The sequence below is a fragment of the Lissotriton vulgaris genome, unplaced genomic scaffold, assembly GCF_964263255.1.
Source record: "Lissotriton vulgaris unplaced genomic scaffold, aLisVul1.2 SCAFFOLD_771, whole genome shotgun sequence".
NCBI lineage: Eukaryota > Metazoa > Chordata > Amphibia > Caudata > Salamandridae > Lissotriton > Lissotriton vulgaris.
This window is the reverse complement of record NW_028247168.1, coordinates 406,328-929,652: the sequence shown is the minus strand read 5'-3', so window position 1 is coordinate 929,652 and position 523,325 is coordinate 406,328. Positions and strand designations below refer to the sequence as shown.

General features: G+C 45.2%; 2 protein-coding genes across 2 annotated transcripts; both read right to left on the bottom strand.

Moving 5' to 3' along the window:
* Positions 1–42,651: 42,651 nt before the first annotated feature.
* Positions 42,652–364,317, bottom strand: LOC147665610 (period circadian protein homolog 3-like). The gene is made up of 18 exons (XM_086949648.1): positions 364,178–364,317; positions 357,263–357,361; positions 254,099–254,153; positions 232,834–233,448; positions 228,658–228,809; positions 225,262–225,377; positions 197,518–197,719; positions 195,220–195,271; positions 188,786–188,928; positions 182,472–182,550; positions 181,316–181,422; positions 175,958–176,111; positions 124,978–125,083; positions 68,473–68,601; positions 60,033–60,135; positions 53,547–53,694; positions 48,174–48,301; positions 42,652–42,806 (listed from the first exon to the last, which is right to left on the bottom strand). The coding sequence occupies exons 4-18, from the start codon at positions 233,232–233,234 to the stop codon at positions 42,652–42,654; spliced, it is 2,175 nt and encodes a 724-aa protein (XP_086805774.1). The 5' UTR covers positions 233,235–233,448; positions 254,099–254,153; positions 357,263–357,361; positions 364,178–364,317.
* On the bottom strand, positions 236,251–240,785 carry LOC147665611 (uncharacterized). Its single transcript, XM_086949649.1, has 2 exons — positions 240,339–240,785; positions 236,251–237,165 (listed from the first exon to the last, which is right to left on the bottom strand). Exons 1-2 carry the CDS (start codon positions 240,783–240,785, stop codon positions 236,551–236,553), a joined length of 1,062 nt encoding a protein of 353 aa, XP_086805775.1. The 3' UTR covers positions 236,251–236,550.
* Positions 364,318–523,325: the final 159,008 nt, after the last annotated feature.

Sequence of the window (523,325 nt, the reverse complement as noted above, 5' to 3'; positions counted from 1 at the left end):
TCATGAGTGATGTCACTGACCATGTCATGAGTGATGTAATATGTGACGTCATCAGCAGTGCATTGTACGCGCAAGTTATAGTGAGTCCGACTAACTATAACGTGGGAATTTCAATGGTTTTATATCAGTAAAATTTCCAGCTAACTATAACTGGTGTGAAACCTATGGTTTTTTCAGTGAATTTGTAAGGTTTTTTAAATGCTAATTCCTAACTATAACTGGTGTGAAACCTATGGTTTTTTCAGTGAATATATATATATATATATATATATATATATATATATATATATTATTCAGTTTTTCCAAAGGAAGGTTTTTTCCTCGTGCACTCCCGTGTGTCAAAATCAAGAAACCACACCGGGTTTAAAGTTGATTCACAATTTTCTTTCTTTATTTTTCAGCATCCAGCAAAACCTAACGCGTTTCGGTCTCTACGGAGACCTTGCTCACAGGTTAGTATGTTGTGGGAACAGTTTGTGTTAAATAAACAAAAGTGAAAAGGGGTAAACACTATGAAGTTACATCACTTCCTGTTTGTTGCATGGTGTTTCTGGGACATGTAGTTTTGGTGAATTAACAAAAAACAGCATATTAACGATTTCCTGCGTTTAAACACAAAATAACACTGGAAAATAACAGCCCTGTCAGTATTGATCATGATTGCGTTTTAAACAAATTAATTCATAACCTTACTTAACCACAGTTCAATTACGGCCCTCTAGTGGGTAGATTCTATGTGTATTCATTTCATATTTTATATATACACCCAAAGGGACGATTGTTACATTAGAAAATTAATCATACGTGTTCAGACATGTCTTTTCAATTGCAATTTTGGCAAGAGACCATTTTGATAAAGCCCTCCAGTGGGCAAAAACTATTATACATTTTAGTTCATACATTGACGCTTGATTGGGCATTTAAACTACACATTTTCATATGTCCATGATAGAAAACAAATTAAATGTAAATTCAGTAAGTTCAAAAAGAGAAAGAGTAAGCATCAGTTCCTGTCTGATAAATGTATCAAAACTGCTTTACAGGTGGCAATGCAGTTCTTCATCCTGATTATGCCCAAACGGACTCAAGGTCCAAAAGTTCATGATATGTTTGGACTCCTTTTGCCTCAACACCAATTCACGATCACCACCTCTTCGATTTGGTCCCACGCTTTCGATTCCATAGAAAGATAGGGATTTCCAGTCACCCTTATGTTCTTTTTCCATATGTCTGGCCATGGCATTGCTGCGATCACAATTGATGGTTGCACGGACATGCTCCAAAATTCGGAGTTTCAGTTCTTTTTTGGTGCTTCCAATGTATTTTTGGGAGCATGGGCACTCCAGGGCATATATAACAAACTGAGTTTTGCAATTGATTAATTGTTCAATTTTCCATGTTTTTTTGAACAATTAATCAATTGCAAAACTCAGTTTGTTATATATGCCCTGGAGTGCCCATGCTCCCAAAAATACATTGGAAGCACCAAAAAAAAACTGAAACTCCGAATTTTGGAGCATGTCCGTGCAACCATCAATTGTGATCGCAGCAATGCCATGGCCAGACATATGGAAAAAGAACATAAGGGTGACTGGAAATCCCTATCTTTCTATGGAATCGAAAGCGTGGGACCAAATCGAAGAGGTGGTGATCGTGAATTGGTGTTGAGGCAAAAGGAGTCCAAACATATCATGAACTTTCGGTCCTTGAGTCCGTTTGGGCATAATCAGGATGAAGAACTGCATTGCCACCTGTAAAGCAGTTTTGATACATTTATCAGACAGGAACTGATGCTTACTCTTTCTCTTTTTGAACTTACTGAATTTACATTTAATTTGTTTTCTATCATGGACATATGAAAATGTGTAGTTTAAATGCCCAATCAAGCGTCAATGTATGAACTAAAATGTATAATAGTTTTTGCCCACTGGAGGGCTTTATCAAAATGGTCTCTTGCCAAAATTGCAATTGAAAAGACATGTCTGAACACGTATGATTAATTTTCTAATGTAACAATCGTCCCTTTGGGTGTATACATAAAATATGAAATGAATACACATAGAATCTACCCACTAGAGGGCCGTAATTGAACTGTGGTTAAGTAAGGTTATGAATTAATTTGTTTAAAACGCAATCATGATCAATACTGACAGGGCTGTTATTTTCCAGTGTTATTTTGTGTTTAAACACAGGAAATCGTTAATATGCTGTTTTTTGTTAATTCACCAAAACTACATGTCCCAGAAACACCATGCAACAAACAGGAAGTGATGTAACTTCATAGTGTTTACCCCTTTTCACTTTTGTTTATTTAACACAAACTGTTCCCACAACATACTAACCTGTGAGCAAGGTCTCCGTAGAGACCGAAACGCGTTAGGTTTTGCTGGATGCTGAAAAATAAAGAAAGAAAATTGTGAATCAACTTTAAACCCGGTGTGGTTTCTTGATTTTGACACACGGGAGTGCACGAGGAAAAAACCTTCCTTTGGAAAAACTGAATAATTTGATCGCAGCGGGTCCTGCTGCGCCTCGCGTGCACCGCCTCAGAGCGCCCGAGAGCCTCCGCATCTGGGCCAGACGGAATCGATATATATATATATATATATATATATATATATATATATATATATATATATATATATATATATATATATATATATATTACCTACTGGCGATAGCCAGTAGGTATATATATAGTTAGGATTTTTTTCCTATGGGACTTTTGAAAATTCTATGTCTAATAACTTTGGCGTTTGTGGACGGAATCGGCTGAAATTTTCAGGAAAATGGCACATTTTGTTTCTGAGCAGCCCTTGAAAATTTGGGGGGGTTTCGTCAAGGGGGGGCCGAGAAAAAAGGGGGGTCCCAAAACGCGTTTTTCCCATGTTAATTTCCATTGGGCGTTTGGCCTCACTTTTAGCTCGAACGGCTGAATGGATTTGCACGAAACTTGGCAAAATTGTAGGGACTGTTAGCCCGATGTGCCTTTGCTGGGTCTCAATATATGTGCTCCAGTGGATTTTGAGAAATGAACGTTTAAAAAAATTTATATATCTGTGACAGCGTCCCAGATAGCGCTCCAGATCGCGTACTTTTCGCGTCACGGAGCTTTGCGAAGCGATGCTGATTGGCTCTCCGGTGTCTGTCAACATTCTAAACAGTCCGGTGCGGGCGCCATCTTGTCTCTCGGTAGGATCGAGAGACAAGAAGAGGTGAAAAACGAAGGGGGAATTTAATGAAAGGGGGCAAGGTAGACCCCTCTTGACCCCCTAGGAATGATGTTGGGGTTATTAAAGGGTCCCGTGGGGAAAATAAAAAAAATTTGATTTTTCACGGTAGAAGCGCTTCTCGGTTCGCGAACCGGGTCGCAAACTAACGGTTGAATGGATTTGCACGAAACTTGGCAAAATTATAGGGACTGTTAGCCCGATGTGCCTTTGCTGGGTCTCAATATATGTGCTCCAGTGGATTTTGAGAAATGAACGTTTAAAAAAATTTATATATCTGTGACAGCGTCCCAGATAGCGCTCCAGATCGCGTACTTTTCGCGTCACGGAGCTTTGCGAAGCGATGCTGATTGGCTCTCCGGTGTCTGTCAACATTCTAAACAGTCCGGTGCGGGCGCCATCTTGTCTCTCGGTAGGATCGAGAGACAAGAAGAGGTGAAAAACGAAGGGGGAATTTAATGAAAGGGGGCAAGGTAGACCCCTCTTGACCCCCTAGGAATGATGTTGGGGTTATTAAAGGGTCCCGTGGGGAAAATAAAAAAAATTTGATTTTTCACGGTAGAAGCGCTTCTCGGTTCGCGAACCGGGTCGCAAACTAACGGTTGAATGGATTTGCACGAAACTTGGCAAAATTATAGGGACTGTTAGCCCGATGTGCCTTTGCTGGGTCTCAATATATGTGCTCCAGTGGATTTTGAGAAATTAACGTTTAAAAAACAGATATATCTGTGACAGCGTCCCAGATAGCGCTCCAGATCGCGTACTTTTCGCGTAACGGAGCTTTGCGTAGCGAAGCTGATTGGCTCTCCGGTGTCTGTCAACATTCTAAACAGTCCGGTGCGGCCGCCATCTTGTCTGTCGGTAGGATCGAGAGACAAGAGGAGGAGAAAAACGAAGGGGGAATTTAATGAAAGGGGGCTAGGTAGACCCCTCTTGACCCCCTAGGAATGATGTTGGGGTTATTAAAGGGTCCCGTGGGGCAAATAATAAAAATTAGATTTTTCGCGGTAGAAGCGCTTCTCGATTCGCGAACCGGGTCGCAAACTGGTAGCGAAACGTGAATTCGCCATTTTGTGTTTCGATTTAATTAAATTACTAGGTATAAGGGGGTACGGGAGACGTATCCTGACCCCTTTTGTTTTCTGAGGGTGGCTGAGGAGGCTCATATATGTTGATACATGTCTTCCAGCTGCTGTGCGTGAGCGTTTTTTTTTTTTGCTGCGTGACGTCTGTTAACGTTCGATTCGATGGAAATCAGGAACTGTTGACCGCCATTTTGTCACTGCGAGTAAATATTTTGTTAAAAATAATTGTTATAAATTAATCCTTATTAATAAACATTGTCTGCGCCATCTTGTCTTTTTTGCAATGCCACACTTTTGTTGAGCACGGCAGCCATTTTAGATGCCTTGACAAGACCCACTCTCTGCACGCCGCCGATCCTCAGCATGGCTCCCCACCCTCGCAAGCATCTCCCCCACGCACTGGTCACCCCCGCTCTCTCTCTCATGCATGGGCCAAAAACCTCCTCCCATGTGCGCTGCTCTTCCCTGAGAATCACACCCTGTGCCCGCCCGACACCACCCTTTCACCCTATTCACTACCGCCCCCTCTGACACTCCTCTTCCTCTGTGTCCGATTGTCCAGGCCGGTCCCAGGCTATCACCTAGCCCTGCAGATGTAGTTTATGGCCCCAGCTGTAGAGAATCACCCCTCTTCAAAGGAGTTACAGTAGATCAAGGCCCCCACCCGATGAGATCCGTCACACCACACGCGTTCCTACTATCTGATAACCATCCTGTATTGTGCTTGGGGAGGGGATTCTCACTGTGAGGGTGTGTGGGACCGAGCCTGAAGCGGAAGATTCCAGGGATGCCTCTTTGTACATCAAAGTTTTTACAATTATGTGTCACATTAAAAATATATAGCACTCCAACAAAGTAGTAGGATTATAACACTTTAATAACTTATAAATATATAGAACGCAACAAAAACAGTAAATACATTTAAACATTTTTTTGAAAAAAGAAGCAACAATGGTCAGAAGCTGTGTTTTGTGCGAATAGTCCCAAGGCAGCACAACGTGCTGAGTTCTGGACGGCACCCAGGTGATGTTACCTGGGTGCCGCACTGGTTTTTGGTATCCTACAATGCAGCTCCGAAAAACGGCATGGGGCGTCCCGGGGGGTGCGCGGGGAGGCCTCGTCAGTAGCGGTCTGTTGTGCGAATAGTCCCAAGGCAGCAGAACGCGCTGAGATGTAGATGGCACCCAGGTGAAGTCCAGTAAGTTGTCGCACTGGTTTTGGCATCCTACAATGCTGCTCCGAAAAACGGCGTGGGGCGCCCCGGGGGGGGGGGGGGGGGCGGGGGCGGCGTGAACGGGCCTCCCCAGGTGGAGGCTCGTCTGCTGTACTGGGGCGCCCCTTTACCGTTTCAGTTGCCATTCCGCCCGCTTTTGCTACACTGTGCCTCATCCTCCATTCAGCTGTTTATCGCCCGCTCTTGCGGCTACAGCGTCTCGCTCACCATGTAGTTGAGTTGCGCCCACTCTTGCGGTGCAGCGATAGGCGGCTGCCACAGGACTCTTAAAATGGCGGACTGCTCTTCGGATTTGGGCCTGGTCCACTAAAATGGCCCTGGGACACCTTGGAACCCGGACGTCCCCTGAGCCTTGAAGATTTTACAAAAGTCTTGGGGGCTCCCGACTCCTGCAGGCTTCCGGTGGGGAGCGGCTGCCATGATTGCTCGCGGAATGACCACGACGGAGCCACGAGATGGTGGTGCTCTCAGGCTGACGCCAGCTTCAGTCTGAAACATCTAGAAACAAGGTGGGGCTTTCATCGTTTGGGAAAAAAAAATGTTTTAATCCAATGAAAAGTGTTATTTTTAGGTCATATGATCAAGCCTTCCATCATTAGGAAACCAAAAGTAAAATGAACCAATGAAAAGTTTTATAAAGAAGTCACATGACCTGTTATGCTTACGTTACGCGCTGCTATAAAAAGCGTGGAAAATCCGTTGGCACGTGAGGCGGCGTCAGTAGCGGACCGATGTGCGAATAGGCCGAAGGCAGCACAACGCGCCAAGATCCGGATGGCACCGAGGTGGTGTCCAGCAAGTTGCCGCACTGGTGTGGCCATCCTACAATGCTGCGCCGAAAGTCGGCGTGGGGCGCCCCCTTGGCCTGTGAGGTCGCGTCAGTCAGTGGGGGCTGTTTGAGGATCTGACTGCATTGGAAAGCAATATGATGCTGTGCGTCGCCCCCAAGATGGAGGCTCCTCGGCTGCAGTGGGGCGCCCCTTGGTGTTTCACTCGCTATCCAGCTGAGTTGCGTCCGCACTTGCGGCTACAGTAGGCTGAAGGAAGCACAACGCGCCGAGATCTGGATGGCACCGAGGTGGTGTCTAGCAAGTTGCCGCACTGGTGTGGCCATCCTACAATGCTGCGCCGAAAGTCGGCGTGGGGTGTCCCGTTGGCCTATGAGGTGGTGTCAGTAGCGGACCGATGTGTGAATAGGTCGGAACAAGCACAAGGCGTCAAGATCCGGATGGCACGGAGGTGGTGTCATAGTTGAGAGTTCTGAGAAGCGCTTGTAACACTGTCTGAAGCTTATTTGCACCTGCTGCAGCTTCACTATTGCCCTGGTGTGGCCAAAGATCGCCCATGACATAGGCGGCCGGCTCCCATGGTCCGGCGGAAATTTTTTCCTTTTCCTTTCTGCATCTTGTCCCACAATCCGTTTGACCTTTAGACACGACCAGGTCCCTGAATGTGTGCAGGGGGACGCTATTGATTGAATCAAAATGGCTGCTTCACACAAAGCTGACTCAAGCGTTGCTGGTGATGCTATACAGACAAAAAATGGTTTTCAGTTTGTACATTCTTCAGGATTTTTCCATCAATGTCTGCTTGAGAGTTTGTAGAACAATGGCTTTAGATCTTGCCCTCCCCTCTTTTGACTGTTGGTTCTTGTTGCCTATCTCTTCTGTTGTCATTTAACTGAACCTTTTTTGACTGCCGAAAGGGGTTCTGGTCCGACCGCTGGTTGGTGGAGACATTTTGACTATATCCTGGACCTGCCCGGCCTCGCCCAAAATGGCGCCGGTATAAATGGGACTCGTAACTCCTTGTTGTGTACTGGTTGCACAACCTTGATATCACGAGATACGTATGCAGTTTTGAAGCACATGGCGGGCGGGAACGAGAATTGATTGAATATTTCGACATCCCTATTGATATTAAGGTCTGATGTGTTATTGATTACTGTACTATTGAAAGTTCGAATTAACGTCACCCATGGTACTTGCCCGCAAATGTATATCTAGATAATTTTATTGTAAGTGGCCCTGTCGTATTTTAATTACAAAATGTACGTCCACCGATTTCGCAACTGTTAGACACCTTAGTTCTTGCAACCTAATGGCCCACTCGTTGCGTTCCTCTACAGTGTAAATGTCTCCTCATCATATACGATTCCAGTTTGCTCCGTGGCCGGCCCACGTGGTTATAGGCCCGTATTTGTATACTGACATTTTCACAATAAAGGTTTTTAAAACAAAACATGGTAGTAGTATTTACATTGGTAATGTTTTTAATTTTAGTCACTGTTTTCGAATCAGTAAAAGGCAAGTGAAATAAAGCAGTCCAATTACATGACGGATAAAAGGTATAATACGCAGGAACGCAGTAAAGATAAATGGTCAAGGGCTGTTGTGTTTTTTACTCCTGCAACATAAAGTGATCGATAAGAATCTGATATTCAGGCGTATCGGCGACTAAGACAGCAGGCCGAGCATCTTTTGCTCAACGGCTCCGTCATGGGACGAAGAAACGCCCTTTTTCTAGAAAAAGGAATATATTTTACTTGCAGGACAGTTGTAAATTTTCCGGGAAAATACATTAGCCTGGAACATTATAACATATATGTTTAAGAAAAAATAATGTTCGAAAGCAATAAAAAGCGTAATTTTTAGGTCATATGACCAAGCCTTTCATCATTAGAATAACAAAAGTAAAATGAACCAATGAAAAGTTTTATTAACAAGTCACATGACCTGTTATGCTTACGTTCCCTTCCGGGAAGCTGCGCTTCGCGCACTGGAGTACTTCCGGGTGCGCTAACGCGGCGTGTCATATAACGCATTACGCGACAACGTAGGTCCAGAATATAGTCAAAATGTCTCCACCAACCAGCGGTCGGAACACAACCCCTTTCAGCAGTCTAAAAAGTTCTGTTAAATGACAACAGAAGGGACAGGCAACAAGAACCATCAGTCAAAGAGGGGAGGGCAAGTTCTTCCCTACCGGGTCACGTTGGGGCGCTACCGGAACTGATCGAATTGGTAGTCTACAGTGTTTCTGGATGTTTCAGACTGAAGCTGGCGTTAGCATGAGAGCACCACCATCTCGTATCTCAGTCGTGGCCATTCCACGAGCAATCATGGCAGCCGCTCCCCACCAGAAGCCTGCGGGAGTCGGGGGCCCCCAAGACTTTTGTAGAATCTTCAAGGCTCAGTGGACGCTTTCGAGAATGGGGCCCAAGCCTTAGCAGACAAGCGTCCGAGTTCCAAGGTGTCCCATGGCCATTTTAGTGGACAACGCCCAAATCTGAAGAGGCGGCCGCCATTTTGAGAGTCCTGTGGCAGCCGCCTATAGCTGCATCGCAAGAGCGGGAGCAACTCAACTACATGGTGAGCGAGACGCTGTAGTCGCAAGAGCGGGCGGTAAACAGCTGAATGGCGGAAGAGGCACAGTGTAGCAAAAGCGGGCGGAATGGCAACTGAAACGGTACAGGGGCGCCCCACTACAGCGTGTCTTCAGGTCAAACGGATTGTGGGATAAGGTCCAGAATGGAAGAGTCATCAAAAGGCAAAAAGTTCCGCCGGAGCCCGGGAGCCGGCCGCCTATGTCGGGGGCGATCTTAGGCCACGCCAGGGCAACACGACTTGGGGAGGGGGCAGAAGTCAAGCGCACCCTCCCAGTCCCCGCCACCACACCGTATGTTGAAAATCTGAAGCCATCGTTCTACAAACTCTCAACCAGCCTTGGATGAAAAATCTTGAAGAATGTACAAACTGAAAACCAGTTTTTGTTTGCATAGCATCAGCAGCAACGCTTGCTATCAGAGTGCATGAGTTTCATGCTCGATCGATTGAGCTAGCCGGATCAGGCAACAAAAAGTATAAAATAGTTATGTAAATAGTTATTTAATAAAATGTTTTACCCTGTTACTTTGCAGGTGTGTTGTATATATTTATAATATTTGCATAGAGTTTATCGTCATTTTGGGTGGGGTGGGTGGCGGAGCCGAGCTGTCTTGCAGCCATCATGGTGTGGAGCTCAGTTCATCTCACTAGTTTCGTATTTCTCATGAAGGGTTGTTCCTAATGTTTCTGTTTTAGCGAGATCCCATTAGTGGCCTACTGATTTTGCTCGAATATTTTTTTTTTTTTTTTACAAGATTTTTCACTATCTGCAAAGACTAAACAGAGTATTGCGGCTTTGTGCTTGTTAGTAAATAGAGAATGAACCAAAGAGAATAAATTCTAAAATAGTAAATGCTTGGATAACAATCAATCAAATGGAGAGACAAGCAGGCACGACGGATTACAACGGGGGCAAAGGCCTGCGTTAACTACCCTTCACTATCTGCAAAGAGAGAGTACTTCTAAGAGAAAAGAGGGGGGGGGGGGGCAGCGTTCAAAGCACATCAGCGTGCATAAATACGAAAATGTTTTTACCTATCACGTACTTGACATTTGACAGCTTTTGATATTTGCTATTAAAAAACCATTGAAATTCACTGAAAAAACCATAGGTTTTAGCCCATATATAGTTAGGGATTAGCATTTACAAAACCTTGAAAATTCACTGAAAAAAACATAGGTTATAGACCATATATAGTTAGGGATTAGCATTTACAAAACCTTACTTTACTCGCATAAAACCATTGAAATTCGAATATATAGTTAGTTGCGCTAACTATATATCGCGCACCCGCAATCCACTGCTGATGATGTCACATATTACATCATTCATGACATGGTCAGTGACATCACTGATGACATCACTGATGACATCTCAAATGACATCACTGATGACAACATCCAGTGACTGTATGTTTCTGTAAAGTTAAAATATGTATTACATATTGAAGAATGAGTGGATGTATAAGTGTCTGGATGAAGGATTTAGTAGGTGCATGACTGACTGTATAAGTGAGTGATTAAATGTGTCTCACTGAGTGCATGGGTTAGTGACTAAACTGTCTTAATTTGTGCATCATTATGTCTGTTGTTCTGTAAACTGCTGCATGTGTTGATCAGTAGCTATATGAGTAACTATATGGGTTATTGATTGGTTGCCCAAGTATTTGTATGGGAGTGTGTGTGGGGGTGGCTGGGAGGTGTATGACTCTGTGCATAGATGTGTGAGCAGTTGATTCACTAGATGTATGGGCTCAAAAGTGCATGTGGAAACAGCTGTATGGGCGGTTGACTGTGTGCATGAGTGTATTGGTGAGTGAATGGATATCTCAGTGCTTCATGTCAAAGTAAGTACATATGTAAAACACAGTACATGTGAGAGTTGACATATATAAATAACTGTGCATAAGAGCCAGTGAATGTGTGAGTGGCTGTATGGATCATTGTGAACTTGTATCAGGGATTGTATAAGGGAGTAAATATGTGTTAGTATATGTTTGAATAAGAAAGATGTGTATAACTGTATAGTTGAGGAAATGGAGGTGTGATTGATTCTTTGCATGACTGACTAGGTGTGTGAGTAACTCCATGGATGAGCGACAGTCTGTGAGTGTCTGTTTACACTGAGTGTATCTAAGGGTATCAGAGTCTGAAGAGGTTCATCGTATAATCACATGAATGATGTCATCAGTGATGTGATCAGTAATGTCAAATGAGATGTCATCAGTGATGTCATCAGTGATGTCATTTAAGATGTCATCATTGATGTCATCAGTGGTGTCATTTGAGATGTCATCAGTGATGTCATTTGAGATATCATCAGTGATGTCATCAGTGATGTCACTGACCATGTCATGAATGATGTAATATGTGACATCATCATCAGTGGATTGCGGGTGCGCGATATATAGTTAGCGCAACTAACTATATATGCGAATTGCAATGGTTTTATGCGAGTAAAATAAGGTTTTGTAAATGCTAATCCCTAACTATATATGGTCTATAACCTATGTTTTTTTCAGTGAATATATATATATATATATATATATATATATATATATATATATATATATATATATATATATATATATATATATATATATATATATATATATATATATATATATATATATATATATTCACTGAAAAAACCATAGGTTTCACACCAGTTATAGTTAGGAATTAGCATTTAAAAAACCTAGTAAATTCACTGAAAAAACCATAGGTTTCACACCAGTTATAGTTAGCTGGAAATTCTACTGACATAAAACCATTGAAATTCCACGTTATAGTTAGTTGGACTCACTATAACTGCAATGCACTGCTGATGACATCACATATTACATCACTCATGACATGGTCAGTGACATCACTCATGACATCAATGATGACACCAGCCAGTGAATGTGTGTCTTTCTGAAAAATCAATATGTTTTATATATGTATTTGTAAAGGTAGATGGACGAATAAATGTTTAAAAAAGTGTGTAAATGGATGTTTATTTTTAATAAAATATTGATTGGTTAACTGGCTTATAAAAAATATCTTAGTGAATACATATATTAGCGAGTAATTTTTAAATATTTAAATATATGTATCAGTGTTTCACTTTGTGTATAAGTGGCTGCATGGGTTGGTGACTGACTCACTGTTTGTATGTGTTTTTAAGACAGCGTATGTGCAGGACTGTATGGGTGGATGAGTGTGTATATGTGTGTGTTAGTGAGTGAATGCCTGCCTCACTAGTGTCTTTATGAGTGACAACATCTGTTTTAATCTAGTATATGTGAGTATTGATGTATATACGTGAGTATATGTGAGAGTGAGAGATTGAAAGAGTTCCTGTTTAAATAAGTATGTGTTTCTATAAGCGATTGTTTAAGAGAGTAAGTATGTGTAAGTTTCCTTAGAAGTAAGGTGGTAGTGTGTGTATAGTTGTATATGCAAATAAATGGATATTCAATAGTTTATTTGCATGTGTGAGTATGTGTGTGAGTAACTTTTGGATGACTGTCGGTGTATAACACGATGTATATGTGGATCACTACATATGATAAGTGAGTATATGTATGAGTGACTATATAGAACTGTTGCTGAATGAGAGGATGTGTATATAGAAGGTGGAATTACTGAATTGGTTGTTGTAACTGGTATGGGTATCTCTATTTTTAAGAAAATGGTTACATTACACTGAAAGGAGGTCTGTCAGTCTGTCACAAGGATGGTGTTATCAGTGATGTCATGAGTGATGTCACTGACCATGTCATGAGTGATGTAATATGTGACGTCATCAGCAGTGCATTGCAGGCGCGCAAGTTATAGTGAGTCCAACTAACTATAACGTGGAATTTCAATGGTTTTATGTCAGTAGAATTTCCAGCTAACTATAACTGGTGTGAAACCTATGGTTTTTTCAGTGAATTTACTAGGTTTTTTAAATGCTAATTCCTAACTATAACTAATGTGAAACCTATGGTTTTTTCAGTGAATTTCATAGGTTGTTTAAATGCTAATTTCTATCTTTATATAGGGTCTCAACCCGCCATTTCATTCCCACACTTCATCTGACTGCACCAGAACCTTCTCTCACCATGTATTCTGTCTGGATTATTGGACATAGCTACATCCACTGGGCTCAAAGGTATGCAGCTATCAGAAATTTTCACAACCTTGATTTACTAAATGTAGACATCAAATGGATTGGCCAGAGAGGACTGAGATGTCACCAATTAATACCATTGGTGAAAACCTTTTTGCATTTGCCACACCCTGACCTCTTAATTGTGCACTGTGGAGGAAATGATTTGGGCACTTTGACTGGGGTAGGTCTGGAAATGCTTTTAAAGGACACCTTTGATCAATTGATGGCACTTTTTCCACAAACTGCCTTGGTATATTCCAATATATGTCAAAGACAGAAATGGAACTTGTCCAACCAATTTTGTCCACAATTTGAGAAAGCACGGAAACATGTGAATAAATCTGTTTCTGCTTACATGAGAGACTATGGAATGGGTTCAATATACAACAATAACTTGCATTACAACATGCAAGATATCTACAGAGGAGATGGTGTGCACTTCTCAGATGAGGGGAATAGAATATTTCTCCTGAATTTAAGACTGTGCATTGGAACCTACTTGTAGGTACCTAAATCAGCCACAGAACCCAAAAGCTCTTTTCAGGGCTACCCTACCTCTGATCACTCAAAATGATTATCTTTTTCTAACTTTTTTCACTATTTTTCACCAAAGTACGCTCCCCGGTACACTCACCGGGGCGCGTACCGGGCGCTCCCCCCGCGAAAAATGTAAATTTTTTTTGGGCATATATGTACCTCCTAAACTCCCCTCAGAAAACCTAGAGGGTTAGGGGGTGTCTACCGTGACCCCTTTTACCCATTCCCAACGTTGTTTGTCCTCCATTTTGTGTCTCAATTCTACCGAAACACAAAATGGCGGACTCCCGTAGCGCTGCCGGTGCGCGTACCGGAGCACGCACCGGTAAGCGCTCCCAAAAAAATGTGGGAAGTTAATTTACATAAAAATCACTGGAGACACTTTCACCAAATATAGAATAGGCCCTACTACATAGCAGTCCCTACCATTTTCCCAAATTTGGTGGTATTCCATTGAGCCATTTAGGCTGTAGCCCTGTCTAAATATCCTGAGGTAAATTACATGACAAAAACACATATGAAAGTGTTAGAATTTACAACCAATTAAAATGTTACTTACATTTTGTACTTTTATGTGCTGACATTTGGTTATGTACATGAATATATATGAAAAATGAGAGGGAAACGCAGCCATTTTGACTAATAGTACCTGAGGTACATTTGAAAAGAATTTTCACAGAAAACTTCAACTGCTTTAAAAAGGTAAGTTGTTAATTTGGAAGGGGAACTATGTTGTGCACTTTAAGTTAATTTGGGAAAACGTTTTCTGATAGTTATATACTGTCCCTCTGTAATAGTTATAGATTGAGATAGGCTTCTCTGTTATAATTATGAATTGAGTTAGGCTTCTCTGGTATAATTATGAATTTACTTAGGCTTCATCACATGCACTTTTTAATAGTTCTACTTCCTGCCTGAAACCATACACTGCCCAAAGATAACTTCACTGTTAAAAACTCAAAAGTACCTGTCTGAACTTAAACCCAACAGTGCCCTAACTCTACTGATATATTTATTTTTTATGCAATTTACAGCAAGAAAATGGAAGGAAAACAAGACAAAATTAATATTTCTTTCGAAATTGTTGTTGACAACAATCCTGAGGAAGATATGGATGACTTGGACTTTATGGATCAGTCTCTGGACCAACAATTACTTGACAGTGTTGAAACAATAGAATCAAAGATTCAAAACGAGGAGATTCTAGATGATCTAATGTTAGAAGTTCTTTTAAATAGACATTATTCATTTATATATGTAATTCATGAAGTACTACCAAAATGATTATAATATAAAGTGAGACTTATAGTATACTGTTCATCATAAGGGAGCAGGATAGACTACCCATGACCCCTACTCCTTCTCAGTGAGTGCTTGCCTTAAAGTATCTGTTTCTGCTTTCTTTCCTGACAGACAATGGGATGGATTCCATATACCACAATAACTTCTATAACAACAAGCAAGATATCTACAGAGGAGAAGGTGTACATTAAATTTAAGTCTCTACATTGGTACCTACATGTAAATACTTAAATAAAAAAAAAAAACAACATAAAGAACATTTTTTTTTAATCAGCTACTTTTTTAAAAACTGTCATTCTTTTTCCCCATGGTACGCTCCCCGGTACGCTCCCCCCGCAAAAATCGAAGAAAAAAAAAATATTTTTTTTGCCCCGCGGGGCCCTTTTTATGGCCCCTACATCAAACCTAGGGGGTCAGGGGAGCAGGGGGGGGGGGGGGTCTACCCTGCCCCCTTTTCCTAATTTCCTCCTTTGTTTTTGCCACCTCTTGTGTCTCGATCCTACGGAGACACAAGATGCCGGCCGCTCCGGACTGTTTGGAATGTTTACAGACACCCGAGAGGCAATCAGCTTCCGCTCGCGAACTCGCGTATGGTACGCGCCCCGTTACGCGTACCGGGACGCGCTTATAGATATATATATTTTTTTGAACGTAAATTACTCAAAATCCACTGGAGCACATATCTTGAGACATAGCAAAGACACATCGGGCTACCAGTCCCTACAATTTTGCTAAGTTTGGTGGAAATCCATTCAGCCGTTCGGGCTAAAAGTGAGGTCGACCGCCCTATGGAAATTTACATGGGGAAAACACGTTTTGGGACCCCCCTTTTATATCGGCCCCCGCTTTATGAATCCCGCCCAAACATTCAGGGAAGGACCGGGGCGCCGCGAGGCAAATTTGAGGAAATTTTCAGGCAGATTCCTCAACCGGCGCCAAAGTTATTCACAATAGAATGTTGAGATTTTCTATTGAAAATAATCCTAACTAAAACTACCTACTGGCGACCGCCAGTAGGTAATATATATATATATATATATATGTATATATATATATATATATATATATGTATATATATATATATATATATATATATATATATATATATATATATATATATATATATATATATATATAAATATATATCCATATATATATATATCCCACTGGTGGTCTCCACGGGATAGTTATAGTTAGCAACACATATCAAAAGGAAAAGCATTATTTGTTTGCTAATAACTGTGGCGCCATTCTGACAAATCTTCACAAAACGTTCATCCAAAAAATGTTTTTTCACCTCAGCGCATTCCTGGAAGGTTTTGGGGTAATCCATCAAGCAGGGGCTGAGAAAAAGGGAGGTTTCAAAATGCGTTTTCCTGATTCCTTTTTCCATAGGAACTTTAACACAGTTACAGCCCAAAAGACTGACCGGATTTACACTAAATTTGGCATAAAGCCAGAACCTGCTCCAGAAAGGGTGTTTTTTGTGTTGCTTTAAGTTCACTCTTTTTTGAGCAGTTGAGGCTGAAAATAATTGAATATTTCAATACACAATGCTCAAGGGGGGGGCTATGCATCCCCTTCCCCTTAACATATATACATATATGCTTTGACCCAGGGGAATGGGGTCCCCTTGGCAACTAGAGGGGAAGTGTCCCTCCATCACCTTCACATAAATGTCACTGAGTGGATTGTCGTAGAGTGGAGTGCCATACAGTGGCATTGAGTGGAGTTGAGTGTTGCTGACGGGAGTGTCAGAGCAGAGGACAATGTTGTAGGGTAGAATGTCATGTCAGAGTGTAGTAGAGTGGAGGGGCACACAGTGGAGTAGTGTGTCATTCAGCGGAATAGAGTATCCTTGAGTAGAGGGGCACAGAGTGGAGTAGAGTGGCATAGAGTGGACAGGCATAGAGTGTTCGAGTAGAGTGGGGTAGTATGTCTTAGAGTAGAGTGAAGTAAAGTGGGGTGGAGTGGCAAACCAGGCGTTTCATAGAGTGTCACACAGTGGAGCAGAGTGTGGTAGAGTGTAATAGAGTGGAGGAGAGTGGCATACAGTGGTGGAGAGGGTTGTAGAGTGGAATGTAGGGGCATAGAGTATAGAAGGGTGTTGTAGAGTGGAGTTGATTAGAGTGGAGTAGTGTCGATAAGTGCAGCGGAATAGGGTGGAAGGTTGTATAGTGGTGTAGAGTGGGGTAAAGCATCCTACAGTGGAGTAGAGCAAAGTGGAGTTGAATGGAGTGGTGTAGAGTGAAGTAAAGAGACATATAGCGGGGTACCATGTCATACAGTGGAGTGGAGGAGCATGTGGTCGAGTGGCAGAAAGTGTTGTGGAATGGCATAGAGTGTTGTAGAGTGAGGTGGCATAGAGCAGAGTGTGGTAGACTGGAGTGGTATAGAGTGTTGTTGAGTAAATGGCATAAAATGGAGTGACATGTAGTAGAGTGGAGTGGTGTACAGGGAGTTCCATGCAGGAGTAGAATGTGGTTGACCGTCTTAAAGTGGAGTAGAGTGATATACAGTGGCATAGACAGGAACACAGTGGAGTGCCATAGAGTGGGGTACAGTGTGGTGAAATGGAGGGGTGTTAACGTGTTGTAGAGTGGAGTAAAGTGCTGTAGAGCAGAGCGGAGTGGCGTACACTGTCAGGTAGACTGATGGAGTGGTATAGAGTGGATAACTGTAGAGCAGAGTGTTGTAGAGTGTTGTAGAGTAGAGTGACGTACAGTGGCATAAAGTGGAATATATTGTTGTTGACTGGAGTGTAGTGGCATAGAGTGGAGTACATTCATGTCCAGTACCAAAGAGTGTAGAAGAATGTGGTAGAACAGAGTTGCCTAGAGTGTTGCAGAGTGGAGCAGTGTAGAGTGGAGTGGCGTACAGTGGCGTTCAGTGGGGTAAAGTTTTGTACAGTGGAGTAGAGTGGAGTGGCATAATATATAGTGGAGTAAAGTGTCATACATTGGTGTTGTGTGTTGTAGAGTGGAGTGGTGTGGCTTAGAGTGGAGTGCACTGTCATATAGGGGAGACGTTGCGTAGAATGCCATAGAGTGGAGCTGTTGTAAACGTATCTAGGGCTCTAGTGTAATTTTCCTGATTCATGCCCTTATATAGGTATAACTTATCATATCCTTATATAGGCATAAGAATCATATGCAGTCCAAATACGGTATGGCTACTTCCACTAAACTCCTAGAGTACAACGAGTTCTTGAAGACAACCAGCCTTCAGCAGTACGGGACTTCCCCCTGCTTCAGTATTGATTTGTCCCAGAACTCCTGGAGCATGTAAAGAATTTCGCGTTCTTAGTGACGTTATTATGTCCACCCTTAGGTCAAACTCGGGACCTTCCAGGTATAAATGTACCCACATCTGTCCTAGCAAACACACGGTGGTTTGGAGCAGATCGACTGACTACTTGCCCGACGCCCTGCTGTAGCGAGTGCCAAAGGAAGCCGACCCTCCAGCTGACACACAGAGAGACGCTGTCTTTTCTTCTGCAGAGAAATCCAGCTCCAGTGTTTCCCTGCTACCCTTGCGGGTAACTAGGAGATCGAGTCCTGAGAGAGAGATACAAGACCTCCTTCATTCTATAACCAAGGTACAGAGCTGATTAGACCCTTAGAGAATTCTTGGATAGATTCTTGGCAGAAACTATTTAACTCAAGCTACACCTCACTTACTTCTTCCCTTGTACTAGACTTAGGTTAGGTACACCGGGGTAGGCGTATTTTAGATGCACCAGTTGAGTACTTTTAGTCATTATTTATCATTGTATGTATTTTATCTATTTTATGTATCTTATGGCTTAGAAACCATATCATGCTTTTACAGTATTATTTCATAATACTCTTTTTACTGTACGCACTTTACTTCATAGCAAGTATTACAATTGTTGCAATTGACTTCTCCTGCATGAGAAAGAAGACTGCTCAATAAATAACCTTTTTATTGAAAACGCCCGTCTCTCTATTTCTCTGCAAAAACCCTGGTGAAACGAAGCATGCACAATTGACTGAGTGAAATAGCCATCTATTGTTTCCGCGACTCTGAAGATATATTTCTTATTCTTGGGGAACAAAGTTGTCATGTTATATGGTTGTCAGAAACTAATCCCTTCTTGTTTATTCGAGAACGTTTCTAGTGACCTCTGAGCTAGCTGGCATTCACAATTAAGTCTAACATACTCAATAGAGACCTAGTCGACTTCAGTCCTACGTCTAAACTATCGGTTATGTTATTCCAATGCACAGAGCCTATTGGGAATATAGGAACTACACTACAGAGCGGAGTGTTGTAGATTGGTATACAGTGGAGTTGAGTGTCATACAAAGGCACAGACTGGAGTACAGTGTTGTCGAGTGGAGTTCCCGAGAGTGGAGTACAGTGAGGTAGAGTGGAGGGAGTAGCGTGGAGTGGCATAGAGTAGAATGACAAGGTGGAGTGACATAGAGCGGAAAGTCATAGAGTGTCATGTCGTAGAGTGCTGCAGTGGCGTGGAGTAGACTAGAGTAGTGTACAGTAGAGACTCGGAGTGAGTGGTAGAGTAGAATGGCATAGTGTTGTAGAGTCGAGTGGCATAGAGTGCAGAAGTGGAACAGAGTGAAGCTGAAAGGAGTGGCACTGTTACAAAATTAAACAGCAGACATATTGTTTAGACCACACTTAGTTTGCATCCTAGGTTTTATGGGGAAATATATGGTAGTATAGTGTTTATTCAAACTTTTTAGATATATAGGGCCTCACTGCTATGGCGGTCAGTTGAGCATCTGACTGCCATCGCAGTAGTAATAAGACCGCCCAACAAAGAGGCAGGAGTCCCATCCGCCATATTTCGATAAGACCGCCGTATAGGTGTTCAGAAACAGCCCTTTTCAACTGCAGAGTGTGCTGCGTTCAGGAAAAAGACCTCAGCACAAGCCGCAGTAGAAAAAGGCATTTTTCAAATATCCATGCATCGTGTGCCAGACACCAAGTGGTGCCTGGCACATGTGCATGGATGATTGGGAGGCACCACATATGCCCGCCTGGCCACTTAGCAGTGGCCCACAGGGGACAACGGCCCTGCTTGGGCCCCCAAAGTGCCTTTCTGGCTGCCTTTCTATGGCAGTAGGACAGCCATGAAAAGACAGTCGGAAAGAGACATCCTGATCCCAACAGCGGTGCCTGTGCTGGCACTGCCCTCATGTGAGGGATGGGACTCTGACCACCACCCTGATGGTCTCTTTGAGCTCGTGGAGGTGGCGGTCCTTCCCCCTGACATCATCGATCAGACTGCCAGTATTGTAATCCGCCGGTCACACCAATGGCCTGGGTGTCGGGCGGCCCACCATCGACGGTCTGTCGGTGGCGGTTCACCCGACATCAAAATGAGGGCCATAATTTTTTTGTATTTTCTGTAAGTCCCGCCATACTTTCTAGGCAGTACTGCGGTGCTCTGCAAACTTTACATTATTGTTCAACCTAAACCACAGAATGCTGACTAAGTGTGGTGAAAATAACATTGCTGCCTTTAATTTTGTAAGGGCTTTCATTACCTAGTCATGCACTGCTTTGTCATTGGCATGCAACATGATATACAGCAAAATAATCGTGGTATAGGATGGCCCAATTTATCACTAAGTTTCTTGCCCTTAGAACTTTAAAACTACTATACCAATTTACATAAACTAACAATAAGGATACTTTACACACCATAATCTACATTCTTGCCAAATTTTATAAAAATCTGTGCAGACATTTTGCTGCTGTCTGATGAAAAAGTAAATGGAAAATGCATTGGTGGAAAATTGTGTTTTAGCACCCCCTATTTTTGTTTGCACCCCTTTGGCTAATCACACAAAACTTTGCATTGTCAGCCAATGTAGATAAAGCAATAGGTCTTCAATGCTTTGTGCAGATTTGTGAAATGGTGGAAAACATATTAGCAACAAAAAAATCTGAGGAATTCCCATCTCAGGGAATTGTAACTAAAACTACAGAGTGACTAGGGGTTGATTGCGATCTCGGTCGGAAAGCATTCTGACCGAATTGGTCTCGGAATGCTTTCTGACCGACTCGGATCCGGGTAGTCCGAGGGACCGATTACGATGCATCTGTAACCTTCCGGATGCGATTTGGTCAGAATCCCATTGAATTCAATGGGAGCCTGTGATCCGAACGAATACACAGCCTCCCATTGAAGAATGGGGTGAATGGGGAAAATCGTGCACCCTGTGGCAGGCAGCCCAGGGTGCCGGCCATACTGTGCATGGTTGGAAAGGGGGGTCCCTTGGGTACTCAGACAGGCCCAATTGAGAAAATCCCGGGGGAAGGGGGCCGGCTATGGGCCCCTAAGTCAGATTCCAACAGCCGATCCGATTCAGACCAACCGATTCGGAAGGGCTGTCCGAATCGGTCATCGGAATCCATTGTTCGGAAAGCTTCTGAGTCGCTCGGAAAAGCAGGCTGTAGAAACGCACGTTTTGGCTCCGAACGACTCAGACTTTTTGAATGCCGTCCGGTTTGGTTTTGGAATCGATTCAGAAACTCCTAACACTGTAATCGCTTGTTCTGAATGGTTTCCAAATTGGTCGGAAACAAGCCTACTGAATCCGATTCGGAAATCCTGAATCTGATTTGGAGGCCCGCAGAATGACATCATAATCGACCCCTAAATGTATAAATATATAGATACATATCCAGCATTATTGATTATTGTTATGTTATGTTAAAAATACTTGTAGAGCGCACTTACACTAAGCGGTTTCATGGCCCTGAAAGTAGGAGGGCGGCAGTGGTATGATGACAGAAGCTTTACTCATATGTCTGAGAGAATAGAAGGGTCTTAAGAAGTGTTCTGAATTGGGCGTAAGAGGTTGCTGATCTCAGTCCAGTGGGAAGAGAGTTCCAGAAGTGAGGAGCTAGGAAGGAGAATATGAGGCTACCGTGTTTATTACGTTTGAAGGTGGAGGTAAAGAGCAGGTTCAGATGGGAGGAGCGAAGTTCGCGAGCGGGGGCATAACAATGGATCCTAGACGAGATAAATGCTGGGCCATGGCCGGCGAGGGCTTTAAAAATGGTGCAGCCCAGTGTAAATGCAAAGCGTTTGGCCACCGGAAGCCAGTGGAGGCTCTTCATCAGGGGGCGGACATGTTGGTCTCTGAGTTGATGGAAAATGAGCCTGGCTGCTTGGTTTTGTACCCGTTGTAGTCGGTGGAGTTGGTATGCTGGAATGCTGACATAGAGTGAGTTGGCATAATCAATACGAGAGATGACCAAGCCCAGGATTTACTAGGGTCAAGGCCTCGGTGGTCAGAAATCTTCAGATCTTCCAGATTCTACGTAGGTGGAAGAAGCAGGTAGATACCACCGCGCTGATCGGGGAACATCACTTACAACGCATTTTTTACAACGCACTACCATTACATCGCAACCATTACAACGCATACCATTACAACGCATTGCGCTGGGGGGCGCTCTAGGATAGGGAATATATTTAATTTACTATCCAACACCTTCCCTGCTATCCACGGGGACTGGAGTTGGAATAGTAAATTAAATAATTCACTATCCAGCGCCTAAAAGCATTATGCGTTGTAATGGACTGCATGGTAAAAACCGCGTTGTAAAGGCATGCGATGTAAAAGCATGCGTTGTAGTGACACCAATCCCGCTGATCTGGGGTTTCATAGACAGGTCGTTGCTGATTATGACCCCTAAGCGTTTTACAGATTCTACTGGGCAAGGGGAACTGCCTAGGAGAGGGGGCGAGAAGTTAGAATTCCAAGGGTTGGCGGTGCCTCCAGTCAGAATCAGCTCCGTTTGTCGGGGTTAAGTTTTAATTGGTTAGCGTACATCCATTCGCTAATAGAGCCCATGGTGGATTGAAAATTGGAAACTGAGATGTTGGAAGAATCAATTTCGAACACCAGCTGGAGGTCGTCAGCATAGTTGAAAGTTGCAAATCGACTGTTGCGTAAGGACCAGATAAGAGGTAGCATGTACAAATTTAACCAAAGGGGCGATAGGGAGGAACCCTGGGGGACCCCGCAGGTCAACCTGGCTTCCTTGGCTAAGAAGTTGCCGAGATGAACTGTCTGGAATCGGTTGTGTAGGAAGGAGGAGATCCACCTCAGGGCCAAACCCAGGATGCCAGCATTACTGACACGATCAGTGCGGGAGTCCTTTGATATATCTTAAACTCTGCTGCCACTCACCAGAGGTCGAATGTGCGCGCTCTACATCTCTTTGTAAAGTGAAGACGCTGTCTTCACGCCGCCCACCGCCAGGAGAGTTATTTGGCCATTGCTCTGTGCCGTCCGGGACCACAACACCCAGAGTCCCTAGCGGTACCACCGGGGAAACACCCCCAACGCCACGCCAGCGCGCCAGGAGGCGCTCTTAAGCAGAACAGGGCTCCCGCAGCGTGGGAGTCATTTGATATTTCTTAAACTCTGCTGCCACTCACCGGAGGTTGAATTTGGGGGCTCTACATCTCCTTGTAAAGTGGAGACGCTGTCTTCACGCCAGCCACCGCCAGGAGTCATTTGGCCATTTCTCTGTGCCGTCCGGGACCACAACACCCAGAGTCACTAGCGGCACCACCGGGGAAACGCCCCCAACACCACGCCAGCTCGCCAGGAGGCGCTTTTAAGGGGAACAGGGCTCCCGCAGCGTGGGTGGCGCACGGGGTTGCCCGGGCGAAGCCTGGGCCAAGGGCGCGCCCGTCCGCGCCAGTCAAAGGCCGGAAGAGACTGGGCTGGGCTACCCCTCTAAGACTCTGGACTGAGTATGGTATATTAGTTCTTTACTGTATTGTATATCCCTTTAATATTTGCTTGGTGATTGTTTCTTTTCTATTGGTTAACTATGAGCAAGGGCAATCCCCCTAAAGGCAGGTCCGTGGCAGGGACCCCAGATGCCTTTTTGTTAAGAGCAGAAACTGTCCTTATTCATGAAATTCAGCTTACTGAGCGAAGATTATCCCTTGAACCCCCTCTTCCACACAGTAGACTTCCCTTTACCCCTACGATCTCAGAATCGAGTGTGGCAGCCAGCAATGAGGTCCACTCTCCATTAATTGGCACCCCGGTACAAGCTTGGATAGATTCACCCATGAATATTGTTTCATTATCATCATCTGGACACAGCCCTACCGGGCCACACATTTTAACCAGGGGACAAAAGGCTAAATGCAAACGTAAGCACACACATAACGATGAATTTCCATCAACCTCCCTTAAAGGAAATGGCAAAAATAACTTAAAGCAGCGTAAAGCTGCTACTAATCCACCGGGAAAGAGAAAGGAAAACGGGCTGGCAACATTGAGCGAAACAATTCAGGCTGGCCCGAGGAGGATGAGAACTTTTGGGGTAGACTTGAGACTCTGATGTCGACTCTTTTAGAACCCATTCACCTAAAAATTACTAGTATTGAAGCCCGACTAGTGAAAATGGAGGAGTTGGTGCATAGCACATGTCAATCTGTACCGATAGTTGCTACTAATTTATTAGTACGTACTCAACCCTGTAAAGTGAAAGATAATGCTGTGGGTACGACTTCCAACCCTGCAATTACTGGCCAATCAAAGTGTAGGGAGGCTAATACCACAACAATACACAATAACCCCGCCTGTATAGTAAGCGGAGCCAGTGAAGTAAACTCAGGAGGGATGAAAAGCGGATGTAATGATGTAGTCATAAATGGCACAAACCATCAGGGCCACAAGGATAATCTCTATAATCAATTACTAAATTTAAATTTACCTCCAGAAGGCACTCCGTATACGGTTGTTTTGGCTAATGTTTCATCTTTAGCACCTAATGTATTTGAACACTGGTCAACGCTAAGGACCAAGTCACTTCATTTCCTTACTAACAGGATAGGTATGAAAAAATCAATTTTTTCTGACTTTAAAATAGCCAGAAGGATTAGTTGGGTTGGCACATCCCCTAAATCTTTAAGTGGAGACTGTGTTGTTTTAACTTTTAGGGCACCATACTTGGTCTGCATCATTATTGAAAGGGGCTTGAATGGTCCTGTTAACTCCCATGACATCAATATTCTAGCTTTAGGATATTTTTATCGCCCCTTGGAACCTGTAATGAATCCAGGTCCCCAGTGTCTAGCAGAAAATTACCCGGTTCTAGGCAGTCAAGATATTATATACCAACATTTAATCATTTTGAGGCTTTGAGTGGTTTGGAAAATAATGATTGACTGCACCTTGAGACGTGCGCAAAATTAACATGTGAAATGGGTTTGCACAATAATGATTTTAATCAGAGCCTATCCCTGGGCAAGGGAGTATGTCCTACTGCTAAATGCATTGCGCAACGCACAGGACCCTTGATTAGTGAGCACAGAGTTTTACGGCCGGACACTAAGGAGAAGCCTTGGGGCTTCGCACCCGAGTATTCCTCATATGGCTGTTTAAATGAGGTTTTGGGGGATTTTGTGAGCGAGAGGGATGATGGGTCCAGTGACCTTGGTAATAAGAGCCTAATTAATGACCAGGTTGTTGCTAATGTTTCTTCCCATCTTGTATATATTAATAGGACCCCATTAGAAGGCGTAAATACCCCTTCTACTGCCCCGACCATTGCTGAACCTCCATCCTGCCACATTGTCTGCTGGAACATCGCTGGAATTCGATCAAAAATAAATAACCCATTATGGTGGGATTTTATTCTACAACATGAGGTGCTTTGTTTCCAAGAGACCTGGACCAAGGAAGCGGTCCATTTAAATGGGTATAGGACTTATCATACCTCGGCAGTTGAAAGTTTGAGTAGGAGATCAAAGGGGGGTCTGTGTGTGTATCTTTCCAATAATTTGAATCTAAAACAAATTACAGAGTTTGTCAAGGATATCTTTTACCAACTCCTTATGTTGGATCTGGACTCTGTTTTATCTATTGCCTTGGTCAATTTTTATAATATTATTCCCCAAGCTTCAGTATGTAGCATTATTAAGAACATGTCTCAATCATTGACCCGCCTAGCTAAAAGTAAAAGGAAAGATACAATGTTACTTTTGGTAGGGGATTTCAATTGTACGCTATGTGGAAATGCTGAAGATAATCTATGTGGAGCATTGTGGAAAGAGGGTGCATGTTCCTCACATTTTAGTCATACTGCTTTGGGTGAACAGTTAAATGAATTATTTAATAGTTTTGACCTTGGTTTTGCTAATGAATTATGTGCACTGCCAGCCCCCTACCCTCCCACATTCAATGGTAGGGGTTGCCGCTCTACCATCAACTATGTTTTAGCTACTAGTAACCATGCTTATAGACTCTGTTCTTTTTAGGTCTCTGATAATTCATTAAGTGATCACTTTCCTCTATACCTAGCTGTCACATTGCCAACGAAGAAAATCTTAGGAAAAAACCAAAAGAGATCGATTGCTAGAGAATTTATCAATTGGCAGTATTAACGGTTACTCCCTATGATGGGCCATGGTAGACCAAACAGAGACGCTTAAATTAGTAATTAGTAAATACAGCTCAGAGTTTGCGATCTGCCTGAGTGAAGATACCACCCCTGTAACCATTTTAGCCTCTTTTTAACAATAACAAATACAATAATGGATTCCCTTATTAGGCAACACAAAAGTAATAGAGTTCAGAGCGGGTGGTTTGATTCTAGATGCACTCAGGCTTACGCACTTTTAAAGAAAGAATTACACAAAAAAACAAAAAGAATCTCTGAGGTTAGGAGAGCTAGGATTGTATACAAATTAGCGGTTAGAGATAGGAAAAACACGATAAAGCAAGAGGCTTAGGAGGCCTTGCATTCAGCTTCAGTAACCAACGACAGTGCAGGCTTCTGGAAGGTTATTAGATCACCTTTTTTATCTAACAAAAACGGTCCTAAAATTGAGATAGCTATTCAAGAGACTCAATGGATTAAACATTTTGCCCAGGTATATGAAGGAGATGAACCATTAGTTGATGCTTGTGTCATTAACCATCTCCCTAACTCGAAGGACCTTGCGTTCACTTTGGAGGAAGTTGAGAGGGCTCTACACGCCAGCCAGGGTGGAAAGGCACCTGGCCCAGACGGAGTCCCCATAGACATATTTAAATCGAACATACTTCTGTGGGGGCCTCTTCTTGTGCAGGTGCTCAATGCAAGTTGCAACACTGTTTTTTTATCTACCTGGGTAGAGTCCACTTTTGTGCCTATCTTCAAATAGGGGGATAGACACGACCCGGGATGCCATGGTTCGATTTCCTTGTTGGATTCTATTACAAAGGTTGCTGGCTGGATTATTTTGGAACGCCTCCTGGATTGGGCTAAAGAAAATTCCATTTTATCTGACCTGCAATATGGAGTTCGGGCTGGTCTAGGGACAGTAGAACAAGGCTTCAATCTTTCGTTGTTGGTGGGGAAATACACGAGGGCTAAGAAAGGAAGTTTGTTTTTAGCTTTTGTGAACCTCTCAGCCGCTTTTGACTGCATGGTCCACTCCAAACTATGAAAATTGCTGGGAGATCTGGGGGTTGATGCAAATATTATTTATTTTCTTAAGCGTTTTTATTGTGACGCCTCGGCTCCTGTTCGCTATGGCCTGAAGGGTGAACGCACGGCCGCAATTCCGATTAGGAGTGGAGTCAGGCAGGGTGGTGTCCTGGCTCCATTCCTTTTTAACTTGTATATAAATGGGTTGGAGGAAGCCTTGTGCAGAGATAACTCAGATTCACCTTATGTAACTGGCCGTCCAGCTCTTTTATATGCAGACGACGCCGTCTTGATGTCACGCACTAAGGTGGACCTACAGCGCGTTGTGGATAGCTTTACCCTTTTCATGAAAGATCTTGGATTAAGGGTAAATTCCTCTAAAACTTTTATTATGCACTGTGGCATGAGTTTTAAGGTAAATAGAGACATTTTTATTGCAGGACAAAAGTTTGAGGCCACTAAAAAAAATTATAATTTGGGCATATTGTTTGCACAGAACGACTCTTGGGTACAAGCTGTAGCAGCGAAGAAACTGGCGCTTTTACGCACTACATCTGCCCTCACTATCTTTGCCAAAAAATTGGGTAAAAGACCTCCCGTGGAACTAATTAAAATATACAAGGCAAAATGTGTATCCGCAGCCCTTTATGGGAGTGGGGTATGGGAGTTTTCTGATTCTAAACCTATCCAGACAGTCGAAAATTCCTTTTTAAAATACATCTTAGCTGTCCCAAGCAGTACCTCAGGATATATCTGCCATGCAGAATTAGGTCATACATTTTTTAAGGATCTTGGAAAACCAGAGTATTTTTTAAATCCTCTTACTATCATGGCAGTGACTAGAAAGGATCCGAGGAAGGAGGGCTTGATTTTGTTGGATACTCTGAGAATGACAACTGAGAATATAAAGCCTACCGCCCTGCATAACCAAATGTTATTAACCACTTTTAACATTCAGCCCTATTTAATTTCAGTTCCCGGGAATTATGACAGATTCTTATTAACTCGTTTTAGCTTGGGGATCTTTCATAGACTAGTCAGTTTTCCTGCTATTAATGATTGGTCGCGAGATTTCCAGCCTTGTCCCTGCGATAATATTTCTCCCCAAACCACGATTCATGTTACTTTATTTTGTAAATTTTATGCTACTGTTAGGCGGCTGTTGCTGGTGCCTTTTTTAAAACAGTTGGGACTACATCAATGTCGCCCGGCTCTATTGTTATTACAATCTTTAGATTGTGAAAGTGGTGTTCTAATAACCACAGTGTAAAGATGCTACACACACGAGAGTTGTGGCAAGAAGAAGTTTAATAGCATCCAGATCCTTCAGTGCCAACTACCAGAGTGGGCTCACCAACATTCTAAGGTGAGCTTCACTCCAACGTTCTATCACAGAGTATACCAATGGGTGGGGAAAGGGAGGGGGAACATGGGAGAGGGAAATACCACGTTACAACACACCTCCCTTTATAGGGGAGCACAAGTGAAGAGCATACAGTGAATACAAATGTACCGGAACCTGTTGGAAGAAGGCAACAGAGAAAAGGTTACAATATATACATTACATCCAGTAATCGGCTTGCCATACAGGGCATCTGCGTTGGCGTGTGTATCTCGCTTCACTTTGGGCTCTGGGCATGTCCCCTAAGTCACCATTGTCAGGTGGCTTTGAGACATGAACCTTAGTGCAGCGAGCCAAGTTATCCATGCTCCATAAATTTCCATCTTCCAACACAACAGAGTTATTATGAACCTTCCTAATTCTAAGGGGTCTCGAGAAGGTTGAAGCTTTGGACTTGAGCAGTGTGGGTTTTTTGACTACCACCCAATCCCCTACCCTCCAATCTCTGTTGTCAGAAGTGCCCCATTTCGCATCATAGCTGTCTCTGTATTTCGCTTGATGTTCTTCTACCTTCTCTGACACAGCGTTCCTGTCTACCCAAACCGGTGATCCTCCATTCAACCAATTGTGCATAAGTTTAGAACCAGGGTTCCTCCCCTTGAGTAAAATGAACGGGGAAACTCCAGACACTGAATTAGGGGTAATGTGATATGACCTCAACATTTTCCTTATGCTCGCTTCAACCGGCTCTTGAGGCGACCGTGCAAGTTGAATAGTCTCTTTAAGCATTCTGTTTGCTCTTTCAACTAACCCATAGATTTCGGGGAGTAAAGTGGAGATTTGATGTGAGCAATGGACAAATTAGCCAGGAACTCTCATCTCATCAGAAATGAATTGTACCCCATTATCTGTAATCAATTCGCTGGGAATACCTTCTCTGGAAAAAATCTCTTTAAGGAATTCGATTAAAGAGGTGGTGGTGATGGTGGAAACCATTTTCGTTGTTATCCAATGCGAGTGGTAATCGATGAGAACAAACATAAATCTTTGGGAATACTGTAAGTGATTTAATGGCCCTATTATATCCATCCCAAGTTTGTCCCAAGGTTTGGAGGGCATGGAGATAGGAATGAGGGGGGCCTTGCGGACAACCTTGGATTTATCACTAGCTCAACAAGCCAAACAATTCTTTACTTGGTTTTCAATCATGGAATCCATATTTGGGAACCAATAACTTTGCCGGATCTTGCTCTTAGTCAGGTTTCGTCCAGGGTGACATTCATGGCCGATTTGGATGATACGATCTCTCATTCCCACAGGGGGAACTATCTTGTTGCCTCTGCAAACCAGGTCATCCACCACTGATAATTCATCCATCAAAATTCTGGATGTCCTCAGGTACCTCACTTCTGGTTTTAGGCCAACAACAGGATATAACCTCTTTTAACTTGATGAGTGTGTTATCTTCCAACAGTGACTTTTCCCACTCGTCTTTTTTGATAGCAGGAATTTCAATCGAGAGAAGGGTTCCCTCCAAAGAATCCATACTGGGATCAACATCCACCAATGGCAATCTCGACAGGCAATCTGCCACTGAATTTTTTGAACCAGGGATATGCACCATGGAGTAATTGAATCCTTGGAGCCCTAGAATCCATTTAGCAATGTGTGGCGTGGTATTTTCTAGAAGCTTGGTGGAAAATAAGGGGAGTAGAGGTATGTGATCCGTTATCAAATGAAAAGGAATCCCCCATAGGAAATACTTGAAATGACGAATAGCCCAATAACAGGCTAGGGCTTCTTTCTCGATCGTGGAATAATTGATTTCCGCAGCTTTCAGGGTCCTGGAGGCAAAAGCTATCACCTTTTCTTCACCATTCGCCATTTGGGTTAAAGAAACGCCTAGTCCTTTGTTACTGGCATCAGTTGAGAGAGTCGTCTTGGCATTGGGATCAAAAGTGTGCAGGATCGGGGCATCACAGATGGCATCTTTGACATGTTGGAATGTCTGTTGATGTTCTGAGCTCCATTCAAATTTAGATCCTAACTTGAGTAGCTCCCTGAGGGGTTGGACTTGATCGGCGAAGTTCTTAACACATTTTGACATATACTCCACCAAGCCTAAAAAGGATTTCAATTCATCTTTTTTTGCAGGAGCTGGTGCCAATTTGACAGCATCCACTAAACGTTCTTTGGGTCTAATGCCTTCACTGGATATCATGTGTCCTAGGTACACCATGGACTCCACACCTACTTTACACTTCTCTTTTTGGGTCGTGAAACCAGCTTTGCTGAGTTTAGTCAACACCTTTTTCAGGATCGTGTCGTGTTCATATTCCGATGCTCCATACAAAAGTATTTCGTCTTGGAAACAAATTACTTTTTCAAGACCTTGAAGGATGTGTTGCATTACACGCTGAAACACAGCCGCTGCAGAAGCAAGCCCGAACGGTAGTCTTGAGAATTGGTACGCACCAAAAGGAGTTATAAAAGAAGTAAGGTGCTTTGAATCAGGATGGAGGACCACCTGGTGGTAAGCTGAGGATAGGTCTAAAACCGTGAAATATTTGGTTTCTTGTATGACCGTCAGCATTTCGTTGATGTTTGGGAGGGGGTGTCTATCCACCCAAATATTCGTATTTAAATCCCTGAGGTCAACACAGAGACGGATGCCTCCCCCCCCCACCCCTTTTTTGCAGCTACCACAATGGGGGCGAACCACTCTGAGCTTTCAATGTGCTCTATGATCTTATTGTTTTCCAGTCTGTCCAATTCTTTTTGTAGAGGTTCTCTTAACAGTAAGGGGACCGATCTAGCCTTGTGTACAACCGGTTTACAATTTGATTTTAGTTTTATTTTATGGAGGAACCCTTTAAGCTGCCCCAACATATCTGTGAATACTTCTGGAAATTTTTCACAAACTTATTTTCCCATACATGGTCTGTCAATGAGTAACACATGTTCAGGTGCATTGGGGGTCTAATTTATTACCAAGGTCTTTTTGGTGTTTCCACCCTAACAGGTTAGACCCTGATTTAGTAATATATACTTTCCACAGAGTAGACCTGTCCTTAAAGTTGATGTGCATCAATAACATGCCTACTAGGGGTATTAAATCCCGATTGTATCCACCTAGTTTAACATCAGGAGGTAGAAGATTGTAATCTTTGTCACCGGAATTGGCATGAAAAGAGGCTGCATTTATAAGGGTGTAGGGGGAACATGAGTCGGCAAAGACTTCATAAGAAACATTGTCCAGAAAAATTTCACAACTAGGATAAGAATTAGTGTCATTTTCCCCTACATTCAGACCTTGGAAAACAATGTCTTCTCTCGTTTGTGGTATCGGATCTTGGACTACCATGTGAGTAGTGTTTCTCTTTTCATGGCAAACCTTTGACAATGACCCCTTTTTTACAATTGCTGCAAATGACACTCCTTGCAGGACACTTGACATTGTTGGCTAGGTGGTTTGGGTTGCCACATCTAAAACATCTCGGTTTGCTATTTTGAGCACCCTGCCTGTCTGAGTCTAGTGGAAATGGTTTAGGTCTGGTGTCTTTGTTAATTACTTTGTACACACCATTATCAGAAACCTGCTTAACATCCGTTGCTTCCCTAATTTCATTCATACAGTAGTTTGTGTGCTCTATACTAATAGCAATATCAATAGCCTTTTGCAAGCCAGGAGCTTCAGCTAAAAGCTTTTCTTGAATTTTCTTTTCACTCGTACACCTGACTAATTGATCCCTGATAAGAGATTCAGTAAGCAAACCAAATTCACAGGTAGGCGCTAACCCTCTTAACACAGCAATATAATTTTTTACTTTTTCATTCTTCTCATGAGTGTGTAAAAAAAACTTATGGCGCTCAAGAACTATATTAATTCTTTCTCCAAATTGTGCTTCCAATTTCTTTACAGTCCTTTCAAATGCATCAAGTTGAACAGCTCCCTCACCACCCGCATCTGGATCTACAACCCCTTCAACCACCTCAGGCAAATCTTCAAACACATTTCTCCCTTGTTTGCCAAGATTGTGAAGTAAAATGTGCTGTTTGCGCACCACAGAAAATCTGTCACCGTCAATTGCAATCAAATATGATTCGAACAATTGCAACCATTTCTTCCAGGGAATAAGAGGGTCACCTGGATCATCAAGAAATGGTGGTGGCTGGGACATGGAACATGCAGACATGGTGAAAGGAAGGAATGATCAGAAGGTACGAAATATTAGTGAAAATGAGAAAAAGAAGGAGAATATGAAAATAAAGGCAAGAAAAGATAAATAAGAAAAAGAATAGAGAGAGTAGAATAATAGTTGAAGTAGAAAAACACAGTAGTAGGAAAGAATTAGGTAGAATTGTGTAGGAATGAGCTTGTTGGCAACCATAGAAACATAACCATGCAGGAATAGATCAAAAAGCAGGTCGATGTAATAGTTTACGAAAATTCATTTGAAATAATCAGTAACTATAAATGGTGTGATAGCTGTGCCAATCAGCGAAGATAAAACTGCCGACACAATTAACAATGGGAAAATACACTAATCAGTAGTACAGAAGATTATACACAAATAGTACTGTGTCTGAACGAAATGGGAAACAAAATTCAATTGTCACAACTGTGCCAATCAGTGAAGAAAAAAAACTGTTGGCAGCGGTCAGCATATATATTATTAACTTTTCCCAGGTGGATTGCAGACAAAATCATATGAAAAGCATGGACCTGTAACTAGAACTCCCTCCAAGAATTGTCGCAGACAGTACTAAAGTAATGTTGAGCCTGTCAGTGGAAATCAAACGATGTCACCTGAAGTAACGTAGAGCTTCCTCGTAGCGTGAAATCAATCACTTCACTGTCGCTGATAACTCCCACAGATGCGAGAGTTAAAGCTGAAGAACTCACATGAGGAAACAATGGGCAGGAGTGAAATTGATCATTACCGGCTGAAGTGATGACCGTCAGTCAGGAAACTGAAGTAAAATGGTAACCGTCAGTCAGGAAACTGACACTGGAATAGAAGGGACGCCACAGCAAAACTTTAATTCTTGTCATTCATGAATTAATCGCCGGCATTGAGGAAACGAGTATTCCTCGGCAGAGAACTGACGTTGCGAGGGGGCGGAGAATGAATCAGGCACTCCTACCTCGATGACGCCGCTCCAGCAAAGAGGTCGGACAGGCGGTGCTCATTTGCGTCAACCGCTGCTCCGGAAACGCCTCAATAGCCAGGAGGTCAGCTACAAGATGTGCAGGAGGCAGAATACATGGAGCTGCGGGACACACAGAACTGCTTTTCTTGTCAACCGCTACTCGGACGGCCCTTCAAAAGCCAGAGATCAGCTAAGTGAAGTACAGGAGGCGGGACCCACGATGACACTTCAAAGGAGAAGGTGAGGCACACCAGTGATCATTCCAGAAATGAAGGTAAGGCAAGGACTTGCCGTGGGAAACCACTCGGTGCACCGGTGCCCACAACCGCTGTCCGCCGCTTGTAGTAGGCACAATAAACTGGGGGAAGGATCCGACCATCCCCAGCACGGTGATCGTTGCCAATTTGTAAGGATGCTACACAAACAAGAGTTGTGGCAAGAAGAAGTGTATTAGCATCCAGATCCTTCAGTGCCAACTACCAGAGTGGGCTCACCAACATTCTAAGGTGAGCTTTGCTCCAACGTTCTATCACAGAGTGTACCAATGGGTGGGGAAAGGGAGGGGGAACATGGGAGAGGGAAATACCACGTTACAACACACAACCTTACTGAAAAAAAGTTGTCTATTGGAGGAAACGTATGTTTACTTAAATGCTCTTTTTGCACAGTATTGACGGCTTTATTTCATTTCAAATTAGGTAATAATGTAATATTTAATACGTTTTCACATTGTGCTTTTTCTGTGATTTATAATATGAAATTGACTTTGTATTTTATAACTGTGTGCTTTTATGATTGCTATTCAACAATCGAATAAAGCTATTTTTGCTTTGATTTGACACGATCGATCAGGAGATCATGATCGACCGTGTCAAAAGCAGCTGACAGATCCAAAAGTACCAGGGCCTGGGTGATCTTTTTATCTGCTCCTCTCCTAAGCTCGTCCATAACTGCTAGGATGACTGACTCCGTAGACTGTGCTGGTCTAAATTCTGCCTGCTGGGGGTCGAGGAACTGAGAGTGCTCAATAAATGAGATAAGACAGTTAGTTATGTGGGCCTCTAAGATCTTGCTAAGGTAGGGGAGTAAAGATATTGGGCGGAAGTTTCTTAGGACCAAGGGGTCAGCGTTCGGTTTCTTCAGGTTTGGGACAATTTCAGCATGTTTAAAGGTGCCTGGGACAATGCCTTGTTTAAGGGAGTTGTTGAGGAGAGAGAGGGGTGGGTCTGGGCAGGTAAGGAAAGCCTCTTGTAGGATGTGTGGGGCAGCCATTGGTAGGGGAGCCTTATCCAACTTTTTTTAGTAGGACAAGAAACTCTACCCTGGAGATCAGGGGGATTTGGTCCAATACAAGGGGATTTTTACATGTAATAGGGGAGGTAGTTGAGAGTGTGGGAGAAGGGATGCTGCTTTTAATGGTGGAAATGTTCTCAATGAAATCCGAGTTCAGGGAGTTGCATAGTGATTGTGAGGGGGCAGGTTTTGCTATCACTCTATCAGGTTGTGCAAGCTCGTCGACTATAGAGAAGTTATCCTTAGTCTTAGTGCAAAATTTTCGAGGAGAAGTATGTTGCCTTAGTCTGGACGATAGTGTCTTTATAGTTTTCTTAGCAGGGTTACATAGATGGCTTTTTTGTCTGGGGCATAATCTCGTCTCCAGCTGCGCTCGGCTTGGATGAGTGCCAGTTTTTTTATTTTCAGATCATCAGAGAACCAGCATTGAGCATCATGAGGGTGTTTGAGTTTGGTTCTCTTAAAGGGGGGCAACGCTGTCAGTGGCTGATTCAAGCCATTGCTTGATGCTTATTGCCTGATTGCAGAGGGAATCTTGTTCAGTTGGTAATGTGGCTTTTAGTAGTGTACAGAAGTTGCCAATATTGGCCCAATTCCAGTTTCTAGCCAGGTGATTGCCCATCAGGGAAAGTTTAGTAAGGGGGGTGCAGGACATGGTGAATGTGATGAGGTAATGGTCTGACCATGTGCATGGGGAGATTAGTGGTTGTGTGATTTCTAGGTTGGAAGTCCAGACTTGATCCAGGATGTGTCCCTTAATGTGGGTGGCATTGTGCGCATGTTGGATGCAATTCATACCTGATAGGAGATCCGTGAATTCTACGGAGCTGGCGCTCTCATGTGCATCAGTTGGCCAGTAATTAAAGTCATCAATAATAATGATCTTGGTGTGGTTAATGACTAGTTGGGAAATTCATTCGCCTAGTAGTTGGGGAAATGAGGGCATGTGGTGGGGAGGTCGGTAGAAAAGAGCACAGATAAAGGGAGACTTGGGAGATTCAAATTTCAGAGTGAAGCTCTCAACCAAGGGTATACCAGCGATCCCTAGAATAGTAAACTTGAGTTTATGATAGATATTAGGTGCCACCCCGCCCCCCGGACTTACCCGAGGGCCTATTGGCCGGAGGTATGTAATAGCCTTTGGTAACTGCTGCAGGGATATAAGGGGCAGACTCGGTAGTGAGCCAGGAGAGCCAAGAGAAGTATGTTCGGTTTGTCAGAATCAAGTAATTGAAAGATTTTGAGTTGGTGCCTCACCATAGAGTAGGTGTTTAAGTAGCTGATTACAATGGTCCCCTCTGCCTGAAACTCGGGGGTGGTAGATTCAAAAGGATCCTTATGGGTGACGAGAGAACCCTGCTCGGCAGGAGGGGCAGGGAACTCTGGGAAGGAGTCTCTGAGGTTCATGATCCCTATTTTGTTAATAAAAGCCCTGGTACTAGTGCTGATGGGCCAGTTACAGTGTAAGTGTCTCAGCTCAGATACTGTGTAGGTAGTAAAATGGGCATAATGGTTTGCCCCTGGCCCCGGCGGATGGGCGCAGACGGGCTTGCCTATGGCACACTGGCGGGATTTGCAATAAAAACAGGTGATGGACCGAATGTGGATCAATGTCACACATTCACCCCAGTCCAAAGATCTGGGCCCAAATCCATCGTTTTTTTGCACTCCACACCACCCTGGGTTAGACAATGGCGATATGCAAATCAGCTCTGACCCTGTGCCCCATGGCATGATCCACATTCGGTCCATCACCTGTTGTGTTTGCATATTCCGCCCTAAGTGCGCTGGGGATGCCCAGACGTGGGTCCCAGGCACTCCACACCACTTGGAGTCAAGCTAGCCGGGCTGATGAGAGGTGTTACCTCGAAACCGGTCCGGTCTTCGGATGCTTGATTCCGTTCTGAGAAGGACATGGCTTTTGTAGTTCGGACTGGACTGTTCCCATGGGGCACAGGGTCAGAGCTGATTTGCATATCGCCGTTGTCTAACCCAGGGTGGTGTGGAGTGCAAAAAAACAATGGATTTGGGCCCAGATCTTTGGACTGGGGTGAGTGTGTGACATTGATCCACATTCGGTCCATCACCTGTTGTGTATGGCACACTGACGGCGCGCACGATGCGCGAGGGGAAAGGCATGCCAGCTAAAAAGTGCTGGGAGTGCTAGAGTGCTGACCAATGGCTCCGACCCTAACAACCGCCAGCTGCCAGGTGTGGAAAATCAGAGGCGCCGGCACCCTCCACAACAAGCAGGGAAACCCCCGTGGTGGACTGGGATGCCGGCATTAGACCCCAGGTGGAGGCGAGTGCAAGGTAAGAAACAGCGAGTGCTATGTTTAAAAGCAATTCTAAAAGTCCAGTTTTAAAAGCACAGATTCGTTTTTTGAAAAAAGGCACAGATACGGTTTAAAAAAAAACACAGATTCAATCAATTTTTAAGGAGCACTTGTTCCGGTTTAAAGGTTCAGACTCTCGGCTTAGTAATCAAGCGAGAAGTCGGCGTTGGAGAAAGCAACTGACATGTAACTTTATAAAATTATAATATAATATTATTAATACCTTGTGACAGATATGTTATCATAACAATATACAAACCTATAAGCATACAGTCAAATACTTATAAGCTATGTATGGCCTATATGCATGTTAAGCAACGTTAATTAATATATACTTTTGCATTGAGAAATGCACATATATAAATATATATGCACATAATTATAAATATGTTTCCATGCACACATACATGCAGTACAATTAATATTTTATGTGCATTGAATTGATCCCTATTTATTTATTTATTTTTGAAGCTTATAAAGTGTGCAGCTACCCCCAACGGGGGTGTCCCGGCGCTACGGACAGAGTGCAGTAATGAGTAACTTAGCGAGGCTAAGAGTTGGAGAACAGGCAGATTTTTAAATTGCGCCGAAACAGGCATTCTGATTCAATCATACAGAGACATAGTAGCAGGCTATTCCATGATTTAGCAGAAATAACAGCAAAAGCTCTGCCCCCCATTCTGGAGCTACGAAAACGGGGAGGGCCCAGGAGGCATTGATGATTTGACCTAAGTGATCAATTGGACTGGACAAGCTTGAGCCTGGCTCTGAGATATGCAGGCCCTTGACCTTTCATCGTTCTAAATGTCTGGACCAGGGATTTGAACTGAATGCGGCTAGTCACAGGCAACCAGTGTAACTTCTTCAGATGAGGGGAGATTGAGTGACGATAGGGGATATTACATATCAACCTTGCCTCTGCATTCTGCACAATCTGCAGACGTTTAATCAAATAGGCCGGAGCTTCCACATACATACTGTTTGCATAGTCCAAGTGTGATGTTATAAGAGCGTGAATGACGGTCCTACGTGTGTCCATAGGCAGAAAAGGGAGAATTTTACGAATCATGCGAAGCTTACTAAAGCACACAGAGGTGACCTTATTTATTTGAGCCTTGCATGACAATTCGTTGTCGAATTGAAAACCCAGGTTCCTAGCTGAGTTCACCGGTACAGGGAGAAGGTTTAACTCAGGAGGCCACCAAAGTAAAGGTAGAGGTGGGTCTTTTTGAATAAAGAACAGCACAGTTTTTATCTGAATTGAACCTGAGAATGTTGAGTGCCATCCATGATGAGATGTTGCTCAGGCAGCGTCTGAAGTTGGAAAAGGTAGCGTCAGAGTCATCTTTAAATGAAAACACAAGCTGAGTGCCGTCAGCGTACGAGATCACTCTGACCACACATGATTCAAGCACGCTAGCCAGCGGTGATAGATCGATATCCCTATGTATATATACTCATGTGCATTTAAATATAATAATATTTAGACTGTCAAACATGCATGTTTGTTGTGCATAAATATAGATAGTATATTTTCATTGGGTTTTTTATCTTTAAAATATATTGTTACATCCTTACAGGTATCTAAACGAATTTCAGCATTACATGACAAGTTTAGTCATAGGTAGTAACACAAATTGATACAGGGGCAATCAGTAATACATAATATTACTATATAAAAGTACATATATTTATTGCAACCCACATTGATGGACATGAAAAACCTTTGGATATACAGAATATGGGCATTTCTTTCCATTTAATAAAGAGGTGTATGCATTGTTTGGTTTCTTATGCATAATATTGCTGTACTGCTGCACTTTTTGTGTTTAGAGTATGGCGGTCATGTAGGGAAGAGACAACTCACCAGTCAGTTTCTGAAACTGCAATGGTTGTCTGTGTATCTTATATTTGGGGGTAATTAATTCAATAGATTGGCTAGTTAGACAGAGAAAGGTGTTCCACCCATGGTTAGGCCTCGCCTGCATGCGCTCTCAGTTGTAAGACGCATTGTTAACAAGGGGCTTTCAAACCGCCCATGCTTAACATTTGTTGCCTTCATTGTCACTCTTTATTTGCTGCATTCTAATTGGCCAGCATATGCTGGCTTCACTTCTTCTTCTTCCGGGTGGAGCATGGACCAAGTACTCATTGCTTCAGTAAAATTGCTGTCCTTCCACTGATTACGCTGTGATTGAGGTACTATTTTTATTTTTTCTTCTTCCCTGTTGCTTGTTGAACCTTTTGCTATTTGCAGCGATGTATTACTATGCCACACACACATCATAGAAGCCTTTTCTCCTTTAAAATGGACGTTTATTGTCACAACAGCTTTTATTGTGAAAACCAACGTTAGTTGCTTCCACATGCATTTTCACCAAGACATGGATATAACGCAATTGCTTCGTTTGTGTGCAGGATTTTTTTCCAAATTACATTTCATTTCTTTTTTATGCATGGGGAGATTAACTGATTTGTTCAGAATCACAGGGGTGTTGTGCTGAGACCTAACAAGCATTGGCAAAGCCAAAAGGTCTCACCTTTGAAACTATTTGCTCTATCCTTGTCTTTTGTGCCTGCTGTACAGTATGGGCATTGCCAACTGTGGCCATGACTCATAGCCATATTGTATAGCAGCTTTGCTGCTGATCAGCATGGCTAAAAAAATTATTATAATAAATGGACTATGATGCATCCAGTGCCAATTCATTTAAAAAAAAAAAAAAGGTACATTAGCCATGGCTGCCTCATAGTTCTTTTTTAGATTAGTTTTAGTCACACGGCTTAGGTTCTGCGCTGCTGTACAACATGGCTACAAAACATTGCTAAAGCCAATAGCTTTCATTTGCAAGATCTATTGTTTTTGCAAATGTTTATTTTTTTGTAAGCTGGTATTTTGAGTTGAGCGCCAGTCTGGAGGGAAGGTTATTTTGTTTTATGTATTTGGTGATTTTCTTCCTGATGAAAAGTGGCTATTTGCCATGTATTGCTTTGTGGGTGATGCAAAGCAGGTGGACAGTGGATATTCTGGCACTCCGTACCCACTGTGGGGCCCTAAAGGCAGGGGACATGTGCGCTCTTGGCTTAATATGTAGGAGGAGTCTGGCAGCGGAGTTCTGAGTTCTGTGTAGTCTTTTCATAGTTGATAGAGGTGATCCGTGGTATAGGCCATTAGCGTAGTCAAGTTTAGAGATAGTGGCTTGCACCTTGTGTGGAAATGACAGGTGGGGAAAGATGTGTTGCAGAGTTTTCATAGTAATAATGCTTGATCTTGCTTCCATACACACTTGGACATTCAGTCATAGTTTGGAGTCCATAGAATTTCCGACGTTCCTAATTTCTTTGGATACTTTTAGTGGTAGTCACCAGATCATCAGGCCAGTCGTACAGTGGGTCATATTTTTTCAAATGACCACAGATATTTCAGTTTTGGACCCATTCAGTTTGAGGTGGCTCCATATCATCCGATGATCAATAGCTCAGGAGCAAGCAAAGAGTTTGGAGTTTCCAATGTCTTTGGGCCATTTTCGGTTTAAGATGTATTTGTGTGTCATCTTTGCAGTTTTAACCGGTGAACTGCAAATCATTGATCATTGCTAGATATCAATTCACGTAGATGTTGAAAGGCAGGGGTGAGATGATAGAGCCTTGAAGGACTCTTGCTTTTACAACGTAGAGTTTGGGTTAGAAAGGAGGAGTATGGATAACATTTGTTCTGTTTTGTAGGTATGATATGATCCAATCAAAAGCAGTACCTTCTATGCCGGGTTCATGGAGTCTTTGGATTAGAATGTCATGATCAACAGTGTCAAAGGTAGCTAAAAGGCCTTGGATAAGCAGTGCAGCAGCCCCATTGTGGTCTGCTGTGTTCTTAAGGTCATCCTAGATGGTGATTAAGGCAGATTTGGTGCATATTCCTGGACAGAATCCTGTCTGAAAGTTGGAAAGTATGGAACTATCTTCAATGAATTGCGACATTTGGGTGAAGGCTGCTCTTTCCAGAAATGGCCAGTTTACCATAAGTATGTAGTTGTTGGGGTCTTGAGGGACCAGGTTTGTTTTCTTTAATAATTGAAGTATGTATGCCTTTTTTAAGACTTCTGGAAAAACTTATTTTGTTAACGCTCAAGGATGAGTGTTCTAACTGGGTTGGCGACACAGGTTGATAAAAGGATTATTTTCAGTATTTGTGGTAGACAAGGGTGAGAGGGGCTGCCGGCTGGACTACTTGCTTTAACAAGATTCAAAAATTTGCTGATAGCTGGTTGACAGTATGCAGAAACTGTGTTAACTCTTTCAGGGAATTGTTGAAAGTGAGATGGTGCTGGTGGTTTTCTTTTTGCTTAAATTTGAATCCAACATGTCTGCTTTGGTTGTGAAAAGATTTGCCAGTTTGTTGCAAACAACTCGAGAAACAGGATGGGGTTCTTCTGTGCATATATGTTTTTGAAATGCTTTAAGAATTTTATAAAATTCTTTATTTGCACATTTTGCATTATGAATTAGTTTTGAATAGTAGTTTTTGTTGCTATTTAGATTTTTGATTTGAACATTCTGTAATGTTTGTGTACATGTAGTTTGCCTTGAGTGTTTTGAGCAAGGTGCACTGCAGCTTTGCGATTTGTTGTCTTATCTTTTTTAGTTCAGCATTCATCCAAGAGGCTTGATTTTGATTTTGTCATGTTTTGTTGTTTTTATTGACATCAAGATATCAAAAGCTACCTGGAGCTACTCATTGAGTTTTTTAACTGCATTTATTGTGTTGAGTTCTGGGTTAGATGTTAGTCATGTTCTATGCCCCCCAAATTCAGTTTGTTCTAAAGTTGATATGTGATTGAGCGTAGGTATGGTGGGCTGTGGTGTCTTGTGTTGGAAGGCTGCATTGCCAAAAATATTATCTAGGATGTGTCTGGCGATGTGTGTTGGTTTGGGGGTGATTTGATGTAGGGTGACTGTGTCTAGGCCAGTGATGAAAGTTCTGGGGTGGGGCATACTAGGTTTCTATGCCCCCCAAATTCAGTTTGTTCTAAAGTTGATATGTGATTGAGCGTAGGTATGGTGGGCTGTGGTGTCTTGTGTTGGAAGGCTGCATTGCCAAAAATATTATCTAGGATGTGTCTGGCGATGTGTGTTGGTTTGGGGGTGATTTGATGTAGGGTGACTGTGTCTAGGCCAGTGATGAAAGTTCTGGGGTGGGGCATACTAGGTTTGCCATCCATTTGTTTAGGTCACCAAGGATACACAGGTTTGAATACAGAGTAAGAAGGTTTGAAACTGTATCTAGAAATGTGTCTGTGAATGTTCCATTGCTAGGGTGCTCATCTGTAAAGAGAAAGGAGATTACAGGAGAAAGTTAGTGTAGGGTTACACGGGGCTCACAATATTGTATGGAAACATCCTCAGCTTTGGTGAGATCTGTTGTTTCCATAAACAGAACGGCTAGTCCACCTCCTCTTTTGCCTATGCAATTTTCTGTGATAATTTATAGCCTGGAGGAAAAGTTTCATGTAATCCCCCAACCATGATTCTCTTATGGAGAGTAAGTCAGGTTGTGTCTGTGAGTAAGCTGAAGATGTGGTACTTGTTTTTAGAAAGAAATTGAGCATTTATTAGATAGGAGTGTAAATATTGTGTTTTGGATATGGTGTGAATTTGGATTATGGTCCTTTGAGCTTGTAGTAGGTGTACTATAGGTGATGATGTTTACTGCTTCAAGAGGCATTTTGTTGTGTCTATGTGTATATGTGTTTGTGGGTGGTAGGGATACTGGTTGAGAGTGAGGCGGTGGACTGTGGAGTTGTTTTTGTAGTGTAGTCTTGTGTAATAGAAAAGGAGATGCTAGGTTATGGAGAAAGGTGTGTTGTTTATGTCTTTTGCATTCAGGGATGATGATGCATGGGATGGGGTGGAGGTGGAGGTGGAGCATGAGGGTCGCGTTTTAAGGCTCTAAATTGTACCATGGATGAAAGGCAGGTTTGTGAGTGTTGTGTATTAGTGGAGTTTGCATTTGGTGTTTTAATTGAGTGAATATTTGTTTAAAATTTTGTGACGAATGTAGTAGTTAATTATGTGTGAATGAGATTTTGATGTGTTTGTCTGTTATGTTTTGGTGGAGTCGTGATGTGTGATGTTGGAGTAGTGAGTTCATGTGTAGGATCTAAATAAAAAGAAATGGTTAGGGAGGATCTTGAATGAGAAAGTTGGTAGGGATGTGTGCTGGAGTAGAGTGTATGTGTAGCATGAGATGGGATGAACAGGGGTTATGAGGGTTGGTAGTGGATTGGTAGATGGGAGCGGTAGTCTTTCTGGTGGAGTGTAGGGAGTGTTTTGTTGTGTGTTTAGTGAAAAAAAAGAATGGTTGTATTATGGCCGGATTGTATGAGAGGGGGTTGATTAACAAGGTGCACAAAAACTGTCAGTTAATTGCGGGAGAGCTTGGTCAAACTTGATGTGTGATATCCCAATGGTGGGGAAACTTCTATAGTCTGCCAGGAGATAGTTGATGCAACTGATGACTAGGTGATTTTATCTGGAGTGAAGTGATGAATGGATCTTTTTCCATTTGGTCTCTTATTTTGCTGATATATGCTACTGGAAGCGGAAATTACATGGAGGGTGTATGGGTCCACTGGAAGCCCAATGTTGTAGAGGTTGTCAGCAAGTTTTCTATTGTTTCTAACATAAAATCAATAATAATATTTTTTTTAAGTATTGGAATGTTGCTAACCATCCTCCATTTAAGGAGAAACACAGAAGGCAAAATATATGTCTTGGTACAAACATGTAAGATACACTTACCAGGCAACCAGTGTTTATCCACAGCCTTCTAGATTCATAAAGATTTTAGACTTGGATTTTCCCAAGACATAACCGAGCCTCCAGAAGTGTATGTTCATGCTCATTGTCAAATGTATTAAAATATCCTAGTAACTTAAGTGCACAGGTCCCACGATGGACCAGAAATTTATTTATGACCAACAAAAGTGTGTGGCCCATTATAAAGTTCTAGCCTTGGATTACACTGGACCATATGAAGGCGCATTCAAAGTACTGATGGTCTTCATTTATGTTGCACAATCTGCAATATCTCAGCACACTGTTGAATATACCTCATGCACTCCTGTGAACATTTCCCACATAGGTCAGTGTACTTACAACACACGTCAAATCATAAACCCAAAGGGTGCCCAGGAAATCAATACAAATCAGAAGGCATCTGTCACCTGTTTATGGCCATGAATTTCAATATACTTATACACGGGAGCAGATTCTTACTCAGCAGTCAAGAAAGCACTTTAGTCCTTTTAAGGAGTATGGTACCCAATATAAATAAGAATACAATATAATAAAACACAATTATCAATCTAATCACTGGCTATTTAAATGATTTACATTTAGACTAATTTTATATGCATTAACGTAATGTGGTCATCCTGAAAACCTGCATAGTACACCCCTCATAAACAAACACTGTACATCCCTGAGTTGAAAATTAAATATCCCCAGACTATGATAGAATTTGAGTTTAGCTGTTGTCAAAGTGGCAAGTCACAAGGACACAGCTCTTGTTTAAGACTAAAACTGATAATCAAAGAGCAAGAAGAACATGTTGCTTGAATGAAAACAAACAAACTTAGACATGTAGCACAGGGTTTTCTGGTGCATTACAAATGTTTGTCAAAGATAGTCTGTTTTAAGGGTGTAACCAGTTGATGAAGAACAGCACCTGCACCAGAGGGAGTCTGAAGTGTTCTCTTCTTGCTGGTTTTATTCCATCATGATCTTTAAGAATTATTGTTGCTATCTTAAAACAAAAAACGACACTATTGGGTGTCAAGATTGCCAGGCAGGCATATAAAATGGAGGTCATTTTCCAACTTCTTCCTTCCATGCTTCAGACAACAAAAATGAAAGACATTTCTCTTTAGAGAAAGAAAAGCTGCAAAACTAAAGAAAAAGGCTGTAAAAATCTGAAAGGAAGAGTAAAGAGTTGCTTGTCTACTATAGAAACTATAGATAAGAAAAATACAGTCTGATTCGAATAATGTGCAGGGCCCAGTATCAAGGGATCCTCATCACAGCATGTGGCTGTGCCCGGTGCGATGCATATATGAGGCTTAAAGACATAATGCATTTTTAAATGGTTCTGTGTCATAAAGACCTGGGTGGCATTCCCTTTCATTTCATCTATGTTTACAAATAAAAAATTAGTTAGGGATTAGCCTCTTCAAACTACATTCATAGGTATGGCTGCTAAGTGTTTTGGTATATCATAGGGATGAGGATATATTCAGTGTTCCAGTATTCCGCAAAGATTCATATGATGGAGATCCAGGATTACAAGTAAGTACATTTTTCTTCTGCCAAATCGAATAGCAGCCAAATGAAGTGGAATACATGGAAGTCATGCAGTGGAGAAAATGACAGAACAGTGTGGGAGGACTGTCATGATCTGTGGCCTGTGCTCACCTCTGTATGCAGGGCTGGAAGGGAGACAAGCTCCTCTGAGCATTTTTGGTGCACAAGCTCTTCGTCACAGAGGTTGTTAGTGATGCACACTCAGTATGGGTGTCTTTGGCGTGAGGATTTGCAGCTGCAACACTTGCACTGCGTGAAACGCACAACTGGAATCAAGATTCCAGGTGCCTATATGTCGCAGAGCGCCCCAGGAGTCTCAAGGCAATGGTGACAGCATTGTGGAGACATAGTGCATATGTTTCTCATGGCAATAGAGACATTTACTTGCTGCAACCAGAACCTTGTTGCAAGTAAATATGGAACTTAGTGCAATTATCAAAGTCTACTGGATACAGAGGAGTGGTCTAGGCTAAAACTAGAGATCAGGGATTTAAACATTGTTTTGCATGCTGGTACTGCAGTCATCCTTTCCAAGGATTACAACTTTTAGTGCACTTATTATTTTGCATGAGGAATACTTAACTTATACAGATGTTGTTTATATTGCATTGTGTCATGTACCATATTAAGATATTGCCAGTGGTGGGAAAGTGATTGTGTATATTGTCAGGAGGAGCTGCACAATATCAATATGTATTCATTATATTAACCCTAATGTTTTAAAACTTGATTCATAAACTGTTGAAGGTAGTTATCATATTTTGGTTCAGGTTATTTCATAAAATGACCACAAAGATTTCAAAAACATTTCAGGGCTCTAGGATGTCACAGGATTCCAACCAACAACAGAGATTTGGTTATACAGAGATTGTCCCAGACATATTGTAGTGTTTTCCCTTCTGGGCCCACTTTGGATTTCCCTTGGCTGCACCTATTAGCTGTTTTATCCTGCCATTGCCTTCCCCAGTCACACATAATACATTGTTGTAGTGACATATTATTTTAGAAGTATGATGTACATATTATTTGTTATTCAGTGATTCTTCTTGGGATTCAAGCCGAAAATTTCGTACAAGGTCAAAAATATGGTGTACTGCTTTCCTGTGCCCAGCCAGCAACATCTCCTAATGTAGTTAGACACAACATGGTAGCACTGCTGCAGTTTTATAACAGAATAGTTCTTATCATATAAACTATGTCCCGCCCCCTGGGAGAGCAGAGAGGAGACTTTCAGCAGAGACACCGATCTAGGAACGGAGGCAGCAGCCTTGGGTAAAATGAATTTACACCTCTGATGCGGATCACCCAACTCTGGTGCTAATCCCAGAGGTCACTAATATATCCCTGTGCTCTCATGGATATATTAGTTACCATGGTTGAGTTGTTCCTAGTTTACAGCCTGCTAGTGATGTTGATTACGTTGCTCAGCAGTATTTGTTCACTAATCGCAGCACACTTGCTTCAAAATAGGCTACAATAGTTTCAATAAATATATTGTAACCTTCCTTTATGTCTTTCTTGGTTTACTATGGACATGCAAGATTGAGAACGAAATGTGATTATCTGTTTCCATGGTTCCATTGGGGGACTAGAGGTTCGTGTTCTAGGTTTGCCGAATTCACCTGCTTCCCTGGAAAGGTAAGGAGTTCAGGTGAGGCACTATTAACTAGCCCGATTTGGGCCTCCAGGTACTGCAGTGATAGAGAGGCTCAGTCCCTACACTCTACAGTCCTGTTCTCCCAAGGCATAGTTCTGCTTCCCAGCAGAATCCTGCAACAATATCATGTGTCATGTTATGGAAAGCAAACTGAATGCAAATTATACAATACAAAAAGTTTTATTTCTCATTGTAGATATTAACACTTCTGCAATGCATGTTGAGCCCGGCTGTAAGAACAGGCAGAATGAAGATATCTAGTGTCTCCGTTTCTCTCACTATGTCCCATTTTATTTTACTTGGGTATACTGCGGCCCAGTATAAATAATTTCTGCATGGTTGTAAGCGGGTTAATGGAAGAATGATAATTAGCATCACTGATGTTGGGTCTGGATTACATGATTAGTGCAAACTAACAAGGACAATCAGATCAGGGCTATTGGCAAAATGGAAGCCTTTACAAGAGGTAGTGGCAAAGGCCTTCGTTATCGTCAATGTGCAAACATTTGATTTTTGTGCCAAATCCAAGCCCTACAACAGTAGCTCCAGCAATCCAAATAGTTCTTAAAAAAGGAATATAATCTAAAACAGATTTGCTTGACAACTAGAAAGGTCTCCAGAGATGCAGAGAGAGAGTGTTTGTATGTTTGTGTGCGATTCAGCTTGAAGGTTACCTTCCAAAACCTTTGACCCCCTCCGTTTACACTGGGCCACTCGGTCCTCTAGTGAAGATGATGATGTTGTATTTATGGATGTTATACTCTTTCTTTTCCGTGCAGGGATGCTGTAGCTTTCAAGGTACCTATTAAACAAAAAAGTTCCACAATCTTAAGAGCAGTTTTTCCCAACACTGCCAGCCATACTCATCTTATTTCAAAAACATTTACGGCAACACCAAGTGGTTATGATGGGCCTTACGGCATTAGGATACAAAGAGAATGCTATTCACCCATGAAGATCTGTAGCAAGCGAGTTATGTTTTAAAATAAAAAAGCTGTGAAAAAAGCGGAGAAGACTCATACACAAACAAAGCATGGATCTCATTTATTCCCAAATTATGAGCTGGGAGGAATTTCTAAGTGGAGATCCTGGTTGGCTGGAATATTCAATACTTACTGGCATCTCCTATAAAATTCCTGCTATTGCTGTGCTATTTGATAGGAATGAAAATAAATGTGCTGACTGAGAATTACTAGGCAGAACTCTAAGCAATATTCCCTATTACATAAGGATTCAATATAAACATTTACCAACTGCAATGCACCAGTAACAGTGCATAGAAGAATCCCAGAAGGGTATTCCACTCTGAAATACTGTGATGGTGGCCTAACACGATTATATGATACTATGCAATAACATATTGAACATTACTGGAGTTGCTTGCTCTCATTCCAAACAAGCTCATATTACTGCCTCTGGAAAGGAAAGAATAGGATTGATCACTTGATAGAAGAGGTAGCTCGGGCACTATATTTAGCCAGCTTATCATCAAAAAGTTCAGCCGATCACACTATCAGCCACTGACAAATCAATCCACATATACATCGTAACCATGATATATATATATATATATATATATATTCACTGAAAAAACCATAGGTTATAGACCATATATAGTTAGGAATTAGCATTTACAAAACCTTATTTTACTCACACAAAACCATTGAAATTCGCATATATAGTTAGTTGCACTAACTATATATCGCGCACCCGCAATCCACTGCTGATCATGTCACATATTACATCATTCATGACATGGTCAGTGACATCACTGATGACATCACTGATGACATCTCAAATGACATCACTGATGACATCACTGATGACATCTCAAATGACATCACTGATGACATCACTGGTGACATCTCAAATGACATCACTGATGACATCACTGATGACATCTCATTTGACATTACTGATCACATCACTGATGACATCATTCATGTGATAATACGATGAACCTCTTCAGACTCTAATATAACCTTAGATACACTCAGTGTAAACAGACACTCACAGACTGTCACTCATCCATGGAGTTACTCACACACCTAGTCAGCCATGCAAAGAATCAATCACACCTCCATTTCCTCAACTATACAGTTATACACACCTTACTTATTCAAACATATACTAACACATATTTACTCTCTTATACAATCCCTGATACAAGTTCACAATGATCCATACAGCCACTCACACATTCACTGGCTCTTATGCACAGTTATTTATATATGTCAACTCTCACATGTACTGTGTTTTACATATGTACTTACTTTGACATGTAGCACTGAGATATCCATTCACTCACCAATACACTCATGCACACAGTCAACAGCCCATACAGCTGTTTCCACATGCACTTTTGAACCCATACATCTAGTGAATCAACTGCTCACACATCTATGCACAGAGTCATACACCTCCCAGCCACCCACACACACACTCAGTCTCCCATACAAATACTTGGGAAACCAATCAATAACCCATATAGTTACTCACATAGCTACTGATCAACACATGCAGCAGTTTACAGACCAGCAGACATAATGATGCACAAATTAAGACAGTTTAGTCACTAACCCATGCACTCAGTGAGACACATTTAATCACTCACTCATACAGTCAGTCATGCACCTACTAAATCCTTCATCCAGACACTTATACATCCACTCATTCTTCAATATCTAAGACATATTTTAACTTTTTTTTTTTTTATATAAAAATGTCTATCCTGCCTAAATATACCTTCTTGTTTAACTCTATCCCTATGGCTTTCGATGTCAAACAAATATCTAAATGTCAACAAGAATTAAATTCTTTCATTTGGAGGAATAGAGCCACAAGATTGGCTTGGAAAAAACTGAGGAGAAAGAGAGAAAAAGGAGGGTTAACGTCTCCAGATATCCAATATTATGCTTGGGCTTTCCAATTATCTTTTTCAAGAATGCTTCTAAAAGCACCAGTGGATAACCCTAGGGGGAGGATGTTTCGAGCTATGTTGGAGGGGTCAGAACTTTCATCTGACGGTTTTCTTTTTAAGTTTGGGGACCAGAAATTCTTTAAAAAGATAAAATTAAAAACTCTTCATTCATTGGCCAGTAGTTGGTCCATAATTAGGAAACAAACAGGGATGAGCTACTTTTCCAACTTAGCCCCCATCTGGGATTCGCCAGGCACTCCTTTGTGTCTTAAAGACAGGCTGGCATGCTCAATAAAGGAAGCCGGAATTCTTAACTGGGGAGAACTGATAGCAGGAGGTTCATTGTTACCCTGGGAGGCTTTGCGGGAGAGAGTCGGGCCAAGGTTAACCAACTTTAAATACATTCAATTGACCAGTTGAGCTCAGGCATTGATAAGGAAGGGAGCTCCCCTGGGAAAATTACAGCAACTTAGAAAATCTATTGATGACAAGACCAGGGGGGGGAAAGGAGGTTACATGTTGGTACTGGGCGATCCTGGAGGAGATAGATGATGACATCAACCTCCCGGAGGTGCTATGGGGTAGCAATGTGGGGGAACAGTGTCAGCATTTGTGGCGGAACTCTTTTAGTTTACTGTATAAAATTGTGAAGCCAGCTTGGCTGAGACGAAACCACCTATTTACTTTACATCGGGCATATCTGTCTCCACAAAAATTAGCCAAATTCCAGCCTGGTAAAAAGTGTAACAAATGTGATCTTGCAGAAGCTTCAGATGTGCACATGTTTAAAGAGTGCCCAGCCATTAGCCGTTTTTGGGAAGAGGTGATGGATGCCCTTTCTTCTATTCTAAATATCACTTTGAGTAGCACTCTCCCTCTGATTATCTTCGGGATTGATGAAAACATCTTAGGGCATGCCAGATCCTTCCTGTTTTTTGCAATTTTAATGGCAAGGAGACAGATCTGTAGTTTTGGGTGGATACAGCCCCTCCTACATACGCAGGATGGTTATCATCCCTATATGAAGTTTCTAAAGTAGACCTGGCCAGATCCTGCAGTAGGAAAAGAGTTGCTTTTTGGGAATACCTGATACAGTGGAAGTAGGTTTCCGGGGTTTTTTTTTTTTTTTCCCCCCGGGTCCTATGATTATGCCGGTTTTCCCTGCTCCATGGACCTACAACAAGGGTCTTTCTCCGAATCTCTGGTCCAACAGGCCGAAATATGCCTAGATGGAGTTTTCTAAAGGTCCCCCTTTTTGTGTGTGGTTTTCTCCTTCTTCCGCCAATCTAAGATCTGTTTCCTTTGTGCAACTGTCTGACGCACACTATAGTTTCCTGGTGGGCAGGACAAGTTAGCACAATATGGTGGTCGGTGGTTTCTTCAAACACACATAAGGGTTCGGCAAATGAGGACAAAAAAAATAAAAAAATAAATTTTAACTTTACAGAAACATACAGTCACTGGATGTTGTCATCAGTGATGTCATCAGTGATGTCATTTGAGATGTCATCAGTGATGTCATCAGTGATGTCACTGACCATGTCATGAATGATGTAATATGTGACATGATCAGCAGTGGATTGCGGGTGCGCGATATATAGTCAGAAATCCCTATTCAAAAAAATCCTAACTATATATACCTACTGGCGACCGCCAGTAGGTAATATATATTTTTATATATATATTGTTTTATATTTTTTACTCCTAAAATACTGTAAAGTTAAGTGTGCATTTACTTTTATAAACACCTATGTGACACTATTTCACAGTCAATATTATGGTCATGATAGATATGTATAGGTTTAACTGTGCTAATATAGTGCCAAACAAAATCTTATAGTTCAGGTCTTAAAACCTATTCCTTTATTTTCCTACTTCTTACACGCTGTTCATTTAGATATCTAGATGGCAGATTGCCATTTTTTGGGTTCTAATAGTGATGATGTGACTATCTGTGAAATAGTGGTGGTATCTAGTTCCTAGTGCTGTACCATAGTTGCAAGAAGATGTACAAGGAACATCCAAAGAGTCAACCATCCTGAAGGAGAAAGTAATCTAGAGAGAGGCCTGGGTTGCTGGAAGTGTGAAATCATTGACAAACAGGGGATGCGTTAAAGCCCTAGGCTCCTCAAGGCATAACGGTATCACTTCACTGAGTTTCTTAATCTAGAATTTTTGGCCCATCATGCAGGCTGCAGATTTCTGACCTTATGTTCTATAGCTTCTAGAAGAACAACATTGTGAGCTCAAGACAGACTCTTGGGAAGCCCTCTTCTCTGAATTCTGACCTGGTTTCAGCAGCATAATGACAATAGCTCCCTTAATGCACAGGCCTCTTACTCTCCTAAAGCACTGTCAACAGTTAATCCAACCATAGTCCAAGCGCTACACCAGATCCACTGTACCTAGGTACCCTCATTAGTAGTTTTGCCAGAGTCCACTGTGCAGCAGTACCCTGGTGCATCTAATGCTACTTGCAAGAATATTTTTGTAGTAGCAGCCTTAATCTATCCATCTTCATACAATTGTTTACTCATACATGAACTCAATTATCATTATCTTATTACACCATTCATCCTTCAGATGAAACATTTCTTGTTTTAATATATACTCATCTTTACTCCATGCTTATACACTGATTCATTACTTCATCTGTTGATGGACTTATATCCTATTTCAGTTATTCACCATTCACAAAATAATATATGTTCTGCTTCTATATAAAGTACTAAACTTGTGTTCAAAATAAACATACTACTGTTTTAATAATATTGGCTAGGTTCTCAAAATAAACCATATATTCTAAAACCTTAACTTTGTAACTATTGAAAGAAAATAGTTTCTCTATTGAATTCTAATACACTACAAATAGCAAGCATAGGATAACGAGATAGCAATAAATGGGTGTTCATGTACATACATTTTGATTCAATGGTGAAAGACGCACTTCTGATTTCAAAAAGGAAATTTATGCACATTTAAAGCTTTATAAAGCCCACCTCCCATTCCAACCGTAATACAACAGAGTGTGTATTTGAGCTAGTGTCCTTTTTATTTAGGGAGTAATTAGCGAGTACACACCGCATTCATTAGATGGCAATGCTATGTCCTTGTAACGTGGCCGTACCTGATAATGCTGTCCACGCAGTTGATCTGCTGATACGATGGAATATGTTGACCTTTTTTTAATGCATCACAGGAAGATGTTGCATGTCCTTCGGCAGCTGGGAGTCCAATTGATAGTGGGAAATATGATGCTGAGGTTGGAGGCTTTCCTAGAAATAAATTGCTATTTTAATAATTCTTGCCAACTCATTCTGCAATATACTTTGGTGCTATGCATCAACATGCCATTTCATGGAGAGCGTGGGAGAACAGATTCTTCTTATGTATAGTTTTTTCTTTTTAATGTTTCTATAAAATATATATGCGGGTCACTTAAGGTTTTGCATGGTTCCCTGACTTAATTTAGAAGTGTAGAGAACTGCTGGGTTTGGAAATGTGAAGTTTCAACATGCTCCACTGTCTGAAAGACTTGACGTGGCAGCCCATCTGCCACAGGGCTGCCACGTCACTAGCCACCATTGATTTTTCCTGGCTGAGATTGTGATACTGTAGTATCCTCAGGTTGTACATATGTTCCTTTACTCCTCTGCATCTAGCTGCTCAGCCAGTGTGAGTGTTCCGGTTAGAATGTTAGTGTGAGTGGAATGCTTGGGTGCATGAGTGTTGTCAGTTGAGGATGGGCTGAGCAGCTAGGAGGCTGCTCCTGGTGGGGCTTATTGTATCTACATCTAAGAAATTAATAAACGACTTCTACTTCTACCTGGCCACAACTACAGCGTCTACTTATGACACCTGAACATGTGTGACCAACTCACTACATTTATGGCGACAATCTGGAGCTAAGAACCTACTACATTTACAGATTACAGATGAAGAGCTTCAAGACTCAAGTAACTAAAGGAAAAGATACCGGTCAAGCAAGAAACCAGTCAAATATGCCTTTCTGCCCCACCAGTGTCCACTACAACGGACAGCCCAAGACCAGTTGTGCTGTGTTCGTGTACTTTCATCAGCTGGTAATAAGTCATCATGTCTATATTTTCGCCTCTTCTAAAGTCTACCAAGTCACAACAAAAGCCAAAGCTGCAATAAGAAATGTATACGGTGCATTAGAAAAGAAGGTAATCAGTGGCTGTTTGTGTACACCAGTAAATACGGTTACAAGTCTGCTTACACCTTGGAGAAGTAACTATGCCAGTACAAATGTCTGCGGTACCACAAAAAACATCTACTGTGCCACAACCGACGTAGTTGTGCAACTAGAAACAAGGTAATCTGTGGCTGCCAGTGTTTTTGTCGCCAGTGGGATGTGTGCTACTTCTGCTTTACATAAGACTTCTTCAAGTTCATCATCCATTACTTTATTAAGTTCAAATCTTCCCTTGCTGTGGGTTTGGATGTGTGACATTTTTTAGTAGAGCTCCTCTCTACTAGCGCTGCATCTGCTTCATCTCTACATGAACCAGCATCATGTCTTGGGATTTGGCAACAGTGAATGGCGTTATGAGGAAACCAATATCTCTGGTGAACATTGGGGTTTATGTAAGCTTGAAGATGTCCCAGGATTCACAAGTGTCGTCACTTCAGTGCTGAATTGGATGTGCAACATCTTTTATCTGTTTGCAGCTGGTTTTCATAATAATTTTCAAGTATCCCTGCCTGCTGTCGAAGAGAACAACATCGTAAGCTTAATAAAAATGTTCTTCGTTGAAATTTATCTTTTTTTTCCCTCTCTGAAGCCTGTAAAATAAATGTCAGTTGAGCTGTATTCCAAATTTAAATTAGAGCTCGTGTACCTTAACTTGTACATGGTATCGCGACCCTCTTGTGACGTCTTAATTTATGCTGGACAATTATGCTGCCTATGGATGCTCTACAACAGGAGCGCACCGTGAGCCATCCGGTATTCACGTTTTTTTGAGTGCCTCCATTTTGAAGTTGCATTTTCCTCATGTGGTTCAGTTTTCTTTCTTCAACATGCCAACCACGTTCTTCATTGTGGGTGCGGTATTGAAAGTCACGATTGGGAGTTTTACCAAGTGTTTTATTTATTCCTTTCTCCCGTTTTTAACTGCAGCGCCATGCTAATCAAATGGATCATTTTACAAAGGTCAGTGTTTACTACCGTTTGTTGTCAGATTCGGTGTACTTCATGACAGTCTACATTTGGACATATTGAAAGAGTATATGGAAGGTCTTTAGCATTTGACAGTACACATTTTTGAAGCTTATTGGAGTGACGATGTCATTTTAACATGAACTAAATTTCATTATTTCAATACTCTTCACAATGTTACGTTGCCATCTAGTGTCCAAAGTTAGAATTCTTCTTTTAAATTAGTGATCAACTATCTTCTGTGGTTTTAATTCATGTGAGTTTTTTCCTTCACGTCCTCAAGAAATGTTTCAAGCCACGCCTGTCTATCATCGCGGTGAGAGGCACACCTATAACTTTGGTTAATCATCATGCATGTTTTAGACTTATTTGAACGCCTGACTAACTCATTGCAGTGACAGGCACACCATTTTCAATGTGTTATTAAAAGTTTGTTATCCTTATCTATAAGATGTAAGGCTGATGGAGCGAGGTGGCAAACGCAAAATTTTGTGTACCCCTCCTGAAGTCAATGTCCCATAACAGTAATGTTTACTAATTGCATGTTTTGAGAAAATAATCAACCATAGAGTAGGATGCACACATTATTTTTACACACGGTAATACTAATTTGCTTGCATGTCACAATAAACCTAGCTAATATGTAATGTTATTGTATTGTGAACTAATGTGCTGTTTAATTATAAACAAAACGCTATTTAAATGTGCTTTTTGTACACGTATTGTGAAAAGGGAAGGTTGATTATGTAAGTATAAACGCATTTGTGTGGCTTATTTGCTAGGTAACAACTAATTGGAAACATAAGTATGGTGGGAGGTAAACAGAATGGGTTTCAATTCAATAACTAACATGAATTTGTGTTTGTTTCTATGATAGTTTCAAAAAGTGGCCTCTGAGGCCTAAACAAAATAGACGTGTGGGTGAACTGTGAGCAAGAGCTGAAAAGCGCAGGCACGCTAAAACCTGCAAGTCAGAGTGAACTGCTTGTGTCCGAGAAAAGTTCAACGCTGAATATGGCCCGGAACCTAGGATGGGTGCCAAGCATGAACGATGTAATGCTCAAGAGCCTGGGAAAGAGGATGGATGTTGCTAGTCGCAGATGCGCCTAGGCCGCAAACTGAACATAACAAAGACCCTTTATTTTTCCGCTGACACATAGAAAAAAGTGTGTCGTAATTGTGAGATGATGCTCACCCACCCCGAAACTGTCCAATGAGAATTTGAATGAGAACTGACAAGTTACTTTTAGATAGATTAAGTTAGGAGAATTAAGGTATAAAAACCCCTGGATTTGAGTAGAAGGGGTCGCTTTTTCAATTTCTATCGGAGATGCTGCCCGTTTGCTGACCGATTCCTGGATGTAAGACTCTGTTCTATTTTACTTTGTTTGCTTTGCAGGACTATTAGGATAAGATGAGGGTGTTAGACAGGGATGTTAGGAGAGACTGAAGTTGGAACTATCTGTTATTTGCTAAACTTAACTGAAATCTAAACTAAAGCGATTTTTCTTGAGCTCTGAATAAAATGATCATTATTGAAATAAAGTTTGAGATTTAACAAAATAAAGAATTGACTAATGCAGACATAATAAAGTTTTGCTTTTAATAAAATTGGGAAATGGAATTTTAAAAGCTGGTCTTGTGATTTTCCTACGCCTACTTTTTTTTCTAGCAGATCCATTGCCGTTATGGTGGTGTGTCTGAATAAGTCAATGTTTAATAAACTATGGTAAATTGTTTGTTTTAAACTGCAGGTGTAAATAATAAATAGTTAAATAGGTTTAGACGCTCCACCAAATGTTACAGCATTTCTCCATTATGATTCACCAAAAGCCTTGAAGCCAAGTGTAAGTGAGTAGAGTAAAAGCGCAGTGTTATGGGCCCCACTGGTGCATGTTTTGTGTGTTTAAAGGTTTCAGGTAAATGGTGAGTGATGATTAGAAATAATTTTTGGAGCCGCGCTGTAGCAAGGCTACATTGTCTTCTTTTCACAGGCAATTGACAAATATGTATTTACAGTGTGTTATTGCAGTATGTCAACTTCGCTTATTGCGTTCCTCATATATTTCTTGTTATCATGGGAGTGGGTTTTTAGTCCCATGTCCCCAGTTTACCAGTTTACAGATATTTTATCCCTGTCTAGGGATGGGAGTGGGTTTTTAGTCCCATGACCCCAGTTTACAGATATTTTATCCCTGTCTAGGGATGGGAGTGGGTTTTTTGTCCCATCACCCCACGTTCACTTGGAATGGGTATTAGCCCCACTTTCTGTTTAAAGGGGGTTTCAGTCCCAACTTTGTTATTTTGGTGTTGGGTGTCAGTCTCTTCACTTCAATGTATGTTGTCATGTGTGTGGGTAGTCATCTGTTGATGCCACACTGTGCTCCATTCTGTTCTTCATGCTGCACAAGTCCTTGGGTTTTAGTCCCATGTGACGTATTCTGTACATTTGGATTTCAGTCCCAAACAATGTTTGTTTTTCACTTGGGTTTTAGTCCCATAGTGTTCCTCACAGGAGGGGTGGCGTATTGGGGTTTTGCCACAGTCTTCTCAAGTGAGAAGTACTTCCTTGGGTGTCGTTTCCACCCATTGTATTCTAGTCTGTGGTTATGTTTTCCCCTCACTTCTGTCATTTTTGTCTAGTTCACTTGTAGTATGTGAGCTCTTCATTCACTACTTACTTATTTTATTTGTTCATTATTATAGGAGGAGGATAGTGTTGGTGTTTTTCTATCTCTATCGCTTTCTTCCTTCTTTCTTTTCTTGGTTGTCTGTTTTCCCTCTCGCAATGTGATGTCACCTTCATCCTTGGGTTTACAGATTTCTTGCTACGATTGTATATTTTTACTGTGTATAGTTTTTCTATTCATTGTTATTTTCTCTTTTGTTTTTCATTTTGAGAGGAAGAGGCTAATGTAGTATCCTCAGGTTGTACACATGTTCCTTTACTCTTCTGCATCTAGCTGCTCAGACAGTGTAAGTGTTCCGGTTAGAATGTTAGTGTGAGTGGAATGCTTGGGTGCATGATTGTTGTCAGTTGAGGATGGACTGAGCAGCTAGAAGGCTGCTCCTGGTGGGGCTTATTGTATCTACATCTAAGAACTTAATAAACTACTTCTACTTCTACCTGGCCACGTCTAAAGCGTCTACTTATGACACTTGCACATGTGGGACCAGCTCACTACAGATACCTTTGATGATTGTCCTGGGTAGGAAACAATTGTAAATGCCCCTGCCACACAAGGAGAAGACCACTTTATGTCATGGAGATTGATTTTCTCCTTTTTGAGAAACGATGCTGTGAACTGTCTCTTGGAAAAGGCAGAGAGGACAGCAACAACAAAGGCCATCTCCTTGGCCTTCCACTTTATTTAGAGTACCTCCACCTCGTAAGGGGAATTGCTAAATGTGGGCGACAATCCTCCACTGGGGGTGGTGTTAAGAGCATTCACTGACTCCCATTTACCAACCTATACATATGTTTAATATAAATACATTACATTACAAGCCCTTGGTGGAGAGGTTTTTTCAAGCAGGGACTACCAGGTTTAGACTATAACCTCAAGAGATACACACCAAGTAAGAATTCAAGAACTTCAAAATGCATTTTTAAGAAAGTCCCTCAAATCAAACTTTCTTGCATTGATGGGGGTATTTCGCATATCTGCCATCAAATCTCTGGAACTCTGTCATGCAGAATATCTGCAGAGAACCATTATTCCAAAAATACTTCAGGGTTTATTACACAGGTGTAATTGTTTGGTTGCAATATTTCCTAGCCATTAAGCTGCAAGGTCCAGAAAATGTACTAAATTCTCGATTTTTTTGAACATACAGAACTTTTAATTAATACAGTTACATATTTCATGAAGTAAGGCAAAAAATAACTTTGCGTTGTCAGATCAGAACTGTGCATCTTATTTACCCAAAAATTTAACTTTCTCAATGCCAGGAACATCAGATAAATAATTTCAAACTTCAGTGGGATAAACTGTTTACCTCGACAACTCCTCTGCTATGTAACTGAATCTGCCAATCAAACATATCTGCCCTCATCTTCACGAAATGCCTCAAGTGTAGACAGTATGGAGGAGACTAGAAACGGCAAATGGTCTTATTGAATTCTGGAAACGTTATGGGCAACTGCCAGAAAGTTGTCACCTCATTCAAAGTTTTTGTAGTATGTGTAACATGCATAAACACTGAAGTCAATTCAGCTTTGCTAAATTGAATTTAAGTGAAAAAAGTTGGTGTCTTATTTTCTCTCCTGCAATATATTGAACAAGTGAGAGACTGGTTAAATCCCTTCCCCAAAATAAAATTAATAGCTGCTAAGAACTTTATTGGCTTGGGTTTTGTTTATGGCTCAACTCACCATTTCGCAGCAAGGCAATAGAAGGAAAGGCAAGAAAGATGTCATGTTTGACTCACCTCTTTGCAACTTATTATGCCTTCTGCTCCTTGACTCAATGTACACTTGTTGACCCAAATTTTTTATTCTGTTCACATCCACACACACCTGTTGGAAAGTCATCTGGGATAAAAATGATAAACAGACTATAAAGTAGGCTATAGTTTGAAATCTGATACAAGCATGCTATGAAAAGACTAGGAGAATCAATGCCTCTCCATCAGAATGTCTGGAACTCCAGGTTCCTAGAACTTCTACCATTCTTTTTTAAAGCAAACCAGCTATGCCTCTTAAATTGTGGCAAATAAATTACTGATCTTTGGAACCACATATTTCTATCATTGACTAGCATTTTTACCAATTAATCACATGCTTTGCACTCAAAGCCAGTCTTACAGCCAGATATTTAGCAAATTATGTTTATAATCTGGGGCAATCACTCATTATTTAAGTATTATTTCTATACAGTCATGCATAGAAGCACGCATTGAATTGCCAGCTCAATAGCAAAGAAAAAAATTACAAGTTTTATTATGATACCTACTTCCTATAAAAATATTTTTGCCAGTTTCACATAGGCTCAGCAGTTCTAAGTCTGGACAAAAGGACATCCTTAAGCTTGTCTTTCAGTCTAATAAAAACACCCAACAAGAATGAAGTTGCCATGAGGCCAGGGAAAAGTGGCAAAACGGGTAATAAATAAAAATGTCACCAGTCAAAGCAATTACATCTGTGTACAAAACACAACAATCTTGTGCCAGTCACTCAGATTCTTTCTATGCCATTGGAGGCAAAGGTAAGGTATGATGAAATGGGCATTTTTTCTTCAATCACCCTTTTGGGTCGGTAATTCAGATGTGGTACCTCTGTTTTGATGTCCATATTTTACGCTATGTCCGTTTTAATGGACAGCATCTGTGGTATGAACAAGTGGTGGAGTAGTTCATGTCACCCAATACGCCAGGTCATGCAGCTCAGCCACATATCACTATCCTACTGAATGGACTCAGCATCTGGTGCTATCTCAACAAGAGTTTTGCACTCATTTCTAAAAATGTGTATTTTTCAGCAAGAAAGACAGACCACTATTTTTAGAATCGTTATGGGAATATCCTTGTATAATTGAGTGTCGGAGGCCATTTCTGTCATTTTGGAGCCAATGGACAATCAAGGTAATGCCATGTAAGATGATCTATTCCAAGGGTCACAAACATGCACATGAGATCAAAAGCAAGTGATAGGGTGGGAGAAGGGTCTTCTACTCAAGTCAAAATCAAAGTGCACTTGTGGTCAAGAAAAGGCCTTTTGGTACAAAGGAGATCAACTCAACAAAAACAAAACACTCCCACAAAGCATTTTGGATGGTCAAGTAGAGGTCGTAGGGACTTTATTACACAGGGATCCCATTATTACCGTAGCCTTTAATAGGGAAACATTTGTGATGTTCAGAGTGAAAGAGACCCTAATGGTCAGTAAGAGTTGTCAGACATGGAAAAGTCAATGTTCAACTAAGATAACCTCCATTGCCCATGCTTTGCTGATTTCTCCTTAACACAAAAGTAGCAAATTATTTGTTAGGTACTCTTTGAACAAGGCAGAATATGCCATTGGTATGGCAACTCAGCACCTTTTAGTATTTACCATGGCGGACAATTTAGAATACACTCAAAAAAATAAATACAAATGTGTAAAACTGCTTAGAACTGGTAAATACCAGGGCAAACATGTCAGAGATTGGTTCTAGAATGCCTACACTTACAGCCTCAAAAACATTAGAAGAGATTCAGATAGGTTATTCATTCATTTCCAATCTTTATTTCGACCATTCGGCCATAAAAGATACACAGTACAAATAAAATCACATGTGACTCTGTCATGAGCAGATAAAACATTGAGTACACATGTTAAAAGGATCTTGTACAGACTTAAAACATCTTAAAAAAGAGAAGAATTTCTAGGTACTACCCAGCATCTTTAAAAAGCGATTACGCGTATACCAGACATTAATAAAGAATTTGGAAAGTGCAAAAACAGTTGGGCCGGAAACATCGGATTTTAAAATCCTGTACATTGGTGCATATTCCCTGCCACCCAAATTCCTTATCAAAGGGAGGAGCCAGTATTTTCTAGCTGCCTTATAGGCTGGGCAGAAGAAGACCACGTGCAAGTCGTTTTCCTCCTTGTCAGCACAGACAGGACAGTGCTTTGTGGAGGGAGCCGATGACCAGGAGCTTGTAAAGGACCGAAAGGGCAATGTGCCGTATCTCCATTGGAGGAACAGCTTCCTAGCAAGTATGGGATAGATAGGATCCAATGCCTTCTCAAACCTATAGAGATCCTTGCTTTGCAGGAACACAGATGATAGGGACCCATCTGGCTGGATAGCTTGGGTCCTTGCCCAATTGTGTTCGTGGTACAAATTCGCCAGGGACCTCTTGGAGATGTTTGGTGCTACAATCGCCGGCTCAGTCCATAAATCAGGGAGCCCCAGTTCCATACAGGTAACTTGAATATTTTTGACCCAGGGAATACTAAGCGCCTTGGGGTGATTCAGTAATTCGACCAGTTCCGCCCTATAGTCTTCAAGATCATTACTGCTCCATAGCCTACACCAGAAGGCTATGGGTCTCAAGCTTATCTCGTCGGCTAGTGGTCGTAACCCTAAATCAAGCCTCAAGGGGAGGAGCGGGGTACTAGGGGGGAGTGCGGCTATCTGTCTTATGAACTTATTTTCAGTTAGTGACAGGTTCCGGCAGGGCGTATGACCCCACAATTCAGCCCCGTACATGATCGCCCCCCTAGCCTGGGCCTTATATATCTGGATTAAAGCCCCCAATGGGCGGTATGACGAGCCGGTCATCATCCGGGAGATGCCCCCAGTAGTTTGTATTAATTTAAGGTTTGCCCTACTCTGGTGGGATCCCCAGGTCATGGTTTCGTTGAGGGTCACACCAAGATATTCAAAGGTGGCTACTCTCTCGAGCCGCACGGCTCCCAGTTGTGGATTCGGGCGCAGTTTCTGGCTCGGGTTCAAAACCATGAATTTGGTTTTTGTAGCATTGATTTCTAGCCCTCTGTCAAGGCAGAAAGCCACGAAGGAATCAAGTATCCTTTGTATACCCATGGGGGTTTTAGATAGCAACAGTGTGTCGTCCGCAAACATAATTGCGGGCACCCTGCTGCCATTTAGTTTGGGGGCGTCAGTATAGTCGGTGGCATTGAGATGGGCGATTACCCCGTTGACAAAGAGGCAAAACAGGGTCGGCGCCAGCACACAGCCCTGTCTTACCCCTCGACCAACGGGGAATCTATCAGTCAGTTCCCCCGACCTCCCACACCTCACGCGGGCGTAATTATTATGGTGCAGCCTCTGCAAGATCGATAGGATATCTGGGGGGACACCCATCTCTGCCAGGACGCTCCAGAGTTTCCCCCTGGGCACCAAGTCGAAGGCAGCCCGTAGGTCCACAAAAATTGTGTACAAACTGCCGCCCTCGAACTTTGCTGTCCTCCAATAGATTAGATTCAATCTAAAAACCTGGTCCACTGTGGATACCCCCTTCCTAAATCCCGCCTGGTAGGGACTAAGGGCACCCACCTCCTCCATCCAATCCTGAAGCCTGTTCAACAAAACCCTGCCAAACAGCTTCTGTGCTACATCTATCAGACTAATCGGTCTGTAGTTGGCTGGGAGGAGGGGCGAGCCCTTTTTAAAGATGGGGACCACCTCTGCCCCCAGCCAAGTACTAGGGATTTCCATCCCACCGAGAACACTATTGAAAAGGGTAACAAGGTAAGGCGCCCAGACGTTGGGCTCCTGTTTAAACAAGTCCCCCGGTAAGCCGTCCAGTCCCGGCGCCTTCCCGGAAGACAGACCTGAGATGGCAGCAGTGACCTCACCCAGTGTTATTGGATCCCCTTGGCAGCCCGGCCGGTCCACCTCAATGGGGGCAGGGAGTTCTCCCGGCTCAGAGCTGTATAGGGACTGGAAATGAGCCTGCCACACCCCAGGTGCTATATTAGGCTCTAGTGCCGATTGTAAACTCCCTGATCCCCCATTCACGGTCCTCCAGAACAAGCGTTGATCTTGGATCGCTAGGGCCTTGGTGAGTTCTTCCCACTGGTTTTCTTCCCATTCTGCTTTGGCCTGAACAAGAAGCTTCTTGTAGGCTCGCCTGCTTTGTTTAAGGCGTTCCCCTCCTAAACCCTCCTTAATTACTCCAAGAAGTTCTGTTTTGGCCCGTCTACATGCTGTATTATACCACAATGTTTTGCCTTGGCGCCTCTCCCTTGGCTTTCGTGAACTACAAGTGAAATGGGGTGCCGCAGCTTTTATAAGTTCCTCATGGGCCTTATACAATTTGGTCTGGGAGTCTCTATTGTTTGCCTCTATGTCAAGGCTCCCCACGATTTCCAAGATGGGAGTAATCTCAGCATAGAGCAAAGGGAGTTTATCCTTGTTTGTAACCAGGTGCTCCCACCTGATTCTTCTCCTGCTATTATCCAGGAGAAGCGCGGGGTTGTTCCCTTCTACTTTAGACACTGGAGCTTGGGGGGCTGGATGAACAAGGTCGAGCTCAAGGGCGTTGTGGTCGCTATCGGTCCTTTCCGTCACCCTAAAATCCTGAATTGTCGACCACCTCACTAGTTGGGCCAAGACATAGTCCAAGCGGGACTCTCTCCCCAGATAGGTTATTGAAAGCAAGCTAGTTACAATCTCTCCTGCAAAATTTAGAAATGCTGGCACAAGGTGTAAAATGCTCATACTGATCTTGAGATCCCAAGGAGACTGGGCTCTGAGAATAATATGTTTATGTGGCAAAGGAGATTGCGCAGTGTCAGTGGAGAGGTACTGCAAACTAGTTTGCAAGGAGGGTCCCTAGTTATTATAGTTCTTCAGAGATGGGCCGTTTGACAGAAGATTTGTTGTTTGGAGACTCTTTTGTTAAACAGCTTACTAAAAATGTCAGCTTATTCAGTGTACCAACTAGATGAAGGTTAGGCATCGATTAGGGACATTTTCCCGTCTAAGGTTTTTGCAGGGACCAATGACATAAGGTCCACTTGATTCCTCTTCCAAATGGCTCAGGATCTAGATATTAGAGGGGTTTGAATATTTGTCAGAGTAGAAAACGTATACTCAAATATTTTCAAATCAAGAGGCTAAGCTGACAGGGACCACGCTTGCATCAATGCTTCAGGGGTGCAGAGCTTTCACCTTGTGAGCAACACCTGTTCTACCCTTGGCCAAATAGGGGAAGATTGCAGTGTTTTATCACATTTGAATACAGATTTGTGTGGAACCTCCAAGCAGCAAACTGTTTCTTATATAACCCTTTAAGACTCTGATATACAAAGGGGCCCCTCCGTGCTATTCTTAGAAAAACATGAACAATCTGTGTTGCACTGCACACAGAGTCTGCCATACAAAGGGGTCAGTGAAATAACCTGGAAACAACTGTGGGGGTTGGTGAGCAATATTTTCCTCTTGAAGGAGACTAGTTAACAAGAATTAACTTTAAAAAGTTTATGTGACACCTCCAATATGACCGTAGTATTGAAGGCTCATAGAACTTCTGGGCGGGTGGGTTGGGGACAGTGTTGTGATTTCATTTGTCTACCACCTTGCATTATTTATTTATTTATTTATTTTATGGTTTTATATAGCGCCAACCAGACCTGTGAGGGTATCAGAACGCTTTACATGATTGAGGGGGTGAAATACAAAGGGCATAGGAAGGGAGGATATCAAGGGAAACAAGGGTTATGTACATTATGTAGGAAAAAAAAAGACAGAGTTAATATACAAGAGGATAGGAGGTCCCAGCTCCCGGTTGGGAAGCCCAGAGGGCAGGGAGGTATAATCCGGGAAAGTGAAGGATAAAGCCGTCATGGCAGGCGGTACAAGGTCATAAAGGAGATTGTAATGTGGTCGTAAGGCAAGGAATTTGCCCATGAGGAAAATTTTGGTCTCCTACTGTTTTCCACTGAACCTCAGTAACCAGTATTGACAGCTTTTCAGGCTATAAAGGTTTGCTGACCCTTTAGCTATGGTTTCATGATTCCCATATCCCTAGTAGAAGCAGACTTCACGGATCATGCACGATTATCTGAAGTTCCTGGAAACCATAGGGTCTGGTAAATATACAAAAGGTGGCTCCAATCTCAAAGAAGATAAACATCTTGGGGTTTAGCCTAAACACTAAGAACATCATCCTCGATCCATCAGTGTGGAATGTGTACAAAGACAATAGCAAAGCTCTAGCAGCTTTTTGGAGGAATCAAGTCACACTCGTGATTTTTAGCCTTCCATTAATGCTATATAATAACCATTAGATTAGAGGGCCTGGCAGAGAAGGAAGGACATTAGGCATTTCAAAAAGTGTTAGTTTATGGCAAACACATTGTTCTGTTAGAAGAAACCAGTAAACATATTTAGGACAAGCTATGGATTTCACAGAATCGGGTGCCCACGATTGGATGGGGAGCTTAGTGTGGAAAGCATTAGATGAGGGGAAACAGATCCTATGTGAAACAAATATAACACAAAAAACTGATTGAATCTGTTACTGTGATCTTTTGCGGTAAAAGGTTTGGCTAAAGATGAGATTCAATTTTAATTTCCTCTAGGGGTGCAACATTCTCTCAGTTGTGAGGTGCAGTAATCTCTTGGTTGTGAGATGAAATAAATCATTTAGGAGGGTGAATGTCTGATCACGTTCATGGCACTATTATTTTGCCCCCCCTCAGGTGAACCACTCTGTGTAAGAATGGACTCTGATTTGATCAATTCCTTATATCTCTTTTGGGGTGCTATTCTGCTCATCTTTCCAGTCAGAGGACTTCATCATCATTCAAAAGTTTTTACACTGCTTGCAGACCACATGCTGATTGATCTCTGTTTCATACCTGGTCTGTCCTAAATATTGCATGAAGTGGCACCCTGATGAAGGAAAAGTACGAAATATATTGTGGCATGTATTAAACATGTATTGTACATGACACACATTAATAATGTATTCAGTAGGTAGGGCTCCAGTTAAGGAAAACAGATCATCTGTCCCAGAAGGGGTGATGCTTGACATATGTAGATTAACAAAATTGGATATTAAGGGCCTTTATAAAATTTGGCGGACAGGATACCCAGTCAAAATGTGGTAGGTATCCTGCCTACAATATTACAGTTGCCATAGGTTATATTGCACTTGCAATATGGTGGACAGGACATCCACCAAGCGTGTGATGGATTTTTCAATCTGGCAAACTTTAAAAGGCCCCAAGACTTTTATGTATCCATGATTAACTATCCAACCCAAATAATGATAGGTAGAGTCTGTAACAAAGGAGCTGAGAAAGAAATCCAAGAGAAAATTATAGATCTAATTAGGAAACAAATATTTCATCATCTATACCTCATCTAGCCAGATTGGTCAGATGGATGATGAAACAAGCAGTGTATAATACATTGTCAGATATGGCTATAAGTCAGTGTAAGATATATGATGTTTATTCCTGCAAACATCAGGAGGTTTAAGCAATAATTACTCCTTTGTCCGTCCTAGTTTGGAGCATTGTGGAGTTCGCCTGTGAGTGCTTTGAGATGCTTCCCAATCATGCTCCTCTCTTGACCCAGGGTGGTCCTTGAGAGAAATAAAAAGATATATGTCCTGAGTACCAAGGCAATATTACATCAATAATCAGTCCGTCATCATCACCCGTGAGGTACAACTCCTAAACTGAATAACAAAAGAAAACCAAAACCAGGTCTCACGAACCCCGCGGGTGAGGAAATTTTTATGTGCTCAAGTGAAAACAAGTCTCTTTGCCTATTGCCTTAACATGCCTCAAGTGTGACCCCTCACAGTCCCACTAGGTCCAACCTTTTGAGTGCCCATGAAAGAGATAAAAAAGATCCCCAGCTGCTTGCCTGGAGCCAAGGCTCTGGCTCAGAGCAGCGGTGTTCTGGGCCTCCGCACTTCTTGTTTCATGTGAAATGTTGTGGCAATGCCTGTTTTTATTTCTATTGTGTTACTTTTTCTGTCAGTAAAAAGAACAAAGCACAAAGCTTGACTAAAAACTTAAATTCAGCATATTTTGTTTAATAAATGTATAATAAATGCTCAAAATTAGATGTTTTACTGTTAACTTAATTTGTTAATTGTGACAAATTCAATAGTGCAATACAAAATAACGTACGACTAATCAAGTATATTATTGTTGTCTAGAAACACAAAGTGGGCACATCACAAATTAAACCATTTCGATTTGTTCGATTGGTATTAATAACAATAAGACCGGAATACCTTCATCATAATTACTATCACAAAATAGACAACAACAATTAGGGCAAAAACAATTACCAACAATTTCACACAATATATTTTTAAAAACATGAATTTCCACATCACAAATTACTTTAAATCTATTCTAAAAGAAGAAAATAATTGTTGTTGGGCTTACTGGTTCTCTTTGCATTTCCTCCACGCAGTTTCCATTTGAGTCACTTGAAGATGCTATACTAATATAATGTTCATAAGAACCATTGCTTCCAAAACTACCGTAACCACTAGATCCATTATTATGAATGGGCTGAAAGAATTGAGAAACAAAATTCCAGTAAGAGTGAAAATTAAAAGTAGAAGTTCATAAATTCACAACAATTAAATATTTGGTACAATGTAAAATAGTAAAAGACCAATATCAAGCAAATGCAGAACGCCAGTGTTTCATAAACTTTGGTCCCCGGACCCCTGGGTGTCTGAAACTCCTACTCATGGGGTTCAAAACTGCTTAGAAAAATAAACAATATCATCATAATAATAAAGTGTATATAAATAAAGAAACAATATGAGAACCTGAAAATGTAAAAGAATTATAAACTGGATGCTAAAAAGTCAGTTTGTATCCTCAGATTGATTTGTGTGAACAGTGCTGATGAATCAAAAAGATTATAGTGTGGACAAAGGGTGGCCTCAAATAAATTTAGAAAAGCTACAACCTTATCATTAAAATGTAGATTGTTGTATTTATATTTGTTCGTAAGTTAAATAAAACATTTAATCATTTGTCTATTTGTTTGATGAATGCTTTTTTTCTGCATTTTTGTGTATTGTTTTAAGGTTCAAATCATTAAAAATTCCTTAGGCTGAGGTCTTCATCTACCAGTAGTGATTCAGTTGAGACCTTGGATTCCTATAATGATTCAGTGGAGATCACCGGATTCCAATAATAATTCAGTGGGTATTCCCGGATTCCAGTAACGATTAAATGAGGGTCCACACTGCGTTAAGCCACATAATAAAAAAATATTGATTTTGGCTTTTGTCTTGCTATCCTCTTTCTGACTTGTGAACAATCATGTAAAGCGGATTGGTCTCTGAACACACCTACCCAATGGTTCTTACTTTTGAGGTCACCAATAATCCATCTGAATAGCTTATGTATCTCCAGCAAGTCATCAAAGCCAACCATTTTCATTCTTTTCTGACTTTTCAAAAAGGGAACTTCCTTGCTCTCAGTAATTTGTGCTTCTTCAATATTCAAACCACACACACCTTTTTATGGAAATTAAAGTCATGTAAACTGTAAAGTAACTAGCACACTATGGACATGATTCACAAAGGTAATGTTAGACTTTTGTGTAAGTTTGGAGTTGCTGTAATAACTTTACTACTCATGCCCATGGAGTCAACTTACACATTGTAGTAACGTTTCTATTTTTTGGTATTCACAAACTGTGAGTGTAATTTTACCACTAGCAATTTTTACTAGTAGTTAAATTACTTTTGTAGTTTGTGAATACCAAAAAGTAGTAAAGTTACAACAGCAAGTGTAAACATACTCAAAAGTGTACCTTTACATTTGTAAATCAGGCCATGTTTTTGATGTTGGCTGTGTGGAACGTTTTATAGTAGGCGTTGAAATTGGCCTCACTTTCTTCTTGGTCTTGATTTTTTTTTTACTGTAAGGGATCATAAATGCCTGAATTCAGTTTAGAGCCTACCCTTTATTTCTCACATTTACATGACAAGCATATTGCCAATCATTTGCCTGTTAGCATAATTATTAAAAATTGTCAATACATGCTGTTTCACTTCATTGCTAGTTAGTAATGCACGAAGCTCTTGTTTTCATTTGATATTTCTCATAGTTCTTTAAGAATCTCTCAAGTTGGTGCTTTCAAATTGGTTCTTTCCATGTGACTTGGGCCATATTTAATAATCCACAAAACATATTTATTCTGAAGGTCTACACATAGAATGAGATGATGATTTCACTCGGACAATGGTCTTAAACACCCCACAGGTTTTGAGCGAAAGTATAATTCTGTTTTTTCTTTATGAAATATTCTTCATCTTTGTTCAAATTTTCTATCACCAGAGAAATGGCTAGTAGAGCCAGGTCCACAGTTAATGTTTTTATTTCACTCCCTGACAATATTTGCATCAATTATCAACTGAAATACATACATGTATAGGTATTAGGATATCTGCCAAAAGCTGAGTTCATGATTGATGACTGATACTGAATTGAGAAAATGCATATTAAAGAATAGAACTTTACTCATTACTGTAGGAGATGAAACCGCAATCTGGCACAATAAAGGGCCAACTACATTGTAAACATCTAAAGGACTGATTTAGAGTTTGATTGAAGGGTTATTCTATATACTATATAACCTGATGCTCTTGTAATAAGATGGATTGGATATCCGTCATGTCGTGAAAGAGTAACCCATCCGCCTATATCTAAATCAACCCCTAAGCTATGAAATAGGTCTTTAATTAAACTGCGTTTTTAGATCAACCCTCACTGTTTATTCGTGAAGGCCTGTCTAAATATGTATATCTGACAGCATTTCAGCCACACCCTTAAACACAGTTCATACACCAGTATGAAAAAGTACCATCCATAGTCACAGGACCTCCATTCTAGGTATCAGGACCACCTTCAATTAGAGGTAGCAAGGAAAATGAGCTGCTAACCAGGGTTTGCTCTTTTATACCCGTTATTGCTATTGCTATTGCTACATGTGCTCTCATAAAGGCAGCAGTGTGAAAAGAAAGTAACCAGAGATTAACGGGCATGTTTTACTCTCTAGTTTCTACTTCTTGCCCATCATCCATCCCGCTGTAGCAAATGGAGGATGTTCAGGGTCATGGCAGGAACACTGGGTCAACTCTATGTGTGACTTGTGGCCAAAATTATTATTTATTTATTATTTAGAGGTTTTCTATAGCGCTAGCCAGAAACAAGGGTATCAGAACGCTTTACAGCATAAAAACATTTCTAACAAAGAAACATTTATAACAAAATACAGGACAAAGGCGTGGTAGGTTCAGCTGGGTGCCCAAGGTGCGCTGTTGAGGGGTCAAAAAGGTAGTCTCAAATCCCAGGGAAAGGCAAGACTTATGCAGGAAAAGATCTCTTCGGGGTGCCGACCCAGGGGATGAGAGTTCAGAGACAACATAGGAGGTGGGAAGTGGTTGTTTCGATGACTGAAAGGCTGCCCATTGAGGGCGCGCTGTCAGGTGACAGCCTGTGGAGGTGAGAGCGTCACGTAATTGTGTTCGGGAAGGCGCGGTTCAGGTAGAGGGTTTTTAGGAGGCTTTTGAATTTTGGAAAGGAAGGGGTGGTTCTGATGTTGACTGGGATGGCTCTCCAGATTTTCGGAGCGTTTCGTGCAAAGGGGCGGGCAGCAGTCTTTTGTTTACGCGTTTTTAGGGGAATGAGTTGGAGAAAGTTGTAACAGCTGAGGCTTCTTGCTTGTCCGGATTTCTCGAGTTTGGAGGCTAAGTATTCTGGTTTCCCTGTGTGCAGGGCTTTGTGTGTGATGCAGGCAGTTCTGAAGTTGACCCGAATTTCAACTGGGAGCCATTTAAGATCTCTGTGTGCAGGAGTAATGTGGTTGAATTTCTTGATTCCGGTGACCATTCTGGCTGTTTTCATTAACCTTGGCATTCTGATGGATTGGCTTCCATGATCTGAACACTTACACAACCCTTTTACCAAATAAGCACAAAGAAGTATAGAGCAAAACCTTCGACTGTGTCTATATATATATATTTATATATAAAACAAAATCAGTATTATCTGTCAGTAAATTTAGCAGGCAGTGCGCCTGCATATCCTTCTTGAACTCATTGTAAATATATATATTTACAATGAGTTCAAGAAGGATATGCAGGCACACTGCCTGCAACATTTACTTACAGAAAATACTGATTTTGTTCTTCTTATGCTACAGTCTTATAATAAAACATTACAATATTGTTATTGCATGTAGCATTCACCATCTGCAGCTGATCTCTTGGTACGAAAGACAGGACATGGCGATACGAAAGGGGATGATGGACGGAGCATTTGAGCAAATCAAACACTCACCCCAAGTCAACTAATCTGGGTTTAATCCATCCCCATTCTTTAGCTCACTCCACCACCCCAGTTCAGACATGGCCATATGCAAATCGGTCTGACCCTGTGCCTCATGGGAACTGTCCAGCCCTAACTGCTAAGCCACGTCTTCCCTGGATAGGAAACAGGCATCCTGGGACCGGTTTCGGATTCATAATCCTCATCAACCAGGTTATCTTGAATACAGTGGTAGAGTGAGCAAGGGACCCACGTCTGGGCATACCCTGCCAACTTAGGGCGAACAAGACAATACCAAAGGGTATGTTGGACGAAGCATTTGAGCAAATCAAACACTCACCCCCAGTCAACTGATCTGGGTTTAATCCATCACCATTCTTTAGCTCACTCCACCACCCCAGTTCAGACATGGCCATATGCAAATCAGTCTGACCATGTGCCTCATGGGAACAGTCCAGATCGAACTGCCAAGACATGTCTTCCCTGGACAGGCGGCCCGAGGTCCAGGTGAGGCCGCCGCGGCGTGCTGCGAGTGACGCTGCGGTGGCGGTTTTGGCCCCGAACTGCCGTGGTCGCGGCGGGATGCGGGTGAGGGGAGGTGGGGCCGGAAGGCGGCTGAAAGTGGGCGGTGGGGTCGATCAAAAATGGTGCAAGGAGCGAGGAGGAGGGCAGCAGGGAGGCAGGGCGACGCTGGAGTATGCGGTGGGGGCGGGGGGAAGAGCCGGGAGTTGTTGAGGCAGTGAGGAATAATGGCACAACGATGCAGGAAGGGGGGCAAGGTCTATTGCAGTTTGGGGCCGGGCGCGTGGGGCGGTGGGGGCAGAGGGGGAGGAGCACAGCACAGGAGGAGAGGTGTGCAGAGTCACCAGTGCTCATAGAGGAGTTCGGCATAGAAGGGCAGGAGGGCATGGGGGCCAGGGGAGAGCGATCTGGGAGGGGGGTGTTGTCGGGGAGGGGAGTGTGTTGGGGCCAGGTAGATCGCCGTCTCTGAGAGGGGTGTGTGGAGAGTTGGGGTGGGGAAAGGGGTAAGCGGGGAGCTGGTGGGGGCGTGAGGGGGGAGTGGGTGGGGAGGAGGGGGGTGACTGGTGCAGGGGAGGGGAGTTTGGTGTACATTCGGGAGGGAGCCAGATGGGGGTTGGAGTGAGGCAGGATGGGGGTGCGAGGCGTGTGGGGGAGATGGGGTCAGGTCGGGGGAGCCGGGGCAATGGGGGTGGGGGCGCGGAGGGGCCATGGGTTGGGGTTGCAGAGTGGGGAATGGTCGGGACCGGGGTAGTTGGGGGGTGGGGGAGCAGCCGGCGCAGAGGGAGGGTCATTCTGCGGGATGGGGTAGGGGCGCGTGGAGGGGGTGGGGGGCGTGTGGAGGGATTGGGGGGAGAGGGTCGTTTTTTCACCGGCATGCTGGACTCCACCTTTTTCTTTTGGCAGGAACGCTTGGCTAGGCGCTCAGGAGAGCAGCATGCGGCACCACTCCACAGAGGGGATGGGCCGGCTCTGCCTTGTACGGGCGGTCGTGCTCCACTGAGGGACCACTGGCGGGAGCACGCTGGGAAGCGGGGCAGTAGGTCGAGACGGCTGCCGGGAGACGGGGATGGAGACCGGACGCGGTGGATCAGGCTGCGGTGTCATATGCGGGGGATGTGAGGCGGGAGAGTGTGGATTTGGGAGACTTGATGAGGACCTGTAGGGAGAAGGTGGGGCTGAGCCGACTGGAGTCTCTAGGGGGCGGCCAGGAGGTAAGGTGGGAGGTGGGCCTGGGTGCCGAGCAGGGGGAGATGGGACAACTGGACTATGAGGAAGATTCTGAGGAGGAGGGGGAAATTCGGGAGGGAGAGAGGAGTAATGTTGTTGGAAGTGTATTGCAGGCACGCCCACGGAAAAATGCGCCGAGAGTAAGGGCCCCCCAAGCTCAACTGGTAAGGTGGCGGAATCCAGCAAGGAGTCCAGCCTTGACGCCAGGTAAGGATGGTGGCAGAGCGGGGAGTGGTTTGGGCAAGCCTTGGGGTGCACAGGTGTCTGTGGGTACGGACGCTTTGTGGGGAGGGCCTGGTGCGTCTGGTCAAAGGACGGTATGTGAAGGACACGGGTTGGGCCCGGATGGAGCATCGGCGAAGGACGGGAGGGGGTCTGGGAGCGCGGAGGCGTACGGCGGTTTCGGGGGTGCCGGTGTGGGGGATGCGAGGGCGGGTGAGAGAGCTGTCGGAGACAACGGGGTTAAGGAGAGTTGTGATGTCCTGGTGTGCAAGCTCCCCTACATTGGGGTGACTAAGCCTCTGTGGGCACACCTGTCGCTAGCGACTAAGGAGAAACAAGCATTTGCAATGCAATAGGTCTCGCATTAGGAAAGTTTGAGTTATTGGTATTGTAAATGACAATGTTTTTATTTATTTATGTGTTGGTTTTGAAAATAGCTAAATTAATAGCTTTGTCATTTACAATGCCAATAGTTTTAACTTTTGCAAATGTGACACCTATAGCATTTGCAATGCAATATGTGTTGTATTTACGTGACTTAGATGTATTGGTATTACAAATAACAATGGCTTTTAATTTTTTTAATCATTAATACTTAAATAAACGTTTTTGTAATTTATAATGGCAATAGCTTTTGTAAATAACTTTTGTGAAGATTATGTTCATTGTATTTTATTGTGACGAAAATCCAAGAACAGAAGTGAAATATTAACATCTTTTTGTGACATTTGTAAAAAAGCTTGAAACATTGAGAGAACATATTTGAACCAGTTGTTGTTGAATGGTTGCACAGATTGATGCTGTAGTGGCGCTGAGTGATGTGGTGGCTACGAGTAATGCTGTGGCGATCAGTGAGGCTGTGGTAGCGCATAGTGATGTTGTGGTGCCCCTGTGTGATGCTGTGGTGGGGCTGAGTGATGCTGTGGTGATGCAATAGATAGATAGAGTGAGTGCGATAGATAGAGTGAGTGCGATAGATAGAGTGAGTGCAATAGATAGATAGAGTGAGTGTGATAGACAGATAGAGGGAGGGCGATAGATAGATAGACAGATAAAGTGTCTTTATGTTGCATTGAGTAGAGTGTAAGTATGTGGCATGTAATTATATAGCAATGAGTGGTAATATGGGGAGTGTATGTGGTATTCTGTAGAGTGTAATTTTGTGGCATGTAATTATGTGGCACTGAGTGGTATTTGGAGGGTATGTTGCATTGAGTGCAGTGTAATTATGTAGCATATAATTATATGGCACTGAGTGGTATTGTTTGGAGTGTATGTTGGATTGGGTGCAGTGTATTTATGTAGCATATAATTATGTGGCACTGAGTGGTATTGTGTGGAGTGTGTGTTGCATTCAGTAGAGTGTAATTATGTGGTGTATAATTATCTGGCACTGAGTGGTATTTGGAGTGTATGTTGCATGGAGTGCAGTGTAATTATGTTGCATATAATTATGTGAATTGTTAGTGACACCTAGGATAGATGCCAACTCTCTGCGCACAACCTGTAGTGAAACAAACAAGTTTCTTTAGTGAATTCTTCCAAATGTCATCAAAAAATTAAACCAAGTTCATCATCATATTCTCCATGTTTAATTCCACATGAATTTCTCTTCAAAATTAATGAAATTCCACATCATAGGTAAATCCAAATTCACAGTGTATGAATAGGCATCATATCCCAATGCATTTCGGATACTAGATCCTTCATCAGGGAAATCCTAAAACATAATGAAACAAACTAAGTATGATCCACAGAGGCAAAAAAGTATCTACATGAATTACCACGATTATAGGTGTCTATTCTAAATAAAGTGTGCAAGATGTAAGATAACTCAAAGGCACCCGAAAAGAACGTGTTAGCCCGTGATTAATTGAAGAAACGGAGCAATAGGGTGAAAGTAAATTGCCAAATGATGTGGGGTGAATCAAACGCTAAGTAAAAACGGCACCTCGCATGATTGTAAGTGCTCAGTACGAACGAAAGTTAGGTCCGTTATATCCCCAAGTTCTATCGTTAATCAAACATAGAGTCCAGCGCATAGCGTAGTTTAAACAAACTTACAGTTAGAATGGAGCAAGAACACGCGTCCTGCTAACTGCGCCCTTCGCCATAGGATTGGGAACCAAGCGTTCCGTGTGGGCGGAAGTAAAATGAGAGTAGCGAGAACAAAAATGGAAGAAGGACTGTGTGCGTGGCGGCCATATTGGAGTGGATAGTGATTAATAGAAGTGTAATTCCCAGCCAAAGTGTGAAAAGTAAAAGAAGTATGGCGATTAGAATCTAAATATGATCAAATGCTCCTTGCAAACCAAGATATAAACAAACTAACATACTAACAAAATTAATAATGGGTTCAATGGTAAAATACATGATAAATAACGTGTCAGTTAAAGTAGTTGCTCTACAGATAACATTGGAATTCCATCCGATCATTAAGACCAGATGGTTTCATCGATTGCAGAAATTTAATCCAGTGGTTTTCACGCTGCAGTAAAAAGTTGTTGTTGTCTCTGTCATCCCGCTTATTAACCACTCTAGCTCATTAGTGTGGCTGGTAGGGATAAATGAGGTACCTTTTTGAAGTACATTTACTTCTTGGTCAGATAGAGTGTATGAGATATGTTGATTACTAGGTTGTCTTCTTCTTCGGTTTTTCTACCCTCTGATTCAGCGTTGTGCTTCTCAATTCTCTGTCCCTCTCCTTCTCTCTCTCCTTTTCTTTTTCCTTTGACCTGGCTCCTCCTGGGTCGTCTCTTTCTCCCGGGCCTTCCTCTAAAAAAGGAACCGCAGAGAGGGTAGAAGATTCGGCACTGGTTGAAGGTTTTTGTAAGTTGGCACGTCGTTGTTCAGATCGTGTGTCTTCCTCTGAGGATGAAGTCTCTGTAGCAGTGTTGGTGTTATCCCTTGGTGGTCTATTTTGACGTCTCCTGGCGTAGACCTCAGCCCAAGAATATACTTCACCCAGCTTATAGTCTATAGTATCTCTGCGATACTTGCGTAATTTCCGTTCGTTAATCTCCCTGGTGTGTTTGTCTAGTTGGATGGTGATATCTTCCAATATCTTGGACCATTCTTCCGTTATTCGCCTATAAAAGAGGGAACAATCTGAAGGAGCTCATAAAAAATCCCAAATCCACACCCGTTGTCAACTACAAAGGAAATCAACCCTGTCTGAACTGTCAGAACTGCAATAATATGATCAAAGGCCCTGTGATAAAACATCCCATGAAGGGCACAGATGTGAAATTGAAATTGAATGCCACTTGTGACACTGAAAATGTTATATACATTATCAAATGCCCGTGCGGGTTGATGTACACCGGTAAAACCACACGCAAATTGAAAGTGAGAATAAATGAACACAAGAGTAATATAAGAACAGCTAACATCAAGTCGAACCTGGCACTACACTTCAAAGACAGCAGACACAACATCAGTCAGCTCAGGTTCGCTGCTGTAGAAGTGGTTAATAAGCGGGATGACAGAGACAACAACAACTTTTTACTGCAGCGTGAAAACCACTGGATTAAATTTCTGCAATCGATGAAACCATCTGGTCTTAATGATCGGATGGAATTCCAATGTTATCTGTAGAGCAACTACTTTAACTGACACGTTAAAACAGCATTCAAGGATCGACTTGACAACAACGCCCACAACAGCAAGGAACTTTTCAACATCGTCATAGCACTGAGACCGCCCTCATCGCAGCAACAGACGACATTCGAACTCTACTGGACAATGGAGACACAGTCGCCCTCATCCTCCTCGACCTCTCTGCAGCATTCGATACAGTCTGCCACAGCACCCTTCTACAACGCCTCAATAACATCGGAATCCAAGGAAAAGCACTTGAATGGATCACCTCGTTCCTCACCGGAAGAACCCAGAGAGTCCGCCTTCCTCCATTCAAGTCCGAGGCCTCTGAAGTCATCTGCGGCGTACCTCAAGGATCCTCACTCAGTCCCACCCTCTTCAACGTATACATGAGCCCCCTCGCGGCCATCGCACGCCAACATAACCTCAACATCATCTCCTACGCGGACGACACTCAACTAATCCTTTCTCTCACCAATGACCCCAGCACCGCCAAAACTAACCTACACGAAGGAATGAAAGAAGTTGCCGAATGGATGAAACAAAGCCGTCTGAAACTGAACTCAGACAAAACGTAGTGCGCTATATACATTTTATGACTTGACTTGACTTAGTATGTTAGTTTGTTTATATCTTGGTTTGCAAGGAGCATTTGATCACATTTAGATTCTATTCGCCATACTTCTTTTACTTTTCACACTTTGGCTGGGAATTACACTTCTATTAATCACTATCCACTCCAATATGGCCGCCACGCACACAGTCCTTCTTCCATTTTTGTTCTTGCTACTCTCATTTTACTTCCGCCCACACGGAACGCTTGGTTCCCAATCCTATGGCGAAGGGCGCAGTTAGCAGGACGCGTGTTCTTGCTCCATTCTAACTGTAAGTTTGTTTAAACTACACTATGCGCTGGACTCTATGTTTGATTAACGATAGAACTTGGGGATATAACGGACCTAACTTTCGTTCGTACTGAGCACTTACAATCATGCGAGGTGCCGTTTTTACTTAGCGTTTGATTCACCCCACATCATTTGGCAATTTACTTTCACCCTATTGCTCCGTTTCTTCAATTAATCACGGGCTAACACGTTCTTTTCGGGTGCCTTTGAGTTATCTTACATCTTGCACACTTTATTTAGAATAGACACCTATAATCGTGGTAATTCATGTAGATACTTATTTGCCTCTGTGGATCATACTTAGTTTGTTTCAATATGTTTTAGGATTCCCCTGATGAAGGATCTAGTATCCGCAATGCATTGGGATATGATGCCTATTCATACACTGTGAATTTGGATTTACCTATGATGTGGAATTTCATTAATTTTGAAGAGAAATTCATGTGGAATTAAACATGGAAAATATGATGATGAACTTGGTTTAATTTTTTGATGACATTTGGAAGAATTCACTAAAGAAACTTGTTTGTTTCACTAGAGGTTGTGCGGAGAGAGTTGGCATCTATCCTAGGTGTCACTAACAATTCATTGATTTCCACACCTTCTTGTCAGGGGGTGATATCTCTGAAGCACACCCCAAACTATTAACTTGCTCACACTGAGGAGTGCGTGACCCATACCTTCTTTTCGCATATAATTATGTGGCACTGAGTGGTATTATGGGGAGGTTATATTGTATTCAGTAGAGTGTAATTGTGTGGTGTGTAATTATGTGGCACTGAGTGGTATTATTTGGAGTGTATGTTGCATTGAGTGCAGTGTAATAGGTGAATAGCGGGAGGGGGTGACTGGGCAGGAGAGCAGTGAATGGGCAGGAGAGCGGTGAATGGGCAGGAGAGGGGTGAATGGGCAGGAGGGGGTGAATGGGCAGGAGGTGGGCGGGAGGGGGTGAATAGCGGGAGGGGGTGAATGAGCAGGAGAGGGATGAATGAGCTGGAGAGCGGTGAATGGGGCGGAGGGCGGTGAATGAGCAGGAGAGGATTTACTGGTTTGAGAGGGGTGGATGGGCAGGAGAGAGGTGTTGGGCAGGGGTGTGGTGAATGGGCAGGAGAGGGGTGAATGAGCAGGATGGGGTGAATGGGCAGGAGGGGGGCAGGAGGGGTGAATAGCGGGAGGGGGTGACTGGGCAGGAGAGCAGTGAATAGGCAGGAGAGCAGTGAATAGGCAGGAGAGGGTTTACTGGTGGGAGAGTGGTGAATGGGCAGGAGAGGGATGAATGAGCTGGAGAGCGGTGAATGGGGTGGAGGGCGGTGAATGAGCAGGAGATGATTTACTGGTTTGAGAGGGGTGGATGGGCAGGAGAGGGGTGTTGGGCAGGGGTGTGGTGAATGGGCAGGAGAGCGGTGAATGGGCAGTAGAGGGGTGAATAGGGGGTGAATAGCAGGAGGGGGTGACTGGGCAGGAGAGCAGTGAATGGGCAGGAGAGCGGTGAATGGGCAGGAGAGGGGTGAATGGGCAGGAGGGGGTGAATGGGCAGGAGGTGGGCGGGAGGGGGTGAATAGCGGGAGGGGGTGAATGGGCAGGAGAGGGATGAATGAGCTGGAGAGCGGTGAATGGGGCGGACGGCGGTGAATGAGCAGGAGAGGATTTACTGGTTTGAGAGGGGTGGATGGGCAGGAGAGAGGTGTTGGGCAGGGGTGTGGTGAATGGGCAGGAGAGGGGTGAATGGGCAGGATGGGGTGAATGTGCAAGATGCGGTCAGGAGGGGTGAATAGCGGGAGGGGGTGACTGGGCAGGAGAGCAGTGAATAGGCAGGAGAGGGTTTACTGGTGGGAGAGGGGTGAATGGGCAGGAGAGGGATGAATGAGCTGGAGAGCGGTGAATGGGGCGGAGGGCGATGAATGAGCAGGAGATGATTTACTGGTTTGAGAGGGGTGGATGGGCAGGAGAGGGGTGTTGGGCAGGGGTGTGATGAATGGGCAGGAGAGCGGTGAATGGGCAGTAGATGGGTGAATGGACAAGAGAGCAGTGAATGGGCAGGAGAGCAGTGATGGGCAGGAGATTGGTGAATGGGCAGGAAAGTGGTGAATGGGCAGGAGAGTGCTGAATGGGCAGGAGAGCAGTGAAGAGGCAGGAGAGCAGTGAATAGGCAGGAGAGCAGTGAATAGGCAGGAGAGAGGTGGGTGGGCAGGAGAGGGGTGACATGGCAGGAGAGCAGTGAATGAGCAGGAGAGGGGTAAATGGGCAGGACTGGTGAATGGGCAGGAGAGCAGTGAAGGGCGGGGTGGGGTGAGTGGGCAGGGGAGCGGTGAATGGGCAGGAGAGCAGTGAATGACAGGAGAGAGTTAAATGGGCAGGTGAAAGGCGAATGGGCAGGAGAGGGGTGAATGGCGGGAGAGGGGTGAATGGCGGGAGAGGGGTGAATGGCGGGAGAGGGGTGAATGGCGGGAGAGGGGTGACTGGGCTGGAGAGCAGTGAATGGGAAGGAAATGGGTGAATGGGCAGGAGAGCTGTGAATGGGCAGGAGAGCTGTGAATGGGCAGAGAGCTGTGAATGGGCAGGAGAGGGGTGACTGGGCAGGAGAGGGGTGACTGGGCAGGAGAGGGGTGACTGGGCAGGAGAGCAATGAATGGGCAGGAGAGCGGTGAATGGGCAGGAGAGGGGTGAATGAGCAGGAGGAGGTGAATGGGCAGGAGGGGGGCGGGAGGGGGTGACTGGGCAGGAGAGCAGTAAATGGGCAGGAGAGCGGTGAATGGGCAGGAGAGCGGTGAATGGGCAGGAGGGGGGCGGGAGGGGGTGAATAGTGGGAGGGGGTGACTGGGCAGGAGAGCAGTGAATGGGCAGGAGAGCGGTGATGGGCAGGAGAGCGGTGAATGGGCAGGAGAGGGTTTACTGATGGGAGAGGGGTGAATAGGCAGGAGAGGGGTGAATGAGCTGGAAAGCGGTGAATGGGGTGGAGGGCGGTGAATGAGCAGGAGAGGATTTACTGGTTTGAGAGGGGTGGATGGGCAGGAGAGCGGTGTTGGGCAGGGGTGTGGTGAATGGGCAGGAGAAGGGTGAATGGACAAGAGAGCAGTGAATTGGCAGGGGAACGGTGATAAGCAGGAGAGTGGTGAATGGGCAGAAGAGTAGTAAATGGGCTGGAGAGTGATGAATGGGCAGGAGAGTGATGAATGGGCAAGAGAGCAGAGAATGGACAGGAGCACTGAAATGGGCAGGAGAGGGGTGAATGGGGATTAGAGGGTGAATGGGGGAGAGGGGTGACTTGGCAGGTCGGAGGTGAATGGGCAGGAGGGTGGTGAATGGGCAGGAAAGGGGTGAATGGCGGGTGAGTGGATAAGGGGCGGGAAGGCGGTGAATAAGGAGTAACTGGAATATGGGCGATGGTAAAAATAAGTTTGTTGAATGTGGATCCGGGGTGTGCAGCACCTCCTCTGAAGAGAGGGGGAGGCGAGGAAGGGACACTGAGGCCTGAGGATCCAGCCGGGGCTCTGCACATAGCAGAGGGCGCATCAGTGGATGTGAAGGTCGGCAGAGGGGGGAGAGTTCGAGGAGAGGTGAGAGTGGAGGAGGGGCTGTGAACAGGCTAGTGACAGAGGGTAGGAGGGGGCCTGCGAGAACATAGGGGTGAATAAAGCTAAGGGCGAACAGACGGGAGCCGCACCCCATGAAAGGTGAGGGAGAGCCACTGCAGAATGGGGGCTTGATGCTGCCAGAAAGGGGCAGTAGGGGGACACAGCAGGTGAAGTTGCTGACCTGGTACCTGCGGCCCCTGGGGGCCATGACATATTTTGACCGCTTCAGACCGCCCTGACCTCAGTGGGGGACACCTGGGACCCCCCTAGGCACTGATTGGGGCACAGATCCCTGTAACTGGAGAGCCCGGCAGCAGTGACAGGCACCGTATACGCAGGAGGCGGACAGGGCCCCTGGGAGAGCAGAGAGAGCGCAACGCATCCAAGGCACGGTGTAAAGCGCACTGACTGCTAAGGCCTCAGTCTCTCGGCGCCGCACCTCGCCTCAAGCCTCTCTGTACTGAATGCTTGCATCTGGGGCACAAGAATAAACAATTGGACAGCACAGGACGAGTCAATGGATGAATGGATACATGTATGGATGAATGGACAGCGAGCTGCGCAGGAGACCGAATCAACGCAAAGAAGGAGGCCACGATTCCTCAATTATCCCCACAACATGTGGGGCTTCGATATAAAGAACAGAAAGCACTGTTTTTAATCTGGAAAGATGAAGTGAACGAACCCTGGAACGCAAGTGCTTCAGGGTGCACCGGACAGGTTCAGAGATTAACACACACTAGTGCAAGCCATGCCCACAGCTGCCCCTGTGACATCCTCAGCACAGCCCTGTGTTATATGCCTGATACAGTGTGTGATAGTGTGAGGAGCTGTGAAGTACAACATAAGTCTGTTTCACGCACACCCACAGGGTACAAATGCAGCGTAAACTGCCCTTTGGTCGAGGTTAAAGGCACGAGCGCTCACAATATACTGCCCTTCGTCAGGTCCAAGCTATAGCTGTGTGTTTCATGTTATGAAAATGCATACTCTTGTGAAGGGGGCAGCGTGGTACATGACTCACGAACTGGCATTGCAAGGGCAGATGTGCCCGCTGCTTGCACCTGCATTTGTTGTGTTCAGGACAGGATGCGTTTTCACGTTTAGGTACGTGTGCTGGATGTTCACGCAGAGCACTGTCAAAGTCTGTGCAAGGAAACTTCTTGGTGGAACTACTAAAAGCGCTTTGTGCAGTCCTGCCCTTTCTAAGCGCTTTAAAAATTAAGATACATTGAGTGAGGACAGGAATTAAAAATAAAGTTTTACATTTGGAAAGAGTGCTTCCGTAGTTGGTCTGACTTATTGAGATGAACGTACCAGAAAAGTAGAAGCTGTATGCTGTGCTGAAGTTAGCCCCTCCCTGTAGTATTAAGGTGGCTTCTCAGTTACCCTTTTGCGCACAGACTTCCAATCTTCCAGTAAATTACCGCTGTGAGGGAAGGAGGAGGGGTGTTAAAATAAACAAGTCACCCACCACCAGGCGCATTTTCTGCAACATTAGCCCTCAGTGCGAGAGACACTAACACCGGTAGAGACAAACGACGGACTACTCCATTATAGCAGCGTGGAACGTAAAGAAGAAATTAACAAGCCGTGAGCGTGCACGTCCCGAAACCGGAAGTTTGGGAGTGTCACGGCTGTCGCGGGGTGGCTGCAGAAGTCAGGGGGGGCGACTGAGGCCGTAGATGCGGTGGGTGTAGTTGTAGGGGGGGCGGGTGTGTGTGCGCATGTGGGCGGGTGTGTGTGCGCATGTGTGTGTGTGTATGTGCACACGCGTGTCTGTGTGTGTGTGTGTTCAGGGGGGCTGGCTGTGTGTGTGTGCGCGCGCATGTGTGTGTGTGCTTCCGTTAGTGTGGCTGTGTGTACGCGCGTGATTGAGAGAGGTGGTGAATGTGGAGCAACAGATGTGCACGGTGCCGGGCTGGAAGTGCGCGTCCACAGACCAGAATCGCCGCGCGTGCCCCGGTCTGTCTCCCTTGAGAGGCATCTCCACGACAATAGGTCTAGAGAGCGAGACCTAAAAATATGGAAGGGGGAGTATGTTGAGATTCTGAAGCTCCTTCACAGGGAGCTGACGGCGAAGGAAGGGTCAAAGGAAGAGGAGCAGGAGTTGGCCGGGCGCCCCAAGGTGCCGCTGATGATTGACAATTGTCGGCGGCTTTCCTGATATACCCCAGCATATATTGTGAGAAATATCCGGACAGCGCCATAGCTCTCTTCAAGTACATGGAAGTGGTCCGGCGGGCACAGTTTAACTATGGAGGTTATGCCTGGTCTCATTATGACGAGGAGTCCCGGGCGCAGATGGTGTCAGACCTGGAGGCGAAGTGAGGTTAACTGGATTCGGACTTGTACCAGCAGACTATGGGTGGGGCGAAGTTCGGCCGGACGATCTATACGGCCAGCGGTTTACCGTTTGCGCCGACCCCCTTTACGGCCCGCCCCACCCGAGGGGGGTGGGGCAGGTAGAGAGCACTGCACAGAACACAGTCGGGGCATGCTGGAATTTTAATAAGGGCGCGTGCGGCTGACAAGTGTGCCGTTTCCGTCATGAATGCTCCAAGTGCCGAAAAAGATACCCAGTGGTGCGATGCTGGGGAGTCGGTGGGGAGGAAAAGGGGGGTCAGGATCTCTGGGAAAAGGCTCATACACCGGTTAGGCTGGATCGTCTTGAGCCCTTGTTGGCATGGTTTCCGCTGACAGAGGATGCAGCCACATTGCGACATGGTTTCAGAGAGGGTTTTTGGTTGGGGTATGAAGGTCCGCGGATCGCCCGGTGGACAGAGAATTTGAAGTCCGTCAATGCGCACAAAGGGGTCGTGTGGGAGAAGTTGTTCAAAGAAGTGAAGCAAGGCTGGATGGTGGGCCCCTTTCCAGAGCCGGATCTGATTATTTCACCTATTGGTGTGGTGCCCAAGAAGGAGCCTGGGCAGTTCCGCTTGATACAGCACTTGTCATGGCCAGTGGGGGCGTCGGTGAACGACTATATCTCGGCGGAACTTACGCCGGTGTCGTATTCGTCCATGGATGTGGCGCGGAAGATTGTGGCGGCAGTAGGTACTGGCGCCCTCATGGCAAAATGCGACGTTAAGTCGGCATTCAGGCTGCTCCCGGTGCATCTGGATAATAACCAGTTGTTGGGGATCCAGTTTGACTGGGGAATTTTCGTGGACAAAGCGCTGTCCATGGGGTGCTCGATATCCTGTGCTTTGTTTGAGAGGTTCAGTTCCTTTTTACAGTGGGCTTTTTCCTGGAGCACAGGCTCGGAGACGGTGACGCACTATCTGGACGACTTCTTCTTGGTGGGATGGCCGGGTTCGACGGACTGCCAGCAGCAGCTGGACGGTTTTACGGACCTCATGTGTTACCTGGGTGTGCCCCTGGTGCCAGAGAAGATGCAAGGTCCCAGTACAGTGCTGTCATTCCTTGGTATAGAGCTTGAATCAGCGGCCATGGAAGCGCACCGACCAGAGGACAAGAAGGCGGCGATGCTGGCATTGGTGGGAAGTATGCTGGACAAGCGGAAGGTGACCGTGCGGGAGGTTCAGGTCTTGTTGGGACATTTGAACTTTGCGTGCTGCCTGGAGCGGGCAGGACGTACTTTTTGCCGTCGGCTCGGTTTGGCGCTGTCGGGTTTAACGCTGCCACATCATCATCTACGGTTGTTGGCGGGGACGAAGGAGGACTTGCGCATGTGGCAGGCTTTTTTGGGGCACTTCAGTGGTGTGCCCATGGCGCCCCCGGAGGATTGGGAGTTAGAAGTCACGCTATCGTCGGATGCGGCGGGGGGTTGGCGGATTCGGGCTCTACTGGGCGGGAAGATGGTGCGTGGAGCAGTGACCGCAGCACTGGCAAGCCGGAGGGCGAAGCATTGCCTTTCTCGAATTGTTCCCACTGGTGGTGGCTGTTACGGTGTGGGCGCAGGAGTTGGTGCATAAACGGGTGATGTTTCAGGTGGACAACATGTGGGTGGTGCAGGTGGTCAACAGGCAGTCGGCCAGTGATCCACATGTGTTGAAATTGATGCCGGGGGTGGACAATGACATTGTGGATGCTTTGTCTCGTTCACAGTGGCAGAGGTTCCATGGGCTAGCCACGGAGGTGGACAAGCACCATAAAGCCGGTACCAACGGACTTGTGGTCGTGGGAGACGCCGGGTCGTTCAACTGGTGAGGGCGTCGGTGGCGGCAAACACATGGAAGGAGTATGAGCAGGCGTGGGAGGAGTTTTGGTGGTTTGGAGCGGTAAGACAAGGGGACCGGTGGCATAGGGAGGAGCAGGTGGTACAGTTCATGTTGAGTTTGATGGACAGGGGGTTGTCGAGGGTGACGATTGCGGGTAAGTTGTCGGCGGTGGCATTCATGGGGAAGTTGTGGTGGGGTTATTCGCCGTTGGCGGGGGAATTGGGGGCGCATCTCTTGGAAGACTGGGCAAGGGAAAAGGGGGCAAGGGTAAGTCAGCGGCGGCCCATTACTGAGGATTTGCTCGCAGACTTGTTGCAGACGTTACCGCCGATCTGTCACGATTGGGGGGAGACTACTTTGTTTTCCACACTTATGTTGTGGATGCTTTTTGGAGCCTTTAGGGTTTCGGAATTGGTGGGACTGAAGGGGGGAACCAGGTGTGCTGTGGGGGGATGTTGACGTGCGAGATCAGGAGGTGGCGGTGCGGCTGCGTCGTTCGAAGACTGATCAGCGGGGTGAGGGTACATGGGTGGTGTTGGGGCCAGGGAGGTCCGCGGTGGTTTGCCCGGCCGTGTGGGGACGGCGGTTGGCGTCTGGATGGCGGGTGTTGGCAGGGGAGGTTTTTGGTCGGGGGGAAAAAGGCAGGGTGACTGCGGCTCTTGTGTTGTGGGTCCTGCGTCACGCCCTACGGGTTATGGGTGAGGACCCAAAGGCTTTCGGGACGCATTCGTTTCGGATTGGGGTGGCGATGGAGGCAGCGCGTCGGGGATGGGGGAAGGAGGACATCAAGCAACTCAGGCGTTGGAAGTCAGATTGCTACAGGACATATGTCAGGATGCGAGGGGTAGGGGTGGATGACTGAAATGACAGAATTTTCACGCCCTCTTACATGTATGTCTTTACAGGTGCAGTGGCAGGGCCAGCTGAGGCGGCGTTGGACATTTACATTATAGGACATTCTTTTGTAAAGGGAACAGAGAGGGCGGAGTGGGAAAAGCACCGGAGCCTTAACTTGGAATTGGATGAACCGTTGTTTCAATGTCATTGGCAAGGAAAGGGGGGCATGCGCTGGCATGAGCTGTTGCCGGCTTTGAATAAAGTGGTGAAGGGGGGAGTGTGTCCAGATGTTGTGGTCATACACTTGGGGGAGAATGACCTGGTCCAGTGCATGGGTTTAGCGTTGGTCAAGCAGATACAGAGGGACTTGTTGGAGATACGGCGTAGGTAGGCAGGGTGCCATGTTATCTGGTCAGAGTTCGTTCCCAGGAGGTTTAGGAGGGGGGCGGAGAGGCCAGCGGCCATAGATAAGACGCGGAGGAAATTTAACAGAGAGATGAAGGTCTTTTGTGAGAAGGAGGGATTGGGTAGAATGGAGCACCTGGAGCTCAGGAATTGGGCAGTGCATTTTTTCAGGGAAGATGGTGTAGACCTGTATCAGAGATGGAACTCCATTTTGTCCATTTGAAGGAGGCACTGGATCAGGCTATTGGGGTGCGCAGGTATCCAAAGGTGCAGGCGTCCTATGGGGGGGTCGAAAGCTGTTAGTATGTCTTTCGAGTGGCGTTTCTTTCTAGTCAATGGGGAAAATGGTAGGAGGGCTGGGTTGTTTGACGGGGGATTACATATGACAAGTTGTTTAGCTAGGTAGTGAGGCATGTTACAGTTGGTAAATTGCGTTTATGTTGTTCTCTCGGAGGAACCATTTTAGGGGTGGGGGTGGGGGATTGTTAGGTTAGATCATATTTAGTGAGGTTTAGTTTTGTACGGCACAGGCCAAGGGTTTTGTGTTAGTAAGGTGCACCTGCTTCCAATACAGCGGCCTTTGTCACACCATAAATTGAGTCTGTGGTTGGTGCTGCCTCCCCCTCCCCCTGATGGGCCCCAATAGGGCTTTGGAGGGGGCGGCCAACTTCCGGGAGGCCTGCTAACCCCAGGTGGTTTGGGGGCCCTGGGGGGGAGGGGAGTTTAGGGCCATCACCGTACGTGGGCTGGTTTTGTTGGGCTGGCAATAGGTTTGGGCTTTGGTTGGGATGTTTTTGGGCTAGTGTTAGGCTGGAGGAATTAAAACCGGCCACTTTGTGTCACTGGCCACCATTTCGGTGGCAGTGACACAGCAACTGGGCAGAGCTTGTCGGTGGGTTCTGTTGATTTTCCCGCCCTTCCACCCTTTGTGCCTGGGGTTTTTTGTTAGCGTTTTGGGGCTTTGTGCGTTTGGTTTGGCAAGAGGGTTTTTTAGGTGTGAGGGGTTTTCTTGGGAGCCGGTGCATCGGGGGGTTTATTGTATGGGATTCTTTTGTGTCGCTGGAACAGGTGCTGGTATGCGTTGAAGACATTGGGGCGTTTCTTCCTAGTCAATAGGGAAAATGGTAGGAGGACTGGGTTGTTTATTGGGGGGATTACATATGACAAGTTATTTAGCTAGGTAGTGAGGTATGTTGTAGTTGGTAAATTGTGTTTATGTTGTTCCCTGGGGGAACCATTTTAGGGGTGAGGTGGGGGGTTGTTAGGTTAATTCATATTTAGTGTTTAGTTTTTTAAGGCACAGGCATTTGTGTTTGTAAGGTGCACCTGCTTCCAATAAAGTGTCTTTTGTCACACCATAAATTGAGTCTGTGGTCGGTGCTGCCTCCCCCCGATGGGCCCCAAATAGTCAGCGATAATCAAATGTATCCAAATCAACAACAATCTTAATTGCAAATCAATTTTTTCCTGCTGCAGCCACGGGACGAATGAAAGTGACACAGCAGGAGATGAAATTTGGCAGGGCTACAATAGATGAGCAATGTGTGTGTGTAGCGACTTTGTCACTTGTTGGCCATATAAAATCTTTACTTTCATCTAGTTCTTTAGTGTTTGGTGAACAATGAAGACAAATAGTTCAATTGTATCTGGTTGTGATGTAATTTGTCATTCTATTCAATGAAGAAAATGTATCTGGGATAAGTTCAGAAAAGGCAACAAAGACTTGGGCACTTTTAAATCATTTACTGGAAAATTGCTGTGGTCTAAATAGGTTAACATGTATTTCCCTTTTCATTCTTTTTACATAAGCATCCACAGGAAGCTACTCTTTTATAAGAAACTGCAGCCACATTGTAGATCAAGACATATAGCCAGATATGTGATGGCTTCATACGTAACATTTAAGACAGCTGACCACATATGCGGAAAAAAACTACCTTATAAATGGGAAATCTACAAGCATTACAGCTGTCACAACACAAAATTGCCAAAACATATGACCCAAAAAACAAAACAAAACATAAAACAAAAGAAGGATACTTTTTTTTATGTGAAACTAGTTATCCTAAAAGCACACAAATATAACATTTATTTGCAAGGGCAGCCGCAAAAGTCATATGGGCCACCAATAGGCTCATTTCTTTAAGGAGATATTACATTGGGTACGGAACTAAAATAATGTTTCCAGAATTTTATCTAGCATTAGAGACATGTCCTAAATATCGAGTACAAAATTATTGACCCATTGGAGTTGATAATAGAAATCTACACCCAGTGAGACGATGTTTTTGTATATGACTTTTAGGATAAAAAATTGATGTCACTAGATATTTTTGAATATGATATTCTGATATACAATAATTGCATAGCGGTTATACTACTGCCTGTAGAACTAGGAGACATGAGTTCTTATGCATACCGTATCACTTGCTAAAATATTTCAATTACCCTACACCTTAGTTACTCCGCTTGCTAAACATAGGAGCACTTGGAAATGGGTTAACAGTAATACTAAAATACTAAGGGCACTGTGTATCTTTTAGATTTCCCCAATTTATGCACCGTGCCCCATAATGAAACAGCTAGAATTGCACACGGAATCGTAAACTTGAAATTAGGTAATACCATAATAATATCAGAATTCCCACGTTTGTGAGTAAACCGTCTAAATAAAACACTCCACCAATGTGAATTAGGACGAGGAATTTATGCCCTCAAAGTGATGCTTTTTGAGAATGTATGTTCTAAGTAGAATACACAAAATAACTGGTGAAAATGACATAAAAAACTTGTAACATAATAGTTCTCAGTGATTAAAAAATATGATCAAAATGACATCCAACCCGGATCCTTATTTACCACAGTTAAGCACTTCACTAACCCAACAAAAATAGCCCACTTCTGTGCCTCAAGTGTAGGCAATATGCATGTCTACTAAAGTTCTTCCACCTATATCTAAATTTCCCAACACTCTATTTCAACCTCTTGACCTACCTACTCTTTGAATCAAGCAGTCTTCCTATACCAACATGAATAAATCAGGTGTTAAAGATACGTCAGTCTGTCCCCCAGGGATTGTCAAACGGTCTGTCATCAATGGAAAACTCTGATTACATCTAAACTCTGGACGGTTCATGCCCATTCGTGACCCAATATTTAAACTACTCTTCGTTAAAATAAAAAGTGGAGCAAAGCTGTAGCCATCAAGCTGCAACCCGATACAATGGAACAAAACTATTAAAATTCCAATGATCCAACCTCAAGCCAAAATGTATAACTCAGACAATAATGGTAGGCCTTTAAGTAACGTCTTGCAAGTTCTGAATGATGCTCATAACTTCCTGATAATTGTGAGTACCCTCTCAGCAGCCTCTGTTATAGCTGAAGAGAAAGGGCCTTATATTCACACACTCTGGACACAGTTGGGTTGTAGTGCAGTTCTGGAATGGCTCAAATCTTTTCTCTCAAACAGGTCGCAGTTTGCAAAGATGGAGTCTGCCACACCTGTTTGCTCTCCACCTCACAAGTGGAGGAGACAGAGGCTTACTTCTGAGACCTGTTCTCCTACATATCACGCCTCTGGAGGATTAATGCCTGTCAACATGACCATCCACTTAAATGCAGCCAATACCCAGGTCTAGGTAAGGTTTAACACTTTCAGAAAAGCATGGCTATACTCCTTTACCTTAAATGAAATCCCCCACAAAACAACATTTCCTCTCGTCTATTCAAAAGATAAACCACCATCTGTGCAGTTCCGTTTTGAAAGTCTGTTTCCAGCAGGGATATCTCACTTTTTGATCCTTCTCATGAAGTCAGTGGAATTCACCTTGAGTGAACATTTGATGCCGCAAATACATATTGACATAATATCAACATTTGCAGAGGACCAGCTTGTACCATAAAAAGATAGTGCAGTAAATCTACTCAGGACCATTCTATTAGAGGTTAAACCCCATGGAATGAGGAATTATCATATGAAGCAAGATATGCGATTGTACCATTCTTGTTTTTTTTTTCCAGAACATTTGCAATATGGGGCGTGGCTTACGCATCTGACGAGATGGCTGCATCCTGCTGACCTCCGTCCGTCCACGGAGCGAAGAATTTCAATTTCGCCCACATTGAGAAGATGCCCAGCGCACTCAAAGCTGGTCTCCAATGTTGCTTCATTGTGGTAGTCTTTTGTCCAAGCGGGCTGAAATTACAACCGGATTTTATCGCCTTTCAAATACAATGCAACAACATACGGAGCGGCCACCATTTCATGTATTCCAGTGCTCGCACTGCATTTACTCTGCCTGAAATATTTCTCCTTCTGTAGTGCATATGCTGGGCATCTTGCACCGTTTACAAACCTAATTACAGTCAGCATTGAGCTTCTATTTTCATGATAAAATGCTCTTTCACAAAAGTGCAGGGCAGGGAAAATGAGTTGTGTTATCCTTTGAAGTCAAAGACAATGAACTTCTGTGTAAAATGTGAAAGATCACAAAAATGGTCTTTGTCTGCCCTCTAGTGGAATTATAAAGTACTGCGGTTCCACAATCATTTAACAAGTGGCATTCGAACAAACCTTGGACTTTTCTTCAGCAGCAGGATTATTCCTGGGTCTATTTGTTACAGAAAGTAAGATTCCATTTCTTTTTAGGTTCACTTTTTGTTTTGCGACAGTCAGGACTGGGATTTTATCATGAAAATGCACACGCTGGGCTCTTTGAAGTACAGAGAGGCCGCCATTTTATGCATTTCGGCGGTCGAGCTGCATTTCTTCCACAGATCCATATGTGAGTTTGGCTTTTTGGCTCTCTTCAGGTCTGCAACTTTCCTTCATCCTATGGCTCTCACATTAATGCCATAATACAATGCTCTAGTTTATTGTATTAGGCACCTGTTAATGGAATTTGTGCCCTTTTGGTGCTTACTGCGTAAATTACTTCAGAACTATTTTTTGGGTGATTGCATTTTTGCTACGTGCTCTTCATATTTCTCAGTAACAAATTGTAATGTGATTATTTATACATTTGCAGTGTACTGTTTTCTTACGAATCCTTCATCACACCTTCTTTTATGGGAAGAATTTCTCCTACTAAAAAGCCTCTTCAACGTCAGACACACATTTTTAAAATGTCTACTGAATCACTTAGCCTCTCTAAAACTTCTTCCTCTGGCACCAGACCTAAAAGAGTCAAGAATGACCCGCCTTCTCCGATTCAGCCATCCTCAAATCTGGCCTGGATACAATTCTGGACAAAATACGTGCACTTAAACCCTTCATGAGTGCCATCAACAAGAAACTGCAGTTGATTAAAGATAGATGGATCAGCATGGAAGGTAAAATCACCAACATGGACCAAAGTGTGGGCCATATTCAGGACTTGATGATAAAGATTCCTATGTTGGAACAAGAAATCCAAAAGCTTAAGCTTCACACTAGGACCTTGAAAACCGCAACAGAAGGAACAATTTACATATTTATGGTCTGCCGGAAAACATTGAGGGCCCTGACCTCCTTTCCTTCCTGAAGTAAATTTTATCTGAACTCTTGAATCTTCAGTCTTCTGCACCTTTAAAAATTTAAAGAGCACATCGGCTTGGCCGCCTTCAACCTCATTACACCAGACCGTGTGGTATCATATTGCTCTTCCTAGAATTTACTGGCCTAATGCGAGTACTGAAATGTGCTAGAGAGAAACGCCATCATGTCTGGTCATAATATCTTTATTTCCCAAGATCTTTCTTATGCGACCAATGCTCGACGGAAGGAATTTTTGGCACTACGTCCTCAGATGAGATCTCTGAATATTCGCTATGGTATTCTACATCCCTGCCTCTGCAAAGTTACTCACAAGGGTGTTTCTAACTCTTTAGAAGATCCGACCACATTGAAATTATTCTGCAAATCTATCACCAGGTCATCTATCGACACTAGTGTCTAATATACACTGTTCCCATGTTATTTTCAATGCGATTACTAATTTGGTTCTTTAGTTATGTTCTCTAATTTTTGATTACCTGGTTCAAAATGTTCTTAATATATTACCTTCTACTTCTCTCTGATGTTCCTTCTTGTTTTTGGATGTTTACATGCCTGTTTCTCTTCTTACTCTTTCTTTCTCTCAGATCTGGCTCATGGTTCTTGATATGTCTCTTCTTTTTCGCATGTCTCTTATTTTCTTCTCATTCTTTCTTGCTATTCCCTACCTTTCCTTTTCCTGTTTTTCTCTTTTCATTTATTTTTTCCCCTTTCTAAGTTTTTCGTAACTCTTCTACATTACTTCATTTCTCACGAATGAGGGCTTTATGTTTTCCTTTATGTTTTTACAGTGTGCCTTCAATGTTCCTGTGCCCTTATCTTTAGTCTACACAATGTTTAATGTCCTATTGTGGAATGTTCGTGGACTAGGTCATCCTCCTATTAAATGTCAAAAGGTACTGTCTCATTTATCGAAACTTAAATGTCAAGTTACTTTTTTACATGAAACTCGTTGTACTAACATTGAATCCCTCAAACTTAAACGTCAATGGGTGGGACAAATTATTTTTTCCCCTGCGCTTAATCGTAAGGGAGGTGTTGCATTCTATGTCATAAATCCTTAATGCTTCAAGTTTTATCTACTGGGAGTGATACAAGTGGACAATGGGTAATACTTAATGCCAAGGTATATAACAAAAAAGTTACCTTCTTTAACATATATGGGCTGGTCAAATCTGATCCAAATTTTTGGCAAAGGATTAAGCTAAAGTTTTCCTCTATTACTAATCCTAACATCATTGTCCCTGGAGTCTTTAACAATTGGCTAGACTCTTTTTCTGACAGGAAATTAAATTGTAAATTTAAACCTGATAAATCCCATAAGGAATTTTCAATCTGCTACTGCCTCTCATGCACTCTATGATGTATGTAAGACAAATAATCCTGATTAATATGAGTTTACATTTTTCTCCAATGTACATCAAACCATGTCACACATTCATTATATTTTGGTTTCAAAATCCCTACTCCACTCGATCCAATTTTCTAAGATTGCTCTATAATTATCTCTGAATATGCTCCAGTCTCTGCCTCACTTGATTTGTCCTTCACTACTTCCAAACATGCTTGATGGAGACTGTATAACTCCCTATTATCTGACCAAAACTTTATCCCCGAGGCCTGCTCCTGTTGTAAACGAATCTAGGACCCTAGTGTAACTTTTCCTGATTCATGCCCTTATATAGGTATACATTATCCAATCCTTATATAGGCATAGCAATCATTACCATATTTAGACTGAGCCTATGCAGCCCAAATACGGCATGGCTACTTCCACTAAGTTCCAAGAATCAACAACAATTTCTTAGAAAAACCCGCCTTCAGCAGCCAGGGACCTCCCCTTGCCTGAATACTAATTTATCTAGGAAATCATGGGGTTTTCGAAGAACTGAGTCTTTGATGACGTTATTAAGTCCAATCACACGTCAAACTCGGCACCTTCAAAGTATAAATATGCTTAGATTTGCCCAGACAAACACACAGTGGTTTGGAGCAGATCGACTGAAGACTTGCCTAATGCCCTGCAGCAGCAAGTGCCGAAGGAAGCCGACCCTCCAGCTCACGGACTGGGAGACTCTGTCTTTTCTCTTGCCAAGAAATCCAGCCCCAGTGTTTCCAGGCTACCCTTGTGGGTTGCTGGGAAATCAAGTCCTGAGAGAGAGATACAAGACCTCCTTCATTCTAAACCAAGGTACGGAGCTGGTTAGACCCTTAGAGAATTCTTGATTAGATTCTTGGCAGAAAATACTTAACTTAAGCTACTCCTCACTTACTTCTTCCCTTGTGCGAGGCTTAGGTCAGGTACACTGGGGTAGGCGTATTTTAGAAACTCCAGTTGAGTACTTTTAGTCATTATTTTATCACTTTATGTATTTTATATATTTTAAGGCAATTTATGGCTTAGAAACCATATCATGCTTTCAAAGTACTACTTTATAATACTGTTCGTATTATATACCCTGTACTTTATAACCAGTATTATGATTGTAGCAGTACATTTCTTATGCTCGAGAAAGAAGACTGTTCAATAAATACCTTTTATTGAAAACGCCCGTCTCTCTATTTTCTCAGCACCTCTGGTGAAACGAAGCATGCACAATTGACTGAGTAAAATAGCTATCTATTGTATCCGCGACTCTAGAGATACGTTTCTTATCCTGGGGAAACAAAGTTGTCATGGTTATGCTGTTGTCAGAAACTAATCCCTTCTTGTGAATTCGAGAAAGTTTCTAGTGACCTCTGAGCTAGCTGGCACTCACTATTAAGTCTAATATACACGATAGAGACCGAGTCGACCTCAGTCCTACATCCAAACTATAGTATATGTTATTCCAATGCGCAGAGCCTATTGGGAATATAGGAACTACACTACATGGTGCCCGACATTTGGTAAGGTGATAATTTAACACTAGATACTAGAGTAACTCAGATGTGCTTTTCACACAGACCCCTTTTTCCCGTAAAATACTCCAAAAGACGTCTGGAGTGAGTAAAGGGTTAATATCCGCCAAAACTGAGTAGGACGAAAGTTCTATGTATTAGTTTTTTGTTTTTTTCAACGTTGAAGGATACAGTGTTCCAAAATATTGTGCACCTAATCTTTAATTCCTTGAACCTACTTTGCAAACCCTTCAGTCGGTTATATAATGCTTTCTGACAAAGAATTAAATGCAGCTGCGGCTCAAGCAGTTTTAGATGACAGAAATAGGCCAGATAACGACCCGGATGCTATAATCCTCCCGGTAAGCGTAAGAAAAACTATAACTTTCAAACTCATAAATAATGGGGTATCATCAAGAGGTGGTAAAGTAATCTTTGTTATAGAGGCACATGATTATCGGCAAACAGAGGTATTCTATTCATGGATTCACTTTCCTCCAGCATAAGGAGGGACACAAGAGTTCCACTACTACAAATTAGAGGAACCTCTGGTGGAATATGTTCCTTATGAGAACATTGAAATTCCATTAACTTCCCAAGAATATCAGCTCTGGGTTAAAGTCGCCCTAAAACATGAAAATCACATTACCAGGCTCGGTCCACTAGGTAGACCAGGAGCTATATGGCCGGTACAAGCCAGCTATACACCACATCCTGACATAGAAAACATGACAGGTCAAAACTGTTAGCTCAGCTGAAACTGTTAATCAAAATACATAGACAATTGGTTCAATATGTTATGCGGACCTTAACAGTACAACCTACTGTAAGGATTCCACAGCACACCCCTCACCAGGGGAACACAAATAAAATTACACCACAGACTATACAATCAGTCATTGGAAAATTGCCTGCCAAAAGGGAACAAATTCCGTTTTGGTTAGCACAAAAAATTACCCAAATTGAGGCAGTATTCCCTGATAGTACACCTCATGAAAAACACAGAATTCTGATAATCGGTTTACCAATGGGGATAGCCCCACATGTGGAGAACTGCGACACTTGGGGTACAGTCTTTGCTTCAATCTACACAAAAACACATGGTGTACCGTCCATGGCGGTAATACCAGTCGTTCTGAGACAGATTCAAAATGAATACGGTCCAGAATTGGCCTTAAATCTGGGTATGAAATTACTGAAAGATTTCAAACAGGTCTCAGCTATATTATTAGCAAACATAAGAGGTGAAGCAGCATCCGTCGCAATCCGCCAAAAGTTAAAAGAAACAGATATAACAGACCAACCATATGAGCTTGCAAGAATTATTGAAAAATCATATGAAGAACTAGGAACAGACAGTTTGGGTGGGAAACCAGTAAAACCTGAATTAACAAAAAATCCTGAAAAGGTTTTTATTAAAAATAATCTCTCTACTCCTAAAAAGAAGTGGGAAAGTAATAAACAGACACTTCCTAAAGAGAAACGTTCTTAGTCCAGAGGAAGATCTCCCCAGCGGGGAGGTAGGTCTCCCCAACGGGGGCCCTCTGAAAAAAGGTATAACCTTAGAAATAGGGATACTTTAAGAAAACCTGATATATATTAAGATACTGATACTCGTTCCTCTCGTACCTTTCAGACTTCTTTGCAGAAATCCGAGAGGAGAGGACGATCAGAACAGAAAGAGGAACGCGTGAAATCCAAAGAAGAACAGCACGGTCCAAAATATAAGAAAACTCAATTCACCAAGAAGAAGGTAGCAAGCATAAAGATCAGACATGCCGAGGATCTGGAGGACACAACTCAAGAACGGGGAGTGGGCCCAGACAATGCTAGACAGCGCAGCAGAAGTCACCATAGTTCGCAGGATCCTGATGGATCAACTGGAGACAGAGGACTTGAATGAATGCATTCAAGTTGAAACTGCCGACACCAAGGTTAGTGTACCCCATAAGTTATATGAAGTAACACTCCGGATGGAGGGGGACATGACTAGAAAAATAAGCGCACTCTTTTGGGAGAAGCTCTTTAAGGGCTATGATATTCTTCTACCTGAACAAGACTGGTCACTTGAATTTGTTAGGGAGTGCCCACATGGCGAGGAAGTAATAATGCGAGCCTTCTCAAATCATATTCCTATTCATAAAAAATACACATATGCCAGAAAATGGGCTGCTGCCCAGGCTCCAGCATTATATACAAATCATGCAGGATGGGATGAGGATTCTCCTCACCATAAAATCCAGTTAATAAATCAACCTACTGCACAAAGACAGAATCCAGGTAAGCAAGAAGCTAAAAAACAAGTCAGGGAGATTTTAAATCAACTTGAATACCAGCAGGTGATTGAAACATGCACCTCGTCAATGAAAAATCCTTTGTTTCCTGTCTCCAAACCAGACAATTCATATCGTCTAGTATTGGATTACAGACATTTAAACTCCTGTTGCAAAACATTTGCAGTACAAAATGCACATAGTGCAGCACTGATTAATAACATTGTGAGGAAAAAATATAAAACCACATTAGATATTTCAAATGTTTTTGTTTTGTCAAAACAATTCACCTGAAAGCAGGCATTTGACCGCTTTCTCAATTATGGGGACACAGCAACAATTTTGCCGTCTCCCCAAGGATTCAAGAATAGTCCAGGTTTATTTTCAGCCAGAGTAACAGAGTTACTACAAAAGTACGATGATGAGGCATTATCATAGGTCAATGACATCTATCTTACAGATGACGACTTGGAGAGGCACTTGAAAGGAGTGAACACCATAATACTTGGGTTCGCCTCTGAGGGCTACAAATTCAATTTTAAGAAATCACAAATTGCCCACCTCAACGTCCTATTTCTAGGCTATGAGTTATCAAGTGAAGGCAAAAGCCTGGCAGCAAACTTTCTAGAGAAATGTGCGCTGCTCCAACCTCCAAAAACGCTGAAAAACCTACAGTCAATTCTAGGTTTCCAGAATTTTGGAAGAACTTATGTTTTGAATTACGCAGAAAGGGTTAAACCTCTCTACGAGATAATCAAACCTGATTTCAAACTAACAAATTGGACTCAAACACACATAGAAGTTTTGCTTTCAGTGCAAACAGACATGTTAGCAAAAATACAGTTAGAAACCCGCGACAATGTGCGCAACCTTGTGATCCGAATCATCCCAGGGAGATGCGGATTCACGTACCTGACCTTTAATGAAGGAGAAAAGCTACCAATAATTTATAAATCACACTTGTACACACAAGCAGAAGTAAAATTCACCTCTACAGAGAAAATTCTGACAGCGGTTCAAACTGCAGTAGCAAAGGAGAGAGCCCTAGCGCAGGGTAAACCCATAATGATTGTTACACCTGTACCTGCCTTAGAGGCAGAGACAAAAGCAATATTCCAAATGCAAAAGCTTTACATCCGAGATGGATACAATGGGTTAACTCTCTTGCTGCAACAGACGTTGAATACGTGTTTGACCCCTACTTGAAGAACCAGGAATTCCTACAATACGAACACAAATGTCCTCTGCCAACCGAAATTCTGCCTCTGGAACAATTCGGCTGTATAATATATAGAGACGGATCAGCACAGTCTGCAATTGGGTGTAAACAAGCCTATAGTGCTGCGTGCGCGGTTGTTAAAGGTACCCGGCGCGAAGGTAAATTCAGACCTATGGTCACTAAAACTCAATCACTCGGAGACTGTACAGCTCAGCGAGCTGAACTACAGGCTTTCAAGATGGTGCTTGAAAATACCGATCGCGAATTCCCCACACTAATAGTGTGCAATTCATATTTTTGCGTTGAATCTTACAACGAACACTTGCAGAACTGGGTTCGAAATAGTTTCAAAAATTCAAAAGGTGGCACAATTAAGCATAAAAAGCTTTGGGAACAAGTAGTGCTTTTGCAAAAAGAACTACAAAAGACTCACGTTATCCATACACTGAGTCATCAGTGTGATGGCGTTCACGTTGCAGGGAATTCATTGGCTGATGAAGCCGCGAAGGCAGCTGTGCAAACGGCTTCCGTAGCTACAATCAAGTTCAAGTTCAAGTTCCAGAATTTGTATCGCGCACTACTCACCCAGAGGGTCTCAAGGCACTTTAGGGAGGGAGGTGATTTACTTATCGAATATCCAGGTTTTTAGTTGCTTTCTGAAAGAGAGGTGGTTCTGAGTGAGGCGGAGGTGGGTGGGGAGAGAATTCCAGGTTTTTGCCGCTAAGTAGGAGAAGGATCTTCCCCCCATGGTGGATCTGTGGATGTGCGGAATTGCGGCGACGGCTTGATTGGACGATCGTAGTTGGTGGGAGGGGGTGTAGAAGGATAGAAGCGTGTTGAGGCATTCGGGTCCTAGGTCATAAAGGGCTTTATGTGCGTGGGTGAGAAGACGGAACGTTATTCTCTTGTTGACAGGGAGCCAGTGGAGGTCTTTCAGGTGGTCGGAAATGTGAGCTTGCCGAGGGATGTCTAAAATGAGTCTGGCTGAGGCGTTTTGGATGCGTTGGAGTTTTCTCTGTAGTTTGGCTGTGGTTCCGGCGTAAAGGGTGTTGCTGTAATCCAGTCGGCTTGTGACCAGTGCGTCTTGTTTCGGTGGGGATCCAACAGAAGATTTTTTTGAGCATTCGTAGGATGTTTAAGCAGGATGATGATACGGCGTTGACTTGTCTGGTCATCGAGAGGGAGGAGTCTAGGATGGAGCCAAGGTTATGTGCGTGGTCCGTAGGTGTGGGTGCGGTTCCGAGGGCCGGTGGCCACCAAGAGTCGTCCCAGGCAGAGGGGGATGATCCTAAGATGAGGACTTCTGTTTTGTCCGAGTTTAGTTTTAGACGACTGTTCTTCATCCACTCGGCTACTTCTTTCATTCCTTCGTGTAAGTTGGTTTTGGCGGTGTTTGGGTCTTTGGTGAGGGAGTTATCAGCTAGGTGTCGTCTGCGTAGGAGATGATGTTGAGGTTGTGTTGGCGCGCGATGGATGCGAGGGGGCTCATGTATACGTTGAAGAGGGTGGGGCTGAGAGATGATCCTTGTGGTACGCCGCAGATGACTTCGGTGGCCTCTGATTTGAAAGGGGGGAGGCAGACTCTCTGGGTTCTTCCGGAGAGGAACGATATGATCCAGTCCAATACCTTTCCTTGTACTCCGATGTTGCTGAGGCATTGTATGAGGCTGCTATGACAGACTGTGTCGAAGGCTGCGGAGAGGTCAAGTAAGATGAGAGCAACTGTTACTCCGTTGTCCAATAGTGTTCGGATGTCATCTGTTGTTGCGATGAAGGCGGTTTCGGTGTTGTGTTTGGCTCGGAAGCCTGATTGAGAGGAGTTGAGGGATTTGTTAGATTCGAGGAAGGTGGCGAGCTGACTGTTGACGGCTTTCTCAATGTCTTTGGCGGGGAATGGGAGGAGAGAGATGGGCCGGTAGTTCTTAAGTTCATTTGGGTCAGCCGTGGGTTTCTTCAGAAGGGCCCTGAGTTCGGCGTGTTTCCAGTTTTCCGGGAAGGTGGCGGAGTTGAGGGAGCAGTTGATGACGTCTCGGAGATGGGGTGCGATGATGGAGTCTGCTTTGTTGAAGATGTGGTGGGGACAAGGGTCGGTTGGCGATCCTGAGTGGATGGAGTTCATCAGGCGGATGGTGTCTTCAGTGGTGATTGGGTTCCAGGCGCAAAGGTTGTTAGAGGGGGTTTTTAGTTCGGAGGTGGGTGGAGTGGGCTGGTCTTCGGACTGGTTTTGAAAGCTGTTGTGTATTTCGGCGATTTTGTTGTGGAAAAATGAAGATAAAGAGTCGCAGAGATCTTGGGAGGGGGTGATGTCGTTATTGCCTGCGGAGGGGTTAGTGAATTCTTTGACGATGTTGAATAGTTCCTTGCTGTTTTGGGCATTGTTGTCAAGTCAATCCTTGAATGCTGATTTCTTGGTGGATCGGATGAGTTGGTGGTGCTTGCGGGTGGCGTTCTTGAAGGAGGCCAGGTTGTCAGTGGCAGGGTTTTTTCTCCAGGTTTTCTCGAGAGTACGACAGAGCTTCTTGGATTTCTTAAGGTCATTGTTGAATCAGGGGGCTTTTTTGTTACCTTGCTTGATAGGATGGTTTTTCAAGGGTGCTAGTTCATCTGCGCTGTGGGTGATCCATTGTGTTAGGTTGGTGGCTGCTTGGTTAGGGTCCGATGAATTGGTAGGGGGGTGTTGTTGAAGCGACGAGAAAAGCTGGTCGGTTGTGATTTTGTTCCAGTTTCTTCGGGGAATTGGTTGTGGGAGGATAAGGGTCGTGAATTTTTTGTAGTGGAAGGGAACGCAGCTGTGGTCCGTCCAATGGAGAGCTGTGGTGTGATCGAAGGAGATATGCTTGCTGGAGGTGAAGATAGGGTCAAGCGTGTGTCCGGCAGAGTGGGTGGGGGTGTCAACGAGTTGTTGGAGTCCGAGATTGGCCAGGTTGTCCAGGAGGGTGGTGGTGTTGTTGTTGTTTTTCTTGTCCAGGTGGAAGTTGAGGTCTCCCAGTAGTATGTAGTTCTCGGATGGGAGGGCATGTGGGCTGATGAAGTCAGCGATGTCTTCACTGAATTGTGAGCGGGGTCCTGGGGGTCTGTCGATGAGGGTGCGTCTGAGTGTGATTTTGGGGTCAGTGTGAATCTGGAAGTGAAGGTGCTCAAACGTTCGAAAAAAGTAATAGACGGTGAAACGCTATAAGCAGTAAAAGCCTCAATGGAAGGCAATCATGCAGCGTTACGTCTAAACTATCCACTCACGTATACAACCATAATTGATGCAAACTCCGTTCCTTTTGCTCGAATCCCTGGAGTGGGGGACAGAGTAATTCCAGACAGGAAGTGGAGAGCTTACTTGGTTCAAGAAGCACATATGGGAGAGGGTCTGAGACATCATGGGATCTTGGAATCTCTAATAGAACTAGAAGAGATGTACTGGTGGCTAGGAATGAGCATCCAAGTTACCAATTTGGAATAAACTGTGATACCCGTTACGGATACCATAGTTTTGACAACTACGAGATACCTGACTACAGTGTAGCCAGCCCAGTTTAGATGCCTTTGTTAGACAGCATTAGCCTATCTACACGCAAATGTCATCACAGACAGATGCGGTCCCACAACTACTAGGACAAGATTTATTTGGATGTGGACCCAGCGCTCGGCTGACGCCAGAACTGGTATAAAGGATTTACGAGTCTTTATCGGCACATACGCAATCGGCACGCTACATTCTGACCAGAGTCCTACGTTTAGCTCTCGAGCTTACAAGGAGGCCATGGCTAGCTTGGGCGTTGCATTGCGGTATTCTAGTCCCTTCTATCCTGAGGTTAATGCAGTAGTAGAAAGAGAAAAAAGTGACATAAAGCAATCCATAACAGCTAAGGTATTAGGTTTGGGTGATGGGTGGGTCAAACATCTAATAAGTGTCCAACGTAGTCTTAATAATCTGCCAAGAAATTCTCTGGGTGGAATCACTCCATATGAATTACTATTTGGTACTAGAATGATAATCGAAGACCTCGATTGTCAAACCTCAGTGGTGGAACAAAAACCCTTTGATGTCAAAGATCGTTTGGCTGTCTTACAGGACTTAAACGAAACAAGAAGAAGTCTAAGTAACACAACACAAAAGCCAACAACCACTGAAGAAAAACCACCTGTCCCAACAAGACCTGTCTGGATTCCAAAGATTGGGGATCTGGTCAGAGAGAAGATCGCGGTGAAGAAGGAATTTGGGCCTCCTTACAGAAAAGCAGTACCTGTCTTGGCAATCCAAGGAACAAGATCAGTAGTACTACGGCCCCTTGCTGGTAAAAGGGAGAACAGAGTTGTATCCATCGACCTGGTCAAACCACAACATGTGGTCAACAATAAGTAGTAGGCCCAGTGGACTCCCAAGATGTAGCAGAAGACCAAATCTCGCTACTATCCAAGAGGTTCAAACTGAAAGACTTATCACCTTTGATAAACCTGCAGTAAGAAAAGAAGGACTATGTAACAAAGCCATGGAACTCGTGCCTCTTGAGATCCAAATAACAGTTCGTCAAGAAACACCTGTCTACAATGATGTAGCGTCTGGCTATACCAATATGACAAAGGAAGAAGCAACTCCAAAGATTAATAACAATCCTGATGCAATTCCAACAATTGACAGAACTGCCTCTGGCTATTTCATCAACTTTGATACATTTTCTGAGGATCCCAGTGAACCTGAAGAAACACCAGCAAATAAAACTCTCAAAGAAAAAACATCAGAACTCTTTCGTCAACTTCAGAAAATATATCTGGTTTCACCATGGATTGAATTTTGGATTGTGTTAGGTGTACTTTTCCTCCTGCTCTGGCTCTTTCTGGTTTTAAGCTTGGGAAAAATGATAGATGGAATATATAGTACAATGGACACAGCAAGTCAGAAAATCAATTTGGTCCTGAAACCTCACAAATCATCCCATCGTGAAAAAAGAGATCTGTCATCAGTGAACATCACAGCCAATCCTATACCTGGTGGTATAGCATGGGACAGAACTGATTATGACATTTATGGCCCGGTGGAGCTGCTAAAGATCCCACACCAGTTCAAAATTTCTTTAAGTGACATTGTATCACCCAGCACATTTTCAGATGATTGGGACTTTGAGACTATTAATAAAATGATGTCAGATTTAGAAATGTCAGCTAAATTTACAGAACATGAAAACTTACAAGGTTCATCAGATTATGAACAAATGTATTATTTTAATCATTAAGGTCACCATTATTTGCATAAATCTGCAAGCCCTAGAAATGTTTTTACATATAATCAATGGGAAAATTGTCCAACGCCGCCAAAGGGCAGCTCAAAAACATTTTGTGAAAAATTTAAATACTTCACATGGTTTAATGTTACAAATTCAGAAACGTTTTATTTAAAAAATGTAAATAAGACAGAATGAAAACAATGTTGACCAATACTAAACACATTTATTCTGCAAACTTTTATGCTCAGCTGTCTACATTAGGTTATGACTTTTGGAAAGACAACATTGAGATAAAATCTGTCTGGGGCACGAACGATTGGCAGGTGCAAGGTTCAGAAGCCCTGTTCAGAGCCTGCATTATGCCAGAACAAATAATGTTTTTAAATGACACTGTTCAACAGACTTCTTGTCTTGGCCTGGCTAAGATTAAAGATTTAAATAAACCGTCAATACCAAAACCCACATCTGTCAGTAATGATACTACAGAAGAGGACCATTAATGAAATGGGGTAACCCAAAAGAACCTGGGTAAATGACGATATTCGTCCCGAGATTCCTCACTTATGTATTGGAATCTTATAGAGATATATTTCCCCCTTTTGCAGCTCGGGACCAAGTACGCGAAACGACGGCTAGGCTAGAAATAATACACAAATTAGGTAAGCGCCAGGACTGATTACACCAATTCGTTCCGAGATTCCTCACTAATGTATTGGAATCTTATTGAGATATATTTCCCCCCTTTTGCAGCGATCCACCAAATAGACGCGAGTGTTTGTAACTCGAAGGGGATATTCAGAATGCATGTTCTCTCCTCTGTTTTTGGATTCTTAATAATTAGGTAAGCGGTCTGTTTTAAACCATCCCACCTTAAACTATGCCATCTTGATTAATCCTGGGCTATGTTCACAGTATCATAATCTAAATAAGGCAACCCCCCCCCCCCTTTTCAGCCACAAAAGATATGATCGGCACCAGCTGGAAGGGACGCTTTCAATTAACTGCATCCTGCTGAGGATACAATTAGAATTTGAATATTCGACACCACTGACAAATACAGGTATTTTTATAATGATGATTGTTGTCAGTGGGTTAACCGGTAGTGATTCTGGATAATTAAGCATACTGGTTCTTCCATAGGGAGTCGCTATGCAAAGAGAAAAAAAATTCTGATTGAATAAGTCCAGAGAGATTCTTCCATCTGATACACGAACAACAAGGTAATCTCTCTTTTTAATCCTCCATCCACACTTGGTATGAGGCTGTGGTTTGGTATTTTAGGTCCTCATGAAATTATATTGTATTCTAGGAGGACGTTTCATTCATTGATCAAGGAAATATGTAAAAAAGAAAAACATATCAGAATCTTCTTCATCGTTAGGGTAAGCAACTGACCCTTGTGCTTTCACTCGAGTTAAACTACTTTAAACTACTTTATTTGGCAACAGCTGTCTTAGACAATGTCTTTGTCTCGTAGGGTCACCCAACGGTGTATGGTTGCCCGTTACAGTCCTGATGAAGACTCGCAAGGCCCAGGCTTAACTCACCGTGAGGCCCGAATTTGAGTCGAAACGTCGACGCCCATTTAATATTTACCTGGACCTATATATTGTTACTCCCTTGTGCACTACAATTACCAATATAGGTTTCTGAATGACCTTATGATTAAAGTCTGACTGATGAAAGGCCAGGTCCTAGTATGGGGATGACTATGGATCCTTGTGTATAATACAATAACTGTGTTTTTATGTCACTTATCTTTGCAATTCTTTGCCAATTCCTTTCTTTTCTTATCACATAAATTTGTCACTTCTTTCTATATTTGCACACTCCTCTTGGGGCATCCAATATGACCCAGATGTATTGTAATAATTATTTACATCATTCAAGAGTGGTAGAAAAATGAATAAATCACCACTGAATATTTATTTTGCTGTTGCGTTGTGAGATTGTCCAATCTATTGATTAGGAGTAGATTATAATACTCTACCAATGAAGTGTGAAAATTTTGACTAATTGTGACACTGTGAAATAATAGTCTTTGGACCATTGTTTTATAATAACTACAGAAGAGGAGGCAGACGTACCTTATATATTAAAACACAACAGAGCTAATCCTGATTGGAGAAAATGGTTAATATGGCCCACTGACACTAATAACTGTCATGATAGATTCCTGAACAAAACACAGGGGTTCAAATTGAACAGGCCGGATCAAAGATATTCCTAGAGACAACATTCAGGGATAGTAACAACATACAGTGTAGGAAAACTATGCCTTGAGTGGCTACAGACATCCACACTTCTGGAAATCAAACAACACTTATCTTTACTTAAAGAAGGCAATGATTTGCGAGATTTCTTGATGGGGCTTCGCAAACCACGTCAAAAACGTTTCATATACTCCGGTATACACGCTGGGTACAACGAAGCTTAGAAAATAACACAAATGGAAACTGCAGAAAGAATACGAGAAATTGATGGGTTAACGACTCTGTCCTCCAGAATATATTCTTTGGACAGCATTGTATCCTCTGCAATTGACATAATAGAGCAGGACTTGCTGATGTTGCAACATGGCCAGTCTCAATTACGTTCTATAATGCCGCTAGGCTGGACGTTACAAAATCTTCATTCAGGCTACGTGCCATGGCGTCTAATCAACACAACGTTGTTGTTTTCTGTCTTTAACCCCTTCCATGCTGGGCCGTTTCCGCCGCTGTGCGGTAAACAAAAGAACAGGGCGGGGCCGTGACGAACCCCAGCCATCATCAGCACACGAGCGCCGCAGAGCGTGACGGCTGGGGTTCGTCACCAGCATGGAAGGGGTTAACCTTACAGATAAACAAATCTCTTTGGCACAAAAAGGAGCAGACTATACGGTGCTGAGCATTGAAAAACTGGAAAGATTACCATTGGCAGTTTCTGAGAAGCCTGCCATTGAATGGATAATACATGGCACCATCACGATACTAGTGAAGATTTTCCAATTTCAGTATTGTCTACAACATATACCAGCAGGTCTGTATGAAAGGTTGGGTAAAGAATACATTAAGTCGACCTGAACTTTACCATACACACACAAATGTTGGAATAAGGGAAAGGAAGTATTCCTTAGTGGTAAAAATTGTAAGAACTCACTAAGAAATGTTAAGTCAAATCTTAAACATGTCTGGTACCAGCGGCATCACACATGTATTTAAGACGATTTTTTCAGGACTGTTAACACCATTCGAAGCAGTCCTCTGCATTTTTCCAAATTTCGTGCACTCTGTGTTTGGCGGACTACCTCTCATTTTTGGGACTCGTAGCAGGAATTCTATTTTTATTCCTTTTATTCCTTCTGCTCCGATATGGCAAGTCCAGTCACCGACGATACCCAGACTACCATGGAAGGGACCCTTCTTGCCATGAGGTATCGTGAGAGAATTACACAGATTCTTGGCTTGGCTCGTTTAAGAGATCTGAACACAACCTGGTTTCTATCGTTCAGACCAATCTGGCAAGATTGCATCTTACCTGTTCTACGATGCCTGCTTTGCGGAGAAGAATGCGTGTTGGACATTTGTCTTACACTTCCATCAGTTCTGCCATTGGATGTTGACGCCTTGCTAAGTCCAGTAACGACTCATGCATCGTGTTGCCCCCAATGGCTGCCAATTCTGATGACGGCATTCATTGAGGTTTCACCGGCAAGTCTAACTGAGGGTGGGGGCGCTAGAGGGCGCCGGACAAGATGGCCGCACTTGCGTGAGGCTCTGTCGGGACCACGTAAAATTCGTCCATTTATCCTATATTCTCTGCAACCTGCACCCTGTAATCGAGCTGGGGGGGCCCCGCTGACATCGGGGGCCTGCTGCATAGCTTTTGTCCGGATTCCGAGGCTGTCCGGAGCGCACTTGGGAACGGATTGCTCCGAGACGGGAGCTTGCCGACTGCACTGCCCGCGCCTCGTGGAACGGGACTACCGCTGCTGGCCAACTTGGGCGCCCGCTAGATCCTGTAGCTGCCACCCTGCGAAGGAGAGGGCTGAGTCCGGCGGAATCGGGGCGGAGACGAAGTTACCCTGCGAAGTATCCCCTGTGAGACGCCGGAGCTGAGAGCGTCCTGGACCCGGCCCCGCCGGAGCTGGTGAGTGGGGCTGGGCGCTACGCAAGCCCGGGGCTGCGGAGGTGGCGCTGGGCCTGCCGAGGCCGCGCCGCGCGAGCCGACTCTGGTGGGGGCAGGGAGAGGGGCTCGGCGAGGAGACAAGGCGGAGAGACGGAGACACTGATTGCAGCGCCTATGCCCTGGTCGATGACTGCGCGCTAATCTGCCCGCTGTTGCACTGCTACCACTAGTGGCCATGTTGGTTGCCTAAACGTCTGCGGAAGCCCGCCAAATTGCTGATGCACACCGCGGATTTGTGGCTGTCGGACCCCGAGTGGACTGCTGTGACCCGGAGCTGGAGGTGTATGCTTGCTGAGGGGGCCTTACCGAACACAGTATTACCGGCTGACAAACCCCGCGGCATCGGGGGGGGGAGCGTAGAGGCCGTCCAGGATTGATTGGGGGTGCTGATTCTTATCCGGCGCGGAGACCTTGGCGGCGCTACAGACAGGTGCACAGCAGAGCGCTGAGACTGCGAAGGACGCCCGGCTATTACAGCAGACCCACTGGGCTGGCCTAGACGGACGCGTCAGAACTGCTAAATTGTGTATTTGGCTGTGCTGAGTGAGCTGCCGTCATGGGCCGAACGGAGAGGAACCAGCCGAAGCTCACCTTTGAGGCAAAAAAGACTGCACTTATGAACTCCCAGTCTCCGGCTGACACTGACCGGGAGGGGGCTGTGGGGGGCGCCCCGAATCTAGAATCCACGTTAGTAGCTATGCAAAAGACCCTACAATCCATCGAGGGCACCATGGAATCGGTCAATCACCGACTCGACCAAATGGCGACGCAGTTTGACCGCCAAAACGAGCGAATGGGGGAAGTGGAGCAGAGGGTGTCTGCCACGGAGGACGGGTTGGCCACCGTATCGTCTAAAGTATTCAGCATGGAAAGGGTGCTGGCGGTCATACAGGCGAAGAACGAGGAGTTGGAAGGGAGGTCCAGAAGGAACAACGTAAGGGTCACGGGCCTGCCGGAATCCACGAACGTAGGACGCATGGAGGACTATATGGAGAGGTTGCTCATTGACATATTTGGAACGGAACAACTCTCTAGGGTCTTCATAGTTGAGCGCGCCCATCGCTCACTGGCCAAACGGCCACCGCCTGGGGCGCCGCCGCGGCCGATAGTAGCCAGAATTCTGAACTACAGGGACAGGGGCACAATTCTTCGACTCGCAAGGGAGAAGGGCTCCATTGAATATCAAGGCAATAGGCTTGAGTTCTACCCAGACTTCACCATGGCGGTGCAAACAGCCCGTAAAGAATTTGCCCCGGTGAAACAACTGCTGCGGACTAATGATGTTGCGTACGCCATGTTGTATCCTGCGCGCCTACGGATAGGGCCACCGGCGGATAACAAGATTTTTTCTTCCCCCAAGGCAGCAATGGACTACGCCAAAAAATTGAAAAAACGCGCCAAAGAGCCGGACGGGAGAAATGTGGCAGAGAATGAGGGGCAGGACGAGGCCGCGTAAGCTGTTCTGACTGATTACCTACGACGAGAGCGCTGCTGCGGTGCACCCTGCTGACTACTCCCCAACGACCTCTCATTCGCTTTCTCTTTAACGAACTGAGGAGTCCACTGGGGCCGGTATTGCTTGAGAGAGAGAACATGGATATTGTGGAGGGGGGGAGGAGATGGAGGGTGGCATCCCTATATCTGCTGTCGACTTACGTTTGGCTGACTCTATACCCAGCACACACGATTGAAAGGTGGTGGGCTCTGGGGGGCTCGTACTGGGACTGCCCTATGGATGACAGGGCTTTCGGCTGAATCTATGGCGCTCTTGGCTGTAGGCACATCCGGGGCTCTCCTAGTAATGTACTATAAACTGTTGGCACAATACTGGGTGCTTGATCACGAGATCAGGGTTGTAAGGTTGGAGATGTTCTGATTGAGCGTGGTCCACGCTCCCGTCACCTCTTGGCGGGAGAAGTGTGCCGCTACGCCCCCGATAAGGGAGATCCCCACACACTGTTGTTTGAAATGTTGGGGGTTGTGCAATGTTGGGTTTCGGGATGGCTTTGGCTAATTGGGTGCGCTGAAGTGGGTGGTGGGATGGGGGAAGGGGGTTTGAGGGCTGTTGGGGGATTGTTTACTGTCCTGGTCTGGGATGTGGGGTCTGTGTTGCTGATACCATACGCTCGACTCCTCCGGTTGAGGGTCCGTTTCTTCTACGAAGATGCTCATGTTGCTTATGGTTTGTGGGGTGCAGGGGTGAGTTTTCTGGGATGGGCAGGGTGGCGGTTCTATTGGCGCTTGGGAGGCTTACAGAATGAGAGTTATGGACAGGGGGGGTAAGGTCACATGCATAACGTGGAATGTCCGGGGTCTTAATAGGCCACAAAAGACGAGACAAATGCTTGCATTTTTGAATCGACATGGCGCTCAGGTGGTGTTTCTTCAGGAAACGCATCTTCAGGGCAGGGCGGCTGAAATGGTGGGCAGACAGTGGGCGGGGGTGCCACTGGCCACTAAGTACTCTTCCTATGCTCGGGGGGTGATGATTTTGATCAAGAGAAATATACCCTTTGAAGTGGTGCACGAGGAAATTGACCAGGAAGGAAGGTTTATTATTGTACAGGGCAAGTTGTGTGGTACGCTGATTACTTTACTCAATGTGTATGGTCCAAATATTGACGATCCTGATTTCTATGTAATGCTCTGGAACAAACTTTATTTGCTTGCACCGTCAGCTATCTTATGCGGGGTAGATTGGAATGTCACGCTCGATTTAGTGCTGGACAAGAAACATGACAGGCCTGTTGTGCGCAAGAGGGCGGCGGAAGCGGTGTGCGAGGGTATGACTGGGCTGCAACTGCTAGATGTGTGGAGACTACGTAATCCAACTGTGCGAGTGGGTACTTGCTACACTTCAGCACACGATACATGGTCGAGACTAGACTTCTGGCTGGCGACTAGGGATGTGTGTGGTTGGGTGGTGGATGCTGCTCACTTGCCTCGCACTATTTCGGATCACGCTCCTGCTACACTGGTATTGCAGATTCCAACACATGCCCCGGCCCCTTTCACTTGGAGACTTTCTCCGGGGATACTGACCGACCAAGTGCTTTCTGAACGCCTGGGACAGATCGTGGAGGAGTTCTTTGTTAATAATGTGGGGTCTGTTGAGGATATAAGTACGGTGTGGGAGGCCTTCAAGGTGACGGTGAGAGGTGCATGTATAGGCTTGAAATCAGGGGTGCTCACGTCTATCAGGGACTCCATGTCCAGGCTGGAAAGGGAGTTACTATCCCTCGAGAGACGGTTGGAAGGGGGCGCACAGGGCACGACACTTGCAGACATCAGAGTGAAGGTCACTGAATACAATGAGTTGGCGGAGCAAGAGGTGAAATTCTTGGCTAAGCATGCTACTGCTAGATATTATGGCGAAGGGGGAAGGCCAGGAAAGGGACTGGCGGATCGCATCAGGGAGCCGTGGGCACGCCACTGCACGGTGCAAGAGATTGAGGATCAGGGGGAAGTGGTGACCACCACTGAGGGTATCTTAGCCTGCTTCTCGAAGCATTATGCGCAACTCTATGAGCGGAGGGACACGGCTGACGGGGAGGAGGTGGACCGATATCTGGAGGGTGTTGCCTTGGTATGGCTTTCCAAAGGTCAGCAAGAGTTCCTAATGCACCATATTACGGAAGCTGAATTCAGGGACGCCATTGCGGCACTTCCGAATGGGAAGGCGGCCGGCACGGATGGTCTGCCCTCTGAATTTTATAAAAAATTTGCGGATATCCTGATTCCTCAGCTGGCGCAGGTCTTGGAAGAGGCGTTTGAGCGCGGACGGCTTCCAGCGACCATGAGAGAGGCACTCTTAGTGGCGCTGCCTAAACCTGGGAAACCGCCAAATAAATGTGATTCATATCGCCCCCTCTCACTTATGAATACTGATGTCAAAATTATTGCCAAAGTGTTGGCTACGAGACTACGTCTACTCCTGCCAGTCATGGTCCTGCCGGACCAATCAGGTTTCATTCCTCTCAGGTCCACGACGCATAATCTGCGGACACTTTTCGCTGTATTGCACCTACTCAAGCCAGATCTCCCTGCGGCTGCGGTCATGCTTGACGCGGCCAAGGCCTTTGATTCGGTGGCATGGAAATATATGCTGACTGTCTTGCACCGGATGGGGGTGCCTTTTTTCTTCACTTCACTTATCGCTCTATTGTACACCGCGCCGACTGCAAGAGTCAGGGTCAACGGGCATGTCTCCTCGTCATTCCCGATCCAGAGGGGAACAAGGCAGGGGTGTCCTCTATCGCCGCTATTATTTGCCATCATGATGGAGCCTCTGGCCTGTATTCTGCGGCAGAGGTATGCGGAAGCAGCGTTGAAATTCCCCCTCAGGTCTCTGGCTGTGTCGATGTATGCGGACGACATGGTCCTGTATGTAAGAGATCCATCGCTTCATCTTGAAAATATACTTCGCGAATTTATTAGGTTTGGTCGACACTCCGGGTTGACTATAAACTGGGACAAATCGGTGATACTCCCACTCACGGATGCGACCAGCCGGGTTCCGCTGGAGTTCCCTCTGGAGTGGGCGACGGACTCGGTTCGCTATCTGGGTATTTGGGTACATAGGGACTGCCAGGAAGTTATACGGGCTAACTATGGAGTAGCCATCTCTAAGCTGGAGGATCAGGTGGCGAGATGGACTCGGCTCCCTCTGACGCTTGCTGATCGTACTTCTTTGATTAAAATGGTAGTGCTGCCGAAATTTCTTTATCTCTTTGTGAATGTCCCGGTCTCGTTGAAATCGCACTTTTTCGCACGGCTGAAGTCCCTTTTGATCTCGCTCACCTGGGCTGGCAAGAAACCGCGTGTGACTTGGGATGTCATGATTAAGCCGCATGCACTGGGTGGGCTCGCCCTACCGGACATGAAGCTTTATTACCTATGCGCGCAAGCTCAATTTGCTAGTTACTGGATCACTGCTCCGCCATACACCCCACATGTGGCGCTTGAGGCTAGTGCAGTCTTGCCGTATCCGCTAAGGGCGATGATAACCAACAAACATTCAGTATTCGAGAAGGGGGAGATCGATACGGTGCGGCGCACGGCATCCGCTTGGGAGGACCTTGGTAGACGGGCTGCCAGATTGCCATTATATGCTCCGGCTATGCCGCTACTATACCACTCGGATATATCAGTGTCCAGTGAGATCGTGGGATTGCAGGTTTTGAGGGAGGCTGGAGTTCAGACCATGGGGGATCTTTTCCCGGGGACCTCCTTTCTCTCTTTACAGGACATGACGGCAAGCTCCACTAATAAAGCTATGACTACCTTTGTGTACGCACGCTTGAGGGCAGCAGTGCGAGATTTGTTTCCAACGTATCCGGCGGAGCCATTAACGCTTGGGGCATTACAGCTGCTCTACACAGCCAAAGATAGAACTAAACTGCTCTCTAGACTTTATAAGGCTGCGCAGGAGGATGAAGGAGGGGGGGCGGTCTTGGCCAGGGCGCGCTGGGATAAGAGCTTGCCAGAACCTCTGAGTGATGAAGAATGGGAGGAATGCTGTAACATGACTGGGGGATGTGTGATCAACGGCAACTTTCGCCTCCTGCACTTTAAATTTCTGCACCAATGGTATTACACGCCGGTCCAGCTGGTTAGATATGGGCTCCGGGATAGTGCCCAATGTGTCCGATGTGGTGCTGACGATGCCGATTTTATACACATGGCCTGGGGTTGTCCGCGTGTGTATGACTTTTGGAAGGAGGTGACTGAGAGACTGACTTTCATGATCTCCAGCGAGGTTAAACTGGACGTACGTCTCTGCCTTCTGGGCATTGCCTCCGGGGTAACTGCTCAATCGAGACGGCTTGTGGTCCTGGCTCTGCAGTTGGCTAAGAGGAGGGTCGCTATTGGGTGGGGGGGAAGGAGGGCGCCTAATGTACAGATGTGGCTGAATGACATGGCCTACTGCAGAGACCAACTGCAATGCTATTATGAGGGGCTGCCAGAGAAATCTCGCCCGCGGGATGTATGGGAGCCGTTTACGCTATACGTGCTGTCTCTGGACGATTCTGATAGCGAAAGGAGTGTGATAGTAAATTTGTCGGGGGGGGGCCAGGAGTCTGCGTGAATGCGGCCTCAATATGTGTGGGACATCCTTGCTAAGTGGGGTGTGTGACTACTGGTACGCTCTGGGACCCTCGCACTTGCTCTGGGAGAAGATGAGACTGTACTACCCTTTGCTGCTCTGTACCACTGTGGGTGCTGTAAGAGACACTGAGGGGTGATGCCCAACTCGTTCATATACTTTCTGTACCCTACTGAACCGGCTGCATACGGTTTACACACTTGCTAGATTTGAAGTCTTCATTAGGACCAGGATAGAGGGGGTTGGGAGGGTGTTGGGATTAGTTGACGGTTGACTTTGGTTTTGCAAAAAATGAAAAAAGACCGAAATCACATAAGGGCATACGGCCGGAATTGATAGTGTACCTTGGACATTGCTTCTGGAACATTTGTGGTGCCTTCATGGGCTTAGCATACACTGCATATGGGTTTGAACTGAAAAGATGTATTGCTTGCCCTGCCTAATATGTGGTGCTCTGATTGCGGCCGGCCCTATAAGTGGGTTGTAGGCACACCGCGGTGTAAATGTGAAAATGTGCAATAAAGGTCTACCAAAAAAAAAAAAAAAAAAAAAGTCTAACTGAGGGTGAGATACGAGACTCTACAGGCACACGGGAACCGCTTAGTGCAGACATTGCTAATGCATCAAACGCTTACGGCAATGATCCTCATCTATGCACATTTGATTTATTAACTGAAGTGGTTCCACTTTCACCTACTATGGTGGACGGTTTCTTTGCCAGCCTATATGATCTGATGTTTTGTCCTGACACCAAGAATAACTTTTGATTCATGCACACAGCGTTCCCTTAACCCTGAAATTCGGCCTTTATTTTTAAAAAACAAACCATCTAACTTGAGAACGTTTCTGCGATAAAATTTTTAACTTTTGGCACAGAGTAATCTGCTTAAAGTAGAACTATTCTTAGAGAACAAAATTTCTTTTGAAAACTTCCTAAATGACAATATTTGGCCTAATCTTCATAACAAAATAATATGCTATGGGATGGTCTCGAAATTTTTTTTCTTTCTTCTGTAAACTTCAGAGACATTTCATGATTGTAATTTTATATTTGATGAATAATAGAATGTATGCTCCTACACTATGCTTCATGTTTATAGAGAGCTGTTTGTTCATACAAGTCTTTACTGGTTACATTTAAACAAGCCTTTTAAAATGCAATTTGTATTTTGTATTTTGGGTGGGATTGTAAACACTTGCTTTAGATATGCTCAGTGCTTATACGTTTAGTTTTATTGAACTTAAAATCGTGGAGTGGGTGTTGTAAACAAATTTATGACCCTAGTGTAACTTTTCCCGATTCATGCCCTTGTATAGGTATACATTATCCAATCCTTATGTAGGCATGGAAATCATTACCATATTTAGACTGAGCCTATGCAGCCCAAATACAGCATGGCTACTTCCACTAAGTTCCAAGAATCAACAACGATTTCTTAGAAAACCCCGCCTTCAGCAGCCAGGGACCTCCCCTTGCCGGAATACTAATTTATCTAGGAAATTATGGACTTTTCGAAGAACTGAGTCTTTGATGACGTTATGAAGTCCAATCACACGTCAAACTCGGCACCTTCAAAGTATAAATATGCCTAGTTTTGCCCAGACAAACACACAGTGGTTTGGAGCAGATCGACTGACTACTTGCCTGACGCCCTGCAGCAGCAAGTGCTGAAGGAAGCTGACCCTCCAGCTGACGCATTGGGAGACTCTGTCTTTTCTCTTGCAGAGAAATCCAGCTCCAGTGTTTCCAGGCTACCCTTGCGGGTTGCTGGGAAATCGAGCCCTGAGAGAGACATACAAGACCTTCTTCATTCTAAACCAAGGTACGGAGCTGATTAGACCCTTAGAGAATTCTTGATTAGATTATTGGCTGAAAAAACTAAACTTAAGCTACTCCTCATTTACTTCTTCCCTTGTGCTAGGCTTAGGTCAGGTACACTGGGGTAGGCGTATTTTAGAAACACCAGTTGAGTACTTTTAGTCATTATTTTATCACTGTATGTATTTTATATATTTTAAGGCAATTTATGCCTTAGAAACCATATTATGCTTTTACAGTACTACTTTATAATACTGTTCGTATTATATACCCTGTACTTTATAACCAGTATTACGATTGTAGCAGTACATTTCTTATGCTTGAGAAAGAAGACTGTTCAATAAATACTTTTTATTGAAAACGCCCGTCTCTCTATTTCCTCAGCACCTCTGGTGAAACGAAGCATGCACGATTGACTGAGTAAAATAGCTATCTATTGTTTCTGCGTCTCTAGAGATACGTTTCTTATCCTGGGGAAACAAAGTTGTCATGTTTATGCGGTTGTCAGAAACTAATCCCTTCTTGTGAATTGGAGAATGTTTCTAATGACCTCTGAGCTAGCTGGCACTCACTATTAAGTCTAATATATACGATAGAGACCTAGTCGACCTCAGACCTATGTCTAAACTATAGTATATGTCATTCCAATGCGCAGAGCCTAATGGGAATATAGGAACTACACTACACTCGTATATTAATGAATTTTTTTAGTTCAATAAATATGATGGCACGTCTGTCCCATAATAACTGGGATGCTTTTAAAGCCTCCTTCATTATCTTTGCTACTGCCTATACTGCTAGGAAGAAAAAAGTACTAAACTCTTAATACTTATCTAGTCTCCAACATATCAAAAAGCTTGATCATGCCTACTTTACATCGAACTGCCCTACTCACCTTGGGATCTTATTAAGGCGAAATCAGATTTAAACAAACTAGCTACTAACGATGCATGTAATATTTTACTTAAAATAAAGTCCAAGTATCATGGAGGCCAAAACAAAGCGGGTAGAATGTTAGATAATTACTTAAAAGTTAAAAAGGAAGTAAAATCCATTGGTCCTATTCGTAATACCCATACTAATAATTTATTACACTCTGATTCAGACATTGTAAATGCTTTCTAGTCCTATTATAATTCATTATATACAGATGATACACACCCTCCTGAAAATGATAGCACATCATTTTCTGATCTCCCGCCTCCTCCCTCTACACCGGAAGTTTTGAATCATCTTGAAAAGGATATCTCGCTGCAAGAGATCTTGATTGCCATTAAATCCCTAAAAAGGAGCTAAGGCTCCTGGTCCTGATTGTTTTTCTATAGAGCTTATCTTGTCTCTCTCTTCTACTTTTGCTCCACACTTACTTGAACTTTTCTCCTCATTCATTTCAAACTCTAAATCTGAAGGCTCCTTTCTGGATGTTCACAATTGTACTTATCCCTACACCTGATAAAGATCATACTTTATGTCAATGTTATCGCCATATTTCATTAATTAATTAGGATTGTAACATTTTTGCAAAAATTCTTGCCTCTAGACTTGTTGACGTTATACCTTTGCTAGTTAAACCTGATAAATATGGCTTTATTAAAGGTAGGCTAACTTCGGATAATGCTAGAATGTTCTCCAATATTCTCCCTGTAGGGAAGAAATATCCAGACCCTCTTGCTGCATTGTTCCTAGATTTGAAAAAGCATTCGACCGGATCAATTGGCATTTTATGTTCAAATCTCTCAATTGGCTCGGATTTGGACCCAAATTTATTTCATTCATTAAATGATTATATACGCAGAACCTCGTGCCTGTATGTCTGTCAATGGTATTTTATCCCCGTATTTTAGTTTGCATAGAGGTACTAGACAAGGTTGTCCCCGCTCCCCTCTTTTATTTCTTTTATGTCTGGAACCCTTTCTTGAACGCATTTGTCACAATCCCCTTATAACAGGTTTTCAAAACAATTCCCATGAAATCAAATTATATGCCTATGCAGATGATATTTTGATTTACCTCTCAAAAACTATCACTTCTCTACCCATTTTCCTGCAGGAGATTGATCTATCTTCTAAAATTTCTGAATACAAGTTAAACTTCTCTAAAATTGAAATTTTGCCTTTAAATTCCTTATGTTAACAGGATATGTTCTCTAACACAAACTTTAAATGGTGTTCATCTAAACTCAAGTACCTGGGTATTTTGGTTTCCATCTACCATCTCTCCCATAATTTTAATACCTTAAAACTTAAAATTCAAAATCTGCTTACTTCATGGTCTCCTCTTTTTCTATCTTGGTGGGGCAGATAGGATACCATCAAAATTATGCTACCTTTTTGCATCCCAAATTATTATTTCAACCAAATTAATTCTCTATGCCCTAAGTTGTTATGGTGTAGTAAACCTGCATGTATTGCTTTATCTGGAATACTTAAACCAAAAAAAAGAAGGAGGGGTATGATTCCCAAATGTTAAATTATACCACACCGCCTTTTTGATCAGACAATTTTACTCTCTAAATCGCCAAGATGAGGATTCACTGATACCTCGCTGGGTTACTTCTGAACGCTCCTCGCTACATGAATTCTCTTTAATGATATCTGCTTTATGTCAAACTGTACTTTCATTTCTAAATATCCCATTTTAAAATATTCTCAACACTTATTACCTTCCTTATTTACTGATGGCTCTAATTTTTTTCATGCGTTTCTTGCCTACCCCATCTGGTACATCAAATTCATTAAATTGCGCTACAAATCTTTCTACTTTAAACACTGGAAAGAAAATGATATTTTTTATGTTCACCAACTGATATCACATACCTCTGTCATACCCTTTACTACATTACAAGAATGTTATAACCTGCCCTCATCATATATCACCCAATACTCACAATTAGCACAGGAACTTCAATCCTTCCTAATATCCAAACATTTCCCTGATGATTCTATTCCATTCATCCCTTTAACCCCTTTATATAATATTTCCTCTGAATCCTCCCCCAAAGCTTCATTTATCTATAAAATGTGTGCTACCCCTAAACTTGAAAGAGAAAAATCCCTTGTTGAACTGGCATGGGATCAAGACCTCTAACTCGATCTCTCGATTCAAAGATGGGATACGTTATGGTACAAAACCTTTACCACCTCTAAAGTTGCTAATATTACTCTATCCTTATTATTTCTATACAATAGAGTAGTTTGTACACCCACTTTTATTCATAACATTAATCCCTCTTCCTCTCCCCTTTGCTGGTCTTGTCTTTCCTCAGATGGCACACTATTGTATTTAATTTATCACTGCCCTAATGTTTTCAAATTTTGGAACTCCATTTGGTCTGTAACTTCTAAGATGTTTCAATGCCGTATTCCACTATCAATTTCAAATGTCTTCCTTGGTTCCATGTTTAATTAATTTTTTGACAACTCCTCTAAGCTAAAATTGTTTGACCTTTTCTTTGCTCTTGCTTTTAAAGTTATTTTAACTTGTTGGAAAGATAATTCACAAATTTGTATTTTATCATGGTGGAATTTTATTTGTAATGAACAAAGAATCTCTACTGTCTCTTCTTTAACGCTCTCTCAGAAAATTAAATCTGATTGCTCTGGCTTCCTTTTACTTCCTACTTATCCTCCCATCCTTCTTTATACTAATCCCTTTTCTATTATTTTCTTCCCTTACTTCTCTTCCTCTTCCTATTTCCCTTTCTTTTCTCTCTTTCTCTCTCCTTTTATTGTAAAATCATGTGTATAACATTATTTTATTTATTTAGTACCTTTAATTCTTCCTATTCATTTTTAATACATAAGGAAGGTTGTTTTCCTTTTATGTTTTTTTGGATTACATAATTTGTAATATGCTGTTCTTTTTATCATGCTAAGTTTTCCACCTCATGTTGACTTTTAATTTGGTACTTTCTCTTATATTAAAAATAATTATTTAATAAAAATAAAAACATTTGCAGTGTGCCCTGAGCTGATGGCAAATTCTTGAAGGGACCAAAGCCTTGATCTGGGTGAGGGAGGAGTGTGAGGTGAAGGAAAGGGAATGGGGAGGATTTTTACTAGAAGGAGAAGGCTGTTAAAAAAGAGAAACGGGAATGAGCAGTGGATGCTGCAGCAGTGGAAGTCTCATGAGATATTTCTAATAGATTTTACTGGCCATACAAATCTAGTCAGGGTCTTCAACACCCATAAAAAGGGATGTGTCTCCCATAATTTTTAACAAACATTTACAATCCTTATGAACTTCATGAAGATTTTGGAGGGAAACATTTTGTATTTGACCAGCTCCAAATCGAAATTAAAAAAGAAATATTTTTCAACAACGTTTGATGCTGTGAGGACTCCCACCATTTCAAAGTTCCTCAAAATTGCAGTGATTCTACCTGCTAACCAAAACAAACACTTTTACTCCATAGAATCAAGATGAAAACCAAGCTGCTGGAGCATCCAGTTCAATCTAAGTACTTTATATCCTGGCTCTTCAAAGACACCTGTTACAGACGGTCATTTCCAGCACTTAAAATCTCCCCGATTGCAAACAGCTGTCATTCTCTTTTTATGGCATATAACTGCTTTAGACATCACCTGTACCCACTCCAATTTGAGTACCTAGAACTTTTTCTCAGGATCTAATGGTCTACTTTACGCCTGCCTGGCCCTTGATTATGGTCCCTTTAGACAGACTCAGAAAGACTTTTAGAAAACAACTGATAATTTTGTATCCACCAGAGCCTGTAATACTTATGAGTTTGGCAAGCAACTTTACTTAATCTTAAATATTCCAGGTACCCTTGATCCACTTGCTCAGCACACTGTAAATGTGAAGCCATAGATGACAGACAGACAATTACTTCCAACACTTTTTTGCAGGACACATTTACAGTAAGCAAAACAGGGAGAAAGGCGCTAATGGATCACCATATTCTCCGCCTTTCAGGATTAAAAGAATCACCATCTGAATTGCAGAGGGCAAATACACAGGGCCAATGTTATTGCCACTAGGAAGGCTATCTGCACAAGAGCTGTTTCAGGCCTCATAACTCAAGAGGCTTGAAAGGCTACTGGAATCAGCTTGTCAAGCACTATTAAGTTCAAAGAGGTTAGCAAGATATTCTTTTAGAAGGGCCAACTGTATCAGGTACCTTTTGCACTCTTCTTGGAGCTAGTTAGAGAAAGGCTTACCATGTATGTTCTGATAGACCCTTATTACCCCCTGCAAGGGTCCACCTTCCCCTCTATCTCAGACAGCTTGTATGAAAAGGGCATGACATCATCAACTTGAACTTAAGCAGGTTGCTGTGGAAAAATAACAGCCATTTACTCATATTCTCTGTTCAAGAAGAGGATTTTTGGTAGTGTCAAAACATCCAGCTTCTTGCAGGACAGGCTTAATGTGTACCACAAATGGTGAGTCCAGGGAGGAGACACTAGAAATACTTAACAGCCTAGCTCCCCTCATTTCCCTTCATGGTCGAAACATGAAAACGCTGCCCTGGAGTTCCACTAAGGATCCCTCCATCTTGTCCTGATGAGCAGTCCATTCCTAGGACAATGCCAGCTGTTTGACTTTCTGTTGGAGGAGTAACTGAACACAGAAGTTATGGGAATAGAATACCTGCTGCTGTCTGGATTCATGATAAGCTCAAGTGCATCTAAAATGAGTAGCCTCTACAGCACCTTGAAAAGGTCTTAAAATACTGACTGAGATACAGGCTGTCTAGATATTGGAGTCTAAGGCAGCTGTGGAGCACAGGCATTCTTTAGCACTCATGAGACCTATGCAGATGTGGTTATTTGGGTCTAATTATGTAGTACATTGAAACCCTTTCTCCTACCACACCTCCTAAGATGGTACAGAAAAAGCCAGTCGATCCATGTAAACGTCATTGGGACTTCTCTGCCTCAGCTAAAACTTTAAAAGTGGGCTTGATCTTAAGCTCCAGTATCTTCCTTTCAAAAGGGCTTCATTCTCTTGGAAGACAAGAATGCCTTTCCAGGATGGAAAAGATCATTTTCGATTGGTACCTTTTGGATGAAACTCAGCTATGTGTCTATGACCACTCCTGTCTTGTACCAATGGAGGACTTAAGCATTGTGAGTTCAAAAAAGTACTTTCTACTAATAGAACATTCATTTTTCTCTTGGACAACAACTATCAGCTCTGCTTCAGAATCTAAGGGTCTATATCCGGGATTGATGTTCAAGACGTAGATGCTGTTGTCACAAGTCTCCAGATTGCTGTCTGGGACAGAGTGTGAGCTCCTGGGTGAAAAGGAACCTGAGAACAAATGTAACCAATACCAAATCTGGCTACAACAGTGAGTTGCCTCCAAGTCAAGATGAGGAGCTAGGCTCGATGCAGAGGAGTCTCCAGAGAAGGGTTCTAGATACCAAAGCATCTTTTGCTCCAGGCTCCTGATGCCCCATTCCTGGACTGTGAAAACAGGTTGTGGCTGGAACAAGCTGTCAAGTTCTAGACTCAGATGGTTTTCAGGTTTTCAGTTAGGTGCTTTTCACTTTGTAAGGTTATATCCATTACTTGCATAGGGCTAAAGAGGGTGACCTCAGTGAAGGAGGGGAAAGATTCTCTCTGGTGATAAAAAAACCAACATTTATATCCAGATCATTACACACTTATTGGACTTGCCAGCAATTTGGCTCTGGATTGCTTCATAAACGTGCTAGCAAGTAGAGCACAAACATGTACCAGGGGACTGTTACCCAAACACAAGACAGAGAGGTTATATGAGTCAGCTCCAACAAGTGACCATTGACAAATGGTTCATGGCTGAAAGTCAGAGCCCTGCAGCACAATTGGCTTGGTCTGAACGGGGAAGAAAAAAAATTGTAAAGGGACATATCTAGAAAATATCTAAGACTAGATGCTAGCCTTCTGTAAAAAAAATCTCTGAAAGCAAGAAGCAAACACCAGTACTGACAACTTAGCAAAAAATGTGGTTGAAACATGGAACATACAAGTAGAAATTGGTTGTGGCACTTATGACATCCACATGCATACATGGCTCAGCTGCAAACTAAATTAGAACAGCTAGAAGTTGTTTCTGGTTCCACCACTAGGTGACATGAAAGAATCCGGAAATTATACTAAAATAAATGGTTTTCAGTCTCTGAATGGCTAATGTTTGCATAGACTCCTCTCATTTTGATATTCTGACAATTGTTTAAGGCTTTTTAAGGATAAGCGAAAGGCCCAGAAAACCTGTGTCAGAACTGTCTGAAGACTAAACATGATTACATTGATATAGAAGGGTACATCTCTGTATTGGCAACTTGGGCAAGGAGACTCTTGTTGAAAGTTAATCCCTATCACATTTATGAGTCTAAAAGAGACTGGGCCATAATAATTGATGAAAAGAGCAGCTTCTTTCATTCTCGGATGCACCTTGTGTGTGTCATTTTTGGTTTTACTACAGAGTCTGAGGCCAAGGTACCTTGAACACTGATATCTTTGGAGAAACAAAATTCAAGATCCTTGGCAGTCTTTCAAGAACATCCTAAAACATAATTCATCCAGTTAGAAAGTCAGAGGTCCTCAGGCCCCAGAATACACTTTAGGGGGTTTTAATATTTGACTTAACGAGTGTGCGCAAGTCCAATATTTATGATGCTACTGATTTACTGTTCTTAACATGACAATGTGACATTTCATCGCAGGAGTTGCATAGTGGTATAGTTAATCAATACATTTTTACATAACACTGATTATATTTGAAAGTCTTTTCAACAGATTATTAGGAACTTTCATACTTTTCACAGGGGGGTGCCTATTTTTATTTCACTATCACTAATTTGCCAATATTTCTAAGATGAGGAATGGGAATCCCTGCATCACTCCACTCATACTCGTTTAGTTCCTCTCTCCCTTGGTCAATTCTTACCTGCAGGAGAAGCTTGTATATTTGCCCCTGCAATTCTATTATTCCATTCTCATTACTGCTGAATTCTCTACTTCGTGCAGCAAACACATCTTCATTTAGAGGACCCCTGGGACAGATCAACAGAACACAGCAATAGTCTTAGATGGGGCACCAAAATTTAAGGAAAAAGTTAGCCAAATAAGATCAGGTGTTCATATATTCATAAATCAATTAGTGAAATCTGGGAAGAACAGAGTTGTACCATTTTATTGCAAAGAAGAACCAGAAACAAGACTACGAAAAACTCTAAGGATTGAAGCTCAAAACGAAATCAAAATATTTATTTTCAAATAAATGAGGAAAGTCTATTAAAAAATAACATTAAAAAATAAACCCTTCCTCACTACATCTGCCCCCTAAGTAGTATTCTGCCTTGATCTACACTAAGTCATTCTTCGCCATGCTGATTAATGTGTGTAGGGAGGGCTTGATAAGGGAGGGCTTGATAGGGGAGAGCATACACACCAGTGGATGTTTTCTAATTCGTAAAGCTTTACGTGCATTTCATATTAGAGTTCTCCTTTGCACTGCATAGTAGATCTGTGCATGTATTTGTCTCAGAGAGAGAGCTAACGTGCACTTCTGAATAACTTACACTTGAGTAAGTTTTAGTTATATTTCACGAGTTAAGGTACTAGCTTAAACTTACGTCATTTCACTTACTTGCTTACTGAACTTTAAATCTCTCCCTCCTAGTCTTCACATATGCTCTTTCCAACATTAAACATGTTTTATGCATACAATGTCACATTACATAATGTGCAGGATCACATATTACACTAATTTGTATTGTTAAACATTGTTGTCCTTGTATATGTGGATGATCTTGTACATGAAAATGATTCACCCTATTAGCCCAAGGTCCGGAGGAAGCAAGGGAAAAAAAATCAGATAGCCACAGGTGACTGAGGACACTGACACCAGTTCCAGAACTTTGTCCCCTCTTGTTCTACCTATTGCTGCCTCACTACTCAATTTACCTGACCTATCTTTTCTCTACCTCATTCTTGTTTTGCTTGGATCTCTATATCACCACTCTCACACTCTACCTTGCATATTGTTAACTTCTCAGGCGTTCTCACTGATCGAACTTTCTAAATCTACCCTTCGGTTAAAAAACGTATCTTTCTACCTTTTTATCTCTGGCTACATAGCCGTTCTCTGTACCCTTCCCCTCTATATCTCATTCTCTCTCGCTGTACAGCTGTACGTCTACATCTCACTCCAAACCTTACCTATCTGTCTACATCTTTTTCCCTACCCATCTTTTCCTTTCTGCTACCTCATCTAACTCACTTAATCTTACAACTCTCTATAACTCACCTACCAATTACTATACCAGCCTTGTGGGTGGTGGTATTGTGGCTTACACACCCAAAACTCTGCTCAAGGGCAAGAGTGGGCTATAAAAGGAACACATAGCTGCTAGTAGGAGCCCCACAGTTGTGCTACTTCAATCTCTCTTGACGTTTGTAAATATCAAGACAGATTTTTCTAAACAAGACCTTTGTTGGAGGAATAACATTCCCATCTCAACTGTTGGCTGGGAAGGCAGGGAGATGGTGCATTAGAGGCATAGCTCCCCTGTCTTATTTAAAAGAGTATTGCAACAATTACCCACGATTTGCCCATGGCAGTGTGCCCTGACTTTCCTCCACTCTGCCTTGCCTATTATTGTTTTTAAGGGGGTTCTATTGATTAAACTGCCCCCTATTGTCTATGGCCAAAAGGTAGGTGTACCTGCCTTGTCCATAACAACAGAAGTGGGGAAGGAGAGGTGTAAACAAACCTAGAGGGAGCTCCAACTCTTGCCCACTCTGTTATTGTCTGCAAGAGGATGCAGGTTACAGAGGACCTGGCCAGGTTATGAAATTCCCAGTGCCGATTATAATTGTGAAGATAGTACTTGGTCAGATCCCTTTGTTTTGCTTCATACTTAAGTTGTAATAGATTGAGGAACAGGGATGTTGCGGCAAAGTGTCCAGAATTATTGACAAACGTACACAAGTACACACAGTGAAGGGATAGATCACATGAGTCGCAGGGATCTGTGTGAAACTGTGATGAGAAAGTTGGGACCTATCAAAGCTGCTCTATAAACATTTCTGATAGGAGCTCTAGGGCAGTACTCTCTTGACAATTCTGAGAACAGACTAATGGGAAGACTGAGAGTTCACCTGCTCCTCTGCAGCTAGAAGCAGCTCACAATTAGTTTTCTACTGTTTACATTTTTTTTTAATTATCCTCCTTGTCCTTTGGCAAAGCGGGAGGTGCTAGTAATTAGCACCATACCCGATCCTCCTGCCTGGGGCAAGGAAGACAGGAGTAAACACTTATTTCCTCCATCATTACCAAAAGCCTGCAGCAGTTCCACAATGTAGTGGGACAAAGAATTCCCTCTGCGCAGGTGAAGGAGGTGGGAGAAGAACCATAATCAATCACCAATGGGGAAGGTGGGGCTCCAGTGAATTCTGCTCAAGAAGGTGCAACTGGTGCACAATGCCACTTTACCTTGGGTGAGGCAGGATGTGATACATTTTCACTGCACACATTTCCCTTGCTGGTGGCAAGACAGAGATGAGGATGCTTTGCACAACTCCACAGTCCTTACGCAATGGGTGCTATCTATACACTACCAACCCCCTGGTCCCGACGCCAGGCCCCTCTGTCAGATCTAGGTTTAACTTTCTAATAGCTAGCCAGTTTCGTGAACATTTATGTTGTTACACCTGAAAACATTTTTTCACCACCTTTTCATAAAGCCCCACATTCATTATTATTACACCTAAAAACCAATTTGCGCCCCCCCCCCCAATTAAGTCCAAGCTCCTCATTATTGATCTGTATGAAACTTGACAACAAAAAACTGAACTTGCTAAATGACTGCCAAAATCCCTGTGGAATTTCATGATCATTCATGAAACCACAACAAAGAAGCAAGCAATTCATGCCACAGCTATTAGCAATTTAACTTTTTTAATCCCACAACATAACTGTGCCCCAAATTTGACAAATCTACACGAATGAAAAAACAAAGATTAAGAGAAACATACCAAGCATTTGCCAAATTATATGCAAATGAGAAATTTCCTAGCTACCGTAACAGAAAGTTTCAATTCTATTGAGGACTCTGAGATGAGGATTATGCTATTCTTTCTCCACTTTATTAACAGGGGCTATTTTAAAGTTGATACAAAAATAGACTATTCCCATGAACCCTTGGGAATATCACAACAACATCATAGAGTCCAACATGTAGAGTGTCTGTTCTAGCTCCACCAGTCAGGATAGCTCAGCCTGCTAATAGTCCTTCATACATGGCCATTCCTCCTCTTTCGTCGCAAGAGATCAGCAGTCATCAACCCCTCATGTGTCATGTTTATTTGTGTCCGAACCTGAAAGCAGATATCATATTTTAAGGGACAACCATGGCTAAAGATTGGCCCTGAAAGGGAAGAATACAAGCAAGAGCATCATAGAAACTGTACTTGCAAACAGGCAATATTGAAGTCCATATGAAATTGAACTTTGAGATTACTTACTCCAGAATGAGGGTGGGAAGAATCCAATCCAATTGCTGTACTCTGAGTGGGATAATCCTTGTCTCTGAGTCCTTTATAGAATTGAAACTTTCCGTTACGCTAGCTAGGATATTTTTCATTCTATGTCAGAACAGGAGGCGAGGAATATGCTAATTTAAAGCTTACTGATCACCAAGTAGGCCATCTGCAGAACTAGTTTGAAGTAAAACCATTTAAATGTAGAGTTGGAGGACCAGTCTGCAGCGTTGAGTATGTACTCCAGGCGGGCTCCCAGGGAAAATGCCTTCGAGGCCATCGCCCCCCTAGTTGAGTGGGATCCGAAGGCCCGGAGGTCTATCCCCATTTCCTGCATCACCCACCTTACCCAGCGGGCAATCATGGTGAGGAGACAGCTCTATGTGGCTTCTGGAAAGCGATGAGACGGAAGTCCTCTGATATTTCCTCATAGGCTTTAAGGCACAACACCACACACAACTTGGAACAATCTACAAAGACTGGGTACAAAATAGACTTTGTCCCGCATTTGGTTAGTCTGCAAATTGTGAAAGTAACTCCTGAGGGGAAAAAATCCTACTGGAGAGTCCAAGGCACATACGTCCGACACCTATTTACAGGAGATCAAACAAAGTAATATGGCTAACTTAGCCGACAGCTCTTTCCTGGAAAGGAACCTGTTTGGTTGCCAGGAGAGGAAGAGGTTCTGCATCTGGTTCACATCCCAGTGCGCTGAGTACCTGGGTTCAGGCGTATTCCCTGCATGAGGCAGCAAACAAAAGGGTGTTCTCCACTGCCGAGTGACCTGCAGAGATGGCTGACAAAAAGGTGTTGATCGTCCTGTAGGCCAAGCCTTGATCAGCCGGAGACGGCAACAAATTTAGGATGTGCGTTATATTTGCTGCCACAGGATCAAGGTCCCTTTGCAAACACCAACGTAACCATCTCCTCCAGGTGGATCTATACCGCTTGACCATACCGTCAGCCCATGCTTTGGACATAAACTTCTCAGCCGTGCCCGAAAGGCCTGGGACCGCCCATCGTCCCCAGTAATCTGCCACGCCATGAGAATTAGAGACTCCTGCATTACGAGCGGGGGAGGTTGCTGTGCTGAATTGAGGAATAGCGCGGAAATAGGGGGAGAGGGATTGGAGAATGCTAAGAAAATTCCAGAAGAACTGGAAATCAGCGATGGGATCTCCAAATCTGTGTGTTCATTACCACACTTGCTCCCTGTCGAGGCCCAGGTTATCATGGCGAACAAGGGAAAGGCATAGCCCTGTTCCCCCTGCCAGTCCTGAAGGAATGCATCCGGCTTCTCTGCTCGTGGGTCCAGTTTCCAACTGAAAAACCTGGGGAGTTGATGATCCAGGTGTAAGGCAAGGAGGTCCACTGAGAATGGGCCCATTTGCAGTTTAAGTCCCTGAACACTCCCAGATAGAGTTTCCACAGACTCAAATTGCAGAAGTTACATGACCGGTAATCCGCCACCTGATTGTCCTGACCAGGTAGGTATTCCGCCCTGACCAAAAACTGTCGGTCCAGACAATATTGCCAGAGGTTTGCGGCCAAATCAGAGAGGGCCTTGGACCAAGTGCCTCCGAGATGGTTTATGTACCTGACAGCAGATATGTTGTCCATCTTAAAGAGCACGCAAGACTGGATGGAGTCCTTGGTCCAACACTGGATCACGAAGGATCCGCTAGGCGGTCTAAACAATTATATGTAGCCATAGCTCTTGCAGCAACCATATACCTCCGGTGATAGACTTGCCACATCTCACAACCCAGCCGACCCTGCTGGCATCCGATTCAATGACCATATCTGGCGCAGAACCACAAATCGCTCTCCCATTCCAAGCTTCCATGTTGGCTAGCCACCAAGCAAGCTCCGCCTTGGCCTCCGGAGTTAGCAAGACCTGTTGGGAATACGAAAGACCTCTGCGGAGGTGCACAGCCTTCAGACATTGGAGGGCTCGGTAGTGTAAGGGCCCTGGGAAGATCGCTTGGATTGAAGAGGACAGGAGTCCCACAATGAATGCTACCTGCCTTTTGTGGATGCCTGTCGAATTTTGTGGCGGATCTTTTCCACCTTCCTGGAGGGGAGGCTGAGAGAAACTTAGACGGAGTCGATGGAGAAACCCAGAAAAATCACCTTCTGGGAGGGAACCAGGGTGAATATGGCTTAATTGATCATGAATCCCAAACCTTGCAAGATGTTGACCGTAATCTGAAGCTGCTGAGAGAGAGCTTGAGGACACTGAGCCATCAACAGGATGTCATCAAGGTATACGATGAGCCTGATTCCCAATGCCCGAAGGCATTCCACCACCAGCCTGAGGACCTTCGTGAAGCACCATGGGGCCGAAGATAGACCGAAGGACAGAGTGGTGAACTTGTAGGTCTTTTCTCCCCAGAAGAATTGTAGTAACCTCCTGTGTGGGGGAAAAATAGGAATTGAGAGGTAGGCGTCCTTGAGATACCGGCGCGCCATCCAATCTCGTGGTCGTAATAAGTCTTGGAGAAGGTGAATTCCCTCCATCTTGAAGTGGCAATAGATAATCCACTTGTTGAACTCGCAGAGATTGATCACTGGGCGTTGCCCACATCCACCTTGTCCACCAAGGAATATGCTACTTACCAGTATGCATCTGTTCTTGGCATGTAGGGCTGCTGACATTCATATCTGTGCATAGATCGCCGCCTAGTGTTGGGTCCAGATGATTGCACATTGTTGTCCTGGAAGAGTCTTCGAAGTATCACGAGTTAGGTGGCTCCTCCCCTGGACTACAGTGCGCATGGGCATCCTCTCCATCCTCAGATTGTTTTTCGCCATTGTGGCAGAGATGGAGTATGATACAGTAAGTGATGTCCATGCTTGAGATTAATTCTGAGTGCTACAGCTGCGACAGGCACCGGGGAGGAGGGCGGGCGATATGAATGTCAGCAGCCCTACATGCCAAGAACAGATGCATACTGGTAAGTAGCATATTCCGTTTGAGGCATGTGGGCTGCTGAATTCATATCTGTGCATAGAATAAATAGCAGTTTCCTCCTTAGCGGTGGTTCCCCGTGCCAGCTGCAGCAGTCTGAAAAAGAGTCCTGAGAACAGCCTGTCCTACAGCAGCTTGCTGTTTGGAGTGTACATCCACGCAGTAGTGTTTGGTAAATGTATGTATGGTGGACCATGTGGCTTCTCGACATATATCCTCTAGAGGAATGTTACCTAGGAAACCATGGATGCCCCTAACTTGCGCGTGGAATGCGCTCTTGGGGGAACTGTTAATGTGCGTTTAGCTTTTTGATAACAGATCTGTAGGCACTTAACAATCCATCTGGCTATACCTGATTTGGAAATGGGGTTGCCTTTGTGCTGTGGAGAAAAGGCAACAAACAGTTGCTTAGTCTTTCTGAAATCTTTCGTCCTGTCTATGTAATACAGGAGAGCTCTTTTAACATCTAGTGTGTGCAGAGCTCGGTCTGCCACTGAATCTGGATTTGGGAAGAATACTGGCAGTTCTATCGTTTGGTTAATGCGGAACTGTGATACCACCTTAGGCATAAATTTAGGGTTGGTACGTAGCACTACCCTATTAGCATGAATCTGTATGAAAGGCTCTTGAATAGTTAGGGCTTGAAGCTCACTAACTCTCCTTAGCGATGTGATCGCTACTAGAAAGGCCACTTTCCATGTCAGAAATTGTATCTCACAAGAGTGTAGAGGTTCAAAAGGTGGTCCCATCAGTCTGGTTAGAACTATGTTCAGATTCCAGACAGGTGTAGGCGGGTGTCTGGGAGGAATTACTCTTCTGAGTCCCTCCATAAAAGCTTTAATGGCTGGCACTCTGAAAAGGGAAAGGTGCTGCCTGTTTTGAAGATAAGCTGCCATTGCAGCTAAATGTATGCAGATGGAACTATATGCCAGATTGCATCTGTGTAGATGTAACAAATAACATATAATGTTTTGAGTTGATGCATCTAGCGGATTTATATCATTATTGGAACAATAAATGACAAATAGCTTCCATTGTGCCGCATAGCATGCCCTGGTTGTAGGTTATTCTTGCCTCCTTGATAATATTCATACAGTCAGGGGGCAGGTTCAGGTAGCCAAACTCTATGACCTCAGGAGCCATATTGCAAGGCTCAACTGTTGCGGATCTGGGTGCTGAATGTCTCCATGGCTCCGAGTGAGGAGACTAGGTGTGAGTCGCAGTCGTTGATGAGGCACCACGGAAAGTTCTAGGAACGTGGTGTACCATGCCTGCCTTGCCTATGTTGGAGCAACTAGTATGAGTGTCATTCAGTCCTGTCGCAGTTTGCGCGCCACTAGTGGTATGAGCGGTGCCGAAGGAAAAGCGTACGCAAATCTGCCTGACCAGTTCATCCATATTGCATTGCCCTGAGACTGTGGGTGTGGGAACCTGGCGGCGAAGGTTTGGCATTCTGCGTTTTCCTTTGTGGCGAACAGGTCTATCTCTGGATGACCCCACTGCTGGAAATACGGTTGTAGCACCGAGGGATGTATCTCCAACTCGTGCATCTGATGGCTGTGCCTGCTGAGCAGATCCGCCATCTGGTTGTCCTTTCCTGGGAGATGTTCTGCCATGAGGAACATGTTTCTTTGAATGGCCCACTTCCACATGCTCTGAGCTAGGTGTGACAACTGTGGCGAGTGTGTCCCTCCCTGCTTCTGGATGTAGTACATGGCAGTCATGTTGTCCGTCCGGATCAGCACGACTTTGTTGCACAAATGCACTTTGAACGCCTTCATCGCCATGAAGATTGCCATCAGTTCCAGTAGGTTGATGTGCATCTTCTTTTGCCGCGTCGTCCATAGTCCCTGCACTGTGTAATGGAGGACATGCGCTCCCCAGCCCTGGAGAGATGCGTCCGTCGTCAGCACTATTTGTGGTGCAGGCTCCTGGAACGGTCGTCCCCTGCAAAGGGTTTGTGTGTTCCACCAATGCAGAGAGTTGTATGCACGACCGGTCACCAACACTAGGCGGCAGATTTATGTTAACTGGCGCATCCCCAGGGATGCGCCAGTTAACATGCGCCACAGTGCGCCACAGCTCCGCCAGCCATGGTGCGCCGCATTTATAATGCGGCGCACCATGGTGCAAAAACGGCACAGATGCGTGACGCATCTGTGCCGGAAATGTGTCGCATTGCTGGAGTTGCGTCGCAAGCGCGACGCAGCTCCAGCAAGGCTTGGGGGTGCCCCATTTTAACAATGCTGCGTCAAGACCTACGCCTGCTTCAAGAAGGCGCAGGCTTTTGACGCAGCATTGGCTTAAAAGTGACTGAGTGAAATCTCATAGATTTCACTCAGCCACTTTTGCGAGGCGCACCTGCCCCGGAACGCCCACCCTGCGCCGGAACGCCCACAAGCGGCGCAGGGCTTTACAACATGTCGCATCTGCCTAGATGCGTCACGTTGTAAATCGTTCGTAGAGATGGGCCACGTTTACGCCGCCTTGCGTGACGCAACAGCGGCGTAAACGTGGCGCAAGTGCCTCATAAATCTGCCCCTTGGTCTTTCAACTGTCCTTGAGCCTGGTTCCACTGTCGTGTTAAGCACTTCTGAAGCGGACGCATGTGTAGTCTCGTGTGAGGGACTATGAAGATGCAGGAGGCCATCATACCTATCAGCTGCATAAACACTTGCGCTGGGAGTGAGTGTTGGGGTCTGAATCTATGAATCAGCAATTGCATGCTGTTGATTCTCGCTGACTTTGGCTTTGCTTTTGCTGCCAGAGTGTCTATTGTCGCTCCTAGGTACTGTTGTACATGTGCGGGTTGAAGATGAGACTTTGGATAATTCAGTGAAAAACCTAGACTGTGTAGGAGGTGAATTGTGCCGGACATGTGGCTGGCACATTGCTGTTCTGACTTTGCTTGGATAAGCCAGTCGTCCAGATAAGGATAGACATGGATGTCTCCGAAGGTGCGCAGCTACTGTCCCCAAGCACTTGGTAAACACTCGGGGGGCTGTTGTGACCCCGAAAGGCAGGACCTTGAACTGGTAATGCTGGTTGTTGATGGTGAACCTGAGATATTTCCTGTGTCCTGGGTGAATCGGAATGTGGAAATATGCGTCCTTCAGGTCTAGTGTTGTTAGGAAATCTCCCTGACTGAGCAATGGTAGAATTTGCTGCAAAGTGAGCATGTGAAAATGTTCTGACAAGATGTATTGGTTCAGGGGTCTGCGGTCTAGTATGGGCCTGAGAGACCCGTCCTTTTTTGGGATTAAGAAGTACAGCGAGTACACCCCTGTACCCTGTTGTTCTAAAGGCACAAGTTCTATGGCCCCTTTTTGCAGCATGCAGATGACCTCTTGCTGCAATAATTGCATGTGCTCTGCGGACATAGGACGGTGCCTTGGGGGTATGTTGGGTGGATGGAGGTCAGTTCTAGACAATAGCCATATTGGATAAGTTGTCTCACCCACCTGTCTGTGGTAATGCCATCCCAGACTGGCAGGAACTTTCTGGAAAGTTTAAACAATTCTCAACCGGCCTTAAACCTCGACCTCAACTCTGCTGAGTCTGATGTTTTCAACTGGCTTAAGGCTGCCAGTGACATTCACGCTCCTTTGAAAAAATGCAAAACTATTCGCCATTCTAATGCCCATAAATGGTTTACTCCTGATCTGAGAGATAAAAAGTTTCTGGTCAGGCAAAAGGAGCGAGCATGGAGGAGAACCTATAACACTCTTGACAGGACCAGCTATCTGGCTGCACGTGCTGACTATATGAAAACTATTTTGTCAGCCAAATCCAAGTTCTTCTGCAACCTAATTGAACAGTCTAACAACAATCCAAAGGAGATTTTCTCCATTGTAAAAAAACTCTCGAATCCCAGTAGAACGGAAACCAAGCCTGCTGCTAATCAAGACTTCTGCAACACCCTGAATCAATCCTTTCTGGACAAAATTGCCACTATTAAATCTAGCATTTCTGTCACTAACCATGTTCTGCATGCTCCTGCTCACAATTCCAACTCCCTATCCCTGGACCATTTCCCACCCCTGGACGTCCCAGCTTTAACATCCCTACTGAATAGGGTAAAATCAGGCTCTCCTTATGACTGCTGTCCACCGTACATTTTAAAGACGGTATATGCCGCTTTTCCAACTCCGGCGCTAAGACTTCTCAATACCTCCCTGCTTCAAGGGACAGTACCTGAATCTTTTAAGGATGCAGTCTTGCTGCCCCTTCTAAAAAAGCCGGGAGCAGATCCGTCTACTTTTTCAAATTACAGGCCTATATCCCTGCTTCCGTACCTGGCCAAGATACTGGAAGCGCACGTCACTTCTCATCTCTCAAATTTTATTGAACAAACTGACATTTTACACCCTTCCCAGGCTGGCTTCCGTCCAGCCCATTCAACCGAGTCAGTTATCGTAGCAGTCTTTGACTCTCTGCGTCTCAATGCAGATTTGGGAATCCCTCAGGCGCTGGTTTTGCTTGATTTGTCGGCCGCGTTTGACACGGTCGACCACAACATTCTTCTCGACCGTGTCAGATCCGTGGGCATCTGCGGCCTGGCACACGATTGGATTAGATCTTTTCTGTGCGACCCCACTCAAGCGGTTGGCTTACCCCCTTTTTCATCTCATAAACTCCAGACCACCTGTGGAGTCCCCCAGGGTTCCTCACTGTCACCTCTGCTATTTAATATTTACATGCTCCCGTTGCTTCAGTCTCTTCAATCCTTTAAGGTCACCACTTTCAATTATGCAGACGACCTGCAACTCACCTTTACAATTGACAACTCCCCCGACTCGATCCATCAATTTCAAGATACCATGCTCCACATCTGCCAGTGGATGGACGAGAACCAACGCAAGCTAAATCCGGGCAAGACGGAACTAGTCTTGTTCGGCAATAGTCAATCATTTTGGGGCCCTCATTACTGGCCTTCTAAATTAGGTCCTCCACCTGTCCCCTCTAAATCAGTCAAAAGCCTAGGGGTACTCATAGACAGCGACCTCTCCTTAAAACCTCAGGTCAACTCTGTTGTGTCCACCTGCTTTTTTCAACTGCGGAAAATTTAAAAGATCTGTCAGATGCTCACTCAATCAGCACTGACCCAGGTAGTCAGAGCACTGGTGCTGTCTCAGGTAGACTATGCCAATGCCATCTATCTCGGCCTCCTTGTCACACTCAGTAGACGTCTGTAGATGGCACAAAATCAGACGGCCAGACTGATACACCGCCTCCCGCGATGGCAGTCAGCCAGACCTCTGCTGAGGCAACTTCATTGGCTCCCAATTCAACACCGTGTCACCTTCAAATTGGCCTGTATAGACTTCAAATCTCTTCACACTCGTAGTCCCAAGTTCATTCAGAAACTTCTTCTCAGATATACCCTCTCCCGTAGCCTCCGGTCTGCGTCTCACACCCTTTTGATCATCCCTCGTTACAAGCTATCACTCAAGGGAGGTCGCAGGTTAGCCACCCTTGCACCCTTGCACCCAAGTTGTGGAATTCTCTTCCCTTGGAAATTTGTTCCTGTACCGCTCTTCTTCCATTCAGGAAGCTATTAAAGACATGGCTGTTTACCCAAGCGACAGCCTAGTGTAAGATGGTCCCCTTAGTAGTGTTTGCGTCCTGTTGGTTAGCGCCATGAAACCCTTGGGTGTGCGAGCGTTTTATAAAACTTTGATAAGATAAGATAAGATAAGGAACTGCTGAAGTCTTCCCCCGACCGGTGTTACATGGTCTGGGGGCAGTGACAAGACGTCACTGTTTAGTGTTGGCGGAGGATCTGGCGTTAATATTTCCTCGTCCTCTGCCTTTGGTGCTGTTGCCACGGTATACACCCATATTGTTCTTGTTATAGGTGGTCTGTGTGCCTCCCTTGTTGTATTGGGCTTGCTGTGATGCTTGACCTCTAGAGGCTCCCCTGTTACCGGAGCGACGAAAGTAACCTCCCCTGAACTGTTGTGACTGCAGAGCTCCAGTGGATTTGGCTGTCTCAGTGTCTTTCTTAATTTTTTCTAGGATTGTGTCCACATCAGGACCAAATAAAAAAATCAGGGTTAACAGGCTGATTTAGTAATGTGGTTTGAATCTCAGGCTTGAAACCAGAGATGCGTAACCAGGCATGCCTTCTGAGCATCACACTTGTATTGATGGCCCTAGCTGCTGTGTCTGCTGCATCTAGCGCACATTTAATGGATGCATTTGATATCAGTTTCCCCTCCTGTATCAGCATTTCTGCTCCCTCCTTATAAGCATCAGGCAAGTGTTGTAGTAGTTGCTCCAATGTGTCGTAATGAGCCCTATCATATCTTGCTAATAGGGCCTGTGTATTTGAGATTCTCCAAATATTCCCTGCTTGAGCCGCTTGAGCCGCTACACGTTTTCCAGAAGCTTCCAAGATTTTGGATTCTTTGTCCAGAGGAGGAGCATCACCACTTGTTTGAGAGTTCGCTCTCTTACGAGCATTTGCCACTACTAAGGAGTCCAATGGCAGCTGACCCTTGATATACGTAGGGTCTACAGGCGGAGGCCGGTATTTCCTTTCAATTCTTGGGTTCACAACCCTTGCCTTTGTGGTTTCTTTGAAAATGTCACCAGCGTGTTTAACACCCTTCAGCATAGGCAATGTCTTTACTGATCTTTCTGAAGTTGAGAAAGTGCCAAACAAAAAGTCTTCCTCTACTTGGTCAGCGTGCATTTCTACATCATGATTATTTGCTGCCCTTTCAAGTAACGCGTTAAACGCAGCTGTATCTTCAGTTGGCGAAGTTTTGACCGTATAGGATTGAGTGTCAGGCGTGGTGTGTTGCTCACCCGCGTCAACAGGGTCAGTCCAGGGTTGAGACTCCTCTTGATCTGTGTCAATAGGATAATTAAATTCCTCCTCATTGTAGCCTTCCCCCACATCCTCATTAGTACGTGTGGGTGAATAGGTATATTCCTGTCCATAGGACTCCACAGGCTCAAAAAGTACAGGTGAGGTGGAAGAGTCCCTTTTCTTTTTGAGTGGGATCTTGTATGACTCCATAGGATTTTCTGGAATGATCTTTCTTTTATAAATAGTGAGTCTGCCAAAATCCGAGTCGATGAACAGTTTCGACTGGTTATCATAGGAGGGCACTTAGAATACAATGTCCTCTTCTATGGGCTGATTCCTTTGTACTACTGACACCTTTTTGGTCGTTTTGATGCTTTGTTGTGGCTCGAACGCCTTAGGTCGCGCGGTCAGGGGCAGTCCGAATTTTATCGCTGGCGTAAGCATTGGAGACGGACTGACCTTCTTCGTGGGTGGAGCCGTCTTCGATCCGACCGACTTAGTCTTATCACCAGTTTGTTTCTGGCCTTGCGTCGACTCGAGCTCTTGGTGCGCAGCAGGCACGCTCTTTTGCTTCGACTTGACGTGCTCTTTCGAGCCAATTTTGGTCTTCGACTGGAAGGTCTTGACTACCAGTGGTTTGGAGGCTGGAAGCTTCGGATCGAGAGTCTTCTGAGCCTTGAGTCCCTTGTTAGTGTCGCCATCTTTTGACGTCAACGTCGATGGCGTCAGTGCGACGTGCTTGACCTTAGTTACAGGCTTCGGCGCCCCGAACTTCGGGCCGACACCCCCTTGTGACCCCGAAGGGTCGATGACACTCTTTAGTTTGATTGGATCCGATGAATCCGAAGTCGTCGATCCGAGGACTGTTTTTAGCAGTTTCGGTTTCGATTTTATGTCTGTCGGTTTCAGTTTCGATTTCACAGTTGACTATGGTTGATCGACCGATGGTTCCTTAGATATATTCTTAGCCGGGCCTTGACGCAGGGCTATAGAATGTAGTTGAAGATCTTGGCTAAGGCCTTCCGGTGATGCCTCAACCTGAGCCTTTGAAAGTACAGTGTCATCATCGACCCCCACAACTGCGGTTGGGCCTTGCTCATCTCTCGAGTCGTCATCGACGGCTCCGATGGCCTGTGCGCCGTCTCCTACCTCGACGACGTCTCCATCATGGACGTAGTCTTCTTCTTCGTCTTCATCATAGTTAGAGTTCTGCTCCGACGCAGGATCCGAATGTTGTTCAGGATCCTCCTCATCGACGCCCTCGTCGTCTTCAGCCTCGAAGATGTTCTCCGGGTCGGGCGCTGTTTTCTGTGCCGACTGTCTCGCGGCGCGTCGAAGCCGAAGTGTTTTCTTTGACCTGAACCGAGAACAGGCCATGCAGCTGGCCTCATCGTGGTCTGGAGATAGGCATTTATTGCATACCGGGTGCACATCGATGTGAGGGTATTTAGAGTTGCAAACGGGGCATCGTTTGAACGGGCTCCGTTCCATCATCGATCGTTGATGGGGCCTTTGGTGTCGAAAAAGGCAAGCGGCCTTCGACGTCCAGCTCGAAGAACTGGAACAAGTATGCGGCACCGAACGAAAGACAATACCGACGCCCCGAAGGCCTTTTGGCCTTGTGAAAAAGTTTTTTATATTGATTCCGAACTTGAGTTAAGAAAGTACATCCGAACCCACTGGCGGAAAAAAACAATCTGAGAATGGAGAGGATGCCTATGCACACTGTAGTCCAGGGGAGGAGCCACCTATCTCGTGATACTTCGAAGACTCTTCCAGGACAACAATATGCAATCATCCGGACCCAACACTAGGTGGCGATCTATGCACGGATATGAATTCAGCAGCCCACATGCCTCGAACGAAGAGGTTGCTGATAAAACCTCTAGGGTGGAGGAGGGTCCGGCCAATGGCCCCATTGACTGGGAGAGACCGCACATCCTGATCCACCAAAAAGGCGTCTACTGCAGAGAAGGTGATAGGTCGCAGGGGAATGGGTTGGGATGGGTTCCCGTAGAACTCTATTTAGAACCCTGAATAGTCTGAAGAACCCAGGCTTCTCCTGTGATGGAAGCCCAAGCCTGGAAATAATTTGCCAGATGGCCCCCTACCCTTATTCGGGAAGAAGGTAGGACACTCACTGGCATTGTCGGAGGCGCCACCTCCACAGCAGCCTCTGTGCTTGCCACGTCTTCCTCTGGTGGGATAAAAATGTCAGAATCTGGTCTGGCTTTGGTGGGAGCCTTGTCTTGGAACGTACTGATTGGGCGGCCGGACGAGCGGCCCCTTCCTCGGCCAGCCCCGCTGAAAACCCTTGAATGAAATACCTTTTAATTTAGGACTGCGCATTGTTCAATGAGGTAAAGGTATTGACAAATCTGCCCAGTTACTCCACAAAAAGGCCTCCCTGCGCCACCGGGCCTGCCTTGGAATTCACCAGATCTCTGAGCTTGGGGTCCACCTTAATAGGTAGTGACCTGCGTCGCTCGGTAGACAGGGCACAGTAGTTGGTGTTGCCAAGGAATACCATGGTGCATTGCTTCTAGGATGACAAGGTGTCTAGGGAGATGTGGGACTCGGAGTACTTTACCTCCTCCGTCATATCAAGAATATTCATCAGGGGCCCCAGGGTGTCTAACAACTTGTTCTGCCATGCCCGCCAGGACCCGTCTATCCCTTTTTTGGGATCTATTACGAATTGAAATACGTGGGTCAATATCAGGTGTTAAAGCTACCTTGCTTTCCAGATAGGGGTGGGGACACTATGCCCTGAGGCAGTTGCGGGCCGACCTTGTCAGAAGGAGCCCGATCCGATAACCTCTGGTGAAGGATATCGTCTGGGTCAAGCATGTCTGCACACAGGCCCTGGCCAGTTTTGCCAGGCGGTTGGTGGGAGAGGAGCCAGGAACGGGAAGGTCCTGCGTCATCGTTCGTGTCCCTGTGGTCCCCATCAGTAGGGTCAGGAGGGGGTGGCAGGCAGGTGGTACAGTCATGAAACGCCTGCTTAAGGCGAGCGAAAGCATCAGGGTCCACTCCCGCCTTGTGGGTGTGCTTTGCCAGAGGTGGTTGGGTGTCAGGGGGGTTGAGGTCGGGCCGGCACAATTTGGCGGGAAAGGCGGATCTTGAGCTGGGCCATCGATGCGTCTACCGTATCGTTGAATTCATCATCCCACTGCAGGGCCGCAAGAGCTTCCTCCTCCCCAAAATTCTCAGAGTAGGGTTCCATGTCACAGGTATGTACAATCCTGGAGTGTAAACCCAATCCATACTAATATATTAAAGAGAGAGCCCAAACCTCTGAGGCGGGTAATCTCAGGAACCACAGCACCAATCACAACACCCAATACAGCGATGGAAAGGGCAGTTGCAGCAGAAGGACATAGGCTATGCAGACGCCCACCATATACATTTAAAAGGTAAAGGAACTGTGCCAGCAAAGTAGTCCCTTGTGGGCGTGTCTGCGTTGTGCAGTGGGCATGTGCTGCGGGCGTGACAAACGTTGGGGGCGTGTGGTACGTTCCGCCCTTCATGCCATGTCTCATATTGTGTGCTAATCCCACCCTGCTCCCTTTAAATACCCCTGCACCCCATAATCATAACCCACCCTTACTCCTTAAAATACCCCAACACCCTTAAACACTAACCCATCTTAACCTTATAAATATACCCTGTACCCTAAAACCCAAACCTATCCCTAAACCCTAAAAATAACCCTGTACCCCAAAACCCAAACCTAGTCCTGAACCCTATAAATAGCCCTGTACCTCAAAACCCAAACCTAGCCCTGAACCCTAAAAATACCCCTGTACCCCAAAACCCAAACCTACCCCTCAACCCTAAAATACCCCTGTACCCCAAAACCCAAACCTAGCCCTGATCCCTTAAAATACCCCTGTACCCCAAAACCCAAACCTACCCCTGAACCCTAAAAATACCCCTGTACCGCAAAACTCAAACCTAGCCCTGAACCCTAATAATAACCCTGTACCCCAAAACCCAAACCTACCCCGAACCCTAAAATACCCCCATACCCCAAAACCCAAACCTACCCCTCAACCCTAAAATACCCCTGTACCCCAAAACCCAAACCTAGCCCTGATCCCTTAAAATACCCCTGTACCCCAAAACCCAAACCTACCCCTGAACCCTAAAAATACCCCTGTACCGCAAAACTCAAACCTAGCCCTGAACCCTAATAATAACCCTGTACCCCAAAACCCAAACCTACCCCGAACCCTAAAATACCCCCATACCCCAAAACCCAAACCTAGCCCTGAACCCTAAAAATACCCCTCTACCCCAAACCCAGCCCTGAACCCTTAAAATACTAGTGTACTCCAAACCTACCCCTGTACCCTAAAAATACCCCTATACTCCAAAACCCTAACCTAGCCCTGAACCCTAAAAATACCCCTGTACCCCAAAACCCATACCTATCCCTAAACCCTAAAACTACCCCTGCACCCCATAACCCAAAACTATATCTGAACCCTTAAAATACCCAAACACCCCAAAACATATACCCCTATACCCATACTTACCTTATCCAAACATTTAAAAAAACATGCTTTTACCATTCATGCATTTACAACGAATTTCGTTGTAAATGTATGCGTGGTAAAAGCATATAAAATGTAATGCCATGCATTATAATGGCATTGCGGAGTCATGGTACTTTCGTAATGAAAGTATGCAGAGCGATGGTATGCGGAAAGAAAGTTGCGGAATAATGGTAAGTACATTGGTGGCACGGCGGCCCACATCTCCAGCAACATACTCATATTTTTTCACCACCCATTTGAAAAATGCACAGGTCTCTCTCATTGATGGCCGGCACCGACATACACTTTTAGACACACCTCCCGCCACAAGTTCTAGAATTGTGAACTTTAGACCTGGGGAGCTACGTTCGAATCTCGGCATCAGCTCAACATCCTGTGATTCCAGGCAAATCTCATGTCTCCCCGTGCCTACCACAAATGAATGTGTTCTTCTGTAATGTAAATTGTGCTCATGCCATGTTGTCGAGTTCGCGCTATATAATATTGCAATGGAAAACAAAGTAGGGAAACTCGAGTTCACACACTACTGAACGCGCACTCTTAAGTGCATCAGCAGTGCACTGTGAATCGGAGCGTTTAACAAGCCTGTCACAGATAAGAAATGCTGTCAAAACGAAATCCTACAAAACAATATACTACTGGCCGGCAGCAATTCATACCCGGACAACGTCGGGACGGGCTGCTAGTAGGTATATATAACTTTGGGGTGTAAACCCAATAAAATAGGGACAGGCCAAAGGGGGGCGGGTAGGCACTCCCAAGGCAAATTTTTCACCAATAATTAGCAGTCCAGGGCAGGGTGTGCCCAAATACGGGTGGCGGATGTCAGCCACACTTATTGTGCAGCTTTGGCACATAAATGGACTCACGCCCGGGACCCTGCAGCCCTGAGTTCTGATGGCAATGTATGGCTGGGAGGGGGGGTTCCAAAGACATAGATCCGCAATACTGACTCCTTTTCTTCAGGAGCGTAACTGGCCTAAGAAATACCGACCCACACGGGTGTGCAAAGGGAGCTGCTAATGCAGCCTGGACAGAATACTGCTAACGCAGTGTAGAGACCCGTTATCACAGCAGGTGTAACTCTCCAGCGAGAAGTCTTCCCTGCTGAGCTGCAGCTCCAATTCCTGTTAGAGTGCAGAATGCGCGGTATGTGGAGCGCGCGCCGGGGCAGGGAATGCCAGTCGAGCGCCCCCTACAGGCGGGAAGACTGCCCCACCGAGCTTTTGTACAAATGAAAACACGGTTGCGAAGGAGCAGAAATGCTCCAGCGGTTGGACGCGGGTCGGCCCGAGTAGTGGGCGCCCCGTGGAAGAAAAAAGCTGAAAGTTGAGCCTGGGCAAAAATCTAACAGGAAAAAATTCCAGCGAATCAACTGAGAAGCGCAGTAATAATCATAACGCGCTAACAACGGTTAACAAGGCATAATGAAATTCAACAAAATTCATCAATAATAAATACAGGTAAACATTAATAAACACAGGTAAACATTAATAATCAGAGGTAAACAATAATAATCACAGGTAAACATTTAACCAGCAATTTATACACAAGCAAATCACAAAGACCATGCAACTATTAGGCCACAACAAAACTCCTGAGAGAAAAAAATAAGTCACTTGTCTTGGTTGCGAGCAGTTTAGAAAGAGAAGGAATGGCCAGGGAAGAAGGACTATGAGCAGGCTGAGCTATCCTGATTGGTGGAGCTAGAACAGACAATATACGTGTTGGACTCCATGATGTTGTTGTGATGGTCGCAAGGTTTCATAGTAGTTTTTTTGTATCAACTATAAAATGGCTGCTGTTAATAAAGTGGAGAAAGAATAGCATAATCCTCGCCTCCGGTCCTGACATACAAACAGTGCTACAGTTATAGCTAACTCCAAAAGCATCTTTCATCAGTGAAAATATCTCTAAATTTAAAGTCTTCGAAGTGCGCCCAACACATTTTTCATGAGCTAATATCTTAAAAACAACTGATCAGAATTTTGCAAGGCAAAGGCGCTCCTCTAAATGGCATGCCAAGTTTGAAGTAATCGAAGATAAAATGGCAACTACATCTTTATTGACAACACACACACGTTTTCATTTTTTCCCCTGCAAAGATAAGCACGAAATTTAGTAGGGCAAGTCTTGGTTAGTTTTGCCAGAGGTCTGCAAAATGTCATGGAGTCTCATAAAGCGATGATAGTTATTATTATTATTTTTTTATTTTGTCCTCATATTTCGCCCTTGGTAACCAAATAGTAGCAAGTGAAGATGGACTTAGTGTCACAGGTAGACTGGTAGGGGCTCTAAGTGGAACAGCACAAGTTGCCCCTCAGTAAGTATTGCCAAACTCCAACTACACCACATTGGAACAACCGTCAGGGTCATATGCTGCATAAAAATACCCATTTCTGTACCGAAGTCAACTTTATTGGGTATAAACAAACGTGGAAAAAGTGGCAAGCAGCGTAATCATTGGACCTTGGGGGGAAAAAAAACAACAACAACAAAAAAAAACATGGTCAATTAGGGAACCGTTACCAATTTAATAGCAGCCAGAAGTTTCTCTTGCGTGAGTTGCCTGATCTTGAGAGGTCCAACTTCGATGTTTTGTAGCACAGAAGTGCGCCAGTCCAGCAAGGAAGGAGGTAGCGGGTCATTTCATCTCTTACATATCTCCCTCCTGGCCAACAAAATACCATAAAAAAGTAATTTTTTTGCCAATCCCTGAAACTCAGGAGAAACACCAAAGATAACAAGAGCAGGACATATATAAACTGGGATCCCAAGGAAGTAGAGAGTGATAGGCAAACTGCGTTCCAAAAGGGTGATAAAAGTGGGCAATCTAGGAACATGTGCAAATCGGAGGCGGCTACCAAACCGCATTTAGGGCATAAGACAGGTGAATTATCCGAAAATTTTGACAGGCGTTGTGGCAAATAGTAGGCCCTATGCAGCGTGAACAGGTGGTTCCGGCGTAGCCACGATGGTTTCACAATATTCCACATGATCTTAAAAGACTCAAACCACAAGTTCTCCACGCTGGTGGTGGCAATATGTGTGGTCCACAGCAAATCGGGCAACTGGAACTCACCCTCGATTTCATCAAGTAAAAGATTGTACCAAAGTGAGACCTCTTTCTTAGTTGGAGGCTTATCTATTAAGAGGGACACTATTTTGCTATCACCCCCTAACTGAAATCTACCTTTAACAAAAATCTGTGAGTGTGCCCAGCTTTGTATTTGTAGGTATTTAAACCTGGAGAACCCAGCCCCTATTTTTGAACTCAATACCTCCCACGGGAGTAAGCTACTGTCAACAAAAAGATCCCCCCATACCTCCAATCCTGCCTCACGCAGCGGTACTGCAAGACTATCCAAAAGCCAGCTTGGGGATCCAGGGGAATTCCATAATGGAGCCTTGCAAGAATAATAATCATTTTTAATGGAACGCCTGAGTTTAGCCCATGTTTTAGATATATCTCTCAACACCTTCAGTTTTACTTTTTTTTTAAACTTGGGATCCCCAAACTTAAACAAAAATTCATGATCAGCAACCTTTTCCCCTCTAAGCAATGCCGCAAACATGTGCCCACATCCCGAGTTTATCAGAGATTTTAACAGCATCCTGGCATGGGACAAATGAAAGGCCCACCCATAGAGCTGTAGGTCAGGCGCCGCCAAGCCACCCTTCTCTCTTCGGCGCCTGATCGTCTTCCAAGCAATTTTAGGACTGCGATTATTCCAAATAAAAGAACATATGTCACTTTGGAGTTTAGCTATCATTGTAGGTTCAAAAAAGAGGGGGATGGTATTAAATAGAAATGTAACCTTCGGAAGAATAGTCATTTTGACTAGGTTGGATCTGCCCAATAAAGATAACGGAAGTGAAGACCATGATTTCATAAGTCTACACACTCCTTGGCAATAAGCGAGAAATTTGATGGAACTATCTTGTTTATATACTTATATATATATTTAGACCCAAGTAACGTAGGACTGGACTTAGCTGTACCCATGCCACAGGCACAGGGTCATTCCAGACCATTATATCTGTCTTGACAGCATTGACTTCATAGCCAGACACGGATTCAAACTCCTCAGCCAACGCAATTACAGCTGGAAATGCCGAATGTAGTTCCGATGAAAAAATGAGAACGTCATCCGCATATAAGGCTACCTTCCTCTCCCAACCTTCAAACATAAAAGGCTTGATTGTCCCGAATCCGTTGAGCAAAAGGCTCTATATACAGATCGAACAGAAGGGGGGAGAGGGGGCAACCTTGACGGGTACCCCGAGTGATTTTAAATGGGTCTGATAGTTCTCCGTTGTCAAGTATAGAAGCTGACGGGTTTCTATACAGGAGTTTGACTACGCGCCAACATTTTTCGCCAATGTTACATTTTCCCAAGACCTCCGATAGGTAAACCAAGTTAACCCTATCGAAGGCCTTGGTGGCATCCAAAGTCAGACCTGCAAGGGGAAGTGACCCCACTGTCGCCATGTCGATGGCACCTATAAGATCATAGGTCAACTCATATAGCTGACGCCCCCTTACAAAGCCCTTTTGATCTACATGCAAGATGTTTGTTGCGACTGCCCCCAACCTATTTGCCAACACATATGTGAAGATTTTATAATCTGTGTTTAAAATAGAAATTGGTCTATAAGACCCACAATTAGTTGCTGATTTTCCTGGTTTTAATATCAGTGTTATTGAGGCACTATCCCATGAAGTAGGAGGGGGCATCCCTTCCTGGAGGATCTTATTAAACAATTCAGTTAAGAAAGGGACGATTGTTGTAATCAGGGCTTTATAAATTTCCGATGGCAGACCATCTGGTCCTGATGCCCTCCCTTTTTTACTACTAGCCACTGCCATCCTAACTTTCTCTTGAGAAATAGGATCTTTTAGTACGGTGTTTTGTTCTGGTGACAGTGCCGGAAGAGAGACCCCCGCTAGCCAATCTTCAACCTGCTTTGACTCAACGTTCTTATCTTCACAGTATATTTCACAAAAAAAATCTCGAAGCGCTCTACTAATGTCAACATCGGTGGAGAATGTTACACCACCGGACGTAATTGAGTTAATATTATTACGATCTTGCTCGGTCTTTGTCTTCCAAGCCAACAACTTGCCGGCCCCCTCGCCATATTTAAAATGTGCCAACTTGTTGGCTTCCCATCTCTCTAAGACCCTAGCATTTAAGACTGAGCTTAGCTCACCTTTTAAGGTGGTCACTTTATTCTGCCACTCATGTACTGTGGTCAAAAGGGTGTCCGGATGCCTAGCAATTTCTGTTTGAATTCTAGTCATCTCCAGTTCTAAAGAGGCCACTGCTTCCCTATAGATCTTGTTCTTATGTGAAACTTTATTAGTTATGTAACCCCTTAAGAATGCTTTAAGTGCATCCCATATGACACCTGGAGAGGCCGAACCCAAATTTGCTTCCATAAAGAACTGCACCTCCACATTTAGGGCATCGATGATATTTGGCGAGGAAAGCAATGAACGATCAAAGGACCAATTTCTTGATCAACTCTTAGGAAACCCTTCCAAATCTAAAAGAATAGCCGCATGGTCAGATAGGTGAAATGGTAGATGGGAAACCGATTTAACCAAGTTAACTAATGATTGGCTAATCAAAATAAAATCAATTCGAGACTGGTGATGGTATCTGTAGTTTCGAAATGTGACTTCTCTTTGCTGTCCATGCAGTGATCTCCAGATATCATTGCACCCTAACTGCTTCATGCTATCTTGCAGGTAAGACCTAGTTTTAGATAAGACTTTAGCTCTATTAGAGGGTGATTTATCTATTAGGGGATCCAAAACTATGTTGAAATCGCCTGCTAAGATAACCGGTTCAGGGAATAGATACAGGTGTGAAAAGAGAGTCTTCAGAACCGATGGGTCATCCTTATTAGGACCATAGTATCCCACTATAGTAATTGGAGACCCCGATATTATAACTGATGCTATTACCCACCGGCCACCAGAGTCTACCAACTTAGAGACCAATCTTGCTTTAATAGATTTTTTAAAAAGGATTGCCTCTCCTCTAGTGTGTATCGTTTGCGAAGTTGTTATGCTAAAATCGATCTGCCTATTCTTTTTGGCTAGGGAGAGCATTTCAGACTCAGCCAAATGTGTCTCCTGGAGTACTATAATCTGTGCAGTTGTATCACGGAGATATTGCATAATATTATTTTTTCTTGGACTGGTTCGCAAGCCATTAGTATTCCAGGAGAGAATAGCCAATTTACTCATTATACTGATATTCCCACCTCCCTACTTTAGCAATACCCAGAAGTCTATAAAAGCTCATCTGCAATAGGCCCCTAACCAGAAAAAAAATGTGGACAGTCACATGCCCTTTTGACATCAACAAAGCAAAATTAAAGCGAAAATAAGGACTTTAAAAAAAAATTCCCCTGCAACCCCCCCCCGTGCCCCTGCCTAACCCCCCACCCCCCGTGGGAAACCCTTGCTCTATCTATCTGGAAAACCAGAAGATAGCACTCTATCATGGACTCCCGCCTTCACCATAACCGGAGAAAAAAAAAACAGGGAGAAAAGAAAAATGTCAAAGGAGAGAATTAAGAGAAATAAATCTATCCTATATACCCTATACTATCCCTATGGGATCCATGTTATGTAATATATATTGTGTATTATGTGTTATTGTGTTCTGTGATATATGTTGCACTAATTTTGTTTCAAACATGATTACCCCCTATTTTTTTTTCCTTTCTTTCTTTCTCTTTCCCGCATTCTCCCTCCATCCTTATACACATATATTTCCCTTTATCTCTTTCTTTATGTTTTTAGTTTTCCAAATGTTATTAGATAACCACTCAGGGAAGCTTAGCCTAGCTGGACACTCCTTTTTCTTTGCCCATGGTCAGCAGTAGCTCGTTCGCTGCCTGCACAGATCTAATGTTATGCATGCTATTATTATACATACCTCTCAATGCTGCCGGAAAGACTAGTTGAGCCACTGCACCGTAACTTCTAAAAGCCTTGAGCCTTTTCCCGAACTCCCATTGCTTATCCAGAGTAGCCCTGGACAAGTCAGATCGAATTTGAAAGTTGAATCTCTTCGCACTAACAGATTTCTGTTTTAAGGCCAAATTTAAGATAGTTTCCTTAAGGGAATATGTATGAAAGTTACACAAGACTTTTCTGGGCTTGGATCTTTGGGGATTCTTTCTGAAAGGCTCTCTATGAATGCGTTGGATGTCTAAGGCTAATTCTTCCTCTGACTGGTCTAATCACAACGCTTCTTTCAACAGCGAGATGACAAACTGCTTAATGTCCGAACCTTCTTTATCCTCAGGGATATTCAAGATACGATTCTCCAGCGTCTCCATCCTTTCTGCTAAGATTTGATTGACTTTCCTAAGCGTGGTGATGTTCGCTTTTACTTCATCAAGATGTAAATACATACCTGTTACCCTGTCCTCAAGTACCTCTGTTCTCAGTGTGAGATCACTTAATTTTTTATCCAGGGATTCACAAAAGCACCTGATGTCCGCCTGAATTGCCGCCAAAGTCTCAAACCCTTTTTTAATATCAGCCGACATAGATGTAAACATTCCCTGAAAAGAAGCCTGCAAAGTGGCAACCAGGTCTGCATTAGTGCCACTGGATGGGGGTACTGGTGTAACTGATGTGGCTGATGTAGCCCCCTGTATAGTATCTTGTAAGCTCGAACCGGATGTTACAGATGAGGGGGCCAACAAGAAAGGTGGAGACAATGGGGGAGCCAGGACCAAAGCAAGAGGAGGGGGTGACCCGATGTACAAACATGTGTATCGCCAGCCTCACTCTTTTTAACTCCAACTCGATCTATTCCAACCTCCACGCTAGCTCCCAAATGCACTGAGCTTTCTACGCCGCCTGTAGCCAAAACCATTAGGGTATTATTATTATTAGGCAAGACCTCAATGCTCATTGCCCCCTCAGGACCTATAGCCTCTGCTGGTAACCTTTCTAGGTTATCAGGGGGAGGATTTTTATCTGGTAATAGAACCACTTGTGGGATCACCTTAAAAAATGACCTAAGTGAGGGAGTTATTTTAGACACAGAGCTGTAAATTTTGCCCTTAGACCTCTTAGATGGATTACAGGTGTAGGCGCGCTTCGCCTTAACCTGGCCCGTCAAGTATGAAGAAAGCTTCTTTTTGCTGTTGGTGTTGGCGTTATCTAGGATAAAATTACTGGCCACCACAGACTCCACCGTTTTAATTACAGACTCAACCTCGCCTAAGCATGGTGGAGGGGGCAAGCTTAAACTGACGTCCATAGAAAGCCTAGTCATCTGAGGCTGCGTTCGCTTATTTATCGCTTTCCTGGCCTCGCCTTTGCAACTTTTATACTTATTCCCTCTCAAGTTGTAAACCTGGTCTGCCCCGTTACCACCGTTACCACCATTCCTGCTGTTGCCTCCACAGTCTCCACAGTCTCCGCCTCCTTCACTCCGTTCTTGATCCGTTGTCGGCTCCCCCACCTCAGGCGTATTCTTTGCGAAGTTCCCAGTCACCTCCCACTCCGAGACAGGGCACGCAGCAGCCCCGCAACGTCCAGGAAGAAGGCTTCGAGTCCGGCGCCCCCGTCGGAGCTCCAGGGCGGCCAGACTCCACACCGGCCAACCCGCTGTTAGCTGCAGAGGTCCCCGGCACTCGCACAATACCTCCCGCCGGCTTGCACAGTCAGCAGCGGCCGGGATGATCACCGCAGCGGCAGCCTTTGCAGGGAAACACGCTCCCTCCAAACACATGGGGACTAATGGCGAGCGGGTGAGAGTAAATAAACGAACGCCAACTTTTCTTCAGGTAGTAGGTTTGTTTAAATTAAACGCTGCAGTATACGGTACTTAAGACAAGCTTAGATGTTGAAAACCCGCATTCAAATTCAGCACGGTAACCCTTGATAAGCACCGGACGGGAGTCCATGGACAGAGCGCCGCAGCAGCTCAAGCGGCTGCCGCCATGTTTCCCCCGAGATGTCGATCATTTAGCTAAAGTTATTATTAATTCAACAATACAATCACAGTTAAAGTAAAGTTATATTAAGAACCTAAACTTTTATAAAATATTTTTAAAAGCCTCCTAATATCACTGCAAACACACATTTACAGTGACGTTATTGGTACAACACATATAAAATATTATAACTTACATTTAAAAATGTACTGAATAAACAGTTACAGTTAAGTTATGAATATGATTATAACACAAAAGTTATTAAAACTCGCATTTAAAAAAACGCACATATTCACTGAAAACCCACAGTAAAAGTGAAATTGTCATTACAAACAAAACGATAAAACCAGTGAAATTCATCAGTTATGGTTAGAAAAGCTGAGCAGTGCTCATGCCCCGTCATGCACTGCTCCCACTTAACATTACTGCTGACATGTTAAATTAAATCACTGATGGGTTTGCAAATAACGTAGTTGTTGACATGAATTACGGGGTTATTAGGATGCGCTGTGAGTGGTACCTCCTGACCTTTTTCAGAACTCAGGATATCAGAGGTAAAGAGGAGAAATATAAAGAGTGTGTCAGAGTCCCGCTGAAGATAGAAGACGTCCCCAGTGAGCATTGGGTGGGATCTTTAGAGGACTAAAGGCTGATGCTGTGTGTTCTAGGCAATAGAAGAAACATCTACCCAAGGGACACCCAACTGGACAAACTGGACAAAAAAGCCTTGAACAAACTCAGGATGCAGAAGCCACTTGTGCAGAGATGACACATGCAGTGTGCTTTTCTCCTGATGTTCAGGGAACCCACCACGAGATTGACGGATTGATGGATGCATGATCCACCAAAGTTTGGTTGCAAACTAGAGGAACATGGGAAAGTGTGGATAAAATGGAAGGGCGTGACCAATTTGACCAACTTGAAGTATTCACCAGTCCGAAGTAACTGCATGCCAGCCAAGCAGAAAAAAAACAAATTCTGCCCCCAACCAGTGTCAGGCGACCAATGGAGGGAGAACCAAAGTAAGCTGGCAACAGCTGCAGCCAGCAAAGATGACAAAGAAAACTGTACAATCTGTTGGTGGTCATGGCCTCTGCCTGCCAATTCCCCCTCCTTTGGAAAAACCAAATGGCTGAGCAGGCTGTTAGACAGCTGGATGGCTACATCTGTCGATAGGCAAGGCTGCAAGGATAAACTTGGTACTACAGGTACTGTTAGTGGAATTATCAAGCGGGGAAGTGCAATCCCAAGGAGTGGGCCATTGTCTGTTTATCTTTAAAATGCTCTATGGCAGAGCCTGCTTTTTCTCTGAATAACCTCGACCCTTTGAAAGGTATATTTATTAATGGCACCTGAAGATCCTAGGAAAAATCATGGCTCAAATTCAGACAACGAACCTCAATTCCAGTGCCCATGGGATAGCTATTTCAATCTGTAGCATCCAGACCAGCTGGCAAGAGGAATTTGGCTGTTTCCTAACCAGCATACACCAATTGTGCAAAGATGTTTTGAAGCTCTTCAGGGAGGGTGGGCAAATATTTGCTCGCTGTGTTTCAAAATGCTTGGAAGCTGCAACCCGGGGAGCACGTGGCATTCCATTATTTAAGGATCAAATTTTGCAGAAGAAAACACTCTCTTGCCTAGGCCATCACTGTGCTTAGATTGTTCTGGCAGGGCGAATGAAATGGAAACATTGAGATTGACTTTACTTAGAGGGCCTTTCATGAAATGGCGCCCCAAGAGCCTAATTTTGTGTCAAAAAGGTGTTGAACAATTGGACTGAGAGTGACTACCAATGATTAACATTACCCACTACAATAGCTTCTGTCAGGGCCTCGTTAGTTTCATTAAGCAAATTTGCCTTTGTTTCCACATTGAGAAACTGTAATTGCAACATTTCTGCAGCACCTTAGATGACCACTGTGAAAGAGGCACACTCCTAAGTGGGTGGCCATGAGAGCTAGTCCAAGTCTGTCTCAGGTGAAATGTCTAAGCCAATAGCATTTTGAAGTGCAAGGTATAAGCCGGCTTCTGTAATCTGAACGGGATCAATGTGTCTGCTTGCTCATCATTATACTCATTGTGACGTACATGTTTGAGACTATGGATAGCCTCCGAGTCAGTCCTGAATAATGCCTCCAGTCTCCGAGCGTTAATTGAAACAATCCTTTCCATTCAAAGAGTACGTGGATGTATGTACACATCCTCTGCATAGACTGTAAAGCAGTTCATTCCCTAAATGGTGGCTATGGAGCAGAAGATGGAGAAGTTTGAAACAATGTTCTCAGCACTGTTGGCTAACTAAGGTTTTTTGGCATGCTTGAATGTCCACACAGTAGTGTTTAGTTAAGTTGTGAATAGAGGTGACCATTTAGCAGTCTTACAAATGTCTGCCAAAGAAACATTTCGAAAGAAAGCCATAATGGCTCCTTTTTTCAATAAGAATGCACCCTCATAGGGACTTGTAATATGCTTAGCCTTAGCTTAGCATATTTGAACGCAGTTAAAAATTCATCTAGCAATGACTGCCCTAGAACTAGAGTTTCCAACGTGACGGTTTGGAAACATATCAAGCAGTTCTTTGTCTTACAAACGTACAAGACCAATCTTGTCAGTGTAAGAAATGATTGCTCTTTTGGCATCCCTAAGGTGTGTAATGCTGTTTCAGTTACAGAATCTGGGTACAGAAAAAAGATGGGCAATTCAACAGTCTGGTTAATGTGAAAGGGGAAATTGATTTGGGTAGGAAGTTTGGGGGATTCCTCAATTCCACCCTATCTCTATGAACCTGAATGAATGGTTCTTTTTAAAAAGAGACCTGCCTCTCACGGATTCTGCTTGGAGATGTGACAGAAAGGCTATGTACCATGACAAGAATCGTATGCCACAGGAACATAGTGGTTCAAAAGAATGTCCCATTGGTCTGGAGAGAATATCATTAAGATTCCAAGTAGGAGAGGGAGGCGTCTTTGAAAGAATAACTCCCTTCATAAAGTCCTCGATATCGGGAACTTTAAAAATTGACAAATTCTCCCTATTCCGCATTGAGTCTGCAACAACACCTAGATGTAAATTGATAGAAGTGTATGCCAACCAATCTTTTTGCAAATGCACCGAAACTTAGAGGGGAGTCTATGTATTGATCACTTTAATAGTGGAAACTTCTTGTTCATTTAGTTGCATTGCAGACTTATATGGTAGGGTTACATGCCTCATGCAGAATTTGCATACACTCCTTCGGAGGTTTCAGGTAACCAAACTCCAAGGGCTCAGGTGGCAGATAGGTAGATTTAGTTGCCAGGGGTTTGAGTATCTGAGCAATCATTGATGCTGGTGAGATCTGGTGTCCGTGGTAGTTTTTCTTGTGGCAGAACATACATGTCCAGGAGCATGTAATATCAAGGTGTAATATCAAGGTTGCTTGGCCAACGCTGATGCTACAATGATAAGGGTCACTGACACATGCCTCACTTTGCAGACAGTGGGGGTTTGTGAGTCCCTCTAAGCTTCTAAATGTAATACATCACGGTTATGTTGTCTGCCTCGATGACTACTTCTATGCCTGAAAGGGGACTGTAAAAAGCTCTGAGTGCTAGAGTGATTGCCACGAGTTCCAAGAAATTGATATGGTAACTTTGTATTTGTGGTGTTCAGGTATTCTGTACATTCATGTGGTTGAAGTTTGCTCCCGCCCCGTGAGTTTGATGTACATGGGAAAGGGCAGACAAAAAGCATCCCAGCAACAAGTTCGTATTATTCCACCTTAGGAAAATGTGGTGAGTTCTGGGCCTTGCTAACACTAGATTTTCTCAGTGATGCTCTGCTTGTGACCACTGTCACGTGAGACACTACTTCAAGGGGCATCTGTGCAGCCTTACATGGAGTGCTAATGCAATGCGTGAAGCCATCATCTCCAACTGTGTCTTTAATATACATATCACAAGAAGAAGTCATGTCCTATAAAAAGGCTGCATTGTTTTGAATGCAGTCACCCTCTTTTGGTTGGGGAAGGCATTCCCTTTGGAAACATTTAGAACAAACTCAAAAAATGGCAGAACGTGATGATGCCTGTGGAGGGTAATTTTTTGGCACTGAAGGCAAAGCCAAACATGTGTAAGAGACACTGCTGTCTGAGTGTTTTCTGAGACAGTTGACTAAGAAAGGAAAGACGTAATGGCGGACACTGGCACTTGATGGTGTGCAAAAAAGGTTTAGAGCTGCCATGTAGTCCCGTTTTCAAAGCAGTGGGGTGATATCCTGCAGGGTAGTCATGTGGAAGTGCTCAGACAGGATGTAGTAGCTTAGTGACCTGAGGTCGAGAGTCCGTCCTTTCTGGAGATCAAGAAGTCCTGGAGAGAAACTTCTTTGTCTGGGGGCATCAGCTCAATGGCCCCTTTCACTTAGAGCACATGCACTTCCTCCTTTAGCAGTCGTAGAGGGTCACGAGAGCACTCATTTGTTAGAGGTTATTTCCTCTCATTAAGTAAGAAAGAACCTCAGTCTTCCTCCATGAGTTGTTGAGTGAATGGGGAAACACCTGGGGAGTCTGTTGAGAAACAGAGGATGTCCTGCTGGAGCCACCTCTCCCCTCGCCTCAACCCTTGAAGCAGGATCAACCCATGCTGTAGGAGATGGGTCCCCTCTTGTCCTGAAAGAACAGATGACAGAGATACCCTTGGATCAGAAAAAATGCTTTGGAATGCAAATCTGTGGGATGAGGTCTGTAAGGCATCCACTGACTTGACTGTGTCCATGCCTTTTATCTTCACTAGCAGAGAATAGACCCGAGGGCCACCAAAATGTACATTGAGAAAATGCTGTGCCACCTGTTGCCTGAAGCGGGAATCATTCAGCTTGGCGTGTCACCGTAGCAGGACTCTAGTGCTCCTCTCTCTTTAGGAGGTATCAGTAGAGTACAACTCACATCTTTGATGTTAGATATAATTTAGCATTCTGTCACCAGTTCATGGCTCCTCTTGTGATGGGCTTTAGGGAGGTGTTTCACTAGTTCCTCAGTCTTCTCTCAATGAAGGTGGTTGTATCCAGAGAGTAGTTTGTACAAACTGGCAATCCTCAATTGTGTGGCCACCCCCAATAGCCAGCCAAATTGATATGATTCCTTTCCATATCTGGGGGAGGGGCATCCTCTGCCACCTGGGCTGAGGCTCTTTTCCTAGCGATGTGGACCTCTAGTGAGTCAAGGGGGCGCAAGCACCGCCGATCCACCAGGGACTCTGTGTCCCACAAGTCTTTGCTGCCCTGTGCGCCCCCGGGAGGGAGGAGCAAGCCTGCACCCGAGCGCCTAAAGGCGCGTGTCACTATCGCGGCGCGGGGCGCAAGCACAGCCGATCCACCAGGGACTCTGTGTCCCACAAGCCTTTGCTGCCCTGTGCTCCCCCCAGGAGGGAGGAGCAAGCCTGCACCCGAGCGCCTAAAGGCGCGTGTCACCATCGCGGCGCGGGAAGCAAGCACCGCCGATCCACCAGGGACTCTGTGTCCCACAAGCCTTTGCTGCCCTGTGCTCCCCCCAGGAGGGAGGACTAAGATGGCACCCGACCACCTAAAGGAGCGTGTCACCTTTGTGGCGCGGGACGCGCCCAGGCCAAGCCCGGGCCAAGGGCGGGCCTGTCCTTGCCCATCAGAGCCAGGAAGAGACAGGGCAGGGCCATCCTCCCTTTGTTTGCAGGATTGACTCGGTACACTGGGACTAAGGCGCCATTCCCATTGATACAGTACTGTTCTGGCGTTATCAATCTCGCATTTGGTTTGACTCTGCAAAACTTGTGGACTAAAACGCCATCTTTAAAAGTGTTGCAGACTATGTGTTAATTTCTTATAGCACAAGCCTTAACTTGCAGATATGGGAAAAAGAAAGTCCATGGAAGGGAGGGGTGGGGGGGATGGAGATGAAGGGTCGGTGGGAAAACTCGCAAAGGGAAAAAGGCAAAGAAGGCACTCAAACATCCAGCTAGTAACTGTGTACTAGATCGTATTGATACGCTCATAGAAGAATGTGAGGACCTGTTAGTGAGTCAAACCTGCAGGTGTTGGCTGAAAAGCCCCCGCCTAGTGTAGCACATTCCCCTAGGGATAGTCCAAAATCCTGCCCAGTTGTCCCTAATATGTTTCATAAATGCAAAATGGGCCCCAAGGAGAATACAGCTGGGAGTACTATAAACCCTGCCAGGGAGGAATCCCTCCCTGATGCCGTTCAAAGTTCTATTGATGGGGATGGCCACTATCATACATTAATTGATCCTATAATTATTATTAAGAATAAATATGATGTGTTATCATGTACTGAGGTGGAGGTACTTCCCAATGCTTGGAATTGTCAAATAGGAAAAATAAAGAGCAGGAACCAGATGTACCGATTATCCTCGCAGTCAACTCGCTTCGGACCGAACCGGGGTCTTTGAGGTCAATGATGGAGAATCTAACTTCTATGCTTACTCTCCTAATGCATGAAAGTGCCAATTGTTCCATCTGCTCCACAGGTAGTGCTCACGTTCCAGGTGACCAACTACCAATTCAGGCAAAATCATCTAACCCTAATGCCAGCTGCGTGCAGGCAAAAGCAAGTTTTTTATATAGTGAGGTGGTCAACTAAACAAATTCCTGTGCAGTGATTCCCCCTGTAAGTAAGGTAGTATTGAAAAGTAGAACCACTACTAATCCACCACGTAATGAAACACCAAGGATGCAGATACAGCCACAGGGAGGTAAAGGTCAAATAACTGGTGTACCCTCTTCTGACCAACATACAAAAAAAGAAGGATGGGAGGATGGTCGGGGGGAAAGCGATACGAGTAAGCTGCAAAAAAATCTGAGAATTTTTATGGTGAATGTGCCGAAGTTAGGGCAAAATAAAATAGAAAACGCAGATTCACTGACTAATAAGGCTATCCACTAGACGGGGCATGTAAGTGGCTGTCGTTCGGTTTCTCCATGACAAACTCAGATGGGAAAAATATATAATGTTACTGGTCAATTCAATCACACAGGGAGCCCCTGTACCAGTTTCGTGGAAAGGAGCTGAAATTATCCCTTTGTACAAAAAAGGTGATAAGTCTCTCCCGGGGAATTATGGACCCATTAGCCTGATTGACTCAGCACAAAAAATATTAGGGAGACTAATTCTTAATAAAATACAGGCATGGATTGAGGTGTGTAATATATTATCACTTCTGCAAGTTGGCTTTCGTGCTGCCACAAGTACAATTGACCAGGTGTTCCATTTTGCACTATTATATTGGAGAGTGTTGGTTTTGGGCAAAGGCAGCTTGTATGCTACCTTTGTTGATTTAAAAAGCGCTTTTGATCTTGTTCCCCACTCAAGGCTATGGGGAACCTTACATCATCTTGGCCTGCCCATTGACTTATTGACCCTCTTAATGAGATTACATAAGGGTAATTACACGAAGATACAATGGGGCTCCCAGGGACAAGTGACCGGGGGGGTGCGCCAGGGTTGTGTTATGGCGCCAACCTTGTGTACTGTGTTCATTAATAGTATAGTTGACTGTATGACCTGTGTGAATACTGATGCCCCGATTTTAGCTGGAACTAAAATCCCGATTTTAATGTCGCAGATGCCACGCTGATAATTTCGAAGACTCCAAATGGACTACAGAAGGCTCTGAATATATTTGAGGATTTCTGTGCTGCACGAGGTCTCGAAATCAACGTGTCGAAAACGAAATTCATGACTTTTAATCAACATAAAGCTTTTAAGGGGTGTATTACAATGAACAATCGTTCTCTGGAGCAAGTGAAGGAATTCAATTATCTGGGGGTAAATATTCAAAATGATCTCAAGTGGAACCATCAGATCGTCATGGCCACCCTAAAGCCTAAACAACTCTTGGGGGCTCTACGACTGGAGCACAGTAGGTCTTTTACGAAACCCAACAGTCCGGTGCTTCAGGTATATGGCACTAAAGTAGTTAGCTCAGCACTATAGGGTGTGGAGTTATGGGGTTTAGGCAATATATCTAAACTTAGTCTGCCTGAAAATAAGATCTTGCGCGGTATTATCAATCTTCCACAAAGTACGCCATTGTGCCCGCAGTTTTACGATCTTGGGAGGTACCCCCTCACTGATATTGTAAAGCTATGTGTTGTGCTATATTGGCGCAGACTGTGGACTATGCCCCAATTGACACCATACGCTGCTGGGTTTTTAGAAGTAATAAAATCTGATACATTTCATACAATTTCCTGGCTTCGAGTTGTTAAGGACATCCTAGTTAAAATGCTTTGGGAGGACCCTGCCACATCTGCTTTCCGTCAAAAAAGATTTTGAAAGCTAGGTACTGAGAAATGGTCATACTCAACAGATTAACAGCTAGTGACTCCTCCTCATTATCAGGAAGGTTCCTGGACTTTAAACTTACACCGTGTTTGGAACCATATTGGGATTACATCACAAAGCCATTGGACAGGAAGCTATATTTTCAGTTGAGAGTAGGCTCCCTGCCCCTTGGATCTTCAATATCAAGGTGGAATAAAACTGGTGATAGCAAGTGCCTTAGCTGTCAGAAATCTAATGAATCAATTGCACATATGCTATTTGTTTGCCCAGCATCCAAGGTGCCACGTAGGGTCTGGCTGAGCAGTATATGTAAGAACATGGGGACAAAGAGTAGTTTAGTAGCAGAAAGAATTCTATTTACCAATACCGCACCCCCTATTTCTATAGCAGTTGCAAGATACCTTAGGTGGATGTGGATAATTAGGGCAAAATCAATTACTAATTAAACTGCGTTTGCCATGATGAATTTAAATATTTTTCAGGGCTTGTAATCATATCGTTGCAGCATGATTTCTCACCCACAGTGGTTCCTGTATAGAGATTCTATGTGCTAACTTTGGACTGCTGCATGATTTATCACCAAGATTGTTTTCTGAATTGAGATCCTAATGTGCTAACATTGGACTAGTAGCCAGGGATTGCTCCAGTAAATTATGAATTGTTGGTATTCCTAATGCTGTATATAATTGTTCATTGGCAAAACAAGCTTTCTTTTAAGTATCAATTTCAATTATCAATCTCAATTTGAATTTTATTGTTTAGTTAATTAAAACCATAACAAATTTCCATTATCATTCTCAACCATAAATTAAAAGTTTGATCACTGAGTAAGAACAGCAAAGGATGCATTTTATCTTATTAAAAACCTAATAATAATTAAACAAAATAACTCAAATTGGTTAAAAAAATTAAAAAAAACAAGAAATATTTACATTGCCTTCAAAAGTTTTTCAAAAGTCAGCAAGAACTTTACAATCTTACAGTTTATTTGTGGTGACGTTACGTCCAGGCCTCAAATAACTGCAGTCCTGCAGGTGCGTAGTCTCTTAACCAAGAATATGTTCTTTAGGAAGAGCCTTCGCTCCGAGTTCAGCTGTTTGCAGTGACATATTATGTGAATTAGATCTTCTTTTGCATAGCCGCAGAGGCTACAGGCGACGGATTCTGTGTGTTTCCAGGTCGGCTCATCAGCCAATGTTGGAAATTTACCGAACCTCAAGGCCATCAGCTTTTTTTTTATGAAAGCAGAATATGTTGTGTCCAAGTATGCCGCTGGAGTTAGTGATCTGTAGCTATTGATCACAGCCCAAGAATGTGAGCGGTGTGAAAAAATGTCTTTGTCAGGGAATGAAACTTGGCAGCTTTGTTTAATGCCAGTTTGAATGATGAAAATTGCAAGTTTTTTTTTCCCAAAGATTGACGGTGCATGTTATCTCCAATGCACTAGACAGGTATTTATTTGCTTCTGATTTTTGGGGGGTTTCTAATTCCTGCCATAGGAATTTGTTGAGATTATTGTCTGTGGCTCTCAGTTTGATCCAATGCCACTCCTTAAGGCATGAGTAAAGCCGTCCCAAACTTTCATTCTTTAATCCAAATTCTAGGCGAATTTGGGCAGGCGAAGCAGAGATCGGAAGTTGTAATACCTTTTTATAGATTTTAGTGATTAAATTGTTTAAGAGAGCGGAATCCTTACCATTCATTGCTACGCTTGCGTAAGCTAAGGTTGGAAGAACTTTGTTAGCAATCACAGTAAGTACTGGCTTTAAAGATGGACCTTCCCATTTTTTTGACACGGTGCTAAGTGCGAATATTAAGGCTCCTGATCTTTGGGTTAAAAAAAATTTCTGGGCCTTTAAGGTAAGCTTGTCGTCGATGTGGTATCCCAAGTATTTATAACTTGTCACCCTTTCCAGCTGTTTTCCTTCTAGCCAGACATTGTGTGATGTTATGTGACGAGTGTTAATTAACATTGTTTTAGATTTGGAAAAGTTAAGAACCAAGTTGTTTGCGGACAGAAAAGCTGATAGGACCATTAGCAGCCTAGACAGGCCGACTTTTGTCTGGCTCATGAGGACGATATCATCGGCGTATGCCAGGTGTGTCAGTTGTAAGTCGCCTAATTTCGGCGAGTGGGCATTACATCCGTTTAACTTTCCTGAAAGATCCAAAATAAATAAATTGAACAAGTGAGGGGCCAGGACGCAACCCTGTTTTAAGCCAGCTGTAGTGAACACTTTTCTCGATAGTCTGGACCCGTCCCCTAGCTTTACTTGCGTCCAGGTGTAAGAATAGAATAGCAACAGGCCCCTTAATATGCTCTCTGGAATCGCCCAAGCTCTTAAGGTCAATAAAACACAAGTTCAGGTCCTGTTTGGTGCGCTTGCATTTTTCCGCAATCATTGTGATGGATAAATTATTCGATGTTGTTCCGATCCCTTCTCTGAACCCTGTTTGATTAATTGGGATCAAATCTCTCTCTCCTGACCACTTTACCAGGTCATATAGTAATAGCGATGCAAAGTATTCGGCTTTGACGTCCTGAAGTGCAATTAGTCTGTAATTAAAAGGGTTAGATCTATCACCACCTTTGTATATGGGCGTTATAATGGACCCATGCCAACTTTCCGGCACTAGGTTGTAAGTTTGGACGTCATCAAAGAGTTTCTCAAGCAATGGGCTCCAATATTCCGGAGCATGTTTGAAAGTAGATTTGTGGGATGCCATTTGGCCCTGGGGCCCCATTGCTTTTGCCCTTTTTAAATATTTTCATTATCTCCTCAGCAGAATATTTTCCGTGTGATGCGACAGGAATTAGGTGTGTAGACTGGATGGTAATTGGTGACTGACTACTGCAGTCTTCGTCGTTTGTCCTGGTTCGTTGATGCGGTGAGAGCTGTGTGTTCCCAGGAGCTTTTACTGGGTATTCCTTAAATTTAGAGGAGAGAAAGGTGGCCCATTCAGAATCCTGCACGTTTGAGGTCAATACATTTTGAGGTCTTGTAAGTTGATTTATAATTTTCCAAAATGTATTTGAGTTTGAGAGTTTTGAGCTGAAAAGCAATTTCGTCCAGAAATTCTCCTTAGTCCTCCTTTTGTGTTCCCAAACCATCTTTTTGTATAAATATCTTTGCGCATAAAAAGTGTCCAATTGCTGCGCATCTTTGTCGTTTGTTTGTAGCTTCTTATGAATTCTTCGCAGGTTCCTCTTTAGGTCTAGCAGTGACTTCGGTAATTTGCTGTTTGGACTGAGTCTTTTGACTTTTGTTTCTGGTAATTTCATTTTTGACATCAGTTTGTCTAGAAAAAAATTCCATGACTGTATGTTGTTCATTGGCTCGTTACCTAAACCATACAGCGTGGCCTCTATTATTCAAAACCACTCCATTTTATTTGCATCAGACCAATTAATGCGCTTTTGGTTGATCGTGCTTAGATGTCCCTCCGATATATATGATGGTTGGAATCTTTCCGTGCGGAAGTTGAATTTGATGTGTTGCATCGCGTGGTCACTCAGTGGCGTATATTCAATTTAAAAGCCGTCTAATAAGGGAATTAATGGAAGACTTACAATTGAGAAATCCAACGTTGATTGGGAGTGCGGCCCATAGTAAGTTTTTTTCGGTGGGCGGTCTTCATCGGTCCTGCCATTCAGGACACGCATACCTAGATACTCTAGTTCTGTCACCAGCAGTAAGCCGAGCGGATCCTTACGGGTCCTTGCCACACTTTGTATCTGCCGTGGAACGCTCCAGTGCATATTGTCTGCCATTAATATTTCATCTTCCTCAAGGGAATATATCAAGTTGGAATTAAAATCGCCAGTTAATATTATGTTCCATGATGGCTCGGTGGAGAGAAGACCCATTATTGCATTGCACAGTACGGCATTTTTTATCTTTTTAACGTCTGAGTTCGTTTGCGTGTAGTAATTAATCAGAATTGTTGTCTTGTTGTCAGTTGCCTTTTGTCCTGATAGTTTAACTAATTGAAGGCTTGGATCGGGAGAATTGAGCTGTTCGGAATAAATATTTAGGGAGGTTGACACGTAAACTGCTAGGCCTCCGATGGCTCGTCCATGGGTTTTGGATTTTTCGGCAGCCACAGTGTAATGAATGAAGCCGGCCAATGCGATTTCTTCTTGCAGCCATGTTTCTTGCAAGGCGATGATATCGCCTTTCGCCCATTCATCTAATGCTAATCCTTCCTCCAACAATCTTTTTGCGCCGGCGATGTTCCATAATATCACATGTATTCCCTTGTTTGCAGCTTGATTCACCGTATCTTTATTGGGTCAGTTCCTCTGCTTATCATTTAGCATACTGGGAAGCCACTTCCAGTGATCCATCGAAAGTCCAGATTCCTCGATTTTGTCCGCTTCCGTTCCTCCCTGAGTAAGAGCTGGGTCGCTTCTGCCTTTAGCATTATATAAGATTGAATAGACTGGCTTCTGAGGAGCAAAGTCAGCAAATTTCCTGGTAAACCGCGTTCCGTATGATTTCTTCAGTGGCAACGGATGACGGAGGGTAATGGGCTGTGATAATTGTATACCCCATGATTGAAATCAATCCGAGCACCCTAACATTAATTGGACAATCCCTGGGGTTTTCCAAGTAGTCAATGTTTGATCGTTTGTTGTGTCCTTAGACTCTCTTTGAAATTGAACTTGTTCTAAATCTGTAGTTTTTATATCGCTTAGTTCCTTAATTTCGGCCATGAGTTTCAAGATGTTACTACTCCTGTTTAGTATGTCAAGCCAACCCTGTGTCTTATACTCTGGAGTAAAAATTATTTGAAGGCGATCATCACCAGACTTGATTGGCTCTTTCCTTGTGTCATGACAAACCTCTCCATTTGGTTGTTTAATTTCATGGTTTGTTATACATACGCTTAGTTTGCCTTGATTTGAGTGGGCCGGGGTTTCAAGTATTGATTTTTGAGGAATGTGGCGAGGATTAACTACTAAGTTTTGAGTTTCAGTTTCTAAAGTTGCTTGGAGAGAAGAAACAAATATTCCCTTATCCTCTGGTTCAATTCGGGCATCCATTTGTGCTCGAGTGAATATATCATTTGATGCACTGTTGTTACAAGCTGGGAAGTTTGCGGCATGCTGGTTCTGAGGATTAAAGTTCCTTATTAAGCCTGGAACTTGCATATGGCCGTCCATGTTGCTATTTACCCCTGCTAAAGTGGTGTCTTGTGAAAAAGTGGTATCTTTATTAATTTTTAGGTGAAAGTCGTTGTCTTTTTCGCAGTTAAAGGGTTTTTCAAGGTTTTTATCCATTCCTGAGGTGGGTGGATTGGTTACTGTTAGCGGCGCGTTGTGCGGTTTATTTATCGTGGGTTCGAAGCTGGTCAGGCTATCTGCTGGCTTTGGGCCCCTGAGAGCCATTATCATCGTCTGAGTTGCATTGATGGATGTGTCAACTTTTCCCCTCACTTCTTGGCAGGATTCCCCAATATGGTCCTCTGTTATTGGCTTTATATTAGAGTTTGCAAAAATAGGATATATGCTAAGGCTTGACTGTGGGCCAGCTTCGCATTTTTTATTCCTAGCTTTCCGTTCTTTTTTCCTTTGTCTCTTTGTTAGTGTTAGCTTTATAGGGGCTGAGATGATTGCATCAGTTGTAGCTACTTCATGGGTATCTTCGCTGATTGTAATATTGCCGGGCTTGAGGGGCTCCTCTTTATTGACGTACCCTAAGAAGGGATTGTCCTCGTCTAATTCATGACTCCCGATATTAACTTTGCCTGACTGATCAAACTCTGTGGCCGGGTGAATAAAACGTTTATTTAATGTGAGTATCTGATCTAGAACTATAGGTAATGTGCTTAGCTTATCAAGAACTGGGCCACAAGTACATGAGGATTTGGGTTGGAAGGCATAAGCTTGTGCTCTAATAATTAGGTAATTTAAATTATCCAATTTTGTATTGATTCGGGCTATGTAGGATGCAATTACATTCATTAGATCAATTTGAATGTCCAGCTTATCGGATTGCATTATTAATGTTGTTGTAGATGTTTGAAGTGCTTGTAATAGAGGAGCAATGAAGTCCGGAGGTCCTGTGACCTTGATGAAATTTTTATTGGCCTCTTTGTTTACTGATTTATAATTTCTCTTGTTCATTGGTGGCACGTGATTTTTGATTCTCTTTACGACACGAGCTGGGTAGTTGTGGATCTGGGTCGCAACTTTCATATTCAACTATGGTGACTCCCTCCTCCTGGGTTTGCTTTATTTCGGCCGACCGATCATTCTCTTTGCCGTAGAATTTTGACTGGCTGAGTTCAGGCCATTGATTGGAGAGCTCGTCGAGGCTCGAGTGCAAAACTTGCATATGATCCAGGCTTGAGCTTTGATCTATTGCAATTATGAGAGGTGTTGGTTGTGTGATAATGGTATTAGAGTCCCCGGTGACGGAGTGGACCATTGCTGATGTAGTAACTCTTCTTTTGAAATCAAATGAATTTATTTTATGATCTGTATTATCTTGTCTGTATTATCTTGTTGATCCGGACCATTCGAGGAGACTGACGTGTCACTAAGGTGGGGATTTATTTTACCTAAGGCAGATGCGTCTCTTGCATCTGCCTCCCTCTGATCGTTAGCTGCAAAGTTTCTAACGGGGGCTAAGGGGGACGATAATCCCTCAACATCCCCTGTTGACGAGAACAGGGCTGATCCTTGATCCTTCAGAAATTGAAATCGCAAGCTCATTGCTGTGTCTTTTCTTAAGGCAGATTTTTCGAATAAGGAAGCAATTGGCGAGATTAATGGAATTTTCAAAGAATTGCTTGCCTTATTAGCACTAGTTTTGTCAATTCTCCTTCGTTTGGCTGTCCCCTTTGGGGCATTGGTTTTTACTCCTGGGGCCTTACTCACTTTTTTGTCGGATCGCATAATAAATCTGGACGCAGCTCTATTTAAGCCGCGGTGTCCGCCGCTGTGTATCTCTATTATAGCACCAATAGTCTGCTCCTTGGTCTGGTCTGATATAATGGCAATATTTTTAAGGCGTTTTAAACTTTTAGGAGCCTTCTGGGGGCTTACGGAGTCTTCTGGGGAGGGGGGCGCAGACCGGTTCAGCACACCAGTACTTGGTGCCAGCCCTCTACCTCTTCCACCGCCGCAGCCTGCAGGGATCCGTGGCTTGTTACAATTCGCCCTGCCACTGCTGCAGCCTACCCTCCGCCACTGCCTCTGCCTCTTGCCTCAGCTGCTGAATCCCCATCCGTAGCTGGGATGCCGAGGGGACACACACAAGGCTTAGAGGTGGGTCAGACAGATACCCGTGTAGGCTTGAATTTCAGGGGACTGCCAGGGAAACGGCTGCTCCAGAAGCCGTCCACCTCCTTCCCCTTCCCCGCAGCTTTTCCCGCAGCACCGGGCGCCGAGCGGGTCGCGTGGGGAGGGTGGGGGGTCAGGCAAGTCGAGGTCGTAAAGATTCGCTCACTTCGCTCACCCGCAGCCGCTGCTAGATCGCGGGATCACGATGGCTGATGGCTGCAAGCGACTGCAAGTGGCTGGCGTTCCTCTCGGCGTTCCTCTCCGCCTCTCTGCCTCTCACGGAAACTCCGTAGCACTCAATTGCTCTCTGCTGACCTCTGCTGACCAGCTTTCTTTTAAGTACTTTTTTATGGTCTTTTTAAAAAACAAATGTATTTATATTTATATAACTGTTCTTATGTGCTTTTATGACTATTTTGTTGAATAAAGCTTGTTTGACTTGACTTGAGCCAAGTGGTACCTGTCCCCTGCTGTTCACCAGGTTGTCTGAGACCCCTTTGTATTTCTTTTGGCCCGGGGTGACACCTCTAGCCTTGACCTGGTCGTTAAATCAGAGCATAGTGCAATATTAGACAGACCTTCTAGTCCAGGATAGAGTCTTAACCAATAAATCATTCTCATCCTGCATGACATGAAGATTGACGTTCTGGTGCTGTGCTACCCTCTGTATACCCATGTAATATGCAGCAGCGTAATTGATAGGAGAAGCCATGATTGTTAAGGAGTCTAGGTCTGGGCCATCCAGGGGGTGGACGTGCTTATTCTTCCAAGCATCATCCCATTTCTCGGTGCGACAGGGTTCCCGGGGGTTATATTGCCTTCCTTGCTTTGAGTCTTTATGCCCTATATTTGAGGAGTGTGGCAACTGAGGAGGTAGGGGTGTACAGGGCCACAGAGATGATGGCATAGGAGGCCTATGGGTAAGAGATTGTGGTGGAAGATAACGATCTTGATCACATATACATATACATACACACACACACATACAGACATATAAATACACAAATCTATCTATACTACTATTATAAAGAGAGAACTGTGAACCTTTGAGCCGGGTAAACTCTGGAAGTACAGCACCAATAACAACACCCAATACAGCGTTGGAAAGGGGAGGTCCAGGAGATGGACAAAGGCTATACAGCACCACACCATATACATTAGGGAGGGGAGATCGTTATGGGAAAAGTAGTCCTTGGGCGTATGCATACAGTGATATGAACGCGGCATATACAACGCTTGCGAGAGGTGCAATGGCGTGTGAGCATGGCGTTAGGTAAACGTGCCGTTCGGCGTCCAGACAGGAGCGCGGGGAGGAGCGCGAAACCAACACCCAGTTCAGTGCAATGTCCGCCACCATCATGGTGAAGAGAGCGGCGGCGACAGGGGAACCTTGGGGAGGAAAAGTAACGCGGCGTTCGGCAACCCTGTCGGTGAACGTAAGTCGCGCCTGACAGCTTCGCTGTAAGCCCGCATGCATGCTCGCAGCCCAAAAAACGAAGCAACTGTTTCCCAACCGCAGACGTCCCGCCCCAGTTAGGCCAGACATACTGCGGCTGGACCCAGCTCCCATGTACTGCAGGTAGGGTGGGGGCGCGGCGGGGCAGAAGCGGAGGGCTTTGGAGCTGGGGGAAACTGTGGAAATGGTGTGGATGGTCTGAAGCTCTGCGATGGCTCGTTGGGGAGGAAGAAAGAGGCACAGGGAACTTTGAGGTATATATTACGCGTAGCGGGCGAGTAGAGTGCATGCAAGGGGAGTGGCCCAGTTCACTTGCTTTCCCGTGGAGCGTCGAGGTGGGGGAGGGGAGGGGGGGGGTAAACTGCTTCCTCAAATGAAAACAAGCTGCAGCCAGCCACATTTGTTTTCGGTACTCTCCCTCCACCCTGACTTCCCGTGGGAGGAATGGCAGGTATGTATGTGCCTGGGGCGCCTCCCGCTACAGATGATGGGGGAGGGCAGTGTGATGGGGGAGAGAGGGGGGGGACACTGCCTCTCTGGTGAGAGCCGTCAGGTAAACAAACAGATTAGCATTTCACTGTGGTACATCCCGCCCTTCATGCCATGTCTCATATCGTGTGCTGGGGGCGTGGGCGTGTGCGGGCGCGGGATTACGGAAAAAAAGCTAGCATTGTGCCCAATATTTCATTGTTTTTTCTTCCCAGGTTCTGTAGATTCCAGCACCGGGTCTGCGTGCCCCGCGCTCCCAGTGACGTGCACCTGCTTTACTGTATGGAGGTCAGGCATGGCGCTATTCCCAAGGGCCGGAAGGAGAGCAAACAGGGGCCATTGTGGTGGAAATGTAATCTCGCCTTAACTTCCGGTGACGCCTGAAGCGCACACTGGAGATTTTCCACTTCTGTTGAGCACAAGCCTCGCGCCACGCACATCCGGACACAAGGCCCGCCTCCACGGAAATAGCAAGAAAGGGACTATCCCTCCCCCGGGAATATGTGATGATATTCCGCAAACCAACATCCCGCATACCATCACTCCGCAATTTTTATAACGCAGGACTATTACTCCGCAAAGACATCATTTCTAAAACGTTTACAAAGCATATGACTTTATCACGCATGCCATTATAACGCAAATGCATGTGTGGTAAAGTCATATATTTTGTAAAAGTACATTATTAAAACATCAAATATATGTTTATATATATGTGACATGCACCAAGCTTCAGGTGCATGCCAGAATATTACAGCATATTCGCGCGATTGTAAATAATGACAGCTCTTATCCTGTCGCGAGACACTTCAAAAGTGTACACAGTAACAACCTACAGTGTCTCAGCTATTTTGTCCTGACCCCGGTCCCCCACCCACGCAGGGGAGGGGATAGAGACAAAATGGTACGGCAATTAGAGTCGAGAATGATTCTAGAACTGGACACGAAGGTACCCAATGGTTTAAATACCACGGAGGACCTTTATCATTTTTTTTAAAGGTCCTATTCCAACTTTACAGTAGTTTGCCTGCTGCTCCACATTAACATATATCATATTGGATGAGAACAGGATCGAATTGAGGCCGCCCTCCTACACTGAAACGAGATGTACTGATCTTTGATTTTGCCACTTGAATGTTTGACATTTGAGTTGGTTTTTCCATCACCCAACATTTTATTTGACCTTTTTTAGATGTAGATATGGATTATTAAATCCCACTACATCAAGAATATGCACCACACTACAGGGTTATTATGAGCACTTTTTTTACATTTGTATTTGCCAAGGGTAGGCCCAACATTCATACTGCGGAGGGGTTGCCATCAATGTTTGATGTCCCCACATCATTGTAAAGGTTTTTAACTTGTTGTTATTATTAACAGCAGGTTCTTAGTCTCATCAGTACTTTATTTATTTGCGTATGTTGCACAATTGCCATGTTTACATTGCGTAAGATTTGCACTTCCCAACGGACAGTTTTTAGATTAAATAATTTGATGGTTTTAGGTATATACAATATTACTTTTAACTTGATTTATAGACCTTTGCACTTATTTAAATGTTTACTATTGCGACAATTGCACATATAGCGACAAATTACACATGTGTATCAGTTTACATCAATGCACGTTTTAGGAGTACTGTATTGATTATTTTTCTTGCATTGGGGCTTACCATGTAGTATTTTGTTTATGTTTATTCATCACATGGTGTGCACAAACGCATTGAAAAACAAGGCATTTTGGGTAATATTTTATTGTGATCAAGGGCATCCGCCCGAAACGCGTCATTCCGCTGCGCTGCTGAATTTGTCTGAATAAATCTTTTTTTGCCACAACTTTGGGATTCGTTTGGTCTCTAGTCTCTGCATTATTTATATTATTTTTATTTATTATTTTATGTTATTACCCTTTACACCCTAAAAACGAATCCCACCTTGCTCCCTTTAAATACCCCTGCACCCCATAATCATAACCCACCCTTACTCCTTAAAATACCCCAACACCCTTAAACACTAACCCATCTTAACCCTATAAATATACCCTGTACCCCAAAACCCAAACCTATCCCTAAACCCTAAAAATACCCCTGTACCCCAAAACCCAAACCTAGCCCTGAACCCTATAAATACCTGTGTACCTCAAAACCCAAACCTACCCCATAACCCTAAAAATACCCCTGTCCCCAAAACCCAAACCTAGCCCTGAACCCTTAAAATACCCCTGTACCCCAAAACCCAAACCTACCCCTGAACCCTAAAAATACCCGTTTCCCAAAACCCAAACCTAGCCCTGAACCCTAAAAATAACCCTGTACCCCAAAACCCAAACCTACCCCTGAACCCTAAAAATACCCCTATACCCCAAAACCCAAACCTAGCCCTCTACCCTATAACCCCAAACTATATCTGAACCCTTAAAAAAAACCTAAACACCCCAAAACATATACCTCAGCACCCCAAAACATATACCCCTATATCCAAACATTTTAAAAAAACATGCTTTTACCATTCATGCATTTACAACGAATTTCGTTGTCGTTGTAAATGTATGCGTGGTAAGAGCTTATAAAATGTAATGCCATGCATTATAATGGCATTGCGGAGTCATGATACTTTCGTAATGAAAGTATGCGGAGTGATGGTATGCGGAAAAAAGTTGCGGAATAAGGGGCGTTTACCCTCCCTCGGTAAGTACATTGTTGGCATGGCGGCCCACATCTCCAGCAACATACTCATATTTTAATACCACCCATTTGAAAAATGCACAGGTCTTTCTCATTGATGGCCAGCACTGACATACACTTTAAGACACACCTCCCGCCACAAGTTCTAGAATTGCGAACTTTAGAGCTGGGGAGCTACGTTCGAATCTCAGCATCAGCTCAACATATCCTGTGATTCCAGGCAAATCGCTTTGTCTCCCCGTGCCTACCAAAAATGAATGTGTTCTTCTGTAATGAAAATTGTGCTCATGCCATGTTGTCGAGTTTGCGCTATATAATATTGCAAGGAAAAATAAAGTAGGGAAACTCGAGTTCACACACTACTGAACGCGCACTCTGAAGTGCATCAGCAGTGCACTGTGAATCGGAGCGTTTCGCAGGCATTTCACAGATAAGAAATGCTATCAAAACGAAATCCTACAAAACAATATACTACTGGCCGGCAGCAATTCATACCCGGACAATGTCGGGACGGGCTGCTAGTATGTATATATATATATACACATACATGTATATACACATATATCTATGTATATAAATACACATATCTATCTATCTATCTATCTATCTATCTATATATATATATATATATATATATATATATATATTCACTCAGCAAGTTCCTACTTTCCACAGGAACCACTCGGACACTCCAGATGCTTGCAGAAAAATGTATTCAGGCAAGAGAAAAACTAAACGTTTCGGTAATAAACCTTGTTCACGCTCGTAAATTCATGTGGTTACCTTGTTTAAATACACTTCAAACATTACGTGATAAAACGTTACCCCCACGTGATTCAAAGAGCAACTTTAGTGGCCATCTTGTAATGTGCAAAAATGCATAGTAGAGTCTTATTCCGACCTACAAAACCCTGTTTATGTTGTAAAATACACATTTGATTACTTAGAATTTGATCTTGTAATAGTCGCACAAATTATGAAACATTTTAGGTAAAAAATATGTACATTTGTCATTCCCACGAAAAAACATTAGTTGCGCATGTTTTGGGCTACTACATTTCTGGTTAAATGCCTCAGTTGCATTGCCCAGTAATTATCAATCCAACATATGTTCTTATATACACTCGTAATCTGACAAGTCTCAATGTATAACTTTATTGAGACCAATATTAGCGTCATTGCGATGTTCCAAAATCTAGCCCAAGCGGGCAATGTAGAAGTAGTTAATGTATTATAATATTGTTTCTTTCTACATAAACTGCTAGATTGTTAATACATAAGTCCATGTCAATCATCTTTACGTGAGTATAGTTCAATGTTCCATCACTGTGCCGCAAGTTGCAAAAGTTGAAGTGCCCTAAATCTGAAATAAAAACCCAATTAAAATACAGCTTAACTGAATACAGATATATACATATTCTATTCATATAAATGAATTGCCAGTTCTTCGCTCACATTCAAGCCTTTTGGCACAAGACTTTTCAAGTCAATGATATAGCGTGATTCCAGTTTGCGCAAGGATAGCTCTCGATTACCACCTCTTGCTCCCAGGTTCACAGTGTCAATTACCACCATACGTAGCAAGGTCTCATCACTGAAATGGTTTTCAGCAAAGAGTCAGGCTACAGGGTGCTGTTTGTTCTTATTCCTAATCGCCCGTAGGTGTTCTAGTACCAGTTTCTTTGCTTCATGTTTGGTACTACCCACGTACCACTTGTTACATGGGCAGATCAAAACATAAACACTGTGTGTTGTGTTACAGGTGTGATTTTTTTTATCACAAACTCCCTGTTTGAATTCGGTATTTGTAGTCTATCACAATCCCTACTATTCCTACAGGCTTTACACCATCTGCAACATTTAAACCCAGATGGTACTGAGGTTTCTCTCACTGATTGCGTACTGACATGATTATGGCTGAGTTCATCTCTCAGCGTCCTGCTTTTCCAGAAAGTATTTTGTGGGTTACTTCCTAAGTTCTTACTCAGGTGTTCATCAGTCAGTAATACGTGCCAATGTTTTTTAAAATTCTGTCGCACTACATTCCCCTGCCCTGAGAATGTCATGATAAATCTGATACATTCATCATCCTCCTTTTTTGCTTGGGATACAATAAGTCATCTCTGGATTTAAGTTCTACTCTAGCCACAGCTTCTTTAATGGTCTTTTTGCTGTATCCTCTTTCACTGAACCTTTGACACATGAGGATTTTCTCGTGTTCAAAGGATGCCTCAGTACTACAATTCCTCTTGGCACGTAACAGCTCCCCATAAGGGATGCTGTGTACCAAGTTAGAAGGATGGCTGCTGTTCGTATATAGTATGCTGTTTCCAGCATAACTCTTGTGAAACAGCTTTGTAGTTAGCTTCTCATCCTTGACTTCTAAGAGGACATCTAGAAATTCCATGGTGCTGTTGTTTATTTGTCCTGTGAACTGTAAATTTAAATTGTTCACATTTAATTTCCCAACAAAAGATTTTGCTGAGTCCTGATTCCCGCACCAAATGCAAAAAAATATCATCTATATAGCGCAGCCACAGGGCAATGTTGGCAAATTCAGCCATTTCAGCGACAACCCGCTCCTCCCACCAGCCCATGAAAAGATTTGCGTAGCTGGGTGCGAAGCAGGTTCGCCCCCAGCTACGCGAATCTTTTCATGGGCTGGAATGTAGTAGCCCATAACGTCCGCAACTAATGTTTTTTCTTGGGAATGACAAATGTACATATTTTTTACCTAAAATGTTTCATAATTTGTGCGAATATTACAAGATCAAATTCTAAGTAAAGAAATTTGTATTTTACAACATAAACAGGGTTTTGTAGGTTAGACTCTACTATCTATTTTTGCACAAGATGGCCACTACAGTTGCTCTTAGAATCACGTGGGGGTAACGTTTTATCACGCAATGTTTTAAGTGAATTTCAACAAGGTAACCACATGAATTTACGAGCGGGAACAAGGTTTATTACCGAAACGCGTCGTTTTTCTCTTGCCTGAATAAATGTTTCTGCAAGCATCTGGAGTGTCCGAGTGGTTCCTGTGGAAAGTAGGAACTTGCTGAGTGAATATTTCGAAAGTGCTGGCGTTCAGAACTCGGACCGCCCGTGACAGCCCGTAATCCTTTTCCGGCATTGGTGAAGTGGAGATATATATTTATATATATATATATATATATATATATATATATATATATATATATATATATATATTATATATATATATATATATATATATATATATATTTTTTTTTTTTTTTGTCCAAATGCCTGAGCTATGAGAGGTCACACGACAGCCTTCTGCCATCTGGCTTTACAATGCAGACTGCTTTTCAGTTCCGATTAATATTTACATTGCCAACGCGTTTCAAGGTCAAAGCCTCTTCTTCCTGGGCTGCAACAAACATGACATTTAAAACTTGCTTTTCATTTCCGGTTTTATTCACCTGCCTCCTTTGGGCGTGGGTTCAGTGCACTAGATTTTGGTGCATGATGGAACATGTATTTCCTTGCTGCAAGCATTAAGTGTCAACATTTCGTTTGTATTTTTAAATGCATCATTATTTCCTTATATATATATATATATATATATATATATATATATATATATATATATATATATATATATATATATATATATATATATATATATATATATATATATATATTGATAGCTCACCATGTGTCACTCATTTAATCCTCACAAAACATTCTCCACACTGCATGTCACAGCATAAAAACTGTCACACGTTTGTAAATAAGTATCACAGTTCATGTACAGAGCACACCTTTTGCTTATAAACTGCAGAGATCATTGAGACTTACGTTCTAACTTTGTGTCGGCCAATGATGAATGCCACTTTCCGGCTCCAGGGGTTCACAAAGCTTGACCAGCTAGTGTCCAGCGTGACGTAGTCTCCATTCTTGGCACAGAAACGCATTGCATGTTCAAAGGGCTGCTGACCTGCATGCTTCATTACTTCAAGGGAATGAGACATAGTATATATTTTTACTAGATAAGCAGGTACTGCTTTTCTGGTTCAAGTAAGGCCAAAGTACCGTAAACCCACATCCCTTTTTAGCAATATGGTGAGTGCAAGGATACACTTCAAGTTTGACCATAACATTGATAAAGAGCCAAGTTTAGCAAATGATTTTCTCTAAATATGTCTATTGCTTCAGTAAATACATAAAATAATACTGGAAAGGGAACTTGTTGAAGCCACTAGGGAAACAAACTGATGGAGAGAGAGGTGTCGGTGCTAGTAGGGGTTTCAGGCAACGCTGCAATCTAGTGCATTTGTGTGTTGGCATCCACTCTGAATCTAGTCTTATCGGCTCTCGGATTCAGGGTCACAGTTAATGATGAATGACATAATGATACTGTAACAGTGGTGACAAAAATTATACTTTTTCCTAGCACAAATGAAAAACAATAGGGGGGAAATTAGATTACCACCGCTAGTCAATAGACTTTAGTTTAGAAAGGGTGGATTACAAATGCAGCATTAGAAACATACACTCTCTATTATGAACTTAGATTAAAATACACAGTCCATATACCTCACAAATAAACACAGAAATCAATAAGTACATTACATTTGCAGAAACACTGCAGGTAAATCTGCTTGCGTTTTGATGTGTAAATTCTAATCTCCAATGTTAAAGGGCACTTACGTTTGCCCTGTGATTGGAACTTTAATCTCGACACTGGAAGTCTCGTACAGCAGAGCTTTAAGTGGAATGAAAAATATAGGGGCTCTAACGGAGGAGTGGTCTAAAAACCTCTTCTAAGAAACCTCCACAAGAGGTGTGCCCTTTATAATTAAGGGTGCAACCTAATACATGTGTAATAGAATAATGTGTTTGACAACAAGATATTTATTTAACAGCTTGTAAAGCACAATTATTCTGGACCACATCGACTACAACACCAGAAAAGAAAAATTAAGAAGTAAGAGATGACTGGACTCCTTGCTGTTGCTACCCTCTGAGAATTAAGTGATTAGCTTGTTTGTTCAATTGGAATGAAATAAAGGCCAAGTTATGAGACTGAATGGTAAAAGACAGTATCCATGTGTCTTCCAAGTATAACAAAGGAGATTTTTAGGGACGTTGAGATGTAGATTCAGTATGTGACAAGCCAGCATGTACACTTTTTTTGTTTCAATTCTTTAATAGTTTAGGTGTTTACACTAAGGGCCTGATTACGAGTATGGTGGTCCCAAGTCAGCCACACCAGCAGTGGTGGTCCAACCGCCACCTCCTCGTCGGTCCGACCGCCCTATTATGAGGTAGGCAGTCGGAACACAACAAGCTTGACACAAGGCCACCACCAGGATCCTGGATCCCGACTGATCACAACCTGCCTTTCCGACAAGCTGGCCATCAACAAGTCGGCGGTAAGGCAGTGAAAGGGGCTCCAAACAGGACAGCAGGGCGTTTTAGCCCAAGGGGTGTGCATGGGGGCCCATCTGCTTACACTGTTATGCGTGCACCGTGTGCCATGCACAACATGGTGCAGGGCACATAGTGCACCGACATGAAAGCGGCACTGCCACAGCAGCGGCATATGCTTCAGGCTATCTATGAGCTGAAGCATGCCACTGTTGTTTCACAGCTGACACAACACCGCCAGCCTGGTGGTATTATCGAAATATGGTGGTCGGGATGTTGCCAGCTTGGCGGCATACTCCCGACCGCTGCAATGTTGATCCGGCGGTTGTACCGCCAAACTTGTAATTGGGCCATAAGTGTTGGATATTGGAGGAATCTACAGAATAGCTCAAAGCCAGACTCGGACTCTGGAGGGAAGAGAAGACAGTGATGCTGAATAGTCCAAAGCCATGGTAGACCGAGTCTAAAAGGACAGTTGTTAGTGCATAGTGGCTATGCCCTTGGGAGGATCGTGCATGTGGTCCCTGCCCTACAGTTGAGTAAGGGAAGGGGTGGGGACTGGGCGTGATCTATAGGTTTCCCGTCAATAGTGTACAGTGGTGTCAGAAACGGAGGCTTGAGTGTTGGGATCGGGATGCGGTACGTCTCATTGTCCAGCATGGACTTCTCCCGTTGATGGGTATTAATCTTGGGTCCCTGAATGGGATTGTGCCTCACCCACCTCGTGGGTGTCGTCCATAGCAGGGAGCTCCAAGAATGGAGGCCATACGTGGTAAATGTTTTCCATCTTGTTTTCCATCACGCTAAAAAGGGCCCACAACGTTTACGGGCCGCAGAAGTGCTACCTGACAGGTTCTATACGGGGAGTCGTCGCCTCATAAGTGCGCGACGTGAAGAACACCCCTGCCGCGTCAGCCCATGTAGCATTACAATTCACCAGCTACAGTTGTGGGCCCTGGTGAAGTCCGGTTGAGCCTCCATGGAAAGTCTGTGAGTTATACCAATTTTTAACGCATATATCCTCACGGGAGGGTGCGCCTTAGCGTGCACATACCACTGGAGGATCACAATTTTTTGGTCCTGAAGAATGCTGAGTAAATTAAACTCCAGATAGCAGAAACATGTCAACCTTTTAAATTACAGGACAACGAGCTTCAGAATTAAAAACTCTCCTTTGTCCGTCATTTTTGTTTTTAACTGAAGTCGTTTGGCCCCTTATTAATTTTGTATTGGGCACAGACGTTTTCTTTTAAATCACCTACACTAGCACCAATCACCACTTTTTTCACATAAAACCCCAAAAACAGTTCTGCTGTAACACTGGCGTTGTAGCACACTGGAGGGACATTTGGTCTCCCCAGTGGGAACCCGATGATGAAGCATGTCACCACTAGGTGGTGAGTGAGGGTTCTTCTTTTTAAAAGATTTTTTTTTTCTATTTCTATCACCCTTTTTGTGACTTTACTTCCAATGGCAGTAGTCATTCTGTGTGAGCTGTTATGACCAGGGTCCCTTAACGGGAAAAAGTTGGCAATGGAGATACTGCATGTTAGTGAAGACAGGCAGGAGATCTGATGTTCCTTAAGGGCCTCCATTCCTGTATTTGTTGTTGGGCAATAAGTCCTACAACCGATTCTTGTCTCATACATATCACTTGATGTGAGAGGTTGGTTAACAAATAAAAAACATATCTGTCTGTATTATATTATGACCCACTTTTTTCATAAATCTGGTTTATAGCCCGATTTAGAGTGTGGCAGGCTTCCTTGCAGGTCCCCTACTGGAGGACAGCCCACCATATTTAAATAACCCCGTAGGCAAGGATCTCACTGCCTGCATGGAAGAAGATACTGCTGACGGCAGGAAAGATTTACAGAACTGATGTTATGTTTGACACACCCTATCAGTAATGTTTTTTGGTTTTCATGAAAAACAAAAAAATCACTGACTCAACGTGGACAAAGTTTTCTCAATGAGCTTGGGAACCAGTGAGCAAATTTCCTGCCTGGTACTGCCATGCCTAGTATGGGGGTTCAGGACAAAGATATCTAGGGAAGCCCCACCAAACTAAATTAGGCGTGGCACCATTATTATGACTTGACAGCCCTGTGAAGGATAGACTATCATGGCAAAGGCTTCTGATGGCTCAGTCAGTGGAGGATTTGCTGTTTAAAACCCAGCACCACTCTTGACTCATTATGAGGCAGGGGAACCATACATTTGGTGGGAGGCGCGTTGTCAATTTACTGCAGTGTTCCTGCTTTGCTAAACTCTAAATGATCCCATAATATTGACGGAATATATCCAACCCCTTCAATATTAATGTCTCTGTAATCTAGGAAATGTGAAATCTCTATGAAATGACGTGGGGAAATAAATATATGGAGTATAGTCTTCAGCCTTAACAGATTTTATGAGATGAAATCTCAATTTTTAGTTCCTTCATACACAAAGAGATTGGAGGGGTAACAGGGAGAAGGGACAAAAGAAGGCATCAGATGGGATGAGAAACAAAGAGGTTTAAATCAAAAAGAAATTGTGAGGGGCGTGATACAGCATTTTCAATTTAAAGTGATTACTTTGCTCTCAGTGTGTATATAGACTTGATTAAAAATATCTCCATAAGTATATGAACATGGTCTAAACAATAAACTGCAATGAGTGCAAAACACAGAAACCCAATTGATGTGTTTGAACGCAAGCTTGGTTCTCTTGAGATTGGTACTTTTCTGTCCTGGCCTCCCGACAGGCTATGAAGCAGAGCCTACAAAGCTATAGCACCTTTACCTAGCTGAAGTAACTACTAGGGTCAGTATTTCAGGTAGAACTTGCAATTGAGCAACAGTTTCAAGAAAAGAATGGGGATGACTTTGCTGGACACATGGCTGGTACTTATACCTATGTGGCAAAACCCATGCCAAAAAATAAATGAGATGAAAATCTGTTTATCTATGAAACCCAACATAATCAAGTGTGATTTAGGGATCTACAGCAATTGCACCCCTTAGACCAGCCCATTCCGCACCCCTCACTATGCCCCGTAGGCTTGGGGTTTTAAAGGTGCCCATTTAAACTACTCTTAATATCGCTGAAGACATCATATGGGAACGGCCTACGAGACAGAAAGAATGGGGGGGGTGGCTCTAGTACAGTCTAACTAGACTAGTGAGGTCTAGAAAATGTTCAATATTTATCCCAGGGTTGAGGTACGTTTCCCTAAAAGTTTGAGATTCATAGTATAATGTCAGTGAATTAATCTGGCACAAGCAAGTAGAGAACAAAAGACATTGCTTTTGCAAAAACACATTTATAAATAAAGAATATTAAAATTAGACCTGGTTCAGGCAGGTAGATGCAGATGGTAAGCACTCAACGTGGGTGTTAACGCACAAATGGGTTTACATCTAAAATATGGCTTGACCTGATCCCCAGACTAGTTAGGTTTAAGGTATGTATAAAGTAAGGGGTGATAAAGAAAACATAAATTTTATTATGCTGTATAAAAGAAGTTACATCCAGGAACATACGAACAAAGAATCAAGGCTTTCTCATTTAGACTATGAAGGAAACTTCGATTCTCACTGCATGTCCTAAAAATATCTACACCAAACATATTTGACTTGACAAGAGTCAACAAGACTTTTCATCCTGGCATGCTTCACTGCTGCTTGCAAGGAGAACTATGTATGGTAAGCAGTCATGGTTTCTCTTAAATATAACACAACAAGCACAATAGATGCTTCTAGTTATAATAAAGGTCTTCATGGCAAGGGGATATGTACTCACTCTTACGGTGCATGGCCAACATCAGTGGGCGATCATCTGAGTGTAGATACGTAAGGACTGAAGTTCCAATCAAATCCTGTGGCAGGTAACCTAACAAAGGCACAGCCCTGCAATACAAAAACAATGATCCAATCACTCGTCACAAAACTCTGCCAATAGCAGCAGAGAAATATGCTACAAAACTAAGAAAGACTTTAGTTTCCAAATGATTTAAGTGTACAAAAATTATTGCACCCTACTACTCCTCTTTTTGGTTCCCCATTTCTGCCTCTGCAATATAGTTTACCCACCCCAGAAACTGCAACCACCCAACCTTCACTGTTCTTATCATTTTCAAAGAATGTCCATTTCATCAAACTAAAGAATGACAAAAAGTGTGATTATTAAGCTTTTTCGAAATATTTCTTTCAGTTGAGAAAGCTATGCATGAAGGTTAACTGATTTAGTGAAAATCATGTGAATACCATCGTTTACATATACCTTGATCGTGGAGTGAAAGTGGCAGGTAGGAGAATACAGCTATGTAAGTGATCCTCACCCCAATCTTCTGACAGCTTTCTTAAAGAATTCACTTTAGGTGTCTCTTTAGGAGACCATCCTTTTATCCCTTCGCTGCGGAATACACTTCTAATTCACATCCACTCTTCCATTTCAGAAGAAACTGTCAACATGTTCTTAAAACCATACACTTGACCCAAAGCCCATTCAGTCAAGACCCTGGTTACTTCAGCTCGGTTTGCAATTTGGAAGGAAAAGAAGCTTGATGTAGCTTTGGCGAGTTAGTGTCTAACAATTATTCATTCATCACAGAGAATTATTTGCCTCTATTGCACACCACACACCACATTGGGTGTTTTAGTTTCCTTTTTAACTCACCATTTTTCCTCATGACTGTATTGCCTACTTGTAAATATGTTTTAAACATTCAACTCGATTAAGGGAAGTGCCCTGAATTCTAGAGCCAAAAGAGAGGCAGAAAGAATGTGAAGAAAACAACTTCTTCAACCTCAAGATTGACGATTGCAATCAAATATGATGAAGACCGATCACTGTCGTAACTGCTATGTGAGAGGATCCAAATGTTAAATGTCCTATTTCTAACACTATTTAATGCCCCTGCGTGATTATCGTAAAACATTGTCAAAAGAATTCTTACCTATCATCTACTTCCAGAAAGCCACAGCCTGGCGTATGAGTGGTAGTGAAGATCCACTTATCTAATGGGATTCTGGGAGCTAAGAAACAAACAAAAAAAACAGTAGTAATGAAGAGTGCACTCTCTAAAGACCAACAGAACCCAGTAGTGCTTTCAATGCATATAAGAATGAATCTCCATGCCTTCTTGAAAAAAAATCAGCTACAACACTGAAGGCGGGCAATAGCATTAAAGGGTAGTTGAGCAACCCAGCTAGACAATTTAACAAAATAAAAATTGATTCAAGAGATATATTTTGTATTAGTTTACTAGCTTTCGCAGAAAGCATCCATGTCTTAAAAAATGATTCTGAAACAGCCTTTCTTGAATACTTTTTAAATGGAACACTGCTGCTGATACAAAAAGAAATAAAACAATTAAAACATCACTTCCAAACCAGAGTTATTCAGACAAGCAGTACACAAAATTGTGGACTCTGCTCTAAAGAACTGCTGTCTCGGCCAACACTAACCACCCACTTCCAGAGTTCCAAATTCTGTAAAATAGCACCACTGAAAGCTATCCAAAGCTCAAAGAGGCATTTGACGTCCCCATGGGTGCCATATTTCACAAATATTAGAGGTACCATGAATTCATATACATTCGTATGACCTATAGGCCAAGCTATGTGCTCTCGTTCCTCTGGACTGGATTGAAATAAATTCCACGTTTACTTTTCTGGGAACAGTAACAACATTATCTTGACCCAGGGCAGCAGTCACTCAACAGAACTTTTTTTTATTGTAATATTTAATTAATATATATTAGGTAGAACTACATCAACATTCATCTGTGTATACACTGGGCCGGAGTCATGACACAACAGGGCAGTTAATTACAGAGAAATATTGCTCGAAGCACTCGACATTGATCGGTATTAGGAAGCAATCTCATCCGGTGTTCATCACATCCGGCAAATCTATAGTAATTGGTTCATGTTGTCTGCAGGGATAATATAGGTACTGCAGAGTTCAACTGTCCAATATATCATTGTAGTATACTGTCCCACTTCTGAAACCGGACGTGAACCCTCATTGTTGAAACCAGGGGTACTCACAAACTTTCACTCAGGGGCCAAATTTACAGTGTGGTTTGTGGCCCAGGCCCGCACCAGTGGGAGAGGGGGGCGGGGCTAGAGCACAAAAAAACTGGGACCATGAGGTGGAACACAGCCCTCGCAGCAGACACATCAATTATTCCCAGGATTAAAGAATCGATCCACAGATATTAGAGGGATGCCTCCCTGGCATCCTTTTGCTGGGTACCACCAGCCAGAGATCTCCCTCTCTCCCCTTAAAATTGCGATAGGCTGTCTGAGATGGGGGATTCCCACACACAGTGAAACTGAGCCCATATTCTTTAGCCCTTCCTCCCATGGGACTATCCATAGGAAACAGTATACTCACATCTAGAATATTATCGTCATAGGGAGAGGTGGGAATTACCACTCCTGGTGATTTGTTCTCCGATGGAACCCTCCTGAGTTTTCCGGAATTAAAATGTCAATACGGACTGCACAATGGCACCTTTTTGCTATATGGCTCCATTGGTAATGTTCTAACTATTCACCGGGGTGTAAAGAGCCTTATACCGCTCTCCTCCATGCATTAAACACAATGGGAAACAGCAGCCATATGGTTTCTTGGCTTTATATGTTGTTGCAACATGACAGACAAATGGAACTGGAACAGCTTAGAAATAAATGGAAGGCATTCAACAAGTCATAATGGGCAAAAACCCTTGAGTACCACCACACGGGCTCCTGGAATGCCTGTTTTACGGGCATTCAATTTCTCGTTTTGCACAGAGCGTACCTAGCCTCCCACAGATGACAGCTCCTATACCAGACTGTGACAGATGCATGTCACACATCCTCAGCTGATATAATTCACATGTTCGGACGTGCCCCTCACTGAACACATTTTGGGGTGTAGTGTTATCTGATATAACTCTAGCCACTGAACAAACATGTATTTTCTGTCTCACATTGCCCCCTAGGATTATAGGAAATTATTAGATCGGACTTTTAAATGCATATTACGGTACTGGTTGCTAATGACACATATAGGACTATTGTGGAATTAGGGTCTGAGGACACACAGACAGTTTAAGGTTCTCAGAACAATGTGACCTAGTCTGAGTATAGGTCTTAGTTGGCAATTGTAACCTTTCACAGTAGTATAGTTCTGCACATAGGCCCCCATTAAGTTGACGAGCGGACTTTGCCCGCCCGCCACCCTTGCGGAAAACGGGACCGCCCGCGAGCTGAGCGGCGGTCCCGCACTAGACACAGTGGCAGCCACATCATGCATTCTTAACATTGTGCCGGGTGGTGCTTTCAGCACCACCCGCCACAATGCTAAGAATGCATGTATGTATTTGCATACACAAAGCGGAAGGCACCGCGCGATGCCTGCCGCATTGCGTATGCAAATGCAGGGGGGTACCCCCCATGTGCACCCCCCCCTTCACCATGGGGGCCCGCAGGGGCCCCCGAGGTGAAGATCAAATGCCTTTCCGTGGCGGCATTGCCGCCACGGAAAGGCATCAGATCAGGCCCATTGTAATGTGGCTGGCGGTGTCAAACTGACACCGCCACCATATTAAACCTTTTCCGCCCTGGCCGCAAGGCGACCGGGGCGGAAAAGCGATGGACGGTCTTTCCGTCCGCCGTGGTCTCCACCGCCATACTAATATGGCGGGGGCATTGCGGAGAAGATGCCGGGCGGATTGCCCCCGCCAGGCCGGTGGTGCCTACCGCCAGCCTGGTGGGGACAATCCGCCCGACATCCTAATGGGCCCCATAGTTTGCAAGGCCCCTTTAAGATGGGTGCCAATTATTTTTCCACTTGCCATTTTGTAAAATAAATGTAATTTTGTACATAGTTTTTAGTTATGTGTGTATTAAAGTACTATTCCTTATTAAAAAAGAAAACACACTGACTGGATGAAGGCTTATGTTGTAAGCTGAGTTCTGAGTTCATAAACTACAGCACATACCTGAGACAGTCTTGGATTACTCTGCCTTACTAACCTAAAAGACTAATGCTAAAAGAGAGATTTGGTCCCCAGTTTGGGGGTCTGCAGTACGGATGTCATATGAGACCAGAGGAGAAAGACCAGTTGACACTGCTGGGACCGAGTAACCTTTGAGAGCCCTGGGAGCTCCTGACTTAGATATTTCACAATAGGGTTCTTTGTTTGGTACTAAATTGTAAATATACAACTTTGGAGTGTCGGTACCACAAGCCAGCAATTATTCAAATCTAAAACATATAAAATTAAATAATCTTACACAAGGAAAGATCCTTGAAGCACATCTTTGTTAGACACAGGAGGAATTGCATCCACTCCCATCTTAGCTGTAATAACAGATTCAATTACATTATATCTTCAACAAGGTTTTTGTAATGTATTTATTTTTCCAAACACAATACAAAAACCACTGGGCATTTAATATACTCTAACATATGACAAGCAAGGTTAAAAGCACGTATAGTAACACGTATGTGGACATTTACATTTTCCTTCTGCATACAAATGAGCAAAACATTCTACAAACAGAGCACATTGTTCTACACAGGTCTACACCTACCCTTATAAGGATACAATTGTAGGTCCATTGATACAACCAGAGGTATATGCTGTTGAGACATTCCTAAACTTTGTTGTGTATCTCCCTGAACATCTATAGTGGCTGTAGGAATATCAATGGAATTGATATTCTCCCCTAGCTCACCGAGGGACAAATCCACAGGTGTAGGGATCACCAACTCACGTAAGAAGTTCCCCTAAATAATACATGTATTTTCTACTTTCTCGTCTTTTTGCACTTTGTGCACCTTTCCTTACTTAGCGGCCACTACTTTACATATCACAGTCAGGGCCGTAACGATGGCCAAGCACAGCATGGTTATTCACCTTTTTGTTAAAAAAAACAATGATACTAAGTGCCCATTCGCTTTTTAGTTTTAGGGGATGGACAACTCTTGGCGACACTACCTGATTGACGTTTCTAGTTGGATCCCAGATACAACCTTCAATCATTCAGAGACCTCCCTCCACTATTGTTCAAACCCAGGACAACTCCAAACCATATGTAGGAAACCTGTCCCTACAGCTTTACACCTAAAGCATGTGTCAGGTCTTTTTGGATAGATTTTATGCAGCCTAGTGGGTGTGAAGGTAGTATGATTTAACATATGGAAGTTTACCAGTTTGAACCTGGCATAACTAAAAATGTCCTTCACCTGGCCGCACGCTCTTCTCAGCTGCTCATCCAACAAAGGTTCTTTTAACTAAATCCTACTCCCAATATCAACCTTGTCTCCAGAATAAATGGAGCACTATCAATGTCAATGTGTTAAGAGTTGCGAGATCAAACCCCATGTAGACCCTATGTTCAACATGACTTCTAGTGTTTGTATCACAGCAGGAGCGGATGGGAAATCTGGATATATATGCCTGAAGATTTTGGTTAGTTTAGTACACTGCAGGAATTGACCAGCACATACATCAAAATGTTCTTGTGCCTCCTGAAATGTAATGCAAATATCTCCTAGAAATAGAACTCCTAGTTTGTCACACCCCAGCTCTGTTCACTGCAGCATGGGCATGGTACTTCTTTACTATATTAATTATACTATACTATATTTATGAAAGGCTGTGTCCACCAAATTGGTAAGTTACTGGAGAAAGAAGGCTTACAATCGTATCTTCATCTATGAGCTACATTATGATGTTCAAACCCCCTCAGGCACACTGAATAATCTTTACGACAGCAACCAACGCCCTGTTGTCTGTCAAAGCCTTGCATGCATATCTGAATCCTGAATCCATGTATATTCACAACCAGAGTTATGTGAGCTGTGCATTGGTCAATTTAAATTTGATCCACACTAAAACCTTCTTTATGAGATGAGAATATCTGTATTAAATGTGCGCTCACCAACCTAGCAAAGCATCCACTTTCTATATAGTTTCCCTAGAATATCAAGTATTGCTACATGTCTGCATTGTTAGGAAGCCATCCCACTTTCTAAATATCTTTGCATGCACTTGTTAATGGCAACAATAGTAGGTGCATGAGCAAGAATTGCATGTAATGATTTAAAGTGAAGGTTGTTGTGGGACTTATGCCTACAACCGGTGTCGGGGTGTTTTAGCAAAGATATTGACAGCCAGCAAAAAGTCTTTATGAGTTGTTCCTGAAAGACAAGTGAAACAGGGGGTCACAAGTTTGAATCTAGCAATGGCATTTTGGCATTCCATCCTTCCATAAGTCAGTCGACGTGTACCAAGAAAGTGGGTGATAGTGACATTGGAGGTCCTTTACATTGCTTAGAATAGCAAAAGTGCTATATAAAACAAGTTATTATTGTGATTATTATTATTAACTGGATGCCGCAATTTCAGTGTTAACTAAGTTTTTCACACTGGCTATATTTAACAATTAATGGGTTTTCGTTGAAGTCCACTTTCAATTAAGCAATGGTTTACCAGCATGCACTCTCCTTTTTTCACCAGTGGCAGAAAATATTCCTATGATATTACCTAAGTTTATTTTAAAACACTGATGGTTACTGTAGAACATGTTTGCTATTCCTTGTTGCAGGCACTGTCATGGAATTTACATTGTGATGTACATGAAACCCATTTTCTAGTATTTAAGAAGGCATTTCCCAATGAGCACATGGTATCACACAATATGCCCAATCACAACAAAGATACAAATGTATTTTTTTTAAAAGGTAAACACGTTTCATGATTTTGATTCAATCTAAATACAGCACGTACCTATACCATATTCTAAAGCTATGCATGAAAAGAATAAATGCATGTACTACATACAAACAGAATATTGAAGGCAATTATTGAATATCCGGATAAAGTGACTGCAATTATCCTGCATAAGGCAAACACAACTTATTAAAAAATAAACAAACAGAAAAGCTGGATTTGGAAACAATAATCACATAGAGCGCAATGTTTGCTTTTAAGAAAAAGATAGGAATTTACTTTAAGTTATTACCTAATACTGAAACTCTTTCACCAGTGAATGATATTGCTAGTTTGCTTTGTTTAATGCACATGCAGTTTTAGTCATTACATTATGGATTTTGAATAATGTTACAATAGTTGTGTATGTGGTCTTTATGAAATCAGGTTGGATTACTCAATTAACTGTATAACTTGACCTACATATATCGTTTTTTAGGTAGAGAGGTTATTATGTGCATAAGAAACTGCATACTTTACTGTTTGCTGTCCCTTACCTTCATATCCAGAGTGTATTCTTTCTGCTAGAGCCAAGCAGCAGGATTCAACCTCAGTAGTCATGGAGTTCCCTACCCGGACAGAGTATGGGGTGATCCGGAAAGGGAAGTACCGAAGCTCACTATCTCCATCCTTCCCTTCTCTGCAGATATATAACAACTCCTCTATTTAGCAATTGTTTTTTAAACAAAGAATATCTTAATAAGAAAACCATTCAGTATAACATAAACCAGTTAAACCAGTTACACATGTGAAATTAAATCTTGTAAAAGTTACAGTTTGAGTGTACAACATTAAATAACACAAGTTGTACTCTGAAATGTATCCTAGGAAACAGAAGTAAGAAGCAGAAGACAGAAATTAGTACATTCAAACATTTTCTCTGTTTTTACTCTTCGCTCACTTGCTGATTTGCTAATTTCACCCTGCAACATTTACATGGTTTTTAGGTCTCGCCTATGCAGCGCACATGCGCTACAAAGGCAAAAAGACCTATTGCTATCGCTACGGCTTTTCAGCCAAAGACGTGCACGCGTTTCATAGCCTTCAATGGCAACACATGCACGTGTGGCGATTTACTTGAGGGAGTGCGCGTCGCCATATGGGAGCAATCATCGCTCCTGGTGCTGCTTGCTCTCGCAAGTGAAACGCACTCACCCCCTCCTCTCGCCCCTCCCCTGCTGCCTCCTTTTAGTGCGAGGAACGCGCTTGTTTAAATAATAGCACCTGATGCTGCCTTTTATATGCGCTTCAAATACCAGTTGTTACTATTGCCTAAGTTACTAGTACTACATTTTCTGACCTCGGAAGGACGATATATGTTGGCATGGCTCTGTTGGGATTCCACCTCATGAACTGCGGCTCGCAACAAATGTCAAACCTTTACTGTGAACTCACTGAGCTATCTAACAGAGTACTACCAAGGACTCCATCAATGGGCAGTTTCATAATGTATTCAGACTTTCATTCATAGAAGCGTGCTCTGCTGGCTGGCAGGCCGCTTTGTTGTTGAATTCTTGACAAGCAAATATTTGTTTTTTGGGCTTTTTGACGTATGACTGTGTACTTTTTATGTGTTTACTCGTGGTCACTTCGCTTTGGCCTCCCTTGTATTCCACAGAGATGTTGTGTTTCCAGGCAACAGACTCCAGATAGCGCCATGTTGGGCCTTGCTGAGAGGCGCACAAACAGGCCAGAGCAGCCCGTGGTTCGCATTGTTACCGCATATTTTTGGCCGGAGCTGTTAATCTCTCGTGGTCGGACTTGCGTTACGCGTCTATCTAGGCAGATTGCACACAACGTCTGTTCGGCCCTGTGCGTGATCTGGGGAGGCCAGCCCCGCCAACAGGTGGGAGCTGTTTATGCCTCTTGTTGTAAACACAATTTACACAGAAGGGAGACTCATTGTTGCACTGTGAAGCCATATTGTAGACATTGTGTGGATGCGAGTCGAGCTTTGCGCGGACCAGGAGCCATGCTTTCAGGCCACCGGTCTATTTGTAAATGTAAATGTAAATGTATAGGCATTTATATAGCGCACTACTTACCCGGAGGGTCCCAAGGCGCTTCGACCGCTGTGAAACCCTTCCTGGCTTCCCTGAGAGATGGTCCCTTAAATGGGTATCTCCAGGGTGAGACCAGGCATCCCCGGCAGTCTGGTGGGGCCGTTAGTGAGGATGAGGCAAGCTAATGTCCAGAGTTGCCGAGTGTGATCGCTGATCAGAGTGGGCACCGAGGCGAGAGAATTATCGAGTCCGCTGACCCTGGTCCAGAAACCTGCCGCGCCGGGAATCGAACCCTGGTCCCGGGCCGTCCTCTGCTCTCGGGTCTGCCACCTCTAACCAGTGAGCCACACTACCACCGGGGTCGGATTTTACAGGCACGCTGGCTCTCTGGGCTGTTTCCTTGCAGGCGCTTGCTGCTGGAAGAGTGTACGTGTCAGAAAGCACACAAGCGGTTTGTTTTCCACCCAGCAGCAAATGTCAACCTGTACCGTGAACTCACTGAGCTATCTAACAGAGTACTACCAAGGAATCCATCAATGCGCAGTTTCATACTGTATTCAGACTTTCATTCATAGAAGGGTGCTCTGCTGGCGGGCAAGCCGCTTTATTGTTGAATTCTTGAGAAGCAAATGTTTGTTTTTTGGGCTTTTTGACATATGCCAGTGGGCTTTATATGTGCTTTACTCATGGTCACTTCGCCTTGGCCTCCCTTGTGTTCCACAGCGATGTTGTGTTTCCAGGCAACAGGCTCCAGACAGCGGCACGTTGGGCCTTGCTGAGAGGCGCACAAACAGGCCGGAGCTGCCTGTGGTTCGCATATTTTTGGCTGGAGCTGTTAATCTTTTGTGGTCAGACAGCTTTACAGATCTATCTAGGCAGATTGCACACAACAAGCAAACATCTGTTCGGCTCTGTGCGTGATCTGGGGAGGCTAGCCATGCCAGCAGGTGTGAGCTGTTTATGCCTCTAGGCAATAGGTCTCAACTTTGGGACCTTATAAGTGTTTAGCCATGCAACAGTTGTTGCGCCAAGGATATTGTGCTGCATAACTAAATACTTATAAGGTCCCAAAAGCGAGACCTATTGGCCATGCCAATGCTTGTTATAAAGTGTTGCCACCGAAAAGCGTCAATGGAATTGGAAAGCACGATCTACAGTGCTCTGGCAATTGCTATATGTTTTCAAATAAACTGATGGATATCCAGTGTCACAGGTAAAGGTGTGTTTATTGAAAAGACCAAGTACATAGTTTTGAAAAATTCCCCCTTGGGTTATGTCTATGTGATGTTTTTTAAATAAATGTGTCTCTATGTATATGTTATTCATTTTAAATAGGAGAAAATATTAGAGATTATTAATGCCATATATATTTTTCTTGACTCCTATGGTATTTGGTTGTGTTGTATGTTAATATTTTGTTGCATGAAGATGCGGGGTGAGGAATGAGCAAGTGCCTGTAAGTTTAGAGTAAATGAACCACAACAAACAATTGACCCTGAGACTCTGGCATATAGGCTGTTGTGGTTCATTTACCCCCCCCCCCTTTGATAGTAATCAAAGGGGGTAAATGAACCACAACAGTCTAAATGCCAGAGTAGTATAGTAGAATAGTTAGTTAACTATTGACAGTTGGAAGCTGAATGAACCTCTGCTTCTTCCTTACTCCGATCTGATTTGAACATCCTACATTTTAGATACGTTTTTGAATGTTCCTTTCTCTGTGAAGACTTTGTCCTGGCCTGCTGACACCTACATCATACATTCCTCCTTCCCATCATCTGGGATTGTCTCTAATCCAAGTATTAAGTGACCGCCACAGTTGGGTCAAGAGGCAAACCATTCTATAAGCATGCTAAATCAAAATTCTTCTAAACCCCATGCCTCCTTTGAGTACTGCTTCTGTGAACTTTTAGATGGGGATGTTTTCTAATTCTGACAACCAAAGAGGGTAAGAGTAATCTAGAGATTTCTGACCAACTTCAAACAAGGAACTGGTGGAGGCAAAGCCAAGTGGGTTGCTTGCAAATGTCTACTTGCCGAAGAAGAAAAGACAAGCAAAATCAGCAAGACTTTTACCAGCTTTGCCTTTAGAGCCTCAGCAGTACACATCAGCTTATCAAAGCCGTATTCCAGAATAAGGCCTAATCTATAATACTACATGCCAAAGGAGCAGCAGTGACACAATGTAGCATCTCAAAAGTTTGCTTCCTATGTGTGCTGCCATTACAATTAGGTACATTCCTTAATGTAAATATATGGAGAAAGCTTACGTGTTTTAGACCATGATAGTTTAGTCTCAGGAGATAACAGACTCTCAAAACCTATTTGATATTGATTAAAATCAGTGGTCAGAACACTAAATATACTCCATGATTTTACTACAATTTGGGAGAGGTCTTTGTGCTAGATATTATCACCAGAGGTCAAGCCAGATTGCAAATCCAGGCCCGCTCTCAACCGGAAACTGAGCTCCAAAAGCTGGGAGCCAAACTTGGGCTCTGGTCATTCCTCGAGGCAGGCATGTTTTCATCCCTCAGCAGAACTGTGTTAACAAACAGCCAGACTTGTTGTTCAAAATGTATGCAGCACCATCCATCTTAGAAACTTGACAAACAGTAATGCTATTTATTATCTTAGCTAAGGGGATTAGATTAGTGTCACTGTTAAAAATAGCAGTAGGGCGTAGGATATTATGCAACTCGCTAAAATGCTAGAGATGTTCTTATTGACAGTTATGTTAATAACTGTTGCTTTATTCTCTTTCTGTGGTTACCATTCATATTTTATGCATGAGATTAAGCCTTCCTAAATAACCATTTGAAAACAACATGTTCCAGTTTCTCAGTGCAGTGTCGGTTGACTGAACAGAATCCTTGTACCAGTGGGTTAGAGGTACTACCCCGGCAGTTCTGAAGAAATTTCAGAATCTGTATTCTTATAACAAGTTTGTTTTGGGGGTACTTTTTAGTGATTTGATTTTGAATTGTATTTCATCACTACACATTCTCTGCAGCATCAAATGCTCTATTTGTTGAATACTGTGAAGTAAGGCCCACTTATACTTCTATGTGCCGCCTGTTAATTGTAATGGGTCTGAGAATAAGGGTCACCAGCCCCGTAATAACTATATGTTATGCAGAAAGACAGCATGTTGGGGCTTTTTCACCAGAGATTGCACTTCCAGGTGAAATACCAACTAAAACGTGTGGGAATCAAGATGGAAATCACATAAACAATTCCAGTTATCATGGACCACCAAGTAATGGTAGATTCTTTGGGTTGGCTCCACTTGAAATAATTGAATAATACCAATCCACTCGTAATGAGGGCCTGGGTAGTCTTTCTTGGAAAAATCGATGCAAGGGTGGGTGAAAAGATGGGTGAAAGGGTGGGTGGATGAAAGTGTCGGTGGATGAAAGGATGGGTGCATAAAAGGATGGATGAAAGAGTAGGAAATAGATGGGTGAAAGATTGCATGTTTGAGTGAAATGATAGGTGAAAGTGTGGATGGGTAAAAGGAAACTGGTTAGTGAAAGAAAGGTGAAAGGGTGGATGAGTGAAGGATGCATGGGTGAAAGAATGAGTGAAAAGAGTAAATGGGTGACAGGATGGGTGTGTGAAAGGGAGGACGGGTGAAATAATGCATGGGTGAGTGAAAGGTAGAAGTGTAAAAGAAGGCATGGGTGAGTGAAATGATGGGTACAAAAGAGGATAGCTGAAAGGATGGATAGGTGAAAGGATGAGTGAAAAGGGTACATGGGTGAAAGAATGCTTGGGTGGGTGAAATGATGGGTGAAAGGGCAGATGGGTGATAAGATGCATAGGTGAGTGAAAGGCTGGGTGCAAGAATGGATAGGTGAAAAGATGCGTGGGTAAACAAATTGGGTGAAACAGTGGATGGGTTAAAAGATGTGTGGATGGTTGAAAGGATGGGTTAAAGGGCGGGTGGATGAAAAGGTACGTGGGTGAAAGGGTGGATGGGTGGAGGTACCGGTGAGTGGGTGAAAGAATGGATGGGTGAAAAGATGCATGGGTGAGTGAAAGGATGGGTGAAAGGGTAGATGTGTGAAAGGATGGATGGATGGGTAAAAGGATGTGAGGGTGGTTGAAAGAATGTGAGGGTGGCTGAAAGGATGGGTGAACGGATGAGTGGGTGAGTCAAAGGATAGGTGAAAAAGATGGATGGGTGAAAGGATGTGTGGGTGAAAGCATGTGTAGGTGAAAACATGTGTGGGTGAAAACATGTGTGGGTGAAAAGATGGAGCAAATAAATGGTGGATGGGTGAAAGGATGCATGGGTGAATGAAAGGATATGTTGGGTGGGTGAATGGGTGAAAGGATGATCGGTGTATGAATGAGTGAAACAGTGCATAGGTGAAAGGGTGGTGGGGTGAAAGGATGTATGGATGGATGAAATGATGCATGGTAGATGCCATGATGCATGGTAGATTAAATGATAGGTGGGTGGATGAATAAGTGCAAGGATGTGAGGGTAGGTGAATGGAAATATGGGTGAAATGGTGGATGGGTGAAAAGGTGAATTAAAGGAAAGATGGATGGAAAGGTGAAAGACTGAATAATGAATGAAAGAATGGATCAATACCAGCATGTAAAGGCGAAATAGTGGATATAAGTATATAGAAGGAAGGGTGAAAGGATGTATGGATAGATGTTTGGATGGAAAAGACATTGGAGCTTTTCTAATGAGGGTTGAGCTCACTTGCTTGGCTTTCTTACTTCCATCAGAGCTTTGGTTCAAAGTGTGGGTTTTTAAAATTTCTGGCTACTCCCTTGGTTGTTCCTACTAATCCATATTCTGCACATATATTGTGTATCAACACCATTTGGGAACAAATATTTGATATAGTGAACTATATACAATATAGTTTTCCACACCCTCCAAGTAGAAATAACGTCAAAAAACTTGCCTGATCCTGCAGAAAAAGGATTTCACTTGAGAGTATTCATACAGGGATGGTGCTGGAAGACAGAAAAAAGTAATTCGAATTAAAACACTTGACATTTTTCCTGTACTGGCGCCAACACTGTTGTCATTTACAACTTCTAAGAAAGAAAAGGGAAACCTTCGGCAATTCAAGAAAAAAAATAGGAAATATTAAAATGCTGGAAAAAGTAAGACTTTGGGAACACGAAAGCTCCGTCCTCCCAAGGTACAAAGCACTTTGGATGACTTGGTAAGCTAGGACTGACACTCATTCCACGTTGGGCTGGACCGGGGGGGGGGGGTGGGCAGCAATACTGTACTGGTGACAACGATAAAAGGGGTATTAGTCATAACGTTGGATCTGTTTTACCATGGTATCACAAGTTGAAGGCCTATAGGCCTGTATGGAGTAGACATTACATGACTAAACTGGCGTTATCACTGATCACTTGTAACCGCATAGGTCCGGACCTTTTATCAGGAACAAAGTCAGGGGTGGCCCGTTGGGGTCACCCCTGGTGAAAATATGGAGGATCATCACACCCGGGAATACCATGTGCGGGGTAATTCTGTATGATCTGCGATTCTCTTTCTGGATGGTAGACACCTATGAATTCTGACTTGTCTTATTGCATTTTCAGCTGAGTCTGTTCGCATTAAGGGTGGGACGTTGGAGATAACGATAATTAAAATAGTAGAGTGTTCATGACACCCTTCCATACTTGATTGGCGATTCCGATCTTATTAATCAATATTTATTATGCAAAGGGGCTGAATGCAAAAAAGGTCGTTATATATAGTTCTGTAGTGTTATGTCTCAGTTTTTTAAAACATAATAATTATTTGCATTCTCCGTTAGCAAAAACACAATACAACAAAGGCCTGTCTGATGTGAAGGCTAAACATTTGGTTGATGATTAAACAACCATTTTGTTATCTTTTTCAATGTTTTGCTTTATGTCTGGACAGCTATATTCCTGTGGCTACGTTTGTCCATTTCTTGGCCAAGTGGATGGGGATTGTCATAGGGGTGTGTAGGGAGACATTGAAGTGCCACAAAACATGTTAAACGCACAGATGGTACACTAAGGGCCCGATTCTGATGCGGGTTGGAAAGCTTCCCGACCGAATCGGTTTGGAAATGGTTTACCCACTCGGATTGGGAGAGTCCAACCGACCGAGTACGATGTATCCAGATGCTTCCAGATACGATTTAGTTGGACTCCCATTGACTTCAATGGTAGCACATGTTCCTAACCGCATCATAATAGGGCCCTGGGTCAGGAAGACACGTTCCCGATCAGATTTGGAAGGAGCAAATGCATTAGGAGGCCTTCCTGACCGCATTGGAATCAGGCCTTAGGTGGGAATGCTTTCCTAACTTCATCAGAATCAGGCCCTTAGTTGTGGCATTAATTTCTAGAATCAAGGCTTGGTTTCTAAGGGTGGCTATGTTAGCAGTTACGGAACAAAATGTGATAGTAGTCATTGGCCGGGGGGCAGGTTCACCTAAGAATCTATTTATGGTTCTCCTGCCTCTTAAAAAGTGACTAGTAGGCAGCCCATAGTTCATAAATGCTGCATCTTAACGGCTTTAGTTTTAAATCCTCTGTTCTAGAGCTTGTGGCCAAGTGGTGATACCTGTTACACCATCAATGCTTTGATCGTTTAAGCTAACAGTTGAATCCTTTGCTTGCTTCCGATCATTTCTGACCAGTTAAAAGGAGAACAGCTGCCAGATGGCTCTGTGAACTTAATTTCCATTCTATTTTAATATCCATTATTAGTGAAACATGACAATATCACAACAAATAGGTTGCTCATCGGACTGTGGGAGAGTCAGATACCAAGCTGGGTGTGAGGCAAAAAGACAGGCGCAGGGACTTTCATCTCTAACCTTCATGTACTTCACATATGGCCAGTCACTGTTCAACTGTATTCTGAAATATGTTTAAGTAAAAATGTACATGTTTTTCCCCTTTTCATAATACTCTTTATTCATTAAAAAAATATACCATAGCCTCAAATTTTAAATTAAATGTAGATCGTGACTATAATTGTATCGACTTCTGCTTCATAAATTAAAAAGAATCATATGATGCTACATGAAAAAGGCTAACAGAGAGCAATCTATCTGCTACAATTCTTGAACTAATACTGAGCTTGAAAATAAGTATATTCTAATGTATTTACACACCTCACACTTAAAAAAGGCAGAAAGAGTGTGGTAAAGCATGGTTAACAGTACATCAAAATGAATAAATGAAAAAAAATGGATTACCAGTGTCTGTGCCCATGTTCCACGGTTGCAGATGGGATTGGGTGGTGTGTTTGTAGAAGACACTGACATCCTGAGGAGCCAGAAGCTCTACAAATCTGGAGGAGTCAAGAAATTCCTTCTTACAATTCAAGATGGCTGTTGCTTGTTCAGAGATGTACACCATTTTCCCAGAGGTTAACGAAAACACTACCACAAAGGTGTCCTTCAAAAGATGTAAGGTAGATTTAGTATCGGGAGGATTTGGCAGAATTTGAAATATGTTTTTCGTTTGAAAATCTCTACACAAATTTCAAAACGATTCGGAACCACAGAGCAACAGTGAAAAACCAATGCAATTAAGGAAAAAATTATACGGTTAGTAATTTTGAAAAGAGGCTTTCTTGTAACTACGCCCGAATGGCCACAGTTGAAATGCAGTCCAGTTGTAATGAAGCATTATAGCACCCTCCTGACATCATTTGAAGCTGTTAATGGTCCCTCCTGCCATTTATGTGCCTGAGAGTAAGGAGTGGTTGCACACTGGGGGGAAAGAACAACTAACATCTTACAATGCCTGGGAGCATGTTGGAAGTAATGCCATTAGCACCAACACTCCTCATATAATCATTCTATACAGGGAACTACCTAGGCTTTTGTCCCCTCTGCTTAAAGCATTATCAGTGGTTCACACCATCTTTTGAAGGTGTGAAGCACACCTTCTTTTGAGGGTGTGAACCACTGATGCCTGCACAACCAACAATTAATGGGCCTCAGCAAAGGAAATGGTGAACAAGGAAAGGAAGAGTAATTAACAGGAACTAACGTCTAGTAGCAAAAGGACTGTAACTTTTTTAGCCATAGTCCCCATAATCTCACACACAATTAAAAAACAGTTTGACTGTTTCAATTTATTTAGTGACTCTACCACTCACCATAGAAGGCAAGCACGATCAATAGGTGTTCTTACCAGCATCCTGATTGGCTAAGCTAATCAATGCATTTCATAAAGAGTGCCATTTCATCTTCTTTATTTTCTGGCATCTCTCTCATAAGTAGCCTCAGTTAAAAGTGCTGGTAGCTGCACTACAGTCCCACGGATAGCACATGTGCACAACTTTAGTCATGAACAGGCTTTCATGAATCTTTTCAACCAGGAGCCCGTGCCCACAGTAGGTTTGATGCACCCTGGAGATGGATGAGGACAATGTTGGAATACATATGCTACTACCATTGAGGTATTTCCTCTGCACATACATAGATATCATCAGTTACCTACTGCACCACCTCATACATTTCCGAAGCAAAAATACTTCACACAGGTACTATGGATTTCCCTCCTTGACCATCTCCTACCCAGCCGGTCTTTGAGCAAACTTTCCTGCGTCTCTCTTCTGGACTTTTCTCCCTTCTCCTTTTCACCAAACTCCCTACCCCCCCCTCCTCTCTACTCTTCTCTTCTTTCCTGCTATTGACTTTTGCCCTCACCAATCCTTGCTCATAGTTCCCACCCTGTCTATCCACTGGACTTTCTTCTGTGAACTTTCCCTCGTCAGTTGAGACTTAGCTATTTGACTGAAGCCCGATGGAGCGATCTGTTTAGCTATTGGGGTGATGGGTTGTGGATTCCCTCCTCGAATGTCACCTACACAGTCGGTCTTTGGGCAGACTTCCTTTCGTCTCTTCTGCCGTCTTTTTGCCTCTCCTGCCGTCTTTCCCTCCCCCTCCCCCTTCACACTTCCCCTTCCCCCCCATCTCTATTTGTCTCACCTTTCTTTCCTCTTCCAAGTTGTTGCTTAATTTTTGATGTCATTTGTATTTATTTTTATTCTCTGTAACATTGTGTAGCCTAATGTAAAGGGCGCTGATACCTACGGGTCTAGCCAGCACTATATATAACTCATAAATTACGTTCCTCTGAACTTCTGTTGGACTTTTGATGACGCCCCATGGGTGTCAAAACTGTTTGTACTCACCTCGATGCACGAGCAACCTTGGCCGAGGCCCTGTGGAGCGGTCACATGCAGCTAAGGATGAGTCAGGCCCTGGTTTCACCCCCTCGGCCGTCACCTACCCAGTTGGACATCTGACATGGTTTTCCTCGTTTCTCCCATTGTGTATTCCCTCCCTCCCCCTCCTCCTCCCCCTGTGACTCTGATTTAAGTGATGTAACTATGTAACCTGTAACTCGCTGTAACTCATGTAAAGTGCTCTGATACCTCCGGGTCTAGCCAGAGCTATATAAAACTTTTCAAATAAAAGAAAAAATAAATACCCACACATGGACTGATCATGGACACGCTATATGTACAAATGCACATACACACGTTCCTCCACCCCATCCATAACTCACTCTCACAAACCACTTTTACATTTTTTTTTCATTTTTAGTGTTTTATGTTTTGTCAGCAGTACAAAAACAGAGCACAACAAAAACTGTTGCAAGTTTTTGCAGTCTACATTTTGTTGTGTGCCTGGGCAATGGTCAAATCACGTTTGAATGTGTACAAAGCAGCAAAGAACAAAGAGCAACATTGTGCAATGCGTGTAGAACGTCCTTCATCAACAGTGAATACACATTTGATATTTCAAAAGTGGCCTATATTTTAAGAAATTTTTAAAAAGCAGGTATTCTGACACGGTTTTAAAAAGTAATAAATAGCAAACATCCTTCTACTCTTCTGTCACTCCCAACATAACACAGTATTACGGGCAACAAGGCCTACCATTACTGAGAAGGCTTACATATATCCTTGCTAGACCTACAAATCTTTGCGCAAAGGGCGAACATGCATACAGAAACCAGATGTTGTTATACACACCTTGGTCGCCCTGGTCCTTGTAGAGCATTTGTGCCTCATTTCAATATCTTGAGCCGAATAATATAAAAATGAGAAATTGGTGATGTAGAATCTTGTATTTTCCATTAACTTAAATGTGATGCTGTGCCCTCACTGAATCGCTTAATAATTTCTCTGAAGCTGAAGGTCTTTATGACTCAGGCCACTTAGTATACCGCTTTCTTTGACCACCTTTTAGGAGGACTCTCAATGCCTTCATAAAGAAATCGAGAGTACAGGAATTTTCAGAGATGTGATGTACAGCTTGGTTAAGAGCATTATGCAACGTTGACCATTCAGAATATTTTCTCTTTGAAATAAGTTCTTACTTGTGTGCATCTTAGGAATTTCTGCCTTCGCTTTAGGAATCCAGTTTGCAGTTAACTATCATTTTAGCTTATTTCCGTGAACGCGGAATCTTGCACTGCTGTTGGACAGGCCACGTGAAGGGCTTGCTCCCTCCCCGCACGACCGGGCCCGAGCCCGGCTCCTCAGGTGTGACACGCCACAACCACCCGTTTCCCGTCTCATATGGGACCCCTGCCCCTGGGCATCTCCACATCATGGACCCGAATCACTACCGGCCCCCTCGCCCGGCTTGGGTGCCATCTTGGACACAGCACCACGAGGCCGCGTGGCCTCCGATCGACCCTAACCCTGGGCCTGGCCAGGCCCCGACATCCCGGCGCCACCATCCACCCAGGAGGTGAGCGGCCCACTTGGCAGGTCAATGGGAGAAAGAGGTGTCGATGGCTCTCCCCCGCCAGGTGCCGATCGCCCCCGGCTCCCCCGGGCACTGGCTCCACCCCCCTGCTGGGTGTCTGGACTCCCTCATCCGGACCTCCCGACCTCCAAGTGCGAGGGTCCGGACATCAAAGGGGACCAGACCTATAACTGGGGCAGCTCCAGAGCAGGAAGGCAGTTGTATCCTGGAGTCGAGAGACGCAGTGAAGAACTCATCCTTGACGGACTACTGGCGCTGCCGTAGTCCTGCCTTGCGAACTATCATCCTGCCTGCTGGCGCTGCCGCAACCTTTCTGAAACCTTCATCGTCGTCGGGACCTGCTGGCGTGGCCGCGGACCGTTTGTAACCACCACCTTCATCGGGACCTGCTGGCTCCGCCGCGGACCGTCGCTACCTTCAACCATCCCGGGACCTGCTGGCTCCGCCGCGGCCCGATCATCTAGAACGCCGAGCTCGAGGATTGTGAGCTATTTCATCTACCAGATTGGTAACAAGACTGTCCCGCTACCCTTTTCCCAATCAAGAGACTAGAACCGAGGGGACCCCTGAGTCCAGACCTCCTTGTACCATTTCGCCGTACTTAAAGAATTGCTTATAAAGAACGTTAAACCTTATCCTTGTGTGGTGTACTTCTGTGGGGGGGAAGTTACTCGTCTGTACGATCGCTGGAGACGGCTCTCCCCGGAGACCTCTCCCCTTATTCTCGGCCGACCCTCCCGGTCCGTCTAACATTGGTGGCCAGCGGCGCGATCCGAATCAACGCGTAATCGTACAGAGAGTAGCTCACCCCACGACGAAACCACAATGACAACCAAAGAGAGCGGATCCACCGAGAAATTCCAGATGGAGAAATTGGAAGAGTACAGCCATCGTGAGTTGAAACAATTCTGCATTGAACTAGGTATCGCTACCACCGGTCTGAGTACTAAGGACGATTTCAAGCACGCCATTGAGTCATGGGCGGAAACCGGGGCCGTCAGACCCCCGGACCAAAATGTCGCAGCAGCAGAGAAAAACACCACGGCTCCCGAGGAGCGAAGAACGGGTCTTTCGCAAAACGAAATCCAAGAACGAGAGAGAAACAGGCTACATGAACTAGAAATGGCCCGGCTCAAAATGGATGGCGAACTCAAATTAGCCGAACATCTACGGCTTCGAGAAGAAAGGGAAGAAAAACAGAGACAAAGAGAGCTTGAAGAGAAGAGACTGGCGTATGAACACGAGCGCAAACTAGCAGAGATAGAATTACGTAAGCAGAACAAAGAATTAGGGGTGCCCGAGCAACCGCGCACCCCGGGAGCAACAGAAAAAAAGGTACATATCCCCAAGGATGTCGTTCGAGAATATTTCCGAGATGACGACATACAGCAGTGGTTCAAGGCCTACGAGATCGCTGTGACCTCCCACCGGATCGATCGAAGCGACTGGGGAGCCGGTCTATGGGGGAGGTTCGTCAATGAAGGCCGCGATGCCCTGTTACAGCTTCCAGACCATCTGATGACCTCCTATGACCACATGAAAGCTACCCTCCTCACCCGCTATGGGCTCACACCCGAAATGTACCGCCAGAGGTTCCAAGACTGCACCCGGATCCCGGGTACAACTTGGGTGGAGTATGTGAACTATTTCAGCCGAGCCTTCGAGGGTTGGATCAAGGGGAGCAATGTAACGACCTACGAGCAACTCTTCAATCTCATGGTATGGGAGCATCTATCTAACAACTGCTTCGTCGAGCTCAGGCAGCACCTCCTCGACAGTAAATTGACTGATCCACGACAGCTCGCCGCCGAGGCTGACCGGTGGGAAATCACCCGAGTGGGCCGAAATGGGTCGCAGGAACAGAACCGGAACCACCCAGGTCAGCACCGTCCCCGAGGAGGAGGAGGGGGCCAGGGACGAGGAAGAGACAACGCCCCGGCCGCTTCCACTGCCAACACGCCACCCCCGGCCAACCGGGGCAACACCCCGGCGCGCCCGGGGTACAGAGCCAATGTCACGTGTCACCGATGCCAGCGAGTCGGCCACTACGCAAGTGACCCGAATTGTCCACAGAGCCAGACTCCGAGACCCCGCCAGATGGCTGCCGCCGCCCTGGGGGAGGAACAAATCTCCGAAGAACACGAGGAACGTGAGCAAGAACACCAAGAATGGGAACCCGCCGCCATGGTTCTAGCGTGCCTAGGGGGAAAAGACATGGTCCCGCGGGCCCCCCTACCCGCCAACACCCGGAAGTACAGTCAGTGGGTGAACATTAATGGACGCAGGGCCGAAGCCCTGCGTGACACCGGGGCCAGTGTGACGGCCGTCCGCTGTCACCTGGTGACCCCAGAACAGATCCTGCCGAACGTTCTCTGCCCTGTCGGTTCAGCCGACAATTCAGAGAGTCTTTGTCGGATGGCCTGCGTCCCCTTCGAGTGGGGAGGAGTCTCCGGCATGTTGAAGGTGACGGTCCGAGATGATGCCCCCGTAGACTGTCTCCTGGGAAATGATCTGGAGAGTTCCCCATGGGCCGCCGTAGAGAGAAGACAGCACCTGGGGATGTTGGGCCTCCCGGACTGGGCGTGCGTAACCACCCGGTCCATGGCCGCCCGTGCCATCCCCCGACCAGAAGAACCGGAATGGCCGGCACCTCCTCCCCCGATCGCTCCAGTAGAAGACACCGACCATGCCGACCCCCCAGAGCAAACCCCCGAAGGGCTCGCCCAGCTCCAGGACCTTCCCGACCTGGCTCAGTGGCGTCAGGAAGGGGGGCCCACCCAAGAACAGTTTCGTCAAGAGCAGAAGACCTGTCCCTCCCTCGAGGGACTCCGCCAACAAGCCCTCGCCCAGAGCGCAGGGGATACCTCCGGAACCCATTGGGTCTATTGGGACAATGACCTGTTGTACAGCGAACAGAGAATCGCGGAGTTAGGGGCCAGTCGAGTGCTAGTGGTGCCCCTCCGCTTTAGAGACTTTTTGCTAAACCTGGCCCACGATGTCCCCCTGGCTGGTCACCTGGGTCAGGACAAAACCTACAGTCGCCTGGTGACCCACTTTTTCTGGCCCAAGATGAGGAACAACGTACTCCAGCACTGCCGGTCTTGCCCCACGTGCCAGGCCAGCGGGAAGAGCGGCCGCAAGCTTAAAGCACCTCTGCAACCTTTCCCAGTGGTCACCACCCCGTTCGAGAGGGTGGGAATAGACATTGTGGGGCCCCTGGACCCCCGTACAGCACAAGGACATCGGTTCATCCTGGTACTGGTGGACCACGCCACCCGCTACCCCGAGGCTGTTCCCCTGCGAACTGTGACAGCCCCGGTGGTTGGCCGGGCCTTGATGGGGATCTTCTCCCGGGTGGGCTTCCCCCGAGAAGTCGTCAGCGACAGAGGCACAAACTTTATTTCAAAATACATGAAATCCCTCTGGCAACAGTGTGGGGTCACCTACCGATTCACGACCCCCTATCACCCTCAAGGAAATGGACTAGTTGAGCGGTCCAACCGCACGCTCAAAGGGATGATTGGGGGGTTGGAAGAGCCCCTCCGTTGCCAGTGGGATGTGCTACTGCCGTGCCTCCTCTTTGCCTATCGAGAAGTCCCCCAGAAGTCCCTCGGCTTCAGCCCGTTCGAACTCTTATATGGACACCCGGTGCGAGGGCCGCTCAGCCTAGTCAAAGAAGGTTGGGAAATGCCCCCTCTGAAGAACCCTCCAGATGTCTTCAAGTACCTCCTGGCCCTAGGCAACCAGACCAGACGGTTCAGAGAAATGGCTAAAGCAAACTTGGAGGCCAGTCAGGAAGACATGAAAAGGTGGTTCTATCAAAATGCCTCGGGTACGGGCCTGCATCCAAGAGGAGGTGTCCAAGATGCTCACGCTCGGGGTCATCGAGCCCTCAGACAGCCCCTGGGCCAGCCCAGTGGTACTGGTCCCCAAAGCGGCCGCCCCCGGCACCACTCCTGAGCTCCGGTTCTGCGTCGACTACCGGGGCCTGAATGCGGTCACCAGAACCGACGCACATCCCATTCCCCGAGCAGATGAACTAATCGACCGCATGGGAGCTGCCCGCTACCTCAGCATCTTCGACCTGACAGCGGGCTACTGGCAGATCGGTCTCACACCCCGGGCCCAAGAGCGATCTGCCTTCTCCACCCCTGATGGCCACTACCACTTCAAGGTCATGCCATTCGGCATGAAGAATGCTCCAGCAACATTCCAGCGGCTAGTAAATCAGGTCCTGGCGGGACTCGAAGAATTCAGCGCCGCCTATCTGGACGATATCGCTGTGTACAGCCGCCACTGGTCCGACCACCTCAACCACCTCCGAGAGGTTCTGCAGGCCCTCCAACGAGCCGGCCTCACGATCAAGGCCAGCAAATGTCAGATTGGCCAGGGGTCCGTGACCTACCTCGGGCATCAGGTGGGAAGCGGTCTGGTGGCCCCGCTGCAACTCAAAATCGCTGCCATCCAGTCGTGGCAGCCCCCCATCACCCAGACCGAGGTCCGCGCCTTCTTGGGACTCACAGGCTACTACCGGCGGTTCGTGAAGGACTATGGCAGCATTGCGGGGCCCCTCACGGAACTCACCTCCAAAAACCAACCAAAGAAGGTCAACTGGACCCCAGACTGTCAAGCGGCCTTCGAGAAGCTGAAGGCCGCCATGTGCTCCGCCCCTGTGCTCCAGGCCCCCGACTACAGTCGGGAATTTATCGTCCAAACGGACGCCTCCGACCATGGCATTGGGGCAGTCCTGTCCCAGCAGAACCCCGAAGGACTTGACCAACCAGTGGCCTTCATCAGCAGACGTCTCCTGGCCCGAGAGCAACGCTGGAGCACCATCGAGAGGGAGGCCTTCGCAGTGGTGTGGGCCCTCAAAAAGCTCCGGCCTTATCTCTTCGGTACCCACTTCCGGGTACAGACCGATCATCGGCCCCTGCAATGGCTAATGCAGATGCGGGGGGAAAACCCCAAACTATTGCGTTGGTCCATCTCCCTGCAGGGGATGGACTTCACCGTGGAACATCGGCCCGGACAGGATCACGCCAACGCAGATGGCCTGTCCCGCTTTTTCCGCCTCGACGAGGAGAGTCCCCAAGAGGATGGGTGACTCTCCCCGCCTTCAGCTGGGGGGGACGCATGTTGGACAGGCCACGTGAAGGGCTTGCTCCCTCCCCGCATGACCGGGCCCAAGCCCGGCTCCTCAGGTGTGACACGCCACAACCACCCGTTTCCCGTCTCATATGGGACCCCTGCCCCTGGGCATCTCCACATCATGGACCCGAATCACTACCGGCCCCCTCGCCCGGCTTGGGTGCCATCTTGGACACAGCACCACGAGGCCGCGTGGCCTCCGATCGACCCTAACCCTGGGCCTGGCCAGGCCCCGACATCCCGGCACCACCATCCACCCAGGAGGTGAGCGGCCCACTTGGCAGGTCAATGGGAGAAAGAGGTGTCGATGGCTCTCCCCCGCCAGGTGCCGATCGCCCCCGGCTCCCCCGGGCACTGGCTCCACCCCCCTGCTGGGTGTCTGGACTCCCTCATCCCGGACCTCCCGACCTCCAAGTGCGAGGGTCCGGACATCAAAGGGGACCAGACCTATAACTGGGGCAGCTCCAGAGCAGGAAGGCAGTTGTATCCTGGAGTCGAGAGACGCAGTGAAGAACTCATCCTTGACGGACTACTGGCGCTGCCGTAGTCCTGCCTTGCGAACTATCGTCCTGCCTGCTGGCGCTGCCGCAACCTTTCTGAAACCTTCATCGTCGTCGGGACCTGCTGGCGTGGCCGCGGACCGTTTGTAACCACCACCTTCATCGGGACCTGCTGGCTCCGCCGCGGACCGTCGCTACCTTCAACCATCCCGGGACCTGCTGGCTCCGCCACGGCCCGATCATCTAGAACGCCGAGCTCGAGGATTGTGAGCTATTTCATCTACCAGATTGGTAACAAGACTGTCCCGCTACCCTTTTCCCAATCAAGAGACTAGAACCGAGGGGACCCCTGAGTCCAGACCTCCTTGTACCATTTCGCCGTACTTAAAGAATTGCTTATAAAGAACGTTAAACCTTATCCTTGTGTGGTGTACTTCTGTGGGGGGGAAGTTACTCGTCTGTACGATCGCTGGAGACGGCTCTCCCCGGAGACCGCTCCCCTTATTCTCGGCCGACCCTCCCGGTCCGTCTAACAACTGCCATGACTGTATTTATTAAATCTATCATAATGAAGGCTAAGAAATCAAGAAACGCTGGATAGTCTTCATGATGATGGCAGACATTGAGAAGAGTATTAATTCTACTTGTTTCATTAAGGTTATATCCTGCTTGTCCAATACACTCCTCTGAGAGGGATAAAAAGTCTGTCAAACCTTGAAACACGCTTAGGGTTTAGTACTAATGAGATCTTCCGTTCTTCCATACCATAAAAAGGCTCTTGGTGTCCTATTTTTGTAGTCAACTTCTGGCAAATCCTCTCTTCAAGTTCAAAAGACATACTCTGTAACGTTGTCAGACTCAACCACTGCAAGCAAATACTTAGCAAAAGTGTGCTAGCGCATCAATCTACTTACTGCATTGCTAAGGAGACATGAAGCAAAGATCATATCTTCAGCGTTGGTAGTGGTTTCTTTCACTTCCCTCCACAAGTGGACTTATCCTGGGCTGATTTTTATGTTACCACCCAGGCACTTTGGCTTCATCAGTGCGTTCCTAGCAGTGTGGATGGAGGTTTGAGGGAGGTTTGCTTAGCTCAGGTGTGGTATACACAGATAAATTAGCAGAAAGTGAGGCATAAAAGAGGATGGCAAGAGCCATTGAGACCTGTGTTGGAAGGGGTTCTCAGCGACTAATTGGAGTAGATGCTGTCATGAATCTTTATCGGGATTTCCTTCACTGCAGTGCTGCCTCTAGACATCCTGGGCAGAGAGAGTGAACTGTGCACAAAGTACTATTGTGTGGTGTCTGGCACACATCTATGGTTAGCGCAGTTGGCTGCTGCATAGACTGCACAGTGACAACAGTAGTGTGGTGGATTTCAAAGAATCAGGTGTGCGTGGAAAGGAAAGGAGGTCAACCACAGTCTAAAGTTTTTGGAAGGGAGTAGAAAAATTACAACTACAGGTCTCTCACTGTTGCGGCTTTATTTCCTGCCAGCACCAAAAGGGACTGAAAGATGTCACAAGTACATGTACTTTCAATCAACTAGTGACAACAGATACAGATAATGAAGATGTAGAGGTTCATGACTAAAGCTATATCACATCCAGAAGTGTCATTTACTCTGCTATGCTGTGTTCCGCATTATCATGTGAAAAACTACTGCATCGTTGTCTTGATTTTCCAGAGGAACCTGCGCAAGCAGTGCCATAAAGTATAAGCAGTTCTGTCATGATTGCTACTAAATATAAATGAGGAATGTATGTGTCCATGGTAGTTCCTGATGCTTGGGGATTGCAAGCTCGAGTTTGGTATGTGCGGACTCGTAAGATTGAACGCTGCAGGATGATGTGTGCGGCGTTAATGTGTCTAGTGTGGAAGTGCCAATTCTAGAAGTTGGCATGTCTGTGTAATAAAAGTGCAGTGACTGTCTGGCTTGTGATTGGCTGGAGCTGGCTGGTGAGCCTGGCTCCAGGAGTCAGATCGGTCTGCCCCGGTGGTGAATAGGGAGACTGACAGCCAGATGGGTGGGAGTATTGCACCTGGGACCTGAATAGGGCTGGGCTTTCAATACAAAATGCTAGCTCCGCCCCCTATGGTGTGGCTGATGTCCCTAGCCTGGCCAGTGAATGGGAAGAGGGGCTGAGCACAACAGAGTGCTCCAAAACCAGCTGCAACTGGTCTTCCCCCACCCTGCACCCTAAGACAAAGGGTTTCTGTGTATAAAAAGGGTCTGTGACCGCTTAAAAAAGGTTATTTCCTTGGATCCTAACTTGGAGGGGGCCTGCTGCTACTGGGCGCCAGGAGGACCGCCACTGGGGACTGCCACTCTGCCAGGAGGGCCCTGTGAGCTGGCCCCTGGGCCCAGCCTTTGCCCCCCTACCTTCCTTCCTAAAAAATCGTTGTCCTTACCCTCACAAATAGCGTGTTCCTCGAGGGATTCCCCGGCGTAGGGGATCCCCCCTTTTTCCTTCGTTTCAGAGTGCAGGTGCCCACCCTGCGTTATTTTATCTTCACAGGAGGCCACCCCGCTCATTGCCGTGTTTCCCTTTATTTAGTGTTGCCCCTAGGGGGTGTCCACCCCGCCAGGGACCTTATGCTTTAATCGGGATCCTACCTCAAACCACAGCCGCTGCCGAGGAACTCCTGAGGGCCGCCAGGCTGCCCACAACGACCCAGAAGCGGAAGGAGTAAACAGGAAGCGGACGGGAGCCCACCCCGCACTCCTGTACCGGAAGGAAGTCCCGCCCTCGCAGCCACTGGGTCGGGAGCAGGAAGCAGACAGGAGCCGACCCCGCGCTCCTGCATGTGCCCGGGCGGACGTGCCGGAAGGACTACAGGAGAGCCCCGCAGCCCAAGAGTCGCTGCGGAACGGAGCAGAGGAGCCCAGCGACGACGCCGCCTCCCAGCCGATGGTGAGTGTGGGCGTCTAGGTGGGTCCCCAGTCCGAGGGTAGAGCGGCCCAATTGGCAGCGGGCCGCTTCCCCGTGGCTCTCCCGCAGAGGGGGGACTCCAACGACGGGGGCATTTTGCTGTCCGAGCCCACGAGGGCCCCCGGGGCCATTGTTTCTGAGTCACCAGAGGGGGGACTCGGAACGAAGGGGGCATTATTTAGTTTCAGAGCCCACGAGAAGCTCCAACGTTAATCCCTACATTTGGGGGCATTTCTGAGGGTAGAGCGGCCCCGGTTGGCAGCGGGCCACTCCCCCGGTGGGCAGCATTTTCATCGAGCCCACAAGGCTCGAAGAGGGCATTTTATTATTAAAGCCCAAGAAGCTTCTGAATGCCCAGTTGTTGATTCATAGAGCCCACGAGGCTCCCCCGGTGTTTTTGGGCATTGTTTCTTTAGAGCCCCAGGAGGAGAGCCAGGAGGCACGCTGGTGCCAAGCTCAGTTACCCAGCTGCCCAGCACTTACTGGGCAGCTGCACCGTTTAGGCCCCCAGGAACACTTGAACATTCTTGTTTGGCTGCCTGCGCAGCCGCCCTGACTTTGAGGGGCACAGGGCGTTTCAGCCCCTGAGAGGCCAGGTTGGCCTGGGGAACAGTTTCATGTGTTGTGCCCTTGCCTTTGGTACGTGTTTATGCCCTATGTGATCTTTTGCACAAATGCGATTACTTGTCTAGTGTGATTTATACAGTGCTTCATGCCTATACCCCTAAATGTAATTTTATGCTTAGGAGGTTGTTTTTCCTAATATAGGTCCTGCTAGTGAGTTCATGGTTCCCTGCGTGATATATGCCTAAGATGGTTAGGGTTGCTTAGTGTGTACTTACCTTTTACCAGTGGTTACTGGTTGTGTGCTACATTTGCTATTTGGTGTTACAGTTATTATATGTGCTAAGCGTTATGCCTACAAAGTGCTAATTCTACCAAGTGCTAGTTCTTAAAGTGCTTATTCCTGACAGTGGTCCATGTGGCCCTGTCCCATGTACATAATACCCTGTAAATTCTGCCCGTGCCAGTGGCACAGTGTAAATTGTGTGTTTATTATTTAATGTGTTTGGTATACTACAAAGGCTATTTTTATACATAACCTTGTGTGGAGTTTCTTTTGTGGTGGGCCTTGGGTGTTGTTGCTGGGTGCGCGCACAAACGCTTTACACCTCACTCCGGGATAAGCCTGACTGCTCGTGCCAAGTTACCAAGGGGGTGAGCAGGGGTTATCTTGGCGGGTGACTTTCTTGCCCTGACCTAGAATGGTGGTTTCTGCCTGGCTTTGGCGCAAGCCTTAGCCAACCGGAAATCGCCTTTTCTAACAGTAAGGACAAACACAGCACGGTGGCCCCCAAGCAGAACACCATGGACAATTATACCACCGCTCCTGCTGTGAAGGATGGCACAGAGGGCCTATCTTCCAACACTGTGACGTTGCTCACGGCGATCAACCAGTCACGGACTTCACTCGAGGCCCAGATCGGGGCTGTTGGTTCCGAGGTGTAATTTCTTCACAGGGCCTTCGGAAGTCGGTTGACCAGATCACAGAAGCAGAGACCAGGGTCTTTACGATGGAGGACACTGTATCCACCCAGCAGAAGCAAGTGGACAAACTCACTACGGTCTCACAGGAGCTCGCGTCAAGGGTCGAAGATGCGGAAGGGAGGGCCCGGCGCAATAACATCCGCCTGGTGGGCTTCCCGGAGTGCTGTGAAGGTACTTCTATGGACGATTTCGTCTCTGGTTGGCTTAAGGCAGTGCTCCTGCGGAAGGCCATGTCTTCCTGTTTCGTAGTCGAGAGGGCCAACCGGGCGCTGACTAAGAAGCCTCCTCCCGGAGAGCGTCCGAGGCCATTGATTGCCCGGCTTCTCAACCTAGATGCGATCCTCCGCTATGCCCGGCTCCACAAGGACAAAATGACCTTCGACTCTCATCCCATCATGGTCTTCCCTGACTACACCCGGCTGGTGCAGCAGCAGTGTCAATCCTTTGTTGTGGCCAAGCGGCGACTTCAGGAGCGGAACATATCCTATGCGCTGCTGTTCTCCGCCCGGATGAAGGTGATATATAATGCCAAGACTCTTTTCTTGGACTCCCGGGAGGAGGTCTTCGCTTGGACTGATGAGAGACGTAATCTTAAGCCACACTCGCCGCCGCAGCTTGACTCGGACTCCTCGCAAGTTTCCCATCGGAGTGGCCGGCAAGACAGACGCTAAAACAAGGCGCCACAGATCCTGTTTTAATTGGTATGCCTAGGGTCAATCAGGAATTGCCAACTGAGATGGCCCTGGCTATAGGACATATTCTATCCTTCCTTTCCCACAGAGCACTGTCTTGAAGCTGGGGTTCCATGGTGGGCAGTATCGGATCCTGGTGTGCTGGGTTCTACTTCACTTGCTCTGAGGGGTATTGGACATTGTCTACCCCAGACGTTCTGGATAATGTTGGGTCGGGGAATCCATTGGGGGAACTGCTTGGGTCATCATGTTGGGGTCCTGGGTCAGGATGTCACTGCAACAGATACTCCTTGTTATTGGAAGTATGGGGGTGGGGGAGCAGGGGGTCATGCTGGGTTTCAGGTTGTTTGTTGTTGTTTTATGTTCTGCGCATCGGACACATGACTCCATGCTACGTCACTAATGCACCTTCAGCTATTGCACACTATAAAGATTAGGGATGACACAGGTAAATCTCTCCTGGGAGAACTCAATATTCTGGCTTGGAATGTACGGGACTACTAAACAAAATCAAATGGGGGCAGTACTACACTTAGCAAAGTGTTATTCGGTTGACATACTACTATTGCAGAAAACTCAACTTCTGGGTACTAAAGCCCCCTGCCTGTACAGATATGGATTTGCCACGGTGTATCACTCTGGCTTTGCAAGGGGCGCTCGTGGCACAGCGATACTTATTCACCGCCGGGTGCCGTTTCAGGTAACACATCATTGGTTAGATCCAGGCGGCCGCTTCACAATCATCTCTGGCACTATAGCCAGCGAACAGATCACGATTGGGCATATATATGCCCCTCCACTGTTGGTTTAGACGTTCGTAAATAAACTCACTCAGCTTTGGAGAGACCTTCCAAGTGGCTTAATGATTTTAGGTGGAGATTGGGATGATAATATGACCCCTCTGGACAGATGGCTTGCACAACCACCTGATACACCCCCTGATCCAAACTGGAAGTATTGGCACATACACTGGGCTGGACAGACTCTTGGCGGGCATTTCAACCCTCTGAAGCATGGTTCACGTATGCATCGTCGGTTCATCCCACGCTCTCACGCCTAGATTATCTGTTCCTTCCACATAGCTACATACAAAGAGTGGCACACACATCCATCATGCCTAGAGGCCTCTCCGACCATTCACCGATCCAACTCAAGTTGCGCCTGCAGACTCATCGAGCCCTGGCGGTACGTCCCCATGGCTCCTCCGTCACGTTGACTATCAGGAGATGCTCAATCTCGCGATCACGGACTATCTCATTTTCAATGTGGGTACTTCTCCATCCCAGGTCACCCTCTGGGAGGCCGTTAGGCCAATGATTAGGGAGGCGGTCATAAGTTATCGTTCTGGGAAAAAACAGCAACGATTGGCGCAGGGGGTTGAACTGGAGGACCGTCAGGTCTGCTTGCAGGCTCAACTGGTAGAGGGCTCCGATTCCGGTACCCGCCGATATCTCCTTCACGTCCAACAGCAGCTCCATCAGTTGCACACTGACAGTGCCATAGAGGCGTGGTTGGCGACCCAATACAGGATTTATCAATGGGGCGACAAGTCCAGTCAGATGCTCCATAGACTATGTCAGGTCCGGTTGTTCCCGACACAAGTTCTCCTCTTGAAGTCCCCAGACAGCAGTATGTTAACCTCCCCCGAGGCTGTGGTTCAGACGTTTGTCAGTTTCTACACAGCTCTATATAAGGGAGCGTGAGTTGATAGCCAAGCCCCCTATGGACGCCTTTTTCACAGACATTCCCCCTCACTGTTTGCCCGATTATGTGCGTGAGGAACTGGATAAACCAAAGGTTTGTTAGGAATTTAGTTGGATTACCACCAAGCACACCACTGATTCCCCTTAGAAGTGACCTTGGGTTGGAGCCAATAGAGGAGATCATGAGCGCACGCCCTATTGTATACTGGAAGAGGTTGTGGTCAGCATTGGAATTGGCGTCTTATAGAGCAGAATTTGCTGAGGTGTGAACCTCTCTTAAAAACAAAAAGATCCCATGGCTTCTACATATTAGGACTGTTAGCAGCCGGATAGGTTATCCGCAACTCTGGGAAACATCAGAGATGTCATGTCCTGGGATATCGAAAAAAGAACTCCAAACTCAGATCCGTATGGAGAACTTCCTTGCATTACAGAGGTCTGCAACTTTGGGTAGGCTATCGTCAGAGTTCCTCCTTCTTTAAGTAGAACCTAAATTTGAGGAATTCATGGACGTAATACAACCCCAGCTTGCGAAAAAGCGCTTTCTCCAGCTAAGGCATGGTACCCTACCGATTAGTTCTTTCACATCCAGATGGTCAAAGTCAAGCAAAGAAGCCTGCCCGGCATGTGATTAAAAAAACGAAAATTTGGTTCATGTAATGTTTTTCTGTCCAGCATATTCAGTAATCGGAAGATGTTGGTTGATGCCAATATGCAGGAACCTTTAGCTTCGACATGTCACCCAGGCGTGCCGGATTTTGTTTTACGATTCCAATCCCCCCATTGTGTTTGCCGTATCTCGATACCTATTCAGTATGTGGCGCAGAAGACAAAGTTTTGTAACTTCTTTGTAAAATTCATGGCATCTTTTATTGTTACTCTTTGATAACTCAACTGTTTAATTCTTTTTTAACAACAAATGATCTGCTTACTATTTATTGTTTTAATACTTGCTGCTTGTATGAATTTTATTTGCACTTTTATGGTCTTTGACCGAAATAAAGTTATCAAATGGAAAATGGATAAACCAATCACTCGGGATGAAGTACAGGCGGCATTGTCCAATATACATCCGGGCCACGCTCCGGGCCCGAACGGGTTCTCCTGTGAGTTTCTGCGCCCAATTGTGGCGACCCTGGGACCGCACAAGCTTGGGGCGCTAAGCCTTGGACCAGCACATTTTGCCTCCTGACTGACAGTATGCTGAAATTGTGTTTTTTCTTAAACCCGGTTGCTCCCCGGACGATCCAGGCTCTTATCGCCCCATCTCCCTGTTGAATTTTGAGCCCAAACCTTTAGGTAAGATCTTGGCAGATCGCCTCCGCACCTGCTTTCAAGATCTGGTGCATCCAGCTCAGTCAGGCTTCATGCCACAGCGCTTCATCAGACACAATATTAGTCGGGTCCACAACACTGTCGCAGAGGCCCCTCGCTTAGGTCGTCCTGCGGCGATCCTCCTGGGGTACATTGACAAGGCATTTGACTCCCTGAGCTAGACCTACCTTTTTAAACTCATACAAGCCATTAACCTGGGGCCCAGGTTCCTGGCATTTGTGAAGCTATTGTATACGGACCTCACCGCCTCGGTTCGTGCGGCCAGATGGCACACGACAGGGGTGCCCCCTCTCATATTTGCCTTAGTGATCGAGGCCTTGGCTGTGTGTGTGCGCCTGGACTCTGTCCTCAGGGGACTGGACTGGACGCTGGAGTACTTGACAGGATTACGCTTTATGCCAACGACGTCCTGTTCTTCATGTTTGACCCTTGATCCTCCGGGCCTCGTGTCCTCCAAATTCTTCGCGTCTTCGGGGAGACCTTGGGCCTATGTGCCAATCCGTCCAAATCTACACTGTTCCCTATTCATGACAAACAGAGTCAAGTCAAGTCAAGATTTGTATAGCGCACTACTCACCCAGAGGGTCTCAAGGCGCTTGAGGGGGGGGGGTGTTCGTTACTTATCAAATAGCCAGGTTTTGAGTTGTTTTCTGAAGGAGAAGTGGTTCTGTGTAAGGTGGAGGTGGGTGGGGAGAGAGTTCCAGGTCTTGGCCGCTAAGTAGGAGAAAGATCTTCCTCCCATGGTAGCTCTTCGGATGCGTGGAATCGTGGCGAGGGCTTGATTGGACGATCGGAGTTGGCGGGTGGGGGTGTAAAAGGTCAGGCGCGTGTTGAGGTATTTGGGTCCTAGGTCGTAGAGAGCTTTGTGTGCGTGGGTGAAGAGACTGAATGTTATTCTCTTGTTTACGGGGAGCCAGTGGAGGTCTCTCAGGTGATCGGATATGTGATTGTGGCGGGGTATGTCTAGGATGAGTCGGGCGGAGGCATTCTGAATGCGTTGGAGTTTTTTCTGTAATTTGGCTGTGGTACTGGCGTAGAGGGTGTTTCCGTAGTCCAGTCGGCTTGTGACAAGTGCTTGGGTGACTGTCTTTCTTGTTTCGGTGGGGATCCAGCGGAAGATCTTTCTGAGCATACGTAATATGTTAAAGCATGATGATGAGACGGCATTGACTTGTCTGGTCATTAAGAGGGAGGAGTCTAGGATGAATCCCAGGTTGCGAGCATGGTCCGTTGGTTTGGGTGCGCTGCCCAGTGCCGGTGGCCACCACGAGTCGTCCCATGCGGAGGGGGATGATCCTAGGATGAGGACTTCCGTCTTGTCAAAATTCAGTTTTAAGCGGCTGTTCTTCATCCATTCGGCTACGTCTTTCATCCCTTCGTGTAGGTTGGTTTTGGCGGTGTTTGGGTCTTTGGTGAGGGAGAGGATCAGCTGTGTGTCGTCAGCGTAGGAGATGATGTTGAGGTTGTGCTGGCGTGCGAGGGGGCTCATGTAGACGTTGAAGAGGGTGGGGCTGAGCGAAGATCCTTGTGGAACGCCGCATATGACTTCGGAGGCCTCTGATCTGAAAGGGGCGAGGCGGACTCTCTGGGTTCTTCCGGAGAGGAACGAGATGATCCAATCCAATGCTTTTCCTTGTATCCCGGCGTTGCTCAGGCGTTGTACTAGGGTGCTATGACAGACCGTGTCAAACGCTGCGGATAGGTCCAGGAGAATGAGGGCAGCTGTTTGCCCGTTGTCTAATAGTGTTCGGATGTTGTCTGTGGCTGCGATGAGGGCGGTCTCGGTGCTGTGTTTGGCTCGGAATCCGGACTGTGAGGGGTCAAGAGAGCTGTTGGACTCGAGGAAGGCGGCGAGCTGACTGTTGACGGCCTTCTCTATGACTTTGGCAGGGAAAGGGAGGAGCGAGATGGGGCGGTAGTTCTTAAGTTCGGTGGGGTCTGCTGTACGTTTCTTCAGGAGGGCACTAGGTTCGGCATGTTTCCAGCTTTCCGGGAAGGTAGCGGTGTTGAGGGAGCAGTTGATGATATCTCGGAGATGGGGTGCTATAGTGGAGTCGGCCTTGTTGAAGATGTGGTGGGGGCATGGGTCGGTCGTTGATCCGGAGTGAATGGAGTTCATCAGGCGGATGGTGTCTTCGGTGCTGATCGGGTTCCAGGCACAAAGGGTGGTGGAGGGGGGCTTTAGTTCGGTGGTAAGGGGGGTGGTCTGGTCGCCGAAGCTGTTATGTATGTCAGCGATTTTGCTGTGGAAGAATGAGGCTAGAGAGTCGCAGAGGTCTTGAGAGGGAGTGATGTCGTTGGAGACGGCGCTGGGATTGGTAAACTCTTTGACGATGCTGAAGAGTTCCTTACTGTTGTGGGCGTTGTTGTCGATTCGATCCTTGAATGCTGATTTCTTGGAGGATCGGATCAGCTGGTGGTGTTTGCCGGTGGCGTCCTTGAGGGCGGACATGTTGTCTGTGGTTGGGTTTTTTCGCCAGGTTTGATCAAGGGTGCGGCAGTTCTTTGTGGAGTTCTTGAGGTCGTCATTGAACCAGGAGGCTTTTTTGCTACCTTTGTTGTTGTGATGGTTTTTCAGGGGTGCTAATTCGTCAGCGGAGTGGGTGATCCATTGTGCGAGATTGATGGATGCTTGATTTGGGTCCGATGATTTGGCGGGAGGGTTTTCGCTTAGAGATGTGGTGAGCTGGTCGGTGGTAATTTTGTTCCAGTTTCTGCGGGGGACTTGTTGTGGGTGGTGGTAGGTCATGGTCTTTCTAAAGTTGAAGTGGACGCAGCTGTGGTCTGTCCAGTGGAGTCCTGTGGCGTGATTGAAGGAAACGTGCTTGCTGGAGGAGAAGATTGGGTCGAGCGTTTGTCCGGCGTGGTGGGTGGGGGTGTTTACCAGTTGTTTGACTCCGAGATTAGCGAGGTTGTCCAGAAGGGTGGTGGTGTTGCTGTTGTTGTTCTTATCCTCTTCTCCAGGTGGAAGTTGAGGTCCCCTAGAAGAATGTACTCCTCGGAGGGGAGGGCGTGTGGACTGATAAAGTCAGTGATGTCTTCGCTGAATTGTGTGCGGGGTCCTGGTGGTCTGTATATGAGAGTGCCTCTAAGTGTGGTCTTGGGGTCGGTGTGTATCTGGAAGTGAAGGCGTTCGGCGACTGTGAGGGTGTCGTCGGAGCTGGTCGTGATGCGGATGGTGTTCTTGTGGACGATGGCGATGCCTCCTCCTGTTTGGTTGATGCGGTCCTTTCGGATGATCTTGTACCCGTTTGGGATGGCTATGGCGATGTCGGGCGCTGATGAGGCCTTCATCCAGGTTTCTGTAAGAAAGGCGACGTCCGGTGATGTGGTGTCGAGTAGGTTCCATAGTTCAATGGCGTGTTTGTGGACCGAGCGCGTGTTGAGCAGGATGCACTTCAGGCGGTTGTTGTTTGGGCTCTGTTTGGTGGTAGTGGTTGCAGTGTGGGTCCTGATGCAGCAGAACTTGCAGGATTGGCAGGTGAAGGGTCCATGGGTGCGTCCTGGGGAGGCTTGGTGGCAGTCGGGGAGTCGGCCGGTGTTAAGTGCAGAGAGGGTTGCGGCGTCGTACGTTAGGCGGGTGGAGTGGATTTTGCGGGGACCAGGGGGTCTTGCGCTGGGCGCGGTCCAGGCGCGGACGGGCGTAGACAGGCTTACCTTTGGCGCGCCTTCGGCGCGCACGGGGTGCGTCCGCTGCACGCGAACGCTGCGCGTAAGTGGCTCTGTCATAAGTAGAGAGTGGAGTGGGCAGAGCGAGGGAGGAGCAGCTGGGAGGCGGGAGCGGGGTGAAGAGTGGGGAGGGGATCTATAGAAGGTGCTGTAGGGAGCGGGGGTGGGGCCGCGGGGGAGCAGCGGCTGGGAGTGGGGAGGAGAGAGGGCTGGAAACAACAAACTGGCAGCAAACAACAACAAGGTGATGCAGGGCGAGATCGGGCCACAGACACTGAATCAGGCAGCAAAATACGATTAGCAGGACAAATGTAGAGCAGAGGCTGGCACCCAAATTAATAATAGCAGCAAATGCACAGGCAGCAAATACGATGGCAGCAAATACGATACCAGCACAAATGTAAAGCACAGGCTGGCACCCCAAATTAATAATGGCAGCAAATGCGCCCAGTAGCCAATAAGCTATGCACACAGATTAATAATAGCAGCAAATGCACAGGCAGCAAATACGATACCGCAGGCGAGTATGGAACAGAGCACAATATGGCACAGAGATTGTGGAAGCGATGGCCAGGAGCGGGTGGAGGGACCGTGGCTTGGGCTTCGCAACTGCTCATTGCGAATGCGGGCCTCAAGTTCCTAGGGGTCTTCATAATACGATGTCCCAGAAACGCTTGGATACACAACATAGCTCCATTGCTCCCTGCCATCCGAGACAAGAAGACGATCTGGTCTCAACTGCCACTATCTTTATATGGCAGGTAAGCGATTTTTAAAATGGTGTCTCTGCCTCGCTTATTCTACCGGCTCCAGAACTACCCATTCCCTATCCCCCGTTGTGTTTCCTCCAAATCAATGCTCTCTTGAATAGATTCCTCTGGCAGGCGCGATTTGAGTGGCGCTCGCAACCTGCATACAGTCCACCTACTGTGGGGGTATTGCGGCGGCAGATGCCTATGCGTACTATTGGGCTTCGCATCTCCTGGTGGTCAACGAGTGATGGTATGGCTCTCAGACAGATTCGGCCTACGCCGTGGAGCAGTCGGCCATGGAGGGCACCCCCCTGCTCCATCTCCTATACAGTAGCTCCTCCCTAAAAGCGCTTCCCCCACCTGCCAAGTAGTTCTTCAGATATGGAGATGGGTAGTTAGGTCCATAGGTTGGTGGGGTACATTGACCGGCGCCACTCCCCTCTGGCAGGGAATATATCTCCAGCCTATCACATCGTTGGTGGGGTTCCGTAGATGGGATGATATCGGTATCTCTACACTTGGGGACATAATGCAGGGGACCACCCTCAAATACTTTCAAAAACTGCAGGCAGATTTTGACCTCCATAATTCACAGTTCCATTGTTATGTGCAGCTCCGTCATGCATTGACCCCTCTAATTCAACAGCTAGATTTGTTACCCGAGTTCCTCCCGCTGGAAGGTCGCTTACTGATGGGGGATCTGAGGGCCCACAAAATCTGGCAAATTTACCAAACGCTCAAAACACACTCCAGGACCACTTTTCCCCAAACACGGGCGGTTTGGGAGGTGGACCTGCCAACCCTGACAGACAACAATTGCATTGAGGCACTGGCCAGCCTTCAATACGCCACCGTCTCAACTAGATACAGGCTGATTCAATTTAAATACCTCCACAGGGTATATTACACTTGTCTCCGCCTTTTGAAAATGGGAGCAATTCGGTCTCCTATGTGGAGCAGACGAGGAGTCGTTCCTGCACACGGTGTGGAGCTGCGGGACATTGCAGCTCTTCTGGTCAGGTGTGTTTTCTTGCTTGGGGCAGGTGTTGGCATGGGATGTTCCGACTGATCCTAGATTAACGCTCTTGCACAGAAGGCATCGGAGGAACAGGTATAAAAGACACTTGCTGTTTCGGGTCTCACACTGGCTAAGCGGGACATAGCACAGCCCTGGAAAAATAGGTCCCCGCCCGCTATATCCTTCTGGAAAAAAGCCTTGGATAGGTGAATGTCAGCAGAGATTGCAGTGTTTCAGGTGAGGGGGTGCCCACAGAAACATGGGAAGATTTGGTCCAGGTGGGCCAAGTACAGAGTTATAGATTTGTCCCTGATTTCGCTGACAGCCACCCGGGACCCTATAGGACGACTGGCGGTGAATGACTTCTCTGTTTCAAGTTCTGGTGCCAACAAGAAGAAGATGGGTATTCCTTTAGTTTGTACAGATAATTATAATAAAAACGTGTGGTGCGCGCTTTGGGGAGTGGGGGGATGGGTGTTTCTCTCGGTCTGATGTTCTGCAGACCTTTGGGGTGGGTGTTACACAGTACCTGAGGACTTTTCATTTTGCATTTCAATTGTATTTTGCTTGCTGTACTCTGCCCTTCTGGTGCTGGAATAAAAGTTAAAACTTTTCTGCAGAGTGGGTGGGAGAACCAGTATGAGAGAGGGCTTTCTGAAAGCAAAGAACATTTAATTGTCCCTTTTTCAAAAAACATGCTGTAATCGTTGACTCTTCCCTAGGGTTCCCAACACGTGTTAAGCTAGGTAAAGAGTCAGAATTGAAATTACTGTATTTATGTCTTTATGACTATTTATAACCTGAAAAACCGACTGGAAGTCAATGACGACGGGGCGAGAGGCACAAGATATTGCAATATGAAAATGTACCTTTCTATTGACCTGAAAAGAGCTAGTACATATTCACAAACCAGCGGCAGTAATAATCAACTGCTGCAGAATAATAAGCACCTGCATAGACTGAACGCAAAAAGACGTGACCATGCCCACCAGAAGGCTGGTCAACATTGTATTTGTTGCTGTTTGACAGGCTCAAATAACCCAGAGCTGAAGAACACGACACAGTACATTTATTTTTCTGCAAAGAAAGCTTTGAACATGATGTTTTTTCAATTGCAACTTTGAATGACACTTCAAAATGAATGTATAATGAATTTAAAACAACTGAAGGCCCACATCTGAGCAGACAAAGCGGATTTGAAGCCACAAATGTGGAACTTGAGTTACTAGTAAATGCTGTTAAGAGATCAAGTTAACCCAGTTAATAAACAGGCTGCTGGTGAACAATAGGGAATTGCCTACTTTTTAGGAGCAGTCTTTAATAATGGAATCATCTTTTAATTGCCCTGACGGTGATGCACGGAATTAGTATGGCACCTGCAGGTAGTTGTCCTGGTGGCCCACTCTCTAATAAAGACTAATTATTCACAGAGTTATTCACTTCATGATTGCATGAGCACATTTTAAACTGTATACACATGCTTGTTCAATGGGCAGTTTATGACTTGATCAATTATTAAATACCAAGCCAAAGTTTAATTACTGGAATTTCTGAAATAGCTCTAAAGAGTAACAAATTCTTCCTCTAAAGGCTTCAAAGAGAATACAATCATTCCTCCAAGACTGAAGAAGACATTAAAATTGCCATAGAACAGTACCCAAAACGCATGGTCCTGTGCGTTGAAGAGCAGCGCTTCCACCTTATTTTTAAATGACTAAGTGTGCCCACTAGCACAAGAAGATGAGCTCCACATCCTTCATATTCAGAAATAAGCCGATAAAACACAGATCTATACCGACTTGCAAAATGGAACAAAGAACAAGAACAGCCTATGCAGATGCATGGGCCATGTATACTTTTAATGAGGGACAGTTATGTCCACCTAAACAGAGATCACTATAGTGGGTTGCACTAAGGGTGCAGATCTAAGGTTCAATGACCGTCAACAAGGGGATCCACCTGAGTACTAAAAAATGATGTCACAAACATGGGTGCTGTCTCTGACTCACACCAGACTTTATCACAAAATATAAGTTCCAGATACAGCTCTACCGTTCAATGACCCTCAACACTTGAATACACTCTAGCTCCAAAAAAAATCCAGACGCACACCGTTATTTAATACTAAAAATAGGTGCAGTGATCAAGAACCCCAAATCTGGGCTGCCACCATCAAGTACAGAAGTCTATGCTTAGCCAATCTCTTTTCTTGTCCATATCTCCTAGTGTTCTTAATATCACCATCAAGACCTCTACTTTCTCATCCAAAACTCCTGCTCATTTAATACCCACACTCAACACTGCCACACTATCATGGACATTACCATAACCCCTTGTAAACCATAAACCAGTCTCTCTCTCTTCTCACACCCTGTCTATTCTGACCACTCTCTTAACACAGCTATCTTTCAGTCTTCTCATAAAACTGTAGTAAGCAAACCACCACTTCTATTTTAAAAATGTAAGCACGACACACGCTTATGCCATGCTAACAACTGTCTTGTCTCCATACTCCCTTTCTTCTCTTAAAACATTGAGCCTCTATTATAGAACCACTCCTCTACTCATAAATTGACAGTATACTCTTTAATCTGGACTAATTCTGTTGCATTCCTCTAAAACACCCTATTTATGTACATGTATAAGTTATCTCCATCAAAAGCACCTTTACGGCAACTTATTCTTCTTCATCTCTCTGCTGTATATGACATTGTTGATCACCCCACACTACTATTCACACTACCCAATCTTGTTGTCACAGATGTGACATTAAACTGGAGATCTCCATTCTCATTGACCGTTCACTCTTTTAATCTGATTTTATCTAATTTCTCTGTACTCCCTCACATCTACTTTCTGAATCCCAAAAGGCTGAGTACTACCCACAAATTTTCCTTCAGGCAAATCGCCATATTCTTCGGATTCTCTTATCTCTTTGCTGAAGATATGCAAATCTTTTTACGTTTTCCTATCCTGACTCCCCACCTCCAAGTGCACATCTCTAACTTCCTCATGGCCATCAAACATCAGATGACTATCACTTATGCTGAACTCAACCACAATGAATATAATTTAATTTCTTGTCACTTCAGCAGCTGCCTCCCTCCTTATCTCATCCACTTCAAACCTCACCTCCATATCCTTTGTCTCTCACTATCAGCAAGAAACCTCTGTGTACACTGCAGTAAACATAGAAAAATGCATAACCAAAACAACCGGAGTAGTCTGATATCCATTACTGAACATTCCTTCCACACAACCAAGACACCAATACCTTCACTTTTCCTTACCTAACTGGACAACTATCATAAGTTCTTGTCTGGCTATCTTCCCTGTACTCTTTTACCCCACTTCACAATGTGATCAACTTTACACATGAGTAGTTCATTTATACTTCTAAAAAACACGCCTATATCCAACTAAGATTCCTAAGCCATGTGTCTGTCTGTAAAGAATAGGGCTGTCTGCAAGTTACTGGTCCTGACCTTCGAATTCATGAATGGCTCTTCTCCTAATTACATCTCTTTGATTCAGAGCCGCTACTTCAAAGCTTTGTAACCTCTGATCAGCCAAACTTTATTTTCAGGTCACTCCAGTGCCTTCCTATGCAGCTTAATGATTAATGCACTGGAACACTGTCACAGCTGAAATGCTCTAAATGTTTCTGTAAACTCTCTCAAGATGGCTCCCAAGGATAATTTAATGTCAAGAATATCCTGTTTACCAGCCACACAGCAATCTTACCTTCATAATCACTACATCTAGCACTGCAAATCTTTAATAATGGGTCATTTATTCGCATTGTTTGTCTGTGTTGACCGTCCACAATGCATCAACTCCAGAACCTCCTCTACAGGTTTCTGTAATAATAGATTAGTTCTTATGTACAGCAATCCTTAAAACTTCTGAACAGACTTCATACAGTGCATACCGAGGAAGCCAGATTTTGCTTCCATTTCTGAAGATGTGACCACACTATATATACACTAAAAGCCTTTTATTCAATCACATTGTGGTCAAGCATTACATACATCATCCTCGCCACCACCCAAAGGCACACTGGAGAACACATATGAGCTACTGTTAGTAACTGACACTCCGCTATATAGTGACAAGATCCATCAGATCAGAAAACCCGCACTCGACTCTCCAACTAATATTTAAATAAATGAAACACTGTAGAGGTTGCCTGAGAGGGAGTCGAGGCACAAAAGTGACAAAGAATTATTTTCTCGATCCCCTTAATCTCTTGTTAAAGGTCTCTGACCCAAATTAATTGTGATTGAGTCTGTATAAAATCTTAAATTGTTAATGCGAGGTTTGTAAATTGCATTTTTAATCAATGTATTATATTATGGGCCTGATTCTTGATGTTTATATACTTTTATGGTTTTTGATATGAACCGAATAAAGTACTTTTGATTGATTGACAAAGAACTCAAATACACCTAATTCAGCTCATATAAACGAAACCATTCAGGGACACACAAAATAAGACTATCATTAATGATCATTTTGTGTATTCTTCACTTTCCTTTTTACTGTTCATTCTGCAGTGTAAGATTTCAAATTTTTTCTATAGTGAAAAGCAAATTACTTATAGTGACTTCATTGAAATAAAGCAGGAATCAATCTAGACCAATTCCTTCTGAGAGCTACAGGTTTCATTAACCACATATATACTCGTCAACATTTAATTTATTTATTGTGCTCCTGCAAAAGTTGCTTTGGGTGTTACTATTGAATTATACAAAAAAAGATCTACAACAGGGACACCTCTAGGTCCAAACAAACTCAATAGTAAGATGATTTCTATAGTCCCCTAAACATATTAGAATCATTTGAAAAATTACTCAAAGCACAGGAGGCGAAAGTGAATAATTTACACTTGGTTATGGAGACTTACGGTGTTTTTTAGGGGATGCTCTGAAGTAATATTTTCCAGTTCTTCAATGGTATGGACGTCCAAATCTACACTGGATGGTCCTTTTTGACTCAGTACCTGAAAAAACTGACTGTTTGCTTAAAAGAAAAAGAAAAGAGAGAGAGAGACAAGCTTTAACATCTGAGTTTACTCTAATTCACTATTTACGTAAGCATTACAGCTAAATTATAAATTTTCCATCCATTACCTCCCGCCCACTATTTTGTCCTGACCCAAACATCTACTCGTTTGTTATTACAGTCATGAATGCATGTTTTAAGTAGCTTTCAAATACAGGTTTCACATGAGCATGATATTCCACCAACCAGTGAAATAATTGTACACTGCCAAGAGATCAAACATGATTGTAATATTCTCAGATTCTCTACGGTTTATACAATAATTAGATCAGTACCTAAAACATGTTTCTAAACTCTGCACTTTTGATCCAAACACACAAGCTGAAGGTAACAAAAAGAAGAAACTAATTTTATTAACATTACTAAACAACAAACCTCAAGCAGAATAATCCTATACCACTCTTTCTTACTGTTACCTAGTCTACCAAAGCTACATTGTGTTGCCCCCTTCAGGAAGAAAAAATGCCCCATTCTCTCTCACTTACCTTTCTTTGAATAGTATTTTTGTATGTGGAGGTGTTTATATGATTACACTAATAAGTTGGCTTTCCTTTGGTCAGGTATTATCAGTTATTGTAGATTTAAACTAAGAACAGCTTAGTCTAAATACAATGGAGCAAAACCGACCCAAAAATATATATTCAAAACAAAAACATTGCAATATACATTTAAGAAAGTCCCTAATAGTCACACTGTGAAAAATTATGGACCAATAAGCCTGTGTACGTACAGGCAAATGAAAGCAGCAGAGAAGTGGTGGGACCACCATGATTGTATCCATACCACTCACTCTAAAGTTGCAGTGGTTATCTCATAAATTAAAAATTGAGCATATATATATATATATATATATATATATATATATATATATATATATATATATATATATATATATATATATATATATATATATATATATATATATATATATATATATATACGCAAACTGAAGTCTTTCACCACAGAACCACCAGGCAGGCAGCAACGAGGAAAAACCACGCAAGTCCCAGTCTTCTTTCGGCAAGTTTATTTAAAAAGGCAAGTTCACCAAATCTGACGCGTTTCGGGCGTCCGCCCTTGGTCACAGATCGTCAGGCAAATGAAAGAACATCCCTTTTAAAGGGTACATTGCACGAATTTAATTAGTGATTTTTTTCTTTTTGCAACACCATGTGATTAGAAACTGAAAACTGAGGACACACTACATATAGCTAACATAGATAGTCTGTTTTCTAAATCACAATTTGATATATATAAATCGAATAGCGGGAGGTATAATTACAATATTTACATTTTGTTGCCCAAATTTGTGTTAACATTCCATTGTGAGTTGCCATGTTACATATTTTGTAAATTTTATATCAGACAATTATTGTCAGTGTGCATTGAAAATGGCACATGATATCCGCATAAATGCGCTTATATAGTAGATTGCAAAAAAAAGACACAGTGTTACTGGTGGTCACTTGTCATGAAAAAGTGCAATGCGCGTAGATAAAGTGCAAATGCAATTGTGCAAATAATGCAAAATATTCTGTGCAAGCATAGCTTATAAATAAATATAAATATTTATAAATAATTTCATAATAAAATCATCTAAGCTTCTCAATTCATGAAACCTGATGCTAGACATATGACCATATAAAAATATCATCTATGTTTTACTCTTTTGCAATCTCTCAATTACCTGCATGAATGCAATAGACATGTAACGACAATATGGAACGTAATGATTTACAATCAATTCTTTTATATATATTTAGATAAAGCAACAAATATCGACCACCTTCCAAAACATTTTTTCTCTATACGTGATTCAAAAGGAGGAAACAAACTAGAAAATCTATCTTGATGTCTGTGTCCCAAAACTTAAATGGGAAAAGTAATGTGAATCCATTGAACCAGTGAAAAAAATCAATTGTGCATGTGATACTAAAAAAAGGGATGATATACAGTATGTGTAATAAAATTCATAATGAAATTAACAGGGTAAAGGCAGAGAAAGCAGATAATGGCCCAAAATAAATCATTGAACAGGGATTGGTTATAAAAAAACATGTAAGTCTTCCGTTGTGTTCAATCCATTGGGGAATCTGCTGTCTAACTCAATAATAAATTGGGACTCAAGTCTTCTGAGCATTTTTTCCCTATCGCCACCCCGTCTAGATTTAGGGACCGAGGCAATGACATAATATATATATAATATATATATATATATATATATATATATATATATATATATATATATATATATATATATATATATATATATATATATATATATATATATATATATATATATATATATATATATATATAATACCTCTGCACAACTATTTCTTTTGAACATCTGTATCAATGGTTATACAGTTTCAATTAATATGTAATTTATCTTTTGCTAAATTAATGTACAAATGTAATACTCTGTTTTTTTCACAGTGCACCATTTTAGCTTACAGATTATACTTAACCTTGTTTCATAGAGCTCTAAAAGGTAGCACATCACATAAGAGGGCCACAGCCTTATCACTCATATAAACTTATACCATTGTAGTAGCCCATTGTGCCCCCAGCAAAGAGATTTTGAATTATTGAGGGTTACAAAAAGACAACCTTCTTCTATGCGACTGTGCAATCATCTGGCCATTAAGAAACTGTTTTAGGATGACAAAATAAACTAAACAAAGTAACAGAAGATGGATTCTTATGAGGTGGCAGAACCTCTTGGCCTAATACTTAAACTGCTTGCATACAATGATCAGATTTGGTCTTTAAATCCTTCATAGCCACAAATCATTCAATGTCAGTTAAACTTCTTACTACTACCATAGCCGGAGATTGAGCCTTTTGAGCTTGTCTTATCTGTGGAAGAGAAGCTAGTTTACCAGTGTTATCATATGAGATTTATATAAGAGGATAATTGTTGACTAGAGTGCAATGAGTAATATACCTTTCTTTAGAAATGTTACTGCAACATACGTATCCCAAATAAAGTATACAAAAATATCATAATGATTTTTGGAGAACTGTCAGTGTAAACATTTGGAATTTAATTGCAAATCTATGAGATCAGTACACACGGTCTACACACCAGGAAACAATACTGCAATCTAAAGTGGAAAATTACAAGATTGCTTGAATCATAAACATTAATAGACAGGACATTAAAATTAACAAAGATCAATTTGATTAGTAAATCAAAAAAATACAATGCCTACTTCTAATCAAGCAAAACTACCTTGCACTTGTCGGACACACTTCAGTGCATAATTGAGGGCATCAACTGTACTGGGTTTGCTCCGATTTCGTTTCTCGACAGGCAAACGTCGCTTCATCTCTTTGACCATATACATCAGCTCTTTGTGAGAATGTACCCGATCAAATGGCTCACTACAGAAAGGAAATATTTACAATGAATGAAACAATGAATGCCCGTTTTCAACATCAAAGACCTGGCCTACATTCTGAGATGTAAATTTGCTTTTACGGAAATATTGGGTATCATTTAAAAACAAAAATAACAGTGGATCTCTGCAAGTAAAAATATGTCCATAACAGTTCTGATCCTATTTTTGGGTGGAATTCACACAATTTCAAAGGCTCCACTCAATGATTCACAGGCAATCAGAACCAACCCACCTGCTAAATTCACGTATTGAAGGAACTGACCTGGGCCCACTCCCTACACCGACGGAGTTTCTGCAAAAGTAAGAAATCTCTTATTTTGGTATAGGTCTCCTCCTGTGTTGCATCCACCCTCCTGCCAGTTTTGGTCGTCTATTTCTGTTTGTTTTATAACAAGTTTATAGACCCTAACGCCATATTCAGGGTGAATGGTGGTATCTTCAGTACTGTTTTACTGCATTTTCTCACCAAACGAAAACATAATGGAAAGCATGAGGCATATTTCATTCTTATAAACGTGCTTCTAGCAGTATCCCTTTAAGATAGGGCACAGCAAGTAAATCATTTTCCCAATTATTGATTTTATAAAATCATCTCAGTCAATGCTATATTTGTGTGGCTAAGTGGTACAAGAGCATATAAAGAAGGTCTTATAGACCACTGGTCTGTGGAAGATTCAGTGTGGCCAGTTTAATGCAGCTGCACTTACCTGATCTCAAACCAATGTAATGGCAGAAAGCAATGGAGGGCATGAACCAATCATTCTTGGTCCTTTCATTTTACCATGGTGTCCTCTACATGCACCCTTGGGCCAGAATAGAATGCTGTCTGCAAGCCAAGGGTCCCATTGCTATTGCAATCATCAATAGAGACCGTGGGCAGCCATGTTGTGTGACTCTTTCCCCTTTACAGCTGTCTGAGATCCAACCATCTGTCCTCAGTTTGGCCGTAATAGAAGATTTAACCATATTAAGAAGGTCCGCTCGAACTGTATTCGTCCTATCACAGTCTATATATAGTCCTATCCCACTGTGTTGAACACACTTTCAATACCGAATGCTGCCAGGGCTTAGGCCTCATCCATTGCAGGTAGAGTATTCAGCATGCAATATTCTAATATTATGCATTATACTCCTACCTGGTTTAAACCAAGAGAGGTCGCCATGGATCAATATAGTCATTACTCTCTAGGTTTGTTTGCAAAGATTTTATTGAAAAGTTTAACATCAGTTTTCAACACTGAGGGATCGTTTATAGGAGGATACTTGTTCAGGATCTTTATTTGGTTTTGGAATTAACACTGCTTCTCTCATCGTCAGAAGCGGTTGGCAAGTTAACAGAGTGGTGGGACTGGGAAGAGGTGGGGAATGGAGATGGAGGGGAAGTTGGGGAATGGAGACGGGTGGAGACAAAAAGTAATAATTAATAAAACACTTACCTGCTCGCCACATTGTGCTCCTCTCTTTTTCAGGCGCAGCCTCCCAGAGTGTACTGCAGCCCATCCTGATGCTGCTTTCATGCTGCTGAAAGCAGCGTCAGGATTGGCCCGAACGCTGGTGATTTGTGCTCCCACACAGACTGGGAGCCCCTGCCTGCTTTCTCTAACCCAGCAATGCAACAGGGGTTGGAGAGAGCTTCACTGCACATGTGGTTAGACAGACAGCCAAACCCACATGTGCAGTGAAGGCACTGCCTAACACTCCCCCCTCCAGCCTGTCACCACTCTGTCACCGCCCACAAGCCTCGGCTCCGAGAGAAAAATAAAACGATAATAAACAAGGGTTTCTTATCTTTTTATTTTTTTGGTTGCTGGCAGGTGGCGCAACGCTACTCCGCCATAGCGGAGCAGCTGCTGCTGCTCATCGTAGAGGGAACAACATCCTTTGCAAGTCATTCTTGAGGTACTTTAGCAATTTATTTACCAGTACGTTTGTGCCATCTGATACAAATCTGCTGTAAACCCATAACTACCTGGTGTTTCCCTTTTGGCACTCGCAGGAGGTGTCTTTAATCTCTTCTGGGATGAGAGCTGCAGCTAATTGTTGGCATTGCTGCTCGAACATAGTGGGTGTTCTGATTGAAGTCAGGTGTCATATTATTGTATGGTGATTCGCTACTAGGCGTTTCTGAAATCCCTTTGCTAATTATTTTCTACATTTACCATTTGTCCCCATTCTGGATATTATGCCTGTTCTTGTCGCAGTTGTATAATATTCGAATGGGGTTTCTTTCATTATAATAGCCAAGTTAGCATGTCTCTCGAGTCATCACCTTCACTGTCTATAATTAGTAAATATAGATTAGTCAGGCTTAGTCCACGTGTTTTTTTATGTGTCTTTTAACCTGCACTCTATGTTTCCTTGTCTCTGGGACTAGTACACATTTTTAATCTACTCCTTTTTAAGTGCACACTAGTTGAGTTTTTACTTCATATGCCTGTGCCTTTAAGTGCTATTTTACATCACTCTTATACTGCTCTGTTAATTTTTTGTTATGCTAGGAAAAACTTGTTTATAAACCCCCCTTAGATGTGTGGCAAAGGTTTGGTCATCCAGAATTTTGGGCTGTAAGCGGCTGTCATTGTTTTTGTTTTCCGCATGTATAGTCCAGTCTTTCAAATGTGTGATGTACCTAAAAAGGGTAAAGAGAATATTTTAGTTGTTGGGTGCTGATTTCTCCAAACGTCAACCAGTTCAATTGCCTGTATCATTTTTGAAAAGGTTGTTATAATTCCTGATTTCGCATTCACCTTTTGTGAGTGCCTATCTAGCTAGTTGGTAATTTATTACACAGTTAACCCCCAGATTCGTCAAAGTCCTGTTTTGAGAGTCCTTAATAGAGAATTTTAAGGATTAGCTGTTAAAGACTCGCAAAACGGGATGCATGTAGAAATAGAAATAATTTTAGCGATTTCTACAGCTTCCTTATTTGCGATTCGCTAATTGCGAATCGCAAATAAGGATTGGCTTTCCCATTCATTCCTATGGGTCTAAAGGCCCATAGGATGAATGGGGAGTCATTCCTTATTAGCGATTAGCAATTAGCGAATCGCAAATAAGGAAGCAATTCCAAGGGTGCCAGGGTGTCCAAAGGACACCCTGTTGCACCCCTGAAATGGTAATGTCCACTGGTGTTGCGCACACACATGTCCCAAGGACATGTGTGTGTGTAACATACAACTTAGAAAAATGCACTAAAGTTTTTGCTATTTACGAACGTAGTTAGACTTCGCGGTAAATAGCGGCCCCAGATAGCGATTTCGCAATTTAAAAATGGTTCATGATTTGCATTTAAGGAATCTCAAATTGAGATTCCTTAAATGCAATTAGTCGGAATTTAGCGATTTCTAGATTTGCGATTTTTGCATTTGGGATGATGCATCCCAAATGCAAAAATAGCGCTCGCAAAGGGCCAGATTCTCAGAATCTGGCCCTTTGCGAGCCGATTCTGGTTTGATGAATCTGGCTGTAAGTCTCCAAGCAGAATGCACCTAGACTCTAAATAGGGTGACCCCACTCATAGGCCTTCTCTAAAAAGCTGTTTGTCCTCTACATTAGGTGCATATATAAGCACCAGGGATGTTTGTATCCTGCCCGTATGCACAACACAATGGTAAATCTTCCAACTTTGTCAACATTTACTTTTTGTGCTAAGATTGGGATCCACGCTATTAGCCATATCAATACTCCATAGTAGTTGAGAATCACTTAAATATTTGGGCAAGTTATTCTGAGTTTAGCTCATATTACGAATTAAAAGGCTAAAGCTATGGGTTGTACATCCATTTGTTACTGTGTGCAATTTGTCTGCATTATTTATTGAAAGCCAAGTGAATATTGAAAATGCTTTATGAAGATGGTGGGGAAGAAAAGGGTGACTAAGGCAACTGCACCTTTTATTGAAGAATGTTAAAATACCAACATAAAAGAATTCAGGTACAAGTGAATACAAGCTGCTGATAGAAGGCAATCAACAGACAATACAACAGGAGTCCATGCTGATGTCTCACCTGTTGCTGCTACTACTGTCCCCTGTGGATTTACTTGGTCTCCGGAACTTCAAACTTGTCCGTCTCTTTGATTCATTGACTTTAGAGTCTGTCTCGCTGGACTCATGCCCATTTAAAACATTACCACTGGACTCGTGTTCATTGAAATCATTACCTCTGGGCTCTGGTTCACTAAAATCATTCCCACTGGACTCTTGTTCATTAAAGTCATTTCCATTGGAGTCATTTTCATGTGTTCCAATAGAGCGCATCTCCATGTCTTCCTGGTGCTGAATATCCTGGTTCTCCAAAGTCGGTTCTGTAAAAATGGTTGCTACCTCATTTTCAGCCTTTGTTGTGGAGACTGCAGCCCACGGTCCACCATGGTCCACACTAGCACCATGGAGATCAGAGCTCATCATGGGTTCATCAACTCTTAGTGCAGCAGCATGCTATATGACCATGGTCAGTGACTTCTTGGGTTTACCTTCAGCTAGTCAAACATGGAGGCATCATGCACCTTTCAACAAATGGGATGTAATTTACGACAGAAAACTTCCACATTTGGGAACCTTGCAGTGTTCTACCTCTTAAAACATGGTAACTCTGCAGACTGAAGTCTGGAATTGCTTCAACCTGCAAAAGAAAATATTAACACAGTTTAAAATCATAGGAGTTCACAAACACATTTCAGCACCTTCTCAAACTCTGTCAATCAACAGGAATAAAAATGGCCCTAAATATCAAAACTCAAATAAAATCCAAAACTTTAGAAAAGCAGATGTTAGTAGGCACGTATTTAGCTGTTGGTGTGAAGCGGCTTTACCATTCACCCAAAGAAAAGCGTGCATTTTCCATCGGCAATTCCTTTATTCTGTGCTATATTTAGGCAAACAAGGTAAATTACTAAAACTGCTACTTCACAAAGCACATGGACTATAAATGAACAGCCATAATTTCTGATGACTCAACCCGTAGTTTACTTCTTTATTTCAGAAACATAATCAGCTTGGATGAATAGATAGATGTGACCCGGTGATGAGCAAAGTACACAGCACTTTTTATTTGTTCTTAATATTGATTTTTTTCTATAAAACTTATTTTTGCAGTACTACTTCAACTTTAACGCGTACCGATAGAGTCTTTACACCTTTTTGCTGGAGATTTAATAAGATTCAAAATCGTGCCTGTAATGAGCCACGTACTTCGATTCTACAAAAGCAACAGTAAACTCAAGCATTATTAGTGTTAAAAAAAAGATAACACAAAAGGGTATGCAAACGAAGCATTAAGGGCCCAAATTACCAACCTTAACCAAAAGACAAACTGTACTATTACTCCCTGTCTGCTCCTAGGTTTAGAGTAAAAGTTAGATTTTTTTGTTTATTAGAAACCATTCCAGCAGTGGTAAACAAATGCTTCAAAATGCATATTTCTGCATGCGAGATTGCAAAAGTGTACAATGACGAATCTGAGAAATCAACCATTACATGCCCTTGTACTTCAGAATCAATTTTCTTTTACATTAAATATTTAGATTTTTGGGAGCGGGGCTGGTGAAGGGGGTTCCTCCTCCTTTTCAAACTGGAGAACATTTACTCGAGCCACTGGCCCACCTGCAAATATTTTCAGAGTGGTAGACCTGCAAATCGTTGTTGAATATACATAATCATTTTTGTGCATGTTCACCAACTTTTACTCGTAGACTCTTCAGGATGGAGCACAGAACCTGCCTCAGTTAATTTCCTCCGAAGTGTGATTTATCTTTGTGAATCAAGCCTAATATATTTCACAAATTGTCAAACATCCATTGAAGATTTTATTTTACAATTTGGAAAAAACACAAAAGCACGCACATTCCAAGCCCAATACCAAATTGCATCTCTTTTGGAATGATGCTTTAAGAGAAGAGAACAATCATCATGCAACAAATTACACATATAGTATTATTATCATTCAAATTCTATTATAAAAAATATGTTTGTCATGTGTATGCACATGATCCAACACCTCAGGATGAGTGTGAATGTAATGTAAAGCTAGGAGAACAAAAGGTGCACATTTTTTGCAGCTGACTAGTGGTAATGTAAGAGGATGACTGTGACTGTGACTGTGAGAAACACAGGCAGTTTGAGTGAGTTCTTCACTCTCCTTTCAGAGACCCCTTGGACTGAGGCCCCCTCAGCTATGAAAGATGTACAATTTAACACCAGCTTACAGTGCCTGGTGTTAAGACTCATCACACGTAGGTGGTAGCCCCCCACACCTTTTCTCTTCACTTCTCCTGTTTTGCTGAACTAGGTTGCTGTGCACTTTACAAGTTCTAAAGTGCTCTCCCTAAAACGTGGTAAAATTGGCCTACACCCAATTGACACATTTTATTTGTAAGTCCCTAGTAAATGATACTATATTTGCCCGAGGCCTGTAAATTAAATGCTACTAGTGGGCTGCAGCACTCCTTGTGCCACCCACTTAAGTAACACTTTAAAATCATGTCTCAGGCCTGCCACACCAGCATAATTTATAAGTGCAATTTCAACCTGGGAAAATAAACCTACTGCGAAGCCTAAACGTTCCTCTGTACTACTTGTAAGTCACCCCTAAAGTACGCCCTAAAAGTTCCTAGAGCAGGGTGATTGTAAAAAGTAAGACATGTGAGTTTAGATTTTACAATTCCTTGCAGCGAAAAACTTCTAAAGTTGCTTTTTAGAGTGGTAAGGCCTATCTCCTCCATAGGACAACACTGGGTTTGCCTTATTACATTTAGTACATGCTAATATTAGATTGGGATCATATATCTTGGTCTCGTTTTACTTTTAATTTAATATCCTCTTGAATGGCAAAGTCGAATTTTTGTTGCAATTATAAAAATTCCACTTTTAGAAAGTTGGCATTTTTGTGGATCAAATCCATAATGCCTTCCTGCCAGTAGCCTGGGGCACATGACTCTGGTGTTGTGGGTTGTGTATTGCTGCCAGAGAGTGAGATAAAGAAAGCCTAGGTGGGGATAGGATGGGCATCCTGCCAGGATGGTGGGGGAGGGGTTGTACACAGACCCACTTGCATTTCAAAGTTTTTTTTCCAGCAGACAGAAAGGAACCCATCGCCAGGCCTGCCCTTGCTATTTTCATCCTAACAGTTTGGAGCCACGCTCAGGAAGGCAAATGGGGAGACAAAGGGGGCATCAACCACCCACAGTCTGGCAATGGGGACAAAACTTGGCACTCTCAGACCCCAAATCAGATCAATTCTGGACACGGGAAAGCTTCGGAAGATTAATTCTGGGCCTGCTGCAAGAAGGACTAGATTGCTGCCTGAGGAAGGTAGACTGGACCTGCTTTCCATAACCCAGGACCACCAGAGTGACTACAAGGCCTAGTTTACTAGCCTCCTGTAACCGCGGGACCAGTAAAGGGCAGGAGACGTGTTTTAGTGACTCTGGATTTTAATTGTTCATACAGTGCATCGGTACAGGTTTTGCGAACTGTGGACCTTCGTGGTGATCTGCTTCTCTCTTTGCGCGGTTTTCTACGGGTTCCCTCTTCTCTCCTCCGGACCGGACTCCGCCGCTCAGGGGGCTCTGGAGGCTCCGTGCTGGCCACCCACGCCGACGCCGATGGGGAAAAGGAAAAGAGAGGCAAGTATCAGAATTGATCCACAGGAATGCAGTTGGAAACACAAGGATGGGGGTAGTGAGGGGGAACACGTAGTACAGTGATCCTGATCAGCTAAGTTAACTCAATGAGGAGGGCGAGTGCTCGTGCTTTTCCCCCGTGAGACGTCCCTCAGGTTCCTCCCCCCCCTGTCCGCTAGACTTCTGGCTTTATCGGTGAACCACCCCAGGAAGCGATTACGCACCTCAGTGAGCCGTACCCCTCCTGGCGTACGGCTGGGCGACGCGTGGTGTTGGCCTCCAGGCGTTCCCTGTTCCTCCTCCGCTTTCTCGGCGTCTACTTCCTCCTGCAATGCTCGGTCCGAGCTGCTCTCGGAGATCAGCTCCCAGGTCCACTCCCGATCCGTCGGCTCTCCTTCAGAGCGAGGGGTCTCGCCGATCCACCTGATGCTGCCGCTCTGCTTGTCCTCGCTCTCTCCGCTTCCTCCTCTCCTCCGCTCCTTTCCTCTGCTCTCTCGTCCTTCTTCTCTCCGCTCCTCCTCGCTGCTTCCCGCCACTCCGCTCCTCTCCACTCTGACCGCTCCTCCGGTGTATAGACACACCTGGTGCTGGGCGTTCTCCTCCTTTATCCACCTGCGAGGCTCCGCCTCTTCTACACCTCCGGACTGGTTAAAGGGCCATACGTCTTCCTCGTCGCAACTGTAGGTGTCGGGGCTGTACCACTTCGAATACTGCGTGGGCTGTGGAAAGAAGAGGGGGGGGTCACATTGGGTCAGTTCGCGCCCTGTGGCGGTGCTCGCAAGGGGGACCCCGTTACACACCTCCCCCCCAGGACGCTTCCGCTTGGGAAGCGGGTGTCGAGACAGAAAATCAGCCCCAACGTTGTCCACACCCCGCTTGTGGCACACCCTGAAGTTGAACGGCTGCAATGCCAGGAACCACCTCATGAACCTGGCGTTGTTCGATTTGTTACGGGCCATCCAAGTAAGGGGCGCATGGTCCGTGTAGAGCGAGAAGGGCCGGCCCTCGAGGTAATAGGCCAACTTTTCCACGGCCCAACGGATAGCCAGGCACTCCTTCTCTACCGTGGCATACTTTAGTTCCCGCGGGAACAGCTTCCTGCTGACAAACAGGATTGGGTGGTCCAATCCATCCCGACCTTCCTGTGACAGCACCGCGCCGATCCCAAACTCGGACGCATCCGTGTGCAAGGCGAATGGACGCGTATAATCCGGGGAATTGAGGATGGGGGTGGAGGTGATCCTTTTCTTCAACTCGTTGAATGAGTCCAACATGACCACCGTGGGTTTGGCCAGCGCGGCCTGTTTGACAGAGGTCTGCAGGGCGTCCGTGAGGGGGGCGGCCACCTGAGCAAAGTTCGGTATAAACCGTCGATAGTACCCTATTAGCCCCAAAAACGCACGTAGTTCTTTTTTGTGGTGGGAAACGGTGCCTCTGAAATGGCCCTGACTTTCTCCGTTTGTGGCTCGATCATGCCGTGTCCCAGGACGTACCCCAGGTACTTGACTTTATGAAAAGCTATCCGTGATTTTTTTGCATTAATCTTCAGTCCCGCATGGTTCAGGGTATCCAACACTTGCGACAGGTGTCTCAAATGGGTCTTCCAGTCGGGGCTGAACACCACAATGTCGTCCAGGTACGCTGAGGTGAAGGACGACAGACCGTGTAGTACGTTATTCATAAGTCTCTGAAAGGTGGCGGGTGCACCGTGAAGGCCAAACGGTAGCACCGTAAACTCATAATGGCCCTCCTCGGTTGAAAAGGCTGTTTTATGCCGGTCCTCCTCTCTTAGCGGCACCTGCCAGTACCCTTTTGTGAGGTCGATCGTGCTTATGTACTGCGCATCTCCCAACTTCTCTATGAGTTCGTCAATCCGAGGGATGGGATATGCATCGAACTTCGAGATTGCGTTAAGGGCCCGGAAGTCCATACAGAACCTGCGTGAGCCGTCCGGTTTGGGTATGAGGACGATCGGGCTTGACCAGTTGCTGTGTGAGGGGCGTATGACCCCGAGTTGTAACATGTCAGTTACCTCGCGGCGTATGTCTTGTCTCCTGGCTTCTGGGATCCGATAGGGACGTATTTTCACGGTCTTCCCTGGGTCTGTGTCTATTCGGTGTTCAGCCAGCGTGGTTTTCCCCGGGAGGTCGGAAAACACCTGTTCTTGTTTCAGCAGCACGTCCAGCAACTCTTGTTTTTCCTCCTGTCTCAAATCATCGTTGATCACTAGCAGGGGAATCGTGGAAAGGCCAGGGCTTTTATCCGACTCAGCAAGGTGAACGGGGTGGGGGGGTTTCCCCAACCACTTCTTTAGCAGGTTTATGTGGTAGACTTGCCTTTTTCTGGCGTTCACTTGTAGCCGGTAACTGGTCTTACCGATCTTCTCCACTACTTGGTACGGACCACTCCACTCCGCTTTGAATTTTTGTGTGGAGGAGGGCAACAACACTAGAGCCCAATCTCCTCTTTCCAAGATCCTCCATTTCTTTCCTTTATCATAAAGGTTCTTCTGTTTGTTCTGGTGTTTCTCGAGATTGGCGAACGCCAGGTCCCTTAGTTTCCCTAGCTTGGAGCGCAGGTTCCGAGCGTATTCCAGGGTGTTTGCGGTCTCTTCTGGGGTTTCTTTTTCCCACGCCTCCTTGGTCATGTCCAATAGTGATCGGGGCTTTCTCCCATATAACATCTCAAATGCCGAGACCCCTAAACTGCTTTGGGTCTGCCCTCGGATGACATACAAAGCAATGGGAAGTACCTGGTCCCATTCGTTACTGTTGACTCCCAGCATTTTTCTTAAGGTGGTTTTTAGGGTGCGGTTGTATCTCTCTACTAATCCGTCGGTTTGCGGGTGGTATACAGCGGTCCTTATCTGGTGTATGTGAAGCACTTTACATACGTCCCCCATGAGGCGTGACACAAAAGGGGTCCCCTGGTCGGTTAGTATTTCCTTAGGGAAACCCACCCGGGTGAATAGTTCAAGCATCTTGTCAGCCACGTTCTTGGAGGTGGTGGAGGTGAGGGGAAATGCTTCCGGGAATCGCGTGGCATAGTCGACGATGACTAGGACCTATGAATATCCTTTCTTCGTTTTTGGGAGAGGTCCAATAATGTCCATCCCAATCCGTTCAAAGGGAACCCCAATAATGGGGAGGGGTTGTAAGGGCACCGCAGGGGGCCTCGTCATGTTTCTGGTTTGGCAAATGTCACACTCCTGGCAGTAGGTCAAAGCGTCTTTGTATATCCCGGGGCAGTAAAAACACTTCAGGAGGTTCTGGGTGGTTTTCTCTGCTCCCGTGTGACCGGCCACCAAATGAGAATGCGAAAAGAACAGGACTTGTTCGCGGAACGACACCGGAACCAACAACTGCTCGGGGTCCTCTTTTCCTCCCTGTCGGTACAACAGGCCGTTTTTGATATACAATCTCGGATAACGCAGTGGATCTTCGTCCTGGGTGTGATGTGCCTTCTCCCAGGCGTTAACCAATGTGGCGTCATTGGCCTGGGCGAATTGAAAACTGCGGTCCAATGTCCAGGGATCCGAGGACGCCAAAGCCGTCACCGCTTCTGAGTGTCCCCTTGTTTCCAGTGTCTTCTTCGTCTGGGCCATACTCCGCTCGAACATGGACAAAAAGGCTGGGTTGTCCGTTCCGATTATCAGGTCTTCAGGCAGCGTAGACAATACCCCGACCCGAACCCTTACGGCGGGTCCTTCCTGGGGTTCTAGGGGCAGTAGAGCGACGGGATATGGTTTCACATCCCGGTGGACACATCGGATATATACTTGTTCGTGGGGGATGAGCTGGTGGGGCCTTACGTGGTGGGCCTGTACTACCGACTGGCGGCAGCCAGAATCCAGGAGCGCCTGCACTGTGTTGCCGTTTATCCTCATACTGACGCGGTATGCGTGTCCCATCTCCGCCGAGTAGAGGATGGTTCGGGGCAGATATCCCACTTCCATCGGTTCGTCTGCCGGTCTTCTCCTGGGGCAATGCCTGGCTATATGACCCCAGGTCCCGCATTCAAAGCACTGCGGTCCCGTGTGAGGGAGGGGTTCGCTTTTCCAGGGACGTGGTTTGGGTGTTTCTGGAACCCTCAGGAGTTTTTTCTCTGGTCGGAAGGGTGCCTTCGACTTGTCAGACTCCGGGGCCTGCAGGGGTCTCTGTTGTACCCGTGAGTATGTGTTAGCCATCTCTACGGCTTGAGTTGTCGTCAGATCAGGGTGTTGTTTTAGCCACCTCTGGGTGGAAAAGGGTAGCGCCTCTACAAACTGTTCCAAATAAATCCGGTCCATTATTTCCTCTTTCGTGCTTTCGTTCAGGCTGAGCCACTTGTCGGCGGCCATCTTCAATCTGACAAACAGAGTCTTTGGCGTTTCTCCTGTTACGCCTCGTTCTCGCCGGAACCGCAGCCGGTATGCTTCCCGGTCCAATCCCAGATGGTCCAGGATAATCCGTTTGATATCCGTATAAGGGGTGTCACCCCTTGGATTGGCCACCTGGTAAGCGGCTTGTGCTTCACCGACCAACAGCGGGGCCAAAAAGAAAGGCCATTTGGCCCCAGGCCATCCACAGGCTCTGGCCGCCCGCTCAAAATTTAATAAAAAGGCATCGGGGTCCTCTCCAGGTTGGTACTTTTGCAGAGAGACCCCACCTATGGTGTGGGGTATGTTGCTTACGGACACTGGGCCGGACGAAAGAGGGGGGTCCAGAGCACGGGCCGTCACGGCTGTTTTTATCAGTTCTCTGTCGGCTTCTGCGGCCCTGAGCTGTTGCTCTGCCAACCTCTCTAGCCTCTCCTGCCCTTGCACCAGGGCTTGCACCACGCCCTCCATCTTCTGGTCGCAGATGGCTACAGTGCCCGCATTCTCCACCACTGTAACCGCGGGACCAGTAAAGGGCAGGAGACGTGTTTTAGTGACTCTGGATTTTAATTGTTCATACAGTGCATCGGTACAGGTTTTGCCAACTGTGGACCTTCGTGGTGATCTGCTTCTCTCTTTGCGCGGTTTTCTACGGGTTCCCTCTTCTCTCCTCCGGACCGGACTCCGCCGCTCAGGGGACTCTGGAGGCTCCGTGCTGGCCACCCACGCCGACGCCGATGGGGAAAAGGAAAAGAGAGGCAAGTATCAGAATTGATCCACAGGAATGCAGTTGGAAACACAAGGATGGGGGTAGTGAGGGGGAACACGTAGTACAGTGATCCTGATCAGCTAAGTTAACTCAATGAGGAGGGCGAGTGCTCGTGCTTTTCCCCCGTGAGACGTCCCTCAGGTTCCTCCCACCCTGTCCGCTAGACTTCTGGCTTTATCGGTGAACCACCCCAGGAAGCGATTACGCACCTCAGTGAGCCGTACCCCTCCTGGCGTACGGCTGGGCGACGCGTGGTGTTGGCCTCCAGGCGTTCCCTGTTCCTCCTCCGCTTTCTCGGCGTCTACTTCCTCCTGCAATGCTCGGTCCAAGCTGCTCTCGGAGATCAGCTCCCAGGTCCACTCCCGATCCGTCGGCTCTCCTTCAGAGCGAGGGGTCTCGCCGATCCACCTGATGCTGCCGCTCTGCTTGTCCTCGCTCTCTCCGCTTCCTCCTCTCCTCCGCTCCTTTCCTCTGCTCTCTCGTCCTTCTTCTCTCCGCTCCTCCTCGCTGCTTCCCGCCACTCCGCTCCTCTCCACTCTGACCGCTCCTCCGGTGTATAGACACACCTGGTGCTGGGCGTTCTCCTCCTTTATCCACCTGCGAGGCTCCGCCTCTTCTACACCTCCGGACTGGTTAATGGGCCATACGTCTTCCTCGTCGCAACTGTAGGTGTCGGGCTGTACCACTCCGAATACTGCGTGGGCTGTGGAAAGAAGAGGGGGGGGTCACATTGGGTCAGTTCGCGCCCTGTGGCGGTGCTCGCAAGGGGGACCCCGTTACACCTCCTCTGCTAACTACAGAAATACACCAAACTTCCACAGGCACTGAACCCTGCTGCTGGCCTCTGATGAAGTCCGCCCCAAACCCCTTCACGTGTTGCCACCCAGGTCCTGGACCCTTGTAAGTGGTGTTGGTCTTAATACTCTTGGAGGACCCTAAAAACTGGGACTTAGAAACTTTTTGAAGAAATTCTGCAAGCTGATTCAACGAAAGAGCACTGCCTTTGGGATTGACTTCGCAGCAGCTTCTAGTACGTTTTTCTCGAAGCAGAAAATCCTTTTCAGAGGGACCTTTCAAACAAGGTACACATCTTCACTACTGTGACAAACTCCTTTTGACCACAGCCTGTGGCCTTGCCCCTCTGAAGACTCTTAGACCAAAGCTAAGCTGGCGCCTGTAGCTGACCCGCGCTCCAATGAGGACAGCCTTAACTTGTGACTTTGCCTGGTATGTGCAGTTAGTGTTTTGTTCTTTTTGATGTTAATTTGCATAAAAAACTTTTACATTCTATAACTTTGGTTCTACACAATGGATTAAATTTATTTTGATGACATTTTATTTCGTAAAATGTAATGTATTTTCGAAGTTAGTTATGCTTTTTCTAGTGTTGCGTTTTCACATTATTACTGTTTGTGTGCTACATAAATACCTTACAGATCGTCTCCAAGTTAAACACGACTGCTTTATAACAAGCTATGAGAGCGTTCGCGCAGGTTTGTGGTTGTTGCCTGAGTGGGGCTTCTACACATCTCAACTAATAACCCAACTTCTTACATTGGGATAGCAGCAATGGGTGTCTGCACCTACTGCTTACACGCTCTGTGAACTTTCATATGACAGAAGGGGTCAAAGATGTGATACCAATGATGTAGCCAGCGATTTTGTGGCCATGCAAATTCAAGGAGGTTTCCAAAATGTGTATATACGTGTGATAGTCACATGCAAATGAGGAAACCCCCTTGCCCCTGTCCATTCTATATTGCAGTTGAGGGGCTAGGATACAAAAAGTTCTCAGGAGTCTTGCTAAATGGGCGTTGCCAGAAGTGCCAGCTAAAGTGTAATTTGTCAGGAAAAATCTGTTCAATGAGTTTAACAGGGCAAAATAATTCTCTGTTTTGGTGTATGACTGAAATGTATTGCACTCTATGCTTGTGATTGTATGATCCAATCGAGGATACACTTAATGAATTAGTTTAAACAGGATAAAGAATTCTATATTTTGTTTCTAATTTAATAGAGATATTTATTTCTCTTGATTCACTGGACAACACTTGACAAAGGACCAAATAGGGTCCAAACTGCATTGGGAATGAGGAAGGCAACACAAATGAAGGAAATAAATGTGATATAGGAATAGAAGAAATTTTGAGCCCAACACTTTGCAATTAAAGAGGATTTTTATATTATTATGAGATAGTGAAGCTCCAGAACAACACAGATGAAACAGGAAAACGGACTGGACTGGACTGGACTGGGTTCCACAGAGATAGTGCTTAAAGAAAGTCCTAGTCCAATCTTGGACATGCGCAGGGACACATGAGATTTGTACCCAAGACACCCGGAAAGCACACAAAATAGTGAAATATTCCAACAGAAGAAGTAGTATGGAGAAACAGAAGTGTGTGGGCTATTAAAAGGAATTCCAAGGAACTTGTTCATCAAGGAGTGAGCCAACAGAAACTCCTGCAACTGCTTTGGTGAGTCCAGGGAAAGAGAGTGGCATTAATCCTCAGAAAGAAAAGGTTTCAGTCCACAATGATGCAGGACCAACAGCATTAATTAATGGAAAAAAGGGTTTCTCCATGCCCACTTTTATCCAGGTTTTGAATTGTATTTCTGACAATTATATTTGATTATGGATATGCAGATTTGTTTCTAATGGCAACGTCTAAACTGTCACAGGAAGCCATTTGGAGAGCTAGAATTTGAGATATGCTGTTTGATATTCAAAATATTGAGTGTATCATTTTTCTAAATAAAACTGTAATTTAACTAAAACTGCTCCATTGTAAGTCCATATAACATCTTTCCAAAACAGTCTTGCTTTGTATAGTACACTCCACATTACAATTTAATTTATTAAAAGTACTACTCCGGTTTCCTATAAAAGCACAGTTAAGTATATATATATATTGTTCTCTATGTTTTAAACTCTGCTGTCTCTTGCATTCAGAATAGCAGTGTTTCTGCACTTTCATATGTCACATTATGATTAGAACAATCGCAAAAGCAGAGCAGAAACTGTGCAAACTATTTTCTCCAAATATCTCCTATATTGCGGAGTTGTTTATACTATCCAATAAAATAACATACATGCTATTGTATCATAGCTTTAGAGTGAAGTCCTATCAGAGTTTACCTTCAAGTCTCCTTTGTTTTTGAGTTAAATGGGAGTTATGCTAGCAGCTTCAGAATTTGAACATCATACTCTTAGACAACATAGTTTTAATAAGCAGCTGTTTGACTGCTGCACAAATAAGTATTTTAACACCTCTAAATTAAATCGCTTTTTGTGAAGGTGTGCTATAGTAGTTTTCGAGACCTGTGATAATTGTAGCTGCTTTTTAGTGGAATCTCAGGTCAGAAGTAAATTATATCTAATTGAGTTCTCAACATGCAATGCTGGGTACACTGTAATTAGCCCGACAACTAGCTGGGCGCTTGTTCAGGATATTCAGTGAATGATATGTGATCTATAACTAATGAGATGGACTGTAGTAGCAAGTCTGAAAAATTTGTTAAAAGAATTATTAGATCAGCTAACTTCACACAGAGTAAGATACACTGGTGTTTACACTAATCACCGAGTGGTTTAACCCTTTTGTGAAGTTGTGAAGGGTCATTAGGCTACAGTGAGCAGCTGAGAGTAGCTTTCAGAATTTAGTTGAATTTACCCTGGGAAATACTGTTTATGGGTTAAAGCTGTGTCCTTAAATCACTGTTAGCTACAATAAATAGGTTTCATTGATGCTGCACAATGATTGTTTGATGAGAAATTGGCATTCCACTTGAGGAAAGCAATGGCTTTTTAGGTTTCTAAGTAGGCCTGAATATTTTCATAATAGATGGGCGCAATCGTACATCCTTAAAAGAACATGCACAAGCCAACAATAGGTAACTGAAAAGTGGCTGCTCTGAATTTAGAAAAAAAAAGATTATCAGCCATATTCATCAACATGAATTGCGCTCGCAAATGGCCAGATTCTGAGAATCTGGCCGTTTGCGAGTGCGATTTTTGCATTTGGGATTCATCATCCCAAATGCAAAAATCGCTATTACCGAAATCGCATATTTGCGAGGAATTGGATTTAAGGAATCTCTAATAGAGATTCCTTAAATCCAATTCATCACCCAATTTGAAATTGCGAATTCGCAATATTTGGTCGCAATTTACCACGAAATCTGACTTTGTGGTAAATTGCGAAAAAAGAGTAAAAAGCACTTTAGTGCTTTTTTTCTTTTGCATGTTACACACACACATGTCCTCTGGACATGTGTGTGCGCAACACCTGTTCAAATGTGCATTTGAGGGGTGCTACAGGGTGTCCTTTGGACACCCCTGGCACCCTTCAAATCGCAATCTTATTTGCGATTAGCAAATTGCTAATCGCAAATAAGGAATACTCACCATTCATTCCTATGGGCCTTTTGGCCCATAGGAATGAATGGGGAGTTTTTCCTTATTTGCGATTAGCAATTTGCTAATCGCAAATAAGGAATCAGTAGGAATCGCAATAAATTTTGCTAATCCTACATGAATCCCGTTTTGCGAGTCCTTAATAGCGAATCGCTATAATTCGCTATTAGGGCCTCGCAAAACGGGAGATTGATGAATCAGGCTGTTGGTGTGAAAGAGGTGGAAAGCTGCACGGTAAGGGAAAAGAGAGTGTTGAAGGAATAGGAGATGGCACATTTTCAAGTGTGAATGCAAACCATGGGCACAGAAAATATTCCATTTATAAAGAGCTTATTAGGCCTGGAAGCAATATTTGCCTACATAAAGAGACTCATTTCAAAAGGACCACAGTGACAGCAAGAGCGACCATGTACATGTCACATGACTTAACAAGATTTTGGCCGTGAGAAAGCCCATGGCCTATTTAGCGCCCCACGGGTGAAACACGTGTCAGCTGTTATCTCTTTACTTTATTTTCGTTGGATCTATTTTGAATAATTTAACCTATAAATCAGAAAATGCATTTTGGACTACATTACAACAGGAAACTACGTTTGACTTTTCCCGCACAATAACCCTCTACCACACTTCCATTATATTGCTCTATTTAGTGGTTCTTGGGTGAAACCACTTGAGAGGAAAGTGCCAGCCATAAATTTGGGTCCTGTCCCGGTTTGTTGTCGGAAATTCCGGTTGGTGCTCACCCATTCACCAACAACCACTAAACGTTAAAGAGGCATGGGAACAGCTGGAATCAATTTCAGTATTAACCAGATAGACACTACCTTTATTGTCAAGAAAGACACTGACAACAGTGTCAAAACAGTAGTGGAGTTGCAAAATGTGATGGCTATTGTCAATGAAGATAGGAATATGCTATTACGAGGCATTCAATGGTTAACTACTAATTAAATAAACTAAGCAGAGACAAGGATTGTACGATAATTATTTGCAAAAGGCAAAACCTACTCTGAGTGAAGCACATGCTTAAGTATTATGTCTTGAAGAGTCAGTAGGTAGGTGATACAGAGAGGATCACAGATCAAGAGATCTCACTGACACCATTGATTCAGTGATATTAAACACTTAAATAAACAAAGACATGGACTTCAACCAAAACATGAACGGTAAGCAGCCAAGCCCAGAACTTCGGAAAAGGGGGTACTCACCATCCAAAACGCAATATTGAGATATATAGGAATTCAGATAGAGACAAAGAAAGTGGTTATAAATATTGCGTTTTTTTCCAAACGAAAAGGGAAGGAGAGTCATGGGAAAGAAATGCATCCTTCACGTGAGATTGAGGAAGCATCTCATTATGATGAAATGACATCAAGGAAGAAAAGAAGATCTGGCTGATATCCTCAAAAATCAATGAAAAATAAAGCTCCTCAATTGGTAGACAATTATAAATATGTTAAATCCATTGGGCATGTAATAACCCAATATCGTAAAAATACCCATTAATCTGCTAATGAATATGTTCACTTTTTAAATTGATTCTGCTAAAATGTTTTATATTTCTTGGAGATTTTCCCCTGAGTATGGGACTTAAAGCTTAGGGACAGGAGATTACCAACTTGACAACTGTAGAGAGATGAGTTCCGCGAGACATTTACTAGTTTCAGAAAAACGGCATGAAGTAATTAGGGCTGATTAGATGCTCACCTTTTGGAATGATGAAATCCCAAGAATTATACTCAGTAAAGGAAGCGTTTTGCAGCTTCAAAAAATGCTGTGGCATTCTAAGGTACATAATGACTCACTTAGCTCAAATGTTTGTCATTCATAAGAGCCTTGACTATATCGTTTGTATTGCTACCATCTAATATAATGTACAATATATTACTGTATTAAAAAATAATCCCAAACCTCATAAAATCCTTTTTCTACAAGTAAAATAGCTGAAATCAATAGCACTTGAGAATTGCAACTAGAAGGTGGGTATTCTAAAATCTTTGTATAAATTACTTGTATTCTGGAGGGTGAATGGATGTATCCTCAATAACTGCATCTAAAGTGGCTCTAGTATCCAAAACAATACCAATCCTGTTTTTCTTTTAGTTATCGGTACAAGCTTTCCAGACTTATTTGAAATTATCAATATGAACCCACAAAGCAGGAACAATTAACTACATCAACTCCGGATTCCAGCTCCGATTCATGGTCAGAAAGATATAAAGCACCACCAACTATAAATAGATACATTGAGCCCATCTTCAGAGTCAGATTGTGCAACAAAACTTTAATAACAAAAAAGCACTTCTGCAAGTCAAAACTCTCCTCTCAAGATGGTATCTTATAGATTAAAGAACTCCGAAAACAAAATGGTACCTTTATCAGGACATCCTACATAGAAGACAGAATGTCAGTTCGGGTGACATCTTCCAGACAGAAGTGTGATAGAATCGCTAAGTTGATAAGAATAACAGACATTTGAACTGGACTTCTTAATTCTTTCATATCAAAAAAGAAAACCTTAATGTATAGGGCGCCTAAGGGCTCTGTGCTGTCCCTTTGCATTCTGAATCTTTGTATGTCCTTTTTAGCTTTCCTTATTCAATCCTCTGGTTTATCTGTGGTAATGTATTTCTACGACAGCGATAAGTTTCAAACTTAACAGTGATTCGAAGAAGACGACAACTACTTTGCAGCACTGCCTCCAAAGTGAGGAGTAATGTATTCAGAGAAACAAATAGGAGTTGAATGGTAGAAAAACTGAAATCTTGTACCCTTTCAGGCACTCATTAGCCTTGGTGTTTGTTTTCGGCCATCTTGCTGTGGACATAAAACAGCGCCTGTGCAATGTATTGGAAAACTTACATTAAAATTTGATGCTGGACTAACTTTTCAAAACCAGATCAATTCTGTTGGCGAAGAAGGAAAATCTCTAGGATGAAACCTATGCAAGAAGCACATTAGTGGAACTTTTGTGTCCATGTGAGTCATACTGTTATAGGAAACTTCAGCAATAAATAAATATGAAAAACATTCCTCTTGAGTAGTATTGGAACAACAGAGTTGCACTTCTAGACTTTGGTTAGTTTGTTCTCCTTGATTATTAGAATGAGGGTGATAAGATGAAAAAGCATACTCAATTCCTAATGCCTTGCAAAGAGCTTTCCAGAAACTTGTCAGGAACTATATTCTGCAGGCATCTTACTTTGAAGATAATTGAGCTAGCTCCAGCCGAAGGAAGAAAAGTCTGGAGTAGGAAGAAGAACATTGTCATTTTTAGAGGCTGTTCTACTTGAGAGAACCAAGCACAAACTACATTGCCCATGATTCCCAAACTCTCAAGTCTTGTGGGAATAGTGGTGGTCATCTTTGACAATGGATATATTTTTCCTCATGGCCCAGAGCCTCCTTGCCAGGCAATCGAGTGGTTTAGTTCCTGTAGCCATTATCTTCCTATCTGAAACTAACAATAAATTGAGGAGAGTTGATTCCACAGTCTCTTCAGATTCTGTAACCGAAAAATGTGTTTAGCGAAGAATTGTAAGGATGCAATCATATTCAGGAAGTGACTTTGAACACTTATATTTACAGAATGTTCCATTTCATATGTCGTCAAGTAGAAATGAAGTATTGACCTCAATTTAAAGGAATTTCTGAATGATTGTTCCCAGTGCATGTGGATCCATGTAACGTGAAGCTCAAAGATAGGATCCCTTAAGCTTGCAATATTAAACTCTTATCTATTTTCACAGAAATATCAGATGTTTCACAGGGACAAAGATAATGTACAATATGTTATAATGTATAGTAATATAGATAATATGCATATTTGTGGAATCAGATATTTGGGGCCCCTGCATACAAGATAAACTTGCCAACTGCCCGGAAAAATACTAACAATTAGGAAGAAAAATAGGCAAGTAGAATTGTACACATATGTGCAGGCAAAATATTAAAACAACAAACAATAAATTCAAACATGTAAGATCACATACATGACTGCTTATGTTATTATCAAATAATTTTTTTATTATTAAAATTTATCACACTTAAAGAAATAGATATTAAATAATTTTCTACATAAAAATTCAATGATTATATCAAGTGTCCTGGGTTTCAATGAATACACAAAATAATGCACATTTTGTTATACACTGATTAACATTTGTTTTCCTTTTTCTTAAAAAAAATGTATTACATTAGTCAATCAGACTAATTACAAGTATGCATCTGAGGAGACCTTCCCAAGAAACTTGAAGGTTCCAACAAGGTAGATTACCTTGACGCATGGCTTCAAAAAGAAGTACCAGTTGAGAGCCGCTCTTCATTCCTTGTTCTGGAATGGGCCTACTGAGTGAAGACCAGGCTGTCGCTCCCAGGAACCCCAAACCCACCCCCCACTACCCCCATTGACAGCTGTAGCCTGCCTACTCTAGTATCAAGATTGTGACCACATCCTGATGCAGACTCGCCACAAAGGAGATCTCCGAACTAAAAACACCATGGTAAGGAGCTTCCCGGATTTTTCACATGAGGTGCAGAGGCAAAGAGCCTTGTTCCAGGAGGCTAAGAACAGTCTGCGGCAGTTGGACCTTTCATAAGCGATGCTGTTCCTGACATGGCTGAGTGTGGCAGCACTTGACGGCACCAGGTTCCTTCTATCCCCGCAGTAAGTTTGGAGCTGAATTGATCATCAGCTGCAGCCACAGCCAGGGCCCAGTTGGGGCCCCCAACCAAAGCAACACATTGGCTCCGATACCCCGAAGCTGAAGCACAACTTGGAAGACACAAAGCAATGGAGGTGGCCAAAGGGTGGCAGGGGTATGGGCTGCCAACACCTTAGGGAGATTGTGCTGTGTGAGACTCAGACTCTGATCGCTGCTCCAGCATTTCTCAAGACTCAAGTGTAGTGCTGCCCCGGGAACGTCCGGTGGGATTCTCTGAAGCCTTGGACACCCTAGTAACATTTTGGGGGATTTATTCGATGGGGCTGAGATCCTTACTGAGAGGGAGTGTGAATCCTGCCTGTGTTCCTACCATGGACTGGGGGTGGAACTCCTATGTTCAACACTAGATAGATGGACCGTTTCCTGAGGGGCTCTTTTGGCTGCCCCCTTCTCTTAGAGAAAAGCGGGGAAACTCTCATGACTTGTTGACACTTGTTTGTTCTGGGGAGTGGGCGTTGGTATCATGATTTTTGGTTGCATTCTTGGGGACCCATGAGTGGCAAAATCTTGCACAAAATATCTGCACAGAAAGTCTGCACTGCATGCGGGGATCCTGAGGGATGGGAGAGGAAATCAAGAATGGAATATGCGTACCACTAATCTTGACATATATGCCTCTCCTGGAACATCTGTGACATGCACACTATGTCTAAGTGCTATAAAGTGTTTTCTTACTTAAAGAAGAGGAGCATTCAAACAGTACTTTTGCACAAAACACACCTAATGGCTAAGGAGGGGCTAGCACTTCAGCACTGCTGGAAGGGCCAGGCATATTACACCACATACTCAGCTTATGTCAGGGAGTCCTGATATACATTCAGGGGAGTACCATTTCAGCATACGGGAGATTTCATTAGACCCAGAGGGCAGATACGTTGTGGTGCTGGGACTAGAGGGCCGAGAAGTAGCAATAGTAAACGTATACACTCCAAATTCAGATCAGAGTGCTTTCTAGCTGGTTTATCAAGATCCTTGGTCCCGCACTTAACTCACCCGACCATACTGGGGTGGGGGGGGGGGGAGATCTTAACTGTGTGGCAGGCTTGCAGATGGATAGATTTCACCCTTCGTTGCAGGAATCTCAAACCACCCACACTTTTGCAGACTGGTAGCAGAAATGGGGTTATTGACTTTTGATGGCAAAGGCATCCAGTCCACATCTGCCCTGACACATTCCTCTGTACACTGGGTACTGGCTCTTCTGAACTGCGTGAACTCAGGAGCTGCCACTATGTGGCCCTCTTCATGGGCACAATCAAGGCAGTTTCGTGCCAGTACAGAGGAATTCGAGAGGATCAACAACGACTGCTGGAGCACCTGTGGGCACAGTGAGAAGTAGATCTGGTGGTTCCCTATCACTGATAAAGGGGTGGGGGAACTATCCTAGTGAGAACACCGAAAATATCCAGAAATGCCTGCTTCAAATTGATCAATTATTCTGTCCTCAACAGGTCATACCCCACTCCAGAGTGGACTGGTAGAATTTCCCACCTGGTTGATGCAGCCTGTCCCCATTGTAGGGAAGTGGGAGATCATTTTCTACAGATGTTCTGGACGTGTAATTTCCCTCACTGTGCAATTTCTTGGGAGGAGGTAATGAATATGATTGTGGCTGTCATCAAAAAGGAGATTCCCTGCTCCCCTGGCCATTGTCTCCTGGGGTGGTTCCCATATACTTTCAAAACTAAGGTCACAAGTAAGTTCCAGGACTTGGCATTCATATTAGCCAAGCGAGAAATCAAGGGAAACTGTAATTCACCTGGAGGGCTCCTGTTGAATACCTGATGGACAAAAATGGGCGGGATGCGAGGGGAGGATACTCTTGAGACAGGACAGGTGAGGGATATGTACATAAGCAAACGCCCTACCTGGGAAACACAAGTAGTTAGTTTTATTACTCCAGAGCCTGACACCCCCATTCATTCAGAGGATTACAGAGGCTCGCTCCAAACAAGGCTTCATCACACCCCCTGTGATCACATCTGATGCTCCTTTACCTTGCGGCAATCGCATAAAAGGGTTCAATATTAGCCATTCATACTTTCATGCCTCGCTACTGCAGAATTTGACACACTGTTAAATCAGAACACAATTATGACTGCACTACGACTAATGGGGAGGATGGGGAATGTTTCATTACATTTGGGGAGATTCCTCACAATTTGTGAGGATGCATCACTGCTGCTTAGGAGAAATTGCATTTTAAACAAAAGATATTACTGTATATGTGATGTGTATACTACAAAACCCCAATAAAATTGGTTCAAAAAAATTCAGATTTCAATAAAATAAGCTTGGTCTTGAGTAAATGTTGAGATGTTAGGGTTTTAAAAAGTTGCTAAGAAAGATTTAAAAGTTTAACAGTTTTGTATAATTCTGCCTTTTAAACTTGTGACTCATGACTATCAATCAAAAAAAATTCCACATTGTGATTTGCTGGATCAGGGATGAAAAAATGGTTTTGACAGGCATGTTGAAAGTTGCAAGTCAGAGGTGACTGAGTTTTGCGGTTTAGAAAATATACATAACATATATAAAAGATGCATACAAATTTTGTCTGCTTCCCTGGGGCACACATAACCAGCAATCTGCTATTAACAGTCACTCAACGCCCCGCTGCCATGCTGGTGACTCCTCAGACCGCTGTATTTCTGTCTTCAAAGAAATATTGCCAGTGAACTTTAACCCCTTGTATGCTTGTGACGGAACCGCTCCGTCATAAGCCACGGGTGAGCTCTGCTTGTGACGGAACGGTTCCGTCACGGCCCGCTCAGCACGCCTGCGCGGGGCTGATTTCGCGCCTGCACGGCGCGTTCCATTGGGCGGGCGCGTTCGTGACGGAACCGTTCCGTCACAAGCACAGCTCACCCGCGAGCCATGACGGAGCGGTTCCGTCACAAGCACGTGACCACCTCGCGGCCGCCCTACCCCCTTAGCGCTGCGGCGGAATAGCCGCCGCAGCGAAGGGGTTAATGTGTATCACTAGTCAGACTGAAGCTGTTATGGCTACTGCTCTTATCGGATGTAGCCATAGCATGTTGAGTTAAATTCAAGATTGTCCACCAGTTCCTGATCTGTATACTGAACATCATATGTACCCAAAGTTCCTTTCTGGAATTGATTTCTGACTTGTACTTGAAAGTATACCACTTTCTTTGGTCTAAACCATAGTGAAAACCCAGCTCCCAAGATAACATTGAGGGGCCATAACCCTTCCGTAACACATTGAGCATTGCACTTAAAATCTTGCAAGAATTTGTGAGATTTAGGTGCGCATGTGTTTGGGCTTACTTGCTTAGCTTTACCCTCATGCAGTCAGCTGACTACTTTTGCCACTGGAGTAAAACCCTATAAGAAAACCCCCCACAAACAGCCAAACGCTTACCTGTTCTAGAGACTGCTTTGGAGAAGTCAGTCTTCTGGACGCTTCCACTCAAGCACTAGAACATGAAAGACAAAAAGACAACAAAAACAAGTGATGTGAATCAGATGACTACTGTCTGAGCGCCTCGCTTGAGAGAACAAAAATCACAGGTTAGAGGTGCTAGACATGGCATGAAAAGACAAAAAGCTAGGATTATAACATCTTGTGCAACTAAAGTGAATTCAAAGTTTAGCTGAAATCTCCAACTGAATTAAGGTAAAGGAACTTGTGCTAGTCAACACTTAAACTAAAAGTATGGCAATAAAGACTTAATGAACATCCCCTAAAGCTTGCAGAATAAACTTTTCAGACTCAAAAGTAGTAAGTGACAATTTACAGAAAATCCAAGTCGAAAATGGGGAAATATCCCTGAGAGAGTTACATTAGTAAACAGAATTTCAGCTTCCTCCCACCGGATGTCTTAGCGTTAACTGACATTCAACCATCTTCCCTGGTTCTCTGCCTCCAGCCTCACATGAACAGCTCCAGAGCTGCTCTCCTTGCCTCAAGCCAGTCTCAATACACCATAGCCACTCCATCGGGTACCCAAACTGTGCATGTGCAGTAAGGTGTCCTTCCAAGCAGGGTACATATGTGGTACAGTAAGTTTGATGGGACCAATTGTTTTGCCACTAGACAGGCTAACTAAACTGCCTCACAGCTTGTAAATGCCCTTGCTCTGAAGATTCCCATATGTATCCACTAGGTGTTAAGAGAAAACAGTGGTCAAAATAAATAACACTATAATTTCTTGGGGAGAGGCAGGTAGTACACCAGAGCAGCTCAGCCATTTCTTTGGATGCCGCAAGACACACAACCCATTAGATCCACTATACAAGGCCAAGTCATTATGTTTGAATGCAGAGGCCATGTGTCATATTCATTATTAGTTTTGTTTTCTGCATGTGCTATTGTTTCTTTTTGTGCAGTGTTCTGCATTCCATAAGAATGTGGATTGCGGAATGCAGGACGCTCTGCAGTTGGATCTGTAGCCGTCCCATGAGTGGACGCATTACTGTGCTTCTTGATCAAACAACTTTACATACTTCATTCCGGATTCGTATCATTGTGACAATGGTGATGAGCTGAGGAGGCATCCTGTTATTTAACCCCTTTAGTGCTGCCGTCGGCCGTTGGACATCGCGAGCACTACTTTCGTAGAGCTGCGCATGTCCAACGGCCGACGCGGCCCCGCCCGTTTTGTGGAAGTTCCGCACTGCCGTGAAATCGCGGCCGCTGCAAACAGGTTAAAGCGGCACAGGAACGGAGTGTCTCCAGTACCCATAGTGTGTTTCGGATCATTTTCACATATTACTTTTTGGGCAATCTCAGACTATTGTCTGGACATTTATTTGGAGTCTCGCGCTGTGCATCTTGCCCTACGAAATGATTTGTTTCAAGATTCTCCTTCCAGAGTCATTTGTGCCAATACAGGATAATGCGTTGTGTTACTGGCCCATACACTGGATATCATACATAACTCACTGCACACTGCTTACTTTGCTCTAATCTGCATTCTGTTTGGAATCTCTCTGCTGTGACGTGGAGACGGTAGATTGCAGTGATCTTCAATAGAATCCCTGTGATATTACTGGAGTACACAAAGGGACTACGTGTTGTAGTTAATTTACATGAACAACGCGCTTGAGTATAATTGATGTTTTCTATGCACATCGTCATCCGGCTTCCTCATGCTGTGTGGCAGCATATTGGGGATATTTAATCGGCTCGCACATCAGATTGCATTCCGGTACACTCCAGCAGATATAGTATTGTATGGCGGCTGTTCTGTACTGACCTGGATTTGTACATGAACCCCAGCTCAAGGAGAAACTGCACTACATGGGAACTTCATGTAATACCTCATCAGAGAAAGTATTTATTCAAGTTTGGGGTCAGTAATAAATATTTTATTGAGATGAAATTATTATTTTAAGCATAAATACTGTTGGCATTTACTGGGCACAGTACTATACTGATTGGAAATGCTGGACAGAGACGCTATGGAATTCGAAACTTCAAGTAAATTATTACAAAGCAACAGTGAATCTCCCATTCCATGGATAAGATGGAAGGAGAAGTTCCTCACGTACATGAGGGCCATAGCTGGCAAGCGCATGTGAGCGGAACGGAAAAAGACTACATTTTTGCATTGCCTAGGTTCGGAGGGCCAGGTGGTATTCAGGGCCTTGCCGCAAGCCAAGCCATCTGATGGTCAGGGTGAAATGGACGTATACAAAGAGGCAATCCTAAGGATATAGTTGATATTCAAACTAACCACAAGTTTTGTATTGAACAGATTGAAATTTTATACCAAGGTGCAAAAATCAGACAAATCATTTGACGAGTTTTTGAGTGCATTAAGGGGATTATCCCTGATTTACAACTTTGGTCCTATGTCTGGTGATATGATTAGAAACCAGATAATTGTATAGGTAAGAAACAAGAAGACACAATAGCAATTATGGGTCATGTGGGATCCCAAATTAGAAGTGGCAATTTCCACAGCAAAATCGTTATAGCAATCAGAAAAGCGGATGTCCACTGTGAAAGTGTCAGTATGCATGTAGAGAATGATGAGGATGTGTGTGTTGTCTATAGGTGCCAGTGGGACACATACAAGCAGTTTTGAGGGGTGTAAGAATATTTGACAAGACATATAGAAATGATGTTTGTTACAGGTGTGGAAGTAATGCACACTTTCCTTCCTACATAGGTTGCCCTGCTGTTAACAGGTAATGCATAAAATGTGGACATGTGGGCCACTTTGCACGTGTGTGCAGGAACCTTAGGAAGAATGTTAGGTACGGTATTGTGTACTGCACAGACATGTGTTGTGAAATCTGGATGGGAGTGTGGAAAATAGGTCAAAAACTGTAAAGGGTTTGTTCTATCCATTCAAGGTTGCGAGGCAGACTCCATGGAACAACTGATTAGGAATTCTCCTAAATGTGGGGTACGTGTTTAAGGCGTGGAACTGGATCTTATAACAGATTCAGGTTCTACTTGGACTATTGTCATTCGGAGGTATTTCAAGAAGAAATTTGGTGACGTGATTAACGTTGAACAGTTGAAACCTTCAGACATTTTGGCTGAGAGTTTTGATGGTGCCACCATTGATATGGACAGATAAGTATGTGTGGAGTTGGAGTTTAAAGGAAGATGTGCGCAAGTCAAGTTATATGTAGCTGTGAAAGGTGTGAATGTGTTTGGTTGGCAAGACCAGTGGAAGTTGGGAATAATTTTGAACTTCGAGGTAAGGAGTCTCTTATATTGAATGATGAAGCATATGAGGAGCAGGTGTTGTCCACTGAAGAAAGTAGTGGGGAGAGACTGGTGAAAGAGCGGTTTAAGAACGTTTTCACTGAAAGTTTGGGGAAGCTAAGAGATGTTGTACATTAAATCAAACTGAAGGGTAATGCTGTTCCTGTGGAGCATTAGCTGCTATATGTTCCAATAAATGTGAGAGATAAATTGAGAGATATTTTCTATAAGCTGGTAAGTGATGGGCTAATTGAAGCAACTGAATCAGCTAAATGGGTATCCTCCATTGTTTTAGAACACAAAGCTTATCACAAATTGAGGCTGTGCATATATTTTACAGTGTTAAATGCTAATGTAATAATTAATTGTAATCCATTGCCCAGCTAAGATCTTCTTCCCCTTGGACCTTAGGTCCGCGTATCACCAGATTGAATTGGCTGAGGAATCTAGACACATAACATCCTTCATCACTCCTCAAAGGTTGTATCATTTCACTAGAATGCAGTTTGGCCTGGATTCAGCTGCCTCTGTATTCCAGAGGGCGATGTTCCACATATTCAGAGATATTGATCAATATGTTAAACGTTTCCAAGATGGCATTTTAATATTTCCCAGGAATTTAGAAGAACATCTACGGGACATGATTGAAGTGTGCAACAGTTTTGAAATACATGGATTGACGCTTAAGGGGCACAAGTGCAAGTTCCATTTCTAGTGGCTGGGCATGGATAGGGTGATAGACCGGACAGTGAGAGAATGTGAAGTGTGTGCTTCCAGTGAAAAGATGTTAAGAATAAGTGTACCGCTTTTGAAAAGTGTTGAATGGCCAGAGTTGCCAAGACAAAAAGTGGCTTTTGACATTTCTTGACCATTTAACTTTCTTCCTGCAGATTACCATTCAAAATGGCCAGAGGTGAAATTTGTATCTCAGGCCACCTCTGGTGCAGTTATTGAGTTTCTCAAAGATGTTTTTTGACAGGGAAGGATGCCCTCCAGTCTAGTCACAGATAATGGGGTTCAACTTACATCTATGGAGATGGAAGCATTTCTGAGGCACTATAACATTAAACATGTGACTACTGCACTTCAACCAGGTTTGAAAGGGAACATGGTTGAAGCACATAGACAAGAAGGTGATTGGAAGAATACACCAAGAAAAAGATTGTGGTTGTACAGTAGAACTCTACACAACATTACTGAGGTTAGTTCTTTCAAATTGTTAAAAGGTAGGGATCATGTGTCCAGTTTCAATCCTTTGTAGGTTAAGGAAAGGTGGGGAAGAGAAGAAGAGGGGTATAGTGTCAAGGAAACAGCAGTGAAAGTGAGGAGGAAGCAAGGCAATGTCAAAGAGGGGTATGATAATAATTGGAAGACTAAACCCCAAAAGATTATTGTTGGGGACTAGGTGAGAATTTTAATGCCAAAGTTCATCAATAAAGGTGCATCCAAAATTTGAAAAGGTTAGGAGAGTACAGGAGGTATTTACTAACTGTGTGGTTAACCAGGATGGTAAAGTATGGACTGTTAAAAGAAAAGACAAATGTCCAAGAGCAGGATTTGACCACAATGTAAGGGCAGGAGAGGAGGAAATTGAAGCAAACTTCCTATTGAAATGAAATAATAAGGTCCTGGGAAATTACCAAAAAGGTGACAATAGTAATTACTGTAGACTGTCTGCCATTAGTGAAGGTTCTGTGGCTTCCAGAGTCAAGAGAGCATGTAGAACCAGGCACCTGGAAAATATCATGATTTTGTTTGATAATCTTTTCTTTATGCACATCATTCTGTATTAGCTCTATTGTGGTGTAAACTTTTATTTTGTATATAGGTTGTTCATCAGTTTCCCTGTTTAGTTGTCCTTAAATTTGTTTATTGAGGGACATGTGTTGAATTCATTATTAGATTTGTTTTCTGCATGTGCAATTGTTTCATTTTGTACAGTGCTCTGCATCCTATAAGAATGTTGATTGTGGAATGCAGGACGCTCCGCAGTTGGATATGTGGCCATCCCTTTAGTAGACACATTGATGTGCTGCTCGATTAAACAACTTTACATACTTCATTCCGGATTCGTATCATTGCAACACCATGCTAGAAGTAGGGAATCAACCGTGCATCATGCCAGAGAGTAGAGGCGTTTGTGCTGCTGTGTAGGTGGACGGACAGGATGTTGCTGTGATTCCAGCAGCAGTCTCTAGAAGCAGCTACTGACGCTTAGGGAAACAAGGCATAGCAGGCCAAGACTTACTTAGGGACATCAAGTGGATTACAAACTCAGAAGTCAGCAAAACACACAACATAATATAATACATCAATGTCCATCCAGTACCATAATGTTTAAAAAGAACACATAGTTTAATTGACACACAATTAAATCCTAAACCTAAAATTACAAATGTTCACAATGAAAACCAGAACTCTCCAGCTACGAACTAGAGAGCTGTGCGGGGCCTTTCAGTGATACACAATGCAAAGTATTTCCAATGGTGTTTGTCACAGAGTTCACAATGTAAAATCCCTTTTATATTGTATTTTTCCACCACAACCACTTCTGAAGCGAACTGCTGTTGCTGCCAGAACCCTTTGGCGATCTTAAGGCCATTTGGATTTCTTGTCTCTTGTGCCTTTGCCCACCCGCCTCCCGCCGCCTGACTCCTGCTTCACCTCGGGGTCTGGCCGCCGAGCGGAACGCGGTGTGGGGAGAACAAACTACATCACCCAGCATCCTCTGCGGCGCAAGCCGCGTCATTCGCGCGCCAGGAGGCGCTTAAGTTTGCAGTCACCCCGGTCGAGGGGGGGAACCACTTCTGAAGCGAACTGCTGTTGCTGCCAGAACCCTTTGGCGATCTTAAGGCCATTTGGATTTCTTGTCTCTTGTGCCTTTGCCCACCCGCCTCCCGCCGCCTGACTCCTGCTTCACCTCGGGGTCTGGCCGCCGAGCGGAGCGCGGTGTGGGGAGAACAAACTACATCACCCAGCATCCTCTGCGGCGCAAGCCGCGTCATTCGCGCGCCAGGAGGCGCTTAAGTTTGCAGTCACCCCGGTCGAGGGGGGGAACCACTTCTGAAGCGAACTGCTGTTGCTGCCAGAACCCTTTGGCGATCTTAAGGCCATTTGGATTTCTTGTCTCTTGTGCCTTTGCCCACCCGCCTCCCGCCGCCTGACTCCTGCTTCACCTCGGGGTCTGGCCGCCGAGCGGAGCGCGGTGTGGGGAGAACAAACTACATCACCCAGCATCCTCTGCGGCGCAAGCCACGTCATTCGCGCGCCAGGAGGCGCTTGAGTTTGCAGTCACCCCGGTCGAGGGGGGGAACCACTTCTGAAGCAAACTGCTGTTGCTGCCAGAACCCTTTGGCGATCTTATGGCCATTTGGATTTCTTGTCTCTTGTGCCTTTGCCCACCCGCCTCCCGCCGCCTGACTCCTGCTTCACCTCGGGGTCTGGCCGCCGAGCGGAGCGCGGTGTGGGGAGAACAAACTACATCACCCAGCATCCTCTGCGGCGCAAGCCGCGTCATTCGCGCGCCAGGAGGCGCTTAAGTTTGCAGTCACCCCCGTCTCGCGGGACGCCGGGCGAAGCCCGGGCAAAGGGCGGGCCGTCTGAGGCCGTCCGAGGTCGGACTAGGTTTGGTTGGGCCAGGGACCCTGCCTGAAAATTCCTTTGCACACTTCTGGATACAGCCCTTCCTGGTCTACTCTGCATCAGGTAATTAAAACTACTGCTGAATCCTGTGAGTAACCATCTTGCTCCGAGTGTATTGTCCATCTCTATTATGCCCGGGAAAAAGCAAACCCCAGTCAATAACACCATGGAGAACTATCTTGTTCAAGTCGTGGCAAAAATAAATAGCGACAGGAGATCCTCACTGGGATTAGACTCATCTAACCAATCTCCTCTGGCCGATAAAGAGACAGAGGATTCTTTTGCACTACTGAATAGCAGCATCTCCAGTGTGGTACATGACTCTCTTCACGATACAATTACCATCCAGCCTAGTGGCATAGTTGCTACTACCGAAGACAATAGTAACAGCGAAGTAGTGGCTGTGATATCTACTAATAACGAGTCGCCTATCCCTACTGCCGTCCCTGTTCCAGCCCCGAGGGTTACTGGGGGCAAAAGAAAGGCCATACAAAAACGGGGGGGTTTAAGGTCTGCTAGAAACAAAGTTGCAACACCACCAAGGAAAATACTTGAAGATGAGGAGGACGATCTGACTGGGGAAGCTTATGTGACCCTCTCCAATGCTCAATTCAATAAACTATGGAGCATGATGGACACAAAAATTAAAGGTATAGTTAAACCCCTGGTTAGCAAAATAGACAAACTAACTGCTGAGGTCAGCAAACTGGAAGGTTTACTAGAAAAAACTCTGGGGGAGGTAGGAAACCTCCCTGAAGTCATCGTGTCCAGTGTAGAGCCATTAATGAGTAAAATACAATCATGCGAAATCAGTGGACCTATTCATATTGCTGCGTCAAATCCTCTAATGGTACCACCGATTAATCCACCTGGTGGTCCCTCTGGTGTTGTACCCCCCGTTCCTCCAATTGGTGATTCTAATACTGGGAAGGGAAAGGGTCTTTCGAGCTTGTAGTGGAAGCTTCGCCACTAGTTCTCGTACTTGCAAATGTCCCTCCACTAGCATCTGGTGAGGCTGAATCAACATCATCCTTATTAAATAAATCTTTATCATGGCTCACTAACAATATGGTAATTTCTCCCTGGGGAAAGCAGCAATTATCTGAAGAACTTGTAAATGCCAGAAGGGTAGAGTGGATTGGTAACAGGGTAAAAAGGTTCAAGGGTGATTGCGTTGTGCTCAACTTTTCAGACCCTGAGGTCTTGCCAAACATCTTGCCTAACATCTTACCTCCACAGCGAAGATCCACTTCAATTGTTCCACTGACTTTGGACTTTTTCTATCCTCGGAAAGGTAGAGGCCCGAATTCAAGTACCTTAAGAACAAAATGGAACGTTGTGACCAAAAGGGGCAGTAAGGATGTTGGTTTTACTGAGTGGGGACTAGGCTTGGAAAACAGATTCTCTGCCCTTTCAAACTTAGATGCCTGTGATTGACAACCATTCAACCCCATGCCTTTGTTGCAAATTACCCTTGATGCATGTACTACTGGGGAGCCCAGTCATTTAATAGGTGCTCAAAATGAGATTCACAACCCTGAGGTCATAGTAGGACCAACTAATATAAATGTAAATGATAATGGTACTGATGACGCAATGTTGAAAGGGTCTGTTCCCAGCTCTAAACCAATCATGGCAAACGTCACTGGGAATCTATTGTCCTGGAATGTGGCTGGGTTATGCTCCAAACTGGATTGCGGAGACTGGTTTGGGTTTGTTAGCCAGTACGATGTTTGTATTTTTCAAGAGACATGGGCCTGTGATCCTGTTTTCGCTCTGGGGTACTTAAATTTCTATGTTCCGGCCACTAAGGGCCCTAAAGGGCGCCCGATGGGGGGGCCTCACCATAAGGGTCCGTCAGTCCCTAAAGGTTGTAGTGAAAAATGTGGAGCTCCATCAAAAAGATATCCAGCTCATTAGACTCACGAGTGTTTCATCCATCTCCATCGATATCTATAATCTATATGCTAGAGGTGGAAGTGCAGGAAAATCAGAGGTCCTTCTGACCCTGTATAATCTTTTAGAGACACATTCTTCTAGGAAGAACATAATAATTGCAGGCGACTTAAATCGCACGTTTGAACCTCTAGATACTGGCGAGGCTTTCTTGGGCGCAGAGGAAGATAAGCAATGGGATATTCCCGCACTAGACACTACTCCAGTAACTGGCTGGACTGAGGATATTTTAGGTCTAAATGCAATGTGCCTCGAACAAGGGTTAAGAGCTCTGAACGGTCGGACAAAGTCAGATAGAGTACCAGCTATGACTTTCAACAACGGGAGAAACAAAAGCCGCATTGATTATGTCATCTGTAGCATGTCTCTTTGGACATTTGTTAGCGATATGGTTGTAATGGAAAGGCTTGAGAGCGATCATAACCCTATATGTGTTTTTCACAAATGGTGGTTGTCTGATGATATTGCTCCTAGTCCCTGTGACGAACCTTTACCCCCGTTGATTGTACCAACAAATGACATGCGCAGGCTGAGGTGGACAAGTGTTAGGACAGATCAGCTGGTTTTAGAAAAAATAGGAGTGGCGACTGATAAGGCTATTATGGCCCTAGAGTGTGTGGCTGGGTATTCCCCGAGCCAAGACAATACTACTAAGGTTCATGAGAATCTCTTTAATGAAATCAAATGTCATTTCTTAAAACCTGTAAACAGAAAGAGGGTATGTGCTTATAGAGCTGCTAAATGGTACAATCATGACTGTAAGGTGGCACGAACCTCTCTGGGAGCCGCAATTAAGAGTAAAAATGTGGGGGCTTTTAGATCTGCTAGGAAACATTATAAAAACTGTATTGTCAAAGCGAAAAGAGACTGGGACGAAGCCCATTGGAACAAGTTGAAATGTGCAAGTGATCGAAAACACTCTAGATTATTTTGGCACATTGTCAAATGGGGTCAAGAAAGGATTGAAGAGGCAAGTACCAACAACGTCCCACAGGACGCCTGGGTCAAATTCTTCAGTGAACAGTATGCAACTAGGGATCAGACTGTAAATAGTAGTTGCCCGACCCTTTTATTGGCAGAAGTTAACGTTTTCACGCAGAGTGAAATACTGTCTGCCCTTAAAACTGTTCATAGTGGCCGTGCTCCTGGCATTGATGGGGTTCCAGCGGACGTTTTTCTAAATGACACTGGAAGGTGGTGTAAATACATTTATCTGCTAATAAACCACATTGCCAGAGGTGCAGATATCCCGGTATCATGGCGGGGTGCTGTAATCATTCCGGTATACAAAAAGGGAGATTGTGCCCAGCCTTGCAACTACCGCCCAATCAGTTTAATTGATACTGTTCAAAAAATTGTGGGGCGAGTGATTGTGAGTGAGGGCAACCAGCACTGTGGATCAAGTCTTTCGCTTTCAACTGATCCAGTGGAGGACCGTGGTGCTTGGTGGAGGCAGCCTTTATGCGGCATTTGTCGATCTGCGGGCTGCCTTCGACCTGGTACCCCGGGCAAAACTGTGGGAAGTGTTGCGGCTTTAGGGGTCCCAGGGGTCTTGTTGTCCTTGATCATGAGATTGCACGAAGGTACTTATGCCGAAATCCAATGGGGTGGGTACGGTAATGATACTGCCGAATTTCCTGTTGAGCGCGGGGTTCGGCAAGGGTGCTCAGTGGCCCCAACTTTGTTCACCCTTTTTATTAATGGTATTGTCCCCCGCATGCAATCTCAGGTAGTGGATGCTCCCTCTCTCGCAGGTGTAAAAGTTCCTATTTTAATGTTCGCCGATGATACGTTAATTTTATCTAAAACCCCAAGTGGTTTGCAAAAAGCATTGGCAATATTTGACAAGTTCTGTGAGGATCACGGTTTGGGGGTGAATGCTTCTAAAACAAAAATCATGGTTTTTAATCCGCATAGAAATTTTAAACCCAAAATCTCCATGAGTGGACGCATTCTTGAGGTTGTAAAATCATTTACTTACCTGGGGATCCTTATCTCTAATGACAACAGGTGGCACCAACATCTTAATATTGCTACATTAAGGCACAAGTAATTAGCTGGTACCATTATAAAGGAACATAGGAAATCGCTGACCAAACCGATTAAACCACCCCTGATCATATGCGAGGCAAAAGCAATTGGGTCAGCTTTGTATGGGGCTGAGCTGTGGGGGCATGAAAATCTGCAGGAACTCCAAACATCAGAGAATAAATTCTTTAGGACACTCACAGGAACCCCACAGAGTAGTCCGTTATTGCCCCTGAGATTTGAGCTTGGCAGGAGAGAAATCTCGGAAATGGCCAAACTACGACCAATTGTATACTGGCGTAGGCTCTGGACCACGCCTGAGCTCTCCCACTACGCGGATGGGTTCATTGATGTCATTAAAGCAGACCGCTTTAATAAAATTAGATGGTTCAAATCATTAAAACTTGCACTATTTGAACTAGGACTAAATGCATTATGGTCCGATCCAGTTGGGGCATCATTTCCCACGAAGTCAACCTTAAAAAATATCTTTTGGGAACGGGTTGCTAAAAGGAGTTTGCTCAGTACCAACAGCGGGTCCATGACCACCAGTTTTCTTGAAGTTAAACTGTACCCTATATATGAATTGTATTGGGATTACATATCGAACCCCATGGATAGGAAACTGCTCTTCCAACTAAGGGTTGGTTCCCTCCCTCTCCGTAATTTAACATCTAAGTGGAAAGCAGGAGGTCCAGCTACTTGTCTAGTTTGTGGGGAAGGAAACGAAACCCTTGGTCACTTTTTGTTCTCCTGCCAAGTATATTCTGCTCCAAGGCGAGCCTGGCTGGCACCTATGTGCAGGAACTTAGGTACAAAAAGTAGCATGGTAGCGTTGCGTATTGTTAGATCTACTTCTTTGACTTGGATCACAATTGCCACCGCAAAGTAATTGGGGTGGGCGTGGGTAATAAGGCAGAGATTGCTAGTAGGGTAACTACTCTCTGCCTAGTTGTTCAGAGACTGCTAGACTATTGTCTATTCTCTGTAACGGTTCATCTTATGTTTCATTCGGAATGAAATTTTAATGATTTTTAGCACAATGTTACTGTAATCATTTTTAACTGTATTTTTAACAGTAATGAACTTTACACCTGTGATCATGTTGAGAAATAACTTTTTTATAATGTGATATGTGCTTATGTCTAAAATGACTTCTGTAATTTAATTGACTTTTTTATTACATGTTTGTATGTCTGCTTTTATGAGTAATACTCGAATAAAGCACTTTTGAATTGAATTGTATTTTTCAGTGAACTCACACTGTAAAAACCCTTCAGGTGGAATCTGTCAGGAAATGGACTATGTAAAACCTCTTCACACTCTATTTGTCAGAGAATTTACAAAGTAAAATAGGCTTCTGTTGTATCTGTCAGTGACTTCACAATGAAAAACACCTTCCTACTACACCTGTCAATGGGGCACACCTACAGTGTTTGCCCTAGGACTACATTGCACTTTACCAACATTTCTTTCAGATTTGGACGAGAGACCTTTTTCATGGGTGAGCTAACAGAACTATTGCACAATCAAATGCCAATAAAGAAGGGCAACAATGGGATTGAGCAGAGGCCCAGAAGATATATTAATACTGAGCCCTAACGTAGCACCTAGAACACCCATTGAGCTTTCTCGAGGAGGTGGTATGGTGTTAAAACCTGTCCGGTGAGTCATTTTGCTTTTACACAGAAAAGATGCTTTACCTTACACACATCTAAATATTAAATATAGAAATGCAAATGTGCATTGTCACCAGCCGATCTCTCACAACCATCCTAAACTAGTAATCTGAAGAATGCACTGTAAAAATCCCCCCTGCCACATTTGTCAGAGGGTTGCTCCAAGCTATTTCCATTCTTGTTAGATTTGGCATGAGGGGTGTGTTAACAATGTGTCTGTCCATTGCGAACTATGAAACTAAAACTTACTCAGGGTAACACAACTGTTACACAATAACCATAATGTAATTTAAAGGCAGAAAAGCAGAGTTGAGGAGTCAAAGCCTCTCCCTCTTTACTGAGTTAAAAAAGAATTGTCATAACATGAGATTTAGCAAAACGTTGTGCTGTCGAGCCTAACCCACTCAAATCAGAGGTCCTGTGACTGTTCATTAATTTGAGAGCCGTGAACTTAACAAGTTTACAGAAAAGGGACAATCATGGGTTATTTCAGCATAAGAGAAGCCCACTAAGTTTTCAATTTGAAAAAAAAAAGTGCTTGTGCCAAAGGTTTTTTCAGAAGACCGCGGCTGGCACTGCTGAATGTAAGGGTTGTAAGGGTTGCTGAATACCAAGTCTGTCTAATCTTCATTCAACCTCATTGATCTTTCATCCACCACCGTACTCTCTATGCCCATTTGTCTCACTGCGACATGTTGTTTTTCATCATTACTTTCTCGCTGTTTTTCGTCATTCTTTACCTCATTTTTTCCTAACTTTTAAGTTTTTTTCACTTATGTTCTTGGTCAAAGTCTCATGAAGGAAAAATAAGTCCTGCTCATCATAAATGAGTCCTAGTGGACCCCACTTGCAACCACCGGCTCAAATTAAGCATGGTCAGTGCTTAATTTCAGCCGGTGGTTGCTGGTGGAGACCACCAGCACTTAGATTTGGGAACCAGCACTTATTTTCCTGATCGGACCTTTCCTGAGAGCAAGACAGAGACATACAAACAAAGGAGTAAGAGAAGGAATAGAAATAACATTGCAAAGGGAGAAGTCAGGAACCTGCATGAGCGAGATAAAGGGGAGAGTGGTGTTTGGTAGAGGATTAAAGAGGCATTGTGTGGATTGAATATTACCCAGCCTTGGTATTCAGTACACTGACATTTAATAGCGCCGGCCAGGGGCTTTTGAGCAGAGAATCGGGCACCAGCACTCATTTTTCTACTAATTAAGTACTGCACTGCACAGTAATGTGGCTCCTCAACACCATGTGCTGCCTGGGCAGCCTGAAGGCAGTCGACCTGCCAGCTGAGAGAGTGGATGGGCTGCAGGCCAGCCTTGACTGAAAGCACGGGTTTCTCCTGCCAAGACTTGCCAAGCAAGGCGTGGCTCCTGGCAGCCAAGTCATCAATATGGCATCATCGAGCTGCAGTTCAGCAAACACATCACAAGTTATACAATGCACTGCAACGCCCTCAGATTACGTAAACACTGAAGGTACAGTCAGTGTCGAGATGGCAGGAGCCAAGAAAAATCCGACTTATAAACCATATTTAAGTTTTAGCAAAAGATGATAATGAAATCATAAAAATAACATAAGATGAATGACAATATGAACCACCCATATACTATGAAGCACAAACTGGATTATCTCTATTGGCTTAAATGGAGTTTGTATTATTTCTCATTTCACAAACTTGGATGAATGACTCATTCGGTACCAAAAGAATATGAACCTATGAGTTATTGGTCACACACACATTTATCTCCGCAGGGAATACTCAATCCACTCACAGTTCTTATCCGCTTGAAATTGAAAAACATACAAAAAAATATTATTTTAGTTTAAAATAAAAACTGTATTTAAAAGCAATCCTGCTTTGTTTTGCATATTTCAAGGTAGTGTATGTAGTTCAAAGATCATAAACTTGTAGAATTAAGATAAGTAATCTGGCACCCATCTTTGAATATGGTTTTGGTGTTGGTGGCAGTCTTTTTTTGTGGGTACTGTTGGGATAACCTGTACAGGAGTAACACTCTTACTGGTAGAGTAACATAGCCTTTCTATATGGAAAAGAACAGCAAACACATTCATAGTGTCTCCATCATGACTGTCAGCCCAGTAAAACCTCCTTACGCATTAGGAATCACATGTGCAAACCTGACTGGGAGCATTTAACACAAACATTAACACTATATCGCACCTTCTTACCCTAGTGGTTCACATATTATGGTCTTTTTTCCTTAGTTATAGACAGAGACATCTCCTCCCTCCATGGCAGTATTAACCGAGAGATTTTGAGACACTAGCACATTAAGCATTTAGACAATTATTCTGGGCTGAGAGCAGTTGAGAGGGTAATTGCTGCATGTCCAGGAAGGGTCGACCTAAAATGTCGGGCTAAGTCTGAAGTTCCCAACAGGTGTGTGAAGCACAAGGCACTGGCTGTACACCAAAGTCTGTTGGGGAAAACATCACGTTCCTCTGCAGCATACTAAGGTACTTAACTGGTGCTTGGAAATTTCACCTTATTTCTGAACCATCGTCTTAGTGGAGGCTCGGACATAACAAGGTCCCTCTCACAAGGGAGCATGAGTTCTCTTCCACTTAACCAGGCTTGCCAGGGCAATGGACAAGTTCTCAAATCCCCCAACTACTAGAGAGTTCCATTCACTTCTGCGTTCTGGCATATACTCTGCCAACCAATCAGTAAGACGTGCCTTTCGTCCAAAATTCTAGGATTCTTAACCTTTTGACTTTTATGGACCCCCACTTAACCATTACCGGAATCCGGATACCCCCATTATACCATTATTGGAACCTGGGGAATCCGGGGACCCCCAATGAGTTATTATTTGGAATCCGGTGAGCCGGCTAAGCAGTTTTGATGATTGAAATGACAAAACAATCCACAAAAATAAGCAAATGTTCATCAAACAATGGTTGAGATATTTTATTTAATTCACAAAGCAAGAAAAAAAATCTACAGTTTCATTTTAGTGGGAAACCTAAAGCTTTTCTATATTCAACTGAGGCCACCCATCGGTCATACTATATTTTGTTTCATGCACTTGCAATGCTCTCAATAATCAATCTGAAGACACAAACTTAATTTTTAGCCTCAAATTTAAAATATTATTTCATTTTCTAAGCAAGAGGTTTTTAATGGTAGTCTGGGGACACGTGGGGGTCCGCAACACATACAAAGGGTGTCTGTGACGGTTTACAAAATGAAATATTGGCATTAAAGTATATATGCAAAAAAAAGCAAAAATGAAAATTTAAACACTCTGTTAATGTATGTGCCGACAAAAACAACGCATGCATGTGGAGCAAAAAAAAAACAAAGTGATATGCAAGAATCTACTGCATCACTTTGTCTTTTAGGTAGTTTATCACTAAATCTTTTAAAAATAAAAAAACATTTTTGTATATTTTCTGTTTCTGAATTAAACCAAACATTTCAAAATGTGTGTATTTGTTTGATGTAATAGTTGTCTCTGTAGTGTTGTGTATAATTTTGATTATTAATTCACAGAAATTGCTTAGGCCGGAGTCCCTGACTTTAGCAGTCATTCAATGGGGGGGTCAACAGAAGGCAAATGACTAAGAACTGTTGGCTTAGGCAGCATACAATTTGGTTTGTTGCGAAGGTTGTGAAAAACGTAACTTGCAGCCTCCTTTCCGGCCTACTCAAGTGTGCCTGTTATGATTAGGCTTAATTTTAAAATGTGTTGACTGACCTTTAAATATCGGACTATCGCGCCGCCCTATTATCTTGTCTTGTGTTTTTTTGTATTGTCTGAGGCATATGTTCTTTTCTTGAATGTTCCACCTTCTCGTTTTGTGTTAACAGGAGGCCGTTAGGATCTGCTCATAAAATGAGCATATTCTTTCAAAACTCAGGGTATCGCTTTTAGGGCCAGATAACCTTCACTCTAGCCTATATTTCGTGCACAGTGTGCTGTGTCCATTGTTTGATAAGTCAGCCATAAAAACAGTGTGTAAGGGTATTTGTGAACTAGCCACTGCAAAACTGTGCAAAAGGCCAAAAGAGTAGCAAAATGGGGTTAGTCGCAATATAGCCAAATTGCAGGTGCTAGGGGGCATATTATCAAGGGGGTTTATCTCCGCTTTTTTGGCTTTAAAAGCCAAGAAAGCGGAGATAAAATTATCTCCCTATTACCTAGCTGTCGCTAACACCAGTTAGCGACAGCTAGTAGGAGATAGCGACCATCTTGGGCCCCACTTTGCATGTCAGTGATATTTATCACTAATGACATGCAAAGTGGGCGTGCCAAGATGTTAGCAACTGAAAACAGTTGCTAACATCGCTATCTCCTATTACCAACTTTTGGAGATATTCGCGCTAAGCGTGAATATCTCCAAAAGCTAACACCTGCCCTGAGCAGTTCTTAGCCATGTTATCCAATGGTAGGTGGATAACATGGCTAAGAGCATTAGCTCGGTAATGCATGAATATCGCTGACTTTTCAGCGATATTCATGCATTGCGGCGATTTTTTCGCTTTTGCGATAAACCTTGCGGTAGCTGTAAATGTTTGTCTCTAACCAAGCAATAGCGATAATTATCGCTATTGCTTGGTAATATGCCCCTAGATCCCATCAAGTGGAAGGAGGTGGTAACCAGGTGGACGGAATATGCACAACAAAACATCCAGGACAAATATTTACAATTCCCAAACTCTATGCAATGGTGCTGAGAAGACATTCACAGTTAGTTCTACACTGGAGAAGGCAATTACAGTTGCAGATTTTCAGAGAGTCACCTTATTTGATCAGACAGATGAGGAGGTGTATGCCAGATATCGACTAAACAAGGCAGACATAGTTGATTTAGTTAATCAATTAGTTAGTGAGTTACAGCCTATGCTAGTGAGTCAGACTGAATGCAGCTAGGTGATCTCTATACAGTTTTAAGTTTTGTGCTCCCGACCTCTCGTAGCATCAGGGAATTATCTAGGCTCGTGCTTCCTACACTTTTTAGAAGGATGACCCAATTTTTAGAACGACAAACCTTTGCCACCCACCTATCTTTAATGGACATGAAAAGGACAATTTTTAATGTAACTGAAGTGTTGCTTGTAGCACTCTGCTTTTATAAACATCACATTTGTCATTGAAATATGATAAAATATATTACAAACAAAGTATAAGTTATGGAAAGCGGGTTTTAGCAAATATGTATTATTTGTGCATCACCAAGAAAAATGTCTTCATTTGTCATGAACGTGTTAAAATCTTTGTTTCCATCACACACCAGAATTACAATGCAAATGTGCTTCATGTTTGCTTTCCTTACTGCTGAATGAGTACAATTAATTTACAGGTATTTACATTTTTATTGTGTGTTACAAAAAATGACATCCTACAGTCTTTCCTTTCACACTCCTTGTACACCAGCAAGATTATCATACATTTCACTCTACTTTTCTTACACAGGCAGCAAAGTGAGACGAGTTTGTAAACACAAATCCACATGTTAACCGCTTCCGTGCGGCGCAGATTTTTCCCCGGTGCTGGACATTCCAGAACAGGGTGTGGTCATGACGGAACCATTCCGTCATCAGCACAGCTCAACCGTGACTGATGACGGAATGGTTCCGTCACTAGCATCGAAGGGGTTAAAAAAATAAGCAGCAATTTGTCTAAAGACATAGCCTGACTTTTAACCTCTATCTTTAAAGTGCAGCAAATGTAACAAAATAATTGCATAATTTAAAGGCATCTTTAATTATTGCGTGAACTTCGAGACCCATGAAAAATCAATTTGTGACCTGACCCACAATTTTGGAAACACTGATCTAGGCACAATAGGAGTAGCTGGAGGTATAGCAGGGTGCTCTTTCAAGGATTATTCGAATTTTCCTAAATTCAATGGTAAGATAAATATTTGAATTACTTTTTCAAATACCCCAGAAGATTTTTCCACATTAAAATGTAATTTTTACCAAATTGCGCATTTTTCCAACATCTTGGGATGTGTAGATGGCACACAGAGTATTATATACTACCTTCTTCTACAAAGTTTCTATATAGGAAAAGGAGAAAACAGCACTAACAGAACTTCTAGATGGTGTTCAATACTGTTCAATGTAGAATATATACCTGGAACACCCTCCCCACCAACCTACGGCAGACCCAAGACCTACCGGCCCTCAGAAGACCTGGGCCGACGATCACTAGCAGCACTCCCCCCCCCCTCCAGCGCCTTGAGACCCTCAAGGGTATGTAGTGTGCTTTACAAATGTCATGATTGATTGATTGATTGATTGATATCATCAGAGACACTGTTGCCGCTACCCTGTGCGGAAAACACAACTCTCATTTTTAAATATTGTGGACTTTGCTATCATCTTTCATTGGAGGTGGATGTTTGCATGGTAAGCATCTCAATCCATGGTGATATATCATTAAGTAACTTGGTATATTCATACCTATGTTTGTATGTGACATGCGAAAGAGTGTTTGCCATTTAGCCATAGATCCTCGCACTGTATCCACGTCCACCAACACAAAAGGAGCATCACTATAATGAAGCACATAAGCAGGCAAGAGCAAGCACAGAAAGACTCTTTGGCATTTTAAAGTACAGATTTCTGTCTCTACAGTAAAGTGGTGGTGTCTTGGAATACTTCAACACTCCTGCTACATGCACCTGTGCTACCCTCTTGCACTGACAAACTACTTATAAACACTTCCTCATTCCCAATATGTGATACTGCTGACCTAATCCCTGCACTAGTAGTTCTACTAAAACACTTGTGACCTGACCTAATGCTCTTGCTGGGTAACGTTTTTGAGGAGTTACCTCAGCTTATAGATCTAAAGTGTGTCACACATGTTCGAGGTACTTGCAAGTAAATACTTTATAGAGCTCCCAAATTCTGAAGAGGACTGTTGGAGTGGTGTTGTCATCACCTCTGTGCTTTCCCTTCTTTCCCTGGTCCTGATTTTTATTTTTTTTTTTAAATATATTTTTATTGCAGGAATCAGTAAATCAATACAGTAGCGACCAGCATTGTATCATAAGCAACATATACAGAATAAAGCCCACCGACCCCCCTCCGTAAAGTCTGTACACAGCCAACTAGCCCATAACCCTGGGGTTGGGCGGCGAAATGCAACAGGGGTCAGTAGAATGCTGGAGCTGGTCCGGATAACACACTGTCCGTCATCTGCTTTTCTAAACAAACCCAAAACCCCCAAAATAAACCCCCCCCTCGAAATACCCATTAACTGTGAAACCCCCCCTCCCCCCCCCCCCCCCCCCCACCATCAGCGCCAGGGAGCTCATCAACATAGGATCCACTACTTGACCCACGGGGAAGGTAATAGTACTGTCAATGCTGACGTTCATCGGGACTCGGGGCGAGTCGCTTCTTCACTTTCGGAGTCGCTGGGGGCACAATAATCCCTGAGGGCCTGCACCAGCGTTTCCCACTCCAACGCGGCCTCCTGCGCCTTCTCATTACCCTGCCTCCAAGCCAGCTGGTATCTTAGCGCGCTCTCACCCGCCGCCCATTTCAAAAGCTCACTGTGCCATCTGCTACCTGCCGGACCAGCTCGTTCCTTCCAGTTCCTGGTCACCTCTCGCTTAGCAAGTAGGAGCCCCAGGTCGATAAATTTACTGAAGATTTTATTCCGGGGGGTATGGGGGAACCAGTGCAAGAGCCCTACCACCACGTCAAATGATAAGTGCCTCCCCGTCACCTCCTCCAGAGTCGTCGCTACCTCCTGCCAGTAGGACGTCAGTCCCGGACAGGCCCATAACATGTGTAGGAGGTCCGCCTCCTGAGCCGGGCACCTAGGACATTCCGCTGAAGCCGTGGCAAAATAACGCCTGATCTTTACCGGGGTCAGGTACGCTCTATGAAGAACATAATAGTGGACCAGTTGGAAACGGGCGCTACGTGTACCCTTCCAGGCACGTCTCACCAATTGGGCCCAGGTCGTCTCCGGGATCTCCCTACCAATGTCCTCTTCCCAGCGGGACTTCAATGTGGTGAGAGGAACCAACCCCTCGGTAATCAACCTGCCGTAGAGGCAAGTGACCGCCTTCACCGTGCCCGCCGACATCATCACGTATTGGCACACCTGAGACAATTGGGGTTCCTCCAGCCCGTTCTGCCAGTGCGCCTGGATCGCTCGCACAATGGCCGAGTGCAGCAGAAAGTCGCCCCGGGGGATCCCAAAGCGGTCAATGAGATCCTGAAAGGACAGGAGCGCTCCGTCCTCGTACAGATCCCCGACGAGCTGTAAACCGGAATCCTCCCAGTCCGCCAATCGTGACCAATCCCCTCCGTGGGGGAGGGCCGTCAGCATCCCCAACGGTATTTCAGGCGCATACGGCGTCCGTAGGTGGCCTCTGGCGTGAGCCCGATTCCAACACAGTCGGATAGTCCGCTCCTCCATCGACAAGTCCCGTAGGACCAAGCGTTGTCGCAGCGCGATAAAGGAGAGGACGTGCCTGGCCATACCCGTCCCTCTACCGTCTTCCGGGCCTCTGAATTCCCTGGCTATCTCCTGGGTGAAGGTCTGGAGCTGCGCCGCCAGATAGTACTTCTCGAAGTCCGGCACAGCGAGCCCCCCCTCGTCCTTCGGCCTCATCAGGGTATTGAGGGCCACCCGCCGCCGGCCCGCTCCCCAGAGGAACCCGACCACCATAGAACGTAAGCGACGAAACGTGGCCGGTGGGACCCAGATCGGCAAAGTTCGGAAGTAATACAATAGCCGGGGGAGCGCCACCATTTTGAGCAGGGCGATACGTCCCGCCACTGAGAGCGGCAGCGTGGCCCAAAAGTCCATGCAACCTCGGAGTGCTCGAATACAACGGGCAATGTTCCCATCTAGGAGGTCGGGTTGGTCGTGGTAAACAAATACCCCAAGGTATTTAAAGCAGTCGGGCTCCCATCTGATCTCCCTACTTAGCGCAGGGGCGGGGGTACCCCTGCGCATCGGAAAGAGACAGGTCTTAGACCAATTCACTCGGAGGCCTGAGACCGCTCCGAACTCCGTTAGCGCCAATTCCGCTCCCCGCAAAGCGTCGACCGGATCCTCCAGGAAGAGCAACAGGTCGTCCGCATATAGCGAGACATAATGCGGGCCCGCTGCCGTCCACAAGCCCGTATAGTGGGCTCCCGAGCGAAGGTGCATCGCCAGTGGCTCCACCGCTAGTGCAAAAAGAAGCGGGGATAGAGAGCACCCCTGCCGCGTGCCACGTTCTACCGGATATCGCGATGAAATCAAAGGGCCCGATCTAACCCTGGCCGAAGCGGAAGCATAGAGGACCGCAGTCCATTTGACAAATCCCTCCCCGAGGCCGAATCTCCGTAACACCGTGCATAGGTAGTCCCACTCTAGGCTATCAAAAGCCTTCTCCAGGTCCACCGACAAGACTACCGGGGACGGGGCATCCACAAGTGGTTCCCCAAGCAATCGGAACAACCTTCGGATGTTCATAGTCGTATTCCGCCGTGGGATGAAGCCGGCCTGGTCCTCATGTACTAGGGAACTCATATGTCCCAGCAGCCTCGAGGCCAAGATGCTGCTCAATATTTTGTAGTCTACCGTCAACATTGATAAGGGACGGTAGGACCCCGGGTCAGATGAGTCTCGGCCCGGTTTGAGAAGAGGAACCACCAACGCCTCACACATCGAGCCAGGGAGTCGACCCAACCTCTTCGCCTCCCTGTAGACCACCAGCAACCGAGGGGCCAAGAGGTCAGCGTAAGCTGCATAGAACTCCACCGGAAGGCCATCTAGGCCCGGGGTCTTGTTCCTCGCCATCCGTTTGATGGCCCCGCGGATCTCCCCCAAGTCGATATCAGAGCCCAGGGTTTCCGCCACTTCCTGTCCTACTGTGCGGAGTTCCAGTGGGCGAAGATAGTTATCAAGCCGGTCGGGGTCACGTGCGGAGCGACTGCGGTATAAACTTCCGTAGTAATGCCGGAAGCAACTAAGAATCTCCGGCTGGGTGCATACCTCGGTCCCATCTGCCCTATGCATATTTGTCGTCGTCTGGGACTGGCGCGTAGGGTTGGCCAACCACGCCAGCAACGCACTCGACCTGTCTCCCTCCGCAATAGACCGGACCGTATAGGCCTTATAATCAAAACAGCGGAGCCGTTCGACCTCCACCGCTACCCTCTCCCTCGCCTCTACCGTTCGTGTCTGCAATTCCGGGTGTCCGGGGCGGCTAACTTCAAGCTCGCGGAGTGCCCGGTCCGCTGTGTCTAAATCAGCCAGGATAACACGCCTCATGCCCACCTTCTTAGAGATACAGTAGCCCCTCACCACTACCTTAAAAGCGTCCCATTCGAACGCCCTAGTACTCGCGGAACCGCCGTTGGACGCAAAATAATCCGAGATTCTCTCCCCTAGGTCCGCCTTGAAGACATTGTCCTCGAGGATCTCGGGGCGCATCTTCCAGGTGGGTACCGCCGGCGTCCCAGGAAACCAGCGAATGTCCAGCAGGAGGGGGTTATGGTCCGAGATGGTCCTCGATAAGTACTCTGAACGGACCGCTGCCGAAACTAGTTCGGGCGAACCAAGAAAGCCATCTAGCCTGACATGCAGCTCATGGAGGCTCGAGAAGTATGAATAATCCCTAGACGCGGGGTGATGCGCCCTCCAAACGTCTGTCAAACCCCAGCGGGTCTGCCAGTCTTGACGACCCTTAGCCGTGCGACGGACCGGGGAATCGGGGAGCGGGGGATGCGAGCGGTCCAAGTCCACATCCACCACGGAGTTGAAGTCTCCCCCCAGCAGGAGGGGCCCGGCGAAAAAGTGGGCCAACGAGCCCGATAACCTGGAAAGGAAGGCAGTCTGGTCTACATTAGGAGCGTACACACAGCAAACGTTCAGGTCCCTCCCTCCTAGAGTGCCTGAGATGGCCACGAAACGCCCCTCTGGGTCCAACACCGTCCTCGTGACCTGGAAGGGGACCCCTGCCCTGATCCATATTAGCGCCCCCCTGGCATAAGCAGAGTACGCCGTGGAAAAGACCTGCCCTCGCCATCTACGCTGAAGCGCCGCCCCTTCCGCCTTGTTCAGATGCGTTTCCTGCAGCAGCGCCATTTGCACTCCCCTACGCACTAAATAAGCATGGACCTTGTGACGCCTGGACATAGTGTGAAGCCCCCTCACGTTCCAAGTAACACATTTCAAGTTAGCGACATCAGCCATTGTCCCAGAGTGTTCTTACACAGTCTCCCCGTTCGGGTCCCCACAAAGAAAAAGCATCAATCCTCCCAGCGCTGATGGCGGCCATTTTCCCCAACCAAAACCAAACCACCCAAAAACCAACAAAGCCCCCCCCCCAACCACCCCAGAACAGGACCCAAACTGCACCATCTAGATCCCATCCAAACCTCGACGTATATCAACCCCAGAACCCCCACTAGTCCTACGGTCGCCACCGTAGGAAGGCCTTATGGGCCAGGTGCGGGCTGGGCGGAGGCAGCGGGCCCTCGTCGCCCAGGCTACCAGGACTATAGCAAGCCCCCCCCAGTGTCAAAACCTTCCGGGGCAAGAGCAGAGGCCCCCCAACCCTCTCTCCTTCGTTGTCAGCAATAAAGGACGGCAACCGCCTCCCCCCTGCCGGGCCCCCACCCAAAACAAGGCAGCATACCCCGTTACCCTTGTCCATCCAGAAGGTCCTCCACCGATTTCGGTGTGATCACCGGTGTATGGGTACTGTCTGCCACTGAATCCTCCGAGTCCGATGGTGCCCCCTGAGCACCCGGGTTTTCTTCCTCCTCAATGGCTTCGTCTCTTGCTCCCGACAGTTCCGACAGAACTTCCAACACTCCCCTCCGTTCCGATGATGTCTCCGCAGTCGAGGGCCCTCCGGTGCGGCCGCGGCGATTCCTGACCCTCTTGGATCGCCTCCGTTGTTCCGGCTCATCCGCCTGTTGGGTCGAGGAGCCAAAACCATCTTTCCCCGTCCGGTACAGTTCGAGCCAGTCACAGACCTCCTCCGGGGTGTCGAAGAACTGGGTTTTGTCGTCGACAATGACGCGGATCTTTGCAGAATATAGGAGTGAATATTGAATGCCCTCACTCCTGAGTTCGCGCTTAACCGCTAGGAAGGAGAACCGCTTGCGCTGCATCTCGTAAGTGTAGTCAGGGAAGATGTTCACCTGACTGTTCGCAACGTGGAACGGGCCATTGTGCCTGGCGGCATTGAGGATCAAGTCCCTGTCCCGAAAATGTAGCAACCGCGCCACCACCGGCCTCGGGGTACGTCCTAGCTGTGGGGGCCGTGCTGGGACTCTGTGGGCCCGTTCTAGAGTGTAGAAGGAGGACAGACCCTCCGGGACCACCGTGTCTCGGAGCCAGGTCTCCAAGTATCGCACCATATCGCCATCCTCGATTTTTTCCGGCAGGCCCACCACTCGGATGTTATTCCTCCTGTTGCGGCCTTCCGCATCCTCCGCCCTCCGTTCGAGGGTCTCGATTCGGGCTAAGGCGTCCTTTATCGTCGCAGCCAAGGTTCTCTGCGCCGGTTCCAAAGTTTTCACCGTGCCCTCCACCTCCTTGACCCGGTCTGAGAGTTTGCCATGGTCCGCCCTTAGGAGGCCCAGGCCCGTCGCCACCTGAGCAATGTCCTGTTGGAGGGCCGACCGCGTAGCCTCTATCGCCTCCAGTACACGGTCGAACTGTTGCTGCAGTGGTGCGCTACCAGATCTCTTCGGGTCCCCATGCTCTTCTTTGTCCTGGGCTTCAGAGTCCGAGGTGGCCTGGTTGGATCCCTTGGCTCCTTTAGGTTTCCCCATGCTGCCAGGGGCTCTCCGTGAGGGTCCCGGAGTAGGCGTCTCCGTGTACAGGTGTCGATCACGACCTTCCCAGGTGTTCGTTCTCACGTCGGGTATGGGCGACCTCCTTCTCCAGAGCCTGTGGAGACTCCGCCGCTTCGGCTCACGCCACCGCCATGGCGTCCGAGGGCACCGATGAGGGGGCGGAGACAACCGTCGTCGGGTCGGGCAGACCCGTTCACCCACTATAGCTCCGGGGTGAGGGCCACCAACTCCCTCGGTTGATCTGTGGCGCCAGAGTGTCGCGCCTCCCATGTAGTTGGACTGGCCAGGAAATCGTAGCTAGTTGCTGAGTCGCGATGTGGACCACCGCCTGGATCAGAGGGCACCCGCACCCGGTGCCCTCCAGTGCGCGGGCACCCGTCCGGCCGTCCAACCAAGTATGAACCCGATGCAAAAGATCCAATCCTGTGAATGTCCAATGTCCAGAACAACCGAGGATGGTGAAGCCGGGCGCCAGTCGACCCCCGCGACACCTCTTCAACTCAGTAGTTTCGATCAAGGGGACAAAGGAGTCCGGGCGCCATGTTGGGTCGCACTCCGCAACTCCGCAAACTTCGGCATTTCTTCGGAGCAACCCTCGTCCAAACTCCACTAAGGCCCCCAGCAGGGTGTCGTCGCCTCGCTCAGCCGAATGCGGGGTCTGGGGTGCCCCGCAGCCTCCGATTTTCAGGATAATCTCGGGCTTAGTCCCGGAGCCGAGCTCTCAGGCGACCATCGCCATCGGCGCCCAAGCCACGCCCCCTTTCCCTGTTCCTGATGTGCATCAGATAGGTGATTCTTGCTTTTTGTCATGGATTCAAAGCCTTATGCATTGTTTTGCACAGGTTAGTTAACAAAAAGCCTTACACTATTTTTTATGATTTTAAGCACAGCAACTTCAATGTTTCGAATATGTTATGCCAATACCCGAGCATCATCTTTTTCACTTGCTATTCCAGTTGGTTCTCGAATACATGCCCTTGCAGTGTTTATTATTGGCCGAAGCAACAAGCATCGCCGTGACGCTAACTGTGGCAGTTGGTTTTATGGTTGTACACAAAGTAACAACACTAGCTGGTAGGTCTGTCACTCCTTCAGGTGCTTCTACATCCACTGGAATGGTAGTGGGGCTTTCAAAGCCTAGCATATTGGACTGTGCAATGTTAATGATCTCTTCTCATGTGTCAGAGAGGCACTTTGTGTAGATGGTTCTGCACGTAGAAAGTGTTGTCATGATAAGTGATTTTCTTCAACAAAAGTGCATATGATACTATTATGTGTAATAGTAGATGTATTAAGATTGAGGAAAAATATTTTGAAAAATGTAAACTTGAGGATGATGTTTAAGATATTGAAGACTAATTATTCATAACCTATTACATTATTTTACTTCTATTTTGAAATATAGGTATTTTTGCATGTTTAAAAGGTTTGAGAAATGAATGGCTATTTTTTCGTGTATGCATGCTCCTCATTTTACCCCCTTACACACTGCAATGATTCCTTACCTATTGTGATAGCCACTAGTCCTGTCACTGCTTGCTGATTGCTTCTTGTTGAACCTTGGAAGTAATCACTTCCACCATTGGTGTTGGTGTCTACAGTACTTAGACTTTCTTCTGTGTCAGTAACCTCTACTTGTAAAGCTTTACATTTTTCTTTCAATTAAATCGTAATAATACCCTTGATTTCTGCTTTATATTGTGGTCATCTTTGTATCTCCAAACAATATTTATCGGGAGTTACCCTTTCTGACAGGAAAAGGATTGGGTCAACAATCTACTAAAATCAAAATTCCTTCTCCTGGGTTCAATAAAACGTTAATGGCATTGGGATCCCAAAGGGGACGCATACATCAGTGTCGGGGATTTAGATGTTACAATGGTTACCAAATTTACAGAAAGGTATATATAAGGCCTAACAGTACCATGGGAAACATGAAACAATAATAAAAACTTGAAACAATCATTAAAAAAGCTTTTTCATTTATTTAAGAAGATTTAAAATTAGATTATAACATGTTTGCATTTAAAATAATACATACATTTCAGAAATTTCCAAAGCATACAGTTTTATATTAAAAATTGCTAACCTAGCAATCATTCATACAGACATTTACACAAATGTAATTATTAATCAATGAAAATGTATGGGAACGAAAATGTCGACGCGGCGTTTCGGTGCCTCTTTTATATCCTGCACCTTCTTCAAGGACTCGTTCACAGCTTAATAATATCTCTAAAAAACATATCATAATACATATTGTTAGGCCCATATTTTTCCAGTACTTGCACATAGATAACTAAAACATTTTAACTTGCATGCCTAATATTTGGTAACCCTGAACACTTTACAATCCCAGTTCTATTTTTTCGTGGTAGTGCATTCCTGCACAGCCTCATCCTTAAATGTGCTAAGGGCAAGGGTATAACAGACTTGGTGGTTCTCTACTGGTATACAGTTTCATCTTTTTTTAAAAAAAAATTTAAAATTTTTTTTAAAAAAAATATATTTTTGGGCAAAGACATATATGGCTTGGTGTTTAATTACTGGTCTGTGTTGCCTTAATACTATTTACTTAGGCCCAATAGACTCTTTCTTTTATTAAGATTGACAAGTCAAAGGGAACAAATTTTTCAATTCTTTTTTGTCCCACTTGTTATCAGATTCTGATTGAAATTGGCTTACCCAGATTAGATCTCTCCTGGTCCTGATTATTTAGCTATCTCTGAGCACGTATTCCATCCGCTAAAAGCAAAATAAATCTTCTTTTACCACAAAGGTAAGACTCTGCTTAAATCTAGACTACTTAGAAGAAAAACCACTGCCTATCACTAATAGACATCATTATTCTACAGATAAAGTGATGAAAAGAACAGCGTAAGGTAGCTCCCAGAGGCGTCCTCCTAACGATCAAATAAATGAGAAAATAGGACTGGTAAGCCCCTTTTTTCTAAAAAACTTATTGTAAACCAACTAGAGGCACAGAGGAGGGGACATCTAGAAAATAAGTTTCAATACATATACCTCATTAAAGTATATGGAATAAAAGTACGGTCACAAAATATAATGCTGCCATCAATACGTGACAATGGGTTAGCATATTGCGAAGACCTGTGGGGTGAAGGTAGAACTAAATAAAACTCTAATAAAACCTCATAGAATATATGATAAAGAATAGCAAATCAAGTAAACTACAAAAAAGCGAACTATCTTTATAACAAATATGTATCCTCCCAATAGGATTGAAGTTGGTCCTTTTTCTTCCTAAAGCGAGTGAAGGTTGGAGAAAATCTACACACAAGGTAAAGAGATGTTAGATCACCTATCAAGGATAATATCAATGAATAGATAACGGGGCTACCTAAAATAAGACGGATTTCCCCTTTTTAGAACAAAAGGCCGAAAGAGATCTGGGCGGATGGAATACGTGCTCAGAGATAGCTAAATAATCAGGACCAGGAGAGATCTAATCTGGGTAAGCCAAGTTCAATCAGAATCTGATAACAAGTGGGACAAAAAAGAATTGAAAAATTTGTTCCCTTTGACTTGTCAATCTTAATAAAAGAAAGAGTCTATTGGGCCTAAGTAAATAGTATTAAGGCAACACAGACCAGTAATTAAACACCAAGCCATATATGTCTTTGCCCAAAAATATTTTTTTTAAAAAAAAATTTAAAATTTTTTTTAAAAAAAGATGAAACTGTATACCAGTAGAGAACCACCAAGTCTGTTATACCCTTGCCCTTAGCACATTTAAGGATGAGGCTGTGCAGGAATGCACTACCACGAAAAAATAGAACTGGGATTGTAAAGTGTTCAGGGTTACCAAATATTAGGCATGCAAGTTAAAATGTTTTAGTTATCTATGTGCAAGTACTGGAAAAATATGGGCCTAACAATATGTATTATGATATGTTTTTTAGAGATATTATTAAGCTGTGAACGAGTCCTTGAAGAAGGTGCAGGATATAAAAGAGGCACCGAAATGCCGCGTCGACATTTTCGTTCCCATACATTTTCATTGATTAATAATTACATTTGTGTAAATGTCTGTATGAATGATTGCTAGGTTAGCAATTTTTAATATAAAACTGTATGCTTTGGAAATTTCTGAAATTTATGTATTATTTTAAATGCAAACATGTTATAATCTAATTTTAAATCTTCTTAAATAAATGAAAAAGCTTTTTTAATGATTGTTTCAAGTTTTTATTATTGTTTCATGTTTCCCATGGTACTGTTAGGCCTTATATATACCTTTCTGTAAATTTGGTAACCATTGTAACATCTAAATCCCCGACACTGATGTATGCGTCCCCTTTGGGATCCCAATGCCATTAACGTTTTATTGACCCCAGGAGAAGGAATTTTGATTTTAGTACATCTTTGTATCTCCCACAGCTTTGATGAAGTTTCTAACTGTTCCCCATATACATTTTGATGGCTTCAGGGATATTAAAAGACGAGGTGCTAAAGAGTTTGTCACTCACGGGTAGGCACGCCTCCACCAAGATTTCATATTCAGCATCTCTGAACATTCTTTCTCTGGAACCATCCTCAGTTGATTTTTTACTCGTCATTTTGGAAATATAATGTTGGCAGAGTGGTAAAATAATGGTCTTTGCTCCCCTACCCTCCATTACAACACCTGGTTCACTTAAAGGTTCGCTGGTGTCATGAGCAACTACTAGTGCAGCGTTTGTGTCAGGATGTCAGTAGCATAGAACTAAGAAAGCCATTAACCTCAAAGGTCTGCAAGCAGGGAGGAAGGCGCCTAGAGAGCCCCTCTTCCCCTGGGCGCAACCCCACGCAGAGGACTACAAACATTACTGCGCAGGTGAGCACTCCGGGGAGAAAGGGAAGTGGATAAGACTACAAACCCTGCAGTTTTAGTTGGGTTGTCCTGACTACGCCTGGTAATTCGGGCAGCCCAGCGTTAGCAAGATATCTTGTGGAAAAATGAACAGAACCGCTATGACTCTGAAGAGTGTAGGACCAAGGACCAGGATTTCTTCATAGGGAACACACTGTAGCATGGAAGAAGGGATCTCCTGTCCAAATGGTCTCTGAGGGAAGGTGAGACGCTGATCAAGTCACAGTGCGTTTGTGATGGCGTGTGGAATGCAGGCGCGTGGTGCGAGGCACAGCAATGTTTTACCTTTTGAACTCATGGACTCTGAAATCGCTGTTACGTTACAGCAAGTGAGAACCCACCCAGAATCAATGGTAAAGCAGCCCAAAGACTGTGAGTCTGCTATTCCAACAATAACGTTTCAAGTACGGGAAGAGCGCATCCGCGCCACACTCCTGCAACACACCTAAATACCTAAAAAGGGCATCCGCGCCCAAAAGTCAACTCGGGTCACCGAGTCGGCTACGCAGCGAAACACCAGCCACCCTGGCGTCAAGAAGGGGCTTTATAGCCGTTGGTTCATCAGGCCGCGCCTGCCATGGTTAGCAGGTCGATGTCCCTTGGCCTTCTGGGACCAGTAGTTGTTAGCATATGTCACTTCCCTCGGCGGTGCCTTTTTCCCTGCTGGTTTCAACATTCACACACGACTAGGGGAGGAGGGAGCAGACGACCCAAAACCCCTACACCCCGGTTCCTGGATCAGGATCGCAACAGTTTGGAATCGTTTTTAGCCACTGTTGATCACAACATTTCTGTATTGCAGTAGTTGGTACATTTGTTAATCTACAATAACAATTTGCATTTTGCAAGTCATTATTTCCTACAAATCACAAAAGGTTAGTTTTAAGATTATGCAGAGTAGGCCCTAGGTGTCTAGGTCTCAGGCGATGCCCTTCAGACCAGCACCCATAAGCTGCAGGTTACTATCTCTCATGCAGGCCCCCTGTCAGATAACCTTTTCTTGAGGCCGAGTGAAGTGTAGATACATGCTTATGTCATCCAAACAGAAATGGAGCAATAGGGATATGATATTTTCAGCTTTTGCTTGGAACTACTAAAGCTAGAACATGATTATATGATACAAAATTGTTAAGCTCTGAGAAGAACAGTCTCGGTTTTGACTGAGCTCACACAAGCCAATACAGTCTGGTACCTATATGGTTGAATGGTTCATGTGAGGAATAATTGTCTGACCCAAGCATCTTGGCTCAAGCACAAAGCTTGTCCTTATAGAAATACTCATTGTACAAGTGCAACTATTCTAAGTGAACTAATGCATCCACTGCAGGAGCCTGCATTTGAGCTCATGGTCTTCAGATCAAATCTCATCAATCCCCTCAGCCTTTCCAGCCGCCTCCTCCGTGAATCACAGCACAAGCAACACAAAAGCAGGTTTGCCATGATTAGGGCTCTTTAGTCAGGTGTATCTTGGTTCAAGTGTCCGGGCATAACCTTGCCTAAGAAATCAAGCACTACAGAAAGGTACCAGGACAGTGTGGGAGATCACCAAGTGTTCTATTCTCTTCAAATAAGTGCTGGTTGTGCTCAACGTTCACCACCGACACAGCACAAGTTAAGCACTGACAGTGGTGACATGAATCTAAAATTTCCAAGGCACTGAGAAGGAAAGTTTAGGAGCTAGCGGCGAGGTTTATACAAAAACTGTCCTCACTTTATAACGCATAGCTGTTGCAAAAGTGAACACAAACACTAACTGAATTTCCCATAATCTAACTAGGAAATTACAAAACAAAACATTCCACCAAGTAGTATCCTTCAGTCCATAAACTCCTGTGTAACTCCCTCCCCTACTTTGGGTGAAACACTGTGGTCTATGATCCACACCTTCCACTCCAGGAACACAGTAATTTCCTCCCACCTTAAAATATCTTTTCTTATTGTCATACACAATTGTGAGACTGAAACATGCAAAAATACGGGGGGAAAGTTAGACATTAATCTTTTAACCTAATGTTACTTACTCAAAAATGTTGCTTCTTCATCGGAGGGCTATGATCACAATTTAATGTGATCTTAGGGTGGAATAATTCTTGCCTCTTTGTCCTTAATAGAATCAAAACATTCTTTCTTGATAGCTAGGAACGTTTACATTCTATTTTTGAACTAGAGGCGAGGATTATGCATGCTTAAAGTTTGCTCACCAAAAGTTCAGACTTTTAGGTAATTGGTCTAAAGTAGAATTTCTTATGGATCAGTTCCAAAAACTAATTGACTGCATTCATAGCGTCCTACAATCTTTTCCCTAAGGAGAACACCTCAGATGCCACTGTTCAACTTTTTGAGCGTGCCCTGAAGCTTCAGTAATTCAAACCTCTTGCATGATTCATCTAACCCATTTGGGAATGGAGGAGGTGGACACCACCTTGAAGTGTTTCTTAAGGGCAAACAAATGTTGGTGTACTCCCACTGGTCTGGAATCAGCCATCATCCCCTCGTAGGTTTTGATATACCCTACCACATCTAATTTGGAACATTCTTATCCAGCTTTTCCGGAATTTTCAAAACTGTATGTGGTAAGGTACATCGAAACAATTAACTTAGTATTTAATCTTTTCCTTTTGTGGCAGGATAGAGAGTTCTGTTAAAAGTAACTCAGTCTATAGCAAACATTGTCCCAGTGATGTTCACTGCCATCACATCCGATACCCATCTTCGTAAGATGATCACTGTTAACTTTGCTTAGAACTCCTTTCGAGACAAGAACTCGCTATCCTGCAACGAAAGGAAAAGATTCAATACTAAGTTAATGTCCCCTAAACATGAGTACCTTGGTTACTGGGGTCTCAATAACCTAACTCCTCTGAACAGTTTGCAGAACCAGGGTTGCTCATCAACTGGAACTTTGTTAATTGGGAAGTAGCCCGCCTTTATTGCCAACCAAATAGTACTGACCTTTCTATAGGTCAAATCTACTTCAACCAAAAATTATAGGAAATTCATGATATGCAAGCTGCCTGTCCCACATGAATTCAAGGCACTTACCATACACCAACAAAGTCATTGCCTCCATGCAGAGTGGTACCTTCTTAATGGTCTGGAACGGGAGTGGATTCCACCCCATGTTGGGTGCACAGCTTAAGTGTCCATTGCATTCCAAAAAATGCCATCACATTGCTCCTTTTGCCCAAATCTTTTTTATTCATCATCTGAGTCCAAACTTCATCATTTACGCAAATCACAAGCGAGAACGCTTACATCTTCACTCGATTCTTTCCGAAGCAGACATGCTAATCCAAGCCTTATTCTTCGCCAAGAAAAGTGTATGTAAGTCGTATACACATCCATAAAACTTGTTTACCCACTGCATTTCGGGCCTTCTGTCCGGCCCTTCGTCAGGGGATTTCTTCCAAAATGTTCACGTTTGTATTCGCTGGTCTCTCACCAAACCGATCTCAGCCTAGTGTGTTACACCCTCTCAACCGAGCTCCTAGGGTGTAACACACTAGGCTGAGATCGATTTGGTGAGAGAGCAGCGAATACGAACGTGAACATTGTATTTTGTTTTATTAAAAACATATGAAATATACTTTCTGTATTTTATTTCCCAAAAGTAAGGTGCAAAAAATGACAAATACAGCAAAGCAGTTCTGTTTATGTAAACATATTACACATTTTAGTAAAGCTATATTTTTAAGAAATACATACTGAAGTAACCTGCTGCTGCAGTAGTCCTTAATTTATGTTAACCAGGCAAAATGGCTGCCATTTTCTGTGTTGAACTCAAAATAACATGTAACATGAATGATCGAAATAAAAAATGTTTTGTCACATTCTAATCAACGTTAAAAAAAGAAGTTTAAAACATATTTTGTTTTAAATTATAGTATACCTCTAAAAAACATATACATGTAGCCTACCACCATTTTGTGCTCAGTGGTTCACTGACACTGTTCATGACCACACGCCTCTGCGAGTTCCTGTGAGAAATTCTGTTTTTTGTCAAGATAGTGCCACTTATAAGTAGAAGTCTGTACAACATTCACAACAAACACCTTTTTCCTCAACAACTTGATTGAGATTAACTAAAAATATATATTTTTTTTAATTATTGGATAACTGGCTGGTTTACCTGCTGCCTTACTTTTACGACAACAGCAGAAACTCAAAAAATGTAAGCGGTATTTAAAATGTATTTTAAAAGTGTCTCACAATAACTTTAGGAAATACAATACTAATATAACTATTTTAATCACATCCCTCTGGGAGTTTACTTGACGGTGATTTAAGGGGCAGCATATTTAATCTACCAACACTAGTGGCGCATATGAAGGCAAGTGCTGGACGGTAACTGGATGCAAATTTTCTATTCTCACGACGCAAGGGGTGTCCCTCAGGGCAGGTGCTGGACATTGACTGGGGGCTAATTTTCTATTCTAACTCTGCTAGAGGCATCGCTCCGGGCAGATGCTGGACAGTGACTGGGGGCTAATTTTCTATTCTGACTCCACTGGTGGTGTCCCTCAAGGCAGGTGCTGGACTTATAGAAGGTGAAACGTTATCAAAAAGATTGCAAATTAAACCTAAAAAAATACATTTGTAATTGTTTTACCCAGAGATCAACATACCATCTTCACTCCTGCATTTGTGAAATACTTTACACTTTTCCTGCACAAAACAAAGTCGTACTGGCATAGTGTGTACGAAATTACTGTTTTTTAAAGGCAAATAAATTCCAAAAAAATACACTATAAAGAAAACAACAACGATATTGGGCAGGTGCTGGACAGAGGCTGTGTGCAAAATTTTCTATTCTACCTCCACTGGTGGTTTACCTTAGGGCAGTGACTGGACAGTGACTGAGGGCTAAATTGTTATTCTAACTTTGCCGTGGGAAACCCTCAGGGCATGTGCTGGACAGTAACTGGAGCTAAATTTTCCATTCTAACTCCGCTGGTGGTGTCCCTAAAGGCAGGTGTTGGACAGTGACTGGAGATTAAATTCCTATTTCAACTCACCTGTGGGCATCCCTCAGGGAAGGTTCTTGACAGTGACTGGGGTCTAATTTTCTATTCTAACTCCACTGGTGGCGTCCCTCAGGGCATGTGGCTAGACAGTGACTGGGGGGGATACATTTTTATTCTAACTCTGCTGTGGGCATCCCCGAGGGCAGGTGTTGGACAGTAAATGGGCGGTAATTTACTATTCTAACTCTGCTGGGTGCATCCCTCGGGCAGGTGCTTGACAGTGACTGGGGTCTAATCTTGCATTCTAACTCCGCTGGGGGTGACTCTCAGGGCAGGTGGTTGAAACTGACTGGGAGATAATTTTGTATTCTAACTCTGCTGGGAGCATCCCTCAGGGAAGGTGCTGGACAGTGCCTGGAGATTAATTTTCATTCTAACTCCGCTGGAGGAGTTCCTTAGGTCAGGTGCTGGTTTGTGATTGGGGGCTCAGTTTTTATTTTAACTCCGCTGATGACGACCCTCAGAGCAGGTGCTGGACAGAGACTGGAGGCTAATTTGCTAATCTAACTCTGCTGGGGTTGTGTAGGAAAGTGGGATCTTCTTAAGGTTACCCCCACTTTTTGCTTGGCGTTACACTGTTTTGACTAGTCTAACTGGGATCCTGCTAATCTTCCCCAGTCTATCTGCTTTCTCCAGAAAATGTATGACATGTACTTAGGTACACTCCAGATTGGATACTGGGGTACCCTTATAAGTCCCTAGCATATGGTACCCATTTACCCGTGAGAGGGTGCCCCTACATGTGCAGGGCCCCTCTGCAGCCTTCGGAGACCATTCTCCCGGGTTGTCTGTGACTCAGCCAGACATATAGGTGGAGGTGCATTATAACCTTGCGGTAAATGCTATCTCCAAAAAATGGCTGAAACAAAACATGTCATGTGTGGTATCAAACACCTTGGAATCATACCTCCACACTGTTAACCAGTGTGGAGATTCCACCCTTCTGAAGCGAGCTTCGTGGGGTCACTGGTGTTTCCGGTGCCAGCCTTCTGGAATAGGGCAACACAAAAGGGTTGCTACCGACCAAAGACACATTTCTGCCCTCCTGCTGCTGAGCCAAGCTCGAGCAGGGGAAGGCAGGACAATAGGCATCCTGTCAGAGGGAGGTGTGACCACATTCCAGACAAGATTTAGTGTATTGGGGCTGGGTGGATGCACTTCTAAAGTGCCTGAAAGTCTGCACGAGGGGCACGCTTGGTGTCCCTAAGCATAGTCCAGCTCAAACCAGTTCTGGGAGCTGTTGCCTCCTGCTCTGGCGCGAAACTGGACAAAGGACATGGGAGTATCCTCCCCACTGTCCAGACTCTCCCCTCGGAGGGTCCCCTGAATCTGTCCAACCCTCTCCCGTGGGTTCTTAAGGGCTTACCTGGCTACTTAGATTTGATGTGGGCAGGATTCTGAAACAAGAAACCACTGACCTTCAACCGTCTGGACACTCTGGACTTCGCTGGACCTCGACTGGGACCGACTTAGTCTCCCTCTCTGTCCAAAGCATTGTCTGTTCCTTGCACCATTTAGGCTCTGTGAAGGACATGTGGAGCATTAAGGACACCTGAAGAATCTCCCTTGGGGTGAAGGAGTCACTCCCCTTCATTCACAGGCACTGTAACGCAACTGACCGGTCATCTAATCCTCAGTTCCTGTGGACTCTGAAAGATCCAGGAACACAGGAGGTGGGTTTCAAAGATTATTGAGGTTGAGCTGCCCTCTCACTGAGTTCAAGGCCGGCATCCCTTGTGGGGACCGCATAACCCCAACCGCTGTGCACTGCGTACTTTTGAAAGTGCATATGCTTGTTGGCAATTCCTGAGCTTGTGCATTGGAATCTGTGTAGTCCTGACCCTACGCAGTATTTTCACCAAATAACTCTGGCCTCCTTGCACTGGGTGCTCCGTGAGCTGGTACTTTGTGATCTTGCTTGAGGTCCCCTCGAGACTTCTGGTCATTCGGCCTGTGGGTCCTCCTGAGGGTAATCTTGAATTCTATTGGGCTTTGCTGGTTGCTCCAGATGTGCCCTGACTTCCCATCGGTTGGTGAGTTCCCAGGACCTTGCTGGTCTACATCGTAACCTGCTTGACCTTCCTGCGTGGGTTGCTGTTGCCAATTCTTGTTGGTGCTCCAGCCGGACACCGACCTCTCAGACCTCAACATCATTCGTGGGAAGGCTCGCATCTGGCTCCTGGTTGTCATCAACGTCTCCCTGTCCCCGTGGCTGCAGAGTCAAGTATCCCTTCTTCACACCTGAAGCACCCGACATCGGTGGGCATTCGTCCACTGAGTCCCTGGTCACCCTGAAGTGATCAAGACTCTGTCCCCTCTGCTTTCAGGTTCCTTTCATCACAAATCCACCCTTGGATTCCAACGGACACTTCCTTCCTTCCGGACAGCAGCTCTTCTTTGCAACCCTTCATTGAAAACAACAGCAGTTTCTGACTCGACTTCAGACCTATGCACCCGGCTTCCATGGGATAGGTAACTCGGGTACTCCAGTATCCACAGGTGAGGTAACTTTCCAAACTCCTAAGTTCCAAAGAGTTTCTTTGAAGTCCACCGAGAAGGGTCCTTTAACTTTAAGACTGGAACCGCGACGTCCCCATATAATTGTATGGAGCCTGCGGTCGTTAGCACACTAAACCCGTCGTCCATGAGGGCCCCACTCACTGTCAAAGAAAGAGCTGCAGAGTGCGGAGACTGAGAAGCCTCAGCTTCGCAAACCACCCATGTCTCTTGCCGGCCTGTAACACGGCCCCTTAGACATGCTCAAGCTTCTCCTACAGTATGCCCCTACCTTATGGGGGGATTGACTGTCTTTAATGAATGTTCATCATCCTTAATGATGGCTCACTGAAGTCAGAAGCTGCTCTTACACAATGCTCAATAGGTTCAATAATAATAGTAAGTAAAATTCGAACCAAATGCAGAAAAGATCAATAAAACACATGAGGGATTACCTCTGCTGCTGAGCAGCAAAGAATATATGGACTTGCAAGAGCAATGATTAATGGGATGTTTTGTTCTGTCATTTCCTACTGGGTTCATGAGAAATATAGTTAATGTTTCTTATGTGTTCACTTTCCTATTTGCTCCTGAGCAATAAAGTGAGGAAAGTTTATGCATAATCCTCGCCTTCGGTCCTGACACAGAAGTTGTTATAGTACTAACAAGAAGAACAACAACCATAATCCAGAATCCAGTAGTTAAACAGGACTCATGAGTAAAACCTTGCAGCATCAGAGAACTTCAAAAAAGTGTCACAATTTAAAATAAACTAATATTAGAAAACTACGTAAATCCGAGATGCCAACAATGCTTAGTAATTCAAGAAATTTTACTCACTCGTAACCCTAAACTTAGATTTTCTGGCTCTGGGTTTAAGGCTTACACAACGGAAGCAAACCAGGATGGATGTTCTAATTACCAAGTACATTACATGCTGAAATCCGCCACAGTCTCTCGGTCACACCCATTCCCAGAACAGGCTGAACAACTGAGATCAAGGCTCCCATGGAACATGGAGCCTAATTTAGCAATGGTATTTATGAAGCGAGTAATTCAAAGGCGCAAGAACACTTGTCACCATCGCGGTCACAAAATGAACAGAGCAAATCAGAAGTCACTCAGAAGACTTTGTTCTGACATAAAAATATATTGACATTTAGATAGCCCAAACCACATGCACATTAATTATTGGGGTCTAAATTAATGTTTTAATCCAATCATCATTTTATAGACATCAGCTGTAGGTTACACACACGTCACTGATGGGGATGCTCAACTCACTTAGCTATCAGACATTGGAAAATCTATTAGAACTGAAATGTATTATTTCCTACGTGACCAAAAGACATTAATTGAAAGATATTTACAAACGTTTTAGTTAAAAGCTATAAGGGCCTGACTTAGCTTGGATGGTTCTAGTAAATCCTCCAGTTTCTGGATGAAGTGCAAAATTAGAAAGACAATCCAAGGGTTGAATTTTCTCCATCTGACTCCCTAAATAGAGAAGAAAGTTCTGCAGGTGGTTGCAACAAGTAACGAGAGTGAGGAAGAAACTGAATTGATTTATCACGGGTAATGCTTACCATAAAAGCAGGATTAAAATTAAGGCCTTCTGGTTCACCGCTAACAAATGCTCTTTGATATGAGCCTGCACAGTAAACAAGTGCTTTTTAAGGTAAGCACAAGTGTGTCTCTGCCAACAAGGCCCCATTATAGGAGGAAATAGCTATAGGCATTATGGTATAGTGGCAACAGCGACCCTGATTGACTTAAAGGGCACCCATATGCCGTAACACAATTTGGTGCTTTCTACAATGGCCCTTTTGCATTGTGGTGCACCACATCAGTTTCTGCGCAAAACATTAGTTAACGAGGGCCCATGAGTGCTATTTTATTCAACCCTCTCTCCACATCTCAATGTTAAGTTGACATAGAAGTAGGACTACGGTTTGCAGTAACCATCGACATAAATGTAGGATTATTTGACAGCTGCCATAGACCTAGAAAAAGGACTACAATGAAAGCTCTCTCTACAGACCGAGATGAAGCATTACAGACAACAAATCTGAGGTTGGCACCCCTCTTCTTTACACAGCAGCATTAGTACTTCTTATTACATTTACACTTTTAAGGACTATAGCATATATTTGCCAAAAATCAATAAAACATCACAGGCTAGTAAATGCCAGTGCAAAGAGAGCATGCACATGCATGCTCCACTGGAACAATGAAAAACAGGGACATTTCTGTGTTTACCTGGGACACTGTTTGAAAATGGGGACATTTGAGTCACTTGGAGAAAAGTGTCGGGACACGGGGACACTTCTCCAAAAACGGGGACCGTCCTGGGAAAACGGGGACGTCTGGTCACCCTATGCATGGACAACAAGAAGAAGAAATCAGTGGTAACGCACGAGCTTGCTTATGGTTTTCCCCAACTACCTGCACATTTTCCAGGCACAATTCCAGGTTGATATATAGTTGGAAATACTGGTAGACCTGTAATCCTGTTTCGGCCAACAGCAGAATTATGGCTCACTTCAAATTTGGAGTTAGTCTCAGGACTATTCTTTTTTGCACCATACTTAATCTCACAACATTTTGATCCATATTTGCCCACTTCCTCCAACCTCACGATAACACACCCAAAATCAGGCATTCCAAATACCCATCCAAATGGCAACATTTCTCATTATGGTGTAGTGGAAATATCTTTTCAGCTGCATAACAATGGAAATAATATTGTTGTCCTTTGATGCAGAATATGGGAGGCTGCTATCCCTATATAATAAACTGCCTCTGTGTTCGATATTACAGTCAAGCTGTGACGTAATGCAACAGGTCAACTTTAATAGTTTGTTACCGTTGAGTTGTGACATCATAATGTCGGTTGCCACTGCCATCAACCAGAGTGAAAGTCAAGTCACAGAGCATAACTTCAGTGGCAGTTTAAAGAATGAAAACGAGAAATGGTTTTCATTCCTTCTGATCTAGGTTTTCAAAATTAACTTAATTTTTATTATCATTGTTTTAATGCTATGGGTCATGACAGGAAAGATAATCTCACAGCAGTTTACTACACACTCTCAACTACAGTACTTTTAAATCTGACTTACGTTAAGCTATGTTGCTTTTCACTGCTAACATGGAATATGCCAGGCAGTAAAGAATAGTGATATCGTAAAGAGCAAGAAATTTGATCTATGGACTGTAGTGATAAATGCATAAATGTACTCATCAGGACGCTTGCTCCAAATAACACGTTTCATTGAGCAACATTTATTTTAACTGCCAGGGTAAGAACACATACATGAAAAATAAAGTATTTACAATGACCACTTATTTAGCACAAGCCATAAACTGAATTGTTTCTTTAGGGAAGTAGGATCTGACTACATGTTTACCCCCCTTTTTCCCTGGTGTTTTGCCTGTTTTTGACTAGTCTAAATGGGATTCTGCTATTCAGGACACCAGTCTACCTGCTTTCTCCCTTTAATTACAATGTACTTACTTTCGGTATCCTCTAGATTGGATACTGGGGTACCTTTATCAGGCCCTAGTATATAGTACACCATGAACCCAGGGCATGGGTACCCCAGTGCCCTCCCATGGGCTGCAGCATGTATTATGCCACCCCTGAGAGGCCATCCAAATTGACACAATAGGCCTGCTACTGCAGACTGTGTAAGATGGTGCTTGCACCACTTACTGAGATATAGGTTCACTATATCTCTCTAAATCACTACACTTAAATACCTATCAGTCACCCCTATGGCAAGCCTTATCAATCCTGAAGGGCAGGGTGCTGGGTTTTACTTGAGAGGGTGCCCCTACCTGAGCAGAGCCCCTCTGCAGACTTCGGAGAACATTCTCCAGGGTTGTCTGTGATGCAGCCAGACATATATGTTTAAGTGCATTATAACCTTGTGGTAAATGCTATCTTTAAAATGACTGCTTAGAAACATGTTGTGTTTGGTGTTGAACACCTTGGAATCATACCTCCACACCAGTAACTGGTTAGGGAGGTATGATTCAACCCTTCTAGAACGACTACTGTGGGTCACCGGTCTACCCAGTACCAGCTTTCTCGACCTGGGCAGCACAAAATGGATGCTGTCAGCCAGACACACAGGTCTGCCCTCCTGCTGCTGAGCCAAGCTCGCGCAGAGGAAGGCATGACAGTAGGTATTCTGTCACAGGGAGGTGTAACCACCTCCCAGACAGGATTTAGTGTATTGGGGCTGGGTGGGTGCACTCTCTGAGTGCCAGAAAGTCTGCACTGGGGGCACATTTGGTGTCCCTGTGCCTAATCCATCTCAAACCAGTTCTGGGAGCCATTGGCTCCTGCTCTGGTGCAAAACTGGACAAAGTACATGGGTGTAGCTACCCCTCTGTCCGGCTCCTCCCCTAGGAGGGTCCACAGAATCTTTCCAACCCCTTCCCATGGGTATAAAGTGGGTTACCTGACCACAGGACTTTAGATTTTACCTGGACAAGATTCTGCTGAGAAGAAACCAAGTACTTTGACTGCCTGCACGACGCTGGACGACTGGAGACTCTCCCTTGGAGTAAAGAAGTTACTCCCCTGCAAAAGCAGGCACCTAAATGCATCTACCCAGTTTGCTTCTCCCAAACTACTGAGGACTCCAAAGATTTCAGCAACACAGGAGGTGGTTCCCAAAGGTCCCTGAGGTCAATCTGCTCCCTCAGCGATTCTGAGACCAGTATGCCTCATGGGGACCGTGCAACCCGAACCCCTGTGCACCGTGTACATTTGCAGTTGCATATGCTTAGTGACAATTCCTGCGCCTGTACTTTGGACTCCGTGTAGTACCAACCCCGAGCAATATTTGCACTGAACATTTTTAGCCTCCACTCTCCGAGGGTTCTGTGGGCTGGTGCTTGGCAGACTTGCTTTGGGTCTTCTTGCAATACCTGGTCCATTGACCTGTGGGCCCTGGCGAGGGTTACCTTGTTAATGCTTGGGCTTACCTGGTTGCTCCTGACATGCCCTAACTCCCCATTGCTTGGGGAGTCCCCTGGGCCTTGCTGGTCCACACCGTAACCGGTTTCCTCTGACCGTGTGGGTTGCAGTTGCCAAGGCTTGTTGGTGCTCAAACCAGACATCGACCCCTCAGCTCTCGAGATTCCTTCTTGGGACAGCTCACCTCCGGATTCTGATCATCCTAGAAATCTCCTGGTCCCCATGGCTGCAGGGTAAAGGAACCCTTCTTCTCACCTGAAGCACTCGACATTGGTGGGTATTAGACCACTGAGCCCCTGGTCACCTGAAGTGACCCTGACTCTGTCCCCTCTGCTTTCAGGTTCCTCTCACCTTGAATCCAGGCTGGGGATTCTTCCGGACACTCTTCCCCTTCCTGGCAGCAGTACTTCTTTGCAGCTCTCCACTGAAAACAACAAAGGTTTCCGACACCACTTGACACCTATGCACCCGGCTCCTTTGGGATAGGTAACACGGGTACCTCGGTACTCACTGGTGGGTTGGCCTTACAACCTCCTACGTTCCAAAGGGTTTGCTCTAAGTCCTCTTAGAAGTGTCCTTAACTTGTAATTTTTCAACCGCGACTGTCCCTTAGAGTTTTACGGAGGACGCGTCTGTGTTCCCTCGCTGCACCCATCCTCCGTGGGCTCCCTGTGTCACCCCTCTGGGGGGTTCCTTGGGGTCCCAGCGATTCTACATGCTCTAGGCAGTGTGTCTAGTCAAGTCGTTGTTGTTATACCAGTTGTTTAGCATATGGTTCGGTCTCACCCTGGAGCCCGCTGTGTATTGTGCTATTTAATGTTCTCTTGATTCAGTATTGTGTGCTTTATGTACTAGTCTCCCATAGAGACTAGTAGAGAGTATTATAATAATAAATACATATTTTTACATAAACACTGTGTGGCTCTCCTTTTATTTAGTCATTTAGGAGGTGATATTCTGGTAAAACAAGCTGCTTTACATTCCTTCAAGATTAAGGCGGAAGGCTGCTCTCCATAGCTACCACTAGGATAGCTTTCAATAAGGTTATCTTTGACTTCATACATAATAAGGGTTGTATGGACCTCTACAAGGTTCCCACTTTTATTAGTGGACAGCATATACCAACCCACCTTTTCACAGTCTCTTGGTGCTTAAATAACCTCTTTATTGAAAGAAAACATAATCGCAATTAAGGGCTCTCGCTTTAGCCTCATGAAAGATAAAAGACTAAGTCGGCCCTGCAGTAAATTCAGATCTGTACTGTAGATTACACCGAAATCTCTGTACTGGATACTCAAAGCTATGCTCTCAGCCTTTTATATTGTTCGCCCTGTGTGAAATAATATTACATAAGTTATTTACACTCAATGGAAATGTTTTGTTACTTCCTACAAGTCTGATGTGGAATGCTGGTTCGGCCCAAGGGCAGTTTTTAGGAGTCATCGCAGGCCAATGTGATGCGTAGGCATTGGAAGTCGCCACACCTGTAGCAAAACATGCAGACCTGCAGTCAGTTACTGGCACTGTGATTGGATGCTGGTTTCTCCAAACATCTTCAGGTTCGTTCTGCGGTTACCGCCCAGTCTTGAGTGCTCACATGCTTGGCCTCACTTCTTCCACCCTGGTGTCTTCACCTCTCGGAGCGCGTAAACTCCTATGCGCAGTACTTACACTAGGCCACTACAGCCTGTAGGAGAATGACCTGATTTTTCTTGTAAAAATCATGTAAAGTATACATTTTTAGACTGAGTCACAAAGAAGCACATTGAGTCGTTTTATTTTCTCTCTGGAGTTCCTCTTCAATGTAAACTCATGGCTTTACATTTCTTTGATAAGCACGGACAAGTATTGTAGCACACAAAAGCATCAACTCTTTCACTTGCTAGAGTTAGAGTGCAGTTTTTAATAAGGCTATTGAGTTAGTGAGGTTCCTAAAATGGAGCAGTGCACCATATCAGTTTATGAACAAGCATTATCAATGCAATATGTCTCACAATTGTAAGCATATATAAAAATATAAAAGGTATTGTCAACGGCTTATGTACTATGTCACTTAAATCCTAACCACAAATGAGTTGCGTACCTTCGTGCTCAGAAAAAGAAAGTTTGCGCATGCGTGGACCTCCGGGATCACCACACATGCGTGATAACAAGCCACTTCCCTTAGCGTCCTCCAGACGAAAAGGAAGGACCCCCTGAAGGCTGAACTGCCACCGTCGCCATGCGCAATAAGTTCCGGCCTCCCATTAACCCCTTTGTCGTGGCGCGAATTTCGCCGCAGTGCCAGGGGGAGCGGGGTTGGGCGTGGCACTCAGATACTAACTCAATCATGGTGAGCGTGTGCTCATGACGGCCGGGAGCCGCCAGAACTCAGTCCACTGATTAGTTCAGAACTCAGTCCACTGATTAGTTCTCCCGCACAGGCGGGGAATTAATCGAGCGTGGGCGGAGATGCAACGTTCTGACGCTCAAGGCAGTCATGAGCACACCTCTGCAAGCCCAGATGGGATTCCCTCCCAAATGTAGAGCAGGCAGAGCAACCTCACTGCCATCTCCCCACGTTCTTGTCCCTATCAGGAGACAGGAAATTATAATAGAAAACAAGAGGATTTTGGGAATACTAGCCTAGATGAGGCGAAGTTTGGGCTATATAAAACTACCCCAAATAAAATCAACTCATTTGAAACTAAGATAATAAAAGAAGGCATTTTTCTGTATGTGTTCTTTCTAGCAAACAACTGACACTTAACCCCCAATCCTGGGGTGTATGGGCACAACATTTTGAAGCACTCCACAGCAATATCGCAATTTGTTTGTACCTCTGCTTGTTGTTATCCAACACTGACTGCACCAAAATGATAATGAGCTGGGCCAAACCCTCTCCGTTACCGCAGACCCCTCAGCACCAGATCTGAAAAGAGGGACATGGGGGAGCTGCCCTTGTTTTAGTGAAGCCACCTTTCACAGCATCGATGTAAGCTAGCGCCAAGCCCACAGTGACCCTCACAACGGATTGACCTTGCAAAGTACACCAGTACCATCACACCACTGGATCCGTTCAAGCTAGCTAGAGGGCCTGCACACTAGCCACCTCAGCAGGTGGGATTTAGCCACATGCTGCAGCTGGAGAATGAAACCTTCCATCCCAGGTGCAACAAGGCAGGTACTATGTTGCTTACTGCCTCTCATGTCGGAAAGGCCTTTTACCTCCTCCGGGTGAACCCTGTAATGTTCCTTCAAAGGATGGGTCGCAAATACAGTGAGTGGAGCTTTATTCTTGACACCTCATTCAACAGCCCTCCATATCGAACTGACAGCCCCTGCATTCGATCACTGACCTCAACACATTCTACTGTAGACATTACACTATGCCACAAAACCCTACTCTGATTCCATCTACTTAACAACAGTATCAGCCTCAAAAGTCCACCAACCCACCAAGACCAATACTGTCCCGAGCATTGCAAGCTCAGAAGACCATTCACCATGCAACAACTCTTGAATGAAGACCAAGGGGTCCAAAAAAGTTGTTTTTCTAATATGCATACTCAACACTACGCTCCCATTGTAGAACCAATGCACATATATTAGCTTTCTTTTATATGTTATGTTATCTACAGTTCACACTTTTTGCAGCCTTAATGATAGAAGTGGAATGCAAAAATATAAAGAAAATAAACAAGCATTAGGAATGCATTAGGGCTCGGGTTTGTTTTAAGTTAGAGATAATGGCATTGTAAATGGAAATGTGTTTTAGGCACTCTGCACTACCACTCTGCACTCTGCACTACCAATCTGCACTCTGCACTCTCAATCTGCACTCTGCACTCTCAATCTGCACTCTGCACTACCACTCTGCACTACCACTCTGCACTCTGCACTACCACTCTGCACTACCACTCTGCACTCTGCACTACCACTCTGCACTACCAATCTGCACTCTGCACTCTGCACTACCAATCTGCATTCTGCACTCTGCACTACCAATCTGCACTCTGCACTACCACTCTGCACTCTGCACTACCACTCTGCACTCTGCACTACCACTCTGCACTCTGCACTACCACTCTGCACTCTGCACTACCACTGTGCACTACCACTCTGCACTCTGCACTACCACTCTGCACTCTGCACTACCACTCTGCAGTCTGCACTACCACTCTGCACTCTGCACTACCACTCTGCACTCTACACTACCACTCTGCACTCTACACTACCACTCTGCACTCTACACTACCACTCTGCACTACCACTCTGCACTACCACTCTGCACTACAGCACTACGCACTACCACTCTGCACTACCACTCTGCACTACTGCACTACGCACTACCACTCTGCACTACCACTCTGCACTACCACTCTGCACTCTGCACTACCACTCTGCACTACCACTCTGCACTACCACTCTGCACTACCACTCTGCACTCTGCACTACCACTCTGCACTCTGCACTACCACTCTGCACTACCACTCTGCACTCTGCACTCTCACTCTGCACTACCACTCTGCACTACCACTCTGCACTACCACTCTGCACTACCACTCTGCACTACCACTCTGCACTACCACTCTGCACTCTGCACTACCACTCTCCACTCTGCACTACCACTCTGCACTACCACTCTCCACTCTGCACTACCACTCTGCACTACCACTCTCCACTCTGCACTACCACTCTGCACTCTGCATTACCACTTTGCACTACCACTCTGCACTACCACTCTGCACTACCACTCTGCACTCTGCACTACCACTCTGCACTACCACTCTGCACTCTGCACTACCACTCTGCACTACCACTCTGCACTACCACTCTGCACTACCACTCTGCACTCTGCACTACCACTCTGCACTACCACTCTCCACTATCACTCTCCACTACCACTCTGAACTACCACTCTGAACTACCACTCTGAACTAGCACTCTGAACTACCACTCTGAACTACCACTCCCGGGCTGCCACACACGACATTGCTGAAGCCCGGTGAGTTCAATGGGTGTTGCGCGCCTGGTGCATCCCTTTTACCACCTACGACATAATTAGGTCACAATTATTATAATAAATACATAAACTCCAGATTCAAATGTGCCTGTCTTTTTCTGTCACACTTGCGGTTCCCATCTTTTCCTGCCTCTCTATTTAAGGTTGGTTTGCATTTGTTCATGTTCTCTCCTACTTTGCTCTGTTCTCTGTCTGTTCTTTCATCCCTCCGTTTCCCTTAACAACAGTTTCTGCCTCCATGACCTTTGCTCTGTTTTGCCCTTTGATTCACCTTTTGTGATTTATTTCTGCCGTTTTTAGTTTATTTTGGGTGCCATTTCTTCTTTCTGTTAAATTCCTTCTTGCTTCAATTTTTATTTCTTTCTCTGTTTTACCGGTTGTTGATCTACCTCCGACCACGTGCAACGCTTATTTTGGCATCGTGTTTTTCCTTTTTTTACACCTTTCTCCCACTTCTATTACCTTAAGTCCTCTGTTTTCCTCAAAATTTAGCATCTAATCACTTTCCTCTTTCTGCGGCACACATGCCGTGTTTTCTTTACTTCCATGTGCCGTGCTGTTCTTCTCATATTCACCCGGCCCTCTTCTCTCTCTGTTTTCCGTCCGTCCTCTCACCTCACCCAGAGCAGTGCAGACTGCACGAATATTCTCTGTTTTGCCAGAACCCCCTGAAGCGCCTCCTTTAATTTCCCGCGCTCCTCGTATAGCTCAGTGGCAGCGTGCGCCTGCTGCAGTCGCGTGTGGCAGGTTGTGAGTGCTGCCTGATAGCTTCACTTCGCCGGTTTGAATGAAAGCGGGACTGGCTCAGCATTTCATCCTTTTGATGTGGATAAAAGGAGAACCCTTTTGGTGGGAATACCAACAACGGGCAGTAAAGCGCCATAAGCACCGCGCAGTGTCCTCTACATCAGTTTTTGAAAAATATTATATTTACTCCTGAGTCCAGGCTCACCCCACTCCGACCCAAATACACAAGACATTGACAATGTAAGCACCGAGTTTAGGCAGTAATCCTAATATTGAAAATATTAAATGTGGTACTGCTGCAAATGGTGACTATTGTCATATCGTTTTTATATGTCATTGGCTAGCACTTGCAAGTACTAACATGACTTAGTAGAGCGCTTCAACGCAGCTTCCCGTAAGCGCTATACACATGAAATGAATAGCGCATCATGCTACATAACTGGCGAAATTACTCCAAATAAAGACGCAAAAGAGTCCCCTTTTATACACTTCTATTAAATACGAACCTTAAGGACCAGAAAAGGCATTTGCAGGAACACGTTTCACTTCAAATTAAATATATTTAAAAACTGTGAGAAAACGAGGTCTGTGGTGCGGAAGCAAAGCGATGAAGCGTTATTATGGGGGTAAAAAAAAATATATGTACTCAAACCTGGAAGAACGTGTGTGTGAAATACGTACGTAAAAATCAACTCAAGGCGATGGTAAATAACACACGCCGCAATCTACATAGGTGTTTTTGTGTATTGCGAAAATCTCTGTTAAACTCTAACATATTGAAGGGAGGAGAAAACAGCAACGGAAATCACTCCTCGCAGACAAGAGGCAAATGTTTGTGCAACCCTAGAAATATCTTTTCAGAAATCTTGAAAGCCTGCGCACTTTTATTTTAGAAGACACGCGGATTGGCGAGGCAAGGGTGCTTGTCTTACCTTCAAGAATCTGTGAGGTATCTTAAAAAGTACTGTGACTGGCCTTGAAGCTACAGGAAACTTCTCGCTTTTTCACTTTTTTTTTTAAAGGTTTTACACTTTCCTTTGATGCGGACGCTTTCTTACACTGTGGCATGGAGTCATCATGCTCAGCTCTCGGCCTCGCGCGTGCGCCACTGCAGGCATATGCTTTCAATTATCTCCGCAGGGAACGCGGCACCCTGACAGCTCCTAATTTAAATTAATGGACTGCCGTGCATGCGGACGCTTTCTTACACTGTGGCATGGAGTCATCGTGCTCAGCTCTCGGCCTCGCGCGCGCGCCACTGCAGGCATATGCTTTCAATTATCTCCGCAGGGAACGCGGCACCCTGACAGCTCCTAATTTAAATTAATGGACTGCTGTGCGCGTAACCACAGAGAAAATGCCAAAAATGGCGGCCGATAATCACGTATAGCCTATCGCGTCAAGGCTACTAAAAAGACAGCACAGCGAAGACGAATCACTATGCAGATGCCATAAAACACTAAGGAATGTTTCTGGCCGGAGCCCTAAAGAAACTTTTTTTTTTTCTTTAACATAAGAGCTCGAAGCTCTGGCCCACTTCGTGGTGACGAAGGCCGAGCCCTAATAAAAACAAGACAATTGCATCCTTTAGTGCCACCAACTTCAGTAAAGATGCATCCAACTAGCTATACAACTAATGTTTCAGCTAACTCAAACAACCCCTTTCTTTTCACTCACAGTCCCAGGTGAACGACTAGCCGGGATTTCAAGTGTGCTGCAGGAGACTAACCGGTCCATCCAGACAGCCCTGCATACTCTACTGTGTTGTCTGTGAGGTCACTACTGCATTGCAGTCTTAACGCATGGGCAAGCTGGGAAGTTGATCGGGGGCCCCACGAGCATAGGGGCCCCATGCAGACCAGAATTTAATTTTCATTAAACATTTTTATTCCTGTGAGTGGTTGTGTAGGCAGGGGCCAGTGCACTGCTTTGCCCGGGGGCCAATAATGCCGTTATGACGGCCCTGCACTACTGCAGACGCAAACTGCTTCTTGCTCACTCAAGACACCCGCCACTCAGAGGGCCTCACATCAAATCACTGAAATCAATTGCAGCTACACAATCCTTAAACTTTCCTACAAGATGACTGCTGATGTGCCACAAGCAGGCCAATTAAATACACTGCAACATCAAGAAAACAAGCATTTACAATGCAATAGGTCTCGCAGCATTAAAGTTTGAGTTGCTGGCATTGTAAATGACAATGCTTTGCATTAATTATTTCTTTAATTTGCAATTGGTATATAAACATTGTTTGTGAATGGTTAGCTGTTGCTTACCCATTTTATCAGCAAAAATCAGCATGTTGCCTCTGAGAGCTGCCCAACTCTTTTGAAGGGAGGGGTGTCAAGCAGAAGCAAATTTGTTACTGTTTCTGCATCGCTCTGTACATTTACCGAATTAGCGGCCAGATTCATCAAGCCGAAAACGGCTCGAAAAGGGCCGGATTCTGAGAATCTGGCCCTTTGCGAGCGCTATTTTTGCATTTGGGATTCATCATCCCAAATGCAAAAATCACATTTTTAGAAATCGCATATTTGCAAATAATTGCATTTAAGGAATCTCAATTAGAGATTCCTTAAATGCAATTCAAGAAGCATTTAAAAATTGCGAAATCGATTTTTTGGGCCGCTATTTACCGCGAAGTCTGACTTCGTGGTAAATAGCGAAAACTTTAAAAAATGCACTTCAGTGCATTTTTCTAAGTTGTATGTTAGAAACACACAAGTCCTTTGGACATGTGTGTGCGCAACATCAGTCGAAAATTACATTTCAGCGGTGCTAGAGGGTGTCCTTTGGACACCCCTGGCACCCTTGAAATCGCATCCTTATTTGCGATTAGCAAATTGCTAATCGCAAATAAGGAATGACTCCCCATTCATTCCTATGGCACCCTTGAAATCGCATCCTTATTTGCAATTAGCAATTTGCTAATCGCAAATAAGGAAGCTGTAAGAATCGCATTTTTTTTTCCGATTTCTACATGAATCCCGTTTTGCACGTCCTTAATAGCGATTCCCTAATAATCGCTATTAAGGACTCGCAAAATGGGACAATGATGAATCTAGCTGTATGTCTGCCTAAATAAGCCATATGGTCGAATTTAGAAGGAAAGTACCATTTTTTTCTCCACTGTAGTAGTCCAAATGCAAAATCCATCATATCGTAGGTGGTAAATGCATTCAGTCAGTACACAGTCTGCAGGTGTGCTCAATCCTCAGAGGAAGAGAAAAGTTTAGATTAAACCAATGCTAGATCGTGTGACAACAATAGGGTCTGACGTCAGGAAGGTGCCATTAGGTGCTAAATTGAAAGAGAACGACAGGGGGAGGGGCGGGAAACGGCAAGAGGCGCTTACACGGAATCTTAATGCGCTGCTTCAACGTCAGGTCTGACACAGCTTACGTAGATATTTATAACATGCAGACTAGGTTTTATACAATACTTCGCAGTCCCTGAGGCCCTGCTGAGATGCTCCTTGCTAATTTAATTTGTATCGTAATTGGGGATTGAGATTTTGTAATTTTATTTGAGGCACTGCATGGAGGGTGAAACTCTTGCATGCTCGGACACCAGCAGACCCTGAAGAAAAGACACCCACCAATCGCAGACTGGTACAATGGAGAATGAAACGATTCTACATTTCTACTTCAGTCGTGGGTTCTTTTCTGTAAAGTAGATACTGTGGGTTAAAAGGGTTTGTATAAAAGGAAAAGCACCCCCATCAAAAGTTCTGTGTATTTGGACACACCTCAGGAATCCAGATGGTAGCCGTGTCCGTTAATTAAAACGCAAAGGACTGGGTCGATTCAGATTATATGTTAAGCATAAATAGTTTTTCATGTCAGTTTTCGGTTTAATACACAGAGCGGAATACACAAGGACGCCAAGGCCGTACAAAGATGTAGGCACTGGGGGGAGCTCCTACCGGATACAAGGGATACAAACCCCACCGTTTGTTTTCATACAGCATCTGCGGGTGTCGAGCTTTTCTTGGATTTCAGCTTCGGGATGGGATTATCTGTTCCATGTTTTAGGAAATATGCGCGTTGGCAGACTCAAATTTGCCTGGATTTTCTACCTGTATAACGAACAAACAGCATGAGCAAAAACATGGAGGAGAGGGGTCATGGCAGCAAAACATGATGTCGATCAAATACAAATCATGTCCGCCCTTGTAATTGCAAGGTGTGGTGTGTGTCTGTATGTGTGTGCTCGTATGTGTGCGTGCGTGTAGGTGCGTGAGTGGGTGTGTCTGTGTGCGCGAGCTTGTGAGAAAGCTGGGGGAGGCTGGGGAGGCGGTGTTAGTGTCACAAGCAACTGGAGGCTTCCAACGAGCGAAAGTGAAAACGGGAGATGGGCAGAGCAAGCGCGTGTTCAAGCTCGCGACCAAATCCTGCTGCGCGTGCCCATCTCTTGTCTCCACTTTCACTCGTTGGAAGCGGAGGCGACGACTATAGTTCTCGGCGAGAACACACTTCGCGCGCTTCTAGCCGAGACATAAAAAGCACACCTGACCTGGTCTTGGGACATCTGAATTACTATACCCAGGTGAATACATATGCCTACAAAGACCCCAAAAGTACCTTTCAACTCAAATGAAAGACCTGCACCGATAGTCTCCTCTCGACAGCAAAAGCCTACATACAATTTGTCTTTTCCACACTTGCCTGGTATAACACAGGGCAGCTCAATGGTAGATAATTTCACAGCAAGAACTGTCTCCTAATACAATCCCCAAATCAGTCGTTCATAACTACTCCAACCAGAACAATAATCCCTTTAAACTGTCAAATTCCAGCATGAAGCACGAAACAGCACACAGTGAATGGGCATCTGAAGTACCTCCTACTGGCCAATGTGACATTGCCTGCCAATCATCCACTGGCCATCAGTGAGTGGCAAATGCAGGGCCGGACAAGAAACCAAAATCCGCCTACACAAAGATGTTCAAACCAGTCTCCCACTGCAGGGGGCTGTGACTGGAGACATGACGGAATGGGTGTGCCTTGGAAGCCATCCTCCTTTGTAAACAGCACCCTAGCCTGCAGAGAAAATACCAAAGTGGCCCTGCGCTTGGCAACTGCCACAGTCTACATACCTGCTGTATGTAAATTATTGTGGTACTAACACACCTACAGCTCTACACCAATTAGAGGCAAGCAGCAACACCCTACTTAGTAAATACCCAGACACAGACCCTAAATTTAGAGCTACTGAACTTCCAGACCCTAAACTGGAGCTACTGAATTTCCAATCACATATGGTGCTATCACTGGACATGTCAGTCCACACTGCCCGCAGTATATCACCAGTTGTTGTCAACCTCTTTCCTTCATTAGACCCAGTTGCCTTGCATGGAACCTAGAACCGCCAGTCCCTCGCTAGCACACAAAGACATTATAGTGACTGACAGAAGGATAAACTTGCTCCATATAAACAAGAACAGACAAGAAACTGGCATCTCCAAGCAAAAGTTCAGAGATTCTATGTGTGCACTATGACAAAAACATGGCAAGTCTGGATGGGTACCAGGCTACACTCATCCACCTTATTTTTTCAGTGTAGAAAGACATTGACGACCCACACATAACACAAGAGAATCCCAAGGCCAACATGCTAGACAAGATATGAGAACGACCCAAAAGTAGGCCAACAGATGTGCACAGACTACTGATGGACCAGGAGGCAAACATGTCACAGGAGTCCACTAGCAGCTCAGATACGACTCAAATATTAAACATAGAATCCAAGGGGTTTTGAGTGTAGGTGGTGGTGAGTCTTCCCTAGCTCCGGCTCCTCAGTTGGGAGTTGTGTCTGGGGCGGGGGGACCTCCGGTTCTGGTGAGTCAGGTGCAGGTGTCGGGGAGGAGGGGTAGGGGTGGTCGGGGCGGAAGCAAGAAACGCTCCGCTTCGGACCCACTGGTCGAGCGGCGGGGGCAGTCTGCGGACGGGGCCTCTGTGCGCGGTGGGCGTAGGGGTTCGGTTCAATTTGTGTTGCAAGGTACAGAGCGGGAGCAAGTTGAGCATGTTGCCCATGACGCCATGTTGGTTGTTGACGAATCTCAGTTTGTACCTGAGGCTGCGCAGCGGATTTTGTTAACCCCTTCAAGGCGGCTTTCTTGCGATGTTCATTCGAGGGAGGGTTGTGCGGTTGATGCGGTCAGGCCTCAGGCTAGTTTGTCTTCTGGTTTCATGCCTAGGGGTGGTCAGGAGGTTGTTGGCCGGGATGCTGATGCGGGTGTGGATGAAGTTGGGGGCAATGTGGGGAGCCCGTTATTGTTTTCGACGCCGGGCTCGTCGACGTGTGAAATTGTATCTGTGGGAGGTGGCTCTAGAGGCGAGGGTGAATGGGCCCAAATGGGCGAAGGAGGCTCTTTTTGTGGCGCAAATACGGGTTTTGAACATGATGATGGTTTGCGGGCGGAAGGTGGGGTTGTTCATATGGCGAGCGGTGGGACTTTTCAGGCTGGTTTGCAGGTTCGTCAGCCAGTTTTTGGTTTGGGTTCTGCGGCCTTTGGCGCTTCAGTTATGGGTTTGGGAAGGTTCCATGCTCCCGGTGTATTGAGTGCGGGGGGTGTAGCCTTCCAGGGCACGTTGTTGGGTCCGGATAAGGGCTTCGGCCTGGTGAGCGGCGGGCCAGCACAAGGGCCCAGGAGTACAGCTCCTCGCTTATCTGGGGCTTCTGGGGGTCCTTATTTTATGTGTGGTTCCCCTGGGTGGGAGCATTTTGGTGCTGCGGGGCTTGCGCAGCGTAATGTCCAGAAGGAGGTTTCAGGCCAAGAATCGCTATCGAGGGCCTTTCGTCAATCGTCTTCTACGGCATTGGCGCCTGATAATTTGGATCACAGTGGGGACGAGGAGGTGGTAGGTGGATCTCCGGTTCGGGAGGTGCAGCGGAGGTCAGAGGCACGAGGTCGTTCTTTGGAGCGGGGTCGGAGTTTGGATGTTGGTTCAAATTGGAGAGAGAATGTGTCTGGTTGGTTTGTGGAAGGTAGGAATCCTAGCATACCAGTCCAAACTTTTGCTTTGCAGGAAGAGGTTAGGCGCGGAGTTCCAGACTTGGCAGGGCGCAGACCAGTCCCATTTCGCCAAGGGGAAGTGAGGAGAGTGCCTAGCGCGGCCCTCTCTGTTCCACCGAGGGATCCCGCCGCGGCCAGCACACGAGAGTCTGGCGTGACCCCGCTGGCCCCAACGAGTAGCAGGTATAGGTGGCAGGCCTTGCCGGCGGCTATGGAGCTGCAGAGTCAACGCGCAGGGAGGTACAGGCGCGTACAGTCTGCTCCCCCCCTGGAGTTTCAAAATCATTTAAATGTACGGTTGTTGATACCGGGTTGGGTAAGACCTGTGGTGATTTGTTGCATACCAGTGTCGATTCAGTTGTGTTGGACTACGATGAAGAGAGTCCTGAAGAAGGTGAATTGCGGGATCCGGAAGGGGGGGTGCCCTCTCATCCTTCTCGTAGTGTTTTACAGGCTCCAGTGGTCCAGAGTCAAGTGCAAGGGAGAAGAGAGCACGGCCCATCGAGTAGGGCGCCTCGCAGACCGGATGCATTGACCTCGGCGCCACGGGCGGAGCCATCGAGAGTGGTCTCTCTGTTGCCAGGTGAGCAATCAGCCACACAGGCCAAACCTATGATGGTGTCTGTGGGTACAGGTGGTGAAACCGAAGTGGTTATTGGTGATGGCCGTTTGGTCAAAGGACGATACGTAAAAGACACTGCAGTTGGTACAGATGATGTGGTAGAAGTTACGAATAAAGTTGATAGTGGTGTTATGGCTGGTGCTTCCAGCAATGTTAAAGAGCCAGTGGCCAGTAAGGAGTTAAAAATCAAAAAATTGCCTTACATGGGGGTTATGAAACCGTTAGGTGCTCATTTAATGTTAAGCACCAAGGAACGCATTTGGAATGGTGAGTATGTGGAACTCCTTAAGCTACTGCACCGGGAAGTCCGGTCTAAAGAGGGGTCTAAGGAAGAGGAGTTTGAGCTGGCTAAACGCCCTAGAGTGCCTTTGAATATTGAAAACTGGACAGCTGCATTCTTGATTTATGCCAGTGTATATTGCGAAAAGTTCCCTGAGCGCAGCGTGTCCCTTTTTAAATACATGGACGTCATTCGCAAGGCGCAGATCACCGGGGGTGGTTTTGCTTGGTCTCAATATGATGAGGAATTTAGGGCCAGGATGGCTTGGGATCCCGAGGCTAAGTGGGGGGAGCTGGATATGGACTTGTGGCAACATACAATGGGGTCGGCGTCAGGGGGGAAAACCATTTTCACGGCCAGTGGTTTGCCGTTAGTTTACCGGCCCTTTCAGGGGAAGCCCACCCGGGGAGGGGTGGGAGCCACTGCAGCCATGCAATCGGGGTCTGGTTTCTGTTGGGAATTTAACAGGGGCTCCTGCACCAGAGAGTATTGTAAATTTAAACATGAATGCTCAGGTTGTGGTAGGAAACACCCGTTGTCCAAATGTTGGGACAACCAGCCATCGGAGAGCCCACATGGGAAGCAAACGGGTTCAGGAACTTCAAGTACGACCTCACAGTTTTCAGGGGGAAGGGGATACAGGGGTGCTAAGGGTGCTGGGTCCAAGGGCTCGTACACCAGTTAAGTTAGAAAGGCTGCGCATTGCTTTACATGGTTACGAAGATGAGTCAGCAACATTTACACTGTTGGAAGGTTTTCAGTTTGGTTTCCGGCTAGGTTACCTAGGCTCTCGGGAACGGAGGTGGTCTTCCAATTTAAAATCAGCTTCTGAACATGCCACAGTGGTACAAGAAAAACTTGATAAAGAGGTGCATGAAGGAAGGATGGCTGGCCCGTTTCATGATTGGCCGATCCTTAACTTGATTGTTTCACCGGTTGGAGTTGTCCCGAAGAAAGAACCAGGACAGTTTAGACTGATTCAACACTTGTCATGGCCTGAAGGGTCGTCTGTTAATGATTTCATTGACTCAGAGGCTGTGTCTGTCTCTTACTCTTCGGTTGACGTGGCCATGTCACTTGTTGTGACCGCGGGCGCAGCCGCTGATATGGCTAAGTGTGACATCAAGTCTGCTTTCCGGCTGTTGCCTGTCCACCCGGACGATTGGTGCCTTTTAGGCATACAATTCGCAGGTAAATGGTACGTGGACAAGGCTCTGCCGATGGGCTGCTCCATATCATGTGCCTTGTTTGAGTGTTTTAGTACTTTTCTCCAATGGTATTTTTCCCATCAGTCCGGTCATTCACTGGTAACGCACTACCTCGATGACTTTTTCTTTGTCGGATCCCCGGGCTCCGCGGAGTGCCAGAAGGCTCTGGACACATTCCAAGGGCTCATGGAGGATCTGGGAGTTCCTTTGGCTCCCGAGAAAACAATGGGCCCTGCCACTGTCCTCTCCTTTTTGGGTATTGAAATAGATTCTGTGGTTATGTCTGCTCGCCTGCCCGAGGACAAAAGGGTCAACATGGTTGAACTACTGGATGTGATGTTGGCAAAGAGAAAAGTGTTGGTGAAAGAGATTCAAGTGCTTTTGGGCCATTTGAATTTTGCCTGCAGAGTGGTGAGAGCGGGCAGGACGTTTTGTAGAAGACTGGGCAGGGCTTTGGCAGGTCATCAATTGCCCCACCATCGTGTTCGTCTGTCTGCCGGTGTTAAGGAGGATTTGAGAATGTGGAAGTTTTTCCTGAATTCCTTCAATGGTGTCCCCTTGGTCAGAGATGTTGACTTTCAGTGGGATGTACAAATGTTTTCGGATGCTGCCGGCAGTGATGGTTTTGGGCTCTTTTGGAATGGCAAATGGTGTGCGGAACGTTGGCCTGATGAATGGTTGAATGGTGGTCGTAGTATCACTTTTCTGGAACTTTTCCCCTTATTGGTCGCCTTGACCTTGTGGGGGGAGGAGTTGGCACACAAGAAAGTGCTGTTTCGTGTAGATAACATGGCTGTTGTAGAGATAGTGAACCGACAGTCTGCCAGGGACGAACAAGTGTTAAAACTTATGAGAGTTTTCGTTCTGGGTTGTTTGAAACACGATATTCATTTTCGTGCCTTACACATTCCTGGCGTGGACAATGACATTGCGGATGCTCTGTCTCGTTCACAGTGGGGGAGATTCCATGGACTGGCGAGGGACGCAGACAGATCCCCGACTCCGATGCAGAGTCATCTGTGGCACGTCGGCGAGGTCGGGTCGTACAATTGGTGGTAGGTTCTTTGTCTGTGTCTACGCGTTCTGCGTATTCCCTGGCTTGGAAGGAATTCCTGGCATCTGGTGCTGTCAGAAGGGAGGATCTGTCGCGTCGGTCGGACGATGTGGTCAATTTTATTCTGGACCTCATGGAGAAGGGTTTAACCAAAGTAACCATTGCTGGGAAACTGGCGGGGATTGCTTTCATGGGGAAGTTGTTGTGGGGCTATACTCCGTCAGCAGGGGAAATTGGTAGGAGGATGCTTGAGGGTTGGGCCAGGGAGCAAGGGCACGTTGGTAGATCCAGGGCCCCCCTATCTTGGCAAGTTCTTGCCAGACTAATCACAGTTTTGCCTTTAGTTTGTTCAGATGATTTTGAGGCATGTGTTTTTTCAATGCTGATGGCGTTCATGTTTTTTGGAGCCTTCAGGGTATCGGAGTTGTTGGGGTCGAAATATAAGGGTGGATTGTTTTGGAAGGAGGTTTTTTGTTATGATGAGGGAGTACATGTCTGGTTGGCCAGCTCCAAAACTGACCAGACGGGTAAGGGGAAAGGTGTGTGGTTACAGGCACGTACTCCGAAGCTTACTTGCCCTTTACTGCTGGTGCGGCGCTGGCGTTCATTATGTGGGGGGGTGATGAAGTTCTCGTTTTCCAACATATCAATGGTACCCCTGTAACAACTTATCAGTTACGAATGGTTTTGCGCAAAGCGCTACAGCACATAGGTCTCGATGGCAATCTCTATGGGACTCACTCTTTCCGAATAGGTGCAGCCACTGAGGCCTTTAACAGAGGTTGGACTGAGAGGGATATTATGCGATTGGGGCGCTGGTCTTCCAATTGTTTCCAGCGTTATGTGAGGAACTCTGCAGAGGAGGCGCATGCGTCGTCCTCCTTCACATGATTCTAATTCTTTTTTCTTTTTCAGGATCCGTTGCTGGGCCTCGCTCCTCGGTGGTAACGGTCTGGATAGTGGGGCATTCCTTTGTGAAGTGGGCCAGAGTCCAGGCAGCATGGAGTTACTTTGGAGAACTGCTTGGTTTCAATGATCGAATGTTTAACGTTATTTGGAAGGGTAAAGGTGGGATGCTCTGGAGAGAGTTAATCCCTTGTTTGAACAACAACATGGTGGGCGGTTTATGCCCGGATATTTTAGTTATTCATTTGGGAGAAAACGATCTATGTGCCACGAAAGGTGTGGTGTTGCTACGAGCTATGAAACGAGATTTAGGCCTCATTAAGGACCTTTGGGCTGGGTGTCATGTTTTTTGGACGGAGTTGATTCCGCGCAGGATATGGAGAGGAGCTGTGAACCCTAGGGCTGTCGATGGGCCAGGAAGAAAGTGAATTCAGAGGTGTCTCGTTGCTGTAGGAGCCTTGGTTTCAGCAGGATTTCGCACAGGGACATTAAGTTTGAGTCCGTTGAGTTTTTTAGGGATGATGGGGTTCATTTGTCCCGTGTGGGCATGGATCGTTACTTGTTGGAGCTTCGTGAGGTGTTAGCGCGGGCATTGGCTATGCAGCGTTGATTTTCTCGTTTCTCTTTTGCTTCGCAGTTTGGGGGGCAGAAAGGGAGGCGTGTCTCCCCCGCCTACCTTTCTGGGTGGCGGTGTTTTTGTGTATCAGTACGGTTTTAGGCAGATTGTTTGTTGAGTATTCGTTCGAGCATTTCTTTGACAAGGGCTGGGGGATGTTGGTCATGGTTTGACCGTTCAGTTTTGTGAGGGGGGTATCTGCAGGAGTGCAGGGTCAGGCAGGGTTTATGGTTATGGAGGACCTGACCGTTGTTATTGCAATTGTGGTTTGACGAATAAAGTTTTAACGATGACGTATGTTTGATCAATGACTAAATGTTTTATTGATGACGTAATGTTTTATTGATGACGTAATGTTATAATGCTGTTATAATGTTTATTGATGTATTGTTGGGAGGGGGAGGGCTCAAATGTTTTAGGGGTGGGGGAGGGTTTGGGGGGCTGAGTTTGTAGTTATTTAATTATTTAGTGAGGTTTAGTTTTGTAAGGCGTTGCCAAGGTTTGTATTTGTAATGTGCACCTGTTTCCTAATAAAGCGGCCTTTTACACACACAAACAATTTTGGTCTACTTTTCTCCCACCCCTCGCCCTCCCTCCCAAGGGGGGCTTGGGGGAGGGAGCCGACCGCCGGGAGGTCCCCTCCCCCGGGCGGTTTGGGAGGGCTGCGAGGGGTTCTTGCCAGAATGTTCTAGTTTTTGGGCTGGTCTAGTAGGACCAGCCAGCCCAAATATAAATTTCCCAATTCCCGCCTAACCGCCACCATTTTAGGTTTGGTGACCTGGTGGCTAGGAGGGCTTTTAGCTTTTTTGTCCCACCCTCCCTCCCCTTTTTTCATTAATGTTCTTTTTCCCCTCGCTCCCTCGTTTATCCCCATTTTTGGTGTTTTTGTTACATTCTCTTTTTAAAAGGCTGTTTTGTGGGTTATCGGTGTGCAGGGGGTTTTTTCTTGTATTTGTATTCGTCGCTAGGAACAGGTGCTGTGCGGTGTTTTTGTGTATCAGTACGGTTTTAGGCAGATTGTTTGTTGAGTATTCGTTCGAGTATTTCTTTGACAAGGGCTGGGGTATGTTGGTCATGGTTTGACCGTTCAGTTTTGTGAGGGGGGTATCTGCAGGAGTGCAGGGTCAGGCAGGGTTTATGGTTATGGAGGACCTGACCGTTGTTATTGCAATTGTGGTTTGACGAATAAAGTTTTAACGATGACGTATGTTTGATCAATGAAGAAATGTTTTATTGATGACGTAATGTTTTATTGATGACGTAATGTTATAATGCTGTTATAATGTTTATTGATGTATTGTTGGGAGGGGGAGGGCTCAAATGTTTTAGGGGTGGGGGAGGGTTTGGGGGGCTGAGTTTGTAGTTATTTAATTATTTAGTGAGGTTTAGTTTTGTAAGGCGTTGCCAAGGTTTGTATTTGTAATGTGCACCTGTTTCCTAATAAAGCGGCCTTTTACACACACAAACAATTTTGGTCTACTTTTCTCCCACCCCTCGCCCTCCCTCCCAAAGGGAGGAATTTCAGGATTCTAATCCTAATAACTGTGTGAAAAATGTTCTATTTATGCGTTGCAAATTAAAAAGGGCCACACTCTAAAGGGGCTTCTGTGCGGAGAGTAGAGTAACTGAGAATGCGTTTTTTCTAATCGCCGAAACACGGACGATTTAGTAGGAACAATGCCGAATGCCTACTTTCATCAAACGCCCTCTGCTTTGACTCAGCGCGCACCAGGGGGCATGTGACTTCAGTGAAGCGCGTCTTCTGTCTGTATACGATAATTGAGTGCCAACCACCCTTTTCTTGGAAGTCGTTTGTCGAACCAATCGCGGTTACATCACCGGCAATTATGAGCATTTTTTTTTTTACTTTGAAGAGGGAAGTCATGGGTTTATATGTTTACATGCAATTATAGGCGGTAAATAGAGCACGCTTCTCCTGGTCTGGTACGTGCAAGACAAGCAGTCAAAAAGGAAGAAAGGAATGAGGAGGCGGCAAAAGGGAAGGGAGGGAGGCAAAAATGGAAGGGTATGAGGGAAAAATTAACGGAATGGATGCAAAAAGGAGAGACGGGAAAAAAGCAAAAAAGAAAGAAGCAAGGAGGACAAAAAGAAAAAAGTAAAGAAGGCAAAAAAAAGGAAGATAGTAGGAAAGAAAACAAGAAAGAAACCAAAAATAAAGAAGGAAAAAAAGAAATAAAAATGAAAAAGCAAAGAAGGCAGAAAAGAAAGAAAAAAGGAAAGAAGACAGAAAGAACAAAGGAAAGAAGGCAAAAGGAAGGAAAGAAAGCAGAAAACAAATAATGAATGCTCTCTGCCCTCTAGGCAAGATTGGATGAAAAGAACACATTTCTTCAGTCACCTTTTTCTACAGTCGCTCGTTTCACTTCACATGAAAAGCAGAAGCCATGCATTCACATATAAACTTAAAATTAGCCTCCCACTACCCCCAGCACGGACAGCTCCTAGCAACCCAATTTTGCAATCTACAATATTCCACTTACAATAATAAGGTTCCACGGAAGACTGCCATAATAATGGCAAACTGTGCGCTTTACAAGTATTAATTATCAATAACAATGCCCAGCATCTCTGCCAATAGAATTACTAGCACTATCCTTCGTAGATGACATGCTTCGCTCAATCTTACCAACTTCACATTTGAACAAATCTAAACAGCACACATAAAACCAGTCATGAGATATGGATGCATGATACCTTTGCAGCTACTGAGCCAGCTCATGCCTCCTTTATGTTCAAAAGGAGAGACCTGCTGTGACCGACGCCATCACTTATGGAAAGCAACAAGCTACTACAGACGAAACAGGCAGGATTCTGACGAGGGAAGAGGGACTGAAATCATATCAATCTCCAAGTAGAGAAACCTAAAGGAGGTCGGATCTGGCGGCACTAGAGTGTTGATCACACTGTCCCTTTCAGCCACATTCAACAAAATCATTTCTTCCTGGCCAGGAGCCCCAATACCCGGGTATCTCCAGCAAAGGACTCCAATGTATCTCCTGTGCCCTTTAAAGCTTATCACAAATAGCATCCTTTGCAGTTCGTAAATACACACCACCAACAGGTGTGCCATCCGGATCAAAAACCTCAACCCCTTCTTTAACTTCGACCTCACACCCCAAGATAGCCACTTAAAATACTCCAATGTCAACTTGTACATTTGATCACATGACATTTCTCAAACCTCCTCAGGAAATCCATTGAGGAGCTTAGCCTCCTGACTAACATCAGTAGAATCATTGGTGTGCTATAAACGTCGAAACAGAATACACACTAAAGCAAAAGTAACGATCTGTGGGAACCTGGACAATGTAAGTGTGAATTTAGGGTGTTTTTGCAACACACAGGAATGTCACCTCGCAGCATCACAGTTATGGAAAAAGTCTAAAGTGAGATGAAAAAGAGGAGGAGGAGTCCAAATAAACGTGAGGTGTGACCCATTATTTATTATTACTCTATGACTGCCAGGAATCAGAAATAAGCTGTAGAGCCCAAGCCTTTCAGTGCTGGAGGTTCAAATAATCACTACCAGGGTAATTTAGTAATTGATGAAGGGCTGTGCCCTAAATGGAGAGTTCCCTGCCCAATCAAGGATGCGCTTTTAGCAAATTAATGAATGCAATTTTGGGGGGATTCTCTGGAATTCTTTGTGCAGATTCAAACCCCCAAAACCAGCGTTTGCTGCAGTAAAAAAAAAGAATGGTGAACTAAAATAATTTACTACATCTTCCAGAGAGGCATTGTTGCTTTCCCTGCCCAGGTCCATCGTGAAAATATGCATCAGCAGCACTGTCCTCAATCGGGCAGACCTTTCAACGCATGAAACATAGCAGACCTTAAGGTACACTGGGAGCTAATTAAACACAATTCGACCCTCGTTGTCTCTAAAAATAGTCTATTTACGTTTCTTCCATCTCTACATGAAGTGAAGAAACTGCCTGTTTAGGAGAGTGGTGAAGCACTATATTTATGAAAGTTCTGTGGCTTAGTATTTCGGTGCAGCTCATTTATGGTTGTCTGGTTTGACCAGAGAGGATTAGTACCCCGTAAGAGGAGTCTCCTGTGGAGTGTAGCGAGTAAGGCGCGGACCGAGATCCTAGCATGGAGCACCCTTGGTCCACACCAGCAAATGCCGACTGAAATTGGCCGAGGTTATTGGTTTGTGGCTCCGGCTCCCAGCATATACTCACCCGCCTGCACTCTGCCCACCCGCTGGCATGCTCCTTGCAGTCACGGGCGCCAGTGAAGTGCACCTAAAGAAAAGGTAGCAGCTGCAGCAACTGCTGCTGTCGCAAGTAGCTACAATTCACTTCTTGGTGCCTGTCCCTGCCTTGCTACTAGCAATGCAGGCTGGGACTGAATGAGAAAGAGGCGGGTAAAACGAGACAAATTGCTCTGAAACAGGCCCCGGCCCAGTTTTATTTCAGGGCATGCAATAGCCTCCAGTCTCCAGAGCAAGCACAGCAGGCTGCAGTGGAGGTGAGGGGATGGGAGGATTGGCTCTGGGCAGCGGCTTTGGCAGGCCTAGGACCTAAAGCCTTTTGAGCCCCAGGTGAGTGGAAGCAGCTAGTCTAGGATCAGGTGTAGCTTGTGCCCTGGGTGCCAAACCCAACACTGTGTTAGCCGAGGCTCTTCATCTACGGAGCTCACCCTCCCCCACCCCATGGTATCTCTCGCCCTCTTCTCCCACAGTCTCTCTTCCTAGCTGCCACCTGCATACACTTGCTGCATCCCAATTACTTGTCAGAAGCAACTAACTGCCATCTGCCAGCTACTTCCCATCTTTAGCCCTCGTACCAGGAGAGACCTCATCCAACATAACTTTTGCATGCTTGTGCTCCCCTCCCTTTGTGCCAAGGCAACCATTTACGGAGGGGTGAGCAGGCGCTAAAATTGATTGAGCTGAACCACACAACACTCCTGATGGTGGCACTGGGGAAGGAGCTCTTCTCCTTAATCTTTCATAGCTGCACTTGCGGAACCATGTACTGTGTTTTATTGGTCCTAGGAGCCAAGAGGCAAGGAATCCAATGAAAATGGGGAAAATAAGGTGACCACTTCCTATAAGGCCAGCAGTGGAAAAAACACACAAGAGGCAATTGCGGCCAGCACAAGCACATTGGGTTGCCTCTAATTACAATCAAATGGAAATTTGGGATCAATGCAGTGCTTTTGGTGCGTCTAATTTAGACACGGGGCAAAAGGTGCCAAAAGCCTAACCCACAATGTTTCAGGTGAAAATATACTCTGCCCTTTTCTCAAGAAATGATGGACTCCTAGGCTTGCAGTCACGACTACAAGCTCAATTGGCAGCTGGGCAAGTGAGAGGACCCCAGGTCAGTCACTCAGTCTTTCCTTTACTGAAGATCACACGCATTGCTTGCGAGCCAAAGCAGGATCTAGGTCACCCACCAATTCTGTGCCTACTGCCTGTGCAGAAGCTCATTCTGGAACCAAGTAAACCGGGCCCACTGACTCAACCCCGACCCCCCCTGGCGGGCAGACCCCTTGCCCTAGATCAGGGGCAGGTCTCAGGTTCAGCTTGCAAGGTTTCCCACCTTCCCCACAGAGCGGCATGGGGACGCACACCTCACACCACTGCTAGCCCAAGCGGTGGCATGGGCAGGCAAAACCCTTAAGATGATGAGAATCATAGAGAGAAGATTCAGAACCTCCAACTAAATGAGTCACTAGCCACGTCCCAGGGGGAACCCTCAGAACATTTGGAAATTGCAAATTCGGACTCAAAATCAGATTGCTTATTAGCAATAAATTAAGTAATTCCCTATTGAGCACAAGGATGGAGTGCAAAGGAAGCAGGGTACATCAGATCTTGGTACATCAGGATGGGATGAAAGGCTGGCATCATACCCGCAATACCAGCCCCAGGAAAATGTCCCTGCAGCTGGTCCACATGGTTACAAGGGTGAACCTGATGACCCTTATCATAGGATCAAGACTGATCTTGGCCAAAACAAAGCATTGCTCATGGACAGTGCATGGGCTGCTCTTATGAATACGTTGCAGCAGTCAGTGGAGACAGCACAATATCATGCAAACAAAATGGACATACAGCTGTCACTGCTTAACACTCTGGCTGGTTTTGTGGCCGGCATCGACCAGAAGTTAGGGAGCCTAATCTTAGTCATTAAACAGGCCCAGTAAAAAGACGCAAGAAGCTATACAGGTGCTTCGGTTGTTAACAAATAGTCCTCTCTTCCTGCCATGCTCAGTAACCTACTTACAGCCCAGGACCCTTTGGACTCCCCTTCCTCGGAAGAAACCAACAACGCCGAGTCACAAGGCTTGTTAGTTACTCTAGTAACCTGCTTACCACAAAATTCCAGCAGATCATCTCGGGGAGCAATGCCTCCTCCCCCATGAGACCAACTGGCAACAATCACATAGGAGAGCACCAAACCAGATAATGTCCTGGAATTCAAAATAAATGTAAGACAAATACGGACCCAAAGAAGGAAAGATGGGAACAAAACCAACTCTAGATCAAACCAACTGGGCATTTACCCCCCTCTTGAGACCAGCACCTAGACAAACCGAGGAGACAAATCTAGATTAGGCCACCCAGCCATCAGATATATTAGCGCCTGAAAATCAACCCATCCTTAGTCTAGCGCAGGGCTCAGCGCTCATCACGTCATGGAGGAGGAAGCTAGCCCCGAATGTGAGGCATTATTAATGACCGTGGGCATGAGGGGTGCATTGCCTATGTCAGAAGAAAAAAAATCTGCTCTGCAGCTCACCATCTCAGGAGCACACCTGGCCCTCAAACCAGCAATATAGCTCAGTATAAACCATTAGGCAAAAAGACTGCTGTGCCAACAATGGCCATGAGGTCAGAAGGCGGTCCCAGCACCAAGTCGAGTGATGCCAGGACAGCAACGACTCACCCAACTGGTCCAAGCGCTGGCGCCATCTAATTGGGCACAGCTCATTAAACAATTTCAGGCATTAAAATGACTTTAACAACAAGAGATACCTGGTTAGAAGGAACCAGTATAGAGTTGGCTGTTGCCTGGACAGCAACCACTTGCCCTACCACTCCATCAACTGGTACAACTGAACCAAGCGAGAGGGGGCAAAGCTCATAGGATATCCATAGACCAGCAACTCAACACTCCCGGGGAATCAAACATCCACCCCATGTGTCGTCAGAACAGCTGTTAGATACAAACACACTAATCCTCATGCCTAAGTATAAATCTAGAGGGAATTGTGATGTTCTGAATAGGGGTGGAATTTTATTGCTACTATCACCTATCCCAATCTTAGCTGACAATAGGTCAACCAACATGCTGTCGAAGGAGTTTATCAGCTTCGATGACCCCTAGTAGGTGAGTGAAACCACAAAGGCCACTTAGAGGACATCCGCAGTAGCCCAAAAAGTAATGACAGAATGGCTTACCTTTAAGAAATGATTCTGCTTCTGCCTAACCGGAAAAGAGAAGTCAATAGATCACACAAACCAATTACTCTGTGCTCAAGGGGGCCTTGGGGCATTTACCAACAAACAGGGTGGGATCTAATGACCAACAAGGGCGCTGTTCGATCACAACAAGGCCATACGATCCTGATTTAAAGTGGATCTCCAGAACAATAAATGTCTTACATGGCAGCCCATGACTCAGACATTGGCACAGCCACCAAGAAAAGTCAAGGCCCTCCTCTGTCTCTGCTCATGGAATGTTAACAGCCATGCCAGTAAAATATTTGATCCTGAATTTCTTAATTATGTAAAATCCTTCGACATCATCCTGATGCAGGATACTTGGCTTGCTGAACAGCTCCATCTACATGCTTTTCTGGTCCAGCCCTCAAGGGGGCAAAACACAGCCAACTACAAGGTGGCTTGGCAACTGACGTCTCATCATCTTGAACTTCCATACAAAGGGCAACAAAAAAAAATCTTCACCTATCGTCGGCATGCAAGGAGAGCCAGGATGAGGCGGGGACTGGGAAGCCTGGACCTCACGTGCCTAGGCAACCTAGAAAAATACTACGTCAGAAACTTTTGTGCTCCAGCCCAGTCTCTTAAAGCACAACTTAAAATAATTTTTGAAGAAGAAGGCCCCAATGGCACTCACAGTTACTTCTAGCCACCAGTGTCCTGAAGATTGAGACAACAGACTTCACCAACCCGAATATTCCTCTGCAAACATGGAAAAACAGCAGTGAACGCGCAAGTCATACAAGCCTCATTCAAAGAGACATTGAAAGGCTTCAACACATGCCATTCTGTCCAGCCCCGGACACCTCCTACATTCAGGGGAAAGTCCAGCCATCCTTCAAGTACTCACTATCTGCCCAGGTTCAAAAGAAAATGACCTATATGAGACTTCTAGTACTGCTGATCGCCAACTTTAACCAACAGTGGGCCCATAGGGGCGGGCTATCTTCCTGTAGTCTATGTAACTATAGTTTGAGTCCTTGCTGCACTTGCTGTGCTGCTGGGCCCACCTTGCCAATGATCAATATTGCCTACTAATTCTTCTCTGCCGAGCAAATGGTCTCAAGACTCTGCAGGAAGGTATCAGGGTTGTCCTTTTCCAACAACACTCCATAGTCTTTAGCAAGGTGTGGGGAAATGTACTGATGCAATTCCAGCTGCACTGTTTACTGCACAGTCCACATTGTGGAACTCGACCAAGACCACCTTGCCACCCGACTAAGAGGACACAAGCCTGAAATCATAGATCTTTTTGGAGGAATACTACATTTTAATCAGTTCCATATCATATTTTTGTAGTATTTATGTACTTTACTATCCTTTTAAGATACATACATGTAATGATTTCAAGTAATTGAAGAAATAAAATGTACTTACACCTTCATCAGCTTCAGTAAGGTCACTACATTCTAGCTCACGGGAATAACTGCAGTTAAGATCACCATACTTAACCAAAACATTGAAACAGAGGTAGTAAGTATAAATGTCTACATTCATCCCAGAAGCAGATCAAAAGCCTCATAAAAGCTTGTGGAGGAGATTCTGAAGCACATAGGTGAGGAGGAGACTTCTAACTTTGTCCTCTCAGGTGACTTGAATCTGCACCTCCCTGGCTGTTCGCTGGACGATTCTGTGATTGCCCAATCTTCACATTGAAATATACCGGCGCAAGGTGGAAACCCTTATGAGAAAATGAACAAATCCGGCAGACACTTACTGTACAATCTAGAGCATCTTAATTTCAGGGCCTTCAATGGCAGGTTTGTAGAGGATTCCCTACCAAAGGCCTCATTGCACTCTTACACCACCAGTTAGACATTAGACTACACTTTTTTTACCCTTTCGTTGTTCCACAGGGGTTATTCATTTTGCTTAGGGCATAAAGAAGTCAGCGATAATCTCCCATAAGAGGTGTTCTTACTAGTGACTCTGCCCACACTCAGTTATACAGCACAGCCACCTGGTTCCATCTTTTGGCTAATTTTAAGAAAATCAAGAACTCACAATCAACCATAGAGGAACTATCATCGTCAGCAATGGTCCTGCTACAAGCACTGATGGGAACGTTCGTTGTGTTATAGGAAGGTGGGAGTGATTCACCAGAAGGCTGTACAAAAGGGGGTGGCGATGGACGGAGCATCTGAATCAATCAAACACTCACACCCAGTCAAAAGATCTGGGTTTAATCCATCACTGTTCTTTAGCCCACTCTGCCACCCCAGTTCAGACATGGCTATATGCAAAATCAGTCTGACCCTGTGCCTCATGGGAACAGTCCAGCCCGAACTGCCAAGCCATGTCTTCCCTGGACTGGAAACAAGCTTCCAAGGACCGGTTTCTGGCATTCCAGCCGTCTTCAGCCCGGCTTGCTTCAATCCAGTGGCAAAGTGAGCAAGGGACTCACATCTGAGTCCAACTGCAGCGTATGCCACCTCACATCCTCGTCCAAAACACTTAATTTGGAACCAGGGAAAACCTGGACGCAGCGACAGTTTACGAACTGCAACTCTACCAACTTGGTATACTTGATAACCTGCAGATGCGGCCTGAGATACATCGGCATGACAACCCGCAAAGTACGCACTAGAATGACTGAACACAGAAGCACAATAAGATGTGGGAAAAACATCAGCAAACTCACAGATCACTTCCTGACCCACAATCACACACCAAATGACTTCTCCTGGACTGTCATTGAGAAATTTGACAATGCCAGAGATGAGAGATTTCTTCTACAAAAAGAACAGCGCTGGATATACCGTCTAGCCACTCACATCCATGGCCTGAACGACGCTATTCCATGGAATAGCTTAACTGCATAACCACAGCATGCCTGTAATAACACGACTTGACAGCGCTGCTTGACAGCACTGCGTGCAATCCATAAAATCCCCTGGTTTGCCTGTCCAAACCAACCTAGCTGTATCTAGCACTAGCGTGGACCTTTGTCCTCATATCACCTTCATAAGGTAGATAACCATTGTCAGTGCACCCCTGCATGAGCGCCCGCTTCCTGACCCTCCCTCTCCCACAGTGACCTTCCCTTTTCGCCCAGTGCATATTATGCACATATGAGTATTCCTCAATCTCCATATAGTACTACATTGGCTAAATACCCTTGACAGTCCAAGTACTGTTTATCATGCCCTGCAAGCAAGCGCATACTTGACCACCTTCTATATTGGCTAAATTACCCCCAAGCACACTTGACAGTTCAAGTACTGTTTATCTTGCCATACAAGCAAGCGCATCACCTGCGCTCGCGTTGTCAACAGACACGGCGAGGCACAGCGCATGCGTGTAGACAGCTCGTCTTCGCGCATGCGTATAGACGCGCATTACAGTTTTGCGCATGCGCGATCATACACGCTGCTTTCGTGCACATGCGCAGACAGCACCAGCATGACATGGCGGTCTGCGCGCATCCCTCCCTCTCTTTCTATCCCGAACAGGTGAAACAGATTACGAGACGAGAATAAAAAAACAAACTAGGCGGCCCATTCACTGCATATCGGGCGCCGCGGATGGACTACTAGGTCCCAGGAGGAACCAGACCGAACTACTCGTGAGTAACCTACTAATCCTGCCATTGGGGTAAGCAACTTCTCTCCTTACAGGTTAGATAGCCTTGCATATCTCATTTATCTCCACAGGGTCTCTTTCTCTGCCAGGCGACCCATGAGGCTTTTTACTAAGAAATAACAGAGTGAGGACCAAGTACCAATACTTTCCTGTACCTCACCTTGTGATTTCGTTTTTTTTAGCCCACCACCCTTCACTAACGGTTCATTATACCCTCACCAGCTCCATGGAGTCTCCATGAGCTCACTATAGCCGCATATAGGTCGTACACCACCTTAAAAGTCGGCAAACAGTGGTTCTTTAATTTATGCAGCCCTAATATGACTCTCCCCTGTACGTCTTGTCCTTGTCCTATGTGTTCTGTGTAGAAAAGCTTGAGGGAATCCCCCTCTAACAGTTATAGCGCCTTAGCGTGCGCAACACATAGTAAAAACAACACACACTTAAAATTAAGTTTATTATAATTTTGCACTTTTTCACATTTCTCTTTGGTCCTGAGGAAAGCCAGCTTAGAATTAAAAGGCACTGGCTGAAACATGTAGACCACACTGGACGCCGGAGGTCATTGTAACACTCCTTTAAACGTCCTTTTGCCTTTTTAACCTGCTAACAGAGGCCCAGTTTATTAAATATTGCTAACCCTCGGGTGCTGGGACCTCTCGTATAGCATTTTAAACTTCACCTATCACACCCCTTCACTGCACACTCAGCAATATACCAGCTCCGCAGTCACCTGGCGTTGTAGCACACCCGGGGCACATTCGGTGCCACTGTGGTGGGCCCGATGATGAAGCATGCCACCGACTAGGTCGGTGGGTGAGGGCTTTCTAAGGAAAACAGTGCCTTTTCCTCATCTATTTTGCTGACGTACTTGAGTCACCTAAATACTCCCTTCCCTTAAACTAGCTAGCCCACATTGATTTATATAACTGTGTGATCAGGCACAGAAGTTTTGTCAAGTTAAAGTAAGGCATCTATGGCACCAAACCTCAAAGTTATAAAGGCACGAGCAAATCATGCACAAAATCTTCCACCATCAAACAAGCAATAAGTAAAGAAGTACCAATGACACCTCAACCAATCAACAGATTGTTTGAAAAATGAAGTTGATGTAATTCATTGTTCATTATAACTACAATGACCGTAATTCTTACACTCTCCTGTGTGAAAAACCAACTGAAAACCGTAATGAACTAACAATAGCCGTTTTTTACGTTAATGGTAATATGTAATTTTCAATAACAAGTATTTATTAATGGACAATTGTAATACTGTAAACCGTCAGTAGAAACAAAACAAGGCTATTACCCACCCAATGGAACACAACACGTGCCTTCTTCGGTTGGTTTTTCTGCTGTCAGAAGAGTTCAATTTACCGTGGCACACATTGCATTTATTAGTGTCTAGTCTACACCTGTGCACAGGTTTAGTGCCAGCAGGTCAGCATTTCTTTACAACATACAGTGGCCCTTATTAATGGTTGCCGTAATTTGGAGCACTGATACTGGAGGGCTGGAATTCCTGACTCAGGCAGACATCACTGCATCACGATCTGGTGGTTACTAGTTTTCTCCCTGGAATGGGGAACAACCTTATGAAGATGGGAATCCTGGTCCTTTTCCAAAAGCTTTGCCCCAGTTCTGAAGATGAAAACCATTGACATTTTCCATCTGTTCTCGGAAAAATAAAGTGTCAGCTGGAGGGCTGGTGGCAATTTGATGGATTAGAGGGTCAGCCGAGGGTAAAGACAGTACAGGAGTGCACTGTTGGTTCCCCCATGGTGTTGTAGGGGGCCGCCAGTGGGGGGGGCAAAGTTGCTGCCTTGTACCCTGAGCACTTTCACTGTGTTCGGAGCCACAAACTGTCCTCGGAACTGAAAGGTTCAGCAACGAATTTCCTACTAACTCACTCTACTAACCCCCTTACTAACCTCGACTAACATCTCCCGGCAGCAAGGGTGTCCATGTGTTTATTATCTAAGGACAAGATAAGGATTGGAGAGCACAGAAGCAACCTTCATTGCAAACACAGTACAACAAGGATGACGGATCATTTTTTTTTTTAAATGGACAACCACCCAACGACATCTAATGGGTGATTATTGAACAGGTCGACAACACATCACCCACATCTGAGAAGATAAAAATAAATAAAGAACAATGCTAGATTTGCCGCCTGTCAACCCACAAACAGGGGTTGAATGACAACATCCCGTGGAATTCTTTAACCTGGACATAACTTGTGTGCAGACAAATAACCACATTCATAGGTCCTTCCTGGCCTCATTACGACTTATCCAGGATTAAACACATTAAACAATGACTTCCCATTGACATAGCCACATATTCTTTGTAATCACGAATAATTAGAACCCAAGTTGGCCAATGATTAGCTGTGGAACATCCAAATACACAAAAAACACACCGCAGCATATTTGCTGATTTTGAACACAAAATGAAAGGTGGTCCCATCACCGGGATCCCTATCGTGAGAAAAAAGATTTTCTCATTCAAAATTCTCTATCATAAATTAAATTAGTAGTTTTTGTAGTTTCCAGAAATTATAATGTTACTCACACTAATACAATTTAGATGTATCTTTAATAAACAAATATACAAGGCAAGAATAGTTCAATTTCACACTAAAAAGTGCTCTAGTCTTTTTTCTCTTTTCAGCAGGCATGAGGACGCTAGACCACGCCCCCATGCAAAACGTCATGAAGACGTGGAACGCGCGGACGCTTACCTCTTTGTCAGCACATAAATTAAAGCAGCGAATCATCTTCGGTGTTAGAACTGGGGGTCCCCATTTGGCAGAGGAAGGTACCACTGTCCAAATAGGGACCCTTCCTTCTAGTCAGGGTAAGGAGGAAACACTCTTTAGATAACCTCTGCTCACCCCCTTGGTAGCTGGGCACAAGCAGTCAGGCTGATCCAAAAGCAATGCGTAAAGTATTTGTACCAACACTCACAGTAACACAATGAAAACACCACAAACTGACTTCACAATAGTTTAGAAAAATAAAGGTATTTAATCTAAACTACACAAGACCAAAACGACAAAAATCCAACATACACAGTTCAAGAATATGGTTGCGAAAGAGTTCTTAAAGTTGCGATAAAATAACCCACAGTTGCGTGAAAAGTTCACAGTTGTGTCATGTTTAGCCAACAGTACCTTTAAATGCGACAAAGTTCCAAAGCAGAAGCTGGTGCGATGGAAAACAAGAGATGCGTTGCTCCTCAAATCATGGGGAGGCGTTGGCGACAGTCCTGCTGCAGCAGCGGGCGTGTTGCGACAAATCCGGTCCTTATGGGGAGGAAGGCGATGACTTGTATGGATTCCGGTGCGTAGGTTCCGTAGGAAGTTTTCTCCCGCAAAGGCTCGATGCGATGATTCTCGGGTGCTGCGACGATCTCCGTGGCGACGATGCGCGGTCCAGCGGCGATCTTCCTCTCGCAGCTCCTCGATGCGATGGCTCTGCAACGATTCTCGCAGCAACGTGATGCGGTGATCTCACAGAGCGGCGACAGGCTCTGCAACGATGTTCGCTGTGAAGGAAATGTTCCCGCTAACGAAGGGTGCGATGTCTTCAGGCAGCGGCAACAAGAGCTGCGACGATCTCGGTCTTCGTAGCGGCGAGAATTTTCTCGCTCTGCCGGTTTTGCGACAAAACTTGCAGAAAGTTCTTTAAAAGCGTGATTTCCAGCTCCCCAACACAGGTACAACTTCCAGAGGCACCGCAACTGGCCCAAGCACTCTAGTAAGGACAGAGCTTTCTCAGCAGAGTTCAGGGAAGCTGGGGGTGAAGTCCTTTTGTTCCTGGGACTTCAAAACAGGGAGCCAGCTCTTCTCAGGCCCTTGGAGATTCCTTCAAGCAAGGGGACACAGCACAAAGCAAAGTCCTTCCCCTCTCCTTGGCAACAAAGCAACTGCAGATCAGTCCAGCATCACACAGCAGGACAGTGTTCCTTCTTCAGTCTTCCAGCTTTCTCCTTGGCAAAGGTTTCTTCTTGGTTCCAGGATGATCTAATTTTCTGTAGTCAGGGGTCCAGTACTTATACCCCTAAAAGTCTTTGATCCCTTTGTGCAGGAGGGCTCTGAGCCCGGTCGGAACCAGTTCTGGGTGTTCCTTGAGCACTTTGTTTTCTTGGCCTCTCCTTTCCTTTCAGGGAGAGGGACAGGGTCATCAGACGCCCAGCAGGAGGTGGAGCCAGCATTGTGGAAGTCAGGCACAGCCCTATTCAGGCCCAGGTGCTATCCCCTCCCACCACTCAAGATGCAGATGCAGTGATTCAGCCTAGGACTGACCCAGCCAGCCTCCTGGGGGCCCCCAGCCCCTGTCACTCTCAAACCAGACAGCCAATTCACAAACAGGCCAAGGCACACAGAAGGGTCAGACAAGATTACAGCAACTTTCTAAAAGTGCTGTTCTCAAACACAGGATTTAAAAACAACCTTTCCTAAAAGATGTGTAAGTAAATTCTTAGTTCAGGGATACCAGACTTTTATGTCATATCTTGCTCCTATGGGAAGATATTCTGGTAGCCACTGTAGCCAGCATCCCCCATGATAGCCATGGGGCAAGATAGCCTTACAATAGTGAAAAAAGAAAATGGCTGTAATACCAGAGCATGTCACCTGCACAAGTACATGTTCTACCTTTCACATACACTGCACCCTGCCCAAGGGGGTAACTTGGACCTTCCATAGGGGTGACCAATGTGCACAGAAAGGAAACGGTTAGGCCTGGTCAGTGGGGACGCTGACCAGGAGGACATGGCAGTTCACAGACTGCACACAGGCACTGCGGTGGCAGCCCTGAGACACCATTTTAGGGCTACTCATGTGGGTGGCACAATCAGTGCTGCAGGCCCACTAGTAGCATTTGAATCACCAGCCCTGGCATACCCAGTGCACTTTACTAGGGACTTCTTGGTGATACAAATATGCCAATCATGTATATCCAATCACAATAACAATTTGCACAGGGAGCACTTGCACTCTGACACTGATCAGCAGTAGCAGAGTGCACAAAGCATCTAAGCCAGCAAAAAAAACGAAATCCAGCACAGCATCAAAAATACAGGCAGTAGAGGCAAAAAGATAGGGGGAACCACGCCAAGGATACCAGGTCTAACATCCGGGATCCCTGGTAACAGGCTGCAATAGGTAACGATAGTGGGCAGCATTCCTTGATGATGTAAGTAAAGAGCACCCGGTCTCCTCTACCGGGACACAGCACCAACGTGGTTGCCTGCTATGAGAGTCTTCATTCATTTTTCTCTCTTCCTTTTTTGTCTCTAGTGTTTGACTAAAGGCACTGCCCCTTCCTGGGATCCATGTGGCGTTAAAATTAAGCAACTTAAGTAAGACATCACTACTTAACTCTTCTTTATTTGCACTAAGAAGAACAAACTATAGCCATCAGCTATACCGACCCCACCCCATTTCAAACACTGGCTAGATTTCTATTTAAAGGGACCATCACAGTCCATAACAATCCATATGCAAACAAGGAATTTAATATGTTAATGCCATGCGTGCATGGGTGTCTGATTTGTCCTCACCACTATAATCATTTTGATCAAACCTGATGCAATGTGATGCACACGTGAGTGCAAGCATGGATCATCCATGTTGTGTGTTTCTATGTTACGTGTGTGTCTTGATGATTTTCGTATGTGTCTTTTGTCTTGCAGGTAAACAACCACAGAAAATTAATGTGTTTTCGTTCTTTCTGTTTCGCACCTTAGAGTCTTCGCACTTTTTTCACCCTTAGACTGAAGACCTCACACCAGTTTTCTTCACCATATTTCTGGTCCTGACGAAAGCCAGCTAATGGAATCTACTGGCTGAAACATGTTGACCTTTTTATTGGATACATGAGTTAAACCCAAACTTGCATGGTATCCGCTTTAACTTACTTTTAACCCTGCCATAGGGCCCCATTATTAAATGTACTCCTTTTTGAGGGGGACCGTATAGACAGTTTTAAATCACAAATCACTACACTCACTTCACCATAAAAAAACCTGCTCTGCTGTAGTTCAGGCATAATACCACACCCAAGGTGCACTCGGCGCCTTGGGTGGGAACCCAATGATGAAGCATGCCACCAACTAGGTTGGTAGGTCAGGGTTCTTTTATAAAACCTAATGGTTTTCTTTGGACACAAAGTGGTCATGCCTTTGAAGGCCAGTCCCTGTTGATACATTTATTATCTAAGGAAACCTGGTAGTATTAGTGTAGTTTCTAAAAGTTCTGTTAAATGCACATTTTAATTTACTACATTGCCTCGTGATACCTACTTTGTTCAACTCTATAATAATTACTATAGGAAACAGAGGCAACTACAAGACATTTGAAAATATGCCAGCACCTCTGTCCTACTCAATACCAATTACAGATGCTGAAAATGTCAAGAGAGCCATGCTCATCATGAGGGGGAAATATTAGAGTTGACTTAATGGCTAGATTAACTAATGTAATCATCGGTTTTACTGCAGTAGAAAGCCCTAAACATCAAAATGCCCTCATGAATGCAGCACTACCTGGGCTAAGGGAAAATGCTTGACTGGCTATGTGCATAAAAGGCTAAACAAAACTCATATTACAGACCAACAAAAAACTGCTTGAACACTCCCTGCACTGAGCATCTGCCAAAGATCTTAAGGGGAAGCAAAGTACAAGAAGGAAAATGATCTAGCCATAAACATGTAAGTCTGAAGTATGCATTATCACCAGTTCCATTTCACTGTGTAACAGCTCCATGGCTAAAGGCTCCTATATAGCTCACAGTCTTGAATTCCTCCTTGTACAAGCATCAGAATCCCCTCCCACCAACCTCAGAATCCGAGCATCTGTCTATTTCCTTTTTCATTCAAAGTATTTGCTGTATATTTTTCAATGTATCATTATGCAACAAAGGCTACAATTGATCAAATCTTATAAATACAAATTAAGTAATATATTTGCCATTGAATTACACAATTACAATAAGTATTCACATCAAAACATTATAGATAATACTGTAATCCAGCTACAGAATCATTTTACAGGAGGATTTGGTAGACTTTGGGATCAGCACTGGTGCCACTTGACACAGAGTGTGAAAGATCAATGTTAAGGTTCAATGCAGAGTGAGGCAATAAGTTGTGGCTCCTTTATGATGGCTTTCAACAAGTGAACGTCCACCACTGGCGTTGAGCAACTTATCAAAGTAAAAATCAACAAGATCTGGAAAATTGTATGACAGCAAATGGGAATCAAAATATTCCAGTAATCTCTAGGCCAAAAACAATATAAAATATTAAATAACTGAAAGAGCCGATGGTTGATACCATCAGCAGGCTTCTGAGGCGGTCTTACAGTGTTGGATTCTGAAACTCTACTGTCACAGCAAATGTGATGTTCCCAGAGCAGGCACAAACCAGAGACAGCACTTGGAATAGCGCACTAATAAAAAAAGGGGGCCTGTCAATTAAGCAAGATAAAAATCAAAAACACTCTATATGAATAAATTGATAACAGTGAAACCCTTAATGAACTATGGACCCGATGAACAAAGCTTTTATTCATTCCCGAATGGGCCGATTCGTAGAATCTGGGCCATTTGCGAACAAAAAAGGCTTTTTTCAATGTTCAAAGGCCGAATTTGCTATTCGGTTACCTATTACTGAATTGCAAATTATGTTAGTGATTCAGTATTAGGAACAGGTGTGTTGAGGGCGTCCCTTTCTAATACAGAATTGCAGTGGTATGTGTGAAAATGTTCCGACAGAAATGCAGTCACTAAACATTTGCAATTTACCTCCTACTTCAAGTAGGTTGTTACCCATTCACACATGGGAAGGCGTCCCGGAGGGACCCCTTCCCCTTTGAATGTTTGTAAAAACATTTATTAAGAGCAGGCAGTAGTTCCACTATCCACTGTCTACTCTTAAAAGCTGAAAACAAATCTTATTTTTTTTTTTAAACGCATCCCAATTTCCTGTAAGGCAAAAAGACTGCATTTCATTAAAATAATGTTTTATTGAAGCAATTGATGGAGCAAGGATTCGCACGTTATGCGACTTGCTTGTATTCATGAACCTCGAATAACCCTAACTATGTAAATAAATCTGTTTTGTCTTACTAATCTGCCCCTTTTCCAACATTTGGGTGTCAGAGAGACGCTTGCCTATTTGTCTATTAACCATAGTACGCTTGCATATTAAAATGGCCGCAGCTACGCGGGAATTTAGACTGCGCATGCGTCGGTCATACCCATGTGACGTGACGTATTCAATGTCTTGGGGGGAAAATAGTTGCACATGTGCAATGAAACTAAAATGGCTGTTTTGTGTTCTCACATGCTCAAAGCTTGCATTGCTGCTTTCACAAAGCTCTCAGTTCTGCATAACCAATAATGCTATAGTTTTTATAAAGTAATGGGTGTAGTATAGAAATTCATGGTATACAGTGTAATAATTTATTACTGTGTTGTAAATTGTTTTCTCTTACTTTTCATGTATCGTATTCTTTGGGCCTGGGAGGTGCTTACTACTCCATTTTGAAAATCCCTTCTGCGCAAGTCACGTTGCAGAGGAAAAAAGAACTCTGCAGCAGTGGAACCCAGCCAGCTGGCAGCCACAGCCAAGATGCTCTTGGGAACCGACCTGCGACCTAGAGAGAAGAAGCTGAACTGTACTAGGATTTGATACATTTGTATTAACTACTATATTCACCATTGTTATACGAAAGGCATATGTCATGAGAACATGGAATTGAGGGGCGGGTACAGAAATTTAATATTAAGCCTGAGAAAGTCTAAATTTTAGGTGGTGTGATGACCTGTCCTCTTCCCTTGTCCAATCAAAATTGGGGATCCTTACACTTGCAACATTTGGGGGGTGGTACACTGACCCGAATAACAGTATAACTAGCGTAGGTTTAGCTAGAGAAATTGTCCGACTTGTCCGAATAGCTGACCTGTCACTAACCCAACGCACTCTATAGGTGACTGAAGCAGAGAGCTGTGAAGCACTCTGTTTGGAGGTTCGAGAAACCCATTCGGGGTTTTGAGAAGCGGAAGTGCTGCGAAGCACTTTGCTGAAAGGTTTGAGAACCCAATCGGGGTTTTGGCAGATTCCTTGCAGAGAGGGAGTAGCGCAGGCTTTGCATCCGAAGCTGCAGGTGTTGGTCTTAACCTTTGGTGAACCGTTCCTGATCCAAATTCTGGGGTTATCCTGTCCTGACTGTCCATGAGCTGCACCTGCTCGCCTACTAGCACCTAAGTCCTTGGGTTTCTTCCCGTCTATTCCAAACTGACCCGTGGCCAGGGTTGGTCTTCACTCTATCCTAGGTAAATGTAAGTCTGTGTGGGTGTTGATATTATCTTGTGTTCCTATCTCTTATCTTACACTATTTTGCAAGTCTGATTACATTTGCATATGTTCCTTTTCTTTCCCCATCCTTGGTAAATAAAATTCTCACGTGTTTCATTGATTACTAGCGTGTTTCCAAATTTCTACCCACCTTTAGTCAAATGCTAAATCGTTTCCATATAGTATATGTTCCCTTTTTCTTACCTTCCCTTTAGGGAATAAGCAGAATTTAATATTATGTTCCAAATCTTACCTTCCCTTTAGTGATTAAGCTAAACCTGAGTAGATGAATTGCATAAAATTTCATTTCCTATTAAAAGTGTCATCTGAATTACGAAAGTCAGTTTTGATTTAGTATGTTCCCTTTCTTTACCCTCCTTTAGTAACATTGCGAAAGACCGTGATTTAAAATAGCATGTTCCTTGTTCTTACCTTCCCTTTGATTCAAGTTTCTAAATGATTAATATTATCTATCTTTTGCATAGCTATACGCTTTTTATGATCTTGATTATAGTCTCATTACTTTTCTGCTCATGACATATGATGATGATGATTAGATAAAACTTTGAACCTTCCCAGAGTATGTGGTTATTTTATTATTCAAATGTTATAAATGTTCTAGTATACCTAATTTATAACTCAACTCCCTGATCCTGTGAGTTTAGGTTCCTAGTATCTATATTGCTAGGTTATAGGTATGAGAACTAGAGAATAGGCATAGTATCTCAAGTTATACTGATAGTGGAGCGTGAGTTACCTAAATAAATATTGAGGTGTGTGAATAATATGGGCCCAGGTGAGTATTAGTAAAAACTTTCCTAGCTGGGTGACCTACGCGCTCATTCAGTATACTTTTCTGGTAGCAGAGGATTGGTTAGGGATTAGTTAAGGTTAGGGAGACAGTTAGTTAGTAGGTTAAGTTCACATTTTATTGGTCGATCAAATGTGCTGTTATTGAAATGTTTATTTGGTGCAGCTATATGGACATAAATGTATTAACAAACTTGTTCGTACCTGTTATATGTTTTGTCTGGAATCCCCGGGGGCAGAATAGTGAGTGGTAGAGTAGAAGCCACGTCGCAGTGAGGTCAGTGGCTCGAGGAAAGTTAGCGCATGGTTGGGCAGAACTGGAAGCACTAATTAGGGTTTTTCGTATGTATGTATGAATAAATTATAGCAACAAGTTCGCAGGCAAAACTTCTATTGTGATATAACCTAGTAAGGGTCACACGGAAGGAGTAGCAGGTTCGTCGGAGCTTGTTGATAGCAAAAGGGTTCACTGGTGAAACTTTAGACTTAGTATATGAATCGAGGGAGTAGTAGGTTCTCTAATGCTTATGTGAAGGATAGGCAGAAGGGATCTATCCGCAGTATATGAAAAGTAGACCGAAGAGGTTTACTTGCAGTGAAATAAATCTTTCCTTTTTAGACACTTGAGTACAGTGGCAAATGTTTTTACGTTGTAAATTAAATAAAGCAATTGCACTTAAAGAAAGAAATTGAGTTTCCGTTACCTTGTGAAGGAGGGAGTCAGTTGCGGAGCTGTGCTGACGTCACTCAGTGCCACGCTGGTATTGGTCGAGACAGCGGGTGTGTAGCGGAGATAGCATTGTAAAGGAGGGGTGAGTGCAGGAGCATAAGAAAGCGTCTCACGAAAAGGCCGCGCACCCATTGGTTGAAAATTCTTGTAACAACAGTGTTGATTGGTTGTTGGAAAAAATAAGACGCGCTAGCTTTGGAAGCATTTGGTAAACAGAGAATAAGCATGTACCTTGACTTTACGAGATATATGTGATATCCAAGTCATCCAGAGATTCGACCTGATCCAAGATATCAAGGCTTTGTGAAAGATCAGTGGAGAACAGCTAGAAACTGCATTATGTACGGAGGCAAGAGAAAAATGACACTTGTAGACAAAGTAAAGAATTATTTCAAGAAAGACAAGCCTATCAAAACTAGAGAAGGAGTTATCATTCAACCACCTAATACTCCTGCATCATTTATGTTTGACAGAGGTTACCATTCTTGTGTATGGTTAGAAAATTGGGTGGAATATACTGAAGATGATGGAATTTTAGCATTTCCCTTAGAAGGAACATTTAATGGAAGAATTTTGTTTAATTTGAGGACTCGAATGAATGATTTACATCCCAGACCTAGATTAACGCAATATGAGGCCTTAGAAGAATGGGAAATAGAGGCTTTTGAGCGAGACAGACCCAGGATTGACAAAGGGTTAGCTAAATTTTATCCGAAGGTATTGAAAGAGACCGGAGAAAAAAGAATGAAAGAATGGAGAAAGAATATGATGGTGGAGGGACTGTACCCTGTATTAACAGTAGAAGAGCCCATGGGAGGGAAAAGGACAGAGAAAACAAAACATTTAATGACTAGTGGTGATTCAGACGATGATTATTTGGAGGATTTATTAATGAAAAATCCACCGCCTTACCATGAGGAACCCAGATCCCTAAGTGCAAGAAACCCATTCCTGAAACCCAATTATGGTGAGGGACTAAGTATGACAAATCCCAGTGCTCCGAGTTTTAACCCTCCCTTGGTTCCACAGATAGTGCATGAAACTGCCATGTAAAAGGTATTACAGGAGAGAGAGCGAGAGGCTTTAGTCAAACAAAGAACTGACCTAATTCAGAAGATATCCCAATTAAATACAAGTCCTGAAGCTCTGACAAATCCAGTAACTATTGGCCCAGTTGTTCCATTGTACGGAGATAAACAAGCCAGTCCACAAGCTACAGTTATAACTTCATCAGTAGTACAGCCAAGAAAAGAACCTCTGATAGTAGATGATCAGGCAAGTGAATGTGAATCAGTGATTTCTCTAATGGATTTACCAATACGAGAACCTGAAAGTGGTTCCATGAGAAAAACCACTCCTGTACCCACTAGGGAAGTACAGATAGAGACTTCATCAGGTATGAGAAGTGCCACTGTAGTGACTCCCGAAGAAATAGACAGATGGACCCAAGAAATAGAGAGACCTAAAATGCAGCCCAAGCCATTAAACCTATATAAATTAAGAATTGAAATAGAAGAATTGATGTCGGGAAATGTGGGTTTGGAAAGATTAAATACCCTTAATGAAGAGGAATTATTGTTTATTTGCAAAAGTATCACTCGAAATACCAGAGTGTATCATGAGAAATTAATGCACACCTTAGGAAGCATGGGAATAGCATAGGTAGATCTAAAGTGTTGCAAAAACCCTACCGAGCAGAGTTCTCAGACAAAGATTTAGAAAACATGAATGTGTCAGGGAAAAAGGTACAAAAAAAGAGAACTGTAAAACCTGTTACAAAAATGGGGAGATTTAGAAAAATGGAAAGCCAGATGGACAAAGAAAAAAGAAGAAAATAGATCCAAACAAATGACTTCTGAATATGTTTTAAAAGAAGCAGAAAAGGTAGAGAAATTATGTCCCATGAGAGAAGTACCAGGTGGAGGATATGTACATGTGCCATGGTCCAGACAAGATATTGTATCTTTTACAAATGACTTCCCAAAATTACGAGAAAAACCTGTAGAATGGTACAGACAGGTCGAAAGATTTGTGAAAGTTTCAAAATGCCTCTTGAAAGATTTAGATGTGTTCTTTGACATTGTGGTTCCTGTAGATCTGTGGATAGAATGTAAAATTACTGTTGATTGGCCCAATGAGGAATACCCTAGAGACCCAAAGACAGGGGCTCCTTCCGAAGACGTTATGAGGAAGTACAATCAGGTGATGTTGTACCTGAAAGGAAAGGTGCCTGCAAGAGAGACAGACTGGACCCTCATAGATAAAACTACTCAGAATCGTGATGAAACTGTACATTCATATTATGAGCGTCTGTTACAAGTGTTCAAAACGTACAGTGGGCTAGATAATATTGAAATGAAGGACATGACCCACTTCATTTACCGATTTGTGCTAGGATTAAGGCCTGAGATTTCACAGTGAATCAAAGATAATAAAATCTGTTGGCAGGCTAAACCAATTGATGAAGTCCTTAAATACGTCAAATATTGTGAAGATGAGCTGGAGAATAAGAAAATGGAACTAAAAGAAAAAGTCATGTGGGCACAGGTAAAATTAGCAGAGCACCAAGAACAGCAGTTAAGTAAAATGACAAATACTCAGAATCAATCAGAGCCCTGGAGTGGGGGAAAGTCGAGGGTAAAAATGAGCAGAGAAGAGGCCAGAAAAAAGTCCCCCTGTCACGGGTGCGGAAAGATTGGACACTGGAGGGACGAGTGTAAGGCTGTACCGAATGATAATGCGCAAATTAATGATTTAAATCCACAGACGCAGAATGAAGTACCACAGAAGACCCAGCAACAGGTAAAACAGAATCAGTTGCCTCGTGCACCTAGGCCAAATTATAGGAGCAAAGCACAACAGGGTGAAGGCACCGAAATTTGGGAAGGAAGGGAGGATAGAAATGCAGCAACTTCTCAATTTCTGTTAAATGATATATTCCTCTGTGATGAACCATACTGACGTTGCCTGAGAGGGGAGGACGAGGAGTGCGTGCTTGGCGCCTCCTTGCCGGTGGACCAGTCAGGGCCATACATTGAAGGAAAGTTTGAAGGAAATTATGTCACCTTTCTGTTGGACACTGGGCTACCCGTTCTACTGTGAGAACAGCAGACGTTCCAAACCTACCCCTCTCGGGAGAAGCGATCCAAGTAGGGGGCGTTTCTAATAAATTAATTAGTACCCCAGTTACAGAACCAATGGAAATTAAAATAGGGAATTTCAAAGAAATGCATAGATTCGTTGTCTGTGATTCAAGTCCTGTGAATCTATTGGGACGAGATTTGCTGTGCAAAATGAACTGTACCATCTTTTGCACTCCAAATGGCGTCGAAATTCAGTCCCCAGATGAAGACGGAATATAGAAATTAATGTTAATAAGACCTGACACAGAAATTAAAAGACTGACAATACAAGACTTACCTGAAGAATTACAACAAACAGTGAAACCAGAGGTATGGGATTTTACTGGGAAAGATGTAGGATTAATGGCAAACGTTGACCCAATTAAAATATCCATAAAGGAAGATGCAGTTCACCCAAATACTCGACAGTACAAAATGAACGTAGAAGTAAAAGCAGGGGTTGCCATTGAAATAAAAAGGTTGTTGGAAGCAGGCATTGTACAAGAAGTATTGAGCAGTCCTTGTAATTTGCCCATAATTGGAATCAAGAAACCAAGTGGTAAGTACAGGGTTGTACAGGACCTGCGCAAGGTTAATAAAATCGTTGTTCCTTGCTGTCCTGTTGTACCAAACCCTGCAGTGATTTTGTACCAAATACCCTGGAATGCTGGATGGTTTACTGTCATAGATTTATGCCATGCATTCTTTTCAATTCCATGGCATCCAGACAGCAAATTTCTTTTCTCATTTGAATTTGACAGTCATGTTTACGTCTGGAATCGTGTCCCTCAGGGGTACACAGAGAGTCCTTCCATCTTTAATCAAATTCTGAAAAAATGCCTTGAATCTCTGGTATTACCTAGAGAATCAGTCCTGGTGCAATACATAGACGACCTCTTGGTGGCGTCTAAAAGTCGGAAAGACTGTGTTGTTGACACCATTGCCTTACTGAACCATTTAGGTGAAGGAGGACATAAAGTGTCGCCAGACAAATTACAGTTCTGTACCTCCTCAGTAAAATATCTGGGGCCCCAGATAGAGAGAGGTGTCAGAAAAGTTATCACAGAAAGGATTAGAATAATTCGGAACATGCAACGGCCCAATACCCAGAAAGAAATCAGAATGTTCCTAGGAGTTGTCGGATACTGCAGGCAATGGATTGTAGGGTTTGCAGTCCCAGCAAAACCATTGATAAAAATGACAAATAAAGGAGCTAAGGACCCAGTGGAGTGGGATGACAAAAGCATGTCAGCTTTTATGAAATTACGAGAATGTTTGTGTACAGCTCCTGCATTAGGAATGCCTGATTACTCGAAAGAGTTTGCATTGTTTTGTGACACACGAGACAATTGTGCACTTTCAGTCCTGTCCCAAATTCATGGTTTGACCAGAAGTCCAGTGGCATATTTTTCTTCTACTTTGGATCCAGTGGCTGCTGGATTACCTGGATGCCTGAAAGAAGTAGCTGCAACTTGCATGAGTCTTGAACAGAGTGAATCCATCATTATGGGACATCCTGTAACTGTGTATGTTCCACATGCAGTTGTAATTCTGTTGACCAGAACGAAAACCCAGTATCTCACGCCTAGTCGGCTGACTAAGTATGAGAGAATCCTTGTAGGTGCAGGAAATGTAACCATTGCCCAATGTTATATTTTGAATCCAGCTACCCTATTACCTAATTCACTCACAGCAGAAGTGAAGGGAGAAGTTGAGCATGACTGCCTTAATCTGACTGAGTTTAGCACAAAACCACGCCCTGACATAAAAGAAGAGCCCTTGACTGACGAAGATTATGAGCTGTTTGTAGCTGGCACATGCATGAGACATGAGGACAGAGGCCTAAGCGCTGCTTATTCCGTATGTACGTTGGGAGGTCCAGTGGAAGAATCCTTTTACATGGAGTCAAGTCTGCACAAATAGCTGAATTGGTTGCATTGGCAAAAGCCTGTAAATTTGGGAGGAACATTAAAATAACCATATACACTGATAGCCAGCATGGTTATGGGGTTGTGCATGACTTTGGCCAAATGTGGCTACAAAGGGAGTTTCTGACTTCTTCAGGTACTCCTATCAGAAATGGAAATTTTGTGCAAGAGTTAATGGAAGCAATCCAGTTACCAAATGAATTGGCAGTGGTCAAGTGTGCTGCTCACAAATCTGGCAATGACAAAGTGACAACAGGTAATCGATATGCTGACCAATCGGCCCAACATTGTGCAAAATACAAGATGGCTATTAATAAAAAGAGGCGGGTAAGCGGAAACTGCTGCCAACTTCTGGTGCTTGAAGGAATAAAAAGATGGGAAGAAGTGAGAGATCTACAGAATGCAGCAGAACCAAAAGAAAAGGAAAGATGGAGCACATGTAGTTGTCAGAGAAGGAATGAGGATGGTGTCATTGTTTACCTTGATGGTATGCCTGTTTTGCCAGACTGTATGCTTGCTCCTATGGCTAGATTGATACATGGAGACACACATTTGGGAAGAGATGCTATGATTTGCATCTTTAGGCAGACATGGTTCAATTTGAAATTCAGAAACATAGCAGAGGCATCCCGGAAAGAAAACTGTAGTTTTACCAGGTACAATTGGAAAGGCAGAAGGCCCTTTCATACGATTACAACTCGACTTTGTTCAGTTACCCCCTTGTCGAGGAATGAAGTACGTCCTTGTCATTGTCTGTCTGGTTTTTTTCAAAGTGGGTGGAAGCTTACCCTGCTCGCAGAAATGATAGCATCACTGTAGTCAAATTGTTACTGAGGGAACTGATACCTAGGTACGGTTTTCCAGTCACAATTGAATCAGACAGAGGTGGGCATTTCCATAGAGAAATTATAAGACAAATCTGTGAGGCATTCATAATTACGCAAAAACTATACTGTGCATATCGCCCAGAGGCTTCTGGAGTGATAGAACAACTGAATGGCACTATCAAATCAAGATTAGGAAACATGTGTGAATCTACTCAAATGGATTGGCCTGATGCTTTGCCACTTGTTTTGATGGGACATAGAAGTATTCCAGACCGGAAGACAGGCTTGAGTCCCCATGAGATACTGATGGGAAGAGCAATGCCACAAGCATAGGTGCCAGGATACAAACTGCTAAACATATCTGATGATTTGGTACTAGAGTACTGCAAGCAACTGGGTGACCAAGTGCGTTCTATCTCTCACCAGATTGGAGAAGACGCCGTCGCCAGACCAACAACTCCAGCACAAGACTTGAACCCAGGTGATTGGGTCGTAATAAAGAAACATACTCGGAAGAGTTGCCTTGCACCGAAGTAGGGCAAACCAAGACAGGTGATTCTGGTTACCACCACAGCTGTAAAGTGTGCAGGTGTGCCACGGTGGATCCATGCCAGCCATACGAAGAAAGTAACAGAACTGGAAGAAACTGAGCCTGAAGGTTGTCCAGCTGAGGGGTCTCAAGAAATTGGTCCTGAAGTAGCTGAAGAAGAACAACCGAGCACCAGTCAAGATGATTGGGTCCCAATAATCGACCTGACTCTAGATCCAATAAGAACAAGAAGACAAACCTACTTAGATAGAGAGTGGGATAGTGAGGATGAGATAGGAATAGAAGGAGATAATCAGATCATCGAAATCCAAATCAAATCTGATGATGAGGAAGACCAGACAGGGAAAGAACAGATTATCGACACTCCTCCAAGAACTCCTGAGCCTGAAAAGGGACAGATAGAAATTAGGGCGGAAGTTCAAGCGGAGGAAGATCAAAAGTTTGAAGTGCTTGAACAGGATCAGATAGAACTAGACAAAGGTGTTCAGGAAGAAGAAACTGAAACAAACCAAAGCCAGAACCAGCATATACCTGAACAAGGCCAGTTTAGTAACCAGGCAGAAGAAACTGAAATAAGACCTGGAACTAGTCAGACAGGAAGGGAAGAAGAAGACACTGAAATAGAGGTGCCACAACTGAGCGAGAATAAAAGAGCCTTTGAAGAGGGCCAAAGCACAGTGACAGTTAAAAGATTCAGAAAAGGAGACAAAGTACCTAGATTTGTCAAAAGACTGAGATTGAGACTAAAGACTATCGACGAAGAAATTGAGCAAGAAAACAAAGACTCCAGTTAAACTGATTCGTCTGTGATAAAACCTAAAAGAAGAAGTGCCCGAATAAAGAGACTGAATAACAAGTATCAGAGTCCTGAATGGACTTATCTGGTGTTGGAGGACTTTGAAAACTTGGAAATAAGTGACGAAAGTGATGAAGAACTGATTACTGACCAGACTGCCGAAGAAGTGAAACCAACCTGAAAGTTGCCCTGAGTAAGCAACCTGTGCAAAGTTACAAAGAGGGGTTAAAGCTTCTTTAAGTCAAAATGTCTGATTCCTCTGTGAATGGAAGACCGAGACGAAATTGTTGTAAAACATGCTGCAAAGTATGTTTATGTAGTGTAACATTAGTACTTATACTATGGATAGGACTAACAATAACTATTCCTTACATGATGAGTAAAGATACTAATTTGTACCCTACTAAAACAGTGACAAAGGACACAGAAGAGCTGCAAACGAAAGGTACACCACAAAGTGTAGAGAGACAAGAGAAAGCACTTAGCCTTAGACAAACTAGAATGGACTTAGATCACCAGATGAGGAAGGACTGCACTATCATAGAAACAAGAACATAACTCATTTAAATGTATTTGCAAACCTTTTAGTACACAATGTAGAAGCAATGGAGATAGAAGACTGTTACGTCTGTATGAAGCTGTCTACTTCAGTGGCTGAGGGTGTGACATACCATAACTTGCCACTAATATATGGAATTTCCTGTAGTATTTTAGCTAGTTTATTCTATAAGAGAGGACCTTTACAGTACTATTACTCTAACTCAGACATTATATTTTCTGAACTTCCTTTACGTAGAAATTTAAATCCTGTACATACTAAGAGTGATGTAACACGTTATATGGGAGAATATTTTCTAACTATAGGTACAATAGATTAAGGTGAAGCACATAGAGATAACATGACATGTTCCCTACACGAACAAGAGAAAATGTTTCTAAATATGGCAGAGAAAAGAAGAGAAAGTTTCCAAAGAAAAGCGAATGACAAAAGGCAGAAAACTCCTAAATGGGCAGCAAATATAGGGAGCACCTCAAATGGTGGAGCTAATGCTGCTATGTTGCTGGATTTCGAAAAGAAGGGGAAACTTTGTCTTCACAGAGAAAAGACTAGTTATTATAATAACATATTCATTGGTTCCAGTCAATGCGAACACAATTACAAGGTAATTGGAGGTTGGAGTTTCAAAAATGGGTCAGAACCTGTGTTTCCCGTAATCTATTATATATGTGGGAACAAGGCCAGTCAGTCAAAATACTTTATTTCGATAATTCAATATCATAAAAAGACGGTGAAGCATACAATACAATCAAAGACACTGTAAAAACAATTACAATTCATACATTTAAAAATATCCCACAAATTTCATAAAATTGTTAAAAAAGAACAATTTTACAATGAATATAGCTGCCATATTACATTACTCTATGAAAAACCAATTTATACAATGCAGAAAATCCAACTTTAAAAAAATACAATCACTTACAATTTATCATTCTCTTGTTCCTAACCCAAACGGCACCCACCAAATAGCTGGCAACATGAAAAATGATCCTTGGGCTGTTAAGTAATTGCAAATATAGGAGAGCGGGCTTAACTTGAAAGAACCCTGACTCCTTAAGGATAGGAACAAGAAACTTAGTCCTTATTACAGTGTAATAACCACAAAACATCAGAAAATGCATTGTGTCCTGCGTCGAAAAATTATCGCAGGAACACGGTGGTGCCTGTTCAGGACTACTCCATTCAGAAAAGTGACCTAAGTTGAAGTGGATCATATTTAAACGAAAACGTGTTAAAAGAAACCTGTGGTAAGAACAATTAACTAAAACAAGGTAAAGTTCAGGTCCTGGGGGGTTAGCAACAATAAGGTTGGCCCTTACAGTGGGTTTTCTAAGCTCAACTTCCTCTCTGTTTAGCATCAGTATTTGTAACATGGCCCCCTTTATTAGTGCTATGTCCTTGCGAGTTATTTTGTCAGGTGAGAAATAGAGCTCAGGTCTCCCTAATTTGTAAAACCAATGTTTAACGTAAGATAACCACTTAATTTTGTTTACATTGTCTAATGAGAGGCAATCTTTAATAATGACATGATTCAGAGCTTTAATAATGACATGATTCAGAGAGAGTTCATCATTCAACCAGATCTTCAACCAGGATATTAAGGGGGCCACTCTTATCATGTCTGTAATAAAACCGGCCCCTAGCTAGAGTGAATCGTATAAGATGGGGTGGACTGTGGCACTGATAAAATCGATCTCATAAATTTATTTTCAGTGACTTGTAGACAGTCTATTGCACTGTACCCCCATAATGAGCAGCCATATGTGGCTACCGTCAGACATTTCGTTTTATAAATGTTCAGCAAAGCCTTTATGGGCCTAGCTCCCAATTTTCTGCTAAAGCCCATAATTGCTGAGGAGGTTCTAGCAAAGGCTGCATTTCTGTTTTATAATCTGCGGTCCCCAGTTCCCCTTCTCCTCGAAGGTAATCCCCAGGTACGGGAATGTAGGGACTCTGCTAAGTTCCTCCTTACAAAAGAAGAACGTTTTCAGGTTTTTCTTTCTTGTGCCCCTTCCCATAATCATGATTTGAGATTTCTTTACATTTATTTTAAGGTCCAGAAGGTCATAAAAAGGCCAAAAGCGTCCAACAAACGTTGAAGGCCGACACCGGTCCGCGCTAGAAGGACAGCGCCGTCCGCATACAGGAGAACCAGTATGCTAAGTTCCCCTATATGCGGTATATCAAACACGGCCTCCCTAAGCACGGATTCAAGGGCGTTTCTATAAACTGTAAACAGAAGGGGGGCCATGATACACCCCTGCCTGACCCCCTTTCTGATTTAAAGTGATTTGAACAACCCCCCTCTGCGTTCACCCTGACAGAAGCCAAGAGACCAGAATGTAGGTCAGCTAAAAAGTTTACCAGGGCAGGGTAAAGACCTAAATGAATTAGGATCTGCCATAGTTTTGTGAGATTTACAAGGTCGAAGGCCGAGGACAGGTCCATGAACCCCAGGTATAGTGACCCATCCTTGGCCTTGGTATATTTATCCACCAGCAGTTGTAAATTAAGGCACTGATCCAAAGTACCTCTTTTGGATCTGAATCCATATTGCGCGTTTGACAGTATCCGTTTATCGTCAAGCCACTCCTGTAATTTGTGCAAAACGACCCGCCCCAAAATTTTAACAGATGAGTCTATTGAGGAAATTGGTCGGTAACAGGCTGGGTCTACCCTGTTACCCTTCTTAAAGACTGGGACGATAATGGATTCTTTCCAAGATGCTGGGATATTATCATGATTTAGTGCATTGAAAACCTTGCATAGGATCTTCGACCACAGTTTTGGGGCATATTTGAAAATATCGGCAGGGACCCCATCGGAACCAGGTGCCTTGTTTATCAAGGTCTGGTCTATCGCCCTTTCCACTTCTTACACATCAAAGGTAACACAAGAGCCCTCCTTTCTATAGGTGGTATCATTTAATTGGTACTGATGGACAGTGTTCTCAGAACACCCCCGCGCCGCACGGCCACCAGCTGTGTGTGTGTGCCCCCCCGCTGCTGCTCGCAGCCTCGCTGCTCCGTGTGCCTGCCGCCCTAGCTGCCCGCCTCGCTTTACTTTCCCCCACAGCTCTGCCGATCTGTGATTGTATTTCGTGATTTTTTGTATTTCAGCCTTGTTAGATTGTATTGCCTTGAGTTTGTTTAAATTAGTACTTTATCCTCTGTGAATCGTACTCGTTTTTCCCCCTGTGCCTTTCCCGCCCCGCTCCCCGCTTCCCGCCGCCGGCCACGAGGCCCGCCCCCTTTGTGTTCTGTACCCTCCCCACTCCCGCCTCCCAGCTGCTCCTCCCTCCCACTTAGCCTTAAATGGCGACCGCACGGACGCGCAGCGGTCACGCGCAGCGGGCGCGCCGATTGTGCGCCGAAGGCGCGCCAAAGGCAAGCCCGTCTGCGCCCGTCCGCGCCTGGACCGCGCCCAGCGCCAGGACCCTTGGCCCCCGCCGAAGCAAGACTACCCGACGGACCTACAACGCCGCCGCCCTCCACGCACTCAACGCCGGCCGGAACCCTGCCTGCTACCGAGCCACCCCGAGACGCACCCACGGACCCTTCGCCTGCCAAGCCTGCCGATTCACTTGCCTCCGGACCTGCCCCACCCCCGCCGAGTCGAGCACCAGCAGCAACCACCTGAAGTGCATCCTGCTGAACACCCGCTCCGTCCACAGGCACGCCGTAGAACTCTGGGACCTGCTCGACGCGAAAGCACCGGACGTCGCCATCCTCACCGAAACCTGGATGAACGCCTCCTCAGCGCCCGACATCGCCACAGCCACCCCGGACGGATACAAGATCACCCGGAAGGACCGCATCAACCAGACGGGAGGAGGCATCGCCATCGTACACAAGAACACCATCCGCATCTCGACTAACTCCGACGAAACCTTCCCCGCCGCCGAGCACCTGACCTTCCAGATACACACCGACCCCAAGACCACCCTCCGAGGCACCCTCATCTACAGACCACCGGGACCACGCACACAGTTCAGCGAAGACATTGCAGACTTCATCAGCCCATAAGCCCTTCCCTCCGCTGACTACATCCTCCTAGGGGACCTCAACTTCCACCTGGAGAACAACAACGACAGAAACACCACCGCCCCGCTGGACAACCTCGCCAACCTCGGACTCAAGCAACTGGTGAACACCCCCACCCACTATGCCGGCCACACGCTTGACCCCGTCTTCTCATCCAGCAAGCACGTCTCCTTCAGCCACGCCACCGGACTCCACTGGACCGACCACAGCTGCGTCCACTTCAGCTTCAGGAGAACTACGACCCACCACCATCCGCAACGGGCCCCCCGCCGCAGCTGGAGCAAGATCACCGCCAAACAGCTCACCGCCTCCCTCAGCCAGAACACTCCCACCAGCACAACGGACCCCAACGAAGCAGCCAGCAACCTCACCAAGTGGCTGACCGCCTGCGCCGATGACCTCGCACCACTAAAAGACCCTCCCAGCAGACCCGGCAGCAAGAAAACCCCCTGGTTCAGCGACGAACTCAAGGAATCCAAGAAGAACTGCCGCACCCTCGAGAAAACCTGGCTGCTCGACCCCACCACAGACAACAGGACCGCCCTCAAGCACGCTACCCGCAAACACCATCAGCTGATCCGCGCCACCAAGAAGACGGCTCTCAAAGAACGACTGGACAACAGCACCCATGACAGCAAGGAACTCTTCAGCATCGTCAAAGAGTTCTCCAACCCCAGCGCTGGAATCAACGACATCACTCCCTCGCAAGACCTCTGCGACTCACTCGCCTCGTTCTTCCACCGCAAGATCGCTGAAATACACAACAGCTTTGACGCACAGACCGTGCACCCTACCACCGAACCAATGCCCGCCATCACCACCCTCTGCAACTGGACCCCGATCAGCACCGAAGACACCACCCGCACGATGAACTCCATCTACTCAGGATCACCAACCGACCCGTGCCCACACCACGTCTTCAACAAAGCTGACACCATCATCGCACCCCATCTCCGAGACACCATCAACTCCTCCTTCCACACCGCCACCTTCCCGGAGAGCTGGAAGCATGCCGAGCTGACCGCCCTCCTGAAGAAACCAACGGCGGACCCCACCGACCTCAATAACTACCGTCCCATCTCGCTCCTTCCTTTTCCGGCCAAAGTCATCGAGAAGACCGACAACAAACAGCTTGCCGCCTTCCTCGAGACGAACGGATCCCTCGACTCCTCGCAGTCCGGCTTTCGGGCCAACTACAGCACCGAGATCGCCCTGATCGCAGCCACCGACGACATCAGAACCCTGATCGACAACGGGGAAACAGGGGCCCTCATCCTCCTGGACCTCTCTGCAGCGTTGGACACTGTCTGCCATCGCACCCTAGTGAAGCGCCTCAGCAACATCGGAATCCGAGAGAAAGCACTGGAATGGATCATCTCGTTCCTCACCGGAAGAACCCAGAGAGTCCGCCTCCCTCCGTTCAGATCCGAGGCCACCGAAGTCATCTGCGGCGTACTACAAGGCTCTTCTCTCAGCCCAACCCTCTTCAACGTCTACATGAGACCCCTCACAGCCATCGCACGCCAACACAACCTCAACATCATCTCCTACGCCGACAACACCCAGCTGATCCTCTCCCTCACCAATGACCCCACCACCGCCAGAGCCAACCTCCATGAAGGAATGCAAGACGTCGCCGACTGGATGAGGAACAGCCGCCTTAAACTGAACTCCGAAAAGACGGAAGTCCTCATCCTGGGATCATCACCCTCCGCCTGGGACGACTCCTGGTGGCCCCCGGCCCTGGGCATCGCTCCCAAACCAACGGACCACGCACGCAACCTGGGCTTCATCCTGGACTCCTTCCTGTCAATGACCAGACAAGTCAACGCCGTCTCCTCCTCGTGCTTCAACACCCTGCGCATGCTCCGCAAGATCTTCAGATGGATCCCCACTGAAACCAAGAAGACCGTGACCCAGGCACTCGTCACCAGCCGACTGGACTACGGGAACGCCCTCTACGCCGGAAACACAGCCAAACTCCAGAGAAGACTGCAACGCATCCAGAACGCCTCCGCACGACTCATCCTGGACATCTCCCGAAACAGCCACATTACCGGACACCTGAGAGAACTGCACTGGCTCCCCGTCAGCAAGAGAATCACGTTCAGACTCCTCACCCATGCACACAAGGCTCTCCACGACCTGGGCCCCATGTACCTCAACGACCGCATGACGTTCTACACGCCCACCCGCCAGCTACGATCGACCAGCCACGCACTGGCCACCGTACCGCGCATCCGCAGAGCCACCGCCGGAGGAAGATCCTTCTCCTACCTGGCAGCCAAGACTTGGAACTCCCTCCCCACCCACCTTCGGCGAACCCAAGACCATCTCTCCTTCAGGAAGCAGCTCAAGACCTGGCTGTTCGAGCAGTAACATACCCCTCTCCCCCAGCGCCTTGAGACCCTCCCGGGTGAGTAGGGCGCTTTACAAATGCCGTGATTGATTGATTGATTTAGTGTTAGCGTATATATTCCCAAAATGTTTGATCCATGCATCATCAGGAATATTGGACTCAAGGGGGCGATTTTCCTCATTTGAGAAAAGTGGCTGGTTACTACTTCCCAGAACTGACTACTATTTTTTAATGTCTCTGGTTCAAGTAGCTTTAACCAGGCCTTTTCTTTTAGCTCGTTCTTCCTAGTTTGCATAGTATTTTTGTAACATACTCTTAACTTAGCTATTAAGGCGCGGTCTTTTGGACTAGTCTTCAAGGCCCTAAGTAAATCAGCATGGGCCCTTGAGCATGAATGATCAAACCATCTCTTTACATGATGTTTAGGGGGCCCTTTTGCTTCAGTTAAACTTTGGTTGATCTATTTGCAGATGTTATCGAACGCCACAACTACTTGAGTACTTAGTGCCCCCGTGCCAAGGCAGATAGCTACGTCATCCTCCGCCCTAGCCAAAACGTCCTGTACAATAGTTTCAGGATTAATATTCGACCACTTTAACCTACGGCCTTGGTCTATAGGGATCACATTTTGGCCACCCTTATGTAACACTAATTTCATGGTTAAGAAATCCCTGGACAATACCTCTACCAAGACTGGGTTATGGTCACTAAACACTGAAACCACTGTTTTATACCTTACCACTTTACCTAATATATTACAGGACATGAAAATAAAATCAATAATTGTGCCATCACCAGATCCTTTAAAAGTAGGGACCCTATTTTTACCCTCACCGCATCTAGATTCATACAGATTCCACACCACCAAGAAATCCTTAAGTGCCTCCCCTCTTTTTGAATGTTCAAAATGCGTAACTGTAGAACAGGGCGGACCCTCTTCTACTGAGTTGGCACAAGGCTGATTACAGGGGTGAATATTAAAATCACCTAAGAGAATTATCTCAAAACAATTTACTTCAGTTCTGTAAACCGACAAAAAATTATCAAGGTAATCCAGGTTATATCTGGTACCTTCATTAGCATTTGCATTATAAAAATTAATAAACAAAATATTTGATGAATCAGGGGAATTCAGTTCAACAATTAAGCAATTTTGACAACCTGAGTCAAGCTGGGTTAACATTCCTTTTAGATCAAGTTTGAACAAGCTTAGTAAACCTCCTTTTGATCTACCTGCCACGCTACTTGTGGCCGGAATAGAAAAATGTCTATATCCATCTAAGGAAAAGCTGCTCGATATGTCCCAGGTCTCCTGAAATGCCAAGATGTCAAAAGATTTCAAAAAATCAATCCATATTTCGTTTTCACCTTTGCCCCTAATCCCGGCAATGTTCCAGGTCATGATTCTGCAAGACTGTGAGTTAATCCTGGAGTTGTTTACCAGTCAGTCATTTTCCTCCAGAGATGCCAAAGGCGCAAACCGATTACAGAGTGGAAGAATTTGGTTGGCTGGAAAATTTGGCCTACACAAACTATAACAGTAAGAGTCCGATGACAAAGAATTTTGATAACCAGGATGGGCACACAGGCCAGTGCCCTGCATAAAAGGAGATGTTAATGGATTTTGTTGAACAATATGGGGTTTGGAGATGTTACTAAGGTGATTGTAGAAAATCCCAAGGGGGCGGGCACATATAAAATCATCTATAATTGGTAAGGAAGCCGCCCTCAGCAAAACAGTGGCTACAAGCTGTGGGTGCCTAAAGTTTACAATGATGCAGTCTCCCTTGGTCGTTTTTCTAGAATTGCCTATCCAGCCCACTCAGCGTGTCGATATAATGTCATTTCGAAATGTGACAGGAAAACCACAGTATTTACTCAGCCATGCCAATACTTTATAGTTCAAGGAATCCATTGTTTCCCCCTTGCGTCATTTAACCGTGAGTCTACCCCAGGGACATTTGTTAGCACTACTATATATGGAGCGCAATCTGGTGGTAGGTTAACTAAGGATCTTTGCTTGCCTTCCCTCAACCCTAAATTATTCCCTGCGACGGTGGGCAGTGGGTTAGCCCTCAGAATGGGAGGAGGGATAGGTTGATTACTCGGGGGCTGTGCAGGAGTTACAGCTGGCACGATGTTTGCTGCATTGTGACCCCCACTGCTAGAGCTTGTGGCCCCCTCATTTACAGCAGTGCCCGTGTTAGTGCTCCTATCTGCTTTGGATGAGGACAAGTGTGCAGATAGGAGAACACCCAACCTAGAAACCTCCTTTGAGACCTGATCCATTTTGTCCCCAACCCCTTTACTGGGAACAGCAGGGCCCTTAGTTTCTTTGGCGCTAACATTAGATTTTTGAGAGTTTTTTTCTGAGGTGGCCAGGTGGGAAGCTAAAAGGGTACCCAGTCTGGATACCTCTTTAGTGACCTGTTCGACTCTGTCTGCCAATGGTCTAAACATAGTCTCCATTTTCAATGCAAACATGTTGATCAGGGAGTCGAGTTGTTCACTATTCAATTTTATCATATCCCCCTCATTTGGACTATCCGGGAGGACTCCCACTTCATCGTCCGGTGTGATGGCTGCCTTCTTGGCTCTCTTATACGCTCCTCGTTTATTTTGTAACCCTCTACAGGCTCTCACTTTCCTTCGTACCTGCGGGGGTACTGGAGAGGGTTCCGGGGACGATATTGGTAAAGGTTGAGTAGTGGAAGGCAGGGAGTTATCTAGTAGCGCCACAGTAGGTGCTAAGGTGACAGATGTGTCTGTATCCGCCACTGTTTGAGTGCTTAGAGTGTCCCCTGGAGCTAAGTCACAGAACTCTGTTAGTACTGAGCCATTTGTGGGTGAAGCAGGCGGACTGAATCGGCCTAGAGACATGCGGCGTGCTGTGTTGATCATACTCACCACTTTTACCATATAGTTATCTATTGGCCCAGACAAAGATGGTGTCTTTGAAGAATGCAGTTTAGCCATGACAGACCGACTCAATTAGCAGCCTTTAAAACACACTCAACAATCAACACTCACGGTTCTTAAATGTCCCAAAGGAAAGTTCCAAAGTCCGTGGCCCAGCCCGGCCTCCTCTGGCCTCTGATGGCCGCAGACGGCCCCACCCTTGTCCCGGTCTTCTCCCGGCGCGTGCCCGCACGCGTCCCGCCGGACGAGAGACCGACGCTGCCTTTATGCGCCTCCTGGCGCTGCACAGGGTGTCACTGGTGGTGGGAGGGACCTGGCGGAGCCAAGCCGGCCGGGGAACAGGCGGAGCTAAGCCCGGCCCTTTGCTGCTGGTGCTGCGGCTCGGTCAACGCTGGAAACGCTGGGACCGTAACAAAGAACAAGGCTTATTTCAAATTGCTAGACCATTGGTATGGAAGCTGTTATTTTGGTATTGTCTTTCCAAAGATATACCATGTAAATGAAGTCGCTGGAAGCAATGAAAACACTAATGGATTAATACGTGGTAAAAGAGAAAGTGTTGGAGAAATAATAGGTGATATATTTAGTGCATTGATACCTACAGTGGGAGTGGCTCTGAATACACACAGAATTTGCAAATTGTCAACGGTAGTAGATCGGTTATCAACTGACACTGCTGGGGGTTTTCTGATGGTCAATACCGAATTGGTTGCGATCAGATCTTTGGTTTTACAAAATCGACTTGCTCTTGACACCCTATTGGCAAAAGAGGGCTGAGTCTGTAGAATGTTGAAAGCGCAACATTGTTGCACTTACATTCCGGACAAAAGTGTAGAAATCAAAAGGTATGTGAAAAACATTACAAATTTGGAAAGAGAGCTCAAACCACTGGAGGTTGATAGTGCCTGGAAGAGACTAACTGATGGTCTCTCCTCAGTAGGTAGTTGGTTTTCTAATCTAGGTAAAAGTCTTGTAAGTAAAATACTGATGCCAATAGCGGGAATAGGTTTACTAGTGTTCATTATAATATTTTGCTGCAAATGTCGAAAACACAAAAAGAAGTATGCTGTGAATAAGAGTGGGGTAAAGAGAAACATGGATGAACTTGAATTAGAAGAATTATATAATCAGATTTATAAAAGAGTGAAGAATTCTCATCCCAATAAAGGGGCTGAGAAAAAGCTAAATAGAAAGTTTGAAGAGATTGAAATGGGTGAAATGTGAAAAGTTGGCATTGGGTTCTATTAATTGTGATGATAGTAAATGTCATCAAAGAGGGGATTGATGGAGCAAGGATTTGCACGTTATGAGACTTGCTTGTATTCATGAACCTCGAATAACCCTAACTATGCAAATCAATCTGTTTTGTCTTACTAATCTGCCCCTTTTCCAACATTTGGGTGTACGAGAGACGCTTGCCTATGTGTCTATTAACCATAATACGCTTGCATATTAAAATGGCCGCTGCTACGCAGGAATTTAGACTGCGCATGCGTCGGTCATCCCCATGTGACGTGACGTATTCAATGTCTTGGGGGGAAAATAGTTGCACATGCGCAATGAAACTAAAATGGCTGTTTTGTGTTCTCACATGCTCAAAGATTGCATTGCTGCTTTCGCAAAGCTGTCCGTTCTGCATAACCAAAAATGCTATAGTTATTATAAAGTAATGGGTGTAGTATAGAAATTCATAGTATACAGTGTAATCATTTATTACTGTGTTCTAAATTGTTTTCTCTTACTTTTCATGTATCGTATTCTTTGGGCCGGGAGGTGCTTCCTACTCCATTTTGAAAATCCCTTCTGCGCAAGTCACGTTGCGGAGGAAAAAAGAACTCTGCAGCAGTGGAACCCAGCCAGCTGGCAGCCACAGCCAAGATGCTCCTGGTAACCGACCTGCGACCTAGAGAGAAGAAGCTGAACTGTAATAGGATTTGATACATTTGTATTAACTACTATATTCACCATTGTTATACGAAAGGCATATGTCATGAGAACATGGAATTTGAGGGGCAAGTACAGAAATTGAATATTAAGCCTGAGAAAGTCTACATTTTAGGTGGTGTGATGACCTGTCCTCTTCCCTTGTCCAATCAAAATTGGGGATCCTTACACTTGCAACATTTGGGGGGTGGTACACTGACCCGAAAAACAGTATAACTAGCGTAGGTTTAGCTAGAGAAATTGTCCGACTTGTCCGAATAGCTGACCTGTCACTGACCCAACGCACTCTATAGGTGACTGAAGCAGAGAGCTGCGAAGCACTCTGTTGGGAGGTTCGAGAAACACATTCGGGGTTTTGGCAGATTCCTTGCAGAGAGGGAGTAGCGCAGGCTTTGCATCCGAAGCTGCAGGTGTTGGTCTTAACCTTTGGTGAACCGATCCTGATCCAAATTCTGGGGTTATCCTGTCCTGACTGTCCATGAGCTGCACCTGCTCGCCTACCCGCACTTAAGTCCTTGGGGTTCTTCCCGTCTTTTCCATACAGACCCATGGCCAGGGTTGGTATTCACTCTAAACTAGGTAAATATAAGTCTGTGTGGGTGTTGATATTATCTTGTGTTCCTATCTCTTATCTTACCCTATTTTGCAAGTCTGCTTAAATTTGCATATGTTCCTTTTCTTTCCCCATCCTTTGGTAAATAAAATTCTCACATGTTTCATTGATTACTAGTGTGTTTCCAAATTTCTACCCACCTTTAGTCAAATGCTAAAACGTTTCCATATAGTATATGTTCCCTTTTTCTTACCTTACCTTTAGGGAATAAACTGAATGTAATAGTATGTTCCAAATCTTACCTTCCCTTTAGTGATTAAGCTAAACCTGAATAACTGAATTGCATAAAATTTCATTTCCTATTAAAACTGTCATCTGAATTACGAAAGTCAGTTTTGATTTAGTATGTTCCCTTTCTTTACCCTCCTTTAGTAACATTGCGAAAGAACGTGATTTAAAATAGCATGTTCCTTGTTCTTACCTTCCCTTTGATTCAAGTTTCCAAATGATTAATATTATCTATCTTTTGCATAGCTATACGCTTTTTATGATCTTGATTATAGATAGTCTCATTACTTTTCTGCTCATGACATATAATGATGATGATTAGATAAAACTTTGAACCTTCCCAGAGTCTGTGGTTATTTCATTATTCAAATGTTATAAATGTTCTAGTATACCTCAACTCCCTGATCCTGTGAGTTTAGGTTCCTAGTATCTATATTGCTAGGTTATATGTATGGGAACTAGAGAATAGGCATAGTATCTCAAGTTATACTGATAGTGGAGCGTGAGTTACCTAAATAAATATTGAGGTGTGTGAATAATATGGGCCCAGGTGAGTATTAGTAAAAAGTTTCCTAGCTGGGTGACCTGCGCGCTCTATCAGGTGCGCATGGCAACTGCGGCTTCTAACAGTAGAATAGGCCATTTAATTTAGAATGGGGATGAGACTGAATGGAGCACTCTGTTTTTTGTTTCTATGCTTGTTCTAACCAACTTTATGTGTTATTATTTTTGTAATCGAGACTGAACATCAAATGTTAGTATTGATGTTTTTTCATGTGTAATGCTCCATTCGAAAACTGTGACAAAGATCCATTGGCCAAGAAAGGCACGGAACCTCCTGGTTCTCAAATAAAGTATAAGGTTGCATCAATTACTAAAATTTATGAGAGATTTCCACGCTGCCAGAACTGAATGAACAAAAACATTGTAACCTATCAATACAGCGTGCCCGTTAGAAACTAAACACATATTCAATTAAATAAAATAAAAAGTCACAGTGCTGTAAATTCTCAGTTGAACAATAAAAAATAGCAGTGCAACTCACCAATGCCAAAAGCAGGCTGTCAGCAACACCCTCCTCGATCAACGAAACAGATTTGAAAATGATATGATCCGTCATTACACAGGTACAGCTGTCAAAACTCTGCAAACCAATGTCACAAATAACATTGTAAACCTCTGTCAGGGCAGCTGGTGTATACAGAGAAAGACAAAGACGGAGAGAGGTGAAATTGGGGAGAGGTTCAATTGCAGCGGGGGAAACAAAGTGTAAAGGAGTGAGGGGGGGGGGAACAGAGGGCAAGAGAGGCATGAGCAAAGGTAGAAACGAAAGAGGTGGAAAGGAAGTGGGACAAAAATATAGAGACAAGAAATACGGGAAGAAGAGAGTAGAGGGAGAGTAACGAGTGAGAGGAGTAAATGTGCTTGAAGAGAGGTGAGAAAGAGTTGGGGGAAGAGAGACAAAGAAAGTAATAGAAACTGATAGAGGGGGCACCGAGTTCCATCTGTCCTGCTGCACCTCCTGTCATCTCTTTGTAGCTACACCCCCACAGTATCGTAAAGAGCCAATGTCACCTCTGCCCTGATATTAGAATGTCCCTTGTTTCACTGTATTTATCTCGGAGGGGAACAGTTTCTCTTGAACATCTTAGAATGTTAATTTACTCTGTCTCATTCTCGAGGGAAAAGGGGGGGGGTCATTAGGACCGAACTGTTCCGCTGCCTTGACCTCATGGGCACTGATCGCAGAGAATGATAAAGTAGACGCAGTGTCCTGATATCAGAGGGGCACTGCACTGATCCAAGGGTCCCAGTAATGATCAAAGTGGCCAACGGACCACCAGTCCCAGTCTATATCCGCGTCTCCTGGGTATTATTATTATTATTATTATTATTATGGGGACTCGCCTACTACATTTATTCCTAGTACCATATAAGCTCAAAAGGTTAACGCCGGGTGGCCCGTTCTTTTATCAAGATTCTTACATTTGGAAGGCTTAGTTCGTTAACTAACACCCTGGCTGTAAAGAAAAAATGTCATGGGTTTTCGTAAAGTCTCAGAACAATTCACTTCGAATCCCGTTGCACTATTAAAGTAGTACAACAAACTCATTCTCAGTCTACTGTGTAGACTGAGAATGAGTTTGCGCCCAAACAAAGCATCTGAGACCAGCAGAAAGTTATATGCGTCCCTCCTCCAGTTACGTAACTCGTTGACTTTTGCCCTGCGCTCTAGACTCGCTGGTGTGATTCAGGAGTTCTTACCTCAACTCGCGGTTCAATGTACCGATTCCAGTTTTTCAGTCTGACATGTGCATCCTTTTTTTGCTTGTCTCAGGGTCTTAAAGGTTGATCTACCCTCCTCTCTGGAGGACTATGCTAATCTCGCCTGTAGGGGTTTCCTTCGCCGGTGCCAGCGTCTCTGTTTTGACCTTAAAACTTAAACATTTTCTGATCACAGAGGTATCCTGGACCTGATCTTAGGGGTTCTGTCCTTATCTCTCTGACTATATCCTTAGTTCACGATTCTCGCACTGTCCTGATTTTTTTAATACTAGTGAGGTTTTACATAGCACAGAGCAGACTCACAGGGAAATCACAGACCTGAAAATGGAATATAGATATTAATATAAAATGCCTACAAAACATTCGTCACGAGGCATATGTACTGACATAAAATATTCTAGACACTACATTAAATTAGTTCACGAAAGTTTCCTTTACCTTCTGGAGCTCCTAATATCCACCTCACGATTTCTATCCAGGTCTCGGGTATTTTATCCTTATTAGGTCTCTGGTTTTCCTTTACCGATTAAACGGTCTTACCTAGCCTGCTTTCAGTGTTTATGTTCTCATCTCAGAATCAAAAATTAGCTAGCATTCGCGCCAAGAATTTTCAATTCTATTAAGGACACGGAGGCGAGGATTATGCTTCTCTTTCTTATATTTGCCACTCACAGCAGCCAATGAAAAACGTTTTGTATGCAAATAAAAACTACATTTCCCATGATGCTTGTGCATACATCACATCCTGTATAGCCCCATAAGAGCTGCTGCATCCTGTGTCTCCTCCTCTTTCTTTGCTCGAACATATACAGTCCACACATAAATAAATCCAGTCCATTGTACGGAATATGAGTCTCAATAAACATCCTTCAACATGTAGAACAAACATTACTAAATCCAGTCCTTTTCACGGGATATGAGTCTCAATAAACTTCCTTCACATGGCGAACCATCGTCGACTGGAAGGATCACGTCTTTTAAGCCAGAAGAACACCTGCTCCTTCTTCTTTACTGGAAGCTGAAAGGAATGAGACAGGAAAAACCCGTAACTTCTGCTGATACAGAATATCAAGTACATGCGGGTGGGTAATTATTACCACTGTAATAAACCGGGTGGGATAATCCTCGCCTCCGTGTCCTTAATAGAATTGAAAATTCTTGGCGCGAATGCTAGCTAATTTTTGATTCTATTACAGGACCGGAGGCTTCGGATTATGCTAGTTCAACGCTTAGCAACCCAACTACAGTCTTAAATCTCCCACCGGTACATAATATACTGTTTAAATAGAGTCTGAGAAACTCCATCAGAAAAGGTAAAACTTGCACAACAATGGGAATTATCCAAACAAGAATGATAAGTATTGTACTTGAGCAAACTGTGTATCACCATTGGTTCGAACACCCATTCCGGCCAAAGGCCCTCAACCATCGGCTGTAATAGCCTCGTACTCACATAGAAATGATAATAATCATCAACAATCATATGAACATATAGTTGAAAAAATCAGATGGTAATTCCGAGAATCATCGTTGTAAGCCATGAGGCATGTGAAGAAACACCCATAAAGTGCAAAGTCGTGTGACGAGGCCCTGACCACATGCAGTTCAGACCTCGCTGACCGGGCAATTTCTTATAGTACATACTATACCTGTAAAACGCGGGCTTGCCTCGCCATAGGAACCCCCGAAGGTGGAATGCTTCGTAACACAGCCTGACAATATTTGATGTCCCGTTTGGAAACTTATGCCACCAAAAGAATTCGAAAGAAAACCCGACTCAAGTTCAGCAACCTGCCCTGAACCGAGAAGAGCCGCAGGAAAAACGGCCAAATGGACGTTATAAGGACCAAAGTCCCCGTACATTATTTGGTAACTAATTCACCAGAAGAAATCAGTCCTCACAAAGCCGCCAAATGGCGTACATATCCACAAGCGACCCCCTATCGCCGAAACCTCTGTAGGGAATGAAAGGTCCCAGAAATACGAAAAGAACATGTTCGAGAACCAAGAAAGTATTGTAGATACCAGAAACTTGGTCGCAATAAAGCAAAGTCGGAATACATACACCCAGGAAAAAAAGGTCCTACCACATTGCCATGTGTCAACCTGGACCCGCGCCTAATAAACGGCAACGATGAATCTGCGGGTCGTAGCTCTCTGGTGAACCATAAGGCATCTGCCTTGATTTACCTGAGTGTCACTACAGTAGAAAAGGGGAAAAAATTGCCAGAAAAGGCGGGAGAACGAGCCGTCCTCCGCCGACCCAGGGGGCATTGGGATTCCAAAATGGAGTCCGCCCTGCACGAAAGATGCGACCAGTCGTCCGAAATACCAGGAAACCAGATGGAACAAACCTTTACTGCAATGTAGGCTAAGGAGGTATACCACAACAATCTAAATGTGAAATCGTCGGCAGAATGGCCTGAATCCTGGAATTAGCCCCCTATGAAGATGACCTATATGCCCATATCCGCTGATCGTACTCGCAGTCGAGATATTGTGCATGCTGAACAGTAAGCCTCCAGAGGCGTGCACGACAAAGAGCCCGAATAACTGGAGGGGTCGGAAACTGTTTGAATGACGGTGCCCAACACACCATCACCGAGGCATCCACCCACAGGGAAACTCTCGTACTAATGCCATCGGAAAGTCATCCTCGCATTGTAAAGTGGGAATAAAACCACTGAGTCGCATAGGATTGAGATAGAACAACCATGCCTCCATGTATCCAATTAACCTGAGAGATAAAACAACACGGTACTCGGACGTTAATGGGGAACTGAGGAGGGATAGCCTATCCCTCGCATCAACCATTGGTACCACCATCGGAACCACTGCCCTTGTAGGGAAGGAGAGAACCAGACTCTCTCCTGAACGCTATGTGCCAGAAACTGCGGAAACACGATGGAAAAGAACCGACCCACTAGTGTGAATGCGACCACAAGTAAAGAACGTCTACCCTTTACACTCTCAACGATAATAAATCTGTCCCATAGGGGCCTCTGGTGTCCTGGTGTCCAACCTTACGAAGGCTTTGCGCCTCTCGGGCGATCCGGCGCAAAAGCGTCATACCGACGCCTATCACCGAGCGTGGCTGGCTGCGACATTGATTTGCAGCTTGTCAAATTTGGGAATCCCTTTCTGAGACGACTAGGAAAAAGAGGAAAAACGAAATAAATAATAAGTAAATAGACAAAAACGAACGCATGCTGAAGGATTTGTGGTAGCAGAACAAAATGGGCGTCAATTAAGCCCTGTCACCCCTAGTTAGGTAACGTCATACATGAGGCCCTGTTGACCACACAAGAACGGGAAGAACCTGGGTGTCAACATAATCAATTCAGGAGGCTCTTGCGCTCCTATCAGTAGTTGTCATCCTCCAATATAGCAATATATATGTATACATACATATATTCCAACCTCATCCTCAAGGGACATCTGTATTCTATACATATGAAAGTGCAAGGCACAGTGCAATGGAGGAGTCGAGGGGGAGCCAACCCTGTGCACACTAAAACAGAGAAATGAATAATGCATCGGCTCCTCAGCAAAGCTGTAGTCATTATACCAGCCCAGAGGGCGTCGGGAGTCTTTGTAAAATACCAGGAGCGTGTGCGCACTCCGAGGGCCAGCCTATTGTTAAAGCCTGGCGGCTACCAGGTATCTGCCCAGGTAAGCAGGAGGCACTGAGACCTCAAACAAAACAAACAAGGGACGCCTGCGACGTGCGTAGGCCAATGTGCCCAAAGTAAGCCCAAAATTGTGCCCAACTGGGTTACGCACACCGGAGCGTTATGACTCCATAACCGCACTCGGCTACTAGGGAAAGCCTTTGGCGGAGAAAGCGTGTGACCGCGTAATAATTCAAACAACCCTATGGAAGTGACCGGAAACTTACGCCACGTGTAAAACAGCATCGTTGGAATGTAATCAAGGAGGAACAAATCAAGACACAAACACATTCACCCAATTCCTCATGGCGCACTCTGTAAAACAGCATCGTCGTAATGTAATCAATGAGCAACAAATCAAGACACAAACACATTCACCCAATTTCATCGTGGCGCGCTCTAGCGCCGAATTCCAGCTCCAGAAGGAGCGCCTGATTCAGTTTGCGGCTGTCTAGGCCTCTCATGAGGATTAATCTCGCTGGCATAAGCAGAGCGACCTCACCACTCCCGCAGGAGCCATCTGAAAGTTGCATCAGCGCTACCAAAAAAAACTGCCAAGCGTATACTGCCATCCAGTATAAACAGTGAAACATATCTCAGGAGAATAGTAAACTTAAATCGTGAGAAAAACACAAATTACAACATTAATGATAAACGGACGTGACTCGGGGCACCTGGGATCGAACCCTGCACCATGGAGATCAAAGGCGGCAGCCTTGCCCCGAGGCCACGTGTAGACCGATCAGCACGAAGCTGATGAAACCTGAAGCGCGGCATGTGCACATCAGCGGGAGTACAGAGCGCCTGAAACAGAGGCCACCCGCGTAGAGGATACATCACCGTACCCACAGTCCCAGGACGTGGCAAGGAGGCGACGCGCGCCTGCCTTATCGAAGCGAGCCATGAGGCTCTGCGGAGATTCAGCGGAAGGTGAACCGACAGATAGGTGACAGACTCCGCTGCAGGAGGAGGCGCCACACCCGGGCGCCGCACACAGCCCCCGCAAGAACGCAGCAATGCCCGCAGGCCATTGGGGAACGAACGCCTGGCCAGGGAGACCGAACCGATAACACACAAAAGCGTCCACGGAGTACGCTGCTCCCAGCGGGAGCCGCTCCGCCCTCCTAGGCGGTAAAAACAACCCATGGCGCCCGCGAGCGCTAACACAAGAAAGCATGGAAATGCAGCGTAAATCACCAACCCATACTCCTAGGACCCTTCGTAAATTGAGGACAACCTAGATAATGTGTTATATCCAGAGCGCTGCAAGCAGTCTTGAACTTAGGGAGCGCCGTTCGTTAAGATACACGGCTGCACGTAACACGTGCGCTGCCAGCTCCCATAAACCACAATCACGCCACAAGCATGAAACATAGCGCGATATAAGCGCAAAGCATTTCAACATCAAGCGATCTAAACGCAAGGCATTTAATACAGCGCGCAATGAGCGCAATACTACTGGCAGTAACCTCAAAGAAAATCCGTCAGTCAATCAAGACATTAATCATATCATAAAGCTGTGAGCACTTAACTGTCTGCGTGAGCAGCAAAGAAAGAGGAGGAGACACAGGATGCAGCAGCTCTTATGGGGCTATACAGGATGTGATGTATGTACAAGCATCATGGGAAATGTAGTTTTTATTTGCATACAAAACGTTTTTCATTGGCTGCTGTGAGTGGCAAATATAAGAAAGAGAAGCATAATCCGAAGCCTCCGGTCCTGTAATAGAATCTACGTTTCAGTCTCTAGCATCCCCAATAGTACATCTGTCTAAGAAACTGCCGAGCAACAGCAGACACCCGCTCTCGCAACGCATCCATAGTCACAGTCTCCCTTTCTTGATGTCCAGACTTCATCTGTCCAGCGGTACGGTGCTCTGTCCAGAAATCATCTGCTTGTTTCTAACCTGTTGACATGGATTAACCCAGCCTAGTATTACCGAATATCTATCTCCTATCGCGGAGCGCGGATCTCTCAGAAAGGGTCCTCCGCTTCCACCCACCTGTAAACATGTATTAGACATCGAAGGCTGGGGTCCTGTAAATTCCACAGCCCCATTCGGAAGGGGGTGGGGGCGCGTGGCCCATTTTCCTTCTGTGCTCACCTGGATACACCCAGCATCAGTTTAGAATTAGAACCAAAGCAACGTGACAGAAGACCCGCCCTCCAGGAGGTGGAGGACCGAGGCTAGGGAGAGCTATGTCGTTGGTATTGGACAAAGCAAGAATCTAGCCACACCTATTGCCTACATTGGACAGCGATAACTACAGCCTCCTAGACCGAAGGCGGCCTGAACCCAGTCCTGCCCCTGACAATGACAATGTCTACAGCAGTTAAAGAGCCCCGCCCTCTTGGTAGTGATTGGGCAGAATGTGACTGTTCCTTTCACTTGTTAGATGTATATTGGCGGACACGTGAGCAAGGAACCACCTCGAAACATTAATTGGGTAATTATACATAGACTCTCTATTGCTATTGGCTTCAGGGCGGGTCTGTTGACATTCGGGACCTTCGGCTTCCGGGACACGCGGTCTGTCCCTGGCCCAGTCTCATGTTACGTAACTCGATGGTGGAGGAATTTTGCAGGAGGGTGGGTCGCTATAACTAAAATAAAGGAAACCGTATTAGAAGCGAGTGATTCGAACGATACGAAAAACGAAAGCAGAAAAAATGGAATGAAAAGAAAAGGCGAAACAGATAAGGAAAGGCTGTGAAGAAAGAGTAACTGGACGAAATACGTTAAGAAGAATTATAATTAAAAATGAAAACGGAAGAAAATTCAGTCAAGGAAAAGAAAAAGTTAAAGAAATTGACAATAAGAGTTGATAAAAAGGCGATGACTAAATAATTACAATGGAAACAGACAGCAATATTTAAAGTTTAGGCTGTCTAAAAGTAGAAAGCTTTCAAAAGGTACTTCCTGTTCATTAAAAATCCAGCTAGGTAACACCTTTATACTCCACTGTTTTTTTTAAATCTCTAAAACATTTGCAATCATGCCAACATTTGGAAATAGATAAGAAAGTCTTTAAGAAAATCTAGGGGGTGGTATCTCTTTTCCCATTCATTCATTTTTCATTTAAATAACTTTATGTGTTTATATACATATAATCATAAAAATAGAGACAAAAACAATAACATTAAATCAATATAATAACAAGCATTGGCAAAGCCAACAGGTCTCACCTCTGTGATAGCTTTTGGCAATGTGTTTTAGCCATTGTGTACTCCACCAGTGTATCTGCTGTTCACAATAACTAAAAGTTAGTGGGGTAGATTGGCGTGGAGTAGGGGAGATTTGCGTGGAGTGGGGGTAAAGAAGGGTAAAATGGAGTAGGGTTAGGTGGGTAGATTAGCCGTGACGATAGGAGTGGAGTAGATTGAATTGGGGTGGAGTGTGGTAGATAGGAGTACAGTGCAGTAGATTACAGTGGGGTAGATTGAAGTGCAGTAGATTGGAGTAGGGTAGATTGGGGTAGCGTGGAGTGGGATATATTGGTTAGATTGGAGTTTGGTAGATTGGGTGGATTATAGGGTAGATTGGAATGGAGTGGGGGTAGATTGGGGTAGTTTGCAGGGGCGGATCCCCCGCTATGGCAGAGGAGCATCACCCGCCCGCTAGCAGCAGCCCTGCAAAACCTGAAAAATAAAATGATAATAAACCATGTTTATTATTGTTTTATGTGTATCCTACATTGTAGTTTTGGGGGCTGTGGCACAGGATGACAGGCACTGAGGGGGGAATGGTGGGCATTGCCTTCACTGCGCATGATGGTTTGGCCAGCCGTCTCGGGTCATCTAAACCGTCATGCGCAGTGAAGCTCTCTCCAACCAAGCTGTGTTACTGGGTTGAAGAGAGCAGGCACAGGCTCATAGTCACCCTGGGAGTGTAAATCGGGGGTGCTAAGGCCAATCCTGATGCTACTCTCACGCTGTGAGAGCAGCGTCAGGATTGGCCACAGGGCAGGCGGGGAGCCAGAAGAGGGACAATGCAGCGGGATTCAGGTACTTATTTTTTTTGTAATTTATTTTTTGTCTTGTCCCCCCACCTACCCCTGCTCAGCCACTTTCTCCCGACACCAGCCACAAATGCTGGTTTGGAGTGGGGGAGATTGGGGGAGGAGGTAGATTGAGGTGGTGGATGGGGTGTGGTGATTGGGATGGAGTGGATTGGGTAGATTGGAGTGGGCAGATTGGATTGGGGTATATTGGGTCAAGTGGAGTAGATTGGGGTCAAGTGAGTAAGATTGGAGTTGAGTTCTACTGTAGCGAAAACACTATTCAAATAATAAATGTTTGGAAAAACTAATGCTAAATAACAAATACGTGTTCAGCCCACTGGAAGTGTGAAATAAGCAGTCTTATTACATATGTATCTAAAAATAGGACAAGTACCTAAATAAAATGCCTATTCACATTACAGGTATAGGTACATCTACTATTTTCTATTTTGACTTTACCATTTCAAGCATCGCGTTTCAAACATGTGTCCATCTTTCCAGATCCAAAGACTAGGATATATTGGTGGCTTTTTACCACTTCATAATGATCCAGCAGTAATTTCACAGTAATTTCTCAATGCAAAACCTCATTTACCTCTAGTTTACCGCTTTCAAGGTGATGGACCTTTGCCACCGAGTATCACCTTCAGGAGACTTCACATAAACATGAAAAATCAAAATGCAATTAATATTTAAGCCAATAAAGAGAATTGTGAATATTTTAAAGGCTTTTGTTTTCTATTTAAAAGCTAAGGTTCTTTAACCCTTTGTTCATTAGTCAAATATCAATCAGGTTACAGAATTGAAAATAGGAAAAATAGAATGAATACATAACATATTACAGACTGAATACAAGGCATTCCATAAAGGAAGGGAATGAGGCAACAAATGTCAGTCAGAATACTTTAAAGAGTTCAGGAAAATATAATTCTAGAGTGAGTTTTGCAAGGCTAATCAATAATTAATAATTGACAGAAATCTCCCATAAAGAGAAATAAATGCATAAGACAAATAAACCTAGTTAGTTAGTCAAAGCATAAACTTAGAATTTTAGCATCTAAATCTAAACCTGTTCTATCAGATGCTCTCTCTGCCCTGGTCTGTTCATTTGTCTCTCTGTGTCTCACACAGAGAGGCTGTCCTCTCTTCACAAGATCACAGAAGAACGTGGTCTGCCTTGCCAAAAATATGACGTGCAAGACTAGCCTTTGCCTCTCTGAAAAAAACATGAGCAAGTCACCCTCTTCCCCCTGTGTCTCCTCGGACACAATCTCCTCCCAGGCTTCACCCACGACGTTCATGTACCTAACCCAAATGATGTCTGGTCTCATCTGCTCTCTCTTCTCTCCTCCTATCTCTTCTAGTCTGACATGCCCCCAAGGGGTCATTTATTATACTCTAATTCTTTGCTGACTACACTAATAATGTTTCAGTTTTAGTAGTAGAAACCAGCACTGATATTTGTTAGCATAGGTGACATGAGGGTCTCATCATCCTGTTTTCATTGCAAATCCAACTCATACCGGTTTTAACAAAGGAAGCATTGACTTAATAGGGAAAAATATATCAGTCTATTTTCTTCTCACTTTCACATCGCACGCAGGGTTGACACTCAAACACTGGTGCATTGGCACTGTGACAGGAGTGTACAGTTCATTGTGGCCTTGACCCATGTGTCCTCACTTGAGGCACTTGGCAGTTTATGCAGCTGGCACAATCTTCTGCGCATGCGTCTCTCATTCAACACACTGCTAACAATTTTCAGCTATGCTGGATTACTAGGCAGCCATTTTTTGTGGACCCAAAAACAAAACAAACACAAAAGAATATTAATTTATAAAATAAAACCTATTATGTTGACCTCACCCATACTAGTACCCTGTATTAGTTATTACCTAGCAAAAGGTATTAATTTAAAGCAGCGTTTCTATTATTTGTGCACAACATGCAAAAAAATGTGCAATGTAAAACATAGCATAAACATGCGCCCGTGCAAACTTTCACAGCACAAACAGTTAATACATACTCATAACAAAGGGCCAGATGTAGGAGCCAAAATACCGGTCGGTAACGGCCGATTTCGGCCGTTACCGACCGGTATTAAGTATTTGCCATATAGGGGCCCTATTTTACAGATTCGGTAAATTTACAGAATCAGTAAATTTACTAAATCAGTAAAATACCGAATCGGTATTTCTACTGATTCGGTAATTTTGAGATGTAGGTGGGACTCTTCTGAGTCCCACAGGCCTTACCGAATCTGTATTTTACCACCCAATCCAATTGGGTGGTAAAATACTGATTCCAGGTGTGCATGCACATGTGTGCATGCACACCTATGGCATGTGACAGACAGACATGCCCTTAGGGCATGTCTGTGTGCCACATGTCACACATGCCTGAATTCGGGGTGCTAGAGGGTGTCAAAGTGACACCCCCTGCACCCTTGCAACATTCGGTATTTACCGATTCGGTAATGCCCATTGATTCCTATGGGCTTCAATGCCCATAGGAATCAATGGGCGTTACCGAATCGGTATTTACAGATTTGTTAAATACAGATTCTTACAGAATCGGTAATTCAATTACCGATTCTATCTACATCTCCCCCCTTCTATTTTACCGATTCATAAATACCAAATCGGTAAAATTCGGTATTTATGAATCGGTAAAATATACTTACCTACATCTGGCCCAAAGTCTCTTAAGACGGGAACAGGGAGTGTAGATCTTATCTTCAAAGCTAAAGAGGAAACTGAAATCACGAGTTTTCTACACTGCAAAAACATGTTAATTCAGCACAATTATGTGCTACTTTAAAAGTTATAAAAAAATCATTCTCTAAATTAAATGTACATTTTATAGTGAGGTTAAATCTAAACTAAACACATGTTTACCACCCTTGTTTTTATCAATTGAGCATGGTTTTAAATGAAAGCATTTTCACCAGGCCTAATTTCATGTCTTTCACTTTGCATGCAGCAAAAGTGCCACTTTTAAAAAGCATTTGACCAGGCCTCATTTCATGTTTCGTGTGCCATGTGTTTTCTTTCACTTGCAACAAAATCTGCATGCCATTTAAAATGCAATCTGTCTGAAACACAAAACAAAGCAATGCTTAATCTTTATTAAATCTAGCTCTATCAATACCATCAGGTTTAAAATTCTGCTTTTGATTATTGTAGTCCTAATAAAACAACACTCCATTTCAGTTAGTGAGCTCACACCTGTTTCTGGAAATAAATATTCTTCACGCTAGTATTTTCCATAGTGGCATTGTGAAACTTAATAGGAACAACACTCCCAAAATTAACATGCAACTTATTTATGGGATCATTTTGACTAGTATTAATTTCCTCCAAGAGTTTTCGATGCATTATTATTGAGTAATATACTGGACGGGACCAAGCATAAGAAAGTTAGTTGCATGTAAGTCACACTTTCATAAACAGAAATAGGGAAATTGTTGTAGCAGGGACAAGATGACTCCACAAGTGTAAATTATTCTAACGATTAAGTTACTTACTTTTGGTAACGCCTTCTCTGATAGAGACAGGATATAGCAGCTGATTCCTTACTTTAGAATTTTCCCCAGGTGCCAGACTGGATCCGGAAATTTTTGTACAGCAGTACCTGCGCGCACCAGGCGAGGGCCCCAAGTGACTATGTAGTGATGTTGTCCTCCGAATGGGACGTCAACGGAGTCCATGTAAGCCCTTCTCCGATGTGAAGACTTCAGTTTCTTCCGTGACTAACTTTCGTGCCTACAACGCAGAGCCACTTATAGAAACTGTATATGGAAACAGTGGGCCAAGAAGAAAAGAGAGATATCTTCTTTGTTAAATTAATACAAAGTCCTAAAATAGGCATCAGAATTCCAAGAAAGGATCTTGTAGATAACAAGACAAACCGTTCACAGAGCCGGGAAGATGGGTGGGTCATTAAGGAATCCGGCTAGATCCTGACTCTACCAGATGAGTTGTTACCTAAGGTAAGTAACTTATTCATCTGATAGAGACAGCTAGCCACTGATTCCTTACTTTAGAATTACATACCAAAGCAACACCATCCTTGGAGGTGGGCCATGCGAATTGAACTATTAAGCAAAGATCCCTGAACAAGACTACCTGGTCATAGCAACCTAGCTGCCTAGAAAATCCTCGGTGCAGCAAAGAATATGCCCACTAACTAAGATGCAAAAAGCTCACATAACATGTGGACAACGACCCACCGCAGAGGGATTAGGAAGTGGAAGATAAACGACTTCACAGAAGTGACTATACTATGCAATCCTGCCGAATGTATTCCACCCATGACTGGACTAAGCTAAAGGGCCATATGTCCATACAGCTAAAGTAGAGCTACTCTGTAAGACACACAAAAGGGAATCTCAGAGTACATCCATGATGTAATCATAGAGAGAAAGAGAGACATTCCATCAATGCTGAAGAAAAATATTATGAGAACAACTACTACATTTGGGAAAGACTACACTGAGAAATAGACAGAACCCTTCCAGAGATAAAGCAGTTCTCTGAACTATGCAACATAGAAGCCCGGAGATGAAAGAAAAGCATAAGCAACGCCCAAGATAAGGTCGAACTAGAGCACCAAGTAAGACATAGCTAACACAGCAGATACATCCTATAGTATATATACATACAGATAAATACACTTACATACAAAATGTATCAGAATACACCAAAATTATTATCTTTCCCAATAGGGAGCAAGCAAGAGCCTCCGGTGAAAAGTGGGGGAAATTAACCAGTGTAGGAACATGGACTACCCATAGAATAGGGGTATCCATCAAAAAATAGATATAACCACAACATACATTAGCAAACACTATGAGAAGAGAGTGGGAGAGGAAGCACCACCCAAACCAAAACAATAACGGCAACTGCCCATGAACGAGCACTACTGACTGATGAAGCTACCATCGGGTGATTACCCAGAAATCAAAAGTAAACAGCAGGAGTGAAAACTCTGCATAAAGGAAAGAAGAACACTACAGGGGTCCATCAAAGCGTGCAGTTGAACTAATCGTCAACCCATAGGAGACCCCCACCAAACCACACATATCCATCCAGAGGGTAGGAAACCAGACAGCAAAACCTGTCTAAAACCTCTGATCCAATCTGGAGTACCATGCCAAGTGGGAATACAAACTCAAAAATATCGGATGGCAGAGCAAAAATCACTGCACACATCAAGGCCAGGAAGGATACATTTTGACGACAAGTTGCAAATAAAAATGTTGTCACAAATGGCAGTTGTTTCCTACTCATTTTCAATATTTTTTTATTTCTACACTTACTTTCTCTGGTAAATCCTTGAAGGAGCAACACAAATGACTCCTTGCTGAAACAGAACAATCCACAGGTACCTCTGATTTGGGATTAGCCCAGGCTCCCAACAAAATGTTGTTAGACCTGGCATCATTGGCTTGAGTCTCTCCTCTATTTTTTCTGTTTGCCTCCACTGTTTTACAATGTTTTTGCTGGATAATGCTTTGGGCATTGTGCCACTGCTGATCAGTGCCACAGTGCAAGTGCTCCCTATGTTAAATTACTGTATTGATTGAATTCCATGTTTGGCTTATTTGGTTTACTGTCAGTCCCTAGTCTAGTGCACCCGGAGTGCCAGGGCGTGTAAATACAAATGCTGCTCGTGGGCTTGCAGCACATGTTGTGCCACCCACCAGAGCGGCCTAGTAAAAGGATTTCTACCGGTCTGCCATTGCTAGACCTACGGGCAGTCTGGTACTGTCACACTGACTGCGCAAGTACACCCACTTGCCAGTGCCTAAACCTTCCCTTAACTTCGTGTTAGTCACCCCTATGGTAGGCCCACGGGCAGGGTGCATTGTAAGTATAAGGTAGGACAGGCCTGACCAAGTTGGCATGTCCTAATAGTGAATTACAGCCATATTCGTTTTTCACTATTGCGAGGTAACTTGCTTTCCATTAGTTAGAATGGGCTGCCAGGATTATTAATGCTTTGATCCTAGCTGGCTCGGGGAGCATGGTGCAATGTCGAGTTTGGTATCCCTGAACTCGGGGTTTAATAACGCATCCGTTTGTGTGGATGGTTTTTGGACTCTGGGTTTGAAAATAGCACTTTTAGAAAGTGGCTATTTTCTTGTCTAACTATTTCTGGTTTCTGCTGGTTTGGTGTGTGTGTGATAGGAGCTGGGTGGCTCCAGAGATCGGATGAGTCAGTGTGGGATGAGTGGGACATTTGCGCTGAGAGTAGGGGGAGAGTAGTTGCTGATAGCCTGCCCTGCCTGATACAATGCTGGCTCCACCTCCTGCCAGGCGACTGATGGCTCTGTGCCTGCCATGGACGATCCTGGCCCCACCTCCTACCAGGAGGCCGATAACTCTGCTCCTACCAGTGACAATGCTGGCTCCACCTCCTGCTGGGCGTCTGAGGACCCAGCCCTGCTCAGTGAATAGGCCAGGTGCCTCTGCCTGGCTCCACCCACAACAGACCCAGGATGTTGGGAAATTCCCCTGCATGGACAAAGGGATCAAAGCCAAAAAGGGGTATAAGAGAAGGACCCCTGAACCAAGAACATAGATCACTTCTGACAAGGAAACCTGAACCAAGGACAAGAAGCCTGCTGATCCAAGGACTTGCCTACCCCTTCTGCCGGTGTGCTGTTTGCTGGGGGGAATGATGCATTGCTTCTTTATTTTTGCCAAGGAACCAGGAGAGAGGAACTGTGTGTGTACTCTCAAACTTTGCTAAGAAAATCTCCAAGGGTTGGAAGAGTGCCAGCCTCCTGTTGAAGTCACAGGGCTAAAGGACTTCATCTGCTAAAAGTGCTATTTGCTGGAACTTGAGAATCCAGCACCTCTGAAAGAAACCAGCAATCTCGACGCCGACGGACGTCGCCGAATCTAGCTCGACATCGTGAGTAACGGCTCCAGTGTCCCTCTTCCTCGACGCCGGACGCCGGGCCTGATCGACGCCAGCAGCAATGCCAGTGAGTAGTGAGTTCGGCTCCAGCTCCAAGGGACCTCGTGTCCGCACCGCTGCTGATCGCATCGACCTCGTGCCCTCTCGACGCCGTGAGCGCTGCTCACTCTTGCAACAGCATCATCGACATCGATGACTACTGAGGCCTGATCGACACCGACGACCAGACGCCGGATTGCTCGACGCCGCTGATCATCGTGTGCTTCATTTTCCTAAGGTACTGTGTTGTTGGGGGTCCGTGTGACTCCGGGCTCGACGTAGCGTTCCTCGCGGTCGACGCCGAACCTTTGGATTAACTTTGCCTCGACGTCGTGTAACTCCCGTGTGGGTTACCTTGTTGCTAAGAACTGTGCTTCAAAGAAGAAGAGTTGCTTTTGATACTAAAGACTTTGTGCTAAGAAGAAACTACACTTGAACTATTATTTTTCCTTCCAAGAGTATTTATTAAGATTGTGGTATATTTTTGTCGTTATTTGGTCTTGTGCTAAGCCTTATATAAAAATCTTTATTTTTATAATACTACTGTGTCGTGTCCATTTGTAGTGTATTCACTTTATTACTGTAGGTGGTCATAAATGCTTAACACACAGCCTCTGAGATAAGCCTGTCTGCTCTGCCAAGCTACCAAGGGGGTGAGCAGGGGTTATCAAAGGGTGTGATCCCATTGCCCTGACTAAAAAAGGTGTGTCCCTATTTGTCAGAAGTGCATACCTCTGCCAACTAGAGACAGCCGGTTGTAATAAATGTCATAAGGAGGAGCCTCAGTATAAGGAAGCACCAGCTCTGCCCCAAATGATTCTGACATAAGACCCCAAATAACTGATTTATTGACACCGCCACAGAGGGAATCAATACCTCAAGAACGATAGAAACCCGTCTGAGTATATCTGCCAATGAAGATCCAATCTCTGTAGGCAAACCAGGAGGTGACAGAAGGCCCAAGGCTGGGGAATATTCCACACCACTGGCTTCCCCTACCTTAATCAACCAACTAGAGTCTGTAGGATGTTAAACCATCAGAAAAACCGGCTGGAAAAACACTCCATCACACCTAACCTCACATTCCAGTAAAAGTACGAAGAGGGACTTCAGAAATGGATGGCTCCACTGACACCACATCCGGCGCCACACTCGACTCCTTTAGACACCGGAGAGGTAATACGTCGGAAAGGAAAGAATATGGAGCAGCGCCTGGTCAGACATCAACGCCGTTGCCGGAGTTGGCAGACCAGAACCTCATGACGAAGGTGGTAACCCCAAAGGGCTGTTCACCGGCATTGGAATAGATTTTCAATCTGGCTACTGGACTGACGCTGAGAGCGAACAAGCTGGCGCAGATACAGGCACAGTCTTGTGCACGTCTTTGGGGCCGAGGGCGCTTCAGGGGAAGGAGACGACCCATAGAAACTATGGAGGGAGTTTTAATATTCCCTCATTTGGGACATAGTTGCCTCGGCTCCAAGACAGGTTGGGAGGCGTGCGGTAGAATCATGCATCAAATCTTCTGCCAATGATTGCTGCCAGGCCTCAAGTGACGAAGTTGGTCGACGCCGCAACTTTGGTTACCTGCGTAGAAACTCCCCTTTAGACGTTGAAGGAGAGTGACATCCATGGGAACGGCTCCTGGATTGGACCAGTGAAGAGGACCAAGGCAGAAGGGACATAGTCGAAGACTAAGACAGCCACGCCACATTAAGCTGCATCCGACGTTCCTTAAACGCCTTTGGTCGAAGTCATTGACAGAAATCACACTGCTAAACACCACATAGAAATAGAATGGGGGTGCGTGGTCAACATTTGTCATCCACAGGACCCACAGTGTTTAAACCCCAAAGCATAGAAGAGGCGCACTGTTCCCTTGACAAACTCGTTGAGGTAGGTCAAAAAACTGCTGGAGGAACCGCTTATTGGATCCGCATTGAAAGCACGGAAAAGAAGAAATGGACTGGAGCGCTTTGGAGTAGGGCTTATATGGATTTCAATGACGTCACATCCGGAGATTGACGTCGCTACGGAGTCGCTTGACGCCCTCAACCAGCATGCAGAAGTACTGCTGTACAAACATTTTTGGATCCAGTCTGGTGCCTGGGGAGAATTCTAAAGTAAGGAATCTGTGGTTAGATGTCTCAATCAGAAAGCAAATTACAAAAAACAATTTGATGGACAGAATGTAGATCAATGTCTTACATTCACCCCAGTACAAAGATCTGGGCCTAAATCCATTGTTTTTTGCACTCCACACCACCCTGGGTCAGATAATGGCTTTATGCAAAGCAGCTCTGACCCTGTGCCCCATGGGAACAGTCCAGTCCGAACTACAACAGCCATATCTTTCCCAGACCGGAATCAAGCATCTGAGGACCGGACCGGTTTCGAGGTAACCCCTCTCATCAGCCCGGCTAGCTTGACTCCAGTGGTGTGGAGGCTCTGGGACCCACGTCTGAGCTACCCCAGTACACTCAGGGAGAAAATTACAAAAAACAATTTGATGGACAGAATGTAGATCAATGTCTTACATTCACCCCAGTACAAGGATCTGGGCCTAAATCCATCGTTTTTTGCACTCCACACCACCCTGGGTCAGATAATGGCTTTATGCAAATCAGCTCTGACCCTGTTCCCCCATGGGAACAGTCTAGTCCGAACTACAACAGCCATATCTTTCCCAGACCGGAATCAAGCATCCGAGGACCGGACCGGTTTCGAGGTAACACCTCTCATCAGCCCGGCTAGCTTGACTCCAGTGGTGTGGAGGCTCTGGGACCCACGTCTGAGCTACCCCAGTACACTCAGGGAGAAAATTACAAAAAACAATTTGATGGACAGAATGTAGATCAATGTCTTGCATTCACCCCAGTACAAGGATCTGGGCCTAAATCCATCGTTTTTTGCACTCCACACCACCCTGGGTCAGATAATGGCTTTATGCAAATCAGCTCTGACCCTGTGCCCCATGGGAACAGTCCAGTCCGAACTACAACAGCCATATCTTTCCCAGACCGGAATCAAGCATCCGAGGACCGGACCGGTTTGTTAATTATTTTGTCCACTATAAGCGTGGAAGGGTATACTCGGACGTGAGTCCCTTGCTCATTGCACCATCAGGATTCAAGCAAGCCGGGCCGAAGACGGCTGAAATGCCAGAAACCGGTCCCCGGTAGCTTGTTTCCTTCCCAGTGAAAGAATTGGCTTGGTAGTTTGGTTTGCCCTGTTCCCATGATACACTGGGCCAGGGACAGACTAATTTGCATATAGCCAGGTTCTTAGCTGGGATGGTGCAGTGAGCTAAAAAACGGTGTTGGATTAAACCCTGATCTCTTGACTGGGTGAGAGTATTCTGCTTAATTCAGAAACTCTGTCCATCACCACCCCCTGTTGTTTAATTATTTTGTCCACCATAAGCGTGGAAGGGTATACTCAGACGTGAGTCCCTTGCTCATTGCACCATCAGGATTCAAGCAAGCCGGGCCGAAGACGGCTGAAATGCCAGAAACCGGTCCCCGGTATCTTGTTTCCTTCCCAGTGAAAGAATTGGCTTGGTAGTTTGGTTTGCCCTGTTCCCATGATACACTGGGCCAGGGACAGACTAATTTGCATATAGCCAGGTTCTTAGCTGGGATGGTGCAGTGAGCTAAAAAACGGTGTTGGATTAAACCCTGATCTCTTGACTGGGTGAGAGTATTCTGCTTAATTCAGAAACTCTGTCCATCACCACCCCCTGTTGTTTAATTATTTTGTCCACCATAAGCGTGGAAGGGTATACTCAGACGTGAGTCCCTTGCTCATTGCACCATCAGGATTCAAGCAAGCCGGGCCGAAGACGGCTGAAATGCCAGAAACCGGTCCCCGGTAGCTTGTTTCCTTCCCAGTGAAAGAATTGGCTTGGTAGTTTGGTTTGCCCTGTTCCCATGATACACTGGGCCAGGGACAGACTAATTTGCATATAGCCAGGTTCTTAGCTGGGATGGTGCAGTGAGCTAAAAAACGGTGTTGGATTAAACCCTGATCTCTTGACTGGGTGAGAGTATTCTGCTTAATTCAGAAACTCTGTCCATCACCACCCCCTGTTGTTTAATTATTTTGTCCACCATAAGCGTGGAAGGGTATACTCAGACGTGAGTCCCTTGCTCATTGCACCATCAGGATTCAAGCAAGCCGGGCCGAAGGCGGCTGAAATGCCAGGAACCGGTCCCCGGTAGCTTGTTTCCTTCCCAGTGAAAGAATTGGCTTGGTAGTTTGGTTTGCCCTGTTCCCATGATACACTGGGCCAGGGACAGACTAATTTGCATATAACCAGGTTCTTAGCTGGGATGGTGCAGTGAGCTAAAAAACGGTGTTGGATTAAACCCTGATCTCTTGACTGGGTGAGAGTATTCTGCTTAATTCAGAAACTCTGTCCATCACCACCCCCTGTTGTTTAATTATTTTGTCCACCATAAGCGTGGAAGGGTATACTCAGATGTGAGTCCCTTGCTCATTGCACCATCAGGATTCAAGCAAGCCGGGCCGAAGACGGCTGAAATGCCAGAAACCGGTCCCCGGTAGCTTGTTTCCTTCCCAGTGAAAGAATTGGCTTGGTAGTTTGGTTTGCCCTGTTCCCATGATACACTGGGCCAGGGACAGACTAATTTGCATATAGCCAGGTTCTTAGCTGGGATGGTGCAGTGAGCTAAAAAACGGTGTTGGATTAAACCCTGATCTCTTGACTGGGTGAGAGTATTCTGCTTAATTCAGAAACTCTGTCCATCACCACCCCCTGTTGTTTAATTATTTTGTCCACCATAAGCGTGGAAGGGTATACTCAGACGTGAGTCTCTTGCTCATTGCACCATCAGGATTCAAGCAAGCCGGGCCGAAGACGGCTGAAATGCCAGAAACCGGTCCCCGGTAGCTTGTTTCCTTCCCAGTGAAAGAATTGGCTTGGTAGTTTGGTTTGCCCTGTTCCCATGATACACTGGGCCAGGGACAGACTAATTTGCATATAGCCAGGTTCTTAGCTGGGATGGTGCAGTGAGCTAAAAAACGGTGTTGGATTAAACCCTGATCTCTTGACTGGGTGAGAGTATTCTGCTTAATTCAGAAACTCTGTCCATCACCACCCCCTGTTGTTTAATTATTTTGTCCACCATAAGCGTGGAAGGGTATACTCAGACGTGAGTCCCTTGCTCATTGCACCATCAGGATTCAAGCAAGCCGGGCCGAAGACGGCTGAAATGCCAGAAACCGGTCCCCGGTAGCTTGTTTCCTTCCCAGTGAAAGAATTGGCTTGGTAGTTTGGTTTGCCCTGTTCCCATGATACACTGGGCCAGGGACAGACTAATTTGCATATAGCCAGGTTCTTAGCTGGGATGGTGCAGTGAGCTAAAAAACGGTGTTGGATTAAACCCTGATCTCTTGACTGGGTGAGAGTATTCTGCTTAATTCAGAAACTCTGTCCATCACCACCCCCTGTTGTTTAATTATTTTGTCCACCATAAGCGTGGAAGGGTATACTCAGACGTGAGTCCCTTGCTCATTGCACCATCAGGATTCAAGCAAGCCGGGCCGAAGACGGCTGAAATGCCAGAAACCGGTCCCCGGTAGCTTGTTTCCTTCCCAGTGAAAGAATTGGCTTGGTAGTTTGGTTTGCCCTGTTCCCATGATACACTGGGCCAGGGACAGACTAATTTGCATATAGCCAGGTTCTTAGCTGGGATGGTGCAGTGAGCTAAAAAACGGTGTTGGATTAAACCCTGATCTCTTGACTGGGTGAGAGTATTCTGCTTAATTCAGAAACTCTGTCCATCACCACCCCCTGTTGTTTAATTATTTTGTCCACCATAAGCGTGGAAGGGTATACTCAGACGTGAGTCCCTTGCTCATTGCACCATCAGGATTCAAGCAAGCCGGGCCGAAGACGGCTGAAATGCCAGAAACCGGTCCCCGGTAGCTTGTTTCCTTCCCAGTGAAAGAATTGGCTTGGTAGTTTGGTTTGCCCTGTTCCCATGATACACTGGGCCAGGGACAGACTAATTTGCATATAGCCAGGTTCTTAGCTGGGATGGTGCAGTGAGCTAAATAAAAACGGTGTTGGATTAAACCCTAATCTCTTGACTGGGTGAGAGTATTCTGCTTAATTCAGAAACTCTGTCCATCACCACCCCCTGTTGTTTAATTATTTTGTCCACCATAAGCGTAGAAGGGTATACTCAGACGTGAGTCCCTTGCTCATTGCACCATCAGGATTCAAGCAAGCCGGGCCGAAGACGGCTGAAATGCCAGAAACCGGTCCCCGGTAGCTTGTTTCCTTCCCAGTGAAAGAATTGGCTTGGTAGTTTGGTTTGCCCTGTTCCCATGATACACTGGGCCAGGGACAGACTAATTTGCATATAGCCAGGTTCTTAGCTGGGATGGTGCAGTGAGCTAAAAAACGGTGTTGGATTAAACCCTGATCTCTTTACTGGGTGAGAGTATTCTGCTTAATTCAGAAACTCTGTCCATCACCACCCCCTGTTGTTTAATTATTTTGTCCACCATAAGCGTGGAAGGGTATACTCAGACGTGAGTCCCTTGCTCATTGCACCATCAGGATTCAAGCAAGCCGGGCCGAAGACGGCTGAAATGCCAGAAACCGGTCCCCGGTAGCTTGTTTCCTTCCCAGTGAAAGAATTGGCTTGGTAGTTTGGTTTGCCCTGTTCCCATGATACACTGGGCCAGGGACAGACTAATTTGCATATAGCCAGGTTCTTAGCTGGGATGGTGCAGTGAGCTAAAAAACGGTGTTGGATTAAACCCTGATCTCTTGACTGGGTGAGAGTATTCTGCTTAATTCAGTAACTCTGTCCATCACCACCCCCTGTTGTTTAATCAATCAGAAGCAACGCTTTATTTAAGCGATCATATCCCAGCTATACTCTACCAGTCACAACTCAGCTATCCTATTTAGAATCTTTAGCCGTCACATGTTCTAAGTGCGAAACGGGCACAGCCATTAGGAAGAAAGAAAAGAGGGGTGGGGGGACAACACAATAAAGAAAAGGGGGAAGTGCAATACAAAATAACAGAGATGTGTAAAAATATAGCTATCCGTAATATTCATGATCTCTCTATAATTCTTTAACCCCTTCAATGCTAGGCCTTTTCCCCACCCAGTGTTAAGCCATTTTTCGCCCTTTGGGGTAGTTTGCGCTTAGGCCTCCATAACATTTTTTCTACCACTGGTATCCATGCCAAACTTGCTTCTTTTTCACCAACATTCTGTGGATTCTAATGGTACCCAGGGTTAGCGGACTCCCCTGGAGGGAACTGAGAAATTAGCCAAAATATTGCTAAATTTGGGTTTTGGGGAAAAATGGGCAAAAAGTGCTGCAGAAGAAAGTGTTTTTTTCCTGCAAATGGCATCAACAAAAGATTTGCGATGCTAAAATTACCATTTTCCCAGCTTTCAGGAACAGAATTCAGAAAAGCAGTTTTGGCATTTTACTGGTAAGTAGCCCATTTGTTCTATTTTTTGTGCTTTCAACCTCCTTCCAGTTTGTGGTGGAAATGATTGTGAAATCCAAGGTGGATCCCGGAAAGCTATACATTTTTAAAAATTAGACAAAATTCTGAATTGAGCAAGGAGTCATTTGTGTAGCTCCTTCAAGGTTTTTCCATCGAAAAAAGTATAGAAATAAAAAAATATTGAAAATTAATAGGAAAAAACTGTCATTTGTGACAAAGTTCTCATTTGTAACTTGTTGTCATGATGGCCAAGTTACAAAAGCACTATGCCATTACATCTGCAAGGCCCTTCTGGTTTTGGGGATATATAGGGTTTGTGGGTTTCCCAGGAACTCTAGGTTCCCAGAGCCAATAACAGAGATGCACAGTGCAATGGTTTTTCATGGAGCACTGGGTATAGAGCAATTGATATGGTAAAATATAAAGAGTGAAAAATAGGTATCAAGAACACCCTTGTATTTCCAAAAATGGCCCAAGATATGGAATTTAGAAGCAGTGGTTATTTGCAGACTTGTGGGTGCCCATACTAGCATGTGAATTAGAGGGTTTTTCCCAAAATGACTTCTTTCCGACGTACAATCTTATATTTTGAAGGCACAAATGCAGAGAAATAAAATTGGTATTAACACTTGTTCTACTATTTTGTGTTCCTCTAAAACTCCCCAAAAAAATTGTACCGCTCTTGTGTGGATAGGCTTAGTGCCCACAAAAAGAAAGGGCCCAAAACACAACATGTACACATCACACTTTTCCACGGAAAACTGGCCCTGTTTTTTGCAATGTACCTAGCTGTGTATTTTGGCCTAGCTTAGACGGCATCAAGAGAAACCTAGAAAATCTGTACCTTTTTTTAAACTATACACCTAGGGGAATCAAGAAGGGGTGACTTGCCAGATTGTGTTACCCAGAATCCTTTGCAAAACTCAACCTTTGACGGAAAAATCTATTTCCTCCGATTTGTGTGGTGGAAAGTTTTAGAATCTGTTTGGAGCAACAACGTCCTTCCACCCAAGTCTCCCGATAAAAACGGCACTTCACTTGTGTGGGAAGGTCTAGTTCCCGTGACAGAACAGAAAAAAAGTTCAATGAGTGTCCAATTGTGAGCACTTCCATTGATGCAAGGTTGATCAGTTCCTGTTGCGGGCACTAGGCTCAGCAACACAAGTGGGAAGGCATTTTTATTGAGACAAGCAGAGAAACGCTGGGAGGTAGGAATTTTGTGGATTTGTTCTGATTCGGGAAAAATACCGCACAGAAATTCAAAGGAAAATGTGCAATTTAAGTCAAATGCTGAGGTTTGCAGGGCATTGTGGGTAAGAAACTTAATGGGATACATGGTAGGCAAACCACCCTGTAATCCCCTGGGTGTCTAGCTTTCAGAATGCCTGGGTTTGTTAGATTTTTTTGGGTCGCCGCAGAACCCAGGCACAAAAACTACAGCTGTCCCTTTTGTTGATGTTGCCACATAGCGTCTTGGACCCCACACTTTTGCGAGCACTAGGTCCAATCACACAAATGAGGTATCATTTTTGGATGTATGACGTTAGCACGCATACTATTACCACGCATACCTTTACAACGCGGTATTTACAACGAATACCGTTACAACGCATAGCGCTTTGAGGTGCTGGATAGTGGTAAGTATAATTTTATATTCCAACTCCAGTCCCCGTGGACACTAGGGAAGGTGTTGGATATAAAATTAAACTTATTCCCTATCCTAGAGCGCCCCCCAGCGCAATGCGTTGTAATGGTATGCGTGGTAATGCCTGTGTTGTAAAAAATGCGTGCTAAACGTTGTATACCATCATTTTTATATCGAGATATGCAGGAACTCTGGGTGGTAGAAGTTTGGGGCTCCTAGCAGATTCCAGCACTTTGCGGGATCCACGCAAGCCATCCTGGAGTCTGATTAACAAAAACATCTAGAGTTGGTAGTTTTTCTCTAGAGATAATGTACACCCTGGCAGAGCAAAACAGAGAAGACAAATATTACTGCTTAACTATCTACTCCTGAAGTACACACACAAAATCGTTGGATTCGGCACAAGGGCGAGCAAAGGTTCAAAATTTACATTTCATTTCCAAAAAAGTTCACGAAATTAAAATACACAGCTAATAATTGAAAGTTCAAAAATCGGAACCAGTGACTTGTCAAGTGTACAAGTTAGGCCCCGTTAGGAATTAGTATAATTCTTGCATATACACAAAGAGGGGGCTAACGGTGGCCCTGCAAGCTAGCTAGTTCAAAGGACAACGTATCCAGCGGGAGTGCATGGAATCAGTCTGGCACCATCCTAAGTTTATGTCGTCCACAAACGCGCAGTTCCAGCTGATTTGTGGAAACTACACAACAGACTCGCAGCTGGTAAGCTGTAAAGCAACAACAAGACACCAACCACTTTACAGGCCATTAGCACACCTTTCATATGTGACATACAAAACCATTCACACCTCCAGCCATGGGCCCAGCACATTACAACACTCACATCAATAAATAGCGCCATTCATGGGCCCATCACTTTCATACACCCACAGGACCAACACAGCAATAACACTGCCTGATAGCTAATGGAGTGTGTGGACTGGCGTTTGCCTGGCAATGGGTGTGCAGTGACTAGCAACATTTCCATACACACCTCACACACACTGCCAGTCAAGCACCAGTCTACTCACACTGTCAGCGAAGTGCCAGGCCACGCACACCTCCTGCCTAGGACAGTCCATGCAAACCACCAGCCAAACTCCAGTCCACGCACTCAGTCAGCCAAGCACCAGTCCGCACACACTACCAGACAAGTGCCAGTCCATGCACACTGCCAGCCAAGTGCCAGGTCACAATCACTGCCAGTCAAGCTCCAGTCCACACACATTGCCAGTCAAGTGCCAGTTGATACACATCAGCCAAGTGCCAGCCCACACACACCGCCACACATCACATTTTTTAAAACCAAAAACCAAAACACATACCATTTGGAAGTTGATGAAAAACCAACTATGACTACAAACACAACAGCTCTAATTAAATACATCACACTTCTACTAACTGTGAAACTGAATAAAAAATGTAATACAATACAGACCAGTCAGTTCACTTTTATGCTTATGGTTGCTCCCAAAACTTCACTTGGGTGTAGTGAGATTTAAAACATGCGGCCACACATTGCCTAGAATTAGAAGGACAGTCGAGGCATTACATACTACATTCCTTCCACACACCTCTTCAGACACGGACTCTACATGTCCTACAGGGAAAGTTATTTGGATGGGGAGGAATGTAATCAGAAAAGTGGCAATCTTTCAATCAAGCGACATCCACCACTCCAACTCTAGTAACATTTGTCTGCTCCACTACAACAAGGCTGCCTATCACAGATTGCTGAAACTGAACCAAAGTCATCTTTGAATCTGGAGAACAATCCTAGAATACAACAAAAGCTTTGAAGGCTGCAAAATGAAACAAATGGACAGCCAACTTCTTATACCAAATGTATGACTTACGGACAGCCCTGCAAGGCTCCAACCTAAGATCTACTCTATCTGCAATACCAATGTGGTTACTGTAGTCTAAAATTCACACAGGTTTGCACATTTCAGCAACCTGACCCCAAACAGTCACAGGTGAAGTACTTTCATCATGAATGGTAGTCAGCACGTAGACATCTCTCCTGTTTGAAAATTTCACAGCTAGACGTTCATCACTACCCAATGCACTGCACTGTCCCATTTGAAGTTTTTTACAAACAAGCTCTTTAGGGTAACCTTTACGGTTAGAGTGGATTATGCCACATGCAACAAACATGCATCTATGTATAAATGGTGCCCTTTGTTAAGATGTTCCTACAAGTTCCCACACAATTTTGTCACTGACTCTAAAGTGTATGGCAACCAGGGGGAGTCAGTAGTAGAATCCCTACCGGATACACCCTAAATTATTCACATATTCTGTACAACTCTCAGACAGTGTTAGACCTGTCTGGCTTTTTGGCGAAGTCCCTCCTAATTATTATTTATTTTGTCCCCTTTTTGCCCCTCAATCCCTTATTAATTGTTGTGTCTACTGACTTTTTGTAGGTGTTGGCCAGGGGGATAGGTGTTCCCTCTCCCCCTCATAAACTTTTACCTCAGGCCCAGAGGCCTGTTCTGACAGGGAAGTTGGCACCACCTAAAATGGTGGCCACCAACTGCCCCAACTGTCACCAACAGAACTTGGCCATAGCCTAACATAGGGCATTCCAGAACCTTCTGGTCCATTCTGGACCACTGAAGGGCAGCCTATATAAGGCGGAATGCGGGGCAGCCATTTTGTCTACCTGTGGAAGTCAGCTGGAGCACAGGCTGTAGCTGAGGGTGGGAAGAGGTTGGATTTAGGATTGACCTCCTGGACTGGGAAGCTACCTTATAGGTCCAACCCACTAATCCCCTGTTGGTTACTTGTCTTGGCCCCGCTGTGGGAAGTTACTGGAGACCCTGGGCGCCTAGCTTGCCCCTTGTCTGAATTATACAGGGGAAGCCTTTAGGAGAAGGAGACTGTAGTGCTGCGGTGCACAGTCCTCTGCCCAGCAGAGAGAGAGGCTCTTCGTGAGCAGTGGTCATTAGAGGTAGGGGTAGATCCTGTGACCCCCCCCTCCCCCCAGTAGCAGTGGCCAATTGTATTCTGCCGCAGGCTGCAGTGACTTTTCTCGCTGGCAGAGCCTTGATTCCCCCCCCCCCTCCTAAGTACTTCACTTACTGGCTGAGGCAGAGACTTGCTGCAAGGAGGAGCCCTCCCTTGTAGGGGCAGAAGTAGGGTGAGGCTGAGCGAGGTGACCCCCAGGCCAGCGCTGGTGAAGTGGCGCCGGATCTTTGCCTGGGTCGCTAGAACTGAAGGAAGGATTAGTGAGGCTGACGCTGGACGCCGGAGCCGACTTGAAGCAATTTCCCTGGTCCCAGTGTGAGGAGAGCGAGGGGAGGCGCTGTCAGGAGTGCGCGATTGCTGGGCTGGAGACTCCGCTCCCTCGCGCATGCCCTGTGGGATCGCCGGCTTTCTGGGAGGCGGCGCCGGCCGGAGCTGAAGGAAGGAGCAGAAGCGCGGTCTCTGTCCGGGAGACGCTCGCTTCCCGCGCATGCGCGATAGAGCCCCCGGCTTCGTGAGGCGGAGCTGCCCGAACCGTGTTCTTGCCGCCCGGCGCTGAGGGAAGGCGCCGGCGACCTCTAAGTGCTGCAGTGAGATCTGCACGTTCCTCCTGCCTGAGCGCCACACGGAGAAGCTGGCCCAGGCAGGGAGGGAAAGATTCGAGGCCCGGTAGGAGTCTGGGGCCTCGTGGTGTCTGCCCTGTTGGTTCTACCTTGGCGCGAGGGCAACAGCAAGGAGTCCTCCTGAGCTGGGGGAAGCCCTGAGGTGTCTGCTGAGGCGTGAGTGCCTCTTCAGCCTCGGGTCCTCGAGCCCCCCCCCCCCTTCGCTGACATTAATCCCTCTGCCACGGATCCAGAAGAGAACTGATCAACAGTGTGGTGACAAGTAAGGAGATGATAAATGGGGGAAGAGCCTACTACATAAGGAACTGGGGTTCTGGTTAGGTACCTCACCAGTGTGTTCACTGAGACACTGTCCCCAGGAGGACAGGGTCCACAAGGAAGCCCAGGCAGGGCTCATTTAACTGTTGGTTTAATTGGTGCTTAATTAATTGCTTCTACATAGGTTCAGTGGGATAACTGTACTGTTATCCATGTAATGAAAAGTGTTGCTCTGATCGGATTTAAGTGCTGTTCTTGTTAAATTTTAAAAGTGATGACATAGAGTAACTAATTGATAACCTGTGCAGCAGTTTAGCAGTGTTATTGGAAGATATAGAACCAAGTGTAGAGTACAGGCTACATTTCAACTGGCCTTTGGAAGAGTAAGTGTTACCTACCAGTAAGGGTTATGGTGTGACTAAACATAAAGTACAATATATACTGTATGCAAAAGTGTAATAGAAGCTCAAGTATATAGTAACTGCTTTGAAGACAAAGTGATGATCTGCTAGTAATTTAAAAAGTGAAATTGCTGATCCTAGAAAGTGACTTGAAATGTTTTGAGCTATTTAAATGTGAGCTACTGTTATTTGACTACAAAGAGAATATTATTTTTACATAAAGCAGTACGTATTTTCATATAATTTTGGTGTAGTGTTTTCTTTTTGAGTGCTATTGCGTGGAATTACTTTTGGGTGGTCTGCAACCTTTACACCGTGCCTCTGATGTGCTAGACTTGCCCTAGGTCAGGCTACCTAATTCCAACATATTGGTGCCTAGCGGTGGGATTGCGGACTTGGTTGCAGCTACTTACTAGTAATTTGACGTAATACACCCAACCTACACCAGGAGTTTTCTCCTTGCGGCCCTCCCAATTAGTCTTTTTGTTTTTTCTAAATTTATTCCTGGTGGTGGGTGGAGTTGGTTTTAGGTTACCCTTACCCCTCTGAAATTTCTGGTGTGTATCCAGGTTTGCCAGACTCACAATGGAGTTTGCGGTGGAAAACCTGGAAGTCTATTTCGTGCCCCAATTGAGAATGTTCTGCCAACAAATGGGGGTCTTTTTCAAACATGGTGCCAGGAAGGGGGAGCTCCAGACTAGCCTTAGGGCCTGGGTGGAGGCACACCAAGAGACAAAGGAGGAGGATGAAGAGGTTGACCAGGGCACGGAAGGGGGGGTGGAAGAGTTATTCCGCCATGAGGGGGAAAACTTACTCACCGGACCAGTGTCCTATTCCAGAAAGGGCAGTAGCATCTCTGGGAGAAGCCTAACGGAAGCCGAGCTCACCGATAGGAGGGAGAAAAGACAGCTAAAGTGGGAGTTGGCTAAGATGGAGCAGGAGAAAGAGGAGAGGAGGATGGTCCACGAGTTTAGGCTAAAGGAACTGGAGCTCCAAAGTCTGCGACGGGGGTCCTCTCCTGTTAGGAATGGTGGCAGCGAACCAAAGGAGTCAGCCAGGGAGACCAAACCCTATATCCCCAAGGACCTGATAGCGAGCTTCAGTCAGGGGGATGATGTAGCTAAGTGGCTGGCCGCTTATGAGGTTTCTTTGAAGGTTCATGGAGTGCAGGAGAAGCACTGGGGGGGTAGTTTGTACAAGTACATGCCTCCTGCTGGTCGGGACACCTTGCTGGCCCTGGATCCAGAGGAACAGACAAACTACCCCACCATGAAGCTGGCGTTATTGAGGAAGTTCGGGCTCACCCCAGAAAGGTACCGACAGAAGTTCAGGGGGAGCCACAAGATGGGCACTCAGAACTGGGTGGACTTCCTTGATTACGCCAGAAAGGCCTTAGAGGGTTGGGTCAAGGGCAGTGAGGTAAAAGATTATGAGGGGCTGTACGATCTGTTTTTGAGAGAACACCTCCTCGAGAAATGTTTTCCCGAGCTGCGCCAACACCTGGTAGACAGCAAGCTGACCAATCCCCGGAAGCTTGCAGAGGAGGCGGACATCTGGACAAGTACCCGGGTGTCCTCCAAGGGGACTGGAGGGGAATCTCAAAAAGCCGGACAGGGCGCCCCCCAGAAGAAGGAGGGGGGGGAGAAAAAGAAAGAGTCCTCTAAAGGTCCCCAAAATAACTTCCAAGGGAAGGGAGCAGGTTTCACCCCTAGGGCAAACCCGCCCCGGAACCCTCATCCTGGCCAAAGCCAGCAGCCCAGGGTTCTCCACTGTTTTGAATGCGGTGGCGTTGGACATTATAAGGGAGATGTCAGATGCCCAAAGAGACCACCCCCTCCCACCGGAGGAAAGTCACCGGGAGTAGCTAGTGTAGCGCTCGGGGAGGAGTTGCCCTTAGATAAGGGGGGTGAGTGGGCGGGTGTCACCTTAGTGTCCCTGGGAGAGCGGGAGATGGTGCCAAAGATCCAGGTGCCCCCAAATACTACAAAGTATGGGCAATGGGTTACCATCAATGGCCAGAGAGGGGAGGCTCTGAGGGATACAGGAGCCAGCATGACTATGGTGAGAAGTCAGCTGGTGTCCCCAGAGCAGGTTGTTCCTAATGTACTCCACCCCGCCGCGATGGCTGACGGCAGAATGGGCCACTATCCAGTGGCTGAGGTTCCCTTTGAGTGGGAGGGGGTTGCAGGTTCACTTCGAGTTGCCGTAAGCCCTGCCGTGCCAGTCGATTGTCTGTTGGGGAATGACATGGAACACAACACTTGGAGAGAGGTGGAATACCGGACGCATTCTGCGATGCTGGGTACACCTGACTGGGCTTGTGTCAGCACATGGTCTGCGACTGCCCGGAGAGGGAGTTCGCCTGGGTTGGAGCCTGGAACAATGGCCCAACCCGCTGCTAAGAAGGGACAGACCCGGAGACAGAGAAAGCCTGCTCCGGCTTCCACACCCCATGAGACAGATCGGCCACCTGCGGTGGTGGACCAGGAGTCCGTGGAGGGGGAAGTATACTCTCTGGAGAATTTACCCATCCCTGCGGAGTGGCATGTGGAGGGAGGTCCTACCAGAGAGGAATTCTGTAAGGGGCAGAGGGAGTGCCCCACCCTTGAGGGACTGAGGCGACAGGCTGAAGCCCAAGCAGCAGGTGATGTTACGGGACATTACCATATTTACTGGGAGGATGGACTCCTCTACAGTGAACCCAAGGTACCCTCGCCTGGTTCATCGAGGGCCTTGGTAGTCCCGCAACAGTACCGAGCCTTTCTTTTGGAATTGGCTCATGCCATACCCCTGGCAGGACACTTAGGCCAGGATAAGACCTTTGCACGGCTTGTCCTCCACTTTTACTGGCCTCAGATGAAAGTGGCGTCCAACACATACTGTAGGACATGTGTAACCTGCCAGGCCAGTGGGAAAACAGGGGTGAAGCTAAAAGCTCCCCTGGAACCACTTCCAGTCGTTAGCACCCCCTTTGAGAGGGTGGGCATCGACATTGTAGGGCCTTTGGATCCACCAACAGCAGCTGGTCACAGGTTTATCCTGGTACTGGTGGATCATGCCACACGGTACCCAGAGGCAATACCTCTGAGGACAGTCACTGCACCTGTAGTGGCAAGAGCCCTAATGGGAATCTTTACCCGAGTGGGATTTCCCAAGGAAGTTGTGTCCGACAGGGGGACCAACTTCCTGTCAGCTTACATGCGGGCAATGTGGAAGGAGTGTGGAGTGACCTACCGGTTCACCACTCCTTATCACCCCCAGTCGAATGGACTGGTTGAGAGGTTCAATAAGACCTTGAAGGGCATGATCAGAAGTCTGCCCGAGAGCCTGTGGAGGAAATGGGATGTCCTCCTGCCCTGTTTACTCTTTTCCTACAGGGAAGTGCCCCAGAAGGGAGTGGGCTTCAGCCCCTTTGAGCTTCTGTATGGGCACCCTGTACGCGGTCCTCTCAGCCTGGTGATGGATGGTTGGGAGAAATCTCCCAGGAAACCCCCCCAGGATGTGGTGAGCTACATGCTGGCCTTCAGGAGCCAAATGGCGAAGTTGTGGAAGCAAGCTTCTGACAACTTGGAGGCCAGCCAGGCAGTCATGAAGGAGTGGTACGACCACAACGCTCACCAGGTGGAACTGGAGCCTGGACAGAAAGTGTGGGTGATGGAGCCTGGAGAGCTTAGCGCCCTCCAGGATCGCTGGACAGGCCCCTTTGAGGTGTTGGAAAAGAAGGGTAAGGCCACATACCTGGTGGACCTTAAGACCCCTCGACAGCCCCTACGGGTGCTGCATGCCAACCGACTCAAGCCCCACCATGAGAGGCCCGAAGTCATGCTGATGATGGTGACTGACGGGGAAGAGGAAGCGGAAAGCGAACCTCTCCCAGATCTCTTTTCGTCCCAAGAGAAGGATGGGTCAGTGGAGGGAGTGATTCTCTCTCCCACTCTCACTCCTGAGCAACGGGAAGACTGCCGCCAGATACTGGAGCAGTACTCTTCGTTGTTCTCCCTTGTCCCGGGAAGGACCCACCTGTGTACCCATGATGTGGACACAGGAGACAGCCCACCAGTGAAGTCCAAGACCTACCGGCTGTCTGACAAGGTGAAGGCTAGCATACATGGAGAAGTTGCCAAGATGCTAGAGCTGGGAGTAATTGAACCTTCCAACAGCCCTTGGTCCAGCCCGGTGGTGCTCGTGCCAAAAGCCGCACCACCAGGCACCACACCTGAACTGAGGTTCTGTGTGGATTACCGAGGACTGAATTCAGTGACAAGGACTGATGCTCATCCGATCCCTAGGGCGGATGAATTGATTGACCGGCTAGGAGCTGCCCAATATCTGAGTACCTTTGACCTCACTTCAGGGTACTGGCAGATCTCCTTGACAGATGGAGCAAGGGAAAGGTCAGCCTTCTCCACACCTGAGGGACACTACCAGTTCTGTGTGATGCCCTTTGGGCTCAAGAACGCCCCTGCCACATTTCAGCGGCTGGTGAACCAGGTCCTCTCTGGAATGGAGAGTTTCTCTGCTGCTTACTTGGATGACATTGCTGTCTTCAGTAGCAGTTGGGAGGACCATCTGCAGCATTTGCAGGCCGTTCTCCAGGCCCTGAGACAAGCTGGATTGACCATCAAAGCCAGCAAATGCCAGATTGGGCAGGGGTCGGTTGTGTACCTTGGACACTTGGTGGGTAGGGGGACTGTGCAGCCCCTGCAGGCGAAGATTGAGGCAATCATGGCCTGGGAACCCCCCAAGACACAGACTGAGGTCCGAGCTTTCCTGGGCCTCACAGGATACTACCGTCGCTTTGTGAAGGGGTATGGCACTATTGTAGCGCCCCTCACAGAGCTCACTTCCAAGAAACAACCTCGACGGGTAGTTTGGACAAAGGCTTGTCAGCAAGCCTTTGAAAAGTTGAAACAGGCAATGTGTGCGGCACCGGTCCTGAGGGCCCCAGACTTCTCCAAGGAGTTCATTGTCCAAACGGATGCATCAGAACATGGCATTGGGGCAGTGTTATCGCAACTCAATGAAGAGGGCCTGGATCAACCTGTAGTCTTCTTATCCAGGAGGCTGCTTCCCCGGGAACAGAAGTGGAGTGCCATTGAGAGGGAAGCTTTTGCGGTGGTGTGGGCTCTGAAGAAGCTGCGGCCATACCTCTTTGGCTCGCACTTCCTGGTTCAGACTGACCACCGACCCCTTCGTTGGCTGATGCAGATGAAGGGGGAAAATCCCAAGTTGTTGAGGTGGTCCATCTCCCTACAGGGAATGGACTTCCGGGTGGAACATCGGCCTGGAGTGGACCACGCCAATGCAGACGGTCTCTCCAGGTATTTCCGCCTTAGTGATGAGGACTCCCAAGGGGTTGGGTAGTTCTCCCCACTTTCAGCTGGGGGGGACGCGTGTTAGACCTGTCTGGCTTTTTGGCGAAGTCCCTCCTAATTATTATTTATTTTGTCCCCTTTTTGCCCCTCAATCCCTTATTAATTTTTGTGTCTACTGACTTTTTGTAGGTGTTGGCCAGGGGGATAGGTGTTCCCTCTCCCCCTCATAAACTTTTACCTCAGGCCCAGAGGCCTGTTCTGACAGGGAAGTTGGCACCACCTAAAATGGTGGCCACCAACTGCCCCAACTGTCACCAACAGAACTTGGCCATAGCCTAACATAGGGCATTCCAGAACCTTCTGGTCCATTCTGGACCACTGAAGGGCAGCCTATATGAGGCGGAATGCGGGGCAGCCATTTTGTCTACCTGTGGAAGTCAGCTGGAGGACAGGCTGTAGCTGAGGGTGGGAAGAGGTTGGATTTAGGATTGACCTCCTGGACTGGGAAGCTACCTTATAGGTCCAACCCACTAATCCCCTGTTGGTTACTTGTCTTGGCCCCGCTGTGGGAAGTTACTGGAGACCCTGGGCGCCTAGCTTGCCCCTTGTCTGAATTATACAGGGGAAGCCTTTAGGAGAAGGAGACTGTAGTGCTGCGGTGCACAGTCCTCTGCCCAGCAGAGAGAGAGGCTCTTCGTGAGCAGTGGTCAATAGAGGTAGGGGTAGATCCTGTGACCCCCCCCTCCCCCCAGTAGCAGTGGCCAATTGTATTCTGCCGCAGGCTGCAGTGACTTTTCTCGCTGGCAGAGCCTTGATTCCCCCCCCCCCCTCCTAAGTACTTCACTTACTGGATGAGGCAGAGACTTGCTGCAAGGAGGAGCCCTCCCTTGTAGGGGCAGAAGTAGGGTGAGGCTGAGCGAGGTGACCCCCAGGCCAGCGCTGGTGAAGTGGCGCCGGATCTTTGCCTGGGTCGCTAGAACTGAAGGAAGGATTAGTGAGGCTGACGCTGGACGCCGGAGCCGACTTGAAGCAATTTCCCTGGTCCCAGTGTGAGGAGAGCGAGGGGAGGCGCTGTCACGAGTGCGCGATTGCTGGGCTGGAGACTCCGCTCCCTCGCCCATGCCCTGTGGGATCGCCGGCTTTCTGGGAGGCGGCGCCGGCCGGAGCTGAAGGAAGGAGCAGAAGCGCGGTCTCTGTCCGGGAGACGCTCGCTTCCCGCGCATGCGCGATAGAGCCCCCGGCTTCGTGAGGCGGAGCTGCCTGAACCGTGTTCTTGCCGCCCGGCGCTGAGGGAAGGCGCCGGCGACCTCTAAGTGCTGCAGTGAGATCTGCACGTTCCTCCTGCCTGAGCGCCACACGGAGAAGCTGGCCCAGGCAGGGAGGGAAAGATTCGAGGCCCGGTAGGAGTCTGGGGCCTCGTGGTGTCTGCCCTGTTGGTCCTACCTTGGCGCGAGGGCAACAGCAAGGAGTCCTCCTGAGCTGGGGGAAGCCCTGAGGTGTCTGCTGAGGCGTGAGTGCCTCTTCAGCCTCGGGTCCTCGAGCCCCCCCCCCCTTCGCTGACATTAATCCCTCTGCCACGGATCCAGAAGAGAACTGATCAACAGTGTGGTGACAAGTAAGGAGATGATAAATGGGGGAAGAGCCTACTACATAAGGAACTGGGGTTCTGGTTAGGTACCTCACCAGTGTGTTCACTGAGACACTGTCCACAGGAGGACAGGGTCCACAAGGAAGCCCAGGCAGGGCTCATTTAACTGTTGGTTTAATTGGTGCTTAATTAATTGCTTCTACATAGGTTCAGTGGGATAACTGTACTGTTATCCATGTAATGAAAAGTGTTGCTCTGATCGGATTTAAGTGCTGTTCTTGTTAAATTTTAAAAGTGATGACATAGAGTAACTAATTGATAACCTGTGCAGCAGTTTAGCAGTGTTATTGGAAGATATAGAACCAAGTGTAGAGTACAGGCTACATTTCAACTGGCCTTTGGAAGAGTAAGTGTTACCTACCAGTAAGGGTTATGGTGTGACTAAACATAAAGTACAATATATACTGTATGCAAAAGTGTAATAGAAGCTCAAGTATATAGTAACTGCTTTGAAGACAAAGTGATGATCTGCTAGTAATTTAAAAAGTGAAATTGCTGATCCTAGAAAGTGACTTGAAATGTTTTGAGCTATTTAAATGTGAGCTACTGTTATTTGACTACAAAGAGAATATTATTTTTACATAAAGCAGTACGTATTTTCATATAATTTTTGTGTAGTGTTTTCTTTTTGAGTGCTATTGCGTGGAATTACTTTTGGGTGGTCTGCAACCTTTACACCGTGCCTCTGATGTGCTAGACTTGCCCTAGGTCAGGCTACCTAATTCCAACAGACAGTATATACATCTTAATTTTTTTACATACCCTATTGCTAGGAATGTACTGCCTAAAAACCAAATGGCCCTTGAACAGGACCAAAGACTCACCCACAGCTATTTCTTTCCCTGGAACATAGAACTCTGAAAAGTGACAAAGGTATCAAGGACAGGCGGAATCTTACAGAGAAAGTCACAATCAGGGTGGTCCAGTGGCAATGCTGAAGCATTATCAACAAAATGCTGCATCCAAAGCAGAAGCAAATAATGATCATGACTCATGGTTGCAGGGAATATGGCAGTTGACATGAAGGGACTAGTAGACCAATATGAAGAATGCTACGGCTTCCTAATCAATCCCATCAAAAAAGTTAAACCCTGGAACTTCTTCACTTCAACCAGATATTTGGGAGTCCACTGGGTATATCTAGAGTGGGGATTAAGTCTGACCTTGTTGTCTCTCAAATACTGTTCAGCATACAAATTAGTCTAGTCAATATTCTCATCCAAAAATACATCTTCCATAAAAAATTGAAATACAGTTATGGCAAAATGTTTTCAGTATTGACTCTACACCCTGTAACACCATTAAAGGCAGGCAACACTGGCTGCACAATGTTTGGGGCAATCCAGAGTTCAGCTCTACCAACGAGAAGCATTTCGCCACTAGGCTGCAATCCAGATGCCTCTTACGCACTATTGGCATAAAAGAATCACTGTGGCTTTTCCAAACAGAAATTATAACTACTGGCATATAGTAATCTGGAAGAAGAAGCCAATCAATACAAAGCACACACAGACCTATATAATCAAAAACTATACACTCACTTGAAAGAGACAGCTAGACTGAGGATTACCTGCACCAACTCTGCACAGACACATCAAGCACCAACAATATCACACTAGAAAGAAAAAACAAAAGAAAATTACACACAAGACAACACAATGCACATCTTGCACACATTCAAGGTGAATATACTGATATTGCAAGCAGGATTCACCACAAACGAAATCAAAATCTATGCACTACAATAAAAATGGAGAAATAAAACATTAAGGTCACAAATGCAAATGATGAAAATAAATAAAAGAGTTAACATTATAAAACATTATGGAGTCTGATGTTTGTCGGAGAACAGCATCTCAAACTTCTGATCTGCTCCCAAAGGAGAAAATCAACACCAAGAAATAAACACCTTATAGGGAAGTGACCCTTACCTAAGTCAAACAGCACTTCACACACCACCATCCAAAGCCAGTCAAAACACACCATGAGCCGGAAGCCAGTGAACACACACCATTAGCCAGAAGCCAGTCAATAAACACAGCCATCACAAACAAATTCCACAACGGGAAAAGGGTCCGAGGGACAGTTTACCGACCAACTCACAGATTCAATCCCCAAATCAGTTATATCTTAACATAACAAAATCTGGTGGTCAAAAGATTAAAGAGCAATAAAAGAGACGTCAAAGGTTACCACAACTAAAGTGTAGAGAATACTCAGAGGAGACCTCAATAGGGAAAAGTCCGATTTCCATCAACTGCCCACAGTGGCAGTGTCATCATTTAGTAAATTCTACCAACCCCTCCCTTACTGATCGCAGAAAGAGGTGTAGGAAAAGTTACAAAACCATGACCCACACTGTTATGAGATATAACAGATAGGGTAGGTGATGGAAAAGGAGACTGTGCAGTGCAAAGTGAGTGAACATTAAAAAGAATTTGGTAGAGAAAACTTCTTTTATTCTGACATCTCTTCTAATCCTAATAAAACGCATCATTAAGCGGCTTTCAACAAATAGTCTGCTTATCAAAAGCTGGTCAACTAGTTTCAGCCTATCGGACCTTGCGCCCATGCTTTCTTCAGGACCTAGATTGTAAATCAGCTACTGCATGCTTGTTATGTGCAAAGGTGCATATTCATATTCATATACAAAGAGTACCTTAATACCGGCAAGGTGATCTTCACACCTGTAGAAAAGAGGTGACATAAATACAAGTTGTGAGGTATGCGTCTTGTTACTCTCTAATGCAATACCATCTCTATCTCAGGTTGGCTATAATAAAACAAAAGACAACAACAAAGTGGTTACACTCACCTTGTTTGTACAAGGTCTGAGCTAAACATTTCATGATCGATGTAAAACTGACATGTTAATCATGCCCTTTGTGATCGGGAGTTTATTGTATGCGTTAAAAGCAAACTCTTGTTGGAGGGTTAACATTGGAAAATACACACATCAACTGGTCTACCCTGCTGTTACACGAAGTGAACATGCAGTGTTAGGATCCTGCAGCATATGATCATGGGTAGGAAATGTCACTAACTGTGGCATCTATACAATCAGGCAGTAGAGCAACCGACAAACCGTAACCAACTAAAAACGATTAATTGCCTTACCTCTCCGTCGGTGCCTCGGGCTTTCCCTGAGATCATGGGAGGTCAACGCGGCACCCGGAAGACGCCATTCAAATAGAAACGTGTAGGGCGTTTCTTGATGGAACTACAAAGTGACGTCATCGGCGTCAAAACTGCAGTTCAATAAAATATCTACTGTGATGTGAACGAGAAATGACTACTTACAGACATACTTAATCCCATGATGTGACACACGAATTATCTTCTGGTCTCAAAAATGTAAAATACATACTGGGATAGAAAGATGTGCCCGTGCTGTGCGCGTTTCGCCTGGACAGGTCAATGAAGTTAGTTGTTAGCTTAGCGTATGCTCATAACTACAAAATGATGTCATATGCATCACGATTTGTAGTTTTATACATAGAGGTATACAGAGATGTATCAGACGAGCACAGCCTGGCCAATCCACATAGCTATAGCAATGGCTCAACCGCTAGGTAATATCCCTATTTGCCTGTATGTTCAATTATGTGTATTCAATTAAAAGTGCACCTAGTTATATCTGACTTTGAAAAACGAGCCCAGTGTCAGCCAAGGAATAGAGGCCTGAAGGTGAAAGGACCATCCCTCAGAGAACGAATGGAAAAATATCCAAATAACCACTCAGCAATTTTCACCAGCGACACATTGTTGCATAGGAATGTTGTGCATAACCAAAACCCTTAATAAAGTGATTGTATTTAGAAAAATTTAATATAAAATACAATAAGAAATACATGTATATTACAAGGACAGATAGTTCCTAATATTGTTCTGTTTCTTAAAACTGAGCCTATTAGAGCTCTTAAGTAACAAACTACATCAAAAGTTTGCATCAAAAGTTTGAAAAGCACCTGTGAATTCTGATCACAGTGTTTACAAAAGGGGGTATACCCTTGTTAGCAGATTCAAAGTGTGTTAGAATGAACTATAATAATCGTCATGGTATCTAGTCGTGAGACCCTGGGTGTCACTCTTGAGTCTGAAAACCCATTTCTGTTCTTTATAAAAACGAAACTTGGTTTTGTCAGTAACATGCGATGATATAAAAGGTTTCTCCAAGACTGTCCATGTGAACTCATCGGGCTAATGGTTTGCTTCTGCAAAATGTCTTGTTAACTTGGTATTGGTCTTCTTACACCTGAAGGTGCTCTTATGTTCCGACATCCTAAGTCTCACCTTAGGGGTAGTCATCCCAACATATTGCCTCTGACAGGGACATTAAAGCAGATACATTAGATGGTCACTGTTACAGTTTGAGAAATGTGTCTGTTTCCATGGTTTGGATAACCCGATGTCTAACGTTTTCATTTGTTGGGTTTGTGGGCAGATGGCACAAGCTCCACAAGGAAAATGGCCTTGTACTTGTGGCAAATTCCACAGTGTGCCAATTTTCTTCGGTCCTTGTTGTATTGGGCGGGTATGTACAAGTCTGTGATAATACCTCTATGAAGCTGTACTGTGTACATTATGCTATGGAGATTGTTGTCTCTGTTGGGCTCCACGAGTGTTGGGTGTTTTATGCAACTATTTCACACACAAATGTGGGAATCTAATTGGTTTTACTTCGTTACCTTCAAAGAATAAGAATTGTTGAAGAATAAGGAATTGTTCTTTCTGAGATTATATATTTTTTCTCTGTGTTCCAGCCCTGAAGAGTTGTGGATTACTTTTCCCACAACGAAACACGTGTCGGCTGGCTGTTTGTATTTATTATCTCTGACATACGATTAAAGAATCCAGATCGGACCAAAAAGAATCTACTGTTTGGATGGTCCCATTTCTAAGAATTTAATCATTGTATTAGAAATTTATATGTGTGCGCAGGAACTTTGTTTTTCGTGATTGTATGGTTTCACTATGCAGATTAAGGGGTTTGTGAGGGTCTCCCCTTCCTGCTAGAACCATTCCCTATAAAAAAAATCCTATTAGACACACTACGCAAATATTGCTGAAGCGCCATAAACTTCCTGAGTACTAACAACCGGTTCTATTTTTTTTGGAATTCTAAAGGTTCTCAGGGTTTGAAGATTCCTCTAGAGAGGTCATAGAAATGAGCCGAAATACAGCAAAAAAATAATTTTCTGGTGAAAAATGGGAGAAACGGGCTGCAAATGAAAGCATCTGGGTTTTTCCCTGCAAACGTTATCAAAAAAGGATTTATGGGGCTGAAATCACCATTTCCCCAGCTCTTAGGGGATACCAGACTTTTGTCAGAAACCCAACATTGTTTACACAGTTTTGGCATTTTTCTGGGACATAGCCTATTTTTGCTATTTCTTGTGCTTTCAACCTCCTTCCAGTTAATGGTAGAAATGGGTACCAAATCAATAATGGATCCTGGAAACCTATACATTTTAGAGAAGTACACAACATTCTGCATTCAGCAAGGGGTCATTTGTGTAGATCCATCATGGTTTCTTTATAGAAATTAAAAGTTAAATATAGGATAAATTGAAAATTAGTTGAAAAAAACAGCCTTTTGTGTCACTGTTTACACCTGTAACTCCTTCTAATTATGACAGCTCTTTGAAAGCAATATACAGTTATATCCGCTGGACATTACTAGTTGTGGGGATATATAGGACTTGTAGGTTCACCAAGAATCCAACGAACCCAGAGCCAAAAACTGAGCAGCAACTTGCCAGGTTTTTTATTATGTACCGGGTATATAGCAATTATTCTGGAAAAATGTGTACATGGAAAAATCGATATGAAAGACACCTATGTATTTATGAAATGGGAACAAAATATAGAGTTTAGAAACAGTAGATATTTGCACATTTCCGAATTTGGGAATACTCATACTAACATGAGAATTATCGGTCATTTTTTAAAATGAAATCTTTTTTACACAATGTCTTTCATTTGGAAGGCAGAAATACATCAAAAGTCAATAGATAATGACAATTCCTTTACAAATATGAATTACCTAAAGTCTTCCGAGAAAAATGGTACCTCACTTGTGTGGGTCGGCCTAGTGCCATGACAAGAAATGACGTGAAACTCAACGTGGACACCTCAATTTCGCTGTGAAAAATGACCCTTTTTTGGCAAAGTGCCTGTTGGACTTGGCTTTTTTTTTCCCCAAAATTTTTTCGCTTTTGACCCCCTTATCTAGGATGTCTCCCCCATGGGATTAAACCTGTATAGGCCATGAGTGGTGTGAGACACCTTGTTGAAAATGTAAAATTACATGATGTTAAATGGTGTACAGGAAATATCCCCCATTTTAAAACTGCACCTGACTGAAATGTACTGAGACTTAAAATGGATGCCATGGCCCTGGGTAGTGCCACCTGATTGCGTAAGTTGGCGGTCTAGTTAATATTACCCAGCTACCCCTAGCTTTTGGAGGGAAAGCCTGGCACCCAGGGTGCTCACCCCCTCCCCTAGAACCAGTTTAGGCTAGATGTGCCAACATTCTAGAAGGTCCTGGCACTGCCTGGGAGGAGGGTATAAATAGGGAGAAGTGTCACCAGTCAGTCAGTCAGCGCTGGGACAAGAAAGAGAGGGGACCTGCTGTGAGGTGCTACCGCCACATGGGCCTGTGAGCTGGGCCCTGCACCCCTATAAACCCCCCCCCCCTCTGCTGTCCCCATGGGCCCCTGACAAGGGAGGACTCTTCATAGGTCCCTGACGCCGTAGGACCTTGAACTACGCCAGCGCTGAGGGAAAAAGGTGCCCAGAAGAGGAGGAATGCTGTGGGCTTGAACCCCCCAGGAGGTGAGGAGTGTGCCCCTGGGGCTGGCTGTGGAGCTGTTCGCCCCCCCCCCCCCCCTCCGTGAGGAACCTACTTGGAAGCCCTAGTTTGCCTACCTAAGCGCTGTAAATTCCAAGACTGTTGCTGCCCTGACCTGACCTGTCCTGCCTGGGAAGCGCTATAATTTGGAAGCGCTAGAGAAGGACTGGGAGGAGCTGCGTGTCCCTAGAAGCCCTGAACTGCCTCTATTCTGTCGGGCTGAGAGGGAGGAGCAGTGCGCTGTAAATAGCGTCATCTGCTGAGGAGAATCGCGCTGTGTGGCCTGAGGGCACTGTGAGGGGAATCGAGCTGGAGGAGCCTACCCTCGTTTTGGCGCGCTGTCCGCCATTTAATTAATCAATTAAGAAGGGAGCCTACCCCTTATTGACGCCTCACGCCGGTTGGAACTGCCCGTGAAATAAATAATGAGGTAAAAGGGAGCCTACCCCTTATCGCCGCCAGAAATCACCGCCGCGCCCCGGCGCTGTGAGGAGACCTTCCCCCGCCGTGGGAGGCATCGTTGTGGCGACCCCCGGTACCAGGAGGGGGCCGCCGATGAGGAGGACCGGGCCGCACTAGGCCCTGAAGCCGGGGAGGCCGGCATCACGTGGCGGGGGCGCCGGTGACGTCACCGGTCACAACCCCAGCCCCGCCGCGCACTGATTGGCCTGCGCGGCCGTGCCCTGGAAGGCCGCGCAGGGATTGGCTGCCGGAAGCTGTGGCAGGGAGAAGCCGGCCGAAGGTGTCGCGGGGCCCCCAGTGAGCTGAGGGGAACCCCGATGGCGTAGGAAGACCGGAGCAGGAGCCTACCCCGCCGGTCTGCGGCCGCGGACAGAAGCTGTGGAGGAGGCGGGGCCGGGGCACTCTGTCGGTGCCAGCCCCGCCGCCACGAAAAGAGCGTAGCCGTGAAGAGAGTGCGGAGGGCGGGAGCCTACCCCGCCTCCGCCTGCCAAGCAAGCTCCGGGACCCCTAGAGGGAGCGGAGGGGCCCGGGTGAAGTCACTGCGAGGGAGAGCGGAGGGCGGGAGCCACCCCGCCTCCGCCAGTGCCAGGAGTGCCGCAAGTGTTGCAACTGGTTGCCAGAACACGGAGGGGGCCCGAGGCACATTGCCGGTGCTTGCCCCCTCCCCTTCGAAATCTGGGGGATGCCTGCAGGACTGCAAGAGGCCGGTGAGTGGGGCCTCTATCAAACTGTGTAGGGGGTTGAAGAGGGCAACGCGGCACAAAGTTGGTGCTCGGCGCCCCCCCTGTTGGAATCTGGGATTGGGCCCTGTTGGCCCCAGATACCCCGGCGGTGGCCCGGACTGACCCCGTGTAGGACATTTGTAATGGGACTGCAAAGGCCCTAGGGAAATGTGGCCTAACTGCTAAAAGGGGTCTGCTCCTGGACTAGGGAAGAGTAATTCCCTCTTAATGCGGTGGCTACTGAAAGGTGTTCCATTTGAGTAAGTGGTTGTATTTAAGGAAAGTTGTTTACAGGGAAAGGAATGTTACGCCCTCCTCTAATGTCCAAGGAAATGTTCTTCCTGATTAGGGAAATGATTACCCTGGCATAAGGAAAGGTTGCCTGATCCCAGTGAAATGTTATCTGACCTCTAAAAAGTGTTACATTTGAGCACACGTTCTACATCTGCTGGAAGGCTGCCTGGCCAATTACCTAATTGGGTCTACTGCTCCTCTATGGAAGTGTTAATTGCGCAAGGAGATGTTTGCATTTACCCTGATGAAATGTCTATGCCCCAGGGGATATTGTTTCCTCTAAGGTGACCCAGGAAGAGTTGTTGCCAATGTACTACCTGATGTTGGTGTTGCAGGTTGGGGGCTAAGGAGTCATGCTCCCCAGGTCTTTTCCCTAAGGCTATAGCACTGGGGTTCTGTATGCCCTGTAGAGCTTGCGAAGGTGGCTTAATAGTCCTATGGTTGTATCCGCCTGCTAGTGGATGCTGGTATGCCATGATGTCTTTCCTTACATGGGTTATGCAGGATGCTGCCTGTTGTAATTACGATTTAGAAAAGGGGGTGGTGATGAACAGAGTGTCTGAGTTAAACAGACCACTCTTACCCAGTCCAAAGATCAGGGCTTGATCCATCACCGTTATTTATCTCACTGCCCCATCCCAGCTCAGAACCTGGCTATATGCAAATCAGTCTGTCCCTGGCCCAGTGCATCATGGGAACAGGGCAGACTAAACTACCAAGCCAATTCTTCACCAGAAAGGAGACAAGCTACCGGGGACCGGTTTCTGGCATTTCAGCCTTCTTCGGCCCGGCTTGCTTGAATCCTGATGGAGCAGTGAGAAAGGGACTCATGTCTGAGTATACCCTGCCACACCTATAGTGGCCAAAAACGATTTAGAAAGGGGGTGGTGATGAACAGAGTGTCTGAGTTAAACAGACCACTCTTACCCAGTCCAAAGATCAGGGCTTGATCCATCACCGTTATTTATCTCACTGCCCCATCCCAGCTCAGAACCTGGCTATATGCAAATCAGTCTGTCCCTGGCCCAGTGCATCATGGGAACAGGGCAGACTAAACTACCAAGCCAATTCTTCACCAGAAAGGAGACAAGCTACCGGGGACCGGTTTCTGGCATTTCAGCCTTCTTCGGCCCGGCTTGCTTGAATCCTGATGGAGCAGTGAGAAAGGGACTCATGTCTGAGTATACCCTGCCACACCTATAGTGGCCAAAAACGATTTAGAAAAGGGGGTGGTGATGAACAGAGTGTCTGAGTTAAACAGACCACTCTTACCCAGTCCAAAGATCAGGGCTTGATCCATCACCGTTATTTATCTCACTGCCCCATCCCAGCTCAGAACCTGGCTATATGCAAATCAGTCTGTCCCTGGCCCAGTGCATCATGGGAACAGGGCAGACTAAACTACCAAGCCAATTCTTCACCAGAAAGGAGACAAGCTACCGGGGACCGGTTTCTGGCATTTCAGCCTTCTTTGGCCCGGCTTGCTTGAATCCTGATGGAGCAGTGAGAAAGGGACTCATGTCTGAGTATACCCTGCCACACCTATAGTGGCCAAAAACGATTTAGAAAAGGGGGTGGTGATGAACAGAGTGTCTGAGTTAAACAGACCACTCTTACCCAGTCCAAAGATCAGGGCTTGATCCATCACCGTTATTTATCTCACTGCCCCATCCCAGCTCAGAACCTGGCTATATGCAAATCAGTCTGTCCCTGGCCCAGTGCATCATGGGAACAGGGCAGACTAAACTACCAAGCCAATTCTTCACCAGAAAGGAGACAAGCTACCGGGGACCGGTTTCTGGCATTTCAGCCTTCTTCGGCCCGGCTTGCTTGAATCCTGATGGAGCAGTGAGAAAGGGACTCATGTCTGAGTATACCCTGCCACACCTATAGTGGCCAAAAACGATTTAGAAAAGGGGGTGGTGATGAACAGAGTGTCTGAGTTAAACAAACCACTCTTACCCAGTCCAAAGATCAGGGCTTGATCCATCACCATTATTTATCTCACTGCCCCATCCCAGCTCAGAACCTGGCTATATGCAAATCAGTCTGTCCCTGGCCCAGTGCATCATGGGAACAGGGCAGACTAAACTACCAAGCCAATTCTTCACCAGAAAGGAGACAAGCTACCGGGGACTAAGCATGGGCGAATTTTGCGGATCTCGCGTTCGCGAATTTTGCGGATTTGCGAACTCGCAATCCGCAAAATCCGCGAATTCTTGCGAATTTGCGGATTTTTTTTTTTTTTGTGTTCGCAAGGATTTCTGCCAGTTCGCGAGGGTTTCGTACCAGTTCGCAATTGCGAACTTACATTTCGTCGCGCAACGGTCGCGAATTATGTTGTTTCTACGTCTGGTTCATCATCACAGGTTCCCAGCACCCTCTGTTTCACCACTGCAACCCTCTGTTACATCAATGCCACCCTCTGGTTCATCATTACTGTAGATTATGGGGGGGAAAAGCAAGCACACCATCCCTGCTTCAACTCAGATGAATTAATTTGGGGTTAGTTTATTAATGTGTCACTGTTTTAAAATTCCAGTCTGGCACCTGCTTCCTTATCTGTAATTTTGCTTTCTGTTGCAGTGCATTTTTTTTCCCCAGGACCTTCTTTGTGGCCTACTTGTAGCTATTGTATGAGCCTGCTGTGAGGGTCAGAGCAGGGTCATACAATTGTTGCAACTAGCAACTGAATTCTGGAGGGGCCCCAGTCAGGAAGCACTACCGGGAATTGTTACTAATGATGAGTTTGAACTCTTGCCCCTGCCGAGTGCTTTCACTTTTGAAAAACTCGTTTTTCTGCAATTTCGCGGGGTTCGCGGGGTGCGAACACGCGCAAGATCGGATTCGGAAGCCGCAAATTCGTGCGAATATGCAATTTGTTTTTTTTGCGGCGTGTTAGTTGGCAAGGTTTTGTGCGTTTTTGCGAGCCGCTCGTAGCGCAAGACGCGAAGTTACCCTCGCGGTCGTTCAAGGGCGCAGCCATCTTGTTTGCCTGACGTATTTCCGTTTCCGGGCACGAAGTGTAATCTCGCAAAGTCCGCGGCTTGCCAGTACAGTCTCGCGCGTGTTCGCAAGGGAAATCTCGCGCGAACTTACCCGCGCGGTCGTGAACGGGCGCGGCCATCTTGTTTCTCATTCATTGCTATGGTTCTGGGCATGGTCTTTGTATCCTCTGTCAATCTCTGCCATCCTTTGCTTGTTTGAAGTTTTTTTTTATCTATTTTACTTATTATCTATCCCTCTATTTTTCTAGCCCTATATTTTTGTGTTTACTGCTACTTTTGGTTAATTTTAAACTACTTTTGTAAACTCTTTTCTTTTCTTCTCTTCCCTATTCTATTTTCTTTATTCCTTTCCGCCCAGACCATGGTGAAGGGAGCCGGGAAGCATCCCGAGAAGGGGAAGGGTCCCGCACCCCGTGTCCGGCTCCCGTGCGGGCGTTTGAGGGGGGAGCTAGTGATGCCACGGGAGATCTTTACCCCGGAGGAGGTGGCCCAACTCATTTTTTATGTTCAGCGCCGCCTCCCCAGGACCATCATGGGAGGCGGCAAGATCAGTGCCGGGTACGGGGCCCGGGAGCGCCGGAAGCGGTGGGAGAAGGTGTGCCAGGCCATTTACCACCACTCTCGGGTCTGGCGCACCTACAACCAGGCCACCCACCGCTGGACGGATGTCCTGACCCATGAGCGAGATCTGCTCGACCTCCTTGGCCTTGAGATCCCCGGGCTTGGTGAGTAGTAGTAGCTATGTCTTTACTACTATGTTTTCTCCTGCTGTGTTATTATATTGCAAATTTTTGTTTTTTACCAAGAGCAATAATGCTGCTCATTACATTGTAGGTACATTTTATTTCAAAATCTTCTGTGCATTTCAGGTACACTGCTCTCCTTCTCAGTAGTGTTACTACTATGCTTATTTGTTTTAGATTTTGTGTTCATTTCATTGGCCTGTGAAATTATGTATGAGTGTAGTTGAAAGAACTGCGCAATGCTACACACTAAGGTTCAGATTTTTAATTACCGGCGCATCCCTGCAAAGTTGCAGGGATGCGCCAGTAATTGTGCGTCACGCCACCATCACCCATGGTGCGCCGTATTACAATGCGGCGCGCCATGGGCCCAAAACGTCACCAAAGCGTTACGCATCTGTGCCGTAAAGGTGGCGCATTGCTGGAGTTGCGTCGCAACGATGGTGCAGCTCCATCAATTCTCTGGGGTGCCCTATCTCCCCAATGCTGCGTCAAGCCGTACGTCTGCTTCAAGCAGGCGCAGGGTTTGAGTCACGCATCATTGTCCTCAAAGTGACTGATTGAAATCTTGTAGATTTCCCTCAGCCACTTTTAGGATGCGTTCCTGCGCAGGAACGCCCTCCCTTGCGCCGGAACACCCCTATTGGCGCAGGGCTTTACAACGTGATGCATCTCCCAGATGCGTCACGTTGTTAATATACGCCGCACCATTGCGCCTCTTTTGTGCTGTCGCTGCGTCACAAAAGTCACGCAACAATGGAGCAAAAGAGCCGCAAGGGCCTTATAAATCAGCCCCTACAGACTCAAGTCCAGTCCTTCCTTTGTACACATGGCGATAAGAAGAAATAGTGGTGGTGGATTAATAGTTTGAGTATTTTAATGACTGGTGAATGTAGTAGGAAACTTTAGTGTTGTCGCTGATCTTCAATCACGATGGACTTTGGCTGTCACTTTGCGTGCTGCGGACTGCTGCCTGCCAATCCTAGGCAAACCTTTTTAGTACTTTGTTTAGTGAGTTACATAGGGTAGTTTCCAATTCGACGGTCCGCAAATCAAGCAATACTAAAGTAATGACGTAGTCGACCACATGTGATTGGTCAATAATATATCCCGTGGAGTCGTTCCCTATTTGCTATTTCGCAAAAATATTTTGTTACTTTGTTAGTTCTTTTTTAAATGTTTGATTTGGTTGAGAAATAAATATCATCCATGTTTTCTGTTTTTCTTTCTTTCATGTTGTACATCAGCTTCCCCCAGGGGCAAGAGGAGGACACAGGAGGAGGAGGAGGAGGGTGCTGTTGTCGATGCAGGCCAGGACCGGGCAGTCGAGGGCTCCTTTGCTGGCCCCAGTAAGTTTTAATTTTAATATAGAGTACTTATTTTTTCCTAGCGTTCCTCATTCGATTTTTTCTAAATCGTCTTTGATCTTCTTGTAGACAGGATCTAAATTCTTATCCCTATGACTCCGTGTGGTATTACTAGATTATTCTTATTAGTCTGTCTGTGTAGCTAACTAAGATTGCACATTTGGCATTTCCATTGGACTCCCATTCTAGTCAGCAATAGCTCTATGCACTGAGTGTAGTCCTCTGGGATTGTCCATAATGTCTTTTCAAGTATTCTAAATGTTTATGCTTTGACCATTGCCAACAATAAAAAGGTGAATGACCACCACCAAGAAATAATAAGATCCTACTTTACTTTTGGTTTGGATAGGACAATCCATTCTACTACTGTTGCAGGGACAAATCTGCACAAACAGAACTATGGACACTAAATAATGCATCGCTTAGCTTATCAATTATAATAGGTGCTGTAACTGTTAGACTTTCCACATACCTCAGTGATAACAGACTTTGTAGTTGAACCCCCAATCTCCTTACTGACTAGATAGTGTGGCAGAGTCATTTAGCTCCCAAAGTCACCGATGGCAGAGGCACGGACTCATGCTTGCAAAAATTCGAAAACCTTTAGCTCATCCACTCTAGTCTGGAGGACCAAAAACCACAGAGTCTATTTAAGTTTAAAAGCTTTATTAAAAGTAAACACATTTATTAAATTCAAGTTTGTCATAAAAGTGAACGTGTAACTGAAAATGGAAAAGTGCTTAGTGCTGACGATTAATTGGACACATTTCTTGTGGTCGAGCCGAGCTCTCACCTGGTTTGAACTTGATCCTGCTCGTGTTCTTAGAAGTCAAGGTTCTGTCTGTTAGGAGAAAAAGTGGTGCGTGTTAAAAAGTAAAAAGCAAACATTCATCAGTTGTGCCAAAAAGTGCAGCAAGACAACAGCCTTCCCTGGAAAAAGGGACATTTTTACTCTAGAGTACACAGTCAAAAATTATTAAATTGTACACTTTTTTTCACATTTCTTTCTTCCTCCTAGACCAAATATTATATAGTAGTGAGTGGTGTATTCTAACATTATTAAATGTACTTTGTAGGTGGAACATCTGGAGACGGGGCCAGCGCGGAGGTGGTGGCATTGGACGAGGAGGACAACTCTGGGGAGGAGGCGGTGCAAGTGCCGGAAAAGGACATGCCTGTGAGGGTTCACACGGTGGTGGCGGGCAGAGGTAAGCTATACATTCCTTAGTCATTGAGATTGAAGACTGCAGAGTGTGCTTTCTGCACGGGTGTATTATAAAAAAAGCAGGTAGTAGCCTCCTCTAAATGTACTTCGACTTAGCTGTGAAGTTTTTGGCGAGAAGAATCCCAATCAGATCTGAGGTGAACTTGATGGATGGGATGAACGAAAAGCGAAAGAAGGGTGTAAGTAAGTGTGGAAGCACGAGAAATGTAATGATGACTGGCAAAGAAGAATGATATGTGTTTGCTTGGTCCCCGAGGTGGCTGGGAAGGTAAGAAAATGGTATGGTGCATGGCTGGGTGAATGATGAAGCAAGGATGGGTGGAAGGAGAACAGCCTGGGTGGGTGAGACAGAAACTGTATGTGTGCAATATACTTTGAATGGATGGATGCCTGGATCATTCATGGTACTATCTGACTCTTAGATAGCATATGTGAATCTAGAGAGAGTAGACGGTCACTGGATGAACTAAGTGTTACTTTGAAGAGCATGTAACACCGCACCCGCACGTCCGTTCCAGTGTAGGAAAGGCAAGGAAAAGAAGTTGTAACGTTGTCCAAAGACTACCATGAATAGTAGCAGTAGTTTGTATTGCAACTGCAAGCACAGCATATATCCAGTTATTACGGTGGGCACTCCCTACCTCCCTTAATAACTTTAGTTTAGTAGTAGTACGTCATTCATGTGTGGGGGTATCACTGTTCACTCAATAATAAGCAAAGCACCTAAAGTCATCCCATATGTCATCAAATACATCCCATGTGAAGTGATAGATAATCAGATAATTTAGCTTCTTCATTTTCCTTTTCTAATACTCATTTGCACTGTAGGGTGAAAGCTAAATTAATTAAGCAGTAGCCCTTTTAACAGAGTATTCTCAGTGCCACCCGTAATAGAAAAGTAAGAGCTTCACCACCTGCATGTACTGGACCGGTACAGTAACGCAAGTCTGTCTCACTCACCATGGTGTGCGTCTGTTTTTCTCGGGTGCAAGTTCACTGCGCTGGCATTATGCCGGCTTGCATAAGATAACGTACCAATTTTCCTAAACAAGAGAGAAGAAGAAGAATAAGAGTGGTGTACTGTCATAGTCGACTGTAATAGAAGTCCATAGTGCTCGTAGAATTTGTTCCTTAAACTCCCACTAATGTTAGAGCAAGGATGAAGAAGTCGGAGGTTACATAGATACTGTCCTCAATAGTTATGCACTGTGCTTTCAATTTGCTACTTGTACTGTGACAACTTTCTGCTCAATCATTTTGTGTTAATCTTAAGGAGCATTGGTTACAGACTATGTCTTTCTTTTTTCATGTAGTTGCTCCTTCCAAATCCAAGACACCATCAAGGAGGAAGGAGCTGGCTCGAATGGCCCGGCAACGGAGGCTGGATGCCACTGTTGCTGAATATCGGCGGCTGGTGGCCCTGGAGGAGGAGGAGACGCAGTCTGGAACAACAACAACGTCCACTGGGACAGCTGCCTCCTCCTCCGTGCGGGCTGCCAGCCAGCGCAGTGCTCCAGCGGTACGGAGCCGGGCTACCAAAGCCAAACGCCACCGCCCAGCAGCAAAGAAAGCAGCTGCCCCTCACAGGATTTGCAAGGCACACCGGCGCCGCTTATCCCTCAGACTGTCCTACCTGGAGCAGGAGGTCCATAATTATAAGAACGTGGTGGAGGGCCTCCGCTTCGAACTTGCCACCCTCCGCAAGGAGCATGATGCCCTGGCTGCTAATTCCAACAGCACCCTGCCATAGTGTCCCTTGCCCCTTTTTTAGAGACTTTTGGGGGGTGGGAATTGGGAGTTGTGATTTTTGGGGACTTTTGAAGGACAATCGTTGGGGTTAGGGAGGGTCTTGCGGGAGATTCTTTTGTTAGGGCTATAAAAATATACTTTTTGAAACTTTATCTGACCATACCTGTTTTTTACTGCTTTTGAGTCTGGTGGGTGGGGGTTTAACATAACAGTAAGTTTGTTTTCCTGAATAGTCCTAGGACTTTAGTAGTACTACCGTCAATCAAATCTCTCGTCTCTCCTAATACTCCATTATACTACCTCCAACCAAACGCCTATCTTACCTGTAATTTCTGTTTGCAAGTAGGGCTAGGCCCAGGGCTGGCTCCACGGGAAACAGCAAATAAGGTTGGCAATCCTGGGCGGATAAAATTTCCTCATAGCGGTGGTACTAGTGGTGTGACACAGTGGCAGTTGCTTGCCTATGAAAAAAAGAAAATGAAATCTGGTTTGTCCTCCTGAGCAATACAAAGGTACAATACAGAATATAGCAGGTGACAGAAGTACACTAGAACAGTGCCACGTTGTAGCCTAACAAATGTTAAAGTATAACTAATTCGGTTGAAGTTCTTTGACATTAGCCATGGGTCTTTGTCAAGCAGAGTAAGAATATATCCTCGGATTTCTTCACCAGCCTGTTGCTATCACCTTATCCTCCCCAGCAAGTGTGTAGATTTATTGCTGTAAATTAGTCACACATCAATCAAAACCACACAGCCCGGGGGAAGAGGGTTAGGGTTTGAAAAATGGATGGGTACGGGGGTTTTTGGGAAAGGTTTTGGGAGACAAGAAAAAGTAGCACAGCATGGACGAACAATTGTGAACATAAACAAATCTTTGGGTACAAACCTATCCATCAATCTTTGAAAGTGCATACACTACTGTAACTGCATGCATGTCAGTTAAAAGTAAGTAGTACTTTCGACAACTGTGGAAGAAAGAATGCGACAGTACAGGGCGTGGGTGGAAATATTGATAACTATATTCAACATAAGGTCTCTGTAGCCAGATACCTGAGAGCCTTGCTGGTCACTATAAATCCATTCACAACAACACTCAATGGGGTTGGTCTGGAAGGTGTCAGGTTTACTCCCCGTGATCCAGTCGATGCAAATATGGTTCCACCTCCAAATGTCACCAACACCCAGAAGTGTAAACACAGGGTGTTCGAGGCATTAGGCGGGGGAGAAAAATAACAAACTAAAATAAAAAATGTGGGATGGGTAAAGGTAGGGTCAGCAGGGAAAGGATACCTGTAACAGAAGACAAGACAGGCATCAGTGAAGTGCTGTCCTAACATACAAGGGTACTCTCATATAGTCTCACTAAATAGTCTGCAAGTCTCCCGCCTACTCATGGGAAATGTAGTTTCATAGTACGGTAGGCGCTTAGGGGCTGCGTAACCTGACAGAAGGTATAGTAGATAGAAAAGGAGAAATTGCTTTTTTCTAGGTGTCCCCTCACTCACCAGGGTTGCCCCTTGGTGACATGCTTCATCATTGGGGCCATCCCAGTCCTCTACGGCCTGGGGCGTGCTGCGACTTGCGAATTACGTAGGAGCACTTACAAATGACTATGTGTGGTGCAGATGTGATAGTGGAGTGGACTAAGTGATGTGTTAAGGGATCAATGTAGAAGCAGAGAGAGAGCCAAGAAATGCAGTCACAGTCAGAGATAAAGGCAAGGGATACTGTATCTATGTGGTTGTAGTGGTCCTGTTGGAAGTGGTAAGTAAGTTGCCCGCAGAAAAAAAATCCTCCTATTAGCGGCACTCCTCCATTGCAGCCGACGCTTCGTCCATCGATGTTGGTCACCAGAAGACACCCTGTCCACTGCCTGCCTGATGCTGAATTGTGGCTCGCTACTGTGAAGCCTGACTCCATCCTTTTTTCCCCATTGCAGAGACTGAAACCCGGCCTGTAATTATTCAACGAAAAACAGGAAGTGATATAATATTACAACACCACTGATAAATAAATATAAGGTATGTAGGCTGTGGAGTGCAAAAAGTCACAATTTGTTTTTCCTAGTAGACAGTACAATGTTTTCGAAAGTGCGTACTCTGAGTCACCTTTTGAAGGATAAATAAGTATGGGCAAATTAATGTATCGGATCTTGCCCCTCAAAACAAGGCCTAGCAGAAAACTGGTGACAAAACTTACTTTGAAAGTAAAAGTAGGCCGAAGTACCCTAATTACCCATTACCCACCGTGGATTGCATTCAAACCACTTGCAAGCAACCAAGCAAAAGTAGCCATAGCCAGCATCGCTCCAAGACTCGAAATCCCCCCCACTCAAACACATGCAATAGAAATACTGCTAACCCTAACGAACCCTAAGTTAAGAATAGTGGCAAAGGCTTTCTTTAACTATGCCAAATCCCCCCTTTCCCACCATGGATTTTCTTTAAATGACTTGCAACCAAAATTACACATTCTCACGAGTGCTCTAAGACCCCAGAACTCAGTTTGAAAAATCTAGAACACCCCGAAACACATGCAATCCTGCTGCTAGGGCTAACCCTAACGAACCCTAAGTTACAAAAAGTGCCAAAACTAAAGGCTTTTCCGCGCGGATTTTGTCCCAACCACTTCTACCCGGTATTAGACCTTCCCAGGAATGCCCCAAGACCCGGCAACCCACCCGCCAAGAAGCGTAACACCCCCAAACAGGCCAAAAGCAAAATCTCATACTTGCAATATTTCTGGGCCTTCGGTCCAAACGCGCTGCGTAGCTAGGCCATAAGTCGGGGTTGGCACGACGGATTTCCTGAAAAGCAAATGCAATCAAGATTAGAGTGTCCCAGCAGTGCTCCCAGACCACGAAACTCACCCGCAAACAGACGGAACCCCCCCTAAGAGCACCTCAAAGGCAAGCAAGTCATCAAAAACACACAAAATATTCCGCCTGGGATTTGGTCCAAAACACTTTTATCCGGTATTAGAGCTTCCCAGCAATGGCCCCAGAGCCGTCAACCCAGGAGAAAACGAGTAGAAGACCCCCAAACAGCCAAAGAGCAAAAGTACAAAAATGGGGACTTAGTCACTTTTTCACAAATTTCCCAAATCACTCTGCGCGCGCTCTGCAGCTAGGCCCTAAGTCCCCTCTGCCACCATGGATTTGCTTCAAACCTCTTGCAAAGTAAAGTATATATAGCCAGCAGTGCTCCCAGACCACGAAACTCACCCACAAACACCAGGAAGCCCCCCAAACAGGCCCCCGAAAACGCTACATAGAGCAAAATGTCAGAAATAGCCAAAAAAAAAATCGGCCTGGATTTTGTCCCAACCACTTCTACCCGGTATTAGACCTTCCCAGGAATGCCCCAAGACCCGGCAACCCACCCGCCAAGAAGCGTAACACCCCCAAACAGGCCAAAAGCAAAATCTCATACTTGCAATATTTCTGGGCCTTCGGTCCAAACGCGCTGCGTAGCTAGGCCATAAGTCGGGGTTGGCACGACGGATTTCCTGAAAAGCAAATGCAATCAAGATTAGAGTGTCCCAGCAGTGCTCCCAGACCACGAAACTCACCCACAAACACCAGGAAGCCCCCCAAACAGGCCCCCGAAAACGCTACATAGAGCAAAATGTCAGAAATAGCCAAAAAAAAAATCGGCCTGGATTTTGTCCCAACCACTTCTACCCGGTATTAGACCTTCCCAGGAATGCCCCAAGACCCGGCAACCCACCCGCCAAGAAGCGTAACACCCCCAAACAGGCCAAAAGCAAAATCTCATACTTGCAATATTTCTGGGCCTTCGGTCCAAACGCGCTGCTTAGCTAGGCCATAAGTCGGGGTTGGCACGACGGATTTCCTGAAAAGCAAATGCAATCAAGATTAGAGTGTCCCAGCAGTGCTCCCAGACCACGAAACTCACCCACAAACACCAGGAAGCCCCCCAAACAGGCCCCCGAAAACGCTACATAGAGCAAAATGTCAGAAATAGCCAAAAAAAAAATCGCCCTGGATTTTGTCCCAACCACTTCTACCCGGTATTAGACCTTCCCAGGAATGCCCCAAGACCCGGCAACCCACCCGCCAAGAAGCGTAACACCCCCAAACAGGCCAAAAGCAAAATCTCATACTTGCAATATTTCTGGGCCTTCGGTCCAAACGCGCTGCGTAGCTAGGCCATAAGTCGGGGTTGGCACGACGGATTTCCTGAAAAGCAAATGCAATCAAGATTAGAGTGTCCCAGCAGTGCTCCCAGACCACGAAACTCACCCACAAACACCAGGAAGCCCCCCAAACAGGCCCCCGAAAACGCTACATAGAGCAAAATGTCAGAAATAGCCCAAAAAAAAAAATCGGCCTGGATTTTGTCCCAACCACTTCTACCCGGTATTAGACCTTCCCAGGAATGCCCCAAGACCCGGCAACCCACCCGCCAAGAAGCATAACACCCCCAAACAGGCCAAAAGCAAAATCTCATACTTGCAATATTTCTGGGCCTTCGGTCCAAACGCGCTGCGTAGCTAGGCCATAAGTCGGGGTTGGCACGACGGATTTCCTGAAAAGCAAATGCAATCAAGATTAGAGTGTCCCAGCAATGCTCTCAGACCACGAAACTCACCCACAAACAGACGGAACCCCCCCTAAGAGCACCTCAAAGGCAAGCAAGTCATCAAAAACACAAAAAATTTTCCGCCTCGGATTTGGTCCAAACCACTTTTAGTGCTTCCCAGCAATGGCCCCAGACCCGTCAACTCACCTGCAAAGAGGTAGAACAACACCCCCACAAGTGCTGAGTCTTTCTTCATTGGGCGTAAACCAGCCCTCTGCTTTGATGGAAATAGGAGTCTGGAGGAGGAGGATAGAGGAGCATGTTCTTCTGAACTTGTGAACCTGAGGAATGCAGACTGCGGCACCTTCAAATAAATTAGCAAACAAGTGAAGACAGTTCTGCTGATGGGCTTGTTTTTGTGATTATCTGATTAAAGTTTGAATTATATTAACTGTGCACAACAAAGAAAGACAGACACACAGGAATAAAAGTGAATAAGGATGAAAAAGAAAGTTATTGATTCGTTGTCTCATTTTCAGGGCTCGAAGTCGGTATCACGGTCCAGGAATAAGAATAAGGCTTCGTCATCATACTCTGCGAATTCAGCCAGGGTGAGGTCAGTGCCACCTGACAGAGTAGAAATTCCCTCATCTATGTTGCTGCCGGCCACCTCCTCTTCATCCGGCACGCTCTCTCGTACTCTTATATCTGGTGGTATGAGGTGCTGATTCATCTTGATCATTGTTAACCTCTCCACATTTTTGGGCGAGAGGCGGCTCCGTTTGGGAGTTACAATCCCACCAGCCGCACTGAAAACCCGTTCAGAAGACACACTTGCGAGTGGGCAAGACAAGTAGTTTATAGCCAGGTTGGTGAGCTGTGGCCACAATTCTTTTTTCCCATGCCAATACGCCAATGGGTCAGAATTAACATAGACCTCTGTGGAGTCATTCAGATAGTCCTTCACCATCGACTCAAGGTCCTCCTCCAAGGTTCCTCCACTTTGCGTAGCTCTTGCTGTGCCTCTGACCTTTTGAGAACCAAACCCACGCAGAGCTAGCCAATCCTCTTCAGCCTCCAATGTTTCTGTTGTCTTTCGTGCAGATGATCCGGTTGCCGGTGTCTTTAACGGCTGAGAGGTCACTTGTGCCACAGCCACAGGTGCAGAAGTGGATTGTTTTGACTGGGGATGGCCTGCTGATGTACTGCCATTTCCTTCAATTTCCAGCCGTTCTGTTTCAAACTTCTTGGCTGACAAGGCTAGCCAACGTTTGTACTTTGTAACATCTTCATCACCAAAAGGAAAGAATGCTCTGCCTGCCAGCGCCTTTTTGTAGCGTGGATCCAGAATAGTAGCACAAATGTAATGCTGTTCTGAGTGGATCTTTTTGAGACGTTCATCACCTTGTAGGAGCTCTAATAATTGCTCAGCCAGAAGCAAAGAGTCTTTCTTTTTGTCATCTTTTCGAAACACAGAACACACCTCCTTCAGTTGGTCCTCCAGCATGTACAACAATGGGATAGCTTTTCCCAAATTAGAGTCCTCCTTGCTGACTGCACGCGTGAAGACCTCAAAAGGACGAAGCATGCGTGTTAGGCTTTCAACTATGTTCCATTGCGGCCCACCCATCCTCAGCTCCTCTATACCCTCTTTCAAGAAATATTGATCGAGTTGCGTATACTGCTCATACAGACGCTCAAGCATGTAGAAGGTTGAGTTCCAACGTGTTACCACCTCCTGGATGAGTGCTTTCACTGGCATTTGACATTGATATAGCATGCTCCTCAGCTGCTTCCGGGCCTTAAAAGAATGCCTGAAATGCTTGCAAATTTTTCGGCAGTTCTCCAATACACTGTACGCTGCACTGCGTTTATTACCCAAGAATTTTTGGACAACCAGGTTTATACAGTGCGCCAAACACGGCACTCTGAAATAGTAACCGTCCCTCATGGCCTTAACTATATTGGAGCCATTGTCCGTGGAAACATAACCAACCTTGCGTTTTAGTGGGGACAGACAGTTAAGGACCTTTGTGTTAAAGACATCCAAAATGTTTTCTGCTGTGTGACGTTTCTCCAAACCAAACATGGCTAGTGTTGCATGTTTCCGAGCACCTTTAAAAACAATGTTAGTGTCAACACCTGAGTTTAGCTTTGCTTTCGCCCCTGAAAAAGAGACCCAGTGTGCAGTGATGCACATGTAATCAGCGCCTGCGCCACTGGTCCACATGTCTGTTGTCAGATGTATAGTGTGAACAGCACTCTTCTGCAAAGCTGCCCCAATCACCTTCAGAACATCTTCATGTAGTGCTGGAACCGCAACTCGGGCAAAATAGAACCGGCTAGGAACCTTCCATTTAGGGCAGAGCGCTGTCACTAATTCTAGAAAACCAACCCCTTCTACAAAAGAAAAAGGGAGAAGGTCCAGAGCTAGCATTTTAGCCAGCTTAGTGTTATACAGACGGGTCATTGGGTGGTTGCGTTCATATTGCGCTTCTGTAAACAACATCTTTTTAATGTTGCCCTGGACCAATGATTTACGGGATGATGATGATCTCTTCGACCCAGTTACGCTCGCTGATGAACTTTTCCGCATTGATGTCTCACTCTCTCCCACACTCTTAGTGTGGCTCCCATGGGGTGTGCTGCTGACATGGGAACTGGGTGTAAGTGAAGTGTTTGAATCGTCTTCTTCTACCTCCTCGTCATCAGCAGATGACAAATCAACGTTTTCATTACGTGCAATTCCGGCTTTCTTGACCGCCTCTAGGTGCGGAAACCATTCGACAGCGTGCCTTCTCTCAAGATGACCTCTCTGGCCTCCGGTACCATAGTTAGAACCAAGCTTACCACGACTAAATCGAAGCTTACAAAGGCTACAAATGGCTACGTTTTCCTTTTTTGGGCAAACACTAAAGAAGTCCCAAACTGGAGACTTGAAATGTCTTCGGGGGCCGGAGGAGGCGGCGATACTGGTGGTGGTGGTCCTGCTGCTAATGACAGATGAAGTGGAGGATGTGGATTGCCGAACTTCAGTACGTTTTGCACTTTCACCACCACGAATTGAGGTCGAGGACGAGGTGGGTACCTTCTTGCGAAGAAATATGGAAGCGGTAGGTTTTGGTGTACTACTTAACTCCAAATCTAATGATTCCATTTCCATTGCCTCCTCGCCGACATCATCATCACGCTCAGCAGCTTCTCGGGATAGGGTCAAAATGTCTCTTTGCTGCATGCCCGGTGGGGCTGCAGTGACCTTTGTGATGACTGGCTCGTCGTCATCGTGAGAGGCTTCATCACCAGCAGTATCTGTCACTTCTTGTTGAGCCTCATCACACTCCATAGGTTTGAGTTTTTGGACGACCTTCCTTTTACGCTTAGGTGCCGGTGTCAGATCATGGTGTGCCTCTGCCTCACTGTCAGACCGCAGTTGTGGTTCCCAAGACAGATCACTTGCACCAGAACGAGGTGGGCTTGAAGAAGATGTAGACACCCCCCTTGATCTTTTCCTTGCTAGGGATGTGGAAGACAATGAATGATCATCAGGAGGAGTGGCTTCCAATGATACCTCAGCTTCAATGTCGATTTCCAAATGTGCCCCTACTTCGGGAGGAACAACTATTGTGGGCACTTGTGAACCTCCATGCACCTTTGCTTGCGCATCTCCTTTTGCTGCCTCTCCTTCCACATGTACTTGGGCGTGTACTTGCACATGGTGTTGTTGCGGCTGTGGTTGTTCAACACTTGTCAGATGAGTTACAACAACCTGTGTTGATTCAGGGACATTGCTGCTACTTTCTTGCGATGAGCCAACATCACTGGTCGATGGTGATTGGAGAAGTACACTGACTGCCTCTGAAGCACTCAAGGGCTTTGACTTAAGTTGCCTTGGTGGTGGAGGCACTGAACCCAATGGAGCAGGGGTGCTGCTCTCAGGTTGGTCCCCAGCAGATCCTGCTGCTGCAGGCGTACTTTTTTTTTTGCTCCCAAAAAAAGTGGCGGGTGGCACACCAGCCTCCTTGGTAACTTGCTTCTTCTGCTCCTTACTAGCAACTTTCTTGCTAGAGGAGCTACGGAGAACTTTCTTTGGGGGCGGGGCCATCTTCTTCAGAGCAGGTCAGACAGCAGGCCGCAGTTGCACGAATTGTAGAGTTGTCTGAGGCCAGACGTGACGTCGCGTGACGTTATGCTGCACACACACACCGCTGCAGGACTTCTTCCTGGCACTGGTGGTTCTCTTGAGTCTTGTGCACCTAAAAAAAATGGAAGACAGAGGAACATCAGTTCAGTTATAGAGCACAAAAAAATCGAAAAACACTGCAAAATCAGCACAATCCCAATCCATCCATGCCCTCCATAATGTTTAAATTCAAGACAACCCACAGAAAGACTAGGCCCATGCAAGACTCACTACCCCTGGGCATAAATAAAGGTTGAAAAGTAGGCAAAATGGTTGGAGGCCTAACAACAAAGCCTGCATTCAAAATGGCCACTTGCCTGCCAGCACATGGCCAGTGCCTGTAGCTGCACTCAAAATGGCCACCAGCCACATGGCATGTCCCTCCCCATGAACACCCCCAAAAATCGAAAAACACTGCAAAATCAGCACAATCCCATTCAATCCATGGCCTCCATGATGTTTAAATTCAAGACAACCCACAGAAAGACTAGGCCCATGCTAGACTCAAATACCCCTGGTGAAAAGGCCACAAGTACAGGCCCAAAAATCGAAAAACACTGCAAAATCAGCACAATCCTATTCCATCCATGGCCTCCATGATGTTTAAATTCAAGACAGCCCACAGAAAGACTAGGCCCATGCTAGACTCAAATACCCCTGGTGAAAAGGCCACAAGTACAGGCCCAAAAATCGAAAAACACTGCAAAATCAGCACAATCCCATTCAATCCATGGCCTCCATGATGTTTAAATTCAAGACAACCCACAGAAATACTAGGCCCATGCAAGACTCACTACCCCTGGGCATAAATAAAGGTTGAAAAGTAGGCAAAATGGTTGGAGGCCTAACAACAAAGCCTGCATTCAAAATGGCCACTTGCCTGCCAGCACATGGCCAGTGCCTGTAGCTGCACTCAAAATGGCCACCAGCCACATGGCATGTCCCTCCCCATGAACACCCCCAAAAATCGAAAAACACTGCAAAATCAGCACAATCCCATTCAATCCATGGCCTCCATGATGTTTAAATTCAAGACAACCCACAGAAAGACTAGGCCCATGCTAGACTCAAATACCCCTGGTGAAAAGGCCACAAGTACAGGCCCAAAAATCGAAAAACACTGCAAAATCAGCACAATCCTATTCCATCCATGGCCTCCATGATGTTTAAATTCAAGACAGCCCACAGAAAGACTAGGCCCATGCTAGACTCAAATACCCCTGGTGAAAAGGCCACAAGTACAGGCCCAAAAATCGAAAAACACTGCAAAATCAGCACAATCCCATTCAATCCATGGCCTCCATGATGTTTAAATTCAAGACAACCCACAGAAATACTAGGCCCATGCAAGACTCACTACCCCTGGGCATAAATAAAGGTTGAAAAGTAGGCAAAATGGTTGGAGGCCTAACAACAAAGCCTGCATTCAAAATGGCCACTTGCCTGCCAGCACATGGCCAGTGCCTGTAGCTGCACTCAAAATGGCCACCAGCCACATGGCATGTCCCTCCCCATGAACACCCCCAAAAATCGAAAAACACTGCAAAATCAGCACAATCCCATTCAATCCATGGCCTCCATGATGTTTAAATTCAAGACAACCCACAGAAAGACTAGGCCCATGCTAGACTCAAATACCCCTGGTGAAAAGGCCACAAGTACAGGCCCAAAAATCGAAAAACACTGCAAAATCAGCACAATCCTATTCCATCCATGGCCTCCATGATGTTTAAATTCAAGACAGCCCACAGAAAGACTAGGCCCATGCTAGACTCAAATACCCCTGGTGAAAAGGCCACAAGTACAGGCCCAAAAATCGAAAAACACTGCAAAATCAGCACAATCCCATTCAATCCATGGCCTCCATGATGTTTAAATTCAAGACAACCCACAGAAATACTAGGCCCATGCAAGACTCATTACCCCTGGGCATAAATAAAGGTTGAAAAGTAGGCAAAATGGTTGGAGGCCTAACAACAAAGCCTGCATTCAAAATGGCCACTTGCCTGCCAGCACATGGCCAGTGCCTGTAGCTGCACTCAAAATGGCCACCAGCCACATGGCATGTCCCTCCCCATGAACACCCCCAAAAATCGAAAAACACTGCAAAATCAGCACAATCCCATTCAATCCATGGCCTCCATGATGTTTAAATTCAAGACAACCCACAGAAAGACTAGGCCCATGCTAGACTCAAATACCCCTGGTGAAAAGGCCACAAGTACAGGCCCAAAAATCGAAAAACACTGCAAAATCAGCACAATCCTATTCCATCCATGGCCTCCATGATGTTTAAATTCAAGACAGCCCACAGAAAGACTAGGCCCATGCTAGACTCAAATACCCCTGGTGAAAAGGCCACAAGTACAGGCCCAAAAATCGAAAAACACTGCAAAATCAGCACAATCCCATTCAATCCATGGCCTCCATGATGTTTAAATTCAAGACAACCCACAGAAATACTAGGCCCATGCAAGACTCACTACCCCTGGGCATAAATAAAGGTTGAAAAGTAGGCAAAATGGTTGGAGGCCTAACAACAAAGCCTGCATTCAAAATGGCCACTTGCCTGCCAGCACATGGCCAGTGCCTGTAGCTGCACTCAAAATGGCCACCAGCCACATGGCATGTCCCTCCCCATGAACACCCCCAAAAATCGAAAAACACTGCAAAATCAGCACAATCCCATTCAATCCATGGCCTCCATGATGTTTAAATTCAAGACAACCCACAGAAAGACTAGGCCCATGCTAGACTCAAATACCCCTGGTGAAAAGGCCACAAGTACAGGCCCAAAAATCGAAAAACACTGCAAAATCAGCACAATCCTATTCCATCCATGGCCTCCATGATGTTTAAATTCAAGACAGCCCACAGAAAGACTAGGCCCATGCTAGACTCAAATACCCCTGGTGAAAAGGCCACAAGTACAGGCCCAAAAATCGAAAAACACTGCAAAATCAGCACAATCCCATTCAATCCATGGCCTCCATGATGTTTAAATTCAAGACAACCCACAGAAATACTAGGCCCATGCAAGACTCACTACCCCTGGGCATAAATAAAGGTTGAAAAGTAGGCAAAATGGTTGGAGGCCTAACAACAAAGCCTGCATTCAAAATGGCCACTTGCCTGCCAGCACATGGCCAGTGCCTGTAGCTGCACTCAAAATGGCCACCAGCCACATGGCATGTCCCTCCCCATGAACACCCCCAAAAATCGAAAAACACTGCAAAATCAGCACAATCCCATTCAATCCATGGCCTCCATGATGTTTAAATTCAAGACAACCCACAGAAAGACTAGGCCCATGCTAGACTCAAATACCCCTGGTGAAAAGGCCACAAGTACAGGCCCAAAAATCGAAAAACACTGCAAAATCAGCACAATCCTATTCCATCCATGGCCTCCATGATGTTTAAATTCAAGACAGCCCACAGAAAGACTAGGCCCATGCTAGACTCAAATACCCCTGGTGAAAAGGCCACAAGTACAGGCCCAAAAATCGAAAAACACTGCAAAATCAGCACAATCCCATTCAATCCATGGCCTCCATGATGTTTAAATTCAAGACAACCCACAGAAATACTAGGCCCATGCAAGACTCACTACCCCTGGGCATAAATAAAGGTTGAAAAGTAGGCAAAATGGTTGGAGGCCTAACAACAAAGCCTGCATTCAAAATGGCCACTTGCCTGCCAGCACATGGCCAGTGCCTGTAGCTGCACTCAAAATGGCCACCAGCCACATGGCATGTCCCTCCCCATGAACACCCCCAAAAATCGAAAAACACTGCAAAATCAGCACAATCCCATTCAATCCATGGCCTCCATGATGTTTAAATTCAAGACAACCCACAGAAAGACTAGGCCCATGCTAGACTCAAATACCCCTGGTGAAAAGGCCACAAGTACAGGCCCAAAAATCGAAAAACACTGCAAAATCAGCACAATCCTATCCCATCCATGGCCTCCATGATGTTTAAATTCAAGACAGCCCACAGAAAGACTAGGCCCATGCTAGACTCAAATACCCCTGGTGAAAAGGCCACAAGTACAGGCCCAAAAATCGAAAAACACTGCAAAATCAGCACAATCCCATTCAATCCATGGCCTCCATGATGTTTAAATTCAAGACAACCCACAGAAATACTAGGCCCATGCAAGACTCACTACCCCTGGGCATAAATAAAGGTTGAAAAGTAGGCAAAATGGTTGGAGGCCTAACAACAAAGCCTGCATTCAAAATGGCCACTTGCCTGCCAGCACATGGCCAGTGCCTGTAGCTGCACTCAAAATGGCCACCAGCCACATGGCATGTCCCTCCCCATGAACACCCCCAAAAATCGAAAAACACTGCAAAATCAGCACAATCCCATTCCATCCATGGCCTCCATGATGTTTAAATTCAAGACAGCCCACAGAAAGACTAGGCCCATGCTAGACTCAAATACCCCTGGTGAAAAGGCCACAAGTACAGGCCCAAAAATCGAAAAACACTGCAAAATCAGCACAATCCCATTCCATCCATGGCCTCCATGATGTTTAAATTCAAGACAGCCCACAGAAAGACTAGGCCCATGCACCACTCACTACCCCTGGTCAAGGCCCCAACAACAGGTCAAAAATCGAAAAACACAAAATTTTACAAAAAAAAAAAATCGAAAAACACAGAAAAATCAGCACAATCCCAATTCATCTATGGCCTCCATGATGTTTAAGTTCAAGACAACCCACAGAAAGAATCAGTCCACCCACCACTGAGTACCCCTGGGCAAAAGGCCCCAAAACAGCCCAAAAATCGAAAATCCCAAAATTTTAGTTGCAGCAACTGTAATGCCCCAAACAAACTTACTTGTAAAATTTCTAATCCAACAGTGATCCAAACAAAGTCAAAAAGGCCTCAAATCCAAAGATCCAGCAGCATCCACAAAAAGTAATCCTTCCAGGTCCACATCCAAATGAAAAGTGACCAGGAGATGGACAAAGCACTGGGAGGAGCCTGCTGAACAGGAACAGGAAGTTGAAGACTATGGGGCACTTCCTTCCTCCCACCCCCCTGCCCCCTCCCCAAAATGGACTCCTCGCTAAAAAAGTGCAGGCAAATGTCAAACTAAGGAGTTATTCACATAAAAATCATCATTTCTAGAAGGTTTATGCTGCTTGCTGGTGGATTTCTTGTGCAGAATTGCAAATTTATATTTTCGCTCGCCGCATCTCAAATCTCGCAATTGCGAAGTACCGCGAGACGTGATCTCGCCGTACTCGCGTTGACAAACTCTCGCTGTGCAAGTTGGCAAGCCGCGATGACGTAATCGCGCTCGCCAAATTCCCGCGGGATCACACAGCAAGATCCAAAATGGCGCAGCACTCGCAAAATATCGAGAAAAACAACTCGGCAAACGATGATAAACGCCGCGCGCCGCAAAAATTGTATCACCAACGCCGCGCGCCGCCAAAAAAATCCGCTCTGTGCGAATTTGCGGATTTTGCGGGAAATCCGCAAATCTCGCGGATTGCGGATTTCCCGAAAATCCGCAAAATCCGCGAGCGGAACGGATTTTCCGCCCACGCTTACCGGGGACCGGTTTCTGGCATTTCAGCCTTCTTCGGCCCGGCTTGCTTGAATCCTGATGGAGCAGTGAGAAAGGGACTCATGTCTGAGTATACCCTGCCACACCTATAGTGGCCAAAAACGATTTAGAAAAGGGGGTGGTGATGAACAGAGTGTCTGAGTTAAACAGACCACTCTTACCCAGTCCAAAGATCAGGGCTTGATCCATCACCGTTATTTATCTCACTGCCCCATCCCAGCTCAGAACCTGGCTATATGCAAATCAGTCTGTCCCTGGCCCAGTGCATCATGGGAACAGGGCAGACTAAACTACCAAGCCAATTCTTCACCAGAAAGGAGACAAGCTACCGGGGACCGGTTTCTGGCATTTCAGCCTTCTTCGGCCCGGCTTGCTTGAATCCTGATGGAGCAGTGAGAAAGGGACTCATGTCTGAGTATACCCTGCCACACCTATAGTGGCCAAAAACGATTTAGAAAAGGGGGTGGTGATGAACAGAGTGTCTGAGTTAAACAGACCACTCTTACCCAGTCCAAAGATCAGGGCTTGATCCATCACCGTTATTTATCTCACTGCCCCATCCCAGCTCAGAACCTGGCTATACGCCTGCTAGTGGATGCTGGTATGCCATGATGTCTTTCCTTACAGGGGTTATGCAGGATGCTGCCTGTTGTAATTACAGCCGCTACCGAGGATGAAGGCCTGAGTTGGCCCTGCCTGACGCATAGTTCCCTAGGTGGAGGGGGGAAGAAACCTAATGTTTTATTACAGGTGTTCCTGCCTAATGTTAATGCCAGGTGATTCCTATTCTTTTTGCAGGAGTCGCCGATGCCAGCTATTTTGGGTTCTTACCCCTAATGTTTGATTGCATGTTTAATGGGCGAATACGCCAAGTGAATTTGTCCCTTACATAGATGTCATTGATGTTATGTACCAAATGCTAACCTTTTGATATTTCAGCTATGGACTATGGACTCAACCCTTTTTGTCCCATGTAAATAATCCCCCACTGAAATACTTGGCTTGGGTGCCAGTTGGCGCCATGTTATGATTACCAGTGTATTTTTCCTTTTACCTTACAGGTTGGAGATATCACTAAACTTCTTCTTTTCCAACCAAAGGTAGAGTTGCGTCTCTTTTGTAGTGTGCCTGGTGTGTCGTCTGTGGATACCGCGTGAATGCTTCACATGTACTCGGAGTTTGGCCTGCCCGCTTGGTGCCATGCTACCCCGTTGGAGATTTGGGTAACCCCCATTTCTTACATTGGTGGCAAGCGGTGGGATAGGACTTGTGTTTGCGCAGTACCACAGCGGCCACGGGTTACACTGCAAATAGAGCTTTGGATGTAATCCGAGCCTTGTTGTGGGGATTATTGTTGTTGGCTGAATATTGTTTTTTGATTGCTTCCTCCTAAAGAGTATTCTGAATTGTCCCCTTGTTCCACTGGGAGGGTGTGTCCCGGGTGTACCTCGCCACGATGGGGTTGATTTACCAGGAAGCGGAACTGATGGAGTACACCGAACAGGAGGTGATAGACTTCCTCCTGGAGAGAGGGATACCCCCAGTGGGGAACATTAGGAGGAATTTGTTTCTCTATGAGGCCCTAAAGAGTGGAGAGCCCTTAGAGATTGATAGGGACTTGTCTGACTACCCCCCTGAGGTTTTAAAGGGTCAGTGGGTTAGAGACCAGAGAGAGGGCTCCCCATCCAGAACCCTGGGAGGTAATTGCTCCGATGAGGAGGAGGAAGAGTTTGAGAGGGCGGAGACGCCAGTAGCTGTGGAGGACACCGAAGATAGGGAGTCTCGCACTGGGTCCAGTCCTGGGGGCACTGCCCCATCCCTTTCCCTGTCCCCAGAAGAGTGGGTAGATAGGAGAGAAGAGAGGGGGTATCAGCTGGCGCTGGCAAAGCTCAGGCATGCCGAGGGCTTATCACAGCTTAGGGTAGAAGAGCAGCGACTAGAGACTGAAAAAGTCCTAGCGCTGGAGAGGATGGCGGAGGTAGGGAGGGCCTTCGCCAGGGAGAGATCAGCTCAGGTGGGTAGTTTGTCCCCTGAGAGTGGTTTTAGGAGTCTGGATTCACCGAGGTGGGTGGGATCCAGTGGTGGCAGCGAGTGTAGGTCCAGTGCAAGGAGTCCCACTCCCGAAGCCCAGGAGACTGTGCCTGATTCCCCGGAGGAGGAGGATGGGTTAGTGTTCAGGGGCAGGGGAAAGCTGTCCCATCAGTCCTGGGGAGAGTTTGAGGAGGAGTGTTGGACTGTACTGGAGGATTGGGTGGTGAGGAGAGCAGTGGAGGATTGGGAAGGGCTGTGCCATGCCGTTATCCGGGAGCACATGCTGAGGAGTTGTTTCCCAAGACTGCGTCACCATCTGTTGCAGTGCGGGTTCTCAGACCCCAGGGAACTTGCACGGGAGGCAGACCTCTGGGTAAGTGCCAGAGTGTCTGGGAAGGCAGAGGGGAGTGATCCTGAAGGGAGTGAGACGGGGAGGTGTCCCAAGGTGCCCCAGCTGAGGCCACCAGGCCTGGAGTGTTATTTAAGAGAACCCCAGCGTGGGAGGCTAGGCTGCCCCGATGTGTCATCCAGAGGGAGGGATCCCCTTATGTCAGGAGAACCTGGAGCATCGATACTCAGAGCTCCGGTGGTTCGGGGGTCTGACCAGTCACAGGGTCTAGATCTTGGACTGGGGTTCCAGGTTCAGGAGTTGCCTGGCCTGGAGGGTGGGGTTCCTGTAAAGCAGGTCCCTACCAAATTGACTCCCAGGGGTACCACTTCCAGTGGGAGGGTGCGGAATTCTGGGAGGGGGTGCAGAGGGAGGAAGGTCTCCTCTCTGTCACCGGCTCAGCCACAGGGCGCAGACCCCGGGTTGGGTGGCCAGGGACAGGAGTTGCCTGCCCTGGTGGGAGGGACATCTGTATCCAGAGTCCCCCCGAAAGTGACTCCCAGGGGTACTTCTCCGGGTAGGAGGGTGCAGAATTCTGGGAGGGGGTGCAGGGAGAGGGAGGACTCGCCCCTGTCACCGGTTCAGCCTGTGGGTTTCGACTCCAGGTTGGGGAGAGAGTGGTTGTGTGAGGGTGTCCCCAGGCGTAGGAGATGGAGGAACCCTAGGAGGAGAAGTAGGGGGAGGGGAGCCTCGCCCCTAAGGGCTGGTCAGTCTGAGGATGTAGACCCCAGGTGGGTGGACCAGTGGAAATTTGGAGAGAGGAGAGTGGTTCAAGAGAATTCCAAGCCTGAGGCTAGAGCCTCCCACTCTAGGAAGGAGAAACATCCCACTAGGGAACACCAGTGGGGTGGTTCTGTTGGTGAAGGGAGGGTTGCGAAAGAGAACCATTGGGTTCCAGAGTGGAGTAGAGACTGCAGGTGCTCCTGTAGTTGCAGGCCTGCGTCCACCTTTTTCCGCCCAAAGCAGGGAAGCCCATCAAGGCATTGATCGGTCTACCCTGGCTTTTGGCTGGGGGGGGAGTCGTGTTGGACTTGGCTTTTTTTTTCCCCAAAATTTTTTCGCTTTTGACCCCCTTACCTAGGATGTCTTCCTCATGGGATTAAACCTGTATAGGCCATGAGTGGTGTGAGACACCTTGTTGAAAATGTAAAATTACATGATGTTAAATGGTGTACAGGAAATACCCCCCATTTTAAAACTGCACCTGACTGAAATGTACTGAGACTTAAAATGGATGCCATGGCCCTGGGTAGTGCCATCTGATTGCGTTAGGTTGGCGGTCTAGTTAATATTACCCAGCTACCCCTAGCTTTTGGAGGGAAAGCCTGGCACCCAGGGTGCTCACCCCCTCCCCTAGAACCAGTTTAGGCTAGATGTGCCAACATTCTAGAAGGTCCTGGCACTGCCTGGGAGGAGGGTATAAATAGGGAGAAGTGTCACCGTCAGTCAGTCAGCGCTGGGACAAGAAAGAGAGGGGACCTGCTGTGAGGTGCTACCGCCACATTGGCCTGTGAGCTGGGCCCTGCACCCCTATAAACCCCCCCCCCCTCTGCTGTCCCCATGGGCCCCTGACAAGGGAGGACTCTTCATAGGTCCCTGACGCCGTAGGACCTTGAACTACGCCAGCACTGAGGGAAAAAGGTGCCCAGAAGAGGAGGAATGCTGTGCGCTTGAACCCCCCAGGAGGTGAGGAGTGTGCCCCTGGGGCTGGCTGTGGAGCTGTTCGCCCCCCCCCCCCTCCGTGAGGAACCTACTTGGAAGCCCTAGTTTGCCTACCTAAGCGCTGTAAATTCCAAGACTGTTGCTGCCCTGACCTGACCTGTCCTGCCTGGGAAGCGCTATAATTTGGAAGCGCTAGAGAAGGACTGGGAGGAGCTGCATGTCCCTAGAAGCCCTGAACTGCCTCTATTCTGTCGGGCTGAGAGGGAGGAGCAGTGCGCTGTAAATAGCGTCATCTGCTGAGGAGAATCGCGCTGTGTGGCCTGAGGGCACTGTGAGGGGAATCGAGCTGGAGGAGCCTACCCTCGTTTTGGCGCGCTGTCCGCCATTTAATTAATCAATTAAGAAGGGAGCCTACCCCTTATTGACGCCTCACGCCGGTTGGAACTGCCTGTGAAATAAATAATGAGGTAAAAGGGAGCCTACCCCTTATCGCCGCCAGAAATCACCGCCGCGGCCCGGCGCTGTGAGGAGACCTTCCCCCGCTGTGGGAGGCATCGTTGTGGCGACCCCCGGTACCAGGAGGGGGCCGCCGATGAGGAGGACCGGGCCGCACTAGGCCCTGAAGCCGGGGAGGCCGGCATCACGTTGCGGGGGCGCCGGTGACGTCACCGGTCACAACCCCAGCCCCGCCGCGCACTGATTGGCCTGCACGGCCGTGCCCTGGAAGGCCGCGCAGGGATTGGCTGCCGGAAGCTGTGGCAGGGAGAAGCCGGCCGAAGGTGTCGCGGGGCCCCCAGTGAGCTGAGGGGAACCCCGATGGCATAGGAAGACCGGAGCAGGAGCCTACCCCGCCGGTCTGCGGCCGCGGACAGAAGCTGTGGAGGAGGCGGGCCGGGGCACTCTGCCGGTGCCAGCCCCGCCGCCACGAAAAGAGCGTAGCCGTGAAGAGAGTGCGGAGGGCGGGAGCCTACCCCGCCTCCGCCTGCCAAGGAAGCTCCGGGACCCCTAGAGGGAGCGGAGGGGCCCGGGTGAAGTCACTGCGAGGGAGAGCGGAGGGCGGGAGCCACCCCGCCTCCGCCAGTGCCAGGAGTGCCGCAAGTGTTGCGACTGGTTGCCAGAACACGGAGGGGGCCCCGAGGCACATTGCCGGTGCTTGCCCCCTCCCCTTCGAAATCTGGGGGACGCCTGCAGGACTGCAAGAGGCCGGTGAGTGGGGCCTCTATCAAACTGTGTAGGGGGTTGAAGAGGGCAACGCGGCACAAAGTTGGTGCTCGGCGCCCCCCCTGTTGGAATCTGGGATTGGGCCCTGTTGGCCCCAGATACCCCGGCGGTGGCCCGGACTGACCCCGTGTAGGACATTTGTAATGGGACTGCAAAGGCCCTAGGGAAATGTGGCCTAACTGCTAAAAGGGGTCTGCTCCTGGACTAGGGAAGAGTAATTCCCTCTTAATGCGGTGGCTACTGAAAGGTGTTCCATTTGAGTAAGTGGTTGTATTTAAGGAAAGTTGTTTACAGGGAAAGGAATGTTACGCCCTCCTCTAATGTCCAAGGAAATGTTCTTCCTGATTAGGGAAATGATTACCCTGGCATAAGGAAAGGTTGCCTGATCCCAGTGAAATGTTATCTGACCTCTAAAAAGTGTTACATTTGAGCACACGTTCTACATCTGCTGGAAGGCTGCCTGGCCAATTACCTAATTGGGTCTACTGCTCCTCTAGGGAAGTGTTAATTGCGCGAGGAGATGTTTGCATTTACCCTGATGAAATGTCTATGCCCCAGGGGATATTGTTTCCTCTAAGGTGACCCAGGAAGAGTTGTTGCCAATGTACTACCTGATGTTGGTGTTGCAGGTTGGGGGCTAAGGAGTCATGTTCCCCAGGTCTTTTCCCTAAGGCTATAGCACTGGGGTTCTGTATGCCCTGTAGAGCTTGCGAAGGTGGCTTAATAGTCCTATGGTTGTATCCGCCTGCTAGTGGATGCTGGTATGCCATGATGTCTTTCCTTACAGGGGTTATGCAGGATGCTGCCTGTTGTAATTACAGCCGCTACCGAGGATGAAGGCCTGAGTTGGCCCTGCCTGACGCATAGTTCCCTAAGTGGAGGGGGGAAGAAACCTGATGTTTTATTACAGGTGTTCCTGCCTAATGTTAATGCCAGGTGATTCCTATTCTTTTTGCATGAGTCGCCGATGCCAGCTATTTTGGGTTCTTACCCCTAATGTTTGATTGCATGTTTAATGGGCGAATACGCCAAGTGAATTTGTCCCTTACATAGATGTCATTGATGTTATGTACCAAATGTTAACCTTTTGATATTTCAGCTATGGACTATGGACTCAACCCTTTTTGTCCCATGTAAATAATCCCCCACTGAAATACTTGGCTTGGGTGCCAGTTGGCGCCATGTTATGATTACCAGTGTATTTTTCCTTTTACCTTACAGGTTGGAGATATCACTAAACTTCTTCTTTTCCAACCAAAGGTAGAGTTGCGTCTCTTTTGTAGTGTGCCTGGTGTGTCGTCTGTGGATACCGCGTGAATGCTTCACATGTCCTCGGAGTTTGGCCTGCCCGCTTGGTGCCATGCTACCCCGTTGGAGATTTGGGTAACCCCCATTTCTTACATTGGTGGCAAGCGGTGGGATAGGACTTGTGTTTGCGCAGTACCACAGCGGCCACGGGTTACACTGCAAATAGAGCTTTGGATGTAATCCGAGCCTTGTTGTGGGGATTATTGTTGTTGGCTGAATATTGTTTTTTGATTGCTTCCTCCTAAAGAGTATTCTGAATTGTCCCCTTGTTCCACTGGGAGGGTGTGTCCCGGGTGTACCTCGCCACGATGGGGTTGATTTACCAGGAAGCGGAACTGATGGAGTACACCGAACAGGAGGTGATAGACTTCCTCCTGGAGAGAGGGATACCCCCAGTGGGGAACATTAGGAGGAATTTGTTTCTCTATGAGGCCCTCAAGAGGGGAGAGCCCTTAGAGATTGATGGGGACTTGTCTGACTACCCCCCCGAGGTTTTAAAGGGTCAGTGGGTTAGAGACCAGAGAGAGGGCTCCCCATCCAGAACCCTGGGAGGTAATTGCTCCGATGAGGAGGAGGAAGAGTTTGAGAGGGCGGAGACGCCAGTAGCTGTGGAGGACACCGAAGATAGGGAGTCTCGCACTGGGTCCAGTCCTGGGGGCACTGCCCCATCCCTTTCCCTGTCCCCAGAAGAGTGGGTAGATAGGAGAGAAGAGAGGGAGTATCAGCTGGTGCTGGCAAAGCTCAGGCATGCCGAGGGCTTAGCACAGCTTAGGGTAGAAGAGCAGCGACTAGAGACTGAAAAAGTCCTAGCGCTGGAGAGGATGGCGGAGGCGGAGAGGGCCTTCGCCAGGGAGAGATCAGCTCAGGTGGGTAGTTTGTCCCCTGAGAGTGGTTTTAGGAGTCTGGATTCACCAAGGTGGGTGGGATCCAGTGGTGGCAGCGAGTGTAGGTCCAGTGCAAGGAGTCCCACTCCCGAAGCCCAGGAGACTGTGCCTGATTCCCCGGAGGAGGAGGACGGGTTAGTGTTCAGGGGCAGGGGAAAGCTGTCCCATCAGTCCTGGGGAGAGTTTGAGGAGGAGTGTTGGACTGTACTGGAGGATTGGGTGGTGAGGAGAGCAGTGGAGGATTGGGAAGGGCTGTGCCATGCCGTTATCCGGGAGCACATGCTGAGGAGTTGTTTCCCAAGACTGCGTCACCATCTGTTGCAGTGCGGGTTCTCAGACCCCAGGGAACTTGCACGGGAGGCAGACCTCTGGGTAAGTGCCAGAGTGTCTGGGAAGGCAGAGGGGAGTGATCCTGAAGGGAGTGAGACGGGGAGGTGTCCCAAGGTGCCCCAGTTGCGGCCACCAGGCCTGGAGTATTATTTAAGAGAACCCCAGCGTGGGAGGCTAGGCTGCCCCGATGTGTCATCCAGAGGGAGGGATCCCCTTATGTCAGGAGAACCTGGAGCATCGATACTCAGAGCTCCGGTGGTTCGGGGGTCTGACCAGTCACAGGGTCTAGATCTTGGACTGGGGTTCCAGGTTCAGGAGTTGCCTGGCCTGGAGGGTGGGGTTCCTGTAAAGCAGGTCCCTACCAAATTGACTCCCAGGGGTACCACTTCCAGTGGGAGGGTGCGGAACTCTGGGAGGGGGTGCAGAGGGAGGAAGGTCTCCTCTCTGTCACCGGCTCAGCCACAGGGCGCAGACCCTGGGTTGGGTGGCCAGGGACAGGAGTTGCCTGCCCTGGTGGGAGGGACATCTGTATCCAGAGTCCCCCCGAAAGTGACTCCCAGGGGTACTTCTCCGGGTAGGAGGGTGCAGAATTCTGGGAGGGGGTGCAGGGAGAGGGAGGACTCGCCCCTGTCACCGGTTCAGCCTGTGGGTTTCGACTCCAGGTTGGGGAGAGAGTGGTTGTGTGAGGGTGTCCCCAGGCGTAGGAGATGGAGGAACCCTAGGAGGAGAAGTAGGGGGAGGGGAGCCTCGCCCCTAAGGGCTGGTCAGTCTGAGGATGTAGACCCCAGGTGGGTGGACCAGTGGAAATTTGGAGAGAGGAGAGTGGTTCAAGAGAATTCCAAGCCTGAGGCTAGAGCCTCCCACTCTAGGAAGGAGAAACATCCCACTAGGGAACACCAGTGGGTTGGTTCTGTTGGTGAAGGGAGGGTTGCGAAAGAGATCCATTGGGTTCCAGAGTGGAGGAGAGACTGCAGGTGCTCCTGTAGTTGCAGGCCTGCGTCCAACTTTTTCCGCCCCAAGCAGGGAAGCCCATCAAGGCATTGATCGGTCTACCCTGGCTTTTGGCTGGGGGGGGAGTCGTGTTGGACTTGGCTTTTTTTTTCCCCAAAATTTTTTCGCTTTTGACCCCCTTACCTAGGATGTCTCCCTCATGGGATTAAACCTGTATAGGCCATGAGTGGTGTGAGACACCTTGTTGAAAATGTAAAATTACATGATGTTAAATGGTGTACAGGAAATATCCCCCATTTTAAAACTGCACCTGACTGAAATGTACTGAGACTTAAAATGGATGCCATGGCCCTGGGTAGTGCCACCTGATTGCGTTAGGTTGGCGGTCTAGTTAATATTACCCAGCTACCCCTAGCTTTTGGAGGGAAAGCCTGGCACCCAGGGTGCTCACCCCCTCCCCTAGAACCAGTTTAGGCTAGATGTGCCAACATTCTAGAAGGTCCTGGCACTGCCTGGGAGGAGGGTATAAATAGGGAGAAGTGTCACCAGTCAGTCAGTCAGCGCTGGGACAAGAAAGAGAGGGGACCTGCTGTGAGGTGCTACCGCCACATTGGCCTGTGAGCTGGGCCCTGCACCCCTATAAACCCCCCCCTCTGCTGTCCCCATGGGCCCCTGACAAGGGAGGACTCTTCATAGGTCCCTGACGCCGTAGGACCTTGAACTACGCCAGCGCTGAGGGAAAAAGGTGCCCAGAAGAGGAGGAATGCTGTGGGCTTGAACCCCCCAGGAGGTGAGGAGTGTGCCCCTGGGGCTGGCTGTGGAGCTGTTCGCCCCCCCCCCCCTCCGTGAGGAACCTACTTGGAAGCCCTAGTTTGCCTACCTAAGCGCTGTAAATTCCAAGACTGTTGCTGCCCTGACCTGACCTGTCCTGCCTGGTAAGCGCTATAATTTAGAAGCGCTAGAGAAGGACTGGGAGGAGCTGCGTGTCCCTAGAAGCCCTGAACTGCCTCTATTCTGTCGGGCTGAGAGGGAGGAGCAGTGCGCTGTAAATAGCGTCATCTGCTGAGGAGAATCGCGCTGTGTGGCCTGAGGGCACTGTGAGGGGAATCGAGCTGGAGGAGCCTTCCCTCGTTTTGGCGCGCTGTCCGCCATTTAATTAATCAATTAAGAAGGGAGCCTACCCCTTCTTGACGCCTCACGCCGGTTGGAACTGCCCGTGAAATAAATAATGAGGTAAAAGGGAGCCTACCCCTTATCGTCGCCAGAAATCACCGCCGCGGCCCGGCGCTGTGAGGAGACCTTCCCCCGCCGTGGGAGGCATCGTTGTGGCGACCCCCGGTACCAGGAGGGGGCCGCCGATGAGGAGGACCGGGCCGCACTAGGCCCTGAAGCCGGGGAGGCCGGCATCACGTGGCGGGGGCGCCGGTGACGTCACCGGTCACAACCCCAGCCCCGCCGCGCACTGATTGGCCTGCGCGGCCTTGCCCTGGAAGGCCGCGCAGGGATTGGCTGCCGGAAGCTGTGGCAGGGAGAAGCCGGCCGAAGGTGTCGCGGGGCCCCCAGTGAGCTGAGGGGAACCCCGATGGCGTAGGAAGACCGGAGCAGGAGCCTACCCCGCCGGTCTGCGGCCGGGGACAGAAGCTGTGGAGGAGGCGGGCCGGGGCACTCTGTCGGTGCCAGCCCCGCCGCCACGAAAAGAGCGTAGCCGTGAAGAGAGTGTGGAGGGCGGGAGCCTACCCCGCCTCCGCCTGCCAAGGAAGCTCCGGGACCCCTAGAGGGAGCGGAGGGGCCCGGGTGAAGTCACTGCGAGGGAGAGCGGAGGGCGGGAGCCACCCCGCCTCCGCCAGTGCCAGGAGTGCCGCAAGTGTTGCGACTGGTTGCCAGAACACGGAGGGGGCCCCGAGGCACATTGCCGGTGCTTGCCCCATCCCCTTCGAAATCTGGGGGACGCCTGCAGGACTGCAAGAGGCCGGTGAGTGGGGCCTCTATCAAACTGTGTAGGGGGTTGAAGAGGGCAACGCGGCACAAAGTTGGTGCTCGGCGCCCCCCCTGTTGGAATCTGGGATTGGGCCCTGTTGGCCCCAGATACCCCGGCGGTGGCCCGGACTGACCCCGTGTAGGACATTTGTAATGGGACTGCAAAGGCCCTAGGGAAATGTGGCCTAACTGCTAAAAGGGGTCTGCTCCTGGACTAGGGAAGAGTAATTCCCTCTTAATGCGGTGGCTACTGAAAGGTGTTCCATTTGAGTAAGTGGTTGTATTTAAGGAAAGTTGTTTACAGGGAAAGGAATGTTACGCCCTCCTCTAATGTCCAAGGAATTGTTCTTCCTGATTAGGGAAATGATTACCCTGGCATAAGGAAAGGTTGCCTGATCCCAGTGAAATGTTATCTGACCTCTAAAAAGTGTTACATTTGAGCACACGTTCTACATCTGGTGGAAGGCTGCCTGGCCAATTACCTAATTGGGTCTACTGCTCCTCTAGGGAAGTGTTAATTGCGCGAGGAGATGTTTGCATTTACCCTGATGAAATGTCTATGCCCCAGGGGATATTGTTTCCTCTAAGGTGACCCAGGAAGAGTTGTTGCCAATGTACTACCTGATGTTGGTGTTGCAGGTTGGGGGCTAAGGAGTCATGTTCCCCAGGTCTTTTCCCTAAGGCTATAGCACTGGGGTTCTGTATGCCCTGTAGAGCTTGCGAAGGTGGCTTAATAGTCCTATGGTTGTATCCGCCTGCTAGTGGATGCTGGTATGCCATGATGTCTTTCCTTACAGGGGTTATGCAGGATGCTGCCTGTTGTAATTACAGCCGCTACCGAGGATGAAGGCCTGAGTTGGCCCTGCCTGACGCATAGTTCCCTAGGTGGAGGGGGGAAGAAACCTGATGTTTTATTACAGGTGTTCCTGCCTAATGTTAATGCCAGGTGATTCCTATTCTTTTTGCAGGAGTTGCCGATGCCAGCTATTTTGGGTTCTTACCCCTAATGTTTGATTGCATGTTTAATGGGCGAATACGCCAAGTGAATTTGTCCCTTACATAGATGTCATTGATGTTATGTACCAAATGCTAACCTTTTGATATTTCAGCTATGGACTATGGACTCAACCCTTTTTGTCCCATGTAAATAATCCCCCACTGAAATACTTGGCTTGGGTGCCAGTTGGCGCCATGTTATGATTACCAGTGTATTTTTCCTTTTACCTTACAGGTTGGAGATATCACTAAACTTCTTCTTTTCCAACCAAAGGTAGAGTTGCGTCTCTTTTGTAGTGTGCCTGGTGTGTCGTCTGTGGATACCGCGTGAATGCTTCACATGTCCTCGGAGTTTGGCCTGCCCGCTTGGCTCCATGCTACCACGTTGGAAATTTGGGTAACCCCCATTTCTTACAGTGCCTAGCTGTAGTTTCTGAACCATAGCTCTGCCGGCACCTAGTGAAACCTAGCAGACCTATACATTTTTGAAAACTAGACACTCAAGGGAATCCAGGATGGCATGAATTGACTGCCTCCCACCAGGTTCTGTTACCCAGAATCCCTTGCAGACCTAAAAAATTGCCAAAAAAACACATTTCCCCCGACTTTCTGTGTTGGAAAGTTCTAGAATCTGCTGGATCCACAAATTTCCACCCACCTGTGTTCCGCAAAGTCTTCTGAGAAAAATGGTACTTCCCTTGTGTGGGTCGGCCGAGGTGCCCGTAACAGGAAACGGCGCAAAACGCAACGTAGACACACCTCAATTTCGCAGTGAAAAATGACCCTTTTTTGGCAAAGTGCCTAGCTGTAGTTTTTGAACCATAGCTCTGCCGGCACCTAAGGAAACCTAGCAGACCTATACATTTTTTAACACTAGACACCCAGGGAATCCAGAATGGGGTGACTTGACTGCCTCCCACCAGGTTCTCCTACCCAGAATCCTTTACAAACCTAACTAATTACCAACAAAAACACATTTTCCCCATATTTCAGTTGTGGAAAGTTCTGGAATCTGCTTGGATCCTCAAATTTCTACGCACCCTGTGTTTCCCAAAGTCTTCTGAGAAAAATGGTACCTCACTTGTGTGGGCCGGCCTTGTGCAAGCGACAAGAAACTGCGCAAAACGCAACGTGGAGACACTCAATTTCGCTCTGAAAAATGACCCTTTTTTGGCAAAGTGCCTAGATGTAGTTTTTGAACCATAGCTCTGCCAGCATCTAGAGAAACCTAGCAAACCTATAAATTTTTTTAAACTAGACACCCAGGGAAATCCAGGATGGGGTGACTTGACTGCCTCCCACCAGATTCTGTTACCTAGAATCCCCCGCAAACCTAAACATTTGCCAAAAAAACACATTTCCCCCACATTTCTGTGGTAGAAAGATTTGGAATCTGTGTGGCTCCACAAATTTCCACCTACCCTCCGTTCCCCATAGTCTTTCGAGAAAAATGGTACCTCAGTTGCGTGGGTCGGCCTAGTGCTCGTGACATGGATCTGCGCAAAACGCAAAGTGGACACACCTCAATTTCACAGTAAACAAATTGCCCTTTTTCAGCAAAGTACCTAGCTGTAATTTGTGAACCATAGCTCTGCCGGCACCTAGGGAAACCTAGAAAACTTATACATTTTTTTAAACTAGACACCCAGGTGAATCCATGATGGGGTGACTTGACTGCCTCCCACCAGGTTTTGTTACCCAGAATCCATTGCAAACCTAAAACACTATCAAAAAAAAGTAATTTTCCCCACATTTCTGTGGTGGAAAGTTTGGGAATCTGCGTGGATCCACAAATTTCCACCCACCCCGCATTCCCCAAAGTCATCTGAGAAAAATGGTAACTCACTTGTGTGGGTCGGCCTACTGCCCGCGACAGGCAAGGGCCCAAAACCTATTGAGGAGACATCAAAATGACCTATCACAAAATAACTTGGTTTTGCAAGGGGGGTCCCATGAGTTTTTGGCCCTGGGCTTGGCGGCCATCTAGGGAAACCTACCAAACCCACACATTTCTGAAAACTAGCCACCCGGGGGATTCCAGGAAGGTACTGCTTGCGTGAATCCCCCAATGTTTCCTTACCCAGAATGCCCTGCAGACCTCAAATTTAGCTGAAAATATCACTTTTTTTACACATGTGTGTGTGGGAAAATTGCGGCATCCCCGGGCTGACACAAATTTCCTACCACCCAGAATTCCCCCGGGTCTCCTGATAAAAACGGTGCCTCATTTGTGTGGCAGGCTCAAGTACCCATGACAGGCAAGGGCTCAAAACGTATTGAGGTGACATCAAAATTGTCGATTTTAAATCTACCTGGTTTTGCAATGGGGGGTCACCTGGGTTTTTGGCCTGGTGCTCAGAGGCCACCTAGGGAAACCTACCAAACCCACACATTTCTGAAAACTAGACACCGTGGGGATTCTAGGGACGTATAGCTTGCATGGATCCCTGAACGTTTCCATACCCAGAATGCCCTGCAAACCTCAAATTTAGCTGAAAAAATCACTTTTCTCACACATTTTTGTGTTGGAAAGTTGTGGCATCACTGGGCTGTCACGAATTTCCTACCACCCAGTTGATTCAGGGAAACCAGGGGGGCAGCCTCTGAAGCTGGGGAAGCTCTTCCCCAGCTTCCGAGACTATTTTGGTAAAAAGGGAATCCCTCTGGTGCCCGCACCGGAGGGATTTTTCAGGGAATGTTCCATGACGAGCTGGACTCGTCATGGGCACTGAAGGACTGGGTTTTTCTAAGACCCAGCGGTGCCAGGGATAACACCTAAAACCTTTGTGGGTAACCTGTTCCGGCGTACAAATGACAGAGACACGGGACACTTCCTTCGGCGTCAAAGATTCGAGGTTTATTACTGCAGGGAACACAGAAGTCACGAGAAGTACATAGCATGTAAGTTCACGGAGACTGCTTCAAATTGTATCTGTGGATCGCTCTTCTTATACAGTTTTCGAGCATAGGATAACATGGTGCACAAAGGATTACAACCTGGTTCCCATCGTAAAGATCATAGGGAGTCGCTTTCATGTATTCAGAGCCCGGAACATAATTACAGTAACATTTGGCAGTTCCCAACTGTAAAAGTACATCTTCCCACCATTAGTACATTCCATTCAGCAGTAAACGAATCGAGGAAGAGACAGAAACAGGTGCAGAGGAAGACGAGAACAGTGAACAGATCGAAGAGGGTGTAAAAGGGGTAGTACCGGGAAACACGATTTGCAGGCATCAAAGGGGACGTGCCTAATGAATGCACAACTGAGACAATAGACCGGCACGGCAAGATGAGCCTCGAGCGGGGCCATCTGCCTTACAGTGTCATCCCCCTCATCATAAAGACACCTTCAAAGGAACACGTGTCTTCCGCAAGAGTTTGGGAATCCCAGGGTCGCGAAGCAGACAGCGTCCGTTCGCTGGCTACTTGAGGGCAAGAAACAAAATGGATGCCGTATCTAAGATGGAACCCGTGGGTTCAGATGAAGAAACCCACGAAACAAACGAACGGTTTAGGCTAGTGCAGCGAAAACGCGTACACCCACTAAACTCATCATTTGCGGTTCATAGACACCAGACTCGACCATATTCGTGCGAGTCAAAAACACCACTTACAATTGTCACGGAACCTCAGACGCTCCTTTTGCCCTCCTGTAGGCAAGCACTAGTCGGAATCATAGTCGATCTCGATATTCATCAGACCATCCAGATGCTGTTGCAACATAATTCTATCCATCAGAGTTCCTTTGGTAACAGGCGGCTGCCTTATACACGTTGTAGCACATAGGCCACATAAGGCAGGACCACACTGCACACAAAGACAACACGTGAACAGAAATGCTACAACAACCCCAATGATCATCAGAATCTTCCAACCTCAAGTCGACATTAGGCCCCAAAACCACCCGAGAAGCGTCCAATCCCCTACGTCCATGTGTATGGACTTGGAGATCTTATGCAACTTCGAGATGGCTTGATACACAGTCGGAGCATTGTCTGGAATGAATATACAACAACTCTAATGGATCACCTTACATACTCCACCTCGATCTGCTAAGACAACGTCTAAAACCATACGATTTTGTAACGTCATAAGCCTATCCGCCTGAAGCTCTGCTGTAATATTGCCAAGGGCACTGGCAGTGATATTAGCAGTTGATTCCACCACTCGAGTCAACTGTCTCAGGTTCCTACTATTGACCATAGGTCCCCAAAACGGAAAGAAACCCTTGAAAAAGTCTCCTGCCTCTTGACCGGCAGTGTCCTCTTTGCTAATCACGCCCCTCACACTCTAGTCTTGTGGTAATCTGAGGCAACCGTAAAAGTAGGTGGCAACAAATTTGCAATATAACAGGTGCCCGTGAAGTCAAGGGGCAACCATGTATATGCACGGTCGTAACAGACAAAGTACGTACCCTTGGCAGTCAGGAGAACAGGGGAAGAGAGCATTGGCAAGACATACGTCTCAGAGCAAGCACTCTCCCCAAGGTGAGCTCTCGGGCTTCGGCCATGGCCTTTCAGACAGAAATTACCAAGGTGGGGTACGATCCATATTGGAGATGAGCTTCAAAGCTGTCTTTCGCCCACGAGCGCACTATACTCAACCTCACTCAGATCCCTATAGGCTCGCACCTCTTCCTCTGGGATGAGCGACGGCTCATAGATATCCCTATCTAAATCAGCAATCGCTATCGCCAAAGACTTATGGTACAGACCGGGACCAAAGTGTGGAGGACGTGGCTCTCGATTGGGGTAAGAATCTAGTGCGCTTCGAAACATTGATTGGAATGCTCGAGCTGAACCCTGGGAACTGTAAGGAAGGACCAAGTACGGAATTCCCTTATCGGTGGTATGTGGCATTAACCCACACACCCAACAATTGGTAGTGTTCATCACCAACTGATGCTGATGAAGGAGCTGAACGAAGGAATTGTTCATAAATTCCGCACGTCTAACCTGCTCGTGTTGGGGTAAGATGTGGAAGGAATGAGGAGAGACAGTGGAGGTAAGTTTAGGTTCAGAAGATGGGGTAGGTGAGGCAGTAGGCAACAATGACTGTATCATGTAATACACTCCACCCACCAATAGCGAAGAAACAGTTAAGAACAGAAGGAACACCTGAAACATGAAGCATTTTGTATATGCAATTCTGCGCAACTCGAATCTGTGGGCCTGAGCCTTTTCCAATTCCGACAGCTTCGAGAAAGCCATCCTCTAAAACCGTCCGCAACGTTCTTGATGCACTTCGTTCTGTGCAGCAGTAGTCAATCCCCAGGAGTTCCTAGGAATCGACGGTCTTCGACCTAGTGTCAAGACCTACTAACCAGAAGGAAGTACCCGCACGGCCCTACGGTACACCCGGATGTAAGGTATTTTAATCAACAATATATACAAAATCTCCTAGCTGTGGAAGCAAAAACACATATGTGGAAAAAGACTCAAATTTACAAAAATCACAATTATACAAGTGTGTTCAAACTGGACAGTGATAATGGGGTAACGTGGATGTCCGGGGAGGAAGCAAAGATATGTTTATTTGTCTCTAGTACTGGAGCGAAGAAAATATCAGCTTCTCCCAGGACATGTCTGTTCGTCAAACAATTGGTCCGATGATGACACAGAGTTCTGTTGACCAGTCAATTGTTCAGATCTTGAGTTCTGTGATGACAAATGTTCAACAATATCGTTCTGCTGCACTGAGGTATCTCCGACAGGCTGAGCGTCACTGAAAGGGGACAAAGTTCGGTACGGTCTCAACTTCAGACGAGGCGATGCCCTTCCTTACCCACGAGTCCGCTGGTAAAGGTATAGGTACCTTTTTGGTATGGGTGGCATGCACCCAATTCTTATGCCCTTCCAAACGAACAGCAGTCCTCGTGGCAAGGAGCACCTGGTAGGGTCCGGTAAAACGAGGCTCAAGGTTGCGCTTTCGGCCGAAATTCCTCATCACCACCCAGTCTCCGGGCTGGATCTGGTGGCCTGGACCCTCCGTCTGCGTCGGCAGTGCTTCAAAGACCTGTTGGTGAATTAACCTCAGTTTAGCAGTCAGATCATGAAGATAATCGATCAACATTGGGTACTCAAGATCAGAGAACACACTGGGTCTAGGGACCCCCCAAACATTGGCAGGGCGGCCGAACACAATCTCATAGGGACTAAGCCCTACTCGGGAGTGAACAGTCGCCCTGATTGACAGAAGGGCTAAGGGCAAAGCGTCAGGCCACGAGAGACCAGTCATAGCCTGAATCTTCGCTAGTTTCAATTTAAGGGTGCCATTATACCCTTCAACCAAACCTGCTGACTGGGGATGATTCACGCTGTGGAATTTCTGTGTAATTCCAAGGCCCTTACACACATTCTTCATCACACTCCCTACAAACTCACTTCCGTTATCAGACCATACAATCCGTGGCATTCCATACCGAGGAAAGTATTCCTTCAGTAGGATTTTTGCAGTGGACAGAGCAGTGTTGTCTTTAGGAGAGTAGGCTTCGATCCATCGGGAGAATGCGCAAACCACAACTAAAACGTACTTCAGGTTATTGCATCGCTCCATATGGATGAAGTCTAGTTGAATCACCTCAAAGGGACATGAAGGGGGAGCAAAATGGCCAGGGAGTGTAGGGGTTCCCTTACCAGGATTGTACATCATACATATCATACAATTCTTCACCAATCTCTCAGCACACTTAGTTATACCATCATTCTTCCATACAGGGGACAACAACTTACAAATGCCTTTCGCACTAATATGTGCCAAGCCGTGTGCCATCGTCACGACAGCTAGCACATACGCATCCGGCAACATCCACCTCTTATGCTCCGACAAATCAATCCAACAGCCATTTGCATCCAACTTTCCCGTACTCTCTTTCCACTTCGTCTTTTCAGATTCAGTGGCCTCGTTCTGAATCGCTTTCACACTCTTGATAGTGTCTTCACACATACCAGTTTCTACAGGCCACCTTACCGAACTCGTCACATACATTCTAGTGCTAAGATTTCGGGCAGTCTCCTTAGCAATCTCATCCGCAAACGCATTGCCACGACCAACATCATCCGTCACCTTACGGTGTGCACTACATTTAATAATCGCCACCTGCTCGGGAAATGTAAGTGCATCCAAAAGATCATTCACAAGTTGGCCGTGCTGAATCTTCGTACCATGCGACGTCATGAAACCTCTCTCTCTCCACAATCGTCCAAAGCTATGAGCAACACCAAATGCATACTGGCTGTCCGTAAACACATTCACCCGTTTCCCTTTCGACAACACACACGCTCTAGTCAAGGCAATCAGCTCTGCCGCCTGTGCAGAATTCTGATTCAATCTCGCAGTCTCCACAACCGTACTCAACGTCACCACAGCATAAGCAGTCGTCACATCACCATTCGGCAACTTAAAACACGACCCATCCACATACAGGGTACCATCGGGGTCTTCCAATGGAGTATTTTTCAGGTCCACCCGACCTTTTGTTTCCTCCTCAGTTCGTAAGTAGCAGTCATGAGGTGCTACTTCGTCTGATTCCATACTGATTGGCAACAAAGTCGCCGGGTTCAGGACATTATATCGTTTTATTTGAATGTGACTTGCCAAAAGCGTCACCTCATAACCAGACAACCTTGCACTCGTCAGATGTTGAGTTTTCGTACGATTTAAGAGAGTGTCAACTGCATGCGGAACCATCACCGTAAGCATATTATCCATGACTAATCCTGCAGATTGTCGGATGGACACCGCAGCTGCCGCTGTTGCTCTCAAACAACTCGGCAATGCTCTGGCTACGGGGTCCAAGGTCGAGGAAAAATATGCACATGGACGCTGTTTACCACCGAATTGTTGCGTTAAGACACTCAACGCACAACCTTCCCTCTCGTGAACGTATAGTGTAAACGGCTTACTGTAGTCAGGGGTACCTAACACAGGGGCCGAACACAACGCATCACGCAGTTCAGAAAAACTTTTCTGACATTCTTCCGTCCATGGTAAAGGAGTTGGAACATCCTTATACGTAAGAGCCATCAATGGTTTCGCTAGCAATGAAAAATTTGGAATCCATTGCCTGCAGTATGACGTGATACCTAAAAAGGCACGCACATCTCTCTGAGTTGTTGGCACAGTCATTCGAGCAATCGCTGCAATTCTCTCTTGGGTCAACCTTCTTCCCTCCTTTGACAATAAGTGACCTAGATAGGTTACTTCTTGGCAACAATATTGCAGTTTAGAAGGTGACACCTTGTGATGCAAGTCACAGAGATGCTGCAACAATGACACCGTAGCAATTTTGCAAATGTCCTGAGTGTCCGCAGCCACCAATAAGTCGTCGACATATTGGATCAAGGCCGCACCGGCCGGCAACGCAAACGCATCAAGTTGACTCTTCAAGGCTTGACTGTATATCGATGGGCTCTCACAGTAGCCCTGAGGAGCGCGTTTAAACCTAAAGCTGCGGCCACCTAGAGAGAAACCGAAAAGGTCCCTACTCTCCTCAGCTATCGGAATGCTGAAGAAAGCATTCTTCAGATCGATCACTGAGAACCAAGATGCAGAGGCTGGAATCAGAGTCAGTAGAGCCGTAATGTCGGGCACCACAGGGAACTGAGGAATCACAATTTTATTCACCTCGCGCAAATCAATAACAAAACGATAAACAGGAGGCTTTGATGGATCAGTGCGCTTCAGAATGGGTAGCACAGGACTATTGCACACGTTTCCCCGAGTCTCCTCGATAACATCTTTCTCAATCAAATCATAGATGATTGCTAACAGCGCTCGCTCACCATCAAGGGAGATACGATACTGGGGAATACGTGGCAAAAGCACATTAGATTTCAAGTGAACAACATAAGGGGAGATATCAAGCAGGCCCACGTCATTGGGATCTGTTGCCCACAAAGATGCAGGAAGAGAACTCAATTCCGGTGGAAGCTGATCGAGAGACAAGTACATAGGAGAGATAACTCTCTCACCCAAAGTAAGCTTCACTCCCGCAGGAGAACAATACAAAGTCGCATATAGTCGTTTCAGCAAATCCAAGCCCAAAAGATTTTCACCACAACCAGTAGTCAAAATCAAAGGAGCTTGCAGCTCACGAGGCCCAATTGAAAGGGGCAATGGGCGTGAAACCGGATTGCTAACAGGGGCGCCAGAGAATCCAACGGAAACATTTGTTATGCCAGACAAAGGTGCGCCAGGGAGTTTCGAATGCATGATGGAACTTTTCGCTGCACCAGTGTCCAACAGAAAAGGCTCAACGACGCCCGAGGTGGCAACTGGGACGTAAGGCCCTCTCTGATCAACCGGAACTGATACCACTCCCTCTCCTTGTCTATGGCTGTCCTAGTAATTACCGTCGTCAGTGCCCTGATCGATGTAATAATCATCCACATTATACTGTGCAGATCTGCCTTGCGACGATCCACGCTGATCAAAACAATTATTAGAATCTGAAGAATTATCAGAACGATCATTTTGAGCACCGCAGCCTCTACCACGTGATGCCTGTTGAGGACCACTACGACCTCCTCTAGATGAAGTACCACTATTTCGATCACGTAATACTGGACAATCGAATTTCAAATGACCCTCTCCCCTACAATAGGCACACTGATTGTACCCCAACATAGATCTCTGCGAAGAGGAGTCATTTCGTGATTGCGACCTATTCGACTGAGACTGCGATCGATTCCGCTGTTGCGAATTATTCTGATTCGAACGCGGAGGATACGCTTGTTGCAACAACACTTTAGTTTTGAGCTCTTTTGTCTTTTTATCGGCACAATCATTTTCCTCTTTCTCCCTATTCTCATAATATTGGGCCGTAGCTAATATCTGAGCCGAGGTGAAAACAGCCAACGCACTCTCTGAATTCCTTAATTTGTTGCTTAAGTCCGGCAACAAATTCGACACGAACTTATCCACGAACAATCTCTGTCCTCCCTCAGTACCCATATCTTGACCACTATGATCAATGAATGCCTCCTCAAATCTCGTAAAGAAATCAGAGACACTCTCATCCTTCTTCTGCTTGCAAGCGGACAACTTGTCCCAATTCACCTTCATAGCTGGCATAAGCTTCTTCATGAGAGTAATTTTTCTCTGAGGGAGATTAGCAATCAACTGTTCGGGCTTAGCCCCACCAACTTGCAAGGCATCCGCAGCAAGAAGTGCAGCCCAGTCACCACCTAATTCTGCTGCATGGTCTTGCTGACGAATCTTTGCCCATACCGGTTGCGGTACGACATTGCCGAACAGCATATCGATGTCGGCGAGATTCATTATCGTAGCATCCACTAGCTGCGACAATTCTTTATAGTACCCTGCAGGATTCTTGCGAGGGTCAGGCAAAGATTGCTTCACCTGCAAAACTTCTGACCGTTTCCACGGAAGATGTATCCACACTCTCTGAAAGTGCGGCAAGACCGCAGGATTACCACCAGGATTACCTGGCATCCACACTGGTGGAACTTCACGCATGGGATACTGACCAGGCACTGCTGGCGGTCCCTCAATGTCTTCTAAAAACAATGCCCGAGGCATTATGGAAGGACGAAAAGATAGCAACTGCTCGACAGCACGTCGAACATTGCTACCCACCATTATTCCGCTCGCAAACTGGAGCTGAAGGTTAGTTGGAGCAGTCAATACATCATCAGACGCATCAGCCGATATTTGATCACGTAAAAGCTTGCACATTTCCTCAAACACGAACCTCTGTGTCGGTATGTTGAATTGAGAAAACGTATCAAGCACCACTCGTGGAGGATTCCTAAGAGGGTACCTAATCCAACCCATCGCCATATTATATAGCGAGTCACGTTCCCTACCATCAGGAAGCTGACTTCGTCTTTGGGGACCATCAGAACCAGTGGACTCAAGAATCGGTCTGAGAGAATCGAAAAAGTTAGCAGCAACAGAAGGGACACGACGTCGAGCAGATGGGGTAGTAGAGTAACACAACGGGGTAACAAGAGAAGTGTCAGGAACAGAAGGGACAGCAGGAGTAACCAAAACAACAGAAGCAGCGTGAGCAGGAGTATGAGGGAGTACAAGTGGGGGAGCAGTAGGGACGGGAGCAGGTAAGGGAGCAGGAACAGGTTGAGGAACGGGTACAGGTTGGGGAACAGGAACAGGAGCAGGTGGAGGAACAGGGACAGGGGGGACCACAGGAACTGCGATACCCTGCGCATACGGAGGTGGTGATTTCAAGAGATAGGACAACAAGGGGTCCTCTACTGCTTCCTCCTTCTTATCCGTACCCGTCGGTAAAGCGGGGTAACACTTATCGACATTCATGCGCTGCAATCTATCAAAGACTTCCTTTTCCTTTTCCTCCTTATCTCGCTGAAACTGCTCTGTGTTTCTTACCGTTGTAACAATCCCTTCTCTCTTATTACGTTTAGTCTGCTTGATTTCTTTCTGCTTGGCTTCTTTACGCCACAACCGAAAGGAATCAAACATGGCCGGCCTTGCTTTTCTTTGGAACAATTTAGCTTCAAGATTATCTAAAATTGGGGCCTCAAAACTACCATGAGGTGGCCAGCTAAGGACACCGTCTTTTTTAGTATAACGAACCCAACACTCATTGAATGCGATTGGACCCAAACCATGTCGGCTGTACAACTCGTAAGTTGGAGTTCCAACCGGAGGTATCGGACACGAGTCCTCCAGTCGGGAATCCGTACCACAACTCTTAAAGCAACTGAACAAAGTACTACGGCTAGGCATCGTGCACACTAACCAAGTTTCACAAACGTCAAGGGTTATAGGATTATAATGTCCCTGCAAAGAGCAAAAACTCTCGGTCTTTGGCGACTGCAGACATCAAATATCACAACAAAGAACAAAATACCAAGAACCACAAATGCAATGGAACCATGCAACAACTAAGCACCCACAACAAAGGACTCTGGGAGCGACCCACAAATACTTAACTCAAAGATCAGTGGCGTCACCAGGAAGGCCCGTCAATCGTCTCGCTGTACCAAGGTCTACGCCAGGTGCCAAAACAGGTCTACAGTCAGGGCAGCAGTCCGTCGCAGCCGTCAGGAGGCGGGGATCTTCGCGGGAAAAGTCGTCGGGCCACTTGTTTCGACAACAGGATCGATGAAGCGGGGTGCACCTTCCCTCGGAGATTTCACACGAAGTTCCTCACGATCGTCGGGCTTTGGACCGGTACCGCTGATGCAGCCCCACGTTGGGCGCCAACTGAAGGACTGGGTTTTTCTAAGACCCAGCGGTGCCAGGGATAACACCTAAAACCTTCGTGGGTAACCTGTTCCGGCGTACAAATGACAGAGACACGGGACACTTCCTTCGGCGTCAAAGATTTGAGGTTTATTACTGCAGGGAACACAGAAGACACGAGAAGTACATAGCATGTAAGTTCACGGAGACTGCTTCAAATTGTATCTGTGGATCGCTCTTCTTATACAGTTTTCGAGCATAGGATAACATGGTGCACAAAGGATTACAACCTGGTTCCCATCGTAAAGATCATAGAGAGTCGCTTTCGTGTATTCAGAGCCCGGAACATAATTACAGTAACATTTGGCAGTTCCCAACTGTAAAAGTACATCTTCCCACCATTAGTACATTCCATTCAGCAGTAAACGAATCGAGGAAGAGACAGAAACAGGTGCAGAGGAAGACGAGAACAGTGAACAGATCGAAGAGGGTGTAAAAGGGGTGGTAGCGGGAAACACGAGTTGCAGGCATCAAAGGGGACGTGCCTAATGAATGCACAACTGAGACAATAGACCGGCACGGCAAGATGAGCCTCGAGCGGGGCCATCTGCCTTACAGTGTCATCCCCCTCATCATAAAGACACCTTCAAAGGAACACGTGTCTTCCGCAAGAGTTTGGGAATCCCAGGGTCGCGAAGCGGACAGCGTCCGTTCGCTGGCTACTTGAGGGCAAGAAACAAAATGGATGCCGTATCTAAGATGGAACCCGTGGGTTCAGATGAAGAAACCCACGAAACAAACGAACGGTTTAGGCTAGTACAGCGAAAATGCGTACACCCACTAAACTCATCATTTGCGGTTCATAGATACCAGACTCGACCATATTCGTGCAAGTCAAAAACACCACTTACAATTGTCACGGAACCTCAGCACAGGAGCACTGTGTCCCATGACGAGTCCAGCTCGTCATGGGCATACAAGGTGTTAAAGTGATTTTCATGCATCCAGGGGCCAAGATTTGTAGAATAGGTAAAAGTGAATGAAAATGGCCAATTCACTCACTCTGAGGTCCAAAGGGGTGTTTCATCATCCAGGGAATTGAAGTAAATAGCATCTGGAGGCATTTAATGTTCAAGGATAAAAGCCCAATTTTTGAGGAAACAGATAACAATCCCTCCTCATTACGTCATGCTTCTGAAAGGTAAAAATAGGTCCATATTCAAATGTTGCATTTTTTAACTAAATCTTACATTTGTACGAGGAACATTACTTTTAGAAATGAAATGAGCATGTTACAAGTCATTTTCATGCTTTCAGGGATCCTAAACGCAAGATTTGAGAAATGGGTAAAAGTGAATGAAAATGGCCAATTTACTCACTCTGAGTCCCTAAAAAGTGTTTATCAACCCGGGAAATGAATTATATAACATTTGGAGGAAGGTAATGTTCAAGCAAAAATACCAGATTTTTGACGAAAGCAATAATACCCCGCCTTACAACATGCTTCAGAAAGGTGAAAAATGGTTGTTTTCAAACGTTGCATCTTTGAACTACATCTCACATTTGTATGTGGATCATTACTTTTAGAGATAAAATGAGCATGTTTTAAGTTATCATGCTTCCATGGGCCCTAAACGCAAGATTTGGAAAATTGGTAAAAGTGAATGAAAATGGCCAATTTACTCACTCTAAGGTCTTAAAGAGTGTTTCTTCACCCCGGGAAGTGAATTAAATAACATTTGGAGGCGTTTAATGTTCAAGCACAAAAGACCGATTTTTGAATACAGAGATAACACCCCCCCATTACAACATGCTTCTGAAAGCTAAAAAAAAAAAGGTCTGTTTTCAAATATTGCATTTCTTAACTACATCTCATATTGGTGCATGGATCATCACTTTTAGAGATAAAATTACCATGTTAAAAGTGATTTTCATGCTTCCAGGGGTTTTAAATGCAAGATTTGAGGAATGGATAAAAGTGAATGAAAATGGCCAATTTACTAACTCTGAGGCCTTAAATAGTGTTTCTACACCCCGGGAAGTGAATGAAATAACATTTGGAGGCCTTTAATGTTGAAATACAAGTTCCTGATTTTTGCCGAAAGAGATAACACCCTGCTTCAAAAAGGTAAAAAATGGTCAGTTTTCAAATGTTGCGTCTTTGAACTACATCTCACATTTGCACGTGGATAATCACTTTTAGAGATTGAATGAGCATTTTTAAAGTGATTGTCATGCTTCCAGTGTCAAGCAAGACACTCACCCGTTCTCCTTGCTCTTGATGATGACAACCTAATTCCAGTCCTCCCAAGAGCTCCGCTAGTACCACAAGTAATTTAACACTCTGTCACTCAGAAAGTAAAAGAGAGAGAGAGAGAGACTCTTCTTAGAGTGCAGGGTACCTCTTTGAATTCTGGACCACTTCCTTCTAGCAGGGACTGGATTAGAAGGATATTTCTCCTGGCCTCCGATAGTTTTTAAAACATTCTAAAAGAATGTACAAATGTCAACAGGTAAGTACATAGGTCTTGCTGTGTTTGGATCATACTATAACATTAGCAGGTAATAAGTAATCATTACAAAATAGGTCTAAACCTAATAACCTAAAAACATTTGCTCTCTGGCATAATCTCTCAGATTTGTATAATGAACAACTGTATTGCTTCTTCGGTTGCTTTTGTCTGTAGAAAGAAAAAGAAAAAAGCTTTAAAACAAATAGCCCTGAATTAACTCTAATAAGGTGGATTCCTCAAGTTGTTTAATTTGTTATACCTTTCAAACCATCAACATAACAACAAATAAACTCCTTGTAATAGTGCTGAGTCCACAAAAGTCCTTTAGTTATTTATTCGATTATTTGTCTCTTTATCGTGGCTCTTTTTCCTTTATCTTAATTCGCTACAATTTAGAGTTCCAGCGTCTCTTTAAAAACTAGTCTCCTTCTTGCATAGATTCTCCAAGAATAATGGATCTCAGTGCTTAATAAAAGTGTTTCTTGACACAGAGTAAAAGTATTTTCAAAATGAACTCACCGATGTTTGATGGCAACTTTTTTAGTTCCACTCATCTGTTTGTTTTTCTTTCACTTCAGGTTCGTGTCACCGGAAGGATACTCAGGAGGAAGAAGATCCGATTCGAGGAAGGGCTGGGATTGTGCCAGGAGTACTCTCGGACGACTGCCGGGGAAACGAAAAAGTCTTCAGAGGTGACAGGACACTTGGAGGGAAGCACAAGATCACTGGAGATCTCAGCGCAGAGCCGGGGGGAAGCACAAGAAGCTGCCGCTCAGGAAAGAAGAATCGGGTAAGTGCTGACGCTGCCACCGATGAGACCAAGCACGTTTTACTGGTGGGAGCACTTTAAATACTCTCTTACCGCTCGTGCCGGCTTACAAGGATTCGTGCTTCACGTGGTTCAGGTAAACACGTGGAATATCGATGAGTAACTGCTCCGAAGTTTAGTTCATGTGTTTCTTCCGTTACCAGCTTGTATTCTGACATGTGAGGAAAACTTGTTGCCAAAATTAGAACAAGTTCATTTTGGGTGCTCATGACAGTTCTTCCCTGAAAGGTCATCCCACAGGCCTTGGTTTAGTGGGATGAAGGGAGTGAAAACGTCGAATCAATCTGGGAGCATTTACATGTGAAGCTGGTTCCCAGGACCATTCTGTTATATCGTACCCCTTCCAATCTATAAGATAAAATTGATTTTTATCTGTTCATTTTGAATCAACAATTCGATTAACTTCGTATTCAAGATGATTATCAATGATGATTGGAGGGGGAGGATTATCCTTCCTGGTTCCAGGATAGTGGGGTTTCAACAATGAAACATGGAATACAGGATGCATTGCATATTCAGCAGGGAGGTCTAATTGCATCGTTACGGGATTTATAATTTTCTGAATGGGAAATGGGCCTATAAATCGCGGTTGTAGTTTTCTTGGACCATCTAGGCGAATGCTGCAAGTAGACAACCATACTAAGTCCCCAATTTCATGAGATGGTTCGGGAGAGCGGTGTTTGTCGGCCTGTAACTTAGTTTTCATTTTGTTTTGAGCTAAACATTTTCTAGCTTTATCTTGAATCAATTGTATTTCTTTTATCTTTTCAGATACAGATGGTACTAAAGTCTGGATGATTGGTTTGTGTGTAGGAACGCAGCAGGGATGCTTTCAGTAGAGAAATAGAATGGAGAACATCCCAAGGCCGAATGAATACTGTTATTACAGGAAAATTCAGCTAGAGGAAGAGCTTTGTCCCATTGGGAAGTTAAGGTTGTTGTGAAACATCGTAAGGTTTGTTCTACTTATTGGTTCACTTTTTCAGTCTGCCCATCCATCTGGGAATGGAAGACAGATGATAAGGCCACTTCTATTCCCAATTGTTCACAAACCTTTCTCCAAATTTTTAAAATGAATTGAGGCCCTCTGTCTGAAATGATTTTACTAATCAGGCCGTGTAAACTAACAATCTATTGAATAAATATATCACGGAATTCGATTGAAGTTTTTTTTTTTTTAGGGGGATGAAAAGCCCCATTTTAGTCAGTAAATCAACAAAAACTACTATAGTAGTAAAATTATTAGAGGAGGGAAGGTCAGTTATAAAGTCTAAATTGATAGGGGAATCAAGGGAATCGATAATGGTAGCAAGAGCCCAACCGGTGCTATGTTCATAGATTTATTTCGGGCACAATGGGACATTTTTTTATATATTCCTGAATATCTTTTCTCATACTATCCCACCAAAAATGTCTTTCACATAGTTCCAGATCTTTTGGATGCCAGGATGGCCTGCTAGACTGGAATAATGATGCCATATTATGATTTGTTCCCTTTTTTTTGACGGGATGAATAATCAATTTTTTGTGAAACAAGAATCTAGCCTGTATTAAATTGTGTGTTTTTCATTTCCAATCATTCTGATTGATTTTTTTAGATTCATCTTTCACCCCAGCTAAGAAAATGTTAGAGTGAATAGCTGCTACTATGAGTTCGACTATGAGTTCGACTGGAATGACATTTTGAACTTGGCCTTTAGGGACTTTTGAATCTTTTTTATTTATCCAAGATAAGGTGTCTGATAATAACTGTTTCTGACCTGGTCAATAAGTAATAAGGAAATCGAATTTGCTAAAAAAGTGTAAACACCTCATCTGTCTTGACGTTCATGCTTTAACAGACGTAAAAAATTTAACATTTTTATAGGCGAGAAGATGATTATTGTATGTTTGGCGCCTAGCAGATGATGCCTCCATTCAGAAAAGACATCCTTAATAGCAAGTAGTTCTCGCTCAGCTATGGTATAGTTTTGCTCTGCCGGTAGGAGTTTTTGTGAATAATAAGCCAATGGGTGGGAATGCCTGTCTTTGGGTCTTTTTGCATCAATACTCCCTCTATAGCAGTTTGAGAAGCATCCACTTCAACAAAGAATGGTTGGTCAGGATTAGGATGAGATAGTACTGGAGCTGTAGTGAAAGCCTTTTTAAGAGTTAGAAATGCTGTGTTAGCTTCATCAGTCCAACAAAAAAGTTGCCCCTTTTTTAATAGTTGTATAATAGGGGCTACAATCCTGGCAAAGTTGGCAATAAATTGTCGGTAGAAATTGGCAAAACCTAAAACCCTTTGAATATCTTTTACTGAGGTAGTGATGGGCCAATTAAGAATGGCATCGACTTTTTTGGAATCCATAGTCACACCGTTGGGTAACAGGATGTATCCCAAGAACTCTACTGAATGGGCATGAAAGACACATTTTTCGGGTTTAGCATAAAGAGAGTTTTCTCCTGGTGTCTGTAATACTGTTTTTACGTGGACCAATTGTTCTTTGCTCTTTGAAAAAATAAGGATATCATCTATGTAGACAATTACACAGACGTAGAGGAGATCATGAAAAATGTTGTTTATGAAATACAGAAATGCCGCCAGGGCATTACTTAACCTGAACAGCATAACAATATATTCGAATAATCCAAGTTTTGTAGGAAACACAGTTTTCCATTCATCAGCCTCTTTGACACGTATCAAATGATACATGCCCGAAGATCGAAGTTTGTGTATATCATTGAACCCTTAACTTGATCCAAGTGGCCAGAGATCAAGGGAAGAGGGTAACGATTTTTGATAGCGGCTTTGTTAACTGCACGATAGTCTATGCAAGCCCTTAAATCTCCGGACTTTTTGGACACAAAGAAGAGAGGCGATGACACAGGTGAAGTGGAATGACATATAAACCCGTTTTCAAGGAGCTCCTCTAGGTAGCTTTGCTGGTACTGGGTTTCAGGTTCTGTAAGGGCATATATGAGACTAACAGGGAAAGGGGCTCCAGGTATTAAGTCAATCCTACAATCGCAAACTCCATGCGGTAGGAGTTTAGTAGCTTGGGCTGGATCAAAGATATTTGCATAGTCTCTATAGTCATTGGGTAAAGTGTCCAATTCAGCTTGAGTGCAAGCACAATGTAAGAGATATATAGGATCTTGAGCTTCTTGTTAACAATTGTTTTGACAAAAAGTTGAATCAAGTCTCAGAGTTCTTTGGACCCAATCAATGTTAGGGTTATGCTTTTCTGGCCAAGGTTAGCTTATCAATCAAATCAAACATTAAATGCTCCATTTAACCATTCTCACTCACTATGGTCAAAGGGGTAATATGAAATTGAATCAATCCTGAAGATAGCGCAGAGCCATCTACAGCTCTCGCGGGTTCCGGCTCAGACTTTGATACTTGTGAAACTCCTAATTTTTGTACTAATTGAATATCAAAGAAATATCCAGTTGCACCAGAGTCTAAAAATAGGCAAAATGTTGAACCGTGATAATGACAGTCATTGAAAGCATCATGCGTCTAGGTACGCTTTGATTAATGTTCATTATATGTTTTGAAATCTTTTTAATCCCTTTTCTCAAAGAGATGACCTCTGCTTTCTTCGAGATAGTTAATTTCCCGAATCAAGAGGTTCTGGTAGTAATAATGCTACGTGTGTCTTATTTTGCCATTTAGCTGTGCATTCCTTGGCAAAATGCCCTGCCTTACCGCAAGAAATTAATCATTTTTCTTTACATCTTCTTTCCTTCTCTTCAAAAGACAATGGACCTCTCACCCCCCTGATTTGCATAGGTTCTGGTTCACTAACCTTAGGTTTCTTATCTTTTCTTTCTGATTTTAGTACTACGTGATGAAAGTCAGTTTTGGTTCTTTCACCTTTCCTCTTACTTAGCAAATCTTCAAGCTTAAGAACCAGATCAAAAATGCCCCATAATTGTCTAGTAGTGCAACTATGTGCGCCAGAGAATCTTTAAGATCATCTTTTAGACCTCTGTAAAACAAAGAGGACGTGTCTCCTCTGGCCAACGTGTTTCAGCAAGGAGTCGATTGAACGTAGTGATATATGTAAGAAGATCTTTAGATCTTTAGTCCCCTGACAGAGGTTTAAAAGTTCATTTTCACTGGACTGCACAAAAACGTGATGAGCAAATAAATGTTTCATAGTTTCTTTAAAATTATCGTAATAGTTCCAAAAGTGATAATTCACATGCAATAGTCATTTACAGTCAAAAGATTAAAAAATTAAAAATTACCATTACTGACCATCTGGAGAAAGTTCATTAGGTCTGGGGTCATCGTTTTTCATCAGAAAATAGATTTTTTTTTAAATAAATGCTTTTATTGAAAAAACCAGTGGCAGTTATGACAATGATCATACATTAATGTTACTTTCGATAAGCAAAACTTAGACAGGTAAACAATTCTCAAGACATCAGTTATACTTTACACTTCTCGACTGACTGTTCAAGTCCATTTATGCACTGCATCGCTAGATCCCTTCATCTTCATCATCTGAACTATTAATGTTGTCCTCCGGCAGCAATTCGCATATTCCCCTCTGAAAGTATTCCAAGGAGCCCAGATTTTATTCCATTTACGTGGGCTTCCCCTGGTCACATATACTGTACGTTCTGTTACCATAGTACCCCAGGTTTGACCATGGCGAGTGAGATCAGTGGGATCCCATATATTCAGAATACATTTTTGTGGTTCAGGCAAGAGGGAAATCTCCAGTGTCTGTGAATTAGTCTGTAGGACCTGTCGCCAGTATTTTACTATAGCTGGACATTCCCATAGTGTATGAAAAAGCGTGCCTTCCTTCCCGCACCCCCTAAGGCAGAAGGGATGTGACGCCCGTTGCATCTTGTGTAAGGTGGTTCTGGTATAGTACACACGATGTAATATTTTAAGTTGCACCGGTCGGAACTTGGCATATATGCCCACCTCCCTAGGGGATGCCAGGGCCGCCAACCAATCTGTATCATCCATATCCCCTACTTCTTCCACCCACTTTTCCGATAATCTAAGTGTAGGATCAGGCATGTTGTTAAGCAGCTTTCGGTACATGAGGGGCGTTGCACGTTGTTGCATGTAATCTGTAAGTAGACGGTCCTCCAATGGCGAGGCCTCTGGGATGTCAGTGTCAGCTGGGGGTGCCGTTAGCAAAGCATGTCTAATTTGCACATATATGTATGTTTCAGTCGGTCCCAATTCATATTGTTCTGTTAGTTGAGCAAAGGGAATCACTGTCCCTTTATCCCACAAGTCTCCCACCGTGGAGATTCCGATATTGTTCCATTGTGTAAAGCCCTTGCTATTTCTCAACTGTCCTAATGCTTTGGTGTCCCAGAGCGGGGTGAGTTTAGTGATAGTCCCTTTCCACCCCAATTTCGCTTGTGCTGCATACCACAGCGCAACTGTTTGTTTTGTGGGCCCTATTAGTTTTGCGGCCAGACTTCTGTTATATAACACCGCCAGCATGTTGTTTGTGCCCAATTGCAACCTTTCGGCCCTGTATGCTGGATCATCTTGGGGTGCGTGAATCCAGTGATTGATTGTTTTGAGTTGCGCCGCCCAGTAGTATAACTGTAAGTTTGGCAATGCAATCCCACCATCATACCAGCTCCTATTCAGTTTAATTTGAGCTATACTTGCCGGTAGGTTGCCCCACAGAAGGGTCGAGACCTGTGCTGCGACTTGTCTAAAATATAGTGGCGGTACCGGGTAGGGTGTGTTGTCAAGGGCATAGAGAAATCTCGGCAGGGCCATCATTTTGTGTAGTGCTGCCCTTCCCAGAAGCGTTAGGGGCAAGGACGACCAGTGTTTAACATCGCGTTTCAGCCTTTCTAAAGGGGGCGCCAGGTTTTTTGCAAAGAAATCTGCCGTGTCTCTGGTGATGTGTATACCTAAATACTTAAAGGAGTCTCTCGTTATTATGATCGGGCAGTCAGTGGGGAGTGACGGGTCTGGACCTTTCAAGATGTATAGAACTGATTTGGACCAGTTTAACATGTATCCCGATCTTTTCCTGTGTGTGTTGCAAATCTCAAGAAGCTCTGGTATACTACGTCAGGGTCCGTAAGATATAGCAGCACGTCATCGGCGTAGAGTGAGATGCGATCTTCACACCCTTCCCTCCAGTTAATGCCTCTTAGCAACGGGGTCACCCTAATTAAGGGTGACCAGTGGTTCCAGCGCCATCGCAAACAATAATGGCGACAGTGGACAGTTCTGGCGTGTCCCCCTTGCCAGTTGTATCGTATGTGATATGTGACCGTTAGCTATCACCTGCGCCACTGGTTCTGAGTACAAGAGTCGTATCCAGGCTTGAAACTTAGGGCCAAAGCCCATATGACACAGAACTGCAAAGAGGTACTGCCATTCAACCATGTCGAATGCCATTTTCACATCCAGCGACATTATTACTGTTGCTGCAGACAGTGTCGGAGTCCGTGCCAGTACCCCGTGAACACGCCTGAGGTTGAGAGCAGTGTTTCTGTGTGGCATGAAACCCGATTGGTCCGGGTGGATCAACTGAGGGAGGATAGACATTAGTCTATTTGCTAAGAATTTTGCTAAGATTTTGGCTTCGGCATTTAGCAGTGATATCGAACGATAATAAGCACAGTCTGTTGGGGGTTTTCCTGGTTTAGGAATTGCCACGATTTTCGATGTACGTTGATCCAGTGGGAGTGTAGCAGTCTCTAAGCTGTCGTTATACATTGCCAATAGCGGTACACTTATCGTATCGGATATGAGCTTGTACCATTCTATTGTGATCCCGTTGGGGCCCAGTGCTTTCCCCGATTGTATTGCTCCTATGGCCTTCTGCAGTTCGTCGGTCGTGAGGTCTGCCTCTAGTTCCGTGACCGCTTCGGGTAAGAGGGTAATGGGTTTCTATGTGACTAAGCGATTCGAGTGCTTCTGATTCTGATACTTCCGGTCTGGAGTGTAGACGCCCTTGAAATGTTCCGCCAGTGTGCGGACTATCTCCTCAGGGGGTGTCTGCAGTGTGCCTTCCTTTGAGTTTAGCTGTTGTATCCCCCTGGGTCCGCCCCCCTTTTTATCCAACCAAGCCAACATTTTCCCTGCTTTATCTCCCACGTCATAAACGTTATGCTTCGTTGTAGTGATGTAGTCTATGGTTCGGTGTGTCAGGTGATCCCTATAGTGCTGTTGATGTAACTGTAAGGCGTGTGCCGTGCTTAAGGAGGGATCTGCCATGTGTGCTATGTTCGCCGTTTGCAAGGTGAGCTCTAATTCTGCCGTCTCTGTTTGCTGTGATCGTTTATCAATCAATCAATCAATCAATCAAGAGCATTTGTAAAGCGTGCTACTCACCCGCTAGGGTCTCAAGGCACTGGGGGGGGCTCCTACTGCTTGAAAAGCCAGGTCTTGAGTTGCTTCCTGAAGGAGAGATGGTCCTGGGTGAGTCGTAGGTGGTTGGGGAGGGTGTTTCAGGTCTTGGCCTCCAGTGGTGGTTCTGCGGATCCGTGGGGCGAGGGCGAGGCTGGCGGAGCGGAACTGGTGGGTTGGCGTGTAGAACATGAGGCGGTTGTTGAGGTATTCGGGGCCCAAGTCGTGGAGAGCCTTGTGTGCGTGTGTGAGGAGTCTGAACATGATCCTTTTGCTGACGGGGAGCCAGTGCAGGTCCCTGAGGTGGGCGGAGATGTGGCTGTGTCGGGGGATGCCCAAGATGAGTCGTGCTGAGGCGTTCTGGATCCGCTAGAGCCTTTTCTGTAGTTTGGCGGTGGTCCCAGCGTAGAGGGCGTTCCCGTAGTCCAGACGGCTGGTGAGGAGGGCCTGGGTGACCGTTTTCCTGGTTCCAGTGGGGGATCCAGCGGAAGATCTTACGGAGCATGCAGAGAGTATTGAAGCAGGAGGCGGTAACAGCGTTAACTTGCTTGTTTATGCCCCGTAATGGAGGCTATGGCCTGCCCCCGGAGGACCGTATTGTAAGCTTCCCAAAGTATTGATAGTGATTCCACAGATGTTGTCAGGCTTGGCCAAGCTGCGCCACCTAACACCTGAACTACATCTCCCAGAACTCTAGTGTGGGGGCGGGGCAACATAAAAGCAGGACGGCCCCTCATCACGTTGTTCGTGATTTTGTGCATCTCCCGTGTTTGGGAGATACTGGAGTAGAGTACTGCCTGGTAATCCTTTTTTAGGAGGAATCGGTTTTTGGATTGAACTGCTGGCGCTTTGCGCGAAGAAGAAAAGTTAAGCGCGATTGGTATTGAAGCCCCGCAGCGCGAGGTCGGCGCTTTTGATTATTTTCCCTGCAGCGCGAGGTCGGCGCTTTTTGACATTTCCCCCGCAGCGCGAGGTCGGCGCTTCCTGACATTTCCCCCGCAGCGCGAGGTCGGCGCTTCCTGGATATCTTGATACCTCGTAGGAGTGACGAGGATTGACCAGCGGCGACAGTACTGTGAGTTATGAGAAAAAACGCGTGAAGTTAACGCGTCATTTGTCAAACGCTGTTTTGTAGCCTAACATAGGCGGACTGGCTCTAAAGTCTGAGAAATAAGGCGCCTGAACGTTTGAAGTGAATTGAAGGATTGTGTTTGCCTCAGTGAGAACGGAGTACTGCGGTCTGGTCTTTCTGCGTACTTCCGTTACGAAGAAAGACACTAGTGCTTATTTCAGCAAGTGCCAAAGCGGAAGGTAGTGGGGGGAGATCCTACACCTTTCCGTATTTGGAGCTGGATAACAAGGAAAGCTGGGTATGAAATAGAGAGCGGAAGACTGTAGTATTGAGGCTACGTCTTACCGTGTCCTTCATGTATCATTGAGAGAGTATTGTACATATGTAAACCGACTCATTTGAGGAAAAGGATTGTTGCAGATTTCACATAGGGTTTGGGGATATTCACTTGATTATAATTTGGACACTCTTCAATACAAGGCAGGGTAGGTTTATCACTATGGATAGCATTATATGTTGATTCAGGAAGAGGCTTGACACTAATCGTGTTTGTGTTCTCTAGGGACTAGTGTGGCGAACATCAACATTAAGGAATACAGGGAGGAGGAGGAGATATCTTCTTTTCATAAAGGTGAACAGTTACACTTACTTAGTAAGACAGAGAGAGTGTAGGGTTTCAAGGTGAATACGAATAACCTGTATAATTGTTTTCTTGTCTTCCAGCTGTCCCTTCCCTGCAGCCCCCTTCCGTCCCCTCCTTGTTTGTTTCCTGTTTTTTCCCTCGCCTTATCGCTCGAACACGCTGTGTTGTTATTACGGGCGTGTTGGTGAGATAGGGAGGTGGAGTCATATGTGCATCAACCGGATCCGGCAGCGTGGAGTCTGACAGAATCACAAACCCACGAATTGCATTCTGCCGGGTCGGGTTGGAGTACATATGGCCACCTTGGATGATGTGTTGAGGGCCTTGGTTTTGGTTCAACAGGAACTGGCAGCGTCCAAGGCAGAGGCTGTTCTACTTAAGGATAGGGTAGAACAATTATCCAAGAACCCTTTTTCTACAGGTCCTGCGCAGATTCAGGTTACGGTTCCCCCTCCTATCCCGTTAGCCACCCCTGAGAGGTATGGGGGGGATCCTAGTAAAACGCAGGCCTTCATGACGCAAATAATGCTCCATTTCTCTTGTAAGCCTGCCTCTTTTCCCAATAACCATTCTAGGGTAGCGTTTGCCATATCTTATTTGGTGGGTGATGCTGCCAATTGGGCAGTCCCTCTAATAAAACGAGACGATGCCATGTTGTCCAATTGGACAGCATTCAGAGAAGAATTTGAAAAAGTCTTTGACAGGAGGGCCACAAATTTCAGTGCGGATAAAGAGTTGTTGTCCCTGCGGCAGGGTAGGAGTGATTTGATTACTTACCTGACTACGTTTAACCGTCTGATTGCCGAAACTGAGTGGCCAGAGGGCAAAAGAATGACTCTGTTTTATCAGGGGTTGAGGGAGGAATTGAAGGACGCAGTAGCTCACATAGATCCTCAACCTACGACGTGTGTGGATATGGTGAATTTGGTCATGAGATTGGATGGTAGGCTAACGGAGCGTAGTGGGGATCGAAGAAGATGGGACAGGGGTTATGCCCGTAATGTGAGTTTTCCTACGAGAGCCCTGGGTTCCGCAGAGGCAGAGCCTATGGAGATAGGAGCGATTCGACCCCCCTTGTCTAAAACTGAAAGAGAGAGTAGGAGGGTAAAAGGCCTTTGTATGTATTGTGGGAAGAAGGGCCACTATGTACGCGAGTGCCCCTCTAAACCCAAGACTTCGAACACGTGGAACAGGAACCAAAGGGTAGCGGTGTCCAATACTGCCAGAGAGAGTGAGGAGGGTTTGGTATCGTTGCCGACTAAAGAGGAAAACCCCGATTGGAAGCTTACATCTCTATCTTCCTCGGGCATAGGGGAAACCGAGTCCCACCTGGTATTAGACATGACCTTGGAGTGTGAACATAAATCCCATCAAGTAATGGTCATGCTGGACTCCGGGGCCACTGGTAATTTTATAGATAATGGGTTGGTGGCTCGTTTGATGATTCCTAGAATACCAAGAGGCAATCCAGAGGAGGTCTTAGCCGTAGATGGTCAGCCAATTAAATCAGGACTGATAACGGAGAAAACGGCTGAGGTAGAGTTGTCTTTTGAGGTGTCAGAGGGAAGGCATGTGGAAAGGGTAGAGTTGAACATAATAGAGGCTCCTCAGTATGAGATAATCCTAGGGATGCCGTGGTTTACATTCCACAACCCTACCATCGACTGGAAATCTCGCACGGTGCTTTTCTCTTCTGGGTTTTGCAAGGAACACCTGGTACCGTATGTGTCTTCCCCTGTAGCAGTGTTGGCCTTGCAGTTTATGGTGGCTACAGCCGTTGAGAAGGAGGTGACCCTCCCGAAAGAATACGAAGCATTCCGGGATGTATTTAGTGAAAGCAGAGCTGAGGAGTTGCCGCCCCATAGACCTTATGACTGCCGGATTGATTTGATTGATGGGGCAGTGATTCCTACGTGCCGTGTGTATGCTTTATCTGTTCCTGAGACTGTGCACTTAAAGGAATACATCGATCATTATGAAAGAATAGGCTTTATAAGACCATCCCGTTCCCCGGCAGCCTCTCCTCTTTTCTTTATAGCGAAAGCTAATGGTGATCTGAGGGCATGTGTGGACTACCGCGTCTTGAATAAAAACACCATTCGTAACCGTTACCCTCTCCCCCTCATCACGGTGCTGATTGATCAAGTGAGGGAGGCAGTGATCTATACTCGTTTGGACTTACGAGGAGCCTATCACTTGGTCAGGGTACGTGAGGGGGATGAGTGGAAGACGGCATTCAAGACGCGGTATGGCCTATATGAATATCTGGTCATGCCCTTTGGGCTGTGTAATGCCCCGGCGGCATTTCAATTTTTGATCAATGATGTCTTGAAGGAGTACATTGACCTGTTCGTTGTAGTGTACATCGATGACATCCTGGTGTACTCAATGGATGAAGGTTGTCATGTGGAACAGGTCAGACAGGTGTTGATGAAACTGAGGGAACATAGCCTTTTCGTTAAACTCAGCAAATGTGAGTTTGGAGTGTACTGTGTGGAGTTCCTGGGAGTGATGATTAGTCCCTCGGGGTTGCAAATGTCTGAGCGCAAGGTGGAGGCAGTGAGAGACTGGCCGGTACCGAAGAACGTGAAGGAAGTTCAGAGTTTTCTGGGCTTCGCTAACTACTACCGGCGCTTCATTTTGCATTTCTCCTTGCTGGCAGTGCCCATTACGAAACTATTGAAAAAAGGGGTTCCTTTCGAGTGGACAGATGCTGCAGGGGAGTCATTTCAAACTCTTAAATCTTCTTTCATCTCTGCCCCGGTGCTGTCACATCCCAATTTAGAACACCCTTTTGTGGTTGAGGCGGATGCTTCGGACGAAGCAATCGGGGCAGTACTGTCACAGAGGGACAGTAGTACAGGTCAGTTGCACCCAGTGGCCTTCCTGTCAAAGAAATTGAGTCCGGCTGAACTCAATTACACCATAGCCGAAAAGGAATTGCTTTCAATTAAGAGAGCTTTCCAGGAATGGAGGCACTATCTATGGGGGGCCCTGCATACCATTACTGTGTACACAGACCATAGGAATTTACAATTTATGTCCTCTGCTAGGCACTTGACAGCGAGACAGATGAGATGGACGCTCTTTTTTGCAGAGTTTAACTTTGTGGTCACTTTCCGCCCGGGGTCTGAGAATAGGAAGGCAGATGCCTTGTCTAGACAAACAATGCCAGTGGAGTGTGGGGACGAGAAACAGGCAATTATACCATCAGGGAAGGTCCTGTGTGTGGTGAGGGCTGAATCCTTTTTGGAGGAGGTGAGGAACCATCAGTATCCGGGTGGATGGGGGTCATGGGCGCATGACAGACTGGATTGCAAATTGAGAGACGGGTTGCCATTCTTTCAGGGAAAATTGTATTTACCCACAATTCCTTTGCAGAAGAAAGCTATTGGCTGGTGCCATGAAGGGGAACTGTTAGGACACCCTGGTATACGTAAAACTCTCAATACTGTCAAAAGACACTTCTGGTGGGCAACCCTGAGCAAGGATGTTACTGAGTGGGTGGCCCGTTGTGAGGTGTGTGCTAGAGCCAAGGGGATGACCACCAAGAAAGCAGGGAAACTGATACCCATGCCTACCCCCAGTCAACCATGGCAGCATATCAGCTTGGACTTTGTGTCGGGTCTTCCAACGGATAAGGGCTCAATAGCCGTGTTGGTAGTGATAGATAGTCTCACCAAGATGGGACACTTTATCCCTTGTAAGACTCTCCCGAATGCCAGCCAAACGGCCCAATTGCTGGCTAGTAATGTGGTCAGACTACACGGTATTCCTAGGGTAATCGTGTCCGACAGAGGACCGCAGTTTATTGCACGTTTCTGGCGCATGTGGTGTAGTGCCCTGAAAATAGAGTCCAACTTATCTACCAGTTTCCACCCTCAGACTGATGGGCAGACTGAGCGTTTGAACCAGACGCTAAAGAAATACCTGAGATGCTATGCTAAGGAAGCTCATGAGTCTTGGGTGGATCTTTTATGGATGGCAGAGCTGGCCTATAACAACGCATGGCATAGCTCAACAGGAATGTCACCTTTTAAGGCCAATTATGGTTTCGATGCTAATACACTGCCAGTTGACATACCCTCTGATCTTAGCGACCAGCCAGCAGTGAAAGAAAGAATTTTGATGCTGAGAAGGGTCCATAAGGGGGTGCAGGTACATTTGAACAAAGCGAAGGAGGTGTACAAAAAATGGGAGGATCGCCACCGGATAGAGAGTCGCCGGTACGTGGTGGGGGATAAGGTATGGCTGTCTACAAAGAACATCAGGTTTAAATTGCGCAGCGTGTTCCACCCAAGATTTATAGGCCCATACACCATAGTGAAACAGGTGAACCCCGTGACCTATAAGTTGAAGTTGCCAGGGTCGATGCGCATACACCCAGTATTCCATGTGCAGTTGTTGAAACCTGCCCTTACTTCACGCAGAGTAGCCCCTCCGCCAGTGTTGTGTGATGGTGGTATGGAGTATGAAGTAAGGAGTATCAGGGACGCCAAGTGGTGCCGGGGAGAGCTGAAATACCTGGTGTCCTGGAAGGGGTATTCTGCTGAGGATGATTCTTGGGAGCGGAGCACGGATGTGCATGCTCCTGCTGCTGTACGTTCTTTCCACAGGAGATTTCCAAATAAGCCGGGCCCTAGAAGGCGCTAGAGAGGGGGACATTCTGTCAGGCTTGGCCAAGCTGCGCCACCTAACACCTGAACTACATCTCCCAGAACTCTAGTGTGGGGGCGGGGCAACATAAAAGCAGGACGGCCCCTCATCACGTTGTTCGTGATTTTGTGCATCTCCCGTGTTTGGGAGATACTGGAGTAGAGTACTGCCTGGTAATCCTTTTTTAGGAGGAATCGGTTTTTGGATTGAACTGCTGGCGCTTTGCGCGAAGAAGAAAAGTTAAGCGTGATTGGTATTGAAGCCCCGCAGCGCGAGGTCGGCGCTTTTGATTATTTTCCCTGCAGCGCGAGGTCGGCGCTTTTTGACATTTCCCCCGCAGCGCGAGGTCGGCGCTTCCTGACATTTCCCCCGCAGCGCGAGGTCGGCGCTTCCTGGATATCTTGATACCTCGTAGGAGTGACGAGGATTGACCAGCGGCGACAGTACTGTGAGTTATGAGAAAAAACGCGTGAAGTTAACGCGTCATTTGTCAAACGCTGTTTTGTAGCCTAACACAGGCGGACTGGCTCTAAAGTCTGAGAAATAAGGCGCCTGAACGTTTGAAGTGAATTGAAGGATTGTGTTTGCCTCAGTGAGAACGGAGTACTGCGGTCTGGTCTTTCTGCGTACTTCCGTTACGAAGAAAGACACTAGTGCTTATTTCAGCAAGTGCCAAAGCGGAAGGTAGTGGGGGGAGATCCTACACCTTTCCGTATTTGGAGCTGGATAACAAGGAAAGCTGGGTATGAAATAGAGAGCGGAAGACTGTAGTATTGAGGCTACGTCTTACCGTGTCCTTCATGTATCATTGAGAGAGTATTGTACATATGTAAACCAACTCATTTGAGGAAAAGGATTGTTGCAGATTTCACATAGGGTTTGGGGATATTCACTTGATTATAATTTGGACACTCTTCAATACAAGGCAGGGTAGGTTTATCACTATGGATAGCATTATATGTTGATTCAGGAAGAGGCTTGACACTAATCGTGTTTGTGTTCTCTAGGGACTAGTGTGGCGAACATCAACATTAAGGAATACAGGGAGGAGGAGGAGATATCTTCTTTTCATAAAGGTGAACAGTTACACTTACTTAGTAAGACAGAGAGAGTGTAGGGTTTCAAGGTGAATACGAATAACCTGTATAATTGTTTTCTTGTCTTCCAGCTGTCCCTTCCCTGCAGCCCCCTTCCGTCCCCTCCTTGTTTGTTTCCTGTTTTTTCCCTCGCCTTATCGCTCGAACACGCTGTGTTGTTATTACGGGCGTGTTGGTGAGATAGGGAGGTGGAGTCATATGTGCATCAACCGGATCCGGCAGCGTGGAGTCTGACAGTATTTTCTTCAAAGAAATGTTTGGTAGTTTTTTTAAGTTCTTTTATAATACTGGGGTGTTAGACCTGTCTGCTTCTGGGGATGTTCTAACCATCATTATTTATTTTTGTCCCCCTTAGCCTCCCAGTGTTGCTATTTTTATTTTTATATGTCCACCAGGATTTTTCAGTGCTGTCAGGGGGCTAGGTGTTCCTTGACTATGACGCCATTTTCCCCTCATACTCTGTGAGGCCTAGTTTAGCTCCTGGAAAATCTAGGGACACTCATGAACCTAAAATGGTGTCCACCAACTGCCATAACGGACATTCCAGGAGAACAGACCCATAGATTAACATGAGGAACCTTCCAGAACCATCTAGTGACTTCCAGAGGTCTCAGGCCACACTATAAAAGGCCAGTGACCAGCAGCCATTTTGTGCAGTCTCAGGAGTGACCAGTGAGGAGAGAGGCGACTTGTTGAGGAGGATTGCGCACCAGTGGTGACCAGATCGACCTGTGGGCCGGCTGTCGCGTATTGGGAAGTGCCCCCTTTCAGGCTGACCAAACCCCACTGTCACGTCATCCATAAAGCGTGACCAGAAACTTGGTGACCAGTTTGTGAAGAACCGGGTCGTGTTGTGAGAAGACCCTCGTTAGCTACAGCCAAGCGACTCTTGTGAACGTCCTATACAACTGCCCTGAAGGCTGTGGGCGGATTTAGTGGACGTCGGACTTAAGTTGTGCTTACTGTCCGAGGAGTACCGACAATCCCATTCATACCCTCGTGACCAGCTCCCACGCGGTGGAACTAGGCGGCAAAATCAGCTGTGGTGCCTACCTGTTCAAAGCGCCGTCAGCCAAGCCTGTCCCTCACGCGTATGAAGTGCCAGATACCCGTGAGTAAACGGGAGGAAGCGTCGCTGGAAGTGAGGCGGAGCCCAGAGTCAGGAAGAAGGACCCAGCGCGTCTGAGGAGGCGTGCTCAAGGTGGAGTCCGGCGGCAGGAAGGGCCTGGCCGCGTCACCGGAGGTGCGCCCGAGGCGGAGCTCCAGTCGGAAGGAACACAGAAGGAGGCGGAAGCGCCGCAACAGACTCATCGGTGGAGCGCCCCGGACTGGGGTAAGCTTCCCCGTCTCCTCACACCCACACCGACTTCAGAAAGGCACCATCGCCCACGCGAGAAGGAGGCAACGCCAGCTAGCTCGCCTTCAAGCAAAGTAAGCCGGGAAGTGCGGGAGTGGGAGGCGGCTCTGCCGGCAACCAGTAGCTTTCTGTGACAAGTGATAACGAACGCGGCTACGAAGTGCCGAGGCCTCCAATATAAACACTGAGGGAATTTGACTCCTACCCTCTGTTTACAGACACGAGTACCCGAAGGGAGGGAGTGAGAAGGGACACGAACCGCTAGGTTCAAGTGCTTGCGCCAGTGTTTTAGAAGCTGGGCCAGAGAAAATCAGTAAGGTCTAGAGCTCCCTGTCAGGATCTCGGCAGGCAATTAATCACCTGGAGATAGATTCACTACCAGAGCGGTGTAGCCATTAAGTAAACAAAGGGGAAGCCTTATTAACTCATCTTGTCTCCTGTTTAGCTTTTTAGTTGGCTGTGGGCTCTGAGAACAGCGCTGCTGGGGGTAGGAGTCTGACGAGCTTGACCGGGTCTCTGAGAACAGAAGGGTAATGAAATGTACATGCCAGGTCTGTAATGTAGCTCTTGTAACCTGTATAGGGAATATTCCTTTCTGTGACATTTGATTGAAGAAGTGATTTCGTGGAATTGACAGTAACTTATTTCAAGTGAAATGTACCTATGATTTAGCATTGCTAGAGTGCGAAATGTACTAAAACCTGTGTAACATATGTGAGTTTATGCTGAGCTAATTGTAAACCGATTTTGCAGAAGAAACAGAACCACATTATTTTTATAAAAGGTACTGGTATTTTTCTAAGATTGGTGTTGTGTCTTTATTTAGTGGTCAATCATTGAGTTACTGTGAGTGAGCCTTGTAAGCACTTAACCAACGCTCGAGAGTTTAGCTGTCTCCTACTGTGCCAGGCTACCCTATGTAGTCTAGGATTTCCTAGGTCTAACATAATTGGTGTTTCAGCGGTGGGATTACGGATTTGTGCTTACACTCACTTAGTAGTAACGCAGTGCCTACCACGGGACCACACCTGGAGTTTTCTCCCTGCGGCCCTCCTAATCTGAATTTTGCTTTTTCTAAATTGACTTCTGGTGGTGGGTGGAGGTTGACCCCAGGTCACTTTTTGGATTTCTCCTGTGTAAAAGTTTACTCTCTAAGCGGAAATGGAGGTAAATGTGGAAGAGCTGGAAAACTATACCGTGACCCAACTAAAGGAATGGTGTCAGCAGCAAGGGGTGTTTTTTAAGAAAGGCGCCAGGAAAGGTGAGCTGCTGACCAGTATCCGGGCATGGGTGGAGGCTCATTCCAGGGAGGAAATAGATCCAGAGGGGAGTGACAGGGACACCGTCCTTGAGACCACAACACTGTACCAGGCGGGAGGGGGGAACCTTTTAACAGGTCCTAGGACACCTTCCAGAGTGGGCAGCAGCGTCTCGGAGAGGGGTTTGACCGACGCCGAGCTAGAGGATAGGAGGGAGGAGAGGAGGATGAGATTAGAACTAGCCAGGATGGACATGGAACGGGAGGATAAGAGGTTGGCACATGAGCGGACCATTAAAGAGATGGATTTACAAGCCCTAAACCTAAGGTCCCCCAAATCTGAGAATGGTGGCAGCGAAACCAAGTTGAACCCTAGAGAACCCAGACCCTACTTACCCAAAGATGTCATGGCTAGCTATGTACCCAGTGATGATATTGCAAAATGGCTAGCCGCCTATGAGGTCTCACTGAGGGCCCATGGGATCTTGGAGGCCCACTGGGGGGGTGGGTTATATAAATACATGCCACCTGCTGGCAGGGATACCTTGTTGGCCCTGGAGCAAAGTGAGCAGACCTACTACCCTGCTATGAATGTGGCGCTGATAAGAAAGTTTGGGCTAACCTCTGAGAAATATAGGCAGAAGTTTAGGGGTAGCCACAAACTGGGAACGCAGAACTGGGTGGACTTTTTGGATTACGCCAGGAAGGCCCTGGAGGGTTGGGTGAAAGGCAGCGAGGTAGGGGACTATGAGGGTTTATATGACCTCATACTCAAGGAACACCTACTCGAGAAATGTCTTCCCGAGCTACGACAGCATCTGGTGGACAGCAAGCTGACCAGCCCCAGGAAGCTTGCTGAGGAGGCGGACATCTGGGTTAGTACCCGGGTGTCATCTAAGGGGACTGGAGGGGATTCCCAGGAATCTGGACAGGGCGCCCCCCAGAAGAAAGAGGGCGGGGATAATAAGAGGGAGTTCTCAAAAGGTCCACAAAATACTTCACAAGGAAGGGGCAGAGGATTCATCCCTAAGAGTAACCCCCCTCGCAACCCTAATCCTGGCCAAAGCCAGCAGCCAAGGGTTGTTCATTGTTTTGAGTGTGGTGGTGTGGGACACTATAAAGGAGATGTGAGATGCCCAAAAAGACCACCCCCTCCCACTGGAGGAAAAGCCCCGGGAATAACTAGTGTAGTGCTCGGGGAGGAGATGCCTTTGGGTAACGGAGGGGAGCGGGCGGGTGTCACTTTAGTGTCCCTGGGTGATAAAGAGATGGTGCCAAAGACCCAACTTCCCTCTAATACTACCAAGTATGAGCAGTGGTTCACCATCAACGGCCGTAGAGGGGAGGCTCTGAGAGACACAGGAGCCAGTATGACTATGGTAAGGAGTCAACTGGTGTCTCCAGAGCAGGTCATCCCAGATGTACTCCATCCCGCCGTGATGGCTGACGGCAGGTTGGGCCACTACCCTGTGGCCGAGGTTCCCTTTGAATGGGGAGGGGTTGCAGGTCCACTTCGAGTTGCCGTAAGCCCTGCCGTGCCTGTTGACTGCCTGTTAGGGAATGATATGGAGCACAATGCTTGGAGGAGGGTGGAGTACCAGACTCACTCTGAGATGCTGGGACCCCCTGACTGGGCCTGTGTCAGTACAAGGTCCACGACTGCCCGAAGGGGGAGTTTACTTACGCTGGAGCCTGGAACAATGGCCCAGCCGGCTGCCAGAGAAGAGAAGGACAGGAGGCCGGAGGACCCTGCCTCGGCATCTCCGCCTCGTGAGACAGACAGGCCACCTGCGGAGGTGGATCTGGAGTCCACAGGGGAGAATGTTGCTTCCTTGGAGAACCTACCCATCCCTACTGAATGGCATGTGGAGGGAGGTCCTTCCCGGGAAGAGTTCTGCAAAGCTCAGAAGGAGTGTCCTACTCTTGAGGGGCTGCGGCAACAGGCCAAAGCCCAGGCAGCAGGAAACATTGGGGGGAGCTACCAGATTTACTGGGAGGATGGACTCCTCTACAGTGAGCCCAAGGCACCTGGACATGGTTCATCCAGGGCCTTGGTGGTCCCTCAATGTTTTAGAGTCTTTCTTTTGGAACTGGCTCATGAGATACCATTGGCCGGACACCTAGGACAGGACAAGACCTTTGCCCGGCTTGTCCCCCACTTCTACTGGCCTCGAATGAAAGTGGCGTCTGATACATATTGTCGGACGAGTGTGCCTTGCCAAGCCAGTGGGAAAACAGGGGTGAAGCTAAAAGCTCCCCTGGAACCACTACCTGTCGTTAGCACCCCCTTTGAGAGGGTGGGCATCGACATTGTAGGGCCATTGGATCCACCAACTTCAGCTGGTCACCGGTTCATCCTGGTTTTAGTGGATCATGCCACACGGTACCCAGAGGCAATTCCTCTGAGGACCATCACTGCACCCGCAGTGGCAAGGGCCCTGATGGGGATCTTCACCCGAGTGGGTTTCCCCAAGGAGGTTGTGTCCGACAGGGGGACTAACTTCCTTTCAGCATACATGCGGGCTATGTGGAAGGAGTGCGGTGTTACCTATCGGTTTACCACCCCTTACCACCCACAAACCAATGGTCTTGTGGAAAGGTTCAATAAAACCTTGAAAGGTATGATAAGGAGTCTACCTGAGAGCCTGCGGAGGAAATGGGACATCCTCCTACCCTGTCTCTTGTTTTCCTACAGGGAAGTGCCACAGAAGGGAGTGGGCTTCAGCCCCTTCGAACTTTTGTACGGGCACCCTGTACGGGGTCCTCTCAGCCTGGTGAAAGACGGATGGGAAAAGACTCCCAGAAAGCTTCCCCAGGACGTGGTGAGCTACATGCTGGCCTTCTGGAGCCAAATGGCTAAGTTGTGGAAGCAAGCTTCTGACAACTTGGAGGCCAGCCAAGCAGTTATGAAGGAGTGGCATGACCACAACGCTCACCCTGTGGAACTGGAGCCTGGACAAAAAGTGTGGGTGATGGAACCTGGAGAGCTAAATGCCCTCCAGGACCGTTGGACAGGCCCCTTTGAGGTATTGGAGAAAAAGGGTAAATCCACCTACTTGGTGGATCTTAAGACCCCGAGACAGCTGCATGCCAATCGCCTCAAGCCACATCATGAGAGGCCCGAGGTTGTCTTAATGATGGTGACCGATGGAGCAGAGGAAGAGGAAAGCGAACCTCTCCCTGATCTTCTCTCGTCCCAAGAAAAGGATGGGTCGGTGGAGGGAGTGATTCTCTCACCATCCCTGACTCCTGAACAGCAGAGAGATTGCCGCCAGATCCTGGAGCAATTTTCTTCTCTGTTCTCCCTTGTCCCGGGTAGGACCCACCTGTGTACCCATGATGTGGACACAGGAGACAGCCCACCCGTGAAGTCTAAGATCTACCGGCTGTCGGACAAGGTGAAGGCCAGCATCAAAAGTGAAGTCGCCAAGATGCTGGAGCTAGGAGTGATTGAACCTTCTAGTAGCCCTTGGTGTAGCCCGGTGGTTTTGGTACCAAAGGCTGCCCCACCAGGCACCACACCTGAATTGAGATTCTATGTGGACTACCGAGGCTTAAATTCAGTAACCAAGACTGATGCACATCCCATCCCACGGGCGGATGAACTTATCGACCGGCTGGGAGCTGCCCAATACTTAAGTACCTTTGACCTAACTTCAGGGTACTGGCAGATTTCCCTTACTGAGGGGGTGAAGGAAAGGTCAGCCTTCTCTACACCTCAGGGACACTACCAGTTCTGTGTGATGCCCTTTGGGCTCAAGAACGCCCCTGCCACTTTTCAGCGGCTGGTGAACAAGGTCCTTTCTGGTATGGAAGCTTTTTCTGCTGCCTACCTGGACGACATTGCTGTCTTCAGTAGCAGCTGGGAGGACCATTTGCAGCACTTGCAAGCTGTTCTTCATGCCCTGAAACAGGCTGGCTTGACAATCAAGGCCAGCAAGTGTCAGATCGGACAGGGGTCGGTGGTGTACCTAGGCCACTTGGTGGGCAGAGGGTCGGTGCAGCCCCTCCAGGCAAAGATTGAGGCTATCATAGCCTGGGAGCCCCCCAAGACTCAAACTGAGGTCCGAGCCTTCCTGGGCCTCACTGGATACTACCGTCGCTTCGTGAAGGGGTATGGCACCATCGTGGCACCCCTCACTGAACTTACTTCCAAGAAACAACCCCGACGGGTAGTCTGGACGGAGGCTTGCCAGCGAGCCTTCATGACCTTGAAACAAGCATTGTGTTCCGCTCCAATACTCAAGGCCCCTGATTTTGCTAGAGAATTCATTGTCCAAACAGATGCGTCAGAACATGGCATTGGGGCAGTGTTATCGCAGCTAAATGATGAGGGCTTGGATCAACCCGTGGTTTTCCTGTCCAGGAGACTACTCCCCAGGGAACGGAGGTGGAGTACCATTGAGCGAGAAGCCTTTGCGGTGGTTTGGGCTCTGAAGAAGCTGCGGCCATACTTGTTTGGCTCGCACTTCCTGGTTCAGACTGACCACCGCCCCCTTCGTTGGCTAATGCAAATGAAGGGGGAGAATCCCAAGTTGTTAAGGTGGTCCATCTCCCTACAGGGAATGGACTTTCGGGTGGAACATCGGCCTGGATCGGACCATGCCAACGCAGACGGTCTATCCAGGGATTTCCGCCTTAGTGATGAGAACTCCCAAGGGATTGGGTAGCTCTCCCCACTTTCAGCTGGGGGGGACGCGTGTTAGACCTGTCTGCTTCTGGGGATGTTCTAACCATCATTATTTATTTTTGTCCCCCTTAGCCTCCCAGTGTTGCTATTTTTATTTTTATATGTCCACCAGGATTTTTCAGTGCTGTCAGGGGGCTAGGTGTTCCTTGACTATGACGCCATTTTCCCCTCATACTCTGTGAGGCCTAGTTTAGCTCCTGGAAAATCTAGGGACACTCATGAACCTAAAATGGTGTCCACCAACTGCCATAACGGACATTCCAGGAGAACAGACCCATAGATTAACATGAGGAACCTTCCAGAACCATCTAGTGACTTCCAGAGGTCTCAGGCCACACTATAAAAGGCCAGTGACCAGCAGCCATTTTGTGCAGTCTCAGGAGTGACCAGTGAGGAGAGAGGCGACTTGTGGAGGAGGATTGCGCACCAGCGGTGACCAGATCGACCTGTGGGCCGGCTGTCGCGTATTGGGAAGTGCCCCCTTTCAGGCTGACCAAACCCCACTGTCACGTCATCCATAAAGCGTGACCAGAGACTTGGTGACCAGTTTGTGAAGAACCGGGTCGTGTTGTGAGAAGACCCTCGTTAGCTGCAGCCAAGCGACTCTTGTGAACGTCCTACACAACTGCCCTGAAGGCTGTGGGCGGATTTAGTGGACGTCGGACTTGAGTTGTGCTTACTGTCCGAGGAGTACCGACAATCCCATTCATACCCTTGTGACCAGCTCCCACGCGGTGGAACTAGGCGGCGAAATCAGCTGTGGTGCCTACCTGTTCAAAGCGCCGTCAGCCAAGCCTGTCCCTCACGCGTATGAAGTGCCAGATACCCGTGAGTAAATGGGAGGAAGCGTCGCTGGAAGTGAGGCGGAGCCCAGAGTCAGGAAGAAGGACCCAGCGCGTCTGAGGAGGCGTGCTCAAGGCGGAGTCCGGCGGCAGGAAGGGCCCGGCCGCGTCACCGGAGGTTCGCCCGAGGCGGAGCTCCAGTCGGAAGGAACACAGAAGGAGGCGGAAGCGCCGCAACGGACTCGTCGGTGCAGCGCCCCAGACTGGGGTAAGCTTCCCCGTCTCCTCACGCCGACACCGACTTCAGAAAGGCACCATCGCCCACGCGAGAAGGAGGCAACGCCAGCTATCTCGCCTTCAAGCAAAGTAAGCCGGGAAGTGGGGGAGCGGGAGGCGGCTGTGCCGGCAACCAGTAGCTTTCTGTGACAAGTGATAACGAACGTGGCTACGAAGTGCCGAGGCCTCCAATATAAACACTGAGGGAATTTGACTCCTACCCTCTGTTTACAGACACGAGTACCCGAAGGGAGGGAGTGAGAAGGGACACGAACCGCTAGGTTCAAGTGCTTGCGCCAGTGTTTTAGAAGCTGGGCCAGAGAAAATCAGTAAGGTCTAGAGCTCCCTGCCAGGATCTTGGCAGGCAATTAATCACCTGGAGATAGATTCACTACCAGAGCGGTGTAGCCATTAAGTAAACAAAGGGGAAGCCTTATTAACTCATCTTGTCTCCTGTTTAGCTTTTTAGTTGGCTGTGGGCTCTGAGAACAGCGCTGCTGGGGGTAGGAGTCTGACGAGCTTGACCGGGTCTCTGAGAACAGAAGGGTAATGAAATGTACATGCCAGGCCTGTAATGTAGCTCTTGTAACCTGTATAGTGAATATTCCTTAATGTGACATTAGATTGAAGAAGTGATTTCGTGGAATTGACAGTAACTTATTTCAAGTGAAATGTACCTATGATTTAGCATTGCTAGAGTGCGAAATGTACTAAAACCTGTGTAACATATGTGAGTTTATGCTGAGCTAATTGTAAACCGATTTTGCATAAGAAACAGAACCACATTATTTTTATAAAAGGTACTGGTATTTTTCTAAGATTGGTGTTGTGTCTTTATTTAGTGGTCAATCATTGAGTTACTGTGAGTGAGCCTTGTAAGCACTTAACCAACGCTCGAGAGTTTAGCTGTCTCCTACTGTGCCAGGCTACCCTATGTAGTCTAGGATTTCCTAGGTCTCTGGGGATTTTAAGATAATTAGGGTAAATCGGATATATTCTCTTGCGAGATTTCTCCCTGCATGAGAGAGTCAATAACACCGGGGAGTGGTCTGAGATGCCCCTAGGTCTGATATCCACGTCTTCTACAATCTGTAGTCTTGATCCAACCATTAGAAAGTAGTCTATTTGTGATAAACTATTAAGTACCGTGGAGTGGTATGTATACTGGTTTGCTTCTGGGTGCTTGTGTCACCAGACGTCTACCAGCCCCATTGCCTCTGAATCCCTGGAACTGGGAGGGTCCCGACGTTTGTGGCTGCGCCGGAAACCTATCCACTGTCGTGTCTATGGTTGTGTTGAAGTCCCCCCCTATAATGAGGTCCCCCTCTGGTAGGATTAAGAAAAACTCTCCCAGTGCAGGCAATGCCACCGATTGGAGTGCTGGAAGCACATATACAGACACTATGTTCAGCAGTTTGCCTTCCCATTAGCCTTGGATTGCTGCGAAACATCCCTGGTCATCTATCTTAGTCTGCAGCAGTATAAACGATGAGGTTTTTTTTATCAAGATACCTGTTCCCCTCGAGCCCGAAGTAAACTCAGCGTGTGCCGCCATCTTGTACCCTCTTCAGTCTAGTGCATGGCATGCCCTCCCGGTGAGATGTGTCTCCTGCAAAAGGAATACTGTTGGGCTATGTCTTTTTAAAGCCTGCAGTACCAGACCCCTCTCCCAAACCTCTTACGTTCCACGTTAATGTCCGCAGGGGTGGCACTGGGGTCTCTCGTGCCATGTCACAATGAACGCTATCTTGCGAATTGCATGCCCTGAAGGACCTACTGAGATCTGCTGAGTCGCTGTCGTGTAAAGACATCAATACTTCTGCCGTGCAGTCGTGGACCTGTCATGCGTGTATCATCATATCCTGCCATAACCCAGAAAAACAATAAACCAAAAACTGTCTCCCCCAACCCTCCCCTCCTCCCTGCCTCCCTGCTTAACGGACATAAAACCGCCCGCCACCCTGCCTTAGCAGAGTGCTTATTCCCTCCCCAAACCATTGTACTTGCTTGTCGGGGTAAAAGGACCTGTGGTAGCAGCAGCCCTTCTCGCCCTCTCAGGCCCGCCTAAGTCCAGTGTCCAAGGACGGCCCGACCTTCAGTTCTTGGGGCAACATGCATGTCCATGTGTGTTGGGCAATCAGGAGCCTGGCCTGTGGTCGTGTTCCTCTGGTTGTGGTCCAGGCGAATTGTCCAGATCATCGTGTCCTGATGTCTGTGATCCTGCACCTTCATTATCTTTTGGGTGTCTGTGGTGTCCGTTCGTGCGTCGCGGCGCTTCCACTTGTCGCCAGTCATATGCAGCTTCTGGTGTCTCAAAGAACCATGTTCTACCATCCGCCACCACTATGAGCTGCGCAGGGAACATCATAGAGTAGGGTAGTTCTTTCGATCTCAGAGCTTTTTTTTACATCCAGGAAACTTCTCCTCAGCGGGAGACCTCCGCAGTGTAGTCAGGAAAAAAGGCTATTGTTGAATTATGTATTCGGATTGGCGGGGGGATTCGTGCCGCTTGGAGGATTGCATCCCTATCTCAAAAACTTGAATAGTCTGGCCACTATTGGTCTCGGGCCGTTCCCGGCTTTGGCTTTGCACCTGGAACCCTATGGGCTCTCTCCACTGAGAAGAAGTTGGATAGTCCTTTTGGTTGTAATCTCATTTTGATCAGCTCCTCCACGTAGAGGTCCATTGCTTGGGTGCCTTCCGACTCTGGAACACCAATCATTCTTACGTTATTCCTTCTTGAGCGTACTTCCTGGTCGTCCAACTTCTCCCGTAGCAGCTTATTTTCTGCTTCAATACGCGCCACCGCCGTTTGTAGTTCTGAGGTACAGAGTTTTGCTTACTCAAAAGCTTCAATTTTGACCCGTTTCAGGCACAGAAATAACTTTAAACACACTTATTTTAGTTGAAAAAGTCATAATTCACATCCAACAGTCATTTAGAGTCAAAAGATTAAATGTTAAAATGTCATCATTATAGACCATTTTGGGAACGTTCGACATGTCCGGAGTCATCGTTTTTCATCCGAAAAATGATTTTTTGGACTGTACCAAAAATGATTCAAAATGTCAATTGGATCGTGCCTCATGTTGAATAACCACTTTTTAAACCCTCACAGTGACCAAAATTGCAATTTTTACAGTGTTTTGCTTACTCAAAAGCTTCAATTTGACCCGTTTCAGGCACAGAAATGACTTTAAACACACTTATTTTAGTTGAAAAAGTCATAATTCACATCCAACAGTCATTTAGAGTCAAAAGATTAAATGTTTAAATTTCATCATTATAGACCATTTTGGGAACGTTCGACATGTCCGGAGTCATCGTTTTTCATGCGAAAATGGATTTTTTGGACTGTACCAAAAATGTTTCAAAATGTCAATTGGATCGTGCCTCATGTTGAATAACCACTATTTAAACCCTCACAGTGACCAAAATTGCCATTTTTACAGAGTTTTGCTTACTCAAAAGCTTCAATTTTGACCTTTTCAGGCACAGAAATGACTTTAAACACACTTATTTTAATTGAAAAAGTCATAATTCACATCCAACAGTCATTTAGAGTCAAAAGATTAAATGTTAAAATTTCATCATTATAGACCATTTTGGGATCGTTCGACATGTCCGGAGTCATCGTTTTTCATCCAAAAATTGATTTTTTGGACTGTACCAAAAATGATTCAAAATGTCAATTGGATCGTGCCTCATGTTGAATAACCACTTTTTGAACCCTCACAGTGATCAAAATTGCCATTTTTACAGAGTTTTGCTTACTCAAAAGCTTCAATTTTGACCGATTTCAGGCACAGAAAGGCAGAAAGGACTTTAAACACACTTATTTTAGTTGAAAAGTCATAATTCACATCCAACAGTCATTTAGAGTCAAAAGATTAAATGTTAAAATTTCATCATTATAGACCATTTTGGGAACGTTCGACATGTCCGGAGTCATCGTTTTTCATCCGAAAATTGATTTTTTGGACTGTACCAAAAATGATTCAAAATGTCAATTGGATCGTGCCTCATGTTGAATAACCACTTTTTAAACCATCTCAGTGACCAAAATTGCCATTTTTACAGAGTTTTGCTTACTCAAAAGCTTCAATTTTGACCAGTTTCAGGCACAGAAATGACTTTAAACACACTTATTTTAGTTGAAAAAGTCATAATTCACATCCAACAGTCATTTAGAGTCAAAAGATTAAATGTTAAAATTTCATTATTATAGACCATTTTGGGAACGTTCGACATGTCTGGAGTCATCGTTTTTCATCCAAAAATTGATTTTTTGGACTGTACCAAAAATGATTCAAAATGTCAATTGGATCGTGCCTCATGTTGAATAACCACTTTTTAAACCCTCACAGTGACCAAAATGGCCATTTTTACATAGTTTTGCTTACTCAAAAGCTTCAATTTTGACCCGTTTCAGGCACAGAAATAACTTTAAACACACTTATTTTAGTTGAAAAAGTCATTATTCACATCCAACAGTCATTTAGAGTCAAAAGAATAAATGTTAAAATTTCATCATTATAGACCATTTTGGGAACGTTCGACATATCCGGAGTCATCGTTTTTCATCCGAAAATTGATTTTTTGGACTGTACCAAAAATGATTCAAAATGTCAATTGGATCGTGCCTCATGTTGAATAACCACTTTTTAAACCCTCACAGTGACCAAAATTGCCATTTTTACAGAGTTTTGCTTTCTCAAAAGCTTCAATTGTGACCCGTTTCAGGCACAGAAATGACTTTAAACACACTTATTTTAGTTGAAAAAGTCATAATTCACATCCAACAGTCATTTAGAGTCAAAAGATTAAATGTTAAAATTTCATTATTATAGACCATTTTGGGAACGTTCGACATGTCCGGAGTCATTGTTTTTCATCCGAAAATTGATTTTTAGGACTGTACCAAAAATGATTCAAAATGTCAATTGGATCGTGCCTCATGTTGAATAACCACTTTTTGAACCCTCACAGTGATCAAAATTGCCATTTTTACAGAGTTTTGCTTACTCAAAAGCTTCAATTTTGACCGGTTTCAGGCATAGAAATGACTTTAAACACACTTATTTTAGTTGAAAAAGTCATAATTCACATCCAACATTCATTTAGAGTCAAAAGATTAAATGTTAAAATGTCATCATTATAGACCATTTTGGGAACGTTCGACATGTCTGGAGTCATCGTTTTTCATCCGAAAATTGATTTTTAGGACTGTACCAAAAATGATGCAAAATGTCAATTGGATCGTGCCTCATGTTGAATAACCACTTTTTAAACACTCACAGTGACCAAAATTGCCATATTTACAGAGTTTTGCTTACTCAAAAGCTTCAATTTTGACCAGTTTCAGGCACAGAAATGACTTTAAACACACTTATTTTAGTTGAAAAGTCATAATTCACATCCAACAGTCATTTAGAGTCAAAAGATTAAATGTTAAAATTTCATCATTATAGACCATTTTGGGAACGTTCGACATGTCCGGAGTCATCGTTTTTCATCCGAAAATTGATTTTTTTGGACTGTACCAAAAATGATTCAAAATGTCAATTGGATCGTGCCTCATGTTGAATAACCACTTTTGAAACCCTCACAGTGACCAAAATTGCCATTTTTACAGAGTTTTGCTTTCTCAAAAGCTTCAATTTTGCCCAGTTTCAGGCACAGAAATGACTTTAAACACACTTATTTTAGTTGAAAAAGTCATAATTCACATCCAACAGTCATTTAGAGTCAAAAGATTAAATGTAAAAATTTCATCATTATAGACCATATTGGGAATGTTCGACATGTCCGGAGTCATCGTTTTTCATCCGAAAATTGATTTTTTGGACTGTACCAAAAATGATTCAAAATGTCAATTGGATCGTGCCTCATGTTGAATAACCACTTTTTAAACCCTCACAGTGACCAAAATTGCCATTTTTACAGAGTTTTGCTTACTCAAAAGCTTCAATTTTGACCAGTTTCAGGCACAGAAATGACTTTAAACACACTTATTTTAGTTGAAAAAGTCATAATTCACATCCAACAGTCATTTAGAGTCAAAAGATTTAGGGGCCGATCAGGATGGCGGACGGAAATGGGTACTGTCCGCCATGGTGGGGGAAATTTTACTCCCGGCTGCGCCGCGGAGATACCGCGTTTGGGATTAGGATATTCATGTGACGAAACTCCGACCGCGGCGGACGGTTCACAACCAACACCGTCCGCGGCGGTCGGAACACAACCAAGTCCGTCCGCGGCGGACGGAGTTCAATGAACAACCACTGCCGCGGACGGAAATGACCGCGGAAAATAAAACATGTACCGCCATACCTGAGAATACTCCGTGGCCGCAATTAGGATAAATCCGCCCGTACCACGGAACGCACAGCCATCCACGTCCGCGGCGGAAACAATGCCACGAGAACCACAGCATCACCGCGGAAGGCCAACACGCACAACATCCCTAGCGCCGAACAAATGTCAGAAACTGCACCGCAAGTCCTAAGCAAACATACGAACATTGACAAGCCCCCCCCCCCCAACACCAATCACAAGCCACCATGACAAGTCCCAATCATCCAATAATGCACACACGTCAACACGCCCACCTACCACCTGACTCGCAACAACCATTGAGACACGACTACAAAATGACACCCACACACAACCACAATCCTTTGCACCACAGCATTGCTGCCAGCAAGAGGGCAAATCGAGAAACTGCTAACTCACATAAAATCACATAGAAGACACCCACCCACCACCCTACCACACCCACCACACAAACACCCACCACACAAATCCGACACATCACACACCACACACCTGCACCTCCCAACTCACACAACTCACACACTGAGCACCACACACCATGGCACCCAAAAAAAATCCTAAATTCTCAGAGACAGAGTTGAGGGTAATGGTAGACGAAATAATCCGTGTCGAGCCCCACATCTTCGGGGCCCAAGTCCAGCAGACGAGCGTGGCGCAAAAGAACCACATGTGGGACAGAATCGTCACTCGGGTGAATGCGTCGGGGACTGTGCCGAGGACGAAGCATGACATTCAGAGGCGGTGGCATGACCTGAAGACCAGGGTCAAGGGCATCCGAGCGAAAAACGTCACTAGAGCCAATCATACTGGCGGTGGCACACCCCCGGAGCCATTACCCTACACAGATTGGGAGGAGAAGGTGCCGGGGATACTGCACCGAGAGAGCCTAGACGGACTTGACGAAGGAGAAGAGACTGGTGAGTACAAACCAACACCACGATCAGCACGACATGGTCAGGCTCACACAACTGAGAAGAAACATCCCCCACGCCCCAAACCATGCACGTTCGACACCAACTCACTAACATGTCCATGGCTCCCAACAGGCCCCCATGTTCACGGGGAGGGTGGTGGTGGTGGTGGTGGTGGTAGAGGGTGGGGTGTGTGAGAGGCCCAAACTACAACTCCCAACAGGCCCCCATGGTCACGGGGAGGGTGGTGGTGGTGGTGGTGGAGGGTGGGGTGTGTGAGAGGCCCAAACTACAACTCCCAACAGGCCCCCATGTTCACGGGGAGGGTGGTGGTGGTGGTGGTGGTGGTGGAGGGTGGGGTGTGTGAGAGGCCCAAACTACAACTCCCAACAGGCCCCCATGTTCACGGGGAGGGTGGTGGTGGTGGTGGTGGTGGTGGAGGGTGGGGTGTGTGAGAGGCCCAAACTACAACTCCCAACAGGCCCCCATGGTCACGGGGAGGGTGGTGGTGGTGGTGGTGGTGGTGGAGGGTGGGGTGTGTGAGAGGCCCAAACTACAACTCCCAACAGGCCCCCATGTTCACGGGGAGGGTGGTGGTGGTGGTGGAGGGTGGGGTGTGTGAGAGGCCCAAACTACAACTCCCAACAGGCCCCCATGTTCACGGGGAGGGTGGTGGTGGTGGTGGTGGTGGTGGAGGGTGGGGTGTGTGAGAGGCCCAAACTACAACTCCCAACAGGCCCCCATGGTCACGGGGAGGGTGGTGGTGGTGGTGGTGGTGGTGGAGGGTGGGGTGTGTGAGAGGCCCAAACTACAACTCCCAACAGGCCCCCATGGTCACGGGGAGGGTGGTGGTGGTGGTGGTGGTGGTGGAGGGTGGGGTGTGTGAGAGGCCCAAACTACAACTCCCAACAGGCCCCCATGTTCACGGGGAGGGTGGTGGTGGTGGTGGAGGGTGGGGTGTGTGAGAGGCCCAAACTACAACTCCCAACAGGCCCCCATGGTCACGGGGAGGGTGGTGGTGGTGGTGGTGGTGGTGGAGGGTGGGGTGTGTGAGAGGCCCAAACTACAACTCCCAACAGGCCCCCATGTTCACGGGGAGGGTGGTGGTGGTGGTGGTGGTGGTGGAGGGTGGGGTGTGTGAGAGGCCCAAACTACAACTCCCAACAGGCCCCCATGTTCACAGGGAGGGTGGTGGTGGTGGTGGTGGAGGGTGGGGTGTGTTCGACAGGAAACCGAAATGGCTACAAATCCATATACCCATGTAATGTCCAAATTACTGACCAGCTCGATCTTGTCCCTCAGGTGATCGTCAACTGACTGCGGAAACCAGTACCCGGCCGCCAGCCTCGCCTCTCACATCTACAGGACTCTCTGGTGACGAGGACACAGTCAGCTCCGGGGCGGAGGATGGAGCGGGACCAAGCACGCAGCCAGGGCCATCTGGCTCACAGGGACTCCCTGGACAGACCAACGTCGCATGTGTGACTCCAGCGGCACCTGTCTCTGTGATCTGCACAGTCCCCACCACCACCAGTACCACCAGTACCACCAGTACCACCAGTACCACCAGCACCACGACTCCTGCCGCTGCCACCCAGCAGAACCCACCGCGCAACGCTGGTCCAACGGCCCCACACACAAGCAGGGTGAGTGGGCCACAAACACAGGCAACGGGACAACATCCAATCAGGCGAGCCACACACCGCCGTGCAGAGGAGGAACAGCTACCCCAGCCAGTGGCACAGTCCCTACAAGCTCTTGCCAGGTGCCAGGCGTCATACGACCGGTCCCAGGCAAACGCTGATCGTGCACACCAGGACTCAGTGGACAACACCAACACCCAGCGCCAAATCGCTGGCATCCTTGGCCAGATGTTGCTGATCATGGGGCAGCAGGCAACGATGTGGAGTGAATGGGTTGGCCGGAACAACCCCCCCCCCCCCTCCACCAAGTGTGGTAGCGCCACCGCCACCTCCGCCTCCCCCGCCACCTCCGCCTCCGCCGCCACCTCCGCCTCCGCCTCCACCGCCGCCACCACCACCTGAGCCCCTGGCGACGGATGTGGCCCATCAACAACCTGCCCTCCCAGCTGAGTCTGTTCCAGGTCAGAGACGGAGGGGCCGTCCGAGTAAGAAAGACGCTGAGAGCAGTGTTGGAGCGCCAGGCACACGCTCCAAGAGGGGACGACCATGACAATGTTACTGCCTGTGCCACACATTCACCCAGCTAAGTAGCCTGTCCCACAGACAATCATTCCCACTGGTCTGCTGGTCTACCCTGACACCCCCCAATGTGGCGTCAGCACGGACATTTCTTCAGCCAATACCTTCAACTCCAACTCCCTCCACCCCACTGACTTGTAAATATTCACCAGCACAGAAGCACAACCTGTAAATAAATAGCATTAATTCACACAATGATGTTTTGCCTCCATGTTTATTCACATGATTGCCATCAGATACAGACGTAAACAGGTACAGGGATCATTTGTCGTACATGATCATGGCGCTGCGGGAGTGACCTAGAGAAAACCAGAGACAGCAAACACACGTCAGTAAAGAGATTCACACACATCACAACACAATGCACAGCTACATTACACAAACGACAACCATCACACAAGCATGGGATGAGAGCACACACATCATGGACACTTCCATGTCCAAAGACATGAAGACACACATGTGCAACCATCACAAACAACACCCAGCTGATTAACCCCATACCCACACAACACCAGCAAACATACATGAGGCATTGTCAACCGCCACTACAGGTAGATACTCACATTCAAGGGAAGTAGCGATCTATGAGCTGGCGCCTCTGGTCCACACCTTCCTCCTCACCACTATCCTCATCAGTGGACATGGGTGGGATGGGAGGCCGAGGCACTCCTTCGTCTTCAGGGTCCAACAGCAGTTCAATGCCATTGCGTACTGCAATGTTGTGGAGCATGCAGCAGGCTATCACGATCTTGCATACTTTTCCTGGTCTGTAAGGCAGGGCCCCTCCGGTCTTATCGAGGCACCGAAACCTGGACTTCAGCAGTCCAAAGGTACGTTCGATGACTCTCCGTGTCCTTCCATGTGCCTCATTGTACCGCATGTCACCCGCCGTCCTCGGATTACGTAGGGGACTGAGGAGCCAGGGCCGGTTTGGGTAAGCCGAGTCGCCTATGTAGGGGGATGACAGAGACAAACATCTGAAATATATATGGTGGGTACCCCATGCAACACAGAGATCACAAGAGTACCCACTGCACACTCACCAACAAGCCACGCTTGACCGGGTCGCAGATTTGCCATGAGTCGTGGGACATTGCTGCTCCGCATGATGTGGGCGTCATGTGCGGATCCAGGAAATCTGGCACACACATGGGAGATGATGTTGTTCGCCAGGCACACCACCTGCACGTTCAGCGAATGAAAGTGTTTGCGATTCCTGAACACTTGTTCGCGTGCCCGTGGTGGAATCAGAGCGATGTGTGTGCCATCAATTGAGCCCACAACGTGAGGCATGTGGCCCAGTGCATAGAAAGCAGCTTTGACAGCTGGCAACTCTTCCGGCCGTGGAAAATGTATGTACTCATCCTTGTAGAGCATCATAGCTGTCAACACATCCCGAAGAACCGTGCTAAACATGGCCTGCGACATCCCCCCGGAAACTGCAACAGTGAACTGAAAAGTGCCAGTAGCGAAGAAATGTAGTACCGCCATGACCTTTGCAGTGGGTGTAATCGACCCAGGATACGTTCTACGTGGCTGCAGATGAGGAGACAATAGTGCCACAAGGTCCATCAACCGACGTCGATCCAGCCTGAATTTCCGAATGATCTCCTCGTCTACCATATCCTCCAGCACAGTGTATGGCCGAAGCACATTTGGAGCCCTCCTGTGTGGGACAGAGATGTAACTTTGGTCAACTTACAAACGACGCATACGTGTAGAACTCCATCACATGTGTACCTTACTGACAAAACTTCTGTCATCACCCTAATGTTTCGTAGACACATCACAGACACTCATGCTACTGCATGCACACAAACGATAAGTGTACACACGCCATGTCATCAAGCACAAATGCCACCACCAATAATGATGTGCATACGGAAATGACATGCATGGTGACACAACGTACAAAACACATACACGGAATGCATGTGTACCACCACCACTGTAGTCACCTCGACACAACAAGAAACTGACAACAGATGCATTAATTGGCCACACAGCCGTGATGTACTGTGTAGTTGTGAAGATGTAACAACGTCTGTAGGGTCACACCCGACGTCAACAAGTAGAAATGCACATCTTTTGCCCATAATGTGCCGACCGATTGCCATTGTATGGACACACATGCTATATTGTATGACATATGACCTTTCCCAATCACGCTCACATCCCTCATGACACAACTGCACACAACACATCACGGTGCAGCGTCTGACAAGATCACATAATTGGCGCCGCCATGGCGGTGCTCAACTTCCGCTACTTCCCAAAGGCCATATGCGGCCAGCGTCCCTCTCCCCATTGGCTGCATGCGCATGGACCGTCACGGGCAGACATCGGCGACCGCACGTGCAAGCCTCAGGCACGGATGCTTCCGTTGCAACAATGTACTATCACTGACGCCTCCATGGCGGTGCACGTACTCAACGGGGGAGGTGCAGGCCCATACACCCTGTAGATGTAGTCAATGGACATGCCATTTCATGACCCCCCTTACAGTCACCTTGCATCATCCACCGTACACCGGCCGGAGCGGCCGGGCCTAGGACGACCGCCGTGCCCGGCCATGTACAACCGCCGTGCCCGGCCATGTACAACCGCCGTGCCCGGCCATGTTCAACCGCCGTGCCCGGCCATGTTCAACCGCCGTGCCCGGCCATGAACAACCGCCGTGCCCGGCCATGAGCAACCGCCGTGCCCGGCCATGAACAACCGCCGTGCCCGGCCATGAACAACCGCCGTGCCCGGCCATGAACAACCGCCGTGCCCGGCCATGTTCAACCGCCGTGCCCGGCCATGTTCAACCGCCGTGCCCGGCCATGAACGACCGCCGTGCCCGGCCATGAACAACCGCCGTGCCCGGCCATGTTCAACCGCCGTGCCCGGCCATGTTCAACCGCCGTGCCCGGCCATGAACGACCGCCGTGCCCGGCCATGAACGACCGCCGTGCCCGGCCATGAACAACCGCCGTGCCCGGCCATGAACAACCGCCGTGCCCGGCCATGAACAACCGCCGTGCCCGGCCATGAACAACCGCCGTGCCCGGCCATGAACAACCGCCGTGCCCGGCCATGTTCAACCGCCGTGCCCGGCCATGGCGCTTGTGTTCATGGCCGGGCACGGCGGTCGTCCTAGGCCCGGCCGCTCCGGCCGGTGTACGGTGGATGATGCAAGGTGACTGTAAGGGGGGTCATGAAATGGCATGTCCATTGACTACATCTACAGGGTGTATGGGCCTGCACCTCCCCCGCTGAGTACGTGCACCGCCATGGAGGCGCCAGTGATAGTACATTGTTGCAACGGAAGCATCCGTGCCTGAGGCTTGCACGTGCGGTCGCCGATGTCTGCCCGTGACGGTCCATGCACATGCAGCCAATGGGGAGAGGGCCGCTGGCCGCATATGGCCAATCGCAAGTAGCGGAAGGTGTGCACCGCAACTATGGGCCAGTCATTGGCCCATTTCACGATCACGCTTCCAGGGCTGACCAATTGCTGGCGACGTATGCCACTGACACGTGCTGAGGGCCCTATATATGTGTGTTGGCCAAAACGACGCTACCTACCCTGGGGACCAGTGCTGCCTGTGACCATCACCTCGACCTACTGCTGCTGCTGAGCTGACCACCGACTGCTGCCTGTGACCATCACCTCGACCTACTGCTGCTGCTGAGCTGACCACCGACTGCTGCCTGTGACCATCACCTCGACCTACTGCTGCTGCTGAGCTGACCACCGACTGCTGCTCTAGTGCCATACTCCGTGATCTTGCCATGTCGAGAGGCAATGAGATCCGGTCTCGACCCTTCACCGCCGCGGAGCTTGATGTCCTCGTGGACGGTGTACTCCGCAACTATGGACGCCTCTACGGCGCACCAGGACGGGTGGTAAGTGCAGTGTGGGACATGTTGGTGTGCATGAGGGGGCTAAATGATCTTGCCAATTTCTATCTTAGCTGTGTAGTGTGGGCTACACATATGTTCCCGATTGTGCATGTCTGCTGACAGTTACGTCTTGCCCCTATGTGTGTCACAGGCCACCTGTCCACTGACTAAAACCCTTTTCTCTTTCATCATGGTAGGTCAAGCTGCACCTTCGCAAGGACCTGTGGAGGGGCATAGCACGGGAAGTACGGGCATTGGGGGTGTGCAACAGACGACATACACACTGCCACAAACGCTGGGACGACATTTCCAGGCTGAGCAAGAATGTAGCTGAAGTAACACTGGGCCTGATTCCAAGGACGCCCCGTCTGGCCCGACGCTCCATGACCCCTCTCATGCACCGTATAATTGCAGTGACGCATCCTGAACTGGCCGAACGTCTGAGTGCCGATCAACAGCAAACTAGCGGTGAGCATACTGTCTGTGTAGGAAACTTGTGAGTGCTATGCATGTATTGGTGCCCAGACACACTATTGAGTTCCGTGTTGCGTACGTAGGCCTGTGCTGCCATCTTGGTCCCATTGGGTGGTACTCATTTGACAGCCAGGTCCGCCATGTTGACACGCCACTTGCTTAGTACTTGAGTGTTAATGCACATCCCCTAGTGGTCCATGGCCCCATTCCAGGAAATGTGAGGATGAGTGGTAGGGGTGGGCCATGTGCAGGATGTGGGCTCCTAAACCTTTGTCTGCTATGTAATTTGGCTATCCTGTTCCTTCTGTACGTCAGTCTGCCCATGACTCACACATCTTTTCTGTGCATTTCAGCTTTGACAGAGGACACTCTGCCACAGACGGTGGAGAGTAGCCGAGGAAATGAGTCCGGCTCAGACATCGCACACACGCAGACTGACACGGAGGAGGCCAGCGCCGGAGAGGGGGACAGGACCGTCCCTGAGGACTCGCATGTGGAGACACCATCGTCCTCCTCGTCGGACTCTCTTGGTGAGCCTGCACTGTTGTCACAGACTGGGAGTGGGCACTCATCACCTTCTGTCGGAAGACAGCACACAGGGCCCACACTTCCACCAACTGCACCATGTACTGTTCGTGGCCGGAGGAGTAGGGGGAGCAGAGTGGCGTTCGGTGCAGGCACCGCTGCCCCTGCCACGGTGAGCCAAAATGCACTGTGTGCTGAGGCAGTTGATCTGCTGCGACAGCTGTGTGTGGGGCAGACCAATATGACGAATGCATTCCAGGACCATGATAGGAAGTTGGGGCAGGTGGTGGCATTCATGGAAGGGATGCATGGCGATCTTTCAGGTCTACACAGGACAGTGCAGTCATTGGCAAGCAGTGTGTCGTCTGCAATAGTTCAGTCGAATGAACAGGGTCCTACTTCTGTTTCCCCATCTACACCGCTGGATGTCTCAGGGGGTAGTGATTATTGTGAGCAAGACTCAAATAAAGGTTATTGCACTAGAAGCAGCGTCAGACAGCACGTCAGGGCACGCAGGGCACATACCACATCCCCTAGATCACCTACATCTGTTCACGTACACGACGTCAGATGCACTGGAGTACACACACAGGATCCACAAGTGTTGTTGGAGGACATGCCTTCAGGAGCTACACAGGCATTCAACACAAAAGGTACTCCCAAGGCATGGGATACTCACATGTCCATGGACTGTTCCTTGGACAAGGCCAGTCAGAAGACTAAGGCACCTACTAAGAGCAGGGAGAATCCCAAGAGCAGGCCCACAGCGGTCGATAGGAACACTCCCAAGGACAGTGAGAAGACTAAGGCAGCTACTAAGTGCAGGGAGACTCCCAAGAGCAGGCCCACAGCAGAGGTAGGGGACACTCCCAAGGACAGTGAGAAGACTAAGGCACCTACTAAGAGCAGGGAGACTCCCAAGAGCAGGCCCACAGCGGTCGATAGGAACACTCCCAAGGACAGTGAGAAGACTAAGGCAGCTACTAAGTGCAGGGAGACTCCCAAGAGCAGGCCCACAGCGGTCGATAGGAACACTCCCAAGGACAGTGAGAAGACTAAGGCAGCTACTAAGTGCAGGGAGACTCCCAAGAGCAGGCCCACAGCAGAGGTAAGGGACACTCCCAAGGACAGTGAGAAGACTAAGGCACCTACTAAGAGCAGGGAGACTCCCAAGAGCAGGCCCACAGCGGTCGATAGGAACACTCCCAAGGACAGTGAGAAGACTAAGGCACCTACTAAGTGCAGGGAGACTCCCAAGAGCAGGCCCACAGCAGAGGTAAGGGACACTCCCAAGGGCATGGACACACACAGAGAGCAGGTGTCTACTGGAGACAGGTGCACCACAGACGACAAGTCTGCTAGCAGGAACAGGGCGGCGAGCAGGGCACAGGCTACATCCAGAGACAACACTCCACCTAAGGATAAGGCACCTCCTACGGACAAGGCATCTAGCATGGACATTGGCGCAATCAAGGACAGGCATACTCCACCCCTGGCTGCACTGAGGCTGATGTTTACTACTGGACGCCAAACTAATGTCTCCGCGGCGGAGTCCCCCCATACCTCCACTCCCATCCAGGCCAGTCAGAAGCAGAGGTGGGTGTCCCCTGTTGTAGCATCCCCCATTACACATCATTCCGAGTCCAGGCGGCAGGCACAGAGCAAACGACAAGCAGGCTCCAGCACGTCCCCAGAAACCAGGTCCCCGGCAGCAGTTGCTCCACCTATGCTGGGTGGTGATTCTTTGGAGTCCCCGCCACTTGGCAGTCCAGTCCTGTCCAGGGTGCACTCACACCTCCATAAGAAACGCAGACACACACCATTGACACCTGCCACACCCGATTTGGCTCTAGGTCACCTATCACCAGCTCCCAGGCCCACCCTGCCTCCTGGCCCATACAGCCCTGTGGCTCATCATTTCAGTTGTCCCAGTGGCGCTGGTGCAGTTGACTCTCATGTATCAGATGGTGGCACAGTGTCAGTTGTGCCCTCTCCTGTTGCACGTCCTGGCAGTGTATCTGGGTCTATGGCTCACGTGTCAGTTAGGAGATCTGTGGCTGTGTTGCACACTCCTGTTTCTGGTGCTGCCAGTGTGTCTGGGTCAGTGGCTCACGTGTCAGTGACTACATCTGTGTCTGTGTCTCACACTCCTGTTGCTGGTGCTGCCAGTGTGTCTGGGTCCGTGGCCCATGTGTGTGTGACTCGGGCTGTGGCTGTGTCTCACACTCCTGTTGCTGGTGCTGCCAGTGTGTCTGGGTCCGTGGCCCATGTGTGTGTGACTCGGGCTGTGACTGTGTCTCACACTCCTGTTGCTGGTGCTGCCAGTGTGTCCGAGGCAGGTGGTTCACGCAGTCCCCCTGAGTCTGTGATGTGAGGTGCTGTACACTTCACTGAAATGTTACTTCACATGGTGTGTCCATTGGGAACTGCGTGGCACTCTTGTGGTTCCTGTGACGGGTTGGTAGGGACACGTAGTTGTGCAGCCTCTGATGTACCTGCTGTGTACTGCACTGTGCCCTGTTGATGCTCTGATACTGCATACTGCCCTCTCGTTACCTGCTATGATGTACCTGCTGTGTACTGCACTGTGCCCTGTTGATGCTCTGATACTGCATACTGCCCTCTCGTTACCTGCTATGATGTACCTGCTGTGTACTGCACTGTGCCCTGTTGATGCTCTGATACTGCATACTGCCCTCCCGTTACCTGCTATGATGTACCTGCTGTGTACTGCACTGTGCCCTGTTGATGCTCTGATACTGCATACTGCCCTCTCGTTACCTGCTATGATGTACCTGCTGTGTACTGCACTGTGCCCTGTTGATGCTCTGATACTGCATACTGGCCTCCCGTTACCTGCTATGATGTACCTGCTGTGTACTGCACTGTGCCCTGTTGATGCTCTGATACTGCATACTGCCCTCTCGTTACCTGCTATGATGTACCTGCTGTGTACTGCACTGTGCCCTGTTGATGCTCTGATACTGCATACTGCCCTCCCGTTACCTGCTATGATGTACCTGCTGTGTACTGCACTGTGCCCTGTTGATGCTCTGATACTGCATACTGCCCTCTCGTTACCTGCTATGATGTACCTGCTGTGTACTGCACTGTGCCCTGTTGATGCTCTGATACTGCATACTGCCCCTCTCATGTGCTGCCTCTGATGGACCTGTTCTGTGCAATGGACTGTTGATTCTCTGTGCCCCTCTCATGTGCTGCCTCTGATGGACCTGTTCTGTGCAATGGACTGTTGATTCTCTGTGCCCCTCTCATGTGCTGCCTCTGATGGACCTGTTCTGTGCAATGGACTGTTGATTCTCTGTGCCCCTCTCATGTGCTGCCTCTGATGGACCTGTTCTGTGCAATGGACTGTTGATTCTCTGTGCCCCTCTCATGTGCTGCCTCTGATGGACCTGTTCTGTGCAATGGACTGTTCATGCACTTGGCCCCTCTCATGTGCTGCCTCTGATGGACCTGTTCTGTGCAATGGACTGTTGATTCTCTGTGCCCCTCTCATGTGCTGCCTCTGATGGACCTGTTCTGTGCAATGGACTGTTCATGCACTTGGCCCCTCTCATGTGCTGCCTCTGATGGACCTGTTCTGTGCAATGGACTGTTGATTCTCTGTGCCCCTCTCATGTGCTGCCTCTGATGGACCTGTTCTGTGCAATGGACTGTTCATGCACTTGGCCCCTCTCATGTGCTGCCTCTGATGGACCTGTTCTGTGCAATGGACTGTTGATTCTCTGTGCCCCTCTCATGTGCTGCCTCTGATGGACCTGTTCTGTGCAATGGACTGTTCATGCACTTGGCCCCTCTCATGTGCTGCCTCTGATGGACCTGTTCTGTGCAATGGACTGTTGATTCTCTGTGCCCCTCTCATGTGCTGCCTCTGATGGACCTGTTCTGTGCAATGGACTGTTGATTCTCTGTGCCCCTCTCATGTGCTGCCTCTGATGGACCTGTTCTGTGCAATGGACTGTTCATGCACTTGGCCCCTCTCATGTGCTGCCTCTGATGGACCTGTTCTTTGCAATGCCCTGTTGATGCTCTGATACTGCATACTGCCCTCTCGTTACCTGCTATGATGTACCTGCTGTGTACTGCACTGTGCCCTGTTGATGCTCTGATACTGCATACTGGCCTCCCGTTACCTGCTATGATGTACCTGCTGTGTACTGCACTGTGCCCTGTTGATTCTCTGATACTGCATACTGCCCTCTCGTTACCTGCTATGATGTACCTGCTGTGTACTGCACTGTGCCCTGTTGATGCTCTGATACTGCATACTGCCCTCCCGTTACCTGCTATGATGTACCTGCTGTGTACTGCACTGTGCCCTGTTGATGCTCTGATACTGCATACTGCCCTCCCGTTACCTGCTATGATGTACCTGCTGTGTACTGCACTGTGCCCTGTTGATGCTCTGATACTGCATACTGCCCTCTCGTTACCTGCTATGATGTACCTGCTGTGTACTGCACTGTGCCCTGTTGATGCTTTGATACTGCATACTGCCCTCTCGTTACCTGCTATGATGTACCTGCTGTGTACTGCACTGTGCCCTGTTGATGCTCTGATACTGCATACTGGCCTCCCGTTACCTGCTATGATGTACCTGCTCTGGTGCCCACTTTGCCCATGCTCACGCATACACTGTGATTGAACCCCTATTTTGTGAAATAAAGGTGGTCTATGAAATCTCGTGGTTTTTCGTTGTCATTCCTGCTTGCGTACTACAATTGTGTATTCGTATTTGCTTCTCATCAGTGGTTACGGTGACATGACACTCCCCCTCCCTACGTCACGTCCCTTGCTGGTATTCACCTCCAGACAGCCAATGGTTTGTGCCTTACCTGCGTCGTCCATAGTAGGCCATGACTAGGACGTGGTGGATCGCGAAGAGCATCGGGAAGGCGTGTAGCGCAGGGTCCATGGTGGTGGTCAGCTTGCGGTGGGTATCTCGGCTATGTCACCTGTGTTCGCTGTGGGGATTCCGTCGTGTTCAGACAGGTTGTTTTTCCGCTGCGGTTTTATGTGTGTTTTCCGCCATCTTGATTGGGGGGACGGTCTTCGTCGTCAGTACGTACGGCGGTGCGTCCGGATCTGTTACGTCCGCCGCGTGGTCGTGTGTAGTTGGCCGGCGGAGCGTGCTTTTCCGTCGCGGACGGAAATTTGACAAGTTTTCCTATCCTGATATGGCGGACGGAGTATCCGCGGCAGGCGGACACGGAAAAGGCTTTTTCCACCTACTCACGGGCCGCGGTGGCTCTTCCGTCCGCCATCCTGATCGACCCCTAAATGTTAACATTTCATCATTATAGGCCATTTTGGGAACGTTCGACATGTCCGGAGTCATCGTTTTTCATCCGAAAATTGATTTTTTTGGACTGTACCAAAAATGATTCAAAATGTCAATTGGATCGTGCCTCATGTTGAATAACCACTTTTGAAACCCTCACAGTTACCAAAATTGCCATTTTTACAGAGTTTTGCTTTCTCAAAAGCTTCAATTTTGCCCACTTTCAGGCACAGAAATGACTTTAAACACACTTATTTTAGTTGAAAAAGTCATAATTCACATCCAACAGTCATTTAGAGTCAAAAGATTAAATGTAAAAATGTCATCATTATAGACCATATTGGGAATGTTCGACATGTCCGGAGTCATCGTTTTTCATCCGAAAATTGATTTTTTGGACTGTACCAAAAATGATTCAAAATGTCAATTGGATCGTGCCTCATGTTGAATAACCACTTTTTAAACCCTCACAGTGACCAAAATTGCCATTTTTACAGAGTTTTGCTTTCTCAAAAGCTTCAATTTTGACCCGTTTCAGGCACAGAAATGAGTTTAAACACACTTATTTTAGTTGAAAAAGTCATAATTCACATCCAACAGTCATTTAGAGTCAAAAGATTAAATGTTAAAATTTCATTATTATAGACCATTTTGGGAACGTTAGACATGTCCGGAGTCATCGTTTTTCATCCAAAAATTGATTTTTAGGACTGTACCAAAAATGATTCAAAATGTCAATTGGATCGTGCCTCATGTTGAATAACCACTTTTGAAACCCTCACTGTGACCAAAATTGCCATTTTTACAGAGTTTTGCTTTCTCAAAAGCTTCAATTTTGCCCAGTTTCAGGCACAGAAATGACTTTAAACACACTTATTTTAGTTGAAAAAGTCATAATTCACATCCAACAGTCATTTAGAGTCAAAAGATTAAATGTAAAAATGTCATCATTATAGACCATATTGGGAATGTTCGACATGTCCGGAGTCATCGTTTTTCATCCGAAGATTGATTTTTTGGACTGTACCAAAAATGATTCAAAATGTCAATTGGATCGTGCCTCATGTTGAATAACCACTTTTTAAACCCTCACAGTGACCAAAATTGCCATTTTTACAGAGTTTTGCTTTCTCAAAAGCTTCAATTTTGACCCGTTTCAGGCACAGAAATGACTTTAAACACACTTATTTTAGTTGAAAAAGTCATAATTCACATCCAACAGTCATTTAGAGTCAAAAGATTAAATGTTAAAATTTCATCATTATAGACCATTTTGGGAACGTTCGACATGTCCGGAGTGGAGTCATCGTTTTTCATCCGAAAATTGATTTTTAGGACTGTACCAAAAATGATGCAAAATGTCAATTGGATTGTGCCTCATGTTGAATACCCACTTTTTAAACCCTCACAGTGACCAAAATTGCCATATTTACAGAGTTTGCTTACTCAAAAGCTTAAATTTTGACCCGTTTCAGGCACAGAAATAACTTTAAACACACTTATTTTAGTTGAAAAAGTCATAATTCACATCCAACAGTCATTTAGAGTCAAAAGATTAAATATTAAAATTTCATCATTATAGACCATTTTGGGAACATTCGACATATCCAGAGTCATCGTTTTTCATCCGAAAATTTATTTTTTGGACTGTACCAAAAATGATTCAAAATGTCAATTGGATCGTGCCTCATGTTGAATAACCACTTTTTAAACCCTCACAGTGACCAAAATTGCCATTTTTACAGAGTTTTGCTTACTCAAAAGCTTCAATTTTGACCAGTTTCAGGCACAGAAATGACTTTAAACACACGTATTTTAGTTGAAAAAGTCATAATTCACATCCAACAGTCATTTAGAGTCAAAAGATTAAATGTTAAAATTTCATCATTATAGGCCATTTTGGGAACGTTCGACATGTCCGGAGTCATCGTTTTTCATCCGAAAATTGATTTTTTTGGACTGTACCAAAAATGATTCAAAGTGTCAATTGGATCGTGCCTCATGTTGAATAACCACTTTTGAAACCCTCACAGTGACCAAAATTGCCATTTTTACAGAGTTTTGCTTTCTCAAAAGCTTCAATTTTGCCCACTTTCAGGCACAGAAATGACTTTAAACACACTTATTTTAGTTGAAAAAGTCATAATTCACATCCAACAGTCATTTAGAGTCAAAAGATTAAATGTAAAAATGTCATCATTATAGACCATATTGGGAATGTTCGACATGTCCGGAGTCATCGTTTTTCATCCGAAAATTGATTTTTTGGACTGTACCAAAAATGATTCAAAATGTCAATTGGATCGTGCCTCATGTTGAATAACCACTTTTTAAACCCTCACAGTGACCAAAATTGCCATTTTTACAGAGTTTTGCTTTCTCAAAAGCTTCAATTTTGACCCGTTTCAGGCACAGAAATGAGTTTAAACACACTTATTTTAGTTGAAAAAGTCATAATTCACATCCAACAGTCATTTAGAGTCAAAAGATTAAATGTTAAAATTTCATTATTATAGACCATTTTGGGAACGTTCGACATGTCCGGAGTCATCGTTTTTCATCCAAAAATTGATTTTTAGGACTGTACCAAAAATGATTTAAAATGTTGAATTGGATCGTGCCTCATGTTGAAGAACCACTTTTTGAACCCTCAAAGTGATCAAAATTGCCATTTTTACAGAGTTTTGCTTACTCAAAAGCTTCAATTTTGACCGGTTTCAGGCACAGAAATGACTTTAAACACACTGATTTTAGTTGAAAAAGTCATAATTCACATCCAACAGTCATTTAGAGTCAAAAGATTAAATGTTAAAATTTCATCATTATAGACCATTTTGGGAACGTTCGACATGTCCGGAGTCATCGTTTTTTATCCGAAAATTGATTTTTTGGACTGTACCAAAAATGATTCAAAATGTCAATTGGATCGTGCCTCATGTTGAATAACCACTTTTTAAACCCTCACAGTGACCAAAATTGCCATTTTTACAGAGTTTTGCTTACTCAAAAGCTTCAATTTGACCCGTTTCAGGCACGGATATGACTTTAAACACACTTATTTTAGTTGAAAAAGTCATAATTCACATCTAACAGTCATTTAGAGTCAAAAGATAAAATGTTAAAATTTCATCATTATAGACCATTTTGGGAACGTTCGACATATCCGGAGTCATCGTTTTTCATCCGAAAATTGATTTTTTGGACTGTACCAAAAATGATTCAAAATGTCAATTGGATCGTGCCTCATGTTGAATAACCACTTTTTAAACCCTCACAGTGACCAAAATTGCCATTTTTACAGAGTTTTGCTTACTCAAAAGCTTCAATTTTGACCAGTTTCAGGCACAGAAATGACTTTAAACACACGTATTTTAGTTGAAAAAGTCATAATTCACATCCAACAGTCATTTAGAGTCAAAAGATTAAATATTAAAATTTCATCATTATAGACCATTTTGGGAACATTCGACATATCCAGAGTCATCGTTTTTCATCCGAAAATTGATTTTTTGGACTGTACCAAAAATGATTCAAAATGTCAATTGGATCGTGCCTCATGTTGAATAACCACTTTTTAAACCCTCACAGTGACCAAAATTGCCATTTTTACAGAGTTTTGCTTTCTCAAAAGCTTCAATTTTGACCCGTTTCAGGCACAGAAATGAGTTTAAACACACTTATTTTAGTTGAAAAAGTCATAATTCACATCCAACAGTCATTTAGAGTCAAAAGATTAAATGTTAAAATTTCATTATTATAGACCATTTTGGGAACGTTCGACATGTCCGGAGTCATCGTTTTTCATCCAAAAATTGATTTTTAGGACTGTACCAAAAATGATTCAAAATGTCAATTGGATCGTGCCTCATGTTGAATAACCACTTTTGAAACCCTCACTGTGACCAAAATTGCCATTTTTACAGAGTTTTGCTTTCTCAAAAGCTTCAATTTTGCCCAGTTTCAGGCACAGAAATGACTTTAAACACACTTATTTTAGTTGAAAAAGTCATAATTCACATCCAACAGTCATTTAGAGTCAAAAGATTAAATGTAAAAATGTCATCATTATAGACCATATTGGGAATGTTCGACATGTCCGGAGTCATCGTTTTTCATCCGAAAATTGATTTTTTGGACTGTACCAAAAATGATTCAAAATGTCAATTGGATCGTGCCTCATGTTGAATAACCACTTTTTAAACCCTCACAGTGACCAAAATTGCCATTTTTACAGAGTTTTGCTTTCTCAAAAGCTTCAATTTTGACCCGTTTCAGGCACAGAAATGACTTTAAACACACTTATTTTAGTTGAAAAAGTCATAATTCACATCCAACAGTCATTTAGAGTCAAAAGATTAAATGTTAAAATTTCATCATAATAGACCATTTTGGGAACATTCGACATGTCCGGAGTCATCGTTGTTCCATCCGAAAATTGATTTTTAGGACTGTACCAAAAATGATGCAAAATGTCAATTGGATTGTGCCTCATGTTGAATACCCACTTTTTAAACCCTCACAGTGACCAAAATTGACATATTTACAGAGTTTGCTTACTCAAAAGCTTAAATTTTGACCCGTTTCAGGCACAGAAATAACTTTAAACACACTTATTTTAGTTGAAAAAGTCATAATTCACATCCAACAGTCATTTAGAGTCAAAAGATTAAATATTAAAATTTCATCATTATAGACCATTTTGGGAACATTCGACATATCCAGAGTCATCGTTTTTCATCCGAAAATTTATTTTTTGGACTGTACCAAAAATGATTCAAAATGTCAATTGGATCGTGCCTCATGTTGAATAACCACTTTTTAAACCCTCACAGTGACCAAAATTGCCATTTTTACAGAGTTTTGCTTACTCAAAAGCTTCAATTTTGACCAGTTTCAGGCACAGAAATGACTTTAAACACACGTATTTTAGTTGAAAAAGTCATAATTCACATCCAACAGTCATTTAGAGTCAAAAGATTAAATGTTAAAATTTCATCATTATAGGCCATTTTGGGAACGTTCGACATGTCCGGAGTCATCGTTTTTCATCCGAAAATTGATTTTTTTGGACTGTACCAAAAATGATTCAAAATGTCAATTGGATCGTGCCTCATGTTGAATAACCACTTTTGAAACCCTCACAGTGACCAAAATTGCCATTTTTACAGAGTTTTGCTTTCTCAAAAGCTTCAATTTTGACCCGTTTCAGGCACAGAAATGAGTTTAAACACACTTATTTTAGTTGAAAAAGTCATAATTCACATCCAACAGTCATTTAGAGTCAAAAGATTAAATGTAAAAATGTCATCATTATAGACCATATTGGGAATGTTCGACATGTCCGGAGTCATCGTTTTTCATCCGAAAATTGATTTTTTGGACTGTACCAAAAATGATTCAAAATGTCAATTGGATCGTGCCTCATGTTGAATAACCACTTTTTAAACCCTCACAGTGACCAAAATTGCCATTTTTACAGAGTTTTGCTTTCTCAAAAGCTTCAATTTTGACCCGTTTCAGGCACAGAAATGACTTTAAACACACTTATTTTAGTTGAAAAAGTCATAATTCACATCCAACAGTCATTTAGAGTCAAAAGATTAAATGTTAAAATTTCATCATAATAGACCATTTTGGGAACATTCGACATGTCCGGAGTCATCGTTGTTCCATCCGAAAATTGATTTTTAGGACTGTACCAAAAATGATGCAAAATGTCAATTGGATTGTGCCTCATGTTGAATACCCACTTTTTAAACCCTCACAGTGACCAAAATTGACATATTTACAGAGTTTGCTTACTCAAAAGCTTAAATTTTGACCCGTTTCAGGCACAGAAATAACTTTAAACACACTTATTTTAGTTGAAAAAGTCATAATTCACATCCAACAGTCATTTAGAGTCAAAAGATTAAATATTAAAATTTCATCATTATAGACCATTTTGGGAACATTCGACATATCCAGAGTCATCGTTTTTCATCCGAAAATTTATTTTTTGGACTGTACCAAAAATGATTCAAAATGTCAATTGGATCGTGCCTCATGTTGAATAACCACTTTTTAAACCCTCACAGTGACCAAAATTGCCATTTTTACAGAGTTTTGCTTACTCAAAAGCTTCAATTTTGACCAGTTTCAGGCACAGAAATGACTTTAAACACACGTATTTTAGTTGAAAAAGTCATAATTCACATCCAACAGTCATTTAGAGTCAAAAGATTAAATGTTAAAATTTCATCATTATAGGCCATTTTGGGAACGTTCGACATGTCCGGAGTCATCGTTTTTCATCCGAAAATTGATTTTTTTGGACTGTACCAAAAATGATTCAAAATGTCAATTGGATCGTGCCTCATGTTGAATAACCACTTTTGAAACCCTCACAGTGACCAAAATTGCCATTTTTACAGAGTTTTGCTTTCTCAAAAGCTTCAATTTTGACCCGTTTCAGGCACAGAAATGAGTTTAAACACACTTATTTTAGTTGAAAAAGTCATAATTCACATCCAACAGTCATTTAGAGTCAAAAGATTAAATGTTAAAATTTCATTATTATAGACCATTTTGGGAACGTTCGACATGTCCGGAGTCATCGTTTTTCATCCAAAAATTGATTTTTAGGACTGTACCAAAAATGATTTAAAATGTTGAATTGGATCGTGCCTCATGTTGAAGAACCACTTTTTGAACCCTCAAAGTGATCAAAATTGCCATTTTTACAGAGTTTTGCTTACTCAAAAGCTTCAATTTTGACCGGTTTCAGGCACAGAAATGACTTTAAACACACTGATTTTAGTTGAAAAAGTCATAATTCACATCCAACAGTCATTTAGAGTCAAAAGATTAAATGTTAAAATTTCATCATTATAGACCATTTTGGGAACGTTCGACATGTCCGGAGTCATCGTTTTTTATCCGAAAATTGATTTTTTGGACTGTACCAAAAATGATTCAAAATGTCAATTGGATCGTGCCTCATGTTGAATAACCACTTTTTAAACCCTCACAGTGACCAAAATTGCCATTTTTACAGAGTTTTGCTTACTCAAAAGCTTCAATTTGACCCGTTTCAGGCACGGATATGACTTTAAACACACTTATTTTAGTTGAAAAAGTCATAATTCACATCTAACAGTCATTTAGAGTCAAAAGATAAAATGTTAAAATTTCATCATTATACACCATTTTGGGAACGTTCAACATATCCGGAGTCATCGTTTTTCATCCGAAAATTGATTTTTTGGACTGTACCAAAAATGATTCAAAATGTCAATTGGATCGTGCCTCATGTTGAATAACCACTTTTTAAACCCTCACAGTGACCAAAATTGCCATTTTTACAGAGTTTTGCTTACTCAAAAGCTTCAATTTTGACCGGTTTCAGGCACAGAAATGACTTTAAACACACTTATTTTAGTTGAAAAAGTCATAATTCACATCCAACAGTCATTTAGAGTCAAAAGATTAAATGTTAAAATGTCATCATTATAGACCATTTTGGGAACGTTCGACATGTCCGGAGTCATCGTTTTTCATCCGAAAATTGATTTTTTTGGACTGTACCAAAAATGATTCAAAATGTCAATTGGATCGTGCCTCATGTTGAATAACCACTTTTGAAACCCTCACAGTGACCAAAATTGCCATTTTTACAGAGTTTTGCTTTCTCAAAAGCTTCAATTTTGCCCACTTTCAGGCACAGAAATGACTTTAAACACACTTATTTTAGTTGAAAAAGTCATAATTCACATCCAACAGTCATTTAGAGTCAAAAGATTAAATGTAAAAATGTCATCATTATAGACCATATTGGGAATGTTCGACATGTCTGGAGTCATCGTTTTTCATCCGAAAATTGATTTTTTGGACTGTACCAAAAATGATTCAAAATGTCAATTGGATCGTGCCTCATGTTGAATAACCACCTTTTAAACCCTCACAGTGACCAAAATTGCCATTTTTACAGAGTTTTGCTTTCTCAAAAGCTTCAATTTTGACCCGTTTCAGGCACAGAAATGAGTTTAAACACACTTATTTTAGTTGAAAAAGTCATAATTCACATCCAACAGTCATTTAGAGTCAAAAGATTAAATGTTAAAATTTCATTATTATAGACCATTTTGGGAACGTTCGACATGTCCGGAGTCATCGTTTTTCATCCAAAAATTGATTTTTAGGACTGTACCAAAAATGATTTAAAATGTTGAATTGGATCGTGCCTCATGTTGAAGAACCACTTTTTGAACCCTCAAAGTGATCAAAATTGCCATTTTTACAGAGTTTTGCTTACTCAAAAGCTTCAATTTTGACCGGTTTCAGGCACAGAAATGACTTTAAACACACTGATTTTAGTTGAAAAAGTCATAATTCACATCCAACAGTCATTTAGAGTCAAAAGATTAAATGTTAAAATTTCATCATTATAGACCATTTTGGGAACGTTCGACATGTCCGGAGTCATCGTTTTTTATCCGAAAATTGATTTTTTGGACTGTACCAAAAATGATTCAAAATGTCAATTGGATCGTGCCTCATGTTGAATAACCACTTTTTAAACCCTCACAGTGACCAATATTGCCATTTTTACAGAGTTTTGCTTACTCAAAAGCTTCAATTTGACCCGTTTCAGGCACGGATATGACTTTAAACACACTTATTTTAGTTGAAAAAGTCATAATTCACATCTAACAGTCATTTAGAGTCAAAAGATAAAATGTTAAAATTTCATCATTATAGACCATTTTGGGAACGTTCGACATATCCGGAGTCATCGTTTTTCATCCGAAAATTGATTTTTTGGACTGTACCAAAAATGATTCAAAATGTCAATTGGATCGTGCCTCATGTTGAATAACCACTTTTTAAACCCTCACAGTGACCAAAATTGCCATTTTTACAGAGTTTTGCTTACTCAAAAGCTTCAATTTTGACCGGTTTCAGGCACAGAAATGACTTTAAACACACTTATTTTAGTTGAAAAAGTCATAATTCACATCCAACAGTCATTTAGAGTCAAAAGATTAAATGTTAAAATGTCATCATTATAGACCATTTTGAGAACGTTCGACATGTCCGGAGTCATCGTTTTTCATCCAAAAATTGATTTTTTGGACTGTACCAAAAATGATTCACAATGTCAATTGGATCGTGCCTCATGTTGAATAACCACTTTTTAAACCATCACAGTGACCAAAATTGCCATTTTTACAGAGTTTTGCTTACTCAAAAGCTTCAATTTTGACCGGTTTCAGGCACAGAAATGACTTTAAACACACTTATTTTAGTTGAAAAAGTCATAATTCACATCCAACAGTCATTTAGAGTCAAAAGATTAAATGTTAAAATGTCATCATTATAGACCATTTTGGGAACGTTCGACATGTCCGGACTCATCGTTTTTCATCCAAAAATTAATTTTTTGGACTGTACCAAAAATGATTCAAAATGTCAATTGGATCGTGCCTCATGTTGAATAACCACTTTTTGAACCCTCACAGTGATCAAAATTGCCATTTTTACAGAGTTTTGCTTACTCAAAAGCTTCAATTTTGACCGGTTTCAGGCACAGAAATGACTTTAAACACACTTATTTTAGTTGAAAAAGTCATAATTCACATCCAACAGTCATTTAGAGTCAAAAGATTAAATGTTAAAATTTCATCATTATAGAACATTTTGGGAACATTCGACATGTCCGGAGTCATCGTTTTTCATCCAAAAATAGATTTTTTGGACTGTGCCAAAAATGATTCAAAATGTCAATTGGATCGTGCCTCATGTTGAATAACCTCTTTTTAAACCATCATAGTGACCAAAATTGCCATTTTTACAGAGTTTTGCGTACTCAAAAGCTTCAATTTTGACCCGTTTCAGGCACAGAAATGACTTTAAACACACTTATTTTAGTTGAAAAAGTCATAATTCACATCCAACAGTCATTTAGAGTCAAAAGATTAAATGTTAAAATTTCATTATTATAGACCATTTTGGGAACGTTCGACATGTCTGGAGTCATCGTTTTTCATCCGAAAATTGATTTTTTGGACTGTACCAAAAATGATTCAAAATGTCAATTGGATCGTGCCTCATGTTGAATAACCACTTTTTAAACCCTCACAGTGACCAAAATTGCCATTTTTACAGAGTTTTGCTTTCTCAAAAGCTTCAATTTTGACCCGTTTCAGGCACAGAAATGACTTTAAACACACTTATTTTAGTTGAAAAAGTCATAATTCACATCCAACAGTCATTTAGAGTCAAAAGATTAAATGTTAAAATTTCATTATTATAGACCATTTTGGGAACGTTCGACATGTCCGGAGTCATCGTTTTTCATCCGAAAATTGATTTTTAGTACTGTACCAAAAATGATTCAAAATGTCAATTGGATCGTGCCTCATGTTGAATAACCACTTTTTGAACCCTCACAGTGATCAAAATTGCCATTTTTACAGAGTTTTGCTTACTCAAAAGCTTCAATTTTGACCGGTTTCAGGCATAGAAATGACTTTAAACACACTTATTTTAGTTGAAAAAGTCATAATTCACATCCAACAGTCATTTAGAGTCAAAAGATTAAATGTTAAAATGTCATCATTATAGACCATTTTGGGAACGTTCGACATGTCCGGAGTCCTCGTTTTTCATCCGAAAATTTATTTTTAGGACTGTACCAAAAATGATGCAAAATGTCAATTGGATCGTGCCTCATGTTGAATAACCACTTTTTAAACCCTCACAGTGACCAAAATTGCCATATTTACAGAGTTTTACTTACTCAAAAGCTTCAATTTTGACCAGTTTCAGGCACAGAAATGACTTTAAACACACTTATTTTAGTTGAAAAAGTCATAATTCACATCCAACAGTCATTTAGAGTCAAAAGATTAAATATTAAAATTTCATCATTATAGACCATTTTGGGAACATTTGACATATCCAGAGTAAGCCTGGGCGTAGTTCGCGTAGCCGCACTCCGCGAGCTACGCGAAGATGCACTTGCACTCCGCGAACTACGCATAGCTCCGCGAGCATGCGTAGTAGCTTGCTTGACCCGTTCGCAAGCCATTTTTCGTCTTCGGGAGGGCCGTGGAACTCTGGAACCTGCTCGACACCACATCTCCAGACGTCGCCTTCCTCACGGAAACATGGATGAATGCCTCCTCAGCGCCCGACATCGCAGTCGCCATCCCGGACGGATACAAGATCACCCGGAGAGACCGCGTCAACGAGACAGGAGGAGGCATCGCCATCGTCCACAAGAACACCATCCGCATCACGACCAACTCAGACGACACCCTCACAGCCGCTTAACATCTTCACTTCCAGATACACACCGACCCCAAGACCACACTCAGAGGCACCCTCATCTACAGACCCCCAGGACCTCGCACACAATTCAGCGAAGACATCGCAGACTTCATCAGCCCGCACGCCCTCGCCTCCGCTGACTACATCCTCCTAGGGGACCTCAACTTCCACCTGGAGAACAACAACGACAACACCACCACAACCCTGCTGGACAACCTCGCCAACCTCGGACTCATGCAACTGGTGAACACCCCCACCCACTACGCCGGACACACGCTTGACCCAGTCTTCTCCTCCAGCAAGTACATCTCCTTCAGCCACTCCACCGGACTCCACTGGACAGACCACAGCTGCGTCCACTTCAGCTTCAGAAAGACCACGGCTCACCACCACCCACAACAGGTTCCCCGCAGGACCTGGAACAAGATCACCACCGACCAGCTCACCACTTCACTGAGCCAGAACCCGCCCGCCAGCTCAACGGACCCCAACCAAGCAGCCAACAACCTCACACAGTGGATCACCAATTGCGCTCGCCCAACCAGCCTCGACCACTCGCAGTCCGGCTTCCGCACCAACCACAGCACCGAGACCACCCTCATCGCAGCCACTGACGACATCCGAGCCCTGCTCGACAACTGGGAAACAGCGGCCCTCATCCTCCTGGACCTCTCCGCAGCATTCGATACGGTCTGCCACCGCACCCTAGTGCAGCGCCTCAGCAACATCGGAATCCAAGAGAAGGCACTGGAGTGGATCATCTCGTTCCTCACCGGAAGAACCCAGAGAGTCCGCCTCCCCCCGTACAGATCCAAGGCCACCGAAGTCATATGCGGCGTACCACAAGGATCATCACTCAGCCCCACCCTCTTCAACGTCTACATGAGCCCCCTCACAGCCATTGTACGCCAACACAACCTCAACATCATCTCCTATGCCGACGACACCCAGCTGATCCTCTCCCTCACCAACGACCCAGGAACCGCCAGAACCAACCTACACGAAGGGATGAAAGACGTAGTCGAGTGGATGAGGAACAGCCGCCTGAAACTGAACTCAGACAAGACAGAAGTCCTCATCCTTGGATCATCACCCTCCGCCTGGGACGACTCCTGGTGGCCCCCTGCCCTGGGCAGCGCACCCAAACCAACGGACCACGCACGCAACCTGGGCTTCATCCTGGACTCCTCCCTCTCGATGACCAGACAAGTCAACGCCGTCCAATCATCATGCTTCAACATCCTACGCATGCTCCGAAAGATCTTCCCATGGCTCGCCACCGAAACCAGGAAGACGGTCCCACAGGCACTCGTCACCAGCCGACTGGACTACGGAAACACCCTCTATACCGGAACCACAGCCAAACTCCAGAAAAGACTCTAACACATCCAGAACGCCTCCGCACGACTCATCTTGGACATCCCCCGACACAGCCACATCTCCGGACACCTGAGAGACCTTCACTGGCTCCCCATCAGCAAGAGAATCACGTTCCAACTCCTCACCCACGCACACAAGGCCCTCCACAACCTGGGCCCCAGGTACCTCAACAACCGCCTGACCTTCTACACTCCCACCCGCCAGCTACGATCGACCAGCCACGCCCTCGCCGCCGTGCCACGCATCCGAAGATCCACCATGGGAGGAAGATCCTTCTCCTACCTGGCAGCCAAGACTTGGAACTCCCTCCCCATCCACCTCCGCATGACCCAAGACCACCTCTGCTTCAGGAAGCAACTCAAGACATGGCTGTTCGAGCAGTAGCGGACCCCCCTCCCCCAAGTGCCTTGAGACCCTCTGGGTGAGTAGCGCGCTATACAAATATCCTGATTGATTGATTGATTGATTGCCTGCATGCTCGGGATGTGTAGCACGCGAAGTTACCCATGAGGTTTGTCCCGCCCGCTCGCGTCCCCTTATTTCCGGGCACTACTAACGTGTTTGCGAGTTATTCTGTGCCAGAATGCAGTTTCTGCGTGTTCGGCAACTCGATCTTACCGACAAGCATCCTTGCGCACGCGAAAATGCTATTGAGCGCGCGAGAACTACGCTACGCAGCAGTTTGCGGAGTATTCGACAACTTCGCGTTCTCCGCGGAGCGCGGAGTTGCCGAAACTCCGCAAACTCCGCGAACGGAGCGTAGTTCTTCGCCCAGGGTTAATCCAGAGTCATCGTTTTTCATCCGAAAATTTATTTTTTGGACTGTACCAAAAATGATTCAAAATGTCAATTGGATCGTGCCTCATGTTGAATAACCACTTTTAAAACCCTCACAGTGACCAAAATTGCCATTTTTACAGAGTTTTGCTTACTCAAAAGCTTCAATTTTGACCAGTTTCAGGCACAGAAATGACTTTAAACACACTTATTTTAGTTGAAAAAGTCATAATTCACATCCAACAGTCATTTAGAGTCAAAAGATTAAATGTTAAAATTTCATCATTATAGGCCATTTTGGGAACGTTCGACATGTCCGGAGTCATCGTTTTTCATCCGAAAATTGATTTTTTTGGACTGTACCAAAAATGATTCAAAATGTCAATTGGATCGTGCCTCATGTTGAATAACCACTTTTGAAACCCTCACAGTGACCAAAATTGCCATTTTTACAGAGTTTTGCTTTCTCAAAAGCTTCAATTTTGCCCAGTTTCAGGCACAGAAATGACTTTAAACACACTTATTTTAGTTGAAAAAGTCATAATTCACATCCAACAGTCATTTAGAGTCAAAAGATTAAATGTAAAAATGTCATCATTATAGACCATATTGGGAATGTTCGACATGTCCGGAGTCATCGTTTTTCATCCGAAAATTGATTTTTTGGACTGTACCAAAAATGATTCAAAATGTCAATTGGATCGTGCCTCATGTTGAATAACCACTTTTTAAACGCTCACAGTGACCAAAATTGCCATTTTTACAGAGTTTTGCTTTCTCAAAAGCTTTAATTTTGACCCGTTTCAGGCACAGAAATGACTTTAAACACACTTATTTTAGTTGAAAAAGTCATAATTCACATCCAACAGTCATTTAGAGTCAAAAGATTAAATGTTAAAATTTCATCATTATAGACCATTTTGGGAACGTTCGACATGTCCGGAGTCATCGTTTTTCATCCGAAAATTGATTTTTTGGACTGTACCAAAAATGATGCAAAATGTCAATTGGATTGTGCCTCATGTTGAATACCCACTTTTTAAACCCTCACAGTGACCAAAATTGCCATATTTACAGAGTTTGCTTACTCAAAAGCTTCAATTTTGACCAGTTTCAGGCACAGAAATAACTTTAAACACACTTATTTTAGTTGAAAAAGTCATAATTCACATCCAACAGTCATTTAGAGTCAAAAGATTAAATATTAAAATTTCATCATTATAGACCATTTTGGGAACATTCGACATATCCAGAGTCATCGTTTTTCATCCGAAAATTTATTTTTTGGACTGTACCAAAAATGATTCAAAATGTCAATTGGATCGTGCCTCATGTTGAATAACCACTTTTTAAACCCTCACAGTGACCAAAATTGCCATTTTTACAGAGTTTTGCTTACTCAAAAGCTTCAATTTTGACCAGTTTCAGGCACAGAAATGACTTTAAACACACTTATTTTAGTTGAAAAAGTCATAATTCACATCCAACAGTCATTTAGAGTCAAAAGATTAAATGTTAAAATTTCAGCATTATAGGCCATTTTGGGAACCTTCGACATGTCCGGAGTCATCGTTTTTCATCCGAAAATTGATTTTTTTGGACTGTACCAAAAATGATTCAAAATGTCAATTGGATCGTGCCTCATGTTGAATAACCACTTTTTAAACCCTCACAGTGACCAAAATTGCCATTTTTACAGAGTTTTGCTTACTCAAAAGCTTCAATTTGACCCGTTTCAGGCACGGATATGACTTTAAACACACTTATTTTAGTTGAAAAAGTCATAATTCACATCTAACAGTCATTTAGAGTCAAAAGATAAAATGTTAAAATTTCATCATTATAGACCATTTTGGGAACGTTCGACATATCCGGAGTCATCGTTTTTCATCCGAAAATTGATTTTTTGGACTGTACCAAAAATGATTCAAAATGTCAATTGGATCGTGCCTCATGTTGAATAACCACTTTTTAAACCCTCACAGTGACCAAAATTGCCATTTTTACAGAGTTTTGCTTTCTCAAAAGCTTCAATTTTGACCCGTTTCAGGCACAGAAATGACTTTAAACACACTTATTTTAGTTGAAAAAGTCATAATTCACATCCAACAGTCATTTAGAGTCAAAAGATTAAATATTAAAATTTCATCATTATAGACCATTTTGGGAACATTCGACATATCCAGAGTCATCGTTTTTCATCCGAAAATTTATTTTTTGGACTGTACCAAAAATGATTCAAAATGTCAATTGGATCGTGCCTCATGTTGAATAACCACTTTTTAAACCCTCACAGTGACCAAAATTGCCATTTTTACAGAGTTTTGCTTACTCAAAAGCTTCAATTTTGACCCGTTTCAGGCACAGAAATGACTTTAAACACACTTATTTTAGTTGAAAAAGTCATAATTCACATCCAACAGTCATTTAGAGTCAAAAGATTAAATGTTAAAATTTCATTATTATAGACCATTTTGGGAACGTTCGACATGTCTGGAGTCATCGTTTTTCATCCGAAAATTGATTTTTTGGACTGTACCAAAAATGATTCAAAATGTCAATTGGATCGTGCCTCATGTTGAATAACCACTTTTTAAACCCTCACAGTGACCAAAATGGCCATTTTTACATAGTTTTGCTTACTCAAAAGCTTCAATTTTGACCCGTTTCAGGCACAGAAATAACTTTAAACACACTTATTTTAGTTGAAAAAGTCATAATTCACATCCAACAGTCATTTAGAGTCAAAAGATTAAATGTTAAAATTTCATCTTTATAGACCATTTTGGGAACGTTCGACATATCCGGAGTCATCGTTTTTCATCCGAAAATTGATTTTTTGGACTGTACCAAAAATGATTCAAAATGTCAATTGGATCGTGCCTCATGTTTAATAACCACTTTTTAAACCCTCACAGTGACCAAAATTGCCATTTTTACAGAGTTTTTCTTTCTCAAAAGCTTCAATTTTGACCCGTTTCAGGCACAGAAATGACTTTAAACACACTTATTTTAGTTGAAAAAGTCATAATTCACATCCAACAGTCATTTAGAGTCAAAAGATTAAATGTTAAAATTTCATTATTATAGACCATTTTGGGAACGTTCGACATGTCCGGAGTCATCGTTTTTCATCCGAAAATTGATTTTTAGGACTGTACCAAAAATGATTCAAAATGTCAATTGGATCGTGCCTCATGTTGAATAACCACTTTTTGAACCCTCACAGTGATCAAAATTGCCATTTTTACAGAGTTTTGCTTACTCAAAAGCTTCAATTTTGACCGGTTTCAGGCATAGAGATGACTTTAAACACACTTATTTTAGTTGAAAAAGTCACAATTCACATCCAACAGTCATTTAGAGTCAAAAGATTAAATGTAAAAATTTCATCATTATAGACCATATTGGGAATGTTCGACATGTCCGGAGTCATCGTTTTTCATCCGAAAATTGATTTTTTGGACTGTACCAAAAATGATTCAAAATGTCAATTGGATCGTGCCTCATGTTGAATAACCACTTTTTAAACCCTCACAGTGACCAAAATTGCCATTTTTACAGAGTTTTGCTTTCTCAAAAGCTTCAATTTTGACCCGTTTCAGGCACAGAAATGACTTTAAACACACTTATTTTAGTTGAAAAAGTCATAATTCACATCCAACAGTCATTTAGAGTCAAAAGATTAAATGTTAAAATTTCATTATTATAGACCATTTTGGGAACGTTCGACATGTCCGGAGTCATCGTTTTTCATCCGAAAATTGATTTTTAGTACTGTACCAAAAATGATTCAAAATGTCAATTGGATCGTGCCTCATGTTGAATAACCACTTTTTGAACCCTCACAGTGATCAAAATTGCCATTTTTACAGAGTTTTGCTTACTCAAAAGCTTCAATTTTGACCGGTTTCAGGCATAGAAATGACTTTAAACACACTTATTTTAGTTGAAAAAGTCATAATTCACATCCAACAGTCATTTAGAGTCAAAAGATTAAATGTTAAAATGTCATCATTATAGACCATTTTGGGAACGTTCGACATGTCCGGAGTCCTCGTTTTTCATCCGAAAATTTATTTTTAGGACTGTACCAAAAATGATGCAAAATGTCAATTGGATCGTGCCTCATGTTGAATAACCACTTTTTAAACCCTCACAGTGACCAAAATTGCCATATTTACAGAGTTTTACTTACTCAAAAGCTTCAATTTTGACCAGTTTCAGGCACAGAAATGACTTTAAACACACTTATTTTAGTTGAAAAAGTCATAATTCACATCCAACAGTCATTTAGAGTCAAAAGATTAAATATTAAAATTTCATCATTATAGACCATTTTGGGAACATTTGACATATCCAGAGTAAGCCTGGGCGTAGTTCGCGTAGCCGCACTCCGCGAGCTACGCGAAGATGCACTTGCACTCCGCGAACTACGCATAGCTCCGCGAGCATGCGTAGTAGCTTGCTTGACCCGTTCGCAAGCCATTTTTCGTCTTCGGGAGGGCCGTGGAACTCTGGAACCTGCTCGACACCACATCTCCAGACGTCGCCTTCCTCACGGAAACATGGATGAATGCCTCCTCAGCGCCCGACATCGCAGTCGCCATCCCGGACGGATACAAGATCACCCGGAGAGACCGCGTCAACGAGACAGGAGGAGGCATCGCCATCGTCCACAAGAACACCATCCGCATCACGACCAACTCAGACGACACCCTCACAGCCGCTTAACATCTTCACTTCCAGATACACACCGACCCCAAGACCACACTCAGAGGCACCCTCATCTACAGACCCCCAGGACCTCGCACACAATTCAGCGAAGACATCGCAGACTTCATCAGCCCGCACGCCCTCGCCTCCGCTGACTACATCCTCCTAGGGGACCTCAACTTCCACCTGGAGAACAACAACGACAACACCACCACAACCCTGCTGGACAACCTCGCCAACCTCGGACTCATGCAACTGGTGAACACCCCCACCCACTACGCCGGACACACGCTTGACCCAGTCTTCTCCTCCAGCAAGTACATCTCCTTCAGCCACTCCACCGGACTCCACTGGACAGACCACAGCTGCGTCCACTTCAGCTTCAGAAAGACCACGGCTCACCACCACCCACAACAGGTTCCCCGCAGGACCTGGAACAAGATCACCACCGACCAGCTCACCACTTCACTGAGCCAGAACCCGCCCGCCAGCTCAACGGACCCCAACCAAGCAGCCAACAACCTCACACAGTGGATCACCAATTGCGCTCGCCCAACCAGCCTCGACCACTCGCAGTCCGGCTTCCGCACCAACCACAGCACCGAGACCACCCTCATCGCAGCCACTGACGACATCCGAGCCCTGCTCGACAACTGGGAAACAGCGGCCCTCATCCTCCTGGACCTCTCCGCAGCATTCGATACGGTCTGCCACCGCACCCTAGTGCAGCGCCTCAGCAACATCGGAATCCAAGAGAAGGCACTGGAGTGGATCATCTCGTTCCTCACCGGAAGAACCCAGAGAGTCCGCCTCCCCCCGTACAGATCCAAGGCCACCGAAGTCATATGCGGCGTACCACAAGGATCATCACTCAGCCCCACCCTCTTCAACGTCTACATGAGCCCCCTCACAGCCATTGTACGCCAACACAACCTCAACATCATCTCCTATGCCGACGACACCCAGCTGATCCTCTCCCTCACCAACGACCCAGGAACCGCCAGAACCAACCTACACGAAGGGATGAAAGACGTAGTCGAGTGGATGAGGAACAGCCGCCTGAAACTGAACTCAGACAAGACAGAAGTCCTCATCCTTGGATCATCACCCTCCGCCTGGGACGACTCCTGGTGGCCCCCTGCCCTGGGCAGCGCACCCAAACCAACGGACCACGCACGCAACCTGGGCTTCATCCTGGACTCCTCCCTCTCGATGACCAGACAAGTCAACGCCGTCCAATCATCATGCTTCAACATCCTACGCATGCTCCGAAAGATCTTCCCATGGCTCGCCACCGAAACCAGGAAGACGGTCCCACAGGCACTCGTCACCAGCCGACTGGACTACGGAAACACCCTCTATACCGGAACCACAGCCAAACTCCAGAAAAGACTCTAACACATCCAGAACGCCTCCGCACGACTCATCTTGGACATCCCCCGACACAGCCACATCTCCGGACACCTGAGAGACCTTCACTGGCTCCCCATCAGCAAGAGAATCACGTTCCAACTCCTCACCCACGCACACAAGGCCCTCCACAACCTGGGCCCCAGGTACCTCAACAACCGCCTGACCTTCTACACTCCCACCCGCCAGCTACGATCGACCAGCCACGCCCTCGCCGCCGTGCCACGCATCCGAAGATCCACCATGGGAGGAAGATCCTTCTCCTACCTGGCAGCCAAGACTTGGAACTCCCTCCCCATCCACCTCCGCATGACCCAAGACCACCTCTGCTTCAGGAAGCAACTCAAGACATGGCTGTTCGAGCAGTAGCGGACCCCCCTCCCCCAAGTGCCTTGAGACCCTCTGGGTGAGTAGCGCGCTATACAAATATCCTGATTGATTGATTGATTGATTGCCTGCATGCTCGGGATGTGTAGCACGCGAAGTTACCCATGAGGTTTGTCCCGCCCGCTCGCGTCCCCTTATTTCCGGGCACTACTAACGTGTTTGCGAGTTATTCTGTGCCAGAATGCAGTTTCTGCGTGTTCGGCAACTCGATCTTACCGACAAGCATCCTTGCGCACGCGAAAATGCTATTGAGCGCGCGAGAACTACGCTACGCAGCAGTTTGCGGAGTATTCGACAACTTCGCGTTCTCCGCGGAGCGCGGAGTTGCCGAAACTCCGCAAACTCCGCGAACGGAGCGTAGTTCTTCGCCCAGGGTTAATCCAGAGTCATCGTTTTTCATCCGAAAATTTATTTTTTGGACTGTACCAAAAATGATTCAAAATGTCAATTGGATCGTGCCTCATGTTGAATAACCACTTTTAAAACCCTCACAGTGACCAAAATTGCCATTTTTACAGAGTTTTGCTTACTCAAAAGCTTCAATTTTGACCAGTTTCAGGCACAGAAATGACTTTAAACACACTTATTTTAGTTGAAAAAGTCATAATTCACATCCAACAGTCATTTAGAGTCAAAAGATTAAATGTTAAAATTTCATCATTATAGGCCATTTTGGGAACGTTCGACATGTCCGGAGTCATCGTTTTTCATCCGAAAATTGATTTTTTTGGACTGTACCAAAAATGATTCAAAATGTCAATTGGATCGTGCCTCATGTTGAATAACCACTTTTGAAACCCTCACAGTGACCAAAATTGCCATTTTTACAGAGTTTTGCTTTCTCAAAAGCTTCAATTTTGCCCAGTTTCAGGCACAGAAATGACTTTAAACACACTTATTTTAGTTGAAAAAGTCATAATTCACATCCAACAGTCATTTAGAGTCAAAAGATTAAATGTAAAAATGTCATCATTATAGACCATATTGGGAATGTTCGACATGTCCGGAGTCATCGTTTTTCATCCGAAAATTGATTTTTTGGACTGTACCAAAAATGATTCAAAATGTCAATTGGATCGTGCCTCATGTTGAATAACCACTTTTTAAACGCTCACAGTGACCAAAATTGCCATTTTTACAGAGTTTTGCTTTCTCAAAAGCTTTAATTTTGACCCGTTTCAGGCACAGAAATGACTTTAAACACACTTATTTTAGTTGAAAAAGTCATAATTCACATCCAACAGTCATTTAGAGTCAAAAGATTAAATGTTAAAATTTCATCATTATAGACCATTTTGGGAACGTTCGACATGTCCGGAGTCATCGTTTTTCATCCGAAAATTGATTTTTTGGACTGTACCAAAAATGATGCAAAATGTCAATTGGATTGTGCCTCATGTTGAATACCCACTTTTTAAACCCTCACAGTGACCAAAATTGCCATATTTACAGAGTTTGCTTACTCAAAAGCTTCAATTTTGACCAGTTTCAGGCACAGAAATAACTTTAAACACACTTATTTTAGTTGAAAAAGTCATAATTCACATCCAACAGTCATTTAGAGTCAAAAGATTAAATATTAAAATTTCATCATTATAGACCATTTTGGGAACATTCGACATATCCAGAGTCATCGTTTTTCATCCGAAAATTTATTTTTTGGACTGTACCAAAAATGATTCAAAATGTCAATTGGATCGTGCCTCATGTTGAATAACCACTTTTTAAACCCTCACAGTGACCAAAATTGCCATTTTTACAGAGTTTTGCTTACTCAAAAGCTTCAATTTTGACCAGTTTCAGGCACAGAAATGACTTTAAACACACTTATTTTAGTTGAAAAAGTCATAATTCACATCCAACAGTCATTTAGAGTCAAAAGATTAAATGTTAAAATTTCAGCATTATAGGCCATTTTGGGAACCTTCGACATGTCCGGAGTCATCGTTTTTCATCCGAAAATTGATTTTTTTGGACTGTACCAAAAATGATTCAAAATGTCAATTGGATCGTGCCTCATGTTGAATAACCACTTTTTAAACCCTCACAGTGACCAAAATTGCCATTTTTACAGAGTTTTGCTTACTCAAAAGCTTCAATTTGACCCGTTTCAGGCACGGATATGACTTTAAACACACTTATTTTAGTTGAAAAAGTCATAATTCACATCTAACAGTCATTTAGAGTCAAAAGATAAAATGTTAAAATTTCATCATTATAGACCATTTTGGGAACGTTCGACATATCCGGAGTCATCGTTTTTCATCCGAAAATTGATTTTTTGGACTGTACCAAAAATGATTCAAAATGTCAATTGGATCGTGCCTCATGTTGAATAACCACTTTTTAAACCCTCACAGTGACCAAAATTGCCATTTTTACAGAGTTTTGCTTTCTCAAAAGCTTCAATTTTGACCCGTTTCAGGCACAGAAATGACTTTAAACACACTTATTTTAGTTGAAAAAGTCATAATTCACATCCAACAGTCATTTAGAGTCAAAAGATTAAATATTAAAATTTCATCATTATAGACCATTTTGGGAACATTCGACATATCCAGAGTCATCGTTTTTCATCCGAAAATTTATTTTTTGGACTGTACCAAAAATGATTCAAAATGTCAATTGGATCGTGCCTCATGTTGAATAACCACTTTTTAAACCCTCACAGTGACCAAAATTGCCATTTTTACAGAGTTTTGCTTACTCAAAAGCTTCAATTTTGACCCGTTTCAGGCACAGAAATGACTTTAAACACACTTATTTTAGTTGAAAAAGTCATAATTCACATCCAACAGTCATTTAGAGTCAAAAGATTAAATGTTAAAATTTCATTATTATAGACCATTTTGGGAACGTTCGACATGTCTGGAGTCATCGTTTTTCATCCGAAAATTGATTTTTTGGACTGTACCAAAAATGATTCAAAATGTCAATTGGATCGTGCCTCATGTTGAATAACCACTTTTTAAACCCTCACAGTGACCAAAATGGCCATTTTTACATAGTTTTGCTTACTCAAAAGCTTCAATTTTGACCCGTTTCAGGCACAGAAATAACTTTAAACACACTTATTTTAGTTGAAAAAGTCATAATTCACATCCAACAGTCATTTAGAGTCAAAAGATTAAATGTTAAAATTTCATCTTTATAGACCATTTTGGGAACGTTCGACATATCCGGAGTCATCGTTTTTCATCCGAAAATTGATTTTTTGGACTGTACCAAAAATGATTCAAAATGTCAATTGGATCGTGCCTCATGTTTAATAACCACTTTTTAAACCCTCACAGTGACCAAAATTGCCATTTTTACAGAGTTTTTCTTTCTCAAAAGCTTCAATTTTGACCCGTTTCAGGCACAGAAATGACTTTAAACACACTTATTTTAGTTGAAAAAGTCATAATTCACATCCAACAGTCATTTAGAGTCAAAAGATTAAATGTTAAAATTTCATTATTATAGACCATTTTGGGAACGTTCGACATGTCCGGAGTCATCGTTTTTCATCCGAAAATTGATTTTTAGGACTGTACCAAAAATGATTCAAAATGTCAATTGGATCGTGCCTCATGTTGAATAACCACTTTTTGAACCCTCACAGTGATCAAAATTGCCATTTTTACAGAGTTTTGCTTACTCAAAAGCTTCAATTTTGACCGGTTTCAGGCATAGAGATGACTTTAAACACACTTATTTTAGTTGAAAAAGTCACAATTCACATCCAACAGTCATTTAGAGTCAAAAGATTAAATGTAAAAATTTCATCATTATAGACCATATTGGGAATGTTCGACATGTCCGGAGTCATCGTTTTTCATCCGAAAATTGATTTTTTGGACTGTACCAAAAATGATTCAAAATGTCAATTGGATCGTGCCTCATGTTGAATAACCACTTTTTAAACCCTCACAGTGACCAAAATTGCCATTTTTACAGAGTTTTGCTTTCTCAAAAGCTTCAATTTTGACCCGTTTCAGGCACAGAAATGACTTTAAACACACTTATTTTAGTTGAAAAAGTCATAATTCACATCCAACAGTCATTTAGAGTCAAAAGATTAAATGTTAAAATTTCATCATTATAGACCATTTTGGGAACGTTCGACATGTCCGGAGTCATCGTTTTTCATCAGAAAATTGATTTTTAGGACTGTACCAAAAATGATGCAAAATGTCAATTGGATCGTGCCTCATGTTGAATACCCACTTTTTAAACCCTCACAGTGACCAAAATTGCCATATTTACAGAGTTTGCTTACTCAAAAGCTTCAATTTTGACCCGTTTCAGGCACAGAAATAACTTTAAACACACTTATTTTAGTTGAAAAAGTCATAATTCACATCCAACAGTCATTTAGAGTCAAAAGATTAAATATTAAAATTTCATCATTATAGACCATTTTGGGAACATTCGACATATCCAGAGTCATTGTTTTTCATCCGAAAATTTATTTTTTGGACTGTACCAAAAATGATTCAAAATGTCAATTGGATCGTGCCTCATGTTGAATAACCACTTTTTAAACCCTCACAGTGACCAAAATTGCCATTTTTACAGAGTTTTGCTTACTCAAAAGCTTCAATTTTGACCAGTTTCAGGTACAGAAATGACTTTAAACACACTTATTTTAGTTGAAAAAGTCATAATTCACATCCAACAGTCATTTAGAGTCAAAAGATTAAATGTTAAAATTTCATCATTATAGGCCATTTTGGGAACGTTCGACATGTCCGGAGTCATCGTTTTTCATCCGAAAATTGATTTTTTTGGACTGTACCAAAAATGATTCAAAATGTCAATTGGATCGTGCCTCATGTTGAATAACCACTTTTGAAACCCTCACAGTGACCAAAATTGCCATTTTTACAGAGTTTTGCTTTCTCAAAAGCTTCAATTTTGCCCACTTTCAGGCACAGAAATGACTTTAAACACACTTATTTTAGTTGAAAAAGTCATAATTCACATCCAACAGTCATTTAGAGTCAAAAGATTAAATGTTAAAATTTCATCATTATAGACCATATTGGGAATGTTCGACATGTCCGGAGTCATCGTTTTTCATCCGAAAATTGATTTTTTGGACTGTACCAAAAATGATTCAAAATGTCAATTGGATCGTGCCTCATGTTGAATAACCACTTTTTAAACCCTCACAGTGACCAAAATTGCCATTTTTACAGAGTTTTGCTTTCTCAAAGCTTCAATTTTGACCCGTTTCAGGCACAGAAATGACTTTAAACACACTTATTTTAGTTGAAAAAGTCATAATTCACATCCAACAGTCATTTAGAGTCAAAAGATTAAATGTTAAAAATTCATCATTATAGACCATTTTGGGAACGTTCGACATGTCCGGAGTCGTCGAAAATTGATTTTTTGGACTGTACCAAAAATGATTCAAAATGTCAATTGGATCGTGCCTCATGTTGAATAACCACTTTTTAAACCCTCACAGTGACCAAAATTGCCATTTTTACAGAGTTTTGCTTACTCAAAAGCTTCAATTTTGCCCACTTTCAGGCACAGAAATGACTTTAAACACACTTATTTTAGTTGAAAAAGTCATAATTCACATCCAACAGTCATTTAGAGTCAAAAGATTAAATGTTAAAATTTCATCATTATAGACCATATTGGGAATGTTCGACATGTCCGGAGTCATCGTTTTTCATCCGAAAATTGATTTTTTGGACTGTACCAAAAATGATTCAAAATGTCAATTGGATCGTGCCTCATGTTGAATAACCACTTTTTAAACCCTCACAGTGACCAAAATTGCCATTTTTACAGAGTTTTGCTTTCTCAAAGCTTCAATTTTGACCCGTTTCAGGCACAGAAATGACTTTAAACACACTTATTTTAGTTGAAAAAGTCATAATTCACATCCAACAGTCATTTAGAGTCAAAAGATTAAATGTTAAAATTTCATTATTATAGACCATTTTGGGAACGTTCGACATGTCCGGAGTCATCGTTTTTCATCCAAAAATTGATTTTTAGGACTGTACCAAAAATGATTTAAAATGTCAATTGGATCGTGCCTCATGTTGAATAACCACTTTTTGAACCCTCACAGTGATCAAAATTGCCATTTTTACAGAGTTTTGCTTACTCAAAAGCTTCAATTTTGACCGGTTTCAGGCACAGAAATGACTTTAAACACACTTATTTTAGTTGAAAAAGTCATAATTCACATCCAACAGTCATTTAGAGTCAAAAGATTAAATGTTAAAATGTCATCATTATAGACCATTTTGGGAACGTTCGACATGTCCGGAGTCGTCGAAAATTGATTTTTTGGACTGTACCAAAAATGATTCAAAATGTCAATTGGATCGTGCCTCATGTTGAATAACCACTTTTTAAACCCTCACAGTGACCAAAATTGCCATTTTTACAGAGTTTTGCTTACTCAAAAGCTTCAATTTTGACCAGTTTCAGGCACAGAAATGACTTTAAACACACTTATTTTAGTTGAAAAAGTCATAATTCACATCCAACAGTCATTTAGAGTCAAAAGATTAAATGTTAAAATTTCATCATTATAGGCCATTTTGGGAACCTTCGACATGTCCGGAGTCATCGTTTTTCATCCGAAAATTGATTTTTTTGGACTGTACCAAAAATGATTCAAAATGTCAATTGGATCGTGCCTCATGTTGAATAACCACTTTTGAAACCCTCACAGTGACCAAAATTGCCATTTTTACAGAGTTTTGCTTTCTCAAAAGCTTCAATTTTGCCCACTTTCAGGCACAGAAATGACTTTAAACACACTTATTTTAGTTGAAAAAGTCATAATTCACATCCAACAGTCATTTAGAGTCAAAAGATTAAATGTAAAAATTTCATCATTATAGACCATATTGGGAATGTTCGACATGTCCGGAGTCATCGTTTTTCATCCGAAAATTGATTTTTTGGACTGTACCAAAAAAGATTCAAAATGTCAATTGGATCGTGCCTCATGTTGAATAACCACTTTTTAAACCCTCACAGTGACCAAAATTGCCATTTTTACAGAGTTTTGCTTTCTCAAAAGCTTCAATTTTGACCCGTTTCAGGCACAGAAATGAGTTTAAACACACTTATTTTAGTTGAAAAATTCATAATTCACATCCAACAGTCATTTAGAGTCAAAAGATTAAATGTTAAAATTTCATTATTATAGACCATTTTGGGAACGTTCGACATGTCCGGAGTCATCGTTTTTCATCCAAAAATTGATTTTTAGGACCGTACCAAAAATGATTTAAAATGTTGAATTGGATCGTGCCTCATGTTGAAGAACCACTTTTTGAACCCTCAAAGTGATCAAAATTGCCATTTTTACAGAGTTTTGCTTACTCAAAAGCTTCAATTTTGACCGGTTTCAGGCACAGAAATGACTTTAAACACACTGATTTTAGTTGAAAAAGTCATAATTCACATCCAACAGTCATTTAGAGTCAAAAGATTAAATGTTAAAATTTCATCATTATAGACCATTTTGGGAACGTTCGACATGTCCGGAGTCATCGTTTTTTATCCGAAAATTGATTTTTTGGACTGTACCAAAAATGATTCAAAATGTCAATTGGATCGTGCCTCATGTTGAATAACCACTTTTTAAACCCTCACAGTGACCAAAATTGCCATTTTTACAGAGTTTTGCTTACTCAAAAGCTTCAATTTGACCCGTTTCAGGCACGGATATGACTTTAAACACACTTATTTTAGTTGAAAAAGTCATAATTCACATCTAACAGTCATTTAGAGTCAAAAGATAAAATGTTAAAATTTCATCATTATAGACCATTTTGGGAACGTTCGACATATCCGGAGTCATCGTTTTTCATCCGAAAATTGATTTTTTGGACTGTACCAAAAATGATTCAAAATGTCAATTGGATCGTGCCTCATGTTGAATAACCACTTTTTAAACCCTCACAGTGACCAAAATTGCCATTTTTACAGAGTTTTGCTTACTCAAAAGCTTCAATTTTGACCGGTTTCAGGCACAGAAATAACTTTAAACACACTTATTTTAGTTGAAAAAGTCATAATTCACATCCAACAGTCATTTAGAGACAAAAGATTAAATATTAAAATATCATCATTATAGACCATTTTGGAAACATTCGACATATCCAGAGTCATCGTTTTTCATCCGAAAATTTATTTTTTGGACTGTACCAAAAATGATTCAAAATGTCAATTGGATCGTGGCTCATGTTGAATAACCACTTTTTAAACCCTCACAGTGACCAAAATTGCCATTTTTACAGAGTTTTGCTTACTCAAAAGCTTCAATTTTGACCAGTTTCAGGTACAGAAATGACTTTAAACACACTTATTTTAGTTGAAAAAGTCATAATTCACATCCAACAGTCATTTGGAGTCAAAAGATTAAATGTTAAAATGTCATCATTATAGGCCATTTTGGGAACGTTCGACATGTCCGGAGTCATCGTTTTTCATCCGAAAATTGATTTTTTTGGACTGTACCAAAAATGATTCAAAATGTCAATTGGATCGTGCCTCATGTTGAATAACCACTTTTGAAACCCTCACAGTGACCAAAATTGCCATTTTTACAGAGTTTTGCTTTCTCAAAAGCTTCAATTTTGCCCACTTTCAGGCACAGAAATGACTTTAAACACACTTATTTTAGTTGAAAAAGTCATAATTCACATCCAACAGTCATTTAGAGTCAAAAGATTAAATGTTAAAATTTCATCATTATAGACCATATTGGGAATGTTCGATATGTCCGGAGTCATCGTTTTTCATCCGAAAATTGATTTTTTGGACTGTACCAAAAATGATTCAAAATGTCAATTGGATCGTGCCTCATGTTGAATAACCACTTTTGAAACCCTCACAGTGACCAAAATTGCCATTTTTACAGAGTTTTGCTTTCTCAAAAGCTTCAATTTTGCCCAGTTTCAGGCACAGAAATGACTTTAAACACACTTATTTTAGTTGAA

Bases quoted from the DNA above. Each gene is read 5' to 3' on its own strand.
- LOC147665611 (XM_086949649.1), bottom strand. From the start codon at position 240,785: ATGGCCGCCGACAAGTGGCTCAGCCTGAACGAAAGCACGAAAGAGGAA. The intron at 237,166-240,338 runs GTCAGTATGAGG...TTCTTTCCACAG, and splicing joins AGATGGGACACGCATACCGC to CCCACGCAGTATTCGAAGTG.
- LOC147665610 (XM_086949648.1), bottom strand. From the start codon at position 233,234: ATGATGAGCTCTGATCTCCATGGTGCTAGTGTGGACCATGGTGGACCG. The intron at 125,084-175,957 runs GTAAGTCTCAAT...GATCTGTCCCAG, and splicing joins GGCCGACACAAAGTTAGAAC to GGGTCCTCTAAATGAAGATG. The intron at 42,807-48,173 runs GTAACCTTCAAG...TTCTCTTTACAG, and splicing joins GGGGTCAAAGGTTTTGGAAG to ATGAGCACCCTAGCAATGGA.